The sequence below is a fragment of the Siphateles boraxobius genome, unplaced genomic scaffold (assembly GCF_051911475.1).
Source record: "Siphateles boraxobius isolate OS27281-9 unplaced genomic scaffold, OSU_SipBor_1 41, whole genome shotgun sequence".
NCBI classification, from domain to species: domain Eukaryota; kingdom Metazoa; phylum Chordata; class Actinopteri; order Cypriniformes; family Leuciscidae; genus Siphateles; species Siphateles boraxobius.
The window spans coordinates 6832679-7293226 of NW_027509042.1; the positions used below are offsets into that span (position 1 = coordinate 6832679).

The window sequence follows — 460548 nt, forward strand, 5'->3', positions numbered from 1 at the left end:
TTAGAGCATTTGATTGGACAGAAGATGTGAAGAGAAGCTGAAGGCCGCGGTGATGTCATCAAAATCCGTGATCCATTTTAGCGGAAGTTAGAAACTGTAACTAGTTTTGAATACTTATATCTCTTGAATGCGAATTTTGTCATTGGTTTGGAAACACACCAGCTTATTCATAACCTTAAGCCTAACATATTCATACTAAAAGCTAAAAAAACTTAAATTTTGATTTCAGGGGGCCTTTAAAAACGCCCCTCGAGACCAAATGCGTTTCGTCCATTTTCGTTTTTTAAAACGCATGAACGCATCTGTTTCCAATTGAGAAGATATAACACTATACTGTATACAGTTTTTTAGTATTCAACACAGTATACTACATACATAGTTCATAGTGTGCTGACTGCATGTGTAGGCCTCAGTGTATAATCATTTGGGATGCAACTTTATATTGTTTATCTTGGCATATCTAATAATAAAAATACCACATGTAAAGCGTGGTCAAATTAGAGATTCTTTGGCAAAATTTCACTGGCTAAGTACAGTAGGACAATTTTCGACAGTGCAGTGATGCATGACACCATACTCAGTGGTCGCTTCCAAACCAAGCAGCTTTATATTAGTAAGCCTGGCGATTTTGTGTGCGAGAAGATCAACAAAGTTGAATACGATGTGTAGTCAGTGTGGGGTAATATTCGTGTTAGGTGTACCTATACAAAGGTAAAGGTGAGTGGCTGCGCCTTTATTGTGTTTCTAAGTAGTTCAGTTTGAAACTATGATATAAGAAAGTCAAGACTCCGGTAGTGCTAAACTAGTATTAATGAGACGTTCTTCTACATCACATCTCTTCTGATTCCTCAAGCATACATTGTTCTTCTTTATCAAAAAATGACCTAGATATGTCTGGACGTGTTAAAGTGGAAAAGATAATTAGGATACTCTTTTATATGCCATATGATTTGCTCATATTGATTTTGCTTTGTTCTGAATTCAGATTAAAAGCATAAGATAAAAGCTCTAATATAACAGCAGAAAATGCATTGTGGAATTACATTAATTTGTAATATCATTATTCATGGTCCTCTTTATTAAATAAATATGAGCATGTGTTGGTAGATCTACTGGTAAGGGAGCTGAGCGGATCTACTTTTCTGCAAATGCCAAGGGTTCAGTCGAGTGGAGTGAAACTCAGAGGCCAAAATACATTAGAAAGCAATCTGCCTTGACATGCAATGTTAGTGGCCCTGCCATGATTTGTGACACATGTCATGGACATTGTTGCTCACTGAGTGAGTGTGTGATATTTCTTTGTTATGACAATACCATTACAGCATGTCCAAAAGCATGAGCTGTGGAGAGGTTATGGAAAAGCATTCTGATATTCAATGGATGTCTTTTACACATGCAGCCTAAGTTACTATCATGCATATGAATAAATCCAAAATAGCAAATTGGAACATGGCATTTACTTGACAGGGCATTGCTATGCAGTTACTAAGGTGTTCGGAGTGGCTTTGTTGCTATGTGGTTTTTATAGGGTGTTCTGGTTGCTAGGGCATTGGTAGTGGTTTCTAGGGTGTTTTGGAGAAAATGAAAGATGTAATGAACATGTTTAATTGTACACATTTAAAACTTCTTAAAATCATCACACACAAAAATCAACTAAAATTGGAGTTTTAGAAGGCATTGGAGTGTTTCCTATCTATTAAGTGAATGTGCAGTGCTTCAACCAACCAAAGTTCTCTGGATTGCCTTGGTTAGCATGGTCTGGCAAGCACAGAAAATCAATAAACCGCTTCCACTTCAGTTTACAGTCATTTTGTATAGACATTATGTTTGTTTCTGTTCATTAGATGCATTCAAATCTCTTTAGGTCTGTGATGTTAACATAGCTGTGGGTGAAAATGGAACACAGAGACTGGTTTTGGTGGGTTTTACGCAAATACAAGCTTTGAAAACATTATTGGAAAATTGTTCCAGGAATGCACCTTCAGTCCAAACTGTATCTATTATCTTCCATTTTGTGTTTTAGATTCCCCCTTATTTGTTTATTTTTACAGTTCTGTCATTTAATTTTAAGGCAGATAAAAGTATTTTATTTGGAACATTTCTTTATTTTATGTTTCTATAATTATTTACGGCTAGCAGTTTATACAGATCTATATCTTAGACATACATAAGAGATTTCTGTGGTTTGAGAAGGAGTGTAGATGAAAGCTGCCTGACAGATGTCAGAGTAACCCTGTATAGAAGATTATTTTTATACATGCATACAATTCAGAATTATAAAGAAATTATTTGGAAGGAAAACACAGAAGGAAACAGAAAGGGAACAGTTTGGAACTGAGATTTCCCTTCATAGTAGCATCCTAAAATAGCTTGCATCCTTCCGAGTGGAAAACTAGAACTACAAGAATGTTTCTCCATTTCAGAGGAATTTGATGTATTATTGAACATGGTACATGAAATCCACAGTAAGCACTACGAGACTATTTGAATTGCTCACGCAACAGTTCTTGGAAACACAGTAACCGTTGCATTATTTTTTGGAGCGATTTATACATACGGGAAGCTAAGCTGCTTTTTAAGTAATTTCTAACTTCTGAATTACAGTAACAAGCACTTACCATATGTCCAACTCCCACTCTAGACCAGTTGTTTGGTTTGAACAACCTTTGTACAGTATTGAGAATCATGAGAACAATAACCAGATGGTAATGATCGAAATAATTTTTTTCAACTCACAAACTTTTGACTTATCATTCATCTTACTTTGTTGGGGAAAAAAAATGCAAACACATGTTGTTGCACAGAAAATGCAAATGTATTTTCCATCGGTTTAAGCGCCAGTAATGAGCATGAGTAACTTTACCAATGCATATAAATGTTGCAAATTATTGTTCTCTATTAATAGCCGACTAAATATAGGATTAATTTACTAAGTTCCTGAAATATAACGGGAAAGGTCGTCGAAAAAACCAATACAGGGAAGAGGACATTAATCACAGATTTCTCAAGGAGAATTAAACTGACCTTTTGGCAGGCCAGGAACACACTGAACCTCTTGCTCACTCACATGAAATATGCCGCAGTAACAAAACTCTCACTGTTCTCTCAGAGGGGACATAAATGGTTGAATTTACTCAAGGATGTTGTTATACAGTGTTTTAACAATATGATTGACCCTGAATTGCCAATGCACGTGGGAATAAAATTGAGAATTATAACCATTTTTCACTGTTTCTTTTTTTTTTTTTTTTTTTTTTGGTGTTTGGGAGTAACAAACTAAAAGAAGTTTTCAATAGCAAGACTATGGCTTGGCTTTCAGAAGAGTGTTATTTGTATTTATTACTGTTTTGAATTAGCCTTTATTTTTATATTTTCCATTTCTGTTGTGCTATTGTCATTTTTATAGTTTTTTCATATTTCGATTTACCTTTATTTCAGTTTTAGTTATTTCAGTTAGTTGCCAAGGCAACATTTCAAGGTAAGTTTTTCATCTAATATTTATTACTGTTTTATTGCTGTATTTGCGGAATAGATCTGGTACGCTGCAGCTGTTATTGTTCCTGCTGCTCCAGAGCAAGTAGGACTTACTAGCTGCCAACACATACGCAATGCTGCTGTGAACAAATAAGAAATGCTTCTGCTACAATATAGCGTACATGAAATACCCGTCGCATATCTATACAGGAGGAGCTGGGGAAGGTGGAGGGTTTCTGAATGCATGCAGCAACTGCTACAGAAAATGCTGACCAGTATTTGTAGTGTTCGACCAATATTGTTTTTTTGATGGCCGATGCCGATATCTTAAGAGCCGGGTGGCCGATGGCCTATATAAAGCCGATATTTAAATAGGCCTATATATATAAATTAGAGATAAATTCTTGATTCAACTTCTTGAATCTGCAATCCTATTACAGTATTTTTCACAAATAAAGAAATTTTTAAAACGTATATGAATAAAAAGGAAGTAAACACGCAGCACTCAGTAATCTGGTAATTTCATCCGCACAGGTAATCATATTTTTTCAAATAAATACTTTTTTTTGACTGACTTTTGACAAGGTAACACTGATTTTACATACAGCACAGTGAAAACGATATGAATATGACACAGTGGGCAACTGGATATAGTTCAGCATATTTTAAAATGAAGGATTTAAAGTTTTTGATCGCATCTACTGTAACGTTAACGCTGATCTTCGCACGGCCCGCATTCACGCACTTCGCACGGCCCGACCGTCACTCGCAGAAACTGTCACGGTTCGTCAATTCCATCATGCCCTTCTTGTCTTATGTCTTGGTGTTGTGTGTGTGTATGGGCGTGGTCACCGATCACTGCCGCTGATCAGTGGCGCCAGCTGCATCTGATCAGCGGTGCCTATATATACTCACTGTTTGTGTCTTGTCTTTGTCAGATCGTTGTGATGTGTTCCGGTGTCGTTCCTGTCTGGTCTTCCCTCGTGGTCTTCGTTCCCGTCCTGGATTATACGTTGTGTTTCCTGTGTTGTTCGTCTGCACCTTCTGGATTGGATTTCACTTGCCTGTTCCTGTGTTTCGCTCTTTGTGTGGACCTGACCGTTGCTGTTTATTGTTAAATAAACGAGTGTTTTCCCTGCTTTTGCCTCCTCTCCGTTTTCTGGCCGTGACAGAACGATCTTTAGAAGCTTTAGTGACGCAGGTGTCCGAGCTCACCCAGCAATTCCAACAGCTGAGGAGTCCCACTGCGCCACCCACACCGCCGATTCAACCCGCATCACCTGGGTCGTCCTTCCAGTCAGAGCCTCATCTGCCGATCCCGGAGGCGTACTCAGGGGAACCAAACTTCTGCAGAGCCTTCATAACCAGGTGTTCAATGCACTTTCATCTTCAGCCCCGTACCTTCAACAGCGAGCAGTCTAAGGTGGATTTTGTGTTGACGCTGCTGACTGGGAGAGCGGCATTATGGGGAATGGCGGTGTGGGAGAACCAAGACCCATGCTGCGCCTCGGTCCAGGCACTCGCCGAAGAGATGAAATGTGTCTTTGATCGGTCGATGGCGGGACGAGAAGCAGACAGAGTTCTTGCCGATCTACACCAGGGGGACCGATCCGTTTCAGACTACTCTATTGATTTTCGCACCCTGGCGGCCGAGTGCCAATGGAACGAGGAGGCGCAGTGGGACATGTTCCTGCGTGGGCTGGCTGATCATGTCCAGAACGAGATCTACGCGCTGGATCTACCCACTACTCTGAACGGCCTCATCGACCTGGCACTCAGGGTGGATGCACGACTGAAGCTGGCCCAGAAGTTACTTATTCCTGTCACCTCACTCACTCACAGCATATCCGTCAATGCTCTTACTGGCCAAAAACTCCCTAACATTGCTCTCACCACTGGACCCATAACACTCATCACATTAGGCAATCATTCTGAAACTCTGTCATTCCTTCTATTGGACTCACCCTTAGCACCCGTAGTCCTTGGTCATCCCTTGCTCACACTCCATAATCCCCGAGTAGACTGGCGTCAACATTCCATCTCCGAATGGAGCACTCAGTGTTATAAGTCTTGTCTTACGTCTGCTTGTCCGTCTGTACCTGTTTCTGTGTTTCAGGAGGAGACGGTGGATTTACTTAACGTGCCCGTTGAGTACCTGGACCTGAAGGAAGTGTTCAGTAAGTCACGTGCTGCTTCTCTCCCTCCGCATCGTCCCTATGACTGTGCCATAGATTTACTGCCAAGTAAGTCTCCGCCTAAGGGCAAACTTTATTCGCTTTCTGTTCCAGAAAGGGAGGCTATGGAGAAATATATTTCTGATTCTCTAGCATCCAAATTCATCCGCCCTTCCTCTTCACCGGCGGGGGCGGGGTTCTTTTTTGTGGGCAAGAAGGATGGTTCTCTGCGACCTTGTATTGACTACCGGGGGTTGAATAACATCACGGTAAAGAATACTTATCCTTTGCCGTTGATGTCTTCAGCCTTCGAGAGGTTACAGGGAGCATCAATCTTCACAAAACTGGACTTACGTAATGCCTATCATTTGGTTCGCATTAGGGAGGGGGACGAATGGAAAACCGCGTTTAACACCCCCAGGGGGCACTTTGAATATTTGGTTATGCCGTTTGGGCTGTCCAACTCCCCAGCGGTTTTCCAGGCACTCGTCAACGATGTGCTGCGAGATACGGTAGATCAGTTCATACATGTCTACCTGGACGACATATTGATTTTTTCATCCTCTCTCCAGGAACACGTGCAGCACGTCCGACGAGTGCTTCAGAGTTTGCTAGAGAATGGGCTTTTTGTCAATGCGGAGAAATGCGATTTTCATGCACAATCTGTTTCTTTTCTAGGATATATCGTCTGGTCTGAGGGAGTACGTATGGATCCTGATAAGGTTAAGGCTGTGGTAGAATGGCCAAGTCCAGATTCCCGTAAGGCCCTAAAGAGGTTTCTGGGGTCGCTAATTTCTACAGGCGTTTCATTCGCAACTTCAGCCAACTAGCCGCGCCTCTGACTGCCTTGACCTCCCCCAGAACTACGTTCAGGTGGTCCGATATAGCTGAGGCTGTGTTCGCCAAACTGAAGAGTCGCTTCGTTTCGGCTCCCATCTTGATAGCCCCTGATTCCTCATGTCAGTTCGTGGTGGAGCTCGACGCGTCAGAGGTGGGGGTAGGCGCAGTTCTTTCCCAAAACTCTTCCACAGACGACAAGATGCATCCATGCGCGTTTTATTCCCATCGTTTGTCTCCCGCTGAACGTAACTATGACATTGGTAACAGAGTTGTTGGCTGTCAAGTTGGAGGTCAAGTTGGCGGTCAAGTTGGCAAGTTGGCGTTGGAGGAGTGGCGTCATTGGTTAGAAGGGTCGGGGGTACCTTTTATCGTCTGGACCGATCACAAGAACTTAGAATATATCAGAACTGCCAAAAGACTCAACTCCAGGCAGGCTCGGTGGGCTCTTTTTTTCATTTTGATTTTTCTCTTTTGTACCGCCCGGGTTCCAAGAACATCAAACCCGACTCCTTATCTCGTTTTTTTGACCTTTCCGAATGCCCGTCCACTTCCGAGTGCATTTTACCAGAGAACCTATTTATCTCTACACTCTCATGGGAGATCGAGTCGAAGGTCAAGACGGCCTTAGAAGGGGTAACGCCTCTGCCCGGTAGCCCAACAAATTGGTTATTTGTGCCAGAGGGAGTACGGTCCGACGTCATTCGATGGGGGCATTGTTCCAACGTGGCTTGTCATCCAGGGGTAAATCGCACCAGTTTTTTGGTTAAGCAACGATTCTGGTGGCCGTTAATGGCTCGCGACATTCGCAGTTTCCTCTTGGCTTGCTCGGTTTGTGCCACTGGTAAGACTTCCAAATGACCCCCAGATGGGTTACTCCAACCGCTGTCTGTCCCTTCGAGACCCTGGTCCCACATTGCGCTAGATTTTATAACCGCCCTCCCACCCTCCCAGGGCAAGACGGTCGTTTTGACCGTTGTGGACCGGTTCTCGAAGGCGGCTCATTTCATTCCCTTGCCCAAATTACCCTCAGCCAAGGAGACAGCGGAGACTGTCGTTGACCACGTTTTTGCTTACATGGCCTCCCGATTGATGTGGTTGTCGACAGGGGTCCCCAATTCGTATCCAAATTTTGTAAATTACTGGGAGCGACTGTCAGTCTGTCCTCTGGGTTTCATCCCCAGAGCAATGGTCAAACTGAGAGAGCCAACCAGGATCTGGAAAGAACGTTGCGATGTTTGGTATCCAAGAATCCTTCCTCCTGGAGTCAGCAGCTTTCAATGGTTGAGTACGCTCATAACTCGTTACCAGTGTCATCCACGGGCCTATGTCCGTTTGAGGGTAGTTTAGGTTACCAGCCACCTATTTTTCCTAGTCTGGAATCCGAAGTCGCGGTCCCCTCCGCTCACACCTTCATCCAGAGGTGCCACCGCACATGGACCAGAGCCCGAGAGACTCTGCTCCAAGTGGGGGCGCGCACCAAGGCCAAGGCCGATCGCCACCGGTCGAAGCCTCCCGTATACAACGTCGGTCAAAAAGTGTGGCTTTCAACTAAGAACATTCCACTCCACTCCGTGTCTAATAAGTTAGCTCCTAAATTTATCGGCCCGTTTACTGTCACCAAAATTATTAGTCCGGTGGCAGTCCGACTCAGACTCCCTCCTGCGTACAGGAGAATTCATCCCGCCTTTCATGTGTCCAAATTAAAGCCTGTGTTTCATTCTCACTTTAATCCGCCTGCCCCGGTTCCTCCTCCGCCGCGACTCGTAGATGGGGAACCTACATATTATCGCATTCTGGACTCTAGGCGGAGGGGACGCGGATTCCAGTACCTGGTGGACTGGGAAGGTTACGGTCCGGAGGAGAGAAGTTGGGTACCTGCTAGGGACATTCTGGACCACTCCCTTATCGATGATTACAATCGACAGGTAAGGACGTCTGGTAACTTCAGGAGGCATTCCTAGGAGGGAGGGTACTGTCATGGTTCGTCAATCCATCGTGCCCTTCTTGTCTTATGTCTTGGTGTTGTGTGTGTGTATGGGCGTGGTCACCGATCACTGCCGCTGATCAGTGGCGCCAGCTGCTTTCACTTTCGGCACCAGCTGCATCTGATCAGCGGTGCCTATATATACTCACTGTTTGTGTCTTGTCTTTGTCAGATCGTTTGATATGTGTTCCGGTGTCGTTCCTGTCTGGTCTTCCCTCGTGGTCTTCGTTCCCGTCCTGGATTATACGTCGTGTTTCCTGTGTTGTTCGTCTGCACCTTCTGGATTGGATTTCACTTCAACATCACTCATCACTTCTGTTTCAGTTCCATCGAGGTCCCTGCTTCACTTGCCTGTTCCTGTGTGTCGCCCTTTGTGTGGACCTGACCATTGCTGTTTATTGTTAAATAAACGAGTGTTTTCCCTGCTTTTGCCTCCTCTCCATTTTCTGGCCGTGACAGAAACACGTTTATGCAGGCAACAAATGCACACTTCACAAGATATCACAGCTGGATTCAAATAAATCTGCAAGGTTTGATAAATTAAATGTTTATTAGATATTCGGAGATTTGTTTAAATGATGTAGATGCGCATTTGCTGAATGTTGACGGTAAATGAGAAAGTATTTTAGCCTGATTGTTTGCCTTTTCTGTTACAAATAATATAAAAGCAAACGCTTTCGTTTTTCTCATACCATTTACTTTTTTGTTTACCAGTTCTGTGTAACAAAGTATTAGATATGACTGACAGATATCGTAAACTATAATGAAGACAGAGAATGAGAGAGCACTGTGTAACCAAGGGTGTAATCGATCAACCGGAAACTGAAGCCTCCCTGGGGACCGCCATTGTAGCAGACAATCACCTGCTTTTAGCATTCCATTGACTCCCATTCATTTTGGCGTCACTTTGACAGCGAATAACTTTACATCTGAGGCGGCCAAAGACTTCATTTGTCCATTATTTATTTCTAAAGAAACATGACAATGTATAAAAGGCTCCATTACTTTGTATCTTAGGTTATGGCCCCGTAGAACCCGTTTTTGTAAAAATAGGCTAACGTTTGCGTCATAACCACGCGACTTTCTGTCGCACAATAGAGAAATTACCGTATAGACAGGAGCAGAAGCTCGCAGGCAATCTTTTACTGTCTGAGGCAATCGGGGGGACATAGAGGCATAAAGTCAACGGAGAAGCCCATAGATAAAGAGTCCATAAAAGCAACAGGACAAAATATTTCAACTATGTTTTTGAGGAATTAGGTGATTCAGAAAATAGGTGTCAGACTGTCGTCAAGCTCAGTTTGAGCCTGCGCAGTACGCTCAGCCATCAGGAAGTGAGTGCTTTAATCGTGCTTCAGTTTTCTCCGTTGAAATCAAGGGGGTCGCTGTGTCCATTTCTCTTACGTTCTTATCGCCGCCCGTCAAAATAAAAGTCCCGCTTTTAAAACATCGGCCAATCAGCAAAACTATTCGACTGATGCCGATATTTTAAAAATGCCAAATATCGGCCAATATATTGGCATTGGTGATAAATCGGTTGACCACTAATTTGAAGGTTGAGTAGCGAGCTCATTGGCTACTGAATATGATACAGCAGGAACCAATCAGCTTTGCCCTGTAGAGAATGATGTGATTGCAAGCAGATTGAGTTAAGGACCTATCAGAGTGCGCCATCTAGAATTTCATCACAAAACTTTGTATTTTTTCCCGTCTATACGGTCTATGATGTCAGCAAAAACAAAAATTAGTTTCAGGATTTTACTATGCTACTATATATTTTTTGAAAGGATATGAAAACAAACATTTATGTTGGACCCATAAATGAACCCTGATTAAATGTGCACATTGTGGGCAGGAATATGTATGACTTTTCCACTGCATGGTACAGTACGGCACGGTTCGGTAAGGGAACGCTTTGACGCTTTTCCACTGCATGGTACGGCTCTGCTCGGTACGAATTACTTTGTGGCGCTTTTCCACTGCATGGTATGGTACGTACCGATACTAAAATGTGACATGAAAACACTGCAGATCACTGATTGGTCAGACAGAATCGTCACTACCAGCGTCATTTGCGAGACATCAAACCCGCTAGATTTAAATAGCCAGTAACAGCCACCGCTGTAGCACCTGTTTTAAAACTACTTGCTTGACTTAAGAAGAAGAAAAACCGAGCCGTACCATGCAGTAGAAAAGCGCCAAAAATGTAACAAACTCAACTATGGCAATTTTTAACCCTTTAAGTGTCACCCACCCCCACCATTTTTTTTTTTTGAATAGACATGAAAATGCACATTCCAAACTTAAATGGTTATAATTAAAGAATGCTTTGGAATATAGATGTAAGATTGGTCTTGTTTTAAAGAACACATTTGGCAGATTTTTTTTGTAGAAGTGAAATAAATTAAGAAAGTGAAACAGAAAAAAAGTGTAGTTATAAAAGTTATATGTTGGATGCTAAAACTGCAATAAAAATCAATGCCAAAAATCTGAAGAAGTTGTGTTTCAAATTTTAGGTTGATATCTCAAAAAATTGGCCTTCAGTAAGATTTTATTTGGGCGCAGTACCAAACCTTTTCACTTGGTGACAACCAGACTTTACTGCCCATATAAGGGCGCCTCCATTTCCATATGTTTTGAGTGATCTGAACCATTATTTCCACAATTCTCATACAATTTATGGAGTAGACATCCTATTCAGAAGTAGTGGCAGATTTTATATGAATTTAACCTCTAATAAACACTTAAAAAGAACATGTATGTCGTTATAGCTCGCTGCCACATCACAAATGATGAATCTATTATTTTTTTCTTTATATTTAAAACATTTTCAGACCTTTTTTTCAAAAAAAAATTGAATGGATCTTATCTTTTGAACTCTTGGCATGAAAACACTCAGGTTTACACCATTCTTTCATGATTTTTCATGTTCATCGCCATTTTAAAATAAAGGTCTGAACACGCCTTTTAGGAGTATGAAAATATTCTTGTTGCAAATTGATAAATTACGGCTCCTCTGTAATATATTTTGAAAATCAGTCACCACGAGAAACTAGAAATTGTAAGCTTTCAAATGATATATTTTATCAAGATTATTTTAGGTTTAGTATAGGATATTACTGTTTTAAATAATGTAATGGTGGGCCGGTGACACTTTTAAAATAGAAAAAGTACCGGTCAATAATGCAGTGTTTTTTTTTTCAAGCTCTTTAAAGTACTAGTAAGTATAGGAAAAAGTAAACGAAATGTTTTGCAAGTTGTGTGAAATGGGATTTACAGTTTGCTGGAGGCTTGTATCATATCTCTGCACTCGTCCACCTTAATTAAGCAGGCCGGCAAGTCCATCACTCTAATTCTTTTCCATTCTCTGCCTCGCTCTCACTCCTAGCTCCTAGCCCAAACCCCCCCCCCCCCCCCCCCCCCCCCACTCATCTGAAACAAGCTGCCGAATCTGTCTCTCTCACTCGCTTTCGCTCTCATATAGCGATGACTAATCCCTCTGTCTGGAGCCTCAGGCTTTGCGACGGCTCCCGCTCACATATTGACCTTTTGCCGTTCCTGTGGATTACTGTACACTTTTAGATTACTGTACAAAACAGAGGAGTAAGAGAGTGCCTACTGCTCAAGGACCTTTGGCTTTGCAGTTAATGAGTTCCGTTTGTGTTTTGCCAGTAAGTCGTGATGCAATATGAAGAAGCAAACAAGACATTTGTGAGATGCAAAAAGTTTTGAGTAGAGGGTAGTTTAATTATTTTTGAAGTAAGGCATTTTGAAGTGCCTTCAACTTCGTCAAGTGGACGAGGGAAGTTTATTTGGAAAGACACTCAATTTTAACAGAGGGAGCAAGTCTACTCATATGTACACTTCTTGCAGCTCCATAGACCACAATGCAACACAATTTTGACGACCATTCATACAATATTATCCAGAGAAAGAGAAACGTTTATGCACAAACATTCTATCAAAACATTTTCAGGTAATACGATCTCTATAGATTTTAATGAATCCTTGATGAGTAACAAACCACCAACTCTACCTTTAACTCTATCTTTTCTGAAACGCATATATCCTGGAACATCAACCATAGTTAAAATATTATCATGTAACCATGTTTCACTTAAGCATAACAAATCAAGGTTAGGCTCAGTTAACAGCGTTCAAATGTCATCACTTAATATTTAAATGTCCTTCAAAAATTCCTTTAACTTTTACTGTAGGGTCCCAAACAACTTTTGCATTTATAATAGTTTGAAAGAACAAGTTTTGACGTTGTTTAGAGAAAACACGTGCTTGATGTATTGATGTATGATTCATCCAACCGATTTGTTCAGAAAACGTATTCATACCAGGCATTTCCTAGGTAAGAAAGGGGACAACTCCCATTAAAAGCAGTCATTAGAGCGCGCCTCTCTCTTAGATTGTTTATCTGAGGCACACACATGATGGATACACCTGCTCTCTTAGCCATGATGCATGTTTCTGACCTCCAAAGGATTACATTATCAATAAGACTTAGGCTATCTGCCGTAAGGCAGCCGTGCGCTCAGCTGAAACACAAGCTGCGTGAAGTCCTAAATACATCTGTGCTATACACCTCTGTGTGTTTTTCAAACAGCCATGATTCATGTGTGTTTTTTTAGACAGAAAACATAAGGTGACCAAATGAATAGCGAAAGATGTGAGAACATCATTTTGTCAATTGCGCTGTGCTACTCTGAACGAAACAGAATACTACTGAATAAAGAGATGCATTCATTAGTGAGTTTTAACATTTTAGTCAGAGTTACAGTTATTATTTATCTAGTATTATTTATTTATTTACTTGGATTGGTATTGAATCTTCGCCTACGCTGTTGTTTGAAGAAGTGGTGAGGTGTAATTACTGTTTATGCACGAAGTAAATAAAAGCCAGCTTTAAATGCCATTTGAAGGCCACAGTTGATTGTTCGTGCAATTGCTGCAAAATTGAGCTGAAGCAAAACATTTAGGCAGAGAAAATGTGCTGATAGCTGTTATGTGTTGTTCATTAATTGACAATGGGTTACGAGAATAACAATGTGTCTAAAAGGCATTTATTTATATTCAATGCACTGCTAATATGTAGCGCTGCGAAAATGTTCTGTATTGCAGATAGATGCAAAACAGTCATATTGGTTAGAGAATAAAAAAATACAGCTTTTTAACAAAAGGTTTTTGCAAAATAATTTTTCACTTCCTAATCCATGTACTTCTCTTTTATGTAATATTAAGATTATTCAGGTAAAGAAAAAAATAGAGTACCTATAGCATTTAAATGTCACGTTATTTTCTGAATGAGCATTGAAATATTAGATTGCCTGTGCTTACATTTACAGTTCAGGCACAACACACTATATATATAGCAGTATTTACTAATATTAATTATTATACTTTTTTGTGCATTTGTTACTTCTAAATAACCTTTATAAGAAAAACGAAGCATGGTATTTTATTTTGCCGAAAGCCTATGTGAAGATTTTTTGGAATAATAGTTTGTGAAGCAAACTGTGAGAGTAGGCCACGGTGAGATCCTTGTGTCGTGTCGCTCTCTCATTGAGTTGTCTCACACACAGACATGCTCCTCTGTCTCCTCATATCTTGGCAAGGGTGATATTTGTTCATCAGCATGCATAATTACCCATCACAATCTGTCATGCCAGATTTTGTGTGAAGGAGACTAATTAAGTGCAGATTGATAACGAGCCTTTGGTTTTTATTTAGCAGCCCAGTAAGAGGTGTAGGGTCAGCCGGGAATGTTCCCCAACCCGGAGTGGCACAACATTGTGATTTGTTGGTCGTCGGACTTGATAGAAATATACTGAGATGTTTTTATTATGATAAGGGGTTTTAACATGTCCAGTTAGTGTGGTTGCTTACAAAAAATGTGATGATAAATAATGTGATAAAAAAATTTTGGAATCACTCCCCTCTGAGTCTGACATACATATTCTGCAATAATAACAAAACAAATAATTGTGATTCATTTGATTTAATGAATCTGCATATCATGTAATTCCATCAATAATTATCTATAATAAAAACTAAGAACAGAAGGACATGAAAGGCCACAGCAGTGGAAATTCCTATTATGTGCTGAGTTTATTTGCTTTTGTTTTTCTGCAATTTTGATTTCAAATAATAGGCCTCATGATGGCTGTAATTGTGACCATTACAGATAATGACGACCACATCCTCGTTAATTTCTTTTATTTCAATAGAGGTACTCATATGTAGCACTACAACTGTACAGTGTTTCTGCAATTCAAATAAAGCATTAAGCTGAGACGACAGCATCTGTCAAGAAACTAAATGCACTTGCGTAAGAGCTCTCTCTGGGGCCAGACATGTTCTAATAATTGTGTGCTTTTTGTCAAGTTCTACCTTTAGATCAGACCATCAAAACTGTTTTTCCCCATAAAACTATAGACTAATTAAAGCCCTCTCTAGAAGTAGGCTTCTGACTTACAGACAGCCTTGTGCCTTGATGGGCTTAGAGTTTACTGGAACATTGAAACAGCTTGTACCTCTCTTGTGAATTTGCAATTTGCATTCAGTATGTTTATGTTATGTGCATAGCTGTGACAGGAAAGAAACTGAGAAAAATAGTCAGTAGTTTCCATTAATTAAATAAGTGTGTCTTCATGTTGGAGTGGTGGAGTCTGTTCTTAAAGGGACAGTTCACCCAAAAATGAACAATCTGCCATCATTTACTCACCCTCATGCAGTGCTCGGTAATAACTGATTGCATGTAATCAGTTTCCAAGTACTTGTAATTTAGTACTTGTTATTAGATTGTATTACATTTTTTAAAACTTGGGATCAGACTACATTTAGTTTATTATTGATTACATGATTTACATATTATTCACACAATGGCAGCAAATCATTCACAATGTATTGATTCTCCCTAATTCTTCTTTTTCGTGTTTTAAATGTTCCTTTCTAAAAAAGCATATTGCTTATATACATTCAGAAATTCTAGCTTTGTGAAATTGCTCACACAGACCAGTCAGTCATGTATACATTTACACATTATATAAAATAATTATGTCTTTATTATATATATATATATATATATATATATACACACACACACACACACACACACATACACACACACACACACACACACACACACACATACACATTATAATTATTTTTTTAATTATAAGCCTTTCATTAAACTCACAAATCCCCTGCAGTTCCTTCAAGAACCTCAGACATAATGTAAAGTTTAATGCACTACATGTTGTTGATAACAAAGAATGGAATATATTTTTTTGGCGAATATTGATATGGAACAATTTGATTCATCTGCTTTTTGCAGAAAAATATACTGTATTTGGTTGCTGTTTTTTTCACACATTTTATCTGAGGCTTTGTAGAAATGTTCTAGAACATAATAAAAATATTCTAAATTATGCTAGTAATAATAACACCTTCATTCTGTGTTCTCTGTAAAAATTAAGTTGAATCAACCTGTTGACTGTTGTCTCACGTTTTAATAGTTCCTCCTTTGTGTATTGTTAGTTCTGCGGGTTCAGAATAAACAATAAGCAAACTACATTATACACATTATTAATTTTACAGTGATGTGACAGGCAAACTATAATGAACCTGAAAACCAATTTTATCCATGTGCCTGTGGATTCTGTTTTTTTCCCTCCGCTGTAAAAGCAGCAAATCAAATGCGTACATGGAATGTATTATTCAAATATATTTAAATGAAGTCAGTGTATTCAAATGGCAACTGCAACGGGTGGGTAACACTGACTGCATTATGTGCTGAGGTATAGCTTACTATTCTTGTTGAGATGAATGCTGAAAAAATGAATACACATATTCAGCCATCCAACATGTTGTCTCAGAATGTTTTACATTATATAGTGTTTGATTCCAGGAAATATCTCTTCACTTTAGAATACAGTGTGTAATCATGTAAATATCAGCTTTCAGTCAGTTTTATTACATAGAAATGCAAAACACTATAGGCATATCAGCGCAGCAGGGTTCTTTTAACCCTGTAAAGCCTGACATTTGAAATAATAGTCAGAATTTTTTTTATTATTATTGAGCCTTTATAGAAAATATTTGTAAAAAATCTTAAGTTTGTTGAGTATCATATTTTATACATCAGGTTTTTATGGCTATATAGTATGATATAGGAGAATATGGAAATATTGTTATCCATACTCGAGGAGGGAGAAAAAAAAAACCTCAGTCTTATTCAGAGACCCAAAAATTTGATGGAACTGCTGATATTTATATGGCAAAAGAATTGCCATAAAATGAGATTCTGATGGCTTGTAATATAGATCAATGAAATCTTTATAAAAGCAGACTTGCATAAAATTCTTGTGAACATTATTCCAAATGTTTCCAAAAATATTTATAACTCAACAACATAACATTGTTCTTGTGGTTTTGGTTTTTTGAATCCCGAAATCTTACACATTGATACACGCCTTTAATACAAGAGTGTCGGGTGTGCAATTTTACCACTTGAAAATAAATTATATTAATGAACTTAATGAGAGCACAAATATCTCAGGGTAATAATATCATTGCTTTAGTACTTCAGTAGAGTTTTTCACTTTGATATGGTTTTATGTCTGTTTAAAAATATTAATTTCAGTCATATTTCCTTACTTCGTTAAAAAAAAACTAAAACGTGCAGCGGTGTTAGAATCTTGTATTCATTTTTTATCAACAGCATAAAAATTAAATACAAATTAGTTATCCATGATTGAAGAAATTTAGCATGCGTTACAGTTGGCCCCAGTTTTTCCCCTACTAGCCTATATCTTTTGAGTGATACAAGGATCACAGATAACAAGGAACCCATTAGAACTGAAGGACAGCGGTGTAACCATCTATTGCAAGTCCTAAATCGGTCACAGTCACCATCTGCATGCAGATAAATCATTGATTACACTGATCCATGGATCGCTGGGACCTCTGGGAATTGAGCGTCAGTGGTACCGGGAAGGGAGTAAAAAAAAAAAAGAAAGAATGGAACAAACAAGATTAATAATAGCTTGATGCAAGAAAGCCCTTTGGGAGCTGACTGCTAAGTGTTGTTGACAAAATGCAGGGTTATAAGGCGCAGACGAATACTCTTCAGAAGCTGACACCATGGGGGAGTGTTATATTGTTGTAGTAATAGAATAGCAGCCAGTGGGAGCACCTGTCTTTAGAGTCCGGCTGAGGATGGCCCGCACATGCAAATCGCATCCCATGAAGCCTCTCAAATATACACTCACCTAAGGTAATCGCAGTGCAGGGAGCCAATCAGTATGCAGCTTTTAAAAAGCGTTGTTGCTAGAAGCGAGGCAGCTCATTTGAATATGTTGATTCTAAGGCAACAGTTGAACATTTTAAAATACAACAAATGTAGATCAAGTCTCCATGCTGTTGGGATTGGCAGGAATTTTTTGCTTGGCTTTTGAATTAACTCTTGTATTTTTGCCTTAATGTGCGTGATTGAACCAACCACGCCATTTCCACTAAACACAAGAGAAGTCTTGTCTCACCACCTGCAGACATTTATTCGAGAAAAACGCACATTAAGATTGAAGCGTGTCCACCACTCCCCCGGCCCGCCTCCTTAAGGCATGGCCTTAATTGGATTTCATGAACTATCCCTTCAGGCTCTAAAATGTCCCATCAGTCCATTTGAGATGGTGCAGAATGTGTAGAATTCAGCTAAGCACATTCAACTGGGCCGATTACATCAGTCAACAGCCAATAGTACATTTCTACACCACAGTGAGGGGGGCTGTTCTAATTAAATCTGAATATACAAGGGCGTAAAATTTAGTAGGGACGCTAGGGACATGTTCCTACTAATAATCCAGCGACTATACTCTTAGAAGTAAAGGTTATATATACAGTACAGTAGAACCTTTAAAGGAATAGTTCACTTAAAAATGAAAATTCTGTCATCATTTACTCACCCACAAGTTGTTTCAAACCTGTATGAATTTCTTTCTTCTGCTGAACCAGACAGTTCTTGGACACCATTGACTAACATAGTAGGAAAAAAAATACTATGGAAATCAATGGGGTACATCTACTGTTTGGTTACCGACATTCTTCAAAATATATCACCCTGGATTTGTTCGAATGTATATGCCCTTCTTTCTTTTATGGAACTAAAAAATACCTTGCTCACGCTCGTCCATATAATGGCAGTGAATAGCGACCAGCATCAAGCTTTTAAAAAAAGACAAATGTATCACAGAATGATCCCATGCGACACATGCCGTATATTCCAAGTGTTCTGGGGGATACGACAGTAGACAAATAAACTGAAATCTATTATTTTAAAAAAGCAGACAAGTTGTGAGAAATCAAGATTAACAAAAACATGACATGAATAATGCAATACAAAAAATTTAATAATACTAAACTGTTCCATTGTGAATATATGAATACTGTGATGTAACTGGCCCCATGCATTCTGGGACTGTACATCCTAGCCTGTTTTCAAACCCTTCATCTCTATAGCTTTCTGTGTAGATGTTGCTTGAAAGCGTTTTGTGATTTTAAGCAGAAACACAAGAACAGAATGTTTTTGACCTCAGTTACCCTTCTGTTCCAACTAGTTTCTTCACAACAGCACAGTCCAACATTTCTGTCCATTTGACCTCTGGCCTCCTCAGGCGCCCATTAGGGAAAATGTGTTCCTTAATGATTTCTGTATATCCTTTGCAGACAATGCTCAGTATAACCTTTCATTCGGTGCCATGCATATTTTAAAAATCAAAAGTCCAAATGGCCTTTTCTCCTGAGGCAGGTTAAATTGTGCATTAGACAACGCTACATTTTAAGTTCTTTCTGTAAGATGTTATATGCTCTTTGGTGTTTGGTGTAATTAATTACTGTAATTTAATTACTTTTACATTGAAAAAAGTAAAGTAAGGGATGAATCTGAGTTTGGCTGTACTTCTGTAAGTACGTCGGATGTAATTGCATTAAATACTGAATATATTATACAACAATAGTGGATTTAACATCTTACTCATCAAAACTCTCCAGAAGCTAGTGAAAGAGTACTGCTTTAATCCAAAACAAAACCACAAAATACAAAAAATAGATTTTTTTTCAATTCCCTACATCTATGCGAATATAGACCTGATATTTCTTACTTGCATTGCCTTGTACACCTTAAACAAAAGTTAAATCCTGAAGTCAGATGGAAGACGGCAAGATAACTTTTTCTCTTATTCTTCTAAATAAACTGGTGTATTTAAAAAGGTAGGAGTAGCTAAACATAACAGGAGTTAAACATCAGAAATAATAAAGAAATATACTTAAATATCAGTTTAGCATTACCTCAAAATAAACAACCAAGCGAAGAAACGATCATGTATAGCCTATATTTCTGTAAATGTGATCTTGTTGCCAATGTCTTATTGCAGCCTTGCTGCAGAGGTGTGTGCAGATCGTTTTTATAAAGTGACATTTTGAACTGCAAATTCAATCTCATGGGGTTCCAGGTTCTCATGAGATGTTCATGGTCTGTTATTTCCATCTTTGCCTTATCACTGTTCAATATGTGATATATAGGTCAGTGTGATTACTGCTGCCAGATATAGCCTATTATTGACAGTCTCATTATGTCACTCTTTTGCTTTATTTTGAGCGGTATGTGGCTCTCACTTAACGTGTGATTTATATTTGCAATTTTTTGTCTTGTTAAACATTTAAATATTTAATCGCAATTTGTATGCACCTAAGGAGATAATGCTCTTAAATTCAAGGCCTAACACTCTTTGCCAGACTTGCATAAGATTATGATTAATTTCAGAAAATAACTGAGACTGGAATATGGAATCAGACTGAACAAGATTAACGAACAATTAACATTCAGTCGGCTGGAAAGTACTTGAACAAAGACGTAACTGCAGCTCAGTGTATATGGAATTGCTTTATTTGAGAATAATCTCTAGATGACTGGCAGCTAGAGTGGTTTGAGAGTAGCTTGTGCCGCATCTGACCACCGCTTTCTGAGGATTATTGCAAAATCTGTGCCGAAGATGTCCTTGGATCAGAGCTGTATCCAGGAAAGATGAGCACTGTATGCTGTGTGCGGTGTACTTTTAGTCACTTTAAATTCGTAAATCAATAGAGTTAAAAGAGTAGTTCATCTCAAAATGATGATTATGTTATTGTGTACTCTTTCCAAAACCATATGACTTTCCGCAGCACAATAACGGAGGAATTCTGCTGACTTTGCAGGCCGGTCCTTTGCATACAATTTTTGTTGTTCGGAAATTGAAGCTTTCAAGCTTTAAAAGCACTATAAAAGTACCAACCATATTGATGTAAATGCCCACAATCAAAATGTTAAAATCAAACTGGCCTAGTACTAAGCTAACTTTGCTTATCAACACCAACCAACCGCATAAATAATTAAGTAGCATGACAGTAACACTTTCAGAACAATATAGATTTTTCAGTAACAAGCAACTTTATAGTTGTGTAGCGACCAAACACGTGACCCTTTTCACAGTCATATTTTCATATTTTTATTTTCAAGAAATTGAATACATTTATAACACTATACAGGTCCTTCTCAAAAAATTAGCATATTGTGATAAAGTTCATTATTTTCCATAATGTAATGATAAAAATTAAACTTTCATATATTTTAGATTCATTGCACACCAACTGAAATATTTCAGGTCTTTTATTGATTTAATACTGATGATTTTGGCATACAGCTCATGAGAACCCAAAATTCCAATCTCAAAAAATTAGCATATCATGAAAAGGGTCTCTAAACGAGCTATTAAACTAATCATCTGAATCAACTAATTAACTCTAAACACCTGCAAAAGATTCCTGAGGCTTTTAAAAACTCCCAGCCTGTTTCATTACTCAAAACCGCAATCATGGGTAAGACTGCCGACCTGACAGCTGTCCAGAAGGCCATCATTGACACCCTCAAGCAAGAGGGTAAGACACAGAAAGAAATTTCTGAACAAATAGGCTGTTCCCAGAGTGCTGTATCAAGGCACCTCAGTGGGCAATTAATTTATATCCGGAAAATTTAGATTTTTGCCCTATTTTTGCCCTGTGTATCATCACCTTTAGCCCCCCCTTTTGAATGCAACTTTCAAATTACTTGACAAAAAATTTCATCCTTAGAAAAGTGGATTTCTGGGAGGTGAAAACCCATAGACTCCCATTCATTCTGCACTCGCCTGCGAGCGCCCCCGCATGGACAGAGACGCGTTACTGCAGCCCGTCCAGAAACCGGAAGTAACCAGACAGTGCCAGTTCTCTTCTATTAAACATTCTCTGGTAGCATAGCATGCAGCTATGCGATGAGCGTGCTAGCTGAGCTTACCTGAGCTTATACTCCCTTAACGTATTCAAAGTAATCATAATGAAATTATAATTATGTCATTATTTTTATCGTAATAATCAACGCAATATGTTGTACAAATTTTTTTATTAAAAGGACCATTTAGTTATCGCGAGAACAGATTTAGATCAGGCATACCACTGGCATGCTAATGGGGTCCTTAGCTGGGACCCATCACTTCAGTGCGACCCATCCGAGTTCACAACATCCGGCACACAACAGAATTAGCTTTTTTGTCTTTTTTCTTCAGCAAGCGCTCTGTGTCAAACTGTCTGTCCTGTTTGTCTGTCCTATTTAGTGTTGTCTGTCCCATAAGAATTGTCCTAAATAAAGGTCTGCACTCCAATATAGAATCTCGTGTCTCGGATCTCGCGTTTGCCGAGGCAGCGCGTAGATTACGGGTCTACTCTGCAATAAAGATTCTGTGTGGGTGCGAGGCATGCACAGTCAGCTCCTGAGGGTGCTGGCAGCTGTTCATTGAGAAATATCTCTAAGTGTACCCGTGCGCTGTCGAATGTTTCAGCTTCGCACCTGTTGTCTTTCTTCTCGAGGGATGAAAGCCACATATTATTGTAACGACTCGAATCTTGCGTTTGCCGAAGCAGCGTGTAGATTACACGCCATATAAATACATTTTAAAACAGTATTATCTGGTAATTATTGCTGCATTTAATTCTAAGAAATTAAAATGATGGAATATTATCTGACTTTTTAAGAAGTTAGATGTTTTAATTCAGCCTACCATTTAGACCGTGTTTCAGTTATCCAGTGTTTCACTTTTACTTATGCAGTGTTTCACTTATTTTTATGGCTGCATTTAATTCTGAGGAATTAAAATGATGAGCAGTGAACGCACGCTGTTCTGTCTGCACCAAAGGCTTGCAGCCATGCAGTGTTCTGTCTGCACATCGAAAACCGTTTTCGATTTTACCCTGCCGGTTCTCGGCTTCAGGGGATTGAAAACGAATCTCGAATAATACCCGAAATCAGTCTCAAGAGGCTGGTTCCCTTAGTAGAATATTTCAATGCATGCCAAGACCTGCCAAAAATGTTTCCTTGGGTCCTGTGCATAATAGAGAAGGGTTACAGGCTGCAGTTTGATTCCACCCACTGAAATTACACGGGTTGGTGTGGACTGCAGTCGACCCAGTGTAGGGTCGGGTATTGGAACAGGAAGTAAACTCCCTGCTGGTAAAGGAGTCCATAGAGCTTGTTCCTCCGCCGGACAGGGAGTCCGGGTTCTAAAGCCGCTACTTCATAGTTCTCAAGAAGGATGGAGGGTTGCGCCAATTTTAGATCTAAGGCATTTTAATCTGTCTCTTAGAGAATTCAGGTTCAAGATGCTCACTATTCCCATCATCGTGAGTCAGATCAAATCTAACGGATTGGTTTGTCTCAAGGGACTCATACTTCCACATATCCATCCTTCCATCTCACAGGAAGTTCCTGACGTTCACTTTCGGTGGCAAAGTGTTCCAATTTTGGGTTCTTCCGTTCAGCCTAGCTCTCTCCCCTCGCACGTTAACCAAAAGCATGAATAAAGCTCTAGCTTCTCTGAGGCTTCAGGGTATCAGGGTGCTAAATTATATCGACGACTGGCTTATTATGGCCCAGTCACAAGAGCTGGCAGTTCGGCATCAAAATGTCGTCCTTGCCCAGATCCAGAGCCTGGGGATGAGACTCAACACAAAAAAAAGCATGTTGGCACCAGCCCAGAGAACCACGTTCCTGGGAGTGGTGTGGGACTCAGTCACGATGCGGGCAGAATTGTCTCCTGCACGGATCGAGTCCATCCTACCCACGGTTACCAGTATAAAGCTAGGCCACGCCCTCACTGTAAAACATTTTCAGAGAGTGTTAGGTCTCATGGCAGCAGCGTCCAACGTTATCCCATTCGGCCTGCTGCACATGAGGGTCCTGCAGTGGTGGTTGATAACCAAGGGGTTTTCCCCAAGGGGGAACCTGTTCCGCATGATCAGGGTTAAGCGCAGATGCCTTCGTTCCCTATTTAAAGCTTGGTTTCTGTCCCATGGTCCTGTGCTGGGAGCATCATGTCGCAGGAAAACCGCTTCAACAGAACCCTCCCTCACGGGCTGGGGCGCGGTCATGGATGGTAGGGCTCTGAGGAGCTTCCACCCAGACCTCAGGGGACACCACGCAAGACAATATGTCGGTGGTCTCCTACTTGATTAATCAGGGGGTTCTGAGATTGCGCCCTCTATCCAGATTGGCGCATTATATCCTCCTGTGCTCCCAGGGGAAGCCGTTATCTCTCAGAGCAATACACATCCCAGAGGACCAGAATTGGAAAGCTGAGGCCCGGGGAATGGAGACTTCACACCGAGGTGGTGAAGTCGATATGTGAAAGGTTCGGCTCAGCGGAAGTGGATTTCTTCGCGTCTCGAGGGACGTCCCACTGTCCACTGTGGTTTTCTCTCACCCATCCAGCCCCATTGGGTTTGGATGCCATGGTACAGACGTGGCCGAGGCTACACCTGTATGCTTTTCCCCCGATCGCTCTGTTCCCGGGAGTTCTGGAGAGAGTGCGTCGAGATGGGATCAGCCTTCTTCAAAAGATAGTTGCCCCGTATTGGTCGGCCCGGGTATGATTTTCAAACATCACAGCACTCCTGGCAGGCCAGCCTTCCACAGGCCGGGGGGTCAATATTCACCCTCGGCCAGACCTGTGGAAACTTTGGGCCTGGCCCCTTAGGGGGCTCAGTATCTAGAGGCTGGCCTGTCAGCTGGAGTGATTGAGACCATATTCCATTCCAGAGCTCCTTCCACGAGGAGATTGTATGGCCTAAAGTGAAATGTGTTTCCACTTGGTGTAGAGAGTGTGAGGCGTCACGTGACGGCGGATGAAGAAAGACTTAATTTGAGGTCTTCTTCATAGCGGAAGTCAGACCAGTTGCTGGTGTACTTCGGGTCGCCCAAGATGGGGCTTCGCGCATCCAGACAGACCATCAGTAACAAGTTCTATGGCAAATCAGGTGCGCAGCTTGCCTTCACCTTTGGCCGTGAGGGCATGGTGTCCTCTAGAGCCCTCCTTTCAGGGACCCCGATCCAAGAAGTGTGCTATGCAGCAGGATGGGCCACCCTTCATACATTTATCAGATGCCATAGTCTGGACATTCCTTCTTCGCCAGGCACTTTAGTGCTCTCGTCCTAAGTGTGCCTGTGCGCAGCTTCACACTGGGACAGACACGTTGTGGCATAGTGGGTACTCGTTCCCCAAAGTGTCATAGTCGACGCAGTTTGAATTCCCTCGAAAGGGAACGTCTCGGGTTACAACTGTAACTCTTGTTCCCTGAGAAGGGAACGAGACACTGCGTCCCTCCGCCACGTCTTCGCCTGCCTGGGAGCAACTTGCTTCATCGCAGAAGCTAACTCTGTTGTGTGCCAGCATCCCTTTGTAGCTTCCGAGTATGCCACCACATGTTACGTCATGACGCAGCACCAATTAGGATTGGATTAGTTTCATTCATACTTCAGATGTGTTACGCTAAGTGCGTTCCCCAAAGTGTAGTAGTCAACGTAGTGTCTCGTTCCCTTCTCAGGGAACAAGGGTTACAGTCGTGACCCAAGATGTTAGCGCACCCGCCTCCCACACCAGAGACCTCGGTTCGAATCCCGCTCGGGGCAGGTTAGGTAGGACTGGTGACATTTGGTGCCGTGACCCAGATGGAAGTGAGGTTTAGGGGGTGAGTGTAACAGACATAGGCCAGAAAGAGCTGTGCGTGTAAACCTCACTCCCCTGATCTCAAGAGGTGCGCTAGCAACTGACGTAGCGGCTGCGGTCTTTAGTATCCTTGTTAGCGCGCCCGCCTCCCACTCTGGAGACCCCGGGTTGAATCCCGCTCGTAGCCATGTCAGTCAAGCTTGCATTAGCCGATAGTCAGCTGTTTCTGACATTTACCAATCCAGTTTCAACACTTATCACAGCGGTTCTTTTAAATCCCCATTCATTCTGCCTTTCTTCTATTGCTTGGCTGCACGCTACATCTAACTCCCCACTCCATCCCCAAATTCACCTAGCTGGAAATCTGTAATCTAATCGCTTATCTGTTTGCGATTGTCTTCAGCGTACAGTAAATTTCAATGTAATAATTCTTCCTCATGTATTTTGGCTTGTTTACAATAACTTATGTTAAATTTGTGAATTATAATTTTGGCTGCATGGACGGGCGCATGGAGTTTGCCCAGAACAGAATAATACCGCCAACACTAACTGTATGCATTATCATTGTTATAAGTTTGACAAAAGTGGTCATGACTGAAATGTCAAAAGGGTCTATCACTGTTTTATTTTCAAATTTGTTTTGCGCATGCAACTTCACTCTCATATGTTGCTCTGGAAAACCTAATTCATTCTGGCGAATTACTTCGTCCTAAACGGTCCTCTCTCTCTCTGAAATGTAACTTTGGAAAGTCTAATTAGTTCAATTAAATTGGTTTGTTCGGTTGTTCAATTCTTTTAAACTACAAATTCCCGAAGATTCATCAATTGAAGTATGTGCTGTTTCAGGTCTTTTTTTATCAGAAATTTCGATCGGTTTTCGGTCTCACATTGAATGAAATGTATGAAGTTATTGTACGAAATGGACCACTTATAATACTTTTACAGTGCTCCCTTTTTGAAGCTTGAAAGCCTTAGTCCTCAATCACTGTAATTGTGAAAGTAAGTCAAAAAAATTTGAAACAACATTAGGGTGAGTAAATCATGACAGAATTTTCATTTTTCGTTGAACTACTGTACTTTTGTCCATGTTTAATTTTGAAACAATTTAATTGACTACAACAAAAAGTTTTCAATATATTGTGTGGTTTTTTTTGCGACGTGATATATGTATATATATAAACCTGATATATATGTAAATTCTAGTTTATATAAAAGATTTAATTGCTGGTTTTCAATCAACAATAACTTGGCATTCCTTTCATGAGAACACAGTTATGAAAGACCTTGGTTTGGGAATGCAGCTCTGCGAGAACAGGATCAAGAGTCCTTATTTGTTTTCAGGGACTGTTTCACACTCTAATTACTCTGCTGATGACCCATATACTGCCTTTGGATTTCTTCACCAAAGCATTTGATCGGCTTTAACACAAAGCTCACACAGCTCATGGTCATTCTGGTAATGAGAGAAAATTCTTTTTTTTTCTTTTTTTTTTGCCTGATTTGTTTCCCAGCTATACACAAAAATACATGAATGTTAAACCCTGAGTCATACATTAATGATGTTTTTCAGAAAAATATTTGCTTTTATGAAAACGTATTTTCTTCAACCTTAAAAAAACATTTGAGATAAATGCATTTTATTATAGTTATAGAATTTAAAAAAAAATGTTTAAAATAAATAAATACAAAGATACTGTACTGGCATCATTTTTGTCAACCTGTCCTTCCTTTTTAGATTACTCAGTTGAAATAGTTTTACTATGATAACAATATGTTCAAATACATGTGCTTCCACAATTAGTAATGGAGCCTCATACAGGATATACCCCATTTTGTATGATTTATGTATTGTCTTTGATTAGAGAACTTTGATCTATGAGCACATAATTTCATAGCCTTTTCTAATATATGGTCTTCAAAGGTAACCTAAAAAGCACATAATTTTTGATAGACTTTATCCATCATTGGCTATCTTAGCACTGAGAAAAAAAATGTTTAAACACCCTGGCTGCACCTTTCAATTTAATGTATGCGAATTGGGACTAGGGCTGTCAAGCTTGCAAGTGACAACAAAGGAACTATAGAAGTATTATACAAAGCTATTGTATGGCTTTAGAAGATGTGGAATTTTGCACACAATGTGTATGGACTATTTTATGGTATGTTTATTGGTATTTGCATTATTTGTCATTTTTGGAGCTTGACAGCCCCAGTCCCCTTTTACTTTTATTACACAACCAGGATATTCTTCAAGGTGGAAGATGTGTATTGATTTTGTGGCATGAAAGATAAACCACAAACATCATTACTTTACAAAAGTAATGGTAAAATGCCACAAAAAAAAAAGTATATCCATTTATAACATCCATATCCATAACCCTAACAGGATTAATAATGGGTAAAAAATTCTGTAATTCTTGCAATACTCTGCATTCATAGTGGTCCATTTCTCATTAAAATAACTAACCTCTTAGGCTACCTTAATGCTTTAATAGTATTTTGGGGAACAAACCAAAGTTTATAAAAGGTGCTTTTGCATTACTTTGCTTAATGTGCTGGATAACGGAAAAGCCATAACTGTAATTTATCAGCACACCTGTTTTAATGAGCTCCTCATCCCGAACAGTTATTTTTACATCAAACAAATTGTTCTTTAACCCATTTTAAAATGGTAGTTATTTGTGAAGATTGTTAAAGTAATTTATACTCGGTGTGTTAATATGGCCACTGGGAAGCACAACCTTTCATTAGACAATCCCAATTACAATTCCAGAATTAACAGATCTAGACATAATGTCATAATATTCTGCCTTCATGCATTTTACAGATCATTAAGAGCTGAGACATATGGTCTGAAACCAGTCATCATATATTAGCATCCAATGTGAAGAAAAATGCACAGCTTAAAAAAAAGGCACTATGACGCATTAAATAACCATATCGCAATGACATTTCCACTTGGTAGACATAAATGTGACAGAAGAACTGGAAAATAATCTTCTATAGGCCCTTTCACTGCGGCTCCATATCTACGAAAGTTTCTTCTCATACCGCCTTCAGTTTTTCTGTGTGACAGCCTCATAATTGCCACACTGACTTAAGGCAGAGCAAACATCTCATCACCAAGTGCTCACTGTGAAAATCTGAATGGACAACAGAACAAATACTCCCACATAAGCTGTCTTTCCGATGCAGAACGAAGGAGAGGCTGAATACAACAAGATGATGGACTGTCTCTTTGTTATTTTAAGAATTGTCTAATTACACACTTAGATACTAATGCATTTCTTTCTATTTATCTTATTTTATTATTATTATGTACTCTGGGAGAGTGATCTGTGCTGCTTTTGCCCCGAATCCATGCAATTGTTTTTTTAATCTAACAATTCATGACTTGTTTTGAGATAGAGGGTTTTGTTTCCTCTGGATTAAAAAAAAGATGTCTCACATTTATACGTCCTCAATTAACTTTGGTCACAATATAATCCATGCAATTAATTCCACCTCGTGTAAGGGATGCCTCTGAGTCAAATTGTCGATAAAGCATAGAAATGTACCTGTACATTTGTAAGATGGTCTCATTTATTATCCTTCCTGGCCGTGTCTTGTGTCCTCAAGCTCAGCTTTGGTCGTTCACAAGCTTAGCTGTGAAAACAAGACTCCAATTATGTCTTACCGCCTCTTTATTTGTGAACATTTCTGTTATTCATATCCTTGAAAATTGGTTCTTTCTAATCCTGGAATGACCATCAAAATCCATCACTTAGAGCAGGATTATAGCTCCGTGCATCTAACGGAATTTGAAATTTCAAGTATGACGGTTTCATACATAATGCTCATAAATTCAAAGAGGCAGGACTATAGATCACCTCTGTCAATGACTGCAGTCTATTATCAGCACCCAAACCCACATCCCTGGACCCCTCCACACCGTATCAGTTACCCCTTTTCCACCAAGGCAGAGCTGGTGCTGGTTCGGAGCCAGAGCCTAGTTTCAAATCGGTTCTTTGTTTTTCGACCACCAAAGCACCAGCTCCGAACCAGTAAAAGTGGTTCTTAAGTAGCACCAAATCATTGCTGGTCTAGAAGTAAGAACCACTTACGTCAGCGGCTGGGGGCGGGGTTACCATGACCAACAAGACAAACAGAAACTTGTGACGCCATTTTTTAAATAGCAGCTAATCGTGCTAATAGCAGCTCGATTGTAATCTCCGCTAATGCAAGTTACGGCGAGCTGCACGAACGTGCTGGATTCGCCGTGTTTGGATACCGATGTAGGTTTGCAAAGCCATCAGCATAAATAGTAACGCAACGACCGCTATTGTTGATGGAAGGCTTGTTCGAGATGCATCGGAGCGGCATGGACTGATCGGAGCTGCGGGAGTGTTTGGAGAGCATACGACTCCTTCTGCTTTTGGATCGCTCTCGCAGTTCGAGATTCACAGTGCCGAACCATCTCGAAGAAGCCTGGTGTGTTTGTGTGTGCCGCGCTAGCGTTGCTGGTCAACATGAGATGTATACAGTGACGTAAGATCTGGCTCCGTGATGGCTCTCTAGCCTGTGGAAAGGCAAACCGGTTCTTTGAAAGCTCGTCAGTTGAACCAACTCCGAACCGGCACTAGCTCTAGCTCTGAACCAATACCTGGTTCTTGTTGGTGGAAAAGGGGTAAGTGTGCCAACCTCCCAGCAACTCCACTTAGCAACTCCAAGAAACCACTTGATGGCCCCTGTCACGAACGGTGGAGAAGAGATTCCAAAAGGCTTAAAGCAGGTAATACAGTCTTTAATGGAAACAAGGTAAAGCCGCCAAGGCCGTTTAACAAAGGAAAGTTCACAAAATATTCTTGGTAGGCAGAGTGATGCTCAAGCGGCAGGTCCAGAAGGCTCGTGTGAGATTAGAACAGGACTGCTGGTGGGGCGTCGAGCCCTCTGCAACTCTCCACGGCGGCACGACACAGCACAAATCAGGTAACGTACTGCACAAAATAATTAACAGGACCGGACAGGACAAGACAGGACAGGACTAATCATCTGTAGATGAAACACAAGCGTTTAGCAACATATGTGACGGGTAATAATAATCCGACAGGGAAGAGGTGAGAGAGATAGCTAGAAATAGAGAGACTAATGTCAAGAGATTGAGAGCAGGTGAGGGGATGAGAGAACAAGGAACAGCTGAAAGAGATGAGTGAGTAATAACGGGTGTGTGTGCGTGTGCGTGTAACCAGCAGATGGAGACAGAGTAAGAAAAGAAGAGAGAAAGAACTAGGATCATGACAGTACCCCCCCCCCTCAAAGTGCGCCCCCTGGCGCACCTAAGGAGGAGGACTGGCGGGAGCGGTAAAAGTTGTCAATGAGCGAGCGGTCCAGGACGTCCCGGGCGGGGATCCAGCTTCTCTCCTCAGGACCATACCCCTCCCAGTCAACAAGAAACTGCCGGCCACGACCACGGGGACGAACATCGAGGAGTCTGCGGACTCGATAGACAGGGGAGCCCTCGACGCGGACAGGAGCAGATACAGGACGAGAGGGAGGGCGGACTACGGGTTTAAGACAGGAGACATGAAATACGGGATGGACGCGACGAAGATTGGATGGCAACCTGAGTTCAACAGAGACAGGACTAAGAACCCCAATGACGCGGTAAGGTCCGATAAATTTGGGAGCCAGTTTTCGTGAAGAGAACTGGAGAGGGAGATTAAAAGTGGAAAGCCACACCCTTTGACCGCAGACATAGCGGGGACTCTTGACATGGCGTTTGTTAGCGGCTCGGCGAGTGATAGAGCGGGATTTACAAAGGGCAGCTCTAACCGCTCTCCAAGTTCGTTTGCAGCGTTGGATAAAAGTATTGACTGACGGAACGTTAGACTCGGGATTTGAGGAGGGAAAAAGGGGAGGCTGGTAACCCAGACAGCATTGAAACGGCGACAGCCCGGTGGCAGATGAGGGGGCGTAATTATGAGCGTATTCTGCCCACGGGAGTTGCTCGGACCACGAAGCGGGGTTGCGGAAGACAAGACTGCGTAAAATGCGTCCAATAGTCTGATTTGCGCGTTCAGCTTGTCCATTGGTTTGAGGGTGGAACCCAGAGGAGAGGCTGACAGAGGCTCCGATGAGGCGACAAAACTCCTTCCAAAACTGGGAGGAGAATTGTGGACCTCTATCCGACACAACGTTCTCGGGGAGACCATGGATCTTAAAAATGTGATCGACGACAATCTGAGCGGCCTCTCTGGCGGAGGGCAATTTAGGAAGCGGGACAAAAAGAGCAGTCTTAGAGAAGCGATCGATAACAGTGAGGATAACTGTATTTCCTCTGGACGGAGGAAGCCCTGTAATAAAGTCGAGTGCAATCTGTGCCCAAGGGCGCGACGGAATAGGTAAGGGTCTGAGGAGACCCGCAGGCGGTCTGTTGCTGACCTTGGTTTGAGCGCAGACCGAGCAGGACGCAATAAAGCGACGAATATCTCGTTCCCGAGTGGGCCACCAGAACCTCTGTGAAACGGAGGCAATTGTACCCCTAACTCCCGGATGCGCAAACAGCTTCGAGGAGGAACAAATAGTAACGCCCTAGGCCAGAGACGAGGCGTGATAGAATGGGAGAGCGCGCGTTTAACAATACGTTCAATTCCCCAGACCGCCGCACCCACCACCAATCCTTGAGGAAGAATCCCCTCATCAGTGGGTTTGGACTCGGGGGAGGCAAACTGGCGAGAGAGAGCGTCAGGTTTTTGATTCTTGGAGCCGGGGCGGTAGGAGATTATGAAATCAAAACGTGCAAAGAAAAGTGACCAGCGAGCCTGACGAGCATTAAGTCTCTTAGCCGTACGGATATACTCAAGATTACGATGGTCAGTCCAGACAACGAATGGAACTGAAGACCCCTCCAGCCAGTGACGCCACTCTCCTAACGCAAGACGAATGGCCAAAAGTTCGCGGCTACCCACGTCGTAATTGCGCTCGGATGGAGACAGGCGGTGAGAAAAGAAAGCGCAGGGGGGATTCTCTCGTCAGCAGGTGATCGCTGGGAGAGAATAGCCCCCACTCCCACCTCCGAGGTGTCAACCTCCACAATAAACTGTCTGGAAACGTCGGGAGAGATGAGAATGGGAGCGGACGAGAATAAGGATTTAAGGCGATCAAAGGCCGCCTGCGCAGCGTCACTCCAAAAAAAACGGGTCTTGGTAGAGGTAAGTGCGGTAAGAGGAGAGGGGTTGGTGTCCGGAAGAAGCTCTATGCTACAATCATAGGGGCGGTGCGGAGGAAGAGAAGCAGCCCGGGAACGACTGAAGACCGCTCGCAAATCGAAGTACTCCTCGGGGACTCCTAACAAATCACCCGGTTCCTCCTGGAAAACAGAAACAGAGGACACGGGAGGAACAGCAGACATCAAATACTTAACATGACAAGAGAGATTCCATGAGATAATGGAGTTTAGGGACCAGTTAATCTGGGGGTTATGTTCAACAAGCCAAGGATGGCCCAAAACAACAGGGATATTAGGGGAGTGAAAAACTAAAAAAGAAATAGTCTCACGGTGGTTACCGGAAACGGTAAGACTCAAAGGGGCAGTAGCACGGCGAACCCTGGCAAGAACCCGTCTATCCAAGGCAAAGACAGTGGTGGGGTCCTGAAGATCAACGAGAGGAATACCGTGCTCGAGGGCCCAGGTCTCATCCACGAAGTTCCCCTCGGAACCAGAGTCAATCAAGGCTCGGCAGGAGGCGGAAGAGTTGAACCAGTGGAGGTGAACCGGAAAAGTAGTCCGAGAAGGCAGCGGAGGGTGCAGAGAGGAGGCGCTCACCAGTAACCCTCTCTCTACTGGTGAGCGTTGGCTTTTAACTGACAGGTGGTAACGAAGTGACTGTCAGAACCACAGTAGAGACATAGCCGATTGACGATGCGGCGCTGGCGTTCAGCAGCGGTGATTCGGATCCCGCCCAGCTTCATCGGCTCCTGGTTTGCCACGGAGGCGGAGGAAGCGCTGACCATAGAGGAAGGGAGAGGAGAAGCCACCGTGTTGCGAGTGCAGATGGAGACCGAGTAAGAAAAGAAGAGAGAAAGAACCAGGATCATGACAGGCCCCTATATGGTGCGTTCAAGTCATCTCGTATAGATTGTAATTACGAGTTGAATGCACTTGAACGCCACCACAATGTCATAAATACCAGTGGGGAGCTCGGGATTTTCTTTAAGCCCCGATCTGTACGAGTTGGAGGCGTGTCAGTGAGAAACATGGCGGAATCAATGGAAGCAACGTCTGTAGTTGACGGTAAATTTTAATTGAATTGCAATGTTTACTCGTCCTAGAAACTGTCATTTGTTATAAGCAGCAAGCTAATGAATTACAACAAAACAATGTTATACTTCATAAGTTAAAATTAAAAACATAAAGAAAAACACACCTGATGCGCATTCCTTGTTCATTTTCTATAAGCAGAGTTAACAAACCTTGCTGTATTTTCGTGTAATTCATTAAAAGAAGGTACACCGCCATCTTGCTCCGACGAAACTTACCTGAACGCACCTCACGTCGTAAACACGACTTCCCACCTCGTACGTACGAACTTCCCAGGAGGACTTGAACGCATACTGTGAAATTCTTATTTGTTCTTCGCTTAGGGTAAAGAAGTGCATGTGGAATACTGTTAGCGGACATCTGTATACTGTTAGCTGAATATGTAAATATATGGAGCACGTTTTTCTCTTAAAGAAAATTCTGTCATTAATTACTCGCCCTCATGTGTTCCAAACTTTTTGAAGAAATCTGAGAGCTTTCTGTCCCTCTATTGACGTGAACCTCACTGGTTCTCGCACCACGTCAGTCAAACTTGCTTAAGTTTTCCGTTCCTACCACAACTGATGTGTGAGTTGAATGTTTGTATGTGAATAAAAGCCTACATTTCGGTCCATCATAAAAAGCGATCGTGTCTCTTCAGAAAATGTTTAACTAAACCGGTAAATTCATATGGATTAGTTTTATGATCTCTTTATGAACTCTTTGAAGCGACAAGTTGCGTAGCTGTTGTAAGCCCGTTTATCGGTGAAAATGGGGGTTTCTGATAGGACGGGTGAATGTCTCTGCGTGTTACTGTCTTTCCGCGTGGCAAAGTAGTTTAATTCCATTTAAGCTTTTATCTGACTCCATTTTATCACGACCTTGAATGTAGATTAGATTGCCCAATAGGTTATTGGTCAATTATATAATAGTTTAGCAATACATTTGATTGTTCTATTTAACTCTTTACTTTATATTTTACTCGTTCATTAGGAAGCTATGTTGCTCCGAGAGTCTCGCGCCGGCCGTTTACGCGGATCTCACGGTCACAAACTCGCCAGTCTGATAGATAACCAGAGGTTATGGCTAAAGAGATTCAACAATGCCGCATACACGCTTGCTATTGTTAAAAAGTACCCATGTAGCCCCCTACAGTAGCCCATATAACAACTTTGTTAAAGCCCAAACAATAACCAGAGGTTATGACTAGTACATTAAGATAATACTGCTTTAAGGCTTGCTATTACCTTAATAGTATTTTTATCTAGCCCCCTATTTGCGCCTGCATAACAACTTAGTTAAAATCAAGCAGTTAGTCAGGAATCTAGAATCCCACCAGATGTGCCTCAAGCTCCATCTACTCTGGGATCTAGTATGTAGCCTACTTAACCCTGGACGCAGATTTGCGGAAACATAAGACTTCACTTAATTTACTTGAGAAAATAACTTCAGAGTAATTCAGAATAAAATCAAATGTAACAATTTATTATGTCAGGTAAATTTATAATCAGTTTAAAGATAATCAATATAATAACATTGAATGCTCAGAGATAAAGAGTAAAAGGTGTAGGCTAAACCCGACATTTAGAAAATACATAATGCGGAAGTCTTTGAGGTCCTTAACCATTATGGGCTGATCTGAGGTACAGAATCGCCCTGAGCCTCTTGTTGCATTTCTTTATATAGACATAAACTTCTTTCACATAGAAACATTTGCTAACAATGGGAATTTGCATTCAGAGTTTACACCTTTTGGGAGCAGAATTTCATTTGCCTGGAAGACTGACCCTCCTTTGTGTGCAAGTTATCTCTAAACTGTTAAGAACTTTATGACCTATTAGTTTACTTATTTGGGAATGAGACATTATTTGTACCAGTTGCACTGAGACATTTCAAATGATACCAAACTGCTGCTGAGACTTGCGTCTCAAATGGTGATTCTAACTTCAAAAGAGAGAGTTCAAATGTTAAATTATTTTGTTTTCTCAGAGAGTCGCCCTCTCGTCCAGTTTTTCCAGTCTTACACTGTCAATGGAGGGACAGAGAGCTCTCAGATTTCATCAAAAAGATCTTCAATTGTGTTCCGAAGATGAACTTAAGTCTTAAAGGTTCAGAACGACATGAGTAATTAATAACAACATTTTTATTTTGGGGTGAACTATCCCTTTAATAACAAAATAAACACAATAAAAAACAGGGGTGAGAAAACCGCCATTAAGAAAGCATCTGATCATAGCAATGTGGATATGTTTGCACAAGCTCTGCAATTCGGCTATCCTGTCAAGTTAAGTCATGTTCATTTATATAGAACTTTATACAATAAATTGCTGTATTAAACATGAAAGAGAAAGTGTCAGCATCACTTTTTTTATTAGAATTACAACTTCAGTCTCAACTATAAAGCAACTCTCCAGTGTGCCAACGTTTTTACTTGCGTCTGACATTGATGGACTAAACAGAAGAAATGAACCAGGGAAGATTTTAATGTCTAAGGCTGAGGCTTTTGAAATTATTTCACAACAATTCCGCTTGAAGTGTATTGGGGCCTTTAGAACACAACCACTTAGTGACGTCCCTAACACCTGTAATTCAACACTTTAAAATCTTTTTAAGCTTTCTCATACTAACGCGTAAGTCTTGACAAACTTTGCTTTTGTAGTTTAAAGGGTTGTTATGTAACAAAACATCACTACACAGAATCTAGATTCGCCCAAAAGCGTTTGCAGAACCCAGTTTCAATCTTATATTTCAGATATATGGATTTGTGATTTATAAGGCAAAGGCAACTGTACTTAAAGAGGGTTTTAGAAGTTCTGCTGACCTACACTTTCGGCAGCAATCATTCTTGTCCACTTAAGGGAATTAGTTTTCAATTAACTGTTGCCACCTCACATGAACGACTCTGTGTAATTAAGAATGATGATGTAATCTTGCAAACCAATTTTACTAGCAAATAACTTTGAATACCATCAATCAGTATCAGAACTGGAGAAGACGCCCAATGTTCCGACCATGGTAATAAACACAAATGGGGTTTTAGTTAGAAAAGGTAAAGTTAAAAGTTAGACATATATTGCAATGGTGAGAAATATAGACTAAATGACGATTTTATAATGATGAATTTAAGTGACAAAAAATTTAACAGAACCATTGCCCTTCTAAACGCATGATGGATTGATGGACACTAGAAAGTGTCCTGCCTCAGTCTCCTGTTCATGCAAAGAATTCTCTTATGTCTTACATCTTTTCATCAGGTGTTTCAAAATACACTGTATATATACGATCATCCATAAATACACATTTTATGCTAGATTTAACGAATGCAGCACATAGTGATGGCAAAACTCAACGGTTTTTATGTCAAGTAAAAACTTTTTCTAAACCACAGTGATTATATTTTTGATATATCACAAGTTATTTTTAATATACAGTGGATTTACATGTACAGTATGCAGCTTTAACAATTCAATCAAATGTCCCAGACAACTTATACATGTTTTGGTGATTAATATGTGCTTATGCCAGCATAATTTCTGGCACATTCAAAGTAAGCAAAGGTTCCAATTAAGGCATGTTCATAAATCATTACCAGCATGCGATGTCAGCATATCACAAACTTCAGTGAAGACATTGAGCGTGTAGAATTAGATTAGCATGAGCTGGTGACTGTGGAGCAAGGGCATTTAAAAAAGCTTTGAGGAGATATTAGATACAGAGGTCTATGGACCAGTATCCAGCTGACTTGCTCAGCTCCAGTAAAGCTTCACATGAGTGCAGGCTTTCTTGTAAAGAATTAATGTCTATTGTGACACTTTTACCTCTTCCAAGATATATGTTTTCTTAGCACTACAATAATTAAGAAATGCTCTTTTGTGGCATTTTTATATAATTTCTATTCAAGAAAAAAGTCTTGAATATATAGTGGTTCTTTAGCTAGAGGCTTTTGGTGGGCTCTTTTCCTGGGAGAGTAAGCTAAAACCTAGCAAATTGTTTTTAAAAAGAGAGGCTGTCTGTCAGTCTGTTCATTAGAGCTGGTGATTTTTTCCATGTGGCGATCACTGAGGAGCCAAATGACGTCCACCTTTCTGGATGTAATGGGTGGAGCTTGACCTAATTACATGTAGGGATATGGTAATGGATGGGGAGAGGCTGGACCTTCAAGCTCCACCCATATCCAGAGAGGGGAAGTTGGGCATCAAGCTTCACCCATAGGCTTTGCAGTGAACGGACTTGTGATTTGTTTAGTGACTCTTTCTGCTGGTTATTGCTACGCAGTATGTGGTGATCAGTGACGTCTTAATACGTGAGTCATTGAGTCAATGAGTCATTAAAGTCATTTATTCATTCAACGATTCATTCAAACACATTCATTTAAGAACACCACTACTGTGTGTGTTGTTATAGATTACAACAGTATGAAATAGCCTAAAAAAAGATTTTACATTACTATCATAAATCTGATGAAGGAACTGAAGTTTTAGAAATGTGCTGCTGAAAATATACTGCCATAAGCACATTTTAAATCATGTCTAGGACATTTGTGTATACAGAAATGGTTAATTCTGTTAGTAAGTCTCTTAGTATTACCTTTTTGTTTATTGAGCTGTTGTATAAAAGCAATATAAATTCATAATGTATTTGTTGTTCCTGCACTTAATGATTTCAATTTTCTAACTTTAGTAGTGTGTAATGTTGCTGTTTGAGCATAAACAACATCTGCAAGGTTACAAAGCTCAAAGTTCAAAGCAAAGGGAGATATTTTCTTTTACAGAAATGGCTTTTTAAGGACTACATCAAACGGCTGATAGGGACTACACAAGCTTCCTCCTGGGTTAGTGACATCACAAACCCTAAAATTTACATAAACCCCACCCCCAGGAACACGCAACAAAGGGGGAGTCCATGAGAAGAGGAAGAGTTGTGGAGTCTGCTCAAGCTGTCGCATCCGTACATAAAATGCAAGTATACGAGCTCTTGAAGCTCTGCCCTCTGTGCCGGGATCAGCAGCTCATTTGCATTTTAAGGGATACACACAAAACAACGCGTTTTTGCTCACCCTCAAAAAGGGACAATTTTAACATGCTATTAAAAATGATCCGTGGTGTATTTTGAGCTAAAACTTGACATACACACTCTGGGGACATCAGATTTTTTACATCTTGTAAAAAGGGTTATTATACCACCCCTTTAAAATGTGCTAGGGATTTGAATGCTCTTTTGCTTTTAGTGGTGTGATGGACACTTGTGCAAAAGGGGCAAAAGTAGCAGCCAGAAAAATTCAGTTTAACAATCCATTTAAATATTGAAATAGCTTTCTTGATTGTGTAGACCTACCTCTTGATTTTGTTCAACTGGTTGGACATGAATAGAAGAAAGATGTGATTAACAAACCATGACATACAAAGATAAAGTGGCCCTCGTTCAAACAGAAAGCCAACTGTCACATGTAATTGAGAGTCTGGCAGAAATTAGATGATTAAAAGATGGGGGTAGAGGGGATGTGCTCTTCTGTCAGTATAAAGCTAGAAATAAATGTATAGGTTTTTATTTCTTTCTCACCCAGGTGCTTCATTCTTCATTTATAAGTGGCTAAATTATAGCATCTGCTTTACAACAAAAGTAAAATGTCAGATCAGAAATTAAACGGTGTACTTCCACTGCATCAGAAGGGAAGATCCTAAATCGCATCTTCTTAATGACAGGATAATGTTATGATGTTCTAACAGCAATATTAAAATGCTAGATATAATAATTAATATTTAACCATGTAGCACTGATATTAAATAGCTGAATTTTCTGTTAAGCACTGCATGGCTAGGTTTTGCAACAGGAAATATGGCAGCAAAACCTGAAATGTGATCTTGTTTCAGTGATTTATCATCTGCCACACTCCTGCGTTAATACAATACACCACAATTCACTAATCAATTGATTCAGAACAGACAAACACCATCTATTATAATTATAAGCTTATTGAAGAACTGCCACGGCTAATGTTCAGAGATGAACAGTTTGTCTTAGAATGTGTTGGCCCACAAAAAAATCCTATGAGAGCAGGTGGTGCTTTTTCTCAAAGTATACAGGCATAGAGTTTTATAATTAATAAAGTGGATGGTGGGTAGAAAATGGTTATTGCTGAGTGCCATAATGAGGCCAAAAAGCTCAGTTCTGCTCATAAACTGGGTGTTTAAAGTCCATCCATTTTCCAAACTGCTTGTCCTATACAGTAGGGTCGTAGGGATGCTGAATAATGTTCGAAAGTAAAAAATGAAACGATAAAGAGCAAAGTGCTTCAATTTTGGCCACTTACAAATGCAATGGTATATGAGGATTATGTTAGTATATAGTTATTTTAGCCTGCAGGAACAAAACAATTGTCATAAATATGGTGTGGCGACTGTTTAGTCACATTGAATTTTCAAAATGTGTGGCGACTATTACACTGGAAAATAGGGAGACCATAAAATTGTATTGTTTGATGTCTTTTAAGAAACATGGATCCTGATCACATGCTTCTAGTTAAAATAAAGGTTAGTGTACAGGAATAGAATAGCTAAACTAAAGTGAAGAAGTATTTATAAAAATCAGTGATGACTGTCCCTCAGGCTATTTTATTCTCATCTCTACTTGAGGTGCTAATTGTTTTTAGAGCTGTTTATTTTCAATAGGGAATACAAGTACAACATCCATTATTCATTTCCTCCAAGTGCAGTCATAAACAAATATAGATTGCACATTAACAATGCATAATGTCCTAGATTCGAAAAAAATCATAAGCATGGCTTTCCTCAACTTTCTTTTAGTCGTGTTTGGAGGGAAAATAACTGACGGTTTCATCTGACCTTGTTGGCCGGGTCATGGTGACAATGGCAACCTCCAAAGCAGGTGTTCCAATCAGTTCTGCTTAATACACTGATAAAGTGGAAAAGGCTGGGTAAAATAGAATGGTTTTGCAGGTACAAGATCCAATTCGCTCAGGCAAATCACATCACATCATTGCAGACATTGAGTTCAGTTAATGAAAAGTGAATTATTCAAATGAATGATTCATCTTCATTATTCATTTTTACATAAATTATATTATGAATCTGGTCAAGATACGGTACATGGGGGGGGATGACATTACCAAGTAATGTCTGTCATGATTTATATATAGATATATAAACTAAAGACTACCACACTGAAGTCTTTTTTTGTAACATTTTAGCCTGATTTCAATTTTAGACTCACTGTAATTTCACTGAATAATTTTTATAATTTCAGAACGCAAAAATTTACATGTCATGGTGTGGATCTACAGATCCAGAAAACTGAACCCATTGTAGACAGAGGAGTTGTGGCTAAGGTCCTGTAGTCATAAGGTTTGGTCAATCAGTCACATGCTATTAAACTGATTTATAGTGGAGTTGTATCAAATGTCTCTGATTCTTTTAAATGGGCCGTTTTTCATCAGAAAGTATGAGCTGCAGCTTTCAAAATGTGTAAATGTAACTGTATTTTTTTTAATATTCATGGCTCTATTTACATGCATATTGATTTATTAATATGTGTATCACAGCATTTTGAGTTAATATAATTTAATCAGCTCAGCATTTTTGATTGTGCATTCAACAGACATTTCCTTTGATGATTCTGATGTTGTCTCAAACTGTATATCAGCCCCAGCGGGCCCATTTGGCACAGCAAACATATTGAAATCTCAATGCTGAGTGTCCGTTCAGAGGACAGTAAAGGGACTTTTCTGGAAGCTAACAACCTTCCGGCTTTTAGCTGCCTGCCGGCATCAGCATAATTAGGTTGAGCGGCAGCGTTTGACCCTCCTGTTCGCATGTCCTTGGGAGAACTGATGGTTACAGATATTGACAAACAGAGAGATTGCTTTAGGGGTGGCGAGGGGTGAGAAAAGAGAGGAAAGGGTGTTCGGAAGAGATGACACTAACAGAGCTTATAGATTTATCGATGTTCCAACATTCATGAAACCTCTGACCTTTTAAAGCAGGCTAAATGTGTTCAGTGTGAGCAAAGCATTCATTGTAAGTCCATATAGTCCTATTTTTTTGTTTCTCGGTTTATCACAATTGGCTATTTACTGTAGCAATGTTAAATGATCCGTGGTGCACTGCCAAATGCTTTGTACATTTATTGTATTGTGATCTGCAGTAGCCTACCATCGCTACTTTTTAAATCGTGTTTCTTTTTAGGATACAAGCTACTGTATTGATTAAGTGCAGGATAGTGTTATGAAAAGCTTCAATGTTTAAGCAACAAAGCACAATATTTAAGCAATGAAGATGCACATACAGCATTCTCTGTTGGGTGTTTAGAATTATAATTTGTATTGATTCTTTTAGTCAAGTCACCTTCCTTTTTATAGCACTTTATACAATAGAGATTGTTTCAAAGTGGCTTAACAGTGATGAACATAATATAACGATCAATGATGCAAACCTAATAAAATTTGAGACATTCAAATTCTGATGTAAAGCAGCTCTAAAAAAGAGAGTTCAGTGTTTAATCATTTCAGTTCAGTTCAATAACTGTGTACAGTTCATTAGTTATGAAATGAGTGTGATTCAGCTATAAGCAGCTCTACAAAAAATAATCGCGTCGTTATTCATTTTGTGATCGTTTAATGTTGTTTCAGTAAAAGTGTTGATGTTGTAAAATTCGTCAACTATGAAATGAAGTCAAATCTGCTATAAAGCAGTGATTCAATTGAACTAGTCTGAATCATCGACATACAGGTTATCAGGTAATGTCAGCGTAAACGACTCACTCGTTCAAATGAATCGGGTGGGCGATTCTTCCAAACTACCTCTTCGCGCATTGCATGATAATTACATGCACATCTTGTGCGCAGGAAACATTATAATTTAAATTAGTTCTTCTCCCAACTTTTTGAGGAAAAATAATTATAAATTAAGAAGTTTATTTTGCATCTGAAAGCTGGCTATTTGAGCAGTGGGCGGGACTACGTCACAAGTGTTAATCCCATTGGCTAGTGCTCCTCAAATAGTTAAGCACAAACCCCACCCTGTATCCAATTTCATTGGTCAACTCAATAATGTAGTCACCTGGCAACAAAAGTTCATACTTCAGAAAAAGCATGGATGGTTCTGATATAATCTATAAGAATGTGCTACTAGCACTATATTAAGGTTATGGTTAGGCTTTAGGGCATGGTAAAATTTGTTTCAGTGTTGTGTAGGACTGTGAATGACCTGACCAAAAAGATCTCTGTAATTGGTATGTGAACAAATTCCATCTTGCTGTATTTAAAAGGTCACACACAATATAATGTAGCAAGATACAAGTGAAACTTTCAGCTTAGCCATTTTCATTTTTTGAGTTGCTAGCCTACCACTGTTTGGTATATGTTTTTATTCAAAATGACGTGCAGTGCATTTAAGGTAGACGTTGTATTAGTTCATCCATTCACTGGAATTCAAGCCCATGACCTTGGAATTGCTAGAGCAATGTTGTATAGTCTGGATGAAAATTTTTTTTTTTATGTAAAAAATAAAAAAGTAATACCATGCCAACACAGCTTCTAAACTGACACAGTATATTACTGTTCAATTTACAAGCCATCTTTCTTGGCCCTCATACTTTCTTCTTTGGGTTAACCTCTATATCATATCACGACTAAGTCTGGGAGTCAGTACCATCTAAATGTTTAACTCACACTGCCTTGGGCTATTGGCACATTGAAGCAGAAATGTAAAACAGTCTTGGAACAGCAGTAGCACAGCAGATTTTTGCTGAAATTCAAATTCCCTAATCCCAAAATGGCCTAATTATGGGCTATGGCTTGTGAAAGCAGAGGAAAAGCTCCTATTCTTATCTCCTCCTTATTTTGACAAGCCTCCTCAGGTTAGTGTCTCGGGTTGTGGATGCTGTTCTGATAAGTAGATTTCCTGCGGATTGAATGCACTGGTGTGATGTAATATGTTAAATTGCATATATATGCAAATTGAGCATTTTCCGTTTAAGCTGATATGTGTGCATATCTCAGACCAGAAGAAATGCATATTTTGGCCGTGATACCTTAGGCTTCACAAATAGGCTGCATTATTATGCAGCCGTCCAGAAGCTATAGACGTTTTCATCCGCAACCGCGCTCTTTATGAAGTTCACAAATAATGTATGACAAACCGTGGTGACAAAGCATCCAATTTGCATAAATATCCCTCTCGGAGTTGAGGCAGACTGATTGCCAAGATACATTCAGATAAGTCCTTAATAAGGGTTTCACGTCTGTTTTTGATTAGTATCAGCACTAAGGGAAAGGCAAGAAGATAATTCATGGAAAGAAAAAAAAAAAGCCGCCCCCCTTTGGTTTCAGAATCATCCGAACATCATTAAGAATTTTCTAACATGCCTTTCTGTTAGGTTGACTTGAGCCATTCCCAATTGTATAATGACCTTAGTGTTGAATCGCTGTGCTGATCCTCATCGAATGCGCATCTTCAAAAGGTTCTATTTTTTTTTTAAAGCTTTTTTCATATTTTAATTGCAGGCCACATTGATGTCAAGGTGAACAGACAATCACTTTTTTCTTTTTATGGCCAAGCTCTTTTTTCTTTCTTTCTCGAAGCCATTTCTGCACGCGGTTCTTCTTTACGCCATGCCGCAAAGAATTGTGGCTACAAGAAGTTTTCATCAATAAATGCCATTATATAAAATGCATGATGCGATGAAGTTTCATTGGATTCAAGTGGGCCCTTGATTTTTTTTAGCACTTTGACCTGAGTCTTTAAACTTTTATGAATGCCACCAAATCCAGTCATGCACTTTCTATATACTTTTATATGTTTTTCACACTCTGTGCCATAAACTATGTGCGCAGGACCCCTTTGGGAAGAATTATTTGGTGTACATAACAGTGAGTTATGACTATGTCTGAGATTTACAATGTGCACGGTTGCACTGATTCAATGAATTTCACACACTGTATAGTTGTTGCCTGAATAAATGCTACATAATTGATGCACTCCGCCATATATTATGCAGCAACTGTCAACATGTGAAATCAACTGAAAGAAATAATAAAGAGTTGCTATATATAAAGGACGGGGGGTGAGTGTGTGTGTGTGTGTGAGAGAGAGAGCCGAGAAGTGAAAGAGAAAATGATTTCTTCCTCTTTTTGCAGGGGTCACCAGAGAGAGCTCCAGAAGTACAGGCAGATGGCTCACACCCTACACGCTCAAAACACTGTGACAATCCCCAACAGCTCCTCTGAGAGAAGGGTAATTAAATACCGAATTTAATCAGATTCTTCAAATTAAAGTCCAGCTGGGCAGCTCTCCCAAACTCCCCTGCTGTTCCCTGTCCCGTAGCCGTTTTTTGTGGCTGTCTTAGGAGAAAACCAGAGTCTCACAAAAACACATGGGCTTTGAGCACTGGTGAGAAAACCTTGGAGTGATAATTAGCGATAAAGTATTCAACTCACAGCTCTGACAGGGTGATGGAGAACCATTGGCCCATGAGAGCTTTCTCAGATCTTGACCTCACAACAAGGATGACAAAAATGAATTCATTCTCATGTGAAATTTTATGTTTTTCTGGATTAAAAAAATATTGATAATAAATAAGAAAAAAATACAAGGAACACAAATACAATTTGTGAACTACATTAGTTAAATTGATGAACAATAAATCTGCAGCATTTATTTATTTAATAACATTTACTAATACAGACTATTTTTTACCGTTAGTTCATGTAAGTTAATACTTGAACGTATGTTAAAGTCCCTATTATGCTTTTTTGAATATTATCTTTCATGCAGTGTGTAATATAGCTGTTTGTGAAGTTTTAAAGATCAAAGTGCACAATAAGTAAAGTTATTGCCTCCTAAATTAAAGAATAAATTCTGAACTGCTGAAACGAGTCGTAAGCAATTCCAGTCTCACTTCCTGTTACATACTTATTTAACAAGTTTGCATAATGCCAGCCTATGGTCTTCATTGGCTGCCTGTGAATGACGTCTACTTTGACCCGCCTTCAAACTTAGTTGTAGCGGAGGCCTGGAAGAGTTTGGTTTGTGTGGTCGACATGTGGAGAAGATGCTGTTTTTGCCCTGCGAATCCACTTTACTTGCACTTTAAAAGGACAAGGACTGGAATTGATACGGTAAAACCCAAGGCATTGTTCATATCACTGAGTATCAAGCCCCGAGGAAGCCTTCAGAGCTGAATTTCAGTTATGGTAATGGGAGTTTCGGTTCCAACAAGTGCTGTAAGCGGTAGACCAATCACAACAGACTGGGCCGTCTGACCAGTCAGAGCAGAGTAAGCTTTCAGTAAGGAGGGGTTTAGAGAGACTGAGTCTTCGAACAAATCGGTATTAGACTGAGAAATGAGGTGATGTGCAATGTATATAATAAGAAAATGAAAGTGTAATTTTTTTTTTTTTAATTTTTTTTTTTTTACCTTTGATGCATGTAAACCTATTTTGGGAGACCTCCAAAACAAAGGAAAGGTTCAAATAGCATAATAGGGGCACTTTAACAAATCAGATCTTATTGTAAAGTGTTAAAGTGAATAAAGAAGTCTTCATCTAATACTCAAATGTAAAGCTACACTATTTAAGGTAACCTTTAAATGTGTTTCCTGTGGTAACATACAAATAAACTGTTTTTATTTAGTCAAAAATAATACACATTAGGATATACCAGTGAAGGAAAGGTCAGCTCTGTAAGGTAACAACTGCACAGTGATTTACAAAAGATTATACAGTTTCCTAATAAGTGACATTGTCGTGAAAGGGGAGTCACCAGCACCATGGATAATGCATGACAGCTTGGCAAACTTTCAGCACCTTGGAGAGCGACTGTGTCTGAGGCCAGACTGTGAAGCCGGGATAGAATCAATGGCTTTTCTGACAGGATAACTGAATATAGCTGTACAATGTTTTAACTGAACTGTCGGAAAGTGGGACATTTGAGGACTGGTGAAATCTGAGAAGCACAGAATATGCCGTGTAAACCTCCTGTCTACATTGCAGGGCAATTTTGACTCTCCCGTCTCCCAGTGAAGAGTGTATGGCTGAATGACAATGCAATGTCTATTGAGTTCTGCTGACGGTGACATGATATAAAACGATGTCCTGAAATCCTTTGGTTTATGAAATTAGATGGAAATAAATATTGATATGATATGTCAGTATACACATAAAGAGCTTTCCCTATACATAACCTTTCAATTAAGCAATATCTCACAGTGCTGTTGCATTGAAATGGTATGCCGGCCGTGGATACTAACAACACACAGACTGAAAGCCGGTCTGGAACAGTAGATATGAGTGGAGTGGAGCGACAAAGATTTCCCCCTCAAAAGATCCCATAATCACTGCTCCAGCTCCAGTCTGGAATTTTCATTTCCAAAATTACCAACTAGAGTTTGTATCTTTCTATAGATATATATATAGTATCTTATCTATATTCATACTGCTTTCGTACCTTTTCGTACCGTTTTAAACAAATAATTTGGTTTAATGACTAAAAATATGAAGTGGTGTATAATAGTATAATGAACAATGGTAAAAAAAAAATGAATCTTGAATTTTGAGTATACACATTTATCAAGACGTTTTTTTATCAAGACGTGAGTTGGGGAAGTTTTCTTCGTCTGTTGCTCCTATTATCTGTGGAGTGCCTCAGGGATCCATTTTAGGGCCACTCCTTTTTAATTTATATATTCGACCTTTGGGAGACATTATTAGGAGACATAAAGTTGCATTTCACCTATATGCTGATGATACCCAGCTGAACATTCCATTGAAAGCTGGTGATACCATTCAACCCTTATTGGCCTGCCTAGGGGACATTAAAAATTGGCTTTCCAAAAACTTTCTCAGACTTAAAGGGTAACTAAACCCCTGGTCAGAGCCTGACTCCACCCACTGGCAATATTTGAAAAATGCTGGAAAAGTGGGCAGAGCCCAGCGGAGGGGGGCGTGCACCTGAGACGCATCTATCTGTATGGAACTTGCCTACCTCACCTACAACCCCTTACGTCACGAACCACCCCAAACATCCAATAGGAAAATTCAACTGCAGTAGCCACCGTTCAACCTGAAGAGGGCAGCACTCAGACGTTTTTACACCATATATATTGTAGAATTAAAACACTTTATACACAAATGTCAAAAAGTTACTTGAATCAATGAACAGTAGGCCTACTAATAAAGCCCCATTCTTACAGATCATTAACTAAAAAAAGTTGGTTTAGGTTTAGTTACCCTTTAATGAAAATAAAACGGAAATAATCGTCTTTGGTCCCTCTAAGTTAAGAAGTAGTATCATAAATGACCTCGGCAAGCACTTCCCCTCAGTCTCCTCCCAGGTCAGGAATCTTGGTGTCATTATGGACTCTGAACTTTGTTTAACTAAACAAATTAATATAGTTGTCAAAAACAGTTTTTATCAGTTACGAATAATTTCGAGACTGAAATCATTTTTAACTCCTAATGATCTGGAGAAAGTCATTCATGCTTTTATTACCTCCCGTCTTGACTATTGTAATTCATTTTATTTGGGTCTTCCTCAGTCATCCATTGCACGCTTACAGATGGTACAAAATGCTGCTGCACGGTTGTTGACTGGGGCAAAGAAAACAGATCACATTACACCGGTTTTGGCCTCTCTTCATTGGTTTCCTGTCTATCTCAGAATTCAATTTAAAATTTTGTTGTTTGTTTATAAAGCTCTCAATGGTCAAGCTCCGTCTTATCTCTCAGATCATCTTATTCCTTTTTCGTCCTCCAGATCATTAAGATCTTCTGATAGAGCTCTCTTAGCTGTCCCTCGTTCACGCCTAAAGACAAAGGGTGATAGGGCTCCCCCCCCCCCCCCGACTCTGGAAGCAACTACCACTGAACATTCGTCTTGCAACGTCTATCACAACCTTTAAAATGAAGTTAAAAACATATTTTTATTCCCAGGCATTTTAAAATTTCTTTATTTCTTTCTCGTTTTTTTTCTATGTAACATTGTTTATTGTTTTGTATGTGTTGTCTATTTTTATTCTTTGACTTTGTTCAGCGCTTTGGTCAAGTTTTGCTGTGATAAATGTGCTATATAAATAAATTTTACTTACTTACTTTTTAGTTACTCAATTTGACCTGGAAAAACAAGCCTTTTCATAAAAGATCAAAATATGTGATTTTATATATATATATTTAAAACATATAAACACAATTTATATAAAGATTATGATTTTCTTACATTAAGCCCAAAAAAAAAAAATCTAAATTACTTCATTTTCATTATAGAATTTTTTTTTTTAAAAATCATTAACCCAGACACATACACAAAAAAAGCGTCACGTCATCGACCCTACTAAATATGCATGCTTGGAACGCCGCTTTGACCAATCAGCTTACAGGACCGGAACTAACTGTTTTAGAAAGACACACTGAGAAGAACAGTCTTGTGCTTCAGCTTCCAGTAACCAATCCTCGTCTTTTTTCGGCAGTCGTACAGAACCACAGCCTTCGGCGCTAGGATCCAGAGGGCAGGGCTTTGATTTCTCAACTAATTCCTCTGGCAAAAAACGAAACGCTCTTATGCACAACTTCCTGGATAGAGAAGCGGACCGCGCTGAATGTGATTGAAGCAAGTGACTTTTTTAGATGCGCGGTCGAGAGAGAGAGCCGCTGTACAGCAAAGGACCTGAACGAGCACGAGCGTCTGAAAGTGCCTCCGGTTGGGATTAACTTGAGAATGTAAAGATAATGTAAAGGACGCCACAGAGAGCAGAAGTGTGCGCGGATTGTGGGCTGTCCGAAATGTCCCACGAAACAGGCACAAGATTTGTCGCCGGTCATTAAAATCGCCTTGGTCACTCGTAATTATTTTGGTTTGTCAAGTTAGTGTGTTTCCTTCCTTGACGCTTAATTTGATCCGCCATTCCGTGTTGCTCTAATTGCGCATTTGGACATGTGGAGACGAGGATCGTGTCGTTTAGGGATGTTGTGTTTGACTTTATCAGCGCTTCTCATCCAACCCATCAGCTGTCATCCCGGTAAGAGAGGCCTTTGTGCTTAATATTTTATAATCGGAACGAACGGTGATTGTGGGAGATTTCTCTGCAAAAAGTTATGTTTAATGGGCAGGTGCATTCGTGTCGATCAGCGTCAGAGATCATAAGGCAATAAGAGTGATTGTGTGCGTTTAGGGCAAATATGTGCATTGCAAAGCAAAAGGATCATAACTGTAGAAAAGGTGCACATGTGATTGAAGGTCAGTTTCGCAGTGCTTTGTGACAGAAGTAAAGGCTTTAGTAACAGCTCGTCTGGTCTCACGGACTTGATTGTTCCCAAGGTGATGTCATCCAGGCTATGATTTATGGTATCCAGAAACAAGTAGAATTGACTTCTATCAATGAAATGTGTTATTTCATTTTTTTATTTTAATTTATGCAATTTGTTTGAATTATTTTTTTATTTTATTTAACTATTTTATTTAATGTATTCCATTATTTAGATTCTTTTAATTAATTTAATCTTAAAATATATTTTATTTTTGGCTTTTTATATCAGGCTGGAAGATTAGCGTTCAGTAATTCGCCTGCATGTCTTGTATTCTTGTGCATATGAAATTAATTTGAATTGTAGAAAAATGCCTTTAAGTTTTTAAGAAGTTCATCCAGTTTGTAAACAGATGCATTGCAGATGTTTTTATCATTACAACAGCATCTTTGTTTTTTTTATCCATTTCATCACCTGCAAATTCTCTCATTTTATATTTAGTACCCCATGGATTTAACTTGTTAAATTGCTGCCTTTAATTAAGTCTTCCATTTTAGTCAGTTGAATATATATATATATATATATATATATATATATATATATATATATATATATATATATAGAAATAGATATATATGGTTTGCTGATCTTAGATGGTTTAAGCTGGTCTCTTAACCAGGCTAAGTTGGTTTTTAGCTGCCAGTCTGACCATGTGAAAAACACCAGCCAATAGACCATCTTGACCAGATGAGAAGACCAGCTAAGACCAACAAACCATCTTAAGCTGGTTTAAGCATGTAAATAGTTGCTGTGCTCAAATGTTAGTGACATATTTAGTGTAAATCTGATTCAGTTACCATTTTGTGGTTTTCCTAACCAGGGCTGTAACCATCATAGACATTGAAGGGGACTATTAAATATTTAGATTAGTAGTAGTTGACCAATATTACATTTATTTGATGCCCATGAAAATGCACTTTTACTATATTGCATAATTATCTCTGGATATTTGATATGAGAATATGATTTTAATTGTATTATCATCATATTACCATTGCACTGAATCATAATGAATCACAGTCACCAATTACAGCCAAGAGAGAAGTTATAAAGGCAATTCTTTTTGAATTTCACAGATGCCAAATTTCCCTTTTAATCTGTTGCTCTTGGACACTCTTGACATCATGTGAGCATAGCAAAAGGCATCCCAAGCAATAAGTCTGGCTTGAAATGGAACATAACAAATTGAACAAACAGACCCTTTCGCCACTCCCGTTAACAGCACTGAAATATAGGCTTGAAAATGTGTTGATCCTTTGTTACTCATGGATAATAGCCTGTGTGGGTGAGCAGATGAACGGAACACGACGGACATCGCAATTCAGTGTTTCCTTTTCCTGTCCCAGCCCTCATTAGCTTTTGTTATACAGACACTCGCTTTTGTACACTCACAGATCCTGTCCTTGCTCTTCTATTAGTGGTATCATATTTCTATAGAAGTTGAGATGGTCTGTATGTAGGGCAATGGTTAAATTGCAAGTTTATATAACCTCTAATGGTAACAGCCTGTTACATCAGCTTGCGCAATGTTTTATGAGAAGTTACATTTGACATCAAAATCAGAACAGATGTTTTATTCTTATTGAAGACAGGCTGGCCACTGGGCATGAGCATTCAATGTTAAAACGTTCTGACCCAAGGCCGTTCCCCATTGTCTTCACCCAAGCTTCTCAGAAATGAAAGGGCAGTTCATTATTTGTTTCAGGAAGGGTTGGGACTTCCGATTATATAATTATTTTTGTTTCTCAATTCCATTTGAAATATATATTGTTTGTGTGGCTCTGATTTTGCTTGCATTGTTGAGACCAAATATATATAGCAGCTTAAAAATACTATATAATGTCTTGATGAAAATGTAAAAATATCATTAAAGGTTTCCACTCCCAGTCCCCCCACCATGACAAACAGTGCTGGGTAGTAACTGATTATATGTAATCTGGATTAGGTTATCAGGTTCCTTGAGTATTTGTAATTGTATTAATATATGTTGTAGAATGCTCTTAGTCAGACTACAGGTTACTTTTATATTGATTTAATGATTTCATATTTTTACAATGCAAGTAAATTATTAATAATTTAATGATTCTCCATAACTCTTCTTTATTTATCTTTTAAGTTTTCCTTTCTAAAAAAAGCCTATTGCTTAATGCTTCTATACAGGGGTTGGACAATGAAACTGAAACACTGGCCAATATAGTGCCCATATCATGCCTATATATGCATCGATCTTCACTGATTTTACATTCCATCAGTAAGACCAGAGTGTGAAGGTTGAATTAGCAGAGAAATAGTACAGCTGTACATAAAATATTGAAATCTGCACAACATAATGGGTGACATATCAGAAGAGCTCAAAAGAGGATACACTGGCTCATCTGTCACCAGGACAGCAGGTCTCTGTGGTGTATCGAGAGCTATGGGTAATGTCGGCATTACACCACGTAGGACGAACCACATCCAACAGGAGTAACTGTCGACGCAAGAGAAAGCTGTCTGTCCAGGAAGTTGAACAGTTGAACACCATGGCCTGCATAGTCACCAGATTTAAATATTTTTTATATTTTTATTTTTATATTTTCAAAGATTTGAATATTTGGGTATTTTGGAGGAGCAAGACAGGAAACGTTTTCTTCCACTAGCATCATATAGTGACCTGGCCACTGTTCTTTAAGAAGAATGGATCAAAATCCCTCTGGCCATGACTGTGAATAACTTGTATCTGTCATTCCCAAGATGAATTGATGCTGTATTGGCCCCTAAAGGAGACCCTGCCTACACCATAGTAATAAATTATTGTGGTCTAAAACCAGGTGTTTCAGTTTCATTCTCCAACTCCTGTATGTTTGGAAATTCTTTTAGATTTCTGGAATTGTACAGCTGTAATTACATTGAAAATGGAGATGATTTGACCAGTGAATTTACAGAAATCTTTTCACTTATAAGGAATGTTTTCTCAAAATTGCATATCTAATCAACTCCTGACTATCTCATGTTAATTATAATTATTTTAATTATCACTTAGAGAGTCATTCAACCATGTATTACTATGTCTTTGGAAGGCTTTTGTCTTTCATACATTAAAATGCAAACTATTAAACTATTCATTCATTTGAACATCTTTGACCGAATGTATATGAGATTTTAAGTCAAAAATTTAACAACACATTCGCACATTCATGGTCCATTTTGTTTCGGAAATCCTGACGTAATGCACTTTATGTTGTTTGTAACAAAGAATGAGATATATGTTATTTCTCTTAGAGCTGCACGATTCTGGATTGTTTTTAACTTCAAATAGAGATCACGTTTCTGAACACACAACTAAACAAAATAACATGTAATTTACTACAGGTTCTGACAAAATGTTAATTGCTGCAGTCTATCTGAAATATTTGATTAATTTGAAATTTTTTTTTAAATCAGTTTGTATGAATAATTCAATGACAAATAAAAAATGTAACAGTCGCGTGTCGCCACCTACTGGCGTAACAATGTCATCGAGGTTGTTTGAAGTGGCAAGTTACTTTTAAAAGGTTATTTGCTCTATTTTGATCGCTTTCGTAGTGTGTGTGTATATATATATATATATATATATAAACTACAAACTTTTATGTCAGTGCTTCTTTGGTAATTTGAATATTTGTAACATAGCGATGTTAAATAAAAATAGCGATGGATGAAAAGATGGTTTTATACCTTGATAGAAAAACTGCTTTCTCTAGGTCAATGGCAGCACAAACGCATATTTGAATGTTCGGGTGTGATTTCTCAAAGGTTTAATTGACACTAGTGAATCATTGTGATCGTGTGGGTATTTGAATTCGAGATCGCTATTTCTCTTTGCGATTAATCATGCAGCTTTAAAAAAAAAAAATCGACATGGTACAAGATTTTACAAGATAAGGTAGGTCAAAAGTAATTTAAAAATAGTCAAAAAGTAGTCCGATTATATTATCTCAAATATGTACTGTATTAGATTATATTTCTAACTAAAATTTTTGTCAGTTAGTAACCTACTACAATTTGTCAGTATGTACCCAGCTCTGAAGACATACGTGTGTGTGTTTATCCAAGGGCCATTACCACAGTCAGTCACATGTTGACAGTTCACGTCTGAGCAGGTTTTGTGTTAAATTTTATGCGCACCCTTGAGCTACACACTCCTGGGCGTTTGTTGATGTGTTAAACCTATATCAGATGCGAAGTGGTAACTTTGCGAGTGTGTGCACCAGTGGGCAGTCACGTGCGGAAGGTCAAAGATCCCCGACCCCTGTGGGTAGTGTCTATCATCTCTTCTGGCTGACACCACAGGAAGCTTCTACTCGACACCAGTATCCATCAAGGGCCTCTTGTCAAAAGATCCTGGATTTTTAATGCTCTACCTTGCCCTTCAGTCTTTGTTGCTACACTCTCGGTCTCTCTAATGAGGAGTCCTTTCCTGTGTGATTGAAAGGCAGTCGGTGCAATAAAATCAGAAAAGAAGCCCTCTACTCCTCTGCCATTCATATCCACCCATCACCAAATCCCTGACCTGCATACAAAGAGTCTGTAAAGCATTTAATTGAAAGCAGAGAGTAAAAAATCAATACGCAGGAAGCATTAAAAATAATGGGAAGCAGTGATCCAGATCCATATTTCATATCCATAGATGGGTGTGACTTTTACATATGTCACTGGTTCACTTTAGCGTGCATTTTACAGTCTTTTTAAACTGGATTGGAGTTTTGACTGTGGGCAAGCGCTTTAATAGAGTGTTTTAAAGTTTTAGTTCCCAGGAAGATCACTTCTGTTGTAACACGCCTTTTAGACCCAGATATGGCTAATAAAACACTGGCATCTCTCCCCACAGTTTGTAATTACTTTCTGTGGTTGGAATTCAAGTATAAAGCCGTGATGATTTTAGACACCTTTAGATATGGATATGGTATGAATCTGCATCTGTTGTCTTTTATTCCTGAATTCTGCGGTGTGTGTGTGTGCTTGTATCTGCTTCGTCGGCAGTATGTTGTCAGCAGGGGAAAGAGTCTCCCCTCCTCCCATCCTTTTTTTACTCATTTTGCATAGTCATTTTGTCATTTAACATTTGTAGCAGATATGCACAATATACGAAGTAGATAATTATTGTTATCATGTCATAGTTACTTATCAATTCACAAAGTTTGGGGTAAGTATGTTTTCTTTTTTTAAAAAAGAAATTAATACATATTCAGCAAGTATGCATTAAATTTATCAAAAGTGACAGTAAGGACATTTATAAATATAATATTGTACAACTAATTCCATTTCAAATGAATGCTGCTTTTTTAACTTTCTTTGTATCAGTCCTGAAAAAATATATCACTTTTTCCACAAAAATATTTAGCAGCTGTTTTTCAGAATTTATAATAATAAGCAATGTTTCTTCAAATCAGCGTATTGGAATGATTTATGAATGATCACATGAGACTGAAGACTGGAGTTATGATGCTGAAAATTCAGCTTTGATTAAATTACATTTTAAAATATATTACAATAGACAAAAGTTATTTTAAATAGTAAGAGAGTAATTCATAATATTATTGTTTTTACTGTATATCTGATCAATTAAATTTATCCTCGGTGAGACTTCTTTGTTTTTGACTTGAGACTGAACAAACAAAAAATCTTATCAAAGAACATTTAAAAATTACGTAGTGTGATTATTTGTTTTTATATAACTCATATTCATATAGGGGTATGTATTAAGTGCTATCACTTTTATAAACTATTAATTTCTCCTGGCAGATTATAAAATCCCTTTGGCATTGAAGGAGGGTAACTAGTGACCAGAATGTCTTTTACTCAGGCTAATAAGTGACCACCTAGCAACCTCCCATAACACAAGTTGTGGTAACTTAATTTTGTCAAGGCAATGGGTTTCCTCATATTAAGTAAGTAGACTGAACTCAGAAAAACAAGTTAGTTTTAAGTTAAGTAGATTGACAATGTAATTTTAATAAAATTAAGTTAGTTCAACTTCAAACAAAAAGTTATCACAGCATATTTTCTCATGTTTTATTAACTTTTACTTGTCAGAACTTGAAATTTTCAAGAACTTAATTTTTTCAATTACACATGAAGTTTATTTACTTAATAATTTAAAGGCAACGGTTTCCTCACTTTTTTAAGTTGTCAACTGATCACTTTTTTACAGTGTTAGCAAGTCATGGCAATGCTCAAATAAAGCCTAATATCATAGGTTCCACACTCACATTTTCTAATAATCAGAAACCTACTATGCATAAATCAGTGCAGTGATCTCTGTCTTGAAGATATTTCTTCTTAATGAGGGCAGTGGTTTTTGAAGATGTACTGCTTTTTCTCGTAAAGTGTCTTCTGTTTTCTGTTCGCCACCAAAATCTATTCTAATTAGTGCTTCAAAAGAAAAGGAAATGAGCATTTGTGTAACCCGCTCCCTATTTCAGACCTAGTTTTCTTGACTTCTTCACCAGCTGAGTGAGTAAACGCCCAGAGCAGAGGAGATATTTACATTTTTATTGAGGTGCTGCACACAACTGGAGGCCAGGGCTCGGGTCAGAGATTCTTTAGCCACGAGCTCTCTGTGAGTCCTTTATCATATGTTTCCAATTGCCACATGCTGCGCTTTGGATCTCCTGTGTGGTTGATGAAGGGCCTTGACCTGCCGCATCCTTATATCGATTCCCAGCCCGACTGTCCAATCACCCGCACCAATGACACCACGAACCATGTTAAAAAGGCTTAGGATGTTAGGAATGAAAGACTGGGATTTGGTTCTGCTGGTTCATAGGCGCTTTTGATGATGCTGCTGCGCATGAGCGAGCTACTGAGCTGGAAGGCGGTCTAAAATGTATAATTTTATGTGAGTGGTACTTGTATAGAATCTAATTGCATGTAAATTCAGTTCTATGCAGACATGATAAAACTCGCAGCTATGCGTAATAGCTGTGTTTTGTAAGGACTGTGATTTTCAGAGATAACAATCTGATGGCAGTAATTGGATGTCAGTCTATGTAGCCTCTCGCCAATGATTCGGTTAATTATACGTTATTTTAAGAGAGAGGTTATATTATTTTAATATGATGATTGATTAGTGGCCTTAATAGCCTGACAGCTTCTGAAGCCTTGGAGTGGATCTTTTTCTCACTCTCTGTCACACATTCACTTTGTCCTTCTTTTTCCTTCTCACTCACTCTCTTTCCTGACCGTAATACTTTTAAGATATAAAAGTATGAGAGATTTATCTCGCCCCTCGACTTGTTGGAAGCCCATCCAAAGTGCTCCGAGAAGTGGTAATTTCCTTTTCTCAGATGTATTACAGATAGTGCTGAGGGGGATGGACATGTGCACAAAACACACACACTTTGTTCCCAGTGTCCTGTCTGTACACATCCACAGAAAAACCCTTTTGTGGTTTATTTTGAAAGCCATGAAGTGAAAACACTGATTGTGATTACATGAAGTCAGTATGAAGTGCAGACATGATCAGGACTCAACAATAAGGATTTTTTTTCAGATTTATATAAATATATATATATATATATATAAAATGTATATACTGATTAAATATCAGTAAACACCAGTATATTTAGCTATTTAGACATGTTCAGGGCTTAACAATAAGGATTATATATATGTGTGTGTGTGTGTGTGTGTGTGTGTGTATTTCCTTATTGTTGAGCCTTGATTATTGCGAAACTGTTTGTGATATCATAACATAATTTTAAACCTTTTAATCTGAGATTGTTTTGCCTGCCCTTTGTAGTTAGTGCTTTACAGCAGGCAAATCATGTGATTTAAGAGCTGCTTTTGAGTAGAGTCTTTAGAAAACATTATAAGACTACAGCTTCTCTAAGGGGATAAAACACAATCCGTCTCAACAAGCATCACATTACATTGACATTTTTTTTGTCAAACCACAACAAACCACAATAAATAAGTTTAAAACAATAAAATAAACAGAGTACTTAAACTGTTTTCTCAGAGCAATATATAAATTAATTACAGTAATTAAAGTCCATATTTTCCAGATGTTCCAATAGCTTTTTGTTTTTTAGTGCTTATGATTTTTATTACTGTATTATATTATTAATGTATAATAATTATGGACATTTTAATGACTTAAGATTTTATCAATTTCCATGACTTTTCCGCACTTTTAAAATCCCCTCAAATAAGCATATTCCTTAGTTTGAGGTTACTTTAAAACATTTGAGATATTCATAGAAAAACACAGAATTGCATGCACAAATTAAAATATTTTTTCTTTCTAAAACATTATCACTTTAGACCAGTGTTTCTCAACCAGAGGGCCGGGGCCCATTAGGGGACCTGAGCAAATTTCCAACGGGGCCGCAAAATAGCTTAAAATTATTGAAAAATAACACAAAATGTAAGATAAACCGACTAAAACTTAAGTTGTAAGCTGGCATTGTTTATTTTTTTAATTTGTTTCTTAAACAACTGTCAGTTTTATTTATGAACAAATGAAAAACGGTCAGTTTTTCTCACTGTCTCGGAAAACCTGGATTTAGTTTCGGTTAGAAACCTAGATGAAAATCAGTAGACAAAACCTTTATGGTACTGTGATTATGTGTGTCCTTGTAAAGGTTGTTACAACTCACTCAATTGCTTGATAATTAATGGCGAAAATGTGTTTGCCCTTTCCTCAAACCTATAACATATGATTAATCCACCTAATGGATTTGCCCAAGCTTTTGATAGACTCAGTCATGGAGCGTTTAGCTACTATAGCTGGTAAGTCCTCAGTGTTAGCTTTGGCAGCTTTAGTGATGGCTACCGGTCTGAGAAACTCCGTCTATAGGGATCTTAATTACACTGTAATTATCTTTCACACCGGGCAGATGTTAAGGCATTCTCTGCTCTTTAATAGCCTCAATGGAATTTTACATTATGCAGTCTACTTTGCCATTTTCATTATAGTCATGGAGGATCACGTAATTCTCAAGTGGAACCCAACGAGGAAGTCTATAAATCTGCGGTGTCTGTTTAAACGTTGGCTTTTCTACACAGGAAGTCATACTGTATTGCTGTTTAAAATAGGTCAGTCTTCTACTAAACAATGAAACAATAGGCCATCACTTGTTCCATAAATACAGGATAAAGCCAGGATGTTGGTGGTTTGCGAAGACAATATGGGCTGGCTTGCTTTGACTCCAGACTTTCGTGGTGCAGGGTCCACATTGTCCCCTGCCTTTTGCTTTAATACTATAGATAGGATCTATTCTTCCTTTTGGACATTGATTTATCCTCGATTGAGTGAATAAGGAAGGATAAAGGTTTAGTACTTATATCTGAGATTTTACAGATTAAGTTACAATAGGCCATCTCTTTGAATGGTGAGGCAAAGGGAACCATACCCACCTTCGCTTTTTAAAAAAAATACAAAAACAGGTGTGCTATTATTTTTTTAAGATGTTTAGACTTGGGTTTGGGATCTTTTGAATTACAAGAAACCGCAAATTTCTGAACACCTTAGCAATAACCTAGCAACACTCTAATAGCCTAGCAACTCCCTAGAAACCACTTTGTATACTGTATTATTCTTTTTTTTTTACCTCGGAACTTTGGCAACTGGTCAGAAGTCATGCAATACTGTAAAACAAAACCCTTCATAACACCCTATGAATACCCTATTTAGATCAGTTTAGCAATGACTACAAATTTATTATATTTTGTTTTGAATAATTTCTGAACACCTTAACAACTAGCAATGCCACTGAAACTGCTCAGAAAACAACAACACTGGCTTAAGGCCCTGATATACTCACGGCGAAGTTCTTTTTCGTTTTTCGCTTAAGGGTAAAACGAAGTTTGAAATACTTGAGCAGTTAGTAAACATCTGAGCGACGGTTAGGTGAATATGTAAATAATTATGTGCTGCGTGCTTTCCTCTTAATAACAAAATAAACACACAGCAAAAATGAGAAAACTGCAAGATTTTTTTTAAATAAAGCATACGAAAAGCATCTGATCATAGCATCAATATGTTTGCACAAGCACTGCAATTCGGCACGCTAGTATAGTCACGTTTATTTCTATATAGCACTTCATTTAGATTGCTTAAAATCAAGCAACTTTATCGTATTAAACATGAAAACAGTGTCAGTGTCACGTTTCATCCGAAGTACAACTTCATTTTCTACCATAAAGCGTCTTTCCAGTGTGTTCATGTTTTTACTCACGGACGTCCGATCTTGACGAACTGAACAGGAGAAATGAATTACGGAATCGCCAATGGTACAATCGAACAATGGTAGTACAAAGATGTTTACCAGCTGTAACGAACTTTTCCTGTTTTGAACTCCAAACGAAGTTCGTTTTGGCCTTATTTTCTTAGAAATAATGTCACATATGTCACACAGTTTGTTCTTCGATTTGGCTTGAAGTATATCGGGGCGTTTAGCATACTTGCTGTGTATTCTTTGCTCAGAACTTTGGTAATCGGCCAGAATTTTATAAACTGTGAAGCAGTTTATAAACACCTTATAACAATATACACTAGAAACAATTTAGAGCACTTTTGCAATGACTTTGCATGTTAATGTTTCACTCATATATATATATATATATATATATATATATATATATATATATATATATATATATATATATTAGGGCTGTCAGTTAAACGCGTTATTAACGGCGTTAACGCAAAACCATTTTAACGCGATTAATTTTTTTATCGCGAGATTAACGGTCTTTTTGGTCTAGCAAACTTTGTAGTTTTTTTTCACATGCTTTTGCAACAGGACGCGGCATGCGCGGCGCTGCGCTATGAAACCCATTCATTTCAAGGGCTTGCGCCGTGCGAGGACGTTTTGTTGCTTCGTCGACCAAAGCGCAAGTGGATCTAGACCGGAAACAAAACAACAGGCACGCGCACACACACTTGTTTGGGCTTGCGAGCCGGCCAAATAGGTTAAAGTTACGTTTTGAGTGGATGACGAGCGCGAGACGCCGAAATGGATGCCAATAAGATTCTGAATGGAAAGTTTACTTTGAAAAAGTTGCCAAATGGTTCCATTGACTAGACCAAAGTGATATGTGTGTTTTGTCGTTATGAACTGAGCTATCATCATCGCAGCACGTCGGAAATACCACTTGATGATGGCCAAGCACACACACACACACCTAATGTGAATTCTCCGCCCCCTCGTCAATATCAGTACCTCGTCAGTATTTCTTTCACCCTTTTATTGATGGACAGCAGGGCCGGACTGGGACCAAAATTCGGCCCTGGCATTGGTGGTTTTCACCGGCCCAACTAATTGATGACGTTAAAAAAAACGTCCCCAGAATCTGAATTTTTTTCCCACTGAGACACACCATACAAAGCAGCAATGACTTTAACACTGTAGGCATACGTCATGATATAAGACTGAGGCGCATAGACTTTAGTCCATACACATTCACAGCACACACTAGCATGGAACAACGGCCAAAAACACACGCACACACGAGTATGGCACAGCAGCCAAAAACACATGCACACACACGAGCATGGCACGGCGGCACGACGCACACAACACAACTGCTTAATAAAGAAAAAGCACCATGACCAAACCACAATAGAATATATATGATAAAAAGAAGCATGACCTACCTTATTAAATCAGCAGCCGTTGCATCAGCGCGCTCTTCTCCACTACTCTTTCAATGATCGGCCACTGACATACTAGCAAAATTTATTTTACTCTTTCCCCGCTTTTGGTTGCGTACTCTTGACGTGGAGCATATTACTTTGGGCAGAGGGGAGGGCCTCTGCCTATCACTTCCGCATGCACGTCCTGCCATATCACTTGCCAGTAGCTAGGGGGAGAAACCCCCCTATAAATATGGGCCGGCCCATCTAGTTTTTTCCGGGTTTCTCACGTATTTTAGCTCTTTTCCCGCTGTCTTCCCGTTGAAGTATTTTCCCGTAAAATATCCCGTATTTTTACACTCTGATTGTGTTAACTCAGAACACGCAACTATCTGTGTCTGTGAAGTGGCGGCTTGCACTTGGGTTGCTAGACCTCCAGTAAGGCAGGTGGCAGTATACAGACAGTAGCTTAGGCTACTATCGAAGAAGAAGAAGACAAAGACGGTAGCAGCGGCGCGGGCGCGAGCGCGAGGAACATAGCGAGGAAGAGGGAAAAAGCATGGGAAAAAGTAGCGGTGAATTGAATTTGAAATGATCAAGGAGAGCAACGTGGTCAGCTCGGCCCAAAACAATAGAAAATAACACCGGCCCTTCTGGCATGTACCAGAATTGCCAGATGGCCAATCCGGGCCTGATGGACAGTGTTACATTGTGTTACAAAGAAATTATTTGCTCCAAGTGAGAATGTTTGTGTGAAATTGAACACAGTATTGCCTATGTTGTTTTCAATAAAAAAAAATGTGCACAAAGAAAGCAATCCACTTTTTTCATGTTGATAAGAGCATTAAAATGAGAAAATATAATGAACTGAATGAAATGAAATGAAATAATGAACAAAGAGAAATCAAGAGAAATTTAGAATAGATAAAAATGTGCGATTAATCGCGAGTCAACTATGACATTAATGCGATTAATCGCGATTAAATATTTTAATCGTTTGACAGCACTAATATATATATATATAATTTTTTTTTTATGGTAACAATTTTATCTGGAAAAAAAAAATCATTGAATGACGCCGGGCTGTCAGCCATATCTAGGAAATCAGAATATCATAGACTTGGGTTAAGACTCTTTTGAACTGAGGCTGTTATAAACCACCTAGCAATTACAGTAAGTCCCTTGAAACCATTCAGAACACCTTACCAAGTGCATTGCATACTGTAGCCTATAATTTCTTGCTCAGATCTTTGGTAATCAGTCAATACATCTCAGAATCTACCTAGCAGCATTCTAGCAACCACCTGTAGTATTTTAGCTATGCAATAGAAACCACTAAGAAAGCTATATTTGCAATCACTTTGCATCATTACCATATTTTTTACACGATATTTTCACTATTTTGACACTTTTTGTGCCGGGCAGGAAAAAAAAACATCGACTTTTGACATTGACAGAGGGTCTCCAGCTATATCTAGGGATCAGAATATCATGTAGTCTTGGTAGTGGGCTCTTTTGATTTCAAGACAATTAGCCAACGCCTAGCAATCATTCAGAACACCTAGCAGCCACTAGCAACACCTTAAAAACCATTCAGAACATCTTAGCATTTGCTTAGCAAATAGTGGGAAAGTTGTCAGGGATTGTGGTGAGGTTTTTGCATGGGCAATCACCACTCACATTTTCTTATAAAATTGAGATGTTTTTGTATTTTTAGGAAATATGCACATTTCTGATGCAACTTATATGCCCTGCTCTGCCATGCAAAGCTCTCAACCGCAGTTCGAAAATGGTTTAGTAATTAAGATCTTCCTATTATAGCGATTTCACAGTTTGTAAGCTGGTTTCACACACAATGACACATAATCTCGGGTCAGCTCTTTAACCTGACAGCTTTTTTTTTTTTGATGATCTCCACTGGGTCGACAACTGGCAAATGTAAACACTAACCGCAAAAATAGATTATGAAGCCGGAGCGCGGAAGCAGAGGCCCAGTTAAATATAACTCAAGAGAGCTTCACGGTCGGCTCTCGATTCTCCCTTTGAAATGCAGCTGTAACAAAAGTAGATTATATTTCTTTGTGGACACAAAGAAAAATCACTCGCATGCCGAATCGTTTATCAAAGGATTGTCTGCACAGAACAAACCACCAACCAAGGGTTATCGCTGCCGTTTATTTCTCCATGCACGTCAGGTGCTTTAGGTAGGAGGGAGGAGTCGTGCATCTATTATGCTTTTCTGACCTTTTCCGCTTCTAGGTCTGTGCGTGCAATGTTTGCCCTTTAAAGAATTGCTTTAGAACACAGTGTAAATGTCCACTGTGCCATTTAAGGATGTTTGTGCCACGGATTTAGAGCTTGATCAGTAAAGGTCGACAAAGAGAGGGATTGTTAAGAAAGTTGAGTAGTGCAGACGATGGACTCACCTGCTGTGACCTGCGTGTTGAATTAGGATGTTGAAGCGCGCCTCACTTTTGTTTATTTACTCTTTGTGCATTTTACTTTCTTGTTTTACCTTTTTTTAACCTCTTGAAAATGGTTTGCACCTGAAAGCGGATGATTGCTTCTAACTGAAAGTCCATTACACTTAAAACAAAAATTATAGAGCCTACTTTCACTTTTTATAAACATAAACATATTTTTGTATTTTAGTATAAAACAGAGTTTGACCAGCAATGATAAACAAACAGATGTCTCGGTGTTTGATGCTAATTCATGTGAACATTTTTTTATTTTTCTGTATGGTTTGCTTGTTTTGTTGTAGTTATTATAGTGGCTATTCAAAAATGCAAAGCCTGATGGAAAAAATTCTTAAAATGAAATATCACTTAGCCATTGCAATACATTTGATTAGAACCATGTCACAAAAGCATCAGCATTTTAAGCGTGTTTATTTGTCGAAAAAGGGCCGTGGTGGGTGTTTCGGCTTAATTAAACCTCTGAGTTCTCATGTTAAAGTGTGACGGGCTATTTTCAGCACACCTAGTGGGAGAATGGGTTGTTTATGTATTATGAAGTCCGCCGAGAAGATTATGTGTGCATGGTAACAGTAGCATTATACTGTCATTTATATGTGGGTTATGTAACAAATTACCAAAACAAACTGCAATATTTAGTTCTGATTGGTATTTAAGTGGATTTTGTCTTCTATAAGGATTTTTTTGTTTTTGTTTCACAGATAAGAAATTCAGTACACCCTGGCAGGATTAATTTTTTTTGAAAGAAAGAAAGAAATTAATACTTTTATGGTAACACTTTACAATACGGTTCATTAATTAACATTAGTTAATGTATTAACTAACATGAACTAACAATGAGCAATACATTTGTTACAGTATTTATTAATCTTTATTAATGTTATTAATTAATTTTAATAAAATACAACTGTTCACTGTTACTGTTCATTGTTTATGTTAGTTTACAGTGCATTAACTAATGTTAACAAATACAACCTTTGATTTTAATAACGTATTAGTAAATGTTGAAATTAATATTAACTAAGATTAATAAATGCTTAAGAAGTATTGTTCATTCTTAGTTCATGTTAACTCAGATAGTTAACTAATGTCAACCAATGAACCTGATTGTAAAGTGTTACCACTTTTATTCAGGATGGATGCATTACATTGATCATGTGACAGTATAGACATCTAAAATGCTACAAAAATGCTGTTCTTTTAAACTTTATATTCATCAAAGAATCCTAAAAAAAAGGTTTACACAGAATATTAAGCATAACTGGATTTAAAATTGATAATAACAAGAAATGTTACTTGAGCACCAAATCAGAATGCATACTTTTTTCCGGTAAGTAACAACTCAAAACACCTGAGCTTGAGTCAGGAATAATGTATTTCAATTTTTAAATAACATTTGAAAAGTGTTTATTAATTGTTTGACTTCACCACTTACCACCACAAAAAATGTAAGATGGTACAGCCAAATATAATATAAGTGAAATCTTAGCAAAATAACCATTGGAGTGTCTAAAATGCCGCCCATCAACACCTTAGCAACTACATAGAAACATGCAATGTCACATTTTCTTCTTAAAATGTAAAAATTATAGTTAGGCATGTTATGTCATTGCTAAAAAAAAAATATTGTATAGTTTTACATAGTAGATGTAACAGTTGTGTGTAAGAGGACATCTCACATCTGCTAACACCTGCGTGTCCTTGCATGTACGCTTTTACCCATGTGTAGGTTGCCCAGGTTACCCGTTATGTTGATGCTTGTGAGTTCAGAGGCAGCAGTTCCTCTTTAATGTCATGTTTAGCGGCACTGAACTGCATAAATGCACCTGGCATCCCAATCTGCCAGTGCACATATTTCCTGTCTCTTATATCCCTCCTGCCTCATAACAACAAGCCCACCACAGGCACACACACACACACACACACACACAGCTCACCTTTACCAAGCCATCTTTCATCCACTTTATTTGCGATCTCCTTAAAGCGTCAAACGCCAGACATGTAAACATGTTCCCTCAGAGGACTGGTTTGCTGATGTGGCGCCTGCTAGCTGGTAGCTACTGTTTTAAAGGCCCATGGGAAAATACTTCAAACAAGCCTTGCGTTAGCACTAAGGTATCGAGTCCATTATTTTAGGTCGGAACCTAATGTTAACCCTTTGTATGAGCGATGAGGAACTCATTACAGGTTAGTGTTCCCTATTCATAACCTTTGAATGTTTTCTGATAGCTTTCACACATGCTAATTGTCTGCTATGCCAGTACAACGCTCTACGTAGTCTGTTGCTGTCCATCAGGGATTAAACAATAAACAGACCCAGACAGGTCGCTAACCAATGAGAGCAGCTCTAATTGCTTACTAACCAATAAGAGTGGACGTAATTGCTGCAACGGAGGGAATCGACTTAGTGCAGCCACTAATTAATCTCCAAAGTAATGATGCAAGTGAGGGCAAGAGCAGAGCGAAGGATTGGAAAATCTGTTTATGCAAGAGTAGCAGCACCAGGGTGTCTTCGCCCCAGAGACCCAGTCACTTTAAGACACTTTGAAGTGAGATAAAATGAGGAATTGCACTTCAGTTCTGAGATCTGATGACTGCTTGACAAGGTGGTCTGTTTAAGTGCTCACAACATGTGTGCATGCGTAATGTGTTGCATATACATCTGGGAATGGTTTGTTAAAGCTGTAGTTCGGGTGAAATTGAAAATGTTGTCGTTAATTCACCAAATTTCTACATGGCAGGGAAAAAACGTTTTTGTCTCAAAGCAAAGGTGCCTCAAGATAGGGGTACGTTCACATTGACATTGGTAAACACATTTGAAATAAAAATGGAAACATAATTTTTCATTCAAAAGTTTGGGGTCAGCAAGATTTTTTTTTAAAGAAATTTATGCTTTTATTCAGCAAAATATATTTAAGCAAAAAATGCTGCTCTTCTAAACGTTCTGTTCAGAACCCTTAATAAATGTCTCAGTTTCCACCAAAATATTAAGCAGTTTTAAAATGCTAAAAAATGTTTTAAATATTAAAAACTGGTTTCAACATTGAAAATAAGGAACATTTCTTAAGCACCTAATCAGCATAACAGAATGACTTCTGAAGGTTTTAGTTTTCAACATTTTATAATGTTTATAATGTATAATTTTATATATTATTTGTAATATTCATAGTATTTTAAACAGTATTTCCTGCATTTTGGAGGGAACTGTGTCTATAAGTTGAGCCGCTTACAGCTACCAATTTCGGAAAATGCGGCATTTAATATTTTATGTTGAATCTTAAGCCAAATTAGATTGGGAATTTACCAAAATGTATGGTTTGTATTGTTAGTGGAGAATTGACACACAATTTATTTCACCTGCCACATATCATTTTCTTTTATAGTTCCAAAAAAAAGTCACATTTCAATCACAGGCAGCCAAAAAAGTATTGTTTTTAATGATTGTGAAAAAAAATGCTTTAAAGCTAAATATGGCAATGTGAAAAAACGATTGCACAGTTTTCTGGATGAAGTAAATTTATATATTTTAATTAGACTTATAAATCTAAATTAACTTGTTTTATTCAAGTCAAAAACAATATTTATTTATTTATAATATTGTCCAATTAATTCTAAGTAAACTTGACTAAGCAAATTGACTACATTAGATTACATCAACTAAAATCTTATTTTAATTAAGTGAGGTATAATTAGCTCCTTAAGACAGTAACTGTACATTTATAATGCATTTTTAGGTTCACATTTATTTATTTTTCTTCAGAGACCATTAATAGATGCACTTATAAATGTCTCTTCCTGACAAATGATCTGCCATATGGTTGAATAAAGCAGGAAAAGAAGCTCTTTATAGTTCAGAGTATCTTGAAGAGACAGGGGTCTCTCATCAGGAGGCTTTGAAACACACAGAGCAAGATAAGCAATGTCTTTGCAAAGCCAAAGGGAGGATAGTGGCGTATACCAGAAACAGAAATTTGTACTTCTAGGGTACTTCTGCTTGAAATATTAATATGTCTAGAAGAAGTCCTATCCTATACGCCCCAGAATGCATCTTTCTGGTGCACACCAGGAAGTGTACACTTCCATGCCATTCCATCCCATCATCCTCAGCAGTCGGTACAGTGAACTCTGCCCACCTCTCCAACATGTTTCATCATAAGAAGTGGAAATGCTTATATATTTCATTTCGTTCTTTGCAGTGAGGTTCAGTTCATTGTCCTTATTTCCATAATCTAATCGAATTAATGTATTGGAATCTGATCTCTGCACAGGATTCCATGGACATGGCCCATAGTGCACTCTCTCTCTCTCTCTCTCTCTCTCTCTCTCTCTCTCTCTCTCTCTCTCTCTCTCTCTCTCTCTCTCTCTCTCTCTCTCTCTCTCTCTCTCTCTCTCTCTCTCTCTCTCTCTCTCTCTCTCTCTCTCTCTCTCTCTCTCTCTCTCTCTCTCTCTCTCTCTCTCTCTCTCTCTCTCTCTCTCTCTCTCTCTCTCTCTCTCTCTCTATATATATATATATATATAATATGCGTGTGTGTGTGTGTGTGTTTTTAAAGAACTCTTATGTTCACCAAAGCTGCTTTTATTTGATTAAAAATATAGTAAAAAGAGTAAAATTGTGACATATTATTACAATTTAAAATAACTGTTTTCTATTTTAATGTTATTAAGTGTAATTTATTCCTGTAATGGCAAAGGTGAATTTTCAGCACCCATTTCTTGTTTTCAGTGTCACATGCTCCTTAATTACATGATCTTAATTACACCAACATTTTTAACAGCAATGTATCACTTTTTCAACAAAAATATTTAGCAGCACAACTGTTTTAAACATTGACAGTAATAAGAATAATAGAATAATTTCTAAAGTATCATGTGACACTGAAAACAGTATATAATTGTTCATATATATATATTGTGTACAATTATGCTGTTATTTACAATTATTAACAAATACGCTGTTTTTCAGTTCTTTTGTTATAGCCGATTTATTTGAGTGAAAAAGAATAGCCCCAACAACCTGTGCATCATTAAAATGACTGCGTTTTCTAGACAGAAACCCACAGTTAAGCAATCATTACTCAGGGTGTGAATTTGTAAGACAGCTGTGAAAATGAAGATGAAAGACTATTGGGGAAAAGTTCCAGATAAACAAAGGCATGTATGAGAAGGAAAAACAAATCTCCCTTATTCTCCATGTCGATTAGATGCCCCAGAGAGCACTTTTTGTTCAGTTATCAGAAAGTCAGCTCCTGCTGCTGTGAAGAGGCTGTCCCTCAAAACCCTGCATGCAGAAGGAGACTTATGAAAGAAGGCACAAAGAGCCAAATAATCACTTTGAGGCAGCTACAGAGTTCAGGAGCTGAGAACAGAATAAAGGTGCACTAGTCAACCATATAAAGAGCTCTGCAGAGCACTGGCCTATATTTGGGATGTTGGCACAGATGGATGAATGGTTTGTTCAAAATTCTGCAAGGAAAGTTGTTTAAGTTTGCTATAAAATCATTCATCTTTAAGCAGTACAGTGATCTCCAATATTAGGGTTATTAATAATTAAATGAATAAATACAAATTAATATTGCGGATCTATTTTGAAAGTATTGAAATCTGAATTACAACCTGGAGCAAGATGTGTAATTTGTATATATTTGCCCCAAAAGATGAAAAGCTGTCATTGATGAAAATTAGAATGCTGATAATGAATGCTTATTGTCTTTGCAAAGATTGGTCCTTATGACCTAACAGCTTAGTTCTGGATGAAATCCCTGCATAAATAAATATAGGCCTATGTAAATGCAGAAATATTATTAATAACAACAGTGACCAAACATTGTTCACATCTATCTAAAATGCTGTGCTTTTTACATTTTTGAACTTCAGTGCTTTCAAATATAAACGTACAGCAGCCCATATTCAGTATTTATTTATGAATGCATGAATAATGTGTGTAACAATTAAGTTTAATCTAATTGCATTTTATAACAGAAACATAAACATATAAGTGTCAATTAACTTTTAAAGAATGATAGTATAAGCATATTTTTCAAGCAAATCATTTCATAAAATCTTTTTTTTTTTTTTGACACAGCTTTTCAAAAGTTTGGGGTTGGTAATATTTTTTTAATAATTTTGAAAGGCCAACAGTAATACTGTGAATATTACAATCTAAAAAAGATTTCTATATGAATATATTATAATATATTCAATAATATATAATTTTTTATTCCCGTTCCAGTCTTTAGTGTCACATTCGTGTGTCACAACAATTAATGACACCCAATACTGTCACATGATCCTTAGAAATCATCGAAATTTGGTACTCAATAAACATGTTTTATTAATATCAATATTAAAAACTGTTTACAAAAAGTTATATTCATACTATATATATATATATATATATATATATATATATATATATATATATATATATATAATTCAATTTAATTATATATATATATATATATATATATATATTTATATAGTATATATTTTGGTGGAATTCTTCAAGATTATTTGATTAATAGTATGTTCTGAAGAAAAACATATTTAAAATAGAATTTTCATTTTTTAAACAATGTAAAAGTCTTTACTGTCACTTTTTATCAATTTAATACACCCTTGCTGAATAAATACATTAATTTGGTATTGATTAAAATGACTGACCCCAAACTTTTGAACGGAAGTACTGCTAAAAAGTAAGACGTAGTAACAAAAGGTAACACTTTCTGCTTACCAAATGTTACAGTTAAAGGGTAACTAAACACTAAAACAACTTTTTTTAGTTAATGATCTGTAAGAATGGAGTTTCATAAATGCTGTTCATTGATTCCAGTAAATTTTTTGACATTTGGGTTTAAAGTGTTTTAATTCTACAATATATGGTTTAAAAACGTGCTGCCCTCTTCAGTTCGAACGGTGGCTACTGCAGTTTAATTTTTTCTATTGGATGTTTGCGGTGGTTCGTGACGCAGCGGTTGTTGGTGACGTAGGCAGGTTCCATATAAAGAGCTGAGCCTCAGGTGCACGCCCCCCTCCGCTGGGCTCTGCCCACTTTTCCAGCATTTTTCAAATATTGCCAGTGGGTGGAGTCAGGCTCTGACCAGGGGTTTAGTTACCCTTTAATGTGATTTTAAGTGTGAATTAAGTGTCCAGGTAATTTTTCAGACCACTATAGAACAACATTTCAGTTAAAAAACAAATGGTACTTTTCCAAAGTACTGCAGAGTATAAGCACAAATGCATGCCAATTCTAATTCATGAACTTTCACTCGACAAGTGAGAGTGAAAGATGCCTGATAATCAAAAATAAACTTTCTTTTAGTTAAGCATTACCTCCTACTACTACTTATTCAGAATTACAAATCATTCTGTTCTTTAGTAATTATGCCGACCAGAACTTTAGCTGGTGTGGGTGATTCTAATAAGAGGAGTGAAGTGCCAGGTTTTTCACAGGTTTGGAGGCCCCGCTGAGTACTCTTTGAGTGTTATTATTAGTGGTATTATTACTTTTGATTACTTTGTCAAGAAACACTGCGTGTAAGCAGTTCTAGTGAAGCAGGCTATGAAGGTTAAAATTTTCTTCCTCCGCTTCAGGATTAAGCCAGCATTGAATACACATCTTAGAGAAATATAGGAATAATGAGTTCCATTTTCTAAGGTGGACAATATTGCAGCACTGATAATGTTATGCATTGATTGTCAATAGAAAGTCATTATAGCATCATCTTAATTTTTTCTCTGACAGCTTCACACGTGGAAACTGAGCATCGCGGGAGCTCAGGCACTCGGAGAGAGCGGAGGGCGTCTGTGGAACCCTATTGGGCGTATTCAGGTGAGTCATTCTCTCCTTTGACCAATAAACAATGAAAATGTGTGCGCAGCAGCGGTAAGCAATAGCAACAATGTTTACTCCGCATAAGCCTGTGTGTCTGTGGGGAATCAACCCTATTGGGAAATTTAATGAGTATATTTCCCTTTGAAAAGCGGCAGGTGGGTTTGGTCTATTAGTTTTACATGTTTTACAGCAGAAAAAGACCACTTCGAGCCACTGGGCGAAATCGATTGGAAATGCTTTGTCTCAGAGGAGGAATTTTTACATAATCTATATCTCCTCTAACTCAGCAGAATCTGCGAGCAATTGCTGGATTGTTTTTATTCCGTACTTGAATGGCTCTTATTGAGAGTTATGAAAATGAATCAATCAATGGCCTCTGATGGACATACGGTCAATAGTCGCGAACATCAACTGCTCTAATCTCGTTTCAAACTCTTTCTTTTTTCTCTGCTCGTATTTCCAGCTGATCTTTTATCTTTTTATTTCTGATTTCTCTCGTTCCTCTGGGCGTCTGAACGGTTCGCTTCATCAGCTCTGACAGACCAGCTCCGGCTTGTTCTTTGCCAGCGTTCTGACTTGTGTCTGTGCTCAGAGAAATGAGGAACATTTATGCCTGTAGTTTCAGCTGCCCTCTAGCATGGAATGATCTTTAAATGATGCTCTTTCCTTTCTTTGGCGCTTGCTGGCAGCCATATATGTGTATTTACCATGTGAAGTCATGCGATAAGCCCCGCAAGGCTTTTTTCCTCAGTGTGCCCGCTCTAATAGACGATGCAGCGTTTTCCAAATGTCGTTTCCATGATCTAATGATCTGTTTCAGAGGATGCGGTTTTCTGAGATATATTTTTTGTGGGTTGCTTTTCATATCTCTCTGCATGAACCCCCCCAAATGATATCTCTTTAATATCTCCAAATCTGGTTTGTTGGGAAAGTGCATGGAGATATTTTCTAAAGTTTCTTCTTAAACTTTTTTTCTCCTAATCTATCTATCCATCCATCCATCCATCCATCCATCCATCCATCCATCTATCCATCTATCTATCTATAGTATGTATCATCTAATTTATTAATTCTACATTCTTACATTCAAATTGCATGTCTGCATCATGTTTGTTATGTCAAATTCAGGAATTGAAATCTATTGTGCTATTCACATAAATTTAGTATGTCAACACTTTTTTAATTTGTTTCAGTTTTTAGACTTCCTAATAGAGAAATATCTGAGACTAAATCGGTACTCAAGCCCAACATAAGCCCTGAGATATGAGAGAGCAACCTATAAGCTATACAATTTTCCTCTAGGTTTGGTTCACGACGAGTGAAGCAGACTTTAAAGTGTTAGACTTTCTGTAGACCTTGCACAAGTTTCCAGGAGTGTTTTGAACAGATGTTGTTGTTTCTCAGGTATAGCTGTGGTTCCATGGCAGTTTCACTGAAAGCATTAATGAGGCTAGTCAGCATGAAGGCTTTATGATTCAATTCACAGGCAATATCTGTCTGCGGCACTTGTTTGTGTATTTTTGCTTGTCTTTCGCACATTTTTCCCTCATACAAAGGTTTTATCTGCTCACCAGACACTTTTAACTGTCTTTTTTTTCTTTTCTTTTTGAATCAATTTCATTGTTTTGCAGCTTGTTCGTGTCAGAGCACTGTGTTAGCATTCACTGTCAAGTAAAACCCATGCCAGTGTCAAAAGTTTAGTTAACTTGATGAGGAGGTATTAAACAGCATTAACAAAACTGTATAGAGTACCATGGTACTGCCGTGAATGGTACCATGCTTTTTGGACATTCTTTGAAACACTCTGGAGTATTTTGTAAATACCATGCCTCATGAATATGGTGTCATTCAATATTATGATGTACAGTATATCAAAATCTGAAATCACTTTCCCTGGTATCCTCTTATTATTATTTTTTTGTAAGTAGTTGACCACAAAATTTATTTTGTTATTTACACCATTATATTTTACTACTAAAATATAAAATTTGATTACTTCATTAACATACAGTGACATTAAAAATCCTTAGTCCCTATTGAAAATGTGGGGTTAAAAATAAAAATCTAAAAATAAGCTTTTTTAGGATTTTGAAAATTGTAATGCTATGGGATTATAATAAATAAAATATTAGAGCAAAAAGAGACAAAAATGCAGAGACATTCTCATGTACATATTCATGATTTTCACTCAAATATTTATGCTGATAATATAATTTGAAATGAAATGTATTCATTTTGAAAAGAAAGCAAACATTGCAGACTCTCAGACTTCTGGACCTGAATCTGTGCCTTGTAATGTTTTCTGAGGACCTGTTATAGGTCCCTATTAAGTCTTGTTTTTGTTTTTGGAATAGGTTTTCAGGCTTGAATGCTAAAAAAACACATTATTTGTTCACATATTTTACTTTGTTGCAGCTTAGTTCCTGTCTCTATGAAGCCCCTCCTTCCGAAAAGCGCAATGTGTTCCGATTGGTCGGCTGGACCAGTGTGTTGTGATTGGTCAAACTTTGTGAGCATGTTTCAGAAATATCACGTGCCTCATCACAACCGCAAGTTTCAACACAGTACTAACCCTTTTTTTTTTTTTTTTTTGTATGCAGTTTTTATTTTATTTTGCTGGAATTCTTTTAATGAGGAATATTGTGACGTGTTCGTTCCCAGAAGAAAACTCAAGTCTACAATAAAGGCGTTTCAGGGAGTTCAGAAACAGATATAGAGAATAACTCTCTTTGCAGTGACTTTGTGGTTTTTAACTTTGCAAACCTTTGTAATGCTCAAATAGCAACATTACACACTAAAAAAGTAGAAAATGTAAAAAGCATAATACGTTTTTTTTAACAGTTCCTCAATTGGAGCTGTTAACGTGTAAGTCATCTTTAGGACAATCCCACCACTATCACCAAGCACTGCTAACAGGCTGTGCACATGAAAGCAGTTCACTAGCTTTTCTTAGCTAAGGCTTTAATGTTCTTTTAAAATTTGTGAAGCATCGTAAGGGATTTTAGTCTGCGTGTTTGTGCTTCTTTTGAGCCAAGCCAGAATGCACTCGAACCTTTCATGCTCTCACAATAATTTCTATACCAGAAGTATTCTGCAGGCTTTACCTCTTTACCTTTTCCCTCTTTTAAACCCATTTTCATAGCAAAAGCAAATCAAAGCTTGGCAGCTGCTGGAATAATTATAGATTGCCCAAAAAGCACATCTAAAATCTATTTGAGGATTGACACATTTGTTTTTATGTGGAATATTTAAAGTTAATGCAATAAGTATGAAAAATAAGTGTTACAAAATGTGTAGGAGACATTTATGCATGCTATGGATTGCTTTCTGCTTAGCAAAAGGATGGTCAGCCTAATTTCATTCTCTAATTCACGTTTTCTAGTTTGACATTATTCAGTTTGGAAACACACTAAGTCGGTCTTTGTTGGTAATTTTCCCAATTTAGGCATGTAATGTGCAAATCAGCATTGTTTATGTGCATGCCAATGACCTATAAAGGATCTCGCTATCTTTATTGGCGGATGGATAAAATAACAGAACTCCACCTAACAATATATTGATCTCAAGAACCTAATAAAGAGCAGGTCTAACTTTTTGCCTTCAGAAAACCTTCCAACAATCTTGAGGGAAATATTGCACAATCCTTCGAAGTAGAAAAGCCTCCAGTTCTGTGAGGGATGAAGAAAGTAGGAGTTTATTTCTCGCTTTGAGCTCCAGAACTGCATTCCAGGGGGTAATTCTCTATCGAAAGCTCTACAGTATATGACATGATGAGACTGTGATTGTGTTTACATGTACACCAATAATGCAAATTTTCAACAACAACAAGAATCGAACAAAACTCTTCACTCCTGTTTACATGACATTTTCATCATTCTGATTATTCGCTATTTAAGAGTGGTTCATTTTACCGCCATTCTTCACATACCCCAATGCACAGCACAAATGATGAACTCACATACAGTGTGTTACTGGCCACTATTTTGATCCACTTACGTCAAATGCAAAACACATTTTCTATGGACGTACAGTGGTGGTCAGAATTAATGGCACCCCTGGTAGACATGATCAAAAATGTCTGTAAAGAATAAATCTGCATTGTTTATCCTTTTGATCTTTCATTCAAAAAATTCGCTAAAATCGAACCTTTCATTGAAGTAAAAGAATTGAAAGTGGGGGTAAATCACATTATGAAATAAATGCTTTTCACCAAAACACACTGGCCATAATTATTGGCTCCCTGTTATTAAATACTTTTTGCAACCTCCTTTTGCCAATATATATATATATTTTTTTCATCTGACCATAGAATCCAGTCCCTTTTGAAGTTCCAGTCGTGTCTGACAACTGAATATGCTGGAGTTTGTTATTGGGTGAGCGAGGAGGATTTTGAAACCCTCCCAAACAACATGTGGTGATGTAGGGGTTGTTTGATATATTTTTTTAGGCTTTCTGACCCCCAAGACTCAAGTAATTTCTGCAATTCTCCATCTGTGATCCTTGAAGAGTTTTTGGCCACTCAAACTTTCCTCCTCACCGTGCATTAAGAAAACAGTGAGACACGTCCTCTTCCTGGCAGATTCGTAACATCTTTAGTTGATTGGAACTTCTTAATTATTGCCCTGATGTTAGAAATGGGGATTTTCCCATTTTTTAAGCTATTTTCTTACAGCCACTTTCTATTTTGTAATGCTCAACAATCTTTTGATGCACATCATAACTATATTCTTCGGTTTTATTAATTGTGATGGATGATTAAGGGAATTTGGCCTTTGTGTTTCCTCATATTTAAACTCCTGTAAAACAATAAGTCATAGCTAGACAATTTCATGTTCCTAGTCACCCTGGTGTACAAAAAAAAAGGTAAATATTAATGTTAAATATAAATTATAAACTCGTAAATAATTCTAGAGGTGCCAATAATTGTGGCCAACATATTTTATAGAAAAACATTTATTACATAATGGGATGAAATAAATACCAATAACAATACAGATTTATTTTTACGGGCATTTTTTATCATATTTACCAGGGGTGCCATTAATTCTGACCACCACTTTATTAGATATTCTGAGCTGTTATGAACATAGCAATACCGCTGCAATGGGGTTGCCTTGCCTACACTGCAGTCATGTTCTTCGCATTCGAGCACATGCATACTTTGGTTACTCAGGGCGCTAATAATAATGCGATTAAGGTGTTTACGTGCCTGTTTATTGCGATTAAAATCGGTGTACATCACATAGCTCTGGGGTCCTTCATTTCAGAGTCACACTCAGGACCTTCGGGTCCAAATGGGCCGGAAGGGTGGGATTCATATTTATTAAAAGAAAATCATAATTTTTTTTTTTTTACTTGTTTTTTATAATATTTTTTCTTTTCTTTTTTGGTGTTTTGATTTTTATGATTTATAATTAATATTTATGCAATAAATATGACCCATTTCCCCCCAGTTTTCCCCCCATTGAATATAATAGAAAATTATTTAAAAAATTTTTTTTTTTTTTAAGCTGTATTTCATTTTAGAGTCAAGCCTAGACCTCATGAAAGCAATTTTTGAAAAGAGATGGATGCCATCTGGTGGACAAACTGAGCATTTTAAAAATGCAAAACACATAGGTAATCTGAATTTATTGGTTTGTTTATGTATAAAAGTGTGTTTATGTGTGTGTGTGTGTGGATGTGTCTGTTTTGCACTCTTGATGTTTTATAGATTCACCCTTCACTGTTGTGTGCTTTTTTTCTGGATCGTGGCTGATTTGTAGATTGCACGCACAAAAAAACTCGGTATTTTCACATTTTAGCCAATTTGCCAATGATTTCCTATCCGGGTCCATTTGGACCCGAAGGTCCTGAGTGTGACAATTTTTTTTACAACCTCTTAGATTATTCAAATCCTGTCCCCAATTTTTTTGGATGTTCATATACCAAGTACCAAAAAAGTCACCAAATTTCAGACCATTCCGATGAAGCTATGATTTAAAAAAATAATAATATTTAAATCCTTCGGGTCCATTTGGACCGAAGGACCCCAGAGGGTTAATCCGATTATGGTAACTATGATTAAGCATAATCGAATTAGTTTAATCTAAGTATTGTGTTTACATGAGGCAAAGTTTAATCGCAATATTGGAAAAAAAATATATAGTTTACTTAAAGTTTCAAGCTCTACCATCTAAAAGTTTGGGGTCAATAACATATACTTTTATTCAGCATGGATGCATTAAATTTACCAAAATTGACAATAAGTACTTTTCTAATGTTACAAAAATTTCTATTTCAAATCAAATGTTTTTTGAACCTTTTATTCAACAAAAAATCATAAAAACACTTCACACACTTTCCAGAAAAATATTAAGTACTACAACTGTTTTCAACATTGAGATTAAGAGACTTCTTTCAAAAACAAAATCATACCAACCCCAAACTTTTGAATGTGCCTTTTTCAAATGCACACAATGCATGTTAGTTTTTTAAATTTAAAGATTAAGTGTGTCATGTGTAATATTCAGCATCGCTACCAGCACCAAAATGTAGGAGTAAATATTTTCTGCCGTCAAAGTTAACACGTGAACGCTTGCAATACATTTTTGTCCAGTTTAATGCATTAAAATACTTAACGCAATAAATTCAGCATCCGTAAATTTTTGTCATCCTTTGGCTAGCTTTACATTATATGATCTGCTCTTATTCATGCAAATGCTTATAAACCATTAAAGTGTGACAAGACAAAAGAGAACGTGCTGCCTGTGAATGTCCTGTCTATGTGACACACACACACGACGCACATAAAGACGCGCGCCAGTATCGTGCGCACAGACAGCGAGCCAGAATACAGTTCTCTTTTGCTTTTGACCGAACAATAACACACAAAATTATGCCTAAATGTCCATTTTGTCGAGTATCCTCATAACATAAGAGCAGTCTTAAATGAGTTAAAGTCTTAAATGAACGTAAAGAGTTGTGAGAGAATGAGGCACGTGTGAGATATGCATCATGCGCAGCAGCGGCTGGTCTTAAAGGGACAGCAGCCAATAATGCTCTGTCGGTAAAGTTAAACACTACTCACTACTCTTTACTATATAACTTTTGTAGCTTTAATAAGGATTAGTCTATATTTAATCTATAAATGTATGCAGTTCAGACGTAAGTGTTTTTAATTGCGATTAATCGCAGAAAAAAATTGTGATTAATCAAGTTAATTTTTTTAATCGATTGACAGCACTAGTAATTATATAATGTGACATGTGCAACGTATACTTATTCAACCATTTTGGTTTAACTGCAATCAGTTCAGACAGAGAGAAACAGATTTATAGGTATATTTTATACTTTTTCTCATAGCTCCATAGGAGTCTAGAATTTACTCCTAATAGAAGGTTATGTGTCTTTGTGTTGGCCTTGGATAAAGACAGTATCCATATAGCAGTGCTGTAATAAATTTCAGCTTTGTGAAACTTTTAATATAAAGTTTTTGTTGAGTTTTTTTCATTAAGGTGCAGAAAAAGTCTCTGAGACTGTACTTTTTAGCTTTCGTTTTGGCCTTTTGCCACTGAGATAAATATAGTAAGGGCAGGAAGTGATGGGGAGGAAGATATTAGTGTTTCTCCTGAAATCCTTTTGACGACAAATATAATAAGATCATAAAAGAGAATTTGATGAAAATTGTTTAAATTGAAAAAGATCTTTTATGAAGACACAATAAAGGCTTTTTTTCCACAGGAGAAACATCTGAAAAGCAGGAATCTTAAGAAAATGTCTCCATTTGCTTACTATTTAGTCTCACTGCTGTCGAGGAGAAACAATTGAGGTAAAAGCGTGCTCATTTTCCTTCCCTGTTCGATGGTTTGAGCCGGATATAAACTTGCATTTCCCACATAAGCTCTATAAATTAACATAAACTATGTTTTAGATGAGGTAAAACATTTTTTAAAAATGATTATTAGGTGTTCAAGCATGAAGTGCTGAAAACCTATTGTAATTGCTATTTGGAAAAAAAAAATTCCCCTAAAACGCATCGTGCAAGCCAAACCGTAAGGCCCAGAGACTTGAAACTTGGCCAGATGGTAGGCCACACGTTTGGGGAGAACCTATCAGAGTATGATCCCGATTGGCCCATAGGTGGCGCTACAGCAACCAAAAGTACTAAATTGCTCACAACTCATCGACCGTTGGTCCTAGCCTCAAGCTTTTTACACCACTGTGATCCTTGGCTCAAGACGGACAAAATGTATTGCTACAATTTCGATTTCGGCAAGAAAAAATTTCCGCTATGTCGAATTTTGTCCAAAACTGCGAACTAGTCCCTGGTCTTTCGCCCGATCGGAACCAAACCAGTCTAGGCCTATTCTCTGGACTCTCTAGATCAATAATTATCGAAAAAAAAAGTTGAAATTTTGCATTTGGGTGGCTGTAACAGGGTCATTTAGAAAAGGTGCGGGGCAAAATACAGTCAAAAGCCCATAAATCCTAAACGAAAAGTCAAAACTTCACAAAAATATTTGAGCATATGCGTCACAACATGGTGAAGAAGCATGCAAAGTTTCATGGAGATCGGACCATAGGTGGCGCTATAACTGTTAAAAAGCTTCAAAACCATATATTTCCTATGGTAAATTGCCTACATTAGCTGTAAATGGTCTTTTCCATCTATGATCATATAATATTCATATCATAATGTTCAAAACCAGTGCAGTACAATACTCTGGACTCTCTAGATCAATAATTGTCAGAAAATGTTGAACTTCTGCATTTGCATGACTTTAATAGGGTCACTTCAAAATGTGGCCTGTATGTGTGTGTGTGTGTGTTTATGTGTGTGTGTTTATGTGTGTGTGTTTATGTGTGTGTGTAAGTATATGTCTAAATAAGAGTGCAAAATCACCTGTCAAAACACTTTATTAATAAGTATAATGGCCAGCAGAGGGCAGTAGAAGACCACTTATTGGCTCAGTTTCATTTTGACAGACTTGATTTTCACCACTATTCTGCACTAAAGCAAACCTGTTTTTCCATGTGAACTATTATAAGACAATCATTTTTTTGTCAGTTTATCACTTCATTAATATTGACACTTCACACTAATGCTAGCAATGTGGTAAATCATGGTAAATCACGATAGAAACATGGTAAATCATAGTAAATAATACTATTACATGGTTTATCATGGCAAATCAAGCTAGCAATGTGATGAATCATGGTAAATCATGCTACAATCCTGGTAAATCATTCTAGAATGTGGTATATCATGGTAAATCATCCGATAGATAATATGGTAAATCATGGTAAACTGGTAAATCATGCTAGAATCATATTAAATCATACTACAATGTGTTCAATTGTGGTAAACCATGCTAGAAGAGGGTAAATCATAGTGAATCATACTAGAACTTGGCATATCATGGTAAACAATGGTAAATCATGCTAGATTCAAGGTAAATCATACTGGAACATGGTAAATCATGAAAAAACACACTAAAATTTGGTATATCATGGTAAATCATGCTAAATCAAGGTCTATTCCATGTATGATGTCAGTGGTTAAATACTTGCTACATGAAACTTAATGTCTTTTGATGCTTTTGAGCTTAACTGCCTTAACTGCCTTAACTGCTTGAACACCGATAAATGCTGCTTGCAGCTTTAATTATTATTATTATTGGGTTTTTTTTTTACGTTTAGCGACTATTCAGCCCATCTACTTTCAAGTTCTACACAGAACCTGTGAAGGGTTCTGTCAGGCATTCATATAGATCCTTTGACCATGGGAACATTTTATGGATTTAGTTTTAACTCAATCCAATTCAGCTTGTAAACATACTTTATTACTAGAAAAACATGAAATTGTGACCCCATTTTGTAACAATGCAATAAAAATCAAGGATCTCTGATTTGTTAATTTTCTATAACCTTTTTTTAACTGGCAAAAGTACAATGACTACATTTACATTTACATTTATCTGAAGCTTTTATCCGAAGCGACTTACAATTGCTATATTTCAGAGGTCGCACGCCTCTGGAGCAATTAGGGGTTAAGTGTCTTGCTCAGGGACAACTTGGTGTCTCAAAGTGGATTCGAACCTGGGTCTCTCACACCAACGGCATGTGTCTTATCCACTGCGCCATCACCACACCTACAAAGAAAAGTTTTCAAATGTTTTTACTGAACAACTTAATTTTACTTTGTAATAAATATAAACCAATTTTGATTTTGATGGCTGCAAAGCAGTGCAAAAAAGTTGGGACCGAGGCATGTTTACTACTGTGTTACATCATCTTTCCTTTTAATTAAACTTTTTAATCTTTTTGAGAATTGAGGATATACATTATTGCAGTTACAAGGCTGCTCAACAGTCCATGTCTGATTCTATTTTTCATGATAGGCCATACATTTTCAATAGGACAGATCTGGACTGAAGGCAGGCACTCAAGGACATCCCTTCTGTGAGTGTCCACAAAACCACTCTGATGTAGCACATGTAGAACGAGGCCTGGCATTGTCTTGCGTCCCAGGAAAGATGTCATATTGATGGCAGTAAACGTCTCTGTACGATCCCAGTATATAATAGAATATATATATATATATATATATATATATATATATATATATATATATATATATATATATATATATTAGGGCTGGGAAAAGATTAATCGCGATTAATCGCATCCAAAATAAAAGTTTGTGTTTACATAATATATGTGTGTGCACTGTGTATAATTATTTTGTATATATATTAATACACACACAGGCATGTATATATTTAAGAAATATTTTCATGTATATACTGTATATATTTATTTATAATTTATATTATATATAAATATAAATATTTTATATATAAATATAAAAAAATACTTATATGTATACATGCATGTGTGTGTATTTATGTATACAAAATGATTATACACAGTGCACACACATATATTATGTAAACACAAACTTTTATTTTGGATGCTATTAATCGCGATTAATCTTTTCCCAGCCCTAATATATATATATATATATATATATATACATATATATATATATATATATATATATATATATATATATATATATAAATGATGATGACTAAATGAACGTGTTAAACAAAATAAATGGTTCACTTATTTGACAATAAGTGTGCGATTAATCGCATTAAAGGTTACGATTAATTGTGATATACATTGTTTAATCTTTTGACAGCCCTAATACATATATAAACACAAACAATAATTCTAACAAAAAAAGGAATATCAGGCAAGCATATATACAATAAAAGCATTGAAGAGAAATAAATAAATAAATAAAGGGGGGTGAGGAACTAAGATGAATTTGTTTCCTCAACATATTTCTTTCAAAAACTTTTGTCTCATTGTGAACGGAGTCTTTTCCATCACTTTCAGTTCATAAGAATTACTCGTCTAGCCAGTAAAGTTGCAAAGGCTTCACTGTCGGCCTGTAATGTGTTTAATTTCACAGCTTCTGGCAGAATGACCAAACAATGCTGTTAAAAGAGTTGGGGTCTATTGGAAAAGAAAAAATAACAGAAAAACACCTGAAGACTTTCCCCCAGAAAATCAGAGCGTTTGGGACACGACCAGAACGAGTGCAGTAATGTAGTGAGTTCAGTTGCTCAGCGAAGGCAGGTAGGATCAAGATCAGGAAACATTTTTGCTTAATTTAGAATATTTAGTATCCTTTTTGGCATCTTTAAAATGGAGTCAAGAACCCTAGAGTTCTATACAGAACCCTATTAAACCTTTTTTCTAAGAGTGTAAGAGTGTGTGAGATTGCTAACACTTTTATTCTTTTGCTGATGCAGTTTGTTCATGCTTGACATATGCTGTTATAATTTTTGACTCAGTTCCATGTGACAACAAATAAAGTTGCTATTGTCATGACAGATGCGCCTGCAATTCTGGCACTGGCAATATGATCTTTTTTGGGACTCAGTTCAGTACCACGCGTTGCTTTATATAAAGGACATATCAGAGTGCTAACTGTCAGGTCTGTTCAATGGCTGAGACATTACCGCTAATTGCCTGTCAACATAATGTGACCCACCTTTGCAGCTGCATTTGTAAATGACTTCATAATTAAACTCTTTATAAATTCAGATAAATACTTAAAGGTAGTTTTTAAATGTAATTAGATTTATTATGAAGCCAAAAAGACTCAATATGCACAGCTAGGTGTGGATTCAGCTGGGGAAAGAGCCTAGGAACCGACTGTACAGCTTGCAAGGTGAGATTTGATTATGGTTTATTTAAAATGTGTGTGTGTGTGGAGGTATTTTTCAAAAGGGACAGATAATATGCCACACTGCAGGGACTCCCCCAGGAGGTACGGGCACGCATCATTACTCATATTTTCCCTCTCATATTCTTCCAGGATTTCATTTTCTTCTGCCAGTATTCTCTCGTTTCCTCTCCCTCTCTCTCTCTCTCCTCTGTCTCTCTCTTTCCCTCCTCTTTTCTCTTGCTATATCTGAGCAAATATCCACTTTGTGCTAAAAAGAGAGTATCTGTGTTTGACAGCTCACTGTTGTCCCAGCATGCTATTATTACAGGTGCAGTTTGTGTATTTTGTTTACTTGAACAGTTCAACATTTTAGAGTCAATTCTGGGTCAGTTCAGTTCCATTTTTAACTGCATATTTCATAACTATTGATGCACCAATCATGATGTTTCCGATTGTCTTTTTTTCTTTTTTCTTTTTTTAATCATGATCCAAACAAAGATGCTACACACATGTAGCATGAGCAGTCGTTTTTTATTTGTATAATTTTAAGATTTAAAGCAAAAACAGAATGGTCTAACTTTAGCTTTGTGAAATTATGCTTTATGCATGTTTTATGCATACCTGCATTAAACAAAGATTGACTGAATGAAAATTCAAATTCCCTCTGACATTTGATAGGGGTTATGGAATAGCAGCGATATACAATTTCCTTGTTTACCACAGTACACAAAGCACTGATGCACTTATAAACACTTCCACTCCAGAGGAAAGGAAAATGCCATTGAAGCTTTTTTGAAGACCCTTCAGAGATACATTCATATAAACCCCATCCCCAATTCAATATTTATATTTTTCTTCCAATATGTCAAGCTTCGCGAACAGTGAGCCTTTTCTGCGTTCGTCTTCAGCATGTCCCGTCTCTGGCCTATGTTAACGTCCTGCTTACAGACTTCATAATATTTCCACACAAATCACATTTTGGGATGTGATTGTAATGCATTTTGTGTGCAAGTCAGAAACAGAGCAGCCAAAATAAAAAAATAAAAAAACACAGTTGCCGAATGCGGGTTTGGACTTGGAGCAAAAACTAACTGGCTCTGACTGTTGGCCGGTTGACCTGTGCATATTTATAACTTAAAATGTTTTAAACTCTTAATGCAGGATTATGAGCCAGCTAAGGATTTCAGTGGTCATTACTAGTCAAAAAGTGTGAAAATGTAGCACCATGACAGCCTGTTGTGGTTGGGTGTTAAAAAAAAAGTCAGCTCTACATTCCCCAGCATCATTTTTCTGAGTCCCTGGCAACCTCCTGTGATTGATGTGTCAAGATGGCCAACATAGATGGTAATGCAAGACGAGCCCTCATAATTTGCAATGATAAATCGCTAAGACAGGAACCAATTTGTGTGAGAAATCCAGCTCCTATATCATCCTCAAATCTTTTTGTGGCAAAGTGCCTGTCCTCACTGGGAAAACAAGTTTTATTAAGAATTCAAATTAGATAGGATCTGTTTAACATAATGCAATATTGCTCAACAGAAGGAGATGCTTAGAATGATCTCACATGTTCTCTGGTTACTCAGAGAAAGGAGCATATAGAGCATCCAAAAGAGGATTTGTCTTCTGGGCTGTTTATATGTGGAAGGAAGTGAATGAGTGTTTGGAGAAATGATGCAGTAGCAGAACTGATGCAGTGATTTTGAAGATGCAGTATCATATATACACCAAAAAAAATGAAATGGATAAAAATCTGGGATTTCTTCTTGCTATATTAGCAAATATCCACTATATAATGCAAGTATATTTATTATATGTAACAAACACAAAACAAATACAGGCAAAATTACGATTTTCACCATTTCATGTTCATTACATAGATAGATAGACAGACAGACAGATAGATAGATAGATATACATAGATAGATAGATAGATAGATAGACAGATAGATAGATAGATAGATAGATAGATAGATAGAGATAAACAAATTGCAAACAAATAAACAAATTGCTAACAATAGCACAAATAAATACAATAGAATGAGACAAATGAAATAAACATGGCTTTAAGTGTTTTAGGTGGTCTAACCGTAGTATTCAGGTAAGAAATACTAAAGAAATTAAAGTAATCAAATGTAAAATAGCACTGGTCAGTTTTCATTGTAAAAATGAATGCTTATATTTAAAGTTACACAATTTATTCAGTCAACAGCAGTGAGTGATTTTCTCTTTGTCTTTGGCAGCAGGTTAATTAGGCTGTTGTCACTTTAAGAGCTTATGCACGGATCCAATATACTGTTACACAACATGCGTTTTCATTCCAACTATTTACATTCCAAAACTGACTGTATTTTCCTGAACACTCGGAAAGACTGGCATTTAGACAATATTTTGTATGTATTTGACCCTTTCGATGGATAGTTCACCCAAAAATAAAAATCAGCCCATGATTTACTCACCCTTAAGTCATCCTAGGTGTAGATTACATTCTTCTTTCAGACGAATACAACCTGAGTTAATTAAAAAAATGTCCTAGCTCTTCCAAGCTTTAAAATGACAGTGAATGGGCGTATATTGTTAAAAGTGCATCTATCCATCATAAAAGTGCTCCACACGGCTGTGGGGGGTTAATAAAGGTCTTCTGAAGCGAAGCGATGCGTTCGTGTAAGAAAAATATCCATATTTACATCTAAAACTTTATCGACTAAAATAACTTGGTCTGGCAGGCGGCCATACGCATCGATTTACGGTGGAATAGTAATAGACCATAGACCATTCACTGTATTGAATCATTACACTGTATCATTATAAAGCTTGGAAGACCCAGGACATGTTTTAATAGAACTCCAATTGTATTCCTCTGAAATGAGGGTGAGTAAATCATGGGGTAATTTTCATTTTTGGGTGAACTATCCCTTTCAGTGCAATAAGCCACGAAAAAGAAGTCAATTTGGTACTTGCAAGATGTTTGAAAGGTGGCTTTAAGAAAGCAGAGCACCACTTATATAGATCAGATTTGCACACGCTTTTGGTGTGATCGTGAAACCTGCAGGAATTCCTAAAATTATGATATTTATATATAATACAAGCACTATTCAATAGAGCAAATGTGAATAAAAGACTTCAGGCCAGCACCTTGACAGTTTTTGGTTATTTACAGAGACTTGGACTATCACAGGGATAAGTGTATTTCTTAGGACACCTCCTTCAGTGATATCTGTCTGGAAGTTCTGTCAAATCTGAGCAAAGTTTGAGTCATATGTAAATACCATTCATTCATTCATTCACAGCTTGAGTCATTTGTTTAGATCTCTTCTGGAACTGGTCTGAATTTGCTGTTTTCATATTGCAGGGAAAAAAATAATCTCATTGTTTGTATCCACATAAGTAAAAAAACAAAAAAAAGCTCATATTGCCATTTGAATTTAGGCAGTTAAGTGCAGCCTTGCTGGGATGTAAGGTTACCCTTTCTGTCAACAGAGGGTTTTGTAACCGTGTCCTTGTCTGAGGAGGGGCTTGTTTGGTGAAGCTTTCCTCCCCACCCATAACATCGCCTCTGCATACAATGGAAGTGATCATATCTCTCCGTCTGAACAGGAGGAGAGGAAATGAACACATTGGTGGGTGGACTGTAAAACATGCACCTACATGCTAGATAGTTATCTACCAGAAAATATCAGATAATTATTGACCTTTTATTTTATTCATAGTTAAGTTTCTTGTTGTAGTTGTTGTTTCTTCCGTGTGAATCGTTCTCATAGTGCCTGCGGCTACAGCCATATCCTCAGCTATTCATAATTCATGCTCGCCGGAATAATAATTTTATTATAGACGCCCCGAAAACTCACTGCTCCTGTTTACTTCCAAATACTTTTTTATGCTTTTTGGTGTAAACAAGTATGCTTTGTGTAAAAAGAATGTGACGTGAAAATTTGCGCAAGATTTATAGAATGATTTAAAGCTCTTGGGAATTGTAAAATCAGTACAGAAATGTAAATGGAATTAAAACGGAATGTTCCAAACCATTAAACACCTTGGCCCAAAAACCCAAAGTTTCTTTTTTTCAGTCTCCTATATAAAGTTTCACAGGGTGTGGAACAACATCCAGTTCACTTGAACTCTCCGTGTAACTACTCAGAACAGGAAATAACTTTTTTCATGCAGCAAAGTACCTTAAGAAGTTAAGATGGAAGTTGATAATACCGGAGGCGAACCTTGTTTTGTCTGGAACGCCACTCGCCAGCTAATTAGACACAAATAGACATTTGATTTAACATTTCCTTACTTGGTCCGTTTCACCATGGAAGTGGAACGCAGCCGAGATGCTTTAGAAGAATGGGCCAAAGATTAGTGTTCTAGAACATTCCATTATTGATATAAAGGAAGATTTTAGACCCATTATGTATAAATATATAGTAGCCTACGCCTAAGTTTTGGGTCGGTTTAATGTTTTTGAAAGAAGTATTTTATGCTCACCGAGGCTGCATTTATATATTCAAAAATCATCATTACTGCAGTCTTGAGTCTGATCCTTCAGAAATCATTCTAGTATGCTGATTTGGTGATCAAAGAAACATTTCTTATTACCGTCAATGTTGAAAAATATTTTTTGGGAAACTGAAACATTTTTCAGGTTTCTTTGAATAGAATTGAATGGTATTAAAAGTGCAATTCATTTAAAGGTTAATGGCATTTATTTTTGAGAGGATATGTTATTTGATCTAACAGCTACTACGAGTCATTTGGGGAGACTTAAGGTGTAGTTTGGGGTGTGCGTATGTGTTCTAGACTCATTATCGTCATCAAACGATATGGTTAATCCTAGTACACATTCCAAAGGAAGTGGATTGAGACAGTGAGAGGTTATAATTCAGTCTGAAAGGTATCAATTAATGAGTTCAGTTTTATCTCACCCAGCAGTAGCAAAACCCATTTTCCTTACTCTAATGAAGGTTACATAATATCCAAAAAATTATTCCGTCATAAAGAACCGTTTTGAATGCAGAAGCCTTTCCATACTTAAAGCTTCAAGTTTATATTGGATGTTTGGCCTGTATTGCTGATGTTTCTGAGTTAGTAGGGTGTTTTGGATGGTTGCTAGGTGGATGCTTTCTCAACCAAGTCATAAGTGTGATATTCCGGTCTCTAGATCTGGCTCAGGTCCACTGTTATTGTTTACTAGGTGAAAATAGTCTTTAGAAAAGTATTTCTGATTACTTAGAAAAGTAATTTTCCTTAATAATCCACAGGTTTTGAGGTATCTTTCATTCATTAATTTTATTGCCCTCAGATTAAATTAATAATAAGCCTCAAATGTGATATGTAATTAGGCTGCTTGCATTCAGTGCTGGGGATACTCTGAAAGTGTTTTTCATTCCAGATTCAAAGCTTAAACAATTTTCTGTGACTGACCACCTTAGAGTAGTTAAAACTACAATCCCATTTCAAACAATTACGGCAAGAAAAGAGGAATAATTGTGCAATTTCCATTTTTTTTGGTATTATCGAAACTGTTTTGAGATAATGAAAGAAAATTGACTTGGTTGCAAAAGCTGTCATAATGCATCCAAGCAGCATTATTAACTTTTAACAGCATAATTTAACTTTTTAAGATGCAAGATAAATGATATCTGTATGAATTGTGGGTAACATTTTGTATAATTACATGCAATTAACCCTAAACCAAACCTTCATCCTAACCTTATAGTAAATACATATAGCTAATTATTATAGTGATTTTAATATTATAGTATTATAATAATTACTTATAGTCTTAAATGTATGATTACACTGTAACCGAATCGTGTTTAGAATAACTAAACTCATCTTACTTTATAAGTCGATCAAATTGATCAGTACATTTGAATTAAATTAATGGAATACTTTACTCAATTTACTCTCGCTTCTGTGGAACACAAACAGAAAAGTTTTGAAGAATTGTTTTAGTCGCTATTTTACAGGCAGTTTAGTCTCAAAAAGGATGCAAAAAGCAGCATTAAGGTATCATAAAGTACAATTTTTGAGTTATATTTCAAGACTTCCGAAGCATTTTGTGACAAGTAGGTTTGTGTAAATAGGCTAAGGTGCTGAGTCACTGAACTGAATCAGTCCAGTTCATGAAGGAGTCATATCATATGGCTTCAAAATACTTATAGCTTTTAAGTCCTATTGCCTGTTTTATTGATCCTTTTAATAACATTCAGAATCATTTTTCTTTTTGTGTTGTACATTCTTGAACTGAGGGTGTCTAAATAATGGAAGCATTTTCGTTTTGTGGAGTGAACTAATCATTTAAGATTGTTTATTGCTTCTCATTTCTCTTTGAATTCCGGACATTTAGCATATGTTTCCATGAATATTTATACTAGATCTAGTCATTCAATTGAATATGCATATCTATAATCTGCTCACAAGAACACTTTCCAAATTCCTTATTTCCTATGACTAACAAATAATGCAATAGTTCTGGTGAACGAATCATAATCTGCATGATTAGCATGTCATTGATTTGTAACTAAGCTGTAGGCATATTTGTCCAGATTTAGATCTGTTTTTCGCATCAATTGAAGCTATCAATGACCCTGGAAAAGTGGCAATAACCGCAGGCCTCCTGCCCAAACCGCAACCAGCTCCACTGTCACTATCAATCGCATCAGCGTCGCATGTTTGTTTCCTGTCGACCGTGCGCGGTCCATGGACCACCGAGGGTTAGATTGAACACGACTGGTGAGCGGAGCTGTGCCAAAAAGTGTGACGGCTGCCAAAGTCTGCGCTACGTGTCCCATTTTCTCAGGGGGGACAAAACAGACATGACAAGGCAATCTCCACACAGTCAGCGTTCCCGTGGCAACAACGGTTGGGTTATTTATCTGCAAGGTTAATGGGATTACGGCTGGTAACAAAGATAGTGGATTGAGACAAACATGTGCCCGTTGGACTGAAGGGAATGTGACAGAGTGGTAGCTGTTGAGCTAAATGACTCAGCTAGCCCAAACAGATGGCGCTCAATACATACACGAGTCATAAAACAGTTTTATGGCTGGCGTTCCTGGTTTTTCCCTCCAAAAGAGATCTGAATGTGGCACCGCATATTTGGAAGCATTTGCATCATCTTGCCTGTACATGTTTTACTCACATTTTCGGTTTTGGATTCTTTGTTCTACTTCTGTTACGTAATGTTTTTTTGCCAGAAAGTTCAATTTTTGTCTCATTTATACATAGAACATTGTTCAGTGCATCTGGGTATTCATTAGCAAAGTTGAGACTCTCTTCCAGTAAACAATATATCAAATATAAAAAATTACTTGGCAAAAGACATTAAGGCATCTGCATTTTTTTTCCCTCTTATTTTAACTATGACTATAGTGAAAAACCAATATACCAACATGTATTTTAAATACATTTATTTTATGCTAAGTATACAGTACTATTATGTATTTAATATAAATACCCTGCACCTTTTGGTATACTAAATTAATATACTAATACACACACACACACACACAAATATATATATATATATATATATATATATATATATATATATATATATATATTTATACTCAAGTGATATGTCAGTAAATATGTTTATGGATCTGTACTATACTTAGTATGAAATAAATGTATTTTTAATACATTTTGGTATACGTTTTTGTTTTTCACTAGGGGAATCTATTTACATTGAGCTCGGTTTATTAACAAAAGTTTGCCAATGATTTATCTTTTGAAAATAAGTCTTAATATCTTTCACAGTTTGACTTTGTCGTGGGCTGAAACTTATGTAAGCACTCCTCCAGACTAGGTTAACTCATCTCTCTGTTCCTAGCTCTATTTGTCAGTGGATCACCAGCTTTCTGACAGATAGGCAACAGCTAGTGATAATGAGAACATTTAAATCCAACACCTGCACCATCAGCTCTGGCGCCCCCCAGGGATGTGTGCTCTCTGCACTGCTCTTCTCCCAGCACACGAATGACTGCACTGCTAAAGACTCTTCTGTCAACCTTCTGAAGTTTGCAGACGACACTACTATCAACGGCCTCATACACAATGATGACGAGTCTGCATATAGGCAGGAGGTGAACAGCTGGTTGTCTGATGCAGCCATAACAACCCGAAGCTGAACACGCTCAAAACTGTCTATCATAGAATGTTTTTTTTACCACCCTAGCAACCGCATAGTAACATGTTAACAACCGCCCAGAATACCTTAGCAATCTTATTGCAAACAACTTTGTGGCGGTGAGTTTTGCAGGGTCAGGAATTTTTCTTCTAATCTTATGTAATTTATTTAACGTGTTGGTTGTTAAATAAGACGTTATTTGTTAAATAGATGATGATCAGATGTCATTTTATATTAATGAAGAAATCCAGATTGTTCCAAAGAGGGTTTACATTTTCTTGCATTTGTAAATGATTTTTCAATCGAATCAATTGAATTTGGATCTAGGGGCTTGTATTGCATCATTAGTATTTTTACACTATGCAATCCCGCATGCCCTGGATTCATTCGTAAATTTAGGCAACACAAACAGCATAATAATCATAGATGTGTTTTATGCCAGCTTCTGTCATTAATAAAATAAGTTACACATAGCCACTTCATGTTTGAATCCCCAGTTGTTTACAATTAAAGTTGAATTGAAAAAAATTCAGATGATGATATAGTTGTGTATCTCTGCATTGCCATTTTGAGATGGAAGGGAGAAAAATGCTGTATCGTTCTCATTATCATTATCTCGCTCCTCTTGTCTCTTTCTGGAAATCAGATCACGCAGAATTAATCCAATTAGTGTCTCTGTTAATTAGCCTGCTATTCCAAGACTGAGATATAAATTAGAGCTTTCAAATTGTTTTGTGAGATTGTTCTGAACACTAATTAAAATGCAGTGTGAATTATATGAATTGGCAGGACATAAAAGATTAGTTATTTCTTGGCGGAAAGAAAGAAGGAAGTTAGGAAAGCAGTCAGATTTAGCACACAGCTACATGACTGCAAGTAGTTCAAGTCGCCCATCGAATCTGCAGCAGTCTTTCATGTAGATGAGGCTGTTATAGGTTTATTGATATTTCTGTTATATACAGAAAGGCCATGGGGAGTGTAATGGCTGATAAACGATTATATATCTGGAAAGGATGATGAGTCGTACAAGTTGTAATTATCCAAGTCAATTCATTCTGCTATTATATTTATATATTGCTGCATACAATTGCGTTATAAAGGAAATCCATGCATTTGATAGAGTAAAAGACGTCGAAAAAGACTTTATGCATGAGGTGTATTGTATGGACTAGCCACACCTGTATATATCAGTGCTTATTTGATGCAAAATCACATTTAAATTCAGCCAAATGTTAAGCTGGTGGAGCACCAATAAAAGCAAAAGTATTGCAGCGTAATTGCATCTCTCAGGGATCTGTTTGAAAATACATATATATGTACATATACTACACTACCATGCTATTCGCATGGCACCTAACACTGCCTTGATGTTGAAGTGTCAATGAATACCCTTAAATGCTTTGAAATATATTCCAACAGAAATTCTCAACAATCAGCAACCATTAGGTCATAATTAATTCATTTACTCTGAGAGTGAGTAAAAAAGCACCATAAAGCCTCTTCTGTAGCTCTCAAATATAATTTACGCTTATATACAATTATACGGAACAGACTGATGGCAGAAGGTCTTGACTCAGGTTTCATTGGCTAAGGACTGATCACCCATCACGACATCTTTGTTCCGGATCGTTAAACAACGCACACACATGTCTCCTGGACGTCCTGTAGAATTCAACCAATCAGATAACGTCTTCGAAAATTTTGAAGTGTTTTTCATTTTAAGTGTGCCATATGCATCAGACGTTCAGCCAGCGGTCCATGGGCGTTACGTCAGAGGCTAAGACTCGGTTTGGAACAACATAAGAGTAAATAATGGCATACTTCCTTAAAAGGAATAGTTCGAGCCAAAATTCTAATGTTCTCTGATTATTCACTCACCCTCATGTTGTTCCAAACTTGTATTACTTTCTTCTGTGGTGAACAGAAATAGATATTTTGAAGAATTTTTCAACTGAATTTGTCCATATAACGAGTATTATAAAGACATGAGGGTGAGTAAATGATGACAGAATTTTCATTTTCTTAGGTGATCTATCCCTGTAAATCCTATTAATTATCTCATCTGACATTTTTTCTCAGTCTTTGAAGAAGAGTTGATAGGTTTCGTCTATTTGTCGGTGAAAATGTGTTGCATTTGAAAGAGCAAGACACAGGAAGACACTACAAAACTGTCAACTATCACCTTCCTTCAACACATTTCTCAGTGTGATGTGATGAAAGCTGTTGCATCTTGCAACTCGTGAGGCACGTTGTCTGTGGTGACCGGACGTCAGATATGTATATGGTCCTTACGGATGAACAAAGTGTTGAAGTGAAGGAAACACTGAATGACTTTTAAAAGAGCGTGATCCGTCGATCACCCTGGCAGGGTGGATGTAGTGTCACTGACACAATTGAAGATGCGGAGAAAGCCAATTGTTTAGTCTGTGACACAGAGAGATTAAATGGTTCAATGAAGATTTGTGGACTGTCAGTTAGACGGAAGGGGACGGCGTGCAGGAAATACCGTAGGCCGATAGCTTAGGATGAGAACAGCGTCTTGGTCTTTTCACAAAGGAACCCAGATGACTAATTAATTAGGAGATCAGAGAGCGGAGGGAATTCGTCTCGGTTTTGCACAGGTGTTTTAAACCTATTTTAGAAGAAGATGGTGTCCTGCATTGCTGTGGGGGGCTTATGTCAAAGAAGGCTGAATCTGGACGGGAAAATGAGTATTCCAGGTGAAGTGTCTTTGTGTAGATATCCAACCCCTGCTGGGACAGAAACCGACAGCTGGTTTGGGGCACACCGTGCTAGCACTTAACAAATCAGAATAGAGGAGTCTGGACTAAGGAGAAATCAATGGGGAGGTGGAAACGGGTAATCCAGCATTCATCTAAGATTCCTATTAGCACCAAGAAAATGGGTGGAAAATGCAAGTGGCTGACTGTGATTTGAGCTGCCTGCCTAAAAGCATAGATGCAGAACCCTGAGGAGATACAATGAAAGCCAAGATAACCCTCAGAATGCGTTTAATTGTCCTGTGACATTGGGGGAAAAACTGCATTTGATTGTAGCATCAATTCATCGTTTTGGACCTGAACAGCCATGTTGTCAGAATGCAAAAATATTCACAACTGAGAAACCAGTTGCTTTGCCGTCGCTTGAAAATTTATGTCAATTAGCAGAGCTCCGAGGAGAGTTCCGCACTGTAGCGGTGGGCCAAGAACTTTGGAATGACCTACTTGTCCCCTCATTAATTGGGTAAGAGGAGTAACCTTTCCTTTAAAGAGGAGAACCGTGACTTCTTCTGTCCCAATGGAAAGTGATCTGACCTTAATCTGTCAGATGGAAAAGAGAGCTCCGCCATTCTCTCGTGGTCTCAGTGTTCCTGTTCCAGAGACCCAGGTGTTGGGTTGAAATTGGTCAGAGCATCTCAGGTTTCTGTCTTCGATTGCTTGGACCACTAGCATCCAGCAATATTGGGTGTTTCATTATATTATATTATATTATATTAGATAAGATTATATTAGATTGGATCAAATACAATTAAATTAATCTGTATTAGTTACATTTTTATATCTGTACATTTAGGCATAATTCAGTGACTCTTTCTGCAGGTCACAGCTATATACTAGTAGGTGTTGACAAGTGACTGTTTTTATAAGTGAATCATTGAGTCATTCAGTCAACCATATCGATTTGTTCAAAAGCACAGATTCATTCAGGAATGCAACAAGTGACTGTCAAAGAGTGAGTCACTGAATTAGGGATGTGTGAAACTAGCCGACTAGTCGATTAAACGATACTGGTGCTGCAGTCGACTTTGCACATTTAACATTTGCTTATATTTTTACAAAGGCTATGTTTAAATTACCATCAACTGGCAATATTGGTGTCCAAAATGTAAGGTACTCGATATCAACCAAATTTTTTATGGTTTCTGTTTGTAGAAAAGCAGTAAAGTGGACAACTAGAGTTTTTTCTGTGAACACGAGTCAATCTGACAGCATTTGGTGTGTTTGGTTGGTGTGAAAGCTGATTTCCATACTCTACTTTGCACCAACGACCCACACCAGTCAAACAAACCAAACTTTGTCAAACGGACTCATGTCCACAGCAAAACCCTAGTGTGAAAGCGTCCTCAGAATATCATCGGGATGTCATACAGTATATAGACAGGGAAAATAAGCATGACTGAACTCAGTTGGGAGTCGACAGACTTTTAGCACAGAACATTCGAGAGAACATTCTTCTTGACACCACGATCAGACCCACAAGCCCGAGGGCAAATCTGATGTGCTGCTGGCTTTGAACCTATGACATAAAATACTTTGGTTATTAACATTTTTTGACTATGCAGATTTGATTTATCATCATGGATTGACACGGGTCGGTGTGTACACGAGATAGCGTTGTGATGGCAACCATGCACCTTTTAGACCAATCCTGTGAGGCTTTTCACCTCTCCTCCCACTTTCCACTATCTAGGCTGGTAAAAATCTCAGCCAGAGCAGTCCTGTTGAGGAAATTATTGTGGTGGTTAGTTAAATTTTATACCTTTTTGTTATGTATTCAGGTTGCCATAGCAAAGTCTATTTAATCTGACTCTGGAGAAGCCGGTCCTAAATTTGGAGTGATTAGCTTCAGGCTCCACACTGGTCTTCAGAAATTATAATAACATATTGTCGTGTGCATTTTTCCTTGCAGGAACCTGAAAAATTGTGATTAAAATAACAGTTTTCCTTAGGAGGGGCTTCCTTAAGATAGTTTGTTCTTGTTAAAGAGCAAAGCCATTGTTTTTACTGCTATTAACAATCCCATCCATACATATAGCTGTTTACCACAACCCTCTAAATGTCACAGATTATTATTCATATACTGTGTGGGAGACTTAATTTGAAGCGCAAAGCATTAACCATTAGGAGGCAATTTAAATACACCACTTTGACATGGACTCTGATAAGTCTGCCACCACTGATAATGAAACCATTCATCAGTTTAGCACTGCATGTTTGCAGAACATGTGTGTTCATATTTCTCTGTCTTAGGCCAACACAGATGGCTGATGAGCAGCAAATGATAGCTCAACAACATTACGAGAAAAAGTTTGCATTGCATTTGTGTTTTGCTAATTCTGACTTTGCAAATGACTTTGCAAATGTGTACTTTTCCTCAACTGGTAGATAGAGATGAGTCAATGTTTAGTCAACAGAGGAATTTAATTCTGTCCTGATGCATGACATGATCCACTCTGTCTAAAACTATTTTAAACAGCATTTTGCACATTCATTTTTACACAAATATATATATATATTTTTTTTTTTTTATATTATCATGCATGCTATTTTTATTGATTGAGAAGCCTCATGCTAACTGAGAGACTACATGAAATATTTGTGCTTTTAAAAATGAATTTGCCACACCACAGGACCTTTTAAAATGAACTAGTGAAGTATAGTGTGATTTAAAAAGGTCAAGAAAATGCACTTAAAATATTTCCATTATATATCCATTTAAATTTTGACCTAAAATCATGATTTGCGTTTTAAAATCTCATAGACAGTACACATGTTATGCATTAACAACACAATTAAATTTTTGAATGCTTAGATATTAGCATTCAATGTTGCTTAGATGTTGAGGTTAAATAATTTGCACTAGCAAGGTTCATTTGCATACCGATGGTGTGTAATTTGAGCGCATTCGAGGTTGCTTTTAAGCATCTGCCAATGAATAAATGTAATGCAAATGTATTGAAAAGTTTCTTGTTCATTGTTCCATATCCTTTCGCAGGCACCTACGGACCACGGAGATGGGCCTCCGCTTATCCAGAATGTGGGGAAAGCAATCAGTCTCCAGTGGACATCCTAGATCAAGACACCCGAGTCTCTCAGGAGTGCCAGGAGCTCACCTTGGATGGCTTCGAAACCAAGTCATCAAACAGGACTACCATGAAGAACACAGGCAAAACAGGTTCATCAACGAATTCAACTTTTAACAATCCTCATCTGCTCTCATTTCAGAACTTTGACCATCATTGCACTCTTAGCCTAAGGCCAGTTAAATTTTTAAAATGTTTCCAAATAATTGCACTGTAAGAAACATGTAGATTGAAAGGTTTCCATCATGACACACCATTGCATCAGGTTTTAGGGAGTTTGAAAGTCATAGCCCAAGCAAATATCAGACATGCTGTACAAAGTCTAACACCACCCTCAGTAAGTTCCTATAAGATCACCCTGGATTGTGTTATGATGCTTGTACATCTGTTATGGATGTGGAAATCTGAGTAGCATTATTTACAGATATTTTTTGAAGACTTGAACTACCAATCAAAAGTTTGGGGTTGCTAAGAATTTTTTTTTTTTTTGAAAGAAGTCTTTTATGCTCACCAAGGCTGCATTTATTTGATCAAATATACAGTAAAAACATGTTTTCTGAATTAATATTACAATTTTTAAAAACTGTTTTATATTTTGATATAAAGCTGAATTTTCAGCACCATGTTTTCAGTGTCAAATGATCCTTCAGAAATCATTGTAATATGTTGATTTGATGCTCATCTCTTTATTATTATCATGGTTGTGCTGCTTAATATTTTTGTGCAAACCGTGATATACTTTTTAGGATTCTTTGGTGAATAGAAAGTTCAAAAGGACAGATTTTTTGTAACAATGTAAAAGTCTTTACTGTCACTCTTAATCAGTTGATCATGCAGCCTTGCTGAATAAAATATGAATTTCTTAAAAAATAAAAAAAATCCCAAACTTTTGAACAGTGGTGTAATGTGGTGTATCACTAATATGACCAAAATCTAAAAAATAATAATGATAATCATTTAAATGTTGTAATAAAAAAAATATTATCTGAAATATTTATTTCTGAATGTTCTCCATTTTCCTAAGAATTCTTAGTGGCCATAAATATTCTTATTCAGTCCCCCACACCTTATCTACCACCATTTACATTTTGCATTTTTGCACTAGTTTGTAGGGAAATCAAATCACCCACTTAGGCCTACAAATATAAAACTAAACAAGGATGGCTGATGAAACAGCATACTTTTCAAATTATGCATTCTGCTAGTTTTAATTAGTAGTGATATTGAGAATGGAACACTATAAGAGCGATATATTTACCTTTGAGAAGGTTTTTGGGAATGCTCGCCAAGACCCTCAACTCATTGTGGCATAATTACCATAGACCTACTGTTTACAGAACACAGCATTAGATCCTTTAAAACCCCAGAATCACGGGATTGAAATCGCGTTTGGAGGGTTGGGGGTGGTTGGGGTTGGTATCCCCCTCGGAGGAAATCGCGGGGCCTCCCTAAACCTTCACCACCTTTCGCCCCGCTAGCAACGGGCTTGTGAGCACCCCTGAGTACCACGAGTCTTTAGCCCAGTGTGCGCATACAGCGACATTTGTGTATTCACCAAAAGATCCTATCTCTCCACAAACATTCATCATATCCCACTGAATCGGTTTTACTCACATCCCAACACTTCAGTTTAGTTAAGAATTAAACACAGATCTCCACACAAGAGCTTCTGTGACGTGAGATGTCTTCACGTAGTTCCTTGCAGTTCATCCTAGTTTCTTTTGATCACGCTTCTCGTTCTAATGGAGTATGTGGCAGAGCTGCAAAAGTTTAACATTTCGTCCAGTTTAACATGGTACAATGTGATTAAGGGACAGATATACCTAACAGGGCAAATTAGCGTGAGAGCGCAGTCCCATAAAAGTACAAAATACTCAATACCCAAATACAGCAAATATCAGTAAATTGACAAGTGCAAACCATAGGAAATCACATTGCATGATTCATTTAAATACTCTCCTCCCATACATTTTGTGTCTGAAAGGGAAACAAATGCATATGCAATAATGTCAGCCACAAAAATAACTGTCCACAACTTTTCAGCACTAGTACAACTTGTACTACAAATCCTGACTAGTAAAAATTGTTAGTTAATGTTTTGATTTATTAACAAATAGGTTCATTAATGCATAGGGTTTATTTGCTGAAGATAGTGCTATAGTCCTATTTGATTCCATCAATTTACTGTCTCTACTTACAGTTGAATGGATTAAAATGTCCAGAATGTTTGAAAACGTCACCGAGTTTGACCAAGTTTATTAATTGGCAATGGAAAACCAAGTGTATGAAGTAGTTATCCTGATTCTGCAGAGTCTACCCAGCAGAAGCAATCGAAGATATTTCAATTTGTTTACCAATCCAGACTTTAAAGAGTCAAGAGGTCAACTCTTAATGCGGTATAAAGTGACGTTCTGTGCCAGGAGAGCCCATGGAGCTCATTTTGATGTGTCCGCTCTGGCCTGCAAAGTGCACACTCGGTTTCTTTTGCATCATTATTTGTTTTAAAGGTCCTTTGTCAACATAAAAAAGACAAAATTCCCCTAGAGCATTTTTACAGTCTGAAGAAAACCAGGGTATTAAAATGTGTATATATATATCTGAATGCATTATTTGTTGTCGAATTACACAGCTGTATATATACTTGGCAGTCTTAGTTTTACATACTATGGCTCATTGAATTTGAAGTAAATATTTATTTTAAGAGTATTTAACTCCCTCATCTTGTCTTGTTTTCTTCTTCACAGTGTCTATAGTTCTGAGGAATGATTATTTTGTGAGAGGGGCCGGCCTACCTGGACGCTTCAAAGCAGAGAAGGTGGAGTTTCGCTGGGGCAGCACCAATGGGTCGGCTGGTTCTGAACACAGTATCAATGGAAAGAAGTTTCCAGTAGAGGTGAGTAAGTCACATTATGTGTGTAATACAGAGTTCATGAACCCTAGGGCTGGGTGATATGGGCCAAAAAATTATCACAATAAAATGTTTCATATCAGTCGATATTGATAATTATCACAATAAATATCAAATCTTTATTTCTTTCAAGTTTAAAGGCAGTCTTTTTTCTCCTGAGGGAAAGTTGTAGAAACCTATGGAAGCTTGTTTCCATAATTGCGACTTTTTGTCTCACAATTCGCAATTGTGAGTTTACATTACATCTGAGAACAAATTTCCAATTACTCATTTAATAAATTTAAATTATATAGTAATAATATAAAACAATTCAATATGAATATCCCACATTTCTGCCACAATCCAATGGTTTGGGTTAGTGCTACTACAGTAAATCCATGGTAAGCAAAAAGCCTTCAAACTGTATCGTTGTGGAACAATGTTTCTCCTGTTTTCTGCGTAAGTGTTGTTGAGAATGTCAGCGCCGTTTCTTCTGGCTTTAAACTACTTTAAATCACAAGGCATTTGATTTGTTGTTTGTATGGGAAAACTCTGCATGAGAAACACTTCTTACTGGATCTCACAGTGCTGTTTAGTGGATGCGAGATCGAGATGGTCAACAAGAAAATGCATTGTGAATAGTCCTTAAACCACTCACTTTCACATTTAAAAAATCTTGTTAGGAATGGATTTTTAGATGAGCAGGATAACTTTACTAAATGTGTTTCTTTAAAAAAAAGTTCAAGGATTCCACCTTGATTTGAGTAGGTTGAAAGTGGTGCACTAATCTGCACTAATTGAAGAGCCTCTCAATGAAACTGGGATCGATGCGTTTTATTGATTTGATGGTGCGACCGCTGCATTTCACAAAAGAGCAAGGATATTCTGCTTCCTTCTCACCTCATCTTTAAAATTATTTGAGTTCTGTGGCAGGTTGCATAAACTGCTTAGACTAGTCTTAAAAGTTGGTCATCTAAATTGTTTTGCTTGATTGGTCTAATTGGAATTAGAAAAGTAAGACTGGTTACCTCTTGGTTTACTACTAGAAGCCAAACTAGTTCTGAAGACAAAGTCCTACCAAAGTTTATGCAACTGGCCCATGCCTGGTTTTCTTCATCAGTTGATCTTGGTATGTAAATGGACTGAATGTTTCTATTCAGTATTATTTACAATTATAGTAATAATAAGACATAATATATAAATATATACACTGGTGGTTAAAAGTTTAGAATAATTCGGTTTTTTTTTTCATGTTTTTGAAAAAAGTCTCATGCTTACCGAGGCAGCATTTTTTTTTTTTTGATGAATCATACAGTAAAAACAGTAAGTCCAGTCTTTAGTTTCACATGATTTTTCAGAAATCATTCTAATATGCTGATTAGCTGCTCCAGAAACATTTCTTATTACCTATCTTGAAAACAGTGCTACATATTTTTGTGGCATCCGTGATACACTAACCATTTAAAAGTTTGGGGTAAGATATTTAAAAAATGAAATTAATACTATTATTCAACAAGGAGACATTAAATTGATTCAAGTGACATTTATAATGTTTTTTTTTTAATCAAATAAATGCCAGTCTTTTGAACTTTCTATTCATTAAAGAATCCTGAAAAATTGGTATCAAAGTTTCCACAAAAATGTTAGGCAACAAAAAATTATTTTAGAATGTAATAATATTTCACAATATTACTGTTTACCCATTTCAAATAAATTCAGCCTTGGTGGGCATAAGAGACTTCTTTAAAAAAAAAACATTTTTTTAACTGAATTATTCCAAACTTTTAACCACCAGTGTATTATTATTATTAATTGTATTGTAATATAGCGTATATAAATATGAATAAAAATGAATAAATAATTATAAAAATATGTTTTTATTATTATTTGCTGTAGTATTATTATTATTATTATTTATGAATGAATTGTGTGGATGTGAGAAAAGAACCCTAGTTCTAATCTCAGTCAACAATGATGAAATGCCATAAATCTTTAATAAAGTATCATTTTGTGCAGGTACTGCTACTTGTTTTAAAACAACCTTCCTGTTAAAAAGTGTCTCATTTGCCTGGCAGATATTATTTTGCACAAGATTAGTATTAGCTCTTGATTGTAAACCATGTCCATTTGGCCTTAAACACTGCATGCACAATGAAGTTCATTCACATTGAACATTCACATTTTTTTTTTTTTTTTGGGAGGTTTCAGTGAAAATGAAGCATAGTCTGAGACTGGACGCACCACTGCATTCAAGTTTAATATCGTTATGCAATCACACATTATACACTGGAACATGTTACGTCGAGTGTATGCTGTTTGCTGGGGGGTTTTCCCCGCACATGGTTTCTGTCCCATTTTGATTCATTAACTAAACGTGTTTGTGCTGTGCTTTACTCTCAGTCACCATAAACTCTGTATTGGCTCTTGGAGGAAGCTAATTGGCTAATGAGGTTTAGTGATTAATGAGTAATATATTTCCCCCTGTGAAGACACAATAAATGGACACCATTAAAGTCTGTGATTTAAAAGAGGCCTGAAGGAGACTGATTGGTTTTCATTAAAGACTTTAACTTTGTTCTTTCTTCTCTTTATTAGCGAATTAATTCATTGACCACCCCTTCTGACATTGTCTGGCCTTAATTACTTTGTTTGGGGGTTAGTTTTCTGTTGCCTTACTTTTGCCTGCAATTCTTTCGACATGTCTGTTGCTTCGCCAAGGACATACCTCTGTCCATTACAGAAATAGCCCTTTATTTTATTTCATTTTTATTTCAATGTTCGAACAAGGTCAGAATGTGTTCAAAGTAGAAACAAACCCTACTGGCTTTTATCCAAGATCTAGCAGTATTTCTTATCTATCATTACAGTGTCTACACAACAACAATTTAGAGGATGGGAAGGCGAAATCATTTGTATTCATCAGTCTAAGTTTGTTCGAAATTAGCTGGCACAGAGGTCAGACGACCTGGGCTGGATCCACCTCTCTGGCAGCACTTTCTCATTAGACGAATCGACTTCCCTCTATAAATCCCATTTTTACACAGAAATACAATTGATGTGTATCTGTACGCCGCTGGATAGCCTCTAAGCATTATGTAGCGATTTAAAACCCAAACACACTGAAGCAGAGACTGGAGATGCATCCAATTATCGTTCGGCTTCTTGTGTTGACCTCTGGCTCAAGTCTGGCACAGTAAATTAAACTACAACAGCAATAGTGTTTAATTTTTTTTGTTTTTTTTGGCCTTTGCCAAAGCAAGCATCACCATTAGTATTTGAATGAACTCTTAACCCTAAGAATTAAACTTTAGCACACACTGTTTTCATTACAGATGTTTACCCTGTAAAGCCTGAAATATGAATTAATAGTCAGAAAATTATATTTTTTTTAAATGGAAAAGTTAATCGAACCTTTAGACAAAATTTTATATATATATATATATATATATATTAGGGATGCACATGCACCGATACCCCTTTTTCCAGAACGAGTCCGATACTTCGATTTTTAGTACTTTCTGATACCGAGTACCGATACCTGTATTTTCATTGCATTTTTAATTTTTAAAAATACTGGGCAGAGAAACCTAGTGCTTAGCAAATAGATATTTCCTTCAGTTTTTTTTTTCCTTTCTAATTATGCTTGTAAAAATGTATTGTAGGAGCTACTTTTACTTTCACTGTTCAGATTATTGCTCTATCATATTTTATCTTTAATTTAATAGCACGGTAAAATTTTAGAGCTGTTCCAGCAGGGCTCAATCAGTCAAGGGCAGTGAATGATTTTCTCTGTATTTTGTTGTTAGATTAACATTGAGGGCCGAGACAGCAATAGGATTATTCGGCAGCTGTCACTTTAAGAGCTGCATGTATCCAACATACTGTTACACACACGTTTTCTTCGTAAATTACCTGTAATAAAGCAGGGAACCACTCATTATGCATAAATCATGTAACAGTTCATGTTTTTACTTGCATATTTATTTTAATTCATATGACGCATGTTTGCTGAGTGAATGATCAGCAATCAAGAGAATGCAATAGATATGAAATAGAGAAAAAAAACACCTCGATTTTATTCAGAGGCCCAAAGTGAGAGAAAAAAATGCAATTTGGTGCGGATGTTGTTAAAGAGAAATATTGCATATAAATATCAGTTGTCACTCTATATCTCCCAAAATATGTCTTAAGATTATATTTAAATGCTTCATCAAAGCTCTGTAGTTTTAATTGTGGGGACCAAAACATATAATGCAATGCAATACAATGATGATTGACAGACGTACAAATAAATGTTCCTCAAAAGCCTGATGTATCATATTTAATTTCCAGAAAGTGTTCATCTTAAAATATCACTAACCGTATAAAAGTTATTCATGAGTTTATAAAAATCTTTAAAGACCTTTTACTTGCTAAAAACAAAAATATCAATCAAAGGGCAGAAGGGCTTTGAGAGGATCACAACAGATGTTTTATCAAAGTTTTGATCATGTTGATCATTTAGAGACCTTAGAAATTGTTTCAAAACTGATACAGTAGGGCTTTGTAGGGATAATCATATCTCAAACCGTGCAGCTTTTTATAGAGGAATGTGCTATGGCTTTTTAAGTGATCAGACTTGCGTTATTCATCTTGCTGATGATAAAACGAGTGAAAAAAATCCTATCTAGGGACCAGAGTGTCAGTATGCGACCACATAGCATGTGTTAAAAAAACAGAGAATGTTTTAGTAACCACGTAGCATCGTTATAGCATCTTTTACAGGGCCAATACAAAACCTGTAACCTGTTCTTAATGTAGTTTGGGTCATATTTTTTTTACCATGCATATTTTACCATAGATAATTTGGCTAGTTTCTAAGAGGTGAAGATTGACTGGACACAACGCCTATTTTCCTTTCCTAAATGTACTATTATATGGCTAGCTGCCTTTTGTTATTTGCATTTAGCGTTGTTTCTCCTCTCCCGTCCACAACCTTATCAAAAGAGACTGCTGCCCCATTAGTTGAAAGCTTTCTATTTTTCTTACATGCACCATTAATGACCAGGGAAATGTGCTAAAGCAAAATCTGCAATATAAAATGTAGAAAGAACAACATCGATTGGCAAATAGAGAGGCTGCCAGGAAATAAGCTCAATTGGAACGTGATTGTCATAGCGAGGCTTAATCTTATTCCCTGCATTTCAACGATCTCTTTCACGATTGCTCAGCTGCTGCAAGCTTTGACACGCCATTCATCCCGCTTCCCTTTCTCTCCCTCTCTCTCTTTGTGCGATCGTCCCTGTTCTTTCTGTAATAGTAGATTTAGCATTTATTTGACACGCGGCACTTTGTGCGTTTGTTCAGAGACAATGTTTAAGGCAACAAAGACATGTTGTTTATTGTGGCGCACTGAGGGGATTTGGTTCTGAGGTTCGCTTTCTTCCTAAATCCGTCCTCAGAGAGAGAGAGAGAGCGTATAATCCTTAGTTGTCTCCGATGTCAAAATGTGGAGTGATGAGAGAAGTAGGATATGACAGATATTCCATTATTGTGTGTGTGTGTGAAGATGATGAGAGGAATATCAATTCGTGAGGATTTGACAGCGTACTGTACCAATTTTGATACGACAATGCATTGTGTTTACTAAACAGGAAAGTCAAAGCAGAATATTAGTATGAGCCGTTTCATACCTTGTCAAATAAGAATGCTGTTATAAAACCCTGTTCCATTCTTTTTGCCTCATAGATGCAGATTTATTTCTACAATTCAGATGACTTTGACAGTCTGAACACAGCGATAAAGGAGAGACGAAACATCGCCGCCATGGCTGTCTTCTTTCAGGTGAAGATCTTCTTTGATTTTTTTTTGCAATTTTCGAATGTTTACCAGCCTGTAAAATGGAGCTTTATAGCTCATGATACCTTCTCAAAGAAAGAGAGAAAGAGACTAAAATTGGTTTGGGCCTATGTAGCCTCAGGGCCTATTTCTACAGGTAACAACAGGTAGAAGAAAGCACAGACATTCTCTGCTGCCCTCTAGCCATCTTTCTCTCTCTCTTTCTCACAGTAAAGTCTAGCTTCATAATAGAATAAACTTGCTCCTTGATTTAGTTTCTAAAAGAAAGTCTAAGGGGCAAGGCATTGCAATAGGATATACATCAAATAAGTAGGACTAAACTTCTTCAGAAGTGTAGCGGTGAGACTGTAAGCGACTAGCACAAACCTTGTCTTTACAAAGGTTCATGCAGTCTTTCATCCATTATGTCAGCACTGTCTGTACTTTCTTCTGGACTGGGTGTTCCTGTCACCAAGACACATTCCTTGTGTGTGTTAACATTGCAAAGAAAGCTCTTTCTAATTCTCATAAACCATTATATGACAACCAAGAGGTCAATATTTGTCTGGTTAGCATGGCCTCTTCTAGTTAGCCATGTATTCTGAATCAAGCTTTTAATTTTGTTTATATGTCTATGTGGTGTTTTAATATGGTTTAAGACAAACCATGTGCAAACTCATAAGTCAACACCATTGCTGAGTATTTTCTCCTTCAAACTGCAGTGAACCAAAGACTGTCTCAAAAACACTGTTTGAAATCGCTGGTGTTTCTGACGTCACAAACGAGTGGATCACGAGTGGATCTCTGAGCTAGTGTGAGTGAGTGGAGGCGGGGCTGATTTGCATATTCATAGAACCGCATATTCTAAATGAGCCAAGGGTGTAGAGTTACATTCAAGCTATTTAAAGGCTTGTTTGAATCAAGACAAAAAAATTCAAAGATGAGTTTTAAGGGATACAATTATTGACTACAGGGGGGCTTTAAATGTTTTATTTATGAGTATATTAGTGAATTTATTGTGGAATTTTTAGTGAATTTTCCAGAAAAATCTTGACCTGCATAATGAGACATATGTCCATCTAGAAAAGTAGTCCGATTACTAAAAGGATGATTTAGACAACATTACATCTTTTTTTGTTTAAACTGCCATTCAAGATTTTGGGGTTTGTATTAACTAATTAATTAATTTAAGTGCTTGTAATACAATTACAAGCTTAACATTTTTTATTTTTTTTTTTTTTTTACAAACTGAGGGACGAGTTGAAGGAAGTGACATCACAGAGCAAAAATCCAAACAATAGAGCTCTTACCAGCACTGTGTCTCTTATATTGGTTTATTTTTACTTTTCCTTCTCTTTCAACTGTGACGAATGTTCTTATCGAGGGTGAAAATGGCACAAATTTCACGGTTTTCCTAATGAGTCAAGCCAAAAAAAAGAAGATTTGTGGTGCCATAGCCTTAGTATTCAGGGATGTCATATGAATATATTGAGAAAAACAGGCTTAGCAGGTCAGCTTGAGGATCCGTGAAAATAACATAAGCGTTTTTGCCACGCAGCGCCACATTCATTCCCCCTTCATTCACTAACATGCTTCGCACACTCTCATACAGTACGTTTTCACACACCTAATGTGACAGACCTATTCTTCACGCTGAAAGTAGAACGCAGGTGTGTCCTATGTTTATCCATTGCCAAACGGTGAAAGAATAACCTACGTCGATGGACTTAAACATCTTCGCCCACATGTGACAGCGTTATGGCTTACCGCTATTAGTGCTTAGACGAATGGTGTCATATGGGGTGTGACATGTCCGTTCCTGGGGGTTTTATATAGTTAATCGATGTGGAGCTCCCGTATTGGTGGTTCCCTTGGGCTCTTCTATTCCCACCTTGTTCAACCAAATGAATCCTCAGAGAGCACAAGTGAGTATATTTCATCTCTGACCTGAATGAGCTTCTCCATCAACCTGAATAAAAGGTGCTTATGTCAGCATGCTCTAGTTTTTAATGTTGCATAAGCGGCGAACAAAGGAAACTAGGGTTCGATAATAGTAGGACTTAAACGCACCCCGTCTTTTTTGTGTTTCTTGAACAGAGAGAGGGAAACGGAATAATTGCTAATTTGATGTTGCGTTCGTCTGTGTTTCTCATAGGTGTCGAAGAAAGACAACATTGCAGCTGATCCCATCATCTCAGGTCTTAAACGAGTGGTCCATCACGGTAAATGTAACCATATGAACAGCTTACAGAGTGCACACCTATAATAAAAGAAAAATAAATAATACAAATTGAGCACTTTAGCTTCAGCGAAAAACATGGTTTTTATCAATAACCTTTTTTGCTGTATATACAGTTCTTGTGTTGGTTGTATTGCTCTTTGGAGATTAAAAATTGTCATATTGTTGCATTATAGCTTCTTCAGAACAACATATTGGTTCTAATAGAGGAAAAGTGAATATTTTTGACTGTATTATAAGTGTTCTTTGGTAAAAGAACCATGAAGGTTCTCTTGGTGTTCATATCATGAGAAACGTTTAATTATATTTTCAGGATCAAGGATACAGTTCAAGAGAAGTGTGCCATGAAAACATTACCGTTCAAAAGTTTGATGTCAGTTTGTAAAAAGAAGTGTCTTATGCTAATTTATTTGCTCAAAATTACAGTAAAACAGTAATATTGTGAAATTTTATTACAATTTTAAAATTGTATTTATTCCTGTGATGGCAAAGCTGAATTTTCAGCATCATTACCCTTGTCTTCTGTGTCTTAACTAAATACAAGTATGAAAAAAATGTAAATAAAATCTTACTGACCCCAAACTTTTGAATGGCAGTGTTCCTGAAAATACTATAAAAACTCCCTCCCAGGTCCTATAAGTTTAACACATATTCACATCTGTTGTTCAGAAACTTGGCCCAGTCAGTTACGATGGAAATAAAGAGAAATCTGACGTTATTATTTCTGAATACCAGAAGAATTAACAATAAGATAATAAAATATCCACTAAAACTTGTGTGTACAAACCGCATCATCTGTTTGCCTCATAGTACTTCAATTTAGGTTTCGTGAGATCTCGTTCAGTCTTTGAGCGAATATTCTGTTTTATTAAACAGAGAAGGAAACAAATCTTGGTTCGTTCATACTGAAGGATCTATTGCCATCATCCTTGGGAAGTTATTACCGCTACACTGGCTCGCTCACAACACCTCCCTGCAGTAAGGTCGTGGAGTGGATCATCTTCAGTCGGCCTGTTCACCTGTCCTACCACCAGGTTGGCAAACACACACACACACACACACACACACACACACACACACACACACACACACACACACACACACACACACACACACACACACACACACACACACACACACACACACAAACAATCATGCATACATGCACCTCACATTCATTTGATCATGTATCACATCCAGCTGTGTGCACTATGCTTGAAATTGGCTCGTATTTTTTGTCCTGTATCACATTTGTACCATCTGCAAGCATGCACACAAACACGAATAGACAATATTACACTAGCAATGTGTCTCATCTGCTGTGTGTTCAAATGTTTCTGGGAATGAGACGGTGCAGACGATTTACTAAACAAATGTATGCATTCATCTATGTATATATGTGTTGTAGATATAAAGCACATTACACTGTATAAATGGAAATCTTCCCCAGTAATAGTGCTTTTTCAAAATGGATTTCTATTCTATACTATTCTATTTCTATTCTAGGGATGCAAAGTATATTTGTGACCATATCTGTATTAGCCAATATTAGTGTTTTTTTGTTTGTTTGTTTGTTTGTAATAATAATGAATAGTAATATTATTAGTCATAATAATAATTGTACTACTAATAATAATTATAATATTATTTATTTATTTTTACAAAGTTTTTTTTTTAATCCTCTTAAAGGTGCAGCAAGCAATTTCTGAGAAACACTGTTGATATTATCAGCCCAAAAAAACGCACACCTCCCTTTATTACCCCGTCCACAAAATGCACGAGCAAGCAATACTATAGTGGATGTCTCTGTATCATAGCTGTAGCAAAGCAAAATAATGCTTCGCGAAAAATAAAGTGAAGATGACTTATGAACTACAAGGAAGAACAAAAAAGAATATATAGTACACAAGATATATATACAAGTAAGAGTTTGTTGATAGTCACCAGCAGCTCCAGACAAAAAATGACACTCAAAACTGTTATGTTACTATAACTAACATTACAGCAACAGCATATCTTGGTTCTGTGAAACAGCAAAACCAGTGTTACTCACGTATGGAGCAGAAACAACACAACCTTGGCATCTGTTTTCAGGCCTTCCTGCTTATGTCTCTCCAGCGCTGGAAAGCTTGTCTAATATAAATGCGGGTCCTAAAGCTCTTGCCTGATGATAACCCTTTTTTTCCAGAGATATTCCTCTGACCTTTTCTCTTTTGTAATGTCTCTCAGCCATCTCTTTTTCTAGTCTGTCTTTAAGGCCCCATTCACACTACTACGTTTTAGTTTAGAAACGGAGACCTTTTGCTACGTTTGCACCTCCCGTCCAGACTAAAACGGCAAAAACGAAGACCTAAAACGGAGAAGTTTAGAAACGCTGCCGACCCCGTTTTGCATTTTCAATCTCCGGAGGGCGTTTTAGTGTAGACGGGTCAAAACGGAGGACTTTATAAACGATGACGCAGAAGCTCACGCTCGGCTCTCTGATTGGGTGTCATACAATGGAAGAAAACATACAACAACAGCCTGGACTGCCAGTTACGTTAGTGCAAGTAAATCTGCATTTTACAATGCTATAACTGCCTACATGCGCCGGAAGCAAGCTATTATTCAAGCGATCTGTGACAATTCCCGTGTGCAGCGGCGGAATCGACCGTACATGAAGCGTCGGTTTTGGGTTAAGCCAGGAAGAACCATCGCATGGTGGGATAATTTTATCAGTGAAGTTGTGGTTCCTGAGGAATGGTGCGAAAACTTTCGAATGTCCAGATCGGCAGTTATCAATCTGTTTCCTGTTCACTCTGGCGCGCGCATGCTCAGTGTAGGTAAATGGTCACGTGATCCGCGTTTTCAGTCGTTTTAATGTGAACAGAGATCAATTCTAATACGCAGCTAAAACGCTGATGTGGACGGAGATCGTATTCGTTTTAATAATCCGTGTCTAAACTACAACGCAGTAGTGTGGATGGAGCCTAAATCTCCCTCTTCCTCACTCTCTCTTTTCCCCCATCATGAGTGGATACGCCCCCTACTGCTGATTGGCTACAAGTGTGTTTTTGTGCTCGGTCCGATCCACTTTCAACAGCGTTTCTAAGAAATTGCTTACTGCACTTTTAAACACTTCTAGGCCCCAGCAAGCCTCCAAAACACCCTAGCAACCACTTAGCTACGCTCTAAAAAAGATCATTGTAGAAGTGTATAAAGATTTATATCTTTTTATATTAACCAATTACTAATGGGTTCACTCCCGATTCTTGTTCCGGTTATGCACACAGCTTTTAATGCTAACATGGGTTCAATTATCTGTTTTTGCTTACTGCTTTATTCAGCATCACACAGAGTAAAGCCACTAAATCATACACAGCATGCACTTATCTATCTCCTTTCTAGACCCTCTTGGCCAAAATAATTTGACTTTATATTTTCCCTTGCTAGAAATGATTAAATGAGATGGAAAAATCACATTTAAACTTTTCTTTCTCTTTCTGCCTTTCTCTTGCTGTAGCTAGAGGCGTTCTACTCGATCTTCACCACAGAACAGCAGGATCATGTGAAGTCCGTGGATTACCTGAGGAATAACCATCGGCCCACTCAAGATCTCGACAGCCGTCAAATCTTTAAATCAGCTCTGATGGATGCTTGGATGCCCGACATCATGACAGACAGCATGGCCAGTGCTGCAGACACAGAATCCACACGAGGTATAATGCCTTTCTTTCCAAAATTGGCCTGACCAATCAAGGTGGAAGACACTTTTATTTCTTTTTTTTCTATGTTAATTATAACCATTATATGGTAAGAGAATCCTGTCATTAGAAAATAGTAAATTAGCTTTATTTATAGCAATGTCCATGATAATTTCAGCAAAGTCTTTGAATGTAACATCAGGACATTTCCACCTGGGACTGTGATTATTTCTCTTATCCAAAACTAGAGTTCAGTTTTTTTCTTCATAGACGTCATGTTTGGGTTTCTTCTCATTCATCTCATGCATAAAGTGCAATGCTAGTTGTTTTTAGGATATCCATTGCTCTTGAGACAGACTGAATAAATAGGATTTATTAATGCAGTGACTACAGCAGTGCAGCGTTCTGAGCCAAGCCCAGTAACTGGGGGACGGTGTACTGTGTACGTTAATGATAGCGTTGTTTTCCTCTCCGGCTGAGGGAATTGATTGCTATTGGTTGTGATGAAGTCTGGAGTGATGCAACACAGCCGAAAGGCGGAATAATCGTCATTAATATTCCCTCTAAAAATAAACCCGTACAAATGAACACTGTGTGGCCAAATAGCAATTCTGGTGTTTTCGAAGCAAGCACTTTTGAAAACCCTTTACAATAATACATCTTTTTATCATTGTTTTCTTCAAAAAAAATTTAAAATGCTTTCCTTTGTGGCAATTTCCTTACACTTTTTGTTTATATATATATATATACAGTGCCCTCCACTAATATTGGTACCTTTGGTAAATATGACCAAAGGTGGCTGTGAAAATAATTCTGCATTGTTTATCCTTTTGATCTTATATATATATATATATATATATATATATATATATATATATATATATATATATAAAAATATATATATATATATATATAAATAATTAAAAAGAACATTATATATATATATATATATATATATATATATATACATTTCATTATGGGTATTCTCTAGTCGTTGAGTGTACATCTGTTGTACTCGTTATTGCAGTGCAGTATGGGATTAAATTAATGCACACAATATTGTCAACTATGGTTTGGAGAAAGGAAACAAGGCAAGCACAGGATCTAAAAACATGAAGGCAACAAGTGAAACATAGGAACCAGAGTACACTTCAAACTAAGAGTCAATTAAACACAAGACAGGGATGCAAAAAGTTGCAGGACTTGAAATAGTTTAAGAATGAACTAATCATTTATTCTTTATCAACAAGATTCGTACAAAACTTGTTGATAAAGAATAAATGATTAGTTCATTCTTAAACTATTTCAAATCCTATTATATTCCCTAATAGTGGAAAGTGCTATGTACTAAATGTACCTGTGAAGCACACAGCTTTATTGTCCCTCAGCACATCCAGTGCTGACATCTTAGCTTGTTTACTACATAACCCAAAAACCGCCATGAGAATAGAGTCAATTTGAATCATCAAACTCAGCGTTATCTCTGCCGGACAGTAATGACGGCAGTCATTAGCATGCTGATGATTGAACTGATGAAAATAATGGGCTCTCGCTGAGTCACCCGTGCTAACAGAGCTCTCGAGGCCGACTTCCACAGCAAATGCCCTTTCATTAATCACCCCCTCGTCCTCGTTTCACTTCTTGTGTTCTTGCGATCTGCCTCTCGTTTCACAGACATGTTTATCACAGGCTTGTTGACAGGTCGCTAATGCCGATATACACACATTAAGAGTAGAGGCTTTTGGCATAATGACCTTATCAAGCGCCACTTATGCGGTCAGCCCAACTTGACAAGAACACATCCCACCAAATGATTTGTGTGATAAGTGACGTCAATTGTGCAAATTACATCCGTTCGTCTTTTCAGTGGCTCTGTAGTCATAATTAAAGACACTTGTTTTACTTTTTATTTTTTACTTTATTTAATAGGAAAAACATGAAGTTAAATCCATGCAGCAGTTAATGCATGCACTCGAGGTGACATTGAGCTGCTCATGTGGTTCAAATCTGACCTGCAAAATTTCTGTTATTTTCTGATTGGTCGTGATTGTCACATCACACAGCGGATTCAGATTTTGTGAGGATGAATAGCTAAATACCTGCTAGAAAGCCTGGTTAGGATAACAAACCTAGAGTTCATGTTTGTAATGGCTGTGATACTAAAAAAGCACCAACAATGAGGTCACTATAATCAGGATGTAATCACCATCAACATGGTGAGACGTGTTTTTTTGTGCATGATAACACTCTTAACAGCACGTCCTAACCCGACACAACACGATAAGATTACAGCGACAAGCAATTTGTCTGTCCACACCAGATGCGAGAGAATCAAAATCACAGCCAATCAGGAAAGCGTGTGGGCGGAGTCTCTGCAAGCGCACGGCACTCGCAATGAAACTGCTAAGTACATAAAATATTACACCATTTAAACATTATTGAAAATACACACTGAAATTCATTACACAATAAGCAGATTAATGAACTTTTTTATATCATACATGAGTAGATGTAAAAGTAAACACTTTTGTGCATTTATTTCAAGTAGAATTTTAAAAGCTGCACTTTTACACTACCGTTTAAAAGTTAGAATTTTTTCTTTAACTTTTATTCAGCAAGGATGCCATCAAAAGTGACAGTAACAACAACAATGTTACAAAAGATTTGTATTTAAAATAAATGCTGTTTATTAGAACTTTCAGTTCATTAAAGAATCCTAAAAAAAATATGAAAAAAAATGTTTCTTGCGCACCAGTTCAGCAAATTAGAATGATTTCTGAAGGATAATGTGACATTGAAGACTGGCCGCTGAAAATTCAGCTTTGCCGTCACAGGAATAAATTACATTATATTAAAATAGATAATAATTCTTTAAAATTGTAATAATATTTCACAATATTACTGTTTTTACTGTATTTTTCATCAAATAATTCTGCGGTTGTAAGCATAAGAGACATCCTTAAAAATAAAAACGTCCAACCCCAAACGTTTTAAAAGGTAGAGTATTTTTTACTGCAGTAATATGTCATCAGTATATCTGCATTTTAACTAGCACGTACTTCATCCACCACTGAGTATAGCACATACACACACAGTAGTGCACACGGCCACAGCCACGTAAGGCTGTTTGAAAAGCCTGGAGGCAGATTGAGATGAACTCATGTATTATTTTCCACTTTGAAGCAGTTTCTAGTGAGAACGCTTTGGTGACTCAGACAGCAATAAAAGATTTATTTTCACCTGAGGGCTGTAGTCGTGGACCTGCACGGCAGTGATCTGGCTCCGCTCCTGCTGCCGAACAGCCGTAATTCCGCCTGTTTATCTCCAACCACACATCCCTAATCAAATGAGAACAACTGTACCTTCTACCTCCTTGTTTTTATCAGTCTTATCTCATCGCTCTGCTTCTCCAGTCTGCAGCAGCACCCCTGACAACATGAAGGTTCATCCACTGAACAGAACTGCACTTGTGTTGACCTGGGACAGACCTTCAGCTGTCTACCACCCACCTATACTGGACTTCCTTGTCTCCTACAGCTGGGTAAAGGATGAAATGCCTTTTGAGAAGACCTTCACGCAGAGCAGTGAACACAACACGGTAAGCTTCCCAACAATGAAAGGGCAAGCAGTTTGATCATTACTGAAGATCACATTCATTGTGTCAACCACCGCAAACCTCTAGCTAAACCGGTTATCCAATCACTGTGTTGAGGTTACATTTGACTTAAGATGTAAGTGACACGCAAACAACTAGACCTTCAACCTTTTTCACCTTTTGGTCGATAGAGAGAAGAACCCCCTGTTGATTATTATATAATATTGAGTGTTAAATAACATGCATATAGTCTATATTAATGTTATACACTACTGTTCAAAAGGTTGGGTCAGTAAGACAATCTTTCATTGATCAATTAAATTGATCAGTAGTGAGAGTAAAGACTTATAATGTTACAGAAGATTTCTATTTCAAATAAAAGCTGTTTTTTTTAACTTTCTATTCATCAAAGAATCCTGTAAAAATGTGTATCATAGTTTCCAGATTTTTTTTTTGAAAAAAACAGAAAACTGTTTTGCGCATTGATAATAATAATAAGAAGAAAATGCTTCATGAGCACCAAATCTGTATATTAGAATGATTTCTGAAGAATCATGTGACACTGAAGACTAGCTGCTGAAGATTTTGCCATCACAGTAATAAATTACATTTTAAAATATATTAAAATAGGAAGCAGTTATTTTAAAGTAATATTTAAATTATTTTTGTATCATATATTCAGCCTTGGTAGACTTTTTTTTTCAAAAACATAAAAAAAAATCGTACTGACTAATGATATGATCATTATTGATAATTATTATTAAAATGGTTATACATTTGAAGTATATGATGCATTTTATTTACTATATTTTAATGTGGGATTAACAATGACTTATTTGACGTCTTTAGTTTTAGTTGAAATTAGCATCATATTTTGTTTGTTTCATGCATATATGTATTGGCTTCCCAAATAAGTTTAAATAATAATTGCAGTACCATTATGGACCCCTTAGTGGGGTCACAGACCCCCTGCTGAAGATTCATGAGTTAGACAGAACGCAATGTAATGGAACACCTCTGTCACTACATCTCCAGGATCTCGAGATGTGTTGTAGTGCCCAGACTTGTCGGCAGTTTTCTATAACCATCCCTTTAATGTTTGAACTTTATATTAGTTAGGCTAGAATTTGTTTTTGCTGTGATCTGACCAGGCCAGAAGAAAAAATCCTTAGTGTTGTGCCCTGAGTCCACATTTTTGTTTTTTACTTAGTTAACAGTAATACTTGTTAATAATAATGATATGATGACAATTATCTCTTTGTCAAAGAGTAGCCTAAACATGTACCAATTTGAACTTTACTGCAGAAAGACTGTATAGACTTGTTACAAATTTACTGGTAGGGTACTTTTGAGTCACTATATAGTAATACAGTGGTGCCAGTAAACAGAGGGATAAGCCCCCTCAATATCAAATCCTCGAAATGCCCCCGATTAAGACACTATTGCAGGCAGTGGCTCCTGGGCAGGGGGCCAGATTGGCGTGACGTGCCAGTTCAGTTAATTGGAAAATTTGTATATGTATATTTGTGAAATATCACCCTTGATACTAAAATTGAAGCAATTGTCACTGCCTGTAGCCAGGGTCTTGTCTTCTGGTTCAAAGCATAATTCTGATGGATGGGCTGCTCTCATCGATTTGATTGACTTGGACAGTATTTTGTCTTTCTTCCCTCAAGTCTAATGAATGACTTACACCCATGTCTATCAGTCAGCTTATTGGAGCAGCCTCACACACATAGTTTGCATGGCAACCAGACAGTGTCCAGCCAGTTGAAGGGATTTTTTTCTGATGAGTGCTGTCAGTCTTTTTTAGTCTTGGTCAAATTAGATTTGGATTTAGATAAGGGATATAACTGCCACGGTTAAAGTCCAATTACTTTCTTTCACTCTACATCCCATCATGACTCCCTCTTCTTTTTGCCTCTACATTTACATTTTTATTTCAATTTTGAGCCCAGTCACAGCACAGGTTGTGCCAGCGAATCTAGACCAACTTTGGGTATATGCAATTCAAATGAATATCTATCTATTTCTGGGAGACTGTGGATCTCTGAAAGATGGAGCAGGACATTGCAATAAATAAGTGTCAATTTTATACAAATAATAATGGCAAATGTTTAATTTGCTTTGACATTTCGGTTTTGGAAAATAACATGTCGTATTTACTGTGTGTTGTGTAATGAGGTTTTTGGATTTGTGTGTAGCTGTTAAAGGGACACTCTGGTTGTGTCCAACATTCAGAAATGCTTAAATTAGACTTAATTTCGGTAAGTTGAAGACAGCTTGAAATCAATATGGAAAAAACAAACAAAAATTCTGTCCCGCTATTCTTTTCATTATAAAACAATGGTTATTTTGTTCTATTCTCTCTCTGTTATGTCCGTGCGTGTCTCTCTCTCTCTCTCTCTCTCTCTCTCTCTCTCTCTCTCTCTCTCTCTCTCTCTCTCTCTCTCTCTCTCATATATACACTAACATCCAAAATGTGGGGTTGGCAAGATTTTTATGATTTTAAAAGATGGCTCACCTAGGCAACATTTATTTTAACAGAAATAAAAATAGCTATATTGTGAAATACTATTACAATTTAAAATAACTGTTATCTATTTTCACATTCTTTAAAATGTAATTTATGTGCATATGTAAAGCTGAATTTTCAGCACTCAAGTCTTCAATGTCACATGATCCTTGAGAAATCATTCTAATAATGCTGCAAATAGTTGTGCTGATTAATATATTAGATACATGATACTTTTTTGATAAATAGAAAGTTTAAAAGCATTTATTTGAAATATTAACAATTTAAAATGTCACTTTTAATACATTTTATTCATAAAAGTATTAATTTCTTCAAAGAAAATGTGTAGTGTTTATCTTGGTATTCCATTCATATCTGAACACAATATACATACTGCAAAGGTTATATGAGTAGAAGTAGATTCTTAGCTATCCAATCTCTATCCAATAATCTATACGAGTTGTACTGTTATTAAAATGTATGGTGTGTCATATGTCTCCTGCAGAGGGCAGTCATCTCACTTGTGTCTCCAGATGTCCTGTATCTCTTCAGAGTGCAAGCTGTATGTCAGAGAGACCAGCGCAGTGACTTCAGCCAAACACTTTTATTCAAAGGTTTGTCTGATTTTATGTGGATTTCTGTTCTTAAAAATAAAAATGATCAATTACTGGTGCTAACGAAGCCTTAAAGTCGGCATGAAACGTTTTATGACATATATCCGAGTGAAACGGCTTCTCGAACTAGACAAAAATGTAGGGAAGGACTTAATTTTGTCCAGCCATTGGGAATAGATAAGACAGTTGTGGTTTGCTATTGGTCGATCTCATGTGAGTGACAGGTTGCCCCGCCCTCGGGCCAGTAAACATCACAGAGTTGTCGCTGCAAGTGGAGGGGATGTTATTTATTTGATTAAAGATTATGAAAGCATGTGAATTTTAAAAGAATAAGGCTACGTTTACAAAAATCCGGATACATTTGAAAAAGGCATTTTCGTTTCAAAACGCTCTCCGTCCACACTAGCGTTTTTAAGCGTTTTCAAAAGTTTCTTATCCACATTGAAACATCGGAAACTGATAAATTCACTTTACTGCGCATGCGTAAATCCTCATAAAAGCTCACTGAGATGATACAGATGCAACAGACAATATTAAAGTTCTCATGCTATTCTTCTGGCAGGATCATTTTAAAATTTATCCACTTGGGAAAGCGTTTTCAAAAAGCTCAGTTTTCACAGGACAAAAACGCTGTCTCAGCTGGACGGAACGCCAAAACACAGAGAAATAGATGCTTTTTCAAACGAAAATGTATCAATGTGGACAAGGCCTAATGATGTGCACAGATAAATAATTTATAATGAATACTGCACTATTCCTCAAAAAAACAAACAAGAATTGTCCATTTTGATTTCATGGCAACTCTAATGTTGATTGTCACACTGTGTGATTTATTCTTCAAGCAAACACCACAAGGATATTTGAGGGGACAAGGATTGTGAAAACTGGAATGGTGGGTAACTGGTTTAATCATGTCTAAATCTGTGTATTTGCTTGTCTACACGCATTGTAATTCTTCTTTTCCTCTTCTGCCCTGGTTGTAGCCTACGTTGTCCCCCGCCTCTTCGGCAGACATGGCCCCTATAAGCTCAGGCTCCTCTACCTGGACGTCCGCCGGCCTCCCCTTTTCATTTGTCTCCATGGCAACGGGAATGGGGCCCCCATCCAGCGGAGGACAAGCCACTGTAGCATCTGTGGTGACCAGCACTCTGTTGGCAGGACTGGGCTTTAGTGGCAGTGTGATTTCTTCCCTCCCAGGATCCTTTTGGCCAACCCCATCTACAAACTCAGGCCCCACGCCCACTCAGCATCCACCCACTCCTCCTGCTGAAAGCACCCCGTCTGAGAGCAACGTCCTCATCTCGGAGGACAGCACTGAAGCTAATAACAAACAGGAAGAAGACAGTGAAAGAGAGGAGAAGGAGGAAAAAGAGGAAGAGGAGGAGGAAAAGGAACAGGAAGAAGAGGAGAAGAAAAAACGGGGGAAAGATGTGACAGTCAAGGACAAAAAGCAGGCCAAGACGGTGCCTCAAAAACCAACTGCCCCCATCCCAACTTCAAAACACAGAGAGCGGGAAGGAGAGAGGGAGGATGCTACCACTGAAAACTCTACATCGGCCCCTAGAATAGTGGAAGAGCAGGGACCCCGTTCCACTGAGGGGCCTTCTGGAGAGGGTTCATCAAAACCAACATGGCTGGAGGATAATGACATTGCAGACATGCAGCTTCCCTCAGACTCGACAGAGAATAGCAAACTCACCAATGAGGAGAAGGCTCACTGGCCATACTACATTCACACTGGTAGGTGAGCTGCACACGTACAGTCTAAAGATATGCAAACGATAAAACGGCAATAAAGTACACATGGTCAAAAAGACAGCACCTTTAAAATTAGTAAGTAGTGCTAAATCGTGTCCAAAAATGTTAATTTACATTATTTTAAAATTTATTATTAAGAGTATATGAATATGTATAAATATATTTAACAGTGCTGTCAAATTGAATCTTATGTGTCTGTAATATGTGTGTATTATCAAACATTATTAAAATGGATACACAAAATTAATATAATAAAATGTATAACATGCATTTATGTATCTAAATATTATTATTTTTATTAAAATATATTAATACAATTTCAAAAATGTGGAATACAAGTTTAAAAACAAAAGTTTTATCCAGTAGAGACACATCAAACTGATCAAAAGTTGTTACAAAAAATATATTTCAAATAAATCTCTGAAAATATGTATTGTGGTTTCCACAAAAACATTAAGCTCCACAATTTTTCCAACCCTAATAATCATAATAAATATTTCTTGAGCTCCAAATTAGCTTATTAAAATGATTTCTGAAGGATCGTGTGACATTGAAGACTGGAGTAATGATGCTGAAAATTCAGCTTTGCCATCACAGGAATCATTTCAAAATATATTAAAAATGAACATTTATTTTAAATTGTAATAATGTTTCACAATTTTCACAAATATTTTTGATCAAATAAATGCAGTCTTTTTAAGCATGAGACTTTTTTCAAAAATAAATTATTGCCGACTCCAAACTATTGAACAGTAGAAAACATTATTAGAAAATATATAAATTATGCATTAAGATATATTAAATATATATTCAAAAAATAAATGAAATAAAACTATAGACTGTACATGGATTATTGTAATATATGCAATAAATACTAACTGATATTTGTAATCGACTTTGCAAAGGAAGATGATACGTGTCAAAGGAAGATGATACGTGTTAAATATGCATGAATCACATTTTTCAAGCATTTGTACCAGAATAGACTCTTTCCATCTATTATTGAAGGGTTTTTAAAAACTCTGCCTTATATATGTGTTACCTTGCTCTGGTCCCCTTTGACCACCATGCAGAGAGGAACAGCATCTCCACTGTCACCCGAGACCCGGTGTCCTCCTCCAGCCGGATGGAGTGGATCATCCCCCTGATGGTGGTGTCTGCCCTCACTCTGCTCTGTCTGATCATGCTGCTGGCTGTCCTGGTCTACTGGAGGTAAGATTGAATTAGATATTGTCCAGCACTTTGGTCTTAGATCATCTTGGGCCTTTACTGCATGGGATATGAACTGAAAAGATCAGTTCTCTTCATCTGCGTTCCTTATCTTGTAACAACTTCTACATTCATCTATCTCATTTTTCTTCTGAACGAATGCATCACCTAATTAATATTCATGACAACATGTATTATGTAGAGTAGGTTTGTCTGGTCATGGTTGTGCCTGGTTTGTAAACAGTGTAAGGTCGCTCTGTCCCCTGAATCCACACTTCATCTAACTCTTTCTACTCCATCTACTGGCCTTTATAACCCTGGCTCAGCTCCCCGGAGAGTCCGTGCCCCATCTGCCCGCCCTCTCCCGGACCGGTCTCAGCCCCATGGTAACCGAATTAAAATCCTCCTATGGAGCTTCCTGCCAAATACCACCATCCTCCTGTTCAGTCTTGTATCTGTATGTGAGCTAAGAGGTTGCGGGCCCCCTGGGGACCATGAGTCTTGTGTGGAGGGACCCAGCTGTGCTCTAATCTGTGATGCTGACTGGTTTGAGCATATCATTTAAAATGTGAGCACTCAACAGTAACATTACATTAAAAGAGAAATATTAAAACGTTTTATATTTTAAATCTATGATATCATGAAATCTTTATATATATATATATATATATGTAATATTTTAAATTAGCTTTTATTTTTGTTCAGTTTTCATTTTAGTTTTAGTCATTTTAGTACTTCCACTTAAACCTATTTCAGTTATTTGCCAAGGCAATATTTGTAATTTAACATTTTTTTAAGTTTACGTTTTTCATGTTATATTCCTATTTTATTTATTTTATGTCAATTACCGGGAAAAAAATCAGGTCTTCATAAAAAAAAGAAAAAGAATTGTAGTCTTAGTACTTCAATTTAATCATATTTATTTCAGTTTTTTGCCAAGGCACGGTAAGTTTTTAAAGTTTTTCCATCTACGATTCATATTTTATTGTATTTCAGCTTTATTTCGTTTAGCGAAAACTTTTAATGGTTTTAGTTTCAGTTAACTATAACAGCATTGGTCTTACACAGCCTTAACAAGCACCACAAATGTCAAGAATTTTTTCCTGCAAGTTACTGTACCAATTGCAAAGCAATTACGTCAGCCAGCAAGTCAGGAAAAGATTGAGAGGAAAAGATGATAGCCGTTTGATTTGATCATTTGATGGGTTTATAAGAGGTTGATCAGTGACAGTTAAAGTGAATGAAAGACTGAGTTTGCACGATAATCTATTAAGAGAGCGGACGAAAGACAAGTGACAGGACGCAACTGCTCCCCCGAGAATGTGACGGCAAATGTCTTTGTCAAGACATTATTGTCAAATTTTAAGAACGTCAAGAACAAAGCTACCGAGTGAACAAAGGCCATTCAAAATATATTCCATTTTTGTTTTTTTACAACTGGAGTTCATGCAAGTTTACCAGAAAGTATGATATTATTTGCTTAAATGAAGTTATGATGTTGCCAAGGCGATAGGCTAATGAGAGGTTTATGTAGGCAGGGTTCCATCTGGATGGCTCAGAGGCTTTCAGTCTTTCAGACTCACAGATGCCCATTAAAGACCAAAGATGCTGCACTCATTTCTACACGTACGCATGTGATCGCCTATGAGTTAGAGCAATTCCAGACTCGACGCAAAAACGCAGATGGGGAATGATAAGAGGTTATATTTATCTTTTTACCATTTGCCTATTTTGCATTCTCAAGGATTAGACCGCAGGGTCCAAAACTTCTCTGAAGGACCCTTCTACACCGTTAGTCTAACGTCTCTAAACACACGAGAGATCGGCCATCATAAAAAGGTCATTAGTGTGAGGTTCCTGTCCCCCAGTCATCGTCTCTCTCTCCTCAATCCCCCCAGCCCCCCCCTCCCTCATCGAAGCTCTACGAGCGTTCATCCCCTCTTTTCTTTCTTTTTATTTCACCTCTCAAGGATGACTAGCATCTGCTCATTGCTCTGCATAAAGTACAGGTAGGGGCATGCTTATACAAATGCTTTACTGGGATTTACATGAAGCAAGTCTTCAATAAGGGGCTGGGAGGGGTTATACCATGTCTTTGTGCACTGAAAGTAAAAAAAAAGAGAGAGACAGATTTTTAAAATATTTTTCCAAGGCAGAAAGAGTTGCAGAGTTTGGCTGGTTTTTCGGTGTCATTGCTTTGATCTTAATGTGTATTATAAGAGAGCTAGACGTTTGTGTGTGTATAGTGGCTAATGCATTTTAATTATGGAAATGTGCCAATGATAGTCTTTATTATGCATTATGAGTTGGTCTAAGTCAATACAAGTCGGTCAAGCTGATTCATTCATCTGATATTTGGCCTATATTGTAATGCATCAGCAAATAACCATAACCACTCGGACAATTAACAGAAGTCTATTTATCGACTTCTGTTTTCAAATTCAAATAGTGTTTGGGTAAATTTATGTTAATGCAATTTCGTAAAAATAAGTACTTAATAAATAAAATGTATTAATGTTAATAATAATATGAATAGTAAATTTTGTTTGAACAATATATTTAAATATTAAAATCTACAGACAGACTTATACAAGGATTTTCTGTTTTCAAATATTTTTAGAGTGAATTTTAAGTTATTTTGTGAAAATACTTAATGAATAATAATAATAATAATATAAATAATCAAATGTTTTTGTGTAATAATATTTGGATTAAGTTGTATTACCTCATGTGTGCTGGTAATATGCTCCGTATACTCATTCTTCTTTTAGTAATGGAGTTGTGACTAAAATTGTATTGAACAGACACACAGGTCAAAACACCCTTTTGCTAACAAGATTGTACTGCATTTAAATTGTACTTTGATATTAAGTGAACAGCAATTATCATTAAGCAAGAGGCTTCCTCAGAATTAAGAGGGATTTTTCAATAATCATCCTGATTACCTGCTTTCTACTACTTTCTACTACGGTTTCTGTTCATAGGAGATTCTTCCAGACTGCACATTTCTATATTGACGACAGGAACTCCCCCAGAGTGATCCGCGATGACAGTTTTCCCATCATATCTACAGCGGGTGAGTCACTAAACTCTAAACTGTTTTGATTTCACCACATGTATCCTTTGTGGAGAATGTAATCCCAGAATGGGAGTTGGTTGTCTATTTTGGGAGCAAAGCACCTCACTATATAACAGCTATATTCTAAAATAGATCAATAAGATATAAGAAAACATAGCAGAGTGAAATGACGCTTTATAAATATACCTGACCAGCTGACAAATAGTTATTACAGGATGTTGTTTAATGTGCATAATTTATGTATTTATTTTTGTCTCATACATTTCTGAAATTTAGGAGACAATGCTTCCCAGGCATTGACGGAAATTTTTGGCTTTCTGTGTTTTCACTGTTATATGGTTGAGGGTGCATCTTCTGAAAGATTATTGAATCTCCAGAATAAAACACAGGAAAAAAAGAAGCAGATGCCTTATGTAAAATAAAATACAGCAAATACCAAATGTTACCGAATAAATTGTCGAGTCGACGCAGGACGAGCTATAGGACTGTGAAACTTTAGGGGTGTTGATGGACTGGATCTACTCCATTTTGATCATCGTTCTGAATCCAATCTGGATGTAGTCTTTGGCAAAAACTTTATTTTCGCAGCTTTTTGCTAAAAAATTTGCTTTTTTATGAAACTTATGGATGAAATTGTGCTGCAGTCCAAACCTGTATGACTTACACTACCTGTCAAAAATGACAGTAAATGACAGTATAATGTTTCAGAAGATTTCCTTCATATAAATGCTGCTTTTTTACTTTCTACTTTCAACATTGATAATAAACAGAAATGTATCTTGTTCACCAAATCAGCATTTTAGGAGGATTTCAGTAGGATTGTGTGACACTGAAGACTGGAGAAATGATGCTGAAAATTCAGCGTTGCAATCAAAGGAATAAATTACGTTTTAAAATATATTAAAATAGAAAACAGTTATTTAAAAAATCAACTAGGTGAGCATAAGAAGCTTATTTCAAAAACATTTACAAATCTTACTGACTTCAAACCTTTGAACACTAGAGTCATCTCTTCCATGGGACAAAAAAGGATGTGTTTTGCTAAATGTTCACAATGCTCTTTACCATAAAATAAAGGAGGACAGGCATATCCTGTTTGTGATGAAAAATACCTCTTTTGTGTTTCGTTGCAAAATTAAAAATCATCGATTTGTAACTACATGAGAATGAGTAAATAATGACAATATAATCATTTTGGCTGCACTAGTCAAGTCAGTCACCTTTATTTATATATCGCTTTATACAATAAATATTGTTTCAAAGCAGCTTTACAGTTATAAACAGGAAAATAATGATTCAATTTCGGCTGTAAAGCAGCTCTAAAAAGACAATAGTAAACAGTAATTATTCAGTTGAGATCAGTTCAGTGTTGATTCAGTGAGATTAAAAGCTCTATTGCTTTGAATGATCAGAATTCCTATCTTGCCGTTTTGTCGGATGATGAGTGGATGCATATTTTATTTTCCGTGTGTTACTGTTTCTCAGTGAACGAATGGAAAGTCTGATTGCTCAATTTGGGTAGTGCATGATTTTCTAAAATTGCATGAACTGCTGTCAGTATTGCCATTCTTTTCTCTCTTGCTCTCTCTCAGTTACTTTCCTGTCTTCCTTTCTCCTCGTATGACGCAGTCCAGCTCTTGACTGACAGGTCTATATAACTGTAAGCCAAAAGAAGTAAAACGTAGCCATTAATGTTTATGAGAACTCCGTTTGAGGTGATAGTTTAATGTCTCTGTCGTAATAGAGAACTAATCAACAATCCCGTTAAATAGAAGAAGTCTGTGTGTGCATGTCTCAGTGATTTAATAAGACCGATAGAATCTCTTGTGTTAATGGTATAGACACTGAATATAGAGTGGGGTTGAGTTGATGTGTGTTTGATCATCCTTCACAATGGTGAAGCAGTAAATGCTCCAGGGGATTCTGGTCTTTTTTAAATACGGTCCCAGCTGTGTGCTTCCATGGGCAGTAATGAACCATACCTTTGTATGGCCATTCTAGGTGACAATAGTCCATCAGTCCAGACCCTTTTATTTGATAGATAACCGATTAGGTTTATATGACACAGATGTGACCAAATATCATCACTCAGGAAGTGAGGCCACTAAAAGTAGGGCGTATGGATTTTGCTTTTGGAACAAGGATGTTTTTTTCTTTCTTTCTTTCTTTAAACTTTTATTTTTCAGAGAGGTTTGTTCCTTAAAAGTGACATATTTAGACATTTTAATGACTTTTAAGTATGGTTTTAGTATTGTGTTTTTATGGTTGTCTTTATGTGTTTTAGATATTGTACAGAACTTTATTAGGTCAGTTGTGTAAAAGTGCTTAATAAATAAAAATAAAATAAACATTTTATAATAATTTTGAAATTACAAATATACATTTAATGAAAATGTCTTGAATTAATAATTGAACTAATTAATGGAAAAAACTGCATACATTATTATGCAGTCACTAAACAATGTATGTGTTGCGAAATGTATGTCAGTTCCATTAATCCGATGTTTTTAGGTATATTATTAAATATTTTGTGAAATATGGTATTTCAATGTATTTATTGAAAATAAATTAAAATAAATTATATTTATCTGATGTTTCAAGTATATTTACAAAAATAATTACATAATACAATAGTGTATTTGGGTATAATTTAATTTAATAATAATTCATTAATAATAATTTAATAAAAAAAAATGTATTGTAAAACCCAAAATAATAAAATAATATTTTAGTAACATGTTAAAAATACGTTTTTTAATCATAAATATTTAGATAATAGGTATTTTTAATGCAGTTGTCATCAATTTATATGAAAAGTTTGTGTTTAAATTGGCAGATGTGGTATGATAGTATGTATGGTTTGTGTTTCAGATGACCTGGAGGCTGTGCCAGTCAAGCAGTTCATCAAACGCATCATGGAGCTGTACTCCAACAACCAGCATGGCTTTTCTCAGGAGTTCGATGTGAGTATGGCCTTTGTAGTAGGAGCATGCGAGAATGTGTGTATGTGCTCTGTACATGTACCGGTGCTCCCAGTAGCACAGAGGCACAGATGGCTGTGGGAAAAGGACTAATTAGAGAGGAGAGCATCATTAAAATCACTCCTCTTGCTGGAGGAATCTATGCAGGAATGCAGGAAAGCTTGAGTCTGGTTCATGCCCACAGCAAACATTTACAAGATCACAATCCGGTATGGACACATTCAAAAACAAGAACTGGGACTCTTAGAAAAGATTTACTTAAAAACTTTGACAATTACCAGTAACTGCGATACGGTAGATATCGATTCGTTACAGAGGTGCTTTGTTTTACAGATATAGGGAAACGAAATCTGCACGGTAGATTAATATCTGCTTCATTACGGCTCACTGGGGAGCTAATTATTATGCTGCAGTATAAAATTTATTTCAAATTGCATTGATGTGACAATAATTAAATGATTTGGACAAATGGGGCAATATATGTAAATTCTAATCAAAGTGTGGCTAATTACTGTAATAATGAACTAATTATTTTGTAAATGAGTCTTAAATAATTTACCAGTAATATGGTCAACAGAAAACAAATCTGATAGGACTGTATTCAGAATGCTACAATTGTTCTCTTGTTTAAACCATCAAGTGGCATCCAGTTAATCATAATTATAAGAGATAAATATTTTAATTTTAATTTTAATCCAAGTTGGTGTAAAAGTAAAGCCTTTTGACAGTCGAATTAAACATTGAGTCGAGGAGATTTTTTTTAAATTGCTGCTCTTATTTCCATTTTAATTTGTCACATGGGAAATGGAAGATGAAAATGTGCAAGTTGCTGTGTTGTTTACTTAGTACGCTTTAGATCTGGGTATTCAATGCACACAGAAATCATAACTCTGTACTGCAGAAAAGCAATTGTGGACCAAGTGTAGTCTGTAAGTAAGTTATAACTAATTTGAAATCATACCTTCCCCGCAGGAGGTTCAACACTGCACGTCTGAAATGAAGATTACAGCAGAACATTCAAATCACCCAGACAACAAGCACAAAAACAGATATATCAACATTGTCGCCTGTGAGTTGTGTATTATTATGTGGCAAACATGAACATTTACCTTCTTCAACAAACTGAATTCATCTGTGAAGTGTTAGCGGTGCATGCAAGATGAAGATAAAAGATATTAATATCCATCTCTCAATCTCGCATGCATTGCTAGTATTCCTAAATAGATTACATATCTCAAGCAGTGAATGATACATCATTTATTGCTTTTTAATACCCAGATGATCACAGCAGAGTGAAGTTGCAGCAACTGTCTGGGAAAGACTCCAAGCACAGTGACTACATCAATGCCAACTATGTAGACGTATGCATTTTATTACTAAGTGCATGTGTGTGCTTGTTGCTGTAATGTGTGTTTTATAATCAAATATTCTCCCTCTCAGGGTTATAACAGATCCAGGGCTTATATAGCCGCTCAGGGCCCTCTGAAGTCCACATTTGAGGACTTTTGGAGAATGATTTGGGAACAGAACACCACTGTGATTGTCATGATCACTAACTTGGTGGAGAAAGGCAGGGTAAGTAACTCATTTTATTTAAAGTGCCTCTATTATGATATTTTAAAGGTTCCTAATTTGGTTTTGGAGGTCTCCTACAATAGTTTTACATGCATCAAAAAACACTTTCATTTTCTCCTAATACACATTGCAGCATCACCTCTTTTCTCACAATGCCTGAAACGGTTTGATAAAGGATTCAGTCTCTCTAAAACCCTCCTTTCCAAGAGCCTACTCTGTTCTGATTGGTCAGACGACCCAGTCTGTTGTGATTGGTCTACCGTTTACAGCGCGATTCGGAAATGAAACGCTCATTACCATATCTGAATTTCAGATCTGGAGGCTTCCTCAGTGCTTGATACACAGTGATAATAACAGTAATGAGGGTGTCGGTTTTATTGTATCAATTCCTGTAGGAGTCCTCATCCTTTTGAAGTGCATGCAAAGGGAATTTGCAGAAAACTGCATTTTCTCAACATGTCAACAACACGAACCAAACTCTTCCAGTCTCAGCTGCAACTAAGTTTGAGGGCGATTCAAAGTAGACATTGTGCGCAGGCAGCCAATGAAGACCATAGGCTGGCATTATGCAAATTTGTTACAAACCTATGTAGGTTCGTGCAGGAAGTAAGACTGGAATTACTGACAACTCGTTTCAGGCAGTTCAGAATTGTTTTTTTCTTTTCGGAGACAATGGCCCTCATTTATCATTCTTGCGTAGAAACGGGCGTATATGTTGGCGTAAGATTATGCTTACACTCCTCTTACCGCCTGATTTATGAAGCTGTGCGTACCTTTGAAATCCAGGTGTACGCAATACCTGCCCTTGATAAATGCCGCGGCTGAAAACGATCGTCATTAGAATAACACGCCCCTATATATTCAAATATTCGTTTCCCCCACACCCTCATTTTACGCCATGGACACACGGAAGACGGCAAAGAGGAGACACTTCTCTGGAGATCGAGACCATCACCATCATGAAAAATTATTATTAAATCAAACAACAATATTGTTGATGATAAATTCAAAGTTAATTATATATTTTTTTCAAAACGCTATAAATCCATCCATTTTTTGTCTAAAAAAACAACAAAATAACAACAAGAAGAGAACATGCAACATATAATCAGGGACTCATACTATAAATTAATATAAATTAAATAAGTGCAACTGCATGAAATAAATAAAAGCCAAACAAAATAAATAGTAAAATAAATTAAATAGTAAAAATAAAAATAAATATTTCCAATGTCACGTTCCAATATTGTCCACCACATAAAACAAATAATTTAAAAATAACACACAAATACAGTCCTTAAATACAACAATGCTAAAAATACATTCAAATCATTTAGTAACACATTTAGGCTAATAGTAATTCGTGCCGAACTTGAAAAGTAATGATAACAATATTCAGGCCTACTATTAGGCTACGTGTTGTAGCCATTAACTAAGTGCATTTAGTTTCATATTTGTTAAAAAATAATAATGTTATTTTTTCCCCATCTATGTTGATTATGAAAAGTGAACATAGGCTAAGATAGGATGCACAATATATCGGGAGACATGCTCAGACATGATTTTGGCCACTTAATTAAGTTTTGTTTTGTAGAAAGCCTTTCTTTAAAGTGAATTTCGTTTTGTATAAATTGTATCTTAATTTTTATATTTTTTCCATCAACCACTTACCTGGATTTAATAAATAAGAAGCAGACAATATAATCATGAGTCATGACATGGAGGCGCGGGCATTGCACGTGAACTGGAGCGCATCTCATCACAAATTAACCGAAACTCATATGCCTCACAGACATGAGAAATATATCTATAAAGAAAGCTTGAAATGTCTTTAAACGAAACAATTATAAACGAAAAGAAATATACTCTCTCTATAGGCGCGTTCACTACGGAGATGGTGATCATCAATTTCATCTTTGCAGACACAACACTAGTTTATTAATAGAAATAAAATACAAATTTATTTTTAAAAATGGCGTTTATCGCGTTTTGGAAAAGAGCTCCTCATATCTTTTAGTTTGTCAGTGCGTTTTGTGGTGTTAGGAATTGTTTTTCAGCGCATTTCCGCACTAACTCAAAGCGTGCGTACATGTACACCACCTCCTGACCTGGCGTAGGATTTGAGCATGCCGTACGCCAATGTCCATATTGATAAATATCAAAGTCACCGTGTTTTTGGGTGTACGCCAGGTGTACGCTGGAAATTTGGTGTACGCACTTTTGATAAATGAGGGCCAATAACTCCATTATGCTGCACTTTCATCTTTGAAGCTTTGCAGACCTTTTACATTCACAAACAGCTATATAACACACAACATGAAAGGTTATATCTGAAAAAGTATAATAGTGGCACTTTAATATACATAAGTACAAATGCTGTTTGAGAGCTATGCTGGAGGGTAAGAATAGTCCTCTTTTCTTTTTTTTCTTTTTTTAAATTTCCATTTATTTTTTTTCCAAAATCTGTTTTTCCCCATTTAAATTTTTCTGGATTCTGTTTTTTCTGTTTAAATTTTTTTAGATTCCGATTTTTAAGACAAGCATTTTTTTGGCCTCTAATATTCACAGACACCACTCCATATCAAGTTTTGATTGATTAACTCATTCTACTTTGGATTTATCAAAAATCCCATGATATTTCATATTATACTAAAAAATGTTATGACTGTGTTCAGCGATTCTGTCCACATTTTCCACATGGCTGAATATGGCATAGACTTTGGTATTTTGAAATGCAAAACAGAAGATGTATTTGTTGTTTTTACAGAGGAAATGTGATCAGTATTGGCCGTCAGAGAACTGCGAGGTTTATGGGAGCATAATGGTGACTCTGAAGAGTACTAAAGTGCATGCTTACTACACACTCCGGCATTTCATCATACGTAACACTAAACTGAAAAAGGTACATTTGAGCATTCATAGAGCATTTACAGAGCATTGTATTAGACCCTGCTTTCTGACCTCTGAATTGTCTCTTTCAGGGTCAGAAGGGGAGGCAGAACGAGCGGCTGGTGGTCCAGTACCATTACACGCAGTGGCCAGACATGGGCGTACCTGAGTATGCACTTCCAGTCCTCAAATTCATCTCTCGATCTACAGTGGCACGCACGCCAGGCACAGGCCCCGTTCTAGTTCACTGCAGGTACTATTCTATGGAAATATAAGCTCCGCCCACTAGCGTGTGAATTGCCCATTTCTAATCATTTTCAGCAGAGTGTTTGGAAGTGAGAGACTCTTTGCTTTGTACCAAAATGCAATGTCATTTTTATCAAACCATCACTCTCTCTGTGTCCTGCAGTGCTGGAGTGGGCAGAACAGGCACATACATAGTCATAGACAGCATGCTGCAGCAGATAAAGGACAAAGGCACAGTCAACGTTCTGGGATACCTCAAGCACATTCGAGCTCAACGTAACTACTTGGTCCAGACTGAGGTTATTACCTGTTCGATTTAATACACTATATTTACAAAATGCAAAATGCACTCAAAATGCACACTTAAATCACTTTCCGAAGGGGATATTAGTGTACTTCTTACTACACACTGCATAATGTGCAGCATATACTGTTCACTGCAGGCTCGTTGTCAAAAATTATATGTGGAACTACTGTTGTATGCAATTACAAACATTTTAAAATTTACAAAATTTCATCACATAACCTCATTATTTTTACATGTTGCATATATATCAGGGTGATTACTGTTAACTAAAAGTATTTTAGTGTTTTATAAAACTATATAAATTGTTTATTTATAGCTGCTGATTTAGGTTGAAGCTCTTCAATTACTTACTGGAAATAATTAAATTAAAATATTAAATATTTTAAAAAAATAAAAATATTAAATATTAATGAAAAATAGATAATTAAAACTGAAATACACATAAATTAATCCGTAATAGTAATATTTTAAAAAAACACATAAAAAATTATTAAACTAAAATTAAAATGAACACTGAAAATGCAAATTGATAATATTAATTAAAAAAATTAATAGTATATAAATAAGTATTTGTACTAAAATAACACTGGTGCATATTTAAGAATAAAAAAGTCTATTTTGCATTTTTTTAAAATTCCATTTTGTGTTTGTCCAGTCAAATCACTTTGAATTCGTCATACTAGAAATGTAAGGTCATGTCAAGTCCATTGTATTGTGGGATACAGTTTGCAGTGTTTTCTGATTGCATACTGCACATTTTGGCATGTAGTACCCTGTCTGGGTGTTACATACAAACAGAACATTTACATGCTGTTCAAACTCTACATACTGCATACTGAAAAAAATGTATTTGTAGTATGCCATTCTGAACATAAACCCATATTTATTCATAAATATAGTGTTCAGATGTAACATTCCTAATGCAAAACGGTTTGTCTTAATGACTACATGTATGACCTACAGGAGCAGTTTATCTTTATCCATGATGCATTAATGGAAGCTGTGCTTAGTAAAGAGACTGAGGTTCCTGCTTGGCAACTCCATAATTATGTTAACAGCATTCTCACCCCGAGCCCAACGGGACAAACGCGCATGGACAAACAGTTTAAGGTCTGGACTAGATGACTCTGTTGTGTCTCTATGCAATTGTATAAAGATGTTTTTCTCAGTTAGACGACTAACCTGCTCCTCCTTGTGGACGCTCTTGTTACTGTTCCTCCAGTTGTTGACGCAATGCAATTGTCACCTCACGGAGTGTTTCAGTGCCCAGAAGGACTGCAACAAAGAGAAGAACCGCACCTCCACGGTCTTGCCAAGTGAGTCGCTAAACCTTCTAAAGCCATATATCAAAATCAACACTCCAGCTTCTTGGCAATATAGACTTTGCTGTATTCTCAATATACAGATGTAGCAGAGTGTAGTAGCACAATTTACTTTAACAATAATACTATTTAAAATACCCCCCAAGAGTGTGTGTATATATATATATATATATATATATATATATATATATATATATATATATATATATATATATATATATATTATACTTATAAATGTACAGTAAAATATGTTGATATCTATATTTTTACAGTGCAATTGTAAGTTGTTTAATGTTCATTCAACATTTAATTTCATCTATTAAATAGATGCACCAAGGATTTTTAACTATAGTAACGAATGCCTAGTGTTATTTTACTATTATTTATATACTATTATAATATTCATTCATATTTTGAATAAGCTTTCATAGATATATTTTCAGTTTACATTTTACAAGTTTTTTCTTTAATAAATTCAAAAAAATTCTGTGTAGCTTTAATTTATTTAGATTTTCATATTTTTATATATATATTACTATATATATAGTTACAGTTTTTTTTTATCATTTATTCCCAACTACAAATTGGTTTTAGAGTTGGCTTTTATGTATATATCTATATATCTATATATAAATATATATAAAAGCCAACTCTAAAACCAATTTGTAGTTGTGATTAAATGAATTTAAAAAAATCTGTAGCAAACAATAGTATTTTAAAACACATTGAATGAATGATACAATACAAGGTTTGGTTTTTTTGTGAAGGTTATAGTGAGTTGTTTTTCCCCACAGCGGAGCGGGCACGGGTGGCACTAGCTCCCCTCCCAGGAGTAAAGGGAACAGACTACATCAATGCCTCCTACATTATGGTACAGCAATAAGACTTTACTGGAACATTATACATTGTTTTGGATCATATTTAATAATGCATGGAACATGAATAATTTGCGTACCGGTGTTTTATCTCTTCATCTGCTTGTCTCATCATTTGCTGTGATTTTCTTGTAGAATAAAATAAAATCAATGTTTATCCACTCACAGGGCTATTACAGGAGCAATGAGTTTGTCATTACCCAGCATCCTCTTCCCCACACGACCACAGATTTCTGGAGGATGATCTGGGATCATAACGCTCAAGTTATTGTGATGTTGCCAGACAACCTCAGCCTTGTGAGTACAGCGTTAAAGAGCTACTTGTGAACATGAGTTTTTAAGTGGATGCTTGATGCATTATGTAAGTTATGTAACTTATTTTCTTTTTATACATACTCAGTAAGTTCTGTTAATGCACTCTAAAACATTTCATACCAGCGGGTTATCGTAGCACTTACACTTCAATTCCAATTTAATTATTACCTTCTATAATACTGTTAACTTTTTTAAGGAACTATATCTAAAGAGCACCCTCAATCTAGTTATAAAATCATTTGTATTTGCTTGTAAATTTATAAATATTTAATGTGGAAACAAGGTCAATTATAAATTACCTGAATCTGTTAGCCTTATAAAAATCTATATGATATGATGTGATATGATATGATGTGATATGATATGATATGATATGATGTGATATGATATGATATGATTTGATATGATATGATATTCCCTGCTCTTCTTTTTATAGACTGAGGATGAATTTGTGTACTGGCCCAGCAGAGAGGAGCCCATGAACTGCGTAGCCTTTACTGTCACCCTCATTAATACTGACAGACTCTGTTTATCTAATGAGGAACAACTCGTCATCCACGACTTCATCCTGGAAGCCACACAGGTGTCTCACGCACTACACAAGCATGACTCTTGAAAAGGAAATTTGCATGAAGATAGTTTGCTTGATTAGACGAACTTTATGTGGACATATTAATTTCTGCATAAGTATAACATGCTTATATAACAGGTTTATATTTTCTGTGCAGGACGACTATGTGCTAGAAGTCCGACATTTCCAATGTCCGAATTGGCCAGATCCTGATGCATCCATCAGCAGCACATTTGAGCTTATCAACATCATCAAAGAAGAGGCCATGACGAGGGACGGTCCCACCATTGTGCATGATGAGTGAGTGTCCTGTGTGTGTGCATAGAACATGAGTAGTGGCGTAGAGCCGCTTTTCCACCGTCAGGCCAAACCATTCTCGATGCTAAACCTTTCCATTCCGTGCCGATCCGGCCCAGCCGGCATGGATACGGTTTCATTTTCCACTGTGGGGCTGAAAACCGAGCTGGAATGTAATACAAATGCCTCAGTCATTGCCAGAGGTGGACAAAGTACACAACACCATTACTTGTGTGAAAGTATAGAGATCTCTGGTCAAATATTACTCTGTTATAAGTGAAAGTTGTCATGACAGATTTTTACTTGCTTTTAAAAGTACTTAAGTATCAAAAGTAAATGTATTTTTTTATGTCAACGCATTGTTGTATGAATGCATGCTGTGCCATCATGGTGGTTTAAGCCAGTCAGCGATGCTCCATCCGACATGCATATGACTACCTTGGACTCATTTAAATACAAAGTCGAAAACACACTATAAGAAGAAAAGAAAGGTTTCTACGTTGTGTTTATTTGACAAGAATATGCTAAAGCATATTTCTGAAAGGACTTCAGTTAACATTATTAGCCCAACTACGTTTTTGCATGCTACAAATGTCATTGCCAAACCTTTCCTATGTGTTAGAGGTGTATCCACAAGGCTATGGTAACTTGTTGGGCAAATCCATTAAAAAATCAGATGACCGACCATACGTCATAGTGAACCTTTAGCTCTAAAAGCACAGACAATTTCCATTTCCACCTTTCACCAGAAATTAAAAGTTTACTCACCCCAATATGCTTCCGCAGGTTGGACGACGAGTTTTTGAAGGGTGTGATATGGCTAGTTTCTGGTAAACATTTAAAACAAAAGGAATCCTTAATCTTTTTAGAAAACTGAAACATACTTTATTGCTATGGGTGTAGGCACTGCGCCGAGGAACGGTCATCTTCCATTTTGCCATCAACTGATCAGTGTTCAGAAAATGCTGGGAAATCATTGAAGTTCATGTGACCCTATAAGAGTGATTACTGATAGGCTGTCTGCATAAAAACACAATCACATTTTAAAGAAGAAAAAAAATCATCCTCTGACCTTCAGAGCTGCTACATAGTAACGTCTTTCGAGGACCTTGATAGAAATGTAGGGGAGTGAAAAGTACGATATTTGTCTTTTAAATGTAGTGAAGTTAAAGTCATAAGTTTCCAGAAAAAATAATACTCAAGTACAGATACTCAAAAAGTGTACTCAAGTACAGTACTCAGGCAAATATACTTTGTTATTGTCCACCTCTGGGGTAACACAAGAGTTTACAGACGGTATGAGATGTAAATAGCAACCGCGTTATGGAGGATGATCAGATCTTTGTACTGCGAAGTAACTGTTTACTTCGCTCCAATAGCGCGCTTCGCCACCTACACAGAAACCGGTAGCCAGGCAAGTGACCAATCCCGAGTGGCGACATCACCACACATTCTACCAGTATGGTTAGAATTCCGGCTGATAACGGTTTGTAACCGTGCCTTCCGAACCAAGCTCAAGTGGTAATATAACTGTATCCATCCCTTACCGTTCGGCCTGACGGTGGAAAAGCGCCTTATGTAATCAAAAGCAGAGCCTCATGGATTGTGTGTTACAGGTTCGGGGCAGTTTCTGCCGGGATGTTCTGTGCTCTGACCACACTCTCCCAGCAGCTGGAGAACGAGAGTGCTGTGGATGTCTATCAAGTGGCCAAAATGATTAACCTAATGAGGCCTGGTGTCTTCACTGAAATTGTAAGTTAACAAAATGTAACCTCCTCACAAAAGTCTGCCTGATGATAAATTCAATTTAGAGAGGTCATTGGAGTCTCGTGTAGAAGTTTGACTCAGTCTTATTCAAGTTCCAAAACCATTTAAAAATGTTATGTTCCTTCATTGCATTTATTTCCTTTTTTCTCTCTATTTCTTTCTACTTCTTTTAGGAGCACTATCACTACCTTTACAAGGCTATGCTCAGCCTGGTTAGCAGTAAAGACTTCAGACTTGGCTTCAGCTACATGGATACTGGGATAGTGGTAATCGATGAATCCAACCAGGCTGAGAGCATGGAGTCCTTGGTGTGATGTTTCCAGAAAATGAAATGGAACAAAGTAGTTCCTTGAACTTTCCATGAGGCCTTTTTCCCCAGACTCCTGGTGAAATGAAAAGAAAAAAAAACAACAACAAAAAAGAGCTTTTATATACTGATAAAAATAAATTCTTTTGATATTTATTTTTGCTGCTTTTTGTTATCCTGCTGAGCGCCACAAACTGCTCTCCAAAACACGTGCACACAGACACACACACCGTCTACTTTGCACTACACTGTCAGTGTTACTACTTGATGCCTAGCTGATTATTGATAATTGTGTTGAAACCGTTTCCGAGTATCACTTTATTATTGACGATAAAGTCTACAGACATGTGAGGGTGATCAGCGACAGCACATTAACACACACATCAGCCTCATATCCATGAAAACTGTACACAGAAAAGCTCCAACTTAATGCTCATCATGATGCGACTTTTAACCGTCAAGCATTGTGAATTGTTAGATTAATATGTTCTTTTTTTTATTTATTAAGATATGCCATTTTATGTCTAACTTATATACATTATTTCAGTGTGGTATCATAACAGCAACTGTGAACATATATTGTTATCAGTAGCATTTCTATGGTTTTGTAATATATAAAGATATTGATCAAAAAATCTCATCTCGTTTCCTTCATTTCAGTTGTCATGTTTTCAATGGGCATGATCAGTACTTCCTCCAACAGGTATTTTCCTGAAAAAAAGACGACTGTGACTGTTCTATAAAATTCTCATGTATGAAATGACAATAATGAAGATAGTCACCTGATACACAGATGGATGTTACTGTTGAATAATTAGAGGATCAACATTCTGAGAAGTTTTTTTTTTTTAAATTCCCATTAAAATGTTCATGTATAGTCAATGGAACAACTCGGATGAAGATAATCACCTGATACACAGATGGAAGTTAGGGTTGCTTTGGCCATTAACCAGTATGATTTAACACATATTACAACTCATTAATGTTTTGTCACACAAAAAAAAAAAGAAGTTATATATTATTCCTACTATGCAGTACATATTCATGTCCCCGTTAAAAAAAATGGAAACACACTCAACTTATTAGGAACTTTTCCAGTTTTAAGCCAAACATAGTCTTAAAAAAACAAGCTGATAATAACTCGCCTTTTGTAACAGTTGACGGCACCCATTGACTTCCATGGTATTTTTTGTCCTAATATGGAAGTGAATAGGTGCCGTTAACTGTCTTTTTATCAACATTCTTTAAAATATCTTCTTTTGTGTTCAACAGAGTAGAGAAACTCGCAGGGTTTGGTACAACATGAGGGTAAGTAAATGATGACAACATTTTCATTTTTGGGTGAACTATTCCTTTAAGTAAAAACATTTAAGACTTTAGGGAAATTATATTACATAAATATTAAAGACAGTTAGACAAACACTATTGCACTGTAACTTCTGTACACATCACTGCGTCAAGTAAATAACATGGATATTATACTCATTTCTACCACTAGGAGCACTATATCACTGGGAACAGTCCACTAATGCACATGGAACGGTCGCTTTGGCTTTCATCGGTAAAGTGTTTTAGCTATACATATGACAGCCATCTCTGTGCCACCTACATTGTTTAGAAATAATACTTGTTGTTATTATATTTTATGCATATATCTTCAAGCAAAGCAAACATGATGGCATACCAACAATGTTTATTTTCCATTCTCTCTACCCGTGAACATTTAAAAGTGAGCTCGCCCACGTGTGACGTATTTCCTTCATGACTATGTGATGCCATCTTGATACGAAAATAGTGTCGCATGAGTTGTATGATACGAAATATTATTGTCTTACTATTATTTACAAAGACTGCGTTGATTTGCTTTATTCTAATTAGAGTAGAAATTGACACTGTTGAGAGTATCGTTCTCCGTGAACGTTGTGTTAACTGGTTCATTCATTGATCCTAACAGTTAATTTTTTTCTGAACGAGGAGCGTGGTGGCGCTAACAAAGGAATATCTGGATCCGAGCAGTTGTTCATTGGTAAGGTTAATTGAATTATTTTCATTATAATACACACATGAATATGTATTTACATCGCATGGCGACCTATTAGTTGTCGGTTGAGGCAGTATTTTACTGTTGCTTAGCAATAATGATTCGCGAGTTCGCAAGCCCTTGTAGTTACTAAAGTCGCGAGCACGGCCGTCAGCTCACATTACAACTAGCGGTAAGATATTGATTCACCTTACGACTCGATTCTTTTGAATCAGTTCACTAGAAAGATTCATTCAGTGACACATTTGCTATTTACATCGTAATGACAAATTTTCTCTCTGCGGATTACAAGTGTAAATACTACTTATTATTCCATATTAAATTAGTCTCTACAATTCTACCTAGAAAATTCTTATTACAAATCTGCCATTTTAACAAGAATAACCTACATTTCGATTTTCAATAACATGTTTCCTTCACGAACGTTGTCTCGTTCAGTTCCGTGTTGGCTCTTTCAGTGAAAAGGCGTGGCCGTTCCGCGTGTCAACCAATTATATTGATCCTTCACAGCCCGCACTCGATTGCTATTGGTTCGCTATAGTCAGTCAGTCTTTGAAGACAGGATAACAGTCGAATGATTCGGTTCACAATAATTCTTTCACGATTGAAGCGCCACTAATTACATTTACTAACCAACAGCTCGACTCAGGAGAGATGGCCGAGATGTACATTCGCGTCGCGGAGGAGGAGAACGAGGAGCCGATGGAGATCCCGTCGGAGGACGACGGCACGGTGCTGCTGTCCACGGTGGCCGCTCAGTTTCCAGGGGCTTGTGGCCTGCGCTACCGGAGCCCGGTGTCTCAGTGCATGAGGGGAGTTCGCCTGGTGGACGGAATCCTGCACGCCCCCGAGAACGGCTGGGGAAACCTGGTCTATGTGGTCAATTACCCCAAGGGTACGTTACGTTTTATGTTCACTTACAATAGGCCTCGGACCTAATATAAATATGATAAAAGTTTTCAGAAACATTTTAATAATGGTCAAAAGTCATGTTTTATTATATACAAAATTACATTATTAACCCTAACTTTTCCCCCTCAAAGGCAAAAGAGGTCATTGTATAATTTTAGGGTTAATTTAGGCATGTGCTTTATAATTTAACAGTGAGGTTATGTCATAACCATAGTTGAGCACATTTGGGTGTTGCAAACATGTTCTTTGGTATTTTTTCTTGTCTATCTTTAGCTGTAAAAATGCACTGCATTTTGATTTATTGGGGTTGTTTTTGTCGCATTAATGGTTTGGATATATAAACATGTAACAAGTGTTTTTTTTTCGATTCTAGAAACGGCTCTGCCAGATAATAAGAGGAAGATGGATGAGATTGATGCTTCTTCTGCAACAAAGATAAAGAGAGGAGATCAGAAGACTTCAGATCTGATTGTGTTAGGTCTACCATGGAAAACTACAGAACAAGACTTAAAAGACTACTTCAGTACGTTTGGAGAAGTCATCATGGTGCAGGTAAAACATACTGATATAAATATATGATGTGATCGTCTTTGTACTGTCATATTTTGGTGAAAGCTATCCAGCTATTAAAAATAGAACTAGACTCGACTGTCATTCTTCAAGTCAGATTGGATCTGGTATGAATTCTGTTCTTGACTTGATTCTGTTACACTAGGTCAAGCGGGACGTAAAGACGGGAAATTCAAAAGGGTTTGGGTTTGTAAGGTTTGGTGACTGGGAGTCTCAGGGTAAGGTGATGTCGCAGCGGCACATGATTGACGGCAGGTGGTGTGACTGCAAACTACCTAACTCTAAGGTTAGTGTCTTTTTTGTTTTTTCATTTAAAAGTTTGGGGTTAAAGATTTTATTGATGTTTTTGAAAGAAGTTTCATGTGCTCACCAAGGCTGCATTTATTTGATCAAAATACTGTAAAAAAACAGAAATATTAAATATTAAACAGTTTAATGTTTTCCATTTTGAATACATTTTAAAATGTAATTCCTTCCTGTGATGGCAAAGCTGAGTTTTCAGCATCATTACTCCAGTCTTCAGTGTCACATGATCCTTCAGAAATCATTTTAATTTGCTGCTCAAGAAACATGTTTATCATCAATTTTTGTGGAAATCATGATACTTTTAAAATAAATTTTGTAACATTATAATTGTCTCTACTTTGACCAATTTACTTAACAGACTTTTGAACGATAGAGTATATTAGAGCTGCACGATTTATCGTTAAAAGACCGCAATCAATAATTCATCTGTGTCTATTAAACCTTTGATAAAGTAACACTGGAACATTCAAATCTGTTTTGGCGCATCCGCTGAGCCAGAGAGAGCAGTTGTCGTGTTGTAGGTAGGACTGGACCTGAATATTCATTTGGTGGGTTGGTATTTGATGTTAAATTTTGGGATTTGAATATTCGTTTTTGTTTTTTGTATTTGTTTTCGCACACCTGGCATTCCCCTTGAAACGGTTCTCATTCGCGCTTGAAAATGTAAACACTATAAAATTTGGTGAAATACAATACTTTTTTTACAATTATCTTATATAGTTTAGCTGTTTTGATTAGGATGAACAGTTGAAGGAACCCAACCTCGTTATATAATAAATATATTTGCGAGTGAAGCACAAAACTTTGTTTACAAAATAAACAATAGGTTCGCAATTAATGTTACATCACAGCCATGGAAACATTTAGATTCATGACGAATAAGAGAGTTGTGCATGAGCCTATAAATTTTGGCTTTGTCGGCTTTGTATTTTGCGGTCTGGTCTCCCGATTATCAGAGAATTTAACAATATTCCATTAGTTATTCCACTGGACATGGAATCTCTTGTTTCTTTTCCCAAATCTTCACTCGCGTCTCACCCATTTTCGCAGGGGATTATAAACGTTTCTACTTTTTGTTTGCTTTTTATTGGGCCTATTATATTTGCATTATTTACTGTGGTAAAGTAGAAAAAACACACTGTAGGACAGATCTGTAGCCTAATTTTATACTTAGTTTTTTCAAATTCTTTTTAACAGTTTTTGCTTATTATTAGACTTGGTGAGGCGCGTCAAGTTAATTTGTAAAAAGCGTTTTCACACACTCCGGTGATTTTAGTTTCGGTTTCCCTGGCAGCACACAATCAAACATAAGCCTAAATGTCTTGAAACTGAGGAAGATAAAATTCACTTTTCAGACTGGCTTTTACAACAAGTAGAAAACATGAAGAGATTAGAAAAAAGATGGTCTCTTTCCTCTTCGTGTCCCACATCCCTCTCAAAGCGCAGAGCGGTATAGGCTTAGTCTATATCATGCGTCTTTGTGTGGAAATATAAAACTTTTTTTTTTATATTTAACTTTATTATATTATTTAATTTACCATTATTTACTGATATTTATTTCAATACTTTACAGGCTTTAGTGTATTGTTTCTTTGATGTAAGTGCTCAAATAAACACGCATGTCTGTTACGAAATGGATGTTTTAAGTCTCATTTCTTTAAAAAAAATGTATTTCCCTCCGAAGCTTTGAATATTCGGACCATCCCTAGTTGTAGGTATGAAACAGCTTCACAAACAGTTTTTTCAACCACAACGTATGTATTGTTATTTCTGTGTTGTAAATATTCTTATCACAGAAGTAATGGGATAAAAGTTTATAATTCGAATAAAAACACTGATGTCTACGGTAGCGATCAAAATTGAGCAAATCATCTTTTGAAAGTAACTTGGCGCTTCAAATAACGATTGTATCAATTGAATCTTTACGCCACCAGGTGGTGACAAGTGACCGATAAAAAAAGTGTCATTGAATCATCGATTCAACCGATTTAAAACGCCAATTCATCAAGAAATTGATCATTCATTCAAACACACCGTTTTTTAAATTGTTCAGATTAATTAAACAATTTAAATAGACTGCAGCAATTAACATTTAGTCAGAACCTCTAGTAAATTACATGTTTTGTTGTCTATTCAGAATCGTGATCTCTATTTTAAACACATTTTTGTTTTAATTCAAATTCAGAATTGTGCAGCTCTGTATGCTCTGTAGCTCTAGTGTATGATAAATTGTTACTTTTAATCAATTATACATTTATAAATAAAGTGTCAGGTATTCTCTTTTAGGTGAGAGTTTGTAGCTAAACAAAATGATGTGTCTGAACATTTAACAGCAAGGTCCAGATGAACCAATGAGGAGCAGGAAAGTATTTGTGGGCCGTTGCACAGAGGACATGAGCGCTGATGAGCTCCGTCAGTTCTTCATGCAATATGGGGAGGTCACAGATGTCTTCATTCCTAAACCATTCAGGGCGTTCGCTTTCGTCACCTTTGCAGATGACCAGGTAAGCTATTGGTTTTTTTTCTTCTCATTGATCTTAAAGTGCCCTGTTATGCTATTTTAAAGGTTCCTATTTTTGTTTTGGAGGTCTCCTGCAATTAGCATATATGCATCCAATGTAAAAAAAAAAAAAAAACTTTTCTCATAATGTACACTGCAGCATCACCTCATTTATCAGTGTCTGAAATGGTTCTAAAAAGGATTCATTCTCTCTACAGCCCTCCTTTCCGAGAGCTTACTCTGTTCTGATTGGTCAGACGACCCAGTCTGTTGCGATTGGTCTACCGCTTACATCGCGTGGCAGAAACAAAACTCCCATTACCATATCTGAATTTCAGCTCTGGATCTTCCTTAGCACCTGTATACACTGTGACACAAACTGTAATGATGCAGTCAGTTTTACCGTATCAATTCGAGCCCTAGTCCTCATCGTTTGGAAGTGTATGCAATAGTGCTGCACGATTAATCATATCGCAATCGCGATGTCAATCCTATGCGATTATATGCCGCGGGTTTTTTTTTTTTTTTTAAGCCTAAACAAATTAGGGCTATTAACAAAGCATCTGTTAATTTTTGTCATCATTTGGCAAGTGTTACATGATCCCGCTCTTATTCATGCAAATGCTTTTAAACCATTCATGCGCGACAAGACAAAAAAGACTGTCACGCCTACTGTGACTCACAGAAGGACGCGCGCCAGTATCATGCGTGCGCACAAGACAGCACGCCGGAATACAGTTCTCTTTCACGCTTGAACGAACAATAATAGTGTTGGGCGATATGCTCCATTTTCATATCGTCCAATCGTCAGCCTGTGAGATCGGCGATACACGATATTATCGTGAGGGGACGGGGGCTTACTTATTTGATTATTAACTTGATTATTTACTCATTAATTTGCTTGTTTTATTACTTCATTTTATATGAGAATATTTTTTTATTTTGCTAGCAAAGGTGGAGTGTTTATTACTAGGCTATCAGGTTATTTCCCTGTAGTATAGTGAGGTAAAAAAAATAGATCCTAATCATTTTTGTATCTGACTCGAGTATTTCAACATGACAGCAGGAAATTTACGGACACACATGATCCTCTCATGCCGTTACAGATGCAGCATTTTGACTGTACTTCTGCACGAGATGAAAACACGTTTTAATAATTTCTAAGGTCAAGAAAGAGTCAGAGTTTGCATATATGTCCTCCCACCAGTGCTCTCTCTGTCTGGATGCACTTCACAATATGCGCACTTCAATAAGCCCAAAGAACGCGGGTTTTAAATGCCGGGAGAAATCAGAGTAAGGGGCAGAAATCTAGCTGAGTCGACCGGTTTATACTTAAACTTATGACTTGACTCCGATAAAGAAAAACAGGTTAATGCGTTTACATGACCACATGCATTGTCAGTTTATTCAGAATAATCGTGTTGGAACGTGCATGTAAACGCACTCATTCTCTGAAAGTGAAAGTAGAAACTGATCGAGCTTTCAGAATCTGATGCTGCATTAACGCCGCATTCTCTCAGAGACGACGGCGACTATCTTAATTTACTGGCTTAATATTTCTCTTGTGGACCTATATGATGACAGTGAAACATTAGAAGAATATTTCTTCTTAAACAAGTGTTTGAAGCTGCTTTTGATTTTCATAGATGGCAGAGTTGTGCTGTGTTCGTGAACTTTAATTTGCTATAGAAACAAAATACTGATGAACAACGATGCCGTTTTCATCTTGGATCTGTATAAGATATGCGTGCGTCTGTTAAAACAAGCACTCTTGACAATTTGTAAATGGATCACCTTGCAATTCAATTTTGATGTGGGATGTAGGCCTAGTTTTTCGTTCTGTTTTAAAAACATTTTCTTAGAGGAGTCCCGCGTGTCGGTGTTGTCGCAAGTGTTAGGCTATGCGGTGATGTCGTTATGAATTTAGGCAAGGCAAATTAATTGTAGTTCCTAATATTAATTTAATAACAATACTAGCTTTATAATAATACTACTACTAATAATAATTTAATACGTTCATAAAACGAGCCAATTATCGTATTGATATCGTCAAAGGTGAGGTTTTGCCATCGGCGAAATCTCAGACTATCGTCGATACACGATACTATCGTCTATCCGCACAACCCTAAACAATAACACCCCAAATTATGCCAAAATGTCTTTTTGTCGAGTATCTTCATAACATAAGAGTATCTTCATAACATAAGAGCAGTCTTGTGATGAACGTAAAGACTTGTGACCAGTGGCGGTTCTAGACCATTTCAACTGGGGGGGCCAAGCTGGGGCCAGTTGTACTGTTAGAGGGGCCAGTTACATTTAGACCTTATTGTTGTCATATCATTTTCTGCACTGCACTGCAGGCATTAACAGGCAAAATACCATGTTTATAATCATTCAACAATGCATTTGCATTACATATTCAGTATTAGTCAGAGTAACTGTAATTGACATGATGTCCTTCTTTCTCTTCATTTTGGTGAGAACTATAGAGCAAAAGCAATGGGGACCAAGAAGCTTATTAATTAATTTACTGAAAATAACTGACTTGCTAGGTAACTACTAACCGTTTACAGGGTTCCTGCACACTTTTTAAAGTCAAATTTAAGGCTTTTTAAGACCTGAAGAAATCAAAATTCATACCGTACATTAGGGGTGTGCATTGTGCAATATCGACAAAAATATATCTCGATATTTTCAATGTTTTGTTGATAATTAGATGATATTTTACTGATTGTGTTTATGTGCTGGTGACATGGCTGGTTTAGGCCTGTTGTTGATAGCAGACTCACAAAGATATTCATATTTTTTAATATTCTATGCAGTGGTCAGTTAACAGCAGGGACCGAAATTAATTTTTTAAATAATTTTTTATTAATTTAATTTGCCACCTTAAATTGATTTCCAGGGGCATTTTCACCTATATATGGACATTCTTTCTAAACTTATTTAGAGTTATGAATCACCTTTTATGTCAAATACTAACATTCAAATTATACAGTAATTATACTTATTTATACAATAATACTTAATTATACAATAATTATACATTACCACTGTTACCAGTCAAATTAAATAATTTAATCAAAATCCATCTTTGCAGTGCAGTCTAGAGGTGACACAGAAATGGGATTAATATATTTACACTCCATTTATAATTGCATAAATAAAGCTATGAGATTTTTTTTTAAATCAATATTTAAATATGAAATGATTTCTAATTGTAATTTTCTAATTAAAGGGTACTTTAAATATAAAACTAAAACCGCCAGTAGGCGGCGGCAAGTCACGGTCTTAATGAGCGAGTTGAGGGAGTCATTCATTCAACCGATTCGTTCAAACAGCTGATTCATTCGGGAAAGGAGCAAGTGATTCCTTCAAAATGCGGATTTCAGTCAATAAATCATCGCTGTCTGTTGCATTGAGACTCTGCTACGGTTTCATTTTGAAATTCTAGTCGGCGAAATAAAGGGAAAACAAACAATATTGACAATATTGTGTCTAAAAAGTAACTCCCAATGTTAACTTATTGTTAATTTAACTGTTGTATAACATCAATATCACAGTTGCAATTGTGCACGGGAAAACGGCCCTCTTGCTGATCTGATATTCTAATATAAGAACATAATATGATATAAATATAAGACATAAACTAATTTGGGGACATAGCCTACCTATGAACCGCACACAGCCGTGAAAGGACGATAGACAAATGCGATGTCAGCTCACGGTGCCTCGTATACAATTAAAACATTGATTACAATATCATAATAGACAATACACATCGCACACCCGATACGCACATAAAGAATGAACTTGCAACTGAACTGACATTTACCAGCTTTCTCCTTCTCTCCTCTCTCGCGTGCAGGAGACAGACGTTATCCTGCCGCGATTCCCGCGAATGTGATGCGAATTGTCACGTGAACAAGCAAATCCACAAAGATAGAATAATAAAAAAAAATAATACGGATACAACGAACAACGATAGCAAAAAAAACAGTTTTGTAAAAATTATTTCACACTCCACATTTAGGGGGGCCACAAGGGGGGCCGAGCTTGTTGTCACAGGGGCACGGGCCCCCCCGGCCCCCCCTCTAGAACCGCCACTGCTTGTGACTCGTGAGAGAATGAGGCGCGTATGAGATCCGCATCTCTGTCAGCAGCAGCTGGTCTTAAAGGGACAGTACACAGTAGCCACTAATTATCTCTGTCGTTAAAGTTAATAAAAGAACAAAGGGAACAGAGAAAACGCTCACTGCTCTTGACTAAAGAACTTTTGTAAGTTTAATAAGGATAAGGCCGTGTGTCCACCAAACCGTTTTTAGCCAGCTGAAAACGCTACACGCTCTGCTGTAAACGCCTAGCTGTGGGCACTTGAGCGTTTTGGCAGCACTGCGTTTTTACAGTTGAGACGATTCGTTGCTATGATACAGAATATCTGCAGCACAGTTTATTTGAAACCGATTTTGCAGATAATTTGTTTCATACTAAAAATTTATTTTTTGTCGGTCAAATGCACTCGGGCGCCGCATGATTAACATCGCGCAACATGAGCACCACACGTGCACACGGAATGCACATGTAGGAAACCTCGTGAATTACGGCCGTTTCACACCGCAAGCGTGAGCAGCGCGTTTTTTTTTTCCCGCGTGCATGTTTATCAGTGAGTGCATTCAAACCGAGAGCAGGAGCAGCGCGTGAGCGTCGAGCAGGAGCAGCGCGTGTGAAGCAGGGTTTTGGCGCAGTCTATTTTTGCTATGCTGCTCGCGCTCAATTAAAGTGAAAGCACACTTTTGTTGGACAAAATAAATATGATTTCACCCAAAAAGTGCCCAAAATGCACAGAATTTGCGTGTCTGGTGTGTTTTAACAAGAACTGGAGGAGGCTATGTCAGAAAATAAATTATTTGTATTATTTCCCAATCGTTTCCCTGCACTTGCTCCACTTGCCCGAGCTTAGCAGTTGTTTAGCCTGGCTGGACATGTGGCAAATGAGAGAAGAACTGTTTATGAAATAGAACTTGCCATTGATGTACAAGTGATTGCAATAGGCCTGTGTGTTTTGAGAAATATCTTTATTCTCCAAGGCTATATTCATTTTATTTTTATTTGCCATTTATATATTATTTTATTGCCATTACCTGTTTTCATACAGAAGTTTAGTTTCCTAAATAAGTAAATATATCAAATTTTTTTTAGTTGAATATTGGAAGTGAAAATGGTTCTTCCATACCATAACACTGCACTTATTAGATACGTGTGAATTTCCCACACGAGGAGTAATAATTTATATAGTTCTGTTTTATTTTATTTGTTCAAAAAAATGCTCTATGTTCTATGTAAAATGTTCTATTAAAGAAAAGATAGAAAATAAATATTTGTGTTTGCTGTAAAGTGGTTAGAAAAAATTAAATCAGAATCGTCTAAAATCGGTATCGGCAGGCCAAACTCATGAAAAATCGGAATCGGCATAGAACATTGTAATCGGTGCATCTCTAATTTCAGCATTATCCATAATCTGTGTGTGCCTTTTCCTTGAGAACCAAGCAAGTCGACTCATGAAACCATTTGTTTATTTTATCACAATATTGACCTCAATAATATCAATGACATTTTCCCCAAATCGTGCAGCCCTAGCATGCAAAGTGGATTTGCTTTCGCAGTGCAGAAAACAGTGTCTTCTCAACATGTGTACAACACAAACCAAACTCTTCCAGGCCTTGAAAAAGCACAATAGGGGCACTTTGAGGTGATAAACCAGGGATAAAGACCGGTTCACAAAAAAAGAAACTAAACTAAAACTGTAAAAAGAAATAACGCAAGATACAGGCCACGTGGCTAGATGAATTTGCTCTTTGTGTAAATGCGCTCATATGAATTCGTTTCAATTCAAGGTCTTGTTTGTGGTGATTTTGTATTGGTCCGAGAATTTATATTTACTTTTTCAGCATTCAGGAATTTTCTATTCTGGATAGATAAATCACCTGTTCATGCATTTCTGATCATAATTAATATTTTTCATCTTTCCTCCAGGTTGCTGCTTCCCTATGTGGAGAAGATCTGATCGTGAAGGGCATCAGCGTCCACATCTCCAACGCTGAGCCAAAACACAACAACACTAGGCAGATGATGGAGCGGGCAGGGCGCTTTGGGAATGGGTTCGGGGGACAGGGTTTTGGAGCCAGCCGCAGTGGCATGGGGGGTAGTAGCTCCAGCAGCTTGGGAAATTTCAACAATTTCAATCTCAACCCAGCCATGATGGCTGCCGCCCAGGCTGCCCTGCAGAGCAGTTGGGGTATGATGGGAATGTTAGCACAGCAGAATCAGTCAGGTGCATCTGGCACAAGCACAAGCGGCACTAGTGCCCCTCGGGACCAGCCCCAACCATACAGCGCAGGGAACAGCAACTACAGCAGCACAGCTGCTCTCGGCTGGGGCTCCGGCTCTAACTCCACCACAGGTGGTAGTGGGTTTAACTCCAGCTTTGGCACTGGTATGGAGTCTAAGTCGTCAGGGTGGGGTATGTAAATCGGTTTGCGTTTGAAGTGTTGTATTTCTAGTGCGTTTGGTAAGTATTTTCCGAGAGACTTATCTTGTCACGTGAGTTTGGGGGTGGGGATTGGTGAAAAGGGAGACAGGGGACAAAAAAAAGAATGTTTTTTACACTGAATGGAATTTAAGTTAGTGTTTAGAGTGAGATGTTAACCAAGGTGCTACATTAATGTACCATCTTTGGAATTATGTTTTTTCCCCCCAATGTTGTATTGTCTTGGTCGATGCAAACTAAGCATTTCAACTGGATTCTTGTAATGCATGTTGTTCAATCTGTGGATATCTGAAAATGCATGAGAATTGCATAATCCTTAAAGTACATTTGTCATTATTTAGGACAAAAAAAAGACATTTGCATTGGAAAGAATCTGGTTGAAACCTGAACATATTGTAAATTCAGCTTTATGATTCAGTCCAGTTTTATGGAAACCCTTTAAAACAAGCCTTCATCAAAATCTCTTCTGCAGTTGACATCTGTGGGGTTTGCCTGGGAAGAGCGCCCTCTATGGCAGCACAGTGTGGCTGAGGTCATTATGTCACCTTCCTCCCCATGTCTATATGCTCTCATCGCACGGCTCGATGACACGGTGGGTGTCTCCTTTTTCTTAATCCACTTTTTAAGACAAGAAGTGCGCAGAAAGTGACGTTTTTAAACAACCCTTGAGTGCGATTGGTGATATGGCGAAGAGTGAGAAGGCTGCGAGTGAGCGAAGAAAGTGTGGAGCGCACGAACGAAAAGACTTGCGAGTGCGATGAACGAGCCGAAATGTGACTGCAGTGGGTGGGTTTGGTGAGCGAATGAATGAGAGCTGCTGATACTTCCCAGCTTTCCCCTTAATTGAGCCCAAATTGACATTTTGTTCATGTGTACCTCAAAGATTTTTTTTATTTTTTTATTTAGATTTTTTTTTGGTCTCCCTAGGTTCCATTTTGCTTTTCTCCTTTAGTATACTGACATGTGCTTATATAGTTAGTGGAATGTTGTGATGATGATGATGCATACTTTGTCTTGCTTCTATAATCCCATCTGAATGCTGTATGGTGTGTGTGCTTTTTTTTTCTTGTAACTTGACCTGTAAGTGTGAGCTTTGATATGGATGACATCTTCAGTGGACACTGAGGGGGAAAACATGAGTGATGGTGTAAGTGTGACCTGTATGTTGAGTGCTGTGAATGTCTGTGGATTTTCCCTCTAGATAACGTTGCTCAGTGTTTTCAAAAGCATTTTATATGACTTGTCAAATGAAGGGAGTGCTTCAATAAAACTAATTTGAATAGATTGCCATTTTCTCATACTGGTTTTTCACGTGATGTTTGAAAGCAAATACCACCAAACTAATTGAATTCACACATTTAGGGGCCTGGAATATGGCTGGTCGCTACTGAACCCCAGGCGGGAAGTCCGTTTGGGGATGGAGGAAGATGGAGGATGCTGTGGTTCTGCATCTCTGGTAGCGGCCATGGACACGGTAGACCGTAGCAGAATTTGATAGGTGCTTCCAGATGGGCACCAGTTAACTCAAAACACTTCAAGCATAATACATTTCAATCTGAAAACCTGAGATGATATTAGGCTTGATTTTGAGAAAGCAGCCTGTTGTATTCAAATGCAGGCATAGGTTTTTCAGGTCAATGTTTTAAAAATGTTTGAATTAAAATATTTTAGATAATCTGTATTGTTTCATAGAGCTTCATATTCCCAAGAAAGTCGTGTTTATAGGATTCTTTATTACAATAAAACACACATTAACTCATGTTTGAGTACACAAAAATGTTTGGTGTTAAGTATTTAATGTGATTTATGTACACATTTGTACAGCTGTTTTATTACATTCAAAAACCAAGTACTTTTGTGCAACTTATAAAAATGTGAATTTTGTACATTTCTTTTGATCAGTCTTCAACCTCATTCTCCTCTTCACCTTCCATGTCTTTACTCTTCCTCTTGGTAGCATTCTTCTTCCTTTTCTCCTTCAGTTCTTGGTTGTTCAAAGCCAATTCTTCACTTTTCTTCGTAATGTAGTTGTACTGTAAGATTGTTTGGTGTTTTTTAATATTAACTTCCTTCTACCGTACTAGTAAATATTTTGTATTACATGAGCACTTGGCCGAATGTTCATAGTTTAGAGGTATCTTTAAAGAAATGTTAGTTAGTTAAATTTACTATAATTTAAATTTACAAGGTTACACTTAGATAATTACTGAGTAATATTAATTAACTACATGTACTTACAGAGTTTGGGTTAGTTACTCGTAATTATGCACAACTATAGTAAGTACATGTAGTAATAACTATGACACCTTAAAATAAACTGTTACCCTTTACCATGTTAAATTAGATCTTCCTTAACAGTCACAAAATAACCACTTTTATACCCAAGCATTTTATATTATTTTAAATATCAACATTTAGGCCTGGTTTCACAGACAGGGCTTAGATTAAACTGGGATTAGGCTTTAGTTCAATCATAACATTGAAGTAGCTTTTATAAATGTGGCTTGGAAAAAAAAATACTGGTGAGCATCTTGAGACGAGTTGTTTTCTGTGGAAACAGCTCAGTAATGCATTTTAACCTGGGATTAGGTTTAAGCCTTGTCTGTGAAACCAGGGGTACATGTAGGCTATAACATAATGACAGGATTCCGAAGCTTGGCATATATATCTAGAGGTAAGAAGCAGGACGAGAGTGAATAAATATGTTTACAAGACTTTTGAATAGTTTTTACTTTTTTACAATGTATTTTTCGTTGTTTGGTGGGACCTTGCATATTGTTTGCACACACAAAAAAGTGATGCGTTTAATATCTGAAATCATCCTACCAGTGCAGTGGTTCTTCTAGCTGTCAGCTTCACATCATCCACTGTAACTGTGTGTCTTTTAGCATGTCTGCAAACATTCAATATATGCCTCAGCACAAATAAAAAATCTTAATGTGGATAATAATAGAGGAAAACCTGCTTTTGCATTAAGTTTACCGCGCAAACGCTTCCAAATCCTTGGCAAATATATCTGGAGAGGTAAAAAACAGGACGAGCGTGAATAAATATCATGTTTAACGAAATCCTACCGAAATACGAATGTCACAAATTACTTTAGATGTCATTAATTAGATGTGCATCTTACCGCACTGTCTGAACGCAGTCTCTGCAATAGCTGCTATTGTCTGTTTGGTGATTTGTTTCTCGCAGTCTGCAGCGATGTGTTGACAGAGAGAGCCAACAGTGTAGTGAACAGCAGCTTTAAGCCTCTGAAAGAACATAAATACTGTCAACATGAGAGATGAAACCACTTCTTTACAATTTGCATAAACATAACAGAAACACATAGCGAACAAATTATGCAGTAGTTTATAAGTTATAACCTGTTTTTGTGCCTCGTCCTCATCCATTTTCATTGGACAACTAAGCAGAAGCTCAACTTTTTGCTTTTAGCCATTTACAATTAAAAATTGCGCGAATTATGAGTTCTTCACGTTGTATGACGTCGCTAGAGTTCATTATCGCCCTGACAGCGCCTCCTACTGACGTGGAGGGAATGTCAGTCAAGAGATTAAAGAACATTAAAGGGATAACATTCTGTCATAATTTACTCACCCTCAAGTAAAATAAACCTATATACATTTATTTATTCTGCTGAACACAAAAGAAGATATTTTGAAGTATGTTTGTGGCCAAACAGTTGTTATTGTTTTTTCCATAGCCTATGGAAGTCAATGGTTTCCCACAATTGTTTGGTTACACATATTCTTCTAAATATCTTCTTTTGTGTTCAGCAAGAAATTCGTACAGGTTTGAAACAAATCGAGGGTGAGTGATTGATGACAGAATTTTCATTTTTGGATGAACTATCCCTTTAAGGTCTGATTTCTGGTGTGCAATGTTGTGCATCTCTTGAGACAAAACAATGGCATGACACGAACATATTTTAAGATATGTCAGTTAGTTGCTTTCAGTTAAAACTGCTCAATTTCCATTTTAGTCTGGGATGGCTGCCTTGTCTGTGAAACCGACCAAAAAAGAAACGTGTTTATTTTAAGAATAGCTCTTTGATATCTGACAGTCACAAGAGGAAGTTACAAGTGATTATTTCTGTTTGTTGCTTCCCTACAACTAAAGCATTTTAATACTGTTGGGGTTGGTTGACCCAATTGCACCACATTTTTATTCATGAATAAACAAAATATGGAAACTGTACCAATGTCAGTCTCCTTACTTAAATATTTAAAGAAGACAACATACACTCAGCCTATGGAGACACTCCTTAATATATTTTTATTGTTTTTATTTATTTATCTGAAAAGTACATGTTCTTGACCTATATTTTACTCACAAGAAGAGTGTCTCCCTCGTTCCAGTGTGTCCATTCCTCTCAATGCACTTGTATAGGTTTTCCCTGTTGTTTACTTTTCATTTCTTTTTGAAATTGTTAATGTTCACTTGATTGAGAATGGATTAATGCTGAAGCAGTTTGTATGTTATAATATTCTTCAATACACATGAGAAGAATTTCAGTTCAACACAATCATTCACGCTGTTCTTTTGTAGGTTTGCTTGCAGATCTGGTCTTCACATTTAAGTTCCTTGAAAGGAAGAGTAAAAATGATTAAAAAAAACATTTATTTGGTATTTGTGTTCATTTTATCTTAAAATGACGTCATTGAATGTTTTATTTGACTCACAAGGTAAAGAGTGTCTCCCTCCATCCAGTGTGTCCATCCTCTGTTCTTTTTCTCTCCTTTCTGGACGCACACAAGTTTGTCGTTGTCCCAGTTGACTGTTGTCTGAAGAAAAAACAAGCAGTATTACTCAATTCTGGCACAGAAAACTCTACCACATACTGTAGGCCTATTGCCAATATGTGTGTGCGTGCGTGCGTGCGTGTGTGTGTGTGTGTGTGTGTGTGTGTGTGTGTGTTCAACCTGGCATTTTTTGTTGTCCAGTCCTTTGGTGATTTCCTCAAACTCTTCTCCAATTTTGAATGAAGAAGAGTAGTTCCGGAAAGTTGTTAAAGTTTTAATGGTGAAAGAATCTCCGTCTTGCTCAAAAATCTTCTGTGGCTTTAGCATCCCTGCTATCTTTCGGGTGGCAAAATCAATTCCTGTATTACATAGAGCAAGGTTAAATACATATTCTTATACTCACAATGCCAGTTCCTCTTAATAAAAAATATATTTATATATCTATAAAAATATTGATATAACTATTTTAAAATATTAAAATTCTGAGAAATGAATGACATTACTCACCGAGAGCAACCATGTAACCTTCAAAGTTTTCATTGTCCACCATGTCCCAGGTTCCACTATAGTTTGCAGGCATGCTTGATGTCGATCCTGAAGCGTTTCTGTGAGTTCTAGCTGCTGAATGGACCCAGAAAGTGGAATTTAAGTGTACATGCGTGGAAATGAGAGAAGCAGATGTGCTGTGTCGTATTTCAGCAGGTCTGTGTAATATGGGGCAGGGGTGATGGGACACAAAGGCTATTTTAGAGGGTTGGTCAATGTTGCTGTTCTCTGAGGCGGAACATAACTTTTACACACTGCTTGCGTCCCGTGGGAATTCAAAGTGAACAATGTAATTCAAAAGACACATGTTGCTTTGGCAGTGGATTGATCTGATACAAGGAGTAGGCTAAACAGTTTGGCAAGAATTTAGTAATGTCATAGAAGTCCCATATGATTTGAGATGATTAGTTTTGTTTCATTATCTGTGTGCCAGATTTTCATTGTGGCAATGGCTTTAAATAACTTCTGTGGTAGGCTATATGGTATATTTTTTCCCTCTTTTTTGTCTTAGAAGAAAAGGTTATAAACCTTAAGTTTTCTGCATGCGCTTCATAGAACCTTTTATGTATTATGCAATTATGTAAGACATTTCTCCTCATATAGAAGCTTTTTGGCATAGAGCGTTCTTTAAAATTGAACCAAGAACCCATAGGATTCTATATTGAATCCCCCCGAACCTAAGAGTGTATTTTCTGAAAAGCAACAGACAGTTGGAAATGACAAGTGTTTCTTTAACTCTCATCCAGGCAGGTATCTTTTCTCAACCCGCTCCTGCTTCAGAAGTCATTGAGGTGGATTTAGTATTTTAATGTTATTTTTAATATTATTTTTCTTTCATGATTATTTTAACGTCTTTGCAATGTTGAACAACGTAGATTTACTGTGGTACAATATGCCTTTTATTATAAGCCAATACGTTTTATACAATATTCAGACCCCTTAAACAAAACTAACAACCTCTTTGTGAAAAAAAAAAGTTATTCTAATTCATAATTTGACATCTCTAAACGTAGCTATACCAAGACTCAGCACTAGGCGACGCCATTTGATATAACCCGACAGAGGATTCTTCTTTCCGAGAGCTATGTAACGTATGCTGACTAGCATGATATTGATACCTTTTGTAAGTCAACTGAAATGTTTGAGTCAGATGCGTTTGAGAGTCTTAAATAATTTTCTCTCATTGTAGTTGTACGTCTCGCTAAAGAAAGTGTAACCATCTGAGGTGATATAAATTGCACAATGCTTCACCACTTCTTAGTCCATGCAGCTTTTCAGACCAGCAGGTGGCTTCCAAGAGAACAAAGGTTGAAATTGTAAGTTAACTAATCTATCTATCTATCTATCTATCTATCTATCTATCTATCTATCTATCTATCTATCTAGCAAACACTATTTTATGTATTTCTGTTGTAAAGCTTCATTTGTGTGTGTGTGTGTGTGTGTGTGTGTGTGTGTGTGTGTGTGTGTGTGCAGACATTCATAACATTAAACATTTTAAATGAAACTTGTTTTTCTCTGGCAGTCAGATTGTTCTTTTCATCTTTGTGGTTCTTTTCCTGGCTCCACAGTTTTATATTTTGTCAAGGTAAGCGCCATATTAAGTTTCACAGATAAAAAGCTGATCTGGTGACACATAGCATGTAAAATAAACATATTCATATGCGTATGCATGTAAAAGCTTATCATGTGAAATGTCAAATGTCTGCAGTAATGTGTTCACAGGCCAAAATCTTCTCGCTACTGTGAAAAGCCACTGTTGAACAATCTTATAGTCTTCATTGTGTTCTCCTTTATAGCAACAGGTAATCAGATTTTTATACTTACAGTGGATAGCATAAGTGAACACACCCATGCTAAAGTTAAAGTTTAACTGATAGTTCCATTAAATGAATTTAAGGCCATGTTAAAATGCCATATAACACAAAAATGCAACTGCCATATGTGACCTGTTCCTTTTTATGTGTGACGCTTGTTTGTTTGTTGATTATGCTGTATTTTGTATTTAATTTGTAACTGGTGTGCCGTCTTGGCCAGGTCTCCCTCGAAAAAGAGATTTCGGTCTCAAGGGACTTCCTGGTCAAATAAAGGAAAAAGAAAAGTTGACTAAAAAGAGGAATAAAAAATCTTTTGGAAATTACTCTTAATGCCTTAATTTAAAAAATGAGGACAAATCCAGCCTTTAAGGACACCAATTTTCTTTGTGAATGAATAATGTATCGTAAATAAATAAATGTTCTTCCTTAAAATACAGGTTGCATAAGTCAGGACACCCCTGTGTTAAATTCCCGCAGAGGCAGATAGATTTTTATTTTTTAAAGGCTAGTTGTTTCATGGATCCAGGATACTATGCATCCTGATAAAGTTCCCTTGGCCTTTGGAAATAAAATAGCCCCACATCATCACATACCCTTCACCATAGATGGGCATGGTTTTATTTCAGTTAGGCTAATAGCTGGTATGATTTGCATTGAGATGATCTTTTTTGAAAGTGCCCCATGCCAATCTCTAGGTATGGTGAAGGGAATGTGATAATGTTGGGCTATTTTAATTCCAAAGGCCAAGTGAACTTTATCATGATGCATAGTATTCTCGTTTCATGAAACAACTGGCCTTTAAAAATAAAAACCTGCATGTCTCTATGGGAATTTAACATAGGGGTGTCCTGACTTATGCAACCTGTTTTTTAAGGAAGAAATTTTATTTATTTACGATACATTATTCATTCACAAAGAAAATTGGTCTCCTTAAAGGCTGGATTTGTCCTCATTTTTTAAATTAAGGCATTAAGATCCATTTCCAAAAGACGATTTTTTTATTCTTTTTTTTTGGTCAACTTTAGCATGGGTGTGTTCACTTATGCTAGGCACTATATACTGTAAATGGTTTATTTTGCATATTTGTTCTGCTTTCTAATTTAAAATCCTGATTATCAACCCTTCTCTTCTCATTTAAGGTTTGGCTGTAGCGCTTACACTCACAGACCCAGTTCCCAAGAGCATCAGGGTAGCTTTTCACTCATTCGGGCTGTTCGCATTTATACAGGGATTCTGTACATTCATTCTTACCCTGACTGCACCTCAGTGTGTAAGTGTGAAATATAGTAATATGATTTTATGTGCAAAAATAGTTTTACCTTAATATAATTAGTCAGAGTTTATTTTTCTCAGGCGAACACCACCACAGAATTGTATATATTTTCTTTGGTAGTGTCTTGGGCCTGCATACTCTCAACAGGTGAGATCATATACAGGGTTTGGTCAGTTCCATTCAAAGTGTAGAAGGACAATATATATATATATATATATATATATATATATATATATATATATATATATATATATATATATATATAAAGGACAAAATAACCATTGTTTTTCTTGTGTCTCTACCCAGTTTTCTTTCTGGTCAGAGGAGGTCTTTGTCTGATCCACAGACTGTTTCCTCATTGGTTAAGAGATACGTCCCCCTGGGGTTGAAAATGATCCACTGCTGCTGTACAGCCCTCCACTGACACTCAATACAGGTGCATCTATTATTTACGTAGTTTCAATGGTTTTCAGACAGTTGTGAGGTGCAGGTTAAGATGTATTCTATTTAATCACACTAATATAAGCATGCAGGGGAGGCGAAAAATGCATATATAAAAATTGTTTTTTAATTTGTATAAAAACTCAAACTGCTTACAGTCCACATTTGTGGGTTATATCTGAATCCAGACATGTTTGAAAGACATTTTAAAAGAGAAAAAATAAAACACTGATGATTTCAAAAATATATTTTATTGTATCCATCAAAACCACCACCAAATATGAAATGATTTATGTGATGCCATGTAAAACAGCTGAATACCATAACAAAATTTCCTTGAAACATAATGGATAATGACATTCAAAAGTGTCAATTCAAATATGTTAAACCTGTCAGCGAGACACATACTTTGTTGAAATACACACAGTGGTTCAGTACAGGATCTCTACAATGTTAAACGTTTTGTTTTCAAAACATATGAATCTATTTAAAATCGTGTAAATACACATAAGGACTTCAATGTATGATTTCAAGTCCCAGTGCATTTATTTAAACGTTTTATTAACATTTTCACATTAGATCCCTGTGGAATGTAATGTTCTGCTTCACTACAAAATTTTGTCCAAAATTAATGCTTCTGAATCAGACAATTCCGATTCCTTGTTTCCTAAAGCATGCGATTCCAACTAAAAAATTTATCTTAGATTTTAAACAACACTTAACAAAGGCAATCATGTGTATATACAAACAGTTAAGGCATTATGAAATTTGAACTGCTCTACACATAATAAACCATTGTTTTCTGAGGTATGACAAAAATCTTTGACTCTAATACACTGTCAAAAATGTAGTTCTAGAATGGTTTTATCAAACAAGCCAACAATATAAACTCAATTCAGTCTAAAGATGAAACGGTACATTGACATTTGTTCCATCCTGATTACACTGGATATGCCATCTTTTGCGGACATGTTAAATTTCTTAACCTGAGGTCTGAGATGACGCCTAGAACAGAATTTCACCATTTCATTGAAACCGTTCAATTGAGGGGAAAAAAATATCCCAAATACATCTGCTTGTTTACTCATGGTCACATGGTTCTTCATCTCAAATTTAATCTGGTGGTCTGATGAATAATTGTTTGAGCTAATGCAATTATGTAGTAAGCAAAGTAAAAAGAAAAGTAAAATTACAAAGCATTTAAATGTTTTCTGATCACTGATTGGTCAAATATGTGGAAAAGGTGCTTGATCTGGAATGAAAATTTTCATACGCATCTTCTGATTCCTTTCTGAACAGTCTGATCTTGTGGAATAAGGATTTGTAGCAATATTATAAGATCAATTATTACTTAAAAACTTTAATTACTGTAAGCTAAAAGAGGTCCTGAGATTTTAAATTGTTAGTTCATAACACAAATCAAATTGCAAAGTCAAAGCATTAAAATAACTTTCACACAATTCACACTTCAGTTAGTGTGAAAACAAAACTTCAAATGATATTTCGCAATCATTCACAATACAGCATTCAATTTGAGCTATAAGCCCTGGTGGCTTCTTTGACTGATATGTCCTGGTCTATCCTAACAGTGCATCATAGTCAATGTACCATATAAGAGTCCCGCTCTTTGGCTGTACTTTGGTGATAGGATACTTATATGATTCCCCCTTAATTCGGCTGAGTTGACTGACAAGTTCATGCTTGCTCTTCCCCATAATTAAAACACCTACTCTTCGAGCTCTATTGATAGCTGTGAATGTGAGACTCATCCTCTGATGAGGTTTAATGGGGCTCTCTGACAGAGTTACCAACCGTTCTTCATCTCTTTCCAACTTGGTGTCCTGGAACAACGAGGCAGTGTGGCCGTCCTGGCCTACGCCGAGGAGGATGTAGTGGAAGCTGGAGGCATTGACATGTTTCTCTATTTCCTTCTCATATAATGCAGGACCACCATCCTCTTCCACGCATAACCGTTGGGTGAGATGCACTGGCATGGGGTGGATGTTGAAGTAGGGTATGCGGATATGCTGAAGCAGCAGATCGTGAATGGACCGGAAGTTGGAGCCAGATTCTGTATGTGGCACACATCGCTCGTCCACTTGCCATATGTGAGTGTTGCGCCACGGAAAGGTGTAGAGGTTCAGGGCGAGCGCACGGAGCAGCGCCACCGGGCTGGAGCCACCAGACAACGCCAGGTGAAACTGACCTCCTTCACGAATGGCCTCCTCAGCAGCCAGAAGAAGATCAGAAGCCAAGCGCTCCACAAGTTCCTGTGCCCAAGCAGATACCATTTCAGAACTACGGTACTTCCCTTGCATCACCTGGAAGTTGTCCTCGGCACCGGGGTTGATCACATTGACCACAGCTTCATGGCTAAAGGCGACCTGATTGCCCCGCAGATGAAAGTTCAGCAGGTTCGCATTGGCTACGCCACCAGGATACACCCGTGGAAAGACCCGAGTCAAGCTTTCAAGGAGAGGCGTCCAAAACGCCCAGGAAGCAAGGAGTCCTTCAGCACTGATAAAGCTGTCCTTGCGTCCAAAGAAGACGTGTGAGATCAGCTCGCAATAAGCCTCTCTGGGTACGATTGGCGTCTGGATGTAATAATCACTGAGGGGTAACCCCAGCACGTTTACGTCTTTGTGTTCGGTGACCTCTTTCCAGTCACCGCTGTTCACCAGGTCGGGCTTGAACAGGTTCTTGCTCACGAGAATCGCAGGGTACTGGAGGTCTCCGTGACCCAGATAAAATATGATCTGTTTGGATTTGCACTGAACATTGTTGGAATCCTGGACACAAAATACATCACTTTTGAAAACTACACGTGCATAAGCAACCCGTTCATCAAGTGCCTTGCCTGAGGTCATAAATATGGGGATGCCCTCGTATTGCGCATTGTCGACATGAATGACCACACCTGTAAAAACAATCACAGTCAACGTAAGCATGGCTAGATTGATTTTCCACAATCAATGACTACCTTTACATTCCAGGTCTTTCTAAAAGGTCATGTAAGCATAAACACTATTTTTCCTTTACCCTTTTTCATGTGATCAAGTAAATGCATAAGTGGCATTCTGACAGGTTTTAGAAGAGTGTGCATGTGCGTGAGATAACTAAAGTAACGGAAATGTGCGGATAAACGCAAACACCTTCTTTGCGTAAAAAAGTTATTCCACTCACCAGCGAATGTGGGGGTTAGGCTGAAGTAGTCCTTTGTTTTATTGAGCTCTTCCTGAACCTCTCCATTGTAAGCTTGGTACTGACCTACGACCGCATTACTGTTATCTACATACTGTAGGGAAGCCAAGAAATGTAGCTTGTTTTGTAGTATCTCCTTGCTGTTGGAGGGGTTTGCAGGAAGATTCATCAGCATAAGGGTCATGACCTCTGTGAGGTGGTTCTGGAGCACATCTCTGATGACGCCATATTGATCATAAAACTGAATACGCCCTGTAAATGAATGGCAGATCAACAGTCAATGCTAAAGAAATAATTGAGAAGATACATGGAGAAAGGTTTCATCGATAACATGAACTTTCATTTAAAAATAAACTCAAAACCAGTACCTTTGGCATCCAGGGTTTCCTTCAATACAATTTCTATTCTTTCAATATGGTGCTTGTTCCAGACAGGGTCAAGAAGTTTCTTATTCTCTTTCCTAAATGGCAATATTTTAGAGACAACCTTTGCGACAGAAAAAACATATAATTTTTTTAAAGCTCATGTAGATCAAGTCACTCATGTGAAAGTATACTACCATTCAGAATTCTGGAGTCAGTATGATTTTTTTTTCATCGAAAGAATGATTACAATAAGGCTACACAAAGATACGTTAAATTGATCAAACATGACATTAAAAAGTTTTATAATGTTCTAAAAAAATTTATCAAGTAAATGCTTTTCTTTTGAACTTTCTATTCATCCAAAAATCCTGAAAAAAATGCATTGCGGTTTTAAACAATATTAATGTTTTATTATATCATATAAATGCTGGCTTGGTGATCATAAGAGACTTCTTTCAAAAACATAAATAAATCTTATCAACCGCAAACTTAATGTTAATGAAATAACATGGTACCTGCTTCCCTAAATAGTGGTCAATCCTATACATCTCCTCTTCTTTCAGCTGGCCTGACAGTTTTTTGTCAAGGGACTGAGCACTAAAAAAGTCGTGACCAAATGGCTTCTCCAGTACCACCCTCAGCCATGCGTCAGGAGGGGGGCGGCAGGTGTTGTTGATCTTCTCTGCAATGTCTGCATATGCGAAAGCTGGAACTGACAGGTAGAAGAGCCTCCCTGCCTCAACAATACCCTCCTGTCCTACCTGCTGTTTGATCAGCTGGCTGAGTTTTTCATAGTCCTCAGATGTCTTCAGTTGGTGATACTGGGACAGATGCAAAAACTGCTCTTTGACCAAAGCACAGCGCTCAGCAGAGAGCTCCGGAGGGCAAGCCAGCTCCTTCAAGATCCCAAACAGCATCGGAGTTCCCTTCTCAGTCGACGAAAGGCCCCCACCATAAAATGAGAAGGTGTGTCCTTTGCCTACCTGGTCAGCATAGAGCTGGAAAAAGCCTTGCCACAGGTACTTCCTGGCCAAGTCACCTGTCCCACCCACAACTACCACAGTCACATGCCCAAGACTCTGCTTAGCCTCATGATTATCTGTCTGGCCTCTGTGCCAGCATATGATGGCCATTAGCAGCAGCTCCCATCTTATCCTCAGCATTGTGATGTCAAGTGCCCACCTTTAAAAAAAAAAAATAATAATAAAGATTTTAGAATGTTTAAGAAATCTAATGATTCAAATTCTGAAAATTTGATTAAATTTAATACGGTTTACATGTAGGTATTAAGGCACAAAAAAAACATGTAAAACTGGTAAAAACTATAATTGGTTTAACCTTTAAAGGGATAGTTCATCCAAAAACAAAAAAATTAATCATTTATTCACCTCTTTGATTACCAACATTCTTCAAATATCTTCTTTAACAAAAGAAAGAAACTTATACATGTTTGGAGCAACTTGAGGGTGAGTAAGTGATACAAATTTCATTTTTGGGTGAATATCCCTTTAATGGTGATTAAAGGCACTGAATTGACTGCATTTAGAAGCTGGATTCTAAAGTTTGCTTTATTATTTGGCATATTGACTAATAACTTAATTTCCTATCTATAACTCAGCATAAAGTGAACACCTTATGCAAACATTTAACTAATGATACAAACCAGCTACATAAAACATATGAAGCTGTTAACACTACAACTAGATAAGACTTTAGTCCTTAAATAGACAAGTCAGAAATAGTAAGAATTGCAGATGGATTCTAAATAAAAGTGGGGGGAAATTATAATAATATCAGCTAATATATATATAAACCTAAATGAAGACTAGGCTGAATATAATTTGTTGGTCATGGCAGGCCCAACATATCAAGCATCACATTACATAATCACTGATGTTTCAGCACAAACAAAAACCGTTAAGATCAGTAATAACTAGTCATGACTGCAAGTCATTGTGCCTCTGAATGCACCACAGTACATGAACTTTATGTACTCAAGAAATGAACTCATGTACTCATCTTTCTTATTTTAAAATCACTCCACTCAAAATAGTGTTAAAGGAAGCTCAGTAGGTGTGTGGATCTTCTTCTATAATAGTAATGAAACATACAGTATGAGGGCCAATGGTCTATGATAAAAGCCAGGTGTGTTTGGATGGTTGTATAATCAACTGACATAACTGAATGGGAATAAGTGAGAGCAAATGTGAGTGTTCACCCACAAAATCAAGGTTAAGCCAACAGAACAGACTACATTTACGGTAAAGAACCTGAATGAAAGGAAAGGTCACAAAATTTGGCCAAACAGAGAAGTGATATAAATGATAACAATAAATTGTCAAAGTTGAGAATGATATTGCTGGAATCATCTTGACATATCTAACAGAAAACAAGTCAACCAGGATTAGTCTGATTTAATGATAACTCATGATTAGCTTGTGTGAAGGCCAAAGACGACAGAGTAAACACAACCCTAATGTTCAGACAGAGCAAGCACTGTTTGATCATGTGGGTGTTGCAAATTGTCAAACATTGAGGCATCTAGCCTTAAAATAAATACAAAAAAATTCATTGGAACAATCTAAACCATCAAATGAGCATAACAGGATGAGGAAGAGTTCAATAAACAGCTGCTGCACAGAAATGTTTTAAGTCAGTTGAACTCTCCAACTTTAAAAACATTAACATAAACTTGTGTCATGATATGCTTAGGTCAATTCAAGCACATTACACTAATAAATTTTATTAATTATAACTCATTATTTACACAGTGACAAGAACATGGTTTTCCCATCAAAAACAATGTCATTAAGGAAATGTATTTTAATAAGAGATATTACTAAAGACTAACAGGATAGACAGTTATATTGACACTGGAAAAAGTTTAATATCCAGTATAATAAGATATATCATATTATTTGGACATCAAAACAATTTAATCAATCCAAATGTATTATTCATAGTATTTTAAGATCAAAATTAAATGTGATCATATATCGATTTTTTTTTGTTTCTGAAGACAAATACGCTTATTATATATTTTTTTAAATATAAGAATAAACACTAGTGTACTTCTAGAGGCGGACATGAGTGTACTATCATCACAAATTAAGTTACATAAACAGGTCCTGACACAGCACCTGCTATACTAGCTAACTAACTCAGGCTTATACAAATAAAAGGACAGTATCTTACATTTCAGTGTACGTATAATATCTCCAGCCATAGTGGCACATGCATTAGGACAAAGATGGATTTGACAGGGAGAGACAGTGGACATACCTGGTTCACCTCTGGACAGTATGGTGACAGCTCGCGCGGCGTGGACTGGCGGATAGTGACATACTACAAATAGCGTTTCCAGTAGATGGTCACGTGATCGCGACGTTGGTTAATCCTGGGGTTTGAGTTCGTAACATTCGAGTTTTTCAAAGAAATACGCTGACCGATGACACGGGGACTTGTTAACCTTTGATTGCTTGATGAGTTATTACAAAAATGATTCTAAACTAAAGTGTACATATAATAACAGGTATATACTGAGAGGGAGAATTAAAAATGAGCGTGTGCTGTCCCCTGTGAAACAAACAATTAAATTAATGGCATTCTTTGACTGTACCGGTTATCAGCAAATTTGATTTTACAGGTTGTCGGCACATTGGAAACACATCCGTGTTGAGGCTGAGGAATTGTTTTTATTATTATTGTTTTTTTTATTATTATTAGTATTATTATTATTATTAATTATCCAAAATTTAGTATCTAAAATGTAGATCCACTGTTATTGTAATGCAGGTCGGTGAGTTGCCCAAAGGAGGGCGATATTTGCTAGGTGTGTGAATGCTGACGGATTTTAAACGAGGCCAGACAGCCGTTATCAAATTATTATAAAATTATAAATAAAAAGATTTATTATGCTGTGTTAAATAAAATGCTACAGGTAATTAAAAGATATATCAAAGGTTTTTCCAAAACCACGTGTCTCAAAACTGGAGATATCTTACACTTGGTTTCACAATATATTGAGTAATGAGTTTCTTTCATCAGTATGATCTTAAAGATACTATTCTTATCTGTGTGTACATGTGTGTGTCTTTTGCACATTCCCTTTTTTTCTGTAGAGAGAGATAGTCTTAGGCAAAGATTATTCAAACAAGAACCATTCACCTCAGGAAACATGTAAAGTCATCCACTGATTCAGTTTGTGAAACTTTCTAAACCCTTTTCTTTCTTTTTGTGTGACATAAATGAATCAGTCAAACGTATTATTCTATAATGACTTGCTATTTTATATTATTGTAAAAAAAACAACGTATTTTGTCAGAATAGACCGATATTTGTCGATGTTCTTTGAAGCCAGATGGTCTAATAGCAGAGACTAATGAGGCTATGTTAACCAGTCAAACCTTGACCCCTTGATCCCTACTAACTCGACACACCACATTAGTTTAGGGTACGGGTATTCAACCAATGGCAGATGGAGGAGTGTTTAGGAAAGCTGGTATATTCTCCCGCAGCAAAATGTGGAAGGATAGGAGAAAACTCTTTCTGTAATTTCTAACAATGTTGATCAGTAAGCAAACATTTTTATATTAAAACGTTTTAGAAGTTTCAGATGCTTTAAATACATTTGGTGTAAAGGTGAATTGTATTAGTTTTGCTTTATCCTGCAAGATTTAATTTTGTGCTCAATTTTCTAACAATCTAATGCGGAAGTGATTGTGCATAGACCTTATCAGCGCCATGACAGGTATGAATTTAAGCAAGGCTGTGAGTGATAGACTTACAGTGTTTGGCAATAGCATCTGCTGTAAAAGCTGTAGCCTATAAAGCTCCTAGATCCCTTGTTGATCCCTCATGTTGTCTGGAGTTTTTTGTCTACTGAAATTTCGTGGAAAGATATTTTTGCAGTGTTTCGTCAGCAGAACAATCTAAAATCACAAGGAAAGATGGCACTGTGTGAATAAGGTCTATAGAGTCCATTCAATGTTAAACTTTTTCACATTTTTTAACAGTAGAATGCTACATTGGTCATATGACATGACACCATGATGCATGTTCCTGTTAATGTAAACTTTAACTAAAATTAAAATGATTCTAGTATTTCAGTGATACTAAAAAAAAAATTCCAAGTGTCTTTATAAGCCTTTTATCTAACTTTAATAATGATATGTGTTATTCTCTCTAATGACATGCTAGTTGCCATTTCTCTAAGCAGTCTCCCAATATTTGCTGTTTTCCCCCCCAGTAAAGAGGAATAAGATGTTTTGCTTGTAAAATGCACATTTATTAAATTTTTGGTTCAAGAGATAAAGACATTAATCATTTAATTTACTATAGTCTGTACTTCTTTCCAGAATTGCAAAAATCTCTTCACACTCCCACATTGATAATAGTATAGTATTACACTTAGAATAAGGCTTTTTAATTGAAAAGAGTGCCGTGATCACCCCAGAACTTTGTTGATGCTTTATTTCCTGAGTTTGCTTTATTTCCTGATTTCCTGATTGCTTTATTTCCCTTTATTTTATTTTTGCTTTGTTTGGTTTTTCTATTCCTTCGTCATGCTCTTCTCTACAGCACCCACGTTTTTATAATAAAGCACCGTTTCATCACGTGTTCAAGAGAACAAAATTGTCACTTCCTGGGAAATTGGCTCAAAATATCTGTAATAAAAATGGAGTAGCTTCAATCGAAGAAGCCACTGTGGCTCTTTATTCCAACATCATAAATGACTTGCACCCCAGAGAGCACAGATGAAACGTGATAAATGCTGTCATGATATCTTGCTTTCAGAAGTGAATGGCTGATGTTTTGGGAACTCAAACATTGTGTGAGACAGTTCTGGTAGATAATTATACCTAACCATTTTGATGACAGACGTCAGCTCATATATTTCAGAACGACTAAACCAATATTTGATATGCTGTACGAGGAAATTGGTCTGCTGGTTAGTCCAGTTATCAAACCTCTGTTGAGGCAGTCACAAGTTTTTTTGTTACACACCAGGACATTTATACAGTAAATGTGCTTCGATATTCGCATGTGTTTTGTATCGGATAAAAAAATGATCCTCCTCAATTTAGTGAATTTTTTAAATTAATTTGCATTTCCATCCAGCGATTTTTTTAATGCAATATCCCAAAATGTGCATAAAAAGATGGAATTTGCCAGATGCATGAGAGATTTTATGTGCATGTGTACTTCCACGCTGGGACCACACTAGTGTAGGCCTCCCAGCTAGATCACCAGTTGAGGTCAAAGTGAGATGTAAACTGTAAACTAGGTGACAGAAGTTCCTGTTTGTGTGACAAGTGTTTCTGGTGTAGCAAGTTTGCGAGTGTGTGTGCGCATGTGTGTCATGGAGAAAAAAATCAGGGAGCTCAGCTGTTGCCGTCTTAACGTGCGGGCTATGTGTGATTTGAGTGTGTGTGTGTTAAAGGGAGCTGGAGGTAGGAATGGCTATGGCACCAGGGGGCTCATTGTGTGTAAGATCTCCCACACTTCTTACAACCATCCATGTTCTTCCCATCACCCCCTTCCCACTGCCACCCTGCCACTTGCCTTCCTTCCTTTAGATTCAAGTGCTTTGTTCCTCCTTAAATCCTTTGTTCTTCCTCCGGCACAACATTCCAATCAAGCTGAGCACACAAACACATGCATATGAATGTGTGCCATCCTCTTTATTGGGCCTCTTCCCCGACACACATTACATTTATCATCCCTCTGTCTAAGGACTGACTAATTTAAAGCTCTGCCTGCTATACTTAAGAGCTCAATAATGCCAGATTAAGGAAGTGAATGAACGCTGTTAGTTAGGTGGCGGATCAAAGAAAAGGCATTTGTCTAGAAGAAAAATTGTGTCATATATGCTGAGGATGTTTATGTAACTCATTTATAAACATCCTTAGTATGTATTTCACAATTACATTTCAGTGTAATGTGTTCAGGAATTCTTGATGTTATGAGCGCTGTAAGCTGTATAATTGACCAATGTTGCATGTAATTGATTTCCCAGCATGTCTGTCATTCGATCACTCTGTGCTTTCATTTGACATAGTAAAATAATTTATGGTCAAATCAATATTTCATTTGTTTTTTATGATATATACATTTTAACTTGTGTTCAGTTTCAAACATTTTGTGTGAAAAGTCTCTTATGTTCACAAAAGGTTGCATTTGATTAAGAAATAAAGTAATATTGTGATATATTATTAGATTTTAAAATAACATTTTCTATTTAAATGTATTTTACAATGTAATTTATTTCTGTGATTGAAAAGCTGGATTTTCAGCGTCATTACTCTAGTCTTCAGTGTCACATGATCCCTCAGAAATCATTCTAATATGCTGATAAAATGTATTATTATGAATGTAATATTTATGTGGAAGCCATGATACACTTTTTTATCCTTGATTAATGTATCCTTGCTTAATAAAAGTATTTAAGGTGCACTTTATTTTAATGTGTCAGTATTACAGTGTAATTATACATTTAAGTCCTTATTAATAATAATTACTACATGTACTTGCTATAGAGTTAGGATGAAGGTTTGGTTTAGGGTTAATTGCATGTAATTATGCATAATTTATAGTTATTACTATGTTAAATGTAACAATGACACTGTAAAATAAAGTGATACCGTATTTAATTATACTTCACTTTTCTCAAAGTATAGCATGAATAAGTTCCACTAAAGTTCACACAAATGTCCTAACACGTATAGCTCATCACATTATCTATATACCATTACCTTTCGACAACCTGAAAAAGTGTATACTTTTAACAATGTATAAATTGGTTGTAATTTAACAAAAACGTCTTAATGCATTTTTAAGTGTGGGTTAAGTGTCTAAATACTTTTTGGGGTCACTTCATATCTAAAATCCATTTAAGACTCACTCACAAGTAATAATTTTGTTAACTTTGCATTAATAATGTGTTAACATCTCGCCATATGTTACTGGCACATATCTCGCGACAGCACTCCCTTCACCCCCAGTAAAGGGATCAGTGTAGAATCGGGAGCGTTAACAAAGCTTTTGAGGAGCAGACAGTCCCGACGCAGCCTACAATGGAAGGCCGCCTCTGTATTTGCGTTTTTTGGCGAGAGGTGGTGGCGAGGTAGATAAGAGGGAGTCGAGGGGTGGAAGAGTTGAATGACCCTGCAGCAGTGGTCCCACTGCAGATCTGTGACCCCCGGAGTAACGGGCCAACCTCCTGGCGTGAAGTGCTTTGTGTTAGTGGTTGTGTGGAACAGCGTGAAGAGGTGAAGGGGGGGTTGATGGGAGTGCAGCAAATAATTCAGGCCTCCTGCAACACACATGGCCCTTGAATGAAAAGGGACCTCTGCATTGTGAGGGCATCTCAATGGCTCTAGCTCCTTATTTGTTGAAGACAAATGTTCCTCTGAACATAAGTGTCTTGTGCTGCCTTAAACACTAAACAGAGTGAAGTCATTAATCATCCATTTTGTGTGGCCGAGCACTTGCTCCAAAAATTAAGAAATGTACTCAACATTCATAGAAGCTGGCGTGATAAACAAAGATTGACTTTGTTTAAGCATTAATAAATGTGCACATATTCACAAAAGAATATTATTTACAAGCAAGTCACACTCAGTTTGGTGATGGTGGCCAACTGCTACCATATTTAATCAGTCTGCAGTTGGAATGTGAGTTTATATGCATGTTAGATTTCATTGTGGTGGTATATCTCTAATTAGAGACAGATAGCATTCTAATTTGCAGTGTTTTTTAATGTATTTTGTAATTTGGTTAGTTGATCTGTATATAACCTGGGGCTTTGCTAGACAGGTTTGGCAGACACCTCATATGTGAACACAACCCTAAAGCCGGCTGACTTTGAGTTTTGCTTTCTCGAATGATCTTAGGAATTAAGGGTCTGGTTGTTGCTTTGACTTATATGAATGTTATGCTTGCATTGTTGTTATTTTATTACAACACTGCTGTCTTCTGTAGAGCTGATCAACATAGTTATTGAATTGAACATAATCAACACTGAACTAACTTTAAATGTAAATTCAAATTTTCTCATATTTGATGAATTGTGCATAGCCGAACACTATTTTCCTGTTTTTCAACAATCTGTATTGTATAAAGTGCTATAAATTACGGTGATTTGACTTGACTTGCATTGATTTTTATAGTTTTAAGCTTAATTTTGCTCTGCCGGCATTGTTTAGAGATTTTTTTTCCCCATTTATTGGACACTGACACTGACGAAGGCAAAGAGCGAAACGTTTGTCAACTTTATCTCCTGTCTATAATAAAATATTTTTTTTGCATTTATGTCTTGGAGACACAAATGCTTTGGAGAGGTTTAGCTGATATATCAGGGTTTATGTCTAGTTTTAACGTTTATGTAAGTCTTGATTTTGTTCAGAGTGCTGCCACATAAATCCCTGGTTGAGTTTGTCTAGAATTAAAGCTGAGTCCTTTCATTCATTGTCTTTCTAATGAATATTCATAGCTGGTCTTACAATGCAGGCAGCCTCCAAAGCTCTTGAGAAGAAGTCAGCTTGTGTTTGACTGCAGGTCAAGGAACTCTGACAGACTGCGGTACAATGGAGACTTGACTCAAGCATTCCTCTGCGTTGCCCGGCGAAGCTTTTGTTTGCCGTATTTCGCTGTCTACATATTCATACTTCTTCAACTCATTAGTAGTTATTCATTCATTGAGGCAAATCCACTTGACCCCTTCTCTCACTTGTCATGGGAATAAAATAGTGATGGTTGGTTTACTAAATATTTGAGTGTGCTTTGGTATGCACAGATCTGTCCCTATAGTACCACATCTATCTATATAAAGTTTTAATTTCAAATGCTTATAAACATTTTCCTCTTCAACCTGTGCCTGAGCTCTTTAAAAATCCATAAAACATTAGCTATAGGCTATAACTTCATAAAACTATCATCCTGACTATTGCAATTGGACAAGTGTATTCTCGATAGATATAACCTCTCAGGTGATTTTTTTAATATTATATAATTTGTTTAGTATAAATATAATTAACAAAAGTTTAAGTCACTATCAATAACCATTAGCCTACTATCCTTTTTATCGTTTAAGCCTAGTGGAGTGAACTGCATTAAAACACGAAACTATGCAGTCTGCAAACAAAATTACCTGATAGGTTCAAAGGAAGCAAATACAAAAAGCCCTCTCTTTGAACTGATATACCGTACCCAATCGTCTAAAATTACTATTGTGTTTGAACGTGAGCAAACATCCGAAACTCATTGAACAGGTGTGGGGGCCGTCAATCAAAGCGCCCACGCGCAGAAGGACACGCCCACCGGCGCCATATATGGAGTGCATTCCAAAGGGCGGAGTCACCTGACTTCCCAAGTTCCCATATCCATGAATGAAAAACTCACCACCAGTTCCTTCATGCCGGAGTCGTCGGAGTTTCACATGGACCAAAAAGTTTAATTTGACAAACAAAATGGACTACCGACGCACTCAGTTTCACTTCTTATTTTTGTATGTATTTGTTAACAACGTATTTATTAGGATTCAGTCAAAAGAACGTAAGTAGCCTACAAAGCGAGATTTTTAAAGACTTTTTACTCAGAAAACGTTATTTTTCTAACCTTTCACAGTTCTATTTGTTATTACTGTAAGATGATAAATAAAAAAAATATTATTTGTGAACAAAAACGTAATCGTTAGATTTTCTTAAATATTTCGTAATAGGTTTATATTTTTACCCCTACAAAATGTACACAATTAAGACATTTGAGCCTGTAACGGACGATTTTAAAATATTCTTTGACTTAATTTTCATGTAGGCTAACCTAAGTAAATATTATATGATCCTTAGATTTGCTGCTTGACATGAAGGCTGCTGGAAGTGAATTAGGTTGGTTAACCTGGCCGAATGAAGAAGGGGTAAGTCTTATAATTTTTTCTGTTCCCTGTACATAAACCATATCTGGCTTTAACATCCATGAATAGACTCGGTTCAGATTCGTTGATTGTACATGCATGAGTCAGTGTCATTTCGTAGCCTACTCTAAAACACCAATCAAAATGAGTCATATCCTCAGACCCATTAAAAAGCTTTTCAAGCTATTAAAGTTGATACCTGATAACATGAGGTCCCCCCCAGCAACAGGCTTAAATAACATCCGAAACCATCTTATTGTGTATTGAAGAATGTTTGATTTTCATTTTATTTATCGAGAATATTAATGTAGCCTTCTACTACGGCTATAAAAACAGTGGGACACTTAAAGCCACACTTCATAACATCATTGTATTAGAACAATGTAACAAACTGGCATTTGTTTCGAAGATGCCTCAAGTACAATTTTCACAAAATTATTATAAAAAGTAAGTGTTGTTTAAAAAGTGATTGTAAAAATGACTCAGAAACGTTTTATATATTATATAATATATATTTGTGTGTGTGTGTGTATATATATATATATATATATATATATATATATATATATATATATATATATATATATATGCCTGATCAAACGTTACATTTACACATATAGATATGTGTTTTGCACCAGAGTCTAGGACTGAGGAGAAATAAGGGTCCCACTTTATATTCAGTGGCTTTAAGTACAACTTACATCAAAAAATAAGTACAAAGTACTTATTGTGTTGATGTAGTATTGTAAAATACTTTTGCTGCTTTTGAGGTGTGATACGGGTAAGGTTGGGGACTGTTGTGGTGGTATGGGTATTCTTTAAGGGTGGATTAAGGTTTAAGGGAAGGGTCAACAGTGTAATTACAAATGTAATTACATACACTAATTACAGCTGTAATTAGCTGCATATTCGCAAGTATTTTCAAAATATAAGTACAATGAAAAAACATGTATGTATGTACACAATAAGTCCATTGTATCAAATTATTAATGTCAATGTAAGTACATAGTACCTATAGATTAGCCACTTTTCGGCCAGAGGCTTTTGAGTGCACAAACCATGTTTCTTCTTTGAAGCTTTGGTTTTATAAGAATTTGCCGTGAATTCCTCTTTAGCCACACAAAGACCTCTCCAGAGATGTACCGAGAAGGTTCCACCACTTCCTCTGACTAAGCATAGTTGCGCGCTAAAGTGTTTAATTGGTCTTTTAGAGGCTAGTCCTGTCATCTTCGTTCCCTGATGTCGTGAAGGCTTCCATGAGCTCCACTCAGCTGCTGGATCCAAAAAAGCCCTTTGAGGTCATGCTTATTTTGCCAGCTATTTCAGTACGTTCTGAAGAGTTGAATCGTAAGGGAGTTCTATCGCAACAGCGGGGCATGGTGGGAAAGAGGAGAGCAGATGCCTCATTTTTGTCTCCCACACCCCTCTAATGAGATACTTTTACAAAGGTGCGAATCCCACATTCAGTATATTCTTGTTTCAGTCTAACATTTAGGATACTGTAATAGTTTAGCTAAGAAATAGAAAAAGCCAAAATCACCATACTTCCCTAGTTGATTAATTATATTAATAATTGCACACATTGTTTTTATTTAAATGTGGAAATGATGCAATATCTAGTTAAATATGCAGAAAACGGCCTTTAAAGATGTATTTTAATGGTAACCTACTGGCACAAATAGATAAAGTGCAACAAAATAAACATTTAAAAATGTATTTTGGATGTTTCCTTCACATTAAGCAACACGCTATGAAAAGACTAGTTGCCCAACATCTCAACATTGACCGGTGCATGAAAAAAAAAATGCTTTTGCCTGTAGTGTCTTGCTTTAAAGTTGAAATTGTTTAAATGTTTAAAATACAACTACACACAAGTTAATCCTGCTCTAGCATTGGTTAGTGAGTTTAAAATCTCCCAACAAGCCTTACTTAACCTATGGCATGAGCTTGGTGTGGGACTATCTGAAAATAAAAGTGAAATAGTTCTCCTTAAAAAGTTTTGTACTTCTATATTATGAGAATATTGTAATACAATATGCCCTCTTTTCTTTCTTTTTCCATTTTTCTTAGTGGGAGGTTGTCCAGACGGTGGTGAATGGCTCTCTCCTTTACACCTACAGCGTGTGCAATGTTGCCAGTGACACCGAACAGGACAACTGGCTTCGTACAACCTTTATCCAGCGTAGACCCGACGTCTCCCGCGTATCTGTGGAGCTGCGCTTTGTTGTCCGGGACTGCAACACGTTTGGCGGCTCGTCGCCTTCCTGTCGCGAGACTTTTGGCCTCTATCTTGCCGAATCCGACACAGATGTCGGCACAAATTTCCGCAAGGGCCAGTTTCGAAAGGTAGCCACCGTAGCACCAGACGAGGTAACAGCTGATCGTGGAGGGGGCCGAGCTGATCTGCGGGTGAACGTTGAGACGCGGAGCATTGGGCCACTCTCCAGAAGGGGCTTTTACCTTGCCTTCCAGGATTTAGGGGGCTGTGTTGCTCTCTTGGGGCTGAGGGTGTTCTACACCACCTGCCCGGCCATGATGAGAAGCCTGGCCGCCTTCCCTGAGCAGGTGGCATCAGGGGCGCTGGCGGAGGTGGAGGGCACCTGTGTGAAGGACGCAGTGGTGGTTGGAGAAGCTGCTCCTCGAATGTACTGCACCGCTGAGGGAGAGTGGGTCGTTCCTGTAGGCCAGTGTCTCTGTCGAGCGGGATACCAAGCTGTTGGAGATTCTTGCAAAAGTGAGTTTGTGATTTTGATGTTTATTGTTTAGGGGACTTCTTTGCTTCAGCAATAAGTTTAGTTTTTTTCTACTTATCTGATTGTGGTCGACCGTATTTAGATTTTTACTTGGAGGTCTACTTTTACAATGGAGGTTTCTCTAAAGCAGGGCCATTATCCTAAAAGGGATCTCACAAAAATATTTAAATGCAGATTAAGGAAATTTACCAGTCAGAATCAAGAAATTTACTTAGAATTAGCAATGAGAACTTCTCAAAAATGCTGAAATCACATCAAACACAGTATTTATTCAAAATTAACCAAAAAAGGTGAAAGAAAAAGAGAAAATATTACTTTTCCACTGACAACTGATTCTGATAACTCTGAATTGGACAACAAACATCAGTTTTAATAATCCTGGTCAATAAGTTGGCCTGTCACTATAATATACTTTACATTACTTTAAGACAATTTGGGAACAACTGCAAGTCTTTGTGGGTGGGCAGATGGTAAGTGTGGTGTCGGGTGAGGGTGTGTTCTGGGAAGCTTGAGAGATTTTTGTGGTTGCCACAGAGCTGTCTGAGAAGTTTGTGAGAGGCCAGAAATGTGACTTCAGTCAAATGGAATGTCAGCCGTCTCCACACCCTTTCACCTGCTGGTGTATTATTTCTACATGTGTGTTTAACTCTTCAGGAAGGAAGTGTAAAGATACCAGGCTACCAATGTAAAGGAGTGTATGTACATAGTTACAGTGGTATTATTTGCATTCATAGGTTTTTAACCATTGGACCTTCTCGAATATCTCTCATTTGAATAGAAAGGCTTGACAAATGGTGTGTTTGAGTGAAAGGGTTAGTCTTCAATAATGAGTTTAAGTATAAATGTTTTGCATTAGAAAAATAAGATATCAAACTAAGCGCCATCTGCAAATAAATTGCGCTAGATATTTTCCCAGAACTAATTTTACTTTTATCAGGCAGTAGGCTAACTTTTAACCAACTAGTCCCAAGGTCTTTTTTTTTTTTTTTTTGTGAACGTATGAATTAATTTCGACTCAAGTTCGTTTTGGAATGAAGCTAATTGGGAACGAAACTTAAAAATAATCCCTTTTTTCCAAGGAATTCCCCCAAGGTCATATTACACTTTTCCCATACCCTCCAACAGCTGATATGACTCAATGGGCAGAACTACCATTACCTGAGTTACTTTGTATGTGTAAGTGTTACCATGACAACGGCTCACCGCAGATTACACAGAAGGTTTGGCATGCCCAAGGTCTGTCTGGGGTAGTCATCATATAATTAAAGGTTGGGTTGGACCTCTCCGGACACCTTTTGTATTTGTGGGAAAATGTGGTTTTGAATAGATGCGCTATTTATACTCTACTTTAAAATGTAAAACTAAAGACATTCAAATCTATCCATTGGTAAGCACATTGCATACCAACAGTAGGGCATGTTTGTTGAACATACTGTAAAAAGGAAACCACTGGGAAAAGGTTTACATGAAATCTTTTCAAAAGATCCATATAGGAGTCATTAGCAAGGGCAATCTCAGGAAAGCATGTTTCGAAGACCGTGGCCTTTGGCAGCCCTACAGGAACCTGCACCTGAAACGGACGTTGAAGAACATCAAGGGAGTTCAGAATATCTAAAGGTCTTTGGAAAAGGGCAGATTCCACACATTTCCTTTTATAATGTAGTATCCAGGAGACGTGCTAAATGTTTTGACACCCTTAGAGGAAGTGTGATGAATGATGACCCCGATGAAATAGCTCATGGGAGAGATGTAATGAAATCTGGTATCTTGTTGTCTTTGTGATGACATGCTTCAGGAACGAGGAGAACATGTCCAGACATCCCCACCTGTGATACTTTCCATTCTGATTCTGATAGAGCTGTTTTGTCTTCTGTAAATTATTGTTTCACTCCATAATTTGTTCATCCACTCATCTCTTGAAAGACCGTAGTAGTTAACAACCTTTGCCCATGCCTCTTGAATCAGCTTGGTTGCTTTTTTTTCTACATACAGAGTGAAAGGACGCCTCAAAGCATTCAGTGTAAAAGGGTTCTTCTTAACCCTAAACAACCATCGGAACAATGAAGTTGCTGTTGTCATTGTTTTCATGGGAGTTTTACGAGTGGTTTTCTACGTGACTGCTGTTCTGTTCAGCTTATCGCCACCTGCCAGTGTTTGCTAGGGACAATTGTGGTTGGTTGCCCGGCACAGATGGGGGAAGGGGTCCCATTTGAAAAGTTTCGGGGGAAACCCAAGTGTTCCAATGTTTTCATTGCTTGTGAATTTGATACGGGCCTACCAAAGACGTTGGATATTAGCAGGCTATAGTGTCATGTTTTATATATTATGTAAGATAATAATGTTAATTGCATTTACACATTTAGAGATCTTAATTATTTTTTATAAAACTAGCTCCAATTTAATAGATATTTAATATTTAATTCAGTTTAATTAGCAGTTCCGTGCCTTATTTCTAGTTGTCTGAGATGGGGTTTTCATTGGTCAGTAAGGATACTGATACCTAAAGAGCCGATATACTTACATTGTATTAACAAATTAATGACAGCAAATAGGTTTTTCCATTATTTAAAAAAACATTTATTTCAAATTTTTACAATTGTAATTATTGTAATTGAACAAATTCTTTTAATTTTTATTAATTTAAATTAATTTAAAAAACATTTTTCAGTATTGGTCGATATTGCACATTTAATTGTATTTAATTATTTTTAAATATATGCATTTCAGATTTTTACAAAATTTTTGTAACTTAATTCTTTTAATATAATTAATTTGAATGAATAAAAAAAATATATCAGTATTGGCTAATATTGCCTATTTAATTGTTTATTCTCATTTCCCCTATCTTCACAAGCATAAATGCATTAGTTAATCATTAATAACACTAATTTAATTTAACATTAAAGTGTAATTGTTAGCCAATCCCAAAATGAATATCCATTTTTCATACTGTGAATTTATAATGTTGTCTAATTTCACTTTAAAAAAAATAATTTAGACAAAATGGTAATTCAAATATAATTTTAATTATTGGCCATAACATGAAAATAATTATATTTTAAATATTTTCTTAGAATTTTGACTTGGTAATAGAAAGACCTTTTAAACCTTAAGTTTTCTTTAAAAAGCCATCGCATTGCTCTGGCACGTTGTTGAGGACTACTATGTAGGCGAAACTGCTATTCTAACTGTTGACCTTTCCACCCAAAGGGCATTAACTATTCCCTTTGTGTATTGTCCATGAGCCAAAGACTTGGAGTCTTATCAGCCCTGCCAATCACTTGTGTCATGCATATTTTAGTGGTTGTGGGAACATAAACGTGGCACAAGTACGCAAAATGGCCTTTAGTCACTTTTCCACACTTTCCACACTCACTGTTTCTGATGACGCCTTGACTGTCCACCAGCGCAAAATCTCCCTAAATAGTTTCTTAGTGAAATCGGTCAGCCTGACTCGTCAGTGTTGCCATGAGCGAGTCACGCATTACAAAGCGCTTTCTAAACATATTTCACATGAAGTTTCCATGGAAACAGCTGACATATCGAATCAGATTTATTACTCATGGCGTTGGTGAAATTTGGATTCATTGCCGATTTCACGTATGCCACTCTCAATAGACACAAACACGAAGATTAGAGGAATAGAGTGGGAGTTTCACTCTCTTGTTCTGTCTTCAAATAAAATGCACAAAGAAGGGCTGCTTTTCTTATGCAGACCCCCTCCTATAGACGTCCACCCTTATACACAGGGCAAATACACAAAACCCAATGTAAAATCCCAGCGGGAGAACTTCTGTCAGCAATCCTCACGCACCCATTCACGCTCACACTCGCACACCTCCCACCGGTCGTCAATCTGAAACTCGGCCCTTTGTTTGAGGTGAGCACTGAGAGACGGGCCCCAGGGGGGACATACTCCCCTCAAAGGAAGTTCCTCGGATCTGTGGAATCTATATTCACAGTGATTTTGCGAGCCAGTGAGTTTCTCATGCCCATTAAAAGTACACCTATCAGAACCGGTCTCTTCTTAAGACTGTGCATGTGATTCTGAATCACTGCACTCGGTCTTCTTTTGTGGATGATTGTTATATCATCACCCCCACCCGCCAGTCTCCATTCCTTGTTTCCGGAGTTTCTTTCCTTTGTGTTTGTTATAGCATGTCCTCATCCTTCGGCAGAGGAAGGAAAGGAGGAGAAGAGGAGACCAGAGGGCTTATATTGACGCTTGCAATTCCGACATCCTGTTTTGTCCAACGGACATCCACATGTGCTTCATTTTATTATTATTTTAAAAAAAAATCTCTTTCAATGTTTTGGAAGAAGTTGATATTCCAGATCTAATTGTTCATGACAGAGCTGTACAAAAGTGTAGTGACCAGTTTAACTGGTTTTATTTAAAACAGTTGGAGTGTCTTCCGGTTGCATTGTGAAGTGTGATCAGTTTATTGTATCGGTGAATACTTGAATGCCCGTCGGCTGCACCATCTTGATTTGTCTCTTGTTGTGTGCGATTGTAATGGTGCAGAAAGACTGACCCTCCCTTTATGTGCACAATGGCCTTGAATCTGGATGCATTGTGATGTGAATCTATGTCCTTTTATTACATGTCTCATGATCACCTGTGTTTTTGTCTGCTGTCATCTTTTCTATAGCTTGTGAACCGGGTTACTACAAGAACACAGATTCCAGTCAGCCATGTGAAGCGTGTCCAGATAACACCAAGCGCTCGGGTCGTGGAGCATTGCTGTGCCCCTGCCTGGAGGGCTTCTACCGGGCCCCAACAGACCCAGATTCTGCTCCTTGCTCTTGTAAGTTTAAATAGACGTTGTTGTTTTTTGCTCCCCTACAAAGTTTGATTTTACTAAAGGGAAAGTTCACCCGAAAATAAAAATTAGCCAATGATTTATTCACCCTCAAGTCATCCTGGGTGTGTGACATTCTTCTTTCAGAAGATTTATATCAAAAAGTGTCCTGGCTCTTCTAAGCTTTAAAAATGGCAGTTTTATACTTTATAATTTACAAACGCATAGCTTCGCTTCAGAAGGCCTTTATTAAACCCCCGGAGCCGTGTTGAGCACTTTTATGATGGATAGATGCACTTTTATGGAATTCAAAACAGAAACGGCTATTTACTACCATTATAAAGCTTGGAAGAGCTAGGACATGTTTTAATATAACTCTGATTGTAATCGTCTGAAAGAAGAATGACATATAGACCTAGAATGACTTGAGGTTGAGTAAATCATGGGCTAATTTTCACTTTTGGGTGAACTATCCCTTTAAAAAACTTTCTTGGTTGCTTTTTTCTGCATTTTTAAAAAAACATTAAATCATGTTTTGCTCTTCTAGCTCTGCCTAGCCCTCCCCAAGACTTGGATCACGCACCTCTCCTGACAGCGGGGAGTTTGCAACTGACCTGGCGCACACCGGCAGACACGGGCGGCAGAAGTGACATCACATACAGTGTGGCGTGCGAGCGCTGTGAGAACGGTCTGTGTTCGCTGTGTGGTGGGAGGGTGAGATTTGAGCCTGCACAGACGGCCTTGAAAGACCCCGAAGTTGTGGTTAGCGAGCTGGAGCCTCATGTGAACTACACATTTACAGTCGAGGCCCAAAACGGCGTGTCCCAGTTCAGTCGAAAGAGAGCCACGGCTGGCATCACAACAGTGCTTCACTTCACAGGTTAGATAGTTTTAGTTGAAACAATATAAAGCTTTTGAGTGACAAGCAATGGTTCTGTCCACAGTGATAGAGAAAATACAGCCATTTGCATTTGAAATGTTGCTTCATGAAGCTGAATTTTGTACCAACGAGGTTTCTTTAATCAGTGTACTTCGACCAACAAAGTGTCCCATTGTTTGTCACGGATGGATAAGATTAACATGGAGAAGAATTTATCATGTCTTACTTAAGACGTTGTGCATAAAATGGCATTTACATGTAAATTAAGACATTGTTTTTAGCCAAAATACTATTGATTTGTGCCTTTTTATTCAGATGGCCCGAGGGTGCTTTACCTGAGAGTTGAAGATCGGACCACCAGCAGTCTCACGTTATCCTGGGTCGTGGACCACCATGTGCAGAATCACAACTCCCCCCGCTATGAGCTCATGTACCGCAAGAAGGTGACTATGATATCTGATTTAGTTCACTTAAAAAAAAAGGAAAAAGAATATCACTTGGGTGGTGAGACAGTATACAACTGTTCAAAACCCTGAAAAAGCACTGGGCAATGTCCTAAACAGCCACACAGAACACCTTAGCATAAACATAGCAATGACTTGGTTCTGTGGAACCGTAGCATTTTCTTCAGAATGTTTTTTCAGAAATATTTCTTAGCTGCTTTCTCTCTCTGTGTGCTTTCCATGTTTTCTTCCTTTACCATTTTAAAATAAACATTTAATTTCCTCTCCTCATTGTTTTATAGGAGGATCCCGGAGAGTTTGATGTCACCACCTACACTGTTCTGGTTCTGGAGAAGAACTCTGTGCAGATTAATGACCTCTTACCTGGCACAAAGTATGTGTTCCGCGTTCACACCCTGACGGCAGAAGGCCATCCCAGCAGCCACAGCGCAGAGCTTGAATTTGAGACACTGCCTCTCGGTAAGTGCGTGTGAATATGTGTGTGGGCATTTCGTTTTAGTCCTTAAATGCTTTCACGTATGAAAGTACGTAACCTTGATGCATTTGTGATAAGCTGTGGGTGGTGCGTGAATGTTTGTCAGTATGAGAAGAATGAATTTTTTTTTCTATCTTCAACAGCAGAATCTCAGACACAGAGTAGTTCCATGGTTGTCATGGGAGCCATTGCTGGGGGCGGAGTCATGTTGCTGATTGTGGCGGTTATTTTGCTTCTGCACAAAAGGTTAGAAAGCTATCTCTGCTTCTCACTTTTTCCAATCCATCTTTTTCCAGACCTTAAAGTAGGATTTCCCAACTTTGCCTTAGTCAACTCACCCTTTGCCTGCCCACACTGTTTACATTCCAGCTTTGAAGTGCAATCATTCTCATTTAGGATATCATCAAGATATGAGCTTAAATTAACTCACTAATGTGATGTTGAATGTTCTTTCATCAGGAGGCTGAATTCCCATGTCCGACGGAGGGTTGATGGAGATTACTTTTCATGTCCAGGTAAGAAACTAATTGAATTTCTTTTGCATTTGTAAGTGTGCATACATGTATTTGGCATTAAAGTCCAAAGCATACTTGGGTTTCTGAGTACAGTGCACTTGACGCAAATTTCATCACCACAATCATACAGTGGGTGTCATTTACCCACAGTTTACACATACCGTCTCATTTTACAGAAAAACTCCTTCCTTTGAAGACCTACATTGACCCCCATACATATGAAGACCCCTGTGCGGCTGTCCTCAAGTTTGCCAGTGAGATTCACCCTAGTCACATCACCAAGCAGAAAGTCATTGGTGCAGGTCAGTGTTTCTTTAGTATTAATTATATAACTTATAGTATTTATTAATAGTTTGAACTAGCTTGTATTTGAATTTCTTTAGTTTACATAAATTTTAGTATCAGTTTTAGTCATTTTGATGTGTTTTTGTCATTTTTTTGGTTGTTTCTATATTTAGTTTAGTCATTTTAGTGTCTTGGAGTTTTCTAAAAAAAAAATGTTACTTTAATTTATATTTTTAATTAACAACTGTATTTCCATACTGCTCCATAGGAGAATTTGGCGAGGTGTACCGTGGTTCTCTGAAGGTACCAGGGCGCTGTGAGGTCGCAGTAGCAGTAAAGACGCTGAAGCCAGGCTATACCGAGAAGCAGAGGCAGGACTTCCTCAGTGAAGCCAGCATCATGGGCCAGTTTTCCCATAAGAACATTATCCGTCTGGAGGGTGTTGTCACCAAATGTAAGTATCAAGCTATAAAATCATGTTTCTGGTAACTTTCTTGTTCATTTTAAACCCATTCCTTAAAACAGAACATATTTAACAGGATGTTTTCTTCTTCCTATCATTTCAGTCAAAGATGCCATGATTATCACAGAGTACATGGAGAATGGAGCTCTGGACCAGTATTTAAGGGTATGTCTTGGTCAACGATTGTTAATTTCTGCTAAATGCATTTGCAAGGATGTGGCAGAATCCTTGATGTGTTTCTTTGCGCTCCACAGGATCACGATGGAGACTTTTCCTCATACCAGCTCGTGGGAATGCTCAATGGCATAGCCGCAGGAATGAAGTACCTCTCAGACATGAACTACGTCCATCGGGATCTCGCAGCTCGCAATGTCCTGGTCAACAGCAACTTGGAGTGTAAAGTTTCAGATTTCGGCCTGTCGCGAGTGCTGGAGGACTTTCCCGAGGGAACCTACACCACTACTGTAAGTGATAAGAATGCACAGAATCGTTATAAACGTATAAAAATTCATTAAAACAGGTTTTGACTCTACTCTCACTCCTTAAGGGAGGAAAAATTCCTATTCGCTGGACTGCACCAGAGGCAATAGCTTACAGGAAGTTCACTTCAGCTAGTGATGTGTGGAGTTTCGGAATTGTCATATGGGAAGTGATGTCATCTGGAGAAAGACCCTACTGGGATATGAGCAACCATGAGGTATGAGATATCTCTAATTATTTATTAATGCTAATTGCTCATACTTTAGGAGTTTGACACAAATTGGGTGATCAAACAAAACAAAACAAATTACCCAAACCATAACTAATGAACAGAAAATGTATTTTTTGTGGGCTTTTATGACTTGAGCCAGGAAATGACCACCTAGTAATGTTCTAAAAACCAGTGAACACCTTAGAAATGTCCTGGCAACCACCCTAGGAATAAATGTTTAAAGCTTTGACTTAAAACACATTGATGGCCTCTGTGAGCATGAGCTTCACCATTTTCTTAATACTGTTGATCCAAGGTGATGAAATCCATAAACGAAGGCTTCAGGTTGCCGGCACCGATGTGCTGCCCATCTGCGGTTAATCAGCTGATGCTGCAGTGCTGGACTCAGGACCGCTCCAAACGGCCACGCTTTGTTGATATCGTCAACTTGCTCGAGAAGCTGCTTCGTAACCCAGAATCACTCTCGGCCATTGCCAGTATCGACCCACGGTAAGAAATGGTAAATGTTCTAGTGCAGAAAACTATTATGTTTTATATTGTGCTGTTCAATAAATATCTTTTTTCTTTGTCCACAGAGTGTCTATTCGTCTACCCAGCACTAGTGGTTGTGACAGCGCCCCCTTCAGGTCAGTGGATGAATGGCTGGAATCTATCAAGATGGCCCAGTACAGAGAAACCTTTGCCCTTGCTGGAATTAAAACTATGGAACAGGTGTTGCGCTTAAAAATTGAGTAAGTATGCCTACTTTCATCCATAAACGGATGACAAAATGAACCAATTATAAAAGCTTATGAATTATTGAAACTTTATATGGCCTCATCTAACCCATTCCTACTTTTCTTTTTCAAAAAGGGATATTAGTAGTATTGGAGTACGGCTGCCAGGTCATCAGAAGAGAATAGCCTACAGCATTCTGGGCCTGCAAGACCCGACGGGGACCCTGGACCTGTTTGCAGTGTGACAGTGCGGTTGACTGAAGCAGACCTGTTTGCAATCGGCAATTTAGCCGGCCCAAAATGGACTGAACAAAGACCAGAATGCTGTCCTCCAATTAAATGACCCCCTTTAAAAATATAAACACTTGATATTTTGTTTATCCTTTTTTAACATATGTCAGATGGACCCTTATTATGCACTTTGTGATTCTGTTTCAACTTAAGCCATATTGATTCGCTGCAAAAGCACACAGTGGACATATGATGGTCTGTTTTGATGGTCATAATTTGTGCCATATTGTAACTACTGCCTCAGGTCTGATGATAAGGGTACTATCAAGGGTACAATGATAGTAACCTTAAATATTACTGTAGTGCTCATATATTGCCATTAAAGTCCACATATTTAGCAAAGTTGCCAAATGTGAGGGGTTGAAGTCTGATTAAGGTTGTACAATTATAAATGTAAAAAGTTTAGTAGTAAATGTTCAATGCTAATAGATTTTTGTCAAATTGTTGACAGGCATCCTCATGTTTTGAAAGCTAGCACGGGATGTTTACATGTCATTTCAGCTCTTTTTTTATTTAATATTTATTTTTTTTAATTTATTGTCTGTCTTTGTAAAGAAAATAATGTACTGTATAGTATTAAAATATTTTATAAGTCTCATCCTAAGTCATTTCTTTAGCTTCGTGCACCTCACACAAAATTCATGCACTCACAGGCCCTGAAATTACTTGTGCACAAAAGTAACAATGTCATTGTGCTTCAATTTATTTCTATAAATATACAAAACACATTTAATTATCGACTCAGTATATTACTTTACTGATCTAGTTTTCATTTTTCTATTGCTTAGTTGGCTCTAAACCTCTACTCAAATGTGGTTTGGAAAGCCATTAATTGAAGCGCAGACAAAGTGTCTCTATAGACTTGACTCACTTCAGTCCTTCATTGAAGATGAATGTGTGTGAAGAGTAATGAATCATAATAATCATGAATTAGCTACCTTTATAGCTACAAACTACCTTTGTAGATCAAGAGAGGTCCAACCGGTAGAATCGAAATGCATGTATACTGACTGTGGACTAGGGTGTGTTTAATAGAGAAGTCCTTTATTGTGCAATGTGGCAGTTTACAGATAATGATTTCATGCAAAAAGAGGACATTTATAGCACAATATAAAGACTTATTACAGGCATTAATTAAGACTTATTAAGTTAATTAAGTTTTAACTAATAAGGAACTAATTAAGTTTTAAATGGTATTTAGCTATAATTAAATCCAAGATAATAGTCCACAGAATTGCATTTAAACATTTTTTATAATCTTTGTCAGTTATGAGAAAAAAGAGAAATATTTGTTAACAGATACAGACTTTTCATCTATCTAAGCTTTAGATTTTATGTTTTAAAAGGGATTGCCTGTAACTGCCTTACCTATAATAAGCTATTTTTTCCCATGTTTAAAAGACAATGCCAAATTTATATATATTTCAAAGTTTTAAGTTACACTACAAATGTGTAGTTTTATTTATATTTTAATGTGCCAAAGTTTTATTTTAAGTAAAGGAAAGGATTAGTGCATCATTGCAAGAGAAAAACTAAAAATTAATCTACAGAGAATAAAAAAAAGCGGATTAATGAAACTGGGCTAGACTCAAAGTTATTTACCCCAATATTTGTACCTATACCTATACCTATAATACCACTTTAGTTTGCCTGAAATAGACTTTAAGTTATAGAGAAAATCAGGAGAAAGGGTGATGGGTTTAATGTAAAAAAGATGTGTAACAGAATATATATATATATATATATATATATATATATATATATATATATATATATACACACACACATTATACCTTTCCTTAAAATATACACAGATGGTTCTAAAAGCATAGAAACTGGAAGGACAGGGGGTCCATTCTATGTCCCAGAGTTTGAGGTTAGGAAGGCTGTAAGAATAACAGATGGGACATTCTGTATACAGCAGAGATGGTAACAATCCTAATGGCTCAATGTTGGGTTTGCGAAAAGAGACCTGATAAAGTAATTATGTTCAGATTTAATGGAGGTTCTTGTGAGTTTACAATCACTGGGAATAGAAGTGATTTTAAATGTCTATGAGTGCATCCTATCATTCCAGTAATGTCCAGAAGAGGGAGCTATACTCAGCAAGTTCATTTGGTGACGCAGTTTACGTCATACGGTAAAGATGGCGTCTTACTGAAGCGCACCATGCTTTTTTGTTGATAAAACAATATATGGTTATTTTACCTCAAAAAATCACACCAAGATCAGAAAAATGTCAAGGTTAATAGTCAAGAATCTCCCAAATGGGGTGAGTATTTGTAATGATATTAGAACATGTTGCAAGTTCGCTGTCAAAGATGCATGCGCCTGCGAAAGTGTAACAGTTAACGTTATAACTAACTTTTAAACACCCTTCTTTACTGTGTTCACTAACAAAAAAGTCTCAACTATGTTTTTATTTGAATTGGTGTCATGGAGATTTCATGGTACTGCCAGAGACTTTTGGAGCTCTATTTGAATGCTAACGTTATGCTGTAGCCAAGTATCATGGTATTACATTTGATAGCATCAGTGTAACGTTAACATGGCATTGTAGAATAAATTGGGTAAAATTTTATTTAACAGTGTTCTTGTCACACTTGTTACATGCAGTTACTGTAGTAATAACTATACATTATGCAAACTAACTAACTAACTAACTAACTAACTAACTAACTAACCCTAAAACAAACCCTCATCCTAACCCTGTAGTAAGTACATGTAATGTCCTAATAATTACACTGTAACACGGACACCTTAAAATAAAGTTTAACCATAAATTGTTATAGGCACTTTCAGGGAATGATAAATGCATTGAGCCCTTAAACTGTATGTGTATGAAATATATGTGATTTGAACCGTTGACTTACAACTGTTGAAATTGTATTTATTCTGTTTTCCCCAGATGAAGGAAGATCGCTTCCGTAAGATGTTTGCGGATTTTGGGACGCTTACCGATTGTACGTTGAAATTTACCAAAGATGGCAAATTCCGCAAATTTGGATTTGTTGGTTTCAAGACGGAAGAAGATGCAAATAAAGCTCTGAAACATTTCGACAAGAGCTTTGTGGACACATCTAGAGTTACTGTAAGTGAAATTTGGAAGGAAATCCCTAACAGATAAAAATAGTAATGCAAATAGTTAGTTGAACATTGTTTCTTGTAATTCTCATCTTATTCATCATCTGCTTGAATAAGGTGGAATCCTGCACAGATTTTGGAGACCCAAACAAAGCCAGACCTTGGAGCAAACACACACGTCAACCATCAGCAAACAAAGTTACAGAAGAACATGGATCATGTGAACAACTAGAAAAAAAGGAAGATTCATTGGTAAATTCATTTGTCATTTTTTACTGTGTGCGCTGAGCAAAATGGGACATTTATGACCCACTCACTTTATTGTTTGCAAACAGTTTTATTGAAAGGCCTTGTTGATTTTTCTTTTCGTTTTCTTCATTTGTCTATTTGGAACAATGTGTATTGCAATAAGTGCAATACAAATAAATCAAACTGAATTTATGCAGTCACTCTATCTCCATAGAAGCAGCAGAAGAAGCCTTTGAGTATTCTTCTTAGAGATGTAAGTTTGCTACTCCTAAACTCTATTCTTTATCGCATTACACAAATCATACTCCTGTAAAAATGCAGACATCCTATAAAATGTCATTTGAAATCCTTAGCTTCAAAAAGACCAGAGCTTCCAGGAGTTCCTGGCTGCGCACCAGAAACGCACACAGGTGCCCACGTGGGCCAATGACACGGTGGAAGCGGCTTCTATTGGAGCTGAAAAAGAGAAGAAGGAGCAGAAGAAGCAGAAACAGAAGCAGAAGAAAGTGCCTGTTAAGGATGATTACCTGAACTTTGACTCTGATGAATCAGAGCAACTGAGTGATGATGAGGATGCTGCTGAGGAAGAGGATAAACAAGGTGAGAACTTTGTGCTGAATTCTAGATTCTTTTTTTGTGATTCCTATAGCAGGCAATACAACATTTCTCTGTGGGTTACAAAGATAATTTGCTAACACTTTAATTAAAGCCTTTATATATAAAGTAGTGCTGTCAAATCGATTAGTCGTATCTAACAGAGAAGATAAAAGTTTGTGTTTATATAATATGTGTGTGTATTACTATGTTTGTATATATATATATATATATATATATATATACACACACACACACACATATATACACACATTATATAAACAAACTTTTATTTTAGCACACTTAATCAATTTAATATAAAGCATTATAAAAATATTTTTAATACATTAATCATGCCTTGTAATGCATTGTGTGGTCTCATGAATATTTGTAACCACAGTTATAATACATTGTAATACTTATCTATTCATTGAAAACACATTTAGAAATTATAATGCATTAAAACACATGGAAAACAACCAATTTCAGATGTAACAAGTAATCTGCAAATTGTATAATGCATTTTAACTTTGGTTGCAATTAATTATGAAAAGATCATATAATGTACATTATAAATACCTTTATAATGCATTACACATAAAGTCTTTAAAGTGGTGTCCCCCTGTAGTCAATCATGTTATCCCTTAAAATGAATCTTTGATCACCAAAATTACATATTTAAAAATATTCTTCATGCCTTAAAATACTTGAATGTAACTCTACAGTCTACACCCTTGCCTCATTTACTATACGCGGTTCTATGAATATGCAAATTAGCCTCCACTCACTCACACTAGCTCAGAGATCCACTCGTTGACGACCACACGGTTGACGTGATTGGTTACAAGGTAGTTTGTGACGTCAGAAACACCAGCGATTTCAAATCGTGATTTTGAGACTGTCTTTGGTTCACTGCAGTTTTAAGGAGAAAATACTCAGCAATGGGGTTGACTTATGAATTTGACCATGGGTTGTCTTAAAGGATTTAAAAAATACCACACAGACAAATAAACAACATTAAAAACTTGATTTTCACCACAGGGGGACTTTAAGTTAAAGTGTCACCAATCTTTTCTTCATGCACTTGTACTGTATTTGTGTAGGTGTGAATTATTATGCTCTCCATATGTGTTTTCTTACCAGATATCGCAAAGAAAGCCTTAAAGAAAGATCTATCTGATATGGACTATCTTCGCTCCAAAATTGTGGAGAAATCAGACATGGTGGATGAGAAAGAGATGGAAAAGAATGAAGAGGACAGTGCCAATTCTGCCGATGAGGATAAGGAAGTGGACGAGGAAAAGGAAGAAGATGAGGAAGAGGAAGAGTCCCCGGCCCAGCACACAGATAGTGCACATAAGCCAACAGCCCAAAACATGGTCAGTGTGATAAAACTGTCATGGGGTTTAATATGGAATAGTTGGCTATTAAAGGCTCATTTGTTTGTGCTGTTCATACACTATTATAGATTGAGTCGAGCACAGGGTTCACAGTCAAGCTACGAGGAGCTCCTTTCAACGTCAAAGAGGTGAGATACTGATTATTGGCCGAGATTGAATATGTATGTTTGTTTTTGTTCAACAACTTTTGTTAATATTCAAGGACTGTTTTACCAGGTCCATTTATTATTATACGTGTTTTTTTTATAATTTCAAATTCACTTTATTTTACAGTGTTCATGTTGCCATGTATTTACATATATAATTACAGAGTAATCCTAATTAACCAAAGGCACTTGGTGTGTTAATATTACTTATGATTACACTCTTGTTCTTGTTATTATCATAGAAATTAGTTATGTTAGATTTACACTTTTTATAGGTGAATAAATATATTCCTAATAATATAATTGTAAGTATAAGTTTGGGGTCACTATTGCATTTAAATATTTTTTTAAATAATTCACTTTCTCCCCAAGCCTGCATTTATTTGATCAAAAATAAATGTATATTTTAATATATTTTAAATTATTTTTTAAAAATAATTTATTCTTGTGATGTAAAGCTGAATTTTCAGCATCATTATTCCACTGTTGTCACATAAATAACACAAATCTAGACATCTATCTTATAATTGATCTTTTCAGTATCTTTTGCCTGTTTTTTTTTTGTCTGATTTACCACTTCACACTAGCAACAAGTGAAAGAATTTATGGTGCCTTTGAAACCTGTTGCCATTCGATTTGCAAAAAACAAGGATGGGCGCAACACAGGTAAGAGCTTCTGTTGTTTACTGTCTGTTGATGGTCTGAAGATTTCACTCTGGTGCCATTTGATTGGTTGAATTTCCCCTGATAAGGTTACGTGTATGTGGACCTGCGCTCAGAAGCAGAGGTCGAGAGGGCCCTGCGCCTGAACAGAGACTACATGGGTAAGCAAAGTACACAACTGTGAAAAAATCCTTGAGTTGTGTTTTTTGTTTTGGGAGCACAACCAATTCAAAAACAAGTACTGCAAATAACACTTGTTCATGTGCAATACATTATCTGTGTAAACTCACAGGGGGGCGATATATTGAAGTGTTCAGAGCCAACAACTTTAAAAACAAAATGCCTGCAAAGGAAAGCAAAAAGGAGAGAAATTTTGTGCGTGAGCTGAAGGACGATGAGGAAGAGGAAGATGTGGCGGAATCGGGAAGACTTTTCATCAGGAACCTGCCCTACACATGCACTGAAGAAGATTTGAAAGAAGTCTTCATCAAACATGGTGAGTGTTGGAGATCTGCCTCATCATTTCACGATCCATGTTTAAAAGCCACTTATTTTTCTTGTGTCTTCATCAGGTCCTATTTCTGAGGTGCATTTCCCCATAGACAGTCTGACTAAGAAGCCCAAGGGCTTTGCCTTTGTTACATACATGATACCAGAGAACGCAGTCTCAGCCTTGACTCAACTGGATGGCCACGTATTCCAGGTACTGATCACTTTCATCTTAGTTTTGTCTGCGTAGTTTTATTTGCTTCCTTACAACTGTTTGGACCCACTAGGGGCGGGTTCTGCATGTCATGGCTTCAAGGCTGAAGAAGGAAAATCCCGATCAGGGGCCCAACACTCCAGGCAGCTCCTCATTTAAGAGAAGTAAAGATGCCAAAGACAAATCAGCCAGCGGCAGGTCAGAAATTGATAAACTATCTGGAGCTCAAAGCCTCTGAGGAAAATTTCCAGTTGTGTTCACCGTTTTTCTTTTTTACACAGCTCTCATAACTGGAACACACTGTTTTTGGGCACGAGCGCAGTGGCCGATGCCATCGCTCAGAAATACAACACAACCAAGAGCAAAGTGTTAGATCACGTGAGTATTTTGGACCTGTGAATTGTCTTTTTCTTGAGAGGATTAACATGGGTAACACTGGATTTGTGTATGTATGCAGGAGTCTGATGGCAGTCTGGCTGTGAGGATGGCCCTCGGAGAGACACAGATCGTTCAAGAGACCAGACAGTTTCTCCTGGAAAACGGAGTGTCCCTGGACTCATTCAGTCAGGTACAGGGTTGTGCAGAGAGATGATAGTACGTGTATCGATGATATCGCTGATGGCAGATGCCTTTGATGATATCAAGATGATAATATCAATAATGATACAATTTTTACTAAAATTATGCGGGCCTAATAACATAAAGGCCTCTCATGTCTGAGAGAATTAATGGCCATCTTTACTTACTTTACTTTGCTTTAAATACTACAATGAAAAATAAAACCCTTAACATTTTGTAGTTTTGAATTCTACCATTACATTTTAAAATATTAAATATTTAGGCGAAGGTTATCTAAATTTTAAAATATAGATATTAATACATATAATATTGATATTAATGAATAAAAAGGCTTAATATCACCTAATTACTGATGTTACTGATATATTGTGCATTCATATTTAAAACACATTTCAAGTTTAATAGTCATCAATTTAAATAATATTGTGAGAATGATTCATAATTAGGTCTGCTCGGTATCTGCAAAGAATTTCAATCATCCGAATTCTGATTCTGTGACAGAATTCCCCAAAACGCTTATTGTGACAACTAATGTCCAAATCCATATTTATGTTTGTCATAAATCATAATTATGTTAATGCGTGTCTGTGATTTTCGGTCTATTTAGGCCTCAGGTCAGCGCAGTAACTCTGTGTTCCTGGTGAAGAACTTGCCTTCAGAAGTGCAGGTCGGAGAGCTTGAGGCTTTGTTCTCGCCCCATGGATCTCTGGGAAGAGTTCTGCTGCCCCCATCTGGCCTCACTGCTATAGTGGAGTTCCTGGAGCCCACCGAAGCCAAACGGGCCTTCACGAAGCTTGCATACACAAAGGTCAGTGTGTGTGATGGGCATTTGAGCTACTGTTTTCACTGGAAAAAGGAACTTGTATATGTTTTTATTTATATAATATTTATTTGTGTCTTTGGTTAGTTAAAGCTTGAATTAGGGACATGGTATGATGTTATACTGTCTATCTCCCCAGTTCCAGCATGTTCCCTTGTATCTGGAGTGGGCTCCTGTAGCGGTCTTTACAACTCCTCCAAAACCGAAACCAGGTAATCCTTTAATATTGACATATCAGTTCGTTGGTGCTTAAACCAGCAATTTCATCTTTTTGTATGAAGGATATATGTATGGCTAAACATTCTTATGTTCATAACCGTGATATTTATTGAAAAGACAACATGAGAATTAATTACAAACAGTCCTGCATGGAATCTGCAGTGAATTCCAATCATCAAAATTCCAAATCACAATTCCATAATAAGGTGTGTACATTTCAAGCGAACTTGAACACCATCCAACAAGCCCTTCCCTTGACATGTTTGTAAATATTTTGGATATTGTGATACTTTTAGCTACCAAATGTTTTACATTTTAAATAAAGTTTAGGATATGTATTTATTAATTTCATAAGTGAGAATGGTTTGCCAAAAAAATAAAAATTCTGTTATAATTTATTGTTAAAATTAAAACGATTAAAATGCAATAAAACTTTACAATAATGTTTGTTCATCATTAACATTAGTAAATGCATTAGACATCACAAACTAACAATAAACAAATCATTTACAGCATTTGTTAATCTTTGTTCATATTAAATACATTTCTAGATATACTTATGCATTTTTAGCATTTTAAGTTGAACAATTGTATATTATATACACTACCGTTCAGATATTTGGGGTCGGATTTTCTAAATATTTTTGAAAGAAGTCTCTTATGCTCACCAAGGCTGCATTTATTTGATCAAAAATAACTATTAGAATTAAATTAAAATAACTATTGTCAATATTTGAATATATATTTTAAAAGGTAATTTATTCCTGTGATGTAAAGCTGAATTTTCAGCATCATCACTCCAGTCTTCAGAGTCACATGATCCTCCAGAAATCCTTCTAATATGCTGATTTGATGCTCAAGAAATATTTCTTATTATTATCAATGTTGTAAACAGTTGAGCTGCCTTAATTAATGGATTTTTTTTCAGGAATCTTTGATGGATATAAAGTTTGTTTGCAGCATTTATTTTATTATAGAAACCATTTGTGAAATTATAAATGTCTTTTACTATCACTTTTGATACATTTTATGCATCCTTGCTGAATAAAAGTATTACTTTCTTTCATTTGTTTTAATGTTGCTTAATAAATAAGCATTAACCTAGATTAATAGATCCTTTATAAGATTATTGTTGAATGTTAGTTCATGATGTCCATGATTAACTAATGTTAACAAATTGAATTTTATTGCAAAATGTTACCAAATTAATTAAAATTCTGAAGTATTTCCTTCAGGACATCTTAATCAGTGTTTTGTCAGTCCTATTTCTAGAAAACGCTTCAGTGCTTTATTTTCTGTAGTTTTTCTCGTTCCGTCTAAATATCCATCCTTCTTTTGCTCCACTCAGAGCCTCAAACCAAAGATGCAAATGTTAAGAACAATAACTTGGCCAAAAAGGAAGAAGAAGAGGAGGAGGATGAGGAGGAGGAAGAAGAGATTTTGCCTGGCTCGACTCTCTTCATTAAGAACCTCAACTTTAACACCTCAGAGGAAACATTACAAGAGGTGAGCTCAAGAGCACAAGCGCTTTAGCAGCAAACTGCAGATCTTGTGGTTTAGGTTTTTGTAGTGGAAACATGAGAAGTTTTCTTGTTCTGGTCACAGGAGACTCATTTGAGATGCTTGTTAGTAGCAGGTGTAAGCAGCAACATGTGTTGTGTGATCGGATCACCCCCAACGGATGTTGTCAATAACAGGTGTAAAACCGGCCCGTGTCTCACCATATGGGTTTCATTGTGTTCTTTTGACAGACATTTTCTAAATATGGTGTGGTGAAAAGCTGCACAATATCAAAGAAGAGAGATAAAGCAGGTTTGATTTCACAGACATGCATATTTACCATTGATATTCATCTGTATATTTGTTATTTGTTTATTTTCTCTCTCTCTCTCTCTCTTTTGTAATTTCTCCATCTTATTTCCTGTATACTTGAATCTCACCTTCTTTTTGTCTCTCTCTCTCTCTCAGGTAAAATGTTATCAATGGGTTATGGATTTGTTCAGTACAAAACTCCAAAGGCAGCACAGAAAGCCATGAGAAAGCTACAGGTAAATGAACATCTGCTGTTCTGTCATTGCTGTATTTATGTACTCTTACTTTGCACAAATATTCATGTGATGAAAAAAATTCAGACATCTTTTTCATTACTTTCATTTTTTGCAGCACTGCACAGTTGATGAGCACCAGCTTGAGCTAAAAATATCAGAAAGAGAAGTCAAGTAAGTTGAAATCTTCATGTTCTGTGTAGGACATGGTTTCACAAACCCCAAGCTCTCTCTCTTAGGGCTCGCCAAGCCTTCTGATTATGAATTTAGTTAATTCAGTGAAGAACTTATCGGTTTTAGATGAACTCATTAAGAACTAGCTCATAAGAGTCATTTGCATTTGAATCAAACTTCATTGGTCACACTTTGTTTGTTTGATCTGAAGCATGTAAAGATTTGCCAATAGACAGACGTGTTTTCTTGCCATTATTTTGTGGTACAGTATCTTTTTTTCTGATATTTAATTCAGACTGCAAATTAACATTTTATAACTTAGGTAGGTAAAATATGAATACTTTTGCTTTGGTGCTGATTTTTAAGCAGCAGAGTTCTAATTGATGGATATGGAAGTGATCATGGCAGAAAATACTGGTGTTTAAGCTGTACATTATTAAAGCAAAGTACTTTAGAACATTTACATATATGTGTCTGGTTTGGGGCTAATTTTCTTGTATTATATATGTCCTTGCATGTAATTGTAATTTTCTGAGAAGAATTGTTTAAGCATCGTAATGAGACCGAAATCTGAACTTCCAATTTAACAGACATGAACCAAACTTTTTATTTTTACAAAAATTTATAAAATTATTATCTGTTCATATACTTTTCTTCAAATTCTGCACCTTTCTGCAAAATTATTATTTTCAAAGAATATAAGAACAAACTCCTAGAGTTCATGGATTTGCTGAAAATATATATTTTTGTTTTCAGAAAGTAATGGATAATAAGTGTCTAATTTTCACATTAATGTTTTTCGGGGCAACTTATAATACAGAAGATATTTTAATTAAAGTGATGAGAAACTTGGTAAAGTTTCATAGCAGTAACTCATGATTTGTATAATTTGCATATACCATATTCACCTGTATTTAAAAAGAATATTTAACATAAATGGTTTACTTTAGAAATTTCTAGTCACAGTGTGCTTTTGTTGAAGCGATCCAGTTTGATGTAAAATGGTAAACAAAAGATTATATACAGTCAGTGTTTTAATTTTTTTTTTTAGATTGCTTTTTGTAATATCATTGCTTATGAATTCTTTCATATGTGCTTTCTTAGTCAGTTTGACCAATAAAGTCAACAACAAGCATAATAAAGGGCACTAGTCACATGCATGAGTGAAAACCGTTTTCCTTCTGTTGTTTTTGCAGGTCAGGTGTGGCGGAACCCAAGAGGAAAAAGCAAACCTCCAGGAAACAGAGGACTTCTAAGATCCTGGTGCGAAACGTCCCCTTCCAGGCCACAGTGAAAGAACTGCGAGAACTCTTCTGGTAAGCCTTGTTTCACATTTAACGGATATTTGTTGCGTTTCATGTTTATGTTATAGTCAACAGTTGGAATAATTTGCCCTGTTCTGTTTGAAGTTGACTGAAAGTATCATGGTTTTAAACTTGGTACCCTTGTAATTATTGTGAAATAGTCCTCATGTGAGTTCTTATTTGAAGTGCAGGTGTTGTTTCTTTTTGTCAGTACGTTTGGAGAGCTGAAGACAGTCCGCCTGCCAAAGAAAGGGATCGGTGGAGCCCACCGTGGTTTTGGCTTCATTGACTTCCTCACTAAACAGGATGCCAAGGTGGGTGCATCTGTCTCTGTGTCTTTCTGTTTCGTGCTTTACACAGTCAGACAGTCTCCTGTAAAACAAACAATCAACACTGATCCTGTTCTATGTGTCTAGTTACAGTATATCTAACAAAAGCTTTGATTTTGTGCCGGTCTCTCACAGAAAGCGTTCACGGCGCTGTGCCACAGTACCCATCTGTACGGCAGGAGGCTGGTGTTGGAGTGGGCAGACGCAGAGGACACTGTGGACGACCTGCGACGAAAAACCGCACAGCACTTTCATGGTTACTTTTTTGTTTTATGTGCAGATTAACAGTTACAGTTTAGCATAAACCATTGCAAGCAGTTTTGACGAATAACTTACTAAAAGGCTACGATCACTTTGTCAGTTGTCAGTTTTTGGGAGTGACAGACGCATTCATTACAAGCGTGTCTCATAATGTTGAAACAGAAACTTACAGTAGCATCTCGAATACTGTCTGTATGAACATTCAATGGGAGTCGAGCCTGTATTCTCTTACCAGTTAACATAGTGACAGTGCCCAAAGTAATATCAAAGATAGCTATGTCCATAAAACGGAAATGTCTGATCACTTTTGATAAGACCAGTCCAGTTGAGCCTCGAGTTAATCCGTCAAATCTTCATTAACTGACTGCAGCTTTTATATCTGATGGAGAGCAGAGCACTTCAGTCGCATGTAGAACTCAAACCTGACAGGAGCCGCTCTCCAGTGGAGAACAGTGACTGTATCTAACCTTCAGATGACACACAGCTCATATGTCCATCGCTGTTCATCACCGAAAGCTAAACCACACATGAAAACCCACAACACATGGTAGACACGTTTGTGCAGCGCAGAGCGGCTCTGTCACCCTGACATGACGGACAACTAGTTGTCCAGCCCAGTTGTGTTCACAGCGCGGGTTTTTAGAGAATGCGGTTATGAGTCCTGAATATTTACAGGTGCGAGTTCGGTTATAGAATGCAGTTTTCTCTCCCGTTAATAACTGAACTGTGTGTGTGAACATAACTATATTAAGGACTCAAATACAGGACTGACAACCATATCCTACAGCATTTATTAATCTTAAAGGGATAGTTCACCCCCCCCCCCCCCCAAAAAAAAGGAATTGTAGAACTTACTCACCCTTAAGTTGTTCCAAACCTGTATGAGGTTTTTAAGATCAAAAGTTATATCTGTTAATACTAGGCAATGCAATGTGAACTAAAATTAAAATGTTTCTATTAACAAAGGTTAATATATGCTGTAAGAATATATTATGCATTGTTAGTTCATGCTTTAACAAATAAGACCTTGTAAATTATCAATATTACATGTAACTTAATTCAAAAGATTTTGCCCCCTCAAATAGCTTGATTGTTGTTAACTTAATATAGCTCAAACTACTAACTTTTTCAATACTTTTTCCAAACAGTAGTTTGACTGTTGCTTAACTGCTTGAAAACTGCAGCTTGCCAAAGCCTTTAATTTGAAGTAGTTTCCCAAACACTGGTTGCAATTCTAGTAATTTCCCTTCTTCAATTGAATTAAAACAAATTTGTGCTCAAATCTGTCCTCTCATCTTCTCTGTCAGATGCTCCAAAGAAGCGGAGGAAGGCGGAGGTGTTAGAGGGAATCTTGGAGCAGATGGAGGTCGGGGAGGAAGACGGGGAGTGAATAGCAGCCGTCAGTCACCTCCAGCTTCAATAAGAGTAAATCATCCAGTGGAACTCCATTTATCTCTATTATGACTCTGTATTAAACAGCTGCTTCACGGTCTCTTTAGGAATTCTTCCTTTTGGCCCCAGATGCTCCCAATTAGCTTTTTATTATATGCTCATACATCATCCCTGTTATTGCTGTCAATGTATTAAACACAGCATCTCCCTCGCAGACCAACTGCGGCTGAAGGTGAACTCGACGACGGAGTCCTTTTGAAAAATATGCCCAAAGGCCACGTTTGCTTTAGCTGCTTTTAATCGTCACGGAGGGCCGAGACATTTCATACTCTACATGGGGCACATTGAAAAATCACTATTGTGATTGATCGAAATATCAGTAGCAGAGGATAAAAATGGAAACTGTTTCCTTGAACAATTTTTTTTGGCACAAAATGTATCTCTTGTAGTAGTCTGTTTTTGACTTGGAATAATTGCATCATAATGTAAAACCTAAGAACATGTGTTTTTGCTCTGTTGTTTAATAGTGTTTTTCCAGTCTTCAAGAAATGGCAAGTGCTTTTATATTGTTGGGATCATACTGTTTATTGATGAGACAAATAAATTGTCTGGAAATGTTCCTATCTTAGGGTAGTAATCACAGTAGAAACATCACTTCATAAAATGTACTACTTGTACAGTCTAGGTCAAAACAGTCTTGGGCTACTCTGGTTGCATTACACACCACGTAGTGGACATTCTAGTGTACTGCATCACAAGGGTTTCTCCAGACATCATGTTCAGGTGTCTTCAAACAACCATTATTTCTTATACCCATCCAAACCAAACCCATATGACTAATAAAAGCTGGAATACACAATAAATTTTACAGCACTAAACATTTACTTTCCGTTTATGCTACTGACAACAGGAAAACTGGGTATCATATCATACCGTGAACGACTTGGAGGATCAAACACTACCTGTGGCCGTTTGAATAAACAAATGTATCTATATTTTTTCTTAAAGATTGGTCATAACTTATGTAATTTACATAAAGTAGTTTTGTCTATTTTGAATCCGAAAAGACACTTTGATACACTAGTTTGTCAGAATCGGTCAGATAGTCTTTCTTGTTCTGAACACGGGGAAAATTCATCTCGTCGCTGGGAGACGCATGACGAAAATTTGTTCTAAAATCGGTTCATAATATAAAAATTTCGATATCCTCCGGTTTTATGGAATCAGTCTAAAGATAAAAAAAAAATCAGCGTCTGTGCATTTTTCTGTGAAACGTCTACCTTTTACAGTCTATGGTCAATACCAATTTCCCAAAATCTGGCTCTGATATGCTGGATTGGCGTCGACTCCTCTAGGCTATGTCGATGTCGTGTAGACCTATGACTTTATACATTGGAACAAATTTAGTTATCCACACTTTTGAGCCTTCTTATTTACATAGAATGACAATGGCCAGGTGCTGCCAAGCTCAAAAAAAGGGTAAATAGTTCATAGCACTCAAATTCAAGCAGTTCTTCTGAAGAACTACAACAGCTTTGTGTCAGGGTTTGTGCCACGATTAAGACATTTTAAGGTCACCATAAAAGGTCATAACTCAGAACGTGATGGTCTCATAATTGTGACTGACACTGTGTGTCAAAATGTTTCTTAAGCTCTACCTTTTACTAAGAAGTATCCAGCTAACAAAATGTATTGGATCACAACCTATTGGTGATTTGGCGCACACACATACTGAAATGCAAATGAGATGTAAAGCAACAGTTCACCCAAAAATGAAATCTGTTTTTTTTTTTTTACCCAATTTCACGTTTTTCCAAACCTGCATGACTTTCTTACTTCTATGACACAAAAAAGATATTTTGAGAAATGTATGTTTTTTTTTGTCCATAGCCTACAACAAAGTTTATGGTACAAAACTAGTTACCAACAAAATTCTTCAAAATGTGTTCTCCAGAAGAAAGACATTCAGACAGGTTTGGAATGACTTGAGGGTGTGTGAATGATGACAGATTTTTCATTTTATTTGGGTGAACTATTCCTTAAATAACTTGCATGTTCCAGTCCCATATATAGCACAGAAGTCATGGATTTTAATGTGCTTTACTTGACCTGTGTGAAAAGACATGAGTTTCAAAGCAAGTGACAAAATTGTTTGGTTGAACAATCATTAAGGACTTATAATCACATTTTTCTGTCAGTCAGTCACAGATAATGCACCCAAACAAAACATTTGTGTGATCATTTTTATAAATGTCGTTTATTTTGTGATCCAGTATAAACAGAGAACCTTGGAGGAAAAAAGTTATATGGTTCAATAAATGGAGCTCTGATAAAGCCAAAGAAGTTTGGTGGAAAGCACTGCTTAGAGAAAGAGCATTCTGGCTATGGCAGACACACTGATACACATCTTTTGAAATGGATGACTGTATTTGTATCATCTCGTCAAAAGTTCATTGGTTAGTACCTAATGAATCAAGAATGGATTGAGTACATCCACATGCAGAGCCACGGTAAGCTAAGAAACGTCTATTCTGTTTGTTAGATAAAAACAGAGATCAGTTTTTTAGGAAAGTTTGATGTGTTCCACTTAAATATAAATTGTCTGGAATATACAAAAAAGCATTTACATATACATTTGTTTTCACTCAGTCTTAGAGCTCCCCATGTCTCTTTAAGCAGTACATCTATTTGCACCTCAAGAAATGACAAGCTACTTTCATCGCACCAGTCCCACATGGCATTAAAAAAATACACACACACACACACTGTATTGCCTTGAAACAATGAGGAACAGCATAAGGCTGTTATAATGTGGAACATGGAAGCAATAAACTCACACCAACTACCCAAACCCCAGCATCCCGCTTGACTAACCACTCGCAGCCTTGGCGTCCACCACTTATCTAAGTAGGTAATGCTAAGAAAATATGTATTAAGGCTTTTCTGAGGACCTGAGGATTTCAAAAACACACAATGAGGCACACAAAAAGGCAAAGAAGAGCTCTAGACGCGACACACAAACAGAGAAGCGGAAGATGATGGAAAAAAGAGACTGCTAATGTGAACGCCTGGTGTTCGTTTGCTGCTGACCAGTATGGAGGGAGGTGACAAAGACGTCCGCCTTGGCCTTGTAGCAGCATTCTCTCGAGTTTCTGGTCAGGATTTTTTTTTGTTCTGTTGTTGTTCACTTACTTCCAGACGAGATTTCAGTGCAAAGTATTCCCGTGTCGTAAACAGTAAGAAGTCCTTGGAGATTCTTAGCTTGTAAGTACATGTGACCCTCAGAGGATCGTCACTTCTTTCTACTATGATTAGTTGGTTTTCAGCCAAATATGTCTTGCTCTAAGTTTCAGACACCTGCATTCTCTTACAAAACATTGTACATGACATGCATCTAAAGCAGTTCCTACACACTCTGCGTACTGTAATAGGAACAGACAGACCGAATGGATCAAATAAAAAAAAGGAAAAAGCTAGATATGTCGTACATACAAAAGAAGCATGAGACATATTTTCCTCAATTTGTTTTTTTTTAAGCTGCTTTGGTAAAATCAAATTCAATCCCATCAGCCTTCAGTCTCTTTTGAATTGGCTAGCGAATCACACACACCCGTTTTTTTTCCAATCTTTTTCTCTTCATCCCACTATTATCGTTCACATCGGTCCTCTGGTTTGTATGAATGGGTTTTCATCAATCTGTCTGAGTCACTTTTCTCAGAGTCTCCTCTCAAGGAAGAACGTGTGGTCTGAAGTCAGCGGCCTGCGCTGTGTTCTGTCATAAAGATGTGCGAGCTGTGAGGGAGAGAGCTATTGTACTGAGAGCCGAGAGAGTGGAGACACTGGAAGCTGAGGCGATGGCATTGGGACCTGAAAGAGCATAAATCAGCGAATGAATGAGAATATATATATACCTGTATATATATATATAATTTTTTTTTTGAATATCAAAGGCTGCTATCAAAGGGGACAAATTATCCAAGCGGATTTCCTGCATACACTGTGGTTCAAAAGTTTAGGGTCAGTAAGATTAATTATTCAGCAAGGACACATGAAATTGATCAGAAGTGACAGATTTTGCAAAAAAAATATTTAACAAATTTTGTTAAAAAAATCTATTTCAAACTTTCTAATCATCAAAGAATCCTGAATATATTATGACGGCTTCCAAGTATTAAGTAGTACAACTGTTTTCAACATTGATAATAATAAGCCATGTTTCTAGAGCACCAAATCAGCATATGTGACCCTGGATGACAAAACCAGTCATAGTCTTTACTTATTATCCTAATGATTTTTGGCCTAAATTGATAATTTTGACCCCTACAATGTATTGTTGGCTATTCACCAAATATACCCGTGCTAGTTAAGACTGGTTTTGTGATCCAGGGTCAAATATTAGAATGATATCAGATCTGCCATCAATAATAAATTCCAATGTAAAATATATAAAAATAAAAACTTTTTTAATTGTAATAATATTTCACAATATTACTATTTTATTGTATTTTTGACCAAACAATTGAAACCTTGGTAAGTGGAAGGGACTGAAAAATCTTACAGACCCAAACATTTGAACAGTAGTGTTTAATCTCAAATATATAATATTTTGTATTTCCCAATATTTCATGCACATTTAGTAATTATTTGGTGAGCAGTCATGTAATCAGCAGGATAATGTACAGTAATTAGTGCAAAATGAACCCCTTCAGGCTGATTCAAGTCTGATCGCCCTGTTGAGTTAAATGTGATAATGACAGGCTGATTTTATAATATCCCTTACATATTATATTACTAAATTACTAAATCTATTTATAATGCATTTTATTTATAATATTGTAAGCTTCAAAGTGCATCAAAAATAAGTCACTCAGCATAGGACGAGCTACCTGGTATTCTGGGAATTTTGATCTGTGGGCTGCTGCTGCCTTCCCCTCCTTCTCCAAAAGGCTTGATCTGGATGAAGTACTCCACATCTGTGGGAAGCGAGAGCTCCACCGACGTGGTGTTGGTCTCCATAACGTTGGGCCTGCTGAAATGGTTACGCTTGTACAGTACCTACAAAATGTTTAAGGAACAATTACCTCCTATAACATGGTCTCACATTATATCCCACCCAGTGTTGGGGGTAACAGATAGTAATGCGAGTAAAAGATGACTTTTTTCAAGTAACTAGTAAACTTATGACAAAATAGTTGTCGTATAAGTAACGAACTCATTTTTCGAATAAGTAACGCATGTGACTTTGTTTTCCCATGTATTGACTGACAGCTCTCCTGTCCCCATGTTGAGAGAAATCATCAGTAAGTGCAGAGTTGTTGTGTGCGCTTGTGTGAACATGGTGGTTATTGTAGTTGTAGACTAAATGTGATCATGCATTTACTCATCAAACTTGCACAAAAAAGGTTCAGTTTTCCTCAAAATGAATAAAAACTGTGAAATGCAAACTCAGAATATTACACAAATATGCAAATATTAAATGTTTAAGTATGTCAAATATAAATAGCAAAAATGACTTTAAACATCACATTTATGTTTCATTTTTGAAAGGTTTGTTTGAGTTGCGCCCTCTAATGTACAGGCATGAATTAGTATTTCCTTCAGCCTGAGGCACAATAAGTAATGCAAGTAATGCATGCATTGTAATGGGAGTAAAGCGATGTTGTAACATTATTTTTTAAAAGTAACTTTCTAACAATGATCAGACTGTTATGGGGTTTTTAATGGCTGATGCAGAAATGTACATAGCATAGGGGCGGATTTAATATTAGCAAATGTGATTGCTGTAACAAGTCTTATTTACTCTACATTCACTACATTCAAAATAAAAAGGTCCTTTTACACCAAACCGCAAATATTTAGAGTGAATTTTTGGCATGAACTATTGAATTGAAATGACTGATCCTATGAAGCTACTTACACCTGAATTTTCAGCTATGAAACTGCACCAAACAATACAAGCAAACCAATAGAGGCTTTGAAGTCGTTGTCACGCACATATCAGAGCATTTGGTGGTGCTAATACACTGAAAGCTGTTTAATCATTGAGCAATAAAGTGCTGTGTCATATTGTGAATGTAGTTTTGCAAGAAGATTTGGGCTTACCTTATATCCCATGACCTCGGATTCATTTTCAAGAGGTTTCACCTGTTCCCAGTTGAGAATGATCTTGGAGTTTGACGTATTCCACATGACTTTTGAGGGTGGCTGGCTGGGGGCTGGATGAAGACAGACACAAATCAGAGAGAAAATAATATAATACAAGGCCCTGTTTACACCTGGTATTAAGATGTGTTTTTAGTCGATCGGATCACAAGCAAACTAGGTAAACACATACTCGTTTACACCTGGTGTTTTAATCCGTCTCTTTTGTCCACTTTCAGCCACTTCTGTCCTGATTTCTTCAAGAGGAGGGTCTACGGGCAGGTCAAATTCTCGATCTAATGGACAATGAACGCGCATTGAGACGGCGGAAAAACATGCCGAGAATCAGCTTTTATTTCTGCTCTGACAGCCGCAAGTACACCTCGAACACCGTGAGTGTGTGCTAGAAATCAGGAATGGTGAGAGAACATTGTGCTTGGTATTGTTTTTCATCTCCAAACCAAACTCAGGTCTTCAGACAACGAAGTTTAAACCCCATCTTGCTAGCGCGCTTTCCATAATGTTTAAGGTCAGTAGGCGGCCTTTTTTTCGCTGTTTGAATACATTCGACCACATGAGCGTTTACACAAAGAAAGCAATCTGGTCAAATGCGTTTTCCACTTCCTCTGCCAGTGGTGGAAAGTGGACAAGCTCAAGACATTTTAGACCCCGTTTACACCTGTATTTCAGCGTCATTCATTTCTGAACGGATCGATAAAAAAACACATCTTAATACCAGGTGTACCCTTATAGTCAAACACTCAATCATTCAGTAACATCGTCAAAAAAAGTTACTTACGGGGCTTTTTGGTGGTAACATTGACCGCTGGACTTGGTGGTCCTGTTCCTGCTGTGTTGTAGGCTCTCACCGTTATATAGTAAGAGCTACTTCCTTTTAAGCCCTGAATAATGGCTATTGTTCGGTTTCCTACAGTCCTTAGCACACTAGCTGTATCTTCCTTGCCATTCTTCTCCCAGTATCTCAACTACAGAGAAAGACAAAACAAAACCGCTCAGCATTAAACTTTAATTAAACTGGGTGCAATATCATTTAAAACTACTGAGAAACAATTAATTTATAATTTTCTTTGTGGAGTATCTGAATTGCAGGCTATCTGCTTACAGGTGCTTTGGTTACTCAGCCACTGAAGTGTGGCAGTATTGAAATGAACCTGTCATTGGAAAATCATCTTATGCAACGTTTCCCAACTGTCAGGTTGACTGATTTTCTTTTCCCCTCCCAAAGTCTGTGGACAGTCCCCGCTGAAGAGTCAGAGATGGATGGTGGTACAAACCTAATTTGTATTTGTTCCATAACTGTTAGTAGAGGACGAAAAGGTCTCAGTGCTTTATATTTACGAACTTTGTAGATGACTTACAACAAAGAAACGACTAACAACACAACTCTGACTAGGAGTTGGTTGCAATAGTACAGCCTAAAAAAACAAAACACTGTTACTATCAAATTAAAAAGGTAGCTGACATTGTAAGATCTACAGTGCGCAGAAACAGTACTCTGGGAGTTTTTCTCCACAGGTTGTTTCAAAACACATTACTACCATGTGTAAAACTGCTTATAGCTGCCAAACTCCTGGTGAAGAACTTCACTACCCATAATCCTGTAGAGGCATCCATCAATCATAGAAGTCCCGCCCACTCCCATAAAACACTGTGAATGATGTAACAGCCTCCTTATGATCTCAATTTCTTACATACACTACCATTCAAAAGTTTGGAGTCAGTACGATTTTTTAATGTTTATCTTTGTAATGTTACAATTATTATTATTACAATTTAAAATAAATGTTTTCTATGGTAATTTATTTTATTCCTGTAAAGGCAAAGCTACATTTTCAGCATCCAATACTCCTGAATGGTACTAAATAAATGTGCATAATGGTTTTAATATTTAGGGTTTTGAAAAATCGTAAGTAATTATAACAATATACAAAATATTTCGTTTATGCACAAAAAAAAATTATTCAACTTTTAATGCGAAAGTGTTTAGTGTGTACCTCATAGCCGAGAACACGTTTCTTGCTCGTGCTCCAGGGAAGGGCTTTCCAGGACACCTCAATGTCAAACGCTGAAAGACTTTTAGCTCTGAGTCGACTGGGGGCCCTTCCAGGCTCTGAATTCGATGGAGAAATTCTTCGATTAGAGCGTTTTATTCAACAAATGTCTGTAAAAAAACTCTTTTTGAAAAACAAGGCTGGCCATGATTAATGGGTTCTGGCACAACACACTTCAGTTAACTTGGCTCCTATTAACTGGCTGCTAAGCGTTACACAGCGAAATGTCAAAGGGTACATTTGACTTTAATTTCTCTGTTGCACACAACGGTTAATATGACTGACCCTCCTCAGCAGAGTAGATGGTGAGCACGGGTCCAAAAGGTCCTTCCCCCTTGTTATTGTACACCCCCACTTTGACTTGGAACGGGGAGAAGGGTGAGATGGTCTCGTTTTTGAAGACGTATTTGGAGGCTTCTGGAGAGGGAACTGCCGCCTGCATCCACCCGGTGGCGCCAAAGGGCCGGAAAGCTACGACATAGCCAAACCCTCCTCCGTTCTGGAGTTCTTCAGGAACGGGCTGCAACACAGACATACACCCACAAATAAAGCACATGTATCTATAATACAGTACATTCCCTTTATTATAATACCCTGATATATCATCCTTATGTACTACTCCTTATATGTACACCACAGATAAAAACAACCATGTTTTTTGGACATGTACCATGGTAATCGTTTTACAACCATGCTACTTGTTTAGTTGTAAGGTTGTTTTCTCTTAAAGGGATATTTCACCCAAAAATGTAAATTCTGACTTTCATTACTTAACCTCATGTTATTTCAAACCTGTAAGACTTTCGTTCATCTTGACAACACAAGTGAAGATCTTTTTGATGAAATCAGAGCTTTCTGTTCCACCATTGACAGCTACGCAATTACCACTTTGATGCTTCAAAAAGGGATTGTAAAACTAATCCATATGAATTGTTTAGTCCAAATTAGCGAACATAAACAGAAGCTCAGCAGAACCTGCTTGACGGATGAGAACAAGAACATTGGTTCTTGCTGAAGCTCAATCATGCTGCGTAACACGAGAATGAACCTCATTGGTTCTCACAGGTAAAGCGAACATGCTTGAGCTTCTGTTTACCACAACTGATGTGTTGTTGATGAATGTTTATGTGAAAAAAAGCCTAAATAAAATCTGTTAAGAAAAATGTGCACTAAACCGCTCAATTCATATGGATTCTTTTTACGATCTCTTTGTGAACTTTTTGAAGAATCAGTGTGGTAGTTGCGTAGCTGTCATTGGAGGGACAAATCTCTCAGATTTCATTAAAAAGATCTTCATTTGTGTTCTGAAGAAGAACGAAAGTCTCATGAGTTTGGAATGACATGAGGGTGAGGAATTAATGATCATTTTATTTCTTTTACTCTAGAGTTTACACACAAACCCGTCTGTTATATTTTGGTTGTGCAGACAGCAAGGTGTATGACTTTCCTGACACCTGTCAGGCATCAGATGCGGCATTCGCGCTAATCTCTGCCGCGACGTGCTCTGAAGCAACAGCTGTCATCTCGGCCCCTTCAGCAAGAGAGGGATTCCATCTCCCAGAAATCGTTTTGCCAGGTTATGATATCATGGTGGTTTTTGTTTGAAATATTGGTCTGCCACTGACCATGCAGTAATGCGGTTCCGGTAACGGTGAGACTACCAGAAAATAGCATCCATTAGTCCGAAACCATGGCATGTGACTCAAAGAAGGGGGAGATTATGTTTTCACGCTCACACACTTGTGCGGGAAAGCTTAACGGCTAAATAAAAATGCACCTGTAATCAAGCGTTCACTCCATTGTCTGCTGTGAAAATAACAATTTGCCATAGAGAGACCAAACCTAATGGGATGTGTTCCAAAACCTAAGAGCTGCCTTATTGCCTATTACCATTAGCTGCCTTCTAAGATTTGGAGCAGCAGAAACAGTGCTTGACTGACAACTGATTTCAATCAATCAATCAATAAATCAATCAATCAATCAATCAATCGACCATTCAACCAATCAATCTATCAATCGACCATTCAACCAATCTATCTATCTATCTATCTATCTATCTATCTATCTATCTATCTATCTATCTATCTATCTATCTATCTATCTATCTATCTATCTATCTATCTATCTATCTATCTATCTATCTATCTATCTATCTAGGATCTATCTATCTGTCTGTATAGGAACAATCTCAGAAGAATCTGACAAAGCTACACAAATTGCAATACTGATTAAAAATCGATCTCTAATAAAGAAATACTTTATTTTAAAACATTTTTGTTTTTAAAGTATAATGAGAAGTCTTAAAATACAATATAACACTAGGTTTTGTAAAGTGAAATCCACCAGTACTGTTAAATGTAGCAGTGGTTTTTGAGTAAAAGACACAAAATTCTCTTGAACAAAAGATTGCGTTCTGTGGTATATGTCATTTTTATTTAAAAAACAACAGAACTGAAGTTTCATGTTCCCTGTGACAAACTTCCAGCTCAATAGATAATACCAGCTGACTCTCAAACCTGAACAATAGAACATTTCTCATGAAAGGAAACACAGAAAGAGAGAACGTAATCTTTGAAAAGTTCCTCGCAAAAATTCGAGGGTAACTCCATTTAATTATCTTTGCTGCTTCTCCTGTATGACAGCTGCAGTTATTGCCACGCAGATCTTACAGAAAATGAAGTGTTATGTGTATCCACTGTACTATGATTAATGAAAACCTCACATAAAAGGAACAATGATGTCTAGCCAGCTTGCAAAGGGAGACTGTATACAAAGGACTCACTAAGGGAGAGAAACACACACACACAACACACACACACACACACACACACACACACACACACACACACACACACACACACACACACACACACACACACACACACACACACACACACACACACACACACACACACACACACACACACACACACACACATACACACACGCGAGTGAAGTGCATTGGCCATCTTACCTCCCAAGTGATGACTAACTCTGATCGACTGCCACCTCCTCCGCTCACGTTGGCTGGGGTGACCTTGGGAACTGGAGGAAGTAAAATATTTACTCAGTTTGACTCAGGTGTGTCCATTTAAGACTTCGGTTTTTGCATATCATTTGAAAGTTCAACAAATAACATGGACATGACTTGAGCTAAAAAATATTTTCATGTATAAATGACATGCTTATATTTTTAGATGCTGGACACTATTTCCTTTGACACTTAACTGTATGATTTAAAAGCTCTTTAGATTTAGTCTAAATACACTAGTATGTTTGGGGGTCTGCAAGTTTTTTTTTTTTTAAAGAAATTCATTTATTCAGCAAGGATGCATTACATTTATCAAAAGTGAGAGTTAGACATTTATAATGTTGCAAAATAATTGAGCAGCACAACATTTATAATAATAATAATAATAATAATAAATAAAAGTTTCTTGAGCACCAAATCAGCATATTATAATGATTTCTGAAGGATCATGTGACACTGAATACTGGAGTGACGATGTGGAAAATTCAGCTTTCCCATCAACAGGATCAATCACATTTTAAAATATATTTAAACAGAAAATATTTTTAAAATTTCCCATTTTACTATATTTTTGTTCAAATAAATGTAGCCTTGGTGGGCAAAAAATCTTACCGACCACAATTTTTTTTAACAGTAATGTAGTATGTGTGTAGGTGTGTGTGGGTGTATATATATATATATATATATATATATTTTTTTTTTTTTTTTTTTTTTCACCATTTTTAATCACCTTGCATTTACTTAAATGGCATTGCTGTGCGAGAAATACATTTTTAAAAGTACAAATACTCCATTTTAGCCTGTTAGTAATTTATACTAGCCCATAAAACTGCATGCATAATTACATTTTAACATTTTCTGAAGAAATGTGAGTGGTGTTTGCATGCAAAATCAGCTGCCAGGATGCTCAGGCATTGCAGCATATTGCTATGGGGTTTTCTAAAGTGCTTTGTAGCATTTTTCTAGGGTGTTTGCTTATTGGCTAAAGTCAGAAGTCTTAGATATGGCTTTGGTCCTCCTTCAACGCAAGTAACGGAAGATAGCGAGTCACACCACATGACGCTAATTGAAAGAGCCACATGCAGACTATGTCTGAAGCACTCACCTGTTTCTTTCGTCCTGGCTTTCTTCGAGGGTTTGCTGGGCTCTCCTGTGCCCACTGCGTTGCTTGCCAAAACTCTGAACTCATACTCCACCCAGGGGTTAAGCTCGATTACTGTAGCAGTCAGATGTGTGCCCCCAACCACCTCCGGCACTGGAACAAAACAGAACACACACATACTGTGAGACGAGCCCCCTCGTGAGCCTGCACGGCCCCCCGCACGCTCACACAAACAAGATGCACAGCGCGGGTCTCTTCGGCTCGGTGAGATAATAGGCTCTGTAGGTAAGATACAAAACCGGGCTTATCGACAGGTGCTGTGAAAGCTGAGATAAAAATAACACCCTATAGTTCCAATTATACATCTATCTATCTATCTGAAATTCAAAAATAAGTAAATCCTCTGTTGTAAAGCTTCATTTGTGTGTGTGTGTAGAGACATTCATAACATTACAATTTTAAAATCACTTGTTTTAAAAACTTTTGTTTCCTCTGGCAATCAGATTGTTCTTTTCATCTTTGTGGTTCTTTTCCTGGCATCACAGATTTATATTTTGTCAAGGTAAGATTAGTAGGATTTTTTGAAAGAAATTAATACATTTATTCAGCAGGGATGCATTACATTGATCAGATGATGAGACTTTGTATGTATATTTTAAAATAGAAAGTTATTTTACAATTATTAAAACATTTCACAATATTACAGTTTTGTACTATATATTTGATCAAATAAATACAGCCTTGGTGAGCATAATAGACTTCTTTTAAAAACATAAAAAAATCTTACCAACCACAAACCTTTGAACAGTAGTTCAGTGTGTGTGTGTAAATGTTTTTCTATCCCGGTGAGGACTTAAACCTGAATACACATGGGGACTCATGGGGACTCGTGTCACTGTGGGGATCTAAACTGAGGTCGCCATGGGTACACAAGCTTATAAATCATACAGAATGAGTTTTTTTGAAAATGTAAAAATGCAGAAAGTTTTGTATGATGGGTAGGATTAGGGGTAGGGTTAGTGTAAGGGGAAGGAATATACCGTCTGGACAGTATAAAAACCATTACGTCTATGGAGAGTCCCCACAAAGACAACGAACCAGACCGCGTGTGTGTATGTGTGTGTGTGTGTGTGTGTACACCCCATACAGCCCATGGGTATATTTTACTGTCATTGTGTGGAAAAGAGCAGCCTCAACATTTTGCAAAACATCTCCTTTTGGATCACTGTTCAAGCTACAGAGAAAGCATGTATTAAAACCAATCATTTTAGCAAGGCCTAAAAAAAGCATAAACAAGCACACAAAAAAAACATGATGAAAATCTCAGTACGTAATAGGAGAGAAAAAAGCAGGGGGACGAAATAGGAAACTATGCAGAAAATGTTTTGATCAGTGAAGGCTGGTTAGAAGCCCCACCTGTGCTAACAGCTTGCCAGCCGAGAGAGAAAGGGGTTCTAGCCTGGATGGTGTAGGCAGTAATTGGACTGTGATTATCAGGACCAGGCCTCCAGGAGAGAGTGGCAGTGGTATCTGTGATTTCTTCCACATGGATGCTGGTAGGGGGGCCAGGGGGACCTGAGACAGAAGACAGCCATGCAAACCAGAAACACACACACAATGATGTCACGCTTTTAGGCTGCACATAGACGCCCCCCTAAAGCACAGAAATGCAGCTGGTTAAGTCTGAGCTATATGTTTTTACTGACTTGAAGCTCTAATTAGATTATGTCTCATTTTTTATGGGTAATTTTTTGCTGTAGCAGGAAAACCAGCACATCTTTCCTACATTTGGTAAACATTTACAATGCGTCACTGGCTTGTTTAACAGTATGTAACACTGTATCTAGTTAGTCTTCATGATGGATATTTAATATTCAATAGCCAGAGTTTGCAAAAGTAGATGATGTCTTATATATGTATATAAGATATGATACCACATGCAAGTGTTATATATGTTTCACAACATTTTCACCTCTGACAATCAGGTCAGTTGCAATGGAGCTGCTGTCCACCTTGGTCTGTACGGCACACGTGTACTTCCCAGCATGCCTCAGCTGAATGTTTCGGATCATGATGTCACCTGCCGAGTGCTGCTAAAAAAGAAAGATCAAAGATATGGTAAGGAGTTGCAGATTGGGTAGAGAAATGAAACATATTTTAAATTGTATTTATATGTACTTACATTATAGTACATATGTTTGATATTTATCAGTACAACTTTTGGATGAACAAAAATTCTGATGACATTTTTTTCAGCTTTCTGAACAGCCGTAGACAAACTAGGACTACAAAGACATTATTTGAAAAGTTTTTTTATTGCACCATGGCCTATTATTGCCATATATGACCTGCAAAAATATGTAGGTCAAACAAAAACTCTTTTTGTCTAAATGAGCAGTTTTTGCTCAAAAAATGGCTACCAAGTGGACCAGAGTATATGGTGAATAAAAAATATGGCTAATTTCGGGTTTGGGCTGTCTCTGTGAGTACTTATAACAATTTAATTAACTTAAGGGGTCTTGAATTGAGAAATAACATTTTCTTGATCTTTTGCCATATAAGAAGTCATTGTACTATAAAAATATCCTTTAGGTTACAGAACTCAAAAGTACCTCGTTAGTCAAAACAGCTTTGATTGAAACCAAGCTCAGAAAACGACTTGTTTCAGTTTATGTCACATTACTACATCATAGTGTGAAGAAAGACCGCCTCTACAGAAGAAGATCAACACCTACTTCTACATCATGGCCTCTTTAGCCCCGCCCACCGATTCACGCATGTTATATAATAGTAAAAACTAAAAAGAAGCAAATAAAATGATAGAGGATTACAAGATGTTTTGAAGTGCCAAGTTGTGAAAAAACACAGTCTTGTCATTGCCTTCCTTGTGATCCTAACATTAAGAAAGTGTGGATGAAATTTATTTTTTAACGAAGTTCCAGTCAGATCACGTCAAGACACCGTTCACTTGTTCGCTTCAGTTTATTGCGAATTCGTTTTTAAACAAGTTCGACACAGGCTTTTTAGAGAGACTGAAAATAAGAGACTACATTAGAGTGAGTAACAGTGTTTTTACCATGTGTCACTATTGCTTTGTCTGTTACAGATACTGTAGCGCCGCAGTCAGATTGAATAGTTGTGATTTTCCGTTCTTTCCTTGCTTCCGCATTTATGGGGTTAATGCGGGATAGTGCACATAGAGAACGCTAATTTTGTTATTGTTTTGATCTAAGCCAACATCGGAAGTTTTCAAAACAATTTCACATATGTAATGCCGGGGACGTTGAAAATGATTTTAATATGCAAAACTGTTACCCAATCATTGCAGTGGGTCAAAGTCTTGAATGCTATCAAAACGGTGTGTTCGAAAGAGAGGGTCAAAAACAGGAGAGAAAATAGCTTATTACTTCTAAGTTAGGATGTCTTTTGATGTAAAAATCTTGATACCGTTATATATATATACAGTATATATATAAATGTATAAATGCTCTCTGAGGTCCACTAATAATGTTATAAATATTTTTACATATATATATATATATATATATATATATATATATATATATATATATATATATATGTATATATATAAATTTATAAATATAAATGCAGTTCATGACCTTTTAAAGCAAATTTCGGGTATATACTTTCCCCACATTCTTCACTCAAATCACTGCTATTAAGATACATCACTCATATTAAATCATGGTAATCAAGTACAATAGTATTAGAGTGGCAGTTTTTGCTCTTAAAATAGAGCACTTTCATCTAGAAAGTTCTCCATTGCTTGTTTCTTTGGAGACGGGGCACCTCTATGGATGACATGATGAACTAGATGACGAGAAAAGCGATCAGCCCCTCACCCCCAAAAGGAGAGGGAAAAAAATATCATGAACTTTTAATGAAAAGAAACGCATGTGACTGTACAAGTGCTGCAATTCATACTGAGTGGGAAGCTTAATTATACTGTAGATTAATACAGAATGAGTTGTCAGTGCCTGCACATATAATGGGAAAATCTCTTATCATAAATTCACAACCTCAAAACTGTGGAATTTAATGAAAGAATTAATGTGATTTTTTCCCCAGCAATTCAGTTGAAAGTACTCGATATGAATATCTAAAGAACAATATGTTGCCAATTACAGTTTAAATACATTTGCATATATGTATGTGAAGTGTCCAGCTAGTAGACACAGCGTTAATTATTAATATATTTTTTTTAAGAAAGGCTTTTAAAACTTATTCAAAAACTATGGCTCTGTTCCAAAACCTATTAGCTGCCTACGTATGCAACATTTTAAGCCTGCACAGGCATGCAAATCCTCTTCTAAAAAGTAGTAAGCATGATTATGCTGTATTGTGACTCAGTGATTTATAATAGATTTATTTACTATATTTTAATTTATAGCAACTATATAAAATCTAATCTAACTATACACTTTATCTTGGTAATCCCAGTATTATCAGAAACTTTTGGCTGCGATATAAATAAATAAACCACTGAATAGGGAATTTTTAATTGTTTTGCTCTTACTCCGCCAACTTTTTCAAAGTACCCTCCATGGCTGCCGAAGTGGATGAGCTGCTCGTTGAAGAACCATGTGAACTTGAGCTCCAGCGAGGAGTCGTAGGAAACCTGGCAGGGAAGAATGATGCTCTCGCCGACGGTCACATCCAGCGTGTTGGGAGCAGTTGTAATGATCGTTGGCTCTGGAAAACAATATATATCAATGGTTGCACATAAATACATTTCAAAAAGTACCATTGTGGAAATAAAACAAGCATTAACTTCTCTTTTTGTGAAGTCTTGAAAAGTCTTGACATTTATTCAGCAAGGATGCATTAAATTGGTCAAAAGTGACAGTAAATACATTTATAATGTTACAAAAGATTTCTATTTCAAATAAATGCTTTTTTAAAAACCTTTAATTCATCAAAGAATCCTTAAAAAAGTATCATGTTTCCACAAAAATAATAAGCAGCACTAGTGTTTCCAGCATTGATGATAATCAGAAATGTTTCTTGAGCAGCAAATCAACCTTGATTTCTGAAGGATCATGTGACACTGAATGATGCTGAAAATTCAACTTTTCCGTAAAAGGAATAAATTACATTTTAAAATATATTAAAACAGATAATTTATTTTAAATTGTAATAATATTTCAAAATATTAAGTATTTTTGATCAAATAGATGTAGCTTTGGTGAACATTAGAGACTTCTTTCAAACACACTGAAAATTTCTCTCCGACCCCAAACTTTTAAACGGTAGTGTATATTTGATTAATTACTCAACTGCCATAGAAATGTCTTTCTATTATCTTAATGTTAGGGATTTTCAAAGAAACATAATGTGATTCATTCTGATTAATTAAATTAATCAATCAGCAATGATTTCAAATAAACTTTTTTCTTTGAACGTTGCTCAAATGTCAAAATAAGATTCAGAGTCCAGTGCACAGAGCTCAACGACAGATGGCTAACAACTAACAGGGCAATATCTAGGGTGGATGAAGAGGTGAATAACCCATGAACGATCCATGAGCTCCACCATGTGTCACTGTCTGACCTTTGCTAAGCCCCAAATGTCCCAGAATGCACTACTCTGAAATACAGATAACACGCCACCAGTCCCGGCAGGGCCTGCGCCCAGCTCACTTTCTTTCCAAGTCAGTTTAGTTCACACACAGACTGGCGCCATTTCACAAGTGAATACGACATGCACGCCTGCTCCTCCACTTTCAGTGCAGCCTTGTGTAGAACAGGTGCATGAGAGCAGAAATCCGCTGCAGGTCGCTTTTGAGCCTCATGAGGGCGCTGTGTGTGTTTCGCTGAAATGTCCATCAGACTAAATTAAGCACGGTGAATGATACCCCAGAAGAGTGCAAATGTGAATGTCTGAAAGCAGACAGCACAAGCTTCCAATCTATGTGTGAGGATTCGATTCTAGAATTACAGGTCTCCGACACATGATACAGCCTTTCCCATCTCGACTGATATCAAACTGGAAAGGCAAAGCTAACAGGTGCGTTGCTATGGGTTTTGTGCGGAACACAATGAGAGGCTCGCTTCTTTTATTGTTTGGATGAGATCCCTCTCCGACTGTCTGTCAGATTCACACAATGGGATGACAATACGGCACTGCCTTTTATTCTGTCAGCTCTTCGCCTGGCAATTCAATTCAGAATTCAACAGCAGCGCCTTGAAGCCCAGAAAAGAGCATGTTACTCGCTCTTCTCCTGTAGGAACAGCACTTGTTGGAGGATTGGTTGAATAATGTACCTTTTTTACATCCCCAATACCTTCACCACTTTCATCCTGTTCTCCGTATAACGCTCCCATGTTATTGTTTGCCGTCTCTCATAGTAGACGGATGTCCCATGGCTCCCTTTGTTCTTCGCCATGGAAGTGGCTTGGGGTTTCCAAACAAGGCGGATTCCTCTATGGTCTATATTTAAACAAGCATCAGACTAAACTGAACAGGTGAAAAATTACAATTGTAAGTCAACGAGAAGCTATTAATACCTCCTATTGTAGTTGTAATGAATGAAACGTGCCTCAGTGAGGGTGTAGAGGGAATGTGCGGTTGCGCTGATCCACAAATTTGCACTTCAGACCAGAGCCCTGAACAGTGGTAGAAAAATCTCTGGAGTGAAACCTGAAAATTCATTCAAGGCAAAGCTGATACTGCTATCTTACAGTCGAGGTTGTAGAACTGGAGAAAATGCCTCTTATTACCCCGCTCCATCATCATTTGTGACAGATTGCATAGATAACCTCGTTTAAAAGACCTGACGCCCTCAAGCTCTCGTCGGCGTAATCTGAGTGATATCCTCTTTGCATAATACCTTGTTACTGTTACTGTCAGTCATTAAAGCTGTCGAGAGAAGACGAGACCCTATAGATTAACAGCGGCAATCCGTGGAAGCTTTCAGACCGATCCCATCACAGAAACGTCAGTGACCTCAAAAGTGTGTTCACACTTTTGAATTAATGGAGCTCCATCCATTTTGCCAATATCCTGCTCCATAGTGACTGAAAGAAGTTGACGGGAACGGAAAAACACAGCTACACAGTGATCAAGCAAGGTTAAATGGTCTGTAGATGTATCGTAGAGCCAGACTACATGTTATTCTTCTGTAATATTTCTACTTGAATATTGCAGTCTCATACAAGTGTTGCAGTCTCATATAGGCCTAAGTGTTCTGGGAGGCTCACAATGATTTGGCAGAAAAATTTGAGCAAAGCCAATGTGCAGATCTGTGCGACAGGCTCCTGCTGATTGTGTGAAGAAATCAAACTCAAACAAGGTCTTTGAACTATTAGCAAATAACACCTGTGACTGTCATTTATTTTAAATACGATTTTTCTGTATGTATTTTATGATAGCAATGCACGGCAATTTTTTTTTAAACTTAAAATAGTAAGTATTTATGCTGCCTTAAAATTTTAAGTTTAGTCAACTTGAAACGTGAAATTGAAGTAAGTGACAACTTGGATATTTGAGTTGACTAAACTTAAGATTTTAAGGCAGAACAAACTTACGTTTTAAAGTTTTTTTACAGTGAAGCTCTGAAAATGAATAAATTAATGTAATTACATCAGGAAAGACAATATACAGAAATTCTGTAAAATTCGTAATAAAAAATATGCAATTATATGAAACAAAGTATGTTCAACTTGCTTTTTATCTGCAATAAAAAATGAATCGAAGAAAACATTGTCATGCAGCACTGATGTCGAGTAAAGATAAAGCAACTAAAAATAAATGTTTTCCAGTCATTCAGTGTGTTTTATGAAAAACTCTAAGCCGCCATCAAAACACTGTTCCACAGAAGGAATAACAAAACTCAAAAGACACAAAATAGGACAAAACCTAAACTACATCACTAGAGAGACAACTGCCTGTCCATAGTAATGTATATGAATGAACTTCCAAAAATAAATAGGAACTTGTGTGAAATATAGATACACATTTTTATTTTGCCCTTTTTATTTATAGAGAACAGTGGAGAGAAAAGAGGGAATGGGATCAGGAAAAGTCATGAGCTTCATTCACACGATTACCAGGCGGCTACAAAAAATATAAGTGTACTTGACATGATTCTTAAGATTTTGACCAACAAAAAAATCTATACCATACTAAAATCGGTTATATATCTGCCCCCATTCTCCATGTCTTTTTTCTCTCCTCATGCTCACTCCAAATGACCAAGGCTCCTTATCTTCACTCCAATACCTCTGCAAAATCACACCAAAAGAAAGCTGACAAAAAGCCTGACCACTGCAACCTCTTCCAATTGAGTTTCCACCCTCCGCGATAACCTTGCGGATCTTGCAATCCCCCTTTTTTGAAGCTCGTACTCAGACAACTCGGGTCGAAAACATCACAAAGTAATAATTGAAATAGAGCCTCTTGGATATGTGCGCAATCTGTGATAGCTTTAGTCCTTTTTCAAAAGAGCCTTGGGTAAAATTCTATCAAATCACAAATATAAAAGCATTTAATAAAAAATTTAACTTTAGCCAAAATAAAAGTTTAATTGTCAAATGAGTAACAACACAGCAAAAAACAGTACTAGCTGACAATGGAACAATTGAACACCACTGAAAGAAAGAAATATTTAAAACATATATATTTTTAATTATAATGAATATTATTATTTTTAATTATAAAAATATAATATAATATAAAACATATATATATATATATATAAAAAAAAGAATAAGTACTAACAGCACAAGTCGAAATAAATTCAACCACAGTTTTATGTATGAAAGTGGCTAAACATCGATCTATTTACTTGTGCACTGCAACTTTAAGCCACATGTTGCTGGTGGGATAATTGTGTACGTTACATGCAACAGTGAGGCAACTCATTATGAGAATGATCTCTCACCAACTCTGATATCATTGTCCAACATCCAAACACATGATCTGATCCTCAGTTAATCTCTGTCCAGCAAAACTAATTTCTAATTAAGACTAATTAATCTAGGTAATATCCTCTCAGCGTTCTGATGATTGGGACATCAGCAGGGCTGACACAATGCTCCGTTTCCAACCGCTGTTTGCTGGGAGGGTTTACATGCAACTTATCCAGTGGGAATCTAATGTGACAGGTATTTTTCAGCCCTCATATCACCACAGTCAATTTAAATAAACCACTGTCATCTCCCATAAGGGTTGCGGCAGACGCTGATGTACACAGGCAAACCAGGTTTCCACTCCTAAATGAAATTGCAAATGTAAATGTCCCTGTCTTAGTCTCAGTGCATTATTAATAGTGACAGTTAGGTGCTAGATCATATAGGGGAACATTTGTACGTCAGCAAGGATGCAGCGACGCACGGCCCACGCAATCGAGAGTAAACGCTCAGGGTGGGTGTCAGATAGACGCCCGTGACACTCTCTCTGAAATATAAATCTGAAGATAATCGTGCAATTCATCCAGATAGAAAAAAAGATGCATCCTTCTCCTCAGGCTGATTGATAACCAATTTAATGGGCCGCTCCCCATCCTCAGACGCATTACAAAGTGTCTGGATAAATGTCATCAATAATGACAGAGCGGACATGTTTGAGGACTGCGTTAATGAAGAGAAATAATGGAATAAAAGGTGCGAGACGACGCAGCGAACAAACAGCACGCACAGGGCAGACAGGGACTCGAAGTAATGAGGCAGGCTGAGGACCAATCACAATCCCGTTAGACTCTTTTTTGACTTCAGTTTGAGTTGAAAGAGACATTATTGCTTTAGTGTGAAATCCAAAACCTGCAAATGAGAAATAAAACATCCTTTCAAGAGATAATTCTGTTTTTAGAGACGGATAATAATAATTATGATCCTGCTTTTCAACCTTTACGGTGTGAAATGATCTGTGGAATTTCATTCTTAAATTAAATATCTCCAGATTAAAGAATTCCACTCTTGATTAATTAAATATGTCAGTGTTAGAAAGTGAAAAAACGCGTGGCTGTACAACACTCGCACTGGTGAACAAAAGTGTTCTTTCGATGAAAGCACGGAGCAGAGACTCAACATAAAAGACTTATAAGATACTCATCCATCTCTCTCTCTGTCTAAGCTTCTCTGACTGCATATATATCATCTATAATGCAAGTAATGCATTTTTAAATTATTAACCAGCCGATGGGAACACAGACAAATTAAGATTTTACAAGTAAATGGCGGAGAAAACAAACGATTTGCCTGCATTAACAAATATCTGATTTATTATAGACAATATAAGCATTTATGTACCAGGTTGTTTTGGACTACCATAATTTTAAATAATTATGATCAGTGTGAGGGAATGTTACTTTTAAAAGTAATGCATTATAATATTACGTTACTCCCTAAAAGGCAAATAATTGTCTACTTGGTTACTTTTTATGGAAAGCAAAGTGTTGCGTTAATTCTGCATTACTGTGTCTCACCTGGGCTGGGCTTGCTTGTTTTTAATAACAAAATAAAAAGTTCTATTTTTTGGTAAAGTTAAACGTCCTTCACACCAAAAGTGAAAAGAAGAGAAGGGAGAGAAGTGAGAAGAAGAGAAGAAAGTTTAACACTATTAATTCCCCAATGAAAAAAAAGAAACACGATTGTGCTTTTTATCTAAATTCATCTCATTAGAATGGATGAATTGGATCATTGATGTTCAGCAGCAAGGACATTAGTTAATAAAGGGAGATTAAATACATAAAGTATATACATATTGGTTTCACTTTATTTTGATGGTCCCTTTAATGCATTCTGTTGACAATAAGTTATTTTGCACCTACATGTCTACTAGGTCTCAGTAGAGTGTTAGTAGAGTATTATTAGACTTGTAGGGTTAGGGTTAGAATAAGTTGACATGTAGTTGCAAAGTTACTTCTAGTTAGTGGAATGTCTGTTGGAGGATCATCAGAATAAAGTATTAGCAGATATTAAGCAGACAGTCTACTAATACTCTAATGAGAGCTAGTTGACATGTAGCTGCAAAGTTACTTAATAGTCAACAGAATGTTCAAAAAAGGTCCATCAAAATAAAGTCTTACCAACATAAACAAGTAATCTGATTACGCAACTTACGTTACTCATGCGTTTACTCCCAACACTGATTATGATTGCATATTATGATATAATTGAATTTGTGATTATGTTAATAGATCTTAAATGACAGAACCGGTTTCATCTGCATCAGCAGGTTCTCATTTTATTAGATAGATAGATAGATAGATAGATAGATAGATAGATAGATAGATAGATAGATAGATAGATAGATAGATAGATAGACATTTGTTCTCCTATGGACGTAATTTACACCAGGCAGCCTTATGGATCATCTCTAAATATAGAGGAATCAGCCATGTTAAAGAATAATGATATGACTCATGCAAAAGACATTTGCATTTGCATCTTAAAAAAGGGCAAATGAAACAATCAAAGCGGTCACTATAGCAACCACTAAAAGGAGAACTGCCTCCAAGGTGCTTTATTAGTGAGCTGTGGAGCTGGTGTCTGAAGACAAAAAAATGGATTGAACTTTTAAGTAAACATGACAACACGCTCAGTCACAACAGATTTGTTTTTATGTCGGACTGTTTTTTGGGGGGAGGAAACTGCATTAAACTTTAAATCAAGAACAAACACGTCAAGTGTGGACTATGTGATCTCATTAGTATTCGCAGGTGTTCAAACGTACACGTTTTTTATTTGGGCAGATATTTATTGGTTCAACATCAATGTATGGACAACATATACAATTTAAAACCTTTTAAAAAACACTAGCTGGAACTGAAATAACTGATTTTCTTTACAGTGAAAAACTATATCTAGAGAAAATATTTGATGAAAAAAAGTTCAATTTATACATTTCCATGACTTAATATTTTATTAGTTTCATATTACTTTTATATAGTTTTTTCCATTCCAGAATGGAATGAAGTAGCTTAAATGTCCAAGCAGGTAAACAAGCTTAAAATAAATATAGAGGCATTAAAGATTTAATTAATCTTGATTTTCATATAAACAATCAAATATATTGCAATATAACAATATAATATATATAAAGTTGTATTCACATAAAATAACTGACATTTTAGAAGCTATCCATTCAGTATGTTATGAATACTACTGTGGTTGTGTTTTTTTTGTTTTGTTTTGCAGAAGGTTTTAGCTTGGCTCTAACAGTGTCTACAGTAGTTTGGACTGTATGGTATAATTATGGTTGTTATTTTGCTGATGCAGCATGTGTACACTCTTCTGACATACTAATGGAAAGAAAATGGACGTTGATATATAGCTGCCAATGGCGTATCACTTCTTTTGACATCTTTGGCATGTGAAAAGTGCCCAGCCTCATCGCATCTATCTATCAATCGTGTTTAAGGATCTCTGCCCCAGTCCATCTATCTATAAATCCCATTTACTCAACCCACGTTCCCCCTGTGTCATGTCAATAAGTTGATAACATAATACATACGAATATAAAATGAAAGGGACTCAATATTTATTGAGTTTTTGATGGATCTCCCCTTGACATGCAATGATTTAGGGTTTCAATGCCTGACAAAGGTTAATGAAGTAGACTAAAACCTCATACTTAAGGCACAAGAAACTGCAGTTTGAGAAATTATCCACTTCTAAAAGAACCTGAATGAGGCAATAAATATAGAGCTTTTTATAGACATGTAGTTTTGCTTCTTGCAGGATTACATTAAAATGAGGCTCCTGAATGTTTGTTAAGGACACTTAAAAGACTTTCTATAAAATGGCTGGAAACCCACTGCTTTTGATAGCCGTGCTGAAAAAGGCTGGTAAAAGATGGTTTTATTACAGCAAGTCTGAAATGTAAAGCTAAAATATATTTAAAACAATTTTTTGTATGATCTGCCACAATATTAGTGGGTTGTGGGGTGGCGGCCAAACGCTGCTATACGATAGCTTAAATTATGACTATAAAAAAAGCTATGAATATGAAAGAAAATCCCAATTCAGACAGATTAATTTTCCCAGAGGAGTTTAGGTAAAATTGTTTTAGAGTGTGACTTTATCCCTCAGAACAATTTACACACTGTTCTTCAGCTACCTTGGGCGACCTCTGAGAAATATAATCCCGATTAGATAGGAATGTCTGTGATTTTGGTATATTATTTTTTTCACAGTAGTTCTCATTTATTTTGACCTTCGCCAAATACTGTAACTAAGCTAAATTTGTAGTCGTGCTGCCTGTTTCACCTTCATAATGAATTTTTGCCAACTTTTTTGTCAAATGACAGTTGGTGGCCTATCCAATTCAAAATCAGAGAATTAAATCAAAAAGGAGAATCTCTGGAATTAAAACAGACGTATTTTTTTTTTTATTGTATTATGTTATAATTAATTGCATCTTTTATTCAGTTGGTTTTAATGGGTATACCTTCTGTAAACTGCCACATACAGACATAAGACATTCCTATCTTCAGGGTTTCGCAAAATTTTTAAATGAATATGTTGGAACTGAATTGGCCAAACCACACAGGAATTGGAATTGGAATTTTAATTTGCAATGAAACTGAAGGATTTGTCAAGCATCAAAAATGAGAAAATTGCAGTAACTGTATTTGTCAGAACTGAATGGTTTTGAATTCAAATCAATTTAATAATTTTCTTAAATTCATCCAGTTTGGAATTTCAGAAGCATTCTCAATAGAAATCTGTTGATAAAAGCATAAAGAGATCCCAATTCCAACTGAGTCTGTATATGAAATCAGAGGCGTCCCGTGTTATTAAATCATAACTTACATGCTGTTTAGAAAACGAATCTGTCCAAATATTGCTCAAGAGAAAGAGGAAGGAACAGAGAGCGATAAGGGAGGTAAAACACACACGTTGCAGAGGGTATGGAGACCTCCACTGAGTTGTGCTTACATCCTGAAAATCCAGCCAGCCTTAGAACACTCCTAAGTGAACATGCTCGGCACCGCACACCCACCTCTCATTCATATTTAATACAGCATAATAACTCACTGCTCCAGTGACTCAACACAACTGTGATCTGGGTCCCTCCGGGTTCCCCATGCTGGTGTTCTGACACTACACTCCTTCATCTCATTAGGAAATAAAAGGATTCCCCTTGGCTAAGATCAGATAGCTTTGGAAGGTATATTCTACTTAGACATAATACAGATAAGCATGCTGAAAAGACGTAATGCGACTTGGGTGGATGTATGATGCAGAATTTACTGTACACGGTTAAAATAGAGGTTCTTTATTGGCATTCATGGTTCCATAAATAATATTAACATCCATGGAACCTTTCCATTGTACAGAGAACTTTGTATTGAAAAAAAGGTTGTTTAGATTCTTAAAATGTTAGAAAAGAATGGCTATTTTAAGAACGGGTCAATGAAAAGTTGATTTTCTATAGATCTTCAATTGAGCTTCTATAGGTACATTCGCACCACTGGAACTGGGAATAATTTTAGTAATAGTAATAGGACTAAATAAGCTCTAACCTCAGTTATACTATGGAGGAAATCCAACGTTACTTTGAAGGCTAAAAAGTGAAACATGAGTATGTATTTCTCCTCAACTAGCCACTTTGGGCATCAACCACATGGCAAACGCTATAATACTTTTTCATATACCGTTTACTTTCTTTTTTTTAACAGTTCTATCTAAAATTGTATTAGACAGGACTGTTAAACTGATCGTAAACTAATGAAAACGGAGAATGGAGTGCTGTGTGCTCAAGCTGGTGTTCTCAGCGGTGTCAAAATAAAAGTCCCACACAACAACCAGAGCGCAGGGCGTAAGTTACGGCTTACGTCACTTAAATGGCCCTAGGGGAAAATGTAGCTCTCGGATCACCTTGGTGGTTAGTTCCTATAACTACCAGGTATGGCATTGCTATGAAAACCCCCTAGTGAAATCTTTATTTTTAAAAGTTTAATCCATTAATAATCCATTAAATATATGTCAGAAGAGACTATATTAGTCTCAAAGACTGCAAAATAACTGAATTCAAGCAAATACCTTTAATAAGCAGGTTCCCTGAGCTGCTCGCTTCGCCAAACTGGTTACGGGCGACACATGTGTACGTGCCAGCGTCCGATTTGGTGGCGTTGGATATCCGAAGGCTTCCACTCTCCAATATAGCAATTCTGCATGGCAAACATACACACACATGATAATATTACTTCAGACAGCTTCTGTGACTTTAGGCCAGCAATCAACAAAAGCAATTTATTTTTTGACAGAATAAAAGTACAACGACAGGTTTTGTAGAGACTTCTGGAAAGATTGTAAGTGTGTGATGCAAGACGATCTAGACGTTTTTACAGAGACCATTTCAGGAAAAATAGTGCAATTTCTGGACAGTTTTGAAGGTTTTTCAGCCTTAGCACCTTGCTATGAATCTTTTGTCTTGTCATCTCAAACCCCCACCTTAAATCAACTGCTGTCAACATTTTTTTAAGAGGAATAAGAGTGGTGCTGAAATTTTGTGTTTCTGTTTTTTTTTTTTCAGAAAAAAATATTTGGAAGGAGTATTTGGACAAGTTTTCAATGCTGCTAGGATATCCTTCCATTTGCAATTTAGAATAATATATTCGCTTTTATACTTAAATACGGATCCTTGAACCATAATCAAACCAATGTAAATTTTAACATCCGGCATCTGTTTTTATGTAGGTCAATGGTAAAATCAGTTCAAAAATTCAAATATTAAATTATCTTTAAACCTTGTGCACACACACATAAAAGGGTCTTAAAAACACATCCTCAAAGATTAAACACATGATGTGGAGACCTTGTGGATGAAGAAGAAAAATAGGGAGGGCTTCATTAATTCATGATGCCATTCTAATTATTTGAGCCACAACGCTCAAGAAGGAGTGAGCCATAAGCAAGTTTTGAGAAAAAAAAGGGGGTTGGGGGGAGAGAAAAAAACAACATGGTGCCATATTATAGATGGTACTATTTTGAAAACCTGTGATAGCTTGGGGGAAGAGATGTTTAATTGGTGTGGACAAAGCATTGAATATAAAAAATCCATTTCCACACACTGAATTTCATTAATGACTCTAGGAAGACCCCAATAAATAATATATTTCTAATTAACACAGCTGAAGGGTGTCAAATGTAATGATAATTTTGTGAACACACTGTAAAAGAGAGTAATACACACAAAGGTCTAAAAACACACAATGGTGAGATGTGATGTTTTCTGTACACATGCAATACACATATTTTAGGCTATTTCAGCTTCATCCATTACTAGTAGGAGCATAAAATCAAACTTACACTTGTGCAATCTTCTTAGACTAGCATTTTCAGTAGAATGGGGAGTAATTTTCCATGGGGCAATGCCATAGGATGGCAGCAGTAAAATGTGTTTACTGAGTGTGAAGAACTTGACTAGACTGCACAAAGCCCTGCCATGAACTCCACTGAACACCTTTGGGATGAATTGAACATCAGTGCTTGACCTCAGTGCCAGAGAAAATCCCTGCAGCCATGTTCCAACAGTCTAGTGGAAAGCCTTCAGCGTCTTTTACCTTAGTGGAAAAATTGACCAACAATCCCCAAAGTAATGTAATTTATTTTTGAGGTAATCTGAGAACTTCATATGGTGAAACATTCATCTCATCCATATATTTTTATGAATATACTGCACAAAAGCTCCGTCGTAAGAATTGTTTAATGATTTTAAAAGAAGCTTCTTGCTCAAAATACAGTAACATAATATTGTGAAATATTATTACAATTAACTTTTTTCTTTTTTAATATATTTTTTTTTAAATATAATTTATTCCTGTGATGATTCCAAAGCTGAATTTCCAGCATCATGACTCCAATGTCACATGATCCTTCAGAAATCAGAAATATGCTGATATGGAGCTCAAGAAACAGTTCTTATTATTGTTAAAAAACATTTGTGCTGCCTAATATTTTTGTGGAAAACACATGATATATGTTTTTTCAGGATTCTTTAATGAATAGAGAATTTAAAAGAACAGCATTTATTTGAAATAGAACATTATGTAACATTATAAATGTCTTTACAGTTACTTTTCATCAACTTACTGCATCCTTGCTGAATAAAAGTTTAAATTTCTTTTCTTTCCGACCACAAACTTTTGAATGGCAATGGCATATATTTTCACAGACAGGAAGGTCCCATATTTGGCAGGTCACAATAAAGCAGGTAAAATACAGTTTATCAGTAACAGTGGTGAAACATTCCCTTTCTTCCTCGCTTCTCTGTTATGCACCCTACCTCCAGAGACTGCCAACAAATAGGCCAGCACATTGTCTTATCTAGATCAAGGAATGACCTGCTTTTGTGCAGCTCTCCAGCTGTTGGTGAAGCTTTATGAGTTATGATATATATTTGTTTTCCATTCTCCTTATAATACTCTTCCTGTCTCTTCCCACCTTTATACAGTTTGTTCAGTTATACAAGGACAAATATTTGACATATGGAGGATGTGCATGGATTTCAGATTCTGGAGTCAGAAAATAAAGTGAGGCCACCAGAAATGAAAAACCACATCTCAATTGTTTGCCTAGACAGCCATTCCAGGAGAAATCTCCCATTTTATCACGAGAAAATACGGTCACACTTTAGACATTCTACTAACTATTAGTAACTTTGCAACTACATGTCAACTAACTCTTATAAGTAGAATGTAGTAGACTGTTAGGTTAAGATTAGGTGTTAGGGTTTGGGTTGGTAAAATAAGTTGACATTTAGTTGAAAAGTTACTTAGTCAGTAGAATGTCTGTTGGCAGACCATCAAAATAAAGTGTTCCTGAAACGAATATTACATGGTTCCTGTAAAATTGCAGAAGAGTTCTCAAAAATATCGGTTTGCCAGGATAACTGCAATCAAAAGACAGAGATCTCAATATAAACTCAAACATTTCTCATCAAATGATCAAATATGAGCTTTGCTATTCACATACATTTTTATTCTATGAAATGTGTTTCCAGTTTTGTTTCTCCTATGGAAATTTAGAAGAAACACAAAATTTAATAAAATTTTCCTCTGGCTGATCATTATCATGGGATACTGGCTTGTTTAAACCAGCAACATTCGGCTATGCTGATCCACCAGCAAGAGCATTCAAGGGTTAGTTCACCCAAAAATGAAAATTCTGTCAGTAATTACTCACCCTCATGTTGTTCCTACCCCGAACGAAGACCTTCGTTCATCTTTGGAACACAAAATAAAGATAGTTTTAATTAAATCTGAGAGCTGGATCACTCCTCCATAGGCTTATAAGGAATGAAACTTGTTCCCCGAAAAGTTATTAAAGACATCGTTACAATAGTCCAAGTGACTACAGTGGCTCAATCTTAAGTCTATCAAACGACGGGAATACTTTTTGTGCGAAAACCCCCCCAAAATAACGACTTTATTTCAACTATTCATTTCCTTCTCTCTGGGCCTCGAGTCAGTTCACTAGTGTAATAGCGTAAGCTTCTGTGTTGTACTGTACGTCACACGCATCACACACATGACCAGCGTCGGCCAATTGTGAGCCGACGCTATCACACTACGTGAACTGACTTGAGGCCCACAGAGAAGGAAATTAATAGTTGAAATAAAGTCGTTATTTTTGGGGGGGTTTTCGCACAAAAAGTATTCTCATTGCTTGATAAACTTAAGATTGAGCCACTGTAGTCACTTGGACTATTTTAATGATGTCTTTAATAACTTTTCGGGGAACAAGTTTCAATCCCTTAGCAGCCTATGGAGGAGTGATCCAGCTCTCAGATTTAATCAAAAATATCTTAATTCGTGTTCCGAAGATGAAAGAAGGTCTTACGGGGTTGGAACAGCATGAGGGTGAATAAATACTGACAGAATTTTCATATTTGGGTGAACTATCCCTTTAACCAGTATAAACCAGCGTGAAAATTCATAAGCTGACCTTAGCAGAGTAAGCAAACCTGACGGACTCATTCTGACATTGATGAATTCAAACAGAGGAGACTCCTAAGGTTGGTGAGGCAGTCCGTGGTCTTGAACATACTTAGAAAGCACATCTATTCTTGGACAGGCACAGCCAGGCTCTCTATCCAGTCTGAGAGGACGAAAACTATCAATAATTCACCAGCGAGATGAACCTGAGTGCCGGTCTCCTCATCTCCCGTTCGTAACAGCTAATAAGGACAGCTGTAAATCTTCTAGCAGGATACGAGCCTGTATGACACAGCTCTGCTGAGCAGCTTAAAGAGAGGCACTATGATTTCAGGGAATTCTCAAATCTCCCCAGAAGTGTGCTTAGAGTTGGTACAAAGACAACCATGCCACAGAGGCAAACGAGAGCTATTATGTATTTTTATGTTTTGCGGGGGAAGACAGATAGGAGGGCATTAATAAGATTCATCCTGTAGGAGCTTTCCTCTGGAAATCATAAACTGGACAGCATGTGCTAAATGCTTAATGTCTCTTCTGGCTGTTGTCTGGCAAAAAGTCTTCGCCAGAAACCTCTGTCAATTGGCTTAAATCACTGCTGAATTTGTTAACGCACCTCTCCTGAGTCCCTTTTTATTATATATATATTTTTTTGTGAATGTAAGAATGGGACAAAAGGCATAATTCTGAAAATCTTGTAATGAGTGGAAGAACATGACCTTAATATCTGTTAGTATATTCTTTTTCATTTCAAAACATTTGCTCCTGAAATGGAAGCATGAGTGGAATAATAAAAATTCTGTTGACTTTGCGGAGGCATTTTCAGTCTGAGCACATCACTTAATAAACTTCAACAAGCTCTTAAACCCGCTCTTCAGAATTTCATCCACTTAACGCTAGGTCATACAGAACAGCGGTGCAAGGTGAAATAAAAATGTTTGTAGTTTTAAGATAAACAATTTCAAAAGGGATGAAATTATTTTTTTGTTACAAATAATATTTCATTCACCACTTCGCCTTTGACAACACTGAGGAAATCATGACTATTCAATCAGTAATAACTCAAGTATTCTCGTATATATATATATATATATATATATATATATATATATATATATATATATATTATAACCTGCAAAGTAACAAGTGATCCATCTCTGTTAAATCAGTAACCAACAAAAATTCTGTTTAAATCTATCTATCTATCTATCTATCTATCTATCTATCTATCTATCTATCTATCTATCTATCTATCTATCTATCTATCTATCTATCTATCTATCTATCTATCTATCTATCTATCTATTATTTTTAAATTCTAAATGAACAACAATAAACTGGATAAATTAGAATAAACTAAAAATTAATCAGTATTTTGAAAATGTCAATCCGATTCTCTAGTGAAATTATTCATTTGTCACCACCTACTGGTGTCCTGATACAACCTGCAAAAAGAGTCACTAAAAAGCCCCATATACGGAGCCCCTAAAGGAAAATGGGAGGAAAAATAATGTTAACGCTTTTGTGTTCTCACGCAAATGTTTTACGTTCCCCCAAGAAACTTTGCGATCGCTCGCAAAATGTTTGCATTCCCCTGAGAAACGTTGCTTTCGCTCGAAAGAATTCTTTGCGTGGTTACGAACGAACGCAAAACATTTGCGAGAGAACGCAAAAGCATTGCCAAATCATTTTTCCTCCCATCTCATATTTTTCTTCATGTCCCTTTAGGGGCTCCGTATTATGCAAATATTTATCTATTAAAAAATAAATAAATACGTAGTCTAAAATGCAATAAAAAGATATAGAAAAGTTTAAAATGTTTATAAAGTATTTAAAAAATATATATATAATGCCTTTGCTATAAATGCTCTAAGAGAATATCCAGTAACAGGTTAAAGTCTGGTTTGTCTTAAGTCGTTTCCTGTAAAGAAGCTTTCATGCGGATAGAGATTTGCAGACGAAGCAAAGTCATTAATTTTTCAATTGGCAGCAACATGAGTTAAAGTGAACACTGGCATTCCCAATAAAAAATTCAGAAGAGTTGAACTCATGCAACAAGCAGCAGTGTGATGCGGCGACAATAAACCAGGCAAAGTTGAATAGTGACCAACAGTAGAGACTCGACAACCCACAGCGTTTGAATCGCTAACAGTGTGAATGGAGCTCAAGTTTAAAGGCAAAAGCTCATAAATAATGTTGCATATTTGTACGAGCTCACAGATATGACCCAGGACAGCAGATTTAAGCGGGTTGCATTTAAGCTCTCCTGCACTAACTGGCCTCCTCTGACCTACCTGGAGGTTGTGTTCCATCAGTGATGTTTTTAAAAACATTTACCGAGGACCCAGAGGGAGGGTTATGAAGCAGGGCAAGGCAGCGTCTACAGAAGGACCAGATAGGTCGTTTTATCCTCCAAATGGGGCACAAGGCTTGACCCAAACGTGAAGGGCTGATCTATGTTGAGGGCTAATACCCTAAAGAGGTGTGTGAGAGAGCTCCTGGCGTTACTGAGATGGATCATGTGTCCATATCTCAGTAGGCCTTCTGCTGGGAAGAGCGTTTGATAAACTGACGACCTTGTCAGTTGGATAAATAAACCGAGGGAGGCAGAAACAGGTCATTTCGGATCACGCTCTGTCAAGAGATCTGTTTACGGGAAGCCACCTTGATGAGCTTACCTTTGCTTTCGACTGCTCAACCTCAAGGTTAGTCGGCAATTACTGCCACAAGAAAAAAAAGAGCCTTCCAATGAGTTTCACCGTTATCACTAGAACAACAGAGCAATCACTTGTTGGATAAGAGAAGGGAAAAATGGGACATGGAAAGGTTGTCTTCTGACACTTTTCCAATAGCCAGGTAATTGATATTGATTTTTTTTAGTGTATACGAGTCAATGTTTCTTAAGACATAACATTCATTACCGCCGCATCACACTCACATAACCGTGTCAAACTTTTACGAATTACAGCATCTATCTAGTCTGACTTACTGTTAATGTGGTATAGTTGCATTTATAATGCAGGGCTTATTGATTAAGTTCGGTATAAATCAGCAATACGGAGAAAGACATCGATTTGTTCGGAATGCACTGATATATAAAGGCAAAAATATGAAGTGAAGTAAATCCAATGTGCCATGAGCTCAACATCTGTGCTCCAAATTTGGGGCATATTTACAAGACAAACCACTGAAATTGGCTCACACAGAATTCACCCGTGGCTTTTATCTAAGTCTTCACGACAGGCATTATTTGGTTTGTCAGTCAGAGACGGCTCTTGGGTTTAATAATGCGGGTGTCGCTCACTCCGTGGGTGTCCAAAGGGCTTGGCAATTCAGATATAATGGGAGTGATAAGAAATGATTGACAGAAGCATCTGGACACCTAGCCGAGCTCAAAGAGCAGGCGTTTTAGACAACCAACTGTGTACAATGGTGTTTTTCTCCTTTTGGTATTAAAATAGCAAAAGAACGGTGAAGCTGTGAGCTAAAGCGGCTGTGACATTTCCTGCGAGCGCTCGGCACGTTGACCCCTCGTCTCGGGGGGACCGGCATTAAGTTTCCATGGCAATGCAGAGATTTGTAAAAATGAAAATGGAAGAGAGTAAAGACAAACGTGTAGGAAGAAGTATTATTCTCTACTATTGTAAACCCAACATACACAGGTAGCAAATTTATATTCGTGCCACGGAGCTGAGTGTCAGTGGCGACGACAAAATACATTCCCTGTAGAAAATAATTTGCGATGTATGCCGCTACTTTTCCCCACCTTAAAAGGAGGCTCGCATTGCCTTGCCACTTATCCTGAGGTAATTTTCTTAACACATTCAACGCTGTTCAATTATTCAATGTGCTGATTTAGTATGGGTACATTCAGCTCTTGCCATTCCACAAGATAATTCTATGTCATTTCTCAACGTGAAATAAATTAACAAGGCACCAGCTGGCATAATAATTTAGCTTTAAATCTGTTGTGTGCAATATGGACCTAAATAATATGCACATAAATATGTTATGCTATACTGTAATAGCATAACATATATACATACTGTACATACATAATTCATTCTTGAGGACTGGGGCACAACAAGCTATATATACTTAATACACACTGCCATTCAACAGTTTGAGGTAATTATGATTTTTTGGGGGTAAAAGTTTCATTTAGCAAGTTTACACTTTTAATTCAATTGATCAAAGGGAACAGTGTTTATTTGTCTTTATTTATAATGTTGCAAAATATATTTATTTCAATAGTAAACTTTCTATTCACTGTATATTCTATCAAATAAATGCATCATGGTGCGCATAAGAGACTTCTTTCAAAAACATAAAAAAAAATCTTTACCGACCTCACACTTTTGAATGGTAGTGTATGTAAAATCAATAAAACAAATTGCTAATTTTTTTTTGTTTTTTAAAAAACATAATTCCCATAATTTTAAGTAGGTTCTATTAGTATTGAACAAAATAAAAAACTACTTCTTTTAGAGCGGTAAAATATTGTTTTCAGTATGACAGTAGTGATAGTTCAGTAGAAAATCATTCATTCATTCATCAAAGTGAATGCTAGATGTATCAATACTTATAATAAATATTTGACAAATTATTTTTGAATGGTTTTGAACAAGATTAAGCTTTATACCAGGATAAACACATTTTGTGAGAAAATGGAAGAAGCAGGACATGTTTAACAAATTAATCCAAAACAATTCCATAACATAAACTTATATTTTTCAGTTCTGTAGCTTGTTTTGTCCCAGTACTCAAGTATCAATCAAATACAATGATAATAATAACAACAGATACAAAGTAACACAAAACAGCCCTAAACAGAAAAAAAAATGATAACACATGAAAATTGTATCATTTCACGTGTGCAGAGCAGGGGATATTTCCGGTAGTAACCGAGGCTTTTAATTTCAGCAATATGTATCCCCAGGGTCAGCAGATGCGGACAAACTGTGTTTATCAGGGACAAACACTGTGGGCTTGTGGGTGTACTCAAACCGGGCTCCTTTAATCACAAATGGCTCTTCAGACTCATTCTTTCAGACTGATATTCATCTCTCTTTTTCTCACACTCATATGCACACAATTCCTTCTAGGAATAAAGAGCAACACACATGTGATGCTCGAAATGTGCAAAGGGACCAAAGATGGATTACTGGTGCTGCGCTGGCACATTCGTTCTTTGAAAAATGATATTAGCCTCAAAGTCCCCCAAGATAAAACTAATCCTGCCGAGTCTAACATGGCACTTAGACTAGTAAAGAGAACGCCAAACTAATCACGGCCAAATCACTGCATTCATTTGCATTCTGGTTGAGTTTTATTTCATCAAATTAAACTAATTTCTCCTGAAGAGAGTGATTACTGCGGTAAAAAGGAAGGGGATTCAAATACATTGGGGTCCAAAAGTCTGAGACCACTAGTGAAAATGTTTCTATATTTATAGTCTAATACACATTTTCCCCATTTTATTTATTTCACATTTAATTAAATAAGTTTTATTTGAACAATTATTTAACAATTAGTGAAGAACATTTGACCTTTTGTACAAAGCAGTTCACAATAAAAAAAAATGCAATAGTGTATCGAAATAAATCAAAATCTTAAATACTTCTTGTTTTTAGTCATAACATTTTAAAATGTTACAAAATCTTAAAACTTTCCCGTTTTATACAAAAAAAAAAATCCCAATATTCAAATCTGGATTTAGACATTTGGACCTGTATATTTAATAATAATAATAATAATAATAATACTATTTAATATATATATATATATATATATATATATATAAACCTTTTTATAAAATAATTGTCCCATGGAGACTTTAATTAACGTTGCGCATCAATTGTGTGAGACTGCAAACATAACATTAGTGGCAATCGATGTGCTGTCCACCATCTTGATTGACCAATTGTCTGCCGTGCAAATCTATACCTATAGATTGTCTGTGGCACGACCGCGCCACACGGCATATCAAATTATGCTCTGCTGGTTAAAGAGTCTTTTAGCCAACATTAGCAAAACACAGCCATAGGAGGTTAAGTAAATGACAATCTATTTAAAGGGGCACGTAATATGTTGATAGAGACCCTCTATGGTTGGGTTTTAACCAAGAATTTGAAGCTTTGGGGCATGTTCCAGATCTCCGCTGGTGGGCCAATTCCCCTTCAAATGACATTCCACTGACTGACACCGCCTAATTTCCCCTGGTGAGAGAGGAATATGAAATTAAAATGAACCATATGAGCTGGCAACACAACAGTTTAGGCAGATGAGCATTAAGGTGAGCTAATGAGGAAAATGTATTTGGTATTTATTTTTTGGCTGTGAGAAACGTTCTGTTTTATGGCACCATCATGTTCAATCTATGTGTCCATGAGACGGCAAGTTCCAAACAGGTGTTCAATTAGTTATAAAAGTAAAAAAACCCAGAACAATAGGCATTGCTTAGGGAAAAAAACCCCTAATGCGACAAGAATAATAAACAACTTTCTTTTTTTAATAAATGCAACAGAATGTTGCATACATTGTGTATTTTTACCATGATTAATAAATAAAAACACCTGAAGTAAAGAAGTTAAGGCGAGAACTCGGTGAATAAATGCAGATGCTTTTAAGCATTAGACTGAAAATCAAGTTTAAGCTTAATTCTGTAATAACAAGATAAGGGAAAGTGGGCTTAATTAGATAAGTAAACGGATCCCAGCCCTCAAACGTGTCCTATATCAGCAATGACAGGAGCTCTGCTCGCCTCCACAACCTCTCCTATACGGAGCTTTCCGAATTGATATCGCGCCTTCATTCACCTGCACTGCAGCCTTCTGTGGCAGATACGCTTTTAAATGGAAATCATGCAGACAAGCAATCACTTCATAGAGTGTACTCATCCCACTCCTCCTCTCTTTTCTGCTTCATCTTTCGCTCTCTCGCTCTGCAAAGGCACCGAACACATCTACAAGTGGGAAGTTAACTCAACATTAGCATGTTACCACAGGACGGTCGGCATACTATTTTATAAAGCTGTGAAATTATGTACATGAAAAACAGGTCACAGGCCAAACAAACCAAAAAATAGATTGACAATGAAGCCTATTTTAGACCCACTGTGTTTTTGTGACAATTAAGCACATTATCGTCAGAAATAATTACTGAAATGTCTGGACTTTTTATAATTGTAAGTCCCATTATGTTGATTCTCATTCCATTCTCATATTTTTCTAATTAATAATTTAACAAACATACATTAAAGGTAGTACACAAAATAAAACTTTAAAGGGCACCTATTATGCAAAATACACTTTTACATGGTGTTTGAACATAAATGTGTGTTGGCAGTGTGTGAGCAAAACCACCCTAGAATGATAAAAATCCACCCAGTGTTTTTTTTTTTTACAATCTCAATAAATCATAAGCACTGTCTCAGAACGAGCTGTTCTAAGATCCAGCTCAGTGTGACGTAGAATTGAGCAAGCCCCACCGACGTGGTTTGATTGACACTGTGGTTTTGGCATAGACTCCGCCCTCGGTGATCTGTACGCCATCCTGCATTGTTTCAACGACAGCCGGTGTTCAGAAACATAAGTGTTCTGTTGTGGGATGTAATAATGTACATATTAGTTTTCACTTAACTCCGACATCAGAGCCACTGAAAACGCAGTGGATGGATTTTATTTATGAAGGAAAGGCGCCACTTAAACTTCCAAAATACGTTTGTTTGCGCGAATCATTTTCTGACTGACTGTTTTGTGAACGAGAGTCTTTTCAAAGCAGGTCTTGCTTCAAAGTTAATCCTCAAGTGTGGATCGTTGCCTACTGTTCGCGATCCAACGTCACCTCCAGTAGAAGTAAGTGTATTTTATGATTTTTGAGCAAATAGTCATTTCAGTCGATGTCAGCCAATTCAACAACAAATGCGTCTAGAGTTGTTGTCTTCGTAGGATATCTGTGTATATAATTCAAACCTTGCTTGTATAGTGTGTAACCACACGTTTATAAATATATATATGTATATATTTAAAGATATTGTATTAAAAACTGTGCATGTTTTCTGTAAAGACAAGACATCAAAATTGCTATGTTTATACAAAGACCAGCACATCGACACGAAGCTGTAGAACGAGGGATATTGGCGTGCAGACAGAATATCACATAAATGTAATTTTGTTTGTACGTAGCAAACGTTATCACAGTATTTGTGTTTGTAGTTTCAAAAAATTGCGCCAACGTTATCACAGTTTGTGTGTGTCTGTGTGTGTGTGTTACACATCCATAATTGCCAAGGGGGCGTGATTACAACTCTATAAGAACATACATGATACATGTATCAAATAACCATTCCGAGACGTCCCGGTCCATTCTCATTTGTGTTTCTTCTGCCGGAGTCTCTTCATCATCTGGGTCTGATTCCGGTTCAAACATGGACGGCTGAATGCCATACAAAACAGCGGGTCTCTCACTCTCAGCCATTCTGCTTCTACCGACTGTTTAATGCCATAGGTATGCAAGTTACACCCTCATCCAAAGGCAGGGCGAGGATATGCAGCTCATTTACATTTAAGGTGGTACACACCAAAACAGCTCTTTTTTTAAAACAGGCACCAAAAATGACATTTTCAAATGGTTTTAATACAATAACTGTGGGGTATTTTGTGCTGAAACTTCACAAATACATTCTGGGGACACCCGAGACCAATATTACATCTTGTAAAAATAATAGGTGCCCTTTAAAGGATTAGTTCACCCAAAACTGAAAATGATCCCATAATTTACTCACCTTCAAGCCATCCGGTGTAAATGACTTTCTTCTTTCAGCCAAACACAATCGAAGTTATATAAAAAAAAATATATAACTATAACCACTGGCTTCCAGTAACAGCCGTTCGAGGGTCTATTTCTGGCGGAAGAGTGACCTCTGACCCGACGTTTATATACACCTTGGATGGCTTCAGGGTGAGTAAATTATAATATTTATTTTTGGGAGAACTAACCCTTCAATGTATGAATTATATAAATTTTTTTGGTATGAGAATTGGTGGAATCATGTTTATTGTCATAAACATATTGTCACAATGCGTACAATCTAAAATATGCTTCATTTACTTTAAGCGAAATATAAATTCTTCGTAACACCTTACAATAAGGTCCCATTTGTTAACATTAGTTAATGCATTAACTAACATTAACTAACAATGACCAATGCATTTGTTACAGTATTTATTAATCTTTGTTAACATTATTTAATAACAATACAACTGTTCATTGTTAGTTCATGTTAGTGCAGGCCCATTAAATAATATTTACAATATAATAATATCATAGTAACATTAACAGAAACAAAATTTAAAAAATGTATAAGTTGAATGTTGAAATTAACATTAATATTACTAAATAAAAGAGGCTATATGTAGAATTCAGAAACCCTTGTTCTTAGCAACAACGTTAAGTGAACTGCAGCCAGCAACCTTTTGCACGTGCTCACACTCGTGCACACGTAACGCACAAGAGACTGAATATGTAAATATGTGCTGGATGCTTTCTTCTCAATAACAGGACAGAGGTGAAAAAGCAGCAATTAAGAAAGCATCTGATCATAGCGATGTAGATATGTTTGCACCAGCTCTGCAATTCACCGGCATCATGTCGACAGATGAGATGATTAAAATTACACAGTTATGATAGTTTGATTATAGAGTTAATTTGAGACATAGACATAGAGAGGCTCTCGGGAGTGTGTGTAAAACGGCACATCCTTTAGATTTTCCTGGCAGAAATGACCCGAGTCCTTTACTGGAAAATCAGTTTACAGGTTTTCATAGACAACCTAGGAAGTTGGGGAAGGTTTGTTTTTAGAGTTTTGTTAGATGCTGTTCACACATTGGCAATAAAACAGCAATTAATTAACAACAATGTTTACATATAGCCCCTTTTTAAGTAGATTTCACTGTTAGTTTGTGTTAACTAGCTAACTAATGCTAACTAATTAAACTTTAATTGAAATAAATGAACCTTGTAAAGTGTTACCAATTTGTACATTTTTTATTCAAATTTTGGAATGCAATTTCACTTTTGTGAGATTTACCCATATGTACATTTGGCCCAGGTTTCCCTATACTGCAACCGTCCAGAACCAGAAATTTCACAATGATCAAAAGAAGACAGTCCAAATTTCCTCCAAAACCCATTCCATCATATATACCAGGCAACCTTTCATCTTCTTCAAAAGGCTATTCTTTGAGAGAGGGCAATTTCAGACACACAGCTTTGTGAAAAAAGAAAGTCAACTCTCCATTAGTTTGTCTTTTACAAATTATGCCTCCACAGAAAACCTTTGATCCTTTGTCCTAACTTAAATTCGTACATCTAATATCGCCACCTTGTACCGTGCGTGTACAGATTCCAGATTATGAAGACTTAATGAATCACATTTCCTCTTTAAAACCACAGGCAACTCTTTATGCAAAAATATATGAGCCCAATGAAACTAAACAATTCACCATTAGTATAAGAATGACCAAAATCAGTAGACCATACAGAAACTTTTGAAATAAAAAATCTGCTACATTACATATTCAAAAGGACACACATTGGCTGTAATTGTATCTAACAACTAGCCACTGTTAATAACCTCCCTTGGGCTGCACCGAGCCGCACACAAACTTAATATATCCTACTGTTTGTTAAACAAGTGCACATCAGCACAGCACAGGCAAAAATAAGCTGTCAACTCAACCGCCACGATCCTACACTATTGCACAGCAGTCATGTACAATCAAGTCAAAATCAGCTACGGAAACATGCACTCGGGCGCAGCAAAGTCAGCTCGAAAACATCAGCCCATCCGCTGACCTGTCCTACCTAAAACAGCTGATTGTATATCTAGAACAAATCCCCTGCCCTATCTCTTTTTTATTTATGTGTTTCTCCTATGGGTATTATTTATTTTACTGCAGTGGACGACTTTAAAAAGATTTGCGTTTCAGGAGCTGCCACTATCTTCTTGCACAACAAAGAAAAGACATTCACCTTGCCATTTCAGCAGCTTTCTTGTCACTGACCCAGCACAGGACCAATTGTTTACTGTACAACAACAAAAAAGGGTCGTTAAAATCAAAAATTTATAAACAGCATAGGCCCAATAATATCCTAATCAACTAATTCACCTGGACATTTTAAAATAAATTGAGTAAAATAAGACTGTAATACAATTTTTTAAAAATGATCTTCAGCAGAATAAAAGGTAACACTGTTTCGATGGTGCACTTTAGACATTCTACTGACTAGAAGTAGCTTTGCAACTACATGTCAACTTATTCTACTAACTCGAAACCTAACCTAACAGTCTACTCTATTACAGTCTACTAATACTAATAGTGGGAGAGTTAGGGTGTTCACACTTGTAGTTCGGTTTGCTTGGTTCATTTAGTCCAAAACCCCCTCCAAACAAACCAAACATTTAGACATGGTCCGCTTAGTGTTCACATAACACTAAACCTGAAGGCATAGGGATAGGTTCACAACCTGATTGGTCAGCTTTTAAGACATATATTCAGAGATTGAACTTACCGAACATCCAAAACAATGCTGTGTGCTGGGCTAAATGCGCTCGTTGTATGTGCGTGGCCTGCACATGATGGTATTTTAACCAGCTGAGAACTCATGAAGAGCTTATAAAATTTGTAAAAGGAATCAAAACAGCATCAGGAATCCCTCCGTCAAACACACAAACAAATATCTGCTACGAGGAGACGTACCGAACTGTATTGGGCAACATCACGACTATGACAAGTAAAAACAGGTAAGCTTGAACATTCTGTCCTTTTTAGGGTTAGCATCTTGTGACATCATGTCCTGTTTTAGGTTCGTTTACATGTCTTTGATCAGTGCATTCATATTTTATTCCAGCCGCACCAGAGTTCGTTTTGAAATGGACCAAGATTAATCTTTTCAGGGGTCTCGGTCCGCTTGTTTGGTGCGCACCAGGGTTCAGATGGCAGCGTTCACACTTATTCACAAAACGCAATAACAATAGCACCAGGGTTCATTTTAATCCAACCAAACATTCCAAGTGTGAACACACCCTTAGGTGACATCAAGCTGCAAAGTTACTTACAATTAGTAGAATGTCTAAAGTGGATCATTGGAATAAAGTGTTACTGAATAAAGTACGTAAATACTACCTTTATGCATAAATACTTTTAATAAATACAACTTAAGTACTATATATTTTTGTATGTCAATGCATATGGTCCTAAAAAAAAAAAAAAAAAAAAAATTGATTTTGAAAAACAAAAAACATGTTTATCCTTGCTGCTGTACACGTGATTTGGCACGAAAGAATGACTAGTTTACAAATACTGTGATACTTCACTCGTGAGGTTTCTATCAGAGCAGTCCTGCGACCCATTTAAGGGTCACGACCTGTTAGTTTAGAGCCACTGATCTATAGAATGTCCAGGTAGACACATCAGTTACAAATAAGACAGAAATGGCATCTCTTCCTCCCTCCCTTTCGATCTCTCTCCTCTCCTCTCTGTCAGAAAAAAAGGAGCTGCTGCTATGAAGATGGATTATCCTGCTGGTGACACCGTCTCCTCTCTTTCTCCGCCATCAAGGAGAGCCTGCACAATTATGCCAATTAATCTTACACAAAAGGAGTTCAAATGCACCCTGCTTTGATTAGGTCTGGCTCCCAGACAGGTGCTTGCACTCAGCATGCATCCACATACACGCACGCACACACAAACGCAGATTTGCATAAAACAATACATCTGATTATGAATTAGTCTCTAATGGCATTTCCACTTAATGAGAGTGGTGTCTTTATACCTGCTGCTGTTTGCAAGGTTAGCAAGAGCTGACAGGGACGCGATATAAATAAGTGGAATAAAACACATCTTAAAGCCGACATGAAACCGCATTTGCAACCCTTTTTATTTCACATGTGGCATATAGGGGGAAAAAAACAAGATGGGACTTTATTTTAGTAGACCTATCAATGGGTTATAACATTTAATTAAGTTAATTCAATTATATACATGTTAATTAATACAATTAAATCACATGTATATGCTGAGAAAGTTAAGATGGTATATAATTTTATATAAGCTGGTTTATTTAAGCTCCTGGCTTCTATTGGCCGGTTAACATGTTGTTCCGCCCCAAACTCACATCATTGGCTAATCAAGCTATAAATCATTTCAAGTTGCTTTTAGATCTTTAATGTGATTACAGAAAGTACTTTAACATCGATAAACTAACATCTCACAGGAAGTGAAACACTCTGTTGTACTGAACTACTTGTACACAATGAAGCTTATACAGTCTTTATAATGAATAACAGGAATGAATGTCCATATAAGACTATGTGTAAGTGTACATACTCTAAGTGTGCGTAGGCATTAGGTGTACAAGACATTGCCAAAGGAGCTTGAAAGAATGTCAACATTTTCCAGAAATACATTCAATTCTGCAAAAAGCTCCCTGGCTGGCTTCCATCTATTGACAATGCAATCAAACATTCTGACCAGACCTCGCTGACCACAATACAACCTGGGACATGTACGTGCAAACTTGTGATTTATCCATTTTTCTTTTTAATTACTTCTGTGTCAAAGATAGGTGAGAAGTCTAGGTGGAATACTGTTCATGATCAAAGACAGAAAATAGCATTATTTTGTTCTAAACCACAAAGAGGGCCAAAACCGCATAAAAACATTATGTTTTAATAAGACCTCCCATTAATAAATACTAAGTCTTTGCCTTTTTTCCCTGACTGCAAAGGCAGAGTGGCAAGACAATCCTTTAGATCCACTTAAACACCCATTCGACACCTAAATGGCTTCTTAAAATTCAAATAAAGCTCTTAGCAATCTTTGTAACTACTGAACACTTGGTTTCCCCAAAAGAAAACAAGCAATGTCTAACACGACATTTATAGCAAATAAAGCACAGCAAGGACTATTATCTAAAGTGGTAGGGTTTAGGACATTTTCGTGCCAGGCAGGACAAAGAAAAGTCTTCCGTAAAAAGGTAAAGATAGAGCAGCCCCAAATAATATTTGGACATGAATTTCATTACATTAGATAACAAAATATCAAACTAAACTTTCTGAGCAATTCTCTCTCATATAGATTTATGAAGTGAACCTGCAATTAAACATGCTACACTAAGTGTGACAACCATTAAGCATCTAAATGCTTTTTTTACTTTCATTTTGAACAGTATATATTGTTTTGCTTGAAATGGTACATTTCTTGAAAATAAATGGCACTTATTTTTATATTTTGTCATTGAATGCAATCCCATTCAGACATTTTTAAATTTAACTTACGTTATCGTCTCTACCATAAGTAATGCGCAAGGATTCCTCAAATTAAACCATAACAAACTAGACAACACATACTCTCCATAGTCTCTATCGGTTTGTGAATATAGTGTTTAAAAGAATAGGAAAGAGATGCAAAACATAGTGAAAAGAAGAAAAGACGTCTCATGGCAAATCAATTTTCTTCCTTGACTCTTCAAGGTGTAGACATGGAGTATTCATCAGCTTTGCTGTCCTCTCACACAGGACATCTCAAGGACATTGACAGCATAACCCCTATGCAAACGGCCCGCCACTCTGTTTGATGAGCACCAACACCAACTTTGTATATGTAAACGACGGGCAGCCGTGGTCTGCACACACTGACAGATGCAGACGCACTGAACTTTGCCTATCTCAGTGTGGTCAAACGCAAGCACTCCGGGTCGGTGGCATACTGCACTTGTATCAAGCTGGCTCTGGCTGAGACAGAGACATATGTTTGTTGATAAAGGCTGGTCTGGCAGGGACGCTGACCTCCTACTAAGTGTGCAGAGAAGTTGATTAACACCCTGCCTTTGCTCAGGAGGGAATATTACTGGTCACCTGATAAACCTGCAGAGTCCTGTTATGAGGGACTGCGTGATCCTTACTGGAGCTGTTAATAAGAACATCAGGCTTCATTTGAATAATTGTGTGTGCTCACTGATTTCTGTAGCCTGGCAAGCCAGACCTGGCTGCAAAATAATTTTTGCTGCCGCTAGGGTGCGTCTAGATTTCTAGGCTATGATTTCTGTGCTAAATGTGCATCTTTTACAATACTTCATCACAGTTGAAGTGACAAAATGTAAACATGAGTGCTAAAAATACATTGCCTGCAATATCTTATTAAAAAAATGCCTTTAGACAGTATTTTAGGACGTCATAGTCTTGCTGGATGAAAAACCTCCAGCATTAACCAGTTTGAGATAGACTGGTCTATTTTGCAGTTTTTAGAAAGGTTTTGTCTGGCTGGGAAACCAGTTGGTTAACCTGTCAAAACACAGACTGATCCAGACTATGATGTCTGGGTAGGCAGTGTACTATCATTTTTGAAAGAAGTCTCCTATGTGCACCAAGGCTGCATTTATTTGACCAAAAATATTGTAAATATTAAAAACAATAATTGCTTTTTACTGTAATGTATTACATCTGTACATCTATTCCTGTGACGGCAAAGCTGAATTTTTAGCATCATTACTCCAGTCTTCAGTGTTACTTGATCCTTTAGAAATAATAATAATAATAATATATTTTATTTATAATACGCCTTTCTCAAACTCAAAGTGCTAATCTAATATCATTCTAATATGTTAAATATAAAGCAAAATCATTCTAATATGTTGATTTGACACTCAAACATTTCTTATTATTACACATATTGAAACCAGATTTGCAGCTCAATATTTTTGTGGAAACAGTGATACATTTTTTCAGGATTCCCTGATGTATGGAAAGTTCCACAGAAGTTCAATAGAAATCTTTTTTGTAACATTATAAATGTCTTTACTGTCAATTTTGATAAATGTAACGCATTAATGCTTAATAAAAGTATTCATTTTATTTCAAAAACAAATCTTACTGACCCCAAACTTTTGAACGGTAGTGTGAGTAATAAAATATAATTTACATTAACATTACCCACAATTTTTTATATCTTATATAATCATATTTGTATATGTATATAATATTTGATACTGTTTTAAGGCAGTATGCTTGATAACAAGGCACACGTTAGAGATCCACACAGTACACGTCTGCAGAAAATGGCCCACTATGAGGCTCTTGTGTTTAGGGGAGTGAGCAAATATCAGAAGGAGATAGTAAAACAGAATGAAAGAAAGAGAAAAGAGCAGTTGAAACTGAAACACAAAGCCCACCAGAGACATATCATTGCGACCCCCTTAGCAGAGACATGCTGAGACATGCTTTTTCTCTGCCTGCTGTAGTGGGATTCCACAGGCAGAGATGAATGGCCAAAGTCAGTGGCAGTGCTTTGTTGCAGTGAATAACAGAAATGATTTGACAAAGACATTATATCAAAAACCAGATCTGGAGCACAACCGCAGTATTGTGGGCTCATCATCCCACAGTCCAGTTGACTGTTCATGGATCAGACTGGAAAAGCTTTGGTTTTGTTGCATCTTATAAGAAGACTGCAAATAGAGGAAAGGCTCGGCAGACACGACTAATGATATCTGAGTGGGATAAGGGAGTTACCTGATGCTTTCTCGGAGGGCATCGTTGCCTCTGCGCCAGGAGATCGAGCCTCGAGGCGACATCTTGGGCTTGCATTCAATAAGAACATCGCCACCTTCTTTCACTAAAGTGTGGCTCTTCAGCTGGTTTTGGGAAAAATCAGGAGCGATAGCTGAAATGAAAGAGCAAGTTTTAAATTATATTAAGAGCATTCATCAACAGAAAACTCAGAAAATGTATCGCAACCTTACACTATCTTAGCTGAAACTCTGTCTCATGCAACTATTTTCATTACATACAAATAAAAAGGAATATTTTATTATCAAAACAAGTAAAGTGGCAATACAAAATTAACTTTTAGATGATATCTACACACTTAAAATGTGCAGTCTTTCTCTTAAAAAACCCTTTATTTCGATAGTCCACTTTAGACATTATACTAACTATAAGTAACTTTGCAACTACATGTCAACTAACTCTCATTAGACTGTCTGCTTAATACCTGCTAAGTCAACTCATTTGACTAACCCTAACCTAACAGTCTACTAATACTCCAGAGTTAGTTGACATGCATAGATATACACTAGATGTCGCCTTGGGGTTCTAAGTATGCGTCAAAACCACCGCCATCTTGGAACAGGGGTCTTGTCATAGGAAGTAGCTAGGTAACGCTGAATTCATGGATGATGCCGGACTTTTGTGCTGCGTATGGATGTTCACATGAACGAAATCTAAAAACCAGACATCAAGGGTTTACATTTCACAAGTTTATGTGAAATTTTGTAAACATTTTTGAAATTTCTCTGGACTCAATGATAAATACATGTCTGATCGTTGGAACGAACCAAAACAACTAGAACATCGCATTCATGACGATTTATGGTGATTTTATTTCCGTTAGACCTTTTCCTACATTGACGCTGATGCATTAAAGAGGAGGGGTTCCCCTGTTCCATGATGGCGGCTCTATTGACGCATTCGTTCCAATGAACTGCCGTAGCCAAGGCGACATCTAGTGTATATCTATGGTTGACATGTAGTTGCAAATTAATGAGTTACTAGAATGTCTAAAGTGGAATATCGAAATAACGTGTAGACAAAATAAATCAACACAGGAAATAAATCATTGAGGTAATTTTAAATGACTCATAATTACGTTATTCAAATGTAGGCCTACTGAATGACTATAAAAGCAATCCGATCAATAGCTATGTTATTGTGCAAACAGAACAGGCTGAAAACGTCAGAGCTGTGGCCTAGCGGTTTGCTTTGTGGTGCTTATTTGGTCACAAGTTTGAATCCGGCTTTGACATTTCCATTCCCCCCTATTATCCCATTATTTCCCGTCCTGTATCTTATTGTGCCAATAAATTAATGGCACACAAAGAACCACTGAAATATTTAACAACGATAATATTTAACAACTGAAGACCATCATGCATCAGGCCAATTTTTCCCTTCATCTTTGTCCATAATTACAGGTATGCAGACATGAGGATTAAGGACTATTTAGAGCACATCCTCTCTAATCATTGTACTTCAAAGAAAGACACGTGTACGTGGGTACGTATGATGTAGAAACAGAGATGGCAGAACAGAGGCTTGACGTATGTACCACACTTTAATTATCACACGCTCTTTTTCTCTGCTAAGAAAAACAAAGGGAAAATGTCACGTCCTTTCCTCTTTTTTTTCCCACATTCCCCACTCAAATGAGTTTTTATTATGATAATTTCTCCGACTCTACAATCTCCACAATCTGTCTTTTAAAAGGCACTACAATTATTTTATCTGCGCAAGTGACTGACAATTATTCTCCTGTAAGTTCAGTTTCTTGAAAACTTTGGTGGCTGAATATTTATGGCAAATAAATAAACATAGAAAACGTGTCCGGTCACTTAATTGTAGCCCTGTTCCCTGAAAAAGCGGGAACGAGATGCTGATCTTGATTTTAAGCGCTATGGGGAAAAACGTCTTTGTTCAGACGGAATCAGGAATCGGAATACACTGGTTAAGCTGTATATATTTGATTCAGTTAAAAAGAACGTCCTGTAATCACGATACACTGGTTGCTCATCTATTTTCAATAGCGGTGTTGTGGTGCCATTAAATAAGTATTGTGGGATGGGTATTTTAGTTTGGTATTCTGACAATGAAGCCTTAGTGTAGCTTCGGAGAAACAAGCAATGACATGAGTCTTGGGTAGGGCTATCAGTTTATCTGACCAATGGTAGATGGGGGAGGGTTATTTTTGTTGTGTGCTACTTGTGAGGCATAAATTAACTTTTAAACAACAAAAATGTCCTTGACAGAAAGTCACCTCTGAATAAGAATGAAATGCCTATTTGCCCATGCAATGAACAATCTTAAACATCTAATTTACATTATGACTCATAAGTGGCCATTATCAAGAGCATATAGTTGAGATAAAGAGTGTAAGCTTTATTAATGCAGTCATTATTCTGTGCTTTACAACTTTATACATTTACAAACCAACACTAATATTTCAGTCAAACTCGATTAACCAGGTTTCACTTACCGATAACTCTGAGTTCAGCATTGGAGTACACTTCTCCATACTTGTTCCCAGCCACGCACTGGTACATTCCAATATCGGAGAGCTCCAGGCGAGTGATGGACAGGGCGCCATTAATGACCTGCAACCTCTCCTGTGGAAATCAGGATATCTCCGTTAAGAGTCTTTTACTGAGATTGCTAATCTGCATAAAAGCACAACGTGTCTGGGAAGGTAAATTACGTCTGGAGGTTGATGGAAACCATCATAAATCTGAGTGTTCATTACTAATGGGAGACACTGCGTAGGGAGGCTGCTCAAAAACGATGGTAATAAATCTGTATGTTTATGAGATGGAAATAAAGCCCCGGCTTGTTTACTTCTTAACCAGAGCTCTGTGGACACGTCGTTGGGAGGCTGGATGATGTTTGCCATTATAAACAAGCTGGGCTAATATTTTAATGCTGACAGCTTTATACCATTTTGAGTATGTGATGGAATGAAGTTTGCATATCTTCTGATGTTAACTAAACTTGTTTGATGAATATAGAGTATTAAAAAAACAACATAAAAATGGGACAACCAGGACATCTTAAAACATCAGGACACTGCAATCAAAGGTGTGTGTTTGTGTGTGTGTGCAAACGGTTAATGGGATGTCATCATGTACAACATGTTCCTGGATCAACATCTTTGTTGATTCTGGAACAACATTCCAATCAACCAATCGGATTTGACGGAAGTTTTGGCTTAAACCAGGGTTATGTGCTCCTACATCAGTGCTATTCACCAATCATTTCCTTCTGATTTTAGGGTTCACTTATGGGCAGGGTTAGGTTTAGGGGTAGGGATAGGACTAAAATTTCAGATAGGAAAGTTGTTCCAGGACCAACAAAATATGTCGATCCAGGAACATGTCTAAATTGGTAAAAGTACGTCCGTGTGTGTGTGTGTACGTGTGTGTATGTATATATGTATATATGTATTCAAATATATATTGATTTCAAATATATATATACCTTCAGACACAGTCACCTTGGAAAGCATTTAGTTTCCACCTCATGTTTCCTCCAACAGGGATAAACAACATTTTAAAGTCTCATAAAAAGACAGGTTCATATTAAAAATTAACATGAGAAGTGTCAGAAACTCTCTGCTGTGGTTTAGAGAGAATTCTGTCCTTTAATGTTTCTCATTTTGCCCTTTAACTTTACTCTTCAACTCTACAAGTAATACTTCACCCAAAAAGGAAAATAAACTGTCATCCCAGCCATGTTGACAATCAGACCAACATGATTGTGCTGATTGCAAGTGTGTGACATTGCTTTTCTATATCAGTTTAATAATCCAAAAAGAGAAGTTCATATTTAGTCAAATAACTTCAAGCGAAGCCGAAGAGAAATCCACTGCAACACACACATCTCCAAAAAACACAGTTGTATCATTCCTAAATTAATCTGTGTTTTTTAAATGATTCGGTTGAGTAAAAGATTCAATGACTTATTCATAAAGATAATCATCCTGAATGATTCAGTGTTTTTGAACAAATCGACTGAGTGAAAGATTCCAAACTCACTTATAAAGGAAGTGTTCTTTTTCATTCCAGAATGAATCAGTTTTTTTGGAACGAATCGGTTGAATTAATGATTTAATGTATTTTATGAATAAATGATATTTATGTGGGGAAATAAGCCAATTAATTTTTAATTTTGAAGTCAGAAGTTCAACCTAAACAATAGCTAAATTTTTTTGTTCAAATGTATTCAAATTTGTAAACATTATACGGTTTTAAGTTTTTTCTATATTCTATTTATCATTATGTATCCCCCTGGATGTATTTGTAAACCTTTTAAACCGACCTTAAAAAAATGTCTCACTTTTGATGTAACCTGCTGAAAGAGTCACTAAAAAATTCCCACCAGATGTACAGCTTATTCGGAATAGCGCTCTTACTATTTTAGCCATTTATGGTTGGAATGGCATGCAGAGATAATGACAGAACTAATTTTTCATTTTCTTTTATTCATTGTGCGTCAATTAAAAAAAGTTACACGTGTAAATGGGGGTGAAATGGTAAAATTCCATTAAAAATACACACCCATGCCAAGATTTATGCAGTAAGCATTAACACAGGCAAAATTATAAAAAACTGAAAAAGAAAAAAATGTCCATAAGGTCGCACTAGGGTTATTGTTAATAAAGTGCTAACTGTAGTCACCACTATATAAAACAGCAGTCGGTCTTTCAGGTAATCTGCATTTGAATGAGATGTGTGCCGGTGTAGTCTGAAATGGAGAGAAAGAGGAAGGGACAAATAAGACTTCACAGAAAATCACATGGTGGCATATAACAGTTCGAAGTGAGGCGATGCTTCACTTTACTACTGCACTAATTAACCGTGACATTCCTCTTAAATCAGCAGTTTTGCACGTGGCGGGACCTGAGGGAGGGAACCAGCTGCACGTCTGTGCTGAAATGCAGTGAATGGCAATGTCACTGCTCGAAATCTGTAGGGTCAGGATATAAATCGAAATGCATGACTACAGTTGCGCCAAATTCTTATCCTGATATGAAGTGCGTGTGCATGGCTGCATGGACGTTTTCATTTCCTAAGTCTTGATTTAAATCTACGCCTTCTAAAAGATGATAATGTCCTTTTGTTCAAAATACCGTGCATGTTAGGCCTCATTACCAGTTCCTAGCTTTTGTAAACACTCCGTTTTATGTTATGTGGTACATTTTAAATGAAACTACTACAAATATAAGCCAGGTTCTGTCTAAGCAGTATGAGCTGGTATAAAAAAAAATGATACGGGTGAACAAGATCATTGACACGTTTATTACTAGATTAGCCAAGACATGGTATGTGCCTCACATCATATTCCTTTCTCTTAGGACTAGAGTGTCACAGTGATTTACAAAGAAGAGATTTTTAGCTGGTCACCTTTGCAATGCTGCGTTCCAATAAGGCAGAAAGAACATGAAAAGTCTCAATTGATTAAGCACAATGAAAATAACAAATGGTGTAAGTCAACAACCCATGCCTTTGCTACATCAGTGACCTTTAGTTATACAATTGATTAAAGCTCTGATGCTGACAGTGACATTTGGAGATTGTAATAATTCTGCACTGATTAATTCATTTAACTGGGATACATTGAAAATCAACATTTCAGAATCAAAATGTAAGCTAGGACCATGATTCAATCAAGAGATTGTTGTGCCCTTGGGACATTAGTCTGTCATAGTACAAACTGGATGGTATTTATTCAGTGCTCAAAGAGATGTGCTTCTAGAAAAGCACAAGGCATCATTTTTAAAACCATAAATGCAAAACAAAAAGATTTTATTGCATTTAAAATTCAAGTGCACCTTTTGGCAATTGCCTTGGCACACAAACACACCTGTAAAGCATTGATCATTATGCAAATTTGGTTTTCAAATACAAATTCACTCAACAAATGTGGATCCCGACCAGCAAAATCTGCATTAAAAATCCTTTCCTGAGGTCCAATGCATGTAAATTAACTTTATTTGAGCTTTTTTGACTGCAGTGTATTCTGTTAGAACCGTTCTCTAATAAAGGGTAAAACAATGAAATGGACAGACTGCTAATTATGCAGTGCTGATAGATATTCTAATCTGGTGGCGTGAAAGATGAAAAAGAATGAGTGACAGATGTAAGAAGAAAGACAAGCTACTATGGTTCTGAGCACATAAACAGCCATATACAGAGTCTCTAAATGGATCAATATCTTTTGTTTTGTTTGTACCCACATCGCATAGCAAAGCTAATTTACATAAAGTTTACTGATTTGTTTATTCACCACACCATAGTTGTGCCAGGGAGCTACTAGTCTCTAAAAATAACTTCATGTGCTGAGAGTTTGGGATTCTGGGTGAAAGGCTCTCAGTGGAGACAGGTTGCGTATTACATAGAGTGTAGAGACATAGACTATAAATGTTTATCACCTCTTTCACTATAGTTTAAATGGATTTCATAGAAAGACAAAACAATAAGAGCTTGTCTAGTGCACAATAAAGGTTTATAAGCCTTCTCCTAATGGCCTGCAAGAAAACGGGCTTAAAATCTGCTCTTTTAACTCAGAGATTTAATGGGAGATTGTTGAGTATCTTATATCTTGCATTATGAATGACTGTACTAAATCAAGCCTTGTTGTTGATTAAATGTATTTTACGTTATTTAAGGACTTCTTATATGTCTTTCATATGCTGAGGTTGTGGTGTTTGTAAACCAGTAATGATGTTTATGTAATGATGAGTGGTAATAATGATTAGAAGAGCCTTAGTTTGCATGCTCCTCTCCACCTTATTTAAAGTTGACATGAAATCAAAACGGTCCTATTTACTTAATGCACTGGTCTTGTTGTGCATAATTCATCAGAGCATGTTATTCCAAAGAAAAAAAATTTCATTAAAATATGATTAAAATGACATTAAAATATCATAACTTTCTCCACCTCAAACTGATCTCAAACAGGCTGCTAAAATTTCAACCAACAGATACTGGCAGTGTTTCAGGAGAGCAGAAGACCTCCAAAAAGTAAACTCCTGAAGTGCACATTTTTCATGATCTAATAGATTCCCAATGGATAAAAATCAAGCCCCTACATTTTCTTTTTCACATTGAACATTCTGAAAAGTCACACGAGGGAAGTAAAATGGGTTGAAAAAGGCATTTCATATTACCTTCAAGCATCTAAAAAAATAACTTTGACAAACTCACAAAAAAGTAAGAGGTATGCAATGAAAATGTGTTGGTTCAATCTTAAAAATGTGTTGTAAGGGAGTATTGGTAGTGCTTTCCTCTAGCTATTGCCACCTTGAGTTTATTGCATTTTTGGGGAGCTATTCCCCTCTCATCGTCAGAACAAGTGGTGGATATTTGGAAGCTTTTTATGTTCTCAATTGTCTTTTCCTATTGGTTTGATAATTCTGGAGTGGCCTATATAGAAGGTCTGAAGAATGACATATTAGCTACTCCATTGGGGTCACATTGATTTATATGGTTATAGAGAAGCCATTAAGGAATACACTTTAAAGCATTGGTCTCACGAGGTTAATAAAGATGGCTGGTCTACTGTAATGACTGTTACCAAATCACTGATCTAACCTAAAAACAAGACAATACATTTCTCAACTTTCTTTGTATTGTGCATTCTGTTTGATACACTTGATATGATCTGTAAACTTACATTCTTTGTACTAAACCTATATTTTCAAATAGATTTAAAGGTATAGTTAAACAAAAAAAAAATGCTATTTTTTTACTCATGCCAATCCAAACCTGTATTATTTTCTTTCACGTGTGGAACCAAAAAGAAGATATTTTGAAGAATGTTCCAACTAGCCATACAATGAAAGTCAAAGGGGTCCAAACGAACAGTACACCCAGCTGACTTTCAGCGTATGGACAACAATATTTTAAAATGTCTTCTTTGGTGTTCTACAGAAGAAAGTAAGTCATGAGAGTGAGCAAATGATGAATAAAACTGAAATCATTAATGGAATTTCTATTATTAATCATTGTCAGAGTCTGTTTTAAAAAAAGTCTGGTGACCGTCCTCAAACCTCAGAGGTGAACTGACCTCAGTGGGCTCCAGGTTCTCTCCATTCTTCATCCACCTGTAAGAGGGTTTGGGTTTCCCTGTGGCCTTGCATTCCCACACCAGAGAGTCATCTATGGCCTTCTGCACATCCTGGGGCTTCTCAATTAGCTGGGGGGAGGCTGAAACAACCAACAGCAGAGGTAATGACTAAACAGAATAACTTTAACCTTGATTATTACCTGTTAAATGTCCTTCAAAGCGGACTTATATTCTTAGAGCCATAAAGTATGGAAAATAATTCCACATAAGAAAACAACAGCAGTGACAATAGAAGCAGCCGAGTCCAAATGATTCACACTTCCACTTAGATGAGAATAGAGAGGAAATCACATCTAATATATTAGCATTGTCTAAAAGCTAATATCATAAACTACCTCAACCTATACCGTTAGGGTAAATTATGGCTTAATTATAAACAAGCTGTATTGATCTTTATCTTTTAAATGCATGTAACTCAAACCAAGTAAATAATTGACAAAGAGCACATTTAGGGAATAATTTATGGGCATTTTCCCTAAAAGGAAACTAAAAGACAGATAAGAATGGGTGGAACACTTACAAACAAACAGTGAACAATGTGAACACAAGGTTGCCGAGCTAAGTATAAAGTTTATCCGATGACCGATTTCCATTGCATTCTGAAAATAGGAAGTAGTGATGTCTGATGCATGATCCATTCTTTGAAATCAAATCAATCATTTATTCACAAAATCTGTCTAATTGATTCAGTCATGATATGATTCTTGACTTTAAAACATACCGACTCTTGATCTGCAGCTAAGTCACTCGACGAGATGATTATCGGTGAACGGCTTACATTTCAGTCACTTTATTGCTATTAAAACTATCATATGACTTCAGAAGATTTGAAATACATCACTTAGACAACCTTTTTGTGCTTTTTAATGCAAGGTTTTCCACTGATTAAATCTTCAACTTTAACATTTGGTCCCCCCAATCATGAACATTTGGATACAATGTTGCTTTTATGGGGATTTTGCATTGCAAGCTTGAAAAGCCCTCGTCTATTGGGCACTAACTGCACTAAAACTGCAACTGCAAACCAGTCACATTTCAGTCGCAAACTGTCAACCATTTTCTACTTTTCAGACCGAAGTGCTGCTCGGATCCCTTAGTCACTGCCACTCAGTCTATCTCACACTCACTGGGAGAGTATTGACTTTTAAACCCCACTGTTTAAATGAGAGTAAGCAGTCAGGGCCTGACTTAGCCTTGCCCACAGGGCACACAATCACTCTCAACATTTCACGCCCACAAGTCAAATTTGAGAGGAATGAGAGGTAGAGAGGTCAAAATGAGCTCTCAGCATCCTTAATACCAACTCAATGCTTATTCAGTGGCATACTGCGATTATGATAGATGTTGTCAGAGTCCTTCCCTAGCAATCATAATGTACTCTATGGAAGAACATACCTTGAGCTTTTCTTTGTATAGGAAACTCTATGTGACAATCATTTGGTGAATCGTACGTGACCTCCAACCCTACCAACCGAATGCCACATTGAACAATTACTTGTGTCTCTTTAAAGTGTTCATATCATGAAACACCTATTTATTTCTAAGGATTAGATACGGGGTAAAAAACAGTGAAGTAAAACTAAATGATGCATACAAACATTGGCTTGCATAATATTTTGGGGGGAAAATGCTCAAATTTATGACATAACCCCTTAATAGTTAATGTGTCATACTTAAAACATGCCTCTTTATATGTGTTCCCGTTAGAGGTACGCGATCCTCAGAGCCAAGCCAAAAAAAGGACTAATGAAGGCAACAAAACATTTGTGGTTAATTGCTAATCAAGCCGACGTAAGCAGAAAGAATGAAAGACTTTGAGTGTCTCCTCCTGCTTTGCTGCTGCCACCGGTGGAAGTGATAAACATGAGATACACTTATTGATCGCCTCATTCCCCCGCTCTGCTGACGAATGTCTCGTAGGCCTAATTCCATGGGACTTCAAAATAAGATTACAGATTTTTATCACCTGGCTGACAAAGGGAGAAACAGTGGGGAAGAGAATGAGATACAGAGACAGAAATAGAGGGGAAGGGAGAGAGAGATCCGAGTGGCAGTCAAGAGGTCTGTCCTTAGGCTAATCCTGCCACAGAAGAATCCCAGAGCCGCGTACAGGATAAGTGTCAACCTGCCACTGTTTAGTTACATGCCTGCTGTGACTTAGTGGTGTGTTGTAAATAATTGCGAATAGCTTAACGCATCAAATGGCAGATGGTGGCCATCTTAACTAACATTTGATGTATAGACATACAAATACAGGTCTAACTTGAATTGACACTCTAATCACACTGAAAGCCTGAACTAGCAGTGTTCATTTTTGCAAAGTTTTTAATTTCATCAAAATATACTTTAATTGTAATTAATATTTTGTTATGTCAAATGTATTCTTGATAGTCAAATTACTCTGCATCTAATTTCAGCTATGGTATAATATTTATAATATACAATATTATAGTAATATATGATAATATTTTAGTTAACAAGAAACAGCTAAATGGAATAAAATATTTAATACACTAAAATACTTCAATATAATACATAGATTATTTTAAGTTTCTGAAAGAAGTCTCATTTTTTTGATCAAAAGAAAAATACAGTAAAAACAGTAACATTGTGAAATATTATTTTAATTTTAAATAAATGTTTTCTGTTTTAATATATTTTAAAATGTAATTAATTTCTGTGATGGCAAAGCGTAATTTTCAGCATCATTATTACTCCAGTGCTGCTAATTATTTTTGTGGAAACAGCATTTATATGAAATATAATTTCTTTACCATCACTTTTGATCAATTTGATTGATCCTTGCTGAATATTAATTTATTTAAAAGAAAAATTACTGACACCAAATTTTGAATGGTAGTGTATATTAAATTTGAACAAGTATACATTTTTAACAAAAAAGTCAAAAATGCACACATTTTTTTTAATGTATTGTTAATAACAGTGTTGTTTTCAACAACACTAAATTAAACCAATTTACTTATCACATTGAAATAATTTTAAAATTTTTACTATGCAATTTTTTTCTGTCTTTGTTATCATTGACGAAATTGAAAAACCCTTCATTAACAAACATTTTCGTCAATAATTTGGTTGATGAGATAAATGCTGGTTTAGTGTGAGATCTGCGTCTTATTTAATACTCACAGGTAATCCAGTTTAACCAGACGCTAAAGGTCTGTCTCCTTCTACTTATATTGTGGCTGACTTATAGACAGAAGAAGAGGTGAGACGGTGGTGGAAACGATTGAGGAATAGGGAAAGCGAACCGAAAATCGAGGCGAATTATAATAAATATCAAGTCTCTTCTAAACAGAATGGTGCACGAGAGCTGAGAAGCGAGAGCATTAGTGAAACACAACCACACCTATGACGAATCGCCTCCCAGACAGAATTATATTAGCTTTTACAATATGCAGAAGCTATTTATCTAATTAATACATTTATAAATCACTGCTACGTTGCGCATCTGGGAAACCCATTAGGAGAACTTCCCTTTTCTTGGAACCTGTCCCCACACATTCCACATTGTTTGGAACATAAACAATGAGACAACAGGGATAATAAAACATTCAGCGAGCTCTGTGCAGACTATTCCTGTAAATGGGCCACTGGGCATGCCGGTACAGCATTAGTGCCAGTGCAAGATCCCATAAGGGGAGGATGAATCCCACTGCTCTCTAGCCTACAGGTACTTACTTAATAGGTAGCTGTCTTGTATGAACAATGCCACAGAGCCAACACGGCGGTGAAGGGAAAAGGTTATGAACCCATCATTTTAAAGTCCACATTTAATATGCTTCACTTCATAAGCCTGTGAGTCAAAATACACTACCTAGAAACCTATGCCTACCCATTGGGGTCTCATTTTTACAATTCATGACAATTCGCACTGGTAAACAAATGTAGGCCGATGGGGCGCATGCAATTAATAGAATGTAAATGTAATTTCCAAGTTTTTTTTCTTAGTTTCACTGTTTGGAAGACTGAAATTTTTAACTGATAAATAGTTGTGACTCAAGTAAATCAAGTAAAACACTGACAATAACACTGCATATAAAATAAAGAGGAGTCCTTATTAAAGTTACAAAAGTTATTCATTCAAGTGCAGTGAGTGATTTATTTGTCTTTTATTGTTTGAGTAACATTAAAAAGAGAGCAGTAGCAATATTAGGCGGCCGTCACTTTAAGACATAATGCACTGATGCAATGTTCTTTTCAGAGGAAGCGCTTTGCGATAACAATTCAACTTCTGATTTTTACTTTGAATTATTTGAAATTGCTAGCATAGTACACGTTTATAATTGGAGGAAGGATCTAACCTAAAATGACTGTTCACAATCACTTACGACATAACCTACTATGTTTCCTAGGAAACTCGCCAAGACAGGCATGTTGAATTTATCCGTTCAAGCAAAAGAAGACGTGAAAGCGAACTCAATTTAGTTTTCGAACGCTATCTGAGAGGTGTTCTCATACGTATCTTGTTGTGCTTGAATGTTTAAATTGGCAATGCTTAAAAACTTCTCTATTTTATCATGCACCAGGTGAAAATGATAAATCCTATTGCTTTGAAAATAATAGCCTTTCCCTTAATAAGCCACACAATTGACACAAGTATCATTCATAACAAACAAGCAAGCACTTCTAACTAAGCCTTTAATTCAGACAATCTTCAGTTGGGTCGAGAGACTCCAACATGTATTAAAATCAACAACTACTTCTTGATGAAAAAAATAATAATAAAAAAATCAGATGTCATCCTAGATGCAGATGCAGCTCTGTTGAGTGTTTTCCTGGCATATGTGCCCCTCATCTAAGTATAGTAAATTTAAAAGCTTTGATCTGGAGTCAAATTGGATCCAAATCACATTGCCATCTGGTAGAAAGGAACACACACATACACACACACACACACACACACACACACACACACACACACACACACACACACACACACACACGCACACACAAACAGAAGGTCAGGCACAAGGTCACCCTCTCATCTTTTTAATCTGGATAAAAATATTACAGACATCACGGCCGGGAGGCTTTGATCATATTGATGCCCTGTTAAAGCACAACATCCGGCCTTAAGTTGATTTTCTGCTGGTCAGGGCTGAAGACTGGAAAGGCAGTCCTGCATCATGTCCTTCACTTCAATACACCGTGACATGTGGCTTTAGCTGTTCAAATATTCATGCATCTCAAGACAACTTACCAAAGAAAGACAGCTTTCCCTGCACAGAGTTTCTTCCTTTCGTGTTCTCTGCCACACACTCGTACGTCCCCGCGTCCTCTTGCTGGAAGTAAGGGATCTCCATCACGCCGCTGGTTTTCCTTACATCCACTTTACGAGCGAAAGGGACTCCGTCCACCCGATGCCAGCTTATGGACGGTACCGGACTGTGTGAGGGGGGGAGACATCACAAACACAAAAAGAAATTCAAGGACTGATTACATCCTTTTTCTATTGAGGGCATCCTTATAATACTTACTTCCCCAATGCAAAACACTCCAGACGCACGGTTGAACCTTTGGCCACTTGAACGACCTCTGGAAACTGTACTTCAATCTTTGGCTCATATTCTCCCATTACACCTACAAAAAGAAACACTCAAATGTCACTCAAATGCACAATTATTTCCAACAAAAGTATCAATTACTCCATCTGCAATTGCAAATTAAAAAGCAGCCAATCTTTTTTTTCCCCCTTTCATTATTATTGCATGATTTATTTTGTACTGTCTGAAAGACTTTTGGGATAGCAGGGAGCCCTGATATCTTCTTTTGTGTTTTTGTGAGGTGTGCTATCGGACTAGCGACTAAGCTGTCTGAGGGGAACTCAAAAAGATGCTTATCTGTAATGTCTAACGCTGGCCGTTATGTCAGCGCTGCCAAATAGGAAGGGTTGAAGAGAGGCAATCATCGTCTTCTGTAGCATCCCAGGTAGAAAGACATGTACAATGGGGTTTGAAATTGTGCCTGAAGATCACACTGTGACAGTAGCCATTGAGTGGCTCATGTTGGTCATACACTACTGATACAAACATCAGGTTTTTAGACAACATGTTTAACACCACAATTCAGACAAGGCATTGGTGTCTGCCAGTGGGACCTAAAAAAATGCAAACACACACACGTTGGGTTTCCATGTTTTATGGGGACATTCCATAGACATTTTGTCCACATCATAAGGTTTACCTGAACCACACGCACACACAAACACATACCAAACTTTTGAATGATATAGAGTGTATATACATACAGTATATGTTATATTTGTATGTTACTGCATTTGCATTAAAATGTGCTTTAAAGCTTTGGTAAAAATGGCATAAATGTGACTGTGGGCACCTTTGACTACTTAAACAAAACATGTCCTGGAAAAAAAAACTGGATATACATTAAACTTCCCAAAGCAACAAATTTGTCAGCAGTCAATTAATTTTGTTATTATAAAAGCAAAAATAAATGTATTTCTTAAAATTCTTAAATACGGGTTTGGCTCCAACTAAAGCTACTTTCAGATAATTGTGGAAAAAATAATTTAAAGTGTAGGTAGAAGACAAGACACAAATAATAATATATATAGCTAGAATGCTAAAAGTTAGAATCTTTGTTTAATTAAAAAAATTTAAATCATTTTTTTCTTACCCCCTTTAAGATCAACCTAGAGGACATACACATTATCTGATAAATAAGAATTTGTTTGTCTGTTAGGACATTTGACAATTTCTTTTTTATCGCCCTTGTTCATGTGTGTGATCAAATTGTAAATCCACAAAGAAGCAACAATTAGATCTGCCTAAGACAAATGACCTTTCAGTTTGAGGGCCTTTGATAATGCCAGCCTAGAGGCACCAAAACATGCTGCCCCAGCATCTTAAAGTTTGCAGAGAAACAGCTTATTAACCTTTGTATAAAATTTGTATTCAACTCTTTTTATCTCTTGTAGCTACATAATTCTGACGCATATAGGATCGATTGTATATATCGAGACATTGACAAGTACCCTCACCGTCAGTGCGCAGTATCAGAGGAGTGGGTGGGCCTTGGACGCGCGTCTTGGTGACAGTATTGGTCACAACACAGGTGTAGTTGCCCACATCAGATGGCTCAACTTTGGCAATGTATAGATTCCCTGTCTCCTGGGACACGAATCGACGAGAATCCTGCTTCACGAATGACGGGTACTCATTAAAAATCCAGGAGAACGTCAAAGCTGTTAGAGAAAAAAAAGGAAAGATGGAGAAAAGACCGTCAACATCACACATGAGAAGAAAGAGGTCATTCTACTGCCCGGAAACTACATTTGCATAAACATAACTAGAGTACACGGTGACATTTCCTCTCTCAGCAGAGCCTAAATGGCATATGTGGGCTCTGCTCATGAATCTTGCGCCTCCCCAGAGTTACTAAATTAGCATTGGGGCTACATGCTAGGGTGAAAATTAATCAGCCTGAGGAGGGTTGTGTGGCTTAGGGGGTGAAAATTAATGACAGAAAGGATAACCAGTGCCCTGTGATTAGTTGGCCTCTATTCAAGTGGGAAAGTGGTCGTATGTAACCAATGTTCAAAAATCCAGAGAGCTATTCGTTCAGACATTGGTCAGTTAAAGGATAATCAGGCAACATGTAATGAGCTATCCACACAGCATTTCATTAAAGCAAAAAGTTTTTAAAGAAAACAATACAAATCTTAAAGTAAAACCCTTGAAAACAACAAATGGATAGAAATGTCTTAATTGGGAGAATCTCACAAAAACTGTGAAGAAAAGTCATTGTTCCCCCACAACAATATGAAGCCTATTTTTAAGAATTTTCATTTTCACGACAATTCTCATCTTCAATTGTAAGTAGCCCACTATAATGTGAAAACATATATAAATCTCATTACAGTAATGACAACAAATTTCAATTGTAAAGTACACTTATTGTACATTTAAGCATAACACAGTGTTTCAGTATACGTAAATCATCACATTAGTATTTATTCTAGGCCAACTATATTAAATTTATGGTAATTAAAAAACAATTAGAAAGAATAATTTTTCATGCACATTTTTTTAATAATTTGGAGAGGAAAATGTGCTTAATTGTCATGAAAGTAATGTTAGAAACCCAAAACGTTTTTTCTTTAAGCAAAATATATTTTATTTTTGTTTCATATTTCAAGTTACGCAGTTTTCACCACATCACTTCACTCAACTCTGAGAGGAGTGCTGTTGACCAAGCTTTGAAGATGTAGCGTTCGTGTCGGCCGCTCCTCTCCACAAAATATCGGCATCCACTTAATGTCACATCTATCAGTGGTCGTTCCTCTACCAGCACAGAAAAAACAGTTTCAAACCTGACCTCTGGGAGTTACAATTGTTTTGCCTTTTGGTGATTCAATTACGCACAATCCCTGTCATTCTCCAAGTTACGCAGAAAAGTCTGAGGCATGAAAAGCGAAAGGTGAAACAGGCATTTCTCTAGTATCCAAATGTGATTCTAAATGACAAAAGAAATGTTCTTTTCAGAGGAAGGCTTTGCGTTAACAATTCAACTTCTGACTTTTACTTTGAATTCTTTGAAATTGCTAGCATAGTACATGTTTATAATTGGAGAAAGGCTCTAACCTAAAATGAATACTTTTACAGTGCATTTAGTGCAACTTTGCATAAGTCAAAATTTAAATTGCTGCTCAAAACAGCAATAAAGAAATCAGTTGTCAATCTAATAAGCATCTAACGGCATCTGTGGAGGAACAATGCACTGAAGCATTAATAAACCAATGTGCATTTCCCGTCACCAGTCTCCTCCATGTTTTTGCAGAGAATACCTATCTTATTCAACCAAACCACTTTGAAATTGGACATGTTGTCATGATGTGAGCATTCCATTTGCACTGTCAATGATAAATCCATTTGCAGATGGGTAATGTTCTACTCGCCAAGGCTCTTTGCTCCCCAGTAGCGCATTTAATCGACAGGCACATAGCATCTCCCCGGCTTAGCCCAATCAAACCCACTCACTCGTTAGCTAATTAAACAAAACAGTCTTGGAGGATTCCTGCCTGAGCCCTGGTCATTTATCACAGTTTGATCTGATCCATAGCCGTGGGCTTTGGCTATCTCGCGCACAGAAGGGGCTTGATCGGCTTGGTTTTCCCACCTGTGAACCCTGAGCGCTAAGCTAACATTATGCAGGTCAATTCTGCAATATAACTGTAATACGTATAAGAAGTATTTAGATAAGCAACTTTCATACATATACTATGGTCAAGCTCAGGTACTCAAATTCTTACTTTTAATTACAACACCAAATCAGAAAAAGTTGGGACATTTTGTAAAATGCAATAAAATCAAGAATCTGTAATTTGTTCATTCTATTTAACCTTTTATTAACTGAAAAATGTACAAAGAAACGTTTTCCAATGTTTTCACTGACCAACATAATTGTATTTTGTAAATATGAACAAATTTTTGATTTTGATGGCTGCAACACACCCCAAAAAGTTGGGACAGAGACATGTTTACCACTGTGTCACATCACCTTTCCTTTTAATTACACTTTTTAATCATTTGGGAGTTGAGGATACTAATTGTTGGAGTTTTGCTAGTGGAATATTTTCCCAATCTTGTCTGATACAAGACAGCCGCTCAACAGTATGTGGTCATCATTGCCTGATTCTCCTTTTCATGATGGGTCATACATTTTCCATAAGAGACATATCTGGACTGCAGTAAACAGGCAGGCACATCCCTTCTATGGTGCAGAGTGTCTAGAAACCACTCAGTTTTAGCACGTGCAGAATGAGGCCTGGCATTGTTTTGCTTCCCAGGAAAGATGTCATCCTGATGGTAGTTTATGTCTCTGTACAATCCAAATATATGCCTCCATGTCAATGGTACCTTCACAATAATGCAAGTCACCCATACCTTTTGCAATGATGCACCTCAATACCAGCAAAGATGTTTGCTTTTGCACCTGTCGCTGGTGAAAGTCTGGTTGAGTCAGACTGTGTTCAGTGAAAACAGTTTTCCAAATTACTCCTGAGCATACGTGGCTGTATTTGACAGAGTAGCATGATGGTATCTTGTGCTATGCCATCTGAGGGCTCAAAGGTCACACACATTCAACAGAGGCTACTGCCTTCCCCAACACAGACTGAGATTTCTCTGGATTCCCTGAATCTTGTGACAATATTATGTATGGAAGATGATGAAAGGCATAAATTCTTTGCAATCTTGCATTGAGAAATGGGATTTTTTAATTGTTTGACAATTCTCTCATGATATTTGGCACTAAGTGATGAGCCATGACCCATCTTTGCTTAAAAAGATTGAGAAGCACTTTTACACCCAAACATTATACCCTCAACTATTACCAATTCACCTGCTCATTGTGGACTGTTTCAAAAGAGTTGGATTATCTAATTTGGATAATCTTTTCACTTTTATTTGGTCTCTGTCCCAACTTTTTTGGGGTGCGTTGCAGCCTTCAAAATCAGAATGTGTTCATATTTACAAAATACAATTATGTTGGTCAGTGAAAACATTGGAAAACGTTTCTTTGTACTTTTGTCAGTTAATAAAAGGTTAAATAGAATGAACAAATCACAGATTCTTGATTTTATTGCATTTGACAAAATGTCGAACTTTTTCTGATTTGGGGTTGTAAACTTTTAACTATTAATCAACAGTAAAATTAGCAGGATGGCTAAAAAGATACAGATACAAAGCGCTAAAGCTATAGCTAGGTGTTAGCTTACAGAAGGGTAGCATGAGGGTAAAAAAACAAGTTAATTTTGATACTTATTTTTTAAAATCTCTCTTATGCTAGCGTTGTGCTTTGAAAATGTTTGATAAGTTGCTTACAAGGGATATAATGCCTGCACGCACAGACATCTGGGGCTCACGATGAGCTGAATAGCATAATGTGATTTTGTGCTATCGCACATGGCAAAACAGGATCTGCTTTCTGACTTAAATCATGCCATCCATGCATTCAATCAATCATTCCTCACAATGCTGAATTTTTTATTAATTTCAAAGGTAAAATCTTCAAATGCTAAACCACTACTGCTGCAGGCATTAACACCAACACCATAGTAAAGAAAGGTCATACAGCCTCAACACAACCTAAAGAATTTATATTTTCCCTAAAATCAATTATTCATACCCTTAGATTTATGTTTTTTTTTTCAATTGGTCTGATTTGCTTAGATATCAAGGTTTCAGAGAAATTAACTTGTACATAATGCAACAAAATGAGAAAATCTAAGCAGATAAAATATAACATGAAAGCACACATTTTTCACATTTTCCCCCTGATATGAAACCTTTCCTGATAAAGCCTTCAGTTCTCAGCTGGGCACTTCCTCCAAAAATACAAGATAAAAAAAAAAAAAAACATTATAAATGCTACATAGAATCTTCCATACAGTATGTGAAATGTTCAAGGTTCACTCTGAAATTTGATGTCTAAGCCAAGACTCTTCACTTTGAATGGTCCCTAGAGGGGACTGTCAGATGCTGACAAAACTCAGCTTGCATTATCCGAAGAATGCTGGGGTTGCAGAAAGTCAGCAGAGAAGTCAACATAAAACGAAAAGGGAAAAAATACACCATATAAGATTTGTGCAAATTGTACGGACATGTGGAGAGTATTAAGAAAGATGAAGGAAACAAAATTTAGCTTTCTAAGGGCAGGTCTCCAAAAAACTGCAGATTTTCCAATGTTGGGTTAACATCTACAACACAAATACATATTACAGCTGACGCATGTATTTTTTTAATATACGTTAAATGCTAGAGGGATTTTCAGGTGACATTACCTGATTGGCTGAAAAATGGAAGACAGGAGGCAGGACAGGTGAGAAACCTATTAGGAAATAACATTTTTTGGGATTCCTCCATTCAAAATTACACAATACACAACAACGATGTGCTAAAAACGGAAAAGTCATTCCTTTGTGTATTTCGCATACAGACGACAACTTGCCAAAACTATCCCCGTTCACACGGATCTGCGAAAACGATTAAATGCATGTTATGCATCTCAGGCCAGGCGATGTGACTTTGGAATGAACACGTAATACGCATGTGCATGGGTCACTGTATTCACAAATTAACGTTTTTGTTGCTACCTTCGACTTCTCAATAAGCCCCTTGATTTGAGGTATCATTCATTTCTGTAGCACAGAGCAGAATGAAATAAACACACACAAATATTTTCAATTAGGGGTTTGTTCAGATTTTAGCAAGCATCACGAAAAATAAATAGGCAAAAATCACTTCAAGCAGTTCAACATATCCATGGAAAAAAAAAGTTCAATTTGTTTTGTACTTTTTCTTGCTATTAACTTGACATGGTGAAGGTGACAGTGTAATCTGGCTCAATCTAATGTGCTTACACAAGCACTACTGATGTGTGACAGTAACTAGAGCTACAATTAGAAAATAGATGTTTTAGACTTTAGGCTAGTTCACAGTGAATGGTATAAAGTCTATCTGACAACAATCCCTCTCTTTCCAATTTGGACCAAGTGTGGAAGCCCAGGGGATAACACAAGTGTAGGAAGTATTTAAAAAAAACAAAACAAAAAAAACACTAACATATTTCATTTTAGCGGTAAGAAACCATTATTACACCGGTGAAGAAACAGAGAGAAAAGACATATCTGCAGACAAAATAACCTATCTATCACTGCAAACACCAGTCTCAGTTCCAATCAAAGAGACCCATTCATTATTTTTACGCTCTGTCATGCCGCAAGCAGGAAATAAAGCTTTATGAAAAGATGCACATATCTGCCTCTTAATCGTGCATTATCGATGCGAGTACCCTTGATGAATTTTAATAGCATCACAGCTGCCTGATCATTGCCTGTTAATAATACATGCGAGACTTGTTGTGACAACAGTATGCATATTTAATCATTGTGCCCGGGATCACACAAGCTTACTGCTTGGCAAATATTTAAACAAAGTTAATTGATTAATTAATAATTTTGTAAATAAATAAATGATAAAAACAACACTGATCAAAGGTTAGAGTTCAGTGGCACTTTGTAAATTAAGACCTTTTAAGCAATCACCACCTCGTTTGTAAAAATGATGATTGCTAACAGGATTACATATAAATCAAAATAAAGTTTATATCCAGTATATTCATATTCAAATGATTATATATATATATATATATATATATATATATATATATATATAGTAAATTAACAATCATGTTGCAGAAAAGCATTTTATATATGCACTATATTAGCCTATTCATTATATTAACTTAACATGTTAGTAATGTCTTGATTATTTAAAGATAGAATATGTAAGAATTTTGTTCTTACATATTGGGACTCGCGTGTGACGCTGAAATCTGTCTCTCTTTAGCAATCGTTCCCTGCTTCATTCCACAGTCATGTAAAAAACATCAATGTATTCACTCATCCATAAAAATGATTAGATCCATCAGCATGACAACAAGTTCCATAATTCCGCTTATGCTTCATCAACCTACGCTTTTGTTATTGTAAGAGGTTAATGACCCCTAGCGGTAAAAAAAAAAATATATTGTAGCTTTAATGTATGTTTAAATAAATTTGGCATGAAAACAAGTTTAAATTATTGTGTAAGTGTAAATTATTAAATAAATAAAAATGAATTGGAGTAGAAAATAAAGTTCATAATTAGATTTAGAAGTTAATGCAAAACCTGCCTTATGTGCAATTTAGATGGTTTTTTTGTTGTTGTTTTTTTGAGTGTTGATTATTATTCCTAAAAATAAAAACCATACTTTAATATTATAGTAATGTTTAAGTAAGGGCTCCCTATATATATATAACTGACTGAATTTATTTAAACACAGATACACTTGTTCAAACAAACCACAGTTTAATAAAAAAAAGAAACAATGTTATGTTTAGGTTTCTCCCCCGTTGTCCCGAAACTGTACCGAACCGTGACTTCAAAACCGAAGTATGTACTGAACTGTTTGTGTACCCTTACACCCCTATGACCTAGGCTAATATTTTTTTAAACTGACCCTCCCATCTCTGTTTATCTCCTCCTAGGAGAGAAATTATCTAGTATACGAGTCTGTCTCTGAGCGCAGCGCTTACCGTCTGGCCTTGTGTTGACAGGCACAGTAAGAACCGAGAAGAGTGAACCTGAAAATGAGAACACAGCAGCAGTCTGAGAAGCACTTCGCTAAAGGCCTCCAAAATATCAGCATCTTCTTTTCTCTTAACGGGACCAGACAGAGTGCACATGCTCTGTGCTCTCAGCTCGCAGGACTCCGGGGCAGATGCCATAACGCCCATTGTAAGCACGAGTGCAGAAAAGAAGTGATTTCAGCGTTCGCTACACCTGAAAGGGCCGTTCTCCATTAGTAAATGGAGGTCAGCTGCATTAGATTCCCACACTAAACATAGTTATTGAGGAATATGCGGATGGCGCCTGAATACAGAGAGGCTTTGGGGGCTGAGGTGGAAAGTGGAAGCTGCTCAACAGCGTGTGCGTGACTGATCCGACCTGACTGCGGCCGCACAGAAGGCTCCATTTGGGTCTACGCTGCACATTTCGGGGCACTCCTGAAGTCACTCGCGCACACAAACATTTACTCATACCCATAATGCCGTGTCTAGCGATGAGGAATATACATCTCAGAAGAAAGCTGACACACTGATCGGATACAAACTCTAGAGTTCTCTTGTACTCTGCGCTTTATGGACGTGCAAGGACATGGGACGGGAAAACAAGGAATAGAGAACAAAAGACAAAGGGATGACACTTTGTTGAGTCTTTGTGGTGAATCTAAAATAGCTAGAGGCCAAAAGCTGCTCTATTATTATTATCTCTCCATTAACAACATAAATACTTTGTCCTTGGCTTGACTGCTCACTTGGGTCTCACACAAGATATCCTACAAAGGAAGAATCACTTTACTAGAAAAAAATTAACAACAAATTTAACAGCTAACTGATGAGTAACTGGTGACTAACATAATACATGATTTAAATTGAATTCAAAGATATACAAGCCATCTAATGAAAACATCTGTCACGTCTCACATGTCGTCCAAGGGAGAAAATAATATAATCAGATGGTTTTTCACCCAGAAGAAATGTGATGACAAATAAATGGAATAATCCTCACAATAAAACACCAAAATTAAAATTAGACATACAAAGTTACAACGTGTCTTCACATTTTGTGACAGGTGGTGTTTAACATGAGAAAAACATGAGATTGGCTCATCTTAAAGTTAAACAGTTACTGTACATTGCTTTTTAATTATAAAAAATAATGCCCCAAAAATAAAATAAATAAAATAAATTCACCAACCATTGGCAAAAAGTACATTTTAGAGCCTGGAGCTCTTTTAACTTGGGCCATTAAGTAACCACCTAGCAATCAAACAAAACACCCTAGCACCCACCTAGCAATAAAATAGCATCTATTAAGAACACCAAACCAAATGGAAACCTGCAAAAATCTTGTTTTTAATAATAAGCTGTTGCACTATTCGATATACCACAATAAAGGTGCAATAATAGAAATAAACTGCTTGATTTCCATTACACGAGAGTAGATGTTAAAACTTCATGCTGATTTGTACTAGGCTTTCGCCAAGATAAGCACCAACTAAGACGTAGCTTTACAGTAACCTATGCTTCTCCATCCATTTACGCTTCTTTCCATCTGGTGACGTGAATCTCCTTCTGTCTGGTGTTAATAGTGTATTTGCGCGTCAGCACACACAACGGCTGCAACCACAGTGCGGTCCCCCATAACAACCCTCTGGATTGAGCGGAGTAGGGAACATCTCTAGGGTCTTCAAGTGGGCACCTTCCGTCCTCAGTGTTTCGTCGACTAGCCCACGACACCTCAAGAGGGCTCGACAGTGACTCTGGCGTCCCAGAGTCACCCCCCTCCGTCCCCCACTCAACTCAGCCCAGCTTACTGACCTCTACTTCCCTCTTGCTGCTGAGACCTAACCACAATCTCACAATCTCTCCGCAACCCAACCATACGCGCCAACCCGTTTGACTAAGGCTGTCGAGCCCCACTTGTGCGTTAATATGCAGTTTCAGTGGCAACGGTTCCGTATGGCATACCACCTACCGCAAATTACAATATCTGCCCAACCACCCGTCATTCACGCAATATACAGAGGAACGTAATGACTGTAAATACTATACAACCTCTACAAATAAACCAACAGTGCTGCTGAGACCTAACCACAATCTCACAAGTTAAGTTTACTGATTTTGTATGGTAACTACTTTAAGAAATTTAATTTATAGACATAATGAAAGGCAGACGCCACTAAGCGCAGCTCCTAAGTCTCCTAAGCCTTAGCCTAGGAGCCTAGCACATAATCAGTTGTTTTGTTGTAGGGAATGAGTGGCAGTGTATTCCTGTAGGGCTGAATTTATTCCCACAGGATTGGTGTACGGGTGAGGAAGTGTGTGTGTGTGTGTTTGTGAGAGAGGGGGCGGGTGTTTGTTAGCAGGAAGCCTTGGAGACATTATAATGTTTGATTGGTGTCCAATGGAGAGGGAAACACTGTTTACTGACAGCAAGGAGAGACAAGGGTGACTTGAAGTTGTTGAAATGTTTTGAGGCTTTCTGACATGCCAGTAAAACTTCATGCAAGATTTGATCTGCTGTCATTTATACAAATTAATAAAATACAAAAAAACTTTCCAGATACTAATATGAGCAAGATCACATAAATTTTTCACCTGGACAACTATTGAAAAACCCAAATGAAGTTGGAAACTGAGTAATATCTAGTAATTAGAAAGGTTGTCTCTTATGACAGTAAGCAAGAACCTAGCAATCACCCAGAACACCCATAGTAACCACACAGTAACATATGAATGTTATGACAGAAAAAAAATGGTGAAAAGTAAAAAACTAAAATCTAAAAAGTTTTAGTGTCGAATAAAGTTACGGTGGACTTAAAATTTACATTTTCCATAGCAACTGTCAGGGAAACTTTAAAAAACCTGTGATTCAAAGAGTAAGTGACACCCATAAATAAGCAGAAAGATCTTTTGGGACGTTCTCAAATTGAGGTGGAGAACACAATTATTAGGTCACAAACTTGCAGAGTTCATGCAGCTCGAGTGTTGCTATCATAAAAAAGGGGGATGTAACATATACTAAGAAATTATTATTTCATTATTATTAGTTTTAAATAAACTTTTTCAACTCAACTTTTCACTCAAATTATTATGATGTTATGAAAAAAACCCATTACATTGGAAAAAATCGAAATACAGTAGTAGAAGCTTTTTCACTAATGTCAGACTTCTGGACATCATTGTGTATTTAAATGTATATATTATTTTTTTACCCTAAAATGTAGGGAAAAAGGCAATGATATGTCAACTACCCCAATCTTGATTTGTATAACTGATACAGATATTGTTACCAAGCCATTTTCTCTTCATATAGGCTGTTTTAACACTCAGAATCCCTCTGTATCAGACTTTAATTAATATATTCACAGCATGTCCAGATGTTAAATAGAGAGGGTATGATGAAATACCCCATGAATGATGACTTAATAAGTCCCATAATACATGGCACCAGATTGCTCCTCATTTATTCACTCTTCATACATACAGTATACAGAATCTTATAAGTTCACCATTTAAAAGAGCTTCATACCATTTTAAAAATGTTTATATTTTGTCACTTCAACTTAAGAATTATGCTAAAAACCAGACTGTATTCTTTAGAGTCTGTCAAACATTTAAAAATGTATACTAGTGAGAAAAATAATAAAATTTTGCTCTTCTGACTTTCAATGAATGAATGAATGAATGAATTAATTAATAAATGAATAAATATTAATAAATAATGTAACTAGGTCCGATTAAGATGATACAGATGCTACTAAATAACTAACAGCTGTGCTTTTTAAATGAATGTCCATGACAACTAATGACTGGCGGGAAACTAGAACAAAAGAAACAGGCAAATGAAGAGAAACAAAGGATGCGTTTAAGTCCAATTTTTATGCCCTTCCCTCGCTAAGTTCTCGTTCACTCAGATGTACATCATTGATTACGTTAAACGAGTACCCACTACGTGCGGAACCCTTGAACTCTGTTTAAATGGAACGCCCTAAGCCCTTGATCATTTGGAATCTTCAATGGAGCTGATTGATTTTTTTACATTTTTCCTTATGAATTTATTATAGGCACCATTCTATATGCCTGTATGTATTCTTGGGCAATTAAAAATGTATATATAAACAAAAATTAAAACATTGTATATAAACAAATATTAAAAAAAATTCTATAAACAAACATTAAATATGAGTATATTAATATATTTCTATTAAATATGAACAAAAATGATAATTCTACAATTAACTATATATCTGTTATTAAATGTTGTTAAATGTCGAAACAACGCTAATATCACGCACTAGAGTTGTGTGGGGTGGGGGTAAATTAAGCACTATCTGCTGTGATGTTACAATCATGGTGTTGTGGTCTATGGATCTGCCTGAAGTGTACATGTTGACTAGACTCGCTCTCTCTGCCAAAATCGAGGGGTCGAGGGTCTGTCCAAATAAACTTCCCTCGTCCACTTGACGAAGTAGAACGCACTTCAAAGTGGTGATGGGGATTCCCCCGAGGGGAAGTGCTTAGGTATGGTGCTTGGGAGTGTATGGCTGAGTCTGAAATCGCATACTCTCTTGAGTAGGTACTCATTTTGAGTAAGTAAATACTCCACGACCGCTAAAAAAGTATGTTCTATGAATGAATGTATGAATGTAATCCGGACGTACTACATCCGTCATGTTGTCATTATAATGTGACCTTCAAGCGTCAGTTACGTCGCTTCACTGCCGTTCATAAATCCTCCCCCGTTGCCTCATGAGATAGTAAAGTGTCCGTCCTATGCACACTTCACTTATTTAATTTTATGAGTACTTTGAATTCGAACATACTACTCTTTTCACATACTGTTTTTCGCCTACTATATAGTATGGAAATATGTGATGTCAGAAACAGCCTATGTTTAAAAGTGAAGTTAAATTCAGCCTATTTGTGACAGCCGTCAGGAAAAAAATAAATATTTTTAATTACAAAAATAAATAAATACATATTAGTCTCAAACAATTTGGAATTTAGAGCCCATAATACATTACGTGTTCATCGTCTTGATACCAAAGAAAAATGCTATACACATATTTAACTGACACTGAAGTTTGTGATTTAATTATAATGGATCAGCAAAAGACTAAAGAGCATGGGCCAATGTAAATGTCACTACCTGATTTGCTTTTACCCAGTTCCTTTAGCGAACAGGATGTAACTGAATGTGCAAATGAACAACGCTATCAGCGAACTCAGATCCTGTCCTTAATCTTCAACCAAACTACGATCTACCAGACAATTAGCTTTCAGCTCTGTGGGACGATGACGGCTGGCATCCTTAGATTTAACCGAGGCAGAAATGCAGATAATGTGCAAGAGATCATCTGCTTCCATTTCATACCATGAGTCACAAGCTTACACATGTATACGCACCCGGGAGGTTTGGCACGCTAATATATGCTCACACTGTTGCACGTGGCCACACATCTCATCGCATTTGTATTGGTCCAGCGTAACAGCCAGAACACAGTTTCTCCTCCAATCACACCACAATCCTCTCTTCTCGCCTTCTCCCTCGCCAGTGGATCATATACAGCTCAATCAGCATGTGCGAGCGCATCCACGGCCATAAGGAAACAGGGGGCCAGCTGTCTTCTCTGCCTTATGCTTCCCCTGACAGTTGCTCTGGCAGACAGGCCCCTGCTCCTGACGAGAGGTTCTCTGCAGCATACGAGTCCTCAAAGCTGTAGCCAGTCATTCAGACCCCGAGAGCAGAAGGTAATGAATAGCACTATGCTGCGATATTCATTCGTTACTGCGCCACCCACTGACTGTGCCAAGTTTGACTGTGGAGGATGCTTGTGGTGGGGGGTGGTGGGTGGGGTGGGGGGTGGAGGGGGGCAGGATAGATGGCATTCATGATCAGCGTCATCATCAGATGTCACAGAAAGTCACTTTTTCGAAAGCAGATACGAACTGGAGACCCACGTCTTTAATGTGCATCCATATCGAAATACTACAGCCTTAATTATTGATGACTAAATGTGTTTTTATGACTGGTTATGGACCTAATATGGCTCGTACGAGAATTTTTGGCTGATTTATATATGCATCGAATCAGTCCAGCTGCACGACTCTCTTTTAGTTTTTAAAAGGGTTGTCACAGTACCAAAAATTCAGTAGTCGATTCCAATACCAGTGAAATGTCATGATATTCATATTTATAATAACTAATTTTTATAATAAATAAATTCTAATTCATATTTATAATAAATAATGAATACTACAGTAAAACGTTATGAAAATAATAATGTGTAATGATATTATTAAAATGTTATTATTGTTAATAATTAAATAAAACATTATGAAAATAATAATAATAGTTTAATGATATTATTAAAATTATAGTAATTATTATAAATAAATAAATAAATGAATGAATTCAAAAGTTTTTGAGAAAATAATGTTCACAAGGCTGCATTTATTTGTTAACAAAAATACAGTAAAATTAGTCTTTTTTTAAAATATCTATTTTAAAATGTAATTTATTCCTGTGATAATAATAATAATATTAATTCATTACATTTATATAGCGCTTTTCTCTGCACTCAAAGTGCTTTTACGTTCAAAGCGGGGGAATCTCCTCAACCACCACCAATATTCAGCATCCACCTGAATGATGCAACGGCAGCCATACTGCACCAGAACACACACCACACACCAGCTTACTGGTGTAGAGGAGACAGAGTGATGAACCCAATTAGTATATATATATATATATATATATATATATATATATATATATATATATATATATATATATTAGGATGATTAGGAGTCCATGATGGACAGGGGCCACTGGGCAAATTTGGGATTTTTTGTGACCACAGAGAGTCAGGACCTGGGTTTAACGTTTCATCCGAAGGACGGCGCTCTTTGACAATATAGTTTCTTAGTGTCTCCGTCACTATACTGGGGCGTTAGGACCAAGCGTGCCGCACAAGCCCTTAAAAGTGAAGCCAAAACGTCTCGATCACCCCCCGGTGACAGCTCATAGCTCATAAACCCCGCCTCCCCATGTTATTCAATGGGACATGAGACCAACTAACAATTAATTTACACTTCACATATCTTTTTTCCAAAGATAGCTTCTGTCATTTACTGTAGTTTTTATCACACCGATGTAATTTCAAGTGTTTGTTTTTAAAATAAGTTTGTTTTTAGTTAGTTATTTAATGCTTTAAAAACGGCACTGTGGCGTCATGATTGACAGCTGTGATTGACAGATTCTCAGAGCGAAGTAGTCACTGAAGCAACAACTGACTTTTTTTCGGGATCTTTGGAGGACTGATGAGATTGGAGCTTTAAATTTAATATCTAAATTTCTATAATTAATTATTTCACACCGACATAATGGGTTGTTCTGGAGCAGAGGCGTGTGCTTGTGATTGATCCAGCGAGAGTGAGGGCGGGACGTTGATTTCGCGGCTTTACTTCCTGCTCACTACTGTGCATGTCTGGTCCCGAAATCGCAACTGCGCAGACTCAAGTCCCAAGATATCAGTGCCATATCAGGACAATGGCGGCTTCACTTCTCGCCAATGGAAGAGAGCGAAGGGGCGTCGTCCATCTTTTTTTACAGTCTATGGTTAGGACCCACACAGACCACCGGGTGAGCACCCCTGCTGGCCTCACTAACACCTCTTCCAGCAGCAACCTGGTTTTCCCAGGAGGTCTCATATCCAGGTACTGACCAGGCTCAACCCTGCTTAGCTTCAGTGGGCAACCAGTCTTGGGCTACAGGGTGATATGGCTGCTGGCCTTCTTTGTGATGGCAAAGATGAATTTTCAGCATCATTACTCCAGTCTTCAGTGTCACATGATTCTACAGATATTATTCTAATATGCTGATTTGTTGCTCAAGAAATATTTCTTATCAATGTTGAATGAGCAGTTTTATGGCTTAATATTTTTGCTCTTCTCAGATAAACTTTCACATACGGTACATGGGCTTTCAAACCAAATGGAGTCATTACGTGGTACTACTAATAATGTATTGTTACATAATGTTACATTTTAGAACTGACTTGGTACCGGAATAACTAGCCAACATACTTATGAAAGATCCAGGCACGTTTTTCTTCCACAGTGCAACAGAGACAAGGAAATAAAAAAACTTAACATAAAAAGGCTTCTTTCTTGTTTAAATTCAGCCACGCTGCACAGAATCTCAGTAATAACTATTCCTATTCAGTCTCTTACTCCTATACTCTGTTTCCTTCTTCTACCAGTCAAAGATAAATCATCCTCTAACACCAAAATTAATTTTCATCTAATTTGTGAGGACAGCTGAAAGGAAGCTGTGACAAACCAACCAGCTGCCACAGAGTCAGAAAAAAAAATCACCAAATCCGACAAAGGCAACAAGTTCTTAAACTTCACAGAATTTTGTGAGCCAGCATCAAAGACAGACAAAAAATAAAAATGAATGTGCCAGCTGCAGACAACAGATACTGTTTATATCCTAACATGGCGGATTATATTTTTAACTAGGAGCCACTGTAAATTGGCAATATTTAAAAAAAAAAAAGTGTGTTTACACAATGTTTTATATATATGTTATTGGTCTACTGTTAGGCAAATGTTTAATTCCATTGTATTACAAAGAAAACGCTTTAAAAATGCATTGTGTAATATTTATGAGGATCTATTGACAGAAATGCACTATAAGATCCATAACTATGTTTTCACTGTTATATAAAGACGTTGCATAATGAACCGTTATGTTTTTATTACCTTAGAATGAGACATTTATATCTCCATAACCACGGGCACCCCCTTCTATGGAGGTCGACATATTGTGTCGTCATGTTTCTATCGTAGCCGACAGCGAACAAACAGCGCTACAGAGCGCGTTTCGTCACTACCTTGAAAAAAAACTTTTCAGTGGTGTATAAAGACCTTACTTATTTACCGTTATATTTGTATTAGATAATATACCTAGAACGAGTAGTTTTACTGAATAATTAAGTAAACATAATTTCTTAATTTATCCTTGTAAAGAAACCTCATTGCTGAACTGGCTACTCTTTGCTGTATCGGACGATGACATATTTTCCTGTCGGCCACCGTAACTTTTGTTGGTTGCAATTCGTAACCTCACCACTAGATGCCGCTAAAAATCACACACTGCACCTTTAAAACGATCGATTTAATTTGACAAATTTCTTCAAAAAGAGAGCCGCACATTTTTCCAGCAAATGACATACTTCTAACTCTTGACAAAAATCACAGAAGAAATGTAGCATCACATCAAAAACATAACATAATTATCTATAAATAAATAGCTTGTCAGAAAAAAAAAATATTATGATGATTCATACCATTTTTAACTAGCTGGAAGAATCTTTGTCTAATCTGTTTTATTTTTTGCCTCTCCACTTCCTGTAGCTGACAAATTTAGAAAGCAGACCTCGCTGAATGCAACGCAGCCCACTTATCTGCTACATTTCAGCACAGATTAAACCTTTAAGTATGCAACTTGATTCAACATTTTGAGAGTAAAGTCTAAACTCTGGGTCATTTCTACTTATTAACCCTAATCTAAACCAAGCAGCAAGTTTCTGACACATATGTTGTTTTATAACAGTTAGCTCTGGTCACCCAAATGGATTTGATTTATTGTTTGTTCGTTTATTGATTGATTTCACCCAAAAATAGCTCAATGCAGGCTTTACTAGCATTTAATCTTCTTACAGCTGTTACTGTAGCTCTACCAGCTCTCTACAGCTTGCTACTAATCTCTTTGATATCAGTGTCTTTCCTTTGTCCAATTTGTGTAATACATCTGTGCTGTGCTATTGTTTAAAATCTGCAGCTCCACCAGGCACCAGGATTGAGCAAAATGTAGCATTTAAAAACCGGCTCACTTTCAATTCATGAGGTAGAATTTGAATTGAATTAGCAACATAAATAATTAACTCTTTCCCTGCCATTGACAAAAAATTCTGTCACTTTTGACGCAACGCTTGCCTGGCATTGACGGGAAATTTACGGCAATCCATGTTTTCATTGTTATATGGTAGGGGGCGCTGTTACGCATCCTCTGAAAGAATCCGAATCAAAACACAGGCGAAGTAGAAGGAGAAACACAAATAGAGGGATTGCTTACGCACATGTAAAATAAGGCGATCATCACACATTAAACAGCACATAATTTGAAACGGTCTAACGTTACTGAATGAAATGATGAAAACATGAAATAATGTTAAGCCCCTTTCACACAGCGTGTTGATCCCAGGAAATTGCCGTAAAATTGCTAGAGTGCCTTCTGTGTGAACGCAAACACGTCCCGGGATCGATGCCGGGATGGGGACCTAGTCACATTAATAGGATCAGTCCTGGAACGCGCCCTGTGTAAACAAAAGCCAGGACCAATGCCGTAAGGGGTGTGTTGTAGTGATGGCGCACGTGCCATCACATGGGCCTTTCTACAACCTATGCTACAGCATATGGGGAACGAGTCACTCGGCAAACCCAGTGGCGCTACTGGGGAGTATGGACTCGTCTTTCTGTAGAAATGACGAAAAGGAGTTATCAGCAGAACTGACATCTGACAGGAGTTATCACATCCTGATGTCACGTGTCTTCACGGGATGTGTGTGAATAAACTCACAGATTCCGGAAAATAACTGGCAGTGTGAATGAACCAAAATCAAACGATCCCGGGACAAACCCCCGGGACACATTATCCGTGTCTTTTCCAGAATCTCTGTGTGAAAGGGGCTTTAGTGAAGGTTTGGGGGTATTGATGGACTTGATCTACTTCATCTACGTTTTGATCATCATTCTGAATCCGATCCGGATGAAATCTTTGACAAAAATGCAATTTTCTCAGCTTATTTAAATGAAACTCACCCACATTCAAGCGTTGATTTAAAAAAAAAAATGCATAAAGATATATTTTTTCAAAGCAGAGGATCTGTTCTTTCTTTTGATATATTGTATGGTCAGATATTCAACAAAATAATCTGGGGGCCATGACAATTTGAAGAAAATTATATAAATGCCGCCACTGGATGGCAACTTAACCATGTACAGTACATTGAAATATTCGCCTCTATTTTAAAGACTTTGGGCTAAAATTGAGAAGTGTGTGAAAAAATGGTGTTTATCCCTCATGGTCCATGTATATTAATAAATATTAAATATATTAAATAAATACCCGATATGTGTGTGATAACATGTTTACAGATGAATCAATCCATTTTATTCTGCATGTCTGAATTTGAATTCATATTTAGGAATTCAAGAACATTCAGAAATCAGAAAGGAGCACAAACCTGACAAACTATTAATTTAGTTTTAAAAAGTGCTGTAATATAACCACTGCACACCTTGTTTCAAACAGTTTGAAAAAAAAAAACAACAACACTAAGATATATTTTTGGATGCCGTTCTATCACTTTTCCGTTTTCCTTTTTTGGAAAGTTCAGATTCACAATGTTAATTAGCTCACATTACTAAAGTACAAACACTTTGGATCCATGCCACTCTTCAAGAAGGCCACGTGAAAAGCACCTATTTTGCAATAAACGCTAACAAAGCACTTCTTCTAACAAGCAACACTGCTGGCACCATTAATAAGCAGTTAAATCACACACTGCTGGTTAATTGATAGAGGCCATCAAAGTGATGGCAGAGTTAATGAACAATTCATGTTGGAGGTAGAGACGTGAGATTCGGCAGAGATACTCTGGGAGAAATACATGGGAGGAGCAGCCCAGCATGGATGAAAAGCTTGATGCTTCAGGGTCTTTGTGTAACGCAGGAAGAGAGCGTTCATGATTTATGGCTTTCTGACCGGCATCCCTTGCTCGGGATAGGGAGGGATGCTGCTTGACGCTACAGGGAGGAAGGTGAGGGTGGAAGAGGGTTTGCACACAAACAGCTCCGTCTCCGGAGGGTGGCTGGGCTTGCCTACACACGCTGTCAGAGAATTGAGAGATGCTGATGGGATTACATGATCCACAGATTGGACAACTGAGTACCGAGAGACTGCCGGAAGATCTCTCCTCTGGAAAAAATGAGGTGTAAATGATATATGAACGAGCTAGAAGTAGTACTGACCTCCAGAGTGAGGGGGTGGCCCGCAGAGAAGCACCACTCCTTGCCCTTCCCGGACAGACACAGAACTCCGCTTGTGGGTTTTGAAGTTTTCCAGGTCTTAAAGAAGCAGGAGAGAAAAGACAGAACAAAACATTACATTTATGATAAATAATATATGCAGCACATTGAACGTGATTGTAATTTTCTTCTCGAAAAGTATTTATGTTACAATGAGCGAGCTACACAAAGTTGAAGCCTTAGAAAAGTGTGTATACAGATGTGGTAAATAGCCTTCAGCTGGACTGGGGGCTGTATCACCACCCATTGAGTCTGTTTATTGAGAAAGCTTGAGCCTCTGCTGACTCAGTCTAGAATAAATGGGGAAAAAAAAGTTTGAGGGTGAAAGTAAAATTCAAAAAGTAGGGGTCAAAGAGACTGGGAAAATGTCTAGCACATATTACTGACATCCATATCATCCTGCTGCGTTTTGAATATGAGAGTGAAAGTAGTTTTTTTTCCTATTTTGTGCAATATTCTATGGCCGGAATGCATTGGTATGTGTTGCTAAGGTGTTTTAAGTGGATTTCAGTGCATTGCTATTCAGTTTCTAAGGTGTTAGGTGGTTTCAAAGCCCCTTTAAAGCAAGTAATTTCACTTTTTCTACCATTTTGGTAACATCCCCCAGAAAGCTACATCAATGTCAACTCGAAAGACGTACCTATACATACAGTTCACTGCAGTTTCCTAGCGGCAGTAAAACAAACAACTTTAATTCCTTTTCACACAAATTATGTTTACAAGATGCAGATTATTGATTAATAAACACTTATTTTCATGCGGTTCCTTGGACAATAGTATGACCTCAAAACACTTAGTGCATGATTTGTAAACTAAAACTTTTGAAATTTGCATCACATAACCAGCTCCATATGGCTTTTCTGACATAGTAAATTTGCTCACCTGGCACAACATTACACTTGCGATGAGAGCACACAAATCCCATGAAGCACGAGTATCAATACAAGAGATACAAGACTTGTTGTTTTGTTAACACTATTGGTTAGGTTAATGATAGTGTTTGCCTGTTTGGTGTAGGTGGTACATTATTTTTAAAGGCAATACAGCATTAAAGGGTTAGTTCACCCACAAATTAATAATATTCTGTAAATTAAGTGGTAAAGTATACATTGCACAAGCAAATCACTTGCATTGCTTCATAAAATTGAGGTTTAACCACTGGAGTTTGAGTTTTAACCACATGAATTTATTTTATGATGTCTTTACTATCTTCCTGGGGCTAGAAAGTTGTAGTTGCATACCTGTCAATGGAGGGACAGAAAGCTCTCAGATTTTAGTGCTGGGTGGTATACCGGTTCATACCGACTATAATAGCATTGATAGCTCTCAAATTATATTGCTTCCCATACATTGGTTAACAATATCAAAACAGCCTTTTGGAAAATCTATTTGTGGTTGGCTTTGACATCCTTGAATAAACATGAGCACTGCACGTTTCAAAGTCAAAACGCGGCGCGGGTGTTTTTATATGAATGTATTTTTGAAGGGAACTGACTGTCTTTAGAAAAGTTTATTTAGTTTATGATGCTATTTTCATTTAATCTTTCTTTATCTTTCCTGATAAAGAAGCTTTTATGAGCACTGCGCTGCTTTGTGTACAGCCGTTACCGGGGAAACCGTTGTCTCTGATGATCCTACAGCGGCACCTTCTTTTGTGCAAACCTGTATGTGGTTCCACTAGTGTGGATTTTTCTACAATATTCACTAATGACAGTAAAATAGGGCATTCTAAGTCAATCTACTGCAGTATTTCCTCTCTAAATCAGTATAAAATGTGGTTAACACCCAGTCATGCTTAAAAAAAAACAAAAAACGCCATATACCGTGAAACCGGTATAATTTTGAAAAATACAGTGATAAGGATTTTTGGTCATACCGCCCAGCACTATAAGATTTCATTAAAAAGTTCATCATTTGTATTTTGAAGATGAACGAAAGCCTTACGGGCTTGGAAACCCATGATTTATGACACAATTTTCATTTTTGGGTGAACTATCACTTTAACGTTTTAGTGCAACTCACCAGACATTTCATTTCTAAGCTGCTGCAATACGTACAACCGATAATTAAACATTGCCAGATCCACAATTATCAGCTTTTAATAAAACTTAACACGCTTTTACTGCCACTCACAGGCTATTTCACTTTGAAAGTTTTGCATAACGCTAAGGAAGCTATGTAATATAATTTTTTATAAATATGGCCACTGCAGGCAAATTTTCCTAATGAGCCAGGGATGTTGAATATAGGCATTAAGCTGGCAAGTACAGCTCTTAAAAACTCATAAACTTTATTAAAGACTACGTTTCAGTACAATTTGACAATTTAGTATCAACATTTGGCTTCTTTAGCTCAAATTCAGCAAAATTAGGTTCCGGTTCAGCTAATGCAAATGCATGTACTAGAGTAAACAAGTTTTTTTCTTTTTTTTAAAACAAGTGTTGTAGTGATTTTTTTGTCTATTATAATTACACTCAGTAGGGTTCAAAGTAATTTTGGCCCCCAATGATTCTCAGTCTATGGACAAAAACAGATCTTCAAGATATCTTCTTTTGCGTTGTCACATGATTTGATGAAGTTATTAATCATGTCTGTAGCACAAACGGTGAGTTCCAACACTAACACTTAAAGATTTTTAAGGATTTCTTTACTAAATATTGCATTGTGTTTTAAAGCTCACTCACAGACCTCAATCACAAATCGTCAAATCTATAATCACCAGCAATGTAATTTTACGACAATTTAACAGATTGTGAGTAAAGATGAGGACAAAATCAATGAGTCCCTCCAAACAGAAGAGCGCTCCTGCCCAACTGTGGCGGTGTTTTGCTAAGCGTGAGCCACACATGAGAGCTTTTAATGGCTCCTGCAGTTATCAGGCCCCCTCTGAGTTGTATTCATCACAAAGCATGCCGGCAACCATTACAAAGCCGTTCCAAAAAACGCATCAGAAACTGAATTTCCTTTCCTTTGAAACTAATTTAGATTTGACAATTGACGAAAAACAATAACAAGTCACAACAGCTTCCTGCTTGTCCCTTGCGCAATTGTTGCCTAAAATCATTGGGAAAGGTAATTCGTACAGGCAGATCGAATGCATGCTTGGACGCTTTGTAAAGTCTCAGGTGGAAACTGTTAAGATGAACTTTTTACAGAATCTTTTATTGTTTTTCAGAGACAAAAATGAACAACAATTAGATGATGCACCTATACAATAGACTAGCCACTAGGCCTAGTTGTCACAGGAAAATTACAAGACCTGTATCTCACTAACAAATACACAAAATATTTGTTTTCTCTAGCTTGTATATGCTGGTTTCAGACCAGGGTTGTTGTAGTTAACTAAAACCAAAACCATACAAACATTTGTTACTTTAATTAAAATGAATGTTGACTGGACAACAAGGGTCAATAATATAATGAAATATTTTCACATTTATATAGAGGCAGGTTATTTGTGTTATATAGTTATTTTTATAAAATGCATTAATTGCAATACCACCAAATACATGATTTCATATTTTGTTACTTTGTACACTTCCGCTGTTTCATAATCATAATTTTATGCTTCATAATTATTTTAATAATTTATTTATTGTCAGGTTCCCAATGTGACAACATGCCCTACTACTATAACAATAAACCAGTCTGAGTTTAGTGAACTGTATCTTTTTATGTAATGTAAGCATCTTTCAAGAAATTGGCTTTCAACAAATAAACCTACAGTACCATGAGAAATATTCACTGGATTAAAAAGTGTGAAAACGTCCCCACTGGAAGAAAAAAAATGAGGAAATTGAGAAACTTCATGAATTAATTTGTTTAATTCCCACACCTAAAATCCACAACTAAATTCCGCTCTCTGCATGACTGGAATAATCTTGAAATTATTTGACATTAAATCACTGAAGAGAGTTTTTTTAATGGCATCCCTGTTGCACTTCTAAGGATCAAAAATATAGATGCTGATGTAAAAAAATTCTGCGAGACCAGCACGCTTTTGAATTCGAAAGCGTGAAGTCAGCTTTGGGAGCCCCCGCTGTCATCTTCCTCAAAGGGATTCTGCAGTCGCTCAGCTGAAAAGTACATCAAAAGTTCAGAGACGCCTTTACTTGAGTGACTCGCGTTGAAGTACACCTCACAACTGGCCTCATCTAACAAAATAATTACCAGGAGCTCTTTTATAGGGTGAATATCCTAAACAAGCTGTATTCAACAGCACTAACTCACACGCTACATGCTAACGGTGACATTTAATGGCACATATTGCACAAATCAGAAGAATTAACCCACATTAACCTCATCTCCAATGATCCTGGTTCTGTGGTGTCACCTGAAGCAATGGTGCAGAGGGAGCTCTTTATGGGCTAAATCAATCCTAAATCTTCCTCACTTCCTCCTAAACACAGACCAGCGATTGGTTCTGCTTCAGGGCTAGATTTAAATGCAAAATTATGGCGCTCAATGGTTTATGAAAATGACTATAAGGTCAGCGAGGATGTGTCATGTTGGCTAATTATTTCTTAAAATATACATTTCTTTTTAACCCTGGGAGTCAGCTGCCATTTGAAACACTGGTCTTCTATTAAGGAAAGCAATACTTGTGCATTTTTCACAGATTACTATGAGACTGCGGTAAAGGCTCATACACCTCTGCAATAAGCAGTTTGTAATGAAAGAGTAATTCATGTAATTGCTTTTCACTAGGACAGAGAATCAGCATCAATGAGCTGTTGAAACCATGCTGGTTATTTTATTTTTCGGATAAACGGATGATGGTAAATGGTTTAGAAATGAAACTCACACTGATTTTAGTGATTGGTCCAACTTATTGTGTCTTTAAAATTCTGAATTTGTACTACTAAAAAAACAAACAAAGTACAAGTGCTTAAATTAAAATAAAAATTAAAAAAAATAAACATAAAAAATCTGTATCAGGACAGCTGGGCCTTTTTCCCTAAAGCCCACCAAATGTTTAGCTTCCAAAGGCCACTGAAATGAATTCAAGTCACAGATGTGTCATGAATTGTATGAAGCTTATTGACAGACTGTTAATACTTGTAATACTCGCAAGCTAATTACCCTTATGAATGTCAGGGCATAGCCGGGAATGAGGCATGCAAATTATTCATCATTTGTTCATATTAATGTGACAATGTTATAGGCTTTGTTTTGGAAGGAAATTGGGATTTGGAAAAAAAAAATTCTGCTTTAGTATCTGTTCGTGCCAAAACGGTGGAAGGAACAGGCTTTGCTGTGCATTCAATCAAACTGAGTCTTTCTTTCATTACTAATCATTGTGGAGCCACTGGCAGGTGGACAAACAAAAGGGAAAAAATACGATAAAACAAAAACGATGCAACTTAAAAAACGTCTCGGTTACGTATGTAACCCTAGTTCCCTGATAGGGAACGAGACGCTGCGTCAAACGCTGCGGGAACGCCCCTGCGTTGTGCGTCATGAAGCACGTATGGAATCAGCCCAATGGAGAGATGAAACGTCATAGGCGGGTGACGTCATCGACCAGGAAACTATAAAGCACCCCAAAAACACAAGCGCATTAGCTTCTGATAGGCTTGAAGGAAGCGCTAACGGGAGTGCCGGGAGTATGGCGGAGCGACGCAGCGTCTCGTTCCCTATCAGGGAACTAGGGTTACATACGTAACCGAGACGTTCCCTTTCAAGGGAACTTCGAGCTGCGTCAAACGCTGCGGGAACGCGAATACCCACGTCGCCATAGGACCAAATGACCGTCATGTGAGACTAGCGCACAGAGGACGAGAGCACCTGTGCCCCAGGGGTAGAGCTTAAGTCTAGGTCATAGAACTTAATAAAAGTATGCGGTGAAGACCATCCAGCCGCATCACAAACATCACTCAGGGAAACCCCCGACAAAAGAGCTTTAGAAGCAGCCATACTCCTGGTAGAGTGAGCTCGGACAACCAAAGGTGAAGGCTGGCCAGCCGACTCATAAGCAAGTGAGATAGCCTCAACCACCCACTTGCTCATTCTCTGTTTAGACGCCGGACACCCTTTCCTGGGTGGCCCGAAACATACAAAAAGTTGTTCTGATTTCCTCCACAGGGCAGCTCTGTGGACATAAGCGTCTAATGCCCTAACAGGGCAGAGTGAATTAAGTTTCTCCTGGTCCGATGACATAAATGGAGGAGGACAGAAAGCCTGCAGAACCGTAGGTCTAACAATATTAGTAGGAACCTTAGGAACGTAACCTGGTCTAGGATGCAGAAAAGCTTTAACCATGCCAGGTGCAAATTCCAGGCACGAGGGTGAAACCGACAGAGCCTGCAAATCTCCGATTCTTTTTAGTGAAGAGATAGCAAGCAAAAAGATAGTCTTAAAAGTGAGAAACTTCTCGGGAACTTCTTCGATAGGTTCAAAAGGAGCTAGGGAAAGACCTTCTAATACAATGGCCAGATCCCAAGTCGGCACCCTCGTACGAACTGCTGGCCTCAGCCTCAAAGTGCCACGGAGGAAACGAGTTATAAGCGGGTGTCTCCCAAGAGAAACTCCACTGAAAGGGACGTGGTAAGCAGCTAGTGCCGCCACATACACCTTTAGTGTGGAGGGGGATAACCCTGTGGAGAAGCGCTCCTGCAGGAATTCCAGCACTGCACCCACTGGGCAGTTAACTGGGTCCTGCAGGTGTTCTCCACACCAAGAAGTGAAAAGTTTCCACTTCAAGGCATAAAGCTTCCTCGTGGATGGAGCTCTGGAGTTAAGAATGGTCTCAACAACCTCGGTTGAGAGACCGGAGTCTATGAGCTGGGCCCCCTCAGAGGCCAAGCCCACAGTTTCCACAATTCTGGGCGGGGGTGAAGTATCGTGCCCCCCGCCTGGGAGAGTAGATCCCTCCTGACCGGGAGCTCCAAAGGAGAACCGTCCAGGAGAGAAATCAGGTCCGCAAACCATACTCGGGCCGGCCAGAACGGGGCTACTAGTAGTAGACTGACCCCGTCCCGGCGGACCCTCTCCAGAACTCCTGGTAACAGAGCAATCGGGGGAAAGGCGTACAGACGTGACCTCGGCCACGGCTGCACCATAGCATCCAACCCCAGGGGGGCTGGAAGAGTGATGGAGAACCACCGATGACAATGAGTGGTCTCCTTGGAAGCGAATAGGTCCACCTCGGCGCGACCGAAACTCAACCAAAGGAGCTCCACCACCTCGGGGTGGAGTCTCCATTCCCCTGGCCTCGGCCCCTGCCTCGACAGGGAGTCTGCTACCACATTCAAATACCCAGGGAGATACATTGCTCTCAGAGATAGTAGCTTCCCTTGGGACCACAGGAGGATCTGACGGGCCAACTTGTAAAGCCGGCGAGACCGCAGGCCCCCCTGATGATTTATATAAGAGACCACCGACGTGTTGTCTGATTGAACTAACACATGATGGCCTCTCAGGTCTGTTAGGAAGTGTTTCAGAGCCTGAAACACAGCCAACATCTCTAGACAATTTATGTGCCACGAAAGATGATGATCCTGCCACAGACCTTGGGCTGGGCGACCACTCATGACCGCCCCCCACCCTGTGAGGGAAGCATCCGTCGTTAGCGTTATGCGACGACAAAGAGCCCCCAGCACAGGACCTTTGGATAGGAACCAAGTTTCTCTCCACATGACCAGAGCACGAAGGCAGCGCCGCGTGACTTTGAACGTGCGGAGCGGATTTCCCCTCGGGGAGAATCCCTTGGTCCTGAGCCACCACTGTAGCGGTCTCATGTACAACAGGCCGCAAGGTATAACGTTGGACGCTGCTGCCATCAGACCCAACAGTCTCTGAAACTGCTTGACAGTGAGTAGCTGGCCTAGCTTCACTTGTTTCACAGCTGAGAGAATCGAAGCGATGCGGGTCGGAGAGAGTCGCGCCCGCATCGATACCGAATCCCAAACGACACCCAGAAAAGTGGTCTTCTGGGAAGGAGATAATACACTTTTCTTTGCGTTCAGCCTCAACCCCAACTTTCTGATATGAGCGAGGACGACATCTCGATGCCGAACCGCCATCTGCTCGGTCTGAGCTAAAATCAACCAATCGTCGATGTAATTGAGAATACGAATGCCCTGAAGCCTCAGAGGCACTAGTGCTGCATCCATGCATTTCGTGAAAGTGCGGGGAGATAAAGCTAGGCCAAACGGAAGAACCCTGTACTGGTACGCCTCGCCCCCGAAGGCGAACCTCAGGAACTTCCTGTGTTGTGGAAGGATGGACACATGGAAGTATGCGTCCTTCAGATCTATCGTGACAAACCAGTCCTCGGACCTGATTTGAGACACGATCTGCTTGATAGTGAGCATCTTGAATTTTAGCTTCCCTACCGAGCGATTCAATATGCGCAGGTCTAAAATTGGACGCAACCCCCCATCCTTCTTTGGAACGATGAAATATCGGCTGTAATAACCTGACTCCAAACTGGGAGGAGGAACCCGTTCTATAGCCTCTTTTTGAAGGAGCGTTTTCACCTCTTGTTCCAATACCAGAGCCTGCTCGGGGCCCACCACTGTGTGCAGAACCCCTCTGAATTTTGGTGGACGACACCTGAACTGGATAGCATAACCCTTTTCTACTGTCTGCAGGACCCAATGAGATATTTTTGGAAGGCTTTTCCACTCTGCCAGAAATTCTACTAAGGGTACCAGCCTCTCGAGACTGGCCTCTGGTGTAACTTGAGCAGCAGACGCAGCGCCCTGTAACGGCGCACCGGCAGGGAACAACTGGTCTGACCGCTCTGAGACCCTCCTCAGAGGGAGCGAGCGTCCCTCGGGAAAGCGCTCGCTGGGATCGTCTGTGCCCCGGCATAAAGGCGGGGTTGGCAGAACGAGCCCCTGAGGGCACCGAGGAGGAATGGGCACCGTAAAAAGAGGTGAACACCTTTCCGCCTCGGTGGGGACCACCCTCAGCATCCTGAACGGCTTGGCGTCAGGACTTCTTCTTAGCCGAAGCCTTCTTAGCCAATATAACTGTCCTCAGATCAGTTCTACTGGGAGAAGGCTTCGGCTGAGAGTGTCGCGGCTGAGCCCACTGTCCAGCAGGGGGAGCACGAGACGCGACACTCTGCCTCTGCTGCGCTCTATGTGATGAGCTCGAAGACGGCCGGGGCTGCTCCCGCCCAGCAGCCCCAGGGACATGAACTTTAAGGGGAAGAAACTTTTTAAAAACTGCAGTTTGTTTCTTTTCTTCTTGGAATTTATCGATAACTGAATTCACAGCATCACCAAACAACCCCATGGGAGAAAGAGGAGCATCTAAAAGAAAAGCTTTTTCTCTCTCTTTAATATTAGTCTGATTTAACCACAAATGTCTTTCTGCGGCCACCAGAGCTGCCATAGAACGACCCATTAATTTGGCCGATTCTCTGGTGGCACGCAGGGATAAATCAGCAGCCTGACGCAGTTCGCGAACTACGTCAGTACTGACCTCCTCACTCTCACTCATGTCCCTTAGCAGATCAGCCTGGTATGCCTGCAAGATTGACATAGTATGCAGACATGACGCAGCCTGACCTGCTGCCGAATATGCTTTACCCACCAAAGCCGAAGTGTTTCTTAAAGGCTTGGTGGGTAATGCCGGTGCCTTAAAAGATGATGCTGCTTCGGGGGAGAGATGGCTCGCAAGCGTCTCTTCCACACGAGGCAACGCACCATAACCATGAGCCTTGGCTCCCATAATATTAGCGTATGTTGAAGTCTGGGGACTAAACACTCTATATGACACCGGTTTTCTCCATGATTTCGACACCTCGGTGTGGAGATCATGGAAAAACGGCAGGCACCGGCGTGGAGGCTGCACACGTGACGGCAAAAATCTCTCATCCAACTTTGATTTAGAAACAGACTCCTGTCTAGTCACTGGCCATTCAATATTAAGTTTTTCAACAGCTCTTGTTAACACCTCCATAAGCTCATCACTCTCAGGAGTGTGGGGTGGCGAATCCTCCACATCTCCCTCAACACTAACAACATCAAGTTCCTCAGAACTGGATAGCATTGGTGCCTCAGCCCGAGCGGAAGAAACCGCAGCGCGTGCTTCCGAACCCGGGACTGAGGCACTGGATCTCACAGGTGAAGGGAGAGATAAGGCAGAGCCCGTCTCAAACCCCGCTGTGAGATCCATCTGCGATCCCCACGATAAGCGCCGCCGCTCTGCCTCGGCAGAAGCGGGACCCGAACCGCGGGGAGCGCGCACCGAACCGCTCTCCTCAAAGAGCGACCGGCGGGAGCGGAGCGTCCTTAACGGCAAACGCTCGCAATGCTCACAGTCTGCTCCCTCGAGAGCAAACTGGGCATGCTGAACTCCCAAACAAACAACACAAAGATCATGTGTATCCCCGCTCGTTAAATAACGCGAGCAGGGAGGAACACACTTTCTAAACTGCTGTTCGTCCGCCATAATCTCTCAATATATATATATATAGGGATAAATTGTTTGTGTGGTGCAGGGTATGTAAGACAGACAATATCACACAGGGACAGATTCACATGTAGCGCGACTGAAAGCACAGAAGCTAATGCGCTTGTGTTTTTGGGGTGCTTTATAGTTTCCTGGTCGATGACGTCACCCGCCTATGACGTTTCATCTCTCCATTGGGCTGATTCCATACGTGCTTCATGACGCACAACGCAGGGGCGTTCCCGCAGCGTTTGACGCAGCTCGAAGTTCCCTTGAAAGGGAACTGCCGTTTCCTTCTGCGTGAGCTCACCACCCGTTTGAACGCTACTGCCTTAATAAATATTAAAATAGAATTAAATATTAAAAATATGTGTGTGTTAATTTAAGTTTACACATTAACTAAACTTCAAAGGAAATTCTGGCTGTAGTACCTGGATTGTGACCAGTAAGCAGCAAACCAAAAAGTGTGCGCTTGAGCACTCATGATTATAACCCTATTGGATTCTACCTGAACATGATGGGAAGGCAACAAAGGGCTGGACTGCCACTTTCATGTCAATGAAACACACGATGTTAGATAAAAGACTAACAGAAGCCATAAAATTGAGAGCCTACAACAACAAAGTGGACAAACACATTCAACATCTAAGGTACTGAATTAATTCGAGACAGGGTAAAAAAGAAAAGAGTGTCTTTTTGGGGATATTTTGGATAGAGATAAAAGCCGTAGTGATTTTGAGAGGGGACATATGGTCGTCCACAGCGAGAGTGGGGCGCACCAGTTTTGATCGCAGCCGCTTTACCTTTATTGGGCTACTGACAAACCAAATCTTGATCTCACTATAGTGTTTTTGTCTGCCTTTTTTGGGGAGGCTACAAGTGGTGCTCCCCGCTCCATAAACACACAGCAAAAAGAGCAAAGGGACTATTGTTGTTTAAAGTACTCAGCGGGCTGTTTCCTTCAAGATAGCACGCAGCTGAGGTTTATCAAAAAGAAACTGAAATAAGCAGAAAGGAGGGTACTTAAACAAATGCTTCTTTTAATATACACACCTGAAACCATTCACTTTTTTATTTCCCCTGAAGAAATGTGGCATAAAAGCGCCCAACACCAACCGCTCACATGAAGAGTCAACTTTAAAAAGAATACACGAACACGCATCCCCATAAACAGTTGGGGCTGGGGGGGATCCAGATGGCATTTATTTAAACAGTTCAGGCTAAGGAAACGCAGTGTTATAAAATAAAAATGTGGTAAACAGGCATTTAACACACATGCATGCTCTAAATCAGTGCTTCTCAACTGGTCTGGCTTGAGGACACCATTTTTACATTACAAATCAAGCGCTCAAACTGATCACACAAACGCACATTTTGTAAAGTACGCAATTAGTCATACTAAGAATCAGATATGGACATTTACGAAATTATAGTTGAAGTGCCCCTATTCTGGATTTTTGAAAATGACCTTTCATGTAGTGTGTTACAGTATATAGCTCTAGTCTAAGTGAATGAAAACATCCTGCAAAGTTTTAAATCTGAAAGTTCACCGTATATAAAGTTATTGTCTTTCAAAAGTAAGAGTCGACTCTGAGTCAATGAAATGAATCGTTTTTCAAACGAGTCATAAGCCGTTTCGTTGTGACATCTAGACAAAACATTAGCATATTGCCCGCCCACTTATTGCCAGCGCAGACACCAGGGAAAACTTTAACCTCAAACCTACAGCTGATTCCTGTGGATACTGTATAGCATCATGTTGAGAAGACGCTGTGCTCTACAATGTGAAGGTAAAGCCTTTTTTCTTCACTGCCAATGGACGAGCATGTGAAGAACCAGTGGTTAAAATTCATCTTTACCACGATACCACAGCAGTATAAAACTAAACTTTTGCTGTGTTACCTTTATTTGACTGACGACTGCTTGTCAAATCTCGGAGTTCAATGCAGGATTCGCAAACCTTTTGCTCTTGAAAAATGGTGTTCAAAATACTTAGTTTTGAGTTTTATATTGTGTAGGTCTTACTGAAATACTTCTGCTAATCAGTTGTGGGCCACTATTACCTAAAACTCTGTCTATTAATGCAGATTGTCTGTCGTTCTCACTACTTTGAGGAAAGATTAAGTATGGAGCAAGATATGTTTTACCAACGTTTATGTTACATCAGTCATTCATGCTAGAGCTCGGCTAATGTATGCACTGTTATTGATACAGTTTCCACATGTTCACCGAAATAAATTCGAAAAATACTTGGTAAATAAATAAGTACAAGTCATTTGAGAATCATTGAAAATGTGGTGATGTGCAAATGTATTTTATGAGATTTTTTTATTTTTTTTACCTTTAATGCATGTAAACCTGTTGTAGGAGACTCCAAAACAACATTAGGAAAATTTAAAATAGCATAATAGGGGCACTTTAAGCACAAAGGCCCAACAACTTGCAAAATGATAAAAAAAACAAATTGAAAGTTTTTTAAATACATATGCCGCAGAAATCCAAATAACAGCAGAACGTATAGATTAGAGAAAAAAAAATAAAACTATTAAAACTTGATATACACATTACATTCTAAAATCGGCAGCAATTCCATTCCCAGATCAGCCATGATGCTATACAGTGTAAAACTGTTGCTATATTCTCAATTCTACCCAAGAGGCAATCTTCCGGTCTCTCTCTTGAATCCAACACCGAAGTGACTTAAACTGCAATTCATCGACTGGCCGCTAGAGACAGGCTCCAAAAGAGAGTCAATCCCATATACCCCCCTATTGCTAATATGGCTAACTTAACAGCAGAAAAAAATATGTTTACAGCCTTGTACAAAAAGTGGTTTTGGTCTATATAGTTAATTTTGCCCTCTATGACAACTGTGAGGGGGGTGAATTTTTTTTATAACTCATCCGTTTAAATTATATTAAGCAGTAAAGTTCTGCATAATTAAGGGAGTGGCCACTTGAGTGACAGGTGGATTGTCGCTGCTGTCACTACTAGCCGTTTGTCTGCTGTATATTAGCTGCCACATCACCTCAGCTAATCCCGCCTCTTTGCCCATTTTCCGGATATCCGGAAGTGATGCGCGCCATATCCAAGATGGTGACGGCCGGCACTGCCCACTTTGGCCTTCAAAAATGCTCTTCAGAAACCTGCGGGTGACGTCAGGGACACTACATCCATATTTTTTTACAGTCTATGATTCTACCCAAAATATCTTAATGGGAATTTATTTAATCACAAATCAGTAACAGTTTGGGTAACACTTTATCAGTGTCCTTGTTACATGTAGTTACAGTAGTAATAACTATAAATTATGCATAATAACATGCTACTAACCCAAAACCAAACCCTTTTTCTAACCCTAACCCTATAATAATGTTGTTAATTAATATTACTCAATATTTAAATAATTACACTGTAACCGCTCTGATGGAATGTACAGTAATCTAAATGAACCTGACTATCAAGTGCAGCAACCAAGGGTGATTTGTGAATGCCAGCATAACTTATTATGGTCCTAGTGAGCCGTCGCGTCTTTATAAAGACTGGTGAAACCCACGACCCTCCCACCACAGGAAGGAGATATAATACTCAAATCAGACTTGCAGAGGAACTCCTGCTGTTTTTCACTGTCAATTGGGACAGAATAAAAAGAAATTCCTCAAATAATTGATTAACAGCTCTCGCACTCTCTCTTTAATGTATAACACTGTGGTTTAGTCCTTTAGTTCTAGTACAGTGGATAACATTCACAAAAACAATGTTTTGTGAAACAAAGATGGTTGAAACTACATCTAAAGAAAACAAGCATTTATGCAATCAGACTCCAAACCTCATCGCTACTGAGATACAGCCATTGTGAGAACTACACCTGGTATCTTCACTATACATAGCAGGTAATGTCTTCAGCATTCACTGACCCATCAAATAACATCAGCTGAACTGCAAAATACTCTATTCAACCTGACACCACAATGTTCAACATGTTGTTAACTCTACACATACACAATTTAATTTCTTACCAAGTCAAAAAGAACTTTAATTGTTATTGCACATTTAGAGTGAGGTCTCTTTCAAGACTCAAATATGAAAATGAGAAGATGGTACATATGTGAAATATGATTAAGACGCAGCGCATAGCCTTCTCTATCAGTGGCATTTTAATTAAAAACATTCTGCAATTCCCCAGAATGCAATTACTGCTTTAGGGATTGGTGCATCGACACTGACAATTTTTCTCATTTCCTATGCATCTACTGACAACCCTTTCAATATCTGCTTAATTCATCCAGTCCTATTCAGAGAGAGTGAAAAAGAAAACATTTTACCACTTCCAATGAAAGTCTCTTTAATAACCAGTTCTTTTGATAATTTGAAAGCATACAAAGGCACCGTACAAGCTTACACCAAAGTAACCATAAATGTATTTTCACAAATTAAGTGATTTTCACAGTGATTTATTTTAAAAGAAAAGGTAGGGCTGTTTAGAGACCAATACATTCTAAGAGCCGCAAACTAGTTCATATTTCTAAAGCTAGTCCTGACAGAACGCTGCTAAAAGTCTGCATAAAAAAACACACATTTTTGTGCAAATTATATAAAATTACATATAAAAAACAAATAAAAACCCATGAAATGGCTTAACTAACAGTTTTCTTTCCTGTGTTAATGCATTTATTATTGAAACAAGTTTTTGAAAATAACAAAAGAAGAGCAACAGTTTGATTTAAAAATCCATTAATTTTCTCCATATAAAAATGTATTTTTAATAGGGTTGCAAAGTTTTCAGAAACTTTCCAGAATTTTCGGAAACTTTCCAAACTTTCCTTTGCAACCCTAATTTTTAATGATAACATCAGTGTATGTACAGAACCACTATGAACTCTAAATTTCAGGTTGTTAAGGAATGATATGCTCCGGTTTTATATTACACATATTTATATATTATTTTTATATTTAATTTCGTAATTCACAATAGAGCCCGATCGATATGGATTTTTGGGGGCCGATGCCGATACCGATAAAAACAGCCTGATACCGATATATCGTCCGATATTATTTATGTGTATTATAGTACAGTACCAGTCAAAAGTTTGGACACACTTTCCTATTGGTGTGTACAAACTTTTGATGGGTACTGTATATAGAATACACAGTATTTAAACAGAATAAATATATAAACATTTTGCAATGATCACTCAAATGTGGTGATCAAACATTTGTGTGACAAAGATATGTAATGGAGGCAGGGGGAATGATAGAATGAGAATGATACATTTGAGCTGTAACCAAACTAGTTTGCATTGCATGTTATATTATATTATATTCTAAATACTGTTGCATAAGCTTCACTAACGACTTTGTCTTTTAATTAAGTCACGCTATATAAAACAACTTGTATCAATAAATATATCAACAGTGTCACTGACATTATCTTCTATTTTTAGTCTTAATTCCTCTAATCTCTACCATTGGAGGAAGAACTCAGGGCCCGGTTCCCCAATAACGCACACTCTTAGCGAGCTAAGAAGACTCGAAAGATATATCTTACCAAAGTTGTTTAGGTTCCTAAGTGTGTTCCCCGAAGTGTCCCTTAGGAAGCTTCTTAGCACGCTGCCTCTTACGTCCGACGTTACAAAGGCGCTGTCCCAAGTGAAGGTGCTGAATTAGTTGGCATCGATTTTGCTCAGGAATCTATTTTGCACTTCACGCGAAGGTGCATTACGGCGTTGAGAAAGACAACACGTTCTATGCAAATGAAACATTCCTCAAATTATCCTAGTAACATTTATTTGAACATAGTTTAAGTTATCAGTAAAACATAGACTATTAATTAAATTATCAAATTGTGATATGTCAAAATGTTTGAGGTGACCGATCAAAGCAGGATTTATGTTCACAGAAGCGCGAGCCGCGTGCGAATCCCAACGCGACGCTTCAGGAGATAAGATGTACGTGGCAAAACTAAACAGCATTTTTACGATCGAAGTTTTAAACGAGGACATAAATAATCAGTTTGCAAAGACTGTATCAATCAAAGCTCAGCTTCGGGAAGGGGATATTTACAGGTAAAGATAAAGAGACTGAGAGAAGAAGAACAAGAGAAGGAGAGGGAGATGAGAGAGGAGAGCAATAGCCTATTGCATACTGTGGCCAGAATGAGAATAACTTTATTGCAATGGATTCCTATACCGATAGTTATGAAAATGCCTAATATCGGCCGATAATATCGGCTCGCCGATATATCGGTCGGACTCTAATTCACAATTGCTTATGAGATAAATATGAGTAGTACTGTAAGGTACTTTACAATCATAATTGATTGGCAAGCAGCTGCAGTTACTTCCGTTTAATGTGGTATTGATTGCCATTGGTTAATGTTTTCAATAAAAAGCAACCTATCTACAATGAACAGAGAGCGAGAGTTAGATACTGAATATGGTGGGGAAGCAACGTAAAAAAAGGGCACCAAGCTTCTCGTCAGAGAATCTTGAAATTTTGCTGGACGAGATGAGCTTGCACAAGGTGACACTGTTTTCCAGGTTTTGAAATAACTTGTGCAACAGCAACAAAAAAGAACTATGGAGCGACATAGCAAGGAAGATGGCTGCCTCCGGATCAGGCACACCAAGGTCCTGACAGGACGTCAGGCAAAATGTCAAAAAGGCTTAAGTTTTGGCGAATAAAAAAATTGACTCTTTTTTAGTCGGCTCTGCGGGCGGCGCCGCCTTTGATTCAATACAAGGACACATTGGATCGCTGCCATAGTTGGTCGCTTACTGGACACCACCATGCTTACCCATTTATAGATCTTAGCCATTTAGTGTCACAGTGTCTGGTTTGTGTTCCCTGGGTTTTCTAGAGGTTAATTCCCTGATCGTCACATTTCCTCATGTACTACATTTCCCATCATCCTGTCATGTCATCCGCTTCGGTCCCTCCTCGACCCTGGGCTGGTGATGTCCAGCCCAGAGATCCATCCGCCGCTGAGTCCGTCAAGCCCAGAGCCTTCCCCGCTGGTCCCGTCCAGCCCAGAGCCTTCCCCGCTGGTCCCGTCCAGCCCAGAGCCTTCCCCGCTGGTCCCGTCCAGCGCAGAGCCTTCACCGCTGGTCTTGTCCAGCGCAGAGCCTTCACCGCTGGTCCCATCCAGCCCAGAGCCTTCACCGCTGGTCCCGTCCAGCCCAGAGCCTTCACCGCTGGTCCCGTCCAGCCCAATCGCCCTCTCCCTCTCGGAGACGGAGGAGGAAGAGGACGTCCTGTCTCCCACAATGGCCGGAGGTCCTTCCTGAGCCTCCAGTCAGCCCAGAGGCCGTCTCCATACTCCTTGCCCTGCCGGCGCCACCCAAGCTCCTGGCCCTGCCGGCACCACCCAAGCTCCTGGCCCTGCCGGCGCCGCCCAAGCTACTGGCCCTGCCGGCGCCGCCCAAGCTCCTGGCCCTGCCGGCGCCGCCCAAGCTCCTGGCCCTGCCGGCGCCGCCCAAGCTCCTTGCCCTGCCGGCACCGCCCATTCCAACCATCAAGGCCAATACTGCCCAGCCTGAGCCGGTGTCTGTTCCTGTGCCTGAGCCGGTGTTTGTTCCTGAGCCAGGGTCTGTTCCTGTTCCACCGTCCTGGCCGCCCGAAGGGACTTCGCCGGCAGGGCCGCCTGAAGGGACTTCACCGCCCTGGCCGCCCGAAGAGTCTTCCCCGCCCTGGCCGCTCGAAGGGTCTTCACCGCCCTGGCCACCCGAAGGACTGTCTGCTTCGCCCTGGCCGCCCGATGGACTGTCTGCTTCGCCCTGGCCGCCCGATGGACTTTCTGCTTCGCCCTGGCCGCCCGATGGACTGTCTGCTTCCTCCTGGCCGCCTGATGGACTGTCTGCTTCGCCCTGGCCGCTCGATGGACTGTCTGCTTCGCCCTGGCCGCCCGATGGACTTTCTGCTTCGCCCTGGCCGCGCGATGGACTGTCTGCTTCGCCCTGGCCGCCCGATGGACTCTCTGTTTCGCCCTGGCCGCCGGCTAAGCCGTCACCCCTTGTTCCTGTTCCCCTTCATGGACCTGGCCCCCCATCCCTCCCCCTGGTCCTCCACCATTCCACCTCCCTCCTGGACTTTTGTTTTGTTTTTTAGTGATGTCTTGTAGCGTCTGGTAGCCGCTCCGTAGAGGGGGGGTTATGTCACAGTGTCTGGTTTGTGTTCCCTGGGTTTTCTAGAGGTTAATTCCCTGATCGTCACATTTCCTCATGTACTACATTTCCCATCATCCTGTTCTGTCACTCATCACTGATCATTACACACAGCTGTTCCCACTCACATTGTTTGCATTGCTCTATTTATACCCTGTCTGTTTCTGTGTTAGTTGTCGAGTCCTTGCTTAATGTCTGTTTGCACTTCGGAGTTTCTTGTCTGGTTTGTTTCTTGTTTTGGACTGCTTTATATGATTTTGAACCTTTGCCTGGCTGTCTATGGATTTGGATTACCCCAATAAACTACTGCACTTGGACCAAACCTTTTGTGTGTGAGTCGTGACATTTAGAGCCAAATTGTTTGCCAGATTTTAATTATCAAAAGTGATTGCCAATTTAAAAGCTTTAATGACATTACGAAATAGCCTAGGCTAATTACCACCATATTAGTTCTGATACCAAACAAAATAAACTTCATAAATAGGCCTGTATCCATTGCGAAAATATTTTATTATTAGTCTTCAAATGACCATAACATAAAATCATTTTTGAGCCACAACATTGTCAACATACCATAGTTTGACTTGTACTGCGCTGCGCTGATTTCTAAAGACTGCTGCACAGTGGCGGCGACTAACGTCTTGAGCTCAAACAACGCTAAGAGAGAGCTTACGAATGGTCCAGACCAACCTTACGAAAGTGTGACTTACAGAAGATATACTTAGCGTACGAACGTTTCGGGAATCGTGCCATCACGTTAAGAGAGAGGTTAAGGAATAGGTTAAGAACTACTTAGCGATAAGAACATTTTGGGGAACCGGGCCCAGATCTTTTTACTAAAGTAAAATTTATAGTATCATAATGAAAACGTTTTTAATTACATAATGTACAGACTTTTATACTATTTTAAATAAGTAGTAAGCAAAATTTACCTAATAAACGTGAAACTAGGCTACTCTTAATGCAAAATGGCCCTATATAAATGGTTATAGTTATATAAATTATTGGAATATTGCTTGATGTTGTAACGTAGCGTTATAGGCAGAATGAGCTGTGTCTACACACCGGACGCGGCCGTTATTGCTCGCGTCGCAACAGCTGTTTACCCGAGACGCGGAAAAGCACCCGTTACAGAGCAGATTTGTTGCTCGCTCCACGCATTTTAATCAATCAATTGCCTGGATTTAAAAAATAAGTAAATATAGCAGACAATATAATCAGGACTTCTCAGCTGCGCGCTTGCAATAGTCACAAGCTCACACAATACGTGACAGAGGCTGGCAGCAGAGAAATCAATTCAGTGAATTACACTGCGCAAATCAAAAGTATTAGTCTACTACCCACCGGATGAAGAAGGGTTGGCTCTCAACAGAACATAAAATATTAAATTTATTTTATTTTTCGTGTTCGCATTTATGAGGAAAAAACGGACGTGATAAGCTCCGAAAGCGGCACTAAACTGCTTTAAGACTTTCAGAGACCTCGAACAGAAAGCACAAAGCCTTTCATTAAAGTCAATTTCGTTTTGTATTAATTATATCTTAATTTTAATCAATGTTTCATCAACCAAATGCCTGGATTTAATAAATAAAAAGTAAATATAACAGACAATAGATAATCTCGAAACGGAGGCGCCGGCGAGTGAACTGCAACTCGTCTCATAAATGAACCGAAACTCAGCGTATAGACCTGAGAAATATATCTATTGAAATGTCTACTTTTAAACAGAACAAATCAAAACGAAAGACAAACTGCTCTCTGCTTATGTAATCCTTCTGAAATGTACATTTCTCTCTGGCGCATTAAAAGATCGCGAGTCCGCATCCTCAACTTCATCTTTGCAGCCCACAACGACTGAAAACACTTGTTATTAATAAACAATTCAAATGTCTCCTTGCTATATTTGATGTATGCATACCATTGCTTTTGCCAGTTCATTGTGACAGCTTTTAGGTGCTTTATTGGCAGCGCCACCCTTACATGAATCACCACACTGCGCATTTTTTTATATTAATTTAACGCCCATTATAAATTCCGATACCGATGGTTATGAAAATGCCTAATATCGGCCGATAATATCGGCTCGCCGATATATCGGTCGGACTCTAATTCACAATTGCTTATGAGATAAATACGAGTAGTATATATCCATGAAAGACGCTAAGTATACCATCCAGCTCTTTTTTAAGATAAAAAAATGGATATCCCTGTGAGTGCAAGATGAGTCATTAATATTTTTTATTCATTTTAAAGCGTAAAAAAAAAAAAAAAGTATACATCAATTTGGTCCACTTTTAGAAATACACTACTAGCATATAAATCGACCTTAAAGCTTATACATATGAACCAACAGCCACAAACCTCCAATATTAATTTCTCCATGCTAATTTATGAAGCGGTCTGAAATCAGCATCTTCCTCCATCCACTTTACAGCATTAAAACGAATACAAGTTCGTAATATGACTTCTTGACTTCACCTTTATGCATTCTCATGCACAACGTGGTCTCCTACAAATTCTCCTGCATTAGATACCAAATTAGAAAATATCCCATCTAATAACATCAGCTGCCCTTTAAATTATTCTCTTGAACCTGCACCACTCCATCATGCGGCGGAGTTAATTAAGCTATGGAGAGAGTAATAAAGAAGATGGATGTGGAGCAGTCAGAGACGCATGCCCCCACCACACGACAACAACTGAAGCCTAGTAAGGTCAGAGACCAGCGATTGATGGATCTGTCAGCCAATCGTCTTACGATGACAGCGGACTTCCTCCCCACAGAATTGGATTGTTCCCTGCCCTGCAATGCCATTGTCTTCAGGCAGTGGCCTTGCTGGGAACAGAATTCAATTGGAAAGGCTTGTTTGTCATTTGCTATCACTGCCATATGCAATGACGTGTCAGCCAATCAGTGTGATTTTAAATGTCATGATAGGGGGAAATTCAATAGTCATAGCAAAACACTTTTCGTTTTCAGTACCAATTTCCGTACAAGAGCAAAAACTGTTTAATTAAGTCATTTATCAGATTTTTTCCTGTCCATTGGTTATTACTGTAGATCATCTCAGTTTCTGATTCAATAGCACATTTAAACACGGTTGTCAATCCGGAAACTTTGCAGCATACTTAGCAGCATAGACAAACTAAACTTGAATTCAGATTGTGAATGGGTAAAAAACAGAAAGCAAGAGAAGAGCCCTCCTTCAATAATCACTTCAATCTCTAAAGTGAAAGCTCAGTTTTCTTCACTCTCGAAAACTTATAATAAAATAAGAAGTCTGAATTATATAGTGAATCTCTTATTTACATTGGCTTTCCACTTTGTTGGTTCTAATGTAAGAATTCACGAGCATGCAGCTCACGTTGAACAAAGCAAAACCTTGAGCATTTTCAGCTGTGACTAACTTAGTGACTAGCGAGTTTACGCTCTCAACAGACATGATGGTGATTGGCAACTATGTTCAGCACTTAAAAAGAAAAAACACAATCCTTAGACGTCAAACAAACACAAACAAGTGTGAAAAGTTATAATACATATATGAAAATTTAATAAAATCAAAATGTATCTAAATTTAACTTACTTTGTCTTTATAAGGCAGTGAGCAGACCATTTTTCATTTTGGGAATAAAAAACTTGCTCAGGGTTAATCATTATTTTTTTTTAATTTTGAGTGAAAATTGCTTAATTAACAATTGTTAAATAACAAAATTTATGAAAAAAATTATTAGTACTATTATTTATTATTGTAGCCCACATTTATAAAATAACATAAAAATAAAACAAAATAGGTATTCCAGGTTATTTGCCACATTGTACATCCAGGTTTAGTGCATTGCATTGTGGGGTCTGTATTTCACACAGAGTGGTCTGCACATTATGTAGTAGGTCAATCAGATTTTCTATGCTTACAGAAAATTCAAATAGTGAGTGCAGTATATACTGCAGAAATTATACAATTAGTACGATTGTGTAGTCAAGTCAAGGCACCTTCATTTATAAAGCGCTTTTAACAGTATGGATTGTTTCAAAGCAGCTTTACAGTGATAATAGAAATTACCGTAACAGATTGTTTAGGCGTTACCATAGCTCTAGGACACAGTTATTGTCCAGCTAAAGATAGTCTTGATTGATTCACTTCCGTTGCGAAGATCATTAGTTATTAATTTAGGGGCCGCTAACACGAACAATACCAGACGACAACTGAATGAAAAGGAGGAACTTAAATACACGGTGGTGATGACACAATGACAAACAGCTGTGGTGATTATGAAGTGTCCATGGTGGCGGAAAACAGAACTAGGAACACATGTGACAAACAAAAACAAATAGAAGGTCCATGAAACAAACAGAACATAACAGTGACAGCTAGTTTGCTATTCTAAACATGGTCTCATTATTTTATGGGCTGGATAGTTTTTTTTAAAGGCTGTGTGGAAAGGGTGGAGCTTAAACCAATTACATGTCAGTCGTAGCTTTCAAAACAGCCATAACAAGGAGCACAAGGCCTCAAAGTGTTTTACTGAATCTCATTTTTTGATATCTCATTCTCAGCTGATGTAAATGATGACTGCAAGACTGAATCTGGCCCATGAACAACCTATGTGTATATGTGAGATACAGACAGAGTGTGAGAGAAACAAGAATGAGAGAAAGCGACCAGGCTCTCCTCAGGGAAAACATTTTCATTTTGATCATGTTATCGGGGAGGAGTACAAGGGTCAGCGTACAAGTCCGTGCTGTCAGGTCTGCAATGTCCTGTTTGTTTGGACCTTATCTGTGCTGCAAGTGTGATCAGAGATCAGAATGTGACTTACAGGCAAAGGTTAGGCTGGCCTCCCTGCTGACAATAGTCCCAAAAGAGTTGGAAGCAAGGCATTGGTACGTCCCAGCGTCCTCATCTTTATTGAGATGGTTGATGCGAAGGTTGCCTCCAGAAAGGCTGTGATGGGAGCCGGGTTTAGGATTGACCAGACTGCCATTTAGCTTCCACCTACAAAACAAAGGAGTTTACAGTTCAGAGATTTCAATATGAACTCATACATTTCTCATCATGACCTATCATGACGAAACTGTCACAGCAAGGCTTATTAATGTCATAGCTCTATAGTCTTATTCTCAAAAATAAGAGCATTGCAAATATTTTTATAAATACATAATTTACACTACCGAAAGTTTGGGGTCAACAAGTAAAAAAAAAAAAGAACACGTTTATTCAGCAAGAATTAATTAAATTGATCAAAAGTGACAAGTGTCTATTTCAAATAAATGATGTTTCTTTTTTTAATGTTAAAATATATTAAAATAGAAAACAAATATTTTACATTGCAATAATATTTCACAAAATTACAATTATTACTGCATTTTGTGTTCAAATAAATGCAGCCTGGATGAGTATAAGACATTCAATTTAGAAGAAACATTGAGACAAAGTTGATACTTCAATAAAATATTCCTCAAATAAAAATAAATACTCCTGAAGTATGAAAAAGCAACCACTGAAATAAAAATCATTTGAATATATATATATATATATGCATGCTCTACAAACTATTTGTACACTTTTTAGTCTAAACATTACATAAAATATCAAACCAAATGTGATTTCTTTTAAAATAAGACAACAGAGCACACTTTTCAATCAAAATATTTAACAAAAACTTCTTTGTTTGATTTTCATTTTAAGTCTATGTTTATACTGTATGTCTTGTGGTGTTTTTAATATGGTTTAAGACAACCCATGGTCAAAGTCATAAGTCAACCCCATTGCTGAGTATTTTCTCCTTACAACTGCAGTGAACCAAAGACAGTCTCAAAAACACGGTTTGAAATCGCTGGTGTTTCTGACGTCACAAACGTCAACGTGTGATCGTCAACGAGTGGATCTCTGAGCTGGTGTGAGTGAGTGGAGGCAGATTTTCATATTCATAGAACTGCGTATACTAAACGAGGCAAGGGTGTAGAGTTACATTCAAGTTATTTTAAAGCATGAAGAAAAAACAATCAAGAAAAAACTTTTAAATATGTCATTTTGGTGATCAAAGATGAGTTGTAAAGGATAAAATTATTGACTACAGGGGGACTTTAAAAGACAACAGAAATTATGTTCACAAAAATTGGAAAAATTTGGACACTTAATTTACATATTTTTGGACCAATGGTGAATGAATATACAGAATGTATTTCTGTATAGTTAATATATTTCCATTTATTAACAATTTAATTATACAATTTTAATAATATATATAAAGTATAAAATGTAAAAAGTAAATCTTCAGGTTTACAAACACAGCAGTCAATATCAGCTAATAAAGTTTAATAAGAAAGCACATGGCTGGAAACAGGTTGTTTTGAACAACTATCGGGTGACTAGACATAGGGTACAAATCTGGGCAGGTGAAACAAAAGCTCTAAGTGAGATCCCACATAAAAACAACCAGTGAACGGCATTGAGTAACTGAGATGCACTGCTGTTATTAGACTCCAGAGTAAAGCACTTAGTACACTACACTAACTCCAAGGGGATTGTCCTCGCAATTAGTGCACTGTAAAGTGCTTTGCATAAAATGTGTCTGCTAAATGAAAAGCAACCATCTGTAGCCCTGATAAATTCAGAAGCCTGTATTTTTTCCCATACCAAGATGAATGCCCAAAATGGCACAGCTTGTGACCATCCATCTTGTTGAACACAAAGTCATACAGCATCAAATGTGAGCTTTATCATGGCAGAGCACCAATTAAAACTAATATTTGAAGTAAGCATTTCTGTATTCTATAGCATGCAGTGTGATTACTAGGAATTTACTGAGACTACTTAAGGATTTAATTCATTTAAGATATCAGCGGATTCTCCAACCCTTCAAACAGCCTTATTAAAATAAAACAATCTGCCAAATCAATACAATAACCCACATATAAACCAGACTTTTAAATATTTTTCTCTTTTCATCATTAACTGTGGTAATGGGAAGAGGATGATATTGCGTTCATGAGGTTATGTGTGTGTGTGTGTGTGTGTGTGTGTGTGTGTGTGTGTGTGTGTGTGTGTGTGTGTGTGTGTGTGTGTGTGTGTGTGTTTTATGAGAAATCTATGTATGGCTGCACTGTAAACCCAAACGCTCAAAATAATTAATTTGTTTGAGTAAGGCAAACTTAAATTGAAATTAGTTAAAGCATTTAGAACTTTCTTTTTCTTTTGAGCTCACCAAGTTGATACATTTTAAGTAATCTGGTTGGTTTCATTATTTTGGGGAGATACCATCATGGTGACAAGTGGAGCATGAGCTTAGTTTGAAAACAGGTACAGCACATGTTTAATGTTCTATTGTCTTATGCCTGCTACAGACAGATGACAGATTGCGATTTTGGCAATCCTATACGATCCTTACAAATCACACTGTACGACGTGGATCTAATAAATTTGGCTATGACCTGTAGACTGTACGATGATGACACCAATTGAATTGTAGGCTACGACACCAGTTAGTATGGAAGAATAAAACATCATTAGCATGCTCTAGTGCAGGGTTTCCCAAAGTGTGGTACGCGCAACCCAGGGGTACGCGAGCTGCCACCAGGGGGTGTGCGAGAGGAAAAATTTAATGTCTGTCTGTTTTTTTAAGTGGGATTTTTCCATACAATAAAATAAATAAAAACATGAACAGTAAACATTTCCTTTGTAATCGCTTTTATTTTATTATTATTTATTTTATTTATTAGTTTTTGATAGAAACGTAGAAGACAGCTGCTGTCTTCTTCTACGCTGCTGTCTTCTTCTACGCACAGCTCTGCACTGCAGCCGCTAGGCTATATGTCACATGATCAACTTCTAAATTCAAATGTGCTTTCGCGCGTTGGCTGGCGCTGAGCCAGTGCTGTCATATATCACAACTATTGAGTGTTTTCAACCACATAATGTTTATTTTAGGTTTCAGACATTTAAAGACACATAAGTACTTGCAAAACAATGATTTTGAGTTTGCTGATTTCTATGGAAGCAGCAATAATAATCCTTTTCATTATAAGACGACACCTTTTATTCATATCAGATTCACATTGTGTAAGTAGCTTCACATTTTACCCTATTCTTCTCCCAGTTCACCGGCCTCTTACTTTCATGTATTTCGTGAGAAGTGGAGGGATTGACGTGTTGTAAATCCAACAGATCCGCACAAACTAACATGGCGCGCCCATCAGGCATACAGCTCAACTAACGCGATCGTTATAAAGGTGTTTAAACAACAAAACACATCCACTTGCACATATTTGACAATGGAAGATCAGTGTTTCATGCTATAGCTAATACATTTGTGAATATTTTTGATAAAAAAAGGAAAAATTACATAAAAGCAGTGGTTGCGCTGTGTCACGTGACAAGCAATGACGCGTCACCATGGAAACATTAAAGTGACAAGTTCTAAATAACGGTCGCCTTGAAAAACTCACGCTGGTCAGTTATTTTAAACTTACGTGTGAAAGGGTTAAAAGTGGAAGCTTGTGCGTAGCTTTGTTGCATTATATTGAAACTTTGTTGATGTTGTTATTGTCATGTGTGTTCTGGTTATTTGCGCATGATTAAACATGAGTCTTTATATGGCGATAAAACAAAGCTTTCTTGCATTTTTTTTAAATGGGGATTGGGGGTGCGCCACCCCGGTTGGGACATAGAAGGGGGGTGCGCAGGAAAAAAAGTTTGGGAACCGCTGCTCTAGTGGCACATACTGATGATGTTTTATTCTTAATCTAATTTTATTCAGGGTTAATTGGACTTTGGTAATTATATTTTTTATGTGCGCTGAAAAAAAGAGGTAGAGAAAGAGGATAATATGGAAGTGCACATGGCTAGGGAAAAGAGGCCAAAATTTAAATCAATGTATTGTTTTGTGTAAATGATTAGGCAAGATGATTTTCAGATCATTTTGAAGCAAAAACTCTAGGCGACAACATCCATTAGTCAAAAGTCTTGTGGACACATACGTATTTAGTACGTGTTTTGTGGCCTTATTTCAGAAACTTTAAGTTTTTGTTTTTTCAATAACCATGCATAAACAATATTGTCTCAAAAATACAAACATGTACAAACATGTTGCTCACATATTATGGTTGCCCTGTTTGTGCTAAATGCCATTAAGTGCCATTAATATGTTTATAGGCAAAAGCACAAATGGCAGGGCATGTCAAAACATCTCAAGGACCCCAAAAACACCTTAGACCCCAGAGGGTTAAAGGCACACTGAAGTGCCTTGAAACAAGCAGCTTTGTAAGACGCGTTGACGTAATTTCCACTGAAACAGGAAGCGGGACATATTAGATGGCTCCTCCCCCTTTTCAAATAGCCAATAGCGTTTAGTTTGCTCACAGACTGCAAGTCGTACTTGACAGCACCATGGAAGCGAATCCGAGCGCTGATGATACGTTGGATTCAATAGTAGAGGTGTGAATAAATTCTAGCCATTTCATTATTAACCAAAGTACAGTTGAAAAAAGGAATAAAACTCAAGCGTTTGAGCAACCAAACACACATCTCCAACCCATATTGCTCCATGACGTGTCAACGGTCGCTTTGGCTGGGTGGTATTTATAGCATAGGGAGCGGGACGCTTTAGATTATAGAGAGCATTTGATTGGACAGAAGATGTGATGAGAAGCTGAAGTCTGCGGTGATGTCATAAAAATCCGTGATCCATTTTAGCGGAAGTGAGAGAAGTTTTGGATGCTTATATCTCCTAAATGCGAATTTTGTCATTGTTTTGGAACACACCAGCTTACACCAACATATTCAGACTAAAAGCTTCAAAAATTAATTTTGATTTCAGGGGGCCTTTAAAGGGATAATGGTTTACTCACCCTCGTGCTGTTCTAAACCTGTATGACTTTCTTCTATGGAACACAAAAGAAGATATTTTGAAGAATATTGGTAACTAAACAGTTTAGATTCCCATTGACAAAAAACTGTTTCAGAATACATTCTTCATTATATCTTCTGTGTGCAGCAGGAAAAAAAAATGCATAAAGTTTGGAATGACATAAGGGTGGGTAAATGATGACAGAATTTTAATTTTTGGGGTGGAGTACCCCTTTATCTAGCGAGACATCTAATGTTAAATCACCCCTTTCAGCATGTGGTACATTCACACTCTGCTTTCCTAAATGGTGTTTGTAGAACAACATCTTGTTTTCTTTGTCTGTTTCCCATTTGTATACAGATGCATCTTATTTTCCTAAACAAAAACAGAAATTCCCTAATGCCCCCTGAGAGGAGGGTCATTTGCAAACTCTTCACACCAGGAAGCGACTGCGCGTCTATGCAAAGCAGAGCAGAAATAATATGGGTGTAGCCCTACATCGCTTCTTTCAGGACTTCTGCTCTCAAGTCTAATTTGAATCTAGCACCTCTAAATCAAAGACACCCGCACATTCCCACCGCTACTGCGAGTGTTTTCAAATACAAAAACGCAATAAATATTTCATATTTGTAGGCCACAGTGAACGATACTGCACAGTCTTTAGAGATGCCAGTAATTGATAGGAGTGGTGAGTTTCCAAATCTCAGGCTCAATAATAAGATGATTTCTCCTTCCTGTTAGTTTCCAAGTGCCCTTCTCTGCTCCGTTTGATCTTAGTGAGGCTGATGAAAAGAAAAAGGGACGAGCAGTTCATTCTTGTTTGTTTGAGATTCTTGATTTGGCGATTTGTGAAGGATAAAAGCACACTTGCAATTAAGAATAATGACAACATCATGTGAAATCAAACTCTTAAAAGAAATGTTGGTTGAAATGTCGCAAATGATATATCACTTCTAAGACATCTAATTATATAACGTAACATTGCATCGAAACAAGAAAAGGGTAGGATGGATGTCATCAGTTATTACTAACCCCCTGTCCTTGGAAGAAATTGAGATTTCACCACCTACAGTTCCCATCTTGGGTGACAAAACATCCAGTTCGTGTCAAAGACAGCCTGTGTTATTTCTCTTTATCTCCAAGTTTTTGTGACACATTTGCATTTTCACACTACGCCAATGCTTCGTTCATGTTTCATCATGGGGGCCAGAAATACTGCCGCATTCTCCCGAAAAATGTAACAACTTTATTTCAAAAGATCAATTATCAGCATAGAAATGAGAATGCTGCTATATGACAGCATGTCAAGAAACTTTGTGTAACCGTTAAAAAAACGGCCACTTCCCATCTGCTGCTGTAACTATGGCTACAGGCTATCTTTTGATTGACAATTCTCCCTCAACTTCACAATGAGGTGATGCAAGGATACTCTATAGCATTCTCTAGTCTCCTTCATGTCTTAAGCTGAGCTTCTTGAAGTGAGGTAAAGAGGAGAAGTGAATTAGAATGAGAAGGTGCAGAGAGAGAAGGTGGGACGTCTGAAGTATAAGGAGCAGCTGTCGTCTCAGATGAAGAGAAACTAGCAGTATAATTTACAATAAGTTGTTAAACTTCAATTATACCGCCTCTCCAACCTTCTCTACAAGGAATAGGTGTTACAAAGCGGCAGACCATGGAAGGTTAATGGGGCTTTTCAATAAGCAATGATATAACATTCCTTTTTTCTGTTTTATTCTTGGTATTTTAATGATTGTTAAAAGATAGTGAAAGAGTAGAGAGGAACTTAATAATGCAATATTCGATAGGCACCACAATAATGCTTTAAGTGTGTAGAATTAATTTATATTATATTTCAAAGACTGATAATGATATAACCAACAGTTTTTTCAGCAACAGAAACTGTTTTAGACACTGATTCTTATTAAAGCTACAAAAGTTAATTAGTGAAAGAGCAGTGAGTAATTTTCTCTTTGTCTATTGTTGTTTGATTAACATTAAGCACACAGACGGAAGCAGGTTTATTAGGTTGATGTCACTTTAAAAGCTACACGGATCAGATATATTGTTACACATGCTTTTTTTTTCAACTGTATACTCCACTTAAGACATAACTGACTGTGTTTACGTGAAAACTCACCAAGAAGAGAACTGAAAGTGCTGTCTGAAAGGCGGCTTCCTGTGCATGTGAGCAGGCCCTACTACGCTTATTTCACCTAATAACATTAAGTATGTCACACGTATGTAACAGTCATGTATCCAATCTATTCTCTGCTGCCTGCGTCAAGATAAAACGTAGACTTTTCATAATCTTTTGAAGTATTAAAATAATTCAGTTATTGTAAGCCATTGCAATATGCATATCGAGGTATGTACTTTTGCGATATTCCGATATACCATGCAGCCCTACTACTCTACTGTTCAAAAGTCGGTAACATTTTTTAAACATTTTTGAAAGATGTTTCATTTACAATTTATTTTACAGTACATGCACTTACGTGTACTTACAGTGTACTTACCTAAGAAAGTGCTGGTTAATATGAGGTAACTACATGGGTTAAGGTTAGGTTTAAGGGTAGGTTCAGAGTTAGAACCTAGTTATTACCCAGTTGATGTACGACAATAATAAGTATATATGTACATGGGGAACAGGAGGACTGTAAAATAAAGTGCTACCGATGTTCCGTATGCCCACCAAGGCTTTCTTCAGTGTCACCTGATCCTTCAGAGATCATTCTAATATGCTCATTTGATGCACAAGAAATATTTATCATCATTATCAATGTTAAAAATGTTGTTCTGCTTAATATTTTTGTGGAGATTTATATACATTGATCAATTTAATGCGCCCTTGCTGAATAAAATTATTCATTTCTTTAAAAAGGTAATTTATTAACTTACTTACAAAATGACACTTAAAATATTCTATTGATATTATGAAATTAATATGTAGAAAATAATACTGATGAAAAATAATTAGGTGTGGTTGAGTACTACAATTTAAGCTCACTAAATTGCTGAAATTCAACAAGCATTAATATATCAACCCAACTTTTATAAATAGCACATGGGAAATATGTGATTCCGACATGGAAAATATGCGATTTTAATGGTTATGTGACAGTGCTAATATCTAATTTAAGACTAACTAATCCTAAAAATAAAATAGAAAAATAGATGTTATTGTATAGAAAAAAGGTTTTGTCAGGTAATCTAAAAAATGTCCTTCACTTGTGAACATCTAAATCAACGTGCACAGCTCCCAGCAGTACTTGAGCCTGATCGGTCAATCAAAAAAATAATGCAGTCAAACGTTTATATATATTCTTGAAGCAGTAAACTGTACAATTGACTATTTGGACAGGTGATTTCATACATAAGTGAGATAATTTCAACTTTTTCTTCTCACATAATAAACTAATTGTAACTCAAATAAATATGTTATGTCCATTTATTTAAAAGTATCCATATAATAAACAAAACTAATGTACAGCGATCAGCCTGTTAGGGTTTATTTTGCGATAATATACCTTACTTATTCAAGTCCCAAAATTTTTCTACAGTATATGGCCAAATAAACTTGACTGCACTAAGTTAGACAAACAAAGGTACGTTTTATAGGTCAGATCAGGTAGAAATGCACTTTTTCACTTTAAAGTGTAGTTTGACATAAAAATAATAGTACTGAAGTATGATTACATAGGATCACAACATCAAACACCTCACGGCAATGACAGCTTTAACCAGACGCTCCATTTGCTGAGCACATGCTTTACGTGCTCATGCTCAAACAGACATTACGTAGTGCTATACAACACCATCTGGCTCAGGAGACAGGAGGCGGTTTGAGGATCAGTGGCACACTTTAAGTCTATATGTGTAACACATTCTTTACTAAAACCTTTCTTTAAGAACGTAGTCACACACCAGATGCCTTACCTCAAAAACCACAATCATAACTTTGATTATCCTCCGGGCTTGTGCATGTGCTTAAAAGGATAGTTTAAATAAAAACATACAATTCTGCCGTTATAACCAAACATTTGCATTTACATTGATGATTTACATGATTGCAAGAGCTTTCAAGCTTTAAAAAGGACGCCAAAACACCATAAAGTACAAAATGACAAATATGACTTGTGCCCTATATTTAAAATCATCTCAAGTAATACAATAGCTATATGGATGAGAGCCATTATTCATGAAAATGTTCACCTCCTGTGAGCAATTACCTAAGCCCCTTTCACACAGAGATTCCGGAAAATACACGGATAAAGTGACCCGGGATTTGACCCGGGTTCGTTTGATTTTGGTTCATTCACACTGCCAGTGATTTTCCGGAATCAGAGAGTGCGTTCACACACAACCCGTAAAAATCCCGTAAAGACGCGACATCGATGTGACGTAATGTCTCAGCAGCGTCTATAGTTTGCTTATGAGCTGCGATGTCTCTCTCGAGAAACCACGCTTGTGCATTTTTTTCTCTGATTCGATCATAAACTAGCGCATTAAGTACCGTTTCACTAGCCTGCTTTCACTTCACTTCAGCATCATCATTACGACACGGCACTGATTAAGGCTTTTGTTCACACAGCGCGCGTTCCAGGACTGATCCCGGCAAAGTTTCTAGGTCCCCAACCCGGCATCGATCCCGGCAATTTCCCGGGATCAACGCGTCGTGTGAAAGGGGCTCTAGAGTCAGTGAGTTGAACCTGGGAACTGAATCAGTCCAATTCATGAACAAATAATTTTGTGAACCACTAATTCACTGACAAGATTCAGAAGAATACCAAAATTTCAGTAGTCAGTACCAATACCAGTAAAATTTCATTATTCTCAATACCAATTTCGGTACCAGATAAAAACAAAAAATGGAATTCCGTTGGTTATCCCTGTCAATCACTGCAGTTTCCAATTCAATTGCGCATTTAAATACGGTTGTCAATCTAGAAACTTTGCAGTGTACTTAGCAACATGAAAAACTAAACTTGTATTCAGATTGTGAATGGGTAATAAACAGAAAACGAGAGAAGAGCCCTCCTTTTATAATGACTTAGGCTCACTGAATTCTGCACTCTTGTGAAAACTACTTATAATTAAAAAAAGCTGTCTTAATTGTACAATGAATCTCATTTACATTGTGTTAACACTTTGTTGGTTATTTTGAAAGGATTCATGAGCGTTTAGCTCGCGCTGAAAAAAACATAACCGCGTAGATTTTCAGCGCTGTTAAACTGTTAAACTTTAAACTAAAATTTGTCAGCTCTTTTTTTAATTTAGTCTTGGAGTACACTTACACGACAATGATGTGCTTAGAACGGAAACGTTTTTCCTTTGCTTGTCTTAATGTTGTCAAAATGACTAAAAACGCTGTTATGCTTGCTTCAGTCTGCCAAAACACTGTTGTTGTGTGAATGAATGGGCCAAAAGCATAAAAAGGTTCCCATTTTTATTTGAAAAAGGTGTTGTGTAAATGGCCTCTTAGTCTTAGACCTGTGCCAAATGTTCTTTTTAGTTTTTATCATATTTAGTAAACCTTGTCCTGTTTTCGTTTAGTCAAGTATTAGATCTTTATCACAGACAAGGCTTAAGCCTAGTTCAAGAATAACTTGACTGTTTAAGCTGTTTTAACTGAAAGCAACTTACAGTGACATATCATGTCTGTGAAACCAGGGCAAAATGTCTGAGCATTTTAGTCTAGTTTTAGCCAATGAAAACTTAGTCACATTTTCAATATGCTGCATAATGGTTGAATTAACAATCTTTTGCACAAAATTATAATCACAACAATTGTTGTCATTTGAGATATTTATTTTTTCATTTAATCTGAATTATTGCACTTTCACCTATAGGCATAAATCAAGAGATTGTCATGGTTCATTTTGCCTCATCTACTTTCTTGATTTATTATAGGCTATTTATCATATAAATTAACATCTCTACATTATGAAAACTGGTAAAACAAGAAACTTAAACTTAAAACGGTGAAATTCCTAATTAGAAATTCCAATAATTGAAAATGACAATATTTTTCTATTAAAACAACAGCATAAAAGGCTTGTAGTAAAGACTTGTACTGCAATCTGTAATATTGTGTCCTCTTTTTTTTTGGGACAAAAGAGTGGTTCTCTTACGAGAGTATCTCTCGTACTGCGTAATATCTTACGCTATGGGGAAAACCTCTTTTCCACGAGATATTGAAGCCAAAAATTATCCTTTAATTTTGATTAATGTAAAACGCTGTGCGGCAGCGTGCAGACATAGGCAAGACGGCTCGCGCGCCTATTGGCTGCCCTGCGGCAACAGCAGCAAGCCTATCGAGAGAGGCCCTGCGTGACGTGACATCCAATGGGGGTGCTTCGCGCCCATTTCGTCGCGTCCCGCCAGAATAGGCGTGGCCTTGGCCTATAAATACGCTCGACAGGCTGATACAAACTGATTTTCAACTCTTCAGCGAAGCACTACTGCATCGCTGGATCCGGAGTGAGAAGCCGCGCCGTCTGATTGTAAGCCTTCTGCGGGACGATCCTTCGAGCCTGAAGTCGCTGGCCTACACCTCGCCGCCTTCAGCCGCCGTACCTGCTACGCTTTCCGGCGTTCATATCCTTTTCACTGCTGAGTGTGTGTTCGCCGCTGCGACTCACACTCTATCTCTGTTTTGTATCTGTTCTAAAAGAGCAAGCGTCTTTTTGAAGACGCTTCGTTCCTGTGGAACTATTGCCATGGTGACTCTGAGGACTTGCCTGGCATTTTCTCTCCGAGTCTGCACTCCCGCCCGCTGTAGTGCCGCGCCGCAAAGCGCCGTATTCAGCGGGTCCTCGAGCCTTCTCCAGCCCGTGAAAGCTCGCCGGTTCGCCCGCCAGCTTCACCAGCTTCAATCGAGTCGCTCACTGACGGACAACGGACACCGCGCGCCGCCGCTTCCGCCATTAGTGACGACAAGATAGCTGCATCGGTAGAGGAGGCCAGCTATTGCCATGGTGAGTGAGACTCCCGCCCGCTGTAGTGCCGCGCCGCAAAGTGCCGTACTCAGCGGGTCCCTGATCCTTCTCCAGCCGTGAAAGCTCGCCGGTTCGCCCGCCAGCTTCACCAGCTTCAATCGAGTCGCTCACTGACGGACAACGGCCGCCGCGCGCCGCCGCTTCCGCCATTAATGACGACGAGATAGCTGCATCTGTAGAGGAGGCCAGCTGATATCCCCGCGTCGGACAGTGAGGATTGGGCGAGCTCTGTGGATCTCCCCCTTCTGCCCGCGAGTCGTCAGGGAAACGGGCCAGCATTAAACCGCGGCTAGCTTTTCTTTACGTTATAAGAAAGCTACCCCGCCCCCCGTGGGCATGCGTCATCGGCGAAATGAGGATAGAGTGTATTTTTAGTCCCGCCGAGGCCGGACCAATCTCCATTCCTCAAACATTTCTCAGTTCCTCTTAGTTTGAGCGGCTGAAAATGTCAATATTGCAGCAATGAGCCTGTTGTATAACACGCACGCATGCAAACAAACGCCAACACACACAAAACTGTGATGACGCTCTATTATGTGGTCGAGCTATTTTAGGCTTTTGTCGTTTTCCCCTGTGGTTCAGTGGCGAAACCTACAGCCATCGCACGGGAGACCCGTGTTCGATCCCAGCTCTCGCAGCAGATAAAATTTAGTCTCGCCCGGCCAGACTTGCACTGATACTTTTCGCTCGTTCAGTTCCAAGAAAATGTGACTGTTCCAGTGTATTTTGCAGTAAACAAGCCGGTACCATGGCCCGCTTGCCTGCACACAAATGCTGTTTCCACGGCGACCCAGAAAAATCATATAAGCAATGTATTGTCTGGTATTCCGGCCACAGCCGATGGTGTTTTGAGTGTAATGAAAATGCCCACAGCCCAGTGTTCATTTCTACACACAAACACAGCCCGCCACAGTGCAGGGCTCGCACATATGAAATCGACTCATGTCAATTGTGCATTAAATGTAGTGAATGTGCCCACAACCCAGTGCCCACAAACACTACAAGCTGCATGTGCCACGTTTTCTGTAAAACGAAACCAACACACATACAGTCAGCTAAGACCCACGGTGTTTAAGTCTCGCCGCGGCCAGACTCCACCGAAACCTCTCGCTCGTTCAGTTCCAAACAATGTGACTGTTCCAGTGTATTTCGCAGTAAACAAGCCGGTACCACAGCCCGCTTGCCTGCACATTAACGCCATTTTTACGGCGACCCAGATAAATCCAATAAAGAGTGTATTTTCTGGTGTCCCGGCCATAGCCGATGGTGTTATGAGTGTTGTAAGAATGCCCACGTCACAGTGCCCATTCCCACACACAGACACAGCCCGCCACAGTTCAGGGCTAGCACAAATAAAATCGACTCATGTCGATTGTGCAAACGTAGTGAATGTGCCCACGACACAGTGCCCACAAACACTCCACAGTTCGTGTCCCACGGTTTCTGTAAAAACGAAACCAACACATATTCAGTCAGCGCAAGCCGACGGTGTTTTCAGTGCAGTAAATGTGCCCGCTGTCCCGCGCCCACATTCACTCACAGACACGCTGAACCCTACGGGGTTTGTCCCGCTCGTTCTCTCTCCACAATTTGTCATAGAGAAAGCGAGTGCGAACAGGCTGCCCGCCGTGATCGGCGCGCCCCCGCCTCGTGCACTTTAAACACAGTGTTCATGTCTCAGCACACCGAAGCTCTGCAGCCGCCGCTGTGCCGCGGCCAGAGCCCGGATATCATTCTGCCTCTAGCTATCCACGCGAATGCATGGGCAATGCTTCCCGGGGTATCAGAATCGGTGTTGAACACTATAAAGAGAGGCTATTCGCTACAGTTCGCTCGACGTCCCCGCCGTTGCACGGCGCGTGTCGAAACCACGGTGGACAATGAAGTATCTCATCTACTTCGAACCGAAATAGCGAAACTACTGAGCAAAGGGGCCATAGAACCTTTATCTCAGGCTCAGAGCGAAGGGGGTGTATACAGCAGATATTTTCTGGTACCGAAAAAAGACGGGGGTCTCAGACCCATTCTAGATCTGCGACAATTGAACAAAGCGCTTCTGAAACGCAAGTTCAAAATGCTGACAACCAGCAAAATCCTCGCGCACGTGCGCCAGGGAGACTGGTTCATGTCAATAGATCTGAAAGACGCCTATTTCCAAATACAGATTGCGTCACGTCACAGGCGATTCTTGAGATTCGCCTTCGAGGGCCAGGCATATCAATACACAGTCCTACCGTTCGGCCTGTCTCCAGCACCCCGTATATTCACGAAGTGCATGGACGCGGCTCTCGCACCCCTGAGACTTCAGGGCATGCGAATTTTGAACTACTTGGACGACTGGTTGATTCTAGCTCGATCACGATCAGAGCTCATAGAACACAAGACCGCATTACTCGAGCATCTCGAGAATTTGGGTCTCATAGTCAATTGGGCGAAGAGTTCGCTGTCTCCCAGCCAGAAAATCTCCTTTCTGGGAACTGTGATGGACTCGCTGTCTATGACAGCACGTCTGTCGCCGGAGCGAGGACTGAACATTCAGCGCGCCGTGAAATCCTTCCGCCGCGGCCCTATAGTCCAGCTCAAACGGTTTCAGAAAATGCTGGGCCTCATGGCCTCAGCATCTTCAGTACTTCAGCTGGGCCTGCTTCGCATGCGCCCACTGCAGTTATGGCTGAAAGCACGAGTTCCGCCCGGGGCTTGGGCCGCTGGTCTGTTTCGCCTCAGGGTCGACAGGAAATGCGTCTCGGCTCTGAAACCTTGAAAAAAGCCGACTGGTACCAGTCAGGCGTGAGTCTGGGGACTCCCTCGAGTGTGATGGGGGTGTCCACGGACGCCTCCACCTCGGGGTGGGGAGCGCTGCTCGAGGGCAGACCGTTCTTTGGCCAGTGGTCAGAACGGGAGAAGCTCCTACACATAAACTGTCTAGAAATGCTGGCAGTAGACAACGCGCTAAGGCGTTTTTGTCCCCAGATAAAAGGCCGCCACGTCTTAGTCCGGTCGGACAACATGTCAGTGGTGGCGTACATAAATCACCAGGGCGGCGTCAGGTCCCGAAGCCTTTACAGGCTGACGAAACGCTTCCCTGGGCTGGGCTCAGCACAACCTGCTTTCACTGAAAGCAGCGCATGTGCCTGGTCACCTGAATCTGGGACCAGACAGACTGTCCAGAAACAATGTCCAAGCAGGGGAATGGTCGCTGCACCCGCAGACGATCCAACTGCTGTGGGAGACATTCGGCAAAGCGCAGGTGGACCTGTTCGCGTCCCAGGAAAACGCTCACTGTCCGAACTTTTTCTCCAAGAGCAGGGACGCGCTGGCCCACGTATGGCCCCGACGCCCCCTCTATGCTTTACCCCCCGTCTCGCTCCTGCCTCAAGTGCTGGAACGAATCAGGGAAAATGGATGCCCAGTGCTGCTCGTGGCTCCGCTATGGACGAACCAAACCTGGTTTCCAGTCCTGATGCAGCTGGCCAGCACTGCCCCGTGGCCGATACCGGTGAGGAGAGACCTCCTCTCTCAGGCAAAGGGCTCGATTTGGCATCCTCGCCCGGAGTTATGGTCCCTACATGTGTGGGCCATCAACGGGTACCCGCTAACCTCCCGGAGGGAGTGTTAAACACGATCACGCAGGCTAGGGCCCCGTCTACTAGACGGCTCTACTCCTCGAAATGGTCAGTGTTCTCTACCTGGTGTCAAGCTCAGGGCTTTTCACCCGTAGACTGCGGGGTTACGGAAGTGCTCTCCTTCCTTCAGGAGCTGCTGGATAAGGGTAGAACCCCGTCCACGCTCAAAGTATACGTGGCGGCCATAGCTGCGTTTGCAAAACCGACGTCTGGCCAGTCACTGGGGAAGAACGACCTCGTCGTGCGATTCCTCAGGGGAGCTCGGAGGCTGAATCCTTCCAGACCTCCCTCAGTCCCTATGTGGGACCTTTCTACGGTTCTGGAAGCCCTGAAAGGTGCCCCATTCGAGCCAATCCATTTGTCAGACATGAAGCACCTGTCTTTCAAAACGGTATTTCTTGTGGCTCTTGCTTCAATGAAGCGCGTGGGGGACTTGCAAGCGCTTTCAGTAAGCGCGTCCTGTATTGAGTTTGGGCCTAATGACTCAAAAGTCATACTCAAACCAAGGCACGGGTACGTGCCAAAATCCCTCAACACACCGTTCAGGGCCCAGGTTATTTCCCTGTGCGCCCTCCCGGTGAACAATGAGGAAGCAGATGCTAATCTCCTTTGCCCCGTCAGGCCGCTGAGGGCTTTTGTGTCCCGCTCGTCTGTCTTCAGGCAGACCGAGCAGCTCTTTGTTTTGTTTGGCGGACGCTCCAAGGGACTGGCCGCATCAAAACAGAGCCTATCCAGATGGATAGTCGATGCCATAGTGCTGGCTTACACTTCTAAGGGCCTGCAGTGTCCTTTGGGTGTCAGAGCGCACTCCACGAGAGGCGTGGCCTCTTCGTGGGCGTGGTCTAGTGGGATTTCCTTGCATGATATCTGTATGGCGGCGGGCTGGGCCTCGCCGTCTACATTTATAAGGTTCTATAACCTAGAAGTTCCCGCCTTACAGGCCAAGCTGCTGTCGGTCTAGAATTCAGTACTATCTGTCCCGCTGCGCCGGCGCAGAATGCTGAGTTTTGATTGAGTATCGCTCACTGATCGATGGAACAGCTCCATGGGTGTTGAATAGCCCGTATTTTTGCCCAGTTCAGGCTGAACGCGTTCACCCTGTCTGCGGGATATACTGTTGACATAACTAGCTCCTATGGGATGCTATTTCGTGGGGTATGATGCTGGTAGCCTCTCTTCTCCGACTCTCTGTGAGTCTACGGTGATTATGCACTATATGAGCCCCGGGCTACTGCCCTTGGGACTTTGGTGTCGGATCCCAGTACGCACGGCGTCTTACATTGTGTTCCCCATAGCGTAAGATATTACGCAGTACGAGAGATACTCTCGTAAGAGAACGTACTCGGTTACTAACGTAACCTCGGTTCTCTCTAGAGAGGGAACGAGTACTGCGTATCTTGCCGTGCATACAACAGCGCTGGTTCGCTTCAGCGTTGAAAACCAGTTTGTATCAGCCTGTCGAGCGTATTTATAGGCCAAGGCCACGCCTATTCTGGCGGGACGCGACGAAATGGGCGCGAAGCACCCCCATTGGATGTCACGTCACGCAGGGCCTCTCTCGATAGGCTTGCTGCTGTTGCCGCAGGGCAGCCAATAGGCGCGCGAGCCGTCTTGCCTATGTCTGCACGCTGCCGCACAGCGTTTTACATTAATCAAAATTAAAGGATAATTTTTGGCTTCAATATCTCGTGGAAAAGAGGTTTTCCCCATAGCGTAAGATATTACGCAGTACTCGTTCCCTCTCTAGAGAGAACCGAGGTTACGTTAGTAACCGAGTACGTTTTGTTCAAGTTTTATTTTTTTAACAACATTTAAGTATTTTTTCGTCAATGGTATAGCATGTTGATATAGTTACAGTTACTGTTTAATGATATTAGTGTCATTATCTCATCATAGTCATGGAACAAAAGGACATCAACAAACATTTTTGTCATAGATTTCGTTAACAAAATTAGCACTACTAACAGACACCTCTGATCTGCCATTTTGATCCTGCGCTCAACAGATATGATTGTGATTGGCTACAATGCTCAACACTTGTAAAAACACGATGTAAATAGAAACCTTTGATGCACAGAGAGCACTCAAACAAACACGAACGAGTACATTTGAAAGCAACGTCTATCAGCGGCTACCGAATATACCTGGTGCTCAGTACTACTGGTACTGCAGAAATGCTGGTACAGTCAAGGTAGTACCTGTACGTTTGACAACCCTAACTTGGTATATAGCGCACAGGCACTAGGGAAGGATGGGAGTAGTTCAGGAGGTTGAACTTAATGCACTTTGAAAGTGATGGACACTCGAGCTGCCGAGAGAAGGACATTCATCAAAAGGCTCCATGATTCAACCTTCCTGACAGGAAAGAGGAAGCTACTGATTACATTTTCCATTAAGCTTGATCAATTCTGGAACTGCTCAAGGATCCAACTTTCTACAGCACATCTGAACAGTGTCAGGGGAACATGTTCATTAGAGGCCAGACGCTACATTAGCCTTCTTAAGAATATACTTAACCGTAAATAAATAAATCATAATATGTGAAGGAGAATGAAAACAGAGTATGTAGCAAAAATTTTCTTCTTTTTTTTAGTCTTTTGACAATAATACTAAAGATATATTTCAATAATTATGCATTTGCTTGAAAACGGCTCAAAAATACACTACCACTCAAAAGTTTGGAATCATATGACATTGAAGAATATAGTAATGGCTGCTGATTAAAGCAAATAAATGCAGCCTTAGTGAGAATAAGAATTTTTTAAATTATTTTTTTAAACATAAAACCTTACCCACCACAAACTTTTGAACAGTAGTATATCACAATAGTTATGTGTCTGTTTGAAAACAGTTAAAACATGTCAAATAGATTCAACATGTTTAATGTAAGATCTAAAAGTAAAACTAAGAATCTAATTACTAATAACACATTTTCCACACTTTACACAACATGAATCCTCATTTATATCTTTTTGTTATTTTCATTTTATATCTTCATTAATTTTCCTTTATTTACCTGCATACTTTTTACTGAAACGTTGTAATCTATGAAAACTCCTAAACAGGAACATTGGCCAAACCAATGGAGTACGTTTGGGGTGGGACTATCTGTTTGGCAGACCAATGGAAGTTGTGGACACAGTCACTTATTTTTGCAATAAAAGGAGAAAAAAAAAACAGTACATCAAATGTTTGACGTTTAATCTATACAGCTATGATGGGAAAAATGTTGGACCGATGAGATTTCACTTTGGGTGGGGGCTACCCAGTGCAATGCTGCAGAAATAGAAACCAAATGATTAAGACAAAAACTCAAGAAAGATTTTTAGTGCTCATCATGTCATGTCGCATATGGTGCTACTGAAGCCAATTTGCATTTGCACAAAAGAGCCTGTGCATTTCTGAAATAGTAAAAAAAAGGGACTGAGGTTCAATTTACCGAGGCAGTGATGCAGATGACCAAACAATGTTTTTGCGGTAGAAAGTTGGCAGTGAGCTCACCTGTAAAAAGGAGGAGGGTCACCTTGTGCCTCACAGCTGAAAACCACCTCTCTGTTCTTCTCCATGGAGTCTACTGGAAACACAATGCTGCCTGGCTGCTTGGAGAACACGGGAGTCTGCAGCGTGTTGCCTACAGACAGAGAGAGAGAGAGAGAAAGAGAGCGATCAGCACGCTCCACTTACAGACACCCAACCTGCTTGCAAAACAAGCTATTAGCTGGTGGCACGGAGCAGGCCAGCACTGGTAAGGCATTAGAGAGTCAAACCACAAGCAGACAAAACATATCAATTAATTCCACTAACACCACGGCAACTGTAATGGAATCGCCGTTGATTGATATAGAACAATGGTTTGAAGACAAGCGTTCATCGCTTTCCATCACCTCTGTGGTCTGTTTTTAACCTTCGCTATGGCAGCGCAGTTGTAACGGAAAACGCTCAGGCAATTAGACGTGTGGTAAGCGCCTCTCGGTTGAGATTTGAGGCTCCTCATGTGAGATGGCTCGCGCAACCTGCTCGGATAACCGCACAATTGTCTAGGTTTTGAGACATGGGACCAAAAAATAAATCTTGCCCATGGTATCACAGACAAGGCTTAAGCGTAGTCTCAGACTAAAATGCATTATTGAGCTGTTTAAAAACAACTTGTTTTGTCTCAAGATGCACACCAGTAATGTGTTTTTTAAGGCACGTTTATAAAAGCCACTTAAATGTTCTAATTGAACAAAGGGCTAATTCTGGCTTAATCTAAGCCCTGTCTGGGAAACCGGGCCTTTATGTACCAAGCAAGAACTTATTTTGGATCAATCTGTTAAATATATATATATATATATATATATATATATATATATATATATATATATAGGCATTAATTAAAATGTTAATGTTTCTTCAACATTTAAAAAACCTCACTATATGAGGTATATTAAATATGATTACTGAATGATAATGTAAAAATCATAATTATCGTAGTGAAAATGCAATGCATTAATTGAAAACATTCCAGTGATCATCTCTGATCATTTTTAAAGAGGAAATGCTGTTATTTTCAAAAACTAATGCAATGGCTTGGGCATGTTTTCTTCCATCTCTCAAAATCTGCAAAATAGCTGTAGGTCCTTCTCCAAAAATTAGCATATTGTGATAAAGTTCATTATTTTCCATAATGTAATGATAAAAATTAAACTTTCATATGTTTTAGATTCATTGCACACCAACTGAAATATTTCAGGTCTTTTATTGTTTTAATACTGATGATTTTGGCATACAGCTCATGAAAACCCAAAATTCCTATCTCAAATTATTTGCATATCATGAAAAGGGTCTCTAAACGAGCTATTAACCTAATCATCTGAATCAACCCATTAACTCTAAACACCTGCAAAAGATTCCTGAGGCTTTTAAAAACTCCCAGCCTGTTTCATTACTCAAAACCGCAATCATGGGTAAGACTGCCGACCTGACTGCTGTCCAGAAGGCCATCAAGAGGGTAAGACACAGAAAGAGGGTAAGACACAGAAAGAAATTTCTGAACAAATAGGCTGTTCCCAGAGTGCTGTATCAAGGCACCTCAGTGGGAAGTCTGTGGGAAGGAAAAAGTGTGGCAAAAAACGCTGCACAACGAGAAGAGGTGACCGGACCCTGAGGAAGATTGTGGAGAAGGACCGATTCCAGACCTTGGGGGATCTGCGGAAGCAGTGGACTGAGTCTGGAGTAGAAACATCCAGAGCCACCGTGCACAGGCGTGTGCAGGAAATGGGCTACAGGTGCCGCATTCCCCAGGTCAAGCCACCTTTGAACCAGAAACAGCGGCAGAAGCGCCTGACCTGGGCTACAGAGAAGCAGCATTGGACTGTTGCTCAGTGGTCCAAAGTACTTTTTTTGGATGAAAGGAAATTTTGCATGTCATGCGGAAATCAAGGTGCCAGAGTCTGGAGGAAGACTGGGGAGAAGGAAATGCAAAAATGCCTGAAGTCCAGTGTCAAGTACCCACAGTCAGTGATGGTCTGGGGTGCCATGTCAGCTGCTGGTGTTAGTGCACTGTGTTTTATCAAGGGCGGGGTCAATGCAGCTAGCTATCAGGAGATTTTGGAGCACTTCATGCTTCTATCTGCTGAAAATATTTAGTGCCAAAACCACTGGTAAATGGTTTACTGACCATGGTATTACTGTGCTCAATTGGCCTGCCAACTCTCCTGACCTGAACCCCATAGAGAATCTGTGGGATATTGTGAAGAGAAAGTTGAGAGACGCAAGACGCAACACTCTGGATGAGCTTAAGGCCGCTATCGAAGCATCCTGGGCCTCCATAACACCTCAGCAGTGTCACAGGCTGATTGCCTCCATGCCACGCCGCATTGAAGCAGTCATTTCTGCAAAAGGATTCCCGACCAAGTATTGAGTGCATAACTGAACATAATTATTTGAAGGTTGACTTTTTTTGTATTAAAAACATATCTTTTATTGGTCGGATGAAATATGCTAATTTTTTAAGATAGGAATTTTGGGTTTTCATGAGCTGTATGCCAAAATCATCAGTATTAAAACAATAAAAGACCTGAAATATTTCAGTTGGTGTGCAATGAATCTAAAATATATGAAAGTTTAATTTTTATCATTACATTATGGAAAATAATGAACTTTATCACAATATGCTAATTTTTTGAGAAGGACCTGTATATTACCAACTGATTATGAAGAGATTATAATATCAAAGCTGAAGAGACGTGGGTGAAGATAACATTAAAATATAATAATGCTGCTGTGCTGTTACATTTGCAGTCTTTTGTTGTTGGACAAAAATCGATCTTGTCTATGAATTGTTCCTTTACTGTGTTTAAAAAGTCTGTCATTCTCCATTATTTTACACCTAGAGCCTCAGCTAATTACACTTGTACTTTATATCACTTAAGGTTGGTTTGTGCAAAGAAAACTCATTAGGTATTGCACTTCAGCTCGCTAGATCTCTGCACAAATGATGAAGCAAATTTTACAAAAATAATAACAGAGGAAGTAGAATTGAGACTAACTAACTTAGTCTGCAGCAGCCATAAAAAGCTCTAAAGGTCATCATGCTTCTAAAGAGCAGCAGGAGTGAGCATTTTCTCCACAAACCAGAGAACATACACACATATTTCAGCTTCAAAATAACAGAAAAATGCTTTTTAGCGACAAAGGGTGTCAGCATATCATTGGTTAAACTTAAAACAATTTAAAACATTATTTAAACAAGCAATCAAACGGGGGGAAAAGCAGCATAAATCATAATCATTTTCTTTAGGTTCATTTCTGTGAAATCCATTTAATTCCAGTTACTGAAAAATGCTTTCTAGTTTGAGAGCTTGTATTGCTTGCAGGAGACAAAATGAGAGATACATTTTAAGCTTTTTTTAAGGAGGAAAAATATTTTTTTTTTCCTGAGGTCTTAACAAAATAAAAAACATAAAAGAATTTCTTTTTAGGCAGCCTGGTTGCATAATGTTTTGCCATAAGCCATGTAAATGTGTTTTGTATCACAGACAATATTCAAAAAGTGTTGGCACTAAAAAATTCAATAGTTAATATATTAAAATTATATTTCTACATTTCTTTTGCATATACAAAAATGAAAGGGCAAAACAACTCTGGTATCAGCTCACTCCATATGAAAAGCTGAAAAACAATTCTGATTGGAATTTAAGAAAAAATATATGAACTTAAAATACATACAGCAGGCTGTAAGTTTCAACATTTCTATCCAATACCTTTCTAAACATAATTGATTCCAATTTATATAATGCATTATCACCAAATATTGATTCATTTCACTTAATTTCATATAAAGACTCTTAAATTATAATATAAAATTTACAAACTATAACAAATTGACTAAAATGTAAATCATGATTTAAATAAAATTCTGAAAATAAATTACTATCAACATATATTTTACAAACAAAAGTGTGTGTGTGTGTGTGTGTGTGTGTGTGTGTGTGTGTGTGTGTGTGTGTGTGTTTTAAACCTTGTGTTGTGACGACCAAATGTCCCCACAAGCATAGTAAAACCACTAATGTTTTACCTTGTAGGGACCTGTTTTTGGTCCCCATGAGGAAAACAGCTTAAAAATCATACTAAGTGATGTTTTTTGAAAATGCAAAACTGCAGAAAGTTCTCTTTGATGGGTAGGTTCGGGGGTAGGGTTAGTGTAAGGGGATAGCATGTTTGTACGTATAAGAATCAGTATGTCTATGGAAAGTACCTATAAAACATGAAAACACAATACGAGTGTCACGGTGTGGATTTTGTGTCTTGTTCCTAGTTCTTGTCTGTCATGTTATTCCCTGATCGTCATGTGATCCTGCCATGTGTCTTGTCATTTGTTAGTTGTCTGATCATTGTTCACAGGTGTTCCTTGTCTTGTAATTAATCTTTGTATTTAAGCCCTCATGTTTGCCCTGTGTCTTTGTCTAGTATTGAATGTTTGTCCAGGTTCTTGTTCTGAGTTTCATGCCTTGCCATGCCCTTGTTTTATGTTTCATTATGTTTTGTAGTAAAGTTGCATTTGGGTTGTCTACCAGCTTGTCTCCAGTGGATTAATTCGTAACAATGAGTGTTTGTTAATTTAGAAATAACACATGAAATCAAGTGATGACTTACTGTAAATTCTGAGTAATTTGAGAATATATGTAAATCTCACGAATTATATTTTTCAATTGAAAGTCATTGTAATGTGTTCAAATATTAAAAAGATACTCAGCTCTCATGTTCTGCTTCATCTCGAAATTTTTGAGTGTCGGTCAGTGTTCACCATCCATTCTACTACAACTGATGCATCTTTCCAGAGTAAATGGATACTTACATCACTGGTGAAGACCACATTCGATACTAAGTGCCTTATTTTGCAACCTTTATTTTCATTTTATTGGATTGTGTGTATATGAATAAACAAGTAAAAACAGTTGTCTACACAACACAGTAGAATTTGTTCCACAGTGCATAAGTGTGTGAATCACTGCCACCTGTATTGCTGCTCTCTAGGTTCCGGGTGCTTTAATTGGGCTTGTTTTACTTCCCATCGCAGGGACAGATACTTTATCGCAGCTCTAACTATCTCTACTAATTCCTCCTGTGACATGACAATGACAGCCCCTTATTTCAGTGTCAGAGGCACCACTGTACATTCTCTCTGTACCTGGTGATACACACTGCTCGAAACACATTGTTTGGATTTGGTTGTTAAAAATGCGAATATGAGTAGCTTTTTAGGATATAAAATTCAACCTGGAATGTCTTTACTGTCACTTTTGATCAATTTATTGCATTCCTGCTGAATATATATATTTTTTTTAAGTTGACCATATATCTGTGGATGGATGGATCTACTGATCTATCCGTCAGTCCTCATAGTTACCTTAACGTGTCTCCACTGAAAAAGGGCATTAAGCAAATGCTATTGGTGTGATGTGCATTCTCGATAATTTTACACCTACAGCCTCACTTACGGTGTGTGCATGTTTGTTGGCTCTGTGCAAAGAAAACTCATTAAATATTTCACTTAAGCTCGCTAGATCTCTGCACAAATGATGAAGCAAATTTTGCTAAAATAAAAACAAAGGAAGTAGAATTGAGACTAACTAACTTAGTCTGCAGCAGCCATAAAAAGCTCTAAAGGTCATCAGGCTTCTAAAGAGCAGCAGGAGCGAGCATTTTCTCCACAAACCAGAGAACATCCACACATATTTCAGCTTCAAAATAAGAGAAAAATTCTTTTTAGCGACAAGGGGTGTCAGCACATCATTGGTTGTGCTAAATAAATAAGCAGCTTAGAAAATTTTCAAAACAATTTAACCAAGCGATAAGATGGGGGGAAAAGCAGCAGAAATGATAACAATTTTCAAAGGGTTCTTTTCTGAGAAATCCATTTAATTCCATTAACTGCAAAATGCGTTCAGCTTTGAGAGCTTGTATTGCTTGCAGTAGATAAATAGATGGATATATAGATAGATAGATGGATAGATAGATAGATAGATGATAGATAGATAGATAGATAGATGATAGATGATAGATAGATAGATAGATAGATAGATAGATAGATAGATAGATAGATAGATAGATAGATAGATAGATTATCAGAATCTATTTATCAGAAAAAAAACCTACACATTTCACTTCATAAGTCATTTATTAAACCAATATGTGCACAATTCCAGAGGGAGAGCACTAAAAATATTCTGTATGTTTGACATAGTGTTATCTTGTCATATGTTACTGTTGATGTTGGATGCAGAGGGGCCAATCACCTGTACAAACACAAACGGAATATATCCAGAGGACATATGACACAAGTTATGAGACACATTTCACAAGCCTTGCATCATGTCTTGCTCCATGACAACGTACAGCAATGAACAGCAACACCACAAGGACTGACAAGACTTTTAACACAGGAAAGGGTAAACAAAGTTAACGTTTTAATTTAAAATAAGATCTTTAAAATCACATTAAATGGGGGCAACGGCACAATTATTCAAGAACAGGTGTGTTATCCTTCGGGAAGACGAGTCGGTTCAAAACTGCAAGATTGCATGTGTTGTGATCAACCGCATCTCCCAGTCAGTCAATTAATGACGCATTCTCATTAAAAGGTCAAGAAATACTTCAACTTAAGTCTGTCTCATTTTTCCTCATCAAAAACATCTCGGCTTGCTCTGCCAAACATGCTATGATACCTCAAACAAGCATTAGAAGGAAGTCAGAGAGAGGTGAGGTTGGGGGGTGGGGGGTGGGGGGGATGGTGGGATCGGGTTGCATTTCCCATGAATAAAACATTTATCGATATATACATATGCAAAAGAAAATGTCGAGCAAGCGCAACCAACAACAAAACGAAGCAGGTGCCAAAAAGGGAAACATAAAAAAACGAGAACGGTAGGAAAGAAAACAGGGCCAGCGGTGAATCGCTGACATCACCAATTAACAAGGGTTTGCCTGCGCAGCCATCTAGGGATGCGTGTGCCTTCATGCAGCCACAAGAAGAATAATTGCGTCCCCCGAGATGGAGCAGGTGAGTCCACCTGGAGCGAAACGAGGGCTTCTGTTACTCAGAGACGGTCTTAGCTTTCATCAACAAGAAGTCAGCTCCCGCTAATACTGTCATCAATGAACTGCAATGAAATCAAATGAAAGCTAATGAAAGCTTTAATGTAGTCAATCGCAGGAACCGAGCGGCCTGGTATTAAGACGTCATCCTGCGCAAGATTATTTTTCACAAAGTCAGGAGGTACTTGAAATATCTCAGGCGCTGGAGTGTCTCACTAAAAATTGATTACTTGGGGGTTTCTGGTCTCCTTCATAGACCAGATGGAGAGACTGAGGCTGAGGCTGCAGAAATGCAGACGAGGATCAGGACAGTGCTGTATCACAGCCACAGCTGTACTCTGCTCGATAGTCTTTTTGAGGAGTCCGCAGGGCTGTGCTAATAGGACACTGCCGCTGTTGGCCTGGCAACGGGACACAGGGTGGCGTAGACCAGATGCCGTGATCCACAGAACAACGGAGAGAGTGCGAATAGCAAAAAAAGAGCAAAAACATGACAAAGGTTGCAAGTTTTTCTTATCTCGTTATCTCATCCCGTTATGGTTTACAATGATTTAAGATAAGGCTACAAAGATCAAAAGACACAAAGAACAGATAGAACGGAACAGGCACTGAAAAAGTACTTCACTGTATGAAATAGCTTTAAAACTAATTGATTTCATTCAAGTCAACATCATCACTGTCTGTCTAACATCGCTGAATTGTCTAATAAGCTAAATACATTAGGTTACAGAACATCAACAAAAAGTGCCTCATGGCAACAGTTGCACTGTTGCAGGGTTGTCACTTTTTTACTGTCTAGTCATGACACTTCAACGTGCATCTAATTTTCAGGCTCCATATAACAATTAACAAAGTCAATGTGCAACGTAAAGGTGATAAATAGTTAAATGCAAAAGCTCTTGGTCCTAAATGGTCCTAAAGCTCTTGTCTGATTATAACCCTTCCTTTTCCAGAGATATCCCTCCGACCTATTCTCTTTTGTAATGTCTCTCAGCCATCTCTCTTTCTACAGTCTTTCTTTAAATCTCCCTCTTGCTCACTCTCTCTCCTCCCCATCATGACACACCCCCTACTGCTGATTGGCTACAAGTGTGTTGTTGTGCTCGGTCTAATCCATTTTCAATAGCGTTTCTCAGAAATCGATTACTGCATTTTTAAGTTTAAACTTATTAGCTAAATAATTTGAATGGGAGTCTGTATGTTAAGTGATTTGTGTGTGTCTAAATGAACAATAATATACCAAATAAACTGACAATGTTCACACTCACATGAACTTGAGACATTTTAAATTATTACCAAATTATTATTTTTTTTTGTGCGTTTCAGCACATATTTAATGAATTGGTGTCTAATTGATATGCTATCACGTGTTTTGGGGCAGCTTGTAATATAAAAAAATGCATATTGCAATAATGAGAGTAATGACTTGGCAAAGTTACATAGAAATATTTCGTTGTCAATCTCCCCTGTTCTGTGGTTCACACATAAGACTATGATTTACTGGGACATTGTCAGAGTGCAGACTCCATTGCTGGATCAATGCAGAGCAAGAGGACCTGCGATTGGTTGGGGTTCTTGCCACACTCCAATCATTGATCAAGTCCCTGAAAATTCATGAGCAAAAATTCCAACATGTATTGAAGGCTTTCATAAATCTGCTCCTGAGAGTATTAGTTCCGCTGGCTGGCTAAATCATGGGCTGTCAATAATTCAGCTGAAATAATTCACTTCTCAAGTGCATCTGACAGCCAAAATATATAACAAACTATGCATGATAATGAGCAAAATCAGTTGCGGCAGCTGCTAAGACTAGTTTGTTGTTGATTAATGAGGTATTAATTGATCTTAACACTGCACTACTCTTTGTAATGATCAGATTAAAGGTTTCTCTCAACTAAAGCTGCTATTATTAATGACAAGAGATGTATTAGAGCAAGAAGACCGAGAACCAGTCTCAGGACCAAATACAATTAATTTATTGTTCAATATCAAATCTATGTAAAATCAAGCAACAAGCTACAAAACACTGTATCAAAACCATACCAAAATATGCTTATGTGGACATGCTACCATGGTCATACAACATTTTTGGACATATAATATGGCAAAACCATAGTATTATATTGTAGCACATAGGTTGCGTAAGTGCATTTATTCAGCAACCACAATTGCAAACTATATGGTCGGAGAATCAAGTTTGGATTTATTACTGTTCGTCACAGAAGGTTTTCTCACAGATTTAGAAGCAGCCAAATCACACGGCCTCATAAAGGAACACATACTGAGCAAAATCATAAAGGTATGATACATACTCATAAAGGTATGATACTTTAACTCAAGCAGAATTTCACAATGGACATCACTAAACTCCAACATATGTTTGTCATTGTTGTCAGATCATCAGCGCTTTTTTGCAGCCCAGGGACTGCGTGCGAGTCTGGTTACCAGATTGGGAAGATTAAGAAGATTAACATTAAGGCAAGGCAATTTTATTCATATAGCACATTTCATACACAATGGTAATTCAAAGTGCTTTACATAGAAGAAATTAAATGGTAAATGGTAAATGGACTGCATTTATATAGCGCTTTAACAGACCCAATGGCCACCAAAACACTTTACATATTGCCTCACATTAACCCATTCATACACCGACGCCGGTGTCAGCCATGCAAGGCCATCCAGCTCGTCGGGAGCAGCTGGGGTTAGGTGTCTTGCTCATGGACACCTCAACACTTGGTCAGGTGGAATCGGGGATCGAACCACCAACCTTTCGGTTTGTAGACAACCTACATGAACCACTGAGCCACTGCCGCCCAACATAATTGAAAGAAATTAGAATACTTAAAACATAAAATAAAATACAGTACAAACAGTTGGACGAACAGTGGCGAAGTGCTCATTCAGTAAATGCACAGCTAAACAGATGTGTTTTGAGTTTGGATTTGGATTAAGGGAGCCAATATCTAGACGATAATTTTTTATTGGAAGCAGAAATCATTAATCATGCAGCCCTAAACTTTTATTTAAATTTTAAATATTTTTTTACATTTAAATTGCATTTTATATCAGCTATTTTCCAAGGCAAAATATCTCATTTTTATTTAGTTTAACTTGATGTGCTACAAGTTTAATAATATATAATATTAATAACTATAATAACTTAAACTGAAATAAACAAAATGACAAAAAAAACACAAAACAAAATTTGCCTAAACCAAAAATTAATACATTTTTCATAAACAGGAAATCATAAATCATAAACATAAAAATGTATTCAAAACTATAATAGTATCTCAATTATACTAAAATAACACTGGATTCTAATCCATGGTACTTTGAGATATACCATGGAAGTGAATATAATGCATACTGATACAAGCTATGCCCTTAATTCATAAAATGAAGGAAAATGCAATATGATGGTGAATATAAACAATATTAAAATAGTCATTATCGATACTGTACCCTAACTGTGTAAGACTTCCCATGCAGGTACAACAGGTTGACTTTTTTATAATGGCCTTGAATGTGGCTCACCCAATCAGATTTTATTGGCAAAACTATCCATTTTTTTAATACTAAAAGTGAACCAGATCCAATGGCTAAATAGAAATTGTTTCAAGTATTAAATACATCAAAATGCATGCATAAATGCATATTTTAACATTCAAAACTATTTCTATTTAGCCATTAGAACTAATTTACTGAAGTCTGAAATTCTCTATTCAAATGTCCATTGTGCCGCCATTAAATGACAAGTGTCAGACATTTCAAGAATTTCAAACTGTAATGCTGCTTGCATAATATAGCCTAGAATGTGACACTTTTAAATTAAATTCACGGCAGTGTCTTTCACCATGACAACATACAATACCATACCTTTACAGTTCTAACACAGTCTGTGTGTGAGAGTGACCTCATATGCCACATCTCGGAATCCGGCTAGGCAACGGGCCGGAATCAATCAATTGAGCACCAAGTCAAAAACTCCTGTTAACTTTTCTAGCTCTCTCTCTCTCGTCTGAGTGTGGATTTGAAGATTCTTATACATAAAGATGAAAGAAATGTATTATGTTAAAAAAAGAAGGGATTTCTAAAGGTGAGAACATCAAACTAAGAGCACTTGTATTCAGTTTCTCACACTGAAGACAAATGGCTACTTACTGTAGTTACTTTAGGTTTATAACTAAAGACTTTCAGAAAAAATGTAATCCGTTTCATTGAACACACACACGTTGTTAGAGATTTCAGTATGTCTTTCAAAGGAAAGTCATTAAAGATTACAAGCTTTAGACTTTTAAAATCCCATTCCGAACGAACCAAATGCACAAACACAATCTCTGTGACCAGGTGACCATGTGAATTTACAGATCTCACCACAAACCACAATGTGAATAGAGAATAAATTACAACAAGCAGACAAGGCAAAACCTTCTTTAGAAAATCCAAAATCTATTGCATTAATTTTTGCACTCCATAAGCCACGGGCAGAGCAGCTTTTCCACGCTCAGCTCTTATAGATACGGGCAGATAAGTCTGTTTAGAACTCAGACTTGAAGCCAATTGTGGGTATGTTCTCCCTTGGCATTGATAAAAGCTAAACTTAGAGATATGGTCCACTCTGAAAAGAGCTACGATATCTGTAAATCCAACTGTGGCAGACGCCACACGGCGTGCCCTGGTGAACTTACAAGAAAATGTATTCCTCCATGCTCGATGAAGCCCCCAACACATCTGATCATGCATTTGTGTGAAGAGAGCGACAGAAAGCTATATAAATTGGTTCAAGGTCAGGGAACGACGGAAACGCTCCCCGTATTGTTCATGCTCTGCGGGAGCCATTAGAGTGAATGGGGTTCTGTGAGATGGGGCTAGTCCGGCGCCAAAGGGGAAAATCCATCTTTGGGTTGATAAATGATAATGGAAAGAGAAAGATATAGATATGAGTACTTTGGCCACATGTGGATATGATTTATATTAAATATTGAGATGTGGAAAGAATGGAAATAATCATGGCAGATGTTTTATGCTGCTTTGAATAAATGCATATTGCTTTTCCAGGAAAGGTGACCATTCAGAATTAATTTGGTGAATGATTTTACTTTCAACTTTTCAATAATCGTAACTGTAAATGCTCAGCATTGTATTATAGAACACACACACACACACACACACACACACACACACACACACACACACACACACACACACACACACACACACACACACACACACACACACACAAAAAGATATTTAGCAAACTGCTCGCCAGCATGACAGTAGATGGTGACCAGAGCTCCAAAAAGGATGAAAAAGTACCACAAAATTAGTTAATATTATACTGTACGTATATATTTATATATATATATATATATATATATATATATATACAGTATAGTCCTGAAGTCATACAACAGATTTGTGTGAGGAAACTATATGTGTAATATCAATAATAGATGAAAACTTAAACTTAAATAATTTTCACAGAAATTAGAAATGTTTCCTTGGCAATTAACTGAAATCAATCAGTTGGACAAAAAGCAAATTGAAATAAAAAAAAACAACTAATAAAAACGATAAAAGTAAATAACAAAATTATTAAACTAAAATGAAAATGAATACTAAAAATATAAAAAATAAAAGCGAATTCATATTATATAAATAATAATAAAATAATACAATTAATTTTTAAAAACAGAAATTACATTTCACTACATTGTCAGGGTAGCATGTAGTGAATATACCCCAAGATATACGAGATACAAGAATGAACGAAAAATAGACTATTAATAAACACCAAGAACATTGACACTACACAATGCACTGAAACATTAACACAATACAATGAACAGAAGGAACAGAGGGCTTAAATATGCTGAAGATGATAAACAACGGAACAGGGAACAGGTGAGAACTAATCAGAAACCATAGAAACAAACGAGAACTCGGGTAACAATGAAACACTGACAATGAAAACCATTGCATCGTACCTAAAAAAGACAATGAAACTAAACACGATTTTGACAAATATGAAATTTACCTATATTTTGCTTTAAGAAATTAAAATGAAGTGAATATTTTGGACTATTAAGGAAAATTACCACTTTTGACCACAATTATAAGAATTACAAAATATAAGTAAAAAATAAAATTATTGAATATAATGGTGATGAGAATTTTGTTGGAAAATGTAATTGTAATAATGTTCCAAATGTATGTTCGGGTGAGCCTAATCATTCAGTCCTGTCAATCAGCATCATGAGTGTATATATGCAGCACTCATTTCACAGTTCCAGCAACAAATCTTTCTTGTATTCCTCCACCTCCCCATCTTCTTCTCTTTTACTCTCATTCTCCCTCTACATAGTACCGTTATAGGGCGGGTTGAGCTCGGAGCTCGAGCCAAGCATCGGGTTTGAGCCTCCTTCGAGGACCGCAAGCCAAGTTAATTTACCATTAACTTTTAAGACTGGATGGGTAGGTGAACTTGTGAAATAGAAAATAATGTCACAAATAATGCAAAAATAGGCACATTACTATTATCGCTCTTTTCTGCAAACATGTTAGGTTAGGTCTGAACTCAGTACTACTGTAACTTAACTTTTCTAGTGCTGTCCATTTCTTCATGAAGTTTTCCTAGTCTACTACACTTGCTCTGGCAAAGTACACATCTCCTCTTTCAAAGTGTTTCTAAGACTAGGATACCAGAAAGAACAAACATCCTATCTTCCAAGTGGATGACAAAGTCCTCTTCTTTGCCCTCTTTTTCATCTACAACCCCTTCCTCTCCTCTGTCGGGACATCTTTCGAAGTTCCAGGTCTCTGCCTGCGAGCAACACTTGCCCGAGGCAAAGTCTATTGGCCCTCCCATGAGACACAGAATCTTGTCTGGAGAAAGTGGCCCTCTGATCTGCATGAAAGCAGTGTCTCCAGCCAGAGGCTCAAAGAAACAGCAACAAATACATAAAGCAAATCAGCAAACACAACCACACCGATCCCACATCCGAATCTCTCACAACAGACAGCTGTGTAAACTTGCCTTGATAAAATATGACAAAGAGCCACAATAAGAAATCACAGGAAACATAAAAGCATGAGCTGGGATTTTTGGATGAGTGACAAGCATATTTTCAGTACAGAGGAGCTTGGCACAGGAGTCTATCTGATGACTTCAATTTGTTTCAGGGGTGACAAGGGATTTGCATGAGGCCAAATGTTGACATTTATTTGCATAGAAATCTCATGCCATGCTGACACCTTTGATTTGGTTCATCATTATCACTATCTCACTCTTTCTCTGTCTAATCGTTTTGGTGAGTGGACAGTCCATTTGCCACTTCCAAAGTGCAAAATAATTTGTAGATGAAGTTACTGATGAAAAATAACCTTAAGTTCAGGACAAATTAAAATACGTAGCTAGGTAGACTAAAGCTATTTAAAGGAATATATATACATTATATATATATACAGTGTTGGGAAAGTTCACTTTCTACATGAACTAGTTCAAAGTTCAGTTCACAAATTTTAAAATGAACCAGTTCAGTTCATAGTTCATACTTCAAAATTTTGAACTAGTTCATAGTTTTTTTTTTCCATATGTTGCTGCGAGCTATTATTTTTCAAAATTATTGCCACAGCCCATAGAACCACAGACAGCAATTATTTTATCGGTGGGGAAAGTTTGCACAGAAATGTACGATTTTTCCCATCCTCACCGACCTGGTCATAAAACTCGTTTAAATGATCATACGAAGCCTACTTGCTGCTTTTTGTTTGGATGACGCATGCGGCGGTGCGACACTAGTGGCTGGTGTTGCCAGATTGGGTGTTTTTTCCGCTACATATTAAGGCCTGTTTACGGTGTGTTTTAGCCGGGTTTTCGCCTGGAAGACGCTATAGAAATCTGGCACCCTACTGAACGAAGTTAAACTGAGAAAGCGTGCCGTTCACAGACACCAGAATGAATGAGTTCACAAGTAATGTTTATCAGGCAGTAATACAGTACGTTTAGTTCACGTTCGCCCAAAATATAAACAAGTTCATGAACTATCGTTCAATGAACGCATTCAGACACAACACTGTATAAATATATATATATATATATATATATATATATATATATATATATATATATATATATATATATATATGTTTACACACACACACACACACACACACACACACACACACACACACACACACACACACACACACACACACACACACACACACACACACACACACACACACACACACACACACACACACACACACCTCAAAAAATTAAGGGAACATTTAATCATCACAGTATAACACCAAGTCAATTAAACTTCTGGGATATCAATCTGTTTAATTAGGAAGCATAAGTGAGTTGTGAATAATTTTTTTTCATTTACACCTGCTTTGGTGTAAATTAAAGTGACAACAGGTGTACTGGAGAGGCAACAGCAAGACAAGCCCTAAAAAGGAATGATTTTGCAGGAGGTTGCCATAGACAATTTTTCTGTCCTTATCCTTCCTGACTGATTTGTCTTTAGTTTTGTGTTTTGTTAGGGTCCTTGTCTGTAGCATAAGGCAGTACCTGCAAGGCAGTCCTGCTCCTCCAGGATGGCACATCCATACGTTCCATCGTAAGGAGGTTTGGTGTATCTCCCAGCAATGTTTCAAGAGCATGGAGGAGATACCGGGAGACAGGGACGTAGAAGTGCAACAACCCAGCACTAGGAACAGGAGGAGCAGTGCCAGATCCCAACAAAATGACCTCCAGCAGGCTGCATGTTTCTGCCTGTCAGAAATGGTCAGAAACAGACTTCATGAGGGTGGCACGAGTGCCCAACGTCCTCTAGTGGGACCTGTACTCAGTGGGACCTGTAGCTCAGCACCGTGCAGCTCGATTGGCATTTGCCAGAGAACACCAGAATTGGCAAGTTCACCATTGGCTCCCATTCTCTTCACGGATGAGAGCCGGTTCACACTGAGCACATGTGACAGAAGTGAAAGAGTCTGGAGATGCCGTGGGGAATGTTATGCTTCGTGCAACATCATCTAGCATGACCGGTTTGGCGGTGGGTCAGTAATGGTCTGGTGAGGAATATCCTTGGAGCTCCATGTGCTAGTTGCTGTTAGGTACCAGGATGAAATCCTCAGAGCCATTGTCAGATATTATGCCGGTGCAGTGGGCCCTGGGTTCCTCCTGGTGCCAGATAATGCCCGTCCTCATGTGGCTAGAGTGTGTAGACAGTTTTTAGATGACGCATTGATGCCATTGACTGGCCCTCACGTTCCCCAGACCTGAATCCAATTGAGAACCTTTGGGACATTACGTATCGGAGCATCCAAAGCTACCAAGCAGCACCAAACACTGTCCAGGAGCTCACTGATGCCCTGATCTAGGTCTGGGAGGAGATCCCCCAGGACACCACCCGCCATCTCATCAGGAGCATGTTGTCGCAAGAGCATAGAGGCACGTGGGGACCATACACACTACTGACTTACATTATGAGTTGCTGTGATGAACTTCATGCAAGTTGGATCAGCCTGTAACTTCAGTTTTTTACATTGGTTTTTAGTATATGATTTTGAATCTAGCCCTCAGTGTAGGGATGGGAATTGATAAGATTTTATCAATATCAATGCCACTAACGATTCTGCTTATCGATCCGATTCTTTAACGATTCTCTTATCGATTCCTGATAGCACTGTGTGGGAAAAAGTAGTCTTTTTCGGGGGGGAAAACAAGTCGTTTTAATGCTTACACTTGACTAAGCAAACTGTACTTTTTATGTAATTTCTGTAATAAATGGAACCTTATTGTAAGTTGTTACCGATTAGTTATACACCGATTAAACGTCCCGTGAGTTCAGTGTTGGAAAGATCAGTTGTTTTAACCATTCATTAAAACGAATCGGTTCAAATGAGTCATTAGTTCGCGAATTGGACGTGTCATTATCGGACGTGTGCGCGTTGTGTGATTATCCCGCCAGTTGGGACATCCCACAAGATGTGTGTCATCACAGAAAACATTTCATCACTGGATCGTTTTTTTTCGTTTATTTGAAGTGTGATTATGTCAGCTGAATGTGCGGAAGACTTTTCAGAGAAGATAAGGCAACGTATTTTAGCACAATTCACACCCAGCGGCAATTCAGGAAAAACAAATCTCCGAATGCTCCACATAAAACTTTAGTCGCCCTACCTTACCATCGTGTCGTTTATTTTGATTAATATGTGCGAGGGAGAGAGGAAGACAGCGCTTAGTTTTGAGACGGTGAAGCCTACTTTCGCCTTGCTCCGAAGAGAGAGAGTGCGTGCGCGCGACCGGGGCTCTCTCTCTCTCTCTCTCTCTGCTCGATCAGTTTAACATGCGCCCTGTCACAAGCGCAGCAGTTCATCTACATTACCAGAGAGAGACAATTTTTCTCACTGATCAAATAAGACTTTGCAGGACAAAGATTATCTTTGGACGCGGTGCTATGGTGCTTGATAAAGGACAAAAGGGACAGTTGTGAGTTCACGGTCTGTACATACTATGGCTGACTCAGAGCAGGAGCATCGATAAGAGGACTCGTTAACGTCGAGGGCATACAATATCGATGGATCGTAAAATTTAGAACCGGTTCTCGAGTGGAACCGGTTTTCGATTCCCATCCCTACCTCAGTTTGTTGATAATTTTGGTTTCCATTGACTGTTGTCACACAATTTTGTTCTTAACAAATTATAGAATTCATAAAAATAAAGATTTTCAAATTGAATATTTTGAGATCCAATGTGTGATTTAAGTGTTACCTTAATTTTTTTGAGCAGTGTAATTTAAAAACAGTAATTTAACTCATTTATGATACACAATTATGGAAAACTCAACCCAGGAACTTCAGTGAAATAGTTATTTTAATTAGTTATAGTTAATTATTGCAGAAGATATACAACTATATAAAAAAAAGAAGAAAAAACACAAGTTAGCTAAGACAAAAATATATATTAATTAAATTATATTAAATAAAATTAATTATATTATTTAAAAATATATTGAAATTATATTTATTTTAAATTAAATTGAAATATAAACATTGAATTATCAACTGTATGTAATTGAATTCAAGTATATATATTTTTTGTATAACTAACAGCATTTATCTGGTTCAAAAACTATGATTTAACTATTTTTATTATCATTTTAATAAATATTTCAGAAACTAAAGTAAGATGCAACCCAGGAACTTCTATGAATTATTGATTCAATCTTTTTCAACTAATTGATTTATATAAACTGCCTAAATGAACTAATTCACTAAACTGAATCTGAAGCTACAAGACAGAAACATTTGAGATAGTATTTTTGATTTTTGCCTATTTTGAAAATAGCACTGGAACTAACTAAATCAATAAATCACATGAAAGCAAACCAGACCTCTAACCAACCAACCAACATGTATGGTTTCAGTCCCGCTGGACAAAGCTATGGCACCTCAAATTACTCTCACATCAAATTAAAACAGGATTTATTAGTTCTCATAAAACTCTCATTGTCTATCTTTGAAGATCATTAAAGCTTATTCCATCATATGGACTTAACCCACTAATCTGGGCATGGGTAATCAAACCTCCGATGCACAAAAACCTAAAGTGTCACAGACACAGTCACTAGAATAAATTACTGATGTCAGTACAGTGGTTACTCATAGTTTCATCATTCCATGTGAACTCAATTTATCTAAACATGTGATTCACAATCACAAATGTTAGACAATGTTCAAAAAAGGCTATGTTTACACCATAGCTAAATGTAGACCAAATCTGATTTTTACCGCCACACGTTGACAAAATAAAAATTGTAATCCAATTTGGACAATGTTCAAAGTAATTATGTATTGGTTTTATTTTCAATGTGACTTCGGTGTGCGTGGTCAGGTTTGAGTTTACTTTGACTCTAACCTTAACATCATAATTGTTGAATCACCCTGAAACAAAACATTGCATGATACAAAATATTAAATGATTATATGGAATTTGTGGATGATGTTATGATGAACATGCCATGGTACGAGTGCTTTATGCATGCTGGTCACATTGTTGCCTGTTCAGACCGGTGTCTGATATGGGCCACATTTGAAAGGTCATGTCCACAACCTCACAAAAAAAAAATTTGATTTGAGCAGAAAATTGGAATTCTGGTCTGTACTATGTAATATAATAGGAGTGCCATTGTCTATGATACTAATGAGGACAACAGATAAGCTACAAATCCTCACCACACATGAAAACCAAACATCTATTCCACCTGGAATAGAGTCAGGTAGTGAACGCACGCACACTCCCGGACACACTCATACCCATCCACACACACGCAAACCAATTAAGATTCATATTTCCAAATCATATTCACAAGCACAGAGGCGTGTGGAATATGTGGTGTGAAATGTGATAACATACGATACAGGGCTCAATGACTACACTATTTCTTGCTAGTAGAAAGACAAACACTCGAGATATATGCACACTCTACAACCGCACACAACAGCTTTGAAGAAAAAGATCACACAATGTGATTGCATAGTTTTTCAATATAGATAGTCGTGGAGGCGAGTCATTTGGTGTTCTATTAGCATTTGTATGCGCCGTGCCAGCGGTGGGTCGGGGAGACAGTGCTTCTTAGAACATAACACCTCATGGAAGGCAAAAATTGTTTTGTGAAAATGCTGTTTACAGAATCCCCACTGGGCCTCGCCTTTACAAGCCATGAATAACTTGGTCACCAAATTATGGGTTTCTGGGTCCCGCTGTCTGCCTTTTCACCTGTGAGTGGTCTATATAAACCAGACATACAAAAATAAAAGCATAGAAACAAAGACTGAGTCTGAGCTAATTGCTATATTGAAACGATCTAAGCCCCAAATTAATCCGAAAAGAAGATGTTCCTCTAGTATTTTTTTTTGCCTACAATTGAAGCAAACATCTAATGACAGTCAGTCAAACACTGCAGAAAAGAAATAGAAAATAGAGGGAGAGGATTTTACTATATATCCTCACAGTAAATTATTCTGGCTTATTTTTGTCTTTATGTACCAATGAGTTTGAATATGTGTGTATGAGTGAATGACATTTGAGAGATGCAGAGGGCAAGTTTCCAGTGGAAAAACAACTTTAATTTCAATGTGCTTTTCACAAAGATTGAGAAGAATGTGAATGTATTGTGCACAAGTTTAAAGTTGAACTTCTTTTGTGGTGCATTTCTTTTTGTCAATTTAAGAGCTTGACAGCCCCAGCCCCCTTTCGTTTTTACAGTATAATAAAGAGTGTGCAAAAAAAGTGCAAGAAAAACAAAACAAGCCATACAGGTTTGAGACGTCATGAGGGTAAGTAAATGATGACAGAACTTTCATTTTTCGGTGAACTATCCAAAACTATTAAATCATTTAAATTTAGTTTCAAGTACGAAATATTCTTTCTGAATTGAAACATAAAATGGCTATGTGGAATTGAAAACTTTTTGCTTGCAAAAATACTTCTTCTTCTTAGCAGCTGATGGTAAAGAGCACTTTGTAATCAACGATGAAAAAGGTGGGCAAATGAAACAGCTCAGCTGGTAAGGGAAAATTTCAAGTGGTTTGTTTATAAGGCTCAAGCATTAAATTTCCTCACACACACGCTTCAACTTAGGCACTGACAGCTTGAAACAAACATCTCAGGCCTGCTAAGTTCACTCACCAGTTCAAATGTTTAAACAAATCGCGATTTAGCTACATTCACCTATGCTTTCTTCAATTTCCTTTCATTGCATCATTTCTGTTTTGATTTACCTCAGTGGAATGCTACAATGCGACTTCCTGTCTTTTCAGATGGTGTCTCAGGTGGATAAATCAAATGGCACAGAATAGGAGAATTAAGGCCGTGCAGGATGATAGTATAAATGTGTCAAACTCTGAAGGTTTTGTTATACCGTTTATACTGATGAGTGATGAAAAACGTAAAGTGGGAATACAGAGTAGAATGCATCTCAAGTCAAGATTCATTGTATATTAATTTTATTCTTTTGAGCTTTTTTTGTTTTTAACTCAAGTGTTGCATCATGTTTTTGCTCCGATGCTAATTTATCATTTCTTAATCGGACTTTTTCCAATAAAAATGTTCCAATTAATAAAAGAAATAGTAAAATTGGTTATTTAATATGTAGCCAATTTTTACATTGAATTGTAAATAAACAGAAGTATACTGATACCCTGAAATAAATTGACCATTATGCACTCAAAAAAATTAATTCATTACCCTTGCCTAATTTAATTGAAGAACTCAATGTAGCTGGATTTAGTCATCACTCAATTTAGTCATCACAATTTAGCTGGATTTCTATTGTTAGCTATATATTTTTGTTATTGCGCTACATTTTTGTGCAGAAATCAGATCGCTATCGTAGGTTAGAAATCCTTTTTATTTATATTTTTTTTATATTTAAGTGTTGGGAACAAAGAACGTGATGGGATTTTGTCAACAGAAATGATTCATGATAGCCCCAACACTTCCTTTTTAAATATATAAGGTCAATTGAACACAATGAAATTAAGTTGTGGTAAATTTTTAAAAAATCGTGTTACTTTAACTCAATTTTAATTAATTAAACTAAACAAGAGGCAAAAATAATTTTTGAGTGTACTAAAATGCATTACATTTCTGTCATTATTTACTCATGTCATTATAATCCTGTATGACTTTCTTTCCTCTGCAGAACACAAAAGAAGATATTTTAAGAATGCTTTAAAGAACATTGGTCCCTATTTGACCTTCATTGTTTGGACAAAAAAAAGAAAGTCATCATACAGGTTTGGAATGACGTGACGGTGAGTAGATGATGACTGAATTTTCATTTTTGGGTCATCTCCTCTGACAAAAAGTGTAATAATGTTGCTTGAAGTGTTTATGTATGTTGTTCTCAAAGTATGTTGAAGAAACTCAAATCTAAACTAATGAGCCTGGCCTGAGTCGAACAAGAGAAACAGACAGGGAATTAGAATGCAGTGTGGGTTTGGTTGAAGTGTGTGTGACGGTAAGGTAATCACATGCTAACTGGGTGGGCGATCAGGGTGGAGTGACGTGTGTGTGTGTGTGTGTGTGTGTGTGTGGCAGACAGCTCGCCCCTGTCACTACGCACTGCTGTGAGAGAACAAAGGAAGATGCCTAGCAGGGGATGGAGATCATTGCAGTCCCTCTCAGCATTCTGAGCAGTCGCCCTGCCAAGCCTCGTCTTTTCAGGGGCAAACCTTCCTCGTCTATGCTGTTCGGCAGGTTGCACGACCTTTCCTGTCAGTTCGGCGTTAAAAGGGAGTACAACACTACAACAACCAGTGCCACCTACCACTAACTGAAAATACGAGGAAAGAACAAAGATCCCTGAGTGCAAGAAAGTCAAGTACTACCAAACACAGTGTCTTTTCCGATTCAGGCATGTGTTGGGAGATAATGTAAGTGAACAGATTAAAGGAACAACTCACCCATAAATGAAGACTCTGTCACTATTTACTCAACCTCATGTCATTTACATTCATTGTAACTGCATGTAAAATAGCGGCCGGTGTGGAAGAAAGGAAGTCTGGTTTGAAAATGGGAACTTCTGTCTTCAAATACACTGTGCATTTTGACAACATTAAAGGTGAAGTTCAGAGAATTTTCATGGAATTTATTCTGCTCCTTTCAGCAGTTGAGAAGTTACTTGCAACTGCATTTTCTATGCTGTCATACATATGCATATACGCTACTGGTTTAAAAGACACACCTAACTCCCTCTGTTTCACCCTTTTCCATGTATTAGATTTATATGCTAATCCGATCATCATTATTTTATATTTTAGCTTCTTCAAAGTCACCACTCTTTTAAATACATTCTCTCAATCAACTTCATGAGTATCCTTTTACTTTTCGAACAGTACTGAACAGGTTTAAAATAAATAAATAAAATTAAAACTAAATTAAATTAAATTAAATTAAATATTTTGTGCTGGAATTTGGCTGCCACATTTGCAATACCAAAACTAAAGGGAAAGAGAAACAGCTCAAATACACATTATTGATCATGTGTGGCATCTATGGATCTTTCCTTTTACATTCCCTAAATGCAAACTATGGTGAATGATTAGCAGTACATCATCTCGCAAAGTACTATTTTATTAAATGCTTCAAAGAAGCATAAATAGTATTCTCACAAAGAATAAATAGTGTTAATTTCACACAGATATTTTTAAGTATGAGAAATAGAACCGCGTAATCAGATTATGATTGATGTACAAGAGCCCTCAGGTAAAGAAAGTATGATTAGAGATAATAGCAACCTTAATTGTTCCTTAATGAAATATGAAATAAATTCACGATATGAGTTTTGAATACATGCATATCGCCATTTCCCCTCCTTGTACATTAATTTACAACAAAGACTTCAGAGATAGATGAGGGGGGTGAGTTTTACCTCCCCGAGAGCTCTAATTTTCTCTTTAAAAGACTTTGAGTAGGAAGGATTATTTATTTCAATGGCGTTGCCTGGTATGACCTTTATAGTTGTTTAACTAGTTGTTGACTAAAAAGTAATTAGGGAACAATATCCCTAATATTTCCCTTAATATTAATCTTGGTAACAAAATGGTACTGCAAAATGGATCTCAGGTTTTTGCAACAGCTCATATAGTATTTTAAAATATATTTTCATTAAAGGTACAATATGTAAGAATTTTTAATCAAAATGTTGTCATATATTTCTTTCAATTGTGTACTTCCATTATCCTAAATGTTTCCAAGAATTTGTAAATTCAGAGAAATTTTTTAGAGTGCACTTCCCTGTTCACTTGTCGCCTGTCAATGGCGTAATATCCGCGTTATCCCTGGTTTCTGCTTGTACTGCCATAGTAGCCATGGTGACAGACGTGGACACCTGCGTAGTGCGTAACGTCTAGCGGCACGCTGTTGTTGTTTCATTCAAACATTATGGACCATGCATAGACTTGCATGGGACAAAGGGAGAACTAAAACGAGGATCAATATCAGCGTGGCGTTTTCGAGATGGCGAGAGCTTCGCGACAAACTTGGACTTCACAAGTCACGACTTGACAGGAATGCCGCTCTTGCATGTACTTTATTAGAAATGTGAGCAAATGTACATAAAACAAATCAATGTTATATAGCTCAACATGGTGGAATGTTAGAATATGATCAGTATGTTATTCTAATGTTGATCTTGCTTACTGCCATTCTCTTACAGCAAACAAACTAACACATAGAATAACATTATAACTTTCAACACACTCAAATGCAGTTTAGTATGATAGTGTAATGTTAGACCAAATGAAACAGCGCTGTGTTACCTCACAAGTTTAATTCGTCAAATAAACTGACCAGTTTGAGAATTAATTCAGCACTTGCTGGTAGTTCGGTAGAATTAATTGTCCTTATTCCTTTATATCCGTGGGACTCAAGTGTGGCGATGATATCTGTCTCTTATTAGCAATCGCACCCTGCTTCATACCACAGTCAAGTTAAAAAACATGAATGTTGTCACTCATCCATAAACATTCTTAGATCCATCAGCATGACAACAAGTCCAATCATTCCGCTTATCACTGCATCATAAACCTACGCCTTTTCTATTCTAAGAGGTTAGCGAAAAGGTGAAAGCGAAAGAAAATTACATATTGTAGCTTTAAAAGAAAAACTACGACTTAAAAAACTGTAAAACTTAACATTGTAAAGCACATGAAAGGCATTCAATCAATTAATCAATCAATCAATCAATCAGTCAATCAATCAGTCAATCAGTCAATCAGTCAGTCAAATCAGCCTTAATGAATCACTGTAATGAAGACAAGAGCTTACTATCAAACTTCTTTAGCTCTGTTATTCACAAATTAACACTCAATAATAGGCTTTTTGTAACAAGTCATTTTCAGTTGTTCAGTACAAAGCACCTCTGGGTCAGTAGCGTCCCAAAGAATTTAATTTCAGACTGCTATAAATTATATCAGTCTGCCAAATAATAAAGATTAGGATTTCTTCCTCTTCTTGATTAAATATCACATTCTTAGCTATCAGTAGATTAAAATGAATATTTTTCATCTTAGTATCCTATCTTGCAAGCCGATCACCTAATTTATATTCCAAACTATCAAGCAAACAGCCGAGAGCCCTTCCTCTCAGATCTATCCGCCATATCCTGTTATTGACTGTAACAATTGCTCTCCTAGGGCCTCATTTATAAAATATTGCGTAGAAACCGCACTTCATTTGATCTTACGATCATTTTTTAAACGTGAGTACGTGTGATTTAGAGAAAAAAATCTCCGCTTTGTAGGTTTCCGATCTCCGCTTTGTAAACGTTGCCTAATAAATGTCCTTAACATATAAAAGAGTTCCAGTCAACGTCTAAATCCTTTACTTGAAAATGGCGAGCGTCAAGAAGTGCTTAGATTTCCAAATACAAGCAGTACTACAACTTTCAGCCACAAGGAAAAGTGTGTATGTTTGCTCAGACTCTGATGTGACGTTGAAGACTGTTTTAATAAATATGGACGTTGGCGTGGATCTTAGCGTACTCTAAGATCAAATCTGTGCGTACACATGCTTAATAAATGAGACCTCTATTAACTAAACAACACAGTTATTTTCTTTGTAACTTGCTCTTTTTTTAAAGATTCAAGTTGATTGCAATTTCCGTGATGTCTTTTTAAACAGTCCCCTGCCCTATATACACAGGAATATGAAACCAGAGTTCACAAAAAAGAGCTGCCATGCATACATCAAAAAGTTCTTAATAAGATACTTTTACCTGTAAGGCACCCCAGGAATGACTGCAGAACCAGCAGTTTCCATAGCAACTTCATCTTCACTTTGGTACGGTCAAAGTCAACTCACATACAATCAGGAATGTATGGAGTCCTCTCTGTGGTTTCTAGTTCTTCACTCTGCAAGAAACACACAAAAAAAAAATGGTGAGCTTAGTTTGATTCCAAGATCCTCCACTCTAGTAAAGTTCTAGTAGTTAATGAACTAATAACGTTTCCATATTTTTTTTTTAATTTTTGGGGGCATTTGATACTTGGCAGTGGCACTTTTGATGTTCACCACCTATTTAACTTTCGTAATATGACATCACCAAGTGAAACAGGATAAGCAACAAAAATACCCTGAAATTTACCCATCAGGAGTTGATTGGATTCTGAAAAGCGGTTTACAACAGTTTGCTGAAAAAATAAGAGGGTTTAGTGGAGCAAGTTATTACATTTTGATTAAAGATTATAAAGATACACATTTTCTGGTGACACTTGTGGCGCAGAAATTACACAGTTTAGGCAAAAATATCTTAAAAAAATGTTCTGTCTTTACTTCTCAGTGGATGTCCCAAAGGGATCACCATGGAATTGGGACCAAGCACACATTGTGTCTAGGAAAGGAATAATTCTCTGTGTGCTTCAAGCTTTCGACACTGCAAAAGTTGCTGAAAAAGGAAAGAAATCAATGGGGTCTACTATAAAGTCCCAGAATCCCCAAGCAGAACTTCCCCAAGTCTTTTTTTTTAAATAGTCCTAATTTAGCCAACAGATGATGGTTTTAATGAATGAACAGCCTCATCATGTATTCAGGGCTCAAAATACTTAATTTTTTATCTAAAGATTTGTTTTCCATTTAGGTAAATTTAATGACAATATTTCACCCCAAAATCAAATGGAAAAAAATATTTTTATAAAGAAAATTATGCATACTTTGAACTATACATTGAACTATTCCTTGAATTTTTTTTTTTTAATTATAATGAGATTCAATCAGTGAGAATAAGATTTTTTCACATTACACTAATGAGAATTTGGAGGGAATGTGCTCATTTGTCAAAATGCCACACTGCAAAAACTCTTAAGGGTATGTTACATTTTCATTATGCATTTTTTTATTCTTTTTCTTTTTTTCTTTTTTTTTGGTGAAATGTGTCTCAGACTTTACTATCTAAAAAACACTTGGGTCCAATCCTTGGAGAGGTCAAAAACAAACAAACAAATAGGTACACTTCAATACACAGGTAGCAATATAAACTTGAAAAATAAGAGCAGAAAACCTGGATCAATCTAATCTCTGAAGTGCATATATGGATTCCTCTGTCCTCCATTCCACTCTCAGATTCCTGTTCCGACCGGCTGTCTGGGAGGGTGAACTGAGGGGCGTTCAGTTCTGAACTACCGGCAAACAAAGACGAATTTAAATGGGACGCAGTGTGATTTATGCAGCATTCTAGAGAGTGAGCAGAGCAATCGTGAGAGGGAACATGTCAAGAGTTCTGCTTTACAAGGAGGAAGCACAGGAATGAAAACGGCTTGAAAGCATGACGAGCAGCTGCAGTTTGCAGTTTATTAATTCAGCCGTGCCCAAACTAAAAAGATGCTAACACCTTTCCGCTAGAATATCCGGACTAACCCCGAGGCATGATTTCCAAAGAGCTTTCCAGATCGAAATCACAAGGGTTGCTGAGATTGAATCCACTTTATTTCCTGAAAAGTAACGTCAACAACTTAAGCTAAGGATTTGCCGACGTAGATCATGTCTAATATCTAATCTCTATTTCAATCAGTCCAATCTCCAGGTCACCCTCCACCCCTCCTCCTCAACCCCAGCTCCACCTTAATCTGCTCTCATATACCAGCTCTCTTTTCTCTGTACCTGGGCTAGAGGGATATTGTCTTTCATCTGAAACCAGACCGGACCAGTACAGTCTACTCTTCAGACTCAAAATCTGCTGGATCTACATTGATGAGATGTGCGGATATGTTTTTTTTCTATATCAAGATCTGTCAATAGCAGATCCTCTATCACTACTGTGCCCTTTGGCAATGCCCTTTACCCAGTTAGAAGACCGCTCCAATGTATTGGTTTGGACAAAAGCATCTTTCTAACAAACAAAAGAGCAATATTCCTAATAATTTAGTTGTCCTTTTAAAGGAATGATCCACACAAATTTCTATTTTGTCATCGTTTACTCAACCATTTTGTCATAATTTTATCACCCAAACCTGTGTGAATCTCTTTCTGTATGGCTCTCTTTCTTGTCACATCCTAGCTGCTTAAAAGAAAAGTAAATACAATGAAAGTAAAGAGGGACATAAAATAACAAAAAAACATAAAAATCCAAAAATAACAAAAAGGATTATAAAAATACCATAGTGATACCATAAAACTACTATTTAAAAAAAACAGGCCATTAAATAGTCTACACATTATATTATAAATCTTCTGAAGTCATACAATACTGGAATGATTGAGCATGAAGCACTTAAAATTGAAATTTGGTTTTGAATAATGGCTTAAATGTTGGTGTTTTCTCATATGACAAACTAAAAAATAATTTCTTCTTTTCTAATAATCTCTAATAGTCTCAGTCAAAAGTTTGGAATAATTATGGTTTTATGTTTTTGAAACTGAGGTAAATACTAAATAACATCAAGATGACATCAAGATGATAACCAATGACAGAAACATACATCACATAACATAATTATATTTTACAGTAAAACAAGCAATTTAAACAATTTGCTCTGAAAAAAAAATCCTCTTGAACAAATGCATTCAGGAGGTCTCCATTACCATGCTGTTTCCAAGTACGGGTTAATGGATGTGATTGATTGGAAATGCGAATGTAAACGATCTGATGACATGCTTGCACTAAAAACCCTCTAAATGAGAGCCATTTATTTCTTTTTTCAAGGGGTCAAGGGACAAAAACAGCATTTAGATGAGGACCATTGAGCTTGGTCATCACAGGCATGCTGATTCGACCACAAGCTTTAATTTGTAGCTGATACTGAGACGTGACTGAGAAGGGCAACAAATGAGGTGGAGAATCCAGACCGCAGAACAAGCTACAAAATTGATCCAGCAGCAGATGGGGTTAATGCGCTATTTCAAGAAATGTGTTGATCAAATCTAGTGCACTCAAGCCTCTCAACTTACAATGTCAATTCTTTTATTGTCCCCTGTTTGTTCACAGATTAAATGCGTAATCTTATGTACATGTAACACCGCAACACACTCTTGTAAGGAAACCTCCCTGCAGTGACTTAAATGCTACACAAAAAAGATGGTAATGCGATTACAAGTGTGACATTGATTTATACAACAATTTAATAAATAAAAGGTTAATATTGAGTATTATTTCCATTAAATACACAACATTGCTCCATGTTATTGTTCCATCAACGAACTTACATTCCATTCATAAAGATATGTATGAATTGATATATATTTTTATATTTTATAATGTAATTGACTAATATGACTATAAATATAGCAATAACTATATTAGCGTCCACACCAATGTTTATCAATGTTTTATCATTCAGAAGCTAAAAACAAAACAAAAAAAGTAATTCCGGCGATTTAGTTTTTTGTTATAGGCCTAGTTGTGGTGTGAACTTCCCTATCCCAAATAATTGGAATGATTATTAAAACAATATAGTTATAGTACTTGGTGTGAACGGTCCTTAACAGTTCCATAATTCCTATGGAGCTATTATCTATTGTCTAGTGGCACCATGTTGTTCTATCTGCAAATCATAACACACTTGCAATGAATGTCCTTTGCGTGGGTGTTCAAAAACTTTCATGGTCAAAAACAGCTCAAAAATAAAATCATGCAGGATTTAGTTTTTTTTGTCTTCGAGGTGTCTTGGAGGGGGTCGTGCATTTCTTTTTTCTTTCTTTTTTTCTTTCTATTTTCAAAGTGGGTATAAATTGAGAAATCAAATTCCCTTTCAAGGGAACTCGAGCTGCGTCAAGCTGTGGGAACGCCTCTGCGTGTGTGCGTCATGAAGCACGTATGGAATCAGTCCAATGGAGAGACGGAACGTCATAGGCGGGTGACGTCATCGACCAGGAAACTATAAAGCACCCCCAAAACACAAGCGCGACAGCTTCTTTGCCTTCAGTAAGCGCTATATGTGGATCTGTCTCAAGTGTTCTTGTCTGTCACTAAGCAGGAGTTTCACTATTTCAAAAACTATATATATATATATATATATATATATATATATATATATATATATATATATATATATATATATATATTATATTGAGAGACAATGGCGAGCGAACAACAATTTAAGAAGTGTGTTCCTCCCTGCTCGCGCTATTTAACGAGCGGGGATACACACAGCTTATGTGTTGTTTGTTTGGGAGTGCAGCATGCCCAGTCAGCTGTCGAGGGGGCTGATTGTGAGCATTGCGAGCGTTTGCCTCTTAGAACGCTCCGCTCCCGCCGATCACTCTTTGAGGAGAGTGGTTCGGTTAGCGATCCCCGCGGATTGGGTCCCGCTTATGCCGAGGCTGAGCGGCGACGTCATTCGTGGGGATCGCAGATGGATCTAACAGCGGGGCTTGAGACGGGCTCTGCCCTATCTCAGCCCTTACCTGTTAGATCCAGTGCCTCAGTCTCGGGTTCGGAAGTACGCTCTGCGGTTTCTTCCCCCCGAACTGAGGCCCCAGTACTGCAACTATCCAGTTCTGAGGATCTGGATGTTGTTAGTCTGGATGCGGGAGATGTCGATGATTCGCCATCTCGCTCTCCCGAAAGTGAGGAGCTTATGGAGGTGCTCACTCGTGCTGTTTCTAAATTAAGCATCGAGTGGCCAGCTGTTAGGCAGGAGTCTAGAGAAAAATCTAAATTAGATGAAAGATTTTTGCCTTCCCGTTCTCAACCTCCACGCCGGTGCTTGCCCTTCTTCCCTGATCTCCACACAGAGGTTTCGAGATCGTGGAAAAAGCCGGTCTCTTATCGTGTTTTTAGCCCTCAAACTTCCACTTATTCAAACATTGTGGGGGCTAAATCTCATGGTTATGGGGCGATGCCCAAAGCAGAAGAGGCGCTTGCTAGTCATCTTTCTGCTGAAGCTGCAACTTCTTTTAAAGCACCACTTTTACCCTCTAAGCCTCTTAGAAGTACGTCAGCTTTAGTGGGTAAGGCGTATTCGGCGGCCGGTCAAGCCTCGGCGTGCCTGCACACGATGTCCATCTTGCAGGCATACCAGGCTGACTTATTAAAGGATGTGAGTGACACTCAAGAGGGGCAACTGTCGGTTGCGCCCTCGTGCCTGGAGTTTTCGCCTGGTATGGTTAAGGCTTTTCTATACCCTAGACCAGGTTATGTCCCTAAGGTCCCTACTAATGCTGTCAGACCTACAGTGATGCAGGCTATCCTCCTCCTTTTGTGTCATCAGATCAGGAGAAACTTAACCTTCTCTGCCCGGTTAGGGCGTTAGATGCTTACGTCCACAGAGCTGCCCTGTGGAGGAAATCAGAACAGTTATTTGTGTGCTTTGGACCACCCAGGAAAGGGTGTCCCGCGTCTAAACAGAGAATGAGCAAGTGGGTGGTTGAGGCCATCTCACTTGCTTATGAGTCGGCTGGTCAGCCTTCACCTTTGGCTGTATGAGCCCACTCTACTAGGAGTATGGCTGCTTCTAAAGCATTGTTGTCAGGAGTATCGCTAAGTGATGTTTGTGATGCGGCTGGGTGGTCCTCACCGCATACATTTGTTAAGTTCTATGAATTGGACTTGAGTTCCACTCTTGGGGCGCAGTTGCTCTCGTCCTCTGTGCGCTAGTTCCCACATGACGGTCATTTGCTCCTATGGCGACGTGGGTATTGGCGTTCCCACAGCTTGACGCAGCTCGAGTCTCAGTTACGTATGTAACCCTAGTTCCCTGATAGGGAACGAGACGCTGCGTCGTTTTGCCATACTCCCAGCATGCCCGTTATCGCTTCCTTCAGGCCTATAAGTAAGCTGTCGCGCTTGTGTTTTGGGGGTGCTTTATAGTTTCCTGGTCGATGACGTCACCCGCCTATGACGTTCCGTCTCTCCATTGGACTGATTCCATACGTGCTTCATGACGCACACACGCAGAGGCGTTCCCACAGCTTGATGCAGCGTCTCGTTCCCTATCAGGGAACTAGGGTTACATACGTAACCGAGACGTTTTCCTCCATCTTTCGACATATAAGAAGTCATATATCATGTAAGTTTCAGAACTCAAAACTTCCTTGTTAGTCCAAAAACAGCTGTTATTGAAACTAAAATGACTTGTTTTGGATCTTTTCACATTATGACATTAAAGTGCAACGAAAGACCGCCTCTGCAGAAGAAGATCAACGCCTACTTCTACAACATTGCCTCTTTAGCCCCGCCCACCAATTCACGCATGTAGAGCACGAGAATGAACTAATAGCCTATAAAAACGACAGTGTGACAAACAATGGCACATTCATTCATAATTCCATTTTTGCTTTGAAAAATGCAAGATGCTGAGAAATGGGGAAAAAATGCATGGTCTCGAGGCGTGTTTTTTAAAAGATGAACTGATTTTGACTTGAGCGCCACGTTTTTAGAATGTGAGGTCATGCGCGAGACGCTGCAAAAGACACAAGAAGCGAGCGCAATGGTTATACACATCCGTCTAGCGTCTGTTTACATAGGAAAATAATGCAAAAGTAGCACATTGGAATGGAAAACCGTGTTCTATTTGAACAAGTCATCCTTTGTCAATTATAACTGTGGCAGCACTTAAGTACTTAAACTTTATTTGACACAACTTATAAATATGTAATATGCATAATGTTTCACATTGTTGGCAAATCTTTCAACTATGTAACGGGACATTTTTCAACATCGAAAGTTTTGAAAACAATTCCACACATGTATGGCTGGGACGTTGAGTAATTATTTTAAAATGCAAAACTGTTACGCAATCATAGCAGTTGGCATTTACTTCCAAGTCTTGAATGCGACATGCCTATCAAAACGGAGTGTTTGAAAAAAAGGGTCAAAACAGGATAGAAAATAGCTTATGACTTCTAAATTGGGATGATTTTTTGACGTAAAAATCTTGATAACATTATAAGTGGACCTTAGAGAACATTATTAAATAAAACCAAAAATGCAGTTCAAGTGACATTCCTCCATCTTTCATGCTTTTTTGGGCCAGAAAATCCCTCTCTCTAAACCTGAGTGGAGCCCAGGGTGCTGAAAGTCAGGCATGCATTGGTGCATCAATGACAAGTACTCAGAAAGATGGGTAAGGGAACGCATAGGCATAAAAAAGTCACCGTTACTTCATGGAGCTTCAGGCAATGGGTGATATAAAGAGAGTGGCTTAAAATGTCTTCTTATGGCTTGCAACGCAAAGGCGCACAAAAGTCTTTCTGCTGCCTCTCTCTGAAGCTGAGTTCTTTGTGTTGGATGTAACCTTCATGGCTGAGCCACTCTGTCTTTGCCAATCTCGTTACAATGTAGGGAGCAGAATAGGATTCGCAGTCAAAGGATCATTGAGATCTGCTTGTTTTTCACTTTTCTTCACAGTCTCTGTCAGTCTGCCTTCCTCTCTTAAATACTAAATAAAAGCACTATTTATACTCTCTTAATGTCATTATGAAGTCAAAAGTATTTTTTTTTAATTAAGGTTCCTTGTCAATTCATCGCTTTACATTATTCCAATACTAATTATTTTAGAGCTGCAAAAGAACATTACATCATGATAATGCTGATTTGGACACTAAAATCATTTACTATAATTGAAGGAAAATGTTAGCCATATGTCTCAAAATATTTACATGGTTTATTTTGCAGTTTATGTAGAAAGATGTTTAATTTTTTCCATCCAGACGGTGTGTAGTTAAAGTTATAGAGGTTATAGCTATCCTAACCAGTCAAACCTTGACCCCTTGGTCTTCATAATCGTTAATCTTTAATCATCCCTGTTCCCTAACCACAAACTAAACCGGCTGCGTGCCCGCTGGCTTGAATTTTTGCATTTCGGATGAGAAATATTGGTGAGGCTGGATGTGTTTGGTATGTTACACCTGCTGTGTGTGTGTATATATATATATATATATATATATATATACACACACAGGTTAATGAAAATTAAAATCATTAAATGTCATGATACAATGCTATATTTATTGAAAAACTGTGGTAAACATTTTGAATCTACTTGAAAATTCAAAATTATCAAGTTCATATTAAGTAAAATTACCTTACATAAAATAAGGTTACAAAAGCCTAGAAATGTAATCATTCAGGTATCATGCATGTGCACACGGATATTATTCTGATTTAAAAAATGAATGGGAAGTGGGCAAGGGGTGTAATCATAAAATCACAGTTGACCTTATTTACTTTTTAAATGCACATTACTTGTCTTATTGTCCATTATTCATCTGTGCATGTCCTTCCAAAGAAAATAAACACCTGTTTTCATATATATTTTTCATAATAATAACATGCTCTAACTCTGCTTTTCAGCTGTCTTTATTAATCCCTCTTAATTTGTAAACATCTTCTCCTAACCACCAGGCTTCATTTTTGGTATGTAACACTTGCTTTTTACAATCAAATAATTTCCTCCTGCAGTGCATCAGCACCACTGTCAGCGAGGAAGTACCCTCAAAAACAGAGATGGCAACATCACAGAATCCCACCCAACTTTCCAGACCCGCGATCGAGAGGAGGTTGGTCGGGCACAGACCACGAGTGAAATGGCCAGCTGCTGCCGACAAGAAACAGTGGGATGCAATCAACAGCTATTTGTCCTTGACCCTAGAGCAACTTAAAGGCACAGCGGAAAAGAAGTTGGAGAGTATGGGGGACATCATCCACCAGTATGGAGCAGAACGCTTTGGTATACAAGAAGGGAAGGGCCAGAAAAAGTCTCCAACTGCGCCAACCTCCAAGAGGCAATAAGAGATCAAGCGCCTCATCCAACAGAGGAGGCAACTTCGGAAGCAGTGGAAGAAAGCCATTGGAGGGGGAAAGGAAGGCATTGAGGTGCTTCAAGCTGACATCAAAAACCGATTGGCATCCCTCCGCAGAGCAGAATACCTACGGAAACGCAGAAGGAAAATAGAAAGATCTAGAACACAGTTCTACAAAGACCCCTTCAAGTTTCTAAAAAGCCTTTTCATTAAAGAGAAAAGTGGATCTCTATAGGCAGCAAGGAAAGACCTAGAATATCACCTAAAAGCGACACACTCTGATCCAAAACGAAATGAACGGATGACCATTCCACCAGACATCCCACCAATCAACTCTCCAGAACATCAGATGGAGACTGGTCCTCCAACCTGGAGAGAAGTGGAAAAGGCAGTACAACGGGCAAGGGCTGCATCAGCCCCGGGTCCTAATGGAGTCCCATACAAGGTATACAAGAATGCGCCGCATGTCCTGAGGTTTCTTTGGAAGCTCATGAGAACTGTGTGGCAGAGGAAGATGGTGCCCAAAGTGTGGCGTAGGGCAGGAGGGGTCCTGATCCCAAATGAGAAGAAGGCGGAGAACATCAGCCAATTTTGGCCAAGATCCTTACTAAATGTAGAGGGTAAAATCTTCTTCAGCATCATTGCTAAAAGGATGTCCGCATACCTTCAAAGAAATAAGTACATTGAAACATCAATACAGAAAGCAGGAATCTCAGGCTTTTCTGGATGCTTGGAACACTCTAGCATGATATGGCTCCAGATCCAGTCCGCAAAGGAAAGGAAAAAGGACCTCCATGTTGTCTTTTTGGACCTTGCTAATGCCTTTGGGTCAGTGCCCCATGAACTCCTGTGGGCCACCTTCAACTTCTTTCACATTCCGGACACTATTATCACCCTGGTTAAATCCTACTTCCAAGACCTGCAGTTCTGTTTTACCACAGCTGATTTTACCACGTCTTGGCAATCGTTGGAGGTTGGCAACATGGTGGGATGCACCATCTCACCCCTGGCCTTTACAATGGCAATGGAGGTCATCATCCGGGCGTCAAAATGGGTAGTGGGTGGGCAGCGGCTTAACTTGGGCACCCGCCTGCCTCCCCTCAGAGCTTTTATGGATGACATCACTACTCTGACCACCACTGCTCCATGTACCAGGAAGCTGCTTGGAAAACTGGAAGAGAACATCAGCTGGGCTTGCATGAAGATAAAGCCATCAAAGTCACGCAGCATCTCCATTGTCGAGGGGGTGCTCTCTGACTGCAGATTCTTCATTGGAGAGGAGCCCATCCCAACAGTGTCTGACCAGCCTGTTAAGAGTCTTGGAAGGTGGTATGATGCCAGCCTGAAGGATAAAGATCAGGTAAAGCAGCTGCGGAAAGAAATCAGAAGTGGGCTCCAGGCTATCAACAACACTCAGCTCCCTGGAAGATTGAAGGCCTGGTATTTACAGTTTGGCCTTCTTCCCCGAGTGCCCCTAATGGCCCCTTACCATTTTTGAGGTCCCAATCTCAACAGTGGAGAAGTTGGAAAGAGGAATCACAGGCTACATCAAGAAATGGCTTGGAGTGCCTCGATGCCTTACCACAAAAGGCCTTTTTTGGACGGAGATTGCGCCCTCAAACTGCCCCTCACCAGTCTCACAGAGGAATTCAAGTGTGCTAAAGTAAGACTCCAGATTACACTGAATGAATCTCATGATGCAATGGTGAGTAACAACGCACCAACCTTGGTGGCAGGCCGCAAATGAAGTCCAGCCAGTGCGGTGGAGGATGCAGCAACCCCTCTCAGACTTGCGGACATTGTGGGGCATGTCCAGCAGGGAAGAGGAGGCCTTGGGCTAACAACTAGGCTACCAGCCTGGAATACAGCCACGGCACCAGATCGGAGGAAATTGGTGGTGGAGGAAATACACCGGCAGGAAGAAGCAGCAAGGTGGACCAAACCAGTTTCCCTTGGTAAACAGGGACAATGGACAAGTTGGGAGAGTGTGGAGAGGAGGAGGATCAGCTGGGAGGAGTTGTGGAGCATGGAAGCGAAGCGATTCAGCTTCATCATCAGGGCTACATATGATGTTCTTCCAACACCTAGCAATCTCCATCAGTGGTTGGGTGAAGAGCCAGGATGTGCCCTCTGCTCCAGGCCAGGTTCTCTCAAGCACATACTGACCGGGTGTAGAGTCAGCCTCACCCGGGGACGTTATACGTGGCGTCATAACCAAGTCCTTAAGATTCTCGCAGCCACCATGGAAAACAAATGGACTGCTTCCAACTTCCTGCCACCATCAGCACCCAATCCACTGCATATCAACTTTGTCCGCATGGGGAAAAGGGTAGCCAGTTGCAGGCCCACTTCTCTGGAGCATGGTCAGCTTCGAGGGGCCTGCGACTGGAAGATTCTAGTGGATGTTGGTCGGGGGCTCGTTTTTCCTCTAGAGATTGCAATCACCACACTTAGGCCTGACATACTTGTCTGGTCCCCCTCTCTGAAGAAGGCCTTCATCATCGAACTCACTGTACCCTGGGAGGACTCAGTGGATGAGGCATATGAGCGAAAACAACTACGCTATGCTGAGTTAGCTGCTGAAGCACAAAATCGCGGATGGAAAACGGATGTATTACACCTCGTCCTGTGTTTCCTGAAAACTCCTGATCTTTTTTTTTCTCTCATTGTCAATGTCTGGAACAATATTCAAAAATAGAAGAAATGGGTTTAATTCGTAAATTTGTCAAATTACAGAGGTAAAATGTATTGTGAACGATTTTTCATGGATATAAATGGACAATATTAAAATGGCAACACCACAGCTATAAAATAAAAGAATGCCAGATGAATTAAAGGACAAAGAAATACAGCACCAAAGTCATATATTCGACAGTTCTGCAAGATTTATAAGAAGTATAGCTGAGAGTGTGAAATTGCAGTCAGTGTGCCTTAAGCTTTACTATCAAACAAGATCTCACATCGACAGCTGACAAATGCCCAAGGCTGTGAGTTCTGGTGCACTGGACACTCTTTGCCATAGCAGTATCTTAGGCTGACAACAATAAATCCACCATTAATACGATGCAAAGTCCACAGAAACCGTGCTTAGCACCAGTGATCTCCAGAAATTAGTAATAAGATATAAACAATTATTCAGTTTAACGCAGTTTCACTGAATGAAGCCTTGCCCTTTAAGTGAGGTCACAGCAATACAGTACCGACATCAATACAGGGTTAAATGAGGGCTAGAATCAATTAAGCTTTTTTATTAAGCCAGCTTCCTTAAAAAGCATTTGACTTGAAAACACAAAAGCCCTGTTAACATTGTTATCACTAACTCTAGGCGAAATGCTAAATATTTAGCATGTAAAGTCTCTAAATAATGATACTTCCATTTGCAAATACCTTGTTAGGTTCTAATAAAAACATGGACACATTTCAGATGCTTTATGAGAATTTAAATGTACTAACACTTAATAATCTGCAGTACTTGACATCTCATTTAATGACTCAGCTGATTGTTACTGATTTATGTAAATGTCACCACTTTGATAAATATGCTTAATCTGATTCATATCTGTTCATGATAGTTACACATACAATACTTTTTGCAACGTTTTTATTTCAGGATTAAAATTTAAGATGCTTTTTAAAAAGAGAGAGCACTGAAATAGTATATATTTGTTTAATGTTACACCTCCAGCCATTAAACAATGGCTTACTGATTCTACTCTGCTCAAATTGCAGCTCGCTGCCCCATAAAGGCTTTTTCCATGGTCCTGTATTACAGTCTAAGCCAAATTACAGCCTGAGCCTTGAACAATAATGGCATCAACAACATAACACCACCACCACTACATCACTATTATGGCAGGAACAATACAAATTCTTGTGCCTCTCCAACTATTTAGCACAGCGCCAGTGATGAGCTGGATTAGCCAATGACTCGACAGAGCCACCCTTGTTTCTGGGTGATGTGTGCCAGCCAGACTGTGTTAATCAATAGAGAGGCCCAATATTTGATGAGGAATACAATGTTCCTGTGTATTATGAAAATATAATGCAACTTTAAGAACTCAAAACTTTCCATTAATGTCCAAAAATATGTGTTAAAACTAAGCTGCAAAAATGATCAATGATGCCTATAAGGTTATTAGAAATAGTGTAAGGAAACAGTGACAGAAGTTAAACTTTTAGACCTCAAAACTTGAAAAGGCAAGTTGATGTTGAAAAATCATGGCAGTTGGTTAGGCCCCATGGCATTGACTTCCATATTGAAAAAAAAAATGGGGCCCATCAACTGTTACCAACATTCTTCAAAATATCTTGTGTACAGTAGAAGTAAGAAACTCATATAGGTTAGGAACAACTTGAAGGTGAGTAAATGATGACAGAATTTTCATTGTTGGGTGAACTATCCCTTTATCCCTTGGTTTATAATTGCCTTATTATTAATCGAACATTTCATAATGTTTTTATTTTGTATTTTATCAGGGGTTTTTTTGTCAGTAATGCATTGCTTGTTTAATTATGTTTTATCATGTTTCTATTCTTGTGAAGCGCTTTGAGATGCTTTTTAAAGGCGCTATATAAATTAAAGTTTATTATTATTATTATTATTGTTAAGTCCAAGATGTTCAGCACCAATCTGCCACGTAACATTATAATGAGAACACTATTGTTTAGAATATCAGTGAATTTTTGTACGTGTTTGAGTGCATTGTTATGGGGAGAGTGGATCCACAATGAGAGTAACACATTCTGGCTAGCACGTAACAGTTAAAGTTCACTTGCATTTTCTTCCTTTTGTGCAGATACAAGTTGTAATGTTACATGTATCTAGAATATCTGATTCATAGGATGTGTAATATAGAACGGGATTCAGTTTACTGGTGTTTATGCACTCTTCAGCATCACCTCATGCAGCTATTACTTTTAGATGATCCTTTTTAGTAAACAGTGATGTATTATTGATAATCTAGCAGTTATTTTTCTAATCATATTTTTCATTTTGCTACAATTTTTATTTTGTCAACATTAATTTTGTTTTAATTAAAGTATTTTCATTATTGTCATGACGGACACCCCACGCCCCTTCCTGCCCCCTGCACATGCCCCGCCCCCTAGAACTCGAGTACTCATTTTTAAGACCTATCAATACTCAAAATGAAAAATTGACAAACATTCCCATCCATTTACACTATGTACTAACATACCATCTGCAACATTAACACATGCTGTAGCCTAAGTCTACTGTAACATTTGGACAGGAAGTGCTCATATGTGTGCTGTGCTCATTTTGAAAAGGGCACTTGTTATATAAATGTTACTTGGTCTTGATATGCACACTTGCTTTCTGCAGGATAGTGGCCTACATTCTGCAAGTATCACTCCATAATTTCCTCCCTCAGAGACAATGCATCTTTAAAATGTAATTTTTTGCACAGCTTGTCTAAATTGTGGGTTTTAGAAAACTCGAGCCCTGGATCCCAATTTGACAAAGAAATTTTCAGTAGCCTTCCATCAGCTTGTCAAATCAAGATCAACCGCTGATTCATTATCACGGTCAAACCATAATTCACATCAAGGCGACTTATGTGACTAGATAAGATGAGATGACAGTCAATCCAACATGATAATATAACTCAAAGCTTTTTATAGGGAGAGAATCGCTTTGCTACTTCTCAAACCTGAGCCATTGGGAGATGATTATATTGTGAATTGCCTCAGGCCTTCAGGACATATTTTAGAGAGCTAAAAATTAGGTATTTGGAGTAAAAGTGTAAAATAAGTCTCTCAGCCTGACTTTTCATCCTCTTTTTATCTGAATGCTCACATGTTTTTCGTTATCTGAATATGCTCTGAATGTACTCATTCAGCCCAGTCCCATAGGGCAAATATTGGGAAAGGGAAAGATGTTTTTCTCTTTGTCTTACATTTACATATAATGTAATGTAGTCAATCATTACAAAGTAAAAAAAAAGTGTTGTGCAAAGAATGAAGCTTAAGAAGTTTGGGGAACGGAGACTTTGTGCTTCTGACTCTTTTCATGGGCCCATGCATTCTTGAATGAAAGGGGGACTGAGAATATTGTGGTGGCACAGAGAAATAGAGTTATAATCTAATCTAACAAAAAGGTTCCACATTTCTATCACTGGTCTATCACTGGATTTTGCTTCGGTGCAACAATTTGTAAGAAGCGTACAGGGAATTGGAGCAATCTCTCATACCTCACACAATGACACGGGTATCGTTTAACCAAAGAAGACAGGGAGGTCTACGTAATTTATAGTAGTACTACCCTCTAAACACATATTTATGCCTTCTTCAATGTGAAATGTACATTGGAAGTTCTCACAAAACAAAATCATCATACCAATAATATATCTGAGCCATATCAGTTACTAAACAATATAAGTGTTTTTTTTAGTTTTTTTTTAGATATTGGATATTTATTTCCCAATATTGGCAAAAAAAAAAAGAAATGGTGTAACATTTCAAACCATTTCATATGGTTAGGTCACAGTCCAAAAAAAAAGACTTTTAGTGTGTAAAGACAAATTACATCATGCCTGGTTAAGATATGGTGTCAATGGTCAGAGGTTGGAACATTTTAATGAAAAATAAAATTATTGGACAATTATAGTGTTTTAGGCACTGGGAAAAATATTATGTAACATCATAAGTGGACCTCAAGGAAAAAATGCACAATAAGAAAAAAATTCCAATATAGCTCCTTTAATGTTATTGAAATCTGTATTATGACTTTAATATTGTAAAAACCATGCACCAGCATGACTACTGCCTGTGACCAGTTTTCTATCTTTTAAGACAGATTACATCATGATCGCTCTCAGAAGCATAGACTCAAGTTTTTTCATCTAACCAAACTTTAATCTCAGTCAGCTATATTCCTCATGGACAGAAGCCACTTGTTTGTTTTTCCAATACATAAAGTAGTAGTATGTTTTTAGCACCATCTGAACTCCCATGAAAATTGTCTTAGATTTCTCATAAGCACTTCAAAACACACCCATGTGGTTTGCCACGATGCACTTTGCAGATTAAACAATTTGCCCGACACGGCCATCATTAAAGCACATCATTTACAACCTTTCTATCTGACATCTTAAGTTTACTAAGAGGGAAGAACAACCAGGTAGCACATAAAAGGTAAATAATAAAACCAGAATCACAGCACCAATAGTTCCATAATTGCCTTATCATGTTATGCTCCGCTAATGAAACCCACAATTACCCATATTCCCAAAGGAATATGTTGCACCATGATTGCATAAGAAACAACAGACAATAATAGGTCTGTAACACATTTAGAAATGGTAGATATGGGATACAGTTCAGTGAATCTGAACTAATTCAGACCCACAGATTATTAGAGACAGATGTGTTGGTTATTAAACTCAAACCAATTTCCCCCTTCTCTTTATGTGCTTAGATAAATAATAAATCACTAACAAAAAGTCATTTTTTTATATATTTATCCTTGTTAAATAAATACCATGGTAATCATAGTATATCAAAAGTATAATAATATTACCATTGCTTGGTTGTCCATTGCACTGCCATTGTAAAACTATATAAGAGTGGTGTAGAAAAATTCTTCCAACCAGAATAAAAAATTAATAAGATTTATGAGAGTGATTTTTTTGAGGCTGTAAATCCAAAAAGAAAAAAAAACAGCATCATTTTAATGTGTCTGTAACACTGAAATCTGAACTAAAAACCGCTCACAAGTCCATTCACATAACTGGACATTAAGGCATAATAAAAAGGCGCAATGGCGATGTTATTAAAATGAATGATAGCTCTGTTTGTGGCCGGGTCTACTTGCAATCATGTTTGAGGATCATTACATGAAGCCAAGGAGCTAAAAAATACAGCTTGGAGACATTAAGTGGTAGTGATGATAACAGCAGAATAAAAGAAAAGCACTTTTAAGGGAACTTTTTTAAACACGCTGAAGACTGAATGTACCCACATTCAATATTTAGCATATTTGCCCAAACAATAGCTTTAGTCCGATAGTACAAAATACTGTATTTTACAACAATTCCTTTAGACAGGAAACTTGAAACCTGGGGAAAAAAGAAAACTGTACTACACTGATGCTGCCCCTCCACTACTCTTAACCTTACATTTTCACCTGTCTTCAAAAATCACTCAGTTTCTTCAAGGCAATTTCTCACAAAACACACTTTTTGAGGGTTTTTTGTTAACTCTGATCCCAGTAACAATACAGCTTTGCTTTGTTCGGTTACGGTCCTGAACCCTTAAAAAAGTGTTTCTGCTCTTAAAAAAGTGCAATGGTGTGAAAGAGACATCTACACTATTATACGCTGCTGTCAGCTTCCCTCAACTTCAAGCCAATATGGAACAAAACATGATGTGTTAAAACAAAAGGGAGGCTTCCTTTACCCAGTAGCATTTATGTCTTCAGTTTAGCCTTTTAGCCATCAATGCAAAGCACTGGGAATACTATTAATAATCTACTAGACCCATTGCTTCCTGTGCAAGTGCATTCAATACACCCTTTTCACACACTCTCGAGAGGTATCTGAGATATAACAATTTCCATCACCAGAGGGATTGTTTTTCCTAATTGACAGCCATCTTAGATCCATTAGTACACTGCTGTCAGTATACAAGGCTTTGATCTGTGATGTCAGCTGGATCAATTTCTATGCTTGGCAAATATGCAAATAATTCCGTAAGAAGAGACGTGTCAAAGGCACTCAGCATACGCTTGCGCTAAGACACTGGCTGTCTCTCGATAAAGAGAAAAAAGGGGGTGGAAGAGAGCGAGAGAGAGAAAAAGAAACTGACTTTGAGATTCCACAACGGCTGGATGGGGAGGGATAAAAAAAATGCATCTTAATACGACACAAGAGGCTTACAAGTCTCAGCATGTGCACGGGCGAAAAGAAGTATCATGGGCCCACAGCCTCTCTGTGCATAACAATGTTTTGAAAAATTGCACGCCGCTGTTTGCTTTTAAAAACCCACAGAGTGCAGAGCAGAAAGGAGAGTCTCTTACTGGAGGCGCAAGGCGGGTGACACAGAGCATTTGTCTTTATTTGCAGGGCTTCACCCTGGCTTACCACACGGTCCGCTGGGAGAGGAGAGCCCCTAGATTAGACGCTTACGGACTTCTCAGGACACTGTCCAAAATGCTATTTTGCCAGGCATGAGAGTGGCCAGCTGTGTCTAGCCCACATGTAAATGAACTTGAATTCCCAATGACGGCTTTGTAGCTTTTTTAACTTGGGCTGCCCACTGAATTTGCTCTATGTAAACATAAAAGTTGGACTCGCTTAAAAGGATACAGTAACAACACAGAGATCCCGAGGGGCTTTGCATTTCCCTGAAGGAAGCAACATGGTGTAAGTCTCCTAGCAAAACATGACGAGTATTCAAAATACCAGGTGAAGCAAAACATATCGATAGTTCACCCCAAAAAAAATCATGTTGTTCCAAACCTAGTAACAGAACAACACAAAAGAAGATATTTCAAACATTTTGGTCCAAACAACACTTTTTAAAAAATATCTTCTTTTGTCTTCCAAACAATGAGAAAAAAGAGAATCACTTTTTCTTTTTAAACTACATGAGTTTGAGTTAATGACAGAATTATAATTGGTAACACTTTATTTTACAGTGTCCTTGTTACATATGTTACATGTAATTACCATAGTAATAACAGTAAATGATGCCTAATTACATGCAATTAACCCTCAACCAATTCCTAATCCTACCCTAACCCTATAGTTAGTACATGTAGTTAATTAATATTACACTGTACTTAAATATTTAATAACACTGTAACAATGACACCTTAAAATAAAATGTAACCTTATAATTTTTTGACCTTTAACTAAAAAGCTTTTTAATATGGTACCCATCTCAGATCTGCGTTCTTCTGTAAAAGCTTAAGTTTTCATTATAATTTCTATTTTTTTTTTATTTCACAAGTTTCATCAGAGTGATCACACTTTGCAAGAAAGTTACAACTAATGTCACCATGTTTTACTTATTAGTCACCTTCACATGTCTGTTGCCACAAAATGAAAATGAAGTGTAAAAGGAAAACTCTTCAGCCCTGACCTGCACGCAGATACCACTCATTTCAGTAACTTTTTTTAAGAAAGGAGTAGGAAAGTATATATTATATAGAAGTGGCCTTCCTGACACATTTTCTCAATGCTTCCACCAGCAGAAACCATCCATTAAATTTTTTATGAAATGCAACCACCCCAGAATCTTTTTAATGTCACTTGCACTACATCAGTACACTTCTGACAGCCCGCCACACTTACACTCTCTCTCTCTTACTTTTGTCTTGATAAAGCTTGGTAACTATTTTAAACCGTGTAGTACATCAAAAAGGACATCCAAAACAACTTCAGCTGTTTGCCAAAACATTATTATCCGAAACAATAATCATGCACCATATTCTCCTATCAGCAGTGTTTTGACATTAAATGTTAGCCTGATTTATACTAATCTCATTTGCATGCATGTATGCAATCACATCGAATTTGTCTCTAATATATTATGCCATTTTGAAAGAAAAGCAAGGAAGCACTGTGAGCGAAAGATAATCATACAACATGCCCTGCATTGTTATAGCCTGACCAGTGATTAACATTAAATATGATCCATATAAAACCTCATCTGCTTGGCCACCAGACGAGATGAAATTGTACTTAACGCAAGTAGCTGCAGTCTGTGATGCTGAGCGACAGATGCTAGATAAGTCTGTCTATCCAACCACATATACAGATGAGGTCTATAACAGTTTTATTTAGATCGCAGATATTTGCCTACAGAACCCCGACACAGAATAGTGAGCCAAATAGTGACTAAATTAATAAATAAATCAAATAAGGAGCAAAATATAAGGAAGATATGACTATGAGTAAATCCTTCACGGGAAATAAATAAATATATTGTGAGTGGTTTATGGGGTTTGTGGACAGCAATAATCAGTAAATCCGGCCGGATTAAGCGATAGAGGGACAGTGAGAGCGGATTAATAAACATCTGCAGAGGCACTAGTCTCCAATATAACGCTCTCTAACCGAATCAAACCCAGAGCATATCAGATCATTAACCCCAGCGCAACATGTCTCAAAGCATCGGTAATGCAGACCCGTCCTGACGTTAATGCGCTCTGTACACAACCCAACACCAGCTGTTTCAGTAAGTAAGATCAATTTGAGCAAGGTTTGAAAAGTCAACAGTGATGATGACTTTCACTGCAAACATCAAGATGCTTGTCACTCTCACTTGGTTAAAAATAAAACATATTTATATGGAGAGAGAGAGAGAGAGAGAGAGAGAGAGAGAGAGAGAGAGAGAGAGAGAGAGAGAGAGAGAGAACCCTATAGACTGCCAGTCATCTTTTCCAGTTCTTTGTGGGGAGAGGGGGCTCCCTGTCTTTTTAATTCTCTGTGAATCTTCTGTCCATCAAACAGAGAAATTAAAATGTAATGAACATAACATATATATATATATATATATATATATATATATATATATATACATACACACACACATAGGAAGAACAGCAAAACACAGGTGAAAAGTCACGTGATATGGGGCTGTGCCTCCACGTGATTGGCTGTTCACGCTGTCAGCTGGATGAAATCGTAACAGGTGCACAAATCAGCCTGAATGTGTCAAATAGTGAAAATGGACAGACTCATTAGACAGTAAACAACTGACCCACTCACATGAACTTGAAATGACTTGAAACACAAAATGATCTGTGAGTTTTTTGTTAATAAATTAAAGTCCCAAACAAGGTCACTTTAATACCGATAATACCAAAACAACAGTTTTCACTGATAGAATTGTACAAAGTATTCTTGCTACTGCCCTATTAAAATAACTTTTGAAGCAATGCAAAACTTTTTAAAATGCCATTCATGGGACTTTTATGCATGTTAACACAGTACATAAAAAAATGAATAATACAATAATAATAATAGTGAATAATTTTAATAGCAATCTTTTCTTGTTAATAATGTAAGGTAAATGATGTTCCATTTACCACATGTACATCAAATAACAATATTGGACCAAAAACAACAATTGCAGAGATGAGACTAGACAGACAGACAGACCGATAGACCAATAGATAGATAGATAGATAGATAGATAGATAGATAGATAGATAGATAGATAGATAGATAGATAGATAGATAGATAGATAGATAGTACTGTGAGCCCAACTAATTCTAATTAAACTATTCTATTGCTACTACTATAGTAGGCTACTACTACTCTAATATAATAGTCATTCCAACTAATCATTTTGATCACTATCTGTCTTCCCAACCCAACTAGATGTAGTACTACTATTCTAGTGCTATTTTTACTACTACGCCTTCTACCACTAGCACTACTATAAACAATAGTAATAAACTGTATAAAATATACAATAAAAGGTTGTATATCGCATACATAGAAATCTTTGAAAATAAACGGAGAGACGTCTGAGGAGTCGTCAAAGTGAGGATCTGTCTCTTATCGAAGTAAATGAATAAAGCCTATGTCGCTAACCAAAAACACATGAATCACCAGAAACGTGCATCGGCATACTCACTCTCCACAAATGTTTGAAGTACAGATAGAGAATAAACCCGAGTTCAGTAAGATGGAGCGATGCACAGCTGATAACTAAAGACGCACTTACTGTGACACATCGAGTCTCTTCCCTTCCTTAGAGTGATGCAGGCTCACTGCGAGAATCTCACTGAACCGAGCATCCAAATAAAACGGACAGGGTCTCCAAAAAGTGCCGCTTAATGTCAGAATATGTGAGTGCCAGCGTTCAGCTGGAGATATCGCGCTATCCACACACGGTCCCCGCTGATTCCTGCATTAGATCAACATGAGCCCGCGCGCTGTTCGTGTGGCACGGGGTGGGCACCTCCCACATACTGTGCTGGAGGGCTCCCAAAGAGTCACACAAATCACATCATCTTTGTGTCACGAAGGGTTGAGGCTTTGACATTAGGGATACGAGGACACAGCTGAAATGGCAGAAACGTAAATTTGCAGTAAAATATGTCCATGTATTATTCATTTAGCTTTCAAGAGGGCGGGATGATTTGGGTGCACTGTACAGGGAATAATAATACTGTAAAAATGTTAGTAATTAGAAAAACTACAATAAAGAGCAATTTTATAACAGATATTGTAAAATAATATTTTTAAAGATCATTATGTCATTGTAGTGTAAAATATTGTGAAATAAGAACTATAAATAACCTTATAAGCTATGGAGAACATGTATATTCAGCAGTTGGCTGATATGCATACTTACTTAAATGGTAAAATATTATTAAAATTGTTGTTAAAAAAAAAAAATGTTGAAAATGAAAAAATTTAATTGAGTAGCCTAACAATAAAATGTGCTGCTGTTACTAAGGATTGTTTTCTACATCTCACCTTAAACTCAAATGTAGATTTAGATTATTAATTAAATAACATGTTTGACTTTAACAAAACCACATACTTTAGACATTGCCACATTTGTTATGACCTAAAACTATTAGTCATAATAAAAAAATAAAAATAAATAAAGGTCATTTTTAAAGCTGATGTTATACAATATGTAATTTATATGATTACATGCTATACTTTAACCTGGAGACCCCAATAATGTGTAAAAGTAATGATGGTCATTTTCAGAAATTAACCTCTTACCTTTGCTCATATTCTTTTATTTTGCTTGTCTGACCCAAATCCCATAACACCGAAATTATTAAAGCTTTAACTCACAAAGCAGGCATGCACCTTTCAGAAATAACACTTTTATCCAATAGAGTAACACTGTTTCTCTTTCGGCCCATTTTGACTCCAGCAAAAACACTAGAAGAATACAATCAAACAAATCCAATTAGACAATAGCAGAAAAGTATCTCCCACACAATGTATTGTATTTTACTGAATATGTGGAGTTCAGAACCCTAGTAGCTACGGTAACATTTTCATGGATGATACTCCATCAAGTTTCAACATTGTTCAACATTGACAATTGTTCAACATTATAACAATCAACATTGTTATAATTAGTTCAGATAACATTAGTCATGAAATATCTACCTGATACATTTTAAGCAGGCCTTATAAGAGCCCAAACAGGTATTCAACATTAAGAGAAAAAAATCCTGATGAGTGGTTTTGCAAGGAACACGATAGCTCATCACAGAACAATGTTGCCAAATACAATCTAAGAGAAACCCTTATGAAGCAGTTGCATTAGCTGATAAATTATGTATGTCTTTTAATGAGATCGCATTGCTCTATATCTCATGATTGGAGTATAGACTCCCCCGCCTCCTCTCCTTAGTACTTTCACATTTTCCTCAATTAAGTTGGATCAGAAGACTGATCTATCCAGGCACCTCTGCCAGGGGGTTTATAGGCTGTTCAGTAAGTGTCTTGATCAATGTTAGGGGCTTATTGACATGCTTAACTCCCGATGGCACCCTCTGTCTGCTGTGACAGAATGGCAAGGTGGGGAGCGTGACATGTTTTGACGCTGGTGTGACAGGGTTGTTAGGTGCATGTCTGTGTGTGTGTTGCTGTGTAACTATGTCTGCTTTGCATATGTTCATGCAACTCAAAGGCAGGGGAAAAGGCAGCAGCACACAAACAGTGCAATTTTTCATGCACAGCTGCTAGAGAAATAGGTCTACAATGAATCCGTCTTCCTTAGCACTCATATCCTCATAGAGGGAGGCAGATTGTATTCACGACGACTGTTAGAGGACACACTACGACCATAGATGCTCTGGTTGTGTGTTTAGGGCCGGTGAAGTTTTAATGCAGTAAAGCTTCCAATTTGTGAGACTGTCAGGGAGGGAAATCAATCGTTTTTTATTAGATACGTAACCTCATGTCCACACAGAAGGTGCTAATCCACTAGGTGGCACAAGCTAACAAGCCTGTTGTCAAACTCAAGTTTTTCAAATCAGGATAAACAGGTGACATTAGACTGTTTGGGGGAAAATATAGTGCTACTGATAGCTGCCGCATTAATTTTTGGCAGCCACTTTATTTTTTTATTTACATAATTATTGTGGCACTTTGTATAGCATACCAATCTCAGGATTACACTGCAAGCAACTACATTAAACAGATCCAGGCCCCTCTACAAATGAATTCCACCTTTGATCCCTTAAAATTTTCATTATCCACACATAAGCCCTAATTATAGTAAGTGGGATTGGAGAAAATCTTCTCCTTTTAAAATAGTCAATTGAAAGGCGATAATTAAAAGAGAAGTAAATTGAATTCCTGATGGGATTAACTTGCAGGAAAGACAGCGCGGAACAGAGCAACAGCCTTGAAGGGAGAACGGCGAACAGCAGCTTCTCCAACTGTCTTTGTGCACTCAGACATATTTGCTGACTTCTCATGTTGCATATAAAATCGCTAAATCACTACAAGATAAAAAAGAAAATCTGCAGCCAAGTTGACTGTGTAAATGTGAACAAAAGAAAACATGCCAAATTGTTACAAATCTACAGTCACTTTTTCAAGATGAACGGTGTAATTTCTGGGTCATTTAGTGGAATTGCAAAATTATGACTATTTTTTCAAACAGGTTTCCAGAACATATCTTTCTGACATATTAGAACAAATCTCCCTGCGTCGGACAAGAAGGCCCATTTTAGACTTTATGTGTGTCGTAGGTATCGGCCAGGAAGACCATTTTGTTGTAATCCTCTGCATGCACTGCATGCCTAGTCCTTCAGCCCGGTCTTCACTGCCTCACATCAGCCCTTTGCCTTCTCCTACACTGCCTGTTCTATGCATCGTGGATTCGCCTTGGGCTTATAGTTTGTCCGCTTAGCCCGGGAGTGTCAATCCCATAGCTACCAAACAGACCCCTATGCCAGATGGCTCCTCCTTTGCTCCTCGCTCCCTCTGCTCCACCTGGGACCATCGTCCTCACGGCTCCACCAGGATTTCTTGTCCCTCAGGCTCCGTCTTGGTCAGCTGTTTCTCTGAATTCATATAGTGGACTTACGGGCCTTCATTGTTGACTCGTCGCTCCACCCCTTTGTCTCCATCGGGCTTCACCTTCCCTCCGGCTCCACCTCAGTCCTCGTTACACCGGCTTCGCCTCAGTCACCCTGAGTTCACTTTGGCTGCTCGTCCCCGCGGCTCCGGCTTGGTCTCCTCCGCCATCCGTTCTTCCTCAGTCAGTTGTCCCCCTGGTTCCACCTTGCAAGGCTCCACCATGGCTCCTCCCTCCCTCGACTCCTCCATTGGGCCTGCATTCTGGTTCTCCTGTTGGGGATACTTCCTGGCTCCTACAGCCTTCATCTCCACTCTGGATCCTCCCGCCATTAATTTCACCCTGGCTAACCCCTCCTCTGGGAGACCCGGCTCAGTCTGCTCTCCCTCCCTCATCTGTTGTACTGTTTTTGATGTTTTAAGACGCAAGGCTGTGCCGCCTTGACTAAAATAAACAAAACACTCAGAACACTGAAAATAAAAACAGAACAGCCGGTATACACGGACGATATCGGGGAAACCTGTTTGTAAACAGTCCAATTTTTTTTGCAATGCTGAAATTACGTACACACATGCATTAAAAAAAGTTAGTCAGGGTCATTTGACACTAACAGAAATCTTTCACATCGGGTGGTAACAATAGCAACAGTAGGCCGCTTCAACATTTTCTATTCATATTAGATTCATTATTGTACAGAACACTGACAGAACATAATTTATCACTTTGTTGTAGATTTAAATATTGCTCACATATCACAAAGACTAAATAACTGCTGCTTTTCAGAACTTTCTATTCATCAAAGAATTCTGAAAAAAGTATAACAGTTTCCGCAAAAATATTAAGCAGCACAAAATTGATAAATATTTTAAATGTTTCTGGAGCACCAAATCAACATATTAGAAGGATTTCTGAAAGATCATGTAACACTGAAGACTGGAGTAATGGCTACTTTGCCATCACAGGAATAACATTGAAAATACATGAAAATACAAAACAGTTGTTTTAAATTGTAAAAATATTCCACAATATCACTGTTTTACTGTACTTTAAATCAAATAAAACACAGCCTTGGGGAGCATAAGAGAAATGTTACCAATCCAAAAGTTTTGAACGGTATTGTAAGATGTTCTATAGCAGGATCTAAGTTGCAGTTTGGGTATGAAAAAGAAACAAAGCTTTAATATTGCAAGGGGCCACTAGTCCAATATCCCTGTTAAGGGATTATTAGTACAAACCTCAACAGATACTGTATGTGGGCAGATTTGTTCTCAGACTTGTCAGTCTCCAAAGGCATTTTTTAATTACGAGAAAGCAACCACTCCTACTGAATCTTACTAGAAGTTCAAGGCTAAACATTGCCACACTGACCTTCCTCTGTGATATTTTAGCGTCTCCTGGGCTGAGCTCTTTTGGGACACGTCTACTTGGTATCACTCTACAGCCGCTAATGACTTATGGACAGAGGCATTTAACTATCCGTGCTCAGGTTAAGTACAACCTCTGTACCGTGAAATAAAGTTGTACTCCACACTGTGTTGACTTTTCTCATGCTGAACATAGATAAATCAATTGTCTTCTGATGGAGTATTCAAGTGGTATTGATATTCAGGTTGCATGAGCTTTGTGGATCTTGATAGCTCATTAATACATAATATTCCCCATCCACTAAAGGGTTTATATGATTAAGACGAGATCTCCTGATCAACAGAGATTATAAACTGTGCAATGCAATAAAGAATATTAATGATGTTGGGAGAAGAGCTGTTCTAGTGCATTTTAAAGTGTTGTACAGATCGCAGAGTGATTTTAAGCATTAGCTAAACTCGCTTCAGGAAGAGTAGATTTATACACAGGAAGCGTGACGCTATCAAGCCTTTTTATCAATGGCCACAGGGTCGTTTTGAATGATGAGCCCTGTTTCCTTCCCATTCGGAATTAAATTACGGCTCTTGACGGCGCACATTCAGTAACACAATAGTTTAGACTGACAGCACAGCTGAAACATATCTACAAAGTTATGTGGGGTCAGATCGGACAAAGGGTGATTTCAATTACATCCTTCATTGGGATATTATAGCATTAGGGTAATTGTTTTCAGATTTCATATGGACAGAAATATTGAATTTTTTGTAGTACTATGAAAACCCTGGTGGAACATCAACAACACTTAAACCGGCTTAAGCTGGTTTCTTGGTCTTTGCTGGTCCCAGCTGCAGAACTACTCTTTTTCCAGCAGGGAAGCAATTACTTTGTTCTCATATATTAAACACTGCTGGAAAAGCGTTCCAAAACCAGCCTAAGCAGTTTTGCTGGCCATTTAAATTGGCCTCCCAGTCTGGTCAGGTCTAGTTAGCCGGGTTTAAAGGTGGTTTTAAGCCCTTTTCAGCTGGTCAGGCTGGGAGGCCAACTAAACCACCTGATGGCCATCTTAGCAAATATGTTTCTGTCTGCAGGGTAAACTGAAAAGCATGAGGATCTATCATGCATATATCGTAACATAAATTAGTCTTTCTTAAAAACCTAATCTATTCACCTAAGTGACTTGGCTGCTCTGTCTTGCTTTAACTGCTAGGTGTAGTAGACATTAGCTTTAACAAGACCCATGGCTAAACGATCTATTGACAACAAGAGTATTTTTCACAGAGGTGTTAGCATTGAGTGCTATTGTGCCATATTATCATTCCCTATAATTAAGAAACTATTTGAGCTCAAGTCATGGAGCAAAATAAATCTGAGGAGATTTTCTCCTGGTGCGTGTGCCATGTACCACATAAAATCTGCAGTGGAAAACAATAAACAATGAGGACAGTTAAATCTCTATCTATCCCTGGATAGAGACGATAACCACCTTTTATGGCCAATGCGGCAAAGAAGAAAATTAGTTTCTGAAAAAGTCATTAGCAAGTTGCCTACTTTATAGGTTGACACAGCCCCCTGTGTCCAATATTGCCCAGTTTCTCTTGGAATACTTTTTTTTTATTGGCCGATACCCAAACTGGGCTAAATCCATGGTGAAACATTTCTCAGCACAAGCTGGCAAAACTGTCTAAATCACACCTGTTCTGGCTCGATCAAGATCAGACGTTTGCACTGCTCTCTAAGCTAACTGTGCCATACACATGTCAGCTGATACAAAGTTTCCACACAACTTAAAGAATTGAATTAGTAATTTTTTTTATATATATTTAAGTTATATACAGTGAGGTCCAAAAGTCTGTTAGTAGACTGTTGTGGTTAGGGTTCAGGTTAGTAGAACAAGTTGACATAACAGTAGTTGCAAAGTTACTTGGTCAGTAGAATGTCTGTTGGGGGACCATCAAAGTGTTATCAGATATTAAGCAGACAGTCTACTAATAATGTAATTAGAGTTAGTTTACATAATTGTAGTTAGTTAGTAGATTGTCTAAAGTGCACCATTGAAATAAAGTGCTACCACATACTTTTTAAATATTTTTTTTCCTTTGGCACAAAGTTATATACCACAATGTCCAGGTTGCTCTTTTCCATAAACGAAGGTCTGATCAGTTGCTGTCAAGCTCTAAGACAGACATAAAGAAAAAAAAAAGAGAGTTTTGAGTGATATGAGAGTGATGTCTTACATTTTTGGGCGCACCATTTCTTTAACACAATGCATTTTAGATTAATTTCTTAGAGCATAAAAGGTAAGACAAGGCAAGTTTATTTATATTGCACATTTCATACACAATGGTAATGGTCAAAGTGCTCTACATAAAAAAAGGAATTAAAATAATGATAAAATAATCACAACATAACAAGCATAAGAAATAAAAATAATCGTATTTAACTAAAGGCTAAAACACCCTTCCTGACTACCCGAATCACTTAATCAGAGTCAGAGGTCTTCGGTTTGTGAGAATAATGAATTTAAAACATAATGAATTCGTATACATCAATGTTATTTTCATAAACTAAAACTGAATTGGACGGGTCGCAGGTATGGGGTTGTTTCATGACAATATGCCAGTCATCGCGTGGTAACGAAAATATGACTAGGAGACTACTTGTTCTGAGCAGTTGTTGTCAGTGAACAACAAGCTGTAAAACTGTTGGCCACAGACACTCAAGAAAAACTGATGCTAATTATCTTGGAAACATTCTCTAAACATGTCATTGTTTGTGTCAAACAAGTTGTGAATTTGTTGTAACATTAAAACCGGAGATCATGAGTTACTCTGTGCTCAAAGTGATGTTTGGAGATCCAGTGGTTTCCTCTGTGGGTGAACGAAACTTTCGGAAAATGTTGTAACAGTAGCAGAATCACGCGAACAATTCCAGGATATGCTTCTTTTCATTGGTTGTTGCGTTAAATCTTACCCAGATACAATAGTGATATTTTCTGATTGGCTATTGTGTAGCCCCTTTCTTTTTTTTTTGAATTGGCTGATAAGTTGCTGGCTCGACTAAGACCTTCAGGGGAGACGCGCTTGATTCCTGCCGGAAGGACCGGTTCCATTGTGAGAGCGGCGCGGCCAGATAAATTCTGGACGCTGCGGCATATTAAATATATTATATATAGTTTTTCCGCGAGAGAAATACAATGTGTGGCGGGAGTGCATGTCAAAAGACTAAAATGAGTGACTGTCAGAGCATTGAGAGCCCTGCACATGTCTAGCCCACAAATAGAAGTAGCCTAGGCCTACTTCAGAGTAGAAGTAGCCTAGGCTATAAACTAAATGTCTGTTCTGAACACATGGGTATGATATTTAAAGATGTAATATACAAAAAGCATACATTGATCAATACAATAATACTATGTTAGAAAGGATTAATAGAGATAACCATAAAAGAATAATCATAATAATAATATGCATATTTTTTTCTTATACGCCACATGTCAAAATTACATCTTTAATATGAATGAGTTTGAATAAATATTTTATACTTTTATATTTTTAAGCTGCATTTGTTTGTTTCTTTGTTTAATCTCAAACAATTAGTTTATTTGTAGGCTATTATTAAGAGGTTTGCACAAGAGTTAACTGTAAACTGCAAGCTGCAATTAAAGGTCTTTAAATGAAAGTGTTCTGTTAACTCCGCTAAACTATAATTACTAAAACTGAAACTAAATATATAAAAACAAAATAGAAATGTGTTCACAAAATAAAAACTAAACGAAAACTAACAAAACCATTAATGAAACTAACTAAAACTAAACTGATAGACTAAAAGACATTCAGCAAACTTGATGAACAAATGCATACTGTATCCCAGTTCTGTTGTTTGAGACTGAGAGGTCTCCTTTTATGGATAAATTCTCATTCAGAACATATACAAAGATCAACCATGTAGATTTTCGAAATCTTGCTAGCAAATTACTTTTTTCGTCTTCCGTTTTTCCTCCTCTGGAACTGTGAGACTAAGTAGTTCTACTATTGCGCCAACCCAAAAATAAACAAATTGCCATCAAAACCACAGCTATATTATAATTCAGCATCCACTAACAGTGCATCATATGATTACAATCTAGACAGCGTACTCAGATGAAGGCTTTGATGTTTGCATCCTTCTTATTATTTTCCTTTGTTCCAAAGAAAACCTATTAAATCTGCATGAGAGATTTTGTTATCTGTCACCTAGGAAGATCACACCCCATTTGCTTCCAAAAGAAACACATTTGAAGAGGAAATAGCCTTTTGTAGAGCTCTCACATATAAGCTCCTTTTTCAACACATGATTGGTAAGTTGAGTTCAGACCCACTGCCTCTCATGGAGTAGAGCAACAGACAAACAAGAAATCCTCTTTATTAGTCACTTCTCCAATGGAGCTGTACTGCGAGAAATACACCGAAAAGAATGCAGGCCAATTACTCCAAAAGGAAAAGCGCTTTTCTTTAAGGCCAACTGCAGCGGAGCAAGTTTTCCCCGATTTTTTCTTTTACAAAAAACAAAAAACATGAACACTCCAGCTCCACAGATTAAAGGCTCTGCGCCAAAGAGTAGGAGACTGCCGGATCCATGCTGGATAAACCCATGTCGCACCAGCGAGTACAGTGATGGGTTTTTAGATTTGAAGAGATTATAAAAAGAAGCGGGAAAGTGGAGGAGGATTGGCAGGAAAAGAGAGAACATACAACCCTCTCGCCATCACCCCCGGGTGGCACGCTGATCCTAATTTCCCTGCTCGCTGTAGCACGTCTCCCCACATCAGACCGTTCCAGGTGCTGCCTCGACTGCCTCGTCCCCCGGTGTCACACAGGCAGCGGGACGACACCGAAGGCAGAGGACACGCTAACAAGGATATGTGCAAAGAGTATACATGCACTAATGCACATAGATATATCCGGGGTACCGAGCGGGAAATTAAATCCACTGCCCCTCTAGAGGGGACTTCATCTAAAACCACCAGATACGCACCGAGGAGTATGACAAGCGTTGCATTTCTCATTTAAATACAACAAATGCTGAGCTAATGACTTACAGTAGGCTCCTGACAGCTGAAATGTAGTAATTTGTGAGTCATTTCCCCAATGGCCAAACTATACTCTATTCTGCAAGTAGACAGCAACAAAACAAGCAAAGCAATATTTTGGCTGGCTATGGCAAAGCCTCATTAAAAAGTCATTGTGCATATGAGGAACAACCTTGTGAACCTTTGTAATTGGTCTGCAGGGAGTTTGCTCACTGGTATCATCAGGATTCATTTCCCAATGACATTAATGTGAATGGCACAAATAATCATTACTCTCCTCTTTACGCCGACCAATAAACTTGTGCCAATGAACTACAATATCAGCCTGTATTTAGAACGATCGTAATGGGCATGTCAACACAAATGAAAGCTTGTTGATGTTATTTGTGCAGTATTTGCGGCTTGCACTGGTAGTAATATATAACAATAATAATATCAAGAATTATCAATCAACTAAGACCACAATGCATCATGGGAAATCAGCCTCAGCTAATGTCACATTTAATATACATTAAAAATAGGGAAACACTTTACAATAAGGTTAATTTATTAAACATTAGTGAATGAGTTAACTAACATGAATTAACCATAAACAATACATTTGTTACTGTTTTTGTTAATCTTTTGTTAACGTTATACAAATACAGCTGTTCATTGTTTGTTCATCTTAGTTTCACAGTGCATTAACTAATGCTAACAAGTTTTTAAAAAAGTATCAGTACATTTTGAAATCAACATTAAAAAACATTAACCAAGTGCAGTTCATTATTAGTTAATGTTAACTAATGTAGTTAACTAATGTTAACTAATTAACCTTATTGTAAAGTGTTACCAAAATATATAGATTGAAAACATATATTGTAGAATTATGCACATGTGGCATCAGTTGAGGCAGCTTAAATTCACATTATGCATTGCAGTCTTGCAAGCAAGCAAGCACGCAAGCATAAATAAATAAATAAATAAATAACGTTTCAGTTGATGGATATTCTATAATATACTGTTTTATTATTTTTGTTTTATTTTATTATATTATAATAATGATATATAAAATAATAAAATACATGATGATGTGCATCGTCTTTAAATTTGTCCATAGCTTTAAAAAACACAAGTTACCTTGAGCAATGCATTAAAATACACTGAAAATATTACTCATAGACCTTCCTCTAAGTTCAAAATATATATTTCCTGCTGCAATGAAGCTACATCATTCTCGACCAGGGTCATTGGCCATTATCCTCAAGACTCACTAATTGCACGCTAAAGCACACACACGCACAAACACACACAAATAACTTACCCATCAAGAGATGTTTTGCCTTGAATGCCCAAGCTACTGACATCAGTCTTCTCCTAAACACCCCGCTCCCATTTTCACGTGACCCTTCCTGGGAAAAGAATGAGTGACATCGTCTTGTGAGCCGGTTCAAGATGGCCTTAATGGTCCAAGATCATGTTGCTCCACTGACACACCATTAAGTGCTAAATGTTCAGAACTGCATTACTGCAACCTCTAAGATTAAGAGTGATAAGGTAAAGCACTATTTCCCCTCCTCTTCCCTCTTCCTATCTACTCCCTGGCTGCATCCGTAGCTTTCTAAGAATGAATTATTCATACCTCCAAATCATCAGCTGCCCAAGATAAAGGAGCTCTAACCACTTCTCAAATGTATTGATTTCTGTACCATTCGCATGATGGGCGCTAGAAATTGTGTCCAGCGGAGGCTGAAATCTGAGAATGTTAGATAAGTCAGAGTAGTTTTTAGGGAGTTCTTTCCATACTTGTAATATCGCTATCAAGGACACGAGGCCTTGAGACAGGAAGTTAGATCGAGAAAGCCTCGAATATCCTTTACAAGGGGTTTCAGCTTTTGTTGTGAACACAAACGGATTATGATGTGAGTGTCTTAAATCAAGCAATATCAACATTGTGTCAGAGGCATTTGAAACTTTGAAAGCCATTTCCCTGCAATCTGTAGTCTATACAGTGGAAAACTATTTACATCTTATGCAGCATTAAGCACATTTGTGCATCAAAAATCATTTCGCACATATCGGCAAAGCTATTTTGGTCTTCAAACCTGAAAGTTGCATTTGAATTCACTTACAGCATTTTTAAGGCAGGGCAAATGCAAATTTGGTATAAATGGCTTATCATCCCCACTTTCAAAAAAGTCTTACTTAAAGTATTTTAAACCAAGCTATGAGGTGAATCATAACATTACACATTTTGATTTGAAGCAAAAAAGTATTCAAAAATTGGAAAAAACTACAAAGGTACAAGACTGTGCTTTAGCAATAGAAAGAACTACAATCCCATTAGGCAATGCAAACAGCATAATCAAATTTAAAGCAATAGTAGTAAAACTATATATAAATGTGTGTGTGTGTGTGTGTGTGTGTGTGTGTGTGTGCGTGCGTGCGTGCATGCGTGCGTATATATTTTCAAATTTCGAGGTATTTTGAGAGTGTTGGGAGACCAACTCGATTACATAATTTGCGCTGCTTCATGGGAGTGGGCGGAGATAACTAGAAATTTTGGCGCGCTTTGCTTGTTTTGCTCTCTGATTGGTGGAATTTTCGAATTTCACATGATTATTTTAAAACGAAGTCAAAATAATGCTGGGTGATGGCTTCAAAGGAAGCAAATATTCTTGATTAAACACCTCGTAGCTCACAGTTAGGTTGTCTTTAAAGACTGATTAAGTTATAAAATAATATTCCTATGGAGAAAATTAATGGAGTTTTTACTTCCGGAACCTGACTGTTGCACTCTATAAAGCTAAAACACTCCAGAATTTCTTTTTTTTTTTTAAACTGACTGGATTAGACACCAGAAATTCAGTGAAAAGATGATAATAGATGCATCATGCACAATTCAAACACTGTTCATTATTATATCTTAACTGAAATTGATATTCAGTCATGATCAGAGGACAACACCATCTCCTGCAACCTTATTCCAGGGAGGAAAAAAAGGACATATAAGTCGACATCAGAAATAGATCAAATCTGAAATCTGATATCTGAAATCTTTGTAAAACGTCTAGCATGATAGTAAGATATCAGCTATAAAAGTTGCACTATAGTCAAATCTTTGAGAATACAGAGGATAGACAAGCACTGCATGAGAAAACCAAAGTAACCTTGAAGTAATAGAAATAAATGCTGCTGTAAATTCGAGTCACACAAGGCTGATCGCCAATTAGCAGTGCGAGTCAGCTTTAAAAGTAGTCTGACAATAAGAACCTTGTTTTCATATCTCACAAGCACTTGCGTGTTTGAAAAGATTAGCGCACATCCATTTGAAAGGATATGAAATTGTTAGCTAGTGGAGCGAGGTGTGCAAATGACGAAAAACACATCAAGAAATGTAAAAATGCATTTATATTGCACATATCCCAAAACCAAACCAACCACATTTTCAAAAGTCCATAAAAATAGGATTAATCTATTAGGTTATGTAGCTTATATGCATGTTATCAGGCTTATCTCGTCCCATTGAATACAAAAATAAAATCATCCTAAATCATATCCGATGACATTTTGTAAATAGTATAATATTTATAGTAAGTATGTAATAATTTGATGTTGAATGACAAAATAAACGTATAAAACTCATACAGGCCCAGATCCGGCCCACATCTGGTATACGTTGAATCCACGTACCAGATTTAGTCCACACTATGTTGCTGTACTGTCACAATAGAATAGATATCACAATATAAAATCCACATTAGGACATTCTATGAAAACTTTACTAAAGAGCCCAAATAGTTTTTGTCAAACTGAAAAAAAGTTGTTGCCCTTACAATAATAAATGTTTCATGAATCTACTCCCCTCCTCTACAGAATTTTAAAAGCAGAATTTTTGTTCGTGGGTGAACTATTCCTTTAAGCACTCCCCTGCTACGCTTGGTCTTCCGCCAGGCTTAAGCATGATTAGTTCTGTGATATTTCTTCATCTTCATCAATTACCTACTTGAGAAGCTGTCGACTGATTCATGAGTTTTCTTCTTTTTTTTATGCATGGGAGTTTAGTGAGGGTTTCTGCCAGACTAACGCTGTGACTCGGCTCTCTCTAGCAGAGACAGAGACAGGACTCACTCCAGAACACAAGTGATCTGACTTTGGACGGGCTTCAAGGACAAACAAAACCGCCTCCTGCTTTATAATGATGAAGTGTTTGCCCTTGCCATTTAGAAAGAATTGTATTCTTTCTCAGTCCTCCTATTAATCAGAAGTAAATTTGTTTAAAACAGGTCATTTAAATACAATGAGCCCCATTGTGTAAGGAAAACGTAATGCTGCAAATAAACTCTACATTCATATGGTTAGTATACAAATGACAGTTGTGTGCCCACTAAGTAGTTTAGAATATAAACAGCTTTAGATTTACATAATGTGTGCTATAATGAGAATGATAGTGTGTATACGTCAAATAGCTGGAGAGATCAGTTAGCCTAAATCTTGTGTCCCTTTTATATAAAGCATGACACTGTTAGGGATAATGGAATTACTCTCCATTAACCTCAGATTATACCGGTCAGCTCCATCACAATCTGAAACTGTACTTCATGTGCACTTGAGAGTTGTTATTTATCCAAGTAAGATCTTTTATTGATTGATATTCAGTTGCTCACCCTCCACTGCTAACAGTGCAGCTTCAAGCAGCTCTTTCCCTTCAGTGCAAATAGCAAGCACTGCCAGAGAACTTTAAAAACATGTGCTGATGCTCTTGATGTCCTTGATAGCTACATACAGGTATTGAATTCGGACTTATCCAGTAGTGCTGTTGGCTAGTTTTATGTTCACTGGTACATAAAATGTACATCTATTTATATGTAATAGTACATTTATTTATATGCTGGATATTGCATATTTATAGTGATATGATTTTTGTTTTGTATACCCTAATAATAATAATATTTTTTAAACTATATTATAGTGCACTGTTGCGATGGAGTTTACCGTGTCACTACACAAACATGTCCAGGATTATAATAATATCAACAATAATATTTAATGACAACAACAATTATATATATATATATATATATATATATATATATATAGAATTTACTGACATCATGTGGAGTTTTATTCCAATCAACTAAATAGTGATTGTGGCATTTATTATAAAAGGTTTTGTTGAGGTCCGATAATTTGCTGTTTATAAATGTTTAATGATGATGTCTTAAAAAAAACAATATTTGGATGCAATTACCCTTATCCTTAGAAATCACAATAAATAAAAAATAAATAAATAAATAAAGTTTAAGTATTGGCCTTGAAATCACTTGGTATCAGATTAATAATAAAATAATCTGAAAATTCTTGTAATTATTTTTTAGCTTAAATAATTAGTTTGTTTCTATTACTAATATTAATAAATGTAACTATTGATATATATTTTTTTACTTTTACCATATTGTATATAGCTGCATGTTTATAAAAGATTAACCCACTCAAAGTCATTGTAACACCCATTCTTTTGTGTCTTAGCACTTTATTATACAAACATAACAAAAGCATTTAGACTGCTAACTTCATTGTTTGAATCATTTTGTGCAAACTTTCTGAGCCAATTGTTCTTGTAACATTCATTCCTGATAATTGTGGAAAACAACACTTACAAGCCCAGGAACTTCCCAGTGCTGTCATTTCACATAAAAACAGCTCTTCTCGCAGAAGCAAACGCATGGTCTGTTCTGTGGGATAACGAAGTCTGCTGGGACTGTGGGTAGGATGGTGTGCTCCGCTGGAGCTTTCAAAGGGTAAGTGGATGGAGCTTAGGGGAATGTTAGCGATGCAGAGAAGCTTTGGCCTCTAGATGAGCCACTCCACTGGACACCACACACCCAGATCAGTCTACCTGCTGCCAGCATTCTCAATAACAGATAAGAGCCTATCTCTACAAACCAGATACACAAGTCATTTAACATATAAGAAGGTGGGCCGCAGAAAAAAAAAGAAGAAGAGTTCAAACTCTCTTCTTTTGGCTGCTCCCACCCATCAGTGACATCGCTCTTCTATAGTAAGGGATGGTGGCCTTGGTGAGTATTGATTCAGTGTTTGTTGTTTACCAAAACAAATGGTGGATTTACCTGCTGGAGTCAAGGGAACATGCTTTGAAATTAATTACAAGGGAAAAGCCAATGATGGAAAACAAATACACCTACTATATATTTAACTCAAATGTTTTCTCCTTTGCACCTGCAATCACACAGAAGCAAAAAGACAAACATGGCATGCCATCTAGAAGGAGCTTAATAGTCCCTGTGATATCATGCTGACTATGATGTGCATTCGTATCAATGTTTTTAATTTTTAATTTTTTTTTTTTTACGGTGGACTGCAGGGACTTGATTTAAACATCCATCTGTTCTTAAAGGAAGGATAACTGAAAAATAGCATCAGTGACAAGTTCACCAATTAAAGAGCAGATGGCAGACTGTGGCAGCTGCTACCTGAGCTGTGTGAATAGCATATACTGGTGGACGGAGTTTACAATTAAGTTCACTTTAATGTTTTATTAGCATTGCGAGATCAGATGGGTTGCCTTCACATTACGAGAAACTTTTTACAATTTTTTTTAAGAAAACACTATTGCCTAACAGCCACATAGAAAGAAGCCCCTGAAAATTATTATTATTTTATATTATTGCCATTAAAAAACAAAAAACAATTAAAAACAAATTAAATATTTTTCTTAGTTGACAATGATATAAGTTGGCATTGATATATATCATTGTCAGCTGAAAAATGTTTAATTGGAAATTTCATCTGGTATTGACGTATATCAGAGTGAAAAGCCTTCTCAAACAAGAAAAACTTTAGGCTGAGACTTGTCGATCTTGAATTGATTGGATCTTTGTGGTTTGCTATTGCCATTGTCCCGCCCTCACGCCTGTAAACACTTAGCTGCATTTGAAATCCCAGTATGTTAGAAAAGAAGTATGTCCAAATTCACAGTACTCATAAAATAGTAGGCAAAAAGTACCTGAATGACCTATTACTTCCAGTGAGATTCTGAAGTGTGCATAGGATGGACACTTTACTATCCCATGAAGCTATCCCATGGAGGATTTATGAACGGCAGTGAAGCGATGTAACTGACACTGGAAGGTCACATGATAATGACAGCATGGAGGATGTAGTACATCCGGATTACATTCATACTACACACATTCATACTTTACAGAACGTACTTTTTTAAACTTTTTTACTTGATTAGTCGTGAACTAATTACTTATTCAAAAAAGTGCCTACTCAAGTTATTAAAATTATACTAGCCAGAAAGAAAAAGTGCTTTTCCCCTAAAAATGTACCTCAACATGGCTGCATAGAAAAATTACGCTTTTTGTTTGGAAACAACAATAGTGTAGTTTAACTGCATCTATCTGATATTCTATATGCTGATTTCACACAATATTGGACCAACACTAAGAAGATCAGAGATATTATAAAGTATCATCCAAAGTATACATGCGCATACAAACTATTCATGTCTGGCTCTGATATAGGTACACTGAATTGTCTTTATGGAGCAGCATGTCGCTGCTGGGTAATGGAGCGTGATGAGCACTTTGTGTCAAGCTCAGCTGTCCCAACAGATAAGACCCAAGCCACCACTAACAGTTGGTGTCATATTTCCACCTTGGCATTGCAATGGATGTGCAAACTGCACAGTACAGTGCAGCGTATCATTATCATGAACCCATGCATCAATTTTGCAACTGGTCTGTTCAGCAGTCGCAAGTTGCAATTTCTAAAAGCAAAAAAAAATGTACTACCAAAAATAATATATATATATATATATATATATATATATATATATATATATATATATATATATAAATTAAATATAATTAAAAACCTGATTTAAAAATAAACAATTTACTTGATTATTTTATGTGTAACTGAACTTTTTCCATTTTATAATTATGCTTCTTTATGATTATTATTATTATTATAAACTTAAGTTGCTTTGACTTGATGCTATAATTGTAAGAATTATAATTTTTCATTAGTCAAGAATAAAAAAATACAGTATATTGTAATGCAAAAGCTCCATGGAGACATGCGTTTCTGTTGCCCATTGCTAAAACCCAATACTTTTTTCAGGATTTATTTATTTATTTAATTTTTTTACTTAATAATTTCTACAGTGTGGGGCACTTTGTGTCAAAAAGACAAATAGCAAGGATTGTATTTCAGTGGAGTCAGAGTTATTTGGTGATCACAGATCTTTGTGGAAATTACATACTCAGCCTGAGTGTGAAGGACTGGCGCTTCAGGACGCACAGATAAATTTCCTGTTAAAGCTCAGAAGAAAGGACACACGATCAGATACCTTTGGAACACGTACAGTAAGTGGATGCATTGGAAGATGACACTTAAATTGATAAACTATCCTGCTTCTTTTTGCTTTCTTTCTATTTTTGAAGTTTATGTCTCTCTAACCAGGTCTCTCTAATGTTGTTGGAAAGTTTACCGCCAAACAATGTCAGAAAGGCTTGAGCTGGTCTGAGAGAATCTCAAGTGAGCATTTTGCCCATTACTGCAAGAAAGAACATAGTTATCATCATCATTATTATTATTATTAATTATTTTGCTAATCAGCCCGATCAGCAATTAGCAAAACTTACCGCTTGCACTTTATTGTAGCAATTCATTAAATCTATTACACACTTCTGCACATTGAGCCAAGTGGAAATTTATTTAACCTCCATATGGTAGAGTTAATGAAACTCTCTTTGACTGTTCTGTTTGTGTTGATACTGGGAACCTTTCTGCAAAATAATAAAAAAAAAGTATTTGCAAAAGATGCATTGTTAAAAATAGGATAATCAAAGGAAATATAAAAGCTGTGAGACCAAGATAAAAACCATAAAATCAGGGGTATTAATTTATTAGGGACCAGTTATTTTACATTTCAGTGTAATTAATTAGAAATAACTTGAATAATTAATTAAAATAAGTTTTTCATTGTGCATTAAATAAAGTGGAAAGTTACTACAGTATGTGCTGTTTTTGAACTGAAGCTGCAGTCTAAAATACAATCCATAAGAGTTTGTCTTTTCAAACTGTATGTTTACTGTATGTGTCTTGCATAAATAATTTGGAGACAATGTGTCCTCTATACAGCTTATAAAACAGAATCCAAATATTGAATTCTTTTCTCTTGGAATTTTAAAAAGTTGTTTCATGGCTCTTCTCTCATACATTACTGTTTGCTTAGACATTCTGTAAGATTAAGTTAGAGGAAAGGTAGAATAAAGATATTGTTTGGCTACAGGTTTAACAAGGATGTACAAACCCTCAGTGTCAGTGGTTACAACCTGGGTTTGAAGGTTTAATATCTTGTTTCGGTAACACTTTAGAATACGGTTCCTTCGTTAATGAATAACTACACAAGAGCCAATGAGTAACACAATATTAACAATCTAGTAACTATTATTAACTAACAAGAAACTCTGATTAACGAACTAGTAAGTAATTGCGCACAGATGAAAGTGGTAGTTCACTATTAACTAATCAATAACCACTATTTTTTTAATGCTTCCCAGAGAACTACTGAAAAAGTTTATTAACAATCTAGTAACTACTATTAACTAAAAAGAAACTTTGATTAACGAATTAGGAAGTAATAGTGCACAGATGAAAGTGGTACTTCAATAACTACTATATTTTTGTATGCTTCCCAGAGAACTACTGGAATTTTCATAATTCATACAAAACTAATCAATAACCAATGCAGGATAAATGACTAGCACTACATTAACATTTGAACTGCTACTGTAAAATACACAAGGTTGATTTCATGATCAATATGTAATAGCACAGCAGACTTATTATTTGGGAAAGCTGTTAATAATTGGCCTATGCTGTCTATTTATCAACTGAATAATTTTAAAGAAATTTATTTTTAAATGCAGTTGTCGGGACCTTACTTGTCCTGCGGCCAATTTTCCGGCATTTCTCTGGACTGGCATTGAATCACTAGAGTCACGGTGACGACTGGAACATATTGAGTTATTATCAGCCACCCAAATACCATATACAGTGATTATATTATTTAACTTACCTCACAAAAAAATATGTTTTATGTATGTCTCCTAGCTCATGTGTGTGTGTGTGTGTGTGTGTGTGTGTGTGTGTGTGTGTGTGTGTGTGTGTGTGTGTGTGTGTGTGTGTGTGTGTGTGTGTGTGTGTGTGTGTGTGTGCGTGCGTGTGTGCGTGCGTGCGTTTTTTGTGAGTGAGAAGATTCTACACTTTATTGGCTTTTCATAAGTAACTACTGTAAGAATCATGGGAACAAACTAGTAATGACTCAAGTGTTACTACATACTTCTATGGGAATTATTAATTATTTGGATCCGTATTCTAAAGTGAAGATCATGGGAACTAATTAGTAATGACTCAAGTGTTACTATACTTCGAAATAAATTTTCTAAAAGTATACTAAAGTTCACCAAAAATCTCAAACACTTGAAATGACTTTTGTGTTTGGTTGCCCAAATCATGACTAGATCATGTAGTAACACTTGAGTCATTACTAGTTAGTTCCCATGATCTTCACTTTACAATACGGATCCAAATAATTAGTAATTCCCATAGAAGTATGAAGTACCACTTTCATCTGTGCACTATTACTTCCTAATTCGTTAATCAGAGTTTCTTTTTAGTTAATAGTAGTTACTAGATTGTTAATAAACTTTTTCAGTAGTTCTCTGGGAAGCATTAAAAAAATAGTAGTTATTGATTAGTTAATAGTGAACTACCACTTTCATCTGTGCGCAATTACTTACTAGTTCGTTAATCAGAGTTTCTTGTTAGTTAATAATAGTTACTAGATTGTTAATATTGTGTTACTCATTGGTTCTTAGTTATTCATTAACGAAGGAACCGTATTCTAAAGTGTTACCCTTGTTTCAATTAAATGGGCAATGCACATGTTTTAATGGCAGAACATAATGCACAAGCTTCTTTACTAGATTTGAACTAAAGCTACTCCTTTAAATCAGAAAATACAGAATAATAACATTTACCAGATTTGCTCTTTCGCCTTTTATGATTGCACTTATTGTCAGAGCACAAATAAAAGCTTTCAGGAAAAAATAATATACAATTACATTACATGTTATTTATATGACATTAAATGAACATTGCTGATGAGGCATGTTCACTGAGTAACAACAGAGATCATTCTTCACTTCAGGCATTTTTATTTTGCCTCAGAGCAGATGAAATGCAGCATATTGGTGGCTGGTATAGAACAAACTCTTTCTAATGATGATCTGTGATATAAATGCACCAAATCAACAAACCAAATAGAGTTGGGCAATATATATATATATATATATATATATATATATATATATATATATATATATATATATATACTTTGCAACATCAGCAAAATCCTCACAAATATAATGTTAAAAATCTATTTCATTGCCACACACTTTTTTATGTGTGGTTTGTCATTACAATTTATAAACTAACTTCAACCTTAAATTCATTAGCAAACAGTGAAGTGGCAGACTGAATAAAAGACAAATTCTCTTAAATGTAGGAAATAAATGTTTGATGGAAAAAATTTGACCAGCCGCCCCTAACGGAAGTAAGGCAAACTTAATTAATTCTCACCCGATTGACATTTCTGTCCTGTGCCTCCGAAAGTATGCACCACGTCCAAGCTAATAACAGTCCTTTCCGTAACTGCAGCATTGAGCGCATTTGTCAGAAATGCGGCTGCTCATTGCACAGAGACAGGAAGGTGAAAAGTCCGGGTCTTAATTACAGGGCAATGGCATACCTATACAGGGCAGAGTCGAGTGGATCAAGTTAGACTGAGTGGGAGAATGCCTGGAAGATTAGCCGTAGGCGACAAGGTCCTATAGGTGAGAGAGAGAGAGAGAGAGAGAGAGAGAGAGAGAGAGAGAGAGAGAGAGAGAGAGAGAGAGAGAGAGAGAGAGAGAGAGAGAGAGATAGAGAGCAAGGCTTCGGGGTGGAAGATAGGCGACTGGTGGAAGGATGGGGGTTGTGTGTCAAACTCTCAAAGGGGATCCATGCTGATGATGCTGCCATTGGCCTGTCTACCACTCAATGAGCCAACACCTGTCAAGAGACTGTAATCAGAGTCAGACAGACAGAACGAAAGAGAGACAGACTTGACTTTTCAGTTATTGCTGAAAACAGCGAGAAGATTCACAGGAGAGAGAGGCACAGACGGTATAACCACATGATATGGACAGTAACAGTTTTTTGGCCCATGATGACATTGTCCAAATCAGTTTAAGGAGGTATAAATACCTGACACATGACAGGTCTATAAATTATTTAGAATACATCTAACTTTTTCACAGTGAAGTAGATATAGGACAGGAAATTATGAGGAAAGTAGAAAAAAAATCATGTGAGCCCTAATTGATAGACCAGTTTTTATATATTACCATTACTTTTGCGTATCAAAAGGATAGTTCACCCCAAAAATGAAAAATCATAATTATAATAATTATTTACTCTCAGTTATGCCTTTTCTTCCATTCTTTTGCAGCAAACAAAATAAGATATTTTGAAAAATGCTTCAACTGTTCTTGTCAGTTCAATGAAAACATGGAAGAAATTAATTCATTCAGGATACAGGTTTGGAATGACAACGATGATTTGGGTTAAACTCTTATTTATTTTAAAGATCAGACTTACAAAGTCAGATCAAAAAATGTGAAAAAAAAAAAAAAACATAATCCATTGAATTACAGTAAATGAGAGGAGGATACCTAGGAACCAAAATAGCAACCCCTTCGCATCATTAAAGTGGCTTGACACCACTTACAATGTCTTCATAAATGTAAAAAGCTATAGTTTTAATTATTATTGGGCTCTTTCCAAATATAAAAGAAAATCAGAACAACTACAGAGAATAATGGTACGATGGGGGTTAGAGCACATGCACCACCAGCCAGGCCATGTCTCTGGCCAAAAGCAGTGTACTATCCCCAAAATGTCGGTGCTCTAACAAACACAACTGGGATCTTATCACTCTTCTTTTCAGGTTTTATAATTTATTCTCTTCAGTAGCAGTGCTATAGCTATAGCCTCCACACCACTGGTCGATGACAAAACTTACCAGCCCATAAAACTTACACATTTTACATAATTTTTTATTGTGATTCTGTTCATTATATTTATGTTTTGGTGGCTTTATGCAACATATATCAAATATATTGGATTTATATATATATATATATATTTGTTGAGGCCAAGTAACATGACTTTATGACTTCTTCAGTTCCTAACAAAGTTAATTAGCACATTTTCTTCACGTTTACAAAGTGTTCATTTTGGCCCATGCACACTCCTATAGCTTTTCCCCCTGAGACCACCAGTGCTTTTGACTCTTGAATCATTATCATCGTATTATCATGTACAGTGTACTGTATATACATTACAATTTCATTTTACACTGTAAATAAGGTCTTACACTGTCTATTGTAACATGTATTCATGTACTTTACCTCTGCACTGAATTTCCTCCATGTAATCAATAAAGTACAGCAATACTTCTTCCTGCCTATCCAGAAAAGCACTTGGAAAGTGCTTAAGCAAGCAGGAACCAGGCTGAAAGATCACTTCATATGCAAAGTGTGAAACTGGCATATGGTACAACCATCACACTCTGCTTGTCTGATTCAGAAACAGTTATGTGATGCCTCACAAATTGCTTTCACTGTCCCTTTTACCCTGAGATGTCCAAATCATTCCATCGCCATTGCTGAGAGTTGGGTACAGCCACTCCTTTCCTCTAAGTAAAAGATAATGAGTACATTCAAATGTGACTTATCCCGTTATTATGGACATGAGTAAGCTATCTGCCTTCTCACCGTCTCTTAATCAGGTCTCACAGGAGAGCTGCTCAATTGTGTGAGCATTAGCACTCCACATTGACATTTAGCTATTATTCCGAGGCTGTACCCAGCTCTCAGCAATGGAGATGGAGTTATTTGGATATTTCAGGGTTCAACTGTGCGAGAGCAACACCGGTATTTTAAGATGTTCCCTCTTTTGCCCAAGCCTTTTCTTGCGAACTCCTGACTGGCCCTATCTCCTGGGAGGGTACTCGAGGCGTTCATGGAGTTCATTAAGTCTTTTGTCATCGGAAGAGCTGATGGGGGACATAATGTGTATTATTATCCACTTCTGTTGTTTTAAGTGGTTGGTGTCTGTCCTCTCTGGAAGGGAACCTGATGTCTGAGTTATTGACAAAGCCACAACACAAAAGGAACCAGATATACAGTTACCCTTTAATGGAAAGAGTATATGACCATGCTACAGTATCATGTCAATCATCTAAATTATCTCATGCCTGGAATTCAAGAATACATCCTTAAATGCCCCTGTTCTTTTCCCATAAACCCCCTGATTGAACACACCCAGGATAAAAATAAATAAATAATTCAGAAGGATTTTGAAAGGAACCCCTTAGGCTCACCAAGGCTGCTTTTAGTTGGTAAAACAAATACAGTGACAACAGTAATATTGTGAAAATTATCATTGCAATTTAAAATAATTAAAAGTTATCTTAAAAGGTTATTTATTTCAGTGATGGCAAAGATGTCATTCATCAGCCATTACTCCAGCCATCAGTGTCACATGATCCTTCAGAAATCATTATATTGATTTTGTACTTTTCTTAATATTAGATATTACGTCTCTCTAACTCTCTTTACAGTCACTTTTGATCAATTTAATGCATCCTTGCTGAATAAAAGTATATATATATATTTTTATTTTACTGACCCTGAACAGTATGGTAGCCTATATGATTATATTTTAGAGTGTAACAATGGATACAAATAAAAAAACGCTAAATAATGCCATTGTTAAAGGCCCTTGCACACTGATTAGTCTGAAATTCGCGTCCGAAATTTCAGACTAATCAGTGTGCAAGGGCCTTTAACAATGGCATTATTTAGCGTTTTTTTATTTCGGACTCAAGGCCATTGCACACTGAGTCCGAAATTCGCATTCGAAATTTTCGCACGTTAAAAAAAAAAATTCGACCTCACGTTATGTCAATCACGCTTGCACACTACCTCCGAAACTTTCGTCCGTCATAAAAAAAATCCGGATGGGGTTCCATTTTCTGCGTTTTTTGCATCCGTAGCAAGCAGTTTGAATGGTGTTTGAATGGTGTTTTGACAATTCAGAGCCACAGAATCACGAATACGAAAAAAACGCATACGCAAATTTCGGACTCAGTGTGCAATGGCCTTCAGTGTGCAAGGGCCTTTATAGATAGAAAAAATATATAATTTTAAGTACAGAACAGCACAAAATATGATTTCATGGTCAGTAAGAAATATTTATGGCAAGTAAATTCTGTCATTTCATCTGCCATTGGCAGGTGTGGTAAAAAGTTCATGTCGGACCCTGGACACAATTGCATATGCTCCCTTTTTTCATAATTCCACTGCTGGGTCAATTTGTCTTTTCCTTCTCATTTCTTTCACCTCCTCATGAACGCAATCTTAAGAAACTGACCCCAGGTCATTAATATGCAAAAGAGGCTCTGTTTCCCAACTGAGGACTTATTGGAGCATGTCCCCATGTCTTTACGAGTACAATAATGTGTTGCCCATGACACTGAGTGTGTTATAATCAGCTGACACATGGGGAGGAGGAGTGTGGAGCGAGGTGGAATGGAGCAGCCCCCCTGGAGGGTGAGAGATGGAAGCAGCGCGCTCTTCAAGGATCCTAGCAAATCTTATAAAGGATCGGTGGCCTCTGGGGCTGAGGAAATGAAAGTTTGCTTCCTCTTTTAGAACAGGTGCTGTAACTTTTAGGCAGTGATAAGTTAAACATAGTCTGCAGGCTGGCCTAAAAAATAGAGCTCTTCTAGGGAACTGCAAACCTCAGATGGAGGAGAGATGAAGTTCCAGGACTCTAGGAATGGAGTAAAGCTGCAGCTGTTTTTGCTTGCATATATTTCATATGGAATGCTTAGTGGTCATGTTTGTAGTCAGGTGGGTTTTTAGTCCTTATAGATCGAGATTAAAGTGCTGACACAGATAAAATAGAATAGAATATACAATTCTAAATAATATAATTCTCTTTCATTTCAAGTCACACACTGGGGTTGAAAAAAGTTTATTTATCCACTGATCTGTTTTTTTTAACAATATGGAACATTTCACATTTAATTTTTTCATTAGAAATTAATTATTTTTTGTTAAATTTGGCAGTAATTTTTAGGGCATCATTCATCCTTACGTCCTAATACTAAGAAGATCTATTTTGGATATGTTAAGATATAGCTTCTCTGCTTAGATGATATGTGAATACATGTCTGTAGGACTATGTACCCTGGGTGATTTTTTAGCCAGACAGATCAGCTCTAATATGGTGGTCCAGGTAACCACGAGTATTCAGAGTAAACCATGAGCAACCATGAGTCAGACCATCAGCAGGGCCAGCGAAACCGTTGCGCAAACTGAGCAACTGTCCATGGTTCCAGACACTATATTGCGCTGCACCATGATGAGCACGAGTTCCTCAAACTTGTGAAGACCTATCTGCGATCGACACATTTACATGCAACTAAATAATCCGTTGGTAATCGGATTGACTGCTCAATCGGACTGAAAAGCCTTCATGTAAACACCTTAATTGATCTGATTGAGCTCAATCTGAATGAAATTTCGATCGGATTTAAAGGGGTGGTTTATTCCTATTCTAATCCGAACGAAAGAGGACATGTAAGCACTTGATCGGATTAAAATCGGATGTGCAATGACGTAGAAATAGCGCAATGACGTATGACGTGCGGAACAAGCTGTTCTTCCTGTTGAATAAAGTGTCATATATAAATGAGTGTCCCATCATTCTAAAATTTTCCTTTCACTCAGCTTCTGTGAGTGTGAAGTGGAGCAGGACAACATCCCACCAGTCCTTGTTTAAGATACTCATCCACAGATTATTTTTGGGCGCGGGTATAGGGGCAATTTTCCTGCGTGATATACGCAGCATGGAAAAACGGTTCATTTGCTCATTGTCTCCAAATCATGACCATAGACGTATATTAAGTTTGCTGTTAAAACAAAAAAAATAAGCTGCTGTTTAAACAAATAAAGAGCCAATGTAGGAGAATAGTTATTATGCACAAACAACGGGAAACTGTATATTCACAAGTTCACATCTACATATAATTATTATGGTAAAGGTTATGCGTACTTGGCGTGCTGTCCGGGTGGAGGGCTCCGAGCTCGGACTTTCTGCCCAAACCCAGAGTACTCCCCCCGTTGGTAAGAGTAGATGGAACTAGAGATGGAACTAGAGATGGAACTAAAAGTGAGGAGATGGGGTGGAGGTGGGATGCTGATAAACCGTCAAGAAACACAAGTGGGTTCTGCTGTTATTTATCTTGTCCTGAGTCGATTACTGATTGATCTTCACTTGTGCTGATTGGGTTAATTATCTGCACCTGCTCCTCCCGAACCTTGTTAATAAAAACATCATTTCACAAGTTCACATCTACATATAATACTTATGGTAAAGGTTATGCGTACTTGGCGTGCTGTCCGGGTGGAGGGCTCCGAGCTCGGAATTTCTGCCCGAACCCAGAGTACTCCGCCCAAAAAGCAAAAGAGCAAAAGGACAGCCGCCAGACTATAGCCCCCCCAAAGATGCAGCGAATTTGGCGGGCTGGATTTTCAATAAGCTTGATTGCTTGATCAAGTATATCTCCGTGGCGTTAACGGGTGAGTGAAGCGGGAATCTAAAAACGGCTGACCGGGAGGGCCCATGTAGCTTCTGACGTGAGCGGCTCGATGGCGTCAGGATATTGGGCTCTACCGGCCACCTGCGAGGTGGAATGAATTTGAAAATGCTGGCTGGGCAGGAAAGATAGATACGTGTCGAGTCCGCTGAGAGACCACTGCTCGCTGGACAGAAATAGGAAAAAGGAAGATACATGCTGTCCGCTGAGAGACCAATGCTTGCTAACCCATACTTGGAATTTGACCTCTGCATTTAACCCATCCAAGTAAGTGCACACACATTAGGAGCAGAGTAGTGAGTAGTGAACACACACACACTGCAAACGTGGATACACACCCCCGGAGCAGCGGGCAGTCTTGAGTGGCGCCCGGCGAGCGATTCGGGGTTAGGTGCCTTGCTCAAGGACACCTCAGTCATATTCCTGCCGGTACTGGAATCGAACCAGCAACCTTTGGGTCACCAGTCCAACTCTGTTACCATTAGGCCATGACTGCCCCCCTTATTGCTGTAGTCTGCTTCGTCCAAGATCTGACTAAGGCAAAATACATTGTAGTTTATATATCTTTCAAGGGGTGAATGTAAATGAGGCACAGGAGTCCGCTCTGCTACCTGAAACTCCCCAGCCCTGATCTCATCGGCATTAACAGTGTGATTCGAATGCATAGAAACTAATCTAATCAGCCAGACCATTCAACGACAAAAGGTGATATTCTCAGTGCTCTAATCAATTTAACTTACAATAGAGAGATCAGGACAGACAGGAACAGGCAGGTTTGTGACATTTATCTTAGTTATAAAAATTCACACTAATAAACTTTCTCAGTTTATATACTATAGTATTGGAACCTAAATTAATATTTTAATACATTTGTAATCCTACAGTACATAGTACGGCCGCTGGGAGACCCATGATCGCTGGACGGGAGAGAGTAGAGATAACACTGCGTTCTATTATGTCCACGAACCGATTTTTTTTCAACGAACCGATTTTTTGTCAACGAACCGATTCGGCCCTCGTATATGACGTCACTTCTACGCTTCAAGTATTCTGGTATGTTTTGCCGAGTCGGAGAAAAACATAGACGCCACCCAGAAAGCTGTTGCCATGGTAGCACTGGCCGAGTACCAGGTGCTTATCAAAACGCAGCCATTTGAACTTCTAAATTCTCAATTTCTTTCATGTTTTAGTTATCTTCTGTTAGCAACGCTAGCCACGTTAGTAAAACCAGTTTTAAACAAGGTTTTGTTCAATATTGCACTCAGAACAAGGCCGAGTCCCATACCCACAGGCAGTGATACAGACGCAGTAAGGTTTCACAGTAATACGAGTGATTAAAATCATAATTTAAACAACCAAAGCGGTCCAAAACCAATGAAAACAATTCATACAAGTCACACATGGCGCAGCCATCTTGGATTCCGTATCGGAATTCTCGCTCCGTGTCCTCACGGTTGTCTGACTGATAGATGCATGCTACGTCCGCTGGGAGACCAATGCTTGCTGGACAGAGAAAGAAGAAACAGATACATGCAACATCCACTGTGAGACCAATACTCGCTGGATGGAGAAAGAGGAAACAGATGCATACTACGTCCGCTGGGAGACCAATGTGCGCTGGACAGAGAAAATCATCAATTAGTTTTTTATTTTTAATTTGAATTTTTTTTTATTTTATTTTTTTTAACTGGAATATCAATTCTGAATAGTGAGGTACTGGACAGAAGACATCACTGCTGGGGCAGTGGAGAAAAATAGCTAGAGAAACAGAGCTCCTGTGGGAGCAGAGGAGACATCACTGCTGCGGCAGTGGAGAAAATAGCCAGAGAAACAGAGCTTCTGTGGGAGCAGAGTAGACATCACTGCTGCGGCAGTGGAGAAAACAGCCAGAGAAACAGAGCTCCCGCGGTAGCAGAGTACACATCACTGCTGCGGCAGTGGAGAAAAATTAGCCAGAAATTGAGCTCCTGCGGGAGCAGTGGAGACATCACTGCTGTGGCAGTGGAGAAAATTAGCCAGAGAAACAGGGCTCCTGCAGGAGCAGAGGAGACATCACTGCTGTGGCAGTGGAGAAAATTAACCAGAGAAACAGAGCTCCTACGGGAGCAGAGGAGACATCACTGCTGTGGCGGTGGATAACATTAGCCACAGAAACAGAGATCCTGCGGGAGCAGAGGAGACATCACTGCTGTGGCAGTGGAGAAACTTACATGGAGAAATTGAGCTCCTGCGGGAGCAGAGGAGACATCACTGCTGTGGCAGTGGAGAAAATTAGCCAGAGAAAGAGCTCCTGTGGGAGCAGAGGAGACATCACTGCTGTGGGAGTGGAGAAACTTACCTGGAGAAATTGAGCTCCTGTGGGAGCAGAGGAGAAATCACTGCTGTGGCAGTGGAGAAAATTAGCCAGAGAAACAGAGCTCCTGCGGGAGCAGAGGAGACATCACTGCTGCGGCAGTGGAGAAAATTAGCCAGAGAAACAGAGCTCCTGTGGGAGCAGAGGAGACATCACTGCTGTGGCAGTGGAGAAACGTACCTAGAGAAATTAAGCTCCTGCGGGAGCAGAGGAGACATCACTGCTGTGGCAGTGGAGAAACTTACCTGGCGAAATTGAGCTCCTGCGGGAGCAGAGGAGACATCACTGCTGTGGCAGTGGAGAAAATTAGCCAGAGAAAGAGCTCCTGTGGGAGCAGAGGAAACATCACTGCTGTGGGAGTGGACAGTGGAGAAAATTAGCCAGAGAAACAGAGCTCCTGCGGGAGCAGAGGAGACATCACTGCTGCGGCAGTGGAGAAAATTAGCCAGAGAAACAGAGCTCCTGTGGGAGCAGAGGAGACATCACTGCTGTGGCAGTGGAGAAAATTAGCCAGAGAAACAGAGCTCCTGTGGGAGCAGAGGAGACATCACTGCTGTGGCAGTGGAGAAAATTAGCCAGAGAAACAGAGCTCCAGCGGGAGCAGAGGAGACATCACTGCTGTGGCAGTGGAGAAAATTAGCCAGAGAAACAGAGCTCCAGCGGGAGCAGAGGAGACATCACTGCTGTGGCAGTGGAGAAACTTACCTGGAGAAATTAAGCTCCTGTGGTGTGAAGCTGAGTGAAGGGAGGAGGAGATTGGGCCCCGTCAGACCGATGCTTGTCTTCTTGCACGTTAATCAAAGACGCGAGGAAGAGGAGGTGAGAGATTAATCCTTGCAGGATTATGCGCATCTGAAGTTTAAGTGGCCGAGAAAAGATAGCAGTCCGGGTTCAGAACAGTTTAGACTGCTTACATAAGACTAAAACGTTTTAGAACCTGCATATATTCACCTCTGACCCATCGGTTTGATTCAGTAATCATTGTTTTATGTTGGATGATCATCAAACAGGAACGTCAACATGACAGTTTATTTTAATTATTTCTATGGCTATGGGTCACATTCCCTGCCGATTTGTTCGTTATGAATCAGAAAAACAATAGTGAAGAAGTGGTTTTAAATTAGGCTACTTCAAAAAATTTAATAAAAATACATTTACGCTATAACTTTAAGTTTCTAAGCGATTTTTGTAGATACACTGCAGGACAGTGTTAGTAATAGGTTCTTGGTGATTCTGTGTGCAATATGCACGTAATGTGAGACCTACTGTTTACGTGTGAGTTTATGCCAAGAGGAAGCATTGCGTTAATGACGGCAAATCATTTGTACAGAAATGATTTAAAGCGAGTGTTCCCCGATCAAAAATTAGCATCCAGATAGCATAACTGGCTCGTGATTCAACAATTGAAGCGACGCGAAGTTAAACCGGGGACGGAAACGAAAAGGTTTTGAGCTGAGCACTCACGGAGTTGACCCGGCAGAAGTTGAGAGTGTGGACTGGTCGGGACTGAATTTGCAGCGCGGCTTACTTAGGGCCTGCTGCGGCGGCCTGGGGCTGGAGGAAGGCCCGTTCCTTCGTGTGAAGAGAGCGGCATTGCCTTATTGTCCATTTCTCAATGGCAGGAATAATTGAAAGCTCCGGTTTAAAGAAATACGCGGAAGTAGATTGAATCCCGATCACTTTATTTAGTGTTCATATAAACACTAAGTTCGGATTCATCATTTGAAATGAATTCAGTCTGATTGAAACAAAAGGTGTGCATGTAAACATAGCAAGATTTTTTGAATGGATTGGCTGAAATCTCATTTCAGCACCAAATCTGTCGCAAATTGGATTACTCTAAATTAGTTGAAGAGTTCACAGCAGCCAAAGCAAGAAAGGTCCGCTTTTAAACGATGAGTCAACTGTAATTCATTACACCTGTCTTAATTCAACAGTAGGGGTCAATATGTGATAAATTGGCACTTTTTCTCTTAAAAAAAAGAAAAAAGTACTGGATTGTCTTCCCCCGGCCCTGATCATCAGATGAAGTCGCCTGAACTGCTATATGACTGCTGGTTTGCCGAAGGGCAGTACTAAATGAAACAAATTGACATTTAAACAAAATCAGAAAAATTTGGACATCTTCATCCTGTTGAAAAGTTTTCACCCCTCAGCTCTTAAGGGGTATGTACATTATTGAGCTCGACTTTTAAGTACAAGTATGTAAAATACATTTCAATCATAAAAGGATACCAACCTTCTTGTGCGCAGCACCAAAACATTGTCCATGTGGCGTTTTCAATTCAGGATTCCATTAGTCAGACAGGCACCTAGCAAGACAGCTTATAAAAAAAAAAATCGAACTCCTAGAAGCAAATTAAACTAGGTTTAAATATTTTTTGTGATTGAATTTGACTGCTTATAATGATAAGACAATATTAGCTTTTAATTCTGTAGAATATTTTTGTAATAGCAAAAGGGAAAAGCAAACCAGCCATCATATAATTGTACAAGGAGTTTCAGAGATGTGTGCATTAGCAGTGGAAAAGGATTACTTCTAAGCACGAATCATTCAGAAGAAGAAGAAAAAAATCAGCTGACGATGAAAAGTAGAAAGTAAATACTTTTCACATGGTTGCTAAAGCCATTCAGCAGCCTTATTCAGTAAAGTGAATTAGCAGGCTTGTATTTGCTCTTTTACCCTTGCCCAAAGCAAATGCTTATCTCAGTTGTCTAAACCTACATCGACACAGCCCTGTAAATGCTATTGCTAAATGCTAACGGTCACATTTAAGCCAACAGCGTAAAATTGTTGAAATGTCTCACTCTCTGTGTGTGTGTGTGTGTGTGTTTTTCTGGTCTCAGGTAGTCTTTAAAAGGAGTGAAGCTTGACTTTGATTGATAGCTTATCTCCATCGCCCTCCAGATGTCACAACAAAAACAGCCCAGGCCAGGGCTCAGGTTCAAAACAAAGATTCAATTCCTAATGTGCCCACGTTTATCGCCTCTGTGTGGCAAGGCTATATCTCCCCTGAGTCATTTCATAGGTGTGTACCTGTCCGTTTGTGTGTGTGAAAGAGTGTGCATGTCAAAGGCAGCGACAGCCTGTATCTTCTCGGTTGTGACTTCCTGGATAGATCATACCTGGATGGCAGATTCAATTCAGCTGTTGATCACTCTCTCCCCCACACATTTCAGAAAAGAGGCAAAGGTTGAGGTGAGAATCTGGTAAATATTGATCAGTCAAATCGAGCCATTTTTTTTTTGCTCCACTCTCAGATCGAACATCTCGGAGACTGCCGTTAGTTGTACGTGATGGGGGAAATCGGTCACATGCTGAAGAGATAGAGTACGTTAAAACTGAACCGGTTGCCCTTTTTTAAGAGGTTAGTTCACCCAAAGTTGAAAATTCTGTCATCAATTACTCATCCTCATGTCATTATAAACCCTTAAGTTTTTCGTTCATCTTCTGAACACGAATTAATATATTTTAAATTAATATAGCCTACTTTTTATTTTTATCTGAGGGATTTGTGGCCCTCTATTGAAAGTCTATTCATCCATCTATTATAAGCCCACAACTCTGATGTTTCAAAACATTTATAAAGAGATCGTAAAATAAATCCATATGAATTGAGTGGTTCAATCCAAGTCTTCTGAAGAGACACGATTGGTTTATATAATGAACAGATTTAATTTAGCTTTTATTCACATATAAACATTGATCAGCGAATTAGCATAGTTGTAGGGCATTCAAATTTAGTAAAATTGAATGACGCGCAAGAACCAATGGTCCATTCCTGTATGTTACACGTTTGAGCTTCCGGAAGTACCAATGAGATTAGTTCTCGAATATCATGCCAGCAGTTTGAGGTTTGTTCTCGCGTGCCAAGCAGGTATGGTTGAGCTATCATTTACCATATTTGAGTGCTCTATGTATGTTCGCTGATCAATGTTTATAGAATAAAATCATAAATATTTTCATCATATGAAGCGATCGTGTCTCTTCAGAGGACTTGGATTAAACTTCTTTATGAATGTTTTGAAGCGTGAAGTTTTGGGTGAGTAGACTTTAAATGGAGGAACAAAAATCCTTTTTACGCCGCCCATTTTCGTTCGACGCCACTGACAGGAGCCTCTAAATACCCCACCACCCTGACTTCAGCCATCCCTAAGTCTCCGTCTCTCTTTCTAGAGCTGCTAAGCTTTAAACATTCCGGTCATGGTTGGGCAAGGTGCACACTGTCAGTTTTATTTATAAACCTGGCTGCCCCAGTCTTTCACACGGACAGCAGGCCGCCAACCCCCCCCACACGTACATGCCGAGAGAAAGCAGGAGTGGCGGGCAGATACCATTCACCTCTGAAAGACACAACCAAACGCTTTGGCGGCCATGCAACCCGCCTGATGTTAATGAGACAACGTTAGTAGGGTGTTAAGAAAGCGAATACAATGAGGCTGAAAGGCTCGGTTGCGTGGAGTGTGAACCGAATTCATGCGCCAGGTGCCACTAGCCCACCAGCTTTTCTATAGGAACCTTTTCGTGCCAAAAGACACTGAAGCGGTGAATGTTTGAAGGCACCTGAGGCAAAAAGTCAGAGCATTGTGACAGTGGGCTTTGATAGGCACAAGCCAAATGATGATTCTCTTGGCAGGTGGGGGCATGCGAGTGAACCAAGAAAGCCATCGCAAGACACGCACCCTCACCAGAGAACTCAAACTATGTATTAGCAAGACATAATGGGGACAATGGCATGCAGCCACGTACTCCTTTAAGACTTATGTGGCCTAATCAACACTGAGCGCGAGTTGATGTCACTCGTTAGGCCGATATATTCATTGGACTTGATGTGCCATGCGTTTCGCTCTGTAAATTGTGTCAACGTGCACTACGTGCCACCCATTAATGTGAAAGAATAGGTGTAGCTCATCAAGTAATTGTTGTAGTGTTCGAATGCTAATGCTATTAGCTTTAATTAGACCTCTTAATTTGCTAGAGGGTTATAACTCAGCCGGCAAGAACATGACTCATGTGAATCAAATTTAGAAAGCATTGTTGCCTATCATATTATGCCACTGCAGCTGTTTTGCAAAACAACAATTAAAATACAAATGCAAAACATGGTTTATTGAATCAATCTCGAATGCAAAATGGCAATATATTACAGAATTAGACTCTTACCTTATAGTTAGGCTTGCCAATAAAGTCATTTCAATTCAGTAGGACTTTATGAGTGTAACATTTCATTTGATTTTTAGTGAAGTGCAACGCTTCTGAACAATTTTTGCCATGTACATAATACAAACACAAAAATTAGAATGAACGCAATGCCCATAACTCTTTACATACAAGTTTTACTTAGCAACACTGAAATTATTTTATATTGAAATATCTTATATTCTACCAATGATAAAACTGTGCTGAATGTTAAGTTTAGCTAAGGAGGACCACTGGCAGAGAGCCCTATGAAATAGTGATTTTCAATTTGCATAACAGTGACTGTAAAATATGTACTTTAGGTATGGGAATGGCATATTATGAGTTTTGAGTTTTAATGTTTGGGCTATTTTATGATTGGCCATTGGGCTAGTTTTGTTATGCAGACCTGGTAACCCTGTCTTAAATGTATTAGCATTATTGAATAACATTAAATACAATAAGTATTACATTTAAAGTTCTTTTTAAGTATTTTCACTATTAACAACATGCCAGTCAGGGCCTTCTGTTCTGTGCAAATTAATTTTCCAAGGAACTAATTTTATTTTTCCACTTCACAATAAAAACGACAATTTTGAATTCACAAAACATTAATATGTTCAAAAATCTCTCATTACCCAGACAGCAACATAGTGTCGGCCCAGATCCGGGCCACATCTGGTACATGCGGATTCAACGCAGGCAGACACTATGTTGCTGTCTGGGTAACAAATAGGACACAAAAAATATTCAACATAATACAATGTCATGGATCACTTTTACCAAGACAGAAATCATATTACCCAGTCTCACCATACATTTCTTGTTTACTTTGGCAAAACTTGCTGCTACAAATCTAAAGTGTTGTCAGGAAAAAAATGCAATTGCAAGGATGTTGCTGAATGAAAAAAACACTTGCAAAGTAGTTATATAGTTTTAAATACCAACATAACTGTGCTCAGGACTGCCATTTCTCTGCAAGTGTGTGCCATGGGCAGGTGGGAAGAGCTCTGAGGAGGCACATTCCAGCAAAGTCGGCACATCCATGCCATGCGCCATCTGCCTTAGGCTAAATAGCCTGGCCGAGATAGCCCATTTTTGACATTAGTAGTCTCAGGCCTGTTCAAATAAATATTTTTGCCATGATGTAATGCACATCTTAATTGTAAAGCTGGTGCTTGTTTTATAGGTCGACATTTTTCATCATTTGAATATGCAATCTCACAGCACCAAACACGCTCAATGAATATTGAACTGTTGATTGAAACCGCATGGGATTAAAAATAAATAATGGAAGGAAAAATCATTTCCAGGGATCTCTGGCTGATTTGCTTCATGCAATAAATCATTGTGAGAGCAACAAAGCGATGTATCTGTCAGTGGACATCAGCTCCACCAAACGAACACAGCTATATACAAGCACGTGCAAGAATGGCTGCTGTCAGTCACACATAAAACAATAAAGACAGGCACGAATGCTTACATACACTCGAGATAAGTGGTGTGCAATGGTGTCCTGAAATGAGGATGCAAAGTCCTCACAGTTTTCTTAAATGTGTTTTATAATGTGTTTAAATATACATATATATTTATTAACCAGGAAAATGTGACAACCTTAAGTGTAACTGGGACATTTTTTATATCTACATTTCATGTCCCAGTTACACTTAAGGTTGTCACATTTTCCTGGTTAAACATAAACAGTACATAAAAAAAAAAAAGAAAGAAAATACAATTCTATTTTGTATTTTTTACATTAACAATGTAATTAATGTTATGTTTATTAAAACCAAGTATAAATTTTACTTGTGAACTGATGTCAAGCTATTCTTTTTAATATGCAACTTATTTTCGGATCATCAGTCATTGTCTGTAAAACTGGTCACAGACATGATCAATGTACCTTTAATTTCCCCAGGTTGAATGCTCACTAAACCCCCCCACAGTCAAGATCCCAGAAAGCAACATAGTGTTGGCCCAGATCCAGGCCACATCTGGTACATGTGGATTCAACGCATACCAGATGTGGGTCTGGGATGTTTTAAGGCCATTTAAAGTTTGATTTTGACATGACATTAAGCTGTGATAAGTGGGTGAGTTGTTCACTTACTTTTTAATAAGTCTTCCCATTAACACCATCACCACCATCATGTTTATTCAGACTGACTCTCCAACGTGCATGAAAACAAGAGGCGGGATTTATCGCGCGAACCAATCACATCCAATCATGGTGCGACGTAGGCATTGCCTCCTCTCACGTGACTTCCACCTATTCATTCTCAATTACCCTTCACTAAACCTGTGGACGTCGTTGTTGGACAGTGTTACTTTAGAAAAACTAGTTATTCATACACCTTTTAATGTCACATTTTGTAAGACTTGCATTGTTTTATTTTTGTAATATGGATTATTTTCTTATCCAATTTTTTGAGGAGGCACTGCCTACCTTGCCTCCTCAGAGGAAACACTCCTGCTCGAGATGTAAGGGACTCCATAAGCTATTCCCACAATTCAAAATCTCTGAACCATATTAAATCAACACACCATACACAGTAAAACAATGTCTGCACTGGTTCTCATGTTTGGAAGGCCTGAATGGCGTCTACATTTGTGTGTCAAATAGGCCTACTTTTGAAGTTAGGCATGCAAACCAACTAATCCGAGCCAAAGAAAAGGCTTCAAATAGCTTCTATTTTCAAGTTATCTCCGTATACTTGCTCCTGCAGATGGTTTCAACAAAATATGTCTACCCAGAGACCTTTCTGGCATTGCAAATCCAATTCTGGTTATTCTGATTTTCACTCTGTTATTTGCCAGAGGGCCACAGATTGTATTTCCTTGAACAAAACAGCTATGACTTGGTTGGATATATTTGCTCAGTGATGTTTAAACAGCATTTACTGCCTCACCAGTCCACACGCCATCGTAGCCGGAGGGAGGATAGCCGCACTGAGAGCCATCTAAATGTAGCCTATCAAGTTAGCACTTGTTAAATTGGTGCCAACTATACATTATAAAGGGGGAAAAGAAATCGAATAACTTTGTATGTCTGAGAGAATCCCTGGATTTTATTGTGGCAAATACACTGAGGTGGTGCAGAAAATCCTTGCAGCACAAAACAGGCTAATTCCATCTTCCGGTATCTACAAGGGACAAGATGGAAATACTAATATGACATGGCCTTGATTAAGTTGATAAGACACAAAATTCTGTTTTTTTCATTTGTGTTTTTTCTTTAGACTTTCATCTCCAACAATTCCCACTCCATTTGCACAAATTAGGCGGATACAAATTGCTTTATAAGCAACTGTATGAATGGTAATGCAGTTCTGAGTGGGTGAGATGAGAAAATGAACATGGAACCATTCAATCAAGTGACACGTTTCAGTCAGAGCCATTTGTCAGTGTCACATTTCTTTATATTTGATCCACGAGGTAAGAGTGTTATGCAGAGATCATTTGTCTTCATCAAGTATGAGAGGTGACTTAACTCTTCTGCCCACTGAGCTGTCAGTCTGCTAGTCCCTCTGACTCAAGAAGCAAGAAAACCAGTCAGTTTCACAGTGGATGTGCATTCTCCAGTTTATCTGGGTTGAAATGTATTATAACATGAATAATCGCAAATCACTAACTCACTATATGACAAATGGAGTGCTGAATCAGTACTCTGGCTGCACCATAGCATAGAATGCATATAATTGGTATATTAATCAGCAAGGATGCAATAAATTGATTTAAAAAAATGACAGTAGACTTCATAGGTTTATAATGTTACAAACAAGTTTTAAATAAATGCTGTTCTATTGAAGTTTCTATTAATCAAAGATCCCTGAATAATCACAGTTTCCACAAAAAAAATATTGAACAGAGCACAACCATTTTCATAATCAGTAATAATACTAAGAAGAACTGTTTCTTGGGCACCAAATCAGCATCAGAATGATTTCTGAAGGATCATGTGACCCTTAAGACTGGAGTAATGATGCTGAAAACTCAGCTTTGTCATCACAGGAATAAATTACATTTTGAAATATATTAAAACATAAAACAATTGTTATAATATTTCACAATATTACCCTATATATTTGATCAAATAAATGCAGCCTTATTGAGCATACGATACTTTTTAATATTCCAACCCCAAACTTTTGAATGTTAAATGCAAAAGTTTTATGATACTTTTATTGTGCCTGGATGTTCTTTTTAAAATAGTGGAAAAAAGTGGGAGACAAGATAAATACTATCACTACATAATTTGAGGATACTGAAAATGAGCAGTGAAACACATTTGGTCTCTGAAATGACAATGACAATACACTCACCATGTTTTATACATTTCTCTGTCACACATCTCTCTCACATACAGAAGGCTATTTCTCTGTGCTAATGTATTAAAGCTGTTGACAAGTTGGCTGCAGAATGCTCTTGCACACATCTCTGCATTTGCTCCTGTATAAAGAGGATTTGAAGAGATGAATGTTTGCAGGAATTCTGGTTAGTCATTTGGAAAATTTCAAATGGTGGTCATGGCTTCTTACTATGGCACTAATGCCAGACGTGTTAAGTGTTAGTCATGATTCAGGGCACAACATAAGAGCCTCAGGCTTAGCGGTTACACACACACACACACACACACACACACACGCACGCATGCACGGACGCACGCACACGCGCACACATAGTGCACCAAATAATGAAAATTCTATATTTCCATTCTCCATTTAACACTTTCATCTAAAGCGTCTTGCAATAGAAGATCATACGTAATTCGTCCAAGAGCCATCATTATTCGTAGTATAAAAGCTATACTATATAACTATAATATAACTATAATATAACTAGTTACTAGTAGACAGTATCAGTCATCATTTCGCGTGCATACGATACGCACTTTATGGCGTGTAATACTCACGCACTCCTCACCCCTAATCCTAACCAAGGTTTTTTTTTCCAGTGCATAGCATATGCAGGCAAAACACATTTTTAGCGTATAAATGGCACGAGAAATAACATGTGTGGCATAGATACGCACTTTCATGAGATTGTGTTGGTTCCAAACCTGTATGACTGACTTTCTTCCGTGGAACATAGAGGCGGCTAAAACAAGATATTTTGGAGATTGGAACTAGCCTACATTAGGGTGAGTAAATGACAACAGGAGTTTCCCTTAAAAGGGAATAGCATTTCAGGGAATATTCTATAACGGATAGCAATCAACACCACACTGGATTTATGACAGTCTCCAACCATCTTGAAATGTGAATCAACACCCTGGACTCCCGCTGGGACTGATTTCCCATTTTTAACAGAATTGTGGCTAATGTTGAGCTGAGTTGCTCACAGCCCACATAGCTCATAATTAGAATGAGAGAAACTGAAAGTACAAAAAAAAAACTTTTTTTTTTGTTGCTAGAGTTATGATTATGTTATGATCTGGCAAAGGTAACGAGACATACAACAGATTAAATCCTGTTCATAGACGGTGGAGGTTGTGCTCTTTTCAGACACTGAGGAGAACAGTATTAATTGAGGTCAAAATGCCAGGCCTCACAGTCCATTTAACACAATTTCCGCAAGTAAGACCTGCCCTGAACTGGCCGCACACCCTCAGGAATTGGTGAAAAGCTGCTTGAAATGAGCCTGTCATGCCAGGCAGTTTTCCCTGGGATGCAAGAGCAGGAAGATCGCTATATTGGATTAGGGGAGTGTTAGCACATGCTGCTTGTCTTCGGGTGTGTGTGTGCGAGAACATTTGTGTGTGACGCTCCCATGCCTGCTGGCAATAATAAAGACTAAATGCCACGTTACGAATGTGGTGTCATTAATCTTTGGGTGGGTTCCACCCAATCAATGTCTTTTTCACACAGGAGCGAAGATTGATATTACGATTGTAGCCTTAACTCTGTAATCAGCACGACTACACAACACGCCCCCTTGACATCACATCTTAGAAGTAACAGATGCACTGACGGACATGTTGCATGGCACAATGAATGCTTGCTGTTCTTGCCACAGGGATAACAAAGGTATATTAATTCCTTTCCTTTTTTTTGTGTGTGATAACTTCTGTTTAAAAGTGCCCAGATTGCAGTTTGTCAACTTTTGGAAAGGTAATTTTATTGCAACGTGAGTAGAAAAGATAGTATCCATGGGAGAAATAGCATTAATTTCCATCCTATTGTTTACCACAAGCAGACATTTATGCAAGTAATGCAGTTTTTTAGACCCAGACTAGTGCACATCTGTAAAACAAAGACCAACAGGATATTATTTTCCACCATGATATAATGGGGTTATACTATTTGTCTTCTTGTGATTTGCTATGGGAACTGTATTATTAAATATTTAATTTTTTTAGCCAACATTCCTCTAGTTTACAGATGAGGATAATCCAGTGTTAAAGCAGTCAACCAAATAATTTAATATTTGTTCATCAAATATTCATCAGAAGTTCATGATTTAAGGGATTATTTTGCATTTGTTGAAACTAAAGTGTGCTCATATTAAAAATCATTCAATTTCATACAGGTTAACAAAATCTAAATAAATTAAGAAAATGTATACCGGCGCGGGTATAAATACGGAAGTGGATGCACGCACTAGTTGCTTTTTCCTGAGGAGCCGAGCGTAACCCGGAGTCAGCGGTGGTCCAGCGGGAGTGGCAGCTGGAGAACGCCCTCAGCGACGAGCAGGCGGAGCAACTGCCACCGGCGGCGGGGTGGAGGCAGCAGCTGGCCGCCGGGGCAGGATGTATCTCGCCCGCCCCGAGATACCAAACCTCCAACCGAGACTGAACGGGACACGGTGAAGGTTCCACTCGAGCACGGCAGCCTCGGCGGCCCGTTTCAGCATAGCTGACATTTCTGGATCTGGCCCGGGCAATGTTACACTCCCAGAGGGCGATAACACAGCAGAGTCGTCATTTCCAGAGGCCAGCTCACCCTCCGATGCTGCTATCGACATCTTATCCTCTGGGGGAACCCCCATTGAAACAGCTGATTGGTCCATTACAGAGGGACCAGCATGCTTAACAGGAATTCCATCAGGTGTGGTGTGATGGAGGATTGAGGAGCCCACAGGGAATGGTTACCGGGCGAGACATCCATCACTATCCTCCGATCACCCATCCCACACGGCACCCGGGGGTGGGGCATGGTAATGGGGACTCGCACTTTGCGGACAAAGGCAAGTCTCAATCTCAACACCGTGACAGTCATATTCCCACAATGAGAACATGAGCCGTCCACAAAAGCTGCCTCAGCTTGCTGAACATATAAATATATACATACATATTTATATACACATAAATATATAGCTCAGACACGTGATGCAACAATTGTGACCGTCAGAGAGGTTAAGGGAACGACCGCATCCAGAAACACACAGGTGGAATGACATCTTGAAAAGGACGCAAACGCACCCGTTTTACTCTTTCAGGAAATAGGACCCGTCACCAGTGCCGGCAACACTGAACAGTGAACTGAATCAGTGAAGCACTCACTTTTCTGCCCTCTAACCACCCGTCAACACACACAAACGTTTAGAATTTGTTGCTGTTGAAACAGCAGTTGAGAGCTCAAAGCTTGCGATCACCGCTGCACTCACGCTTTAGAAACCAGCAGCACTGGGAGAGTCTTCCTGAAGAACACCGACAAACTCTCTCGTTGTAAACAACAGCACTCTTCAGAGACATCAAACGATCGGCTCCGAAGCGAAAGACAACTAGTGCGTGCATCCACTTCCGTATTTATACCCACGCCGCGGGGGCGGAGTGTGTGATGCGAATCATGCACGCCAATTCCATTGGCTCGTTCAATAGTACTCGAAGATGATAGGCTCCCTGGCGTGATCCCAATTTCAGGCGGCGTCAACTACATCAGACGTTATCGACTGAAAGGGAAGTATTTTTTACGCTTTTACAAACTGGTGGCTAATTCGTATCTGATTCATTCCTTTTCAGATGATCCGCTTACATCCCACTGAGCAGTGTTATTGTTGTTAAAACAAACAAACAAACAAACAAAAAAACATAAAAGAAAAATTAATTACTTGAAACAAACTAAAATAAAATTCAATTTTATCTCAGCTAGTCGCCAAAGCAAAATCTAATTTTTGGTTAGTTGAAGTACTAAAATAACTAATATTAAAAATTAATAAAACTATTTAGACATTTAAAAAAACATAAATATGAATTATTTAAATGTTAACTAAAATTTAAATAAAAACAGAGAATATAAAAATACAATTTATTCAAATTATTAATAAAAACTAAATTAATATTTTAATGATACTAAAATAACATTGCACTTCATCTTGTGAATTGATATGAAATTGGCACCTTTTAGTTACATTTTCTCACGAGATCAGGTTGGGAACAGCCTAAAAAATTTATATCACTGATATACTGTAAACCTGCAGCTATCTCATGTTCAACATTTAAAAAATCATTGAAACTTATGATTTAGTTTTAAAATCAGTGGTTTGGAAAACTAGGGATATGCATGCAGCAAATTCACTGAAAAAAATTGTCTGGACGTGTTCTTGACAAATGATGAACTTAGTTTAAGGCCAACGAGACTGCTCAGCATTATCGCTCTCATCCTTGTCCAGAGATCTGCCAAATTGAAACAGAAGGGCCCATAAGGAAGATGGCACCGTTCACTCATAATTTACTCTCATTCAATCATGTTGTTGGATAAGTCTCCCAGGAGTTGGGCATTCTGACTGGTAGCGGGATGTAGACATGATCCCGCAAAGACTCAAAACTTTGTCAGATAATTGCTCTGAGAGGTTGAGAGGCAAACCACTTTGGGGCCTAGTCATTTTTTACAATTTAAGCAGAGGTGGTGATCAGAGGTGTACTAGGGGCCAATATCTGACGTATGCCAGTCGTATGACATTATTGATATTGATGCAAAGAATCAAATATTCTATAGCAAGCAACTATGCTCAGAGGTGTAAAGTCCAGGGGACAGAAAGTAAGATAACGATAAAATACTGGCAGCAGAGTCACCAGCAATTTACTGCAATTTTACAGTATTCATCCTATGAAAATATTTTACGGTTTATTACCGTAAACATGAAATACAGTATATTTCTGTATTTTTCCAAATGTACAGTAAAATACTGGCAGCAGAGTCGGCAGTAATCTACTGTAATTCTACAGTATTATAGTTTTTTCTGTAAAATTAAATGCAGTACATTTCTGTGATTATTTCAATTTACTACATCTTTATGGTTACTTTAAAATCACTCTTTTTGTACAAGGCATAAAATAATGGGTTGAAATAATTAGATTGAAGATTCATTATTTAATTTATTTTAAATTTATTACATAATTTATCTTTTTTAGATTTATTTTAAAAGTAAATAATCTTTAATCCACTTTAGAAAGGATGTAAATCAAAGGATGTTTTATTTAAGAGCAGTCAACATTCAACCAGGATTTTAAACCAAAAATATATGACCCAGGTGAAAAAACAGAGAAGACAGATTTTGGCTAAGATATATATATATATATATATATATATATATATATATATATATATATATATATATATATATATATTAGTGCTGTCAAACGATTAAAATATTTAATCGCGATTAATCGCATTAATGTCATAGTTAACTCGCGATTAATCGCATTTAATCGCAAATTTTTATCTATTCTAAATGTCTCTTGATTTCTTTTTGTCCCATTATTTTTTCTCATTTTAATGCTCTTATCAACATGGAAAAGTGGAACGGCTTGCTTTGTGCAAATGTTTTTTTATTGAAAACAACATTGGCATATATTGTGTTCAATTTCACACTAAAACATTCTTACTTGGAGCAAATAATCTCTCACACAATGTAACACTGTCCATCAATAAAAGGGTGAAAGAAATACTGACGAGGTCCTGATATTGACGAGGGGGCGGAGAATTCGCATCAGCTGTGTGTGTGTGTGTGTGTGTGTTTGGCCATCATCAAGTGGTATTTCAGACTGGACGTGCTGCGATGATGATAGCTCAGTTCACAACGACAAAACACACAGATCACTTTGGTCTCGTCAATGGAACCATTTGGCAACTTTTTAAAAGTAAACGTTCCATTCAGAATCTTATTGGCATCCATTTCGGTGTCTCGCGCTCGTCATCCACTCAAAACTGGACGTCTTGAACGTTCCTATAACATTCAGAAATAACGTTTTTATAACTTAATGGGAACGTTTTGAAAACGTTCTTATAACCTAAAATTGTTAGCTGGGGAGGAGGAGAGATTCGCGATTGCACTGAACACGTTTTAAGTGCAGGCACATATTGTCTGAGCGAGCCCAGAGAAAATTCTTACAAGAGCAGCGTGTATCTGAGAGCGCGCGACTCGAGCAGAGAGATTCGTGCTCGGCACATTATATTCCACGCGCGAGCAGAAAGATTCGCGCTCGCGCATCCGGCTCGCAAGCCCAAACAAGTGTGTGCGGCGTGCCTGTTGTTTTGTTTCCGGTCTAGCTAGATCCGCTTGCGCTTTCAAAACGTCCATGCCGCGTCCTATTGCAAAAGCATGTGAAAAAAAATTACAAAGTTTGCTAGGGCAAAAAGACCGTTAATCGCGCGATAAAAAATTTAACGCCGTTAAAATGGGTTTGCGTTAACGCCGTTAATAACGCGTTTAACTGACAGCCCTAATATATATATATATATATATATATATATATATATATATATATATATATATATATATATTTTTTTTATTGCACTAAGAACATGTAACATGCAACAAATGTAGCATTTTGGTGAAAAAAACAACAACACTTGTTCAGGGTTCTCCCCCCACTGTTTAAAAAATGTTCTAGTAAGAAGGCATGTGTACCTTATAAAAGAGTCCAAGGTGAATGAAAATTGAATCATTTTACACCCAACCGACCATGATGAACATCACCTGGCTGCATGTTGTCTGCTGATGTATTCCAGGTTACCACTATAAAACAGCAGCAAACAGAATATTTTATCAAAATAACTCTAGAAATGTCAATGTATAGTACAACCAGATAACAAGGAGATTAATAATTGTGTTGACTAACAAAACACTTCCTAATAACACTAAAACACTAGCAATTTTTTTTTTTTTTTTTTTTTTTACTACAGCTCAACATTATTCCTAAGATGTTACCTTTTGTATAGATAGACCTGAATAATATCTAACACCTGGACAGATATTCAGCTACAATGCAAATCAACTGTGGTTGGTCTAATTCATGTCATTTAAGTTTTTATATTTTCATTCTTTTAGACTCCTGATTTTTTTAAGTTGTATTTCTTTTGTTCTTTTTGCACACTTTTACTTTTTTTAAAATAACTTTTTATCAATGTGTTAAAAAGCTATTTACAACGGGCAACAGATTAACTTGGAGTTAGCAGCAACCACTCCCAGTCTTCAAAGTTTATAGATGATCTAAGACAAGCTGATAAAACCTTTCGATTTTAAAATGCGTGTAAATATATAATTGTAATTTTTCTATTTTCAGCGTTTAATAGACATTTTAAAACTGATAAAACCTGGTGACTGTAAATTGCTTGTAGAAGTTATGTTAGAATGATTCAGATTTCAGCGCTAAAGAGACATTTTAAAACAACACACTCACTAGCTCGACAGCTTGCTGAGCATCGGTTTCAAACATTACTTCATGGTAATACTAACTGAAAATACTGACAAGGAATATAAGAAAATGTTTTAATTATACCGTGTAAGTTGTAGGTGCAGGTGCAGGACTTCGGATGGTGAATGGCGATGTAAAGCAGATGTCCTTCGAACGGGTGTTGGGGGAAAAAGTGCTTTTAAATGACGTTTGTGAAAAATGGTCATCACAAGAACCCGATTGAAAATAATTCTGAATGCTCGAAAATGTAAAATTAACCTAACTGACAAAACAGACCAGACTTGTAATCGCACACCAACACCAAAAAAAAATAAAAATATTGCATATTTAGCACAGCCCATAATGCATTGCAAACAGTAAAAACCCTATTAATTACATACACTAGTACTGTTAAAAAAAATGGCTGTAAATTAACAGAAATTTCTTTATTAGCAAAATAATGCCCCGAATGCAATGTTTCTATGAACATTACTGTTTTAATGCAAAACAGTATTTTACGGTCAAGATTTTGGCCGTTTTTTAACAGCAATTTTTTACAGTGCACCCATGAACTCAGCCAGCTGATTTCACTAATTAGTTCTATCTCCTGGCTGAAAAACTGTGCTAATTAGCAAATCCAGGTGATTGGAACACAATTCTGAGCAGGACTTTTACTTTGTGAACCTGGACTTTACACCTCTGACTATGCTAAAGTTGAGTAACCATAAAGATGAAATCATCATGACATCAAGTAATTCCTAACTTTATACACAAACCAGCATTCCAGGAAGCGGATGCTTCTCATAATTACCAACTACTTGGCCAAGTCTTTATCAGCACTAGTGTCTCTGAAAGCGAGCGTCTGAGGGGGGATGCAGGGCTCAGTATGAGGAGGCTGGTTCACGGTCTGCTGCCAATGATAAGCCTCATGACTATTATTCATCTTCACCGAGCAATAAGGCAGCAATTAAGCGCTTTAATTTACAGAGCAAAGCAGCTTTGAGGAGCCATACATCACCATGTTTCACTGCACGCAACACTTGTTCGCTTCAGCGTCCATGATTGGTTGAATGATTCCGGACTGTACTGAAATAATAAAGAACGTGTAGCATTTGATCGGGATGTTTCTTGGTGTTATTGTATTAACGGTAATAAAGCGGAGCATCGAGTTTAAGAGTTTCTAACAAGCTAGCGCTAACAACCGGAAGCTAATCAATGAAGCCCGTGCTCATAAATCTCTGCCGGCGATGTTGTACAGCAGTGATCCCTTCAGTGCAGGTCAAGGCCAAAGTCAGAAACACAACCAATATGATTCAATACGCATTAGCGTGGCCTATTGCTTATATGATAAAGTCTTTGGAAAATTCCATTTTATTTTATGCTGCTATTTTCTTTACAAGAGTTGTAAAAGACTGGCCTATCAGTCCTGACACATAGGCCCTGAGGACAGAAGATGTCACTTAAATTTGAACATAATTTGCATGTATAGTAAAGCCACATAATTCCATTTCAAACAAAGAATTAGCATACACACACAGCTTTTAATTGAACTCACAGAAATCCATATAACTATTATTTTAACTAATTCAATTTAAATTCCAACTCATGAACCAAAAGGGAAACCATTTTGTAGGATCAGTGAGAGTCAGATGAACTGCTTTATAACAAATCTGAAATGTAAATGAGGCTTATTCAGTTTCCTAATTAATATGAAACACACAAATTTAATTTCCATTACTAGCTAGGTGTTATTTTGTAAACAATCATTTCCAGTCAAGAACCCGTCGTGCCATAGGTGTCACAATGATGACAAAGTGCATAAACCAGGCTTCATTTCAACTAAACGATTCCACGTTATTGATGCTCAGTGCAATCAGTTTGTTCTCAATAGCGTTTGATTCCAGCATAAGACGTGGATTTTGCTGAAGAGCCAGCAGCTGCATAGAGGAGATAGGGCTCAGACCTTTTCTGTTCTTGTTGCATAAACAGGATTACTTTAATCAAGTGTCGTAGCTGGAATATTTTACTATCTCAACCTCGTCACGTCTCTGGTTTTCCGCTGCGGCTTTCGAAATTTACAGATTAGGAGGCATTCTTACAACTTCCATACATTAATCTCCATAAAGAACCCATACACATAGGTATGAATACAGATATGTTAAGGGCTGGGATGTCAAAATGTATTACAAAGATAATTGGAGTCACGGAAAATGAAAATACTGAAGCCTGATTTATGCCTATTTTCATGTTTAGATTTTTTCATGATAATTTTATCATCTCGAAAAGATATGCTTTGACATTCATAATAACAAATACTACTGCTGCATCAAACATTTCTTATTTTAAGTGTCTGGAAAGAAATAAGCAAAACAAATGTAAAAGCTTTGATATAGTTTTAACAAAAGCTTTGAATGAAAAACGTGTTTTATGCTATTATGCAATAAATACAATACATATTCTTTACCCTACTGACAAATTTGACAATATATAATGCCGACTCATGCACCGGCTGTTGTGAAATGCAGTAGGCTATAATCTGGAGTACACTAAGGTGCTTTATATAACTGTAATACTGTGTCTCTGTCAGTTCCCATCAGGGCTTATGACATGTCCCTCGTCATGCAATGCAAATCTTTAAATCCGCTTGATGCTTGATGAAAATTACCATTAACACTACATACTACTTTTTGAAAAAAGCAAGGAACTGAAGGTTTAAAAAGATATGTCAGTGTTCCCAGACTTTTTTTCTCATCTAATACTACGAGAGGCTGCTCACTGAACCAAACGATGTCCAGCTCCTCCTCTTTGGACGTAATTGGTGGAACTTGAAGGTCCAGTCACACCCTAACTTTGCCCTATCCCTAAACTTAATAAGGAGAAACTTCACCTAATAAGGTCCATGGAGGCGGAGCTGGACTATGTCAAGCTCCACCCATTACATCCAGAGTGACATGGATGCTGGACATCATTTGGTTCTGCAGTGAACACCACTTGAATACTACAGCCCCATCAGTTAGGCTCATGTTTCCCTTCGTCAAGTATTAAGTAATTTTTCTGACTGATAAATTGCACATACTGTACACATAAGCCTATAAACAGACCCCAGATCTAACTTTAAAGGTACAATCTGTAATTTTTTACAGCCAGAGGTCGCATTTTCAAAATAATAACAAAGATGAAGATTGATGACGCTATGAAGGAGATGTTTGAAATTCACGAGTGAGTCATACAAATTATATATCAGATAATAAATCAGTTTTTGTAACAAATACTAAAGAAGGAGACTCTGTTACCGCTATGGTCCGGGTGCACACGAGACACAGAGCACTCGTTCATTCAAACTCAAAGTACCCATCACCCTGATACAATAAACTCACATCGCATACACACGCATACATAAATGTTCAAATAGGTTTACCTATTTGTGTGTGTTTAGAAAAAACTTATTTACTAAAGGTTGCAGTTGTTGAATCGTTACCTACTGACATGATTTTTGGAAAAGATCTGCCTATATTGCCTGATTTACTGCATGGTACAATGAACTTTGATGGTCACAGGATTGAAGCAACCCTATCATGTCCAGTTGTAACACGGGCCAAAGCTAAGGCTGGGTTACAGCCCTTACCAGACTTGCACCATAGTCTGATTCAAGGTGGGACTAAGGGCCCCAGAAAGTCACGCCGACAGCGGCGTGCATCCAAATATTTGGGTAGTCCAGACTCAGAAGTTAATACTGAGGGTTTGGAAGTGAGCAATTGGCAGATTCCAGAGAACATTGGGGATTTGCAAAGAAAAGATCTGTCTTTGCAACCATTGTTTGATAAAGCAGAGGGGAACTGTGTGTCTAATGTGTATAAAGAACAGTATGTCGTTGACAATGGGATTTTGTATGTGCAAACAGATGATGTGAAACGTTTGGTGTTGCCTACATGCTGTCGCAATCTTGTTATGCACATAGCACACGCTGTTCCATGGGCCGGGCATCTAGGTCACCACAAGACATACACACGTATGAGTGCACGCTTTTATTGGCCCACTATGTACACTGACATACATGCACACTGTACTACTTGTCCAGTCTGTCAGAAGACCAGTGCGGTTCGCCAACAGGACAGGGCTCCATTACAGCCACTACCAATCATCAGCGAACCCTTCCGACGGATCGTAATGGACGTTGTGGGCCCACTAGAGAGGAGCAGTGCAGGATACCAGTACATCCTTGTCATTAGTGACTATGCTACCAGGTACCCAGAAGCATTCCCTCTGCGAACCATCACAACCCCTAAGATTATCCATGCCCTTGTCCAGTTGTTCTCCCGTGTAGGTATTCCTGACAAAATTCTTACTGACCAGGGGACAAACTTTACTTCACGTCTAATGGCACAGTTTCGTCGCCAGTTGGGCATCTCCGGCATCAAGACTAGTCCATACCATCCACAGACAGATGGCCTTGTGGAGCGCTTCAACAGAACACTGAAAGGGATGCTAAGGAAGTTTGTTGCGGATACGGGGCAAGATTCGGATAGATGGCTACCCTTTCTGCTCTTCGCTTACAGGGAAGTACCAAGCTTCAACAGGATTCTCTCCATTTGAGTTGCTGTATGGGTGGCAGGTGCAGGGACCTCTTAATTTGCTGAGGGAGAGCTGGGAGGTACCTGCCTCCAAATGCCAGGAAAAGGGTATCCTGAGCTATGTTCTGGAGATGAGAGAATGACTGGAGCGTTACAGGGACGAAGCCAAGGTTAACCTGAAACAGGCTCAACAAAACCAGAAAAGGTGGTACGATCAGAAGGCCAGGCTTCGCAAGTATCAGTCAGGACAAAAAGTACTACTGTTGCTACCTTCTTCAACCAACAAACTGCTGGTGAATTGGCAGGGACCCTACACCATCAGCCGGCAAATGGGTCTGCTAACGTATGAAGTGCACCACCCAGATAAAGGGAAGGAAAGACAGACGTACCATGTAAACTTGTTAAAAGAGTGGAAGGAGCAGGCCAGTGTGGAAGCTAAAACTGTGTTGATGGTCAGGAAAGTGGAGGTGGAGGATGAGGACTGTGAAGCTCAAGTTCAGAGTCAGACCTCACCACTCAATTTTACCCATCTACAAGATCCTGAAAGGTCTGACCTGGAACATCTTCTATCTCAGTTTCCAGATCTGCTTTGTCAGAGGCCTGGACGGACAGATGTAGCCCAACACACAATCCCCTTAAATGACCCTACGCCATTGAGACAGCGGCCGTATCGCATCCCTGAGCGCCTTCTTACCCCTTTAAAAACTGAAATTGAGACAATGATACAACTGGGCGTCATCGAACCCCCTGCAAGTGAATGGAGCAGCCCAATAGTCATAATGCCCAGGAAGGACCATACACTTTGCATCTGCATCGACTTCCGTAAATTGAACAGCCAATCCAAGTTTGATGCATACCCGATGCCCCGAGTGGATGAATTGTTGGAAAGGATCGGCCGAGCCCAGTTCATCACCACTCTTGATCTTTGTAAAGGTTACTGGCAAGGGCCTCTTGACCCAGCATCTCGACCATACACTGCATTTAAGACTCCCCTTGGATTATTCCATTTCACGGTCTTGCCCTTCGGATTGCATGGAAGAATGTGATTGCTGACTACATTTCTCGGTACCCGAGCAGTACGCAGCTTGTAGAGTAGAGGTAGTGTAAAGAAGGAGACCTAATCTGGTGGCAGTTCTGCGCTGGCTCTGACACACACACACACACACACACACACATTAAAATTTGCCGCTCCTCTGTTACCGCTATGGTCCGGGTGCACACGAGACACATAGCACTTGTTCATTCAAACCCAAAGTACCCATTGCCCTGATACAATAAACTCACATCGCATACACACGCATACATATATGTTCAAATAGGTTTACCGTTTACGATGAGTTGATTCCGGGTGTGAAAGAGACGGAGATTAAACGTGATTGTTGGTATCGAGGGCTATTTAAAGCACACTGTCATGTCTCCGCAATAATGGCGTCACCCGGAGCAGAGGATACTATGTGTCATGTGATGTGGGAAATGTTTTTGTGTCTATAGTTAATTTATGTCTTAAAAGAATATTAAGTGATGTTGGTTTGTATTTTATGGGTACATTTATGTTTGGTGTTGATTATTGGTGCGAGTTTATGTAGTACTTGAGCACCGTAAAATTTCATATTCCCCCTGGTTTTTGTAAATGGTTGGCTCCAATGGGGGAGGAGTAAACGGTATAAAAGAGTGGCTGAATATTCATTCAGGGTCTCTCGGTAGGCTGATGCGTGAGTGTGCACTTGTGGTGCCACAAGCAAATCAATTTAATATTTTCTCTGTGAAACCGTGTATTGTGGATACGTGTTTAAATTTTTTGTTTATTTTTTTAGTTAATATATTTTTGCCAGTGGAAGGGTTGATTATTTTTGTACAGTTTGGGACTCGCTTGTAAATAATGTTCACTTCTATATATAAATGAACCATCATTTTGCACCATGGTGCATTTGTGAGTTGGGCCATAATTTTTTATTTTTTCAATCTTGGACCATACCACGTCCAGGAAGTGGGCCATCAAAACCCACTTCCCTACATATTACCTGAACGTTTGATCACATTATTTTATGTCATCGTAATGAATTAGCTGCAAGGAACGTGAAATATAATGCTATATTAGCCTGTTACTGATATGTGACTATTTGTCAAATGATTTGGTGGGTTAATGCTGCATAGTTTTACACGTTTAAAACAATCATACTAAAAGTACATTTGAACAAACCAACAGTATTTGCAAGTAATGGCTAAATATTTTTGTGCAACACATAGGCTATTGTATTTAATTTCACTGCCACAGACTTGTCACCAGACTTGATAAAAAGTGTTACTGAAGTACAAACAAAATGCAATATAACTGTAGGCCTATGTGTACAATTAATAATATATATTTGCTTACCTGTCTATGAAACAAATGTGAGAGCAGAGTCTCTGTGGACAGATCAAGTCTAAGTTTGTCACGAAGCTTTCTCCATCTCGAAAACGCCATGCCAATATTAATCCTTGTTTTATTTCTCTGGTTTCTCCCAAAGCCTGCTTCCCTCAGTTGATCTACGTTTACATTTTTGGGGGGGATTTTCTGTACTAGCAATCAATAATCATGAACCATGACGACTGAACGACACAACAACATAGTGCGAGATATTGTATCATATATATATATATACACTCACCTAAAGGATTATTAGGAACACCTGTTCAATTTCTCATTAATGCAATTATCTAATCAACCAATCACATGGCAGTTGCTTCAATGCATTTAGGGGAGTGGTCCTGGTCAAGACAATCTCCTGAACTCCAAACTGAATGTCAGAATGGGAAAGAAAGGTGATTTAAGCAATTTCGAGCGTGGCATGGTTGTTGGTGCCAGACGAGTCGGTCTGAGTATTTCACAATCTGCTCAGTTACTGGGATTTTCACGCACAACCATTTCTAGGGTTTACAAAGAATGGTGTGAAAAGGGAAAAACATCCAGTATGCGGCAGTCCTGTGGGCGAAAATGCCTGGTGGATGCTAGAGGTCAGAGGAGAATGGGCCGACTGATTCAAGCTGATAGAAGAGCAACTTTGACTGAAAAACCACTCGTTACAACCGAGGTATGCAGAAAAGCATTTGTGAAGCCACAGCACGCACAACCTTGAGGCGGATGGGCTACAACAGTAGAAGACCCCACCGGGTACCACTCATCTTCACTGCAAATAGGAAAAAGAGGCTACAATTTGGAAGAGCTCACCAAAATTGGACAGTTGAAGACTGGAAAAATGTTGCCTGGTCTGATGAGTCTCGATTTCTGTTGAGACATTCAGATGGTTGAGTCAGAATTTGCCGTAAACAGAATGAGAACATGGATCCATCATGCCTTTTTACCACTGTGCAGGCTGGTGGTGGTGGTGGTGTAATGGTGTGGGGGATGTTTTCTTGGCACACTTAAGGCCCCTTAGTGCCAATTGGGCATCGTTTAAATGCCACAGCCTACCTGAGCATTGTTTCTGACCATGTCCATCCCTTTATGGGCTCCATGTACCCATCCTCTGATGGCTACTTCCAGCAGGATAATGCACCATGTCACAAAGCTCGAATCCTTTCAAATTGGTTTCTTGAACATGACAATGAGTGCACTGTACTAAAATGGCCCCCACAGTCACCATATCTCAACCCAATAGAGCAGTGGTTCTAAACTCCAGTCCTCGGGACCTACTGCTCTGCACATTTTTTATGTCTCCTTATTTAACACACATGATTCAGATCACCAGCTCGTTAGTAGAGACTCCTTGATCTGAACTGAGCAGTGTTGTGCAAGTTACTTCCAAACTGTAATACATTATACATTACTTGTTACTGTTATTTAAAAGTAATTCATTACCTTACAATATTACTGTCTCAGAATTGTAATGCGTTACATTACTCCTGTATTACTTTTGAGTTACTTTCACCAAAATAACTATACAGAAGTAGAACTTAACATTCTAAAATGACTAGGCCTGTAACAATATGCGATATGAAACCGAAATCGGGGCACTCAGATCCACGAACCTGCAGAATCGCGACACAACCCTTTCCAACTCCAAGCGTTATCCAGATCCAATGCTACCACATCTTTAAATTACTATTAGTATTATTTGAAGTTAACTTAACATTATAAAATACGTAGACCTACACCACAAAACTAGCTGAGGATAAATTATTTAAAATTTGGGAATTCCAGCGTAATGGACATGACATTTGCAGTCAAAACTTGAAATATAAATTCTCAGAAAATACATTAATACCAAAATATTGAAACGTATGTTTATCCATAGGCTCCTCCTTGAAAGGAGTCCAGACATTAGAAAAATATCAGTCTACACATGCGTTTTATATTTAATATTAGGGAAATAGACAGTCATGCGTGACAAAAACAATCTTTAACTTTTAGGAGGCAACGATTTTTTTTGTTGTAATTCTGTGAATTACACTGCGAAAATCGGATGAAGAAGGGTTGCCTCTCCACAGAACATAAAATATTCATTTATTTTTTATTTTTCGTGTTCGCATTTATGAGGAAAAAACAATGTTACAGACGTGACAGTTCTCCGTTACGGACGTTAAAAGACTGCTTTAAAACTTTCACAGAGGCCTTACACAGAAGACACAAAGCCTTTCTTTAAAGTGAATTTCGTTTTGTATTAATTGTATAATAATTTTAATCAATGTTTCATCAACCAATTGCCTGGATTTAAAAAATAAGAAGTAGGCTAAATATAGCAGACAATTATAGATAATCACGACACGGAGGCGCCAGGGCGTGAACTGGAGCGCGTCTCAAAAATGAACCGAATCTCAGCGTATAAGGTAGCTAGCTTATTCACGGACCTGACAAATATATATATATATATATATATATTGAAATGTCTACTTGTAAACAGAACAATTCAAAACGAAAGAAAACAGACTGCTCTCTGCTTATGAAATGAAATGTGCATTTCTCTCGGGTGCATTCACTAGCCTACTGCGAAGATCGCGAGTCAGCATCGTCAACTTCATCTTGACTTTATTAATAAACAATTAAAATGTCTCCTTGCTATATTTGACATATTCATAATCATTGCTTTTGCTGGTTCTTTGTGACAGCTTTTAGGTGCTTTATCGGCAGCGCCGCCGCTCTTACATGAACGCGTCACCACGGCATCAAAAACATGATTGCGTGATGAAAACATGAAAAATACCACATAAACATAGCCTAACTGTTTAGAAAGAAAACACAGAACGAATAGCCTAATGCGCATACGTCCATCTCGCGAATGTAGTCTTCTTCATGTCATCTTCACCATTAGCCGCTTTTCCACTGGCCAGCGTGAGCACAGAGGCCGAAATCATACCTCGCTGCACTCCTGTAAAAAATAAATCGCTATACAAATATATCAGACGCTGCCATTTAGTTTTTATTTACAGACTTGGACACCACACGCGGCTATTGACTGACCACGAACAGGTAATTTAGCCTACTTGCATTTTTCATTCCTTAATGTCTCGCGGTCTTGCTGTTTTTTTGTTGTTTTACAATTAAAACTAAAAGTCTGTTCTAACGCAAGCCTTACTGAACATGTACCGAGTAAAATATTACTGAAAATTGATTATTAATGCCTTACACTACTGCGTTACAGCAAAAAGTAATATGTTACTGTAATGCATTACTTTTGTAACGCGTTACTCCCAACACTGGAACTGAGTGTGTCAGATAAGAGAGACATACAAAATGTGCAGTGCCCGAGGACTGGAGTTGAGAACCACTGCAATAGAACATCTTTGGGATGTGGTGGAACGGGAGCTTTGTGCCCTGGATGTGCATCCCACAAATCTCCATCAAGTGCAAGATGCTATCCTATCAATATGGGCCAACATTTCTAAAGAATGCTTTCAGCACCTTGTTGAATCAATGCCACGTAGAATTAAGGCAGTTATGAAGGCAAAAGGGGTTCAAAAACAGTATTAGTATGGTGTTCCTAATAATCCTTTAGGTGAGTGTATATATATATATATATATATATATATATATATATATATATATATATATATATATATATATGCATTGATCATTATTAGTGGCTTGCGTATAGCTGCCCATCGAAACGGACGCTAATGAGGTATCTACTGTATATGTACAAGTATGTATATATATATATATATATGTATATATATATATATATATATATATATATATATATATGTTTTCTACAAGCAGAAATCGAGGATAGCGTGGATATTACGTAACTGATATGGCAAGGGATGAGCCATTATTTAAAACGTCTCCGGTTACTTTCGTAACCTCGGTTCCCTGAAAGGCAAGGAACGAGACATTACGGATGTCGTATATGGGAACTCCTCTCATCCTTCACTTCTGCTGAAATCTTATAGGCTAACGCCAGCAGAGCTGGCCAATTGACGCAAAATATGCAAATACTGACACCTCGTAGCAGTAATAAGCAAGTGCAGCGTCAATTCCTCTTCAGAATCGAACAAAAACGCTAAAACAATAGCGAACACGGCGGCGAGCGTAATGTCTCGTTCCTTGCCTTTCAGGGAACCGAGGTTACGAAAGTAACCGGAGACGTTCCCTATCAAGGCTACGGAACTTCGACATTACGGATGTCGTATATGGGAACTGTATAGAATCCCGCCGTGGCAGCCAAACAACCACTGACAACAGACCCAATACGAAGACCGCCCCCCCCAGTATGCAAGCATCTGATAGGCCGAGATTGACCAATAGCGAACCTCTAACCTCTGATAGGCCCAAAGGGACCAATCACAAGCTCACAAAACACTGCCAGAATTTGCATATCCCGAGCAGTATAACCGGGGGAAATTTGCACTGTCGAAAAACAGGGCAATAACCACAGTAAGAGAAGGCCAACGCATAGCGGTGACAACAGTACAAACACACAATATAGCACACAGAACAACTCATAAGCAAAGCGCAGAGCAGCTCTATATAATGCTGTGTGTGTAATCAACTCACCGAAAGCACTCGAGACGCTACAGAGGGCAAATCCAGCTTGTAAAACCTGGCAAACGTGTTCTGAGAAGACCAGCCAGCCGCCAGACATAAATCCTGAATAGACATACCCTTAGTCCAAGCCCACGAGGAGGCAATCGCTCTAGTCGAATGGGCCTTGACGTTAAGGGGGCATTCTTGCCCCAGACAATCATAAGCCAAAACAATAGCGTCCACAATCCAGTGAGCAAGCCTCTGTTTAGAGACCCCCCGTCCCTGGTTGCACCCACCAAAGCACACAAACAGCTGGTCCGATTGTCGAAAAACGGCCGAGCGAGAAATGTATTCTCTGAGCGCTCTGACTGGGCAAACAGCACTCTGAGCAACCGAATCCTGCGAGGTTGATGGCTCAGTGGACAAGGCAGGGAGAGAAACAATCTGCGCTCTGAACGGGGTATTGAGCGACTTAGGAACGTAACCCAGCCTCGGTCTGAGAATTACATTACAGTTTCCCGGTCCAAAGCGAATACAATCTTCACTTACAGAGAAAGCCTGTAAATCCCCAACCCGCTTCGCTGAAGCGAGAGTGAGAAGCAGTGCTGTTTTAATTGATAGCTCTTTAATGGCAATCGAAGCTAAGGGCTCGAAAGGCGGTCGCGACAAAGCCTCTAAGACCAACGTTAAATCCCACGGCGGCACCGAAGGCGGCCGTGTAGGGCATAATCTCCTAGCTCCCTTGAGGAACCGTGTCACCGACGCATGTCTACCGATAGACTGTCCGTCAATAGGGGGGTGAAACGCGGCAACAGCGGCCACATATACCTTCAGAGTGGATGGTAGGCTCCCTTCATCCATCCTGTACTGAAGGAAGCGTAGAATATCCGACACAGAGCTGTTCGCTGGGTCTATACCGACATCCTGACACCATTTTGAGAATACACCCCACTTCAGAGCATACAGGCGCCTGGTGGACGGGGCTCGCGCCTCCGCGATGGTATTCAAAACTCGCGAGTGCAGCGCGTCCCCCCCGCTCAGCGACCCTGCAGCGGCCATACATGGAGGCTCCACAGCCCGGGGTTGGGATGCCAGATCGTTCCGCTCGCCTGAGACAGAAGGTCCGTCCTGAGCGGAATCTCCCATGGCTGTCCTGCCAGTAACTCTACCAAATCCGCGAACCAGGGCTGATTCGGCCAGTTCGGGGCTACCAGAGTCACCGCCGCCTTCTCCTCCCTGATTTTGCACAACACCATGGGCAAAATTTTTATCGGGGGAAAAGCATAGAGACGAACTCTCGGCCATCGCGCAGTCAGCGCGTCCACCTCCCGGGGGGAACGAGACAGTGAGAAGAACATCTGACAATGCGCGTTCTCGCTCGTCGCAAAGAGGTCGACCTCCGCTCTGCCGAAACGATTCCATATCAGCTGAACCGTCCCGGGGTGAAGCCTCCACTCCGCTTGGGGAATCCCACTTCTCGAGAGCATATCCGCCCCGCGATTCAGAACGCCGGGGATGTGAGCCGCTCTCAGCGAGAGGAAAAACCGGTCCGCCCATAGCAGAAGGGATTCCGCCTGCCTGAATAGGGCTCTGGAATGTACACCGCCTTGGCGATTTATGTACGAGACCACGGAAGTGTTGTCGGTCCGAATCAACACATGCTGTTGCTCCAGCCGAGACCGGAAGGCTTTTAGAGCTAGAGAGACCGCTTGTAGTTCCAGACGATTTATGTGCCACTCCATCTGCTTCCCTGACCACCGACCCGAGGCGGGCTTTCCCAAGCAGACGGCTCCCCATCCGGTGGACGAAGCGTCCGTCAGGACCTCCACGCGCCGCGTCACTATGCCCATAGGGACACCTGAGCTGAAGAGATCTAGGTTCTTCCACGGGGCCAGGGCGCGGGCGCATCCGCGGGTGACCATAATGCGCTTGTGGCCAGAATACCACTCGCTCGGGAGGACGCGCGTTTTCAGCCAGTGTTGCAGCGGTCTCATATGCAGCAGCCCCAGATGACACACCGAAGAAGCCGCTGCCATCCGTCCCAGTAGCCTCTGAAACTCTTTCAGTGGGACAAGCCTGCCAGGTCTGAAGAGACCGAGAGAAGAACTCAGAGCCTCCGCTCGCTCGGGGGAGAGGCGCGCTCTCATTCTCCCCGAATCCAAGCACACTCCCAGGAATGTTGTAGTCTGGCTCGGTGTGAGGACACTTTTCTGGACGTTCACCCTCAAACCGAGCATCTCCAAGTGTCGAAGGAGGGCTTCCACATGGCTGACCAGCATTTCTCTCGACTGCGCGAGAACCAGCCAGTCGTCCAGATAGTTCAAGACGCGCAACCCGCTCGACCTGAGGGGTGAAAGTGCCGCGTCCACGCATTTCGAAAATGTTCGGGGAGCTAGGGCTAGTCCAAACGGGAGCACCGTATATTGGTACACCGAATTCTCGAACGCAAACCTCAGGAATCGCCTGTGACGTTTTACTATCTGGATATGAAAGTAAGCGTCCTTTAAATCCACTGAAGCGAACCAATCCCCGGGGCGAATTTGCGCCAGGATTTGCTTCAGAGTAGTCATCCTGAAAGCGCGCTTGTGAAGCGTTCTGTTGACGGGTCTCAGATCCAGAATGGGGCGGAGACCCCCTCCCTTCTTCGGCACAACGAAGTAGCGGCTGTAGAATCCGCTCTCCCGCTCCCTCGGGGGAACCGGTTCTATAGCCTTCTTTTCGAGCAAGTTGCACACTTCTTGCCTCAGCACATGAGCGTTTTGGGGCAAAGTTAATGACTGAATTACGCCGCGGAAGCGGGGTGGTCTGCGTTTGAACTGAAGTGTGTACCCGCGCCGAACTATATTCAACACCCACGGCGAAATGCCCGGAATAGCTTCCCACGCTGCCTGAAAGCGACTGAGCGTGGGCTGATCTAAACCTGCGGTCATCGCCGCCGCGGTCATCGCCGCTATGCGAGGGCTGGGAATATTTATTGACCGTGACTCTGCGCTGCTCGAAGGCAGGGCGGGTAACACAGTGTGTGGTGCAAGAGGAGAAAAAAGCTCTGTTTGTGAAGTAGTGATCTGCTTTATTTTTGAAACAACATTGACAACATTCACAAAACAACTGCACGCGTCGCTCGCGGAACGCTGAGGGACCAAGTGCATTAGAGCGCGCCGCTTGGACGCGGGGCCGACCTGGCGCTCTCTTCTCCTCTTGCCAGAGCGGTCAGGACGACTGCTTGGGCCTCGCAGGGGACGCGGTGGGCTTTCTGCGCGGGCTCCTCTGCGTCCTCTTGCTACCCGCTCCCTGCCACTGGCCGCTACGGCCTCTACGAGCATCCGGTCCCGGGCGGGGCGCTGTTTGTCTTCTAGCCGCGGCCTGAGGTTGGCGGCCCGAGGCGGAAGACGAGCGGGAGCGAGGCTGCGGCTGCGGAGGCGGTGGCGCCCTCCGAGGAATCACGTGGCTCATAGCCTTCGCCTTCTTCTGCGTCTCGGAGTAACGCTCGGTGACTTTCTCCACGGCGTCTCCGAACAGGCCTGCAGGGGAGATCGGTGCGTTCAGCAGCGTCTTCCTATCGGCCTCCTGGACATCCGACAGGGTGAGCCACAGATGTCTGTGGAGGACCACCAGGAACCCCATCGAACGTCCAATCGCCTGGGCAGAACGCTTCGTGGCCAGGAGCGCGAGGTCCGTGGCCGAACGGAGATCTCGGATGGCGTCAGCGTCAATAGAGGCGGCGTCTTCCAAAGACTTGAGCTGCTTAGCCTGCAGCACTTGGAGAACGGCCATGGCATGCAACGCGGAAACCGCCTCCCCCGCGGCACCGTAGGCCTTGTTAGCCTGGTGGGCCGTAAATCTGCAGGCTCGGGACGGCAGGCTGCGGTCCGAGCCCAGGGCGGGAGCCGACGGGCAGAGGTGCGCGGCGACGGTCTCCTCGACGGGGGGGATGCGGAGGTAGCCATGGTCCCCCGCCTCGTCCACGGGGGCAAACATGGCCAGAGTGGAAGTGAGAGTGCGCGCCGATTGCGGGGCCACCCACGACTTCACCACGTGCTCATGCACGTCCGGAAAAAACGGTGTTCCTCTTTTCGAAGCGGCCTGACGGCGGCTCGATTGGAGGAACCACGTATCCAGCTTGCTCTTAGAAGGTTCATCGGGAGCCTTCCACGAGAGGTCCAGTTCCTCGACGGCCTTCGAGAGGATACGGAAGAGCTCGTCCTGCAGGTCCGCCGGGGTCTCTTGCTCCGCGGCCGCCCGCGGTGCGGCCTGCTCTGCACCCCAGCCGTTCTCGGAGGCAGACAGAGACATGGAGTCGTCTTCCTCACTCGCCCCGAAGGAAACGAAGTCAGCGACCTCGCGAGGGGGCTGGAAGGTGGGGTCGGGAAAGCTCACCGGGGGACGAACCTCGACTCCGCGGTTGGGGGGGGCTACCAGCGGCTCAATGGCGGCGGTAGACCCGATCCCCGCTGCTGCGCGAGCCTTTTCCCTCCTGGCTTTGAGAGTTCGAAGAGGCATGTCCGCGCAGAGGTCGCAGGACCCTTCGTCCCTGAGGGCTGACTCAGCATTGGCCAGCCCCATACACGCGATGCAGAACAGGTGCGTGTCGGGGGGCACGATGGGGCCCGAACACAGGTTGCAGATAGTTGCCATTGGATGCAGGAGACAGTGCAAGTATCTCGGCGCAACTTCAACGACGGCTAAATTATAGGTTGTTAGTGGAGTTTAGCTTTCTAGCACACGATTTGAGCGTGAAGAGAGAGATTCTGAAGAGGAATTGACGCTGCACTTGCTTAGTACTGCTACGAGGTGTCAGTATTTGCATATTTTGCGTCAATTGGCCAGCTCTGCTGGCGTTAGCCTATAAGATTTCAGTAGAAGTGAAGGATGAGAGGAGTTCCCATATACGACATCCGTAATGTCGAAGTTCCGTAGCCTTGATAGGGAACTGGAATTTCTCTGGATTTACAAATCCATTGGCACTTTTGGGCTAATGTAACTACACACCTGCATGAAATATACTACACTGTGCAAGTAGTTTTTGAATATTTTATGACATTTAACAGATACCTTTCTACCTTTAACCGATACTGTAACAGATATATGTACACTAAACAAACTGAAAAAAAAAACAGCAAAACGAAAAGTTCTGTTTATATAACTAGTTCCCTTATAACCTACAATTCAGGCAAGAACTTGATTAATCTGTTCATTAATTTGTTCATTATCCATCTGAATGAAGTCAAGTCACCTCTATTTATATAGCGCTTCATAAAATAAGGACTGTTTCAAAGCAGCTTTACAGTGATAAACAGGAAAATAATGATTCAACAATTCTAACAGAATTCATTTCTGCTGTAAAGCAGCTCCAGAAAGACAATAGCAAACAATGATTATTCAGAACAATTCAGTTCAGTGTTGAATCAGTTTGGTTGAATTCATAACTGTGTAAAGTTCAGTTTATCTATAAAGCAGCTGTGGAGATAAGGTGATGTCATCATCATCTGGTTCAGTTCAGGTCTCATCCAATAGTGTCAGTGCAGCCAAGTAAATAATATTGCAGTATATTTCTCCAAATAAGCAACCCAAAAGGCAAATGAAAAACCCAAACTCCATATGTAATAGAAATGCAGGAAAAACAGGCGGGAGACATCATCTATTTCCATGTTACTTCCCAGTGCTGACGCAGGGTTGTATCTGATTCATGTACTTCTAAATGTCAATGTGATGGATTGCTGCCAATATTTAGATGACAATTTGACTTGATGTTGTGGCAAAAATAAGCCAATGGGTAATATTCATTATATCTTCTGTAGTAGTGACAAATATTGATAAAACACAGGACAGGTTATTATGAAAAACCAAAATATAGCATTCTTAAACATGGCTCTCATTCTCTATTATTTGGAACATCTTTTTGAGGAGATGAAAAAAGAAACAGGCTAGATTCTGTAGAAGACTTTAATCAGAGCATGGTCCATGACCTGAAAATAAGAGAACAGTTTACAGAAAACAAACCTATCCCCTCACATTTGGTGGGCTCTTTCATTCACAAGCAGAGAGTAAATGATGAACAGCAGTGTTCACAGTCTTTGGTTCAAATTTTGTTCATGGCTTCAGGTTCAGCTGAGGGTTGTGCTTACCTTAAAGAGCGTTCATGAAGATCAAAGATACAAGAATATATTGGAAGCTACTCTTGGAATGAACTTTTAAGTTTAAGAGGTCGCCTTAATCCTTTATGTAAATAAAAACAATTTCAAACTTCTTCCAGGTAGCACTTCTGAATCAAATATACATATCTATCGCTATCTGTGTTTACCTGTAACAATCATAGCAGATTTCAATAATTGGATTTACTGGTAGCCTACAACTTTAGAAGCTACTTGATGAGTTTTGCTTCTTCTTCTTCATCTCCTTGTTTTTCTAATGGCAGTAGGCAAAAAACTTTAAGGTGCATTACCGCCACCTGCTGGTTAGGAGTATGGGTCAAGATCGCACAACCCATTTCCTAATACCGCTTAAGCTCCTAAATTATTTTATCTAATTTAGTCCTTTTCAAATATTGCAATTGATGAGTTTTCTTTCTTGTACTGACTTATATTTCCTAGTGAAGCTGGAAGTTTCGGGAAGGACAAAGAAAAGTGCCCGCCTACTTTTAAAAATAACCAATAGCCTTTGGTTTTCATCACAGCCATGATCTATGATTTGTTATTTCCTGGCAAGCATTGGGGATTGGGGATCAGATAATGGCAGAACAATATGGACAATATATATATATTTCCTGGCAAGCATTGGGGATTGGGGATCAGATAATGGCAGAACAATATGGACAATATATATATATATTCATTCAATAAATATGTTTTATTGCCTGAGCCATTTATTAAACTGAGCCATATTTGCCTGCTAATATATAATATATATATATATATATATATATATATATATATATATATATATATATATATGGGCTGAATGGGCTGTGGCTCGATTGCAGTGAGTTTGAAGTGAAAGAATTTTATGAACGTATTATGTATATGTGCGGAGAGCATTCACTCAATTTTATTATCTCATGTTTGAAAGAGGTGGCTTTTAGAGGCTTTTGTATCGGAGGTCTTCATATATATTCACACACACACACACACACACACACACACACACACACACACACACACACACACACACACACACACACACACACACACACACACACACACACACACACACACACACACACACACACACACACACACACAGTAGTCTCTCTCTGTCTCTCTCTCTCTCTCTCTCTCTCTATATATATATATATAATATATATATATATATATATATTTCTTCTGTGGTAATAGATAATTGCTCTGTTCCTCTTTCTAATAAGGTTAAAAGTTTGGGTGTCATTCTTGACAGAACTCTGTCTTTTGAAGCTCATTTTAACAGTGTTACTCGTTCTGCATTGTTTCATATTAATATAAATTGTCTGCGTCCTGTCCTTTCACTCAAGAGTAGGCTACTGCACGCTTGTGCATGCTCTTGTAACATCACAAATCGACTATTGTAATGCTTTTTTTTTTTCTGGGCTTCCTTCCAAATATCTTCATAAATTACAGTTGGTACAAAATGCCGCAGCTCGAGTCATTATCAAAACTTCCATTTCTGAGCATATTTCTCCTGTTTTACAAAATTTGCATTGGCTCCCAGTTAAATTCTGTGTAAATTTAAAAATTTTATTTTAACTTTCAAAGCACTTAACAACTTGGCTCCCTATCTTCTAGATCTTGTTCACATAGGCTACATACACCTTCCCGCATTTGTAAGATCGGCTTCTTCTACACTTGTTCTTCCACGCACTCGGACGTCTTCTATTGGGTCACAGCTTTTGGTTATCTCCATTTATGGAACTCAATTCCTGTAAGTTCGCAACAGTTCTAGTCTTTTGGTCTTTAAAGGGTAACTAAACCCCTGGTTAGAGCCTGACTCCACCCACTGGCAATATTTGAAAAATGCAGTAAAAGTGGGTAGATGAATAGCTTTCAAATATTCGTCTTTGCAAAATCACAAGAGTGGTTAGGACCATTTGAAAGTCCAAAATGGAGAAGAGAGAGAGAGAGAGAGAGAGAGAGAGAGAGAGAGAGAGAGAGAGAGAGAGAGAGAGAGAGAGAGAGAGAGAGAGAGAGAGAGAGAGAGAGAGAGAGAGAGAGAGAGAGAGAGAGAGAGAGAGAGAGAGAGAGAGAGAGAGAGAGAGATATAACCCTATAGACTGCCAGTCATCTTTTCCAGTTCTTTGTGGGGAGAGGGGGCTCCCTGTCTTTTTAATTCTCTGTGAATCTTCTGTCCATCACCACACTTTATCCCTGCTTTAGAGCTTGGCTCTGACTCACGCACTGTCACTTTCCTGACAAACTACATCTATGCATGGAGAGACATCATAAACTGTCAGGAAAAAAGGGAAGGAATCCACCCAACTCTTCTCAGGAGAAAGAGGAAACTCACAGATAGACTCCATACACATTCACTTTTTACTTTGTACTGCCACTGAATAACTTAACACAATTTTTTTAAATATAAAAAAATATATAAAACATCTACATAATTTTTAAAAATCTAATTCAAACAAAATACTTTTTACAACCATGAAAACTTTTATAACATTGTCTGCCAATATTTTACAAGCAAGTCTAAGATTTAAATAGGCTACATGGCAAAATGAGTAGCTCTAAAACATTGGCTTTGAAGCTTTTTGTTATGTTTAACCTCATTTTAGTCTTTTAATAAACCCGGAACATTATAATGGATTAGGCTCTTGGCTGGAAGCTGCAGGTAGGCAATTCATGTAGAGGTTTTAATTTGACCTAAAATGAACCATGACCATTTTCTAGGGCTTTGACAGCACCATACTTGGATTAGCCGTTTTAATTATCGCAAATGTCAAGCGGGGCTAACAACCTGCTAACAACTGGCTAAAAACCCCAAACAAAATGACTGAACCAGTAATACCTTTTTCTTGGGGTGAATATATCCCCACATTGCATTGAATTCCCTGGGACAGGCTCACAATCACAGATGGCAGGTAAAAAACACGAAACAGCACCAGTTTGTCGAATTTGCCTTATGGCAGTATAGATGTAAATACAAATGTTGTAAAAAATAAAATAAAAATTGCCATCCAGCGCCAGCATTTTTTGACAATTTTCATAAAACTTGCATGGCCCTCAGAATATTTTGTTGTATGAATATCTGAACATATCTGAAGAGTATGCAAAAATATTCTAGCTTCATGCATTTTTATTTATCAACACTTGAATGTGGATAGGTTTCGTAAAAAAAGAAGTAACAGGCAGTCTTGATTTATATGCTGTTTAATGTTTGATGATCACCCTAATTTAAATGTTTATAAGCAATGCTTTTATTGCTTGTTTATACTCCTTCTTTGCCTGTGTTTTGATTCAGAGATTCTGAACTCTCTCAGAAGATGCGTAATAGCGCGTCCTACAGTATAACAGTGAAAACATGGATCGGAAAATTCTGGAAGTCAATGGCGGGAAAAGAGTTGGACCTGAGCTAACATGAACTTACAATGAACAGTATTTTTTATCAAAAAAGATTAACTCAAACTGTAACAAATGCATTGCTCATTGTTAGTTAATGCTACTAATGCATTAACTAATGTTAACCAACAGTGTTGGGAGTAACGCGTTACAAAAGTAATGCATTACAGTAACATATTACGTTTTGCTGTAACGCAGTAGTGTAAGGCATTACTAATCAATTTTCAGTAATATTTTACTCGGTACATGTTTGGTAAGGCTTGCGTTACAACAGACTTTTAGTTTTAATTGTAAAACAAAACAAAAAAAACACCAAGACCGCAAGACATTAACGAATGAAAGATGCAGGCTAAATTACCTGTTCGTGGTCAGTCAATAGCCGCGTGTGGTATCCAAGTCTGTAAATAAAGACTAAATGGCAGCGTCTGATATATTTGTATAGCGATTTATTTTGTACAGGAGTGCCGTGAGGTATGATTTCGGCCTCTGTGCTCGCGCTGGCCGGAGGAAAAGCGGCTAATGGTGAAGATGGCATGAAGAAGACTATACATTCCCGAGATGGACGTATGCGCATTAGGCTATTCGTTCTGTGTTTTCTTTCTAAACAGTTAGGCTATGTTTACGTGGTATTTTTCATGTTTTCATCACGCAATCATGTTTTTGATGCGGTGGTGACGCGTTCATGTAAGGGCGGCGGCGCTGCCGATAAAGCACCTAAAAGCTGTCACAAAGAACCGGCAAAAGCAATGATTATGAATATGTCAAATGTAGCAAGGAGACATGTTGATTGTTTATTAATAAAGTCAAGATGAAGTTGACGATGCTGACTCGCGATCTTCGCAGTAGGCTAGTGAATGCACCAGAGAGAAATGCACATTTCATTTCATAAGCAGAGAGCAGTTTGTTTTCTTTCGTTTTGAATTGTTCTGTTTACAAGTAGACATTTCAATATAGATATATTTTTTCAGGTCCGTACAATTAATACAAAACGAAATTCACTTTAAAGAAAGGCTTCGTTTCTTCTGTGTAAGGTGTCTGTGAAAGTTTTAAAGCAGTCTTTTAGTGCCGCTTCAGAGCGGTAGCGTCCGAAACGGAGAACTGTCACGTCTGTAACATTGTTTTTTCCTCATAAATGCGAACACGAAAAATAAAATAAAATGAATTTGTTATGTTCTGTGGAGAGCCAACCCTTCTTCATTAGATTTGCGCAGTGTAATTCACAGAATTACAACAACAAAAAAATCGTTGCCTCCTAAAAGTTAAAGATTTTTTTTTTGTCACACATGACTGTCGATTTCCCTAATATTAAATATAAAATGCATGTGTAGACTGATATTTTTCTAATGTCTGGACTCCTTTCTGGGAGGAGCCTAAGGATAAACAGACGTTTCAATATTTTGGTATTAATGTATTTTCTGAGAATTTATATAATTATATAAGTTTTGACTGCAAGTCTGCAAATGTCATGACCATAACGCTGGAATTCCCAAATTTTAAATAATTTATCCTCAACTAGTTTTGTGGTGTAGGTCTACATATTTTATAATGTTAAGTTAACTTCAAATAATACTAATAGTAATTTAAAGATGTGGTAGCATTGGATCTGGACGGTATGGATAACGCTGGGAGTTGGAAGGGGTGTGTGGTGATTCTGCAGGTTCGTGGATCTGAGTGTCGCGATTTCGGTTTCATATCGCATATCATTAGGCCTACAGCCCTAGTCATTTTAGAATGTTAAGTTCTACTTCTGTATAGTTATTTTGATGAAAGTAACTCAAAAGTAATACAGGAGTAATGTAACGCGTTACAATTCTGAGACAGTAATATTGTAAGGTAATGAATTACTTTTAAATAACAGTAACAATTAATATATAATGTATTACAGTTTGGAAGTAACTTGCACAACACTGTTAACCAATGAATCACGCGTTACCATGTCTTTTTAGGGTAAAATATTGTTACTTTTGATTTGATTACATTTGAATACTATTATTTAATAATTGCAATACTGAGTTTTCATGAGAAAATCCATGTTTAGATTTGCCATTGTTTCAAATTATACCCGGAAAACGGAGCTGAGTTTCAAAACTGGTCCATCTATTTAATTTCTGCAACATATTTTACGCTTCAGAGAATATACCGTTATACAGCTCATTAGCATATAGTGCAAACAAGTCTATGCCGTTTGATCAGGTTTTGTGCACCTGTACTTAATATTCACCATCATGTGAAAAGTAAGAGTCTTTCTGAGCCGGTTCCTTCTGTTCAGCTGACAGGTGAAGTAATGGCCCATCTTTCCTCTAACTTCTAATCCTGTTTACTCTTCTTCCTCGGATGCTGCTTTTCCACAGCTTGGAGTCTGGGGACACGCTTTGTAAACACACAACCTTCTCTATTCACGCCAATTTACAGGCCTAACAGCCCAAGGCTCTACTTTGCAGATTATGAATGCCTTAACCTGGCTTTCCACACCTCTTGGTAATTTCGTCTGGTTTATCTTCTTCGGACCATATTTTCTAACCCTCCCCCTTTACGTGTGTCACTTTCATGTGAATTTACATGCATAAACATCATGACCACATCAGCTCCATAAAACACAGAGAGCTCTTCTTGATATGCTGCCAAGTCATCACATTCTATTGGTGTGCAATTGTCAAATTAAATGATTAGTTTTGCATACCAAATAAGGTCGTGATCAGCTTGATTGAAGTGGTTGAACAAATGAAGTGATATTCTAAGGCACAGGGCAATAAAAAGGACAGTTTCTTCTTGGCATGCACGCACATCTTTTAACTGCTGCATGACATGTAAGTAATGCAGCAAATTAGCAAATCGGCAAGCTCTTTTAGATCAGGTGCCACTTGCATCGGTGTGTTTAATTGATAAGGCAGAGTGTGGGAAACCCTCTGTGTGAATACATTACAGTGATTACAGAAGATTGCACTTACAAACTATTGCAGGCACCCAGGTCACATTTATTTTGTAGATGCAGTTGATGCAAAACTAAAATAAAGCTCAATTTAATATTCTCAGTCATCATTTACACACCCTCATGTCTTATGAATGTTCCATTAAACACAAACAAATCTTCTGAAAAAAACCAAACATAAAAACAGTCAGCATAAAATCAAAATCAACCCATTTATTTTCTTAATGCATGTTACTTGTGTTATTGTTACATGCCAATATTATATGAGTGTTAGGATGTTAGTGTTAAAAACAAGTAACACGAGAAACATGGTGGTTATTGTAGTTCTAGACTAAATGTGATCATGCATTTACTCATCTCACTTGCTCAAAAACAATTTCAGTATTCCTCAAAATGAATAAAATCTGTGAAATGAAAACTCAGAATACACAAACCTGCAAAAATGAAATTGTTACGATCTTCTCCCAGTCTAGGGTTGGGAGAGGGTAACAAACTTAAAAAATTAAATAAAAAACGTAAAAGTGGAGGGTTCTCTTCAGTCCTCTGCCCCAGAAATGTGAGCCAACTCTTGATGTAAAAGTAAAATGATATATTGTATTTAACTATGAACTTGGAAGTATTCCATCTTCAGGAGAAGGTCAGAGCAAAACAACAAACAAAAGAGGAAACTTACTATCAGGAGGAGAACTCTCCTTACGAGCCTCAGGTGTGGCCAAAAACTACAATATTTAACAAAGTAAAATACGTATCAAAAACACTTTACATAATATGTCCCCAGGACGTAACAAAATGTTAAATAATACAAATATACTTTATATATTTAATCTCACTTTATTTACTAACGTTTTTGCTGCTGACCTGCTGGTGATCCAATTCAACCATATTAATAAGCAAAAATGACTTTATATAAACCACATTTGTATTTCATTTTTTGTCTTTATTGCTGAAATAGGAGTGTTGAACTTGAGTGTTGCGTCCCATTCTTCTATGATCCAGACCAGATGAGAAAAAGTAATGTAAAAGCCACACAACATATTACTCTCCATAAAAAGCATTTTTTTGAAATATGCATTCATTTGAAATAGACATTATTTGTAACCATTTAAAAGTCTATACTGTCACTTTTGATCAATTAAATACATCCTTGCTGAATAAAAGTATTAACTTATTTAAAAAAAAAGCATTTTAAACCCAAACCTTTAGAACAGTATGTAATCAGAATTGTATTTTATAATTTAAGAAATTAAGTCAGTTGCCATTTCCATTTCATTCAGAGTTCAATGTATCTTAAATTATGTCTTATGACTTTCGCAAAAGTCTTCTGAATCCTTCAACAGCTTTATTAAGGAACAGACCAAATAAATAAATAAATAAATATCATTCATTTGCATATGCAATGCATTGTGATTACATAAAATGTGAGAACCGATGGTGTTTGTCAACAGTCGTCAAGGACGTGATGCATCTTGAAGCAGCGAGTTTGAATATGTTGTGAATTACAGACTTAAATTTTTGGTTGTACTATACCTTTAAGAGTGATGTATAAGTTCTCACTTGAATTAGAACATATTAGCACTCTCTCAATAAGGTTTTCCCACTGATTCAAATTAAGTTCTGTCTTGTCTTGTTTTATTTGTTTTATGGCCCTCACCTGCTTGTACTTGAAACCAGCTAAATAGGCCGCCAGGTCTCTCATACCCCCTACAATACTACAACCTTCTTCTCAACCTTTCCCTCGAACATGCCGAACTTCTAAACCATTCATTATCTTACCAGTTTCCCCCCTGTGCCACTGCACTACTAACAAGTGAACTATGACAGCACTATTCTATCATTGAAATGATTAATTTGAATAGCCAAAGGTTTCCTCACAATTATTTCTCCATTTATATATCCGAGGGCCTTTATAAACCGCTATGGCTATCTATGAAAAATCTGGGCCACATTTTCTCCATTCATTTTTGCATAAGATCCATTACATCGCTGCAGGGTAGAATTTTTAATCTGCCCCACTTCAATAAGCACATCTCTGCCTACCTTGAAAATATTGTCAAAAAGGAAAGTGGTTATTATTTATCAGTGCCAGTTTTGATAATAAGGGGCCGAGAAGCCCTGGTAACATATCTATAGTGGGTCCAAAGGAGACTATATTAAAAATCTGGGATTTATTTTAAGTCTGCATGAAACGGAAGTTGCGATAAACTTTTCTCCCCTATTGTGATGTATATATGAGAGTGAAATGGCTTCTCGAACAAGAAAAAATGGGCCGGACTTGGTTTGCTATTGCTGTGATCTCATGTGTTTGACAGCTTGTTCCACCCTTGCACTAAAAAAAAAAAAAAAAAACACCAGGGAAGAGAAAAGACAGCTGCAAGTGGGGAGGGGAAGTTATTTTGATAAAAAAAAAAATATTATGTGCACGGATAAATCATTTATAATAAATACTGCAATATTCCATAAAGAATGATCAATTTTGATTTCATGGCAACTTCAAGTAAAACATAATCCAAAACCGAAGAAATCACATCTTTTCTTTATTTCAGGGCACTGAAGCCTTTGTTCTGGGCAGCAAAGTGTCCGACTTATGGTATGGAACTGCTATCAGAAAAGGTAAAACTCCCTTCAAAATTGAGCAAGGGTTTATTACAACCATTTTGTGAGATTATGCAGACACATTGGCTTGGCAAAAGTAGTGATTAGGAAGCAGCCTTCCCATGTCCCGCTTCCATATGGGTCTTTACAGCTCCAGTGAAGCCATTAATTTAGAAGGATCAGTGCGAGAAATATCAGTCCCCACCAAAATTTGGTCGGACTCACAGGCACTATTGAAGGGCACCAAATGACATGCAAGGAGGACTTCCAAAAGGCTCTGTGACTGTCTACGACTGCTTCCGTTTCAGCTGGACTAGTATTTACGGTTAAATCCCCTGGTAGCCCAACAAGTCGGAGCAATTCTCTAGAGATTACATCCATGTTCGCACACTTACCTGTCAGTGTTCCTGACAAGCTTATTCCTCTGAGCTCTTGGAATAAACTCCTACACCTTCACTGTGAAATCTACTTTAGCAAACTCCATTTCACACCTCAACTGTAGTCCCGTTTCATAACTTAATGTCAAATGTTGGTAAATAAACATGTAGGATGCTGCTTATTGTGTGAAAATTAAAGTCCTTCCAAAACAGATAAAAACATTTGGCTAATTGTAGTTTAGATGGAGGGGTTGTGTCAAATATGTATTTCTTGACCAAGGTCACACTTTTTGGCATTGTAAAGGGCTACAATATAATAATTAAATATGCATTGATTAATTATAATATTAGTCCACCTTAAATGACAGTTTATTTATCACAACACAGAGAGGTATACAGATCCAAAGAACCACTTCAAATCTGGACTTTTTTCCTCATTTATACTTCAAAATAAACAGCAATATTTTGGACTTTGAAAAAGGTAAACCATGGAAAAGTACAGAGCCCCTAAAGGGACATGGTGATGTAAAAGAATATGATATGGGGAGAAACATATTATTTAATTGTTTTATGCGTTATCTCGCAAAAGTTTTGGATGGGTAGGGTATCCAAAAACTGTACACAAGTAAAAATACAAGTGCTTATAGAAATATTTACTCAAAGTAAAAGTAATAATCTTAATAGTTACTTAGTAGTAAAAGTATCCAGTGTAAAAAACTACTCAAGTAGCTAGTTACTTCAGATCATATATAGGCCTATATATATATATATATATATATATATATATATATATATATAGACACACACACACACACACACATAATGGGGGGTCCGAAAACCAGTCACTATCTGGTGTGACCATCATAATTTGCCTCACGCAGTGCAACACATCTCCTTCGCATAGAGTTGATCAGGTTGTTGATTGTGGCCTGTGGAATGTCTAAACTAAGTTCGGGAGGAGCACGTTCAAATAATTTATCCAATTAACTTGTCATCAACAATCATCATGACTATCCCATCAGCATGAGAGGAAGCAAATATATAGGCACACAGTCGACTCACCTACATTCCTTGACAGTTTTTCAGCATTCGTTCTGTATAGGTGCAGCAACCACAGCTGCCCAAAAAGGCCTCTCCCAGCAGCAGATTGAAGAACTTGGCCGCTGGTCATTGGAGGCCTTTAAGATTTACATCCTTTCAAATCGCTTCCATATCAAAGAAGCTCAACGAACCCTCATCAGCAAAATTTCTTTAGTATCAAATTTCTCATACACCCAACCCTACAGGCCCACCACTCCCGCAGGAGCCCCGTCCCCCATTCTAACTCGCTTCACTGCCACAGCAGTGATATCTCTTCCGCTCCCGCAGGAGCTCACATTTTTCTTCCAACACGCCCTTAGGCCGCTGGAAAGCAAGTTTGGGTTCCACTTTCGTTGAAATGTCATCTATTCGGCTCCCCCAAGAGCTACTTTTCCCAATTCCAACTAGCTCCACTGCCACAACAGTACCATCGCTTCCTTTCCCGCAGGAGCTCAGGTCTCCATCCAACTCGCCTTTCGGAAAGCTTGGAAAGCAAGTCGAAAGCAAGTTTGGTTCCAACACCGCAGCAGCATCATCTATTCCTTTCCAACTGGAGCTCATTCTCCACCCAAATGGCTCATCAGATAATTCGAAAGAAAGTCAGAACCAAGTCTTTCCGCTACAGCACAATCTACTCCGCTCCCGCAAGAGCTCTATTACTTCATCCAAACTTGATCCACCGACGCAGCGTTATCTTTTCTGCTCCCACAGGAGCCCAGTTCTTAGTCCAACTAACTTTTTGGACAGTTGAGTTTAGAAAGCAAGTTTGGCCCACTGCCGCAGCAGTGTCATCTCCTCCACTCCCGCAGGAGTTCCGTTTCTTCTTCCAACTTGCTCCATTCACGCGGAACTATTATTTCTTCCGCTCCAGCAGGTGCTCAATTCTCCATTCAACTCAATATAGGATACTTGGAAGCAAGTCGAAAGCAAGTTTGTCTACTGTCGCAGCAGTGTCATCTACTCCGCTCCCGCAGGAGCTCCGTTACTCCGTTCAAACTTCCTCCACTGCTGCAGCAGCGTTCTCTTCCGCCCCCGCAGGAGCTCAGTTCTCTGTCAAAAACTGCCTTTGTAAAGTTGGAAAGCAAATCGAAAGCAAGTTTGGTCCACTACCGCAGCAGTGTCATCTACTCAGGAGCTCCGTTTCTCCATCCAACTCGTCTTCACTGTTGGATGTGTTTTCTGTGTTTCCTCAGTGTTTCCTCCTCCGTTCCCACTAGTATTCAATTCTCCATCAGATAATTGGAAAGCAAATTGAAAAACAAGCTTGGTCCACTGCTGCAGCAGTGTCATCTCCTCCCGCAGGAGCTAGTTTCTCCATCAACTTGCTTCCACTGCAACAGTTATACTATCCTCCTCCGTTTCCGCAGAAGCTCACCCCGTACGACCATCCCCAGCCAACCACTTGCGAGGCCACTAGAGATGCGCGGTTGGTGGTTATAGCAGCGGACTCCGCGGATAAACCGCGGATTGGGCAGATGACGGACGGAAAAAAATATTTTAATTAAATTCGGGCGGGTGGCGGGCGTTTTTTTAGTCTCGCGGCTGTCATCAGCAGTGCCTTGTATCAGCGGATGGCGGGCGGGAAAAATGGTCAAAAACGTTGGTGCGGATGGATGGCGGACGGATGATGAGTTTTGTGATTTGGTTGCGGATGAAATAATAGCCCATCCGCGCATCTCTAGAGGCCACCCATCTGATACCACGACAATCAACTCCCTTATGATGATGCAAGAAGCCCTCCCCATCCAGCGACTAAACTCCCTCCCTATGACTGGCACCATAAGCTTTGCACTCCACAAGTTTTTGGGGGTTCATCAACATAATTTCTGGTGGCTGTCCTGCATTTATTGCAACTTTTGCGGGGGAGTACTCTGGGTTCGGGCCGAGCCTGTAGCCCTCTCCTCGGACAGCACGCCAAATATGTATACCATTTATTCTATCTGACTTATTTGTAAGTGTGCACTCGTGAAATGATGTTTCACTAAACAAAGTTCGGGAGGAGCATGTTCAAATAATCAATCCAATTAACTTGTCATCAATAATCATCATGACTATCCCATCAGCATGAGAGGAAGCATATATATAGGCACTCAGTCGACTCACCTACATTCCTTGACAGTTTTTCGCCATCCCTCCACCACCCCGACACCTCACTCTCGGCTTGTTCCTTCCACAGCCAGGAATACAGGGGGAGTACTCTGGGTTTGGGCCAAAGACCGAGCCCGGAGCCCGGAGCCCTCTCCTCGGACAGCACGCCAAATAAGCATACAATTTATTCTATCTGATTTATTTGTAAGTGTGAACTCGTGAAATCAGCATCTTGATATGCCACACCCGTGAGGTGGATGGAAGGCGAAGAAGAAGTGCTCACTGACACAGATTTAGACAGATTTGTGAACAATATTCGAGAGAAATAGGCCTTTTGTGTACACATAGAAAAAGTCTTAGATTTTTGAGTTCAGCTCATCAAAAAATGGTGGGAAAAACAAAAGTTTTGTGTGTAAATATATATATATATATAGTATACATGTATATATATATATATATATAGATATATATATACATATATTGTATACATGTTATTATTTAGATATTTTTCAATTAAATTACTATTATTAGAATAATTAGGCTATCTTTCCAACAAAAAACGAAGAGACAAGCATTATTTCTGGCGTCTGAAGCCCGAAAATCATTGCCTGTCCTCTGATTTGTATAATAGTAACTTATACAATTACATTTGGATTATTAATCAATGTCGAATCTGCAGAGTTTTGCATTCACAGGCGTAAAGGGAACCATTGACGCAGAGAAGAAAGAGTTAAAACTCTTCACAAAGACTCGCACTCATGACCGCTACTGAACATATGAACTAATAATCTGTTTGGTTGTAAAATGTATTACTTACCTGAATGAATTTAAATCAAATGTATCGTCCGAGTCATTCATTCACTGACAGCATACGAAGATGTTCAACTAATAAAGATCTTTATCGATGACAAACAAAATAATGCATTTGCAGATTTGCTTTCACTTGATTGCACTGTTGGTCCACGGCCACTTGATGTTCTTAAATCTTCCTATTACGAGTCCGAAGTGTGAAACTGCTTCAGACGATTCAGTGTGTGCAGGAAACCGAACAAATCATTCAAACTGATTCGCAAACTGATTTAGACAGTTCTGCCAAATTATTTGATTAAAGGGATGGTAAAACACGATTTCACTTTTCTAACTTTAGCTAGTGTGAAATGTTGCTGTTTGAGCATAAACAACATCTGCAAAGTTACAATGCTCAAAGTTCAAAGCAAAGGGAGATAGTTGCTTTTAAAGAAAAGGACTACAACAAACGGCTGGTAGGGACTACACGACATTCCTCCTGGGTTAGTGACATCAGCAACCCTAAAATGTACATTAACTCCGCCCCCTGGACACGCAGTCCAAATTGAGAAGAGGAAAAGTTGTTGTATAAGAGTGTATTTGTGAGTCAGCTCAAACTTTAGCATCCTTCTTTTCACATGCAATAAAAAGTAATTCTGTGTGCATCTCACAACAGTTCCTATATGAGCGATTTATAGATTATCATGACAGAATATGCTAATTGAAGATAGTTCCTACTCCATAACTCCACATCAGCAACATAAATTCATCAACTAACCATTCAGAGACGTCCTGTTGCATTCTACATGCTGTCACTTCTTCTTGAGTCTCTCCATCTTTGTCTGACTCTGTTTTAACATTAAAGGCAGAACAGTTTCTGTCATTTTAGTCTGTCTGTGTGAGGTAATCGCAGCTGCTAAAACACAAGACCTCTTGAAACCCCGCCCTCTGAGGCAGCTTATTTGCATTTAAAGGGCCAGGCACAAAACGGTGTGTTTTTGCTAACCCTCAAAAAGTGTCAAAAACTTTAACATGCTATATAAAAATATCTGTGGGGTATTTTGTGCTAAAACTTCACAAACACACACACACACACACACACACACACACACACACACACACACACACACACACACACACACACACACACACACACACACACACACACACACACACACACACACACACACACACACACACACACTCTGGGGACATCAGAGATTTATTTTACATCTTGTGAAAAGGGCATTTTACCACCCCTTTAAGTCTTTGAACAGAATCGACTCAAAAGAGTGATTCATTTGTGAATTGAGCATCGCTCATGCCCAGAAAAAAAAGATACAGCGTGCTTGGAATAAACTACGCATTTAAGAAAGAATAAAAGTAACGAGAGGAACGTCGCCCAACGTAACAAAGTAAACGTACAGTTTTTTTCATTAGAAATGTACTCGAGTTAAAGTAAAAGTACCCATATTTAAATCTACTCCTTATAGTATTTTTTTTCTAAAAAATACTCAAGTAAATGTACAGAAGTAAATGTACTTCGTTACTACCCACCTATGCCCCCAGGAAACATTGCGTTCTCTCCCAAATGTTTTGCTTTTCTCTGAGAAACAAACATTTTGCAAGCGAACGCAAATTTTCTCGGGAAAACGCAAACATTTTGTGAGAGAATGCAAAGTTCCCTATCAGGGAAGTCGAGCTGCGTGACAACGCTTTGGGAACGCCCCTGCATGAATGCGTCATGAAGCATGTAAGAAATCAGTCCAATGGCGAGACGGAATGTCATAGGCGGGTGACGTCATCGACCAGGAAACTATATAAGCACCCCAAAACACAAGCGCGTCAGCTTCTGAGTCTTCAGCAAGCGCTCTGTGTGTGAATATATCAGTCTGTGTCTCAAAGAGTTTTTGTCTGTCCTTAGAAGTTGCTAGGCAGGAGTTTTTCACATATAAAAAAAACGATAAAAGAGACGATACATACAAAAATTATCTATAATATGGCGAGTGAGCAGCATTTCAGAAAGTGTGCTTATCCCTGCCCACGTTATATCATGGGTGGGGATATTCACGATCTGTGTGTTGTTTGTATGGGAGTGCAGCATGCCCAGTCAGCTCTCGAGGGAGCCCATGAAAACGCTCCGCTCCTCTTCGAGGAGAGTGGTTCGGTGCGCGCTCCCCGCGGTTCAGGTCCCGCTGCTGTGTTCAATCGTGGGGTTCGCAGATGGATCTATCAGCGGGGATTGAGACGGGCTCTGCCCCATCTCAGCCCTTACCTGGTAGATCCAGCGCCTCAGAACCGGGTCTGGAAGCACGCGCTGCGGTTTCTTCCGCCCGGGCTGAGGCACCATTAATTCAGCTATCCAGTTCTGAGGAACTGGATGTTGAGAGTGTGGATACTGCAGAGACTGGGGACTCGTCACTTCAGTCTCCTGATAGTGAAAAGCTAATAGAGGTGCTGACTCGTTCAAAAATTAAGCATTGAGTGGCCAGCTGATAGGCAGGAGTCTAGATCTAAGAGCAAGTTGGATGAGAGATTTTTGCCATCTCGCGCTGCACCTCCGCGCCGGTGTCTGCCGTTCTTTCCTGATCTCCACACTGAGGTGTCGAAATCATGTAAAAAGCCGGTTTCCTCCAGAATATTTACACAACAAACATCTGTCTATTCAAATATTTCTGAGGCTAAAACTTATGGTTACGGTGCGATGCCTAAGGGCGAGCCACCTCTCTCCGGTCTCGGCATCATTCTTTAAGACAGCGGAGTTGCCCACCAAACCACTGAGAAACACCTCGGCTTTGGGCTGGTCAGGCAGCATCCTGTTTGCACACTATGTCCATTCTTCAAGCTTATCAAGCTGATTTGTTAAAAGACATTAGTGAGGGGGAGGAAATGAGTGCTGATGTGTTGAGGGAATTACGTCAGGCAGCCGATCTCTCTCTCCGTGCCACCAAGGAAACGGCCAGATCAGTAGGCCGTTCTATGGCAGCCCTGGTGGCAACGGAGAGGCACTTATGGTTAAATTTATCGAACATGAAGGAGAAAGAGAAGTCCTTCCTTCTGGACGCCGCGCTTTACACCGCTGGCCTCTTTGGTGACTCCGTGAATACCGTCATTGAGAGGTTTCAAGAAGAAAAAAAGCAGGCGGCGGCGCTCCAGAAGTTCCTCCCCCTCAGGGTGCATGTCCCCGGGGCTGCTGGGTGGGAGCAGCCCCGGCCGTCGAGTAGCTCCTCGAATAGGGCGCAACAGAAAAGGAGCGTCGCGTCTCGTGCCCCCCCCCCCCCCAGCAAGTCTGGGCCGAGGCGCGGCGCTCTCAGATGAAGTCTTCCTGGGGCAAAGCCGATCTGAGGACGGTTATTGTCGCCAGGAAGGCTTTGTCGAAGAAGAAGCCCTGACACCACAAACGTCAGGGTACTGAGAGTGGTCCCCACCAGGAGAGAGAGGTGTTCGCTGCAGTAAACGGCGCCCGTTCTCTCTCGGTGCCCTCAGGGGCCCGTTCTCCCAACCCCGCCTGCGTGCCGGGGCGTAGACGGCTTTCCCGAGGGATGCTCGCTCGCTCCGAGGAGCGGTATAGAGTGGTTAGACCAGTTGTTCCCTGCCGTTGCGCCGTTACAGGGCACTGTGCCTGTCACTCAAAATATTCCAGAGGCCAGTCTCGAGAGACTGGTACCCTTAGTAGAATTTTTGGCAGAGTGGAAAAGCCTTCCAAATGTATCACAATGGGTCCTACAGACTATCGAGTATGGGTACGCGATTCAGTTCAGATCACGCCCGCCTCGCTTCAAAGGGGTTCTGCCCACAGTGGTGGGGCCCGAGCAGGCTCTGGTTATGGAACAAGAGGTGAAAACTCTTCTATTGAAGGAGGCTATAGAACGAGTTCATCCTCCCAGCAGCGAGTCAGGTCATTACAGCCGATATTTTATCGTTCCATAGAAGGATGGGGGGTTACGTCCAATTTTAGATCTGCGCCTGTTAAATCGCTCAGTAGGGAAGCTCAAATTCAAAATGCTCTCTCTCAAGCAGATCGTGTCACAAATCAGATCCGAGGACTGGTTTGTCACGATAGATCTAAAGGACGCATACTTCCATATTTCCATCCTTCCACAACACAGGAAGTTCCTGAAGTTCGCTTTCAGGGGCAAAGCGTACCAATATCGGGTTCTTCCCTTCTGCCTAGCACTGTCTCCCCGGACTTTCACGAAATGCATGGATGCATGGATTCGACGACGTTGCAGGCACGTCTGTCTCCTGCTCGTATAGCTTCGATTCTCTTAGCCGTCAAACAGGCAAAGCTAGGCCAGTCACTTACTGTAAATGAGTATCAGAGAATTCTGGGTCTGATGGCAGCGGCATCCAACGTTATACCTTGCGGCCTGCTGTACATGAGACCGCTGCAGTGGTGGCTCAGGGCCAAGGGGTTCTCCCCGAGGGGAAACCCGCTCCGCATGATCAGGGTCACGCGACGGTGTCTTCGCGCCCTGGCTATGTGGAAAGAACCTTGGTTCCTGTCCCAAGGGCCTGTGTTGGGGGCTCCGTGTCGTTGTGTAACACTAACGAGGGATCCCTCTCTCACAGGCTGGGGGGCGATCATGAGTGGTCGCCCAGCTCAGGGTCTGTGGCAGGACCATCATCTTCAATGGCATCATGTCTAGAAATGCTGGCGGTGTTTCAGGCTCTGAAGCACTTCCTCCCATACCTCAGAGGTCATCATGTTCTTGTCCGGTCAGACAACACATCGGTGGTCTCTTACATAAACCATCAGGGGGGTCTGCGTTCGCGCCCGTTATACAAGCTGGCTCGCCAGATCCTTCTATGGGCCCAGGGGAAGCTTCTTTCATTGAGGGCGATTTATATCCTGGGGTATTTAAATCAGGGGGCAGACATCCTGTCGAGGCAGGGGCCGAGGCCCGGGGAGTGGAGACTCCACCCCGAGGTGGTGGTGTTCCTATGGAAACATTTCAGTCGTGCTGAGGTAGACCTATTTGCATCCAGGGAAACATCACACTGCCAACTGTGGTTTTCCATAAGTCCTCCAGCCCCTCTGGGGTTGGACGCGATGGTACAGAAGTGGCCGAGGTCACGCCTGTATGCTTTTCCCCCGATTGCTCTGCTCCCAGGAGTTCTGGAGAGGGTTCACCGGAACGGGGTCAGTCTACTGTTGGTAGCCCCGTATTGGCCCGTATTTCTCTCCTCGACGGCTCTCCTCTGGAGATTCCGATCAGGAGGGACCTTCTCTCTTAGGCGAGCGGGTCGATACTTCACCCCCGCCCAGATCTATGGAGGTTGTGGGCTTGGCCTCTGAGGGGGCCCAGCTCATAGAATCTGGTCTCTCGACTGAGGTCGTGGAGACCATCCCCCACTCCAGAGTTCCGGCCACTAGGAAATGATATGCCTTGAGGTGGAAAATGTTCACCTCTTGGTGTGGAGAACACCAGCTGGAGCCAGTTAACTGCCCAGTGGGTGTAGTGTTGGAATTCCTTCAGGAGCGCTTCTCCACAGGGTTATCCCACTCCAAACTGAAGATGTATGTGGCGGCCCTATCTGCCTACCACGTCCCTTTGAGTGGAGCTTCTCTCGGGAGACACCCACTTGTAACTCGTTTCCTTCATGGCACTCTGAGGCTGAGGCCAGCAGATCGCACGAGGGTGCCGACCTGGGATCTTGCGGTTGTTCTAGAAGGTCTCTCTCTCAAGCACCGTTCGAGCCCATTGAAGAAGTTTCTGAGAAATTCCTCACCCTAAAGACTGTATTTATTCTTGCTATATCTTCATTAAAAAGAACAGGAGATATTCAAGCTCTGTCTGTCTCTCCCTCGTGCGTGGAATTTTCACCCGGCATGGTTAAGGCTTTCCTCCTCCCTAGACCGGGGTATGTTCCCAAGGTTCCTACTAATGTGGTCAGGCCTATTGTACTGCAGGCTTTCTGTCTTCCTCCATTTTTGACGTCGGACCAAGAGAAACTAAATCTGCTCTGCCCAGTTAGGGCTCCAGATGCGTATGTCCACAGAGCTGCCCTGTGGAGAAAGAGTGAACATCTATTCGTTTGCTTTGGACCCTCTAAGAAGGGCTGTCCAGTATCTAAGCAGAGGTTGAGCAAATGGGTAGTCAAAGCCATCTCACTTGCCTACGAGTCCGCCGGTCAGCCTTCTCCTTTGGCTGTCCGGGCTCATTCAACCAGGAGTATGGCTGCCTCTAAGGCTAGTTTGTCATGAGTATCAATTCAGGCATTTGCGATGCGGCAGGATGGTCCTCACCGCATACATTCGTAAAGTTTTATCATCTTGACTTCAGCTCCACTCCAGGGGCGCAGGTGCTTTCGTCCGAATGTGCGCTCTGACTTCACACGACGGACACTTGCTCTTATGGCGCGTTGGTATTAGTGTTCCCAAAGCGTTGTCACGCAGCTCGAGTTCCCTGATAGGGAACGTCTCTGGTTACGCATGTAACCCTAGTTCCCTGAAGGGAACGAGACGCTGCGTATCTGTGACATACTCCCAAGCATGCCCGTGAGCACTTGCTTCAGTTTTATCAGAAGCTGTGGCGCTTGTGTTTTGGGGTGATTATATAGCTTCCTGGTCAATGACGTCACCCGCCTATGACGTTCTGTCTCGCCATTGGACTGATTTCATACGTGTTTCATGACGCACTCACGCAGGGGCGTTCCCAAAGCATTGTCACGCAGCGTCTCGTTCCCTTCAGGGAACTAGGGTTACATACGTAACCAGAGACGTTTTTTAGGAAAAGGCAAATATTTTGAGAGTGTATGCAAACATTTTGTGAGAGAATGCAACGTTTCTCAGGAAAGCGCAAACACTTTACGAGCGAAAGTAAAGTTTCTAGGGAAAAAGCGCAAACATTTTGCGAGCAAACGCAGAGTTTCTCAGGAAAACGCAAATATTTTGAGAGCGGATCCAAAGTTTCTAGGGAAACTGCAAATATTTGGCGAGCGAAAGTAAAGTTTCTCGGGAAAATGCAAACATTTTGCAAGCGAATGCAAAGTTTTCAGAAGAACGCAAATATTTTGAGAGCGAACGCAAAGTTTTTCAGGAAACTCAATTTTGCAAGCGAAAGTAAAGTTTCTCAGTAAAATGCAAACATTTTGTGAGCGAATGCAAAGTTTCTCAGGGGAATGTAAAACATTTGCGAGAGATGCCAAAGCGTTGACATAATTTGTCCTACCATTTCATATTTTGTTCCATCACCATGTCACTTTTAGGGTACCTTATGCAAGAGAGCGCATAAGCATTGAAATATATTTTTTCTCCCATCTCATATTGTTTTCCAACACCATGTGCCTTTAGGCTCTGTAGAAAGGTTATCAGTTAAGAGATGCTTCAATTCCCATTAAACCACAAGATGCTTTTTAGATCTTTCTCAAATCATGCTGGATAAAATGATCAACACAACAGGTTTTACACAAACTTTTAGGTTCATGTCAGTTTAAGTGCATTATAAGTTAAAGGGGGTGCATGCGAATACAATGAGATTCATGCTATTTTTAACTTCAACATTTCAATCTAATTATTATGCTGATAATATAATTTCTACTGAAAAGAAAGTTGTACTTAATTAGAAACATGCAAAATAGAAGCATTTTAAGTAGTACGCTCAGACTTGTGGATCCACTGTATATTTTTCTGTAATTTAAATAACTGTAAGTATGCCTGCCATCTTTAAACTCTCATCCAGCAGAGACTAATCTCAGTCTATTGGTAATTACCAATCAGTATGCAAGTCTGTGAAGGAATCGTCTCTAGGCAACCATATAGATCAGCCAATAAACTCTCTTCCATTCATCAAATTAGAATGAAATGTCTACTCCCAGATCAAAAATGCTGTAGTGCGAGTTGGAGGCTATTACTAATACTGTAGCTAATCACATATTTGCTCTACATATATTTCAATATGAAATTGCATTTATTTTATCTCTCAGAGATTGTACAGGATTAATACAAAGGTATTAAATAGCTCAAAATGCTTACATAACAGCAAAAGAAAACACCAGGCGAATATGTTACATTTATAAAATGCAAAATTTCAAAATAAGGCAAAAAATATGGATACTATCAGGTGATTGACACATAAATATAAAACAAACATACAAATACAATTAACAACATACATTTTATAAAAATATAAAAATAATAGTAAATAAATCAAATAAAAAAGTAATAATAAATAATGGTTTTACGTTTGCGTTGTCATTACTAATAAATACAAAATTTGAAACAAATTAAAATGATTAAATAAAAATAAAAACTAGAGGATATAAAACATTTCTTTTAGACACAAATATTTAGAAAAAATTAAACTGGCAGAGGGAATATGTGGTTAAGCGCACAGTTCTGATGACACACTTTGGTCTCATCTTCAAGCGTACAAACTCAGCAGATGTTTGAAAGAAAGATTATCACAGAAAAAAACATGATGAAGCATCTTAAAAGATGTTAGGAATGAAACCTACTGTTTAACTGACTCCCATAGGAAAATATGAATGACAGAAGAAATCATAAGTGAATTGATAAACAATGGGTTGAATTTAAAGGAACAAGATATATGTCTCATTTCAAACCATCAAATGCTTGACTGTCAAAGTAGTTTTCCAGAATAATAATTCAAAACTAACCAGCAGCAATAAATCAGTGTAATTATCCAGAAGCTATGTATTCAACAAAACTGTTGCTATTTATCAAAACAGTAATATCTCTCAGGCTTATGCAAAACAACACAATATATCTCATTTATCTAAAGGCCTTTTTACATAAACAGACACAGCATCATTGACTTGACTGACGTGTGTATGAGGATAAACAGCATGGGTATAATTTATAATTCAAGGCTTTCTCTTGGAGATCCAACATTCCAGGTCACTACTGCATTACTCGACTTAATATTGTGCTCAATTTGAATCTCAATTCTGAACACCTAAGCAAAATTATTAGCTAAAAGAGAAAGCCTGCTTTTTTTGAATAAAATCTACATACAAAA

The 460548-nt window shown here is 38.2% G+C and overlaps 9 protein-coding genes across 14 annotated transcripts; 5 read left to right on the forward strand and 4 right to left on the reverse strand.

Annotated features, from left to right (window-relative positions):
• Positions 1-49226: 49226 nt before the first annotated feature.
• On the forward strand, positions 49227-139259 carry ca16b (carbonic anhydrase XVI b). Of its 2 annotated transcripts, XM_077198021.1 has the most exons (29): positions 49227-49851; positions 71958-72044; positions 98168-98347; positions 101000-101148; positions 106870-106965; positions 109115-109181; positions 110075-110232; positions 112701-112896; positions 116295-116479; positions 119497-119605; positions 120448-120497; positions 120589-121345; positions 122437-122575; positions 125557-125648; positions 128523-128614; positions 129605-129701; positions 129911-129993; positions 130073-130207; positions 132975-133109; positions 133189-133349; positions 133506-133641; positions 134613-134759; positions 134872-134965; positions 135766-135842; positions 136015-136143; positions 136598-136744; positions 136890-137032; positions 138646-138781; positions 138970-139259. In XM_077198021.1, the coding sequence occupies exons 1-29, from the start codon at positions 49767-49769 to the stop codon at positions 139108-139110; spliced, it is 4203 nt and encodes a 1400-aa protein (XP_077054136.1). In that variant the 5' UTR covers positions 49227-49766; the 3' UTR covers positions 139111-139259. The 2 variants fall into 2 exon arrangements, with proteins under 2 accessions (XP_077054136.1, XP_077054137.1); XM_077198022.1 differs by lacking the exons at positions 138646-138781; positions 138970-139259 and adding an exon at positions 137079-137657 and having other exon boundaries at positions 136890-137043.
• A 1587-nt stretch (positions 139260-140846) lies between these two features.
• Positions 140847-153756, forward strand: tardbpb (TAR DNA binding protein b). 2 transcript variants are annotated; one of them, XR_013192962.1, is made up of 7 exons: positions 140847-141129; positions 141784-142039; positions 142430-142608; positions 142772-142912; positions 145266-145436; positions 151466-152571; positions 153342-153756. XR_013192962.1 is itself a non-coding variant. In XM_077198044.1 (6 exons), exons 2-6 carry the CDS (start codon positions 141799-141801, stop codon positions 151958-151960), a joined length of 1227 nt encoding a protein of 408 aa, XP_077054159.1. In that variant the 5' UTR covers positions 140847-141129; positions 141784-141798; the 3' UTR covers positions 151961-153263. The 2 variants fall into 2 exon arrangements, 1 of the variants encoding a protein (XP_077054159.1); XM_077198044.1 differs by lacking the exon at positions 153342-153756 and having other exon boundaries at positions 151466-153263.
• Position 153757: 1 nt separating this feature from the next.
• cenps (centromere protein S) lies at positions 153758-155488 on the reverse strand. The gene is made up of 5 exons (XM_077198046.1): positions 155348-155488; positions 155110-155233; positions 154962-154995; positions 154806-154872; positions 153758-154012 (listed from the first exon to the last, which is right to left on the reverse strand). The coding sequence occupies exons 1-5, from the start codon at positions 155378-155380 to the stop codon at positions 153878-153880; spliced, it is 393 nt and encodes a 130-aa protein (XP_077054161.1). The 5' UTR covers positions 155381-155488; the 3' UTR covers positions 153758-153877.
• A 763-nt stretch (positions 155489-156251) lies between these two features.
• Positions 156252-157444, reverse strand: rbp7b (retinol binding protein 7b, cellular). Its single transcript, XM_077198045.1, has 4 exons — positions 157232-157444; positions 156905-157083; positions 156665-156766; positions 156252-156565 (listed from the first exon to the last, which is right to left on the reverse strand). The coding sequence occupies exons 1-4, from the start codon at positions 157302-157304 to the stop codon at positions 156512-156514; spliced, it is 408 nt and encodes a 135-aa protein (XP_077054160.1). The 5' UTR covers positions 157305-157444; the 3' UTR covers positions 156252-156511.
• A 973-nt stretch (positions 157445-158417) lies between these two features.
• Positions 158418-165020, forward strand: LOC143706299 (uncharacterized). The gene is made up of 7 exons (XM_077198048.1): positions 158418-158586; positions 158796-158858; positions 158996-159075; positions 160227-160357; positions 160441-160507; positions 160667-160796; positions 164931-165020. Exons 1-6 carry the CDS (start codon positions 158513-158515, stop codon positions 160747-160749), a joined length of 498 nt encoding a protein of 165 aa, XP_077054163.1. The 5' UTR covers positions 158418-158512; the 3' UTR covers positions 160750-160796; positions 164931-165020.
• On the reverse strand, positions 161034-167748 carry h6pd (hexose-6-phosphate dehydrogenase (glucose 1-dehydrogenase)). The gene is made up of 5 exons (XM_077198047.1): positions 167650-167748; positions 164883-165549; positions 164371-164488; positions 163985-164254; positions 161034-163718 (listed from the first exon to the last, which is right to left on the reverse strand). The coding sequence occupies exons 2-5, from the start codon at positions 165528-165530 to the stop codon at positions 162379-162381; spliced, it is 2376 nt and encodes a 791-aa protein (XP_077054162.1). The 5' UTR covers positions 165531-165549; positions 167650-167748; the 3' UTR covers positions 161034-162378.
• A 6977-nt stretch (positions 167749-174725) lies between these two features.
• epha2a (eph receptor A2 a) lies at positions 174726-188233 on the forward strand. Of its 2 annotated transcripts, none has more exons than XM_077198050.1 (17): positions 174726-174921; positions 175215-175282; positions 177350-178013; positions 182685-182840; positions 183382-183714; positions 184030-184157; positions 184460-184637; positions 184797-184899; positions 185113-185168; positions 185345-185470; positions 185722-185907; positions 186020-186081; positions 186171-186380; positions 186464-186613; positions 186924-187117; positions 187204-187359; positions 187481-188233. In XM_077198050.1, the coding sequence occupies exons 1-17, from the start codon at positions 174756-174758 to the stop codon at positions 187587-187589; spliced, it is 3045 nt and encodes a 1014-aa protein (XP_077054165.1). In that variant the 5' UTR covers positions 174726-174755; the 3' UTR covers positions 187590-188233. The 2 variants fall into 2 exon arrangements, with proteins under 2 accessions (XP_077054165.1, XP_077054166.1); XM_077198051.1 differs by having other exon boundaries at positions 174740-174921; positions 184800-184899.
• A 1509-nt stretch (positions 188234-189742) lies between these two features.
• Positions 189743-202475, forward strand: rbm19 (RNA binding motif protein 19). Of its 2 annotated transcripts, XM_077197998.1 has the most exons (25): positions 189753-189907; positions 190544-190726; positions 190837-190971; positions 191183-191221; positions 191322-191568; positions 192706-192941; positions 193031-193090; positions 193696-193774; positions 193861-193932; positions 194064-194267; positions 194344-194474; positions 194548-194672; positions 194756-194852; positions 194932-195042; positions 195661-195861; positions 196013-196085; positions 197441-197598; positions 197844-197904; positions 198061-198140; positions 198256-198311; positions 199508-199627; positions 199827-199929; positions 200080-200200; positions 201513-201630; positions 201813-202220. In XM_077197998.1, the coding sequence occupies exons 1-24, from the start codon at positions 189872-189874 to the stop codon at positions 201593-201595; spliced, it is 2811 nt and encodes a 936-aa protein (XP_077054113.1). In that variant the 5' UTR covers positions 189753-189871; the 3' UTR covers positions 201596-201630; positions 201813-202220. The 2 variants fall into 2 exon arrangements, with proteins under 2 accessions (XP_077054112.1, XP_077054113.1); XM_077197997.1 differs by having other exon boundaries at positions 189743-189907; positions 201513-202475.
• Positions 202476-203826: 1351 nt separating this feature from the next.
• cntn4 (contactin 4) lies at positions 203827-374216 on the reverse strand. 2 transcript variants are annotated; one of them, XM_077197996.1, is made up of 23 exons: positions 373966-374216; positions 352306-352441; positions 326429-326558; positions 307279-307454; positions 283835-283930; positions 264602-264805; positions 263079-263181; positions 262802-262986; positions 257521-257660; positions 251936-252065; positions 249418-249568; positions 228952-229079; positions 218481-218656; positions 215916-216033; positions 215360-215518; positions 213947-214096; positions 212785-212855; positions 210096-210330; positions 209754-209869; positions 208538-208724; positions 207700-207812; positions 206484-206652; positions 203827-205464 (listed from the first exon to the last, which is right to left on the reverse strand). In XM_077197996.1, exons 2-23 carry the CDS (start codon positions 352358-352360, stop codon positions 205373-205375), a joined length of 3084 nt encoding a protein of 1027 aa, XP_077054111.1. In that variant the 5' UTR covers positions 352361-352441; positions 373966-374216; the 3' UTR covers positions 203827-205372. The 2 variants fall into 2 exon arrangements, with proteins under 2 accessions (XP_077054111.1, XP_077054110.1); XM_077197995.1 differs by having other exon boundaries at positions 215916-216036; positions 373966-374186.
• Positions 374217-460548: the final 86332 nt, after the last annotated feature.

Bases quoted from the DNA above. Each gene is read 5' to 3' on its own strand.
- LOC143706299 (XM_077198048.1), top strand. From the start codon at position 158,513: ATGCTTCACCACTTCTTAGTCCATGCAGCTTTTCAGACCAGCAGGTGG. The intron at 158,859-158,995 runs GTAAGCGCCATA...ATGTGTTCACAG, and splicing joins CAGTTTTATATTTTGTCAAG to GCCAAAATCTTCTCGCTACT. The intron at 160,358-160,440 runs GTAAGTGTGAAA...TATTTTTCTCAG, and splicing joins CCCTGACTGCACCTCAGTGT to GCGAACACCACCACAGAATT.
- rbm19 (XM_077197997.1), top strand. From the start codon at position 189,872: ATGTCAAGGTTAATAGTCAAGAATCTCCCAAATGGG. The intron at 194,268-194,343 runs GTGAGTGTTGGA...TGTCTTCATCAG, and splicing joins AGAAGTCTTCATCAAACATG to GTCCTATTTCTGAGGTGCAT. The intron at 196,086-197,440 runs GTAATCCTTTAA...TGCTCCACTCAG, and splicing joins TCCTCCAAAACCGAAACCAG to AGCCTCAAACCAAAGATGCA.
- epha2a (XM_077198050.1), top strand. From the start codon at position 174,756: ATGAAAAACTCACCACCAGTTCCTTCATGCCGGAGTCGTCGGAGTTTC. The intron at 185,908-186,019 runs GTAAGTATCAAG...CTATCATTTCAG, and splicing joins GGAGGGTGTTGTCACCAAAT to TCAAAGATGCCATGATTATC. The intron at 186,614-186,923 runs GTATGAGATATC...TGTTGATCCAAG, and splicing joins GGGATATGAGCAACCATGAG to GTGATGAAATCCATAAACGA.
- cntn4 (XM_077197995.1), bottom strand. From the start codon at position 352,360: ATGAAGTTGCTATGGAAACTGCTGGTTCTGCAGTCATTCCTGGGGTGC. The intron at 307,455-326,428 runs GTGAGCTCACTG...TTTGTTTTGTAG, and splicing joins GACCCTCCTCCTTTTTACAG to GTGGAAGCTAAATGGCAGTC. The intron at 257,661-262,801 runs GTAAGTTGTCTT...TGGTTGTTTCAG, and splicing joins GGGAAAGCTGTCTTTCTTTG to CCTCCCCCCAGCTAATTGAG.
- ca16b (XM_077198021.1), top strand. From the start codon at position 49,767: ATGTGGAGACGAGGATCGTGTCGTTTAGGGATGTTGTGTTTGACTTTA. The intron at 109,182-110,074 runs GTAAATGTAACC...TTTATTAAACAG, and splicing joins TAAACGAGTGGTCCATCACG to AGAAGGAAACAAATCTTGGT. The intron at 136,144-136,597 runs GTGAGTACAGCG...TTCTTTTTATAG, and splicing joins TGCCAGACAACCTCAGCCTT to ACTGAGGATGAATTTGTGTA.
- h6pd (XM_077198047.1), bottom strand. From the start codon at position 165,530: ATGCTGAGGATAAGATGGGAGCTGCTGCTAATGGCCATCATATGCTGG. The intron at 164,489-164,882 runs GTACCATGTTAT...TCTGTCGCAAAG, and splicing joins ACCACTATTTAGGGAAGCAG to GTTGTCTCTAAAATATTGCC. The intron at 163,719-163,984 runs GTGAGTGGAATA...TTGTTTTTACAG, and splicing joins CCTAACCCCCACATTCGCTG to GTGTGGTCATTCATGTCGAC.
- tardbpb (XM_077198044.1), top strand. From the start codon at position 141,799: ATGGCCGAGATGTACATTCGCGTCGCGGAGGAGGAGAACGAGGAGCCG. The intron at 142,040-142,429 runs GTACGTTACGTT...TTTCGATTCTAG, and splicing joins TGTGGTCAATTACCCCAAGG to AAACGGCTCTGCCAGATAAT. The intron at 145,437-151,465 runs GTAAGCTATTGG...TCTTTCCTCCAG, and splicing joins TCACCTTTGCAGATGACCAG to GTTGCTGCTTCCCTATGTGG.
- rbp7b (XM_077198045.1), bottom strand. From the start codon at position 157,304: ATGCCTGCAAACTATAGTGGAACCTGGGACATGGTGGACAATGAAAAC. The intron at 157,084-157,231 runs GTGAGTAATGTC...TATGTAATACAG, and splicing joins AGGTTACATGGTTGCTCTCG to GAATTGATTTTGCCACCCGA. The intron at 156,767-156,904 runs GTTGAACACACA...TTTTTTCTTCAG, and splicing joins TGGACAACAAAAAATGCCAG to ACAACAGTCAACTGGGACAA.
- cenps (XM_077198046.1), bottom strand. From the start codon at position 155,380: ATGAAAATGGATGAGGACGAGGCACAAAAACAG. The intron at 154,996-155,109 runs GTAAGATGCACA...TTACCTCTCCAG, and splicing joins GACTGCGTTCAGACAGTGCG to ATATATTTGCCAAGGATTTG. The intron at 154,873-154,961 runs GTAAACTTAATG...GAATGTTTGCAG, and splicing joins GATTTGGAAGCGTTTGCGCG to ACATGCTAAAAGACACACAG.